This window comes from Plecotus auritus, assembly GCF_963455305.1.
Source record: "Plecotus auritus genome assembly, chromosome: 4".
Lineage (NCBI taxonomy): Eukaryota > Metazoa > Chordata > Mammalia > Chiroptera > Vespertilionidae > Plecotus > Plecotus auritus.
This window is the reverse complement of record NC_137775.1, coordinates 126,308,964-126,770,199: the sequence shown is the minus strand read 5'-3', so window position 1 is coordinate 126,770,199 and position 461,236 is coordinate 126,308,964. Positions and strand designations below refer to the sequence as shown.

General features: G+C 42.8%; 5 protein-coding genes and 1 pseudogene across 13 annotated transcripts; all 6 read right to left on the bottom strand.

Annotated features, from left to right (window-relative positions):
- Positions 1 to 41,148: 41,148 nt before the first annotated feature.
- Positions 41,149 to 47,621, bottom strand: SMKR1 (small lysine rich protein 1). The gene is made up of 2 exons (XM_080666308.1): positions 47,348 to 47,621; positions 41,149 to 41,631 (listed from the first exon to the last, which is right to left on the bottom strand). The coding sequence occupies exons 1-2, from the start codon at positions 47,348 to 47,350 to the stop codon at positions 41,434 to 41,436; spliced, it is 201 nt and encodes a 66-aa protein (XP_080522434.1). The 5' UTR covers positions 47,351 to 47,621; the 3' UTR covers positions 41,149 to 41,433.
- Positions 47,622 to 59,485: 11,864 nt separating this feature from the next.
- Positions 59,486 to 60,432, bottom strand: LOC308246810 (small ribosomal subunit protein uS2-like; annotated as a pseudogene). Its single transcript has one exon. The product of its transcript is annotated as a small ribosomal subunit protein uS2-like (transcript).
- Positions 60,433 to 63,491: 3,059 nt separating this feature from the next.
- Positions 63,492 to 124,300, bottom strand: STRIP2 (striatin interacting protein 2). Of its 3 annotated transcripts, none has more exons than XM_080666306.1 (21): positions 124,099 to 124,270; positions 119,525 to 119,594; positions 116,019 to 116,093; positions 114,638 to 114,767; positions 113,197 to 113,317; positions 112,173 to 112,241; positions 111,870 to 111,976; positions 110,985 to 111,112; positions 109,886 to 110,089; positions 108,428 to 108,663; positions 108,108 to 108,173; positions 107,398 to 107,461; positions 106,576 to 106,647; positions 96,443 to 96,517; positions 95,685 to 95,782; positions 95,102 to 95,228; positions 92,600 to 92,700; positions 88,504 to 88,570; positions 76,182 to 76,286; positions 73,458 to 73,662; positions 63,492 to 65,528 (listed from the first exon to the last, which is right to left on the bottom strand). In XM_080666306.1, exons 1-21 carry the CDS (start codon positions 124,182 to 124,184, stop codon positions 65,278 to 65,280), a joined length of 2,457 nt encoding a protein of 818 aa, XP_080522432.1. In that variant the 5' UTR covers positions 124,185 to 124,270; the 3' UTR covers positions 63,492 to 65,277. The 3 variants fall into 3 exon arrangements, with proteins under 3 accessions (XP_080522432.1, XP_080522431.1, XP_080522433.1); XM_080666305.1 differs by having other exon boundaries at positions 114,638 to 114,772; positions 124,099 to 124,264; XM_080666307.1 differs by lacking the exons at positions 88,504 to 88,570; positions 92,600 to 92,700 and having other exon boundaries at positions 114,638 to 114,772; positions 124,099 to 124,300.
- Positions 124,301 to 130,634: 6,334 nt separating this feature from the next.
- On the bottom strand, positions 130,635 to 321,752 carry AHCYL2 (adenosylhomocysteinase like 2). 4 transcript variants are annotated; one of them, XM_080664133.1, is made up of 17 exons: positions 321,329 to 321,752; positions 172,957 to 173,068; positions 164,366 to 164,509; positions 163,824 to 163,924; positions 160,254 to 160,356; positions 158,685 to 158,779; positions 154,818 to 154,924; positions 153,373 to 153,489; positions 149,457 to 149,520; positions 148,873 to 148,961; positions 146,243 to 146,313; positions 142,276 to 142,370; positions 134,330 to 134,428; positions 132,856 to 132,924; positions 132,655 to 132,733; positions 131,194 to 131,314; positions 130,635 to 130,802 (listed from the first exon to the last, which is right to left on the bottom strand). In XM_080664133.1, the coding sequence occupies exons 1-17, from the start codon at positions 321,689 to 321,691 to the stop codon at positions 130,796 to 130,798; spliced, it is 1,836 nt and encodes a 611-aa protein (XP_080520259.1). In that variant the 5' UTR covers positions 321,692 to 321,752; the 3' UTR covers positions 130,635 to 130,795. The 4 variants fall into 4 exon arrangements, with proteins under 4 accessions (XP_080520259.1, XP_080520260.1, XP_080520262.1 ...); XM_080664134.1 differs by having other exon boundaries at positions 172,957 to 173,065; XM_080664136.1 differs by lacking the exon at positions 321,329 to 321,752 and adding an exon at positions 321,101 to 321,124 and having other exon boundaries at positions 172,957 to 173,065.
- Positions 321,753 to 330,618: 8,866 nt separating this feature from the next.
- Positions 330,619 to 353,897, bottom strand: SMO (smoothened, frizzled class receptor). Of its 2 annotated transcripts, none has more exons than XM_080665583.1 (12): positions 353,125 to 353,897; positions 340,293 to 340,498; positions 337,903 to 338,112; positions 337,501 to 337,673; positions 336,935 to 337,154; positions 336,715 to 336,838; positions 335,141 to 335,233; positions 334,559 to 334,667; positions 333,609 to 333,794; positions 333,053 to 333,201; positions 332,385 to 332,519; positions 330,619 to 332,140 (listed from the first exon to the last, which is right to left on the bottom strand). In XM_080665583.1, the coding sequence occupies exons 1-12, from the start codon at positions 353,456 to 353,458 to the stop codon at positions 331,707 to 331,709; spliced, it is 2,373 nt and encodes a 790-aa protein (XP_080521709.1). In that variant the 5' UTR covers positions 353,459 to 353,897; the 3' UTR covers positions 330,619 to 331,706. The 2 variants fall into 2 exon arrangements, with proteins under 2 accessions (XP_080521709.1, XP_080521710.1); XM_080665584.1 differs by lacking the exon at positions 353,125 to 353,897 and adding an exon at positions 341,463 to 341,546.
- A 15,861-nt stretch (positions 353,898 to 369,758) lies between these two features.
- On the bottom strand, positions 369,759 to 391,657 carry TSPAN33 (tetraspanin 33). 2 transcript variants are annotated; one of them, XM_080667155.1, is made up of 8 exons: positions 391,333 to 391,657; positions 377,919 to 377,976; positions 377,140 to 377,267; positions 376,761 to 376,835; positions 375,524 to 375,619; positions 373,099 to 373,227; positions 372,445 to 372,606; positions 369,759 to 372,235 (listed from the first exon to the last, which is right to left on the bottom strand). In XM_080667155.1, the coding sequence occupies exons 1-8, from the start codon at positions 391,432 to 391,434 to the stop codon at positions 372,134 to 372,136; spliced, it is 852 nt and encodes a 283-aa protein (XP_080523281.1). In that variant the 5' UTR covers positions 391,435 to 391,657; the 3' UTR covers positions 369,759 to 372,133. The 2 variants fall into 2 exon arrangements, with proteins under 2 accessions (XP_080523281.1, XP_080523282.1); XM_080667156.1 differs by having other exon boundaries at positions 377,140 to 377,264; positions 391,333 to 391,568.
- Positions 391,658 to 461,236: the final 69,579 nt, after the last annotated feature.

Here is a 461,236-nt window from a genome sequence, read left to right as displayed (position 1 = left end):
GGAGCAGTGGATAGCGGAAAGACAACCTAATTTTAGAGACATCTTAGAAGTGGTTTTGTTATTCTTTGTTTTTAAAAGTGTGGTCGGGAGACTACCTGAATCACATTCATTCGGGCTGATAATTTAAATCCTGGGCCCCAATTGGTGTCTCCAGAATCTTGGCTGCTTGGTGCCGGAACCTTCATTATTAACACCGCCCTCTGTCCCATTCCCTCACACACATTCTCCTGGTTATTCTCATGACACCATCGTTTAAGAACCATTGCCTTTAACACAAAAGTTAACACAAAAAAGGCCCTAGGGAATTACTAAATATCCCAAAGGGTGTCAGAAAACAGCTCAACAAAACTAAAAAACTTTAATTTTCTTTATTTTTAAATATTTTTTAATTGATTTCAGAGAGGAAGGGCGAGGGAGAGAGAGAGAGAAACATCAATGATGAGAAAGAATCCACGCCAGCCAGGCAGGAAACTTTAGTTTTCAACAAAATTAAACATCTCTAAAAACAGAATGTCTTGCCCTAGCCAGTTTGTCTCAGTGGATAGAGCGTCAGACTATGGACTAAAGGGTCCATAAATCAATAAGAATATATCTTAAAAAAATAAAAACGGAATGTCTTTTTATTCAGTGATTTCTAAGAAAGTGAATTGAGTGTCACCACCTACCACCCAGGGACTCATGTCAGAAACCTAGGAATGATCCAATACTCCTTTCTCTCTCCCTCAAATCCCCATAATCAATTAGATTTTTAAAACTGTCCTTCCTTGTCATTTCTTAACTTGGCTCAACCTTCTATCATTTCTCATCAAGATACTGCAAAAAACTCTTCATGGTCTCCCTGCTATAGGAATTGCCTTCTCCAATCCATTCTACACCCTATAGCTTGATTGTTGTGGGTGTTTTTATTTTGTTTTTTTTGGTGTTTTTTTTTTTTTAAGTAAATCATGCCATTTCCTTGCTTAACAGGCTTAGTAAGATCCCATTACCCATAAGTTAGAGTCTAAAATTCTTTGAGGTGACTTCAAGGCTCTTCATGACCTCATCCGATGCTGCCAGCTCTGACATCATCTGTCACAGACTTGTCCACCAGGACTGCCAAACTCGGAAGCTCTCAGATCATACAAGACAGGAAGTTCTCCCACCTCACCACTTTGGCAAGGGCTGCTCTCTGCACAGAACTTTCTTCTCTTTAGTCTTTTTTTTAAAATATATTTTTATTTCAGAGATGAAGGGGGAAGGAGAGAGAGAGAGAAACATCAATGATGAGAGAGAACCATTGACCAGCTGCTTCCTGCACGCCCCACACTGGGGATCGAGCCCGCAACCCAGGCATGTGCCCTGATTGGGAATCAAACCTCCTGGTTCATAGGTCGACACTCAACCACTGAGAACACTGGCAAGGCAGAATCTTTTTTATATGACTTCTCAGTTCCATTCAACACAGATTTGGTGCACTACTATGTATGAAGTGCCTGGAGCTTGGGATACAGTGGGAAACATGGGCACGGTGAGAGGAGGCTGGTTAATGCTCCTCCAAACCAATTGGAACACACTAAACTCCCCCAAATAACTGCTTCACTTACAACACTTAATAAATTTTCCTAAACATTCTAATCAGCATTTTAGACAATATTTTCACCTTATTTTTAAATACTGTAGTTAAATATCTGAACTGACAAACAAAACCTCTTTATAAATAATAAAAGCAACTGACTTATTGAACATTCACTAAAAGTCAGGCTCTATTGCAAACTCTTGTACAAACTCATTAATTCCCTCACAACCTCTTGAAGTAGGTGTTATTATTATACTCATTTCACAGGTGAGAAAACAGGCACAAGAAGTTTAAGTTACTTGCTCTTAGTCCTCTCTCTAGCAAATAGTGATTCATGATACTTAGAAATCTAATATAGGGAACAAATATAGTGAATGTCAGATCCTCTAAATGCTATTTGCAAACTAGCAGAATTCTCTAATACAAGTCTAAGATTAATTACTCAATTATATATTTTTCATTGGAATCACAAGGCTAATTTGTCAGATTCTCTAACAATAAACTAAATTTTACATTGAAAATACCCAATTGGATAGTATATTAACAAAGTTAACACAAAAATATGAACACTATGGATTTGACATTCTCATCATTCTCATATTTAATTCTGAACCTTCTTAGGATTCAATGGCATTTACTATTGAGGTTACTGTCTCAAGCCGAGATTGGGCTTACCTTTGCAAGAGAATGGGGACTCCTGCCTCAGCAGGCTGAAGTTGTCTTTGGTCAGAGATTTTTGACCAACATCTATCAGAGAGATTGTTCTGCCATCGCTGTGAACACACCAAATCCCTTTTATATGCTGCGTGTCAACAGGGTTCTCCCAGAGCCCACCCTACAGATTAGATTCCTGTGATGCCTTACCTAGGTCTTTCTGGATTAGATTACCTGGTGGGGAAAATCCTGGTAACCACTTAGGTTCATTCCTTTCTCGATTAGATCCAAATCATCTCTTTATTGGGTGACTATATTTGATGTTATTTTCCTATTCTTGCCTTGTCTGGCAGAATCCCAAGCTCATTCTAATGATTTAAAAAAAAAAAAAAAAGTATGTTGAGCCAGACTGTAGAGGGTCCTGAAGACCTCTTTAAAAATTGGTTCTTAACTCAGAAGGCAATAGATAGCTTTTGACAATTTTAAGTAAAGCATGAACAAGATCAGATTAGTGTAGATTCACCGTGAAACCAAATCTGAGTTGAGCCACTGGTCCCTAGAGGGCACTCAAGGCTTCCCCCTTCTTCATTGTCTAGAGTGGAGTCGGGATAGTGAGCAAAAATTTCATCCCACCCCCACCCCCACAAAGGAAAAAAAGCTTGCTAAAATTGGAGAATATGGAGTAAGTTCCATTTTCTAGGTATTGAGCCTTTGAAAAGTAAAAGATTCAGCATGAGTGAGTGCTGTCTCCCTCCCATCTTCACAAAGTTTTGAGTGATAACAAGGGCTGCCCTGGGTACTCTGATACACCCCAGCCAGCATCCTCTCTTTTCCTCTCAAGAGGTTGCTAGCCCTGGGGCTATTGCCCACCTATGAAGATATGGACAGTCCCAATCTTTGGGCAAAAAGGCTGCAGATTAATCTTTCTCTTCAGTTTCTCTGGTAAGAGTGGCTTTTTGTCCCACTAGAGAGTAAGATTCTAAGACTCATATTTGGGTACCGATGAGAGAGAATATGCAGAGACAACCAGAGTCCAGACTATCTTTCCTGACTTCTACATTGTGGTTTGAGCTAATAATACCCAGCTAATAATAAAGTTTTCTTTTGCCCGGTTGTGCCATTGTTTCCTATATAAGTATTTCCCCTGGTCAAGCCAGGATTCAGACATTCTCAGATCCCTAACCAAATATCTTAATACCACTTCATATCAGTCCTTGAAAGACATGCTGAACTCCCTAATGGACCAAAATTAGGCTGGAGATGGCTAAAAGAAATGGTGGGGGTGGGGGGAACAATGAAGGAAAATTCAAGTAACTGATGAGATATTTAAGGACTATGAGGGCAAAGGTCAGAAGTAATTCCAACGTTTTAAGAACTAAATGACAAAAGACTGTGATACCATTGACAGTCATCTAAAGGAAAGCCAATTTAGATGGAAAGAGGATGTGTTTTGTTTCAGACAGATTGAATGACTGATGGCAAGAGGGAAGCCACGTGTTTTGGGAAGATTACTCTGGGCACAGTCAGCAGCATGGAATGAAGGTGGGGAAGGCTGAGGCAGAGCAATCAGGCCTGAGTGCAAACTATGATGGAAGAGATATTTGCACAACTCTGAGAGTGAGTGCCTCCTTAAGCTTTGCACCTTAGGTGCCTTGCTAAGTTCACCCCACTTCTGGTCCTGGTTTACAATGAGGGTTAGGAGGACTTCATCTAAATGATAGTCTCTGAGCTGAACCTTGGGGTAGGAAGGATTGGACTTAATAGCAAGGTCATATACGTCAAGGTGAAGTAATATCATAGAAAATACTCCCATGAGATCTCAAAGGGCTGCTCGAGGGTCATCAGACTCTTGAATATGACCTAAGAGCATGAAGGAAGAGGGGGCATCTTGGGCCCAAGTTCCTCTGCCAGGGACTTGACCTCTTTCGACGCTAGGAATTGGAAAAAGACACGAGCAGGCATAGGTGGATGGTTTATTGCATACAAAACAGCCCATGAAAGGCTGGTCAGTGGTACCTTTATACTCGCTCAAACAGAAGAGGCCTGTGCCAGTTAGTGACATCTGTGTTACATTAACATAAGTAGGTAGCCCTAGTGGTTTGGCTCAGTGGATAGAGCGTCAGCCTTTGGACTGAAGGGTCCCAGGTTCTATTCCAGTCAAGGGCACATGCCTGGGTTGTGGGCTCAATCCCCTAACAGGAGGCATGCCAAAGGCAGCTGATCAATGATTCTCTCTCATCATTGATGTTTCTATATCGCTCTCCTTCTCCCTCTCCCTCTCCCTTCCTCTCTGAAATAAATAAAATAAATATCAAAAAACAAAAAAATATGAGCAGGTTATATAAGGGTGTGCCTGTGCAGTACATATAGTGAGTTATACTGCGGAGTCATTGCCTTCACACATGTGCACGGCAAATGAGCATTTAATATCCAGCGTACTCTGGTCAGGGCCCCAGGGGGCAGTAAGAAAAAAGGAGGGAACATGGAGTCAGATTCTCCAGGCACTGAGAGAATAGTGATAACTGTTAACCTGGGAAATGCCATAATCAGAGTGGTACTAAAGAAGATTAATTGAACGGAATAGTATGAACCAAAGGAAGGGCTAAGGTCAGGGCAAACAGTGAGAGGCTATTGTTTAATCCAGGCAGAAAGGTGAAAGCCTAAACAAATGGGCATTGGGAACGGAGAGACTATAGGATGAAAAAGCATTTGAAGGCATGTTGGCCAAGTTACCTTGAAAAACGCAAAAGGGAGAATTGTGTATGTGGTATGCTATCATTTGTATTCTTAAATATGGGAAAATATGTAAATAAACATTTTGCTTACATATATAAATATATGTATATCCCTAAAGAAATACACATGAAACATACAGCATTAGTGGCTTTTTGAAAGAGGAAATGGGTGGCTGGGATGAGTAGTGGGAGAGAGTCTTCTCAGTGTTCATCATCAAACCTTTTGAATATTGAACCATTTGAATGCATTACTTAATGAAAACAATTCTTTAAGATTGGTAAACAGAAACAACCTCAAAACTCAAAGGTGATGCTGAAATCAGAACTGGTGACAGTAGTTCCATTAACAAAAATAAAGGACACAGGAAGAGAATGTTCATTTGAGAAAAAGAATGATGTGTTTCGATCATGACATACTGAGACTGAGTTGTACGTGTATCCAGTTGGAGCCGTTCAGCTAGCAATGGAGGAGGAGAGAGGTAACCAACACAAGAACATGAAAGACCTTTGCCAGAATAGTCTGTGGAATGGTGCAGGCAGAAGCCAAATTCAAGGAGTAGCAGCATGAAGGGAAAGTAGGAAAGTAGAGGTGACTAGAGTAGGCTATTCCTTTAAGAATGAGGACAAGAAGGAATAAAGGAGAGGTTGTGGTTGCTAGAGAGCTCAGGTTAAGGTAGAAAGAGGGAGATCTGAACATATTTATAGAGATCTCTACATGGGAGGCTGGTGTTCCTTTGGAGAAGTTTTTCCTCTAGATGATATGTTCCTGGCCTCTACATGATCAACTCCAGAGCATGCTCTGACCCTGTAGAGGGGCAGCCCTCAGTTCTAAGCTATAGGTCTCATGTAGGGGAAGGGGCCCAACAGAAAGTGTATGGCTACAGATCTAAATCCTGTTCTCCAATCCCCTTATCTAATAATGTTGATATTTTACCTCTATTTCTGCATTGCTCTGCACTCAGAGGGCACTATAGACTAAATGTTTGTAGTCCCCCTACCCCCCCACCAAAGTTCATATGTTGAAAACCAACCCCCAGTATGATGGTATTAGGAGGCAGGGCCTTTAGAAGGTGATTAGGTCATAGGACTGATAATAGGTGGAGCCCTCATGAATGGGATTAGTGCCCTTTAAAGGAGACCCCAGAGAGCTCTCTCACCTTTTCCACCGGACACCAAATCTGCTGGCACTTTGATCTTGGACTTTCAGCCTCCAGAACTGTAAGAAATAAAATTATGATGTTTATAAATTCAGTCTGTGGTATTCTGTTATATAGCAGCCCGCTCTAAGACAGAGGGAAATTCTAAACACAGCAGATTACTGATACGTTTGTATGAAAAAATTGGACTGAAAGGCTGGGGGAGGGTATACGCATAGAAAACAAAGGTACAGGTATTACTGTGAGGGAGGGGAGACGGAATCATACAAACAATGAAATTAAAGCACAGTACGTTTATAGGCTCAGCATTCATTCAATCCAGATATTTATTTTAATTTTTTATCCTCACCCAAGGATATTTTTCCATTCATTTTTAGGGAGAGTAGAAGAGAGAGGGAAAGACAGAGAAACATCAATGTGAGAGAAACACATCGGTTCATTGGCTCCTGCACGAGCCCCAACCAGGGCCTGGGCCAAGGAGGAGCTTGACCAAAATCGAACCCAGGACCCTTTGGTCTGCAGGCCGATGCTCTATCCACTGAGCCAAACCAGCTAGGGTGAATCAGATGTTTATTGATAGCCCTCTACATACTAGGCATGTTCCTAGGCTCAAGATACACAGAGGTAATCAAAGTTCCTTCTCTCAAAAAAATATATAGCCCTGGCAGTGTGCGCAGTGGTTAGAGCATTGACCCATACACATAAGGGTTGCCAGTTGGATCCCCCCCACCCAGTGTGGCAAGTGTGGGAGACAACCAATCAATGTTTCTCTCTCTTCCCCTCCCTCCCTCCCACTCTCTCTAAAAAAAATCAATTGAAAAAAAATATCCTCAGGTTTAACAACAACAATTATATATTATCAACTCTGGCTGGGTGGCTCAGTTGGTTGGAGCATTGCCCCATACACCAAAAGGTTTTTGGTTCATTCTTGGTCAGGGCACATACCTAGGTTGCAGGTTTGATCCCTGTCAGGCATGTGCAAGCACAGAAGGCAGAAAGTCGATGTTTCTCTCTCTCTCTGTCTCTGTCTCTCTGTCTCTGTCTCTCTCTCTCTCTCTCTCTCTCTCTCTCTCTCTCTCTCTCTCTCAAATCAATGGCCCCTCGGGCAAAGATTAACAAAAGAAAGAAAGCAGGACTGGGAGGATTATATTCTGATAATGGGAAAAGCAAGCTCAAAGGCCCTGAGGCAGGGATGCACTCAGTATGGTTGAATGTTTAAAGAACCAGGGAGGCCCAGCCAGCATGGCTCAGTGGTTGAGTGTCAACCTATTGAGAGAAGTTAGCTTGAAATGCAGGCAGATAGGATAGGGGTCCAGTGGAAAACAAAGGCAAGCGGAACATAGTCAGGGGCAGACATGGCAGTTCCTAATCACAGGAACCAACCAAGCAGAAATAATAAAATGTTTCTGGACTCAAAGCAGGAGGCATGGGAAACCAAGGGAGGACTTGCAACAATAAGGTGTGCTGACACAGAAACAGAGAACGTTCAGGTCTATTGCTGGGCAAGAACAATGAGGGAATAAATCAGGTGATGACACAGATAGACATAGAAGCAGGCTTGTAGCAAATATATACCCTGGGACTACAAGGCTTCACCAGGCAGCCCATTATTGGGCCCCCTCCCCGTGCGGGGAGTCTGAATCTGCTTGCAATACATTTTCCACACTTTTGCTTAAATCTTCTGGTCCACAGAGCTCATTCTTTGGCGTGGAGAGACATGACCTGGGAAAAACCCTCGGCTCACCATTCTGGTTATCACTATGAATCAGGAGGTCATGGTTCGATTCCCTGTCAGGGCACATGTATGGGGCATGCAGGAGACAGCCAATCAGTGATACTCTCTCATCATTGATGTTTCTATCTCTCGCTCCCTCTTCCTTCCTCTCTGAAATCAATAAAATATCTTTTTAAAAAAAGAACCAGGGCGGTCACTGATGCTGGAGGAGAAGAATGAAGAAAGAAACAGCAGGGGCAAGTGGGAGCCAGGGGCCAGTCCTATAGAACTCTGTATAATGTGGCAAAGACTTGAATGATTTGTTATCATAATAAAGTACACACTGAATATTGACTTTTAAAAATGTATGTATTTTTTATTGATTTCAGAGAGGCTGGGAGAGGGAGAGAGAGAGAGAAACATCAACCATGAGAGATAATCATTGATTGGATGCCTCCTGCACGCCCCCTACTGGGGAAGGAGAGCCTGCAACCCAGGCATGTGCCCTGACAGGAAATCGAACCGTGACCTCCTGGTTCTTAGGCCCACGCTAATCCCTGAGCCACCAGCCAGGCTGAATATTGATTTAACTCCAAGTTATGACAAAAGGATGGAAGTTGTGCCAAACTGTCAGGTCTTCATCTACCATAATAAAACGTCAATAGATAACATCTAAAATTAGCAAACCAGGAAATATAAGAATAAGCATATTATTTAGAAATGTGGGGATAACTACCAGAAGAAACAGCTAAAAGATTTGACACACTGGTTGCCTCCAGAGAGGACCCTGACTGGGTGGCAAGGGAGTAGGGAAGGAGACCACTGTTTACTGTTATAAACCTTTTAGTATAATGTACTTTAAAAAAAAATCCTCACCCAAGATACGTGTTTGTTTGTTTTTTTATTACTTTGAGAGAGAGAGAGAGAGAGAGATGTGAGAGAGAAACATGGATCTGTTGCCTCTCGTACGCACCTCCACTGAGGATCAAATCCGAAGCCTAGGTATGTGCTCCAATCAGGATTCAGGAATTGAACCCATAACCTTCTGGGGCATGGGACAACACTCCAACCAACTAGGCCACCTGGCCAGGGCAGGATAACGTACTTTTTTTTAAAAAATATGTTTTTATTGATTTCAGAGAGGAAGGAAGAGGGAGAGAGAGACAGAAACATCCATGATGAGAGAGAATCATGGATCAGCTGCCTCCTTCGAGTCCCCGACTGGGGATTGAGCCCACATCCCGGGCATGTGCCCTTGACCAGAATCGAACCTGGGACCTTTCAGTTCACAGGCTGACGCTCTATCCACTGAGCAAACCGGCTAGGGCAGGATAACGTACTTTTAACAACCACATGCCATATTGCTTTGACAAAACAGAAAAACCCCAAGTCCTAGTTTCATAGGCAACGAACGACAGGGATGGCCTCCTGTTTGGCTAAAGTCTGGCCCTCTGTAACGGTCACCATTGTCCTGGTCCAGCTGTGTGGCAAGTCCAGGAACGACTCCCCCTTCCCATGCTGGTCACAGGTCATCAGGTGTGTGAGGCAGATCTCTCTGGAACTACTCTCCCTAAAAATGAATGGAAAAATATCCTTGGGTGAGGATAAAAAAATTAAAATAAATAAATATCTGGATTGCATGAATGCTGAGCCTATAGACGTACTGTGCTTTAATTTCATTGTTTGTATGAGTCCCTCTCCCCTCCCTCACAGTAATACCTTTACCTTTGTTTTCTACGCGTATACCCTCCCCCAGCTGCTTTGACTTCCTCACCAGACAAGGATTCCACATAGAACCAACTCAACTCAGTGATAAGCAGCAGCCACAGCTGGGGGCTGTGATAAGGGATGAGAAACCCTTATCATAGGTTTTGAACTTAAAACCAAACCGACCCAGGCATTTGTCCTCAGCCTCACAACGCAGTGGCCCACGTTGAGTGGGAGAAGTTAGGAGAGAAGAGAACTTACATTCACTGTGTATCCACTATGCTCGCAGGGGTCCTCAAACTACGGCCCACGGGCCACATGCAGCCCGCCAAGGACATTTATCCGGCCCGCCGGGTGCCGCTGCCTGTCCTGCTTAGCAGCCGACTCGTCCCGGGCCCGCAGTGTGCATAGGAATTTGTTCATAGTGTGTTTTTTTTAACTATAGTCCGGCCCTCCATCAGTCTGAGGGACAGTGAACTGGCCCCCTGTTTAAAAAGTTTGAGGACCCCTGGGTGTATGTGCTAGGCGCTTTATATATGTTATTTCATTTAATCCTCAAAAACAACCCTGTGTTTAATGCCACTGAACTGTAACTTAAAAATGGGTAAGATAGCCCTGACTGGTTTGGCTCCGTGGATAGAGTGTCGGCCTGCAGACTGAAGGGTCCCGGGTTTGATTCCAGTTTAGGGCATGTACCTTGGTTGCGGGCACATCCCCAGTAGGAGGTGTGCAGGAGGCAGCTGATTGATGTTTCTCTCTCATCGATGTTTCTAACTCTCTATCCCTCTCCCTTCCTCTCTGTAAAAAATCAATAAAAATGTATTTTTTTAAAAAAAATGGGTAAGATAGCCCTAACCAGTTTGGCTCAGTGGATAGAGTGTTGGCCTGCAAACTAAAGGGTCCAGGGTTCGATTCCAGTCAAGGGCATGTACCTTGGTTGCAGTAGGGCGTGCAGGAGGCAGCTGATTGATGTTTCTAACTCTCTATCCTTCTCCCTTCCTCTCTGTAAAAAAATCAATAAAATATATATTTTAAAAAATGGGTAAGATGGTAAATTTTGTTATGTGTATTTTACCACAATTTAAATTAAAAAACAACCTTGTGTGGAAGCTATTGCTCCCATTTTTCAGAAGAGGAAACAAGCGCAAGAAATTAGACCCAGCAGGTTTGGATCAGTGGATAGAGCGTTGGCCTACAGACTGAGGGGCTCCATGTTCGATTCCGGTCTAGGGCACATGCCTGGGTTGCAGGCTTGATCCCCAGTAGGGGGCGTGCAGGAGGCAGCCAATCAATGATTGTCTCTCATCACTGATGTTTCTATCTCTCTCTCCATCTCCCTTCTTCTCTGAAACCAATAAAAAAAATATTTTTTAAAAAGAAATTAAATAACTTGTTCAAACTACCCAGCTAGTAGGTGTCTGAGCCAGTGTGGACTCAGGTTGTCTAGGTCAAAACCAACGGCTTTCTGCCCTGTTGGGTGGCAAGGTAAATGCTAAATGAAATGGAAGGAATCAGCTCTAGGAGGGGTGTATGGTCTTTCTTCAGAGGTTCACAGTTTTGCCCGCTGCCAACTTGGCACTCCTCCCTGGTGTCGTGAGCAAATGCCAGAGTGAAGCTTATTAATTAACATTGCCCAGCGCCCAGCAGCTCTGGGAGAGGGGCCATGATCACTCTCACCCATGGACATCACGTCAGCGAGAGCTGTGAGTGTCTGCAGCAGGTGAACACGCAGCTCTGAGATGTCTTAGATTCTCCCCGGGAGGTTCCTTGCACTTGATTTCAGGTTCTGAATTAGCTGAATTTCCAGATGAAGCGAATCCAATTCATTCCCTGAAGGAGTTGGAGGAAATGAGAAGAACTTGACAGAGGACAAAGAGAACATCAGCATGTTATAGGAAGAAGGGGGAGGGAGGGCCAGGAGGACAAATGAAGGTGTAAAGAATAATTACAATAATAATACCATCCAACGCTTTTATAAAGCATGCAATGTGTCTGGTACTGTACTAAACACTGATTATGTATTAATTCATTTAATTCTCATAATCACTCAGAGAGGTTATTATTAGTCATTATCAGTCAAAGAGTACGTGGTTTATATAGCATTGAATTATCCAATATGCCATTTCCACCTAGTGGAAGAGTACTATTTATAACAGACAAAAACTAGAAACTGCCCAATGTCCAACAACAGAAAATATTAAAGCCATGGAATTTATGCAGACGAAAAGGATAAATAATAACAAGCAGTATTTGCTGAGTGTTTGCCATCTCTGTGCATGCTTCACATACATCACCTCCTTTAATCTCTTTAAAAAATATTTTTATTGATCTCAGAGAAGAAGGGAGAGGGAGAGATAGAAACATCAATGATGAGAGAGAATCAGTGATCGCTGCCTCCTGCATGCCCCTGCAACCCTGGACATACGCCCCGACTGGGCATCAAACCGTGACCTCCTGATTCACAGGTTCACGCTCAACCACTGAACTACACTGACTGGACCTCCTTTGATCTTTACAACAACCCTGTAAGGGAGGTCTGTTTTACAGGTACAGAGACGGAGGCTCAGAGCCTTCTGAGGTTAGCTAGAGTAAATTTGAAACCCAGATCTAACTTCAGGATCCAAGCTCGTCCTACTATGCTATTCTGCCTCCCAAGACTGGAAGATAAAAAGTGTTGCATAAACTGCTTCTCATCAGGATTACAATTACATAAAACCTGAGGCTGTGGGGAAATGCCAGTGACTATGAGATGTGAACTAGGAAAGGGAGTCATTTGTATGACATGAGTGAAAGTTGTTCTCTCCAAATACAATAGTTAAAGGCAGCCCAGAACAGGGCATTCTTTTCCTCGCCTTCATTGGTAACAGTTCCCTGTGCCACTTGGAGCATCTGGGCCTTCATGTCCTGGGTTCCCAAAGGGAGAGAGGAGGCAGAAAGTATAGCTCTCCTTCCCCTGCTCCCCGGGACCCTCAGACCTGCACTGACACACTCTTCGCTGAAGTCACACCTGCTCGGAGCAGAGACTGTTGCTGGGATGTCTCTGCCCCATTTCACGTTTCGGTTAAGTCCCAAGCCTTCTGGGGGCCCAAAACTTCCCTCACACAGTCTCTATATGTCATGGTCCCTGAGTCCTTATACGCACTATCAGTGGCCCAAAGTGTCTTAGAGGTGACACTTGGCTCCTTTGACTTCCACAAAATGGCCCACTCATCCAGAGCTGCTGTTAGCATAGCTGAGTTTTCTGATGGTTTCAGAGTGAAGGCGAGAGAGGCATTTACATCAAAGCCATACAATGTCATCCTCTTTCTTAAAATTTCTTTGCCCCTTTTCACCAGTCCTGGCTTCTCACCACCTCTCTGGATCTTCTCTCTGTCTCTCGCTTATCCCTGTCATTCTCTCCGCTTCACTGGTCTCCTCCCTGTTCAGGAGCAAAGCTGGTAATTCCTCCCTGAGCTTCGAGCAGAATGGCTTTCCCTCCTCTCCCTGCAAATTCCATTCCCAAGGTCACACTCAGTCCCCACGAAACTCAACAAGGTTCTCCCTCAAAAGACACCTCCTTTCCTAAGAAGAATTCTAGTAACAACTGTTCAGAAAAAGATCTTTTTAAAAAAAGACATTTAGACATTTACACCCTAGCTGGTTTGGCTCAGTGGATTAGAGCGTCAGCCTGCGGACTGAGGGGTCCTGGTTCCATTCCAGGTCAGGGCGCATGCCTGGGTTGCGGGCTCAATCCCCAGTAGGGGGTATGCAGCAGGCAGCCGATCAATGATTCTCTCTCATCATTTATGTTTCTATCTTTTTCTCCCTCTCCTTTCCGCTCTGAAATCAATAAAATTATATTTTTAAAAATATATTTAAAAAAAATAAAAAAGAGCCCTAACCGGTTTGGCTCAGTAGATAGCGCGTGGGCCTGCGGACTGAAAGGTCCCAGGTTCGATTCCAGTCAAGGGCATGTACCTTGGTTGCCGTCACATCCACAGAAGGGAGTGTGCAGGAGGCGGCTTATCGATGTTTCTAACTCTCTATCCCTCTCCCTTCCTCTCTGTAAAAAAAAAAAAAAAAAAAAAAAAAAAATCAATAAAATATATTAAAATAAAATAAAAATAAAAAAGACACTTGCCATCATCTGAGGTCAGCTTACTCAGAAAACAGACTCTGAGACGGGTCTATGTGCAGGAGTTTTATTGGGACATGCTCCTGAGAACAGCCTCTGTAAGGAGTGAGGGGAGCAGGACTGAACAGAGAGAGAACTTAAGCTTTGAAACAGTTGCAATAAGAGTTTTAGAAAGTTCTGGAACTAGAATGGTCAACCCTTATAGGGTTAAGGCAAGGCCTTCAAACTCCCCCTTCCACACACACATTGACTGGTCAGTCACTGGACGCCAGACAGCCCACTTGGCTGAGGAAAGCCCAGATAGAGACAGAGCTGAGCTGCGGGCGATCAGCAGGCAAACTCCTCACAGCTGGGGAGTGAGCAGCTCCCTCCTGCAGGGGGTTGAGGATGGCACGCCATTGCCTCTGAAGTAATAATAATTTTTTCAAAAGTATGAAACAATCAAAATGTCAATCTATTGAGGATTTGATAAATAAGTGATGGTTCATCCATGCCAAAGAATGCTTCGCAGTTGTTTGAAAAAAATCAGTTTGTGCCCTAGCTGGTTGGGTTCAGTGGATAGAGCGTCAGCCTGTGAACTGAAGGGTCTTGGGTTCGATTCTGATCAAGGACACATGCCCAGGTTGTCGATCCCCAGTAGGGGGCATGCAGGAGGCAGCTGATCAATGATGCTTTGTCATCATTGATGTTTCTATCTCTCTCTCCCTCTCCCTCCCTCTCTGAAATTAATGTAAAAAATTACAAAAAGTACACAGGGTGGGGCAAAAGTAGTGATGCAAAACACTAAGTTTATGCTTATATTACTACTTATTAATTATTGTATTATTTTCCATACGAACAATTGTAAACATACTTTTGCCCCACCCTGTATGTATAGTCTAAAAATATCTAGTCCAAACTAAAAAAAAATTTTTTAATAAATAAAAAATAAAAATATCTAGTCCAAAATTAATACTTATACCTCTAGAGAGGGGATTATGCTAAGTAATTAACAAATAAACATTTTTATTATAATAATCTTGAGAGTAAGACTTTTCTGGGGGTGGAGAAGGAGACCAAGCCAAATGAGGCCAAGTTGCAGTTGATCAAATCCAAGTCAAGGAAGTGACTTTTCTTGCTTGACTTGAATTTCTCTTGCCTTCGGTATTCTGTATAAAATGGCATTCCTTGCCACTTCCTGCCTGAGGTTGTGCTGCAGCCCGCACAGCTGTTGAGCAGCTGTCACGGCCGTGGGAGCACAGAGGTGGCTTCTAGCACCTAATGGGAAGGCTGTTGGCTTTGTGGCCAGTGTGGGAGGAGCAGTAAAAGCTGGGCTGCCCAGATTCCACAAAGCCGTGCAGCCAATTCCCAGGCTGCAGTCACTGCTCAGGGTCCCAGGCTGCTCCCTCTCCACCTGTCATCCTCATCATCATCGCAGTCAAAATAACAATGACCACTTACTGAGGGTTACCATGTGCCAGATGATGTACCAAGCACTTTAGTCATCTCACTTCTTTTTCACAACAGTCTTATGAGGTTATCTTGTTTGACAGACAAGAAACAGAAACTTTTGCACAACTTTGTGAATATATCAAAAATCACAAAGCTGTACACTTTGTTTGTTTGTTTTTATTGAATTCAGAGAGATGAAAGGGGGAGAGAGAGAGAGAGAGAGAGAGAGAGAGAGAGAGAGAGAGAGAGAGAGAGAGAGAGAAACATCAATTTGAAACATCAACCGGTTGCCTCCCTATGCACCCCAACTGGGGATTGAACTCGCCACTTTTTGGTGTACTGGAGGTTGCTTCAACCAACTAATCCACCTGGCCAGGGCTACACTGTATAATGGATGGATTATATGGTGTGTGAATACTATCTCAAATCTTAATAAAGCTGCTTAAAAAGAGAGAGAGAAACTAAAGTTCACATAGGTTAGATAACTTGCCCAAGATCACCGAGGTATAAAGTGGGAGGATATTGCTAACAAGAAAGAAGCAGACAGCCCGGCTGGTGTGGCTCATGGCTGAGTGTCGACCTATAAACCAGGAGTTCATGGTTCCATTCCCAGTCAGGGCACATGACTGGGTTGTGGGCTGGATCAGGAGGCAGCCAGTCAGTGATTCTCTGTCATCATTGATGTTTCTATCTCTCCGTCTCCTTTCCTCTCTCTGAAATAAAAATTAAAAAAACAAACATATTGAGAAAGAAAGAGAGAGAGAGGGAGGGAGGGAGGGAGGGAGGGAGGGAAGGAAGGAAGGAAGGAAGGAAGGAAGGAAGGAAGGAAGGAAGGAAGGAAGGAAAGAAGGGGCAGGCAATGGATGCTGGGCAGTGTGTCTGCTACACCAGAATCTCTCAGCAGCTTGTGGTGCAGCAGACACTGGGCTTCTCTTTGTCACTGACAACCTCAGTGCATGGGGACAATAGAGGGTCTGGAGTGGACAAGCCCTCTGGGCAGCCACTCTCAGCTGTGAGCAGCAGCATCAGGGCTCCTCAGAAAAATGTTTATGTATTTTTTAAGTCCTTTGTGTTACCACCCTAGCAGTAAGGGAGAAAAGTGAGTGACATCTGTGCCTTGAAGCCTCATGAGGAAAATGCTCCACCACGCCGAGGGCTACATCAGTAGCTGCCACAAACCGCTATGCACAAGTTGGAGAAGGGGCAGATGAGCTGCTGGGGCTTATGTTGTTAGCGTCCTGGGAGCCCGGCACCCTGCCCCTTCCTTCCTTCCTTCCTTGCTTGCTTCCTTCCTTCCTTGCTTGCTTCCTTCCTTCCTTCCTTCCTTCCTTCCTTCCTTCCTTCCTTCCTTCCTTCCTTCCTTCCTTCCTTCCTTCCTCCCTTCCCTCCTGGAGAGTCAGCACCAGGCTGGGTCCCAAACCTCTGTCTTCACCCACACCAGGTTCTGTCCTTCTGCAGCCCCTGTGCTCTTTGAGCTGGATCCAACCACTGTGTGATGATTGCTAACCACACGGCATGTCTGCTAACCAGACCTTCACATTATCTTTAAATGGTTGGGCGGGGGGGTGGGCACGGGGAGGGAGGGAAGAAGAAGAGATAGTTGGTACAAAAAAATTTGATGGGTTTGAAATCCTTTGCCTTATCACAAGAAATTTCCATAAGAGCTGTTAAACTCGTGAAAGATAATTTCAACTGCTATAAAAGTTTGAAGAGTGGTAAAAATGCTTTAAAAAAATTTATCTCTTACTTGGGCAAAATTTCTCACTGATGGTGATTAGCAAGAACTTGAATAGATTATTACTTTAAAATCTTCATTGGCAATTATTTATCTCCACTGCAAGCATCTGAAGAGAATGTGTAAAGGAGTTCTGCTCAGCAGTGTCTGCTGCTCTCTGCAGAGCAGTGCTGTGTGGGCAGGAGCCACGGCCGCCTGTGGCCACGGAGCACCTGGTCTGTGCCTGGTCCAACCTGTCATGTGCTGACAGGGAAAATACACACCAGACCTAGTAAGAAAGCAGGAATGTAAAATATCTCATTAATAATTTTTATATTCATGACATATGGAATCATAATATAGTAGACACTTTAAGTTAAATGAAATATAAAACATTTTAAAGTTATGTTCATGGAAGTAAGATCAAGTTTCTCATTAAATTTTGGAAATATTTTATTTGGATAATTTCATACAAATTCAGTATTTACTAAGTTCTCTAATAACTTTATATTTTATTTAATTCTTTAGTATAAAGAAAACACAATTACTTTTTCCATCGAGCCCCAGGAGCTGCCCTCCACCCCCCCACCCCCAGTTTACTTGAACATGCTATATATTTCCTGTGAGTGTGATGACATGAAATAGGCTCAAAGAGGGTATTTTTGAACATCCATATGGTTCAAAAAGTCATTTTTTAGCATCTTTAAGGTTCAGAGAAGGCATTTTTCAGCATCTTGCCATGCCAGGAGCCATGCTGGATTCTGAGGATGCAGAGCTGTACATATGGTAAATTGCATTTTATATATATATGTATATATATATAGCAACAATTATGCAGGGAAATCTTTGTTGTCCCACAAAGAAAAGAAACATCTGGTGAAAAGCTCGTAGCAACCTGCTCTGTTGGCCACAGAATCTGTGGGCATCTTAGTAAGGCCTGGACCAGCCACAGAGCAGAGGGCCAGGAGGCCTCAGTCTGAAAAGAGTGACACAGAGAGATGGGCCCTTTGCCTTTTTGAGCTTTCTGGTTAAGTAGACCCCTGGCATGGCTCCTTATTGCACGTTTCCACTACGCAAGGCTTGCTCGCTGTCCTCCTGAAAACTCCAGAAGCCCTGGCTCAGCTGCTGAGCATCTGTGTGTGGGTTTCCTATAATCCTGTGCCTGAGGCAAGGCCTGTCCAGAAGTCGGAGGTGCTTGTAAACTTGGTTACTTTTCACATGTGTGACTTTGGCAAACCATTGAGATCTCGTTATGGGCCAGCTTAATGCCAAGGCTGGCTTTCTGTCTCCAGCCTGGTCCCTGGGTGGAATACTGCCGTCTCCATAAAAGGCCTCAGCAGTGCAGGAAACCACCTGTGTAGTTTGGGTAATTCGAGATGCTGGTATTTTCTCAGCTCTTCTGAGGTGGAGCCCAGGAAACTGTCCATCTGGAAAACCGTCAGGGAATTTTGAAGGTGACAGTAGTCAACATTAGGTCCCAGATGACCGGGTCTCTTCCTGGAAATGCAAAGAAGCAATATGGCATCTGCCAGATGAGCACCGAGTTCTCAAATGCCGTATGGGCTGCACTTGCTCTGCGATGTAACTTTGTCATCACTTTCTCCATCTTTGCCCCCAAATACCTAAGTAATTGTGCCTAAAACAATTGGTATACAAGTGTAGGTGGTATACATTACCATAAAAATTATGTATTGATATATGTATAGGTACAGTGCAAGGGATATGCTTAGTTATAAGAAGTGTTGAACTGCCCTAGCCGGTTTGGCTCAGTGGATGGAGCGTCAGCCTGCGGACTCGAGGTCCCAGGTTCGATTCCGGTCAAGGGCACGTACCTGGGTTGCAGGCACTTATCTGGGTTGCAGGTTCAATCCCCAGCTCCCGTGTGTGGGAGGCAACTGATTGATGTTTCTCTCACATCTATGTTTCTCTCTCTCGCTCTTCTACTCTCTAAAAATCAATGGGAAAAATATCCAGGGGGACGGAGGTGAAGTGGGGATCCGACCTAGTTTGCAACGACCTAGCTAAATGCACCAAGAAGATTGGAATCCTTGGTAAATACGGGACCCATTAAGGCGCCTCTCTCAGAAAACAGTGAAGAAAATTGAAATCAGCCAGCATGCCAAGTACACATGCTCCTTCTGTGGCAAAACTTGATGAAGGGATGAGCTGTGGGGATCTGGCACTGTAGTTCCTGCATGAAAACAGTAGCTGGTGTTGCTTGGACCTACAACACCACTTCTGCCGTCACAGTAAAGTCTGGAGGAGTTGAAAGACCAATAGGAGCTCCACAGTTTGAAACATTGCTCGCCTATAATAAATAAGTTAATTTACATAACAAAGTTACTTTGGTTTGTTAATTTTATTATTTAGACATTTTGATTTACATTGTATTAATCTTGCTTTCTCAAAAAAAGACTTGGAAATTAAAATCCATCTAATTGTTCAGTAGTCAAAGGATATATAACATAAGAATATAAGCCTTAGCTTTTAGGCATGTGCCTTAGCTTTTTATAAGTCTACTTATGCCAGTTCAACTTCTTTGGGATACATGGGGTCAAATTGTGTAAACTTGTTTTTAAGTCACAGTTAATTTTTACTTTAAATGTTTCTAAACGTCTGATGGACATATATTTCCTCTTAACTTTTGGTGTTTTGTCTGACCATTATATCAGCATCTTCAGAAAACAGTGAAACAGAATTTCAGGACAAATTTTGCAAATCATACCATTCTTCATTTTTCCAGTTTGCACACAAGGATTCCCAGGAATGAATTATTCAATTTGCTGTAGATAGTCACATTAATAAAAAATAAAGCTGTGCCCTAGCAGGTTTGGCTCAGTGGATAGAGAATCAGCCTGCAGACCAAAAGGTCCCGGGTTCAATTCCGGTCAAGGGCTCGTACCTTGGTTGTAGGCTCCTCCCCGCCTGGCCCAGGCTCGTGCAGAAGGCAACCAATGGATATGTTTCTCTCACATCAACATTTCTATGTCTTTCCCTCTCTCTTCCACTCTCTCTAAAAGATCAATGGAAAAATATCCTCAGGTGAGGATTAACAAACAAAAAATTTCACCTAGAAGCAGATGTAGGTAAAATAAATAAATAAATAAATAAATAATGAAGTTGCTTGTAGATATTTAAATATATATATATCTCAGGTGAGGGTTAACAACAACAAAAAGTGGTTTACCTCTGAGGCATGGGGGAAAAGTAGTAAAGGAAGATTTTTCCTTTTCCCTTTATATATTTCTGAATTTTAAAAATTCTTTACAGAGAGTGTGTATTACTTTTATAATTTAAAATAAATTGTGTTTCCCTGCCGGGTGGCTCAGTTGGTTAGCACGTCATCCCATACACCAAAAAGTTTCAGGTTCAATTCCTGGTCGGGGCACATACCTAGGTTTCAAGTATGTGATCCCTGGTTGGGGATGTCCACGAGGCATTCAATTGATGTTCCTCTCTCTCTCTCTCTCTGCCTCTTTCTCTCTCTCTCTCTCTCCCCCTTTCTCTAAAAATCAATAAATGTATCCTTGTGCTCGCTTCGGCAGCACATATACTAAAATTGGAACAATACAGAGAAGATTAGCATGGCCCCTGCACAAGGATGACACGCAAATTTGTGAAGCATTCCATTTAAAAAATAAATAAATAAAAATAAATAAATAAATAAATAAATAAATAAATAAATGTATCCTTGGGTGAGGATTAAAAAAATAATAAAAATAAAAAACTTATGTGGAAAATTTTAATGTTTTCAACTAATTTTTAATGATATGGGAAAATATTGTAACAAGTGAGAAAAATCAGAGCATAAAGTTATGTATAAGGATGATCTCAGCTACAGAAAAATGCATGTAAAATTCAGGGAGGAAATATATCAAAATGTTAATAGGGACTGCCTCTGGGTGGCAGGATTATAGGTGGGTTTTTTCTGCATCTACCTTTCCCTACTTTCTAAATGTGCCTTGTTATTTTCATAATTAGAAAAAGGCATTGAGCAGGTCTGCCGGAGGTGCATGGCAGCTTGTAAACCCACGCAGCTGAGGCAGGCAACGTGCTTCTACTCTCGGTTGCTGGTACCCGCCCTGGGTGGCATGATGGCCCAGCGTTCTTGGCCACCTAAGGAAACTTTCCTAATTGCCAGGGGACAGATAAGGACAGAAGATGGGTTTTCTTCATTTGGCTTTTCTGATAAAATTGCAAGAGGAAAAAGGAGAGGCCAATACCAAGATGGAGAGAGTCTTCTGGCAGAGAGAGTGGCATTTCCAAAGGGCCAGATCCTGGTGTGAAGGTGAGGGCACCAGCCGCCCCAAAGGAAGGAGGCCTGGTGGTCAGTGACGGGCTGTCCTAGGAATTGGAGGGTCACTGTGGCATGAAAAGTTTCTGCATTCCACAGCTGAGGGTTGCTGAAGGGTCCTGGCAGCACAGCGGGGGTGCGGGGGGAGGGGTGCGGGGGGGAGGGAAGGCAAGCACCACACCTGCTGAAAGGACTTGTGTGGTCTCCAGACACTGACTAGGTTGCTGCCCCGACAGTGTGGAGGTTGGAGTCACGGGTGGTGGCCACAAGGGAAAGCGACCCTGTCACTTGACCCATATGACCCTATGGATCCAATATACTTCTTTTTCTTTTCTTTTTTGTTAATCCTCACCCGAGGATATTTTTCCATTGATTTTTAAAAAATATATTTTTATTGATTTCAGAGAGGAAGGGAGAGGGAGAGAGAGAGAGAAACATTAGTGATGAGAGAGAGAATCATTGATTGGCTGCCCCCTGCACGCCCCCTACTGGGAATCGAGCCCGAAACCCAGGCACGTGCCCCCAACTGGAATTGAACCAGGACTCCTCAGTCCACAGGCTGAGGTTCCATCCACTAAGCCAAACTGGCTAGGGCTATACTCTTTTCGTTGTTTGTTTTTTTGTTAATCCTCACTTGAGGATATTTTCCCATTGATTTTTAGAGAGAGTGGAAGGGAGGGGGAGAGACAGAGAGAAACATCAGTGTAAGAAAAACACCTCAATTGGTTGCCTCTCGCATGCACTTTCACCAGGGTGGGGAATCGAGCCTGCAACCAGGGTACACGCCTTTGACCGGAATGGAACCTGGGACCCTTCTGTCTGCGGACCGATGCTGTATCCACTGAGCCAAATCAGCTGGGGCCCAATATACTTCCTGAAGTTTCTGAGACTGGGACACTTCATGGAACCCAATGGCACCAATAATAATGGCAAGCTCGAGGGTTCTGGAGAAAAGGACATCTCTTCTGACAGGCAGTTTTTCTCCTTCAGAAAAGCGCTCTTGGCTGCTGTGCTCATGCTGGGCCTGCTTGTCACCGGATGCCTTTCTTTTCTTTTCATATATTTTATTGACTTTTTACAGAGAGGAAGAGAGAGAGATAGAGAGTTAGAAACATTGATCAGCTGCCTCCTGTACACCTCCTACTGGCGATGTGCCCACAACCAAGGTACATGTCCCTGACCGGAATAGAACCTGGGACCCTTCAATCCACAGGTCCATGCTCTTTCCACTGAGCCAAACCGGTTAGGGCTGGATGCCTTTCTTGCTCTTCTCCCGTTTGGCTTTGTAATACAAAGGGCTGCTCCCTGCAGCTGTGTTCCCAAGCCTCTGTGTCCCCTAAATTCAGGCTGGGCTGAGCCAATGGGAGACACTGTTGGGAGATTGGGAGACCAGAGGCAGGGAGAAGTCAAGGTGTTTCTCCTCTGCCCTCTCCACCTGAAGAGATGTCTTGGGAAGCAAATTAATTTCCTCCCTGGCATCAGCTTCCACTGTGTGATCTCGGTTCCAGTTACCCCACCTCCTCCCTTTGCCCCCTTTATAGTAGGGGCAGGAGTGGCTGCCTGTCGTTGCTAACCTCTTGCTTGTTTGGCTTGACACCCCTTGTTCAGCTCCCCAAATCTTCTGTCACACGTGTTTAATTCCCCACATTAAATTCTCTCTATGAGCAGCTCTTTAACTGATTGCTATCTTCTTGGTTGGATCCTGAACTAATACCTCCTTGATCTAGGGTAGTCCCAGTATGGTAGTCCTCAAGAAGGGAATATTGAAGAAGACTTATGTGCAATTGGCTTACCCTCTCCCTGGCCATGTCTCCCAGGAGTGCCCAGTGCTTCTCAGCCTTTAATTTACACACATATCCAGGGGGATCTTATTAAAGTGTAGGTTTGAATTTCAAAGGTGTGAGGTAGGGTCCGAGTGTCTGTATTTCTAACAAGCTCCCAAGTGGTGCCGATCCTGCGGGTGCAGAGCTGAGTAGAAGGCGCCAAGGCATCTAGGACTCCATGAGGGAGGGAAGCACCAGCACCCTTCAATAGCTCTGTGGCAAACATCTACTGTCATGACATGTACTGAGTGGGGTGCCAGCCACCTGGCAGCAGATGGACTAGACTCATGTAGCAGCAAGCATCTGGCTCCTTTATTATGAAACCTAGAGTTGTGCCTGAGCTTTTACTTATTTAAATATATTTTATTTTTTTATAAATTATTTATTTCCCCTTTATTAAACAGGAATATTACAGATCTTTAGAATTATGTATGTATATCCTAAATTTAATTTTCAGGATGGTAAAGGGGTTCTTACAAAACGTTTGTTTTACAAAGAAGCCTTGGGATGGAGGAGGATTGCGAACCACTGGGTTAGAGGACCTACAACGAGATCTAGAAGAGGGTGGCACCCCCGGGAAGTCCTAGACCAGAATTGGAAGAGGCACTGAGGGATAAGACTCTGGGTTGCTTTCCTTTCCCAGGGAGAGGCACTCACTCTTGATTACCCAAAGAACAGAGTCCTTGCGTTGGCGGCAGCATTTCAGCCTAAGAAGGGCTCCAGGCAGGGGGGTCATCTTTCATGCCTCTCACTGCCTGGCTCCTGAGCACTCTCTCTCTCGGGGTTGGGCGCATTCCTCGTTGTATGGGTCTCAGCAGCTGGCAGAGCCTGTCTCCCAGAACAGAAGCTAAAAGTGCTCCCTTGCAGCCGAAACCGGTTTGGCTCAGTGGATAGAGTGTCGGCCTGCGGACTGAAGGGTCCCGGGTTCGATTCCAGTCAAGGGCACGTACCTTGGTTGCGGGCACATCCCCAGTGGGGTGTGCAGGAGGCAGCTGATCTGATGTTTTTCTCTCATCAATGTTTCTAGCTCTCTATCCCTCTCCCTTCCTCTCTGTAAAAATATCAATTAAATATATTTTAAAAAAAATAAAAGTGCTCCCTTGCAGCTGGGTTTTGACTCATGTTCTAGACATGCACGCGGCAGATGCACTGCCCAGGACTGTGATGAAGACACAAGTGCTCTTCCTGAGTAAGGAGGGAAGCCCTCCCTGAGGAGTGGTATGTAAGCTAGGCTCTGAGAGATGTGTAGAATCCCAGCAGGTTGGGAGGTTGCAGGAGTGAGCTGTGGCGGATTAGGAGGTTGGGTGGGTGGCAGGCATGCCAAATGTGGCAAAGGCATAAGTGTGAAGATACTCTGAAACAGGTAAGAGGCCATTAATTTTACTTATGGATGTTGGAGTCAAGGGCCTGAAAAGGGGTCAGAAGACCTGCACTCAAATATGGCTCCTGACTTGTGTGACCCCAGCCCTCTGGACTCAGTCCCCTCACCTGGAAACAGAAACGACTACTCCCCATCTGCCGAACTCACAGGGTTTTTGTAGGATCAGGTGACAGTAAATGCAAAAATGAAGAAGTAAATGAAGCCCTAGCTGGTTTGGCTAAGTGGCTAGAGCATTGGCCTGCGGACTGAAGGGTCCGATGTTTGATTCTGGCCAAGGGCACATGCCCAGGTTGCAGGCTCAATCCCCAGTAGGGGGCGTGCAGGAGGCAGCCGATCAATGATTCTCTTTCTCATCATTGATGTTTCTATCTCTCTCCCCCACTCCCTTCCTCTCTGAAATCAATGAAGAAATATATATATATATACTTTTAAAAAGAAGTAATTAAAAAGTCTAAATGAAAATGAACAATTACGAATAAATTGAGAGAAGGGGAGAAATAAAACAGATGAGAGAGCACAAGAGAGACTGGAAGAGAATCATCAGTCTGCAAAGGAATTTGTCAGGTCAAAGACCAAGTCCTCCTGAAGTGGGGCCTGGGAGGTCGGGTTGGGTTGGGGGTGGATGAGCAGGAAGCTGCCAGGAAGTCTTCAACCTGGACAGCTGGCAGGTGTCAGGGGCGTACAGATCCCCAGCCAGAAAAGGGGAGAACCCCGAGTTTCTCCTCTTCCAGGGCAGGGCTCACCCCAGACCTCCCCGAGGTTCTGGTCCAGCCACCTCAGCTGCTTCTTGGTGTGCTCCACCTCCCATTCCTCTTGCACAAATGCCCCGCCCATATTTCTCTTCTCTGGTTAGCCAGGTCTTTTATCACATTTTGATTCTTTTTTAAAAATATATTTTTATTGATTTCAGAGAGGCAGGGAGAGATAGAAACATCAATGATGAGAGAGAATCATTGATCGGCTGCCTCCTGTACACCCCCTACTGGGGATCGAGCTCGAAACCTAGGCATGTGCCCTTGACCAGAATCAAACCTGGGACCCTACAGTCCACAGGTCGACGCTCTGTCCACTGAGCCAAACCATCTAGGGCTCATTGTGATTCTTAATTTTCATCCCAGAAAGTAACTCCGACTTTATTTGTGGGGAGTTTGCCAACTCCCCCATTTGCCTCCTGAGGGCATGATGTATGGGAGCCAATGGCCTGTGGGTCTCGTGCAGAATTGGGGCAGAGCAGCTCTTGTGCTCAGCGGCTGCTTTTCAAATGTTCATGTAAATGTGATCACTTGGGTGGTCCACAGTCAAGCCTCCAACCTCCCCATGACGTGGGCTCAAAATCAGCAATCAGATTGACACCACCTTCCTGTTTGCACCCCAAACCATCCGGATAAAGCAGGGGCCTTTGGGCGTTCACAAGTTAATCAAGCATGTGACTATTTCCCAAAGTCTATGACCTCCAGCAGCTGCGATGCGGTCTCCACCCATGAAGTAGGGTTGTTGTCAGGGATACCTGAGAAGGTGCTGCAAAGATCCCACAGGAGTCTAAACCGCAGCGTTTACCACATGAACCTGCAGCCCTTCAGCCCAGTGAGGGATGCCCTTACAAGGGTGGGCTTCTCCGCTCTGTACTGTCTGCAGGGTCCCGCCTCCGGCCCCAGTTCAGGGGCCCATCTCCACCTGGGCTCTGGCAGCTACTCCTCCCATTTCCTCCTGTTCTGCTGCTATGCAAACAGCCTCCAGGGCCTCCATCATGTAGATCCTCAAACACATCTGGCTACACCCTTCTCAGCCCCTTGGGAGGGAGCCACGCCCTGCAGATTGCAGACTCAGCCTGGCTCTCAGAGCCCTCACAGCCAGGCCTCCAGTCTTCCTCCAGCCTCCTCTTCCATTCCAACCGTTTCCTTCCCACCGCCTCTCCGCTCCAGCCAAGTCCACCTGTGCCCTGGCTCCGAGATTGAAAAACCAGCCCGTGTCACATGCTCTGTCATTTTGGTCAGTGTTGCCACCATCCTGTGTCATCATATTGTTGCTCTTACTAACATTCCAAACGGCAAGTGGTCAGCTAAGAAAAGAAAGGCCAAAACATGCTGAAAACTGAGCTATCATTCAAGTTACACAATTAATGGTACAGGAAAGAGCAAAAGAGAGGGCAGGGACCAGCTGGCGCTCGGCGCCCATGGGCTGAAAGGCTGCCTGCTCACCCCACGGTGGCCTGGAGAGCTTAGACGGTGGTGGGTAATGGACAAGCAGCGGAGCCCCGTCACATTCCTGGACCTTGTCCCCTGTCCCTGGTTGTCTAGTGCCTGGCCTTGGGGTGACTTAGGGAAGGGGGACAGCGTCCCGACGGCAATCACCTAATAAAAGGAGGTGAATGGCATGGGCACTGGTTGGTTTGCATATCACAGGTGTGTTCACAGGCAAGCTGGTTGCTATCTCCAGAAATTGGGCAGTCCCTCCCAATGGGTTTGCAAACCCCAATGATTTCAAAACAGAAAATAAAAAGGAGGATGTCAGAAGTGCCAGAGCAGCAGGGAGTCTTTTGGGGGACTGTAACCTCCCTGTGAACTCCACCCAATGAGGTGGGACAGGAGAGCCACCAAGGGATGTGAAAGCCAGATTCCCCAGCTTCCCTCCCCTCACAGCGCATTCAGTCGTCAGCTGGTGAACGCTCACTCTCCCTCTGCCCCCAGGGCCCAGTGCAGGGTGGACTAGAGCTTGAACTTCACCTGGCCGGTTACTGCTGTGTGACCATGGGTAAGTTACTTTACTCCTCTGAGCCTGGGAGATAATTGGGAGAATTAAACAGATCCGTTTATAGAAGCTTATCTACTTAGGCATCTCTGTGAGCTGCATAACTCCTGCCTCAGAGACTCCTCTGTGCTGGGGAAACGTGGATTTCCTGGCTCCACCCAGACCTTTGTTAACGTAAAAAACACACATTCAAACCTGTAAAGAATTTTTGTGAGTTTATTTGAGCCAATCTGTCGACAATTGCTGGGAACCAGAACCTCAACGAATTGAATAAATGCTCCAGAGAATGGCAGGTTACATCTAAATTTATACATTGCAATCAAAGGAGGAACGAAGGTGGGTTACATGAAATCCATTGGTGATGGACTAGAAAGACGGGAGGAAGCAAAGAGCGGGGAGAAATACCTGGGATTGGGTAAAAAGTAAAATGATAGACACTTACTTAGGTGGGTGTAGGAACAATTAACCTGATAACAATGAAGGGATTTGTGCTATCTGTCCTGGCGCTCTGGCACATTAGGTTGTGCCCCAAGGGGTCCGGAAAAAGGGAAGTTACAAGTTACCCAGACATTTCAAGGGTATGTTATCATAGATGCAAAAAGACAGATAGGCTCAGTTAAGGTAAAGGTTGACCTTGTCAGTGAAGAAATTGGCCTAGGATGTAATTACCCACCATAACTGCGTTTAGTTCGAGTTTAATTTCAGACCACCCTTTGTGGTTACTTTAGGTCTCTGAGTTTGCAAGACCGCCACGCAGGCCTTCCCTGAGCCCGTCAGGTTAGCATGTGGCCCCTTTCGTCCACACCTCCATGGGGCTAGTGCCTGGGCCTTGACATTGTAAATTGTAGAGAGATAGCAAGGCCAAGAGAAATGTCTGTCTTAAGGAGATCTCTGGTAACAGTAGGGAGACTACTAGTATGGGGCAATTCGGAATCAACCAGCACCATAGGTGGGAAGCCTGGCTAGGATGGGTGGGCCTCCACTCCTGAACTAGGAAGGCCCAGGACACAGATCCTGGCGTGAGGAGTTCCTTCTGGTGCCACACACAGAGGGCTGGCACCCTTCAGCTGGGTCCACTCCTGTTGTAGCCCCAATACTGACGTCAGAGGTGTTCGGTAAACACACGACAGAGACACTATTTTCAGCTCTGTTCGGCCCAGGATGAGAAATAAATCCACATCCTCAGAGGAGAATGGAAATGTCATATTCTTTTCAAGTTCCTAGTAGTGCCTGTACACTCCAAACTGTGGACTATTTACTTGTTTATTTATGAATGAACACTATAACGCAAGCTGATTTCTCTTGGTCATCTTTTATCTACAAATTCCATGAAGGCTAAAAATCTAGAGTTCCTCTCCTTTAATACTCACTCCTTCATCCTGCCTACTCCCAACACAAAGATATCTTTGTATAATTTCTGACGAGAGAGCAACATTTCACTGATGTGATTTCACAGAATTCTGTAGCCGGCACTCCCTGACGCCGCCTCTCGGCCAGCACTGTGGTGGTGTGAGCCCAGGGCTCAGACCCCAGGGCAGCCCTGTTTGCTGAAATGCCTGGCTCACCCTCCCCAGGCTTTCTTGAAGAAAGTGAAGTGAAATGAAACCCTCCCACACTCCTTTAAAAACGTATACTCTCCATTCCAGTTGTCGTAGTAACATGCTCAGGCGGCCCGGGTGCCTTTATGTATCTTGGTGTTGGTGGACCACCAGTTACCATGAGAACAAGAGTGGTTTTAAACACAGGGAATCTTGTGCTTATCTTTGTGTCTTGTGAAAAACAAAACCCACGTCCACAGGGACAGCCTCAGCAAAGCGCAGGGAACTTAACAATGGAATGTGAAATCTTCGTCCAGTGGGGCCTAGAAACCACTAGACATTCACTTTATTTGTTCTCTGAATTTTATTTTGAAGAAAAGATATATTAAAAAAGAAAGATTCACTTGCTTTTTGTCACTATTGAATAGATTAGTTTTAAATGCATAGTCCTACCTTCAGCCTTAAAGACAAATTTGTCAACCCTGCCTCACAATTAGAATCCTTTCCTGAGCTACGCTTCTCTCTACTCCCCCAGCCTGACCCAGTGACCCACTAGGGATGGGACAGTGCCAACTGACCAGGCGTTCCCCGTATTTCAGGCCCAAGGTCCCTGCATTTATTCTCTGAATGTTTGAAAAATGTGAGATCTTCAAGTTCAAGGACATGCTTCTTCAGAATTTTCAGAATTGTCCTATTTGTCAATTGATTTGGATTTAAGCTTTCCACTTGGATGTACAGAATTAAGTTTCAGCTGAGAAATCTAAATAGTTCATTTCAGAGGATTTGTGTGTGGGAACAAACTTGAAGGTTTAAAGAAACCAACCCCACAGTCTGAACAGCAGGCTGTGTTAATGACACATTCTTTCATTAGTTCTCCTGCTATAACTAGCATCCTTTGTGCACTTACCACGTGCTAGGCACTGGGCTGAATACGTGACGTGTATTATCTCATATAATCCTCACAGCACCTTGCACACGCACACGCACACGCACACGCACACGCACACGCACACGCACACGCACACGCACACGCAGCCTGGCTGCACTGCAACAGCAGGCTGTCGTTGTCGCCTTGGTGGGTGGGCTCCTGAAGGCTGCCCTGTGGAAAGAGAGAAGCCCACAGCTGCACACACCTGGCAGCAGACTGCCGAAGAGGCGAAGGACGAAGGACATAGAGAGACAGAGAAGGGACCAAGTGGAGCTGAGCAATTCAACTAGCACAGCCAACAGGTGGACCTGGATCATGGACACTGTGGTTTACAGCTCTCCAGGTCACCTACTTGTGGCAAATATGACTATGCCATGGCACAACGGTGACTGATGCCCCAGAAGCCAGGGAACAGGAGGCCCAAGAAGACGGAGTCTGAGGGACAGCGGCAGGGGCAGCGTACTGAAGTTCAAGAGGTGGTAGACCTTAGTCCGCCCACCCTCCCAGCCCTCACGCTCTCCTTGCGCTGAGATTGCCATGAGCCTGACCTCTGATTCACAGCTTCTCTGCCTCATTTATCATTAATGTATTTTATATCCTAGTCTGGGAGAGAAAACACAGGTTGAGATAACGGGGGAAGACTGTTCACAGAGTAACAGATCCAAGGTGCAAAATAGTGGGTAGAAAGTGCAGACTCCAAACCAGGGAAGGCAAACAAGGCCCATGGTGAAGTGTTTTCTGTAGGAAGTGGGTGGAGGCGGGTGGAGGGTAAAGCGGGGGAGGGGTGTCTGGTGGCATGTGGTGGGGCTCCGAAGCCTGGAGGGCGATTTGTGCAGGAGGATAGAGAGACTACTGTTTTCTCCACATCACAAGGAAAAAATGAGAAATAAGGCTGTATGCAGAGGGAGGGACCCGAGTGAGGAAGGAGTACTGAGCGAGATCTTGTTTTATGAGAAAGTCTCCTTCCTTCCTCTCGTCCTCCCACCTCATTGGAGGGCTGCCCTGCACACGCTGTCCTCCCTTCCCATCTCTACTGGAGATCTAGAACGAAGAGGGAAAAGCCTTGATGGATTGACTGCTTGTTTTGTATTTTTTTTATTATGGTAAAATATAAATAATATAAATTTTACCATTTTAACCATTTTAAGTGTATAATTTCATGGCATTACATACATTCATAAAGTATAAAATATAAATATAAGTCCGGCCAGTGTGGCTCATTGGTTGAGCATTGACCCGTGAACCAGTTCAATTCCAGATCAGGGCACATGCCTGAGTTGCAGGCTCAATCTCTAGGAGGGGGCATGCAGGAGGCAGCCAATCAATGATTCTCTCTCATCATTGATGTTTCTCTCTCTCCCTTTCTCTCTGAAATAAAGACATATTTTGAAATATTAATATAAAATTTACCATTTTAACCACTTTAAGTGTACAGTTTCATGGCATTAAGCACATTCACAATTATTCATTTAGAATGTTTTCATCATCCCAAGTAGAATGTTTGTACCCATTAAACAATAACTCCCCAGTCCACTCTCTCCTCAGCCTCTGGTAACCACTGTTCTACATGCTACCTCCAGGAATTTATCTATTCTAGATAACTTACATCAACGAATCATACAACATCTGTCCTTTTGTGTCTGGCTTATTTCACTGAGTGTAATGTTTTGAAGCTTCATCCCTGTGGCAGCATGTGTTAGAATGTCCTTCCTTTTTCAGGCTGAGTAATAGTCCATTGTCTGTGCAGACCATTTGTTTATTCATTCCCCTGCTGGCGGACACTGGTGCTGTTCGCTGCACATTGGTGTCCAGGGATCTGTCTGGCTCCCTGCTTTCACTTCTTTTGGGGTATATACCTAGAAGTGGAATTGCTGGATCCTGTGGTGATTCTATATTTAACTTCTTAAAAAATATATTTTATTGATTTTTTACAGAGAGGAAGGGAGAAGGATAGAAAGTTAGAAAAGAAACACCGATGAGAGAGAAACATCGATCAGCTGCCTCCTGCACACCTCCTACTGGGGATGTGCCCACAGCCAAGGTACATGCCCTTGACCAGAATCAAACCTGGGACCCTTCAGTCCTCAGGCCGACGCTCTACTGAGCCAAACCGGTTAGGGCTATATTTAACTTTTTGAGGAACCGTAAGATTCCTTTCCACAGTGGCCGCACTTCCCCTTGAGTGATCTCAATGAAAACACGGGTCTACTCTGAAAGTCTCACGTCCATTTGGCCTGGAAGGATATTCCAACATCCAGATTTCAAGAGGCAAGAGCTTCCCTAGCTGTGAATATGGGTGCCCCACCTTAGCCACAGGAGCCATGGTGAACCGGGGGCAACCAGAAGAGGGTGAATAAGAGGGCTCATGTCAAGGAAAAAGTAGTTGAAGGGACTGGGGTGTTTGGCCTGGAGAAGAACCGCTGTCTCCAGAATCCTCATCACAAGAGAAACACAATGTGTAATGATGTATGGGGACAGATGTTCCCTAGGTTTCCTGGGGTGCTCATTTCACAAAATATCCGATCGGCACGCTATCTATCTAAACCTAATGTAATATTACATGTCAACTATACCTCAATAATAAGAATAACAACAGCCCTAGCCGGCTTAGCTCAGTGGATACAGTGTCAGCCTGCGTACTGAAGGGTCCCAGGTTCGATTCCGGCCAAGGGCACATGCCTGGGTTGCAGGCTTGATCCCCAGTAGGGGGGCGGGGGTGTGCAGGAGGCAGCCGATCAATGATTCTCATCATTGATGTTTCTATCTCTCTCCTTCTCTCTTCCTCTCTGAAATCAATAAGGAAATTTAAAATAATAGTAATAACAAAAGTAAAAGAATGGTCTCCAAAGGTGTGAAAGGCTGCCACAAGGCAGAATGGACAGACCTTTCTGTAGCCAGGAAGACGAAAGGGAAAGGCTGAGTGAAATCACCAGGAGACCAACTTGGGCTAAGTGCTGCTTCCAGTGCTGCGAGGCAGGGAGGTGGGCAGGGACCTGGCCACACAGCTCCCGTGGGCCATGGTGGGAAGTTTGATCTTATCCCAATAGCAACAGTTCCCCCGGGGCATGTTTGAGGCAGAAGAGCAATGTGCTCCCATCTGTGTTCGTGTGTGGTAAGGAATGGCAAGTGAGGAGGAAATCAGTCTCAAGTTGGCTCTGACCCTCACCACCAAACATGTCCAGTCCCGTAACTCAGCGGTGAGTAGCTCTGCCTGCCCAGCCTTCTGGAGTGTCTGGCCACCGCACAGACCCTACTTTAAGCCAGCGGCATCTCTGGGCTCTCGCTGCAGCTCAGGGACGCATGCTGCTCCTTCCACCACCAGGGGGAGATACAGAGGCGTTGGGCACAGCCTGCTGGATGGGGCGCAGGCCGGATTCTAACGGTAGTTTTGGTTTGTGCACCAGCTGAAGCTTTTCTTATTTCCGTCTACCTTTACTCATCTCCTCTTTTATAGAGGAGACGGAGACAAGGGGGACCCTCGTCCAGCATAGGACCACGGTCCCTGTTCCCATTCCCTCATCCCTGGGACATCTCTGCAACATGCAGGCCCACAGACTCCTCTTCTTCCAGGTCTCCTTACCCTCTCCTCCTCTTCCATCAGTGAAGTCCCTCTTCTTCCTTCTGCCCTAAAGGAAGGTATTGTTCCCGAGGTTCCTAACTTGGTGCTCCTTTCTTATCTCTCTACACTATCCTGACCAGCTCTTGGTTCCAACCATGAGCTTGCATTCAATATGTGTAAACCCACCTCCTTGGCCAACATCTCTTAGGAACCCTAACCCCAAATTCCCCAGTGCCCAAAGGACATCTCCCTGAACGTTCCATGGCCACCTCACGTCTTCCAGGAAGAAGGTCTGATTCACCTAGTTTGTGTTACAGCCAGGCGCCCAACCCTGGTGCAACCGGCTGAGGGCGGGGGTTGGATGGAGGAGGGACGTGGTACAGAGAGTAGCCAAGGTGGGCAGCATGGGGAGAACACTGCAGACAGGAAGAGGAGAGGCAAAAACAGATGTCCCAGAGATAGGATGGGACCCAGGAGAGACCTGTCAAAGAGGCCAACACAGCAGGGAGTCTTGAGAAGGGCGTGAGCACAAACAGGGCATTGTGTCAGCAATTACCAAATTCCATTAATTTGAAGGCACTTTTTTTTCCCCACATTTGAACACCATGTGTCATACAACTGATGACATTGGTGGTGGGTCTTTCCCCTTCCTTCTTAGTGGTACAAATTTTTTTTTCCATATGTGTTCACTATCTATGATTATCCTATATAATAAAAGCCTAATATGCTAAGTGTCTGGTCATCCCATCAACCAATCAAAGCATAATATGCTAATGATATGCTAAGGCAGCTCAACCACTCACTATATTGTGCACTGACCACCAGGGGCAGATGCTCTGAAGGTAGGTTAGCTTGCTGCTGGGGTCTGGCCGATCGAGACTGAGTAAGTCGGGCTGGACATGCCCTGGAGCCCTCCCGTGGTCCCTCCCAGGCTGGCCAACCTCCCATATCCCTCCCCAGCCCTGATTGTGCACTGGTGGGGTCCCTCAGCCTGGCCTGTGCCCTCTCGCAATCTGGGACCCCTCGGGGGATGTCGGAGAGCTGGTTTCAGCCTGATACCACAGGCCAGGCCGAGGGACCCCACTGGTGCATGAATTTGTGCACTGGGCCTCTAGTATGTATATAAGAAATATATAGGAGAATATATGTCTGTTATATGTGTATATACATGTGTATATACATGTGTATATTTGTATTACATGTGTATATAATATATACTTGTATTACCTATGGATATATTTATACACAGAGAGTGTGTGTATATGCAAATGTGACAAAACATTAGTTCCTGGATCTGGGCCAATGGTTCTATTTTTTTTTTTTTAATCTTTATTATTCAGATTATTACAGTTGTTCCTCTTTTTTCCCTCCATAGCTCCCCTCCACCCGGTTCCCACCACACCCCATTCCCTTACCCTCCCCATTGTCCTCATCCATAGGTGTATGATTTTTGTCCAGTCTCTTCCTGCACCCCCTAAGGATTGTCAGTCCACTCCCTTTCTATGCCCCTGATTCTATTATATTCACTAGTTTATTCTGTTAATCAGATATTTTATTCCCTTGATTTTTAGATTCACTTGTTGATAGACATGTATTTGTTGTTCATAATTTTTATCTTTACCTTTTTCTTCTTCTTCCTCTTCTTAAAGAATATCTTTCAGCATTTCATATAATACTGGTTTGGTGTTGATGAACTCCTTTAGCTTTTTCTTGTCTGTGAAGCTCTTTATCTGACCTTCCATTCTGAATGATAGCTTTGCTGGGTAGAGTAATCTTGGTTGTAGGTTCTTGCTATTCATCACTTTGAATATTTCTTGCCACTCCCGTCTGGCCTGCATAGTTTCTGTTGAGAAATCAGCTGATAATCGTATGGGTGCTCCCTTGTAGGTAACTAACTGTTTTTCTCTTGCTGCTTTTAATATTCTCTCTTTGTCTTTTGCTCTTGGCATTTTAATTATGATGTGTCTTGGTGTGGTCCTCTTTGGATTCCTTTTGTTTGGGGTTCTGTGCACTTCCTGGACTTAAAAGTCTATTTCTTTCACCAGGTGGGGGAAGTTTTCTGTCATTATTTCTTCAAATAGGTTTTCAGTATCTTGGTCTATCTCTCTTCTTCTGGCACCCCCATAATTCGGATGTTGGTACTCTTGAAGTTGTCCCAGAGGTTACACTATCTTCTTATTTTTGGTTTCTTTTTTCTTTTTGCTTTTCTGGTTGTGTGTTTTTTGCTTCTTTGTATTTCAAATCTTTGACTTGATTCTTGCGATCCTCTAGTCCAGTGGTCAGCAAATTGCGGCTCTCGAGCTGCATGTGGCTCGTGAGCCACAGTTTGCCGACCACTGCTCTACTCTGCTGTTGGATCTCTGCATATTATTTTTTATTTCAGTCAGTGTATATTTAATTTCTAGTTGGTCCTTTTTCATATCCTCGAGGGTCTCACTAAATTTATCGGCCTTTTCTAGAAAATTCTTGAAAAACCTTATAACTATGCTTTTGAACTCTATATCCAGTCATTTGCTTTCCTCCATTTCTTTCATTTGTGACCTGTTTCTTTGTCTCCGCATTTTGGCTGCTTCCCTGAGTTGATAGCGTGGCTTTGTGTGCTAGGTGTCCTATAGGGCCCAGTGGCTCAGCCTCCCCAGTTACCTGAGGTGGACACTCTTGGTCCACCCCTTTGTGGGCTGTGTGCACAGTCTTGTTGTAGTTGAACCTTGATTGTTGTTGGTATCACTGGGAGGGATTGACCTCCAGGCTAATTGGCTGTGAGGATCAGCTGTGTCTACGATGGGAGTATTTCTGTGCTGGCGACACCCTTATGAGGCAAGACCTGCTTCAGTGGGGCTTTGGTGCTCACTGAGTCTGCCCCCTGAGTGTGTCCCTTATGGATCTAAGAAGTTATAATCTGGATGGTCCTACTCTGACCCCTGGGTACACTGGCTCTTGGATCTCCAAGGAGGTGCTAATTTAGGCTCTGCCTGAGGCCATCCAGCAGGAGCTACAGAGAGATCTGCAGATTCCTCTTCTTTGTTTGGGTTTTGGAGGTGCCCAGATGAGGCCCAGCTGTGAAGCAGTGCAAGCTGCTGTGGGGCCTTGGGCCTTCTTTTGGATGTTCTGGGTCTCTCTGACTCAGCTGCAGTTTGTTAGGTAAGTTTAGATTTCAAAGAACCAGGCCATTCATATGCAAAAGCCTCTGCGCACAGCTTGGGTGGGGCGGGGCCTCAGGGCAGAGCAAACAGCGATGGCTTCTCATCAGCCCTGTCCTAAGAGGCCCCCGGTCTCAGTGTCCCTCTGTAATCGCTGCAAGCACCTCTGACAGAAAGCCGCCCTCAAATTCCGCCCGATGCCAGACAGTCCAGTTTCTCCCCATATGAGTGTGGGTCCCCAGAGTCTCACCCGGAACTGGAGTTCAGAGCAGTCGGGAGCTTGTGTCTTCCTCCTGATTGAAAATACAGCTGCGTACTCAGTTGCCAGCCCTTTCCACACGCGAGTGCCTCCGCACCTCTACCCTTTACTTCCGCAGCTCCTCTGAGTCTCAGAGTGCTTTTCTCTTTCCTTCTAGTTGTAGAATTTCCACTCAACCAGCCTTTCTGTGGTTCTGGATGATGTCCGTTTTGTCTTTTAGTTGTAGTTTTGAAATGGTTGTGTGAGGCAGCAAGTTCAGGTGTTTACCTATGCCACTATCTTGGTTTCTCCTGTTTTAGGATCTTGATTCTGGATGTTTGTATCTGGGCCAATGGTTCTTTTTTTAAATTTTTATTTAATATATTTTATTGATTTTTCACAGAGAGGAAGGGAGAGGGAAAGAGAGTCAGAAACATCGATGAGAGAGAAACATCGATCAGCCGCCTCCCGCACTCCCCCCACTGGGGATGTGCCCGCAACCAAGGCACACGTCCTTGACCAGAATCAAACCTGGGACCCTTGAGTCCGTAGGCCGAAGCTCTATCCACTGAGCCAAACCAATTAGGGCGGGCCAATGGTTCTTAACTGGGGGTGATTTTTGTCCCCCAAGGGACATTTGGTGATGTGTGGAGACATGTTTGGTTTTCTCAGTTGAAGCTAGCAGCATCTAGTGGGCAGAGGTCAGGAGTGTTGCTAAACAGCCCACAATGCACAGGACAGGCACCCACACAATGAATGCCCAGCCCTAAATGTTATAATAGTGCCAAGGTTAAGAACCCTGGTCTGCATAAAGAGTCTGGGGAGTCATTGTTCTTTCTTTCAACCTCTATGTAGGCTTGAAATTTTTAAATGCAAAGTAGGTATAAAAAAAAGCGACAGGAATAATTTGTGTGACAGAAAGGTGAGGAAGTGAAGAAGAACATATAAGCACATTCTTTCCAGGATCTTGCTTATAAAGGGAGGAATAACAGCGACAGAGAAAGAAAGAAAGCATCCTGTCAACCATAGTACCACCCCTATCCCCATGAGGAATCACTCTGGTGTCTATGTTTCACAATTCCTGACCAGTCATACCTGTACCACCCCTCAGGCATAGCTGATCGGACCAGCAGGAGACCCCTGACCCCGCCAGCTCATCCACTGGCTGCTGGTCCAGGGTCAGACAAGGCAGGTCTATCAGATTCTCTCTCCTGTACAGACCAGCGAGCAAGGCACTTAGGAAGCTGACACTCGAAGGAAACACAGAGCTGGAGTCACAGGGGTCACGACAAGCTGAAGCTGTGGAAAAGCAGAAACCTAGAGTAAGCAGAACTTAGGAGCAGAGAGAATTGGGCACAGATGGAGGATAGAGTCAGCAGCTGGCAGGATTGGTGGTCTCACTACAGTGGCACCGGAGTGAAGAGTTGTTGCCGCTGCTGCTGCTGAGCTCTCTGGCACCGTCTTGGATCCTGATCCCAAGGGGTCTGGTTCTCCCCCTTGTCATTCCTGTTGACTTTGCACATGCTCTGCCCCCTGCCTAAATTAGTCCTAGTTAGTGCTTTCCCAGGCAGGTCCAGCTTTTGTGGGGCCTAAAGCTTGGGAGTCCTCTTTAAGAAAACAACAGCAAGAATACAAAGTCACTAGGGCTTCATAGCTCACGGGAATGCGTCCGACGTCTACTCCTCTTTCTCGGTAACATCTACTTGCCCTCTCCCCCTCCCCAAATGGGCTAAATCCCTCCATGCTCAATTCTCTGCAGTCCCAAACAACAGCCACTAGCTACATGTGGCTATTTAAATTTAAATGGATTGCAATTAAATCAAATCAAATATCCCAGTCCTTCAGGCTTCACTAGTCACATGTGGTTTGTGGCTATCGTGTTGGACAGCACAAATATAGAACATTTCCATCGTCTCAGAGAATTCTGTTGGACAGTTGCTAGCATATATTACCATATCACTAGTGACTGCTCCCCCCTCCCCGCCTCAAAACTGTTGGCCTCATTGCTGACACCCCAGGGCCTGGCACAGAACAGGCCCTCGATAAATATCCAATGAATGAATGAATGAATGAATGTGCCATTCTTTCTGTTCCACACATCTCCTTTCAAACCTGCCCCCAGACTTCAGCCAGCCCTACCCATGCTTTTTAAACAGGGAAAGCGCCTCCCTTTTCCGGGCTGCGGGAAGCAGCTGGCGCGGAGAGTGAGCTTGAAAGTCTGGAGAGCCGCTCTGACAACATTTTGACATATTTGGTGTATTCTTGGGCTTTTTCCTACATGGTGATATGAACATATCCCCATCTATGGGAGAGTTCGAGTGTAAAATTACCTGTTTGGGATGGTAGGATATGGAAATGTTCAGGGGAAAAATGGCAGGTACGCGATTTGCTTTAACCTGCTACAGAAAGAAGCAGGGGAATGTGGATGAATAAGGCTAAATGTGAGACGGTGTCAGAGCTGGGGGGTTTGTTGCACTCCTTTCTACTCGTGTGAGTTTGGAAATGTTTATAGTAAGTTAATTTTCAAATGTAAAATAAAAACAATATTCAGCTGTCAGCTCTTAAAGTTCCACTAATTGCCGAAACCGGTTTGGCTCAGTGGATAGAGCGTCGGCCTGCGGGCTGAAGGGTCCCGGGTTCGATTCCGGTCGGGGGCACGTACCTTGGTTGCGGGCATATCCCCAGTGGGGGGTGTGCAGGAGGCAGCTGGTTGATGTTTCTCTCTCATCGATGTTTCTAGCTCTCTATCCCTCTCCCTTCCTCTCTGTAAAATATCAATAAAAATATATTAAAAATATATATATATAAAAAAAAAAATAAAGTTCCACTAATTGTTTCTCTGCCTTATTGGTTATGGCCTCACTTTCCCTGGGGTGGGGCCCTCGGGGCAGCTTTTTGCCTGTGTCTGTGCTTACAGAGTGGGCCGCATCGCTGAATACGGTCCCTGGGTTAAATGTCTTGGTGGTCAGCTCCAAAGGGCTGGAGGAATGAAGGTGCCAGGTCAGGGATGGTCCCTGTGGTGAAATGCCCCTTGGGAGCCTTGTAGGACTGGGGGACTGGACTAAGGAAGAACCTTCCACAGAGAGGAGACTTCAGTAAGAAACTGGTTCTGTTTTGAATATTAAAAATTTTTTTTATTAATTTCAGAGAGGAAGGGAGAGGGAGAGAGAAACATCAATGATGAGAGAGAATCTTTGATCGGCTGCCTTCTGCATGCCCCCTACTGGGGATGGAGCCCGCAACCCAGGCATATGCCCTTGACCAGAATAGAACCCGGGACCTTTCAGTCTGTAGGCCGACGCTCTATCTACTGAGCCAAACCAGCTAGGGCTGAAATTGGTTCTGTTTTGAACTCTTCCTGTGCCCTTACAGAGGAGGAGCTAGACTCAGAAACGTGTGGGGTAGGGACACTTTCCCCTAAAAGGGAGATCAGGTCACCTGCTGAAGGTGAGGTCCAGAGAGGGTGGGTTAGAATGGTGATGGGGGTTGGAACTCGATAAAGATGAAGTGCTCCAGATGCTGCAGAACCTTCCTGCAGGGTGGGGCCCACAATGTGCTCTTTGGCAAGACGCCCAGGTGACTGGGTGCATATTCACATTGAGAAGGACTGAACTAGTTAGTGTGTTCACAAACAGACACCACTAGACACAGTCCAGCAGTCGCTAGAAGTGTGGGAGGGTACTCCCCATTCCCAAAGCCTGTGGGCAGAGAGCAGAAAGGGCCCCCTTCAGGTTAAGAGGAGCGCCAACCTTCACCGGAGTGAGGGCGCCTCTGGCAACTAGCCCAGGGCACACCTTGGATCTGCACAGACGGTGCAGCTACACAAATGTCATCCCCAACTAACTCATGTGGGTTGTGAGCCCCCCACTTCCCTGGTACAAAGATTCCTGTGGTTTCCTTTCTTCTCGGATACTTAGGAAATCCTGAGTCCTGGGTTGCAGCCTGCTTTAGCCGGCGACGTAAATCTTTGAGACCCTCACCTAGTAACCTGCAGCATCGTTTTAAGTAACTCAGACAAACTAGATCATGCCTGGACAGGTGATGCTTCGAGGAACCAGAGCTGTGAGAGGAGACAGCAGTGCAGGTGTCCGCATGGGGGAAGTGGCAAGACATGCCAGGAAGGCAGAGCAGGAGGCGGGGGTGGATGCTGGGTGGTTCAGAGATGGTGCTTACACTTCAAAATGCCTTCCTTTCCTAGTTTCACATTTGGGGCTTTTAGATCTTTGAGGAGGGAGAACTACAGCTTTATCTCTTAAGTGTCTCTGCTCAGGCTAGGGAGATCCTGTAGCATCAATAGGATGCCCGTGGCGAATTTCTGGCACCAATTCCGTAACTCCGGTCAGCTAAGTGTAACAGAAAGCCCGCAGAGGTGGCCAGAAGATGTAAGCGTGCAGAAAAAGAGCAGAAGAGTCAGGTGATGCAGAACACAGGGGCGAGGCTGTGGGTGCCTCTGAGGCTGTTTATATGCCCTACCCAGGTCAGAGCAGACGTGATCGCCTCAGTCTCCACCGGTGTCTGTGGCCAATTAGAATCAGGCAAGAGAGAGACTGCTGAGAAGAACATTATAAAAACAAAATATGTATCATTTCTCCCGAAAAAGACAGGAAAAGGAAACAGTGCCCACAAGTAGCACGCTCGCGAGCAAATCCTGTGCTTTTCGCCGTCTTCTCTAAATAACAAAGCCGCGTTGGCAAAAGAAAACACACACGAGTTAGAACTGCCTTTTGAGAGCAAGGTTTAATTGTGATCCAGGATTGTAGTAACTTTTTTAAGTTCTACTCAGTCTTTTCTCCCTTAACTTCTGAAAAACCAAACTGGCTAACCATACCCGGATTGAGCTGAGGAAGCAAAATGCATCTCTTAACCATTCACTACCACAGAGAGCTGCCATCTCAAGTTGCCTTTAGCAAGTCCACTTTGCTTGCAATAGTCGTGTTACCCTGATTTCTCTTCTCCCGATTCTGCTCTCTATGAGAGCGACGTATACTGTGAAACGCTGTCACTTAAGTCTTGTTTTTCCCTTTCTTTGCCTTGGGGTCCCCTGGCCAGCGGAAGCCCCGCAGGTGCAGGCAGTCGGCCACGTTGTGGGCGATGTAGTAGAGGTTCAGCATCGCCGCTGGGCTGAGGATGTCCACTTCCTGCTTCTTCTGCTTCTTCCCGCGAGACTTGCCCCGGCCTTTTCCTCTTTTCCCTTTACCTGGCTTTCAAAGACAAGTATATATATGGGGCAACATTAGTTTTCATAACCTTGACATAATTTTCAACATATCCTATTGAACTTAAGAAAAAATACATTCCTAAAAGGAAAAATTGTAAGAACCAAAAATTGTGCAGGCCAATTAATTACAGGCCATGTAATTCACCAAATGTAGACAAAGCACCTCTGGATTAAGAGAAACCCAACCTAATTCGCTCAACCACTGAGCTACACTGGCAGGGTGAGATTTGCTTTTTTTTTTTTTTTAAATCCTCACCCCAGGATATTTTTCCATTGATTTTTAGAGAGAGTGGAAGAGAGAGGGAAAGACAGAGAAATATTCATGTGAGAGAAACATATCGACTGGTTGCCTCCTGCATGTGTCCGGACCAGGGCCTGGGTTGGGGAGGAGCCTGCGACAGAGGTATATGCCCTTGACTGGAATCGAACCCGGGACCCTTCCGTCCACAGGCCAATGCTCTATCCACTGAGCCAAACTGGCTAGGGCAAGATTTGCTTTAAAATACTGCAGCTTCCACCCCTAAAAGACAGATGAAGCAAATGTGGCAAAACCCTAATAATTTGTAAATAATCATTTTACTATTATATTTTTGTGTATGGAAACTTTCATATTAAAAGTTAAACTAAAAACATTTGATAATCAGGATGTAAAGATATATTTTGGCACTTGTTATGTGGTAATCTCCAGCCACGAGGACTAAGCAGCCGTGAGGACTAAGACATGAACATAAGGCACTTAGCACCGTGTGAGCAAGCACTCAGTAAGTGACTAATGCCATCACTTTACCACAGCTAATTCTCAGAGACGGATATCAAGGGAAGTAGGTATTATTCAGCTCAGCAAAGTCATGGCAAACCGACATCCACCAGGCTCAGTGCCTGTGTTTTTGCCACAACTACACGGCCAGGCCAATGCGCGCTGGGAAAGGAAGGTTACCACCCGAACCTGGGATATGCAATGCCCGGAGTTCTGCTAGAGCTGCACAGAGCTGAGGTGACTTCTTTGTGTCCGATGACCCACCACCCAGAAAATAACAGTTGGAAGTGCATTATTTAGAAGTGTCTGTTCTGGGCAAGGGAAAGCAGAGGAATGGATAAGTTATTAAGGACACCTGCAAGGGCTAAATATTTGTGTAAAATAGATGCTCTGCTCATAGCATGGCATCTTAAAAATGTCCCGAGCTAAACAAAGAGAAACATAGTTGATGTGTTAAAAACACTAAAGCATACTTTTGTTAAGTGAAATGGAGTACATTCCTAGACACAAAACCCAGGAATGAAGATGAGAAGCATCTTGTAACACAGAGGCCTGGCTTGTGTGATGAAATCCAAATGAAAAAAAAAAAAGATCTGAAAACCGGGAGATAACTGCACCTCCTGATAAAATCTGCCCTTGGGAATGTACGACCATAAGCTCTTAAAGATTTGGGGACCTGGCTTTTTTTAAACGACTTTATACTTTTCTTGCATGTCAACCATACTTGACATACTTGGAATCACTGCAAAAAATGTATTTTGATCTCTAAAAAGGTTTGAGAACTAAAATTCACACAAAAGTTTGGCATTTTTATTCACAGTTTTCATCTTTTTGTAGAAATTGGCAAACTGATTCTAAAATTCATATGGAAATGCAAAGGACATAAGATAGAGGGTTGACACTTTTATTCAGAGTTCTCATCTTTTTGTGGAAGATTCTAAAATTCATATGGAAATTCAAAGGACTTTGAAAAAGAAGAACAAAGTTGAAGGGCTAATACTTTATTTCAAGAATTATTATAAAGCTACAGTATCCAGACAGTATGGTATTGGTGTCGAGAGACAAACAGATCAATGGGACAGAATGGAGCCCAGAAGTAGATTCACACATCTAGGAACAACTGATTTTCAACAAAAGCGCCAAAGCAGCCGAAACCGGTTTGGCTCAGTGGATAGAGCGTCGGCTTGCGGACTGGGGGGTCCCGGGTTCGATTCCGGTCAAGGGCATGTACCTTGGTTGCGGGCACATCCCCATTGGGAGGTGTGCAGGAGGCAGCTGATCGATGTTTCTAGCTCTCTATCCCTCTCCCTTCCTCTCTGTAAAAAATCAATAAAATATATTAAAAAAAAAAAAAAGTGCCAAAGCAATTCAGTGGAGCAAGGGTAACTTTTTAATGAATGTAGATGGAATAATAAATATCAATTTGCAAAAAAAAAAAGAACCTCAATCCATACTTGCACCATATACAAAAATTATCTCAAAATGGCTCATAGAGCTAAATAAAAACCAGAAACTAAAAAACCTCTGGAAGAAAACAGAGGAGAAAACCTTTGTGACCTTGGGTTAGGCAAAGATTTCTTGGATATGACATAGAAAGCACATCTGTAAAAGAACAAACTGATAAATTCTTCAGCCCTGCCAGTGTGGCTCAGAGGACTGAGCGTCGTCCCATACACCAAGAGGCCATCAGTTCGATTCCGGTCAGGGCGCATTCCCAGGTTTCAGGCTCGATCCCCAGTAGGGGCAGGAGGCAGTCTCTCTCACATGAATGTTTCTATCTCCCTCTCCCTCTCCCTTCCTCTCTCTAAAAATCAATAAAAACATATTTTAAAAAAAGTAAATTGTTGCCGGTTTGGCTCAGTGGATAGAGCGCCGGCCTGTGGACCGAAGGGCTTCGGTTTCAATTCTGGTCAAGGGCACATACCTAGGTTGTGGGCTTAATCCCCAGTATGGGGTGTGCAGGAGGCAGCCAATCAATGATTCTCTCTCATCATTGATGTTTCTCTCTCTCTCTCTCTCTCCCTCTCCCTTCTCTCTGAAATCAATAAAAATATATAATGAAGAAAAAAATGATAAAAAATATACAAATCAATGTTCTTCTTTAAAAAAATAAACTGTTAAGACATTTCTTTTTAAATACTTTTTGGGCCAACCAGTACATTCTATTTTTTTGAATATTTCTTTATTGATTTCAGAGAGGAAGGGAGAGGGAGAGAAAGAGATAGAAACATCAACGATGAGAGAGAATCATTGATTGGCTGCCTCCTGCATGCCCCACACTGGGGATCAAGCCCACAACCCAAGAGCAGGACCCCAGTCCTCTGGCTGCCTCCCTCGGGGCCAGGTCCTGGGTGGGCACACATTGGCCTGGATTGGGCCTGGGTTACTGATCTAATATGGACAGCGAGGACAAAGGAGATGGAGAACCCCTGGGAAACGCCTGGACACAGGCTACTGCCAGAATCCACGCAGATGGCAAAGAGGGCGTGACAACCAGTGGTAGTTAGGATGGGAAGCAGGTTGCAAGAGAGTGGATGAAGGCTGAGGAGTAGGAATGCTTGTGTTTGAGGCCAGAAGTATGACCGTACTATTGGAACGTGCCAATGAGGCCAGAGAAGGCAGTGTTTAAAAGAGCTGGATTTTTAACACAATTTGAAAAGGCTCTCTGGTGGCGAGATCCAGCTGGAAGTTGAAAATGGAGGTTTGAAATTTGAGGCTTAATGTGTGAGCCAATGACATGGAGGTGAGATGAAGGATGTTGCAAGTTTTCCTGGGCATAAAATGCAAAAATATTTAACCTAACCGGTTTGGTTCAGTGAGTAGAGCGTCGGCCTGTGGACTGAAGGGTCCCAGATTCGATTCCGGTCAAGGGCATGTACCTTGGTTGCAAGCACATCCCCAGTAGGGGGTGTGCAGGAGGCAGCTGATCGATGTTTCTAACTCTCTATCCCTCTCCCTTCCTCTCTGTAAAAAAATCAATAAAATATATTTTTTAAAAATGCAAAAATATCCTATCTAATAAAAGAGTAACATGCAAATTGACTGTACCTCCGCTACACCCACAAGCCACGCCCACCAGCCAATCAGGAGCGAGTATGCAAATTAACCCAACCAAGATGCTGCGGCCACAGAGAGAGCAGGAGACTTGGGTTTCCCCAGCAATGGAGGAAGCCAAGCTTTCCGCCTGCCCTGGTGGGCCCAGGCCTCCGCTCAAGGCTACAAAGTTTCAATTATAGAAGATAAATAAATCCCAACAAAAATGGCGGCAGCCAAGGAGCTGGAGAGAGCAGGAGGCTTGAGTTTCCCCCAACGATGGAGGAAGCCAAACTTTCCGCCTGCCCTGACCTGCCTTGGTCTCCACTCAAGGCTACAAAGTTTCAATCATAGAAGGTAAATAAATCCCAATAAAAATGGCTGCGGCCACAGAGCCAGCAGGAGGCTTGGCTCTGCTCAAGGCTACAAAGTTTCAATTATAGAAGATAAATAAATCCCAGATACCAGGGCCTCCACTTGGGTCGCCGGGGGGCGTGGCCGGCCTGCAAACCACCACAGGCCCCTCGCCCAGGCCCCCCATGCCCCAAAGGAACCCCCACCCTGATCCGGGACACCCTTCAGGGCAAACCAGCTGGCCCCCATCCGTGCACCAGGCCTCTATCCTATCTAATCCTATATAATAAAAGAATAATATGCAAATTGACCATCACTCCAACACATAAGATGGATGCCCCATGTGGTCAAAGATGACTGCCCCCATGTGGACACAAGATGGCCGCCACAAGATGGCCAGCAGGGGAGGGCAGTTGGGATGGACCAGGTCTGCAAGGGAGGGCAATTGTGGGCAATCAGGCCAGCAGGGGAGGGCAGTTGGGGGGGACCAGGCCTGCAGGGGAGGGCAGTTAGGGGCAAACAGGCTGGCAGGGGAGTGGTTAGGGGGTGATCAGGCTGGCAGGCAGAAGCGGTTAGGGGCAATCAGGAAGGCAGGCAGGCGAGCAGTTGGGAGCCAGCAGTCCTGGATTGTGAGTAGGATTTCCGACTGCCCGTTTAGGCCCGATCTTATCTGGATCGGGCCTAAACGGGCAGTCGGACATCCCTCGAGGGGTCCCAGATTGGAGAGGGTGCAGGCTGGGCTGAGGGACACCCCCCCCCCCGTGCACAAATTTCGTGCACCGGGCCTCTAATTTTACATAAAAGGTCTCCTCCAAAGCCTTTCCTTAAACTGGAATTCCTTAAAATTAGCCAGTGGTCCAGGTTGCACCTGGGTTCATTTTTAATTAATTAATTAATTAATTTAAAAAATATATTCTTATTGATTTTATTAGAGGAAGGGAAAGGGAGAGAGAGATAGAAACATCAATGAGAGAGACATCAACCCGCTGCCTCCTGCATGCCCCCTACTGGAGATCGAGCCACCAGCCGGGCATGTGTCCTGAGGGCCAATCCAACCTGCGACCTCTTGGTGCATGGGTCAAGGCTGAACCACTGAGCTACACCGGCCATTTTTCAAATCCACAGATAAGAACCCTGCACAGGACCAGGGCAGCGGCAGCAGCAGCTAAGTGCCTGGCCAGTCCCTGCTGGCAACGAGGGGTTCCACACCACGTGACCAGCCTCTATTTGACACATAAACCATCTTCTGGGTGAAAATAAGTGGCTCAACAGAACCAAGGAACTAAAACCAACCAACTCGTAGCGGGCTCAGCCTAGTTCGGATGCTGCAGTCCTCTTCAGCGCAGACCACTGGGGAACCCTCCCCCCTTCATCTTTACCCAAGTGTTCAGATCACTGGGCTGGACACCACCCACAACACGAGGAGATGAAGGTGCCAATCTCGTGGCGTGGATAAACAAATCTCTCTAAAGGTTGATTCTGCAAGGCAGACAGTGTGAAACTAATTTAGCAAGAGCCTCGGAATCTCTTATTCTTAAGAAAAGGCATGTATTACCATGGTATCTCCTTTCTCAGTTGAGCAGGTGAGTGTGGCATGTATTCCCAGTCCTGAAATGAAGAGAGCGCCCCCAGTTTTCCGTATCACCTAGGGGAGGCGTCCCCGCGCCCATTCCTGCCGCGCACCCGGCTTTCTCCTTCGCACTCCCAAGAACCGCCGCAGGTCCGGGACCTCCCCACGCTTCTCAACCCGGCTGCCTCCGGCCTGGTTTGTGGGCTGCGAGCCACCGAGCTGCCGCCACGCCGGGCTCGAGCACCCGCCTCACGGAGGCACCGAGGTCACAGGCTGCAGACTCGCAGCGAGCACCAAGCAGGGAGGGGACACGCGGGCGGACGCCGGCGGCCGGGAGCCCAAACGCCAGGCGGCGCGCGGCGGGGGGGCGGGGCCGCGCATTGTTTACCCGTTGCCAGGACACCGGGGCCTGGCGCTCAACTGTCCAGCCCAGCCCCGCCGGCCCAGCGCGTGTCCTGGAACCCGCGCCGCCTTCCTTTTAGCTACCGCTGTGCCCTGCGGGCCGGACAGCCTGGCAGGGCCATTTTACCTCGCGCTGTGGCGACCACGGCTACGAGTGCCTAGAACCCCGGCTCGGCGGGAGGCGTCTGGATTTGGGCGGCTGGACCAAGCTCGGTACCGGCAAGGCGGTGCTGGGGTGTCTGTGGTACTGGTGTTGGAGTGGGCCCACTCGGGAGTGAGTCTGAGCCTGGCCACTCAACGGGCTGACCTTGGAAAAGTCTCAGAAGACGCCACGACCTCTTGGAAAGTGAGATAAAGCTGTTGAGAGCTGAAGTGAGAATGACATGGGGAAATGTTTGTGAAAGAACCTGATACAGGCCCCCAGTGAGTAAAGCCGGAAAGGTCTTATAATCTGCGCGGGTTTAGGCAAGAAGGGGTGGAGTAGGTACCGTCCCGCTTCCAACCTCGAGTTCATCCTCCTGAGGGGAAGGCTGCAGTTTGGGAGCAGTACCGTCATTCTTCTTTTCAAATGACTTCATCCTTTGGAAAAAATTGATTGGTTTTAGAGAGAGAGGAAGGGGGGGGGGGGAACCTGGATTTGTTGTTCCATTTAGTTATGCATTCACTGCTTGATTTTTTTTAAAAATAGAAATTTATTTGTATTTCAGAGAGGAAGGGAGAAGGTGAGAGTGGTAGAAACATCAATGATGCGAGAGAATCATTGTTTGGCTGCCTCCTGCATGCCCCACACTGGGCATGGAACCCACAACCCGGGCATAGAACCGTGACCTCCTGGTTCATAGGTCAATTTAGCCACACCCGCTGGGCTGGTTGGTTCTTGTATGGGCCCTGACCAGGGATCAAACTGATCAAACCCCAAACCTTGGCTTATTGGGATGATGCTCTAACCCAGTGGTTGGCAAACTGTGGCTCACGAGCCACATGCGGTTTGCCGCTCTTGACTAATGAGTTTGCTGACCACTGCCTTAGGGAAAAACACTTAAAAAACATTTTAATAATGTACTAATGTCTTTAACCTGAAGTCAAAACTTCTGGGTAAGGGTAATGTCTTAGCAGTGGTCCGCAAACTCATTAGTCAACAGAACGGTGAACCGCGGCTCGCGAGCCGCAGTTTGCTGACCACTGCTCTGGCCCACTGAACTACAGGGCCAGGGTCTGGCTTACTTCTTTTTACTCAACAGTTATTGATCATCCTCCACTTGCCAGACACTGAGTTCTAGGCCCTGGGAATGCTTCCCTGCATGAGTCAAACTGCTTGTTCTTAAGGGTATTTTTTTTAGGGTGGAGTATTGAAATGGAGGACAGGGCAGAAACTAAAAGTAATAGATGTAACAGAGGGCATTATATTGGGTGTACTAACCTAATGTGCCATTTTACATTGGTGATTGGGATGGTCTGAGGAGGTCGTGTTTAAACTGAGATTTGGATGATCAGGAGCAGTGGACTATGCCAAGATGAGGGACAGGGCATTGCAGACGAAGTCAGGAAAAGAAAACTGGGCCAGGAAGCAGGGCTGGGGCCCTGAAAGGCTCTGCAACCAAGGATAAGGTGTTCTGTTTGCCTTCTTTAGTTGATGGCCTGGCTTCCAAAGGGGTAGTGCATGTGCCAGTATTTATGCTCTCACATAATCGTATGCTTTCCCTAATCGTTCACCAACAAAGCAAAGTTCCAACTACTTTCAATTTACCTAGTAGTTTTTTCATGAGTCCCTGCGCCCTTCAGATGGCACGTTCTCCTGTCCTCTGCCATGGCTTTCTCCTCTGCTGGCCCCTCATAATCCCTGGATGGGGGCACACTCCCCACATTTATTTGGATCATCACCACTCTCTCAGGTTAACCCCCTTTTGGGGTCACTCCCGGATCTGTTTTGGCCCTGCTTTCCTTGAATTCCTGATAGGAGGCCCAGAGCCCTGCTCCACGTTTTAAAATTCAGTCGTCTCCAAGTGCACCAGTGGTTGGGAATGGCACGGAGTGTGTGTGTGTGTGTGTGTGTGTGTGTGTACATGCAGCGGAGGGAGGGGCGTTGACTCTTCAAAGAGTTAAGAGGAAAATTTGGGAGTGATGGAAAGGTCTGTATCTTGATTGTAGTGGTAGTTATACCAGTGCAGGGCTGGCTACATAGTTGGCCTAGCACAGTACAAAATGAAAATGTAGGGAAGCAGGAGAAAAATGCCACTAAAGGTACTAAATTATAAAACCCGTCCTTTTTTTCTGTGGTCTCTATCAACCTATCATGCTATTTATTTATTTATTGCTATTTAATGTTGTATTTCCTCAGGGAACAGGAACACTCACTCCCCTTTCTAGGTATCTTCCCTTCCCGTGGGCTGCCACCCACTCTGGGTGACCGCCAAGGAAGTGCAACTTCTGTGCTGGGTTGTACTTGATACCTGGATCCTGATGAGTGAGATGCTCACATGTCATTCTCTGAATGTGCTGGGGTGCAGCCATGCTCTGCCCTGAGACCTGGGTACCAGCCTGACCCTGAGGTTGGGGGTGGAGGTGGAATGGGTGGGAGTCAGGGTTAGTGGAGTGGGGGCTGACAGATGAGACTCAGTAGGAGTTCATGCTCCAAGCCCCTCCACCCAACACAGTCCACTGTCCCACTGAACTTCATTTACAAAACACAAATTCAAAGATAAATTAAGAATTTCAAGATTGTGAACTCAAGAGCATTAAAACCCAAGCACAGGGACCTTCTGAGAGTAGCACCCTGTGTGATCCTTGGTCACATGCCCAGGAAACTGAACCTGCACAGGTGTGCATATTTGTCAAAATTCTTTATATTCAAGTGAGTGCGGTTTGTTATACATTAATTATACTTCAATGAGGTTGGTTTTTAAACTTTAGCTCTCAGGAACCTAAACCTTACCATAGTTAAAATCAAACACGTCTCATATCCAAATATTTTGGATAATGGCATCAGGAGCCATCTAGGACCCAACTATAAATTGATCATCTCTCACTCCTTCTATCTAGAGCTCACTCCCACCCACACCTACTTGAGCCACCTCCTGCATTATGCTTGCTCACTCAGACATCTAATGACTTTATGGTCTGTGGGTGATGCCACCTCTGCCTAATCACCCAGGCTCAAACCTGCCTGTGTGTCCCCCTCACTCCTTGTCAAGCCCCCTCTCTCTGAAGACTGCCCTTTCTCCTCTGAATCTCCCCCGTTCCTCAGAACACCACCCATCTTCAGGTCTGTACGGTCCTGCCGTCTCTCAGGCTTCTGCACTCCATCCTGGTATTCTTTCTACAGTAGAGATATAATCATGTCTCACCCATTTCAAAAACTTTTAATGACTATTTCCTAGAAAGTTAACTCCTTGGTATGGTATTGATGGACTTTCAAAATCTTGCCTTGATCTGCTTTTCTAGCTTTATTTACCCACATGGTCCTACATGCCTTATTTTAGCCACACTTCTCAGTTTCTGGGATTTGCATTTTTTCACACCTCCCAGCCTTTTCTTTACATGATCTGTTTTACCTGGAATGCCTTCTCCCCCATGTCTATCAAAAGCCTATTCAAATTTCAAGGCCCAAAGCAAACCATACCATCTCTGTGAGCTCATAAATCACTACCAACACTTTGTGCCCATTAAAGTCAGCCAAATCCTCTGCATAGAAATACGTTGACTTGTCTCCTCTTCTCCACAGTGGGCAACCTCTTTCAGTCTCATCTTTGTATGCCACAGCAGTAATAATAGTCATAATGGAATCATCTTCATGATTCAGTGGGAAGTATTATCACCTTAATTCTGCCAAGCCCAGCAACTTCTTCATTCTCATTGACCTCTGAAACTAAGTTAATGTTGCTCCCTTCCTATCTGCCTTCTTGTTTCTGAGACGGACATGCATTATGCTTGCTCACTTAGTCACCTAATGCCTAACTACCTCTCTTGCAATTCAAGTGTTGGCTGATCTCAAAGCCCAGCCTCAGCCCTCTGCCATTCCTCCTCAGTGTCTCCTCACATGATGGCTTATCTAATAATGTCAGTGACTACCTCTCTTGGGATGACAGTCTCTGTCATGGAAGAATGGCTTCCATCTGCACTCCAGTCCTCAGGCTCCATTATTCCCTGGACTTAGCCTCTCTTAATTTCCCCTGTCAGTGGCAAAACAGCTCTCCCAGCCTTCTGCCCTTTGGCAAATAATAATTAAAATTGAAGGAGCACTGATGTCAAACACCTTGCTGAGCATCATGCATTATCACTTCACTACAGCCAATGTGGTAGTTTCTGTTAAGTTCTCCAATTTGCACAGGAGGTCAGAGAGAGTAAGTAACTTTCCCTAATTCACACAAGCAGTCAAAGCCAGCTCTATCCATCTGTCCAGCCTGTGATGTTAAACACCAGAATTATTCAGGAAGGTGCCCTGGACTTGAGGCCAGGAGATGTGGGTTCAAGTATTGACCTCACTACTTATTAATTAAGCAATTTTGAGCAATTATATAAGCTTCACTTTCTTCCCTTGGGTTGCTATAAAGGTAATTAGAATGCATGTGAAAGTGCTTTGTGAATTCAAATTGTTTCTACGTCTTGCATAAAAATATATAAAATTGGCCCCGCAGGCATGGCTCAGTGGTTAAGCATCAACGTATGAACCAGGAGGTCATGGTTCGATTCCTGGTCAGGGCACATGCCTAGGTTGCAGGCTCAACTCCCAGTGTGGAGCATGTAGGAGACAGCGATCAATGATTCTCTCTTATCATTGACTAGAGGCCTGGTGCACGAAATTCATGCACTGGGGTGGGGGGCCTCAGCCCAGCCTGCACCCTCTTGCAGTCCGGGACCCCCGAGGGGTCATTAGTGCTGCAGAGGCAAGAGAGGCTCCTGCCACTGCCGCTGCACTTGCCAGCTGTGAGCCCAGCTTCTGGCTGAGCAGTGCTCCCCCTATGGGAGCACACTGACCACCAGGGGGCAGCTCCTGCGTTGAGCGTCTTCCTCCTGGTGGTTAATGCACATCATAGCAACTGGTTGATTTGCATATTAGGGTTTTATTATATAGGATGTTTCTTTCTTTCTTTCTTTTTTTTATATAGGATGTTTCTATCTCTCTCCCTCTCTCTTCCTCTCTGAAATCAATTTTAAAGTTATATATATATATATATATATATATATACATACACACACACACACACACATAATTATATATAATTGGGGGTGGGTAGGAAATGGAATGGGAAGAGGTACAAATTTTCAGTTAAAGATGAATAAGGTCTGAGGATCTAAAATATAACATGGTGACTATAGCTGATAGTACTATATTGCATGATTGAAATTTGCTAAGAGTATAACTTAAATCTTAAAACCAAAAAATAAACAAACAAATAAATAAATGAGGTGATGGATGTGTTAACTCGATTGTGGGAATCCTTTCAAAATGTATGTGAATGCCAAATCATCATGTTGAACACTTTAAATATATTACTATTTTGTCAATTATACTTCCATAAAGCTGAAAAAAAGATATAAAGCATAAGAAAGCATGATTTGTCAGTGGACAGGTGGGACATAAAGTGGATGGTCTAGTGACGATCAGAACAACCTCAATGGCAGCACCATTTTCTATTGACCAGATGGCTCTTCAGATTTTGCACTGGAGAAAGAACGCCTTAAAGGGAGGTGAGGAGGGCTGCTGAGGTGTGTGGTTGAAAAGCAGTCTTTGTTATAACCCAGAGCACAGTTACTATTAGGATCAAAATACCATTGACGCTGTGGCAGGGTGGCTCAGTTAGGTGGAGTGTCCTCCCAGACACCAAAAGGTTGTGGGTTCGTTTCCAGTCAGGGCACATACCTAGGTTGTGGATTCGGTCCCCAGTCCTTGCAAAGGGGAGGCAACCATCAAAGTTACTCTCTCACATTGATGTCTCTCTTTCTCTTTCCCCCTCTTCCTCTCTGAAATCAAGATATATGTATATATATCATTGACAACATATGCATTTTTCTTAAGTACCAGTCCACTTGAGAATCACTTCATATTTAGACTTAAGATCTGTTTATTCTACAAGAACTGAACAAATCTTCCTGTGTAAACTGGAAGATGATGTTAAATTTAGATAACTATTCAAATTCACATCCTAATAGCACTAGTTAAATTTATCTTTTTATAAATGCACAGCCTTATTTCTTAGTAACATTAACTATGCTGTTCTTTTAAAAAATATAACATTACCAGAATTGAAGCATACATTCTTAGAACATCAAACTTAGAATATTCTATCACTATCTTTCTTAGCAGTTACATTTAAAAATTCCTGTTTCCTACTTTCTACTCTAGTAGCGTCTTCCTCCCTCTCTCCCTCCTTGCCAGGGCTGATCAGCAGCCCCCGAACGATGAATGAACAGGTTACTCAGACACAGTTTGACTGTGAAAGAGAGGGCAAAGCCTCCTCCCCCGTCCCTCCCCCCCCCCCCCCCCCCCCCCCCAGTGGCCAGGGCAGCCTCTATTGCCTGCCTCATTAGGCCTTTACTGGAATTTTTATCTTTAGATACTTTCAGTAGGGTGAGTAATCTTGGGAGGTTTACATTGTCCTCTAGGCAAGGGCATCCAGGGATTAAGCATAAGGATTCCAGTAAACACCTGGGGGTTTGCATATGCACAGGCTTGTTTGGAAAGGTCAAGGAATAATTAGGGGCGCCGCCTTCAACACTCCTCTAAGTTAGAATTCCGCTAAACAGGACAGGCGGCCTTCCACATTCTTCCCTTTTATCAGAATGTCCTCCTTACAACTTTCCAACCAAGTCTCTTGTGCTCCCCAACACCTCCTTCTTCTTCTTTTTCTTTCTCCCCTTTTTATTTTCATCTCATTAAGTTCAACAGTATAGCACTGCATTCATTTTACCCATTACATCCTAATATTGAAGAGGGAATCACAAAAAAAAAAAAAAAATGTTCTTTGAAGGTAATTTCCTCTGTCAGCCGTTAGGGTCCCTGCAATTGAGAACCTTGGGGTGCAGTGAGACCAGTTGGAGCAGACTCGGAAGAAATTATCTAGAGCAGGGGAGGTCAGCAAACTCAGTCAATATTTTAGGCTTTGCAGGCCTTGTGTCTTCTTTTGCAAATACTCAATTCTGCTGTTGTAGAATGAAAGCATTTATAGACTACGTGTAAACGAATGAGCGTGCTGTGTTCCACTAATACTATTATGGAAACTCACATTTGAATTTCATCAAATTTTCATGTGTCATACAATATTTTTTCTTCAATGGACTTTTCCTCAACTATTTAAGAATGTAAAAATCATTCTTAGCTCATGGACTGTATAAAAGTCTTGGTGGGCCAGATTTGGGCCATGGGTTGTAGTTTGCTGATCCCTGATCCAGAGAATTAAAACCCTATTTATTTTTCTTGTTGGGGGATTCTATGAAAGGGAGGGGAATGAGGTGGGAAGTTACAATTGAACACTCATGATTAGCAAGCATTATTCTAAGCACTGTACCCATAGTGACTCATTTAATCCTCACAATTCTAGAAGGTAGGTAGTATTATCCCATTGTACAGATAGGGAATCTAAGAAATTAAACAACTGTCACTTATCACACAGCAAATGGAGTCAGAGCCTTGAAAGAATAACTCACCAAGTTGGGTCCGGCATCCACACTCAATCTGACCCATTATGGCCTTTCTGGGCAAAATACCTCACATGTTGTTGCTGAAGACATGTTTTCACAGGCATCCACATGGAGGGTCTTGGTCATGCCAGCTCCATTAAGCATTTGAACAAAAAGTTACAGAATGTTCAAAGCAGTGTTTCCATTTGAAGACAAGGGGACAGATGGCACTGTCTTATTTAGTAAGGAAGTCACTGTCATCAAAGGTGTTTGAGCAGAGGTGGGATGACTTTCGCATTTTTGCAGTTCCTTAGAAAGATTTTGGTTATTTTGTATAAAAGTAAGAATTTTAAATTCTTGCTTTTTGATATTTAAATCTAATTATAAAGGAGTAAACAGTCTGAACACCTCCCTATAGCCCACTCAGGCACAATCTTATTACATTCATAGGATCTGGCAGTCTGAAAGGCCAGAGCTGCTGGCAGACTATATTTCAGATTGCTTTGGCTTATTGCTATGAGAATTGAATGAATCTCCCTTAACCTCATACCATCATAACTTACACACATCCCATTCCTCCCACCTATATCTTTTCTTCTAATCTTTCTTCCTAGCTGAAAAATATTTGCAAACATATTAGGAATTATTTGATTTAATATATTAAATGTATATTAAATCATTAAGAGAATACTGATATAGACAGATCTCTAGGATAAGTGACTTTTTAAAAGCATACAATATATTGTGCTCCCACTTGTGTAAAAAAAATTGGTGTGTGTGTGAGCCCTAACCGGTTTGGCTCAGTGGGTAGAGCATCAGCCTGCGGATTGAAAGGTCCCAGGTTCGATTCCAGTCAAGGGCATGTACTTTGGTTGCGGGCACATCCCCAGTAGGAGGTGTGCAGGAGGCAGCTGATCAATGTTTCTAACTCTCTATCCCTCTCCCTTCCTCTCTGTAAAAAATCAATAAAATATATTTTAAAAAATTGGTGTGGAGATGGGTATTTTGGGAATTTGCTGAAAGGACAGAAAATAGGAAAAAATATTGATAGTGATAATTTCTGAAGAATGAGAAAGGGATCTGGGATGGGAGGTTGCACTTTTTCATTGTGTACTCTGAAAAATTATTTGAATTTTTATCCAAAATACCCATACATACATGTAATATTCAATTTTACACCTTCTTCCTCATGTCACAAAATTTACCCAAGCCTGAAACTCTTTCTTTATTTGACTCTCCTTTGACTACATCAATAACCAGACATATTTTACAAATAAAAATAACTTCCCCTGAGTTTTGCCTTATACCTCTAATAACAATAGAGGGAGAGTAAGTAAATCAATATTGCTATTTATTAGGTGTTCGGTGAGTATATTAGTGGATTGAATGCTGGTCCCCCAAAATACCTCTTTATGCCTGCCTCATACTTGGAACCTGTGAATATTACCATATGGTAAAAGATTAAGGACCTCAAGAGGAGGAGCTTAGCCTGGTGGGTCCTAAATTCAATCAGATGTATTCTTATGAGAGAGGCAAAGGAGAAAAGGGGAAGCAATGTGACCATGAAAGCAGAAGTTGGAGTGATGTGCTGTAAGCCAAGGGATACCTGGAGCCCTCAGAAGTTAGAAGAGGCAAGGAATGGATTCTCCCGAGAGCCTTTGGAGAGAGTGTAGTCCTGACACCTTGATTTCAGACTTCTGGCCTCCAGTACCGTGGAAAACATATTTTGTGTGTGTTTTAAGCCATTCAACTTCTGGTAACTTGTTACAGTAGCCCTTGGAAATTAATAGTGGGAAAAAGGTACAATTAATAGCTTATGTTAGGATTTTGGATTCTATAAATGTTTATGGTTCTTCTGGCCTAAATAATATCATAAGTTGACTGTATTGAGGTACTTAATACTGTTGTAGGCACTTTAGTTGTTACTATAGAAACTATGAAGTAGTGAGGTTCTTATCAGTGAAAATATTAGAGGCTAGATGAGCACCTGGAGAATGCTATTAAAGGAATACTTGCCCAGCTGGGTGTGGCTCAGCGGTTGAGTGTCGACCCAGGAACCAAGAGGTCACTGGTTCGATTCCCAGTCAGGGCATATGCCTGGGCTGCTGGCTCAATCCTCAGTGTGGGGCGTGCAGGAGGCAGCCAATCAATGAGTCTCTCTCATCATTGATGTTTCTATCTCTCCCTCCCTCTCCCTTCCTCTCTGAAATCAATATATATATATATATATATATATATATATATATATGAAGGAAATCTTACCTTTAAAAAAAAAAAAGGAATTCTTGCACTGGGTGGAGGTTAGCCTAGGTCTTTGGTCGGCAAACTGTGGCTCCCGAGCCACATGCGGCTCTTTGGCCCCTTGAGTGTGGCTCTTCCACAAAATACCACGGCCTGGGTGAGTCTATTTTGAAGAAGTGGCATTAGAACAGCCGTGGGCAAACTACGGCCCGTTCGGCTGTTCTATCCGGCCTGCGGAGCTGAAAGAGCGGAGGGTTCTCTTGCTCTCTCCCCTCCGCTCCTTCACCAGCAGCAGTGTTAACATGGCAATGTCGGGAAACACGGCCGTAGCTCCTTCTTTTGAGTGGGCGGAAATCCGCCCATTCAGTAGAAGGAACAACCTCTCAATCTTCCAGAGGCTCCTTGTAATGCCCGCGGACGCGTCCCCCGACATCACCCTGGGAATGCGTAGACACGTTATCATCGTGATGTAGGGAGACACGCCCCTGGAGAGCACAGTATCAGAGCATTAGCTAAAAAGGAGACCAACAACACTGTTCCCACTGAAGTTGATGTTTTAAAGACCAAAAACCTTTCAACCCAGTCTACATTGCCATCTACATCTACGTCCCGGGCATAATTTGGAAGTTGCACTAAAGAAAATGTTTAATTTACTGTTTACACATTTTGTTCTTTTCTATCTGTTTTAGTTTTAAATTATTTTATTATATTTAAGTTTAATTTGAAAGGCTTTTGTACCTTTCCTTTGTTAGGCAATTTTATTTTGCCTTTGCCATCTTCAATATAAGGTATGTTATTGTGCTATGATTCCTCCATTTTTTGAAGTTTCAAATTATAATAATTAGTGTTTACATTCTTCTTGTTAAAATGTTTGAAATGAATAAAACTATTGAAATAAAAAAAAAAAAAAAGACCGTACCCTTTTATGTAATGATGTTTACTTTGAATTTATATTAGTTCACACAAACACTCCATCCATGTTTTTGTTCTGGCCCTCCGGTCCAGTTTAAGAACCCATTGTGGCCCTCGAGTCAAAAAGTTTGCCCACCCCTGTGTTAGAAGAAGTTTAAGTTTAAAAAATTTGGCTCTCAAAAGAAATTTCAATCATTGTACTGTTGATATTTGGCTCTGTTGACTAATGAGTTTGCCGACCACTGGCCTAGGTGATCTTGGATCTCTTTCAACTCAAGAATATATTTCTAAAGAAAAACAATTTTTTAAATATATATTTTTTATTGATTTCAGAGAGGAAGGTAGAGGGAGAGAGATAGAAACATCAATGATGAGAGAGAATAACTGATGGGCTGCCTCCTCCATGACCCCTTGCTGGGGACTGAGCCCCAAACCCTGGCATGTCCCCTGACCAGAAATCGAACCATGACCTCCTGGTTCATAGGTTGATGCTCAACCACTGAGCTACACTGGCAGGGTTCCCAAATAAAAATTTGCTTCTAAATATTGAGGCTTAACATTTTAAGGATATTAGAATAGCCAAACATTTAGCAAATACCTTCACCTGGAAAAGGTGTTTGAAGGTATAAGGTACTTAGGACTTACCTTCTCTAAACTTTCCAAACCAAGAATCCTGAAGGAATACCAGGTGATTTTCCACTACTGAAAATTCACTAGTGGAAAAATAGGTAAAATAAGATAACTCATGTTTTTCCAAAAATCACCAATTGGAACTTACCCATGCCAACATTTCCAAAAGTATTTGCATGTTGCCGCCAATATAAACAGAGCTTTGGTCTCTCCCTTTGTTCTAGCCTATTTTTGAGATTACACATTTCCTTATATTGTTAAATCATCACCATAATAGCTCAGTGATATGATAGGGGAGGTAAATCATTATTTTCACTATCACTATAATCTTTTTTTTAAAGGAACACAACTTTTAGGAACTTTATTTTTCATCAACCTTATTTCCATTCTTTTAAGAGTTTGTGGAAGAACAGCTGAAGACCACTCAGCGGCTGTTCCTATCCAGTCAGTAGCCTGCACAGTGGGGGTTGCAGACCAGTCTTCAGTGGACGCTGAGCTCTCCAGGCTTCCATAGGAAACTACTGAGTAGGCGGAGGGCACCTGCACAACTTCAGAATAGTTTTCGACCTCAGGTTAAGGAGCAGTGACCTCAGGAGCTGGAGCTGTCCATTGACCTTGAAAAATTCCTCCTTGGTCACAGCCTTTTCAGCAGCAGCCTGCACTTCCTTTTCACTCTCTCAAGGATCTCTGTAGAAGCAGAGATCAGGCATGACCTCCTGTGATTGTTCATGGGAGATGTTGCCATCCATGTGCAGTACTTCCCAGGCCAGCATACAACACATCAGACCCACTGAGTGAGTCCCCTTGTTGTTGCAAGGGCTGGCAATGTCCGCATAGCGCAGAGGACTCTGTGTTACATAGAGCAATGGTGGGCAGGTTAACATAAGATGCCTCTGTGAGAAGCTGGTAGTCAGGCCTGGGGTCAGTAAACACCAGAAGTCTTGGCTCCCGGAAAGCTGCCTGATCTGGTTGGTGAAGGTTCCAGGAGTGAAGCAGCAGCAAACTTCAGCACAGCTCACTGGCCAGTATTCCTGGACAACATGACTGACATCAGCAGGGTTTCCAAGGGCAACAATGGCATGAGCTGCCAGCAGAAGCTCCTCCCAGGTTCTCTCCAGATTAATGATGTAGGTGCCATCACTCTCCCTTTTGTAGATGTTCTGTTCCATTTGGAAGTCAAGGTTGGTGCCACCTAAGTGGGTTCCTGCTGCAAGGAATTTGAATACATTTTCCTCCTTCATTTGTAGGACATCAAGGGCTCCGGACATTGTGCAAGTTTTCCTTTAAGTTACATAGGAACTGAGAACACCATCATATGGCACTTCCTCTCTGGGTAGTGTGAAAAGGCACTATAATCTTTTTTTTTTTTTTTTTTGGTGGAGAGAAAATGAGTAAGCAGGAGGAGGCCAAGAGGAAGACAAGGTTATAATCCTATATAATAAAAGACTAATATGCTAAGTATCTGACCATTTGTTTGACCTTTGGACCAGTTGCTATGATGTGCACTGACCACCAGGGGGAAGACGCTCCAACCGGTAGGTTAGCTTGCTGCTGGGGTCCGGCTTCCCAGCCTGATAGTGCACCAGTGGGGTCCCTCAGCCTGGCCTGTGCCCTCTCACAATCCGGGACCCCTTGGGGGATGTTGAAGAGCTGGTTTTGGTTTCAACCCGATCCCCACAGGCCAGGCTGAGGGACCCCACCAGTACACAAATCTGTGCACTGGGCCCCTAGTGTATAGATAATAAAATCATGCTGTAGCCATATTTACTCTAATTTTTTTTTATTTTCTCTTATTGAAAAGCATCATATAAAATATGTATTTAAATATGTAGTAGTATTAAACACATGTAAGATACTACTAGGTGCTATGGAACCTATTGGGTGTTTTACAAATGTTTATATCTAAGTTCTATATTTTGTAAAATGTTACTTTATTACAGGAAACGTTATCACACTAATACAGAAAAGTCTGGCCTGGAATTATAGGAAGAGTAGATGTTAATTGGCCATGCCCAGTATTTTTGAGATAATGGCAGGACTTTCTTAGCCCCTGAAAATCACCCTAAACACACATCACCTAGCTTCCCAGAGTGCCAAGAATTGCAAAATTCATACTTGACCTAGCCTGGATGTTAAGGTAGCTACTTAGCTCATTAATTAGAGCATTAATGAGATTAAGGTCATGACTTTATTGTATGAACCAGTATGATTTCCAAAACCTCAGCTGCATTCCTAATCTCAGCTAGTTTTATTGTAAATATGGGTCATCTCCAGAAGGACTAGAGGGAAAAAATCAAAAATCACCACCACTACTTGGGGGAGAAACAGAAACCATTAAAACACACTTGTCTATAGGATTATTTTTTTTTAAATATATTTTATTGATTTTTTACAGAGAGGGAGAGGGATAGAGAGTTAGAAATATCTATGAGAGAGAAACATCCATCAGCTGCCTCCTGCACAACCCCTACTGGGGATGTGCCCACAACCAAGGTACATGCCCTTGACCGGAATCGAACCTGGGACACTTCAGTCCACAGGCCTACGCTCTATCTACTGAGCCAAACCGGTCAGGGCTATAGGATTATTTTTACATAACAATGATGGTTGTTAGAATGAAGAGCTGGGAGAACTGTGGACAAGGAAAGACAAGAAAGCACAACTAAAAATATCAGCATAAAGCACTGAAATGGGTGGTTTCAAATGCTTGCTGGAAATGTCAAAATTCTCAAAAATCGCTAAGGAAGTCTCACTACCAATCTCAAGCGCTCACTGGGAAGCGGTAGTGACTAAGTGTCTCTGGCAGTCTGGTTGCAACTGTTTCCCTGTAGGTGAAGTGTGCTTCTCTGGCCCAGTGGTTGGCTTGTCCATGTTAATTGCTTTAAGCCAATGGAATATGAACAATTTGACCTATGCCACATCCAAGCAGGAACTTTAAATGTGCTTGTGTGGTATGGTTTGGTCTCTTGCTCCTGCCCTTCACTACGAGAAAAGTGTGTCCCAGGCAGGGGCTGTTCTATCAGCCTAGGGCCAGAAGACGACGCACGGAGCAGAGTCAGTCTAGCAGAGTTCAATCTGAGTTGAGCAGAGCTGCAGCTGATTTGTAGACCCATGAACAAGAAATAAAGGTTTGTCAGAAATCACTAAGATTTTGCAGTTGCTTATATTAGTCTACTCCCAGGGAATACTAAAATAAGATTTTATATATTTATCCTCTTTAATTATATCCTTCCTTTCTATATCTAATATGTCTTTAATATTCTCTTGTGTTAAAGAATTTAAAGACCAAGTTTCTAACTCCAGTTGAATTTTTTTATTAAAGTGCATCAGTAAATAAAGTGTTAACAATCAAGACAAGCTTTACTGAAATATTCACAAATAAAAATCCTCTACTTGCCCCGTAAGCGTGGCTCGGTGTTTGAGCATCAAATTATGAACCAGGAGGTCACGGTTCGATTCCTGGTCAGGTCACATGTGCTGGTTTCGGGCTCAATCCCCAGTAGGGGGTGTGCAGGAGGCAGCCGATTGATGATTCTCTCTCATCATTGACGTTTCTATACCTCTCCCCTTCTCCCTTTCTCTCTGAAATCAATAAAAATATATATATTTAAAATCCTCTACTTAATGAACCACTCAAATGATGTTCTTCTATGAAGTAACAGTAATCATGATTGGAAGCTAATTAATCTGAATTTATTCTTAACCACACACGGATTCTCAAATTGGGATATTCAACCTGGTTACCTTAACATATGGGGCTGGCTGTCAATACCTGAATACTAGTCCCAGCAAGTCAGTGGAAAAATGATGTGATTTGAAACTAATCATTTATCCTTGGTGCCACAATTTCTCCATCTGCACTGAGAATTAATCTTTCCTTAGAGAAGATTTGTAAGAAAGTATGAAATATTAAGACTTACCATACTTCTAAGCCTCAGAAAGCATTCACATGCATATTTTAAATTTATATGTGTGTGTGTGTGTGTGTGTGTGTATGTGTATATATATATATATATATATATATATATATATATATATATATATATATTTCAGAGAGGAAGGAGAGATAGAAACATTAATAATGAGGGGAAATCATTGATTGGCTGCCTCCTGTACGCCCTCTCCTGGTGAGGGAGCCCACAACTCCGGCATGTGCCCTTGACTAAAATCGAACCTGGGACCCTTCAGTCAGCAGGGGGACACTCTATCTACTGAGCCAACCAGCTAGGGCAATGTGCATATTTTTAAAAGGGCAACTTATTTGTACTTGACACAAATTAATACTATATGGCTTTAAACGAAATAGATTGATGACTGCTCTTTCTTTGACAATTATCTTTTTACTGAAATCACATTAAAATTATAGTTTAATAGGGTTCACAATGATATGCTTGGTAAATTATTTTGATTGCAATGAGGACTACCATCCTCTTCAGGCAAAATGTACAAAGTATTTAAAGCAATGTCATGCATCACATATTTACATGACCTATCCATACAAACAGAAATCCTGCTACCTAACAGCACAAGGAGGTGAAGCCCAAGCTTTGATTAGTTTTGGTATAGTTCCTTTGGATATGGTTTGAAACGCAATCATGACTTCCTGAGAGGCTGTGGCTGACAAAGGACAGAGTATAAATAAGCCAATTTTTATTAGATCTCCTGGCACGATTAAATGGCCTGGTGCTGTTATAAAACAGATTCAGTAATGTCTACGTTGGGGGAATGAGGATTTAAAGTAAAAAAGCTTGAAAGTATAGATGACAATTGTGGGCTAGAAGAGAAAATAATCCTGATTGAATCAGACTTTTCTAAAAACATTGTTTCTGTGAGAAGTATGTGATTCTGCTGTAAGAGAAGTTTAAAGAGGTTGGTACAACAACCCTTATACTTTCAAGGAAATGTGCAATACTTTTAGGTAGAAACAGTATTGCTAAATCTCCATGTGACACTTTGAAACCACTAGCAGGAAAAAAGAAAATAAAATCATTATTAATCAACATAGAAGAAAAATGGTAAGCTGTCTTGCTGTTCATGCAAATGGACACGCCATATCAATAAATAAAATCTGTGGTTAACTGGTCATTTGAAAAATGAATTAGATGAAAATGAATTTCTGCAGTGTACTCAGACATTTTAAGACTAAGGTAGTTTCAGAAAAAACATGGAACACCCTTAGAGGAGGCCTGTTTGTACTGGTTGTGACAGAGCACTCCATGCCCTATACAGAGTTCACAAGAAAATAATATTCACATTGATCACAGATCTCTTAGAGAAAGGGAAAACACTTTACACAATATACCTTTCTATAACATGCAGTATTTAGGTAATAGTAAATCATCATCCTTTACAAAGAAGGTGTAGGTGCTCCAAAATTATCTTAGAGTTAATGACTTTAGAAAGAGGTGTCAAAATTTTAATTCTCATCCAAGGATATGTTTTTCCTTGATTGGTTGCCTCCTGTACGTGCCCTGACCAGGGATTGAACCAGCAACCTTGGTATGTGCCCTGATGGGAAATTGAACCCGAGACACCTTGATGCAAGGGATTATGCTCTAACCAACTGAGCCACACTGGCCAGGACTAGTGTCAAAATTTTAAATAAAAAAAAACAATTTCAAAGTTGGTTTTGCCAAACCTCTGGTAAGTCCTAGGAGTACAGGGTGAGCAAGAAGAAAATATTCTCCCTCTTTTATGACGTGCACCTCTCATGACCATGATGAATGCCATGGACCAGATGCCATCATAAACTATCTGCACACTTGGGGCCAGCAAGGGCCAGGCTGGTTCTAGGTAAAACTAAAGCAGAGAGCAGTCCCACAAAAGAGCGTGTGAAGGACGGATCCAACAGGAGATTCCCAAGGTCACCTGGCATCCCAATGACCCCACAGTAAGTTCATCAATTTTTTGTGATTCAGGATCCTAGCCTTGCACTATCTACAGGAACCATAGCCCCCAGGTCGCCCTGAACTACCCTGATGTCCTTGGACTGGGCCAGCTCTCCCCTGGACAAGCATTTCTAGATCTGGAAATGAAGGCTGAATGAGCAGGGTAGGCAGAGCACCATTTATTGGAGCCAACCCCCATCTAGCAGATGCTTTGTTGACAAGAGCTTAGTGATTCTGGAGCAGCTCTTCCCAACAGATGGGCTGTGAAAACACCTCTCTTTCCAGCCAGATCTCATATGAACAGTGGAAATCCTCAGGCAGATCCAGCCTCTGACCCAGCACACTCTGCAAGCAGTTATCCACAGGTGAAAATTCAGAGTCCTGAGGTCTGTCATATCGGCGGCTATTAAAAGCCTCAATGTTGGCCCTCAAGGTGCATTCTTCTGCTTGGAAGTCCCATGGCCTGGCATCGATGTCTGGTGGGAGGAGAGAAGAAAAAAGATGTATACAACTTAGGACACTGCTCCCCTTATCACAGAGCATGGTCTATAGGATACCAACAATGGAACTGCTCAGAATTTCCTTTTCTGTAAATGAAAAAAGTAAGTAAATAACATGCTGCCACTCAGGTTTAAAAAACACATACGTACCCACATACATACGCTTACATATACAGACTATCTTTGGAAGGATAGACTAGAAACTGGCAACAGTGATTACCCCTGTAAGGACCCTGAGGGAGGTATCTTTTATTTTATTTCCTTTCCTTTATTTCACTTTCTTACTAGTTATATGTTCAGTAACTAAGTCCTCACTTAACATCATTGATAGGTTCTGCATCACAATAAGGGACACAATTCTAACATAGGCTAATGGATATAAATGCGTTACGTTAGAAAGGCATCTCATCAACGTTATAATGAAATAACGTTGAACGAAATGATGCTATTTGGATGGAATCACCAGCTCTCAAGAATGTGAAGAGGCAGGAAGGGGTACAAGAAGAAGAACTAGAATGAACCAATTATTAAAGACTTCCCGATTCCCTGGGGCCTCCCCCAGCTTATATTAATATTAGATTAAGGCTTCCATGGAGGTAAAAACAGAAAACAAATAATCTACTTTGTTTCTATTTATCCCACTTAGACTCTTATTTCAGGGCCAGAGATACACATTCCCAGATCTCTTGTTCCCACACTCAATGGTTTATCATAAATAAGTGTAGTTAGGATTTCGGCTCATGAGGCAGCAACAACAGATGTGCCATTTGCAGGATAAAACATTTTCATATTTTAAAAATCTTTAAGAATTTAAATAGTTAATTGCGCTTTTAAAAAATATATTTTTATTGATTTTAGAGAGGAAGGGAGAGGGATAGAGAGATAGAAACATCAATGATAAGAATCATTGATCGGCTGCCTCCTGCACGCGCCCCCCCACCCCCCCCTGCCACTGGGGATCGAGCCCACAGCCCAGGCATGTGCCCTTGGCTGGAATCAAATCTGGGACCCTTCAGTCTGCAGGCTGATGCTCTATCCACTGAGCCAAATCGGCTAGGGCTAATTGCGCTTTATGTCTTACTAGTAGCCCTGTGCACAAATCCGTACACCAGTAGCTTGCTGTCGCCCTTCAGTAGGTCTCCGCCCTCCTGTAGCTCCCCCCACCCCCCCATACCCCCACCCTCCTTTATAGCTTGCTGCCCTGCTCTGTCCTGTAGCTCTCGGCTGCCCACCCGCTTGTAGCCAGTAGCTCTCTGCCCACTGCCCGCCTTCCTGTAGCTCCCTCCACGCCGCCCCCCCCCGCATCCCCCCATAGCTTGCTGCCCTGCCCCCTCCTGTAGCTCTCCGTTGCCGGCTTGTAGCTCGCTGCCCCACCCTCCTGCTGATCCGTGATCCAGTCGTTACACGGTCGGTCGTTACACTTCACGACGTAACGACCGTTTGCATATTACATCTTTATTATATAGGATAGTAGAAGTTGCATCCTGACTTGTTATCTGCCAATCAGATGCTTCCCTTAGTTCTCTGCACTCTTTACTGCAGCATCCTCTCAAATTCAGGCCTGTTACAAATCCCAGCAAAGACAAGTCATTAGTCATCTTGCCAAAAACTCTTAAATGCAATTATGCAAACAATGCTCAAATCCCACTACAACAAATGTCAATACAATGAAGAAGCTCTCCAAAATATATTCTTCCAAACTTGGGTCAATCTTAGCCTAAGTCTTGGTAGGTTAACTAGGAATTACAATGTATTACAATATGCAGCTCCCAACATGACCTAGAATGTACTATAGCCAAAAAGTTTTAAATTGAATTCATCAAACCTTTAGATCTAACTTTCAGTTTACAGGTAATACCAGAGATAGAGCAGCGATTTTCAACTGGTGCCTAAGAATTTTTAAAGCATGCAATACCTGACTATTTAGTCAGGGGCACTGACCTATTTTCCCTTAGATTGTTAAATAAAAGAATGACAACAGCCAACACAACAATAGCCATCAGTGTGAATGAATCAAAATTATACCTATTTATTTTGTCAGATCTGCCAAAATATATTTTTTGGTGTGACGCAGAACTTTAGTAATTAGTTTATGTGTGCCATGTGATGAAAATGTTGAAAATAGCTGAGATGGAGGAATAAGGTAAGTGACACCACAAAGAAGCAAGTAGACAAATCCAGATGGTGGATAACCTGCAGGAAACTTGTCCTAGTTCTTCAATTAGTCAGTGTTATAGGTGAGGGGGTGTGGGGGGGGAAGGGGGGAATGGCAGCTAGCTTCAAAACTAATAAAAGGCTATAACAACCAGATGGAATTTGTGGTCCTGGGTTGGATTATGAGTTGGAAAAATACCATTCAAAAACATTAGGTCAACTGGGGATTTCTGAATACAGACTTGATTATTAGATGAAATTTTAAAATGTAGTGACATGGAAAGGTGGAGATAATGCTAATTAAAAAGAGATTATAGCCTTGGCTGGTATGGCTCTGTGGTTAGAGCATAGGCCTGCGGACCGAAGGGTCTCAGGTTCGATTCCCAGTCAAGGACACGTACCTGGGTTGCAGATTCCATCATGGGCCAGTTGGGGTGTGTGTGGGAGGCAACCAATGTAGCTCTCTCACAACGATGTTTTTCTCTCTCCTTTCTAAAAAAAAAAAATCAATGGAAAAAATATATACTGAGTGGCCAGATTATTATGATCACCCCATCAGTACTTCGTTGGGCCACCTTTTGCCTTCAATACTGCGGCGATACTTCTTGGCATTGACTCCACGAGATGTTGAAAGGTGATGCGAGGAATCTGACACCATGCCTGATAAATAGCACTGTCCAGTTCTGTGAGATTTGATGGTTGTGGAACCAGCTGCCTGACGGCTCCTTTAACTTTGTCCCACAAATGCTCAATTGGATTGAGATCTGGTGATTGTGGGGGCCACCTAAGCAAGGTAAAGTCTCCCTCATGTTCTTGAAACCACTTCTGCACAATACGAGCACCGTGGCATGGCGCATTGTCTTGTTGGAAGAAGCCATCTCCATTGGGATATGCCATCAACATGATAGGATGGACTTGATCAGCAATGATACTTAGGTATGTTGTACTATTCAGACGTTGTTCCACATGAATTACAGGGCACAAATCATGCCAGGAAAACATGCCCCAAACCATAACACTGCCCCCACCAGCTTGAAGGGTTCTACTCATGCATGTGGGGTGCATGCTTTCATGCTGTTTCCACCAAATTCTCACTCTGCCATCTACATGATGCAACTGGAAACGTGATTCATCGGACCACATGACTTTTTTCCAATGCTTGACTGTCCAATCCTTGTGTTCTTGTGCGAATTGGAGACGTTTTATCTTGGTAACTGCAGACAGCAAAGGTGTTCGAACAGGCCTTCGGCTTCCATATCCCATATGATGCAGTGTACGGCTAATTTGCCTACAAACGTCAGGTGGTCATAATAATCTGGCCACTCAGTGTATATCCTCAGGTGAGGATAAACATAAAAAGAGATGATAAAATAGCAGGTACAGGCCATGTTCCTGGCACCAAACTCTTCTTGGCTCAGGCTGGCCACACATCTCCTGCACTCGCTTGGCCACCATTCAGTAGCTGCTAGGAAGATGGTGCTTAGTGGAGAGCTAAGGCTTCCACGAGCACCTGAAGGAACTAGGAGTGGGAATGGCTCTGCGGAAAGCGGGTGCCACGGCCAAACCAGATGTTCATCACTTCTGATGGCGAAAACCTTAATAAGAACTGAGAACACATTGAAAATGACAGTTCTCCGATAACCTGGGAGAGAAGTTTTTTGTTTTTTTTTTTTTTTTAAATATATTTCATTGATATTTTTTTTACAGAGAGGAAGGGAGAGGGATAGAGAGCCAGAAACATCGATGAGAGAGAAACATCGACCAGCTGCCTCCCGCACACCCCCCACTGGGGATGTGCCCGCAACCAAGGTACATGCCCTTGACCGGAATCGAACCTGGGACCCTTCAGTCCGCAAGCCGACGCTCTATCCACTGAGCCAAACCGGTTTTGGCTGGGAGAGAAGTTTTGAAGAAACTACAGCTGATGGCGGAAAAACTCAGACTGTCTGCACCTTTATAAATGGCACATTGTTGTCATCCCAATACACCAAGGTTGCGGATTCAATTGCAGTCAGGGCATATACAAGAATCAACCAAGGAATGCATAAATAAGTGGAACATATCAATGTTTCTCTCTCTTTTTCTCTCTCCAAAATGCGTCATTGGTTCAACATCAGGAACGGAATGGGAAGAAAAGTACAATAACGAGAAGATTGGAAGGCAGGAAATTAGTGGTGGAATGTATCATAAACAATGTCACCTGTACGCGGATCTATGAAAAAGTAGAGTAAAAATTCCACCATCCTTCTGGACAAGAATTAGCTGTGAGGATAAACAAGCTCAGTTCAAGGAGCAAATCTCTCCAGGCTGTTTTGTTTTTCATCACTGTGTTCAGTTATCTTTATCACAAACATTTTACATACAACTATTTCTGAGTGCTGGTTTAATTAGGATCAACCCTTTGGTTAGTAAATAAATGTATTTATGCTAAAAAAAAAAAAGCAAGTACAATTTGCTTCCATTTTAATAAAAAGTATATTTATATGAAAAGAAAAAGATCTGGAACAGAGAAACCAAGATGGTGGCATAGGTGAACACCTAAACTGCTGCCTCGCACAACAATTTCAAAACTACAACTGAAAGACAAAATGGACATCATCCAGAACCACAGGAAGGCTGGCTGAGTGGAAATTCTACAACTAGAAGAAAAGAGGAAAGCTCACTGAGACTCAGAGGAGCTGCGGAAGGCAGAGGTACAGAGGCGCTCACGTGGAGAGGGCTGGCAACTGAGTACGCAGCTGGCTTTCTCAAGCAGGAGGGAGACAGAAGCTCCCAACTGCTCTGAACTCCAGTTCCGGGCAAGACTCTGGGGACCCAGACTCATATGGGAAGAAACTGGACTGTCTGGCAGCGGGCGGAACTCGAGGGCAGCTTTCTCTCAGAGGTGCTTGCAGCGATTACCACGGGACACTGAGAACCAGGGGCCTCTTAGGGCAGGGCTGATGGGAAGCCTGCCCTGAGATCCCACCCCACGAAGCCATTACTGATTGCTCCGCCCTGAGACTCCACCCCATCCAAGCTGAGCGCAGAGGCTTTTGCATGTGAATGGCCTGGTCCTTTGAATTCTAAACTTACCTAACAAACTGCAGCTGAGTCAGTGAGACCAAAAACATCCAAAAGAAGGCCCACAGTTCCGCAGCAGCTTGCATTGCTTCACAGCTGGGCCTCATCTGGGCACCTCCAAAACCCAAACATAGAAGAGGAATCTGCAGATCTCTCCGTAGCTCCTGCTGGGTGGCCTCAGGCAGAGGCTAAATTAGCACCTCCTTGGAGATCAAAGAGCCAGTGTACCCAGTGGTCAGAGTGGGACCATCCAGATTATAACTGCTCAGATCCATAAAGGACACACTCAGGGGGCAGACTCAGTGAGCACCAAAGCCCCACTGAAGCAAGTCTTGTCTCATAAGGGTTTCTCCGGCACAGAAGTTCTCCCAGCGTAGACACAGCTGATCCTCGCAGCCAATTGGCCTGGAGGTCAATTCCCGCCAGTGATACCAACAACAATCAAGGCTTAACTACAACAAGACTGTGCACACAGTCCACAAAGGGGTGCACCAAGAGTGTCCACCTCAGGTAACTGGGGAGGCTGGGCCCCCTATAAGACACCTAGCACACAAAGCCACTCTATCAACTCAGGGAAGCAGCCAAAATGCGGAGATAAAGAAACAGGTCACAAATGAAAGAAATGGAGGAAAGCAAACGACTGGATATAGAGTTCAAAACCACGGTTATAAGGTTTTTCAAGAATTTTCTAGAAAAGGCTGATAAATTTAATGAGACCCTCGAGGATATGAAAAAGGACCAACTAGAAATTAAGCATACACTGACTGAAATAAAAAATAATATACAGAGATCCAACAGCAGACTAGAGGATCGCAAGAATCAAATCAAAGATTTGAAATACAAAGAAGCAAAAACCACCCACCGGAAAAGCAAAAAGAAAAAAGAATCCAAAAATATGAAGATAGTGTAAGGAGCCTCTGGGACAACTTCAAGCGTACCAACATCAGAATTATGGGGGTGCCAGAACAAGAGAGAGAGCAAGATAATGAAAACCTATTTGAAGAAATAATGACAGAAAACTTCCCCCACCTGGTGAAAGAAATAGACTTACAAGTCCAGGAAGCGCACAGAACCCCAAACAAAAGGAATCCAAAGAGGACCACACCAAGACATATCATAATTAAAATGCCAAGAGCAAAAGACAAAGAGAGAATATTAAAAGCAGCAGGAGAAAAACAGTTAATTACCTACAAGGGAGTACCCATACGACTGTCAGCTGATTTCTCAACAGAAACTATGCAGGCCAGACGGGAGTGGCAAGAAATATTCAATGTGATGAATAGCAAGAACCTACAACCAAGATTACTCTACCCAGCAAAGCTATCATTCAGAATTGGAGGTCAGATAAAGAGCTTCACAGACAAGAAAAAGCTAAAGGAGTTCATCAACACCAAACCAGTATTATATGAAATGCTGAAAGGTATTTTTTAAGAAGAGGAGGAAGAAGAAAAAGGTAAAGATAAAAATTATGAACAACAAATACATATCTATCAACAAGTGAATCTAAAAATCAAGTGAATAAAAAATCTGATGAACAGAATAAACTGGTGAATATAATAGAATCAGGGGCATAAAAAGGGAGTGGACTAACAATCCTTGGGGGGAAAGTGGTGTGGGGGGTGCAGGAAGAGACTGGACAAAAATCATACACCTATGGATGAGGATAGTGGGGGGCGGGGTAAGGGCAGAGGGTGGGGTAGGAACTGGGTGGAGGGGAGCTATGGGGGGAAAAAAAGAGGAACAATTATAATAATCTGAACAATAAAGATCTATTTAAAAAAAAAGAAAAAGATCTGGAAAAATATACAATAAGATGTTATCAGTGGCAATTTTTAAGTGGTTAAATACAGTAATATCAAAAAATGTGCCCTGGCCAAGTAACTCAGTTGGTTGAAGCACATCCCATACACCAGGTTGATTCCTGGTCAGGCCACATACCTAGGTTACAGGTCTGATCCCCAGTCAGGGTGTGTGCAACTGATTGATGTTTCTCTCTCACATTGATGTTTCTCTCTCTCTCTTTCTCCCTCCCTCCTTCTCCCTTTCCCTCTCTCTAAAATCAATAAAAATATATCTATATTTTAAAAGTTTGCTTACTTGCATTTTCTAACTGCTTTGTAATAACAAAAGATTATTTTAATTTTAAAAATATTTCAGAAAGGAAAAAAATAAAATAAAGGGGAAAAAATCTCAGATAAACCTGTCATTTAAAGGAATGTTTTGGCCCTAGCTGATTTGGCTCAGTGATAGAGCATCAGCCTCCAGACTGGAGGGTCCCAGGTTGGATTCTGGTTCAGGACACATGCCCAGGTTGCAGGCTCAATCCCCAGTAGGGGATGTGCAGGAGGCAGCCAATCAATGATTCTCTCTCATCAGTGATGTTTCTCTCTCTCTCTCCTCCTCTCTGAAATCAATAAAAATATATTTAAAAAATAAAGGGATATTTTGGAAAGGGGGTAATTATCTCTTAATTTAACTATTTAATAAAAATGGATTTTCATAGGATGGGGTACATGCTGGACTGAAGCAGTGCCTTAAAGTTTGTTATATCAGCACCTAACCTATAATCACATATTTTCTCAAACAAAATATGCAATAATAAATGCCATGAGAGTAGAGTAAATGTTTATTTAGTTTTGTTTAAACATAAGGCAACTCCTGGATGTCAAGAACTCTGAGAGTACTCACCATTCCCATAAGCCCAGTCATCATTCATACGGTGGCGCACTTTCTGGTAAATGGCAGACATGGTTTTCATGTTGCTTTTCCTCCACTGGCGCCCCAGGTACTTGGTCTGTATTTTTAGCAGCTTCAGGACATAAAGTTGCAGCATGGCCTGTTTGACCTTGAGGGCCCGCTTTAAGATTGGAGCAGATTTAAACACCACCAGCATCTGCTCATTTAAAGAGGAATGAGAGTGAAGAAAGACAAATAAAAATATAAAGTTACTTGAAGTTTCCAACTCATAGACAAAGTAAGCTAAACCTGGCTGACCTGAGATTACCTGGGGGAGCTTTTGGAAATCTATAGTCCAGGATCCACTTAGATTTAGTCTTCAAGGAGGTCACTCCATTTATAGTTCACAATTAAAAGTTTTTGGAATCTGTCTCATTCTTTTTTGTTGTATAATGTCCTATATAATAAAGAGCTAATATGCAAATAGTCATCACGCCCTCATGCCATCACACCATAACGGCTTAGACACTCAACACTGGGGAGAGAGGAATGGGGACCAGCCAGGCTGCAGCCTGGGAGAGGGACAAGCCACCTGCTCCAGGGTCCTGGGTGCCAGCAGATGCGCCTGCGCCTCTGGCCCAGGAGAGGGACAAGCTGCCCGCCCCGCAGTCCTGGGTGCCAGCACAGGGATCGGGCCTAAACTGGTGGTTGGACAGCCCCGAAGGCATCCGCGATTGGAGACCATGCAGGCTGGGCTGAGGGAACCCCACCTCTGTGCACGGACTTGGTGCACCGGGCCTCTAGTTCTATTATAAGGATACATCATAAGTTATTTAACCAGTAGGTCCTGTATTAATGAGCATTTAGGTTGTTTCCAATCTTTCATAATTACAAACAATGCCGCAATGAATAACCGTAGAGCTGCATCGTTTGGGATTTGTGACTATAACTCAAATAACAATGCTAACTTCCCTACCAGAGCTGCCCTGAGGGAGGATCCACATCCAGCTCTCTAAAAAGAAATGTAAATATTTCTCTCATATAGAATAAATGACCAGAATTAGGAAGGGCTAAATCTTTTTTCTTAAATATATTTTCACTAGAGGCCCGGTGCACAAAATTCGTGCACGGGGGAGGAGGGTGTCCCTCAGCCCAGCCTGCACCCTCTCCAATCTGGGACCCCTTGAGGGATGTCCGACTGCCTGTTTAGTCGGGCAGTCGGACATCCCTCTCACAATCCAGGACTGCTGGCTCCCAACTGCTCGCCTTCCTGCCTTCCTGATTGCCCCTAACCGCTTCTGCCTGCCAGCCTGATCACCCCCTAACCACTCCCCTGACAGCCTGGTCACCCCTAACTGCCCTCCCCTGCAGGCCTGGTCACCCCTAACTGCCCTCCCCTGCAGGCCTGGTCACCCCTAACTTCCCTCCCCTGCAGGCCTGGGTCCCTCCCAACTGCCCTCCCCTGCAGGCCTGGTCACCCCTAACTGCCCTCCCCTGCAGGCCTGGTCACCCCTAACTTCCCTCCCCTGCAGTCCTGGTCCCCCCCAACTGCTCTCCCCTGTAGGCCTGGGTCCCTCCCAACTGCCTTTCCCTGCAGGCCTGGTCCCCCCCAACTTCCCTCCTCTGCTGGCTTGGTCACCCACAACTGCCCTCCCTTGCAGGCCTGGTCCCTCCCAACTGCCCTCCCCTGCTGGCCATCTTGTGTCCACATGGGGGCAGCCATCTTGTGTGTTGGAGTGATGGTCAATCTGCATATTACTCTTTTATTAGATAGGATAGAGGCCTGGTGCATGGGTGGGGGCCAGCTGGTTTGCCCTGAAGGGTGTCCCAGATCAGGGTGGGGGTTCCCTTGGGGTGTGGGGTGGCCTGGGCGAGGGGCCTGTGGTGGTTTGCAGGCTGGCCACACCCCCTGGCAACCCAAGCAGAGGCCCTGGTATCTGGGGTTTATTTATCTTCTACAATTGAAACTTTGTAGCCTGGAGCAGAGCCAAGCCTTCTGCTTGCTTGGTGGCAGCAGCCATTTTTGGGGGGATTTATGTATCTTCTATAATTGAAACTTTGTAGCCTTAAGCGGAGGCCTGGGCTGGCCAGGGTGTGCGGAAAGCTTGGCTTCCTCCATCACTGTGGGCAACCCTAGCCTCCTGCTCTTTCCAGCTCCGTGGCTGCCGCCATTTCTATTTGGATTTATGTATCTTCTATCATTGAAACTTTGTAGCCTTGAGTGGAGGCCTAGGCCGGCAAGGGCAGGCGGAAAGCTTGGCTTCCTCCATTGCCGGGGAAACCCAAGCCTCCCTCCTGCTCTCTGTGGCTGTAGCCATCTTGGTTTGGTTTATTTGCATATTTGCTCCTAATTGGCTGGTGGGCATGGCTTGTGGGTGTAGCAGAGTGATGGTTAATTTGCATATTACTCTTTTATTAGATAGGATTGATTTCAGAGAAGGGAGAGATGGAAACATCAGTGATGAGAGAGAATCATTGATCGGCTGCCTCCTGCACATCCCCTACTGGGGATAGAGCCTGCAACCTGGGCATGTGCCCTGACCAGGAATAGAACCTCCTGGTTCATAGGTCGACACTCAACCACTGAGCCACACTGGCTGGGAAGGAGGGGCTAAAACTTACATAGCATTCAGTGTCTATCTATAGAGCTTACAAAGCAGGAAGTCCATATAAATTAACTGAAGATTTCAAAAACTCAGTGAGATGGACACCTCCATGATCAGAAGTCCCACTCACCATGGTTCTGGAATGCTTCCATTTGGTCAGTTTGTTGAGCAGTCTTAGAAGGTTGATGCAGGAAAAGAGGTTCCTCCAGCAGAACTGGTTGTTGTCTCCAGCTTCCTGTAATAAGGCATGCCCGTCATAATCTCAACACCCATAAGACTTTTATTTCCATAGATGCCTGGAAGTCACTGTTGGTCAATTTAGATGAGGCCTTCCATATAAAATGCTACCTCCTCACTATCCTGCTATTCACACACTGAGGCCAAAACATGTAATATCTTTCATCTGGTTAAAAACATGATACACGAACACAGGAACTTCATTCAAGCAAGCTTTCTTGTGTAGCTTTCTAATTTAGGATCAGCGAAGAGATGCTTTTTACCCCATACACTTTGCACTTATATAAGCTATGTTTGTAACTGCCAGGAGTTATTTTGTATATTTCAAAGTATGTTGGATGGGTCTGGTATTCATTGTGGTTGGATTTTTAAAATCAACCCCACCCTCCTTTATCAAACCATATTGCAGCAAACTGCTTAATTCTCCAGCATGGAAGAAAAAATGGCAGATGGTTAATGCTAACCAGGTGTTTCTCTTGTATGTTTCTTAATATCTTTTGAGCACCCAACAAGAAGTAACAGATGGATGTCAGATTAGAAACAGGTATATACTCATAGAAACATCATTCAGGGACAAAAATGGAGTCCTTATGGATTTGGAGGGCTATAAATATATACTGGTGATAGAAGCTATATAAATCAATGAGTACGCATGTGGCCAAACTAACATCTTGGAAATTCCTCATGTCTACGAAGTGATAACATAATGTAGGAGTAGGAGATTATAGATGTGAACTGCTGTCTGGTGAATGGGAAATTACCCCTCCTCTCCCAAATTGATTTGAAGCAAACAAATGTAATACATGTAATGTGGACTGAACATTGAAGATTTTTGAGTGTATTAGGCTCACCTAAGATATACATAAGACTACGGACAAAAAGTTTCAGGGAAGGGTCAATGGGGGTGAGAAGGGGATATATATAATACTTTCAACAATAAAGATTTAATAATAATAAAAAGTTTTAGGGAGCCCTGGCCAGTGTGGCTGTTGGTTGAGCATTGTTCTATGTACCCAAAGGTCCCCGGTTCCATTCCTGGTCAGGGTTCAAGCCTGGGTTGTAAGCTTGATCCCCAGTAGGGGACATGCAGGAGGCAATTGATCAATGTCTCTCTCTCACATCAATGTTTCTTTTTCTCTTTCCCTTTCCCTTCCTCTCTCTCTCTAAAATCAATTTTATTTATTTATTTATTTATTTATTTATTTATTTATTTATTTATTTAAATTTTATTGTTTAAAGTATTACACATAGTAGTACATATATCTCCTTTTTTTCCCCATTGACCTTCCCCCAGCCTCCCCTTCCCCCTGTCACATGCCCTCATCCCACCCCCCCAGTGTCTTGTGTCCATTGGTGTGCTTATATGCATGCATACAAGTCCTTCGGTTGATCTCTTTCCCCCACTCCCCAACACTCCCCAGCCTTCCCACTGTAATTTGACAGTCTGTTCAATGCTATACTGCCTCTGTATCTATCTTTTTGTTCATCAGGTTATAATGTTCTTTATTTTCCATAAATGAGTGAGATCATGTGGTATTTTTCTTTCATTGCCTGGCTTATTTCACTTAACATAATGCTCTCCATCTTCATCCATGCTGCTGCAAATGGTAAGAATTCCTTCTTTTTTATAGCAAGGTAGTATTCCATTGTGTAGATGTACCATAGTTTTCTAATCCACTCATCTGCTGATGGACATTTAGGCTGTTTCCAAATCTTAGCTATGGTGAATTGTGCTGCTATGAACACAGGGGTGCACATATCCTTTCTGATTGGTGTTTCTAGTTTCTTGGGATATATTCCTAGAAGTGGGATTACTGGGTCAAAAAAACCATTACTTAGCCCTAGCTGGTTTAGCTCAGTGGATAGAGCATCAGCCTGTGGACTGAAGTGTCCTGGGTTCAATTCTGGTCAAGGGCATATGCCCGGGTTGCAGGCTCAATCCCCAGTAGGCATGCAGGAGGCAGCTGTCCAATGATGATTGGCTGCCTCCTGCACGCCCCCCACTCAGGGCGGACTGAGGTTTGCTTGTTTTTTAAGTTTCAGGGGAACTTTTTAGAAATATTATTTAGAATAAATATTCTCCTTCCTGTATTAAATGTTCAATATTGTGTTTAGAATGAGTTCTGTAGAACCATCTTGTTTTCTTCTAAGGGAAATTTCCATAGGAGTTTCCAATCTAGTGTATCAGTTAGTCTGGCTTCCCCAAAACAGATCAGGTTCTACAGATGTTATATCTTGTGTAGCTAACAGAGGAGACAGACTTTTAAATGTTTATTTTTTAAAAAAATAAGCAGAGGAAACAAAAAAATATACAGGAGATGTAAATGTATCTGCACTGTATCCTGATTTCTTATATGGTAGCAGCATCAAAAGCCTTTCATTCCTTATACCCAAAGAATAATGTAGGAGTAGAGGTATGGTCTTAGAGAAGAAGCACTGGAGTAGGCACCAGGACATTTAGATTATGGTTTTGCTCTGGATGAATGGTCTTAGGCAGGTCATCTACCTGTTTCCTATCAGAACGTGAACTAGATAATCTTTAAGACCCTTTTAGCTCTGACCATTCAATAATTCTATGATTTACTTCAACTTTCTCCAGTTGAGTGAAAGTAAACTAATTGTGGCTGTCTTTTCTTCAGAGTTCAATCTTAAGAGTTCCAGGAAAGACATTCCAATTTTCTCCTAAAGCTGCCCAGGGTCTTGTCCTCCCTCCCTCCCTCCCTCCTCCCTTTCTCTCTCTCTCTTTTCTTTTTTCTTTTCCCCTTCCTTCCTTCCTTCCTTCCTTCCTTCCTTCCTTCCTTCCTTCCTTCCTTCCTTCCTCCCTCCCTCCCTCCCTCCCTCCCTCCCTCCCTCCCTCCCTCCCTCTCTCCCTCCCTTCCTTCTTACCTTACTTTAATATATCTTTATTGATTTCAGAGAGGAAGGGAGAGGGAGAAACAAACATCAATGATGAGAGAGAATCATTGATCGGCTTCCTCCTACAAGATCGGGGATCAAGTCCATAACCTGGGCTTATGCCCTGACCGGGAATTGAACCGTCACCTCCTGGTTCACAGCTCGACGCTGAACCATTGAGACTCGCAGCCAGGCCTCCTTTCTTTCTGATAATGCTTCCTGACATCTGTAAGTAACCCCACTTCTTACATCACCAGATGCTGCCTGGAGGGGGCACTGAAAGAGCCTCTCTTAAGGCACTACAAGGGCTGTGTTCTCAAAGATCCATCCTCAGACCAGCTGGATGAGCCAAGCCAAATAAAAACCCAGGCTTATGCCAATTATATGGATAATTAATTCAGATGATTGTGGAAAGAACAGTGTGTTTCTTCTTTTTTGTACTTTTTAAATTTGAAGATTTAAAAATCTAAATTTTATAAATTTAAGTGATATCTTTTTTCTTCTTTTTAGAAACTGACCACTAGAAGAGACTTAGTTGTTCTAGTCCAATTCTGTCATCCACAGAAGCAAAATCTGGGGAAGAGGCTTGCCCAAGGTCACATGATAAGTGTCTAGGCTTGAACCTAGATTTCCAGTAGTCACTGAATTTTAACCCTGTCATTATTTACTGTTCACCTACTGTTTGCACTTCTGGAATTCTAGACACACAAGGTGATTTCTGAGAGAAAAATCTGGTTTGATCCTCTGCTTTCTCAGCTTCTTAAAGACCTAATGGTAGAGAAACTCTTTCTTATGTCCTATAATAATTCTTAACTTCAAACAAGCAGAAGAAAATAGTTTCCAGGAAAGGGGAGCGGGGGGAGAGAGAGTGAGAGAGGTATTTTCTGTTTTAAAGGGCAGCATCTCACTGAGTTCGGCCAGTCTATGATCAGACTAAGCCTTTAAAGAAGTGCTGCTAAGTGTTAAATCTAATATATCTCAAACCTCAACAGTTTATTAAAGTTCTTAAGTGAGGATTATTATTTTCAAATTTAAAACCCAGCTCTTCACTGGGAAATAAAAATCATTATTTTCATTTGGTTGTTTTATAACAAACCTAGGAGAATTTTACAGCCCATGAAAGTTGATGCTCATCTAATGGTCCAACCTCTCTTGGTTTTATTGATGAAACTCCTGCAGCCTACAGAAAACTTCTCAAGCTAGAGTAATAGTGGCAAAGCCAGGTTTGTATACCTTTTCTGAACTACAAACTAGTCTATTTCTTTGCTTTGGGCTTCAGGTTTTCCATGCATTTACTTGAATCTATTTGCCAAAACATTTGCTTGGTTTTAATATTAATTGAAAATTCACAGTATAGCCATTTCTTCTTTTTTTTAAAAAATTCTCGCCCAAGAATATGTTTTAGAGAAAGGGAGAGAAACATCGATCAGTTGCCTCCTATATGAGCCCCAACTGGGGATCAAAACCACAACTAGATATGTGCCCTGACCGGGAATTGAACCCACAACATTGTGGTGTACAGGATGATGCTCCAACCAACTGAGCCACCCAGGCAGGGCCAGAATAGCCATTTTGATTCTTTTGATTCATTTTTTATTATGGTTCACATAACTGAAAATGATTATTTTGAGCTTAGATTTCCTTTTCTCACATCATTATAGAATAATTCCCTTGTCATATGGATTTCTGACAATTTAGTTACTGCTAGTATAAGGACCAAGATCTAGATATCCTAAAGGAGAGTCATAATTCTCAAGTGAAGTGAGGAGTAAGGAGGAAGGAGAGAAAAGAAAATTCTAAAACCACTTGGGGAGCTTTAGCAAACTACCTGTGCCCTGGGGAGGGACCTGGGCATGTGAGTTTGCAAAATCACCTCTGAGATTCTAATACCCTCTAACATCCATTATAGAAATGGTAAGAGGTAAATTGATAAAATGCTAAACCACATTTATCTATGGTCCTTCCTCTGTATAAACACCTCATAGAAATAGATACATATCTTACGATGAGTTCACATTTTATCTACGTTAGAAAAACAAGAGACATCATGGCTTTTAAATAGTGATGGTGAATGTCAGAACAAAGACTTTATTTAAGGAGGTCATAAATCATTAGTTAAATAACCCTGAAAGAAATACTGGAGAGCTTAATATTTGAACATAATGATTATATTCCAATAAAACAATAACTAAAATCTTCTGGGATATCCAGAAATGTCTGGATTAGAAAGTGATAAAAACTAAGTTTAATGAGGCTAGATGAAAGGATCAGATATGTAAATTAAAGTGATATGAACGTATTTTTATAGGTCTTTCTAAATATAAATCAAACTAAAATTTAAAGAATTTTGCAATGAACTACCTTTAAAAATTTCACTTGCCTAGATCTAAAAGGAAATGCCAAACATTTCTTTACAAATGGCTAGGTCATGCAAATTCTGACCCACTGCTTTGGTTCTACACAGCTATAAAGCTTTGGACATTACTACTCCACCTGTTTCCTCATCAGTAAAGGGTGGGATTGGGCAAGATGCTAAGAAACTTCTAACTCGGTCCTATTTGGCTTAGTGGACAGAGCGTCAGCCTGCGGACTGAAGGGTCTTGGGTTCAATTCCACTCAAGGGCATATGCCCGGGTTGCAGGCTCAATCCCCAGTAGGGGGCATGCAGGAGGCAGCCAATCAATGATTCTCTCTCATCATTGATGTTTTTATCTCTCTCTCCTTCTCGGAAGTAAATAAAAAATATATTTAAAAAAAAAGAAACTTCTAACTCTAATACTCAATGATTTCATAAATACAATGTTTTCTCATTCTTCCACCTTTAATCTATAGGGCTACTGGAGCATCCACATTGTTCCTCTGCATATGGCTTCTTAGTATACGATACTGCTGTTATTAAATCACATTCTCGGGGGAAAAACACGCATTTGGAACTCTGGGTTGGCTATGCAGCAGTGACAACTGATTTACACAGAATTTTACACATGTTTTGGCTCACATCTCTAAAATAGAAAAGGAAAGGAGGATGGGGTGCAATCTGCATGATTTTTCTTTTTTCTTTTTTTAAAAAATATATTTTATTGATATTTTTACAGAGAGGAATGGAGAGGGATAGAGAGCTAGAAACATCAATGAGAGAGAAACATCGATCAGCTGCCTCCTACACACCCCCCACTGGGGATGTGCCCGCAACCAAGGTACATGCCCTTGACCGGAATCAAATCCGGGACCCTTCAGTCCGCAGGCCGACGCTCTATCCACTGAGCCAAACCGGTTTTGGCTGCATGATTTTTCTTTAGGGCCAAAAGGCCCACAAAGAAAGCAGACGTACAGTGTTAGCCTCACTTCACCACACTCTAAAGCAGTGGTTTCTAAACTTTCTCTCAGTAAATACTTTTGTGTAGACTCCCAAATACATGTATGTTTACCTATACTGACTGCCCTCTCTAGCATCCTCTTTCCAAAGATCATATCTAACCTCTACCTAATCATAAAAACATTCACCATGTAAACTTTAAGTTTGGAACTTAATTTTAATTATTTCCCAGTTTACTGGACTGAATTTGAATATAGATATTTAGAGAGCCAAAAATTGTAAGCCTTCCTACATCAGGTGGGTGGGGAAACTGCTTAGTACATGAGTAAGGATGGTTATTGTAGAGCTAAACACTTTAATGGGAAGACTTTAGAAATTAATGCGCCATTAACTTTGCCTTTATTTCATGTTAATTGTAAGTGTAGTTAGAGTTTCAAATGACGTTAAATTCAGTTCAAGTTTAGAAAACTGAGAAAATATGAATCAAAACTAACACAGCCAAGAAATTCCACTTCTAGGAATCTATCTTAAAGAAATAATCAGAGATGAAATCAAAGATTCATGTGCAAGGATGTTCATTTTAAAGTTATTCAGAGAAAATGGAAATAAATGCCCAAAAATAAGAGAAAATAACCATTTTTAATATATTAAATAGTGGAATGTTACGTATAACTATTAAAAATTATGTTCTCAAGAATATTTAACAAAATCATATAGTGAACACTTAAATTGTACTATGTGAATTGAAACAAAATCCTTACTTTCTGAAATAATATATATGTGAATAAATATATACTATATATGGTAATTGCAGCAAAATATTAACAGTGGTTATATGTAGGTAGTATAATTAGGGTATTTTCATTTTCTTACCCATATTTTCCTATTTTTCTCCAATAATATATATCAACTTTATAATCAGAGAAAAACTTTAAAAAAAAACACTAAGATGGCGGCATAGGTAAACACCTAATCTGCTGCCTCGCACAATTTCAAAACTACAACTAAAAGACAAAACGTCTATCACCCAGAACCACGGGAAAGCTGGCTGAGTGGAAGTTCTACAACTAGAAGGAAAAAGAAAAGAGAATTGAGACGTGCACAAGCGCTGAAAAGCTGAGTCACGGAGGCACGCGAAAGGGCTGGCGGTGGGCGACTGGGTGAGCTGCTTTTTTCAACCCGAAGGGAGATAAGCTCCTGATTACTCTGAACTCCAGTTTTTGGGGAGACGCGGGGGACCCAAACTCCTACGGGGAGAAGCTGGACTGTCTGCCATCGGGTGGGAAAGTGAGGGTGGCTTTCTTGCAGAGGTGCACGCAGCAATCATTGTTTACTGCGCTGGGGAGTGGGATGCGGAGACTTGGAAACACGGAGACGCAGAGACGGCTGACTGGCAGCCATTGCTATTTGCCACGCCCTAGCCGAGTGACTCCCTGAGACCCCGCCCTGCACAATCTACAAACCCACCCAAGCTCCATGCAGCGGCTTTTGCATATAAATGGCCTGCCCGATTGCAGCTTAACCTAACAAACTGCAGCTCTGGTCAGACAGCTCCAAAACCTCCAAACCCCAAGCAAAGAGGAGAAAACTGTAGTTCTCGCTGTAGCTCCTGCTGGGTGGCCTCAGACAGTAGCTGACCTGCACCCCATTGGAGATACAGAAGCCAGTGTATCTAGTCATCAGTGTGAGATGACACCAGATTCCAACTACTCACATCCATAAGTGACACATTCAAGAGGCAGACTCAGTGAGCACCAAAGTCCCACTGAAGCAAGTCCTGCCCCATAAGCGTGTCTACAGCACAGCAGTTCTTCTGTTATAGACACAGCAGGTCCTCACAGCCAATTGGCCTGGAGGTCAATTCCTCCCAGTGTACCAACAGCAATCAAGGCTTAACTACACCAAGACTTTGCCCTCAGCCCACAAAGGGGTGTACCAAAGGCGTCCACCTCAGGTGATAGGGGAGGCTGAACCACTGGGCCCTAGAGCTCACCTACCACAGAAAACCACTCCATCAACACAGGGAAGCAGCAAAATGCAGAGACAAAGAAACATGTCACGAATGAAAGAAATGGAGGAAAGCAAACTACTGGACATAGAGTTCAAAACCACATTTATAAGGTTACTCAAGAATTGTCTAAAAACAACCGAGAAACTTGATGAGACCTCCGAGGAGCTTAGTGAGACCTTCAAGGACCTTAATGAGAATGCCAAAAAAATGGAAAAGGACCAGTCAGAAATTAAGCATACACAGTCTGAAATAAAGAATATACAGAAATTCAACTGTAGATCAAAGGACCCCAAGAATCAAACCAAAGATCTGAAATATGAGGAAACAAAAAACACCCAACCAGAAAAACAAAAAGAAAAAAGAATCCAAAAATATGAAGATAGTGTAAGGAGCCTCTGGGACAACTTTAAGCGTACCAACATCTGAATTATTGGGGTGCCAGAACAAGAGAGAGAGCAAAATATTGAAAACCTATTAGAAGAAATAATGACAGAAAACTTTCCCTACCTGGTGAAAGAAATAGACTTACTGGTCCAGGAAGTGCAGAGAACCCCAAACAAGAGGAATCCAAAGAGGACCACACCAAGACACATCATAATTAAAATGCCAAGGGCAAAAGACAAAGAGAGAATCTTGAAAGCAGCAAGAGAAAAACAGTTAGTTACCTACAAGGGAGAACCCATACAACTGTCAGCTGATTTCTCAACAGAAACTATGCAGGCCAGAAGGGAGTGGCAAGAAATATTCAAAGTGATGAACAGCAAGAACGTACAACCAAGATTACTCTACCCAGCAAAGCTATCATTCAGAATTGAGGGTCAGATAAAGAGCTTCACAGACAAGAAAAAGCTAAAGGAGTTCATCACCACCAAACCAGGATTATATGAAATGCTGAAGGGTATTCTTTAAGAAGTGGAAGAAGAAGAAAAAGGTAAAGATAAAAATTATGAACAACAAAATGACATCAAATACATACCTACTAACAAGTGAATCTAAAAATCAAGTGAATAAAAAATCTGATGAACAGAATGGACTGTTGAATACAATAGAATCAGGGACATAGAAAGGGAGTGGACTGACAATTCTCAGGGGGAAGGGAGTGTGAGGGGTGCAGGAAGAGATTGGACAAAAATCTTGCACCTATGGATGAAGACAGTGGTGGGGGTAAGGGCATGGGGTGGGGAATCAGGTGGAGGGGAGCTATGGGGGAAAAAAAAGAGGAACACCTGTAATAATCTGAACAATAAAGATTTATTTAAAAAAAATAAAAAAGAAAAACTTTAAATGTTATTTAGAGACTATCCTATACACTTAAAAAAAACAGTACATTTTCTGTTGATAATTAATTAATTGAGCCTAAAAAAATATAAATCTTACTCATATAAATATTAGTCTTTTCTGAGTATAGAAGCCATCAGTTTAGACAAATAAACCATTACATTGAGCACCTCTGTGGAGTAAACTTGCTAGTTACTTAAGTCTGTTTACATAAGTTCACACAAACAATACAAAACAAACTGTAGTTACCAACTGAGACCACCAGGTGCCACTGTTGCTTCATAGAAAGGAGATGAAATACCTAACATGAACTTGTATTTTATTAAGACTAGACAATGCTTTCACCCACTCTTGCATTAAAATGAAGTCTTCTCAGAAGCATTACTATTAGTTAAATAATTTTATGCTTATATCCTAAAAGGTCATTCTGAAGAGATACAGAGAACACATTGTACCAAGAAACAGATTCAGGCCCTGGCAGTTGTGGCTCAGTTGTTTGGAGCATTGTACCGTATACCAAAAGGTGGCAGGTTCGATTCCCAGTCAGGGCACATATCTGGGTTGCGGGTTTAATCCCTGGTGGGGACATGTATTGGACACAACTGATCAGTGTTTTTCTCTCACATCCATTAAAAAAAAAAAAAAGAAAGAAATAGGTTTAGGTCATAAAAGCTAACTATTTTCAAATACCCTACTAACAGAATTTTAATGCTATCCATGTGCCACTTTCTCATTCCAAAGTTGAATGGCTGGGATGCAGGTCTCCAACCTTGCTCTGCTACATTCAACTGTAAAATTTTGGCAGTTACTTAACTCTCTATCCATAAAACAGTAATACCAACCTCATAGTTGTTGTAAAATTGAATAACGTCATGAACATAAACAGGGTTAGACAACTTATTACCTCTTTCTGCAAGGGTAAGGAGCTCCTCTTGGCTGCTGAAACCACATCTAAGTAAGACAGAATTTCTGCCCCTGTGCTAAAAAGGGTGCTAGACTTAGTGTCTCAGGACATGGGTCTTTCTCTAATTCAGGGTCTGTCATGAATGAAGCATGAACTATGAAAAGTCATTTTATTCAATGGACATTTCTCATCTTTGAAATAGAGGTTTGGGCCAAATAGCTCTCAGGTCCCCTCCAAGCCAAAAATCTATAAAACCTGTACCACAGAAGGTATCATTCTATTTTTACATAATAGACTTTTTAAAAATATATTTTTTTATTGACTTCAGAGAGGAAGGGAAAGGGAGAGAGAGATAGAAACATAAATGATGAGAATCATTGATCGACTTCCCCCTGCACCCCCCACTACTGGGGATTGAGCCTGCAATCTGGGCATGTGCCCTTGAATTGAACCTGGGACCCTTCATTCTGCAGGCCAATGCTCTATCCACTGAGCCAAACCAGCGAGGACCATAATAGACTTTTTGATGCAACATTTTGCAGGTATTAAAGTTGGGGTTGTGACACACATGTGTGCTGTCATCTGACCACTCAGCACTTGTTGAGCTCCTTCTATATACCAAACGTGGTGCTAGACTCTGGTGATATAAAAATGATGATAATACTATCTCTTACTTCAAGGACTTTTCAGTCAAATGGAGAAACTGATACAAATTACAATGCAACGGGGTGAGGGTAGGGACTGAGGAATATCTAAGGACTGTGGCAATACATGATGAGATAGACACTTGTCTTCAATATGCTATTCGTCAGTCAGTTTCATGGAATTAAGAATAACTCTGAGGGCCTTGGCCAGATTGGCTCAGTTGGTAAGGTCCCTGGTTCGATTCCCAGTCAGGGCACATGTCCGGCTTGTGAACTCCATCCCTACTAGGGGGCATGCAAGAGGCAGCCTATCGATGTTACACTCTCACATCAATGTTTCTCTCTCTCTCCCTCTCCCTTACTTTCTCTCTAAAAATCAATTAAAACATGTGTATTTTTAAAAAGAATAACTCTGAGGGACTTTTCTGACTTGCCTAGAGCTGTTTCCAGGATGAAGAATTTTCTGGGTCATCTTTCTGTGGCTATTCGATTTTTGCCTCAGAGACATAGGCAGGTATTTTCCGAAGTACCATTCCTGGGTTTTATAACCCGTATGGAAATGAAAAGTGAATAGCCTGTGGCACAGCAGAAAGGCAGATAATTATTTGGGTTGACCAGAAGAGATTCTCCTGTCATTCTGCGCAGATGTTCACATTCAGTTTCATTCTAATTATCTTCCTAAATTTCCTCTCCTCCTTAGTGTTTTTCATTGACCCTTTTCTTGACAAAATGCTACGCACAGCTTTTCCAAACTGTTCTCAACTGGGTCAGCAGCTCTAAACCCCTACTGGCTTTGTGCTATTGCCAATATGTCTTTATTTTTTTAAAAAAATATATTTTATTGATTTTTTACAGAGAGGAAGGAAGAGGGATAGAGAGTTAGAAACATCGATGAGAGAGAAACATTGATCAGCTGCCTCTTGCACACCTCCTACTGGGGATGTGCCCGCAACCAAGTTACATGCCCTTGACCGGAATCGAACCCGGGACCTTCCAGTCCACAGGCTGACGCTCTATCCACTGAGCCAAACCGGTTTTGGCCAATATGTCTTTATTAATCTGAGACTCCCAAACCAGGGCATTATGGAGGTAGAGAAGCAATGGAAGAGCAAGTGCCAGCCTCTGCTACTTGGCATTTCAAAGGCTACCGAATCCGCATGTGCTTACCAGACTCTCTGTAGTAAGTTCTGGCAAATCCTGGATGGTACAACAAGGGTAATCCAGGACCGAGATGCTGCAAGATGCAGAGATAAGGACAGGCTTTAGGTAAATGGCAACGGCAGGAAACAGTTGTATGTTAAAGGGCAGGGGTTATTTCTCTCCAGCAGGCCCTATCTATTTCCCAAATTGCTTAGAGACCTTAGCTGAAACTGAGGGCTTTGGTGCCAGGCAACTCTAGCTCTAGTCTCCTCTCCTCTCGGAACTAACAGAGTTCTTCCAGGCTGGCCCCCATCTGGCAGAGGCAAAAGAGAGCAGAGAGAGGTCTGTATAGCCACCTTTCTCCTTCCTTCTTTAAAGGAATATGTAAACTTGTCTGGATTTGAGTTTCTGTATTTAAGTATATGCTTGTGTATATGTGTGAATATAATTGTGCTCCCAGAGATGCTGCTGAAACTTAATGCACATAACAAATTGTGAATGTGAGGATGCAACGCAGACTTCTGTGTCTCTTTCTGAAAGCCAGGAGCTCTAGGGAATAATCACATAGGCTACCCTTACAGGAAGCTTGAGACAGAGGCAGCATCCTACAGCAGGGCCAATCTAGTAGCTCAAGAATGGTAATAGCATCTGCCTCCAAGGGAGCTGGAGGCTCTGTGGTGAACCCAGGGAAGCAGGAGAAATAAGGCACCACATGATGACAGGAACATAGTCACTTAAAATGACAGCTCTTTCTTTCCTCTTCTCCCTTCTTCATTAGTACAATGCAGAATTGAGATTAGGTAATCTCTAATACTTCTCATGGTTGGGACATTCCATGAGGTTTTAAACACCAATCTTGCCCTGGCCCGTGTTGCTCAGTGGTTGCTCAAGAGTGTTGCCCTGGGGACCAAAGGGTCACAGGTTTGATTCCCGGTCAAGGGCACTTACCTGGGTTGCAGGTTTGATCCCCAGCCCCAGTTAGGGTTTATGGAAACCAATTGATGTGTCTCTCTCACATCAATGTCTTTTTTTCTCCCTCCCTCCTCCGCTCCCTTCCACTCTCTAAAAATCAATAGAAAAAAATATCTTCAGGTAAGGATTAACCAAAACAAAACAAAAGTGAAAAACTACCAATCTATCTGAACTAATGCAGTTGGAAATACATAAAAGACGTTGCAAGCAGGGGATACAAAGAAGAGTATGGGGTTCCTTGGACCTGTCTCTCTATTTCGAAAGTCAAACTCTATCCAAACAAAAGGCAACAATTTATTCCACTAGAAATGTTTACCTTTGTCCAAGAAACACACAAAGATAACCTAGGGAACAAAGGGAGGAGAGGAGAGGTCAATGGCTCTCTCTACAATGTTGCTCATCATCTTAATTCACGCTACTAGATTCTCCCAGGGTTGCCAGTTCTCTGCTGCTCCTTTAGGAAAAACATTCTGGGCTGGCTTATCCACTCAACTACCCTCCTCCCACTGACAAAGCCCCATGGCAAAGTAGGTGCTGGTGACCAGGAAATGGGGGCGGGAAATCAAAGATGGATTTATTCTAATCTCAGTGAATTGAATTCTAGCCTCAGGGGGAATAAAAGAAAGTTACAAGTTTCTACAATATCTAGCATGTAAGAGCCACAAGGAAATTGTGCAATAATGAGCTGTGGGTGCTCCAAGTTTCTCAGGGATTATGCAACAGTGAAGTATAGTATGGGTGGTAAACAGGAACACCATCTTATCCAGGCCAACCTTAGCAAATGGCATAGTCTGGCTCTGTCACTCTTTCAACTCCAAATCATCTTGATGGGCACATATTGGTTTGTTTGCCCCTCCTCTTCTAGGCCAGGAGTGCATTTAGCTCCTGAACCCAACTTCCCAGCCACAACTGATTGATCCAGGGGCAGACTTCTAACCCTGGGAATGTGGAACAAGGATTGAGAGCCAATTCAGTCTGAGTGGCATGGGGCAGGACATGTTGAGCTCATGTGGGTATATTTCACAGAGTGGCCTGGGAAACAGACACTACTATTTGCAAGTGAGAGAAGACACTGGAGTGGAGTACAGAGGCTTGGTGTCCATAGAGAGAGGTGGAGGACTTCCTGGGATCCCTACACTACAGACCAACCCTGAGGCTCAGACCTGCATCCCTGTCCTAGGTTCCTAAAGATGATATATCTCCCATTTCCTTCTAACAATTTACCTCCTATGCATGAACCAGGTCTAACTGGTTTTAGTTACTTACAACTAAAAAGGTTGACTGATACACAGAGGTGCCTTCATGAAGCTGTGGCCCCTACCTAGCCCAACCTACACTTCCATTTTCCCTAGTAATTCAACTAGCAAGTCTTAGTGTTAGTTTTATTTTTGTTAATCTTCATCGAAGGATATTTTTCCATCGACTTTTATAGAGAGTGGAAGTGAGGGGGAAAGACAGAGAGAAATATCCATGTGAGAGGGACACATTGATTAGTTGCCTCCTGCACATGCCCCAACCAGGGCTGAGGATTGAGCCTGCAACTGAGGTACATGCCCTTGACCGGAATCGAACCTGGGACCTTTCAGTCTGCAGGCCAATGCTCTATCCAATGAGCCAAATCAGCTAGGGCTTAGTGTTATTTTTAAGGTGGTCAGTGCATAAGTCTCCTGTAGTTAGAAAAAAACAAAACCAAAAAACCCCTGAATTCTCCAATGCTTCCTTCAAACAAGAAAAGTATTTAAATCACTCTCATATATATTTATCTTAACTAATGCTTATAAAAGCTCTATGATTCAGTCAGAAGAGGTATTATTTTCATTTTAAAGATGAAAATACTGTGGCTCAGAGAAACAAAGTGTCTTACTTGAGATTACATAGCTGGCAAATGGCAGATCCAGGCCAGGAATCGAGGTCTCATGACTTCAGGTCCTCTCTCTCTCTCTCTCTCTCTCTCTCTCTCTCTCTCCCTCTCTCTCTCTGTGTGTGTGTGTGTGTGTGTGTGTGTGTGTTTTAAACTACATATAAGTAAGCTGCCTCTCCATGGAGGAATTTCAGGCAGTACTGACATACTGGTGAGGCATCATCTCCTATCCCCTCTCCAGTCACTCCAAGTAATCCGCCTTCTACTTTAGAAACTTTGCCTCTATTAAAGCACTTCTGGTAGACTCTACTGATTCACAGGCTTCCAGTTCTCATGGAAACAGCGAAGTAAGGAACAAGGATCTGTTCTGTGACCTTCCCCTTTCTGCCATGTCCCCACTTGGCTGGAGGAGTGGAAAGCAATTTGTATTCACAATTGTGATCAGAAAGCAATTTGTGTTCCGATCCTATCTTTGCTGCTTACTTAACAAGTCTCACTAGCATGTTAATCTTGAGCAAGTCAATTAGCCTAAGTTGTTTCCTAATTGGTAAAATGAGAAATAAAACTTGTTGTAATACCACTTAGAACTGCTTTGGAGAGTAAATGAAATAATGGATAGAAAAATAATGTTATTTTAAAAATTACAAATTGATCTTTCTATTATTTTTCAGTTACAAATTCTCTATAACACTTTACAGTTTACAAAGTAGTGTAACTAATCCGACTTATGATTTATACTAAGATTGGGACTGGCCAGACAAGCTATAAAGCTGAAATTTCAACGTTGTAGTTTTATTACTTTGAGTCATGACATTTTTCAGTGGTTTTTTTAATTAATTAATTATTTATTTATTTATTTTAAAATATATTTTATTGATATTTTACAGAGAGGAAAGGAGAGGGATAGAGAGCCAGAAACATCGATGAGAGAGAAACATCGACCAGCTGCCTCCTGCACACCCGCCACCGGGGATGTGCCCACAACCAAGGTATATGCCCTTGACTGGAATCGAACCCGGGACCCTTCAGTCCGCAGGCCGACACTCTATCCACTGAGCCAAACCGGTCAGGGCGATATTTTTCAGTTTTTAAAATTTTAAATATACAAATATCTTTGTGATGAGGCCAAATCATATACCCCAGCAGCTAACACTTCAAGGAAATTAAATAGTAATAGTTCTAAAATAGAAGGGACTTGGGACACCAGAACTGACAGGCTCAGAAACAATGTAATTTTTCTCAATCATCCCAAACTAGCCCTTTTGAAATAAAACTGTCCAGAGTCCATACCTGTTTTTAGCAGTGATGTAGGACAAAATATTTTGATTGAAGAATTTCAGGATCAATGGAATGCAGTTGGCAAATACCAAATGTTGTGATACATATTCAAACTGAATTAAAAGATCAAAGTGGAAAGGGCTGCTTATTTGGGGGAGAATAGAAGATCTGTATGAAAAACAGGCAAATATAAATCTAATATCCATCCCTAAAGATATCCACTGTCCACTTGTGTTATCAGTCTTTCTGCCTGGGAAGGGGGAGAATCGTCTCCAGCTCGCCCATCCATCCTACATGGAGGGGGACAATCTGCAGCGTTATATAGGTTGCAAACTCCTGACCAAAAGCACACAACATAAACCAGAAAGAAAGCCCTATTGCAGATCAACAGAACTGCTGTGAGATTTGTTCTTAAGCTCAACAGGAAAGGAAGGCAACCCCGAGGGAGTTGTCTTCCACACCAAAGCTCTGGCTCACAGGGTTTCAAGTGTGATTGATATAGCAAGGACAGGTGCAACTCACCCCAGCAACAGCTGGCATCACTCAGCCAGCATGGAGACAACACATAACCAAATGGACCACTGGAATGTGGGCTCCAATGCCAGTCTGTATGGTTCCCTGTACTTAGAATATCATATTTTAATGAACGAATCAACAAGAGCTCTTCAGTCAACAGATACTGCACAGAGAATAAGTCGAGGATCTCTTTGATGAGCTTAACACCACAGCACAGGGGCTTCACTTTGCTCTCCTGAATCTGGATGGGGTTTGTGTCCAGGAAGACTTAGTGGAGGCAGTGTCATGAAGTTACGCCACCAGGATTTTGCCCAAGATACACTGATGAGCATCAGACACAATTTTCTCCAGATCCAGAACCTAGACTGGTAGGACAGTGCAGAAACTGGGTTGAAAAAGCAGAAAATTGTGCTGTTTTATATCCTCTATTTCTTCCTGATTACCAAAAAGTAGCCTTGGTAGCAAGCTAAGCTGCCCTCTGTCCCTAAATGTGTGGTTGGGGGGGTGGGTGTGTCAGCTGGTGCTGCCCATTTCTCTTTTTTGCTCAAATATTTTCCCCCTGGCAGCTGACCCAGGGTTTTTTCCCCAAAGCCCCAGATGGAGGAGACAACACATACTCTCTATCAAGTGATGGAAAACTTTTTCCAGTTTTAGATGTGTCTGTAGCCTTGTCAAGATTCACTGACATTGACACACACTGGCAAGACCCATCAAGCCACCCACCTGTCTGGCTGTTGATCCACCTACTGCCACCAAGAGAAGCAAACAAGCATACATCCTCAATCCTCTGTCCTTTCTACTATGACCGCTGTCTCCCACCAAGCCCAACTCCTCCCAGCCCTGCTGCTCAGCAAACATGAGCAGAAGCGTGAGCACCCCGGACACACTAACACACCTACAGATGTCTCTGAATGCACTAAAATAGTCAAACCTGCCATGGACACAGACCCTGCAGGGCCCCCCCTGCCCTCTGAGGACCTGCTCTTCCACCAGCAAGCTTGGGTTTGACTTCAGAGGAGGAAAATAGAGCAGAGCCTCTGTGCAGGAATGACAAGCCTCCTCTCCCCCGTGGTCTCACCACAGCGACCATCCATTCACTGCTTCCATCTTCCCCCTTACCTTGGCAAAGCTTACAGAAGAACCAAGTCTAAACTCCTTAGCCTGGCAAACAATGCGCTTATGAGGAAACAGGTTAACCTTTCTTAGCTTTGGTTTCCTCATCTATAAAACAGGCATAAAATAAGACCTACCTCAAAGGGCTGAGAGAATTAAATGAGATCCCACACAAGCCTAACAGCGTGCCAGGCCCATTACAGGTACTTAATAACTGTGCACTATCACATGTGTTATTATGTGCTCCCTGTTGTCCCCTCCGGCCTTATGGACTTTCACAAATTAGCTTTTCTGCTTGAAGTGCTTCCTGTCCTCTTTCCTCGACAACTCCCACATTGTAGCTAATCTCTCTTTAGGACTCCGGTTGAAGTCACTTCACCTCAGGCTGGATTAGGTATTTCCCTATCAGCCAATGCTTAACTGTGCTTACCACTCTACGATTGGATATTTATGTATCTGTATCCTTTACAAGACCTCTAAGCCCTTAAGAGCCAGAACTGTGCCTTATTCAGAATTATATCTCTAATGTTAGAAAGGTGCTTCGCACATAGAAAACTATTCTCAACATGCTCCCCCCCCCCCCATTTTTGTAGAATGCTCGAATCCTATCATCCATTGTTTTAAAGCTGGCTGGGCAGAGATTCCTATCCACAACCCTCAGGTAATGTTCAAAGGTCATAGACATCAACACCTTTCTAGAACAGTTCCCCACATCCCACACCATATCTCCACCCCAAGTTTGTACAACAGATACCAGTATTTTGATTCCCTGAGTGAGACAAAGAAAGATACTCAGCTGGATTACAAGGACTCTTGTGTCCCTTCTTTAGGAGACAGGGCCTAGTGAACACTAAGATCCGTGGAGAAGCGCTCCTAGCTGCTCACCTGGTAGATGTGGTTCAGCTTGAAGTGCTTGAGGAGGAGCAGGAGCAGGGCAGAAATACTCTTTACAATGATCTCCTTGTGCCTGTTCACATCGATGCCCAGCTTCATGCTCTGGAGAACAGTGACACTACAATAGGGATAGGAGGGGTCAATGCAGAGGGTGGCTGGATACATAGATACATATAGATACATATAGATACATAGATACATAGATACATATTTGGATCGGATACAATGTACACAAGAGAGCCAGAGCTTAGGAAACCCAAATTTCTGTGCTAGGGAAACCTCGAGTTCCTGCAGATAAGCCCGTCTGGAGAAAAGCTCCTCTGATCTCTGTTTCTCTCTCTCCTTTGGCGAGCTCATCCCTTGGCAATGTCCACCCACATTGCTGCCCTCCAGACCCTCAATTCTGAGCTAAAAAGAGCACAGCAGAGAGCACTGCAGTGGAAAGGGGCTACTGGTGGGGGAAGGGAGATCTCTTTGGAGATGATCCCTGTGTTAACCAGGTGGGGTGGGGACTAGAGAGATCTCGCAGACAAGACAGCTAGTATGCAGCAGCTGCCACAGTGGAAGCACTCACGGCATCTCCTCAGGCAGGACATCTGCCAGAATATTGATAGAGTCTGTCTTAGCCTTGGAGGTGGGAGCTGCAGCCAGCAGAATCTTAAGCAGAGCAATCTGGAAAGTAGAAAATGAGGAATCCATCCCATTCTACAAGGTTATTTTTCAATACCTCAACAGTCCTATGAGAAGTGTTTTAAAGTCTTCCTCTAAGTTCTTTCCTCAATGACCAAATCTCCCCAGCCTCCAGAGGGGCAACCAGGTATCCAGTCCTGAGTGGCCTGCCTGTGAGATTCAGGAGCCAGAAGGGAGCTGACAGGCTGCTGTGCTTCAAGACTGCTCTTTCCAAAGAGGAAGGTGGAAAAGGCAAAGTGAGAGGGACAATGCCTAGAAATAAAATGGGAGGTAGAAGCAAGATTTCACTTCCTCTACCCTTTCCTTCCCCTCACCCGGACCATTAGCATCCTCACCATTCTTGGCCTGAGGCTATCTAGAACATGAGACCATAGCAGACCTCAGAGGGACTAGGGCCCCCAATACACCCTGCACAGATCCCATCTTAATCTCTATCCCTCCGCCAAGTCCCCCTTCCTCTTGCAGGAGTCCTGAGGAAAGCTCAGAAGTCTAAAGTGTTAGAGAAAGCCTTGACTGAGGAGTCAAAGCTCAGGAAACAAGCTGAAATGATGGATATCTCAGCTTGAAATGACTCTCAGCTGTCTGTTCCTTGAAGCAAACAAGGGCAACTTCTTACCATGTCCTTACCCCACCATCTCTTACCATGTACTGGGGGAGGCTATACAGCATGCCCTGGTAGAGGATTTCACATGGCGTCTCTGGTACTACCTCTTCCCCCTATGGCAGGAAACACACAGTTACCCAGGCCATTTTCCAGTTGACCAAAGGCTATGTGAAGTGTGGCATAAAAAGAGCACTGAGCTGGGAGACATAGGTTCTACCCTCGCTGGGTCAATGTTTCATTATATGACCTTGGGTATGTTACTTTCCCTACCTGGGTCCTCATTTCCTCTTCTTTAGATAAATGGGCTGGGCTGGATGACCTCTGAGGGCTCTTCCAGCCCTAACAAGCTATAATTCTGGTTTTCACATTATCTGGAGTCGATCCAAATTCTTTTTTCCATGTCCCAGCTGGATCAGGAGTCAAAACTCCCAGCTAGAAGATGGCTCAGACCACTGCTTTGCTGAACACATGTGGACTTAATTCAGGCTGCAGGTATGCCTGGGACACTGGGAACAGACAGCCCAGACAGAGCCACTTCCCAGGGTGTCAATCTGAGGCCATCTGAGAGTACTAAAATGCTCTGAAGCCAGAAAGGAAAGGTAGGTGACTCAATAGAGGGGGTTAATAAGAGAGATGGGTGTAGCCTATGGCCTGGAGAAGCAGGAAGGACTATTGGCTGGTAAGCTTTTAGGTATAAACTATTTTTACTCCTCTATTAGCCCTTACAACATCCCTTTCTCCTTTCTGACCAGCCCCCTCATGCATAACTCTCTCCGTCCTTTTGATGACCCCATCTAAGCCTTTTACCAGAGTATGGAGACAGAGACCTCCAGTGCTTGAGGGGCTACTCAAGGCCACTGTCATCTTTGGGCAATGCAGTCCTTCCTCACCCAAGGTCTGTCTATTACAGGGCAAGGGTCACTGCCATAAGAACCTGAGGTAGGTAACTAAGCCCCTTTCATCCCACACAACTCAGCTATGCTTAAATAAGCGAAAGTCTTAAATGGGCATTCAGTAAAGCCTGGCAATCCTGTGTGCTTGCCTTCTGCTATCCAAGAGGCCTATTTCACATCTTCTCCCCTTTCTCAAATCAACCCCCTTGCCCCACAGCCCCTCCATAGTTGCTCACCCTGCCTCATACTTCATGGAGAAAACAGAAGCAACCAGACAGGCACACCCTCATCTTCTCTTTGCCAAATTTACCGAACCACCTGTGCTCCTATGACAGGCCAGCCCTCCACTTGTGCTTAGAATCTCACACTCTTTTCCTTTGTCAAATGTAGCAGTTCTGTATGTATCCTCTCCCTCTTGGTTCATCTCTTTAGGATGTAAACATACTCTAGTGTCACCTAGCTATAAAACATTTTCCCTTGACTCCACATCCTCCTTCAGCTACCAGACTTGTTCTATTATCCTTCTCACAATAAAACTTCTATGTTGTATATGTCAACTGTCTACCTTCTTTTGTTACATTCCCTTTTCAACACACCAACTAGGCTTCTAGCCCCACCACTTCACTGGAGGTTGCTCTTTTCAAGGTTATCAGTTTTCTTCATGTTGCCAAATTCAATGGACACCTCGTTCTTATTATGCTCCACTTATCAGCAACATTTGACATAGAAGATCACTCCCTTCTTTTTAAAAAAAACACACATATTTTTATTGATTTCAGAAAGGAAGGGAGAAGGAGAGAGAGATAGAAACATCAATGATGAGAGAGAATCAATCATTGGCTGCCTCCTGCATGGGGATCAAGCCTACAACCTGGGCATGTGCCCTGACCGGGAATCGAACCATGACCTCCTGGTTCATAGACTGATGCTCAACCACTGAGCCATGCTGGCCAGGCCACTCCTTCTTGAAATTTTTTTTTCCTTAGCTTTTATGGTATCACAATATCCTGGATTTCCTCCCACCTCCCTGAGTGTTTTTCTTACTCTTCTTTGTTGGCACTTTTCCTGGCTCATCCCACCTTTAACATATTGGTGTGTCCCAGGGTTTTGTCCTGGGTTTAGTCCTCTTTTCTATATCTAATCCCTCCCTGGTCATCTCAGCCAATTCTATGGCTTTTAACACTGTCCAAGTCAACAGTTTCCAAATTTATTTCTCTAGGCCAGTCCTCTCTCCAGAACTCTAGACCCATGTATCTAATCGTTTGGTTGCTCTGCATGAGTGTCTAAGGATATTTAAAACTTACTATGACCAAAATAGAACTGTTGATAAAACAGAACTCCCATCTTGGCAAATGGTACTTATTCTTGATTCCTCTTTTTGTCTCTCTATCCACATCCAATTGAACTGCAACTCTTGTCAGTTATACCTCCAAAATACAACCCAAATTCATCCACTTTTCCCTGCTCCAGCACAAGTCACCATCTCTCACCTTGACTACTGTAATAGCTTCCTAACTGATCTTCCCACTTCCACTCTTTTCTGGTCCAGTCTTTACACAGCAGCCAATGGTTTCTTAAAAGATAAATCAGATTTATCTTTTTTTATCCCCTATTTAAAATCTCCAAAGGTTTCCCTTTGTATTGGGAATCAACCTTAAGCTCGCTATTTTGTTACAGGTCCTGCATAAAATTGGTCCAGACCATCTCCAACAAGCCCGCCCCTCCCATGCTCCAGTGGGCCCACCACCTGAACGGCCTTTATTCACTACTAGAGGCCCGGCACATGAAATTCGTGCACAGCTACAGTCCCTAGGCCTGACCTGAGATCAGGACTATCTTCCCTGGCTGCCGGCAGCGGGCCTGCCACCCACCCCCGGGTCCCTGTTCGCCATTGGGCAATTGGAGCCTGCCAGCTGGGGGGAGGGGCAGGGGGAGAGGAAAGGGATCGAGAAGTTCATTGGCAGGCCCCGATCAGGCGATCAGGGCCTGCAGGCTGAGGGCAGCTCCTACATTGAGCGTCAGCCCCCCGATGGTCAGTGTGCGTCATAGTGACTGGTCGTTCCGCCGTTCAGTTCATTTGCATATTACCCTTTTATTATATGAATATCTAATGCCCTGAGCTTTGCTCTCACCTAGTTAAAAGCTGTTCCCTATGCTTGGAATGCTCTTTCCCCTGATGTTTCTATGGCCACTCCTTCTTGTACCTCATATCTTACAGTAACTGTCACCTTCTAAGAGTTCTACATACCTTGACTATCCAATCTAAAGTAGTCTGTCATACTAGTATAATTCTATTTAAATTTTCTTTAACATGCTGTGAAATTAGGGACCTTCCCAAACAGGATGAACCCGGAAAGACCCACACCAAGACACATCATAATTACGATGGCAAATATTCAGGACAAAGAGAGAATCTTAAAGGCTGCAAGAGAGAGACAGAAAGTTACATACAAGGGAGCTCCCATTAGATTATCAAATGATTTCTCAAGAGAAACACATTAGGCCAGAAAAGAATGGAAGGAAATTTACAAAGTGATGCAAACCAAGGGATTGAATCAAAGAATACTCCATCCAGCAAGGTTATCATTCAAAATTGAAGGGGAAATAAGGAGCTTCACAGACAAAAAAACATTAAGGGAGTTTATCACTACCAAGCCAGCAATGCAAGAAATGCTAAAGGGACTGGTGTAAAAGGAAGAAATAAAAAGGTAAGAAGGAACACAGACACAAAAAATAAAAATGGCTACAAATAAGTACCTTTCAATAATAACTTTAAACGTAAATGGACTAAATGCTCCAATCAAAAGACATCGAGTGGCTGAATGGATAAAAAAACACGACCCATATATATGCTGTCTACAAGAGACCCACCTCAGAAAAAGGGACTCATACAGACTGAAAGTGAAGGGATGGAAAAACATCTTTCAGACAAATGGAAATGAAAAAAAAGCTGGGGTAGCAGTACTTATATCTGACAAAATAGACCTCAAAGTAAAGGCCATAACAAGAGATAAGGAAGGCCACTTCATAATACTAAAGGGATTGATACAACAAGAGGATATAACTCTGATAAACATATATGCACCCAATGCAGGAGCACCCAAATACATAAAAAAACTCCTGGAAGATATCAAGGGAGAGATCGACAACAGTACAATCATAGTAGGGGACTTTAATACACCACTGACATCACTGGATAAATCCTCTAGACAAAAAATCAGCAAAGAAACAGCAATTCTAAATGACTCACTAGATCAGATGGACCTAATTGACATCTTCAGAGCATTTCACCTCAAAGCCACAGAATATACGTTCTTCTCAAGTGCACATGGGACATTTTCAAAAATAGACCACATATTGGGTCACAAACAAAGTCTCCCCAAATTCAAAAAGACTGAAATCATATCAAGAATTTTCTCAGACCACAATGGCATAATATTAGAAATAAACTACAATAAAAACATTCCAAAAAATTCAAACACTTGGAAGCTGAATAACATGCTATTAAACAATGATTGGGTTATCAATGAGATCAAAGAAGAAATTAAAAACATCCTGGAGACTAATGACAATAAAAACACAACAATGCAAATGCTATGGGACACATTGAAAGCAGTCCTGAGAGGGAAGTTCATAGCTCTACAGGCCTACCTCAAAAAACAAGAAAAAATGGTAATAAATCATCTAACTCAACAACTCAAAGAATTAGAAAGAGAGCAACAAGAAAAGCCCACAGTGAGCAGAAGGAAGGAAATAATAAAGATCAGAGCAGAAATGAATGACATAGAGACCAAAAAACAATAAAAAAGATCAATGAAACCAAGAGCTGGTTCTTTGAAAGGATATACAAGATTGATGAACCTCTAGCCAGGCTCACCAAGAAGCAAAGAAAGAGGACCCAAATAAATAAAATCAGAAATGAAAGAGGAGAAATAACAACAGACCCCACAGAAATACAAAGGATTATTAAAAAATACTATGAACAACTCTATTCTAACAAACTAGACAACCTGGAGGAAATGGACATATTCCTAGAAAAATACAACCTTCCAAAACTTACTCAGGAAGATTCTAAAAATCTCAATAGGCTGATAACTATGGAAGAAATTGAAGTGGTCATCAAAAAGCTTCTAGCAAACAAAAGCCCAGGGCCAGATGGCTTTACCAAACATTCAAGGAAGCACTAAAACCTATTCTCCTCAGACTATTTCAAAAAATTCAAGAGGAAGGAAGACTTCCAAGCTCCTTCTATGAAGCCAGCATCACCCTAATACCAAAACCAGATAAAGATAACACAATGAAAGAGAATTACAGACCAATATCCCTCATGAACATAGATGCCAAAATCCTCAACAAAATACTAGCAAATTGGATCCAGCAGTTAATCAGAAAGATCATACACCATGACCAAGTAGGATTTATCCCAGGGATGCAAGGATAGTACAATATTCGCAAATCAATAAACGTGATACATCACATAAACAAACTGAGAGATAAAAATCACATAGTCATATCAATTGATACAGAAAAAGCATTTGACAAAATCCAACACCCTTTCTCGACAAAAACTCTCAGCAAGGTGGGAATAGAAGGATCATACCTCAACATAATAAAAGCCATATATGATAAACCCACAGCTAACATCATACTCAATGGGCAAAAACTAAAACCATTTCCCCTAAGAACAGGAACAAGACAGGGATGCCCACTCTCACCACTCCTGTTCAACATAGTGCTGGAAGTACTAGCCATTGCGATCAGACAAAAAGAAGAAATAAAAGGCGTCCAAATTGGAAAAGAAGAAGTAAAACTGTCCTTATTTGCAGATGACATGATACTGTACATAGAAAACCCTAAAGACTCCATCAAAAAATTATTAGACTTGGAAAACCAAGATGGTGGCATCTGTAAACACCTAATCTGCTGCCTCGCACAACAATTTCAAAACTACAACTAAAAGACAAAACGTCTATCACCCAGAACCACGGGAAATCTGGCTGAGTGGAAGTTCTACAACTAGAAGGAAAAAGAAAAGAGAATTGAGACGTGCACAAGCGCTGAAAAGCTGAGTCACGGAGGCGCCTGAATCTGGCTGGCGGCGGGCGACTGGGTGTGCTGCTTTTTTCAACCCGAAGGGAAACAAGCTCCCAATTATGCCAAACTCCAGTTTCTGGGGAGACGCTGGGGACCCAAACTCCTTCGGGGAGAAGCTGGACTGTCTGCCAACGGGTTGGAAAGTGAGGGTGGCTTTCTTGCAGAGGTGCGCGCAGCAATCATTGTTTACTGCGCTGGGGAGCGGGACGCGGAGACTTAGAAACATGGAGACGCAGAGACTCTGACTGGCAGCCATCGCTGTTTGCCATGCCCTAGCCGAGTGACTCCCTGAGACCCCACCCCGCACAATCTAAAAACCCACCCAAGCTCCACACAGCAGCTTTTGCATATAAATGGCCTGCCCGATTGCAGCTTAACCTAACAAACTGCAGCTCTGGTCAGACAGCTCCAAAACCTCCAAAACCCAAGCAAAGAGGAGAAAACTGTAGTTCTCGCTGTAGCTCCTGTTGGGTGGCCTCAGACAGTAGCTGACCTGCACCCCATTGGAGATACAGAAGCTAGTGTATCTAGTGGTTAGTGTGAGACAACACCAGATTCCAACTACTCACATCCATAAGTGACACATTCAAGAGGCAGACTCAGTGAGCACCAAAGCCCCACTGAAACAAGTCCTGCACCATAAGCGTGTCTCCAGCGCAGCAGTTCTTCCGTTATAGACACAGCGGGTCCTCACAGCCAATTGGCCTGGAGGTCAATTCCGCCCAGTGTACCAACAGCAATCAAGGCTTAACTACACCAAGACTTTGCCCTCAGCCCACAAAGGGGTGCACCAAGAGTGTCTACCTCAGGTGATAGGGGAGGCTGAACCACTGGGCCCTATAGCTCACCTGCCACAGAAAACCACTCCATCAACACAGGGAAGCAGCAAAATGCGGAGACAAAGAAACAAGTCACGAATGAAAGAAATGGAGGAAAGCAAACTACTGGACATAGAGTTCAAAACCACATTTATAAGGTTACTCAAGAATCTTGTAAAAACCGCCGAGAAGCTTAGTGAGACCTTCAAGGACCTTAAAATGCAAAAAAAAAAAAAAAAAAAAAAATGGAAAAGGACCAGTCAGAAATTAAGCATACACAGTCTGAAATAAAGAATATACAGAAATTCAACTGTAGATCAAAGGACCCCAAGAATCAAACCAAAGATCTGAAATATGAGGAAACAAAAAACACCCAACCAGAAAAACAAAAAGAAAAAAGAATCCAAAAATATGAAGATAGTGTAAGGAGCCTCTGGGACAACCTTAAGCGTACCAACATCTGAATTATTGGGGTGCCAGAAGAAGAGAGAGAGCAAAATATTGAAAATCTACTAGAAGAAATAATGACAGAAAACTTTCCCTACCTGGTGAAAGAAATAGACTTACTGGTCCAGGAAGTGCAGAGAACCCCAAACAAGAGGAATCCAAAGAGGACCACACCAAGACACATCATAATTAAAATGCCAAGGGCAAAAGACAAAGAGAGAATCTTGAAAGCAGCAAGAGAAAAACGGTTAGTTACCTACAAGGGAGTACCCATACGACTGTCAGCTGTTTTCTCAACAGAAACTATGCAGGCCAGAAGGGAGTGGCAAGAAATATTCAAAGTGATGAACAGCAAGAACCTACAACCAAGATTACTCTACCCAGCAAAGCTATCATTCAGAATTGAGGGTCAGATAAAGAGCTTCACAGACAAGAAAAAGCTAAAGGAGTTCATCACCACCAAACCAGGATTATATGAAATGCTGAAGGGTATTCTTTAAGAAGAGGAGGAAGAAGAAAAAGGTAAAGATAAAAATTATGAACAACAAAATGACAACAAATACATACCTACCAACAAGTGAATCTAAAAATCAAGTGAATGGAAAATCTGATGAACAGAATGGACTGATGAATATAATAGAATCAGGGACATAGAAAGGGAGTGTACTGACAATTCTCAGGGGGAAGGGGGTGTGAGGGGTGCGGGAAGAGATTGGACAAATATCTTGCACCTATGGATTAAGACAGTGGCGGGGGTAAGAAGATGGGGTGGGGTGGGGAATCAGGTGGAGGGGAGCTATGGGGGGAAAAAAGAGGAACACCTGTAATAATCTGAACAATAAAAATTTATTTAAAAAATAAATAAGTAAATAAAAATTATTAGACTTAATAAATGAATTCAGCAAAGTAGCAGGATACAAAATTAACGCCAAGAAATCTATGGCATTTCCATACACCAAGAATGAACTTACAGAAAGAGAGACTAAAAAAGCAATCCCATTTACCATCGCACCAAAAAAATTAAGATACCTAGGAATAAACTTAACTAAGAAGGTAAAAGACCTATACGCGGAAAACTACACGACACTGAAAAAAGAGATAGAGGAAGACATAAACAGGTGGGAGAACATACCATGTTCATGGACTGGTAGAATCAACATCATCAAAATGTCCCTACTACCCAAAGCAATCTATAAATTCAATGCACTCCCCATTAAAATACCAACGGCATATTTCACAGACCTAGAAAGAACTTTCCAAAAATTCATCTGGAGTAAAAAAAGAGCCCTAATAGCCACAGCAATCCTGAGAAAGAAGAACAAAGTAGGTGGGATCTCAATACCAGATTTCAAGCTGTATTACTAAGCCACTGTTCTCAAAACAGCCTGGTACTGGCACAAGAACAGACATATAGATCAATGGAATAGAACAGAGAACCCAGAAATCGACCCAAATTACTATGCTCAATTAATATTTGACAAAGGAGGCATGAACATACAATGGAGTCAAGACAGTCTCTTCAATAAATGGTGTTGGGAAAATTGGACAGATACATGCAAATAAATGAAACTAGACCACCAACTTACACCATACACAAAAATAAACTCAAAATGGATCAAGGACTTAAACATACGACGGGAAACCACAAAAATACTAGAGGAATGCACAGGCAGAAAAATCTCTGACATGCCGAAGCAATTTCTTCACTGATACTGCTCCTAGGGCAATGGAAACTAAGGAGAAAATAAACAAATGGGACTATATCAAAATGAAAAGCTTTTGCACAGCAAAGGAGACCATCAATAAAACAACAAGAAAGCCCACTGTGTGGGAGAACATATTTGCCAATGATATCAACGATAAGGGTTTAATCTCCAACATTTACAGGGAACTCATGCAGCTTAACAAAAAGAAGATAAACAACCCAATCAAAAAATGGGCAACTGATCTAAATAGACACTTTTCAAAAGAAGACAGAAGGAAGGCCAAGAGACATATGAAAACCTAATCATCAGAGAGATGCAAATCAAAACAACAATGCGGTACCATCTCACACCTGTCAGAATGGCTATTATCAACAAATCAACAAATGACAAGTGCTGGCGAGGATGCGGAGAAAAAGGAACCCTCGTGCACTGCTGGCAGGAATGCAGACTGGTGCAGCCACTGTGGAGAACAGTGTGGAGTTTCCTCAAAAAAACTAAAAATGGAACTCCCATTTGACCTAGTGATCCCACTTCTAGGAATATGTCCCAAGAAACTAGAAACATGAATCAGAAAGGATATATGCACCCCTATGTTCATAGCAGCACAATTCACCATAGCTAAGATTTGGAAACAGCCTAAGTGCCCATCAGCAGATGAATGGATTAAAAAACTGTGGTATATCTACACAATGGAATACTACGCTGCGGTAAAAAAGAAGGAGTTCTTACCATTTGCAACAACATGTATAGAGATGGAGAGCATTATGCTAAGTGAAATAAGCCAGGCAGAGAAAGATAAATATCACATGATCTCACTCATTTGTGGAATACAATGAACAACATAAACTGATGAACAAAAATAGATCCAGAGACAGAGAAACATCAATCAGAACGTCAAACCTCAGGGAAGGAAGGGGATGGTGGGGGTAAGAGGGAGAGATCAACCAAAGGACTTATATGCATGCATATAAGCCTAATCAATTGACACAGACAACAGGGGGGCGGGGGCATGAATGGGAGGTGGAGGGTAATGGGGGAATAAGGACACATATGTAATACCTTAATCAATAAAGAAATTAAAAAAAAAAAGAAATTAGGGACCTTGTCTTGCCTGGCACATAGTAAGATCCCCAAAGCATGCACACATGCTCTGTGACAACACTGCAAACATATTCCTCCTGCCCTCTTCCTGTGCAGGATCCTTTTAACTCACCAAAGACATGGGGCACTTCTCCAGCTCTTCCTCATTCTTGATCTGAATATCTGCGATGGAAACGTATTTGTGCTGGGGAAGATAAGACATCAACAAGGGGCTGAGGGCCACAGTCTCATGTGTACCACCCTCTTGCTTTAACTTCCTCAATGACAAGGAAAATGTCCTATTTATGGATCTATCATCCCAAATAGGCCATGAACTATTTGAAGGCAAGAGTCTTATTTGCACCATTAACACTGAGCAAAGTATTTCATATACAGTGTTTGTTTGTTCCATGTTTCCAAATTGTTGAAGAGCAGCAAATACCTAAGCATTTACCTTCAACCAGCCAGGAACAGGCTCTTGTCCCTGGACCACTGCCCTGCGGTTTCTGCTGCATGTGCACGTGTACATGGAGTGATGATGATAGGGTAGGGGAGGATTCAAGGTCCGTGTATCTTAGTCTTTGTGCTCACACACTTTAGATGTAGAGTAGTAGCCTGCTACTCAATCCTGAACCTTTGGAAGTTAGTCGTCTTAGAGGGAGAGAGAAGTGAGAGGAAAGGAAGGGAAGAATGAGAAGAGAGAGAGAAAGGTGGAAGGAGGGAAAGGGAATGAGAGGAAGAAAGAATAACCTTCTCATCTATCTGAATATAGAAAACTGGTAAGTAGGGAGAGGCCCAATTTCTTCCTCTTTGGCCAAAACGCCTTCAGGGAAATGTAGAATAATAGATTCATAATGTATCTGGTAGAAGAGTCCTACCCAGTACAAGGACCCCACTAATCCAACTTGCCTTGATGGCTCACTAGCCCTGAAGACTGAGTGCCCACCCTGGTCACCTGCTTTAGGGTCTTCACACTCTCATGGATGGGCCTGGGTAATCCAACCAAGGTATCTGTGTCCCTGTGAAACGCAAGACACACTAGATAAGCTTCAAAAGTATAAAGAACTACTCATTCCCCCTGGAGTCACATAGACCATGTCACTTTCAGCTTCCAGGTCCCCTATGATTGCTTTAGGACACAGAAAATTACAGAAACTTTTTGAAAATTAGGATTTCTGTATAGTCCTTTGAGGACTCACTTTGTTTAGAAGTGGCAGGTAGCCCAATGTCACTTTTGACTGTGAAATACCAATAACAATGCCTTCTCAGGTTTTGTAGAGGCCAGTGGGATTTATGTAGTTGGGGAGATGGGGAGAAAGACTAAATCTGTTCTGACCATGTCTCTTCTTAACAGAATCCTGGCCCATTAGAGTAGGTAGGGCCCCTAGAGACCTTGTAATCCAACACTCTTATGTGGAAATTGAAGCCCAAGAGGGACATGACTTGTTGCTCAAGGCCCTACACTGGCCAAGAGTATAACAGTTCTTCTAAGAAACTAGAAGGAAAAAATTCCATGGAAAGAACCCAAAGTAATTACTGGGAGTTGCCCATGCCTAATAGTTCTAGGTTGTATCGTGACTACACAGCAAAATTTCTCGTTCCAACCCACCCACTCTGGCCCCTTAAGAACCACTCTATAGCCATTCTGACGATTCGGTCACTTACTGCCCCAGAGTGAATCCGATGAACTTGTTTCTGCTTAGCTCCAAGAAGTGCTCAATGTCCTTCTGTCTGAGAGGACGGTGGAGATGAACCCCAAAGAAGGGAAGAAAAGCAAACCTTGAGAGAGAGAACCTTTCTGGGCTCCTGCCCCTCCAATTGGAGGAATGGAGCAGTGGGGGAAGAGAGTAGCCAACAGAGAACTTCAAACCTAGGCGTTCTGACTCTCAAACCAGCTTATTGTGCCTTTAACACAAAGACCACTCCACCCTGGGTCTTCAATGATCGAAACCCCAAAGTTTAGGGTCCCTATCTTTCAAACCTACCTGACCTTTGGGGCCCAGGGTAGGCCCTTGGGAAAAGCCACCTGCTCAGCAGAGAGGGGTGCCTGTGAAAGTGGAGGTGGTACCAGAGGGTCCTGTTCTAGCAGGTCTAACTCTCCATCCAAGGTTCGTTCTCCATCGCCAGCAGACTCCTCTTCCTCTTCTGTGGCTGGTTCCTCAGTCTTAAAGAGATCTCTTTCATTGTAAATGTCCAGGCTGTCCTGCTTAGTAAGGAGTTGCTGGGGTGGGGGAAGGAAAGTATGCAGAGATCTCACCCTGGGCATCCTTGTCTGAGGTCACCCCCTTCCCACAGGCTGTTAGAATTCAGGATACATGGAGTAAGAACCCAGCTCTTGTGAGAATATCCCCTTCCAACCTCAACCCTACTGTCCCCGCCAGGCCCGATCCCAGGACAAGCAGCTCTCAGAAAACCAAGCCAACAGACAGGGCACAGAGCACAGATAATCCCCAAGTCATAGCTACTTAGCTTTCAGAAAGAACTGATGCCATTTTTTTTTTTTTTTACCAGCACTTTCCTTCCTAATTATGCTCTGCTTAAGTGAACATTCAATTAGTTTGCCTTCTGTGGGCATACACCAGCTGGCTGACTGAGGAAGAAGAGAACAGAAGCTTGCTGCTAGGCAGAGGAAAGCAAGTTTGGAATTTTAAATTTTGTCACAGAAAGAAAAAGATTGGACAGAAATAGGCCAAAAAGTTAACAGTTACTGCCTCTGGTTGTTAAAATTGTGGGTGATTTTTTTCTCCCTTCTTCTCATTTTATATTTGTTCCAAATTTTCTATAATGAGTAAACATTACTTTATAAAACAAAAAAATCAAGGTTAAAAAAAATTCACTGAAGATAATAGGCTACATAACTGAGTGTGACTGTCTGGTTCTGACACCTATAGTTGGTGAACTCAGGTAGATCACACAAATGAGTTCACGGGAACGTGGTCTCAGTGCACCTTGTCATTCTGACCTTCCAGAGATGTAGACTATACCTAGAATCCTAACCTGTCATCTCCCAAATGTAAGCCTTTCATTCTGGGGCCAGACAAAAGTATGGTTGACTCAGAGTAAACCTTCTTGCTGCTGAGAAAATAGGAAAGTGCCACACATCCAGGTACAGGGATTTTCTAGGAGACCTGTTCAGGTGCTTTGGGTCCTTATACCCTAACCTAACTATTGTTCTGGGTGCTAAAGAACTCCAGGTGCTGAGGTCCAGGTCAATGACTCTGTGGCGAGACCTGGATCTATAACGCAATACCACAATGTTATATCATGATAGTCCTGCAGGCATCTGTCAGGACTGGGGGATAGAAGCCAAAGTATAGACTGCAAGGTTTCAGGTTGGTCACAGGGCCAACCAGGGGGAGAATGAGCTTTCCTCCCACATCCACAGTAGCTTAGAATCTTGATTTTTTGACAGCTAGTGTCCCACTGTCTGCTTTAGTGCATACCCTTCGAGAACCACGGCGGCCTCGCAACTTGGAGGGTGGTGGTGCCAGCTGAGACTCCCCCAGGTCCAGAGTATAAGAGGGCGGGGAGGCAGCACGCATGCTCTTCACCACCTGGATACTGTCCTCTGCCAGTGGTGGCAGGCCCAATTCTGCCCGCTTCTGTACTTTGAGAGCCTGTAGATGCTCAAATCCACCGAGGGTAAACTAAGGGGTAAAAAGAAAAGGGACAGAGAAGAGAGAGGAAGGGAGGGAAGCCAGAGAGAGCAAGGTCAGGAAAGCATGGGTGGAGAGGAACAGCCACCACCTCCAGTCCCACTCAGACCCCAAATTAATTAGTAAGTAATAAAACAGGAAAGGGCAAATGTGGTTACTAGCCCAGTCTGAGGAACTCAGGCATCAGGATAAAGCATTATTTACTGACTCAGGATTGGACATATCACCAGAAATTAGGAAAGGGACTCCTAGGGGCCTCCACTAAAAAAAACCAGGAAAATGTATCTCCCTCTTTAAGAAACACATCCAGATGCTAAACCCAGTCACTCAATTTCCTCTGCAGTCGTGGGGGAACTGCCTCTTGAAGTTGGGGAACTTTAAGAGGCAGTTCCCCCTATGAAGCCAGTCCTGTGGGGTGGGAGCCAGAGATGAAGGATCAGGTTGAATAATTAGTAACAAAACTACAACCATACATTTATAAGAACTTCATTTTTATCTGGATGGAGGGCAGGCATTAATCCCCACATTTTATAGCTAGAGAAATTGAGGCACAGAGAGTTGCCCAAGGTTGTCAGTATGAGCAGAGGCCAGATTTCCCAACTCTTAGCCAGTGTTCTTTCCACAAAACATCAGTTCTATCAGGGGGAGATGCAACGATACCCCAATTCACAGAATGGCAAATCTTGTCAGTCCAACAGAAATGGATAACCTGATCTAACAGAGAACATCTGATTTCTCTAGGATAGCCTAGTTGCCCCTCCATTAGCTAACAGCTGCCCTAGTCTTCTGCCTAGCTCCTGCCTGCAGAATCAGAATAGAAGAAACTGAGGTAGCAGAGGGCACTGCTGATCTGATGAGTTAGGAGGGAGGAGAATGAGCCACTCACCATGACCACCTTCCAGAGCAGAAGCAGGACCTTCTTTATGGGGAAGTGGGGAGCCAGGCCACTACAGAACTTGGTAACCATGGAGAAAAGCAGAAGGGCAAACGGCTCCTCATTATGCATGGAGAAGCCTGGAGGTGTGGAGAGAGGCAAATGAGAAGTGAGAATGAGGTAACAGAAAACCTGCCCCAGTAGTCCTGATTCTGGACACACTCACCACCCCTAAAGAATCTGAGTACTGCCCGACTGGCGACCGCATGGCTCAGTGGTTGAGGGTCGACCTATGAACCAGGAGGTCATGGTTCGATGCCCAGTCAGGGCACATGCCTGGGTTGCAGGCTCGATCCCCAGTGGTGAGGATCCCTCAAGGGCAGGAAGTGAGGCCCTGGAGGTAACATGGCTTACCTCCCAAAGCTTGGGGTGGATACCAAACTAAAAGTAACAGTAATAAAGATGTGACTTTCTGGCTGAAGGACTCAATGCATTTGAGTCACTTTCCCACATCAATGAATATATTTTAAAAATCCTGTTGGCTTTCATATCTTATCCCTCTCCGATGACACCAACTTACATTTCAACAGAGTTCAGTTTTCAAGGTGATTCGACTCATTTTTTTTTCACGTGGGATTCGTGATAGAATGGAAGAGGGATACCTATCCCCATTTACAACCAAAGGAATTATGGTATAGAGAGGACATTTGGTCTGAGCTCAGACACAGGGGCAATTAAGGCAGGCCCTCATGCCTGCTGTGCCGTATCTCTGTCCTAAAAGGATGTTAATTAAAAATAAAAATAAAAAAAGAAGGCTGCCTGTCTCTCTTAGGCAGATGTTAGGCTTCCCCTCCAGCACCAGCCCCATCCTCACCCTTCCTTAGGGCCACTTCTTACTCAATTCAGTGCGGAAGGTCTCCCTGGCCGTCCTCCACCCACAGGAGTCTGTTTCTCGCTCCAGGCGGATATTTTCCACCAGTAGGTACAGGACACTCAGCAGCACCCTGGGGTTATAGAAGGATCACAAGAAGTGCCCGAGGCAGCTCCCAGCCTATAGTCAGAGACCTCAGTGATGGTCTCTGTGGGAGCCCAACCCAGTGGAATTAGCAACTTCTAGTGGTCTGGGTGCATCTGGAATTTGGGTAAAGAGTAACCCATTGCTAACCATCCCATTCCAATCCCATGGCTAGCCCCACTCACCGGAGCTCTGTGCTATCAGCAATGGAGATGGCTGGTTTTCGAACAGCAGTGCTACAGGCCTGGCTGTTGCTGCCATGGGAAGGAGGGAGAAAATGAGAACCCATACGGCCTCTTTACTCATTGTGTTCCCACCAACCATACACACAAACATGAGTACCTGCTATTCCCTGGCTGTACAGCTACATAGAAATTGGTCTAGCCCTAGCTGGTTTGGCCCAATGGATAGCATCGGACGCACATACGCGGGTTGCGGGCTTGATCCCCAATAGGGGGCATCCAGGAGGCAGCCAATCAATGATTCTCTCTCATCATTGATATTTCTAGCTCTGTCTTACCTTTCCTCTTTGAAATCAATAAAAATATATTAAAAAAATAAATTGGTCTAAGATAAAGGAGCCCATAGAATTCCTCTGTCACCTCAGCATAGGACATGAAGATGGGCAAGGATAGGGTCTGTGATATTCCCTCCTCTTGTAATCCCCACTGTGGCTAGTACTGTGCTGGACACCAAATAGATGCTAAACGACACTTGATGAATAATAAACAGATTGCACCCTATCTAAAACCCCTGGGTGACAGACATGAGATAAAATGAGGGTTCACTACAGTGATTAGAGCAGATAAGGCCACCTCTAGAGCTATAACCCATGAGGGAAAGAATTGGGCACATGATAGGAACTGGCCCTCTCCCTTTTGGGTCATGTTTTCAGCCAGAAGAGTTTTCTTCATGGATTCCTGAGAAGGTCTGGATAAAAAGGCAACGCACCCAAGATAGGCCTCTGAAGCCCAGGATCGAAGCTGTAAGTGGGACAGAAGCAACTGATGAGCCCAACCTGGGGGAGGAGAACAGAATATCAGAGAATATGGCTGAAAGGAGGGGAACTGTCAGCGTAAGCTTTGGACCAACATGTGAATAGACCCAGCTCCACACAGGGGTCTCTATGGTAAGGGACTCAGCATAGGAAATGAAGCAGCCCTCAAGGAAGGGGGTTATCTCAGCCAGCCCTCCCCTAAGGCTTCTTACTCTATTTCCATGTGGAGTAGCTCCAGGAAGGCTGAGAAGGTCCCCATCTGGTAGAGCAGGAAGCAGTTGTATCTGGACCAGTGTAGCACATCGACCTCTGAATCACATTCCCCAAAGGTGCCTAAAGGACCAGATAGTGCCACAGGGGTTGAGGGGGAGGGACTATCCCAGTTCTTTCCACTCTGCCCCATGATTTTAGGACCATCTTTCAACATCCTGTCCAATAATTTGGCTGACAAGTGTAGGGCAAGGGCCCCCCCGAACTTCCCAGAATAAGGCAGGGGAGAGGAAAGGCAGACTCCAGAGTTAGGTCCAATGTGCTCATCAATGGCCGATCTTAAGTTTGAGTTCTCTGAGAAGTAGATCCAGAGATGAAAATTCAACTACAAGCATTTTATTTAGGTGATCCCAGGAAACATCAGCAGTGAGGTAAGGGAGAGAAGGCAGCTAAGAGCTCCATCCCAGGTGGGGAGAAGCTCTGGGAAACAGTATAAAACATACAACTCAAAAATCATCTCACTCAAGAAGGGTGAGGTAGTTGGGCTACTCACTCACTATCTCCTGTCAGTCACTGAGGAGTGCTGCTGGACCAGGAAGCACATGAATTCCCCAGCACTCCTGGCTACCCTATGTGTGCTGCAGAGAAAGCCCTCGGGCAAAAAGGTGAATGGAGAGGCACCTGGGAGTTGGTCATAGTACCAGACCCAATAGATATGGTTGGGCACTTGTGTGCTATAGTCTTCCCTTCCCCTTATTAATGTCCACTCTCTTTCCTCTCCATTTATAACTTTTATAGTTTTTAGCTTGCAACTAGTCAATTCTTCCAACAGTCCTCTTATTTATAATTTCAGGGTTAATTTTACTATTCCAATTAGGCTATCTTATTTTTCTTTCCAACACCTGGTAATCTTTTCTGGAAAATTTTCCTCAATCTTATTGAGTTCTGATCATCTCCAAATTACTCACAGCATCCACTCTTGCTGCTATTTTGGCTTGAACCTTCTAAATGCCAACAAGAAACTATGCAGGGGGTCCATATGTGCATCAGTGGCACACGCTGCTTTCCCTCCGTGTCAGGGCCAGGTCACAGATGACAAAAGAAGCCTCCGTGCTCAGCTGGTAGTACTTTGTCAGCTCTGGCCATACTGACACTCTTGCTAGTCTCCAGATACGAGTATAGCCCAGGTTAAGGAAAAGAGAAGCCATGAGAAATCCTGATATGCCTGGTAAGATAAAGGTTGATTCCAAGGGATCCAGAACAGTACCTACTACCATTTCATCTTCTTCATAAGCACCAGGTTACTCCTAACATGTGACAAGATCTGTCCTAAAAAGGCAGGGACCTTGCTTTTCCAGCATGACTTGCCCTATCCTACTCCTGATAACACCATTTTTATCCCTAGTCTCCACCCCTCTAAAGTTGGCAAAGGTGGTCACTCACCTTGGGCCAGGTAGAGAACAGCTCGGGCCACCTTCAGTCGCCGCTCTCTACTGACCACCTCCAGGCGGTCCAGGAGTCCCATTACATAGGCTTTCTGGGCATCTTCCTCCAACTCCAGCCACTCCTTGCCCTGTACTGGGGACAGGCCATATAGATCCAGTGTCAACTACTGCCTTCCCTTCCTGGAAAAGCTCCCGACAGCATAGCACCTCTGATCTCAGCTCCCTAGAAATTCTTCTCTTCAAAAGCTTTCTTTATTTGGCTGAGAAAAAATAAGGGCTGGGAAAAGTAAATGACCCCAAAAGTTCTTGCCTGAACCCACCCTGCTGCCTCATCTTCTTGCACATCCCCTCCATCCTCCACACACAGTATACTGTTCTATCTCTCTGTCTTTCTTCAAAGTGTTCCCTCTGTATTCCTACATATGCAATTCCTATTCATCATTACAGATCAAATACAAAATTACTTCTTTCCCACAAATGCTCCAGGAAGAAGTTCTATCCTTAAAGATACTTTTTACTTCTCTTTTGACACTTACCAGTTCCTCTTGGCCTGAGCTAGTTTTGTGATATACATTTCTCCCTTTTGCTATCTAACTATAATCTCTTTGAAGACACTGCAAATTCACCTTCACCCCTGCCTCCTGCATCTCTGGCACGGAACAGGGTACTCACCACACACTTGTTGAGTTGAAAATTGAATTGCCACTGACCAAATAAGGGAACGGAGGTCTGAGAGAATCAGTGTGGACACATGAAATTATTATTAGACTAGAGGCCCAGTGCACGAATTTGTGCATGGGTGGGGTCCAGCCAGCCCAGGGGGAGGGTTTGGAGGGGGTGGGAGGAGGAGACATGGTAGATTGGCCAGCCGGCCCCATCCCCGATCAGGGTGGAGGGGACAGGGCTGGCGGGGGGAGGGGCCGCGGGCAGTTGGCTGGCCCCACCCCCTGGTCAACTCCTGGTCGAACTCCCGCCCGAGGGGACAATTTGCATATTAGCCTTTTAATATATAGGATGCTATTGACAGTGAGGCAGAGTTGGAAGCAAGGGTTAAACATTAAGGTTAAGGACTAGGCTAAGCACAGGGTTCTACCAGGCAGCAGGGCACCAATCCAGCCCCACCTCCCCATCCCTCTGCCCTCTTGGTCCTTTACATCAGGGAAGGGGACTCAAGCTCAGGCTTCTCTTGCTTCCACTCCAGGGCCTTTCCCCTGAGATATAGGAAACTCTGTCCCATATACAAGAAGGGATAAAGAAGTTATACGGTTATGGAGCGGATGAAGAAGGATCATACTTTGTTTGAGGTATTTTTCTAGATCAGGCGGAGATATCATGAAGGAAAAAAAAAAGCGGGTCTCTGAATAAGGGTCTGGGATCACCTTGAGTCTTGAAATCTTCTTCAAAGCATCTCCTGTTAGTGGTGAATTCCAGGTTTTCAGTGTAGCTGTACAATTCTGTGCCAGGAAAGATAGGACAGAGTCACAAACATTTAATAGACACTTACCGAAGGGGTCTGGAGTAGAGAGGATAGTATGAAAGAGCTAAAGCTTCCAATACATTCCTGTGTCCAATTCAACCCAGAGTCAGCTTCCTCCTTTTTGGAGCAGTTAAAAATAGCCACTTGTGTCCCTGGGTGATTAAACCATCAAACCTGTCCTCCTCCTGCCAGCTGGCTGACACAGCAGAGAAGGCAGGCTTCAACATTTGGTGAGGGCCAGGAGGAGGGTTGGAGCTGAGAGGGCTTAATGTTATCACTCCTGTTTCTTAGGGCTGCAACCCCTTCTGTTTGTCAACCCAGACTAGAATTACCCAGTCTCTAGGAAAGAGGAGGGCAATACAAACCCTGAAATTTAGAGACCAGGGTGAGGGCTGAAGAATATGCATTAGATGGCTCTTTGGGGTTGGAGCCAACTCATTCTCTCCCTGCTAAGTTTCCTCGAAGGGTATAGAAGTTTAGGTTCCTGCTCACGGCCACCTGGGCAGAGACCATGTAGAGCAGCTATGGTTGCCAAAGGGCAGCCTGTGCCCAGGAAAATCTAACTTTGCTGACAGTAGTCTCTCAATACAAAATGCTTATAAGAAATATAAATGCCCTTTCCCCCTACACACACACACACAGGTCCGAAAACTATACCAGTACCCTCATCTTACAGAGGATGAAGAACTGAAGTTGAAAAATCAATAGGTGATAAAACAGGTTTCCTCAAAACCCTGTTCCCTAAATGAGACCCTTGCTGGAAATTTAATTAGATCACAAAACAAGAGAAATTCACTTATGTTCCAGCCAGTTGTCTAATGGCTGAGAAACACTTTGTCTTGGAACCAGAGATTTAAAAAAAAAATTTAGAGAAAGGAAGAGGGAATGGGGGAAAAGAGAGAGAGAGAGAGAGAGAGAGAGAGAGATTGATTAGTTGCTTCCTGCATGTGTCCCAACCAGGGATTGGAACCAGCAACTTGGGTATGTGCCCTGACCAGAAATCAAACTGATATATGGGAAGATGCTCCAATCAACTGAACCAGGCTGGGAGCCAGGGCTTTTGAGTCCTGAGTTCCAGAATCTTGGAGTGACCAGAAGCAAGTTCCATCTCTGAATCTTAAATTCTTCAGTCATTATTGGATTGTGTGTGTGTGTGTGTGTGGTGTGTGTGTGTGTGTGTGTGTGTGTGTGTGTGTGTACTTAAGAGTAGAGCACAAACCTAATCAGAAAAGGGAGAAGTTTCTTAGGTACTAAACTTTTTTGTTTTTATTTTTAAATTTTAGATCCTGAACTTTCATATACAGATAAATATAGACTACATATCATCTATCCAGATTAAACAAATATTAACACTTGTCATATTTGGTTTAGACATCTAAAGTTCCCTCTTCCTCTCCAGTCTATTTTATTTCCCTCTCTCGATGTAACCACAATAATGAAATCGGTGTGTATGCTTCACATGCCTATTTTTATTCTTTTATTACCTATGTATGTGCCTGTAAACACATAATATTGTTCTGCTTTAAAAGTTTTTATCCAAGTAGTATCTATCATATTGTATAAATTATTTTTTCTTAGAAACCTTTTTTATTATGTGTCTTTCAATAGTTTTTTTATATGAAAAACAGCATGATGAACACATCCATTCACTTTATGGATACTGCTCTCAAACAAATGTGCAACTGCACTGCCTAGAAACACCTTTTAGACTCATGTTTATGCAGTTTGATGAATGTATAAATTATTTTCTCATTGTTTCTTCCCCCCTCAAGATTGTTTTTAATATTTATTAAAACTGAAACATATTGATATAGATTATTTTAATGGCTATTTATTGATATACTACAGTTTATCCATTCTCCTACTAAGTTGTTTTCCATTTTCCACAATGGCCGCAATAAACATCTTTGTACATGTTCTCTTATGCCCAAGTGTTTTGAAAAAGTGTACATCTAGATCACTGGGTCATAATATGTAAAGGTTTTCAACTTTGCTAGATATGACCAAACTGCTTTCCAATTTTATTATACTCTGCTCCCTCATGCCAAGCAGTGTATAAAAGTACTCATTTCTCTGTGCCCTCACCAACCCTAGGCTTTTAAATTTTGTAATTTGATGAATGTAAAATAATATTGCATTATTTTAATTTGCTTTTTTCCATTACTAATGTAGTTGAACATGTTTTTTTAAAATATAATTATGATTTATTTCAGAGAGGAAGGAAGGAGAGGGAGAGATAGAAACATCAATGATGAGAGAGAATCATTGATCGGCTGCCTTCTGCATGCCCCCTACTGGATTGAGCCCACAACCGGGGCATGCTCCCTTGACTGGAATCAAACCTGAGACCCTTCAGTCCGCAGGTTGACACTCTATCCACTAAGCCACACCAGCTAGGGCTAGTTGAACACCTTTTCATGTATTTATTGACTGTATGGTTTTCTATTCTATAAATTCCTATTCCTATTCTTTGACCATTTCACCACGTCTCTTCTCTCCTTCCCTCCCTCACACCTTACACACACACACACACACACACACACACACACAAACACACATATTTTGTATTCTAATTTTTTGTTGGTAGTTAAACTTAGCTATTTCAAAATTTATTCCCTGTGCTTATTCACAAGAACTTATTTAAAAACATTTGTCTCTTTTCTTTGAAAACAATCATATCTCAAAGTATCACTTCCACGTGACGGAATATTTAACTTTCACACCATCTCCACCCAAAGCTCACTTATTAATAACTGGCCTTCACAGCACATGTAACATGGAGGCCCTTCATGTGAGGACATCATGTTTAGCCTAAGCTAAAAACCAGAGAGAAGCAGCCCAGCACGGAAAGGAGAATGGGATCACACAGCTCCACTCTGACGGCTAAAGGTGATATGGCCAGCCTTGCTCAGCTGGCCAGTTGTCTATAGAGTTTTTCTTCAGCCATTGCTGAGATTTATTTAAGGGGCAAGTGTTGAGGGAAGGCAGCAAGATGGAGGTGGAAGAGAAAAGGAGAGAGATCGAATGGAATAGAGAAGGAGAGGGTGGCAGAAAGAAGGGGACATGCAAAAAGATACAGGTGAATATGGGAAGAGAAAGAGAGGAGAAATAGGAGAAGGTGGAGAGAAAACAGATTTAAGAGTGCACCAAAAAAGAATAAAGAGTGTAAGCAGAAAAGAGTGACAGAATGAAAGAATGGAGAGTACCATAGCCACGGGAGAATTCACAGAAAGAAATGTGAACAAGGAAATATTTACCACTGAAGGGTGGCGAGAAGAGGGAATGTGGAGGACAGCCTTTGTTCTATAGCCACTTGTTGAGAACAGACAAGCTGCCAAGGGAGATGACAAGCCCCTTCCCGCTCCCTCTTGCCACCTTCCACTCTCTACAGACCCATCTACCTCATACCTGACAACTCTGCTGCATGCCCATCTGCATCTCCATACTCAAATTCCAGAGTGGGGCAGTCCACAGAGCCCTGTAATGGAGAAAACTTAGCGGTAACTTGGGGAAAGTGTTGACAAAAGGAGATTATACCCTAATTTCATCCTCTTCCCCCCTTGGAGGAAAAGGTTAGATCAGGGAGGCAGCTAGAAGAGTTCCATCTGTGCCTTTCATCTAAGAGGTAACCTTCTATAAGCCAAAATTTTTATTAAAAAATTATTTTTATTGATTAAGGTATTAAATGTGTCCTTATCCCCCCATTGCCTCCCCTACACCCCCACTCATGCCCTCACCCCCCTAGTGTCTGTGTCCATTGGTTAGGCCCATATGCATGCATACAAGTCCTTTAGTTGATCTCTCCCTCTTACCCCCACCCTCCCCTACCTTCCCTCTGAGGTTTGATGGTCTGGTCTATGCTTCTCTGTTTCTGGATCTGTTTTTGTTCATCAGTTTATATTGTTCATTATATTCCACAAATGAGTGAGATCATGTGATATTTATCTTTCTTTGACTGGCTTACTTTGCTTAGCATAATGCTCTCCAGTTCCATCCATGCTGCTGCAAATGGTAAGAATTCCTTCTTTTTTACCGCAGCATAGTATTCCATTGCATAGATGTACCACAGTTTTTTAATCCACTCATCTGCTGATGGGCACTTAGGCTGTTTCCAAATCTTAACTATGGTAAATTGTGCTGCTATGAACATAGGGGTACATATATCCTTTCTGATTGGTGTTTCTAGTTTCTTGGGATATATTCCTAGAAGTGGGATCACTGGGTCAAATGGAAGTTCCATTTTTAGTTTTTTTGAGGAAACTCCATACTGTTCTCCACAGTGGTTGCATCAGTCTGCATTCCCACCAGCAGTTATAAGCCAAAATTGAGGCTCAGTGCTGGGAGGGGCTGAAGATTCCTATATAAAATCAGAAACTCTGGGTAATGGGCCAGGATTGTGAACAGATATGAAAGCTATAGTCTGTACCCATATCTGATCTACATAAACACAGACCAGGAGAGCATCTAGCTGATCCCCAGAAAAACGTGATGGACGAAACAAGAGGTGAACTGTATTCTAACTGCAACTCTGTCATTAACCCACTATATGATTTTGGGCAAATATCATTCTGTGGATCATAATTCCTCATCTGTAAAAAGAGGTCCTTCAGCCCTAATGTTCCAAACTTTAGGACTGTCAAATAAAGTAGTATTTCTACTCCAATTTGTATTAAAGACTAGATCTCCTATGATGGTGTATGTATAAATTATCCTATATAATAAAACCCGAATATGCAAATCGATCAAACTGTGGAACGACCAGTCGCTATGATGCGTACTGACCACCAGGGGGCAGATGCTCAACGCAGGAGCTGCCCCTGTGGTCAGTGCACTCCCACAGGGGGAGCGCTGCTCAGCCAGAAGCTGGGCTAATGGTGAGTGCAGCGGCGGTGGCAGGAGCCTCTCCCGCCTCTGTGGCAGTGCTAAGGACCCCTTGGGGGATGTCCAACTGCCAGCTTAGGCCCACTCCCCCCTAGGCTGGCAGTTGGACATCCCCCGAGGGGTCCCAAACTGCGAGAGGGCATAGGCTGGGCTGAGGACCACCCCCACCCCCAGTGCACGAATGTCGTGCACCCGGCCTCTAGTTTTAATATAATCCCCTAACCTCTTTAAGCACTTTGGGGTATTTCCTACCAGTATGTATTAATCTATCTGAGTTTTTTAAATTTTGAATCTCAGCTCTGACATACTGTCATATATTATGTGATCTTGAGCAAATTACTTAACCTCTCAGTGTGGTGTAAGAAAATATATTTAGTCTTTGCCCCACCTCCCTCCCATTTCTGGCACAGAACTCCTAAAACCTCTGGAATTTCCTGAGTGATAGGAGTGTCTGATATTTATAAGGGGCCTTGTCAACCATACTTGTGTTTAAGCTAATGAGGTGACTCACACAAACCCAAAGAGTTTCAAAGGAGGGGCTGGCCCTACCTCAAGGGAGGGGAGGAGGCTGGAGACTGAGTTCAATCACAAGGCCAGTGGTTTAATCAACCATGCCTAGGTAATAAAACTTCATATAAAAACCATGAAACAGTGAGGTGTGGGCACACAATGCCCAAATTTTCCTCATTTTGCCACAAACTCTGTTAAGGACTTTGGGAACCAATTAAACCAAAGAATTTGGCTCAAAGAGGCCAGAGGTGAATCCTTTGGTAAGTTAAGAATCTTTTTATTAAGCAAATGATTATTATCTAATTTTCTTTTTAGGTTGAGAAGTTCATACCTAAAAGCCATTATGAAAGGGTAGGTCAACAGTGCCCTATAAACAGTGACATGTACATAGGAGACTCTCTTGACTTATGCCAAATAATTGTCTTTCAGTAATTCTTTAGCACCCCTAGAGAGGAAAGAAAACCATCTCTCCTGAGGACTATCTTACACAGGAAAGCAAGAGGAGGGAGGGAAGGAAAAGCCCATGGTCATCTGAGTCTGGTACCAGGGTGTTGTAGTGATACTGACAAGGAGAAGCAGCTCTCCTGCTGCAGTGGAAGGTAGAGGAAAGCTAATCTCTCCAGCCAGCCTTTTGGCAGGCAATGAGCCCAGATAGAGAGGATCATTGCAGTTGTTCATTTCCAAGCATGACAAGTGCAGCTGCAGGCAATCAGGAGGTAAACTGCAGTGCAGGTGGAAAGCTCTGAGTCTCGGGATACTGAGCTCATTGGGGTACTGAACTCACCGGCAAAGGTAAAGTAGTATCAGAGCCTTTTCCTAAAGGAAGACTTGATAGGTAGGGACAAGGCTTCTGGCATCAGGAGGAGTTTTAATTCCCTCAAAGAATATATCACTCTGAAATTATGTTATTTATTAGCATATTGTCTGTCTCGCCACTCCCACTGGAATATTAGCTCCGAAGAGCAAAGATGTTATCTTGTTCACGGCTGTATCCCTAGCACCTAAGTTAGTGCTGGGCATATAGAATGACTATTCCCTCCCCCCAAAACATACCACATTTGAGTAAGAACAATGTCTCTAAAGGGGAAGGAAGCAAAGGGTGCCCTAAAAGGCTAGATTGGTACTGAGGCGGGGGGGGGGGGGGGGGGGAGGGGGGGGGAGATGACGTGGTGGATAGAACCCTGCCTGATCTAGCAAGCAGGAGGGCTGAACTATGCCTCTGAAAGTGGTGTGATTTGGGGCCATTCTTTTCACCTCCTCTACTTCTCTCTTTTAAAAAATGGGATGGATTCCTACTCTGTCTGTATCAAAATGGAAAGCATACATGAAATCCCTTTGGAAACTGTGAGATAGCATTCAAATGGTAAACCCTGGGCTTGGATGCTTAAGACCTGGCACTCAGAACCAGCTCTGCCCCTTGATGTGGCGGTGTACAGTATGACTAAGAGCTGCTCTAAACTGACCCATTACATGCAGGGTACCTGCACTGCATTAAACATTTTACATTCAATTATCTCACTTTGGCTTTATTACAACCTCCCAAGGCACATAATGTTAACCTCATTTTACAGATGAAGAAACTGGAGCTCCAGAGGTTTGGCAATTTGCCAAAAGTCAACACAAAAATTAAATGATGGGGCTGGGATTCAAAACCTGGTCTGCCTGACTCCAAAGCTTGGTACTCCTGGCCTCTAAGCCAGATGTACTAGTATGATCGTGGGCAAGTTACTTCTGTCTCTTTCACGTCTGTGAAACAAAGGGCTAACCCGGGTGATCGCTACAGACCTTCCACACCTCCTGGCATCCCACAGTCTGTTCTCCTGGTCCCCGCTCAGACCCAGTTCTACTCGGGGCTGGTTGATGGAGACTGGCTGGAGGAGGGCGCGGGGGCGGGGCAGTGATAGGATCCAATCCTTTCATCCTCCTGGCTAGGGGTTTATTTATTTATTTTTTTCCTGAAGAGGAAGCGACCCAAACATTCATACTCCTATGTGTGGGTTTGAATCCTGGGACAGTTCCATCCACTCACTCCTGTGCTGGCCCCGCCTGAATCCTGTCTCATTAACCCTTCTAGGTAGCGGTCCCGAGGTCGGTGGAGCATGCCACGCACACGGGGGCGTGGAGAGGGGAAGGGCAGAAGGCTCGGGAGCCTGGGTGGCGGGCAGCGCCCCCAGCCCGCTCCTCTGCCCTGCGGCGGCGGCGGCGCTCCGCCTCCCACCCCTCACGCAGGTCCTCCACCGCCCCGTGCCCGTTTGCTCCTCTGTCAATGGGAGGTACGAATTCCCACCTCCAGGGGCTGCAGCTACGAGTGAGATAAATATTTGAAAAGTACCTGGTACGCTCGAGATCGCGCTACATCTCCGGGAGCGGAGGCCAGAGGGCTCGAAAGCCCCGACCTGCTCGCGGCAGGAGAGGGGAGGAGAGGGGTCCGGGGCTGCAGAGCCCAGAGTCCAGACAGCGGCGCACCCGCAGGCGCCCGCTCTCAGAGGGGACTCGGGGTGCGGGAGGGGAACCGGGCCACAGCCCCCCAGCCGCCGCTTCCCGCCCGCGGGCATTTCCCGGCCCCAACAGAAGCTCTCCGGGCTCCTTACCTCTGACTCCCGCCGCTGGCTTCGGAACACTTCCCGGCCCTTGGGCGACGCCTGCTTCCCTTTGCCGCCGCCGTTGCCGTTGCCATTGGCGGGCGGGCTCCCGGCCCCCGGTGCCACCAGGTCCTCCATGCGGCTTGGGTCAGGGGCTCCACTCAGCTGCTCAGCGCTCTCTGCCCGAGGCGACCCCGCCGCCGCGCGCCGCCGGCACGGCCCCGCCCCCTGAACAGCTATTGGCTGCGGCCGCTTTTCGCAGCCCCGCCCCGCGGCGCAATTGGCTTGGAGGGGGGCTCTTTCAAGGGAACAGCCCCCGTCTTTTTTCCCTGTCCTGCGGGGCCGCCGGTAGCAGGGGGCTCCTGGGTGGACTCCCAGCTCTACCTCCCGGAATTGTGGGCCTGAGCTCAAGGCAGTTATCCCTTTGCTTCTCTCTCGGTGTCCCTCAGCACTCACCTCCTCCCAAAAAGCGACCTTTTCGGGGAGCTCTATTCGTCACCTCCCGCTCCACTGCAGCTGCTTCCCTGTGACCACAGACCTCTGCCCCCAACTGCACGCGTCCCAAATCCCGCTTCCATCGCAGGGAAGGGATGGCACCGCCAGGTGGCCAGGGACACCGCAGGAAACGAGGGCCTCGCCCTCTCTGGAAGCTGAGATTTCTGAAGAGAACTCATCCGCTCAGAGTGAGGACTTAGCTGGGAGACTGGGGGTTCACAGGTGAGGTGGGGCGTTTTCGCTTCACTGAAATTGCGGGTGCCTCTCAGGACTGCTCCTGGCCTTCCTCTGCAGAAGTGGGCACCTTCCTCACGTTGTGATCTAGGGAGTTAAAATGGAACGGAGAGCAAGCGCTCCCGCCCCACCCTCACCCCGAGTCTTTTGCTTCATTCTTCTAAGATCCTTCCTGGGGCAAATGAGGCTGCGTGGCTTGCCCACACTGGAATTTATCTAAAAAGCAGTAAACGTTTTGGCAGTCTGGGCTGGTAATAGCCCCAAGGAAGCAGCCTGAGGAGAATGGGTGGGATTGGTGACCTGCCACCTTTTCCAGGCATTGCACCAGGGACCTTTCAGGTATATCACACCTCTCGCTGACAGGTTGTTTTCATGAATCCAATATCACTGGTGAGGAAGTCGGGACCCACAGAGATGAATTACTCCTTGCAGTTCTCAAAGCATCATATTCTATCTTGTTTCAGTGCCTTTAAATGTGCTGTTCTCTCTCTGGAGGACCTTTCTGTTCTCTTGGCTAACTTCTGTTCTTCCTTACAGATTCTATTTAGTCATCACCTCCTCCTCCAGGAAGCCTTCCTTTTGACCCTCCTCAATCCTTCCAGGTGGTGTTGGTGTCAAGCCAAGTCAGCCTGGGTCCAAAAATCCTTCTATTTTCCACTATATCCCAAAGGGAAGGGCCTGAAGAAGTTACTCCCCTGTTTACTTCTTAGGGACAATTCTGTTCCTTTCTTAACCTTATCTTTGTTTCACATTTTCCTCTGCTACTTAATAGGGGATAGGTCAGGCAGAGTTGAGAGAGGGAGCAGTCCTTGGAGCATTCTGAGTTCCTTTTTCTCCCTGGTCCCCAACATCTTCTTACTGCACCCTCTCACCATTTTCCCTTTCCTTTCTTATCCCCACCTCTCACCCTCCACCTACAACCTGGATAAAAGCTCGAGAGCAGAGCCAAGTTTAATTCATTTTTGTATGCCTCGTTTATGTATTGTTAACACTGGGTTTATGTACTATTGGCTGAAAAATCATTTGTTGTGGGGGCTGTCCTGTGCATTGCAGGATGTTTAGCAGAATTCCAGGCCTCTCCTCACTAGATGCCAATAGTTCCCTCCCCCGAGGATGACAACCAAAAGTCTCCAGATATTGCAAAATGTCCCCAGAGGGGCAATATCTTCTGGAGTTGAGACTCACTGGTTCAGCAGAATTGAATTCATATAAATTTCCAAGGAAGTCCCTGGCTCAAGGCTGAAACTATTTGATTTTGGAATTCTTCTCAGGGTATAATTTGTTAAACTCTTAAGGACTCATACTCTGCTTTAAAATTCACAACCTACGCCTAGCTCATCACTGCTTCAGTGTGGTAAACCTGCCACAGCACAGCCCATTAGCGTTTCTTAATAAAAGAATCAATTATTCTACCTTCCCTCTTCCCAATACCTCTCCTCCTAAACAGTCAGAGCTCTAAGATTGACAGGCCCAGAACTTCATGTTCTCTTTTGTGAGCCTAGTCAGTCAGCAGGATCCCCTACGGTGGTGGCAGGCAGGAGTGGCCGCTTTTGAGGCTTGTTCCTTTCCAGCCTGTCACTAGGGCAGATAACAAAATGACCTTCAGTTGAAAGTAGGATTGAGGACTGCTCTCAAGACCCCTCTGGCCCCTATGTAAAGCTTTTTGTTGAGTCTAGAGCTCCACCTGGCTTCACTTTCAGAGAAGGGTTTTGAAAAATTGGTATTGTGGAGTTTGCAAAGAATCAACATGAGGATAGACCTCAATCCATTATCTTTTTCACAACTAGTGGAATGGAAGACAGTAAAGTTCAGACATCTATGTATTATAGGTCCAGACTTTCAGAGTTTGTCATAAGGAGGAAGCTATCTGGAAACAATGCCTGGAAGAAGTAACAAGAAACGAGATTAACTGAAAACTTTGAAACTTTGTAAGTCATGGATTTGGCACACACTCCCTCTTTTAGTTTGTCAACAATGAAGTGGCAGCTATCATTACCATTAACCACAGAGGTGACCATAAATATACTTGGGAGATAATTAGGGGCTGGTCTATAAGTTTTTCTATCTTTGCAGAGATGGCTCCCATGCTGTTATTTTTAAACTTCCAAAAATTCATGTTTCCTGAGGCCACTGGTAGAGAGAGGGCTGGAGGTATAAATAGGTATATTACAAGGACCAAATATACCCTTCCCCATATAAGTACTCCACTATTATCCATGGAGGTCAGATATATGATTAAATAGGTAACACCTTACATGGAGAAAGTTTAAAAGTAAGATTCAGGAAGTCTTAAAATACCTAATTTTTGAGGATATCAGGCAGCCAAGGTAAAGTAGTAGAAAAAGAATAGAATACCCTCCTCTCTCAAAAGTCACGTGTGGGTGTAATGAGAAAACATCTTGCATTCAGAATGTAGAACTAGTTTAAGTTACCAACTAAAAAAGCTGGCTACCAGAAGCTGCTCAGAAATGGCTACTCTACTGGTAGTTGAGGAAGAACAGGAAGTTAGACTCATCCTCTGGTTACTGATTTAGTCGGGCAAAACCTGACTTAGAGATAAATCTTTGCCAGATTAATTTCTTTCTCCCCTTTGGTTGTATGTTGTCAGGACCTGGATGTCAGGGTTGTTTGGTCCTAAACCCTTGGATGCTAGCTTCTGTGCTCTCCAGCTAAGGGTAGTACACAGGGGGCTTGGGGAGTTTATAATGATGCCTTAATTTCTCTGCCTTAAGCCTACACTTCTCAACTCCCCAGTTCTGAGAAAGCAGTATGTTTATACATGCAACCGAGGGGTGGGGTGGGGGAATATTAATTAGTGGAATGACCCATCATGGAATAGGGTTTCAAGGCTAAGGCCATTTAACATGCCTATTGGTAACTGCTTCAGTTTTTCACATCCTTGCCCTACAGCAAGCTCTTTAGCCTGTTGCCCAGAAACCTCTCTCATCTCTGTATTAGTTCATAGAAGCAAAGAATACTCTCAAGACAGGAATCCATTTAAGAATATTTTATTTATCTTTTCAGATTACAAGTTCATTATTGCTGATCTAATACAATCACTTAGACGTAAAGATTTCTAAGAGCCTCTTCAGAAATGGTGATCCTTAGAGTTTTTATTTCCTTTCAGTTAGATGACAATGAGAACTAGATGGTTATATATATATATATATATATATATATATATATATATATATATATATTTTAGAACTTGTCCATATATGATTTGCTGGTGTTGCCTATTTTCTTTCAATAATTTTCCTTAATTAAAAAAAAGCTTAATGCAACAATGCATTCGAATTTCTTTTTTAAAACTGTGACAAAGTTAATTTTGAAAAAACCATAGGAGCAGCAATTTTAGATCTGTTCAGAGAAAAGCCAAGCAGCAAAAAAGCTTTGCAGGAGTATATGGCCATGGGAGCCGTGCTCATATGGGAGGATAGGATGAGGAGGTAGGAAGGCAGAGGGAGTGGACCAAATATGTTTCTTTAAAAAAAAAGAAGAGAGAAAGAAAACAGTTTTTTCATTAAGAAGACAAAAAAGACCTTGAAAAGTAGCACAAATTCATCATAGGGAAAATAGTAAGTATTCCCACAGGCCAGGGCCACATATAGAGATAATTAGTTTTCTTTCCCATGCTTCCAGATACCTAGGATGCGTCTAGGTGAGAGCTTGAGGGAAGAAGACACATTTGCTCTGATTCCAAGGGTAGAGGAAATAATGACCAAATTCCAACTAAAGGAGAACCCAAATTCTCAGGAGGCCTGTGCCTCCTTCTTCTCAATGATTGACAACACATTGAGGATCCCCAGAGAGAAAGGAGAACAAGTCATCTGGAACTCAGAGGCAAATACCTCATTATGGGCAGCAAAACTAGCAACGTAACCTAGAAGCCCAGTGTGGCTCCTTTTTCATTTGGAAGGGCACGTTCTGTCAGGATCAGCACAAAGAAAGCTCCATAGAGAGCCAGGCTTTGCTGAGAAACAGCAGGTTATGACTTTTGGCCTAAGAACATAATAGGCTAGAGTTTAGATATCTGCCTAAGGAATTTTCTCTAGATATAAGATAAAGTACGAAAATCTGAATCTTTTGCAAAAGGGATCCAATTAATTAATACAAAAATCAGAACTGGGTAAGCAAGTGAAAAAATTAAATAGCCTTGGTGAATTTTTAGCATTTATGATCTTCTTCATGAAAGAATATAGCCATGTTTGTGGCTTTTTTCCAGTACTTGCTAGACATATGGCCTTTGAGTAATCAGACTATATGGGCTGAGCCTATATAGTATTTAATGAAGCAAATAGTCATTTACCTAAGGTCCTACTCCCTGCCTCCAAAAGGAAGATCACTTCCAGAGGGTATATGGGAAGAGCAGGGTAAGTTGGAGAAGGTGGAGGTTGGGGAGGAGAATTAGAGTGGGAAGGTTACAGTGACCCTGGATAGTCTGGTGCTTTCTTGAGTCACCTTGGTCTTGACTCTTTGAGGCAGACCAGGATAGGAAAAAAACAAAACAGGAAAACTAAACAAACCTGAGAGTCTAATTAGGGTTGGAAGGGGGAAAGGGGACTCACTTCATTCAAGATTTGTAGGGCCACTCTAGACTTTAACTCTTAGAACCAATCTGGTTCCATTGGAACTCTAAGACCAATAGGTCTGTCTCCAAAAGGAATCAAACTCTTAGGTGGGACATAAAATTTCAGGCTGCTCACATTACTAATTGTTTGTAATGTTGGAGTTACTCAAGAAATGACTTCTGAAATACAGGCCCATAAGATGGAAAATGCCAGAACATAAAAAGATATCCCAACAGAGAAGAAATACCGGACTAAATCACAGAAACATTAGATTTCAGTTTCATCAACAGCTGAATATCTGATGAAATTCAACCTAAACAAACTGACTTTGATCATCTGGACACAGTTTACAGTGTCATCTCTATACAGTTAGTCAGTTAAGCTGCAAAGATCTTCCCAGGAGACAAATAAATACATTCTGCTTCTTTAGGGTGTCAAGCTATGTGCCTGAAAGACCTGTCCCATTTCCAAAGCCATACACTCCAAATCCCTTGGAAAGTATGCCTTTCCCTGCTCAGTTTCAGAAGCAGTTTTAGGCAATAAAAGGAAGTTTCAGGAAGCAATGTTTCACATTTCTGAGACAGTGTCAATTTAGAGGGAGCTTCCTGAGAAACTACCCAGTTAAATGACAAGGAAGTACAACCATGGGCCCCAGTAGGGCTGCCTCCCACTTCCTGAGCAGAGAGAGGGTAGTTGGGTTAGAAAGATGGCAAAACATATGTCTGAGAAATATCAGAGATGCTGAGGAAATAATGGAAGCACATTCCTCTTGGAACCAGAAAGCGTCAAGATGGACATAAGTACTTGAGAAGAAAGGAGTCCCGGGTAAAGGAGACTTCCAGTAAGCACAGGCATAGCTGAGTTCTTGGTGCAGCTTGCCAAAGCCCTAACAATCCTTTCCAGCCATTTTATAAAGAAGGCAGTGACAATGATGATGGCTGGGAACCCAGGCCATGTTAATACATTGGCTTCCAAAAAGCCTTATCTGGGAACAAACCAAAGCTGAGAAAAGCAGCTGTTGAAAACGTATCCCAGAAAACCCCAGGAAACAAGGAGTCCAGAATCCCGGGACTAACTCCTGAGCCTGAACAAGAGAAGAATGACCACTGCTAAGGCTTCCGTCAATGGGGAATAATGCAAAAGCTGCACTGGGAATGGTTACCCATTTCTTTCCTTCCTCAGCCTGTCCTCTGCGGCTCTCACAGTCCTTGGGGCAGTAACCACTCTGGGCCAAGGCGACAGGCACAGGATTCTAGATTTTAATAAATAAATAATCTAACATATAGGGTGAGCACGGCAGGCAGCTGATTAGAGAAGCAGCTTGCTGGGTTCCTTCCTGTGTAGGAGTGGAGAAAAGGCTTGGAGTTCTATTCCTTAAAACTTCTTCTGGCTTGAGTTACAGGAACTTAATACCTGGAGGGAAAAAGAAAGATGAGACTGTGATGTTATCAGCTTGTGGGGATGCTGGGACATGAAGAGCCTGCTTAGAGGTGTACTAGGGAGGCAGGGACTTTTCTGGAGTGCATGGTGAGGGTAGATAATTGTGGTACTTTTTCACATCAGTAAAAAAAGCCAGTATTTCTTTATAAAGAGGTAAAAATCATATCAAGAAGATGAAATGAATAAAGGCAAATTCAGGGAAGGGAACACTAATGTCTTGAGAAAGCCTCAAAGAATCTTTTGGGGGTGGCAGTGAGGGAGGGTGGGTTTATTTTTCTGAGTCCATGTAAATATGGTGATGATGTAAAGACCAATTCGGTCTTCACGACCCACGCTTCCCTGTTTTCTAGGGAACCCAAGGCACCTGTAGTAATTAGGCTTGAAGGGCCCATTCTTGTTGAGTCCCAGATACTTGGCCTGCTCATCTGTCAGCTCTGTCAGGTGGGCATCAAAGGTGGGCAGGTGTAGGCTGGCCACATACTCATCTGGAACAGACCACAGAAGCCCTGGTATAAGCATTCATGCCTCTTGTCTGGCTGTTCTCTCCATGTTAGGCCTTAAAAAGTTGAAAGACACCTTCTAATTCTTGGAGCTGAATGAAAAACGCTCAACTTTTGCTCACTGGCCCTTAGTTCTAAGGAATGGTTGCTTGAACTTTGAACCCATAAACTTTTCAAAGCCATAACCTTTCTTCCTTACAAGCTGCTTTGGTCTAGAACCTTTCCTTCTCCTCAGGGAGAAATGAAAGAAATAGGCCTTTGGGTTTAAAAGAAAGGATGGGCTACTGGGAGGACTAAAAAATGGGAAGCTCCAACTTTAGTTCTGCCTCAAACTCTATACCTTGAGTCACTCAGAAAAACTAACATCTGGTAAATCTGAAAGGAATGACTAAGAATGATACTACACTGTTTGTCTTACTTTCAGTACGTTTAGTTCTCTTATGATTTGTTTACATTCCCTTTCCTGAATGCATATTACTTATTCAAAATTTTATGTCATTTCCTATGTATTTGTTTGGTCTCGCTAACTTCACTTCATATTCATTCAGAATATGGACTGCTCTATTTCTTTTATATTCTTCCAAAGTGTCTACTCAAGAAAAACATGTCAACTTCTAACAGCTGCTTTGCATTTAGTACTAAAGCAAAATGAAACCAGAAGCTGATTTATTCCCTGATCTTTGTGTCAGGAGCTTATAAACATACTGTTTCAGTTCAGGTGCTTGAGGCAGGTTCTTTAAAAATTTAAGACAGTTTAATGTTTCTCTTATACAAAACACCCACATAACTAAACTAGTCATAGAAGCTATTCAGAAGCTTTCTTTTGGCCTGAAACAATGGGTTAAGAGTTAGAAGGCATAGTATGAAGGTCCTCCTGGTCTGAGAGAGTTTGGAAGGGGCTGCCTAGAACTGGAATAAGTCAGATGTTGCAAGGTAGGAGATGATTCCTCTCTCTTGGGGAAAATCTTTTTCTTCTTTGAGATTCTTACATACAAGATACTTGATGAGAGAAAACCCTTAAAATGCACAGGCAGATAAACAAAACCACAGCAAAATGTCATGACTTTACTGGAGCAACCCATGTGGAACATGGGATCAATCAGCTGAGGATGGAACCTAGGAATTCTAGCTCCTACTTTACATGATAAACATCTCTCCTCTCTCTCTCTCTCTCTCTCTCTCTCTCTCTCTCTCTCTCTCTCTCTCTCTCTCTTCTCTCTCTCTCTCTCTTCTTATCTTTAAGAAACATAATGCTCCCAAACTTCAGTTAACCTCTGATTCTGAACTACTTTGGTAAGGATGGGGATGGAAGAGCACATACTTACCCATTTTCTTGGGCAACAGGTAAACATCCTGCTTATAGCGACCCTCAGGAGCATTGTAAAGCTCTATCAAGGCAAGAGCCTAGAAAAACAGAGAGATGGAAGCTGATGTGCCATTCACAGCCATCCACCCCATATCAAGTAAAACCCTGATGGTCTCAGGATCCTCTCCAGGCCACTGCTTTCCCACTCTGGAGGCCTTACCTGAGTAGTAGCGGTAATTGAGAGCACAAATGTAGGCACTGTAGAGCAGCTTAGGTTCAGCAGACGGCCCTGGAGAGCAAGGATTACAACACAGACTGGTTAGGACCAAGTCTCCAGCCTTTGAGGGGTGAGGGAAGAGCATGCCTGCAGTTTCCAAATACTTCCCAATAACATTGCTGGGCAAAAAGCAGGTGTTCAATAAATAGAAATTAATTGATTGACATTTAAATGAAACCATAAAAAGTTGTGGAGAATTTGATGAAGGTAGCAGATAAAAGATCTCTGGGATTATGTAAAAAAGATGGTCACAGATACTGAGTCTTAGGCCAGCCTTTGAATTTCCTACTTTCTACAGCAGAATATTCTCCTTCCAAGGTATTGACATTCCTTTGAAAGATTGTCCTAACCAATGATGTAGTCAAATCCAGGGGAAACTCTCCAGATTGAGAGGAAAGATTTTTTATTTTTGGATTTAGGAAGCTGTGATGATTTTTGTGTTCTTTCTCAGTTTGGTTCCCCTAAATTCAAGGGCTACCTTGTATTTTGAGTGGATGATTCAGAGACTAGAAGAGCTAGAAACTGTCCCCAATGCCATCCTTTCCTACTTCATTTCCTAGAAAGCTTGACAACCTTTTTTGCTCAACCACAGGCACCAAAAACAATTGGTGACTTGCTTTTGTCACAAGAATGACTAGATGGACCTTCCAGGGGAACGAGAAATAAGTCACCAGACAGTGGGCTGACATCAAAGCAATTAATGAATATTTAACAACCTGTCCCTCCCCTCCCTTTACTATTCCTTTCTTGTAAAGAAATAATTCAGTCCCTTTATAGATGCTGTAAAGTATCTGAGAAGGTGAGATAAGGTGAGGAAAGTTAAAGAGAACAGGAAGGATACTCAAACTTAAAAGGCCAGTGAAAGTCAAGATAAAGTCTGAGTTAGAAGAAGCCAAGAGAGGGAACTATCAATCATACAACCAGTATACAGCTGGGTACATACTGCATGTCTGGCTCAGTTCAGGGGAATGGACACTCAAAAATGGAATCTATCATAAAGACATGACCTACCCGGAGCTTGCCTAAGATAGTCTTAGTTACAGTCAGGAATATGTACTTTGTGCTTACTGATTAAATCATCCCACAATCGACACTATCTCTTTGTAAGCATCACTCAGAGTGGCATGGGTTCTAACCATTAATTTCTTTCACAGTAATAGTCATTATCTGACTCAGCCTGTAGAGTGACATAGAGAGACAGGATAATTGGTGAAAAGTGGGGAACCAAAATAGTTTCTTAATTGCTAAATGAAAATGAAAAGACCTTTCACAGTTAGATGTAAAATCCATTGGTAAACTAGTTAAGCTTGTGCTTAAGAGGAGTTGAAAAGTATGAGAGAAGATGAGGAGGAGGAGATCTGAGTATTGCAGTCTCTCCTGTCAGAGTTGAATCTCTCTTACCAGCCTCAGGTCTTACCTCTGCCAGCAATACTATCCTCTTGCCGTCAGGCCATATTACATGGTCAACTTGGGACCTCACTCGCTCCCAGGTCAGTTCTGGTGTCCGCAGACTCGCCTGGAATACATACAGCAAGCACATCATCAGCCATGCCAGGTCCCACTTGGTGGACGAAAAGTGTTGAAGGGAGCCATTTCAAATAGCAAGTTGAAAAGAGCAACCAACATGCTAGATAGAGAATACCTGTCCTGGGTTGGTTAGGACTGTTCCATTTCAGGAAATTTAATCTTAGGCCCAGCCAGGGAGGGATCACTCAGGATGTCATTCCACAACATATACAGTACGCCCACTCTCTGCTGAGCACAGTAAAAGGTGCTATGGGAAATACAAAAGAAACCAAAGACGTGGTTTCTGCCTTCAAAAAGCTCCTTTTTTGGCTAGGGACACAAAACAATACATATGTGATGGGAGGGGAAAGCCTTTAAAATACTTACAAAGCAACATGCAAACAAGTGCAAATTAATACAGTGCAAACTGAATACATAAGTGCCAAAGAGACACACAAAAAAGGAGGTTCAGAGCTGAGTGAGATTAGTTAGAGAAGGCTGAACATCCTAAACATAGCATGCTAGGGCCCAAGTTCTGCCCTCATGTCCCAGTGTCCCAGGTTCCACCTTCTGAATGATGGTGGTTCACCCTAAAGTTACAGAAGCTCTGTGACCTCAGTGCACATGTGAAGTAACCTTTAGAGAAATGCTTAATGGTAGAATAAAGCTCCCAATGGGCTCACCCTCCTTCCATTTCTGTATATTGTATATTCCGAGAACAAGAGAAGAAATGTTAAGTTTATTAACAGCAGCAATCAAATGACAGTAATAAGGTTAGACTGAAGACAACTTCCTTCTTCCAAAAGTCAATGCCTAAAACAGAAAGTCCATATTCTAAGAGTACCTATTGGATCATGCTGGTAAAATTGAGGATTTCTGCCAAACAGTAGTTTTCAGACAAGAGAAACACTTCAGTTACACAATAATCATTTACTGAGTACATACTATATTCTAGATACTGTAGTAAAGGACACTATTATAGGTAAGGCTATGGACTCCTCTACTAGAATGTGAGCTATTTCTGGATAGGGAATGTATCTTCTTTACATTTTCAGCCTAGTAGGAAAGATAGACATATAATGATATGTCAGTATATTTAGGATAGCATTAATGGTCTGGGTCCATTTATTAGGTAGATGGGAAATAAATAAATTTCTTGAAATGTCAAGTTCAACCTTTCTAGAGGGCAATTTAGCAGTAGCTAACAAAATTTTATATGTACGCTAGAGGCCCGGTGCACGATATTCATGCACTGGGGAAGGGAGGTTCCGGCCTGTGCCCTCTTGCAGTCTGGGACCCCTTGGGGGTCCTTAGCACTGCCACGGAGACGGGAGAGGCTCCCGCTACCGCCACTGCGCTCGCCAGCCATGAGCCCAGATTCTGGCTGAGTGGCATTCCCCTTGTGGGAGCACAATGACCACCAGGGGGGCAGCTCCTGCGTTGAGCATCTGCACCCTGGAGGTCAGTGCGCATTATAGCGACCGGTCGTTCTGCTGTTTGGTCAATTTGCATATTAGCCTTTTATTATATAGGATAATCTTTGACCAATCAATTTCCCTTTGAAGGCTGTATCCTATAGAAACATTTGCTCAATAAAAGTGCCCAAGAATGTTTATCCAGTGTTATTTCTAATAGCAAAATCAAAATCAACAAGGAAATGGCTAAGTAAACCAAGATAATTCTATACAATGACATATTATATAATTGTTTTAAAAAAGAAGTATATCTATGTGTTAACATGAACACCATTCATTATTATTAAGTGAAAAAATCAAGTTGCAGAACAATATACTATAATCTCAATTATGTAAATTTTTTATTTCTTACTTTAAACGTATTTATATTGTTTGAAATGTTAAACCAGGGGTCCTCAAACTACGGCCCGCGGGCCACATGCGGCCCGCCGAGGACATTTATCTGGCCCGCCGGGTGCCGCTGCCTGTCCTGCTTAGCAGTCGACTCATCCTGGGCCAGCAGTGTGCATAGGAATTAGTTCATAGTTTTTTTTTTAAACTATAGTCCGGCCCTCCAACGGTCTGAGGGACAGTGAACTGGCCCCCTGTTTAAAAAGTTTGAGGACCCCTGTTTAAACTAAGCAAATATTACTTTTTAAAATGTTTTTTTAGCAAATGTTACTTTAAAATTAGAATTTTAAAAAGAAATTTTATGAGTACTATAAGTAGAGTTAAAAAGAAATTTAAGCAAACATAATTTTGAGATGTTAAGGATAGAAATTAAGTTAGAAATATCACCATGGAAGGCAGTAACAACACAGAGCCAAGAGATACTCCTTGGTGACACTGGTATTTATTGATTGAGATGATGGAACTTTAAAATGGCTATGCTGCAAGCAAAATACCCAAGGATCAGTTTTAAAATGGGGTTTGAAAAGCTATCCAGGCAACTTCAATAACCTACTTAGGTTTATTTGGCAGCCATGCTCCTCAAGAGAAGAGTTTCCTATGGCTCTAGCACAGCTTTACGAGAATTTCTCTTAAAGACATCCAATTGTCTGTGGATTTACAATCACTAAACAGCCCACCAGGAAAAAGTTCCCGAATGCAGACTACCTTCCCAAGCTAGGTGTATGTCCATGTAAATCAGCCCGTTACTATACTTGCACAAACTGGTATTACATGATTAGGAACAGTGCACATCAGTGTTTTTTTATTTTTTTTCAGGGAAAACAGCTGTGGTTCTTGTTTTGCAAAGCATGGAGTAAACTTTTAAAGCATCTATAATAATAAAAGTGTAATATGTTAGTTAGACTGGACACTGCGAGGGAAGCCCGGGTCCCACGTGCCAGAGGGAAGCCGGTGCTGGTAGCCAGGGGAAGGAAGGCCTACTCTTGGACTAATTTTGTGCATCAGGCCTCTAATGTGTACATAATGATTAAACCACTTGAATTATGAAGCTTACCGGCCTTCTATGTGATGCACATGGGTAAGCAGATTTGCTTTCAAGGGAGAGGCAATATGCGAAAGACATGGCCTAAAGACAGCTTAGAGCCCAGCCGGTGTGGTTCAGTGGTTGATTGTCGACCCATGAACCAAGAGGTCACCAGATCAATTCCTGGTCAGGGCACAGGCCCAGGTTGTGGGCTTGATCCCCAGTAGGGGGCGTGCAAGAGGCAGCCAATTGATGTTTCTCTCTCCTCACTGTTTCATCTTTTTATCCCTCTCCTTTCCTCTTTCTCTAAAAAAAATCAATAAAAACATAATTAAAAAAAAAAGGCAGCTAAGAGCACAATCCCTATCACAGGTTCCCTACAGCATTAATATTTCTCAGGAAAAAATGCAGCTTTTAAATGACTAATTCTTGATGAGCTATTCCTTGTTTAAATGCAGCAGTCAACATCTCAAGGTTAGGTAAAACTATAAATTTCTACTTAAAAAGAAAAGCACACCTTAAATTTTGAATATTAAAAGTAACTGGATAAAAAACTTACCAACTCATTCTCCTTCGCAGTTGCACTGAGCTGACTTACATGATTCTCCTTTCTTTTTCTCACACTCTGCACCCAATCCATTTAGCAAATCCTATTGGTCCTATCTTCACTATATATGACTTCTTATCACCTTCAGTGCTTACCCATCTGATCCAAGCTACCAACTACTATCGCTGGAAATACTGAAAGAGCCTCCTATGGTCTCTATTACTACTCAAGTGCGGGCATGTGTTTTTTTTTATACAACGGCCAGAGATCAGATTTTGTCAGTTATCTATTCAAAACCTTCCAATGGCTTCTCTGTGCCCAGAATAAAATCTAAAGCCCTTATCATGGCCTACCAAGTTCTATATAACACACTACCTCCTTGAGTTGTCTCCTATCCCCATCCCCTTCCCCATTCTGTTCCTGCCAAGATGGTATCCTTTCTGTTCCTCAAGCACATTAAACACTTTCTACCTTAGGGTCTTTTACTCACTATTCTCTGAATAGAATTCTCAGAAGGCTTGCTCTTGCTGTTTTTCTTCAACTCTAGGCACTAACTGACAATAACTGTCTATTTTTTTAAAGTGAATTTTTATCGATTTCAGAGAGGAAGGGAGCGGAAGAGAGATATAGAAACATTAATGATGAGAGAGAATCATTGATTGGCTGCCTCCTGCCCCCTACTGGGGACCGAGCTCGCAACCCAGGCATGTGCCCTTGACTAGAATCGAATGCGGGACTCTTGAGTCTGCAGGCAGGCCTACGCTCTACACACTGAGCCAAACCGGCTAGGGCAGTGGTTGGCAAACTCATTAGTCAACAGAGCCAAATATCAACAGTACAACGATTGAAATTTCGTTTGAGAGCCAAATTTTTAAACCTTAAACTTCTTCTAACGCCACTTCTTCAAAATAGACTCGTCCAGGCCGTGGTATTTTGTGGAAGAGCCACACTCAAGGGGCCAAAGAGCCGAATGTGGCTCGCGAGCCGCAGTTTGCCAACCATGGGGCTAGGGCGACTGTCTATTTATTTATTGTCTGCCTCCCACATTGGAATATAAAATCCAGGAGAGCAGGCATGTTGTTGTTCTCTGCTATTCTTCAGACAAACACTTGGCACAGAGCAGAGCAAGCATTCAATACAAATTTGCTAAATAGCGAATGAACATTCTGGTTTCAATTATTAGTTGATTTTGCTATTTCCTTAAATTTCATTTTACATTCTCTATGACACTTCCATCAAAGGTAGAGGAACTTAATTTTTCTAAAGCCCTTCTGAGCATCTCCCTTTCTAGACTATTTGGTTTAGTCATATACCCTCTGTTAAGAAAAGCACAAAAAGAACTGAGAAATGGCCTTTGGCTAGTGTACCTGGAAGATACAGAGGCTACCTAGCAATACCTGTAAAACTAGGCCTACTCTAAACAAGAAGCCGGGGTGATCTTTTAAAAATAAAATGCATCCTTTGAAAATAGAAGTCAGACTGTTATAAATATTACCAGCACTCCCTATTTCTCTCAGAATAGAATCAGTTCTTACAATGGCCTATGAGACCCTATAAGGTCTGGCTCATTACCTCTCTGACCTCATCCTGCCCCTTTCTCATTCTATTCCAACCATTCTGGCCTCATTGTTGATCCTCAAACAGGCAAGGCACCCTCCTGCCTCAGGGCACTTATCTGACTATTCTTTCATCTTGAAATACTCTTAACCTAAAAACCCATGACTGCCAAAACCGGTTTGGCTCAGTGGATAGAGCGTCAGCCTGCGAACTGAAAGGTCCCAGGTTCGATTCCGGTCAACGGCACGTAACTTGGTTGCGGGCACATCCCCAATAGGAGGTGTGCAAGAGGCAGCTAATCGATGTTTCTCTCTCATCGATGTTTCTAACTCTCTATCCCTCTTCCTTCCTCTCTGTAAAAAATCAATAAAATATATTTAAAAAAAAAATAAATAAATAAAAAATAAAAAAAATAAAAACCCATGACTAATTCCTTCAAGTCTGCTCAAACATCACCTTCTCAATGAGGCTTATACCTGACTCCTCTAATTAAAATTATAACTCAGTACTCTATGCCCTGGCCAGTGTGTCTCAGTTGGTTGGGCATTGTCCCATGCATCGAAAGGCTATTAGTTCAATTCCTGGTCAGGGCACATGCCCTGGATGCGGGCTCAATCCCCAGTGGGGGTGTGCAAAAGGCATCTGATGCATGTTTCTCTCCCTCTCTCTTCCTTTCTCTAAGTCAATAAAAATATTAATAAAATAAAATTATAACTCAGTGCTCTTGATTACCTTTACCATGCTCTACTTTTTCTTTGTTACATGGTGCTTTTGTCTTCTAACATACTATACATTTTACTTATTATGTTTATTGTTTTTTATTTTCTTCTCTAAAATGTAAGCTCCAGCCCTAGCCGGTTTGGCTCAATGGATAGAGCATCCACCTGTGGACCAAAGGGTCCTGGGTTCAATTCTGGTCAAGGGCATGTACCTCAGTTGCAGGCTCCTCCCTGGCTGGGCCCTGGTCAGGGCTCATGCAGGAGGCAACCAATCGATGTGTTTCTCTCACATATGTTTCTCTCTGTCTTTTTCTCTCTAAAAATCAATGGAAAAGTCTCCTCGTGTGAGGATTAAAAAAAAAAAAAAAAAAAAAGTAAGCTCTGTGAGGGCAGGAATGTTTGCCTGTTTTGTTCACTGATTCCAAAAATCTAGACATCACCTGGCATGTAACAATCACTATAAATGTTTGTGATTAAAGGTAAGGAGTCTTCTGGCCTTTATCCTGAGAGATTACTTATGTTTGGGCTGCCTTCAGAGGAGAGATCACCATCATGATTTGAAGTTAATTTGGAAATCATGAGGAAGTAATAGTGCAGAAAAACAAAACAAACAAAAAACTAGCCTAGAAGTAAAAAGTCCTAGATTTTGTGTTTTAAATTCATTTTTTTAAAGCAATGTGTATGACTGACTGAATAATGTACTTAACTTCTTAGTTTTCCAACTAAAAATCAAGGACAAGAATAATGCCTCATGAGGTGATCAAGAGAATGAAATGAGATAAAGTAAAAATATAAAAATGCATGTTTGCATTTGGAATTCTTTTCAGTTCAGTGCTTCTTGAGGGTTTAGAAGGGAAAATTCCTTTCTCCTTCTCTTAATCAGAAAATTTCTCATTAAGGCTCAGAACAGGACTACTACTACTTCCCTTAAGTTTTTTCCATTTGGGGGCTCTCTAAGCAGATTAATCCAGAAAAGTACAATCATGTGCTAGGCAGTTTTAGAAATATTAGTATCTTAGACCATTTACTAAAGGGGCAGTATGGCACATAAGTGAAACTTAACCCAACCACAACCACAACAAAAAGAACTAACTAAATGATTCATAAGCAAAATATCGTTGTAAAACACAGTAATGGAGCCATGTCACTCAAAAACATCAAGGGTAGAATGGCTTTGGTAGGTTGTTTGTCCAGCTATTTTTATAAATAAAAAAAAAATAGAGCACAGAGTTAAAAACAGAAACCATTTAAGATAGATATTATCCAACAGGCTCTCAATATATCAACTGATCCTTACCTGGCAATGCTGAAGCTCAATCAGAGCAGCCCTCAGTGGAGATAAAAGCATGCTTTGCTTGAGCCATTTACCCAGAGAGAAATACAGTTGTGCCAGAAAAATGCCATAAAATATTAAAAACAGAGTGAAAGTCACACTGAGAAATACTTTGGTAAGTCTGAAAAGAAATAAATAACACTTCTATTAACTCTTACTTGGGCAACTTAGTTGGACCAAGTGTTATTTTGGATTTGAAAATTTTAGGGTGAATATAATAAAATTAGAGAATCAAGTGCTACTGAGTTGATTGTGGCACCTAGAGATCCAATTACTATAGTTGGAAAACAGTTAAGGGGAGACTTAGCCCAATGAAAGAGGGAGAGAGAAAAAGAAACCATAGTATTTGACAGACACAATCAAACTTAAGCAATGTTCTCATTCCAGCCCATAGATTTCTCTTCCTTGACTTGTTTCCTTAAACCAACCTATTTTACCTTTATGGTAAAATTAAACATTCCCAGAATACTGACTACCATTTTATAAAAACTGACTCACATTTACTATATTGTTTTTGTATACTGAATTAACTCAGCTCTCAATCGTAAACATAAGATAAAATGGCTTACAGTGTAAACAGATATCAAGCTTGGGTGGAAGAAAACAATCATTTTAAATGATTAAGTTGAGACAAAGAAGCTTCATATTATCTACAAGCACAGATCACAGAGCTAGTAAGTGAACAGACTGTGGGCAGCTCTGCCAGGACAGTCATGTTTAGGGTGGCTGGTGACCCTGCTCTTTCTTCTTCCAGTTTGTTCCTTGGCCAGGAGGAAAGAAAAAGCCCCCAATGATGACTTGCTTGATCTTACCACATCAATCTCTGTGTTGGAATGTCCCATGTTACAAACAATGCAGCTATTCTTCATCCGGTCTAAGTGCTCTCTGGTTACCACATTCTTGTTACCTTAAAAACAGAAGAGATAGACACATAAAAAGGGATGAAGCTGGACTCCTACCTCACACCATATTTAAATTTTAACTTGAAATGGATCAGAGACCTAAATGTAAGAGCTAAAACTATAAAACTCTCAATAGAAATGGGAATAAATCTTTCTGACCTTGGATTAAGCCATGCTTTCTTAGATATAACACCTAAAACATAAGCAACCAAAGAAAAACTAAACTGAACTACATTAAAATTAAAACTTTTGTGCTACAAATGATAACACCAAGAAAGTGAAAAGACAACCCACAGAACAGGACAATATTTGCAAATCATAGAACAGATAAGGAACTTGTACCCAAAATTTATAAAGAACTCTTAGCTCAATAATAAAATGACAAATACTAGTAACCGAATTAAAAAATGAGCGAATGATCTGAATAGACATTTCTCAAAAGAAGATGTGCCAATAGGCACATGAAACGATGCTCAACATCATCAGGAAAATACAAATCAAAACCTTCACACCTACTAGGATGGCTAAAATGAAAAAAGACAGGTAATAACAAACACTGGCGAGTATGTGAAGAAACTGCAATTCTCATGCATTGTTGGTGGGATTGCAAAATGGTGTGGTCACTTTAGAAAAGTTTGGCAATTACTCAAAATGTTAAAAGTAGAGTTATAGTATGATCCAGCAATTCCACCTGAAGGTATATACCCAAGAGAACTGAAAACATGTTCACACAAAAACTTGTACACAATGTTCACAGCAGCATTATTCTTTTTATTTACTTATTTTATTTTATTTTCAACTACAGTTTACATCCAATATATGTTTTAGTTTTAGGTGTACAGCATAGTGGTTAGATACTCATATACTTTACAAAGTGATCCCCTCCCAATATTTCAAGTACCCACCTGGCATCATACATAGTTATTACAATATTATTGACTGTATTCCCTATGTTGTACTTTACATCCCTGTGACTATTTTGTAACTACCAATTTGTACTTCTTAATCCCTTCACCTTTTCCACCCAGCCTCCCAATACCCCTCCCCTCTGTCAACCACCAGTTTGCTCTCTATATGTCTGTTTCTATTTTGTTTGTTCATTTATTTTGTTCTTTAGATTCCACATATAAGTCATATTGTATTTGTCTTTCTCTGTCTGACTTATTTTACTTAACATAATACCCTCTAAGTCAGTGGTTCTCAACCTTTCTAATGCCGCGACCCTTTAATACAGTTCTTCATGTTGTGGTGACCCCAACCATAAAATTATTTTCGTTGCTACTTCATAACTAATTTTGCTACTGTTATGAATCGTAATGTAAATATCTGTGTTTTCCGATGGTCTTAGGCGACCCCGCTAGCGGTTCTCAACCTGTGGGTTGCGACCCACAGGTTGAGAACTGCTGCTGCACATATTTTTTCAAATTAGTGTTTGGGTTTCTACGGATATATACTTAGAAGTGGAATTGCTGGGTCACCCTGGCAATAACTATGTATTTATAAATAATCACTTTAAATGCAAACTGATTAAATGTTCCAATAAAAAGATATATGGTAGCTGAATGCATAAGAAAACGAGACCCATAATTATGCTGTGACTCACTTCAATCAAAAGATACATACAGACTAATAGAAAAGGGATGAAAAAAATATTTTATGAACATGGGGAAAAAAAAAAGCTGGGATAGGAATTGCTGGATCAGGCAGTTTAAATTTTTGAGGAAACTTCACACTGTTTTCTGTAGTAACAGCAGCATTATTTTTTCTTTTTAAATATATTTTTATTGATTTTAAAGAGGAAGGGAGAGGGAGAGAGAGATAGAAACATCAATGTTGAGCCCTAGCTGGTTTGGCTCAGTCGATAGAGCATTGGCCTGGAGACTGAAGGGTCACAGGTTCGATTCCGGTCAAGGGCACATGCCTGGGTTGTGGGCTCGATCCCTGGTGCGTGCAGAAGGCAGCCGATCAATGATTCTCTCTCATTATTGATGCTTCTATCTCTCTCTCCCTCTCCCTTCCTCTCTGAAATCAATAAAAATATATTAAAAAAAAAAAAAAAAAAGAAGAAGAAAGAAACATCAGTGTTGAGAGAGGATCATTGATGGGCTGCCTCCTGCATGAGCCTGTAACCCGGGCATGTGCCCTGACTGGGAATCGAACTGTGACCTCTGGGTTCATAGGTCAACACTCAATCACAGAGCCACGACAGCCAGGCAGCAGCATTATTCTTTTTTTTTTTTTTTTTAATATATTTTATTGATTTTTTACAGAGAGAAAGGGAGAGGGATAGAGAGTCAGAAACATCGATGAGAGAGAAACACCGATCAGCTGCCTCCTGCACACCTCCCACTGGGGATGTGCCCGCAACCAAGGTACATGCCCTTGACCGGAATCGAACCTGGGACCCTTCAGTCCGCAGGCCGACGCTCTATCCACTGAGCCAAAGCGGTTAGGGCAGCATTATTCTTAATAGCTTGAAAACAACTCAAGTGTCCATCAACTGATAAATGAATAAGTAAAATGTGGTATATCCTTAAAATGGAATATTATTTAGCAATAAAAAGAAACGAAATATTGATACATGCCACAACATGGGTGAACACTGACATTATGCTGAGTAAAAAAATAAAAATAAAAGCCAGTCACAAAAGACTACATACTGTATGATTCCATTTATATGAAATGTCTAGAATAGGCAAATCTATGAAGACAGAGAGAATACTGGCTGCCTAAGGTGGAGGGCAGAATGAGGAATGTCTGCTAATAGTAAGGGTTTCTTTCGGGGGTAATGAAAACCTACTGGTCCATGTGGCTCAGTTGGTTGAACGTAGTCTCACACACTGAGAGGTAGCCAGTTCGATTGCCGGGAAGGACACATGCCTGCGTTGCAGGCTCAATCCCCAGTAGGGGGTGTGCAGGAGGCAGCCAATCAATGTTTCTCTCTCATCTATGTTTCTCTCTCTCTCTCTCTCCCTCTCCCTTCTTCTCTCCCCCTCTTACTAAAATCAATAAAAACATTTTAAAAAAATCACTGAACAGTATATAGGGTGAATTTTTTCATATGTGGATTATATATCATTGAAAAAATTAGATTGTGGTGATGGTTGTATGACCCTATGAATTTGCTAAAAAAAAAACCATTGAACTATACTCTTAAATGGGTGAAATCTAAGATATGTGAATTAAATCTCAATAAATTTATTTAAAAAATAGATTAATGGATTGATGTGAAGCAAGAACAGTTTCTTGTGGTCCCTCTTCTCTGCCCCCAGCTCTTCTTAAGCCTATATATTTTTTTTTTCATTTTTAAATATTCTGATTTTCCCCCTCTAAGATACAATTATAAAAGAAAGCCAATGTTCCAACAGTTTATGGTTCTAACATAAAAATAAAATCTCAGTCCAAGAAAACTAGCCGTATCTGCATATTCCTCTCTAAAACTCAAAATCTACCTCTTTGGGAATCAACACAACTACATTTCCCACTTTCTCTATGAATTTTGCTCAGCCTTGCTTTAATTATAGGGACTATAGAGAAATATACATCACTTTTGGAGGTAAAATAAAAAAAATCAAATGTATAAATGTAAGATCTGGCTTCCCAAACAAAACTCATCTCTAGCCATCTCGTAGGTGGTTGAAGATGAATGGAGATATAGAACAAAGAGATGGAAAGAAACCTTCCTCTATGAATGACTTAAAGGCATACTTTTGGTCAAGCTCTAAAGAGGTAGGAAGAATGTGAAAGATTGACTGGTTTTGTAAACTGCTATTTCTGGCTTTTAAGTTTGGTTTTGTTCAGAACATTTTCAGTCATTTTTCATTTGTTCCATAAAGGCATTCTCAAGTGCCACCCATTTTATATGTTATAATCGTACCTGTACAGGTAATAACAATATCCACTTGTCGGATGACCTCATTCAATTTCACCAGTCGAAATCCATCCATACTGTAGAAATAAAGCATGATCAATGAAGCTAAAAGGCAGCTGGGAGGTTTTTGCTACAGAACCTCAAAAGCTATTACCAAGTTGGCTTTGATACCTACACTGTCATTTCTTGAAATAGCTGGACTGCTCTTAGCAGTGAAAATTCAAACCATTTCCTTAGTTCATTCAAGACAGAAATAAAAGATTTTTTCGCATCACTGGAACCTAATTCTTCCTGATAACAGGGAGACAATGTTAAGCATGGGATTCCTCAATTAAGTTTCTATAAAGTGCCATTTTAACACTGAACCTACTCCCCACTAAAACTGCTTCTCTCCAAGATCAATCATCTCCTGAATGCCAAAGTAAATTTATTTAGAGTCATATATTACTTGATTTCCTCTAGTACATTAAACATCATTTGTCTTCTTAAAGCTATATACTGCTTGGAATACATACTGTTTTATCCTAGTTTTCCTACTTTTCTGATTGCTCCTCCAATCTCATCAATCTTTAAATGTTGGTACTCGGTAGGGTACTCTTTTCTCTCAGCACTTCTCCATACCTTTTCCTGGCTATAAATGAACCCTCATAGGTGGCTGATTTACACATCTATATCTTTAGCTTAGATATCTCCAAAACTTCAGAGCCCTGGATCAAATTATCCACTAGATAGCTCTTCCTAGATGCCCCACAAGGATCTCAAACTTACTGTGTTTGAAAAGAAACTCATTCTCTCTCCACGTGCCTAACTCTATTTCTTCTTCTATATTGTCTATATTGATTATTAGCATTATTTGTTCACTCAACTATATAAGCCAAATAAACTAGAATGTCTGAGCCTACTGCCTCTTCCTAATTGAGGCTGTCACCAAATCTTTTACCTAACTTCCTTAAAACCTCTTGAATCTGTCCCTTCCTTGCCATACATGCTGGCCTTATGTTCAGGTTTATTTTTTGCCTGTATTACTACAGTAGCTCCTGGCCCAATCTCTAATTCATTTTGCAGAGTGGATTTCCCTAAATGCAACTTGGATCATGTAACTTCATTGTTTAGAATACTCCAGTGAGATTGCCTGCTCTCAGGAAAAGACCTAAATGCTTATACTGATATATGATTATCCTGACATAGGATTCCTATTTCAGATATACTCCTCCCAAATTTACCCTATAGACCAGCTACGTCAAGCTTCTTAAATATATTGTACTCTCTCGTTCCTTGGTAACTGGAATTTACTTCCAAACTAAGAAATCATTTACACAAGTTTCAAGACTCAACTGTACTGACACCCCTTTGGACCCTACCTCCTTGCTCTTTTGTTAGATATTTCTCTTTTGTGCTCCTAAAGGAGCATGTGCTGTTTACCTCCATCATAGCATTTACTATACTGAACAGTGGTTATTTGTCTGTGTACCTGTCTTCTCTCATTCACTTATTCATCTTATTCATCCTTAGCACAGAGCATAGTACCTGATATATTGTAAATGATCAGTTTGTGTCTATAATTTGAATCAGTATATCAGTGAGTTATTAAAGCAGGTTCAGGTTTCTCTAATGAACCCTGAAAGGACTAGAATGGTGATAATTTCCTTCGGGTGCTGGATCCCTGACTCAGAGAAAACCAACAACTCTGTTGGGGAAATCTGTGGGTTTATGGCTAGGATGTGTGAGGAATAGTAGGACAGGTAGGAATGGTTGTAATAAAATCTTTATGTCATGCCTCATTCTATCCTGGGCACTTTCCTCTGGAGGATTAATGGTAAAGACTGGGTGGGTAACCCAGGCTATAGACACTGGGGCTTCGCAGTAGTTTTCAGGGACAGTGATTTTTCCAACCTGTTGAGGGTGGCAAGAGACAATTTTAATAATAACTACCATTCAGTGAGCCTTTATTATGTGGCAGAAGCTCTGTACTTTTTATAATTATATGACTATTATATATGATTATACATTATATAATAAATATATAATTACGTTACTGAATGTTCACAACACTTTGAGGTAGGTAAGAGTACCCATATTTTACAGATGGTAAAGAAACTATTCTTTTTTAAACTTTTAATTTTGGAATAATTTCAAACTTAAGGATTGTAAGAATACTACAAACATCTCTCATACACCCTTCACTCAGCAGATTTTACCCTTAATTTGGATCTGTCTGCTGTGTCCTTCTGATTAGATTTAGGTTATACATTTTTGGGAGGACTATTGTAGAAGTGCTCTTTTCAGTGCATCATATGAGAAGGGACCTGGTACCAGCCTGATTCTTTTTTTATCATTTTTTTCCAAAAAGAGGAGGATTATATGGAGAAAATAAGGAGCTACTTGTTCTCTAGGTCAAGGCAGGGGGTAGTGCCATAGGAATTTTAAATTTTAGCTTCTCTGATCGTCTTTGTTCTCTCTGAGCAGAGCTCCTTGATCTCTGAAAAATAGGTGCTTAGTTAATGGCAGCCTCTTTCAGGATCTGGGCCCCTCTAAGTTAAAATGTGTATTAACCAAGCCATTCTTTGAGGCAGCTACAAGATCACATGCTAGATGGCAGTGTAGAGGGAAAGGCACGTCTCCTTTTGTACCCTTACCAGGCTTGAAGAGCACAGATGGGGTCAATCTCAGTCACATACACAATGGAGCCCATGGCTTTCAAGGCAGCACAGCACCCCTTCCCCACCTGAAAATGGTAGAAAGTACACATAATAAGGAAAGTCAACGAGAAAACAGTTTCTCAAAGTTTCTGGTAAAGTGTACCCCACTTTCCGCCCCCAAAGGAACTTCACTGAATAGATTCATGCTTGGGGAAAAATAAGAAAAACAAATAAATGAATGCAGTTCATAAACAAACTCCTCGCTCCTGCTTAGCACATGCATGTGCATATGAAACACCCACAGTCATGATTCATAATAAAAACTCAAGCTAAAAGAACATCACAAAGAGTACACTGGAACAGTCAGAAAATCAACTTAAGAAAAAATGGCAAAAATGAAGAGGGAAAAAGAAACATTGTAATTGAACCAGAGAGTCTCTAAAGTTATCCCACTCCCCCATCTAAAGTGATAAATGAATGTACTCTTATGTCCATACAAATGAGAAATTCTAGTTTATTTTAGCAAAATACATCTTAAACATAATTGAAAAGGTAAACATAATTGAAAGGGTAAACCTTACCTCTCCATAGCCACAGACCACCACCTGTTTTCCACCAAACATCATGTCTGTTGTCCTTTTAAGTCTAGTGAGGGGGGAAAATTACATCAGAAAAATCTTTTCATTTCTCCCTTGAGATTAGATTGGGTTCCTTGTTTTCATGTTTCATGGTGTGTTTTTTCCTATTTTGAAAGAAAGCCTGGTTTCATCCTAGATAAAATATTTAATAACTAGAAAGAAAGGTTTAATAAAATATGTATTTTCTCACTCCATGCTATCCTATCAATTGCATCTGTGAGTTTTGTTTTTTCTTTTTTTCTTTTTATTCCCTTGTCTTGGAAGTAGTGCAGAAGGGAAGCAGCTATAGACTACAAAATAACTTTTTTAAAAAAATATATATTTTATTGATTTTTTACAGAGAGGAAGGGGGAGGGACAGAAAGCCAGAAACATCGATGAGAGAGAAACATCGATCAGCTGCCTCCTGCACACCTCCCACTGGGGATGTGCCCGCAACCAAGGCACATGCCCCTGACTGGAATCGAACCTGGGACCCTTCAGTCCGCAGGCCGACGCTCCATCCACTGAGCCAAACCGGTTAGGGCTACAAAGTAACTTTTAAACATAAAAGCAATATACACAGGGTATCCCCCAAAAATGTATACATACTTTGAATAATTATTAATTCCAGTGGGTTAAGTCTGAAAAGAAAAAAACATCAATTGAGCTATCAGCTGTTAAAATGTGTATACATTCTTTTTGGGACATCCTGAATTTATTATACAACATTTGGAATATCTGGCTTAATGAAAACATGCTAGCTTATTGAATTAGACACTGATAGATCAGCACTACATTTAGTAGTATCATAATGGCCAACAGGTCCCACATTAATTCAACAGGGAGGGTGATGGACAAGATGGAGAGGAGCTTTGAAACATGCCAACACCGACTACATGAGATAGTGAGTTTTCCGGGGCGGATTCCTTCTCAAACATGTTCTACTTCATCTCTGATTCTCTACAAACTAGAATAAAGGTCCTTTTTTTTTTTTTAGGGTCTCTTGGAAGAACTTGGAGGAGCAGTTTCTGGTTTCTTTTTAGGTCCAATCAGTCTCCCTTCTCTAGGAATCCTTGGCTACGCAGAAGAAGGTTTTCAAGTAAAAGTAGCCTATTCTGAGATAGACAGCTACTCCAAATATTTGTGGATGTTTCTACTCACTGATCTAACTGTTAACCTCTGCTATTGAAGAGCCTATAAATGCTCCAAAGGCAAAGTAGGAATCCTGTCTTTCTGATGATTTGACAGCTCCACTCAAGAGGAACCAGTATAACTCCCTAAACCCGAATAAAACTCAATAAATATCGATTAAGTGCAGAGGCAATTCCTGAGTGGAAAGAGTAAGCCTAGTCTGGCTGGACTACCATATTCAAAAGTCAGAGCTTCGGAGAATGGTCCCGGAAGGGCTAACACAGCAAGGAAAATCAATAGATCCTATTTCTGAGCCTCCTTTGCTTTGACTACCCTCAGGCCTTTCTGCCTCTCTTCCCAACTACTATCTGTAGTCTTTCCTGACTACAAATGACTGTGTGGTTGGAAGGAAACTTCACCAGCACTGCTACTCTGCAAATGATAAGCTGACAGACCTAGATGGATTCCAGTTAGGTAGTGATTTCCCTGTCATCTTAGGGACCCACATTTGCCTTAAGGTTCGAGAATAAGGGGTAGAAAAGACCTCAGAGAAGGACCTTTTTGGCGGGGGTGGGGGGGTGGTGGTTTGGAAGGAGTCGGGAGTAACCTCTCTGGTGGTGTATGAGTCATATCAAGCCTCCTACTTCTAATTCTTCTAGCCCCAGGATTCTCTAGAAGGGTTCCTGGAATACAATCTATTTTATGATCTGAAACCACATCTGGGATATTCTTAGTCTTCCTATCAGGTGGAACCTCAGTCTCCAGAAGACAAGAAATGACAGTTGGATGACAGATGAAATGAGAAAGTGATGCTGAGTCCTATGGGATCCTTGCAGGGACCTGGTCAAAAGACTCATGATGGCACCCCATACCCTTTCCTGCCTCCTGTGTTTTGTTTTCCTTTTTCTCTGAAAATGTTATAAGAGGAATGAGTATTTCAGACATTTTTGGTTTAATATAAACACAATTTTAGCATCAGAAAAAAATTTTTGCACTGCTTTTTGGCATTGCAGACCAATTACCAAAGTGTCCTCTAGGAGTCAGTGGGGCCATTCCCACAAAGCTTATGGTGCAGTGTGTAACCAGCTCTTAGAACTCCAGAAGCTCAATCACTAATCCTTTCCTCAGATGAACTCTCTTTTGGGCTGAATGTCCTCTCTGTTCCATTGCAGCCTTCCCTGGAGCATAACTACATTTCCTTTAATTCCTCCTGCACTCACCTCCTCTGAGAGGGACAATTGCCCATGACCCAACTGGGAAGTTTCTCATCACCTGAAGGTGCCAATAAGCTCTTACTACTCAGCAGGTTTTCTGGCAGATAGTTGGTTTCCTAATTCTTCATTAACCTTAACTTCTGTTCCACTACTTGCATCTTATTTCACTCTCTTACACATCGCTATTAAAGAATCTTTCTTACCCACCAGGTAAACACTGCTTAGAAGGTACTCTTCCATTTTTATGAACTAGTGTAGGTACCTTTATGTATCTTTTACTGAACCCAGTATAGTCAGATTTTAGGCTCATAGATTTGAGAATTAAAAAATCTACAAGATACTTAGCTGTGGATGAATAAATACTTTAATGTGTATTTAGCCAGATTATTATTAATTTTATCAGGCCCAAGTCTACTTACATTACAATAACACTTAAATGTGGACAGAACTAGGAACAGTTTATAAACAGACTGATAGATTGAGAATTCATTTAAATGTCCAATGTGTCTGATAATACTATTGACTCAAAGGAGTAATAATAATAGTTCAAATTTGCATTGAACACTCCCCACCCCAAAAAAAGATTTCTAAGTAAAAAGCTTCCCCTAAGATCTAACTCAATCTTAGAATTTACTGTACAGTAAATTCCGTACAGGGTTCTAGAAAGAAGAGCAAGGAATTAACATTGAATATCAGGATTCATATGTTAGCTCATTTAATCCTCACAATAACTCTATGAAGCTGGTCTTACTGTTACCGTTTAACAGATGGGGAAATAGGCACAGAGAGGTTAAATAACTAGTCCAAAGCCTTTCAGTTAATAAATTATAGAAGCAATAGTCAAACCAAGGTCTTTCACCAATGCCTGTAGTGTTGCAGACTGCCTGGGTCCAGATTTGTTGGTAATGTGACCCACAGGCCCTTTTTTTACTTTCCCATTAACCTATATATGATGGAAACAACTTAATGGTTTCAGACAGGGAATTACTGAGTCTTCCCAGCAAGAAGGAAGTTATGTCAGGGCAGAAGTGTGGAAACAGAAACTGGGTTTTTCAACAACAGAGTATTTGGTATATATCTAAGTAGATTTTGTCAGACTTGAAATCATTACAGATTTGAGAAACTAGAAATGCCTCTGAGAATTGACTCTTTGCTCACCACAGCTTCCCAGATGGCGAGAGAATTATATGATAGTTGGAGCTTAAGAACTGGCAATATGACCTAAAATAGAAACATCAGGAACCTTTCCCAAACCATCAAAGATACTTACATGTTTACAATGACTTCAGTTAGTTACTCTCAGGCCTGTTAGAGTCACCAAGTTAAAAACTGCCATCAATAGACAGGGGCTAATCTATTTTATATAAAATAGATTTGCTTCTAATAGTCATAGCAATGGTAGCTCTGGGTTATAAAATCTGAGTATGATGTGATGATAGATTCAGAGGTGCTACATGAATAATTTTCAAACCTAAAACACTGAGGACCTCACTTCAACAACTCAAGCTCATCACAAAGATAATAAAAAATTACCCATCAAGAATAGATTCACGGCAACAGTAGAGGTTGTCAAATTTTTGTTTGGTGACTGAGTCATTCACATTCATGGCTGGAACACACAGCTTCCCAGCTTTGGATAGCTGGTACAGCCTGAGAATGAGGGGAATAAAAAAGAACATAAAACAATGAGATACTGCAATCTTCTGTCAGTTCATATCAAGTTCCAGAAATATGTTGACTAGGTAGGCATGACAGCGTGAGACATGAGTAGTTTATCCTACTAGGTATATAGAAAGAAATAAAGAATATCTTCCTAGAGAATATATAGCTTAGAATAAAGACGTTAGCCAGAAGGCATTAACCAACCTCTACATTATAAGAATTAAAATATAAATTTTAAAATTGCTTATTAATATTATTCACCTTTTTAATTATAAAAAATTAACTTTAAGTACTATTTTATTTTATTTTTTTATTTTATTTTAAAATATATTTTATTGATTTTTTACAGAGAGGAAGGGAGAGGGATAGAGAGTCAGAAACATCGATGAGAAAGAAACATCGATCAGCTGCCTCCTGCACACCTCCTACTGGGGATGTGCCCGCAACCAAGGTACGTGCCCTTGACCGGAATCGAACCCGGGACCCTTCAGTCCACAGGCCGACGCTCTATCCAACTGAGCCAAACCAGTTTCGGCTAAGTACTATTTTAGTTCCACTACTCTAATGCAATAATTTTAACTTTCAAACAGTCTCAATTTTATAATCTCAATACACATATCTATAAATATGCATATCTATATATAGGAGTTTTATTTAAACTGATTAGACTAAGTATCAGAACCAGGTGTTTTATTCAAAATTCATCTCTTTCTAAGAACATGAAACTACGGCTAGCCTATAGTTTTGTGTATTCAAAAAGATCACAGAATTTTGAAGCAGTGATGATGGTTATTCAGAATTTACTTCCCTAAAGCTTTTATTTTCATACTTTCAGTTCTTTCTGGGTGAATAATAGTAAATAGAAATGATTTCAATTTTACTCAGGAAATTATTGCTCATTTGAGAAAAAGGACCCCAAATCCTTGCTCTCTACGTAAGAATGTATCAAGGCCCAGGTTTTTGTCTCTTTTGCCTAGTGCTAGATCCTAGCACAGTTCTTAGACCTGTTCCTGGTTCAATGTAGAAGTTCAATAAATATCTATTGCATAAATGAATTCATCCAAAAAAAGATAAGCAGTCATTGTATTACAATGACTAGAAAACATGAGGACCACATTTGTTCCCTACCCATCCCCACCTTCACTATATTAGGTTTGTTATTTGTGTTGTTAATTAAAAAAAACAAGTGTGCAGACTCAGATCTCATTACCTCACAGTGGGTTCCAGTTTTTAACCTAATGTATTCTACAGGTATGTGATTACAAGAATGTATGTCTAGGCTGCATAAAACCAGGTATGTCCATGCCAAATCTTACCTATGAACTCCAGTTACACTCTCCTCTACTATGCCCTTGATTTTCTTAAACATGTTGGGATACTTCTTATAAATCCAGTGAGTTAGATCCCCTCCATCATCCAAGATCTGCAATAATAAGCATCAATAATGTCATTCATTTTGCTGAAGGCTCAATGTTCCTAGTGCTTCTCTGGGTCTTGTATCCCAATTTCCAATTGTCCATTTACAGATATTTCAAATTTCCCACATGGTTATGTAAAGTAACTTAAAGCCAGAATGATGACCAAAACAGTCATTAGACTGTAGTAAAAGACAATGAGGGATGAAAAACCAACTGTAATTTTCATAGCCAAATGACCTTTCACCTAATAAAGCAAAATACACAGCAATACAATGAGGATTTTCTTATGGACTAATAACTCAAGTGGTTATCTAAATCATTACTTCTTATTTTTTAATTTTTTATTTATTGATTTTAGAGAGAGAGGAAGGGGGAGAGAGAGAGAAACATAGGTTTGTTGTTCTATTTGTGTGTGCCCTGACTGGAGATCGAACCCACAACCTTAGTGTATCGGGAAGATGCTCTAACCAACTGAGCTACCTGGCCAGGGCCTGACCCACTAGTTCTTGAATGTACTGTAAATATTCAGAAAGCCTAAATTTGATATGAGGATATTTCTATTAATTACATTTAATACTTTAAATATAATCAGTCAAAGCTTGGTTTAAATAGAGTCAGATAATTAGTCTTCCTCCCATAACAATGGCTCATAAAACTATATTCATTAATCCTTTACTTCTCCCAAAGTACAGGCACTCTCCTACCCAAAATATTAGGCAGTACTGTAAGGTTTTGCCCAGCACAATCTCACACTCTCTATAACCAAATTAAAAATAACTAGGGAACTGTGCAGCACGTAGGTGTGCAAGCAGGCCTCTGAACAGCTCATCACTATTTCAGGTTGGGATTAAAGAGAAACACAATGCTGTGCCCACTGGAGCTTTCATCACAGAGGAAAAGTTTTTGAATTATAAATAAGCTAAAGAAAGATCAGCTTAGCATACTATTAGGCACCAGGCTGTGACATTTCAGCCCTTCGCTTAGCTGTTAGAAATGCGTGGCAGGGCGTTTTCAAATTGTTATACCTATCCTCCTGGAAAGTCCCACAGAACTAGTTGCTGTCTACTGGCATGCACCCATTTTACAGTTCATCAATTATCAACTCTACTGCAAGTGCCAAAAATGCCATCCTGGACCTCTGGGCACACAAAATCCCCAACCTCACGTCTACCACATGATCTCTTTTTTGCTTCTGCTCTTGCTATTTATCTATTTTCTCTGACTCAACTAAACCTTACTTGAGAGCAGGGATCCAAGAAAGAGTTCTCACTAAAATGCTGCACTTGCTCCATACTATAAATTTGTGCTCCATTTTCTCCCAGTAGAAACCTTAGAACAGATGCCCTAAGAAACAGAAAGGCTCCTCTAAGTTTCTCTTGCCCTTTCTGCATGTTTGAAATCCCTCATGGAGTTTTCCTTTACAGCTTCTGATTCCCTAACCACACAAAAGATCAGAGACCAAAAAAGACTGACCACCCTAACTGGTTTGGCTCAGTGGCTAGAGTGTCGGCCTGCGGACTAAGGGGTCCAGGGTTCAATTCCAGTTGGGGGCATATGCTCAGGTTGTGGGCTCGATCCCCAGTGGGGGCATGCAGGAGGCAGCCAAACAATGATTCTCTCTCCTCACTGATGTTTCTATCTCTCTCTCCCTCTCCCTTCCTTTCTGAAAAAAACACACACACACAAAAAAAAAACACAACAAAACAAAACAAACAAACAAAACCGAGCAATTGGAAGCTCTGTCTTAAGTCCCACTATTCTCATCCACTTTTCCCTTTTAATACAGATATCTAACACAGGCAGGTAGATGCTATTTCTAACATGTACTTAATGAATGTAGCCCATCATTCTCGCCATGTAACTCTATTACAGAAAATTCTTGTCACCAGGGAATCTTCCTCAGGTTGGAAAGCAAGGAAAAGTATTAGATCTTGACAGAATCCAAAGAGATATAGGTCCTGTTTCCTGGGGGTGACAACTGTTTTTATACTTGTCTTACTCTCTTCATTATCCTTTTCAGCAGTTCATGCTGCCTCTATAGTCTATAAAAGCTTTCTGGGAACAATCCCATGTCCTCCTTGTGTTCATGACTATAAAATTACTATTATATTTCCAGTAGAAATGCCCTGGCATATCTTCTTTATTTCCTGTCAGTCATACTCCCTCCTATAACCGTTGGAATGAGCTGACTCAACTTACAGCTGACTCTTCCCTCCCTTTCAGGATATGAAGGCTTTAACGCAGCTTCCTCAAACCAGCACTTGGTGCACTATGATCTGAATCACAGAATCCAAAAAGATAGGCTGCTTTTTTCTGCTGTGAAACAGGTGAGGCCTGCTCTGCAGCATTTAGCAGCAAGCAAGAGTTGGACTACAGCTTCAAGGATTCTTTTTTCAATTGATTCCTTAATTTCTCTTCTCACTCATATGCAGAAATGTTTGTAAAGCAGGAGTGCCTCATACTTTGCGCAGTGTTTTTCTTTCTTTGCAAATCTAATATGCTATCAACCTTCAAGAATTTGATATTTTAAAAAAATTAAACAAAAATTCTAAAAAGCAAAAATAAAAACTCTAAAACTTTACGTATCTAGTTATCTTTCTCAGTGTAGAATGAATAAAGCAAAAAATTTGAACTTGGAAATTTGAACTTCATGTTTACTATAAATCTAGCATATAATTCTAGAGTGAAAGCTAGGTACCACAGGCGGGGTGTGTGTGAGAGAATGTGTATGTTTAGATTATTGTTGTTAGGGGATGGTAGTAAGAGGTGGTAAAAAATGGTAACTCATCAATCTTACTTTTTAACTAGCCTTGTATGAATGCTGAGCAGTATTTGTTTTTTAAAAAATATTTTTATTGATTTCAGAGAGAGGAAGGGAGAAGATATAGAGAGAAACATCAATGATGAGAGAGAATCACTGATCAGCTGCCCCCTGCACGCCCCCTCCTGGGGATCGAGCCGGCAACCTGGGCATGTGCCCTTGACCGGAATTGAACCTGGGACCCTTCAGTCCACAGGCCGATGCTCTATCCACTGAGCCAAACCAGCCAGAGCTCTATGGATTTTTTTAAAAAATATTTTTATTTATTTCAGAGAGGAAGGGAGAGGGAAGAGAGATAGAAACATTAATGATGATAGAGAATCATTGATCGGCTGCCTCCTGCACACATCTACTGGGGATTGAGCCGGCAACCTGGACATGTGCCCTTGACTGGAATCGAACCCGGGACCCTTCAGTCTGCAGGCCGACACTCTATCCATTGAGCCAAACCAGCTAGGGTGGTATTTGTTTTTGAAATCCTCATCCAAGGATATGTTTTTTGTTTTGTTTTGTTTTTATTGAGTTTACAGAGAGAAGAAGGGAGATGGAGAGAGAGAGAAACAGAGAGAAACATCAATTAGTTGCCTCCCATATGTGCCCTGACCTGGAATCGAACTTGCAAACTTTTGGTGCCTGGGGCAATGTTCAATCACTTGAGCCACCTGGCCAGGGCTGCTGAGCAGTATTTTAATGTTGTAGTGAATATGAATGATTCTAAGATTAGCACTAACAATTACAGTACATTGAGGCTATAAAGAGATTCAATATTCTTGGAGTGCCCTGAGCATAAGTATCTAGTTCTGTTGGAAGCCCAGGTACATCAGATAGAAAAGGAGTCCTTTTCCTTTTTTTCCTGTTGGGAAACCCTCTCCTAAGCCAGAGCCTCCCTCTCTATCTCTCCTTCCCGCCCCCTATAGAATTGTGTTAGCTGAAATCTAACCCACCATGTTTGGCTGCCAGCCCTCCACATTCACACATCTATCAATGCACCACCAAAAGTCATCTTCTGACTCTCCTTTCCAGGCAAAGACAGGAAATCCTGAGAAAAAGGAACAAAGAGAAATCATTAAAGCCTAAAAACAGGGGCTGACCCTAAATTCTGGCAAGATGATGCTGGTTTTCCTCAATTACAAACGCTCTCATTCTTTTGTACTATACTCCTTGGATTGACTTTCTTCACTGATTAGTATAGACTTCAGTTCCTAATCTACTCCTTTGGTGGCCATTTTGCTCATTAGACCAAAGAGGATAAACAAAAGGGACAGCAGTATGATGGAGACTAAACATATGACTAAAGGGAAAAAAGGAGAAACTAGAAACAAGTACTTGTTGATCCAGTCCAATTGGAATTCTCACCATTTCCCAACCATACTTTGATCTTTCTTACTTCCATACTTTAGTCATCCCATCCTCCATCAGGAAAAACCTTACACTTTTCTCCATCTGTTAAAATGTTTATTATTTATCACACTTCACGGCCCAGTTAAGTGTCATGTTCCCAATGAAGCCTGATTAACTCAGCTGGAAGTGAACTCGTGGAATCGGAACTTTTATAAACCCCCTGTTTGAGCGCTGAATTTGGGTTTATGATCTGTTGTGGCATTTATCATCTATGCTCTTGTACTATCATTATCTACAAATGTGTCTTTTCTCCTCAAGGAAAATGTAAGATTCTGAAGGCAATAACATTGACTCATTTGTCCTTAATATCTCTTATAGAAGGCATAATAAGTACTTGTTGAAAAAAAAAAAAGGCTGCATGTACAATTCATTGGGCTATATATTTAATATTTGTATATTTTTTCTACATAATTTTGCACAAATAAAAATTTTATGAATGAATGAGGAAACAAATGAAATGCTTAAAGTGCTAGCAAAAGGAGAGACATGCATGCACTAAGCAGCTTTCTCCTCATTTCTCAAGAGCTCTGAAGCAAGGGTTTGGGTCCCTGATCAGTGTTGTGCTGCCAGGGAGTGAGGAGAAAAAACTAGCAAAGTCCAACTTCTCTATTTCTTTTGTCCTTCAAGTGCCAGTGGCTGTTGTGATCAAATATTAATCTTTCAGGTCAAATGCTAAAGCAGAAGCACCAAAATTAAATCAGAGCAAGCTGCTGAAAAACCAACAGGACCACAAAACTATGGCTGAAGCATTGCCTTTTCTAACCCATATTACCTTAGAGTGGTACTTTAATAATTAGCAAGTCAAGGCAAAGCATTAACTAATAAAGGGTTATTAGACTTAAGGAGATATTTGCAACTGTAAATATCTTCTGTATGGAAGCAAGAAAGATCAAAGTGTAGTTGGGAAATGGTGAAAATTCCAGTTACCAGGTAAATCCAGTTCATATTTAATAAGAAAAGCCCAGAAAGAGAGCAAACTCATCAAAAATTGGGATTCATTTCTACCAAGACAGCTCCTTAAATGTCAACCTTCCTTAAAGATTTATATTGAAATAATGGAAGTTTTTGGAGACTTACTTTAGCCAAAGACACAGAGTAAGCAAAGATCTTACCACTTTCTGCTAAAGCAGCAGCCACTTCATTGAGAGTGGAATAGATATTGCAGGCGGCCCATCGGCACTGAGCTCCCAGAGCACCCAGAGTTTCCATGAGCACCTATATTAAAGAGAAAGCAGGAGATGAGCAACTTTTCTATAAATCTGTTTATTTCAAATTTTAAACATATTTTTAAAAATTTAACCCACTGATTTGATCCTGATTTATTTTATTTTAATATTTAAAATAGAGATAGCAATCTTTTTAAGATGGTAGGATATCACCCTCCTGCTTTAATTAAGAGCTATTTTAACAATGATAAAGCTTTGGTTAAAAAGCTAGTTTTAAAATTTCCTGACAGTGGTTAACTCTGAGTACTGCTAATTTTCTTTTTAAAAGTTTATATTTAGTATATTTCTATAATGTAGAAAAACAGTCCCCTATAATCCCATGCTTCAGAATCCTATGCTATAGTATATTTCTATACTAAATGAAAATTCTAATAAAAATATGCTTTAATCTAAAAACACACTTGTAAACTGCTTTAATTAAAAAAAAAAACACACTTGTAAACAACTCCACTAATGTAGGCTAACCCCCTCATATAATTTGTCCATACCACACAGTAAGTTAGTAGCAGAACTACTCATATCTCTAAATTTCTAGTCTATACTACCTTTCAGTATCTGATTCCATTTTTTCCCCTCTTGTTTTATTTTTTTACCTTAAAGAATTTCTAAATTCCTACAACTTAGGAATTCTGAATTTGTCAGACAAAAGAATGATTCAGAGACTTACCTACAAAGCAACATAAATTAACTATATGGTCCTAGCTGGTATGGCTCAGTGGATAAAGCATTGGCCTACGGACCAAAGGGTCCCAGGTTCGATTCCAGTCAAGGGCACATACCTCGGTTGCAGGCTCCTCCCTGGCCCAGACCCTGGTCGGGGCTCCTGCAGGAGGCAACCAATCGATGTGAGACACATTGATATTTCTCTCTGTCTTTCCCTCTCTCTTCCACTCTCTCTAAAAATCAATGAAAAAATATCTTCGGGTGAGGATTAAAAATAATAATAATAAAATAAATTAATTAACTATGAAAGTCACTGGAACCAAGAATATAAAAACTATTCAGAGAACTTTGAGTCAAGACTGCTGGCTATTAGGACACAAGCAGGAGTGAAGGCAGGTAGGAATGAGAGGAGGACAGCTTAAACCCAACTTTAAATCATTACCATTTAGAAGAAGTAGCTAGGAAGTGGTTAGAAGGAACTATGAAACATATCTAAAAGTATAAATAATCCAAGTCTACTAGAAACATGGATAGGAAACTGTTAATTATAATAGTTATTTCTGAAGCATGGGATTATAGGAGACAGTTTGTTTTGTTTTGTTTTTGTTTTTGTTTTTGTTTCCTAGAGAGATTGTTTTTCTACATTATAGATTGTGATAATGTTTGAATATTGTAAAATAAACATAATTACTTTCGTAATCAGAAAAATAGAGACTAAAAATAAAACAGCAAAATTCCTTTGTAATTAATTTTTAAAGGAAAAATAAAAAATGTGGGAAGGGTACATTAAAATGTTAAAATGGTAAACTGGTTTTAACTACTCTGATTTTTTTTTAAAAAAATCTTTATTGTTGAAAGTATTACATATGTTCCCCTTTACCCCCTCCCCCATTGACCTCTTCTAGCCCCCCTCCCCCACCTAGGCCTTCACCACCCTATTGTCTGTGTCCATGGGGTATGCATATATGCATACAAGTTCTGTGGTTGATCTCTTCCCACCCACCCACCCACCCTCCCCCACCTTCCCTCTGAGATTCCACAGCCTGTTACTCTGATTTTGATTACTCCAGGAAAAGTAGAAAGGAACTGTGAAGGGTGGTGATATTCAGTGAGCCAGGAGGTAAAAAAGAACCTAGATATAATTTAGCAACATGAGGCAGTACAGAAGCACTTACTATTTTAAGCCACCACACTGAAGTCTCATGTCCCTGCTTGGGGAAGCCCAAAAAAGGTTCTAAGGGCGCTTCTGTCTCAATTCATTAGTCTATAGCTCCAAAAAGAGAGAGCTTTTCAATTTATTATATTAATTTTGGGCTGCCAATGTACTCTTTTCCTCAGAGAACATGTAACCCAGGAAAATTTTCATAGGGAAGATGCTAATAGCAGATGTCTGTGTCTTGAGGAATCTCTGCTGTTCTTAATGAGGAATGTGGCCAAATAAATGTTGTTTCAGGAGACAATTTTTTTAAAGTTGATCTAGCCATAAAAATGACTGGATCTTGCCCTAGCTTATTTGGCTCAGTGGATAGAGCGTCAGCCTGTGGACTGAAAGGTCCCAGGTTGGATTTGGGTCAAGGGCACATGCCTGGGTTGCGGGCTTGATCCCCAATAGGGGGTGTGCAGGAGGCAGCCAATCAATGATTCTCTCATCATTGATGTTTCTATCTCTCTCCCTGTCCCTTCCTCTCTGAAATCAATAAAAATATGTGTGTTGTATTTTGTTTTTTTTTAAATGACCTGGATCTTATAAATTCTATAAAAGATTCCAGACCATTTTCCAATACACCAATTCCTATGTGATCTCATTATGGTGAACAACTCAGTATCTATTACATCTTTGATGGTGGTTAATCAGTGGTTCTCAACAGAGGAACTTTGGGAAACTGTAGGGCATATTTGGTTATCACAATAATTGAGAGGGTAGTGCTACTGGCATTTAATGGGCAGGGCCAGTTTGAAAGTGCAAGACAGTCTTTTATAACAAGAAGCCATGCCACAGCTAGTTCATTGGAACAATTTTCAAATATTCCAATGAACTAGCTGTATTACCGTGGACAAATTACTTCAACTCTCTGAGCCTCAACTTCCTTGTTTATAAATTGGAATTAGGAGTACCTGCTTTACATAGGCATTATGAAGATTAATGAACTAATACTTATTAAACTCTTAACCTAGTGCTTGGCAAGTTGCAAGCACCTAATGGCTAGGGGTATTATTAACTACTAGTGGCCCGGTGCATGGATTCATGCACATTGAAAGGGAATCTAGTGTGGGCGAACCAGATTTGGGGCCGACAGGGCCCCAGCAGCAAGCTAACCCACGGCTGATTCCGTAAGGAATCAGGCTCCCTCTTCCCTCCTCTGTGGGTCTGGAGTTGGGTGAACCAGATTTGGGCCAAAAGGGCCCCAGCAGCAAGCTAACCTATCTGTCAGAGTGTCTGTCCCCTGGTGGTCAGTGTGCCGGTCGAATGGTCGCTTAGGCTTTTATCCTATATAATCCTATGTAATAAAAGCCTAATATGCAAATAAACTGAATGGCAGAATGACTGATTGTTATGATGCACACTGACCACCTGGGGGCAGATGCTCAATGCAGGAGCTGCCCCCAGCCTGCAAGCTCCAGGCCAGCTAAGGTGGGTGCCAGCGGGGGGCCCCCCAATTGCCCCGCCAGTCACCCCACAGATTGGCCCTGATCACTGCCGGCCAGGTCTAGGGACCCTACCCGTGCACGAGTTTCATGCACCGGGCCTCTAGTATATATAGATTGTTAAGTGGAGAAAGGAAAAAGACTTACGGCAGTCTGAGCAGTGATGTGTGTGCAGCCCACAATTTTGGCTCCAGCCAAAGGTTTTTCTCCTTGAGCTCTCTTCCTCAAAGCCATCAGGGCCGGCATTTCTGAAAAGGCCCAATATATACACAGCAATATTAGAGAGGAGGGAATGATAAAGAAAGAATAAAGAGAAAATTTTATTCTCTTAAGATCCTTCCCCTGATTAAGTTCCCTGTTAGATTAGGTTTTTTAAGGGATTACGATAATAAATCTGACCTTTCTTTCAAGAGGGGCTTTAGAGGCAAATGCTCCAGTGTTCTGATTTCCTATATCCCGGACCTCTTTATCTAGTCCCTCTCCCTTTTCCTTGTAGAGGAGTTCCTTGTAGACCTGCCAGAGTTTACTCCCTCCCCACAATGTTTTCTGAGCTCAGATTATTTTTTTGTTACAAGTAGTCTTCCACATCACAATGAAATTTCATAAGCTACTAGGCCGCAGGACCAGAAAAGTGATTACTAAGGACAAACGGATACAGGCAGCTTGAGAGGAAAAGGTGCTTTCTTTACCTTGTTCAGCAATTTCAATTTCTCTTCGTCCAAACTCTGCCTGTTTGATGTTCTTGACACAGAAGTCACTGCTTCCCTTAGAGTTCTTTTGCTGCTTGTCCCTGGGAGATGTCTCATCATCAGAGCTATCTGTATATGATGCCGCTGAAAAGACAGAATAAAAAACCCTCAGGGGGAAAAATGGCTTCCTTTAAAACTCCAAACCATGGAGGGAACTGAGGCTCCTCTGGTCATCCAGCACTACACACATGTACACATCTGGTAAGCACCTAAATGGCACTGTGGAGCTGTCCCCATCATCTTCTATGGAAAGTGCTACCCAGAGGTCAGAAAGAGGAAGCCGAGAGAGGTTGTCTAAGACATTGCCCCTGGATAGCATTAACTTGGAATCTAGGGCCGACTTTATTTTCAGAACGTGTAGAGGTCTTTGGATATGCAAAAATAGAGAGATTACACCATGGTAGCAATAGGTTAAAGTTCTAAATGCAAGATCACGGTCATGAACCTAGGGGTTTCTGGGATTCTAGCTACCTTTCTTGGTCTGCTGCTTAAATGCCTGATGTAATTTGTGTTTTAGTACAATAACTAAATAGATAAGACCTAGAAAACAAGGAACCCATGGGAAAGTAATTAAGAACCACACAAAAAGTGTTCATCTGCCATAACAAAGCTTTCTTTTTCAAGCCTGGCTCTGATGAGCCTGAACTACGCCTGCAGACCCAATTAGACATTGACAATAAAGTATTCAGCCTGCTCTCCCTTATTGCTGGCTTCTGTTGGTCCTGCATTAGGCATTTTAGAATCCAAGAGAAATGATAAATCCTCTTTGGTATAATAAAATGCTCTCATGACAAACCCATTTAGCAATACACACACAGGGGTCCTCAAACTACGGCCCGCGGGCCACATGCGGCCCACCAAGGACATTTATCTGGCTCGCCGGGTGCCGCTACCTGTCCTGCTTAGCAGCCGACTTGTCCCGGGCCCGCAGTGCGCATAGGAATTTGTTCATAGTTTTTTTTTTTAAACTATAGTCCCGCCCTCCAACGGTCTGAGGGACAGTGAACTGGCCCCCTGTTTAAAAAGTTTGAGGACCCCTGCGTGAAAGGTATAAGACTTCTGATTGTGGCTAATAGGCAGCAGCAGCTGCTGCTGCTATTCCCATGATTAACTGAGGTCTTTCTAGTCTTCATTTAATTCTGTAGTTGCTGGTTGTTTGCTGGATGATTTGAATCAGTTTCCTTCCTTGATTTATGTTTCAGATTCTGTGGATAGTTTCTTCCTAAGGAGTCGTCAAGGTTTTGGGGGAGGAAGGTTGGGGAACATAAAGTACTGTCTATATATTTCCCAATGAGATAAGAAGTATTTCCATCACTTTTAAGGAGAGAAACCTACCAAGTCTCATAGCCCCTAAGCCTAAGGTCTCTGATCTACTTATACCCAGAGAATTAAGACATTTTTGGGATTTCTTAGCCAAGATTCTATCTCTGGGAGGGCTATAAAAGGCAAGTCTGACCTTGCCCAGTTAATCAGGCATGGCACTACAAAATGTTTGGGCAGCAGGGGCCTCTGTCTCTTTTGGAGTTGGAAAACAGCCGTAGAGCAAAGTCCTAACACGAGGCAACAAGAATGAGCCTGAGTCACAGTCACCAGGGGAGGGGAGGAAATTAATAAATCCCCAAAGAGACTTTTGTTCTCGAAAGGAGCTAATCTGTACAAAAAGTCTGTGGTTCTCCCTCCTAGGGTGAATGAGAGCTCAAAGTACCTTTGGCAACAGAGCCCAGAAACAACTTCCTGGGCAGTCATCTGTTGCACTAATCAATACTCAGAAATAGCTTATGAGTTGGAAGCTGAAGGAACCATGCTTCTACTACCCGAGAGAAGAAAATAACAGCCATCCCTAACCCTGATCCAATTTATAGGATAATTGTTTTGAAGAAAGTGTTTACATGCAGAACACAGAAATTTCAAACCTTTTTCCAGAGCCATGATGATTTTTATGTCCCCAATGGCCATTTAAATATAGTAGTTAATGTGTTCTGGAGTCAGACAGACTTCAGTTAAGTCTCAGTTTCTGTTTCCAGGTGAATAAAGTAGAGATGGTACTAAAACCTATTTAATAGGGTTGATAATTCACTCATGTATTCAGTCATTCACACATTCAAATACACACAAAAATTCAACAAAATTTTATTGCATATCTGCTATGTACCAGGCACATTCTAAGTGCTGGGGATAAGAACAGATATAGGCTGTCTTTACCTTCATTGAGTTTTCATGAAATAACTAATTATAAAAGTAATCGTTTAGAGTTTTTCTTTCCTTGTGGTTATAATATGTACTATGAAGCAGACTGCACAATAGGCAGAAATGGCTTTTCAAAGTCAAGTTATTAAGAAGATGAAATAAAATAATCTAAGTAAAGGGTTTAGTGCAATGCTTGGTGTAAAGCACTCAATAAATGATACCTGATATTACCAGCTTTTACACATATTTTAAATGCAGTAGCACACATAACACTTCAAGGGTTCTCATTCAGCTTTAGGATTTTGAATGGGAAAGGAATAACATACATACAATACTATTTAACAGGTTTTTTTCTACCTCTGCCATTTACTAATCTACCCAAGCAGCAGGTGGTTGGGCTGGCAGTGATTGAAAAGGTTGAGGCTGGAGTCCTGACTCAACCCAAAATGGCTCTTCTCTCCTATGCCTCTTTCAGCTTCTAAAGGTGAGTCAGGGGGGGAAAAAACAAACAAAAAACTACGACAAAACCCCAAAATTTCCCCTTAAGAGAAGCACACTAATTTTTAACTTGAGTTGTTTTCTTCCAACTCAAAGAAAAAAGTTTATTTATACCACTTTCCTATTCTAAAAAGCACACCCAAAAACCACTATTCTATTTTCTTAACAGTAGTTAATTGGTTGTAGTTAGTTCAACCAATGTGGGTGTTTTTTATTTTTTATTTTTTTTGAGCCAAAATAAATTTGTTTTCAAAGAGCCCTTGATATAGATCTGCTATCAGGTAAGAAAGAAAAATACCAGTTGTCTAGATTGTAAAAGTATGTGAATGCAAAATGGCTGACAGGCCCAGACTGAGTGTTACTTCTGCAAGCACAGTGGAAAGATTATTCCTGAACTAGTGTGACATTCATTTTTTAAATCCATACTCATTTCGCCACTATATTTAAAGTACCACATTCATGAAAATGGCTGAGATAGCCTTAAACATTTTCCTGGGGGAAAGTGGAGAAATCCAACACATATGTATACACACACTTGAAAAGTTTCTAAAGTGTTTGTTCTTGTTAGCACATTCTGAAGCCCAGAGTCATAACTTAATTAAAAATGAATGAGCAATCACCAAGGCAATAACCTACTGAAGTACAGGCCTGAGACCTTAGCTCTTGCTTCACCTCTAACTAGTTATGTGATCAGTTTTCAATTTATCCAACTGTAAAATAGGGTGTATAACAGAGCCCCTCTCTCCCTTTCCTCTAACTAAAACCAAAAAAGTCTTATGAATAAATGAGATAATACCAAAAAAGGTTCAACTTCTAGATAGAAAAGTAATATAAAGTACAATATAATGTTCCCATGAGATGTTGTCTTGTTTCATGATATTGCAGAATCAAAGCATAACTTGATGAATCACTAATTCACAATCTATCCCATAGAACACGCATACATATGTTCTACGGCTCACACCTGATGAAGTCTTACCTCCTAGCAGCTGTGATATTGTGGGTTATTGCTAGGAGAAGAAGCAGTCAGACTCCTGGTTGAATTAGTCCTATTAGACTATTTTAAGTCAGGCAATTCCTCTTGGGCCCAATCTATTCATTTGGTAATGGAAATAACTGTAGGGACCTGTGTGTCAATGTGCAGCAGATTTCACTGATGAATAACACTCTAGAAACATGTGAAAAGCTATATTAGCAACCAAAATACAAATAAACAAAATGTTATTATTTGAAAAATATTAGAATACTTCAACCAATTATGACCTAAGAGACTGCAGTCTTCCCTTCTTATCCTTAACCAATTAATTCCCTGCAAAGACAGCTTTTTCAGAAGTATATTACTGAGAATGATCTGGCTTTGAAGAAACATCTTCTGCTCATTTATTTTTATGAGGTTTTGTGTTTAGGGAAAGAGTTTTTAGAAGGTTTTTTAATATATATATATATATATATATAATTTTATATATATAAAAGAGTTTTTAGAAGGTTTTTTAATATATATATTATATATATATATAATTTTAGGGATTAACGTAGCCTTTTTCAACCTAGCATTAGCCTTGAAGCATCCATTAAATATATGAATTAACTTCTCTCCTATGCATCTCAAAGGGTACTAGTTATGACCCATCCTTTGAAGAACTAAGAAAAACAGTCTCTCATCATTTTCTGTGTTCTGTGATTCAGATGAGGAACCCTGGTTGAGAAAACCTGGCAGAAGTTGCTAAATGAAAACGTTTTGTGGCCGGGCCCAGGGCCCACGGTCCCCCGGCCATGGAGCTTCTCTGACCACACACACAGATTTCCATTCTCAGAAAGCCTTACTTTTCAACAAGATTTTTGTAGCAGGAAAGTTTCGTGAATTTGTATGCCAGAGGACAATGCCAATAAAGGAGAAGCCACGTGATCAATAAAAAAAAAACATTTTGTAATGTCATAAACCTTCTTTTATCTGTTTATGTGCACAGAGTATATCACAGACCTCAACAAGGGAGTAAAGTATAATAAAATTTCTGGACACCTTTCACCAATATTTACTCATTGAGCATATCTCATGTATCAAACACAATTCCAAGTGCTGGAAACAGAGCAATACAAAACAGGCAGAAATCTCTGCTCTCATGGATCTCATGTTTAAAGGGAGAAAAGATAACAATAAATTAGTAAAAATATACGTTACATGATAAGTGCTATGGAAAAAATTTGATAAGGAGTGTTGGGTGGGTTGTTTGTACAATTTTATTTTTTTATATTTTTATTGATTTCAGAGAGGAAGGGAGAGAGAGATAGAAACATCAATGATGAGAGAGAATCATCAATCAGCTGCCTCCTGCACACCCCCTACTGGGGACTGAGCTCACAACCCCGGCATGTGCCCTTAATTGGAATTGAACCCGGGACTCTTCAGTCCACAAGCCAACGCTCTATCCACTGAGCCAGGGCTGTTTGTACAAATTTAAAAGAGAAGCCAGGATAGACCTATTTTGAGAGGGGATCTTTTGTCAAGAGCTGGAGGTAAGCCCTAACCGGTTTAGCTCAGTGGATGGAGCATCGGCCTGCGGACTGAAGGGTCCCAGGTTCGATTCCGGTCAAGGGCATGTACCTTGGTTGCGGGCACATCCCCAGTAGGGGGTGTGCAGGAGGTAGGTAAATTGATGTTTCTCTCTCATTGATGTTTCTAACACTCTATCTAAAAAATCAATAAAATATATTTAAAATAAATTAAAAAAAAGAACTGAAGGTAAGACCCAGCTAGGGCATCTTAGAGCATTCCAGGCAGAGGGAATAGCAAGTACAAGAGTCTTAAAGCAGGAGAATTTCAAAATAACAAAATAACAGTGAGAAGGCTAGTCTGACTGGAGTGAAATGAATAACTGGGGGAGGCAGGGGGTTTGGGAAAGTAGAGATGTGATTAGAAATGTAATAGGAGGCTGAATGGTATTATACCTTGTAGGCCATTGTAAGAATTTTAGGCTTTACTCTGAGTGAGATTGGGAAGCCATGGAAGGATTCTGAGCTGAGAAGTGATATGACCTGACTTATTTTAAAATAATTAATCTTGCTATAGTATTGTCAACAGACTGAAGAGAGGTAAGGTTGGAACTCAGGAGCTCAGCTTTTAAGATATGGGAGGTTTGAGATGCCTAAAACACCCAAGTGAAAGGACTGAGTAGGCAATTGAATACAAAGATCTAGTATGTAGGGGAGAGATTTCAGCTGGGGATAAAATTTGAGAATCAAATGTCACTACTATGTGGTATTTAAAACTATGAGACTGAATGAGGTCACTTGGGGAGAGAATATAAACAGAGAAGGGAAGAGGCCCAAAGGTCAGTCTTTGGGGGTTTTGTAATGTTCATTTCTATAGTCACTTAAGTTGTAACGTATGCTGAAAGTGCGTTCCAAGATCTTACTGACATGCATTTGCATATCTTTTTGTATTTAGAAAGCTGTAAGTCAGACCCATTATTCCTGGCTTTTCATTCGATGGATTTGGAGCTTTTTCTGTGTTATCTCATATCATTTCCCATTGCCTCTGTTACTAATTCACAGGCTACAAGTTTTCCAGGATTATACAACAAATCACACATGGATCTAAGACTAGAAACTAGTTCTCGCCCAACTCTCAGTTCAAGACTCAAGGCAGTAGGCATCTCCATTCGGCGTATGTTTAAGAGCCTTGAAAATTGTTCATGCAAAAAAACAAAACAAAACCCCCCAAAACAAATGAGGTAACAGTATGTGTGACACAAATGCAAATAAACGTATTTTGGGGATTCATTTTAAAAGCACTGAGTTTATGGAAATAACACTTCCTACAGATTAGTTCAGACCATATCTGGAATATTATATACTTAGGCATAATATTTTTAAAGGAAAACTTAATCTGGAATATACCCAGATGAGGATAGCCTTGACTGTGGGATGCCCCCAAAATGGTGATTTTTATTTCTAATTCTAGGTAAAATCTTTAAATTCGAGGAATTGTAATACCAGGTTTTGGGTTTGATCCCCGGTTGGGGTGGGTGTGGGAGGCAACCGATCGATGCTTCTCTCTCATATTGATGTTTCCCTCTGTCTTTCTCTTCCTCCCTCTCTAAAGTCAATTAAATAATAATAATAACAAAAATAAATTCCAATAACTAGAAGAGTTTATCAGGAGCTAAATAACTAGATAAATGAAGGGTTACCCTATCATTTAAAATGCTTCCAAAGAGGTCAGATAGCTATTTGCAGGGTTGCCATCAATGCAATTCCAAGCATCCAGTAGAAAGCCGAAGAACTGACTTTTAAGTTCTTTTTCATCTCCAGAATGTTTTGACTTCAATGATCTGGAGCTTAATACCCTTAAATGGATATATGTAGTTGATAATTTTTTTACTATAAAAATGGCAATTTAAAAGGTCCACGTTTTCCAGAGTGTCACCAGTTAATGTCACCCACCAATAAGTTTACCAGCCAACTATGTGTTCGCTTAGAAACCAAGTGCATCAATCACACTCTTCTAGGTAAACAGATATTTTGTAGGTATACTCCCTGCATATAGGGGTTCATTGGGAAGGCAGGCATTAGTTTTTCTCTGCAGGAACACAGTTGGAAATATGGATCTAGTGTGTAGGGAATAAATTGAGTTGGAATTAAAATTTAATATAGTTATTATTTAGTATAATCTTTAGATAACATGCACAAATTATTAGTCTAAAATGTTATACCCTGTTTTATAATTCACATTTTCACAATTATTAAAGTTTCCAGAGTTATATTAGCTGGTTTATGATTTTCAACACTGGTTATTTCAGCAGAATAAGAGTGGTACCACATTTGGTGTCTGCAGACAAAAATCCATAGGAAATTATCTCATGTGCTTTACATCATTCAGTTATTGTGGGGAGAAAGTAAAAAATGAATGTAAAAATGTAAATAACAATCTACCAATCTAAAAGTTACAGTTTTCTAAGCAAGCTTTCTTCAAGTTTACATAATAAATACTGCTTTCCTAATTGTGTGAAGAACAAATAAAACTTCAGGTCATGATGAAAACTTTCTAGTGAATATTACTACTTCTAATGTGAAGAGACAACTCAGTTTCCTACCACATTCCAACACAAGAGCAAAATAAAATAGCTCCATATTAGATCACATACATACTGGGCACTGTTACACAAATGGCCAATGCCTTCAAGGGGTTTTACATGGTAACAGCTCATCTGACATTAAATGATAAAACTCAGGGCCCATATATTTGAATTAGTGCCACTGCAAAGGAAGAAAGGAGTAATAAGCAATACAATATCATAACTTAGAAGAGAAGGCAAAGGGCTCACTTGAACTAGCTACAACATTTTCATGTTTGTTGGGGCAATTAAGATTTCTCCATTAATATGCAAGTACCAGATGGAAGGATAGGGAACCCCTCTTCTATTTTCAAAGAAAGGAAAAACAAAAGTCTTAACATATGTTGTTTAGTGAAGGTCATCAGTGGGCAACATACTCCTTCCCACCCTCTGAATAAATCAGAACTCAATTTCCTTAATCACCTTCTTCTACCTTTATTGGAAAAAGAGGCTTCTATTAAACTCCACTCTGAATCCCCAAGAAGAAGCATATCAAACTCGCGGCCCATGTGTTGCATACCATGTTTATTTGGCCTGTGTTAGCCTTTGAGTTTGATATGTTTGCCAAGAGGAATCCAAAAATTCCATCTAGAATTTTGGTGTGAATTTCAACTTAGAGACAAAGTGTTTATTCCAAAGCACGGGCTTGACCATGCTTAATTAGCCTTGGGTAGGCAATGGGGTCTATTGGTCATACCTCCATAGCTGAGTCCATAGAAGTTCAGTACTCACCTGAACTGTAGCTGTCAGTAGATGACTGAGAAATGGAACGAGACAGAGAGCGACGTCCAATTTTGGTGGGACGTTTGTTAAATTCTTGCTTCTGGTCAGCAAACTGGATCTGCTAAGAAAAAGGGCTCTAGTTACATAAAGGAAAACAACCTCTGTTTTGAGATAACATTTCAAGGCAGTTGATCTAATTGTACCAACCCATCTTTAGAATGTTAACACTCTGGATAGAAGAATGATTTTTCATTCTTTACTTACTATATTTCCATCAAATTTAAATATTCAATCCACTCTCTGACTATATGCTTTTATTTTATTACTAGAGGCCTGGTGCATGGATTTGTACACTGGTGGGGTCCCTCAGCCTGGCCTGTGCCCTCTTGCAATCTGGGACCCCTCTGGGGATGTCAAGGAGCTGGCTTCGCCCCGATCCCCACAAGCCAGGCCGAGGGACCCCACCGATGCACAAATCCGTGCACCGGGTCTCTAGTATGCATATAAGATCTTTGGTTAATCTCTTCCCACTCTCACCTTCTCCCCCTCCACTCTTCTTTCTGAGATTCATCAGTCTATTCCATGTTTCCATGCCTGTGGTTTCCGCTCCTGCATTGAGCATCTGCCCCCTGGTGGTCAGTGCACATCATAGCTACTGGACAGTCACTTAGGCCAGTGGTCGGCAAACTCATTAGTCAACAGAGCCAAATATCAACAGTACAACAATTGAAATTTCTTTTGAGAGCCAAATTTTTTAAACTTAAACTATATAGGTAGGTACATTATTATTAACTTAATTAGGGTACTCCTTTAATCGCACTGTATGTGTGTGCCCACACGTGGTATTTTGTGGAAGAGCCACACTCAAGGGGCCAAAGAGCCACATGTGGCTCGCGAGCCGCGGTTTGCTGACCACTGACTTAAGCTTTTATATATATATATAGATTATTATTATTTTTTAAAATCCTCACCTGAGAGAGTGGAAGGGAGGGAGGAGGGAGTGAAACATCTACTGGTTGCCTCCTACACGTGTCCCCACTGGGGTCAGGGACTGAACCTGCAACTGAGGTACGTGCCCTTTGACTAGCAATCAAACCCTCGACCCTTTGGTCTGTGGGCCGACACTCAAACCACTGAGCAACCAGCCAGGGCTATATGCTTTTTACAATAAAATTGTGACGAGAGAGAGAGAGAGAGAAAGAATGGGATTTCTGGTTAAAATTAATTTTTAGAAAGTTGAGTCATATTCAGAAATTCTTTCTATAGTTTTGCTGAAAAGAATTTTGAGACTATTTCAATTTTCACCTATCTAGATGAGAAACTGCAAGGTACAGACAGAAAGGTAAAGTGACTTGCCTTCAAGGTTTTAAGATTCTCAGGAAATGGTTTGGTATAATGAAAAAATACACAGGCTTTCCATTCAGACAGAATGTTCCTGGGACTGCATTAAAATACTGGCTATGCCACTCACTAGCTATGTGATGTTGGTCAAGACGTTTCTATGAGCCTCATTTTCTCATAAATACAGCAAAGATGAAAACACCTCACAAGTTTTAGAGAGGGTTAAATGAAACAATATATGGGCATACTTTGTTTTATTGTGCTTCACAGATGATGCATTTTTTTATGTTGTTTGTTTGTTTTTACAAATTTAAGGCAAGACTCTCCACCAGCAAAAGATTACAATTTTATTGCGGTGGTTTGGAAACAAACCCCCCTATCTCTGAGGTACGCCTATAGGTAAACTGTGAAACATAGCAGGAGATTCAATAAATCCACTCCCCCACTCCAGCCCCTACAGTTTATAAATCTTCTTATAGCTCTTGCAGATAGTCACTATAGTTTTTAAAGATGTATTAATTAGCTTTTTAATACTAGTAAGTACAGTAAACATTAATTTATTATTTTTAATGCTTGCTATCATAAAATACCTAAAAGCTACAAGAGTGATCATTTATCCTATCTAGTAAAGAGGTAATATGCAAATTGACCGTCACTCACACAAAAGATGGCTGCCCCCATATGGTGAAAGATGGCCAGCAGGGGAGGGAAGTTGTGGGCGATCAGGCCAGCAGGGGAGGGCAGTTAGGGGTGACCGGGCCTGCAGGGGAGGACAGCTGGGGGGGACGAGGCCTGCAGTGGAGGGCAGTTAGGGGTGACCAGGCCTGCAGGGGAGGGCAGTTGGGGGCGACCAGGCCTGCAGGGGAGGGCAGTTGGAGGAGACCAGGCCTGCAGGGGAGAGCAGTTGGAGGGGACCAGGCCTGCAGGGGAGGGCAGTGGGGTCAACCAGGCCTGCAGGGGAGGGAAGTTAGGGGTGACCGGGACAGCAGGGGAGGGCAGTTAGGGGCATTCAGGCCGGCAGGGCAGCAGTTAGGCATCGATCAGGCTGGCAGGGGAGTGGTTAGGCCCTAACCACTAACCGTTAGGGGGTGATCAGGCTGGCAGGCAGAAGCGGTTAGGGGCAATCAGGCAGGCAGGCAGGCAGGCAGGCGAGCGGTTGGGGCCAGCAGTCCTGGATTGTAAGAGTCCCAGATTGGAGAGTGTTTAGGCTGAGCTGAGGGACACCCCCGCCTCTGTGCACAAATTTTGTGCACTGGGCCTCTAGTTAACTATAATATGACAGATGTAAAGGAGTGAATAAGTGTACTGAATATGTATAAACCTCAATACTCGAGATTGTATTTTGGACACTATCTGAAAATGAGTTTCTTGCACTTTTATCTCTTTCTCCTACTGTTGGAGGTTCCAGCTGCTACTTTTTAACACTTTACCAATCAAAGCTCATATAATTTCAACAAATATCTTTTTTCTTTTTCCCTAATTAAAAATTTGCATTAATTGCTTAAATTATTCTGGATCCCAGGTGGCAAGGAGACAGGAAGCATCAAAAATCTGACAACTGGTTCTACCTTTCATAATAAAAAGATGATTCCCTGATGGACAGAACACAGATACAGCATATCAAAATGAGAGCAGCAACTGACCTCCATTTCCTCCTGCAGCTAGAGGTAACTACTAAGTCATCTGAGTATTGAGACAAAGGAACCAATGACAAATTGAATTAGATTGGCATGACTTTCAGGGGAATTCATACCATTTTCATAGCTGTAGCAACATAGAAAGCCTATGTTGCACTTCCCGAGTTGTAAATTATTTTCAGCAATAGGAAAATTCATTGGAATAGAAGTTCTTTGCAAAATAGAAAAGGGCAAAACTGATTATTTTGCTAAATAGGTAAAGTGCCCTTTTATGAACTCCCATGGGATATACATGAACTTCCATGTGCATCTCCTATCACAGCACTTATTACACTGAATATAACTACCTTGTCCCTGTATAAGCAATTGGCTCCATAAAGTCAGGAGCTATGTACGTAAGGGTGACCTTACATTCTCAGACACAAATGCCTGACACATGGTAGGCAGTCATGTGCTGAAATGAATCTGAAGTAGCCTAGTCTATCTTCACTGTCTGTACGTGGTTGAATATTAAGTAAACATGGTAAGCATAAACCAAGCTTAAAGTTAAAAGAAGTTTTAAGGGCAAAAAAAGTTGGGAAGGGGAGGAAGGTTGGTGTGAAAATGGGGAGGAGGATAGCAGTCAAGCTCAAAACTGGTTTGCATTTCACCAACCTTGTTTAAGACAATGACTTGTCTTTATTCTTTTTTAGAGGCCCACCTAGGAAAAGGAGTAATAACTGACCTTCCAAAGGTCACAATGAGTCACTAACTTTAACCATGCCTCCTTAAAACAACAAAAAGAGAGTAACAGATAAACCCTCCCAGAGGTATGTTAACACCCCCCTCCCATCCCACACACCACTAGAGGGGGCCAATCACTCTACTTCTCTAGGATCAGGGGTGGGTGGGTACACATACATTTACCCCAATAACACTAAACCATAGCTGCATCATCATCTCAAACCATTTTCCCTAAGCTGAGCTCTATTCTCTATTCTTCTCCATTTGCAGTAATTCCTTCCATTTAGGTCAAGTTTAGGCTGTTTTTGGCACTACAGAAGACTATGTGGGCTTTCTCCACTCAGAGGCATAGAGTACTAAATGTTGTTTACTTGTTAGATACTGAACTCAAGTTTCTTTTGGACAGAAGAATTATTAGAGACTAACCACTTATATAGAATGTTATACCATTTTCTGGAGAAATTAATATGTTTATCTCTTACTGATAACCAGAGCATATGTTTTAAGTAGGTCATCCCTGTTGCCCACCTACTCTAATAGTTAAATTCCTTACTCAACAGCCCACCTTGTAACACTCAACATCTTGTAACACAGTAGTCTATCCATCCCCGGCAGGGGTATTTTGGTAGATCCTACCCCTAATTTTCCTATGTGTCTGAAATCAAAGAGTCCTTTAAGATAATCCACCTTTTTTTTCAGAGAGAACTGCCTAATTTCAACAAACATCAAGATAAGGAAAGGAAAGAGACTGTTAGGAGAGGGGCAGCTCACCTTTTGCCAGAAGGAGGGATGAGAGCAGGAAAGGAGGGAAAAAGCAGCTGGCCTTTCACATTAATGGTCATCACAGCAGCAAGACTGGAAAATAAGAGCTTAGCCTCACCTGGGCTTTAATCCCAGAGTTGCCATTGACAATGTATTTCTTCTTGTTGCTCAGCATAGTGACATTACCAGCCCTTACTGCCACCTCTCCGGTCTAGGGACCCCTGTGGCTGGGCCTTTAAACTTTCCGCATCAGCAATTCTGTTGGCTCTGATTCCAGCTAGCTTTTTCCCCACCCCCCTCGGTTGGGAGGTGGGGTGCTGCCCTTCCCTGGAATCCCTGAAGCTGCTCTAACAACTCCTCCAGTAACTGAACCCAATGTAATAACCCATTTGTTAGTGGCTCATCAGCCATTCCTAATTCTGGTGGCTGTTTTGCTTTTATTTTTTTCCTAAACACCTAATTACATGATCCTCTGACCTCTAAACCTTAACAAGTCCCTTGACAAGGCCCAACTTGCATGCGCATAACAATAGCGTATTTATATAACCTGGGCACTTTTTTGCCTGCTATAATTACCTTGCTAATTAAGTTCCTTTTTAACCTTACCTCCTCCTTTTCCATGTCAGATGATTTTAGTTAGCCTAGTCTTATTAGAAAAAAAAATTAACTACAAAGCCACTAAAACAATGAGGGAATTTAAGATAGCAAGAAAAAAAATGGTGCTAAGTGCTCAGGCAGCCCCTCCCCACCCCACAACACACACACACACACACACACACACACACACACACACACACACTCTGTGTCCTTGAGTTAGTTAGAGTGGGGACAGGTTTTGACATCTGATTTCTAGTCCCATCTCCAGATTGTTGCTGATTAGGTACTGAGTGACTATGTTTTTTTCAGCCCTGACCGGTTGCTCAATGGTTAGAGCATCAGCCTGCTGACCAAAGGCTGTGGGTTCAATTCCCGGTCAAGGGCATGTACCAGTGGGCGCAGGAAGCAACAATCAACGTGTCTTTCTCAAGTCGTTTCTCTCTCTCTATCCCCCTCCTCCCTCCTTCCTACCCTCTCTAAAAAAAAAAAAATATCAATGGAAACAATATCCTCAGGTGAGGATTTAAAAAAAAAAAGTTTTTCAGCCTTGGCCGAGAGTCTTACCAAGCACCAGAAGTTTGCCACCCAGTCGGGTGCATGCAGGAGGCAACAGATGGGGTTTTTTCTCTCTCTTTCTCTGTCCCTTCCTCCCTCTAAAACCAGTAACTGTGTGTTTTGTGAAGGTATGACTACAAAGGAAACTTTTCTTTTCATATATTTATATATTTTTTATTTTTTACAGAGAGGAAAGGAGAGGGATGGAGAATTAGAAACATTGATGGGAGAGAAACAGTGATCAGCTGACTCCTGTATGCCCCCCACTGGGGATGGAGCCTGCAACCAAGGTACATACCCTCGACCGGAATTGAACCTGTGACCTTCCAGTCCGAGGCCCGACGCTCCATCCACTGAGCCAAACTGGTCAGGAAGGACAAAGGGAGTTTTCTATTGCCTCAGAGTCCCCAGATTCACAATAGCCTTATTACATATCAAATACAGTCAAATGAAAGGGCAAAGAATCATTATTTATTTGTTGAATTCTGAAAGGGGGCCAGTGAATAGGAGATCCATATTCAACTGTATCTTATAGAGACAGGGTAGAAATGTGATTTGAATTCTTCTTAAAAAGGGGGCGGGGGAGCTGCTTATTGAGCAGAAGAAAGAACATAAAGTGGTAAATTCTTTTTTTTTTTTTTTTTTAGAATAAGCTTTGAGAGAAAAGATCTCTGAAAGAATAGAATAAGGGTAAGAGCTAATATTTATTAAGTGCCCACTATACACAGCCTTGTGCATGTTACTTCTATTAATCAGCATAAGAATGTTTAAAAGTAGGCATTATTAACCCCATTTGACAAATTAGGAAAGTGCAGCTCTGCGAGAACAAATGATTTGCCTGAGGTCTCACAGTAAGTAAATGATGGGACTAGAATGTGGGAGCCCGTGTTTATATCAGAGCTGAGGCTCTTTCCCCTACCATACCTAATGATATCAATCAATCAAACACCAAAAACTCCCTGGGTCCTAATCCCGGGTACATTAGCCCTACTTCATTTTTAATTTAATTACTCCTTACATTTACTTTCTTATCAGATTGGGTCTCAGAAATGACGTCATCCCCGATGATCTTGGAGCTCTGATCAAATCACAATTCTGAAATGGCTAATCCAAGAATTTTAAATTCAAAAGCCCTTTAACTGGCAACTTTGCCCAATGCCACCACCAGAAATTAAAACAGAAATTGAATTCCATTATTGATGTTCACCGTCACTCATAATTTCAAGAAATGAGATAGACGGATAGTTTCCTGCTTGTTGGCTGGATCTCTAAACTTCTGCTTTTGCTAACAAAGGATGTTCACCCTAGTACACTCTCAGCTGGTTCCTCATTTTACTCACTCAGGTGGAAAGGAACTCTTTGGTCCAATGGCTTGTCATCACACTTGAACCAAAAGGAGTTGCAGATCTACACCAAATACAACCAGAAGACATTTTAGGACACTATTACTGACAGGAAAAGCTTTACCACTTAATGATTTTATCTAACAAAGGAGTTCTCAAACTTTATGTACTTCCAAGTCATCTGGAAGGCTTATTAAAACGTTTTTCTGGGCCCCACTCCCAGAGTTTCTGATTTAGTAAATCTGGGTGGGGCCCAAGATTTTGCATTTGTAACAAGTTTCCCGGAGATGCTGCCGCTGCCGCTCTGGGGACCACACTTTGAGAACCACTGCTCAACACCTTCTCCAAGCATGAACAAAGCAGCTCTAACTTTCTTGACTCTTTCCTTGGCCAACCCTTTGATCCCATCTGTGGCTTTGCCAGGGCGGAATACTGAAAGGCAGAAAAGATTCTTTGAAAAGTAAGAGATTAGAATGAGGTAAACCTTCATACCCAGCTCAGGGATCAAGAGAACTGGGTCTAATTCTGATTTCCACAGTTTGAGGCTGTTACGAATAGATGGTTAAAACAGTAAGAAAAACAGAACTCCTGGGGAAGACAGAAGATCTATTTAACCTAAAGAGGATCAGGCCAAGAGAAAACAGTTAATTCCTTTTCAAATACACAAAGGATGATAATCAGAGGTTCTCTCTGTATCTCCATTTCTTAACTTTTCCCACACTTTATATCTGTAATCCTCATTTGTAATATGGAAACAATCACATCTACTTTGCTTATCTCAAATGTGTGCTGAGAGATAAAATAATGTATTTGAGAGGGTTTTGAAGACTACATAATAATACACAGTATAAAACATGAACTTTTTGTATTTTTAGGTCAAAAGTTCTTCATCTAGAGTCCAAAGGAAAAATGCAAACTTTTGTGTATGTGTATATTTTCCTGGAGAGAGGGCCCATAGTTTTTCAAATGGTTATCTGCTTTAAATGTCAACCCTGACCCAGAGTTAAAGCCAAGCTATCATCTCTACCACAGTTTACCAGATAGATACCTTAAAAGTGTCTGTCTCACTTCCAAGTAGATATGGCGCAAGCATTCTTACAGACATGCCTCCCCAAGCTAAATGAGCTGCTAAAACAAATTCTTCACTTATAAAAGGTATTACTTCTAGCCAAAAGCAAGTCAGGTAACCAGCTGGCTGAGTACTCAAGTCATTAGATTTCCTATGGAAAAGTACCAAGTACTACAGAGAGCCTGGGTGGGAGGAGAAAATATTAAAATGCAGAAACTTAAAAAAAGGTTACTGCTGATCTCCACACAACATAAGAGAAAGCATTTGTATTTCACCTACTGACAGGAACTAAAGATTTCTCAGGGGAAGAAAAAACATATCAATAAGACCAATCTTTAAAAAGATGTATTCTCCAAACTTTTCGCAGTAAAACTGCCTGAACAAGCCAAAGGAAATCCTTCACAAAAAAACAGCTGAGGAGCAGAGGGTCCAGCAGAAGTTTTCCAGAGATTGATGGAATGTTAACTGAAGGTCTACCCTGTCAATTCTCAAGATTGGGGTTCTTCAAAGTTCGTCCTGGCTTATTTCCCTCCCAGGAATCAGAGATGTGAGTACTGTCAGCTGCTGTCTGGTCTGAGTCCTATTTTTGAGGGGTATGCAAGTCTCTTTTTTCTGCTATGGTTAACAAAAGGGAAGGTGTTATAATAGACCTTCTTTGCTAAATTTTCCTCCTGAAAGGTTTGAGAGTTTTGTCATATTTCTTTTGGAGGCTAAGATAGTCTCAGTGGAAGTTTCATTACATTAATATATCAACTGGAACATTTGTTAAAACTTTTTAAAATTGAAATTTCTGCCCAACATGGGAGCTGGCTCCAGGGTTTTCTCTCAGAGATTCAAGGGCACTAACATTTTACAGGTAAGGTCTGGAAATCTATAGGCAATACACTAGCGGGTGCTCAGGGTTCCCTTTACTGGCTAAGTGGACATAGGTGGCAGCCTAATGCAGCACTTTCAGACCAGGTCAGAAACTAATGACATGCAGTATCTTAAAAAAGCCTCAAAAGGTTAAGTCTTTTGGCCAGGAAATATAGTAGATGAAAAAACTGAATTATTGAAGATAAGCCCCTCCTTATTCTTTCTCATTGTTGTTTTAAAAATAAAATCTACTGATTAAAGGTATTTTCCTAATTTCTGAGAGAGATGGGCCAAGAAATTGCTAAATGAGAGATGCCATAATAAAAACAGAGCAGGCCTGTGTTTTAAAGAATGTTTACTAAAAGCTGGGGAGTCCTAGGTTATATCCTTTAAGCAATAGTCACACTAACTCCTTAAAGACACTCTCCCTCTTCATGTAAATAAAAATAAGGTAAATAGGTAAGCAGCAGGAGTTCCTCTTGAGGATGTGCTCAGCAGGTAAGATGGTGAGGAAGTTACGAGATTAAGAATTACCATAAACTTTCATTGATTCGGAGTTGACATACTAATGTTCCATGGAATTCTTCTGTAATATTCCTTTAGAGAAGTACCAAAATTTTGTAGTATCTTAATGTGGTCCCTCCCATAAAAAATACAAAAGAGACTTCTTGCTCCCCCTTGTTATTAGTGAGTGGCTGGAGATTCAGAAACAAAAACCCAACTAGAATTATTGTATGAATCCTTTCCATTAATTCTAAAACAATACATTATTTGATGTGGATGGGTAGAATTACTTTCTATCAAACTTTTAAAAACTAAGCACAGGTTCTGAAACAACATTAAGAACAACAGCAGCAATAACCCCAACAAAAATAAAAAAACAATAGTTTTAACAATAAGAGGTGAAATGTGTTGTGGGCTACTCAGTTGGGCCTTTGTTAGGCCTATTATATATTCAATCTCATTATTTTTGTTGTTGTTAATCCTCACCCAAGGATATTTTTCCATTGATTTTTAGAGAGTGGAAGGGATGGGAAGAGACAAAGAGAAACATCGATGCTCTCAAGAGACACATTGGTTGTCTTCTGCACATGCCTGACTGGGGCTGGGATGGAGCCTGCAACTCAGGTACGTGCCCTTGATCTGAATCGAACCCAGGACCGACACTCTATCCACTGAGCCAAACTGGCTAGGGCTCAATCTCATTATTGATGGTTATTTCTTTAAGTCCATAATTCCATAAAAACAAAAAAGAATTTGAAATATGTTGTATATAGTCTAACCAGTCTTCCGTGAGGAAATCCTATATAATGAAAGACTAATATCCAAATAGACCGAACGGCAGAACAACCGAACAACTGGTCGCTATGATGTGCACTGACCACCAGGGCGGAACATGGTGGGCGTTGGCAGCAGGTGGCAGAGCGCGGAACATGGCGGGGGTCGCCCGAGGCAGGATGGTGGCGCAGGTGAGCGGAGCGCCAGACCAAGGCGGGGCACAGGTCGCTGTCATCGAGGCGAGCCTCTGGTGGTTATTGAAAATTCTTTGCTCTCACACGCTGCGGTCCCGCCTGGCACGCGTACCTGCTGCAGGCGTTGGCCCCGCACCACCTGTTTGCACCCATTGTTAGCACTGTCAGCAGGTGCAAGCAGTGGCTGCTGGCCCCGATTGTCCCTGAGGGCTTCTCCACCTCCCCCTGCTCCTGAGGGGCAACTGGGGCAGCAGCCACTGCTTGCACCCACTGACAGTGCCTGCCCACTCACACCCACTGCTGGCACCGGCCCCAATTGCTCCACACAGTCAGCAGGTGCGAGCGGGGCCTGCGCTGTCAGCTCGTGGGAGCGGTGGTGGGAGCGGGGCTGCCAGCAGACAGAGGACAGGGTCTGCGGCAGGAGGGGCCAAGCGGGCGTGTGGAAGATGGGCCTAGACCAGGGGTGGGCAAACTTTTTGACTCGAGGGCCACAATGGGTTCTTAAACTGGACAGGAGGGCTGGAACAAAAGCATGGATGGAGTGTTTGTGTGAACTAATATAAATTCAAAGTAAAGGAGCGGAGGGGAGAGCAAGAGAACCGGAGAGAACAGCCGGATCCGGCCCGCGGGCCGTAGTTTGCCCAAGGCTGGCCTAGACTCACCCCTGTACCCACCACAGCCTCGTGGCCCACAGTTCTTTTAAAAGTGCACGAATTCGTGCATTGGGCCCCTGATATATATATAAAACACAGATGGTACAGACTGTAAGAAATCACTAAACCCAGAAGAAACCACAGTTAGGAACATAAGAATGGTTGTTGTTTTTAAATTTAAGGTTGATGTTGGATCTAAAATATTAGGTTTTATGTGGTAGTTCTTATCAACAAGTAAGTCATTATTACCATCATATTAAAAACATTTATCAGGCAAATATGTTATTTGAAGAATGGCACTAAAGGAGCTATAGATCCTGCCTCCTAGAAATATACATATAAAGAATATTTGGGGAAATGTTTTGATTGGAGGGGGAAAACTGGGCAGGTAGGGGAGAAAGGTCAAATGTTTTCAGGGACTTGAGAGCGCACCATTTCTACAAAGTCTCTTCCCCCCACCCCCTCTACCCCTGCTCCTCACACTACAGGCATAATTCAAAGATATAGCAGATTTGGTCTAGACCAGGAATTTTGACCAGTATGCTGCAAGAATTTTTAAAACATGCACTGACTTCTTTTCCCTTAGATTGTCAAACTTTTAAAATTGGCAACAAGCCAATACAACAACAGCCATCTGGTGTGAATGAATCAAAATTATACCTACCTTTTCTGTCAGATTGGTAAAAATAAATAATTTTTGGTTTGCTGCAGAATTTTAGTAGTTAATGTGTGCCATGAGATAAAAAAGATTGAAAGTCACTGGTCGGACCACCACAGTGAAGCAAGTAGTGAACAAGGCAAGTCCGCTCTTTGCTGGTGGAGGGCCTCTTGCCTTTAGTTTGTAAAAAACGCAACATCTCTGAAGCACAATAAATTGAGGTGTGCCTGTATTTTTTTAAATCCACACGAGAAACAAACAAAGTATCAGTTTGTGTATAAAATACAAAGCACTCATAGGATAACACAACCCATGCAATACACAAGCAGCAGTAGGGACTCCAGCCCAGCACAGCCGGGCAAGAAGCTGACTCTGGCCAGGCAGCTCTAAGACTTCCCAGCTTCACTTGTAATTAAGAAACAAGGGTGACCCAAGGCAGAGGAACGAATCATAAATTAGAGTAATAACTTTTTTTCCTAACCACAGGTCTTGGTAGGAATTTCTCACAGGTGATCCCTGTCATCTGTCAGAGGTGGTGGCCTCATTATCAAGAAATGGAAAAGCAAAATGATGGAAGAACTCACCATCCACTCAGGCATGTGAAAAGCTGAGGTGCCTTCATTCCCGTCCCACTTCTCCATAGTGCAGGCTTGGGGAATATATGTCTTGAAGCAAAATGAAAAGCTGGTTTGGAAATGCCTGGGTTTTCCGAGTGGCCAAAAGCAGAACCAAACCAAGTGATTCAGAAGTTCACAATGTCTAGCAGAAGCTGCATCCCCTTTAACAGAGGCTTCCTATTCAAATCAAGATCACTCGTCAATTGCCTAACAAGTCCCTTACTGGCTGGCTAGCTTCAAAGCTTCTGCTTCTGATTCAAAATCAGAGCTAATGCAAGGTTCTGCACCCAGCCACTGAACTTCCTACAGGGCACTCACTGTCTAATGCTACCCAAACACTCTCCCCCCTCCGCCCCAGTGGGGACTTTCTGCAGCACCAATCAGGCTTCCTCCCTTTCCCAGTGTGTAAGGCACTTGTTAATTTTCTCCCGCCCCTCAGGACACGTCACTGGAAGTGCTGATACCAAAATCAATAAGGCTCAAGGTCAAGAAGGCACTCCCATTTCTCAAGAGTTACTAGATCTGTACAGTAAATAGGCGTTTCCTTGAAATCAAGAGTTCCTTATGGCTTTCAAGTTTTAACAACTATGCAGAAGCTCCCCACCTGCTCACAGCAGGGGTCTGACACTAAGCTCAGGCATATCTCAAATCAAATTCTTCTTTCACAGGAGATGGAGCCAAGGAAGATCTTACAAAATCAGAACTTATTAGAAGCTCTAAAGAAAGTTCTGCACTACAACTCCCTCTGCTGGCTCCCGGTGCTATGTACATGAAGGTCTAAGACCTCCAGGGGCATCAACAACATAGGTGCCAATTGTAAATTAGCAGCTTCCCCAGGGCTAGTCAGGACCTAGCAACGTGTAGGTTCAGAGGGAGCCAGGTTTTCTGGTCAAGACTAGAGCTGCCTCAAAGTCCCTATCCAATGCCAGTTTTTACTCACAGGTCTGATTTCAGGAAGAAAGAGGATGCCAACACAGCAGCTGTATAGACCAGTGGTCGGCAAACCGCGGCTCATGAGCCACATGCGGCTTGCGAGCTGCGGTTTGCCACTCTGTTGACTAATGAGTTTGCCGACCACTGGTATAGACTATAACCTTAAGGGACCTCAGAAGCAGTTTCTTCTTTATGCCCCATACCAGCTCCCTCTTCTCTGTATACTTCAGATGTTTGGAAATAAGACACAACTGGCAAAAAGGTGACCTAACCTATTTTACCTTCTTAGTTCATTCCAATAAAAGTACCATAGATTTCAGGCACTAAAGAAGCCCAACAAGATATGGCTGCTTCAGAGAAACCAAGCTGGCGGCATAGGTGAACACCTAAACTGCTGCCTCGCACAATTTAAGAACTACAGCTAAAAGACAGAACGGACATCATCCAGAACCACAGGAAAGCTGGCTGAGTGGAAATTCTACAACTAGAAGGAAAGAGAGGGGCACACGGAGACTCAGAGGAGCTGCAAAAGGCTGAGGTACGGAGACACGAGCGCAGAGAGGACGGGAGGCTGAGTGCCTGGCTAGCTTTCTCTAGCGGGAGAGAGACAAAAGCTCCTGACTGCACTGAACCCCAGTTCCGACTGCACTGAACCCCAGTTCCGGGTGAGACCCTGGGGTCCCAGACTCATACGGGGTGAGTCTGGACTGTCGGGAAAAGAGAGGAGCGCACGGAAACTCAGGGGAGCCATGAAAGGCAGAGGTCTGGAGGCGCGCGCGCAAGTGCGCATAGAGAGGACTAACTGCTGAGTGTGCCGCTGGCTTTCTCTAGCAGGGGGAAGACGGAAGCTCCCGACTGTGCTGAACTCCAGTTCCGGGCAAGAATCTGGGAATCCAGATTCATTGGGGGAGAAACTGGACTGTCTGGCAGCAGGCGAAACTCGAGGGCGGCTTTCTCTCAGAGGTGCTTGCAGTGATTACTGAGGGACACTGAGACACAGGGGCCTCATAGGGCAGGGCTGACGGGAAGCCAAGGCTGTCTGCTCAGCTCTGAGACTTCGCCCCATCCACGCTGAGCACAGAGGCTTTTGCAATTTTGCAAGTCTTGTCTCATAAGGCTGTCTCCAGCACAGAAGTTCTCCCGGCGTAGACACAGCTGATCCTCACAGCCAATTGGCCTCCCAGTGATACCAACAACAATCAAGACTTAACTACAACAAGGCTGTGCTCCCAGGCCACAAAGGGGTGCACCAAGAGTATCCACCTCAGGTAACTGGGGAGGCTGAGCCACTGGGCCGTATAGGACACCTAGCACACAAAGCTACTTTATCAACTCAGGGAAGCAGCGAAAATGCGGAGACAAAGAAACAGATCACAAACAAAAGAAATGGAGGAAAGGAAATGACTGGATATAGAGTTCAAAACCACGGTTATAAGGTTTTTCAAGAATTTCCTAGAAAAGGCCGATAAATTTAGCGAGACCCTCGAGGATATGAAAAAGGACCAATTAGAAATTAAACATACACTGACTGAAATAAAAAATATTATACAGAGATCTAACAGCAGACAAGAGGATGGCAAGAATCAAGTCAAAGATTTGAAATACAAAGAAGCAAAAAAACACTCAACTGGAAAAGAAAAAAGAATCCAAAAATATGAAGATAGTGTAAGGAGCCTCTGGGACAACTTCAAGCGTACCAACATCAGAATTATAGGGGTGCCAGAAAAAGAGAGAGCAAGATAATGAAAACCTATTAGAAGAAATAATGACTGAAAACTTCCCCCACATGGTGAAAGAAAAAGACTTACAAGTCCAGGAAGCGCAGAGAACCCCAAACAAGAGGAATCCAAAGAGGACCACACCAAGACACATTTAATCATAATTAAAATGCCAAGAGCAAAAGACAAAGAGAGAATATTAAAAGCAGCAAGAGAAAAACAGTTAGTTACCTACAAGGGAACACCCATATGACTGTCAGCTGATTTCTCAATAGAAAGTATGCAGGCCAGACAGGAGTGGCAAGAAATTTTCAAAGTGATGAATAGCAAGAACCTACAACCAAGATTACTCTACCCAGCAAAGCTATCATTCAGAATTGAAGGGCAGATAAAGAGCTTCACAGATAAGAAAAAGCTAAAGGAGTTCATCACCACCAAACCAGTATTATATGAAATGCTGAAAGGTACTCTTTAAGAAGAGGAAGAAGAAAAAGGTAAACATAAAAATTATGAACAACAAATATATATCTATCAACAAGTGAATCTAAAAATCAAGTGAATAAAAAATCTGATGAACAGAATAAACTGGTGAATATAATAGAATCAGGGGCATAGAAAGAGAGTGGACTGACAAGTCTCAGGGGAAAAGGTGTGTGGGGGGTGTGGGAAGAGCCTGGACAAAAATCGTACACCTATGGATGAGGATAGTGGAGGGGAGGTAAGGGCAGAGGGTGGGGTGGGAACTGGGTGGAGGGGAGCTATGGGGGGAAAAAAGAGGAACAACTGTAATAATCTGAACCATAAAGATTTATTAAATTAAAAAAAAAAAGATATGCCTGCTTCAGTCGCCTTCCAGAATCAGGGACTTGGGAAGGGTGGAAAGGAGGAGGGGGGTGGGGTAAGAGATCAACTAAAAGACTTGTATGCATGCATATAAGCATAACCAATGGACAAAGACACTAGCGGGGTGAGGGCCTGTGCTGGGAGTGGGCTGGGAGAGGTCAATGGGGGAAAAAGGGAACATATGTAATACTTTCAACAATAAAGAAAAAAAAAAGAATCAGGGACTCTTCACAGTGTCGATTCCCATTACAGAGAATTCTTTCTATGGAGCTAATAGTCATCCTATATAATAAAAGGTTAATATGCAAATCGACCGAACAGCAGAATGACTGATCGCTATGACACGCACTGACCACCAGGGGGCAGATGCTCAATGCAGGAGCTGTCCGCTAATGGTCAGTGTGCTCCCACAGGGGGAGCGCTGCTCAGCTAGAAGCCAGGCTCATGACTGGCTAGCACAGCAGCGGTGGTGGGAGCTGCTCCTGCCTCCGCAGCAGTGCTAAGGGTGTCCTATGGGGAGTGGGCCTAAGCCATGAGTTGGACATCCCCTTAGGGCTCCTGGACTGCAAGAGGGTGCAGTCCAGGCTGAGGGACCCCCCCACTCCGAGTGCATGAATTTCGTGCACTGGGCCTCTAGTAATACTATAATTAGGATTAAAGGTTCATTGCACTTTAGGGCCTTCATTGGCTAAGAGGATGGTCCTTTGGATGTGGAGAGAAGAAGAAGGTAACGTCTAGGGAAAGAGATACTGTAAGATGCCAGAGGGGGTAGAATTCAAATAACTGATTTGGAGGGCTAGACTAGAAAGTCAAGTGAAAACAGAAGGGGACTACTGGGCCAAGTGAATGCAGAGGTGTCAAAGAATTAGAGATCCCAGGGCAGGTGGAGATCACATGCAATAACAATAGAGAACAGCAGCCCGGCTAGTATTGCTCAGTTGGTTGAGTGTCATTGAACCATGCACCAAGAGGTCGCAGGTTTGATTCCAATCAGTGCACATGCCACCCCAGTAGGGGCAGGAGGCAGCCGAGTGATGATGTTTATCTCTCATCGATGTTTTTCTCTCTCTTTCCTTTCCTCTCTTAAAAAAAAAAAAAAAATATATATATATATATATATATATATATATATATATATATATATATATATAAAATATATGTATTTTAAAAAGATACAGAAAGTTGGTGAAATGCAGGAGTGATAAGGCTCCTCTGATGCTAGGGTGTCAATTTTGATAACGCCTTAGCTTTCAGCAACCTCCAGTTATTGTCCCTCGGTCTTCCTTTTAATCCAAATTTAATAAAATGAGAAGTTACATTTGCTGCCTAAATTTCCAATGATATCTTTCATCTGTATTTTAAATAAAACATATCTAAAGCAAAAATGATTGCTCCATCTTTCCTTTCCCTTCACCCTCCAAACAAGCTTCTTTTCCTCACTTTTCTAACACTGTTCCCTTAGTCAAACAGATATTAAACCTAAGTCATCATTGATTTTGCCCTTGTCCCTAATCACCAGTACAATCAATTTTCAATTATATTTGAGCCATCCTACACCAAGCCTCTCATCTATCCCTCCCTGTCCATTTTCACTGCCTCCTAAAAACCCTCTATTAATCCTTTCCAGGAGGATTTCCCACTGATATCCCTATATATTAGTAAGCTCTATCACCAGGTAAGCTGTATTACCTGCTATTTCCTGAATATGAAGACTGCACAGCATGGCAGCAAAGAGCACTAATTTTGGAATAAAACAGTCCTGGGTTGGAATCATGGCTCCGCCACTTAACCTCTCTATCCCTCCCGTTTTCTAATCTATACAGTGGGAAGAATCATAGCCATCTCACAGGACTGATGCACGGATTTTAAAAGTAATAAACGGAACTTTCCTGTATGTCATTATTATGCTACTAGAGGCCTAGTGCATGTAATTCATGCACTTGGGGGGAGGGTCTCTCAGCCTGGCCTGCACCTTCTAGCAGTCCGGAAGCCCTGGGGGGATGTCCAACTGACGGCTTAGTGGGCCTAGGCCATCAGTCAGACATCCTTAGCATTGTCACAGAGGTGGGAGAGGCTCTCACCACTGCCACTGTGCTTGCCAGCCATGAGCCCAGCTTCTGGTTGAGCGGCTCTCTCCCTGTGGGAGCACACTGACCACCAGAGGGCAGCTCCTGCATTGAGTGCCTGCCCCCTGCTGGTCAGCATGCATCATAGTGACCGGTCATTCCACCATTCAGTCATTTGCATATTAGTCTTTTATCTTGTAGGATAAACTGTAGATGAGGCCCCCTAGAACCACAAGAAATGCAAAAAATTCACTGATAACTCATTCTCGAATTGCCCCCACTTAAAATCAAATTGCCTCCCTGTGAGGCGTGTGCTGCACCTTGGGAACCACTGGGCTTGACACTTTTCCTTTCTGAGCTTTATTTCTGAATACATATGCACATACCATGGGAATTGTAATCTCTTCTCTGCCTACCTCACTGGGTTGTCATGAGGATGTTCTGAACTAATAAACCTAGAAATGTTTCATTAAGTAAGTGATGTCTAAATGGGAAGAGATTGTTATTTTTAAGCCCACGGGTACCCTCGCAGGTAGCAGGTGCTGATTAGGGGAGGAGGGCATGATTGTTTCCTGGGACTGTAGCTATCAAAGCTTTGCAGAGGGTTCCACAGGCCTTGGAGGGGTGGGCTCTGGCCAGCAGCCCTGGGGGGCTGCTCAGGCCTGCCTCCACTCCGGTCTGGAGTTGTAGGGAGGAGAGGTGTGCCTGGCCCCAGCGGAGGGGGCCCGGCAGCAGTGGGATGCAGGCCCTGGGTGCCTCGGGGGCACTGACGGGTGGTTGCTGGCGTGCTATTGTTGTGGGCACCCCTGGTGGGGTTAGCAGGGGAAGAGATCAGGAGTTCAAGGTGCGGGCTGCGGCTACCCCTGAGGCTGGGTCTACTCCCCATCTGGTCAGCCTCCCTGTCCCCCCGGGGTGCAGGAGCTGGGATAGGGTGTCCATGCAGGGGGATTGGAAGAGCTCTCCATGGCTGCTTCCTTTTCCTTCTTTGCAGTCTGGGCTCCTGTCAGGCACTCTTCTCAGACCCCCGAGAACTTGGCTTCAGCCGCCGGCTCCCTGCTGCGGCGCAGCCTCCTGCTGGTCTGTCAATATGCAAACTGGTCGTTACTGTGATGCCGTTAGGTCCAATTTGCATATTACCTCTTTATTATATAGATGTTCTTTCCTACTTCAATGCCCTTTGCTCAGGTCATTTTCTCAAATTGAAATGCATTCATTCTGCCTTCACTTCCATCATCTTTATTTATTAAAATTCTTCAAGATTCAGCTCAAATGATCTTATGCCATGAAATCTAACTGATAAAAGCAATCGCCCTTTCCTCTAATATTGTTCTTTGGTCACATCACTATTTTCACTCTTCCTCATATTATTTTTTCTATGTACACGTGTCACCCCTGGTTAGATTCCAGGCTCTTCAGGAGCTTAGCCAGCTTTTATTTGTCTACAGTACCTGGCATATAGTAAGAGCTTAAGGAATTGTCAGATTTTTTTATGCTGTATGTATATCTTATAACATTCTGGGAGTAACTTTCATAATTAATATGTTTAATACATTTATGTCCATTTTATAGAATTTGGAACATTATTTTACATATGCATGTTATGTTACTGACTACAGCTATAACTTATTTGTGATGAGTCCTTGCTAGGGTTTTAATCCTTAATTACAACATTATTTCTGAAGGTTGGGGTAGCTGTGGCAAGTTTAAGAAGACTGAAATCATATCAAGCATCTTCTCAGATCACAATGGCATGAAATTAGAAGTCAGCTATAATAAAAACACTCAGAAACATTCAAACACATGGAGGCTAAATAGCATGTTATTAAACAATGAATGGGTTACCAAAGAGATCAAGAAAGAAGTAAAAGAAATTGCTGGAAATAAATGAAAATGAATGCACAACACCCCAAATCTATGGGACACAGTGAAAGCAGTCCTGAGAGGGAAGTTCACAGCACTACAGGCCTACCTCAAAAAACAAGAAAAACTTCTAATAAAAAATCTAACCATACAACTTAAAGAACTAGAAAGAGAACAACAAGAAAAGCCCAGAGTAAGTAGAAGGAAGAAAATAATCAAGATCAGAGTGGAACTAAATGATGTAGAGACTAAAAAAAATACAAAAGATCAACAAAACCAAGATCTGGTTCTTTGAAAAGATAAACCAAATTGATGAACTTTTAGCCAGACTCATCAAGAAACAAAGAGAGAGGACTCAAATAAACAAAATCAGAAACAAAAGAGGAGAAGTAACAACTGACCCCACAGACATCCAAAGGATCCTAAAAAATAAAAAATTTAAAAAATACTATGAACAACTATATTCCAACAAGCTGGCTAACCTGGACGAAATGGACATATTCCTAGAAAAGTACAATCTTCCAAAAACTCAATCAGGAAGAATCTGAAAACTTGAATAGACCCATAACTACTGATGAAATTGAAGCAGTAATAAAAAAAACTCCAGCAAACAAAAGCCCTGGTCCGGATGGCTTCACAGGGAAGTTTTACAAGAACTAACACCTATCCTCCTCAAACTATTAAAAAAAAATCCAAGAAGAAGGAACATTCCCAAGCTCTTTTTACGAGGCTAGCATTAGCCTAATTCCAAAACCAGATAAAGACACTACAAAGAAAGAGAATTACAGGCCAATATCTCTGATGAACATAGATGCTAAAATCCTCAAGAAAATATTAGCGAATTGAATCCAACAATACATTAAAAAGATACACCATGACCAAAGGAGATTTATTCTGGGGATCAAAGGTTGGTACAATATTCGCAAATCAGTAAAGGTGATACATCACATAAACAAATTGGAAAATCACATGATTATGTCAATTGATGCAGAAAAAGCATTTGACAAAATACAACACCCTTTTTTTGATAAAAAACTCTTAGCAAAGTGGGAATAGAGGGATCATGCTTCAACATAATAAAGGCCATATATGACAAACCTATAGCCAACATACTCAATGGGCAAAAACTAAAACCATTTCCCCTAAGAACAGGAACAGGATAGGGATGTCTGCTTTCACCACTATTATTCAATACTAGAGGCCCGGTGCATGAAATTCATGCATGGGGGTGTGTGTCCCTCAGCCCAGGCTGCACCCTCTCCAATCTGGGACCCCTCTCACAATCCAGGACTGCTGGCTCCCAACTGCTCGCCTGCCTGCCTTCCTGATTGCCCCTAACTGCTTCTGCCTGCCGCCTGATCATCCCCTAACCACTCCCCTGCTAGCCTGATTGATGCCTAACTGCTCCCCTACCAGCCTGTTTGCCCCCAACTGCCCTTCCCTGTAGGCCCGGTCGCCCCCAACTTCCCTCCTCTGCTGGCCTGGTCACCCCTAACTGCCCTCCCCTGTAAGCTTGATCACCCCCAACTGCCCTCCCTTGCAGGCCTGGTCCCTCCCAACTTCCCTCCCCTGCTGGCCTGATCACCCACAATTGCCCTCCCTTGCAGGCCTGGTCCCTCCCAACTGCCCTCCCCTGCTGGCCTGATCACCCACAATTGCCCTCTCTTGCAGGCCTGGTCCCTCCCAACTGTCCTCCTCTGCTGGCCATCTTGTGGCAGCCATTTTGTGTCCACATGGGGACAGCCATCTTGTGTGTTGGAGTGATTATCAATTTGCATACTACTCTTTTATTAGATAGGATAGAGGCCTGGTGCATGGGTGGGGGCCGGCTGGTTTGCCCTGAAGGGTGTCCCGGATCAGGGTGGGGGTTCCCTTGGGGCATGGGGCAGCCTGGGTGAGGGGCCTGTGGTGGTTTGCAGGCCGGCCATGCCCCCCGTCGACCCAAGCGGAGGCCCTGGTATCTGGGATTTATTTATTTATTTATATTCTATAATTGAAACTTTGTATCCTTGAGCGGAGGTCTGGGCTGGCCAGGAAGTTTGGCTTCCTCCATCGCCGGGGAAACCCAAGCCTCCTGTTTGCTCCGTGGCTGCAGCCATTTTTGTTGGGATTTATTTATCTTCTATAATTGAAACTTTGTAGCCTTGAAAAGTCACTGTAATCAAGACAGCTTGGTACTAACACAAGAAAAGACATATAGATCAATGGAACAGAGCAGAGACCCCAGAAATTGACCCTAGTCATTATGCTCAATTAATATTTGACAAAGGAGGCAAGAGCATACAATGGAGTAAAGACAATCTCTTCAATAAATGGTGTTGGGAAAACTGGACAGGTACATGCAAAAAAATGAAACTAGACCACCAATTACACCATACACAAGAATAAACTCAAAGTGGATAAAAGATCTAAATGTAAGCCATGAAACCATAAAAACCTTAGGAGAAACCATAGGCAGCAAAATCGCAGACATCTCTCGTAGCAATGTGTTTACCGATACATCTCCTAGGGCAGTGGTTGGCAAACTCATTAGTCAACAGAGCCAAATATCAACAGTACAACGATTGAAATTTCTTTTGAGAGCCCAATTTTTTAAACTTAAACTTCTTCTAACGCCACTTCTTCAAAATAGACTCGCCCAGGCCGAGGTATTTTGTGGAAGAGCCACACTCAAGGGGCCAAAGAACCACATGTGGCTTGCGAGCCGCAGTTTGCCAACCACGGTCCTAGGGCAAAGGAAACTAGAGAGAAAATAAAGAAATGGAACTACATCAAAATAAAAAGCTTCTGCACAGCAAAAGAAACAATCAACAAAGTGAAAAGAGAGCCCACTGCCCTCACTGGTTTGGCTCAGTGGATAGAGCGTCGGCCTGCAGACTGAAAGGTCCCAGGTTCGATTCTGGTCATAGGCATGTACCTTGGTTGCGGGCACAACCCCAGTAGGAGGTGTGCAAGAGGCAGCTGATCTATGTTTCTCTCTCATCAATGTTTCTAACTCTCTATCCCTCTCCCTTCCTCTCTGTAAAAAGTCAATAAAATATATACTTAAAATAAATAAATAAATAAAAATTTTTAAAAAAAGAAAGAAAAGAGAGCCCACTGCATGGAAGAACATATTTGCAAATGACACCTCCGATAAGGGGTTAATTTCCAAAATGTATCAGGAACTTATACAACTTAACCAAAGGAAGACAGACAATCCAATTTAAAACTGGGGCCCTAGCTGGTTTGGCTCAGTGGAAAGAGCATCTGCCTGCGGACTGAAAGGTCCCGGGTTTGATTCTGGTCAAGGGCACATGCCCAGGTTGTAGGCTTGATCCCCAGTAGAGGAGGGGAGGGTGTGCAGGAAGCAGACAGTCAATGATTCTCTCATCACTGATGTTTCTATCTCTCTATCCCTTCTTCTCTGAATAAATAAAAAAATATATCTTTTTAAAAATGGGCAAAGGACCTAAATAGAGACTTCTCCAAAGTGGACATACAGAAGGCCAAGAGACATATGAAAAAATGCTCAAAGTCACTAATTATTTGAGAGATGCAAATTAAAACAACAATGAGGTATCACCTCATACCTGTCAGAATGGCTATCAGCAACAAAAGACAAGTGTTGGTGGGAAAGTGTACTGGTGCAGCCACTGTGGAAAACAGTATGGAGTTTCCTCAATAAATTAAAAATGGAAATCCCATGTGACCCAGTGATCTTACTTCTAGGAATATATCCTAAGAAACCTGAAACACTAATCAGAAAGAATATATGCACCACTATGTTCATAGTAGTGCAATTTATAATAGCTAAGATTTGGAAATAGACAAAGTACCCATCAGCAGATGAGTGGATAAAAAAACTGTGGTACATTTACACAATGGAATACTACACAGTGGTAAAAAGAAAGAAATCTTATCATCTGCAACAGCATGGATAGACCTAGAGAGTATTATGCTAAGCAAAATAACAGTCAGAGAAAGACAAGTATCACATGATGTCACTTGTATGTGGAACCTAGTGAACAAAATAAACCGATGAACAAAATAGATCGATACATAGAACCATGAACAGACTGATGAATTTCAGAGGGAAGGTAGGGGTGGGTTGGGTGGGGTGTGGGGGGAGAGATTAACCAGGGAACTTATATGCATATATGCATAGCCCATGGACACAGACAATACTGTGGCAAAGATTTATGAGGGGCAGGTGCCAGGAGGAGGGGGTCAATGGAGAAAAAAAAACCCACAAAGCAGACATCTATAATTACTTTAAACAATAAAGATAAAATATACACCGCCCTGACCAGTTTGGCTCAGTGGATAGAGCGTTGGCCTGCACATTGGAGGGTCCCAGGTTCGATTCCGGTCAAGGGCATGTACCTTGGTTGCGGGCACATCCCCAGTGGGGGGTGTGCAGGAGGCAGCTAATCGATGTTTCTCTCTCATCTATGTTTCTAACTCTTTATCCCTCTCCCTTCCTCTCCGTAAAAAAAATCAATGAAATATATATTTTTAAAAAAGATAAAATACATATCACTTTGGCAAACTAAACTAAATGTCATTTTAAATATTATTTTATTATTGATTTTATTTTTTAAAAATATATTTTATTGATTTTTTTTACAGAGAGGAAGGGAGAGGGAGAGTTAAAAACATCAATGAGAGAGAAACATCCATCAACTGCCTCCTGCACACCCCCTACTGGGGATGTACCCGCAACCAAGGTACATGCCCTTGACTGGAATCGAACCCGGGACCCTTTAGTCCCCAGGCCGACGCTCTATCCACTGACCCAAACCGGTCAGGGCTTATTATTGATTTTAGAGAGAGAGGAAAGGAGAGGGAGAGAAACATCGAAGTGAGAGGGTAACATTGATCAGCTGTCTTCTGCACACCCCTTACTGGGGATTAAGCCCGCAACTCAGGCATGTGCCCTGCCCAGGAATCAAACTGGCAACCTCTCAGTACACAGGATGACACCCAACCAACCAATTTAGCCAGGGCCTAAATGTCATTTTAGTTGTGATTTTTTTTTTTTGTTTTAATGTAGGTTTTAACTAAAATAGACTTAATTTGAAAACTGCAGCCTCACTATACCTTTCTGTAACAAAACTAAAATGGCAGCTCTTTGCTGCCATGCCGTGCAGTCTTCACATGCTGAAACAAAAGTAAAAACAGTAGCTATTATAGAACTAAAGGTCTATTAACTGAGCAGGACTGTATAAGGCATAATGTATAGGTATAAGTACTATTAACTGAGCAGGACTGTATAAGGCATAATGTATAGGTATAAGTGCTAGTTATAATCTTGTTTCCAGTCTAATTTCATTTTACCATAATTTACCTTAGAAGGTACAAGGGCAGGGGTGACACCACTGCATATGATTATCTATCATAATCATCCTTAACATTTAGGTGAGGAGTTTGCAACTTCATAAAAAGTTACACAAACTGCACCCACTCCTGCAGTCTTCTGCTTTATAAAAATTAACCAATGTGTGTACAGCTCAAAAGAATCATATTTTCACTCCAAGAAGAAGAACAATTTGAAGTTCTATGTGCCAGTGTGTTCCTACCAGTGGTATCTTGATAGCAGTATCATTATTAATGAGGCAAGCCAGTCTTGCCAGGGAGTATATGCTTAGAGCTAAAGGGGAAAGGACAAGAAGTTAGTATTTCCAGGAATCAAAGTCAAGAAGAAACAGGCAGTGGTAAAGAAATAAGTATAACTGCAGAACAGTTTTAAACAAGAAATGATAAATCTTCAACCTAGAGAGTCATAAGGCACAGGGCAAAGAACACAAGAATGTGATTCCGTCCTCTGTTCCTGGCCTGTTGCTAATGGTTTTATTAAACGTTGGCAAGTCATCTAATTACTTTCCTCTTCAGTTTCCTTACTATAAAATGAGGGGGAATGAGTAAGAGTGGACTGGGGAAGATCACAACTGGTTCCTTCCAGTTCTGACATTCAACATTCCTAATCCATATGGTTTCTGAGGCCATAAGAAAAAGCAATAACTATTCCTTAGTCACCTAAGTTACAGCTTACTGTAGAGGCTAAGGTTCTTATTCTCCTGAGTTCAAAGTTCCACCTGGGCATTAAGAGGCTGGCTGGAATTGCTAGGCCTCAAGTCTCCCTTTCCTCTTCAAACTTGAAAAGCTAATGCTACCAGAGCAACTGGAATTCAGTCTTCCCCCTACTCTTCCTAAATGTTAGGCATTCTATTCTACCTGTTAGTTCCTCAGTAATCTTAAGTTTCATATCCCACAGGTATTTTAGACTCCACATGTAGGCATCACCATTTCTGGTAAAGACTACAGGGTTTAGCGTTGGATAGTCTTGGGGTTAAAGGCTTGGGTTTTAAGTGCTCCATCACTTACTAGCTGTGTATCTTTAAGTAAGCTATGTAACTTTTTTTCTTAAATTTATTGGGGTGACATTGGTTAACAGGATCATATAGGTTTTGGGTATAGATTTCTATGATACAAGATCTGTGGATTGCACTGTGTGCCCACCACCCAAAGTTAAATCTTCCGTTACCATATATTACACTATATAACTTTTTGAGCCTCTGTGTCCTTAAATGTAAAATAAGATAATAATATCTTCCTCACATTGATGTTATAAAGATTAAATAACATATAGAAATACATAGAAACCGAGTATAGAGATCTCAGAGCCAAGCAAGAGGCGGTCCAGCCAAAAGGCTGCAAGAGTCCGAGAAGCACTACCACCACTTTGCAGAGTGGAGCTGCAGCTGCAGGAGGATGCCGCAGCCCCACACCCTCACTAACATGCTGCTGCTGGTGACCTTGGGGCTTTGCACTACCATCACCAAGACTGACAACTAGAAATGCATGCCCCGTCCTGAGAATTATATGATCTCTTTAAACTGCCTTTGCTCATGGATTCATGGAACAGACTGACAGCTGTCAGAGGGGAGGAGGGACTGGATGAAAGAAGATGAAGGGATTAGCCAAAAAACATATACGTGTCACATAGACACGGACAACAGTGTAGTGATAGCCTGAGGGAAAGAGAGAGTAGGTGGAGATGGGCAAAGGGGGCGGGGCAATGGGGAAGGAAAGAGACTTTGCTTGGGGTGATGGGCGCACGATGCAGCGTGCAGATGATGTTTTATTGAGTTATTGAGTTGTACACTTGAAACCTGTATGGTTTTGTGAACCGATGTCACCCCAATAAATTCAATAAATAAAAAAGAGAGGAAAAAAAAAGAAATACATAGAAACCCTTAGCATAGTGCCAGGAAGCTATTTTGTCCAAAACCAGACGTAGCAGAGTAGTACCAGATTATATAGTTTGAATCTTGACTTACCACTTACTATATAACCTGAAGCAAATTACTTATCCTCCTTGTGCCTGTTTTCTCATCTATAAAGAGGATATTAGGATTATCTACCTCTTTGGGGGGAACATTTTGTAAAGTATATAATTGTCTAATCACCATGCTGTACACCTGAAATTAATACAAAATAATACTGAATGTAAACTCTAATTGAAAAAATTTAAAAATAAAAAAGCAAAAAATTTAATGTATTTTAATAATGTAAATAATATCTACCTACAACTACATTAACAAAAAGTTAAAAAAAAGAATATCTACCCTTATAGGATTGCTGAGAGAATCAAATAAATTAATACATATAAAGCACGTAGACCAGTGCCTGAAACATGTCGGTGCTACTTAAAATTTACCATTACTATTAATAAATATAACGTGTACATCCCCAACACACCCAAATCCATCTTCTCTTCTTGTACATAGTGAATTCATTCAATCAAACCACAAATATTTATTGGGTACCTATCATGTGCTAGGCAGCATAGAAAGACAGTCTCTGACCTCATAGAACTGAGTCTAGGGAGAAACACAGGCAATTAAATAAGAAATTACATACAAGAAAAGTATGAGGAAGTGATAAGGTAAGTACAGGGTGCTATGGGAGTATATGGCAATCATGTGTATTGGGAGTGTGGCATCAGAGAAGCTCCATTTAAGCTGAAAGGTAAAGGATGAGTAGGGGCACCTGGTATGTACTTGTGAGGAGAGGGATTGAGAACATGTACTCCATAACATCTCTTCAATCTGTCTTTTCTTCACACCAGCTGTCTAAAGTCTAACCATCATAATATCCATCTAAGTCAATGCTTCTTAAACTTGAATGTGCCTACAAATTATTTGGAGATCTTGTTAAAATGCTGATTTTGATTTAGTAAGTATGGAATAGGTCCCAAGATTCTAGTTTTAACAGCTCTCAAAATAATAGCAATACTTCTGGGACTACACTTTGACAAGGGCCTAGATAATTCCATCCTTGTAAAAGACTACTTCAGTTTATTGATTTAACTTCTTTTTATGTGATTATCATCAGCATAATCATTTTCAAATCTGGATCACATCACTTCCTTGCTCAACAGCTCCCCACCATCTTCAAAACAAAATCCAAACTCCTTAGCATGAAAAATCATGACTTACCATCTACATAACTCCTAAGCCTTCACTTTCTGAAATCCCCCACATCCTCACTCTGAAACACACACACACAGTCTCTCTCTCACGCTCTCTCTCTCTCTTTCAAAATTTACCTTAGCTTAACTTTCTTAGGTACACATTTCCAGTTCCTGGTCTAGGTTAAGAATCTATGAGTTACTGACTAATCACCAAGATTGAGCTCTATCATAGCACATACTGGTATCAGTTTTTTTAAAAAAATATATTTTTATTGATTTCAGAGAGGAAGGGTGAGGGAGGGAGAGAGATAGAAACATCAACAATGAGAGAGAATTATTCATTGGCTGCCTCCTGCACGCCCCCTACTGGGGATCGAGCCCGCAACCTGGGTATGTGCCCTTGACTGGAACTGAACCTGGGACCCTTCAGTCTGCAGGCTGACACTCTATCCACTGAACCAAACCAGCTAGGGCTGGTATCAGTTTTGACACTATAACTGATCACTTGCCTGTTTCCACACTAGAACTGCAAACTATTTGAGGGCAAAGATTATATGTCTTATTCCTGCATTCCAAGTGCCTAATACATAGTAAACAACCAATGAATATGAGCTGAATGAAAAAATGACTTAAAAACAGCTAGCTTGCCCTGGCCGGCTTGGTTCAGTGGTTAGAGTGTTGGCCCATGGACAGAAGAGTCAAGGGTTTGATTCCTGGTCAAGGGCACGTACCTCGTACCTCAGTTACAGGTTCCCCAGCCCAGGTAGGGGCACCTGTGGAAGGTAACCAATCAATGACTCTTTCTCACACCAATGTTTCTCTCTCTCTCTCTCTCCTCCTCCTCCTTCCTCCCTTCCACTCTCTCTAGAGTAAGAACTAACAAAGCCATAAATAGAAATACGACTATTAACAAAAGTCTGCTTAGTATAGCTAAATGTACATCCTTGCCACTCATTAATCCAATCACTGTTTCTCAAGTAAACAATTAAGCAATAAAGCCCGGCTGGCGTGACTCAGTGGTTGAGCATCGACCTATGAGCCAGGAGGTCACGGTTCGATTCCCAGTCAGGGCATATGCCCAGGTTGTGGGCTCCATCACCAGTGTGGGGTGTGCAGGAGACAGCCAATCAATGATTCTCTCTCATCATTGATGTTTCTATCTCTCTAGCCCTCTCCCTTCCTCTCTGAAATCAATAAAAATATATTAAAAAAAAAACAATTAAGCAATACAGAGACTACAGTACACTAAAGCAGGTACCAAGCCAGCTGCTTTTTCCACTCCCTGTCAAGTCCTTTAGAATCTGGGAGTGGAGTGTGGACTTAAATCCTCAATTTCCGTGAGACAGCTAATAGAGCTCCACTTAGGTCAGAGTTCAGTTTGCTGCACAGTGAGCACCTTTAGGTAAAACTGTCCTCACAGAGATCAAGCTTAAACTTGGAAACTTCTTTTTGAACTTTAAAACAACCAGAATAAGAGTGAGAGGGAATTTACATTCAGGGCCCTCAGTATTACCAAGGTTGGGGGGTTAGTGGGGAAGGATTGAACAGTATAGGGTAAATTAATGAAACATAATGCCATTAAATAAATGTAGAATGTGGACTTCTTACTATGTTCTTTTATTAAAATAAACTTTTCATTGAAGCATAACTTACCTATAAAAAAGTACACCAATAAAAAAGTTACAATTGGATAGACAGAATTTCAAGTCAGCACACCTATGTAACCACTTACCCAGATAAGGAAATAGAACATTATCAGCACCATCCCTAGCTTCATCTCTGAAATACCAAGGTTGTGGGTTTGATTGCCACTCAGGGCACATACATGAATCAACCAGTGAGCCCTAGCCAGTGTGGCTTAGTTGGTTGGGCAGTCTTCCCACGCATGGAAAGGTTGCTGGTTCGATTCCCTGTCAAGGACACATGCCCAGGTTGCAGGCTTGATCCCAGGTAGGGGGCATGCGGGAGGCAGCCCATCGATGTTTCTCTCTCTCTCTCTCTCTCTCTCTCTTCCTCTCCTCTCTCTCTAAAAATCAATAAAAAAATTTTTTTAAAAAAGAATCAATAAACAAATGCATAAGTAAACAACAAATCAATGTTTCTCTCTCTAAAATCAATAAATAAAAAATTCTGAAAACAAATCAACATTACCAGCACCCACCTCCCTCTCAGTTATTACCCTCAATGGATCAGTTTTGCCTTTTGTTTTTTAGTTTTGCCTGTTTTTTAACCTGATGTAAATATCATAAAAGATGCACTCTTAAGTACCTGTTTTCCCCTCAGCTCAATATGTTTCTAAGAGTTATCCAGGTTTGTTGCATTTAGCAGTAGTTCATTAATTTTTATTGCTGGAAAGCATCCCATTGCATGAATATTCATAATTTATTGAATACATTCTGTTGAAAGTTGTTTTCAGTTTGGGGGCCATAAAAATATTATTGCTGTGAACATTCTTGTGTATGTCTTACCCATAGGAAAATGAAAATATCTCTGTTGGATATGTATCTAGGAGTGGAACTACTGGGTTATAGGGTATACATATGTTCAGTTAGGTAATATCAAGCATTTTCCAAAGTACCTGCACTAATTTATACTCCTACCAGCAAAATATCAGTTCCAGTTACCTCATATCTTTGCCAGTGCTTAGTATTATCTGTCTTTTTTACATTTTAGGCACTAAATAAATGGAGCTTATCTAACACACACATTTTCTCTATAAAGCATATTACAGCTTCCTTTGTGCTTAGGAATACTAGACATCACTTCAGCACTACATCTGGGGGACATTTTAAATAGTAAAATCACCGTCCTTTCCCTTTGGCCAAGGCCATCAGTGGCCTTAAAAGGCTCAGTTAAATGATTTCTAGGAAACATGTAGCAAACTCAAAATCTCTTAAGACCTAACTTCCTTCCCACTCAAAAATCTCAAACCATTTATTTTGTGTGTAGAGGTTGTTCAACTAAAGGAATAAATGTCTGTTAAACTAAAACAACAACAACAAAGCCAAAACAAACAGTGAAATCACCAAGAAAAAGCACAAAAATGCAGAAAATGTGGCACTAAGTAGACAATGGAAAGGACACTTGGATGAGAGCTCACACAGGAAGGCCGAGCTTGCCTTGTCTGACCTCACCAGGGAATATACACATGCTAGGTGACTCAAATTTCTGCCACTCTGTGCACATAGCCATGAAAGATTACGGGAACAACCACAAGTATTGATATTGGTGTTATAAGTAAATTTTAGGGAGTAGGCAAATTTGTAAATACAGAATCTGAGAATAATGGGAATCAGCTGTGCTGTTCATCACTTGCTCTAAATAATTCCAAGACAAATTTACTCTGATTTTAAAGATTGTGAGCTAATTCTTGCCTACAGATGCTGTAAATACCTTGTGAGGTCCATAATCACCTCAATTTTACTAAGTATAATTTTCTACTAGGTAAAGATGCTCTAGTCAAAATCTGCTGCCAATCTAACAGTAACAAAGAATGTGGAAGATAATTCAATCTTCTTAAAGCAGTGCTGATACTGTAGTGTTAACATGAGTCTACCCCTGGTTGAGATCTTACACAATGAAGATTTCTAAAAGGCAATATTCACACATGGAAGACTACTGCTTCTCAATAGTCATACCTGTGCTTGGGCTGCTCTGCTGAAAACCAGCCTGGTACACAGATAGGTCAACGCAACCTAGTAATTCTGCCATGTTCCCCTCCTCAGTCATTCTTCCCCTTCTCCATATCAGCTACTAAATGTTCTCTACTCTTCTCAAATACACAACTATAACATCTATCCCTTACACTCAATACATTGCTTGCACTCCTTTTTTCACAGAGAAAACCTTGCCTGTATCGATCTCCTTTTATCTCCCTCCTGTTTTATTTTTTTAAAATATATTTTATTGATTTTTTACAGAGAGGAAGGGAGAGGGATAGAGAGTTAGAAACATCGATGAGAGAGAAACATCGATCAGCTGCCTCCTGCACACCCCCTAACTGGGGATGTGCCCACAACCAAGGTACATGCCCTTGGCCAGAATCGAACCTGGGACCCTTCAGTCCAAAGGCGGTCGCTCTATCCACTGAGCCAAACCAGTTAGGGCTCTCCCTCCTGTTTTAATGAAAGAGGATTCTCTCTTCTCCTCTGTTATGGACTAAATGGTATCACCCCAAGTTTGTATATTGAAGCCCTAACTCCCAATGTGACTATACTAGAAACAGGGCCTAAAGGAAAGTAATTAAGGCTAATGAGGCCATTAAGGGTGGAGTCCTAATCAAATGGGATTTTCATAAAGAAGAGAAAGAGACACCAGAAAACACTCTGTCGCTGTGGCACACAGAGGAAAGGCAATGTGAGGATACAGGAAGAAGGCAGCCATCTATAAACCAGATAGGGAGGCCTCACCAGAAATGAAGCCTGATAGCTCCTGATTTTATACTTCTGGCCTCCAGAAAACACAGTGTTATTTAAGCCACCCAGTCTGTGGTATTTTGTTATGGCAGCCTGAGTAGACTAACACACCATCAAAATCTAATCCCTCCAACCAGTGCTCTGGGTCAAATTCTCTCTCTCCTTCTAAGGGACTGGTTTCTATCAATGATCCCCTCTCACTTGTGTTTCTTCAACCTCTTACCCTCTACTGACTTCTTCCCATCAGCACAATGTGTTCAGGTTCTCCCATCTCCAAAAAATAAGAAAATGTGCCACCTTCCCCTTTCAGCTATTGCTCTCTGTACTTATATCAGAGAGAAACTCTGTGGCTTTCTAAGCTCACTATATCCTCAATTCTGTATTTCCATTCACTCCTCAATCTACTACATTCTGCCTTCTGCAATCCACTGAAACTACTTATGCAAAAGTTGCTATGTCCTTGTTGCTAAATCTAATGGAGACTTCTCAGCTTACTTCTCAGGAATTTGACACTATTAATAACCTTTCCTTGAAAAACTCTCTTCCCTTGGCTTTCCTAACATTATATCCATCTTTTCTTCGCTCTCCAGAATAGCTTCATTTTTAGTTTCCTTTGTAGCTCCCTCCCCTCCACCATTTCTGGTCCCTTAAATATAGGAGCCCTTGAAGATTCTGTTTCCTCTACACTCAAAACATTCTCTTTCCCATATCCATGGCTTCATTTACTATTGCAGTAAACCCTTGATTTTGTGGACCTCAATTTTTAAAAAAAATTATTTTTAGAGAGAGAGGAAGGGAGAGGGAGAGAAACATCGATCTGAGAGCCATACATTGATTGGCTGCCTCCTGCATGTCCCCTACTGGTAATCGAGCCCGAAATCCAGGCACGTGCCCTGATTGGGAATTGAACTAGTAACATTTTGGTGTACGGGATGATGCTCAACCAACTGAGCCACACTGGCCAGAGCACAGACCTCAATTTAACGGACTTCAGACTTAAGGACAAAATTTCTGGTTTGGTCCCCAGTCAGGGTGTGTATGAGAAGGCAATTGATTGATGTTTCTCTCACATTGATGTTTTTCTCTCCCTCTCTCTCTCTCTCTCTCTCTTCCCCCCACCCCCTCACTCTCCCTTCCTTTCTCTCTAAAATCAATTTTAAAAAACATTTAAAATTAAGTTAAAAAGAAAATAATAAATTCATTCACTAACTTATGGGGGAAAAGTCAGCTCAAGAGCTCACTCTTGTGGAGAGAGGGAGGGAAAGCAGAAGAGCTACAGCCAAACAATATGCAACGTGTGTACAAACTAAATTCAGCATTCTAAGGTAACCTGAAGGAAATGATCAAGAACATAATCAAGACTCTGAGTGGTTGGAGCTGAGGTATTAAAAGTGTTACACACGCCCTTGCTGGTTTGGCTCAGTGGATAGAGCGTCAGCCTGCGGATTGAAGCGGGGTTCGATTACAGTCAAGGGCACAAGCCCGGGTTGAGGGCTGGATCCCAGTAGAGCGTGTGCAGGAGGCAGCCGATTGATGATGCTCTCTAATCATTGATGTTTTTTTCTCTCTCTCCTTTTCCCTTTCTCTCTGAAATCAATAAAATATATATATATTTTAAAAGTGTTACACACAATCCAAAGAGTTCATCCTTCAGGTCTCAACTCAAATGACACCTCTTCAAGGCCTTCCTGATCATCCTGTCTGGCCCTGCCCCCAACACTCCGAACCCATTATTTTATTTTCTTCTATTACTTACCACTATATGAAATCACTTACTTTTTTGTTTCCCCATTCTAGAATTTAAGCTTCAAGAGGACAGAGACCTTATCTGTACTGTTCACCTAGCATAATGCCTGATACATAGAGATACTCAGTATATGTTGAAAATACACAACTTCTACCATGGAAGGCATAGTAGTAGCCAGAGAATTTACAATAACAAGCAAAGAGCTGTGAGAGCACAGCTCAAGGACTGTGGGATCTGTAAAGGTTCAATGAGGAAATATTAGATTTGGATCTTGAAGAAATGTTATTTATACCCCTTTTTTAAATTTTTTATTTAATAAATCTTTATTGTTCCGATTATTACAGGTGTTCCTCTTTTTTCCCCCATAGCTCCCCTCCACCCAGTTCCCACCCCACCTTCTGCCCTTACCGCCCCCCCACTGTCCTCATCCATAGGTGTACGATTTTTGTCCAGTCTCTTCCTGCACCCCCAAACCCCCTTCCCCACAAGGATTGTCAGTCCACTCCCTTTCTATGCCCCTGATTCTATTATATTCACCAGTTTATTCTGTTTATCAGATTTTTTATTCACTTGATTTTTAGATTCACTTGTTGATAGATATGTATTTGTTGTTCATAATTTTTATCTTTACCTTTTTCTTCTTCTTCCTCTTCTTAAAGAATACCTTTCAGCATTTCATATAATACTGGTTTGGTGGTGATGAACTCCTTTAGCTTTTTCTTATCTGTGAAGCTCTTTATCTGCCCTTCAATTCTGAATGATAGCTTTGCTGGGTAGAGTAATCTTGGTTGTAGGTTCTTGCTATTCATCACTTTGAATATTTCTTGCCACTCCCGTCTGGCCTGCATAGTTTCTGTTGAGAAATCAGCTGACAGTCGTATGGGTGCTCCCTTGTAGATAACTAACTGTTTTTCTCTTGCTGCTTTTAATATTCTCTGTCTTTTGCTCTTGGCATTTTAATTATGATGTGTCTTGGTGTGGTCCTCTTTGGATTCCTTTTGTTTGGGGTTCTCTGCACTTCCTGGACTTGTAAGTTTATTTCTTTCACCAGGTGGGGGAAGTTTTCTGTCATTATTTCTTCTAATAGGTTTTCATTATCTTGCGCTCTCTTTTTCTGGCACCCCTATAATTCTGATGTTGGTACGCCTGAAGCTGTCCCAGAGGCTCCTTACACTATCTTCATATTTTTGGATTCTTTTTTCTTTTTGCTTTTCTGGTTGAGTGTTTTTGGCTTCTTTGTATTTCAAATCTTTGACTTGATTCTTGCGATCCTCTAGTCTGCTGTTAGATTTCTGTATAATATTTTTTACTTCAGTCAGTGTATGCTTAATTTCTAGTTGGTCCTTTTTCATATCCTCGAGGGTCTCGCTAAATTTATCGGCCTTTTCTAGGAAATTCTTGAAAAACCTTATAACCGTGGTTTTGAACTCTATATCCAGTCGTTTCCTTTCCTCCATTCCTTTCATTTGTGATCTGTTTCTTGGTCTCCGCATTTTGGCTGGTCCCCGAGTTGATAGAGTGGCTTTGTGTGCTAGGTGTCCTATATGGCCCAGTGGCTCAGCCTCCCCAGTTACCTGAGGTGGACACTCTTGGTGCACCACTTTGTGAGCTGTGTGCACAGTCTTGTTGTAGTTAAGTCTTGATTGTTGTTGATATCACTGGGAGGAATTGACCTCCAGGCCAATTGGCTGTGAGGATCAGCTGTGTCTATGCTGGGAGAACTTCTGTGCTGGAGACACCCTTATGAGACAAGACTTGCAAAAGCCTCTGTGCTCAGCTTGGATGGCGCGGAGTCTCAGGGTGGAGTAGACAGCATTGGTTTCCCATCAGCCCTGCCCTAATAGGCCCCTGTGTCTCAGTGTGCCATGGTAATGGCACCCCTGAGAGAAAGCCGCCCTCAAGTTCTGCCCACTGCCAGACAGTCCAGTTTCTCCCCGAATGAGTCTGGGTCCCCAGATTCTCACCCGGAACTGGAGTTCAGTGCAGTCGGGAGCTTTTGTCTCCATCCCGCTTGAGAAAGCCAGCCGCGTACTCAGTTGCCTGCCCTCTCTGCGTGCGCGCCTCGGTACCTCTGCCTTCTGCAGTTCCTCTGAGTCTCAGTGTGCTTTTCTCTTTCCTGACAGTCCAGTTTCACCCCGTATGAGTTTGGGTCCCCAGAGTCTTGCCTGGAACTGGAGTTCAGCGCAGTAGGGAGCTTTTGTCTCCCTCCCGCTTGAGAAAGCCAGCCGCGCACTCAGTTGCCAGTCCTCTCCGCACACGCGTCTCAGTACCTCTGCCTCCTGCAGCTCCTCTGAGTCTCAGTGTGCTTTTCTCTTTCCTTCTAGTTGTAGAATTTCCACTCAGCCAGCCTTCCTGTGGTTCTGGATGATGTCTGTTTTGTCTTTTAGTTGTAGTTTTGAAATTGTTGTGTGAGGCAGCAATTTAGATGTTTACCTGTGCCTCCATGTTGGTTTCTCTCTCTATACCTAACTCTTTAAGTTTCCAAAATTGTCATGATGCTTCACATCTTCATGCCTCTAATAACAATAAGGAAAAAAGAACTACATTTATTGAATACTTTCTACATTCCAAATACTATGTAGTTTTGGTATGTATTATCTCACATATATATAAAAAATAGAGAAATATGCTAATTAACCAGGATGCCGTAATGGGCAGTCAGACATTCCTCTCACAATCCAGGACTACTGGCTCTCAACCGCTCACCTGCCTGCCTGCCTGATTGCCCCTAACCGCTTCTGCCTGCCAGCCTGATCACCCCCTAACCACTCCCCTGCCAGCCTAATCAATGCCTAACTGCTCCCCTGCCAGCCCAATTGCCCCTAACTGCCCTCCCCTGATGGCCTAGCCACCCCTAATTGCCCTCCCCTGCTGGCCTGGTAACCCTCAACTGCCCTCCCTTGCCAGGCTGGTTCCCCCCCCCAAAATGCCCTCCCCTGCAGGCCTGGGTCCCCCCAACTGTCCTCCCCTGCAGGCCTGATCACTCCCAACTGCCCTCCCTTGCCTGCCTGGTCCCCCCCGACTGCCCTCCCCTGCAGGCCTGGTCCCCCCAAATTGCCCTCCCTTGCCTGCCTGGTCCCCCTCAACTGCCCTCCCCTGAAGGTCTGGGTCCCCTCCAACTGTCCTCCCCTGCAGGCCTGATCACCCCTAACTGCCCTCCCTTGCAGGCCTGGTCCCTCCCAACTGCCCTTCCCTGCCGGCCATTTTGTGGCAGCCATCTTTTGTCCACATGGGGGCAGCCATCTTGTGTATTGAGTGACAGTCAATTTGCATATTACTCTTTCATTAGATAGGATTGCTTCTGGATGACTGACCAGGAGGCTAATCAAGATCTCTGGAAGCAGAGAAAGTCTCTTTAAGAAAATAGTTTAGATAGTTTGTTAAAATTTCCAGCTGTCCTTTTTGAATTCAGAATGAGGACTTTGCTTACCCTGTCGGATAAATGTCCAGGTTCCATTGCCAAGGATGTGTTGTCCAAAATGCCTAAGCAGTTTTTAAAGATGGAAGCCCACCCTTTGCTTGGTTTAAGTATGTATGGAATGTTATGATAGGACATAGTAGTAGTGGTGGTCAGACAAATAGAAATGGTGGGGAAACAAAATTATACATGTGTCATAAACTCAATATTTTAATTTTAAAAAGTAAACACAGTTGAGAACTGTATAGATTTGGGGTAAATGATTCTGAGTAAACTAGGTTGTGCAACAGTGTGAATAATCACATATACAACTGACAAAGTGTGCAGAATGAAGTCAAATAAGTAGTTCATAATTATAATTTTTGAAATCAGCCAGTAACAAGTAATGGTCAATAATGTTCAAAGCAATTCTTAGTATAGAACTACAACTCACAGGTTATTACATCCATGTTTCTCTTTATCTACTTTTCTTCCTTATCCACAAAACAAAGCAGAGGAAAGTCCTTGAGAAGGAAGACATTTAGAAAAAATAAATTAAAAAAAGAAAGATAAGGAAGACATTTTACAGAGACATCACCTATGACTCACAGAACCACCAGAACACATTATTCTATTTTATAGATGTACCAATATTTATTCAACCAGTCCACTTCCAATGGACATTTAGATTACTTCCTATCTTTTGCTATTTGTAAATCACCATGATAATACTGTAATGACTATTATTCTATATATGTTAGCTCACACATGTGGAGAACATCTATAGAATAAATATCCACAAGTATTAGTTATCATTCTTTTTGGAAAAGATGACTTTTGCCATTACCCTCCCCCCCAAAATCCATGTACAATAAAAAAGGAGGATTGAGGATAGCATCCATGTACAATAAAAAAGGAGGATTGAGGATAGCATATCCACCAGCCACAAGCTAGACAATTATTGCACCTTAGTTTTACAGGCTCTTTTGTATACATGGGTATAAACCAATACCCTTTTCCCTAGAGCAGTGGTCAGCAAACTCATTAGTCAACAGAGCGGCAAACCGCCGACCACTGCCCTAGAGTATTAGCTCAGTGGTTTCAAGTTGAGACTAGTAGTCCTGACTTATCTGACCTATCTCCATGCAGTTTCTTATTACAGCTGGGTGTTCTTTTTACAGATGTTTTTAGAGCAGTTTTAGGTTCACAGCAAAACTGAGCAAAAAGTGCAGGCAATTCTCATATATCCCCTGCCTCCTAATACACATAGCCTCTCCCACTATCAACTTCCTGCATGAGTGGTACATTTGTTACACTGACAAATCATTATCACCCAAAGTTCATAGTTTACATTAGGGTTCATTCTTGGGGATGTGCATTCTATGGACTTGGCAAATGTATAATGACATGTATCCACCACCATTATACTATCATACAGAATAGTTTCACTGCCCCAAAATTCCTCTGTGCTCTGCCTATTCATCTCTTCTACTCCACCCCCACCTCCCACTCACCCCCACCCCCATCCCTGGCAACCACTGATCTTTTCATTTTTTCACTGTCACCTTAGTTTTGCCTTTTACAGAAAGCCATAGGGTTGGAATCACATAGTATGTGGCCTTTTCAGATTGGCTTCTTTCACTTAGTAATATGGACTTAAGGTTCTTCCATGTCTTTTCATGGCTTGATAACTCATTTCTTTTCAGAGCTGAATAATATTCCATTGTCTAAATGTACTACAGTTTATCCATTCACTTACTGAAGGACATCTTGATTGCTTCCAAGTTTTTGCAATTATGAGTAAAGGTGCTATGAACATTCATGTGTGGACATAAGTTTTTAGCTCATTTGGGTAAATACCAACAAGTGTAATTGCTGGATTGTATGGTAAGAGTAATTTTAGTTTTTTAAAAAATATATATTTTATTGAATTTTTACAGAGAGGAAGGGAGAAGGATAGAGAGTTAGAAACATTGATGAGAGAGAAACATCAATCAGCTGCCTCCTGCACACCTCCTATTGGGGATGTGCCTGCAACCAAGGTACATGCCCCTGACTGGAATTGAACCTGGGGCCTTTCAGTCCGCAGGCCGACGCTCTATCCACTGAGCCAAACCAGTTAGGGCAAGAGTAATTTTAGTTTTGTAATGAACTACCAAACTGTCTTCTAACACCTTCCCTCCCTCCCTTCCTCTCTCTCCAAATATCAATGGAAAAAATATCCTCGAGTGAGGATTAACAAATTAATTAATTAATTTAAAACAGCTCACCTAAAACAGATACTATCCTAGTGCCCTCTAGTGGGGATAAACTGTAAGGATATATCAAATGGAGAGAGATGGGCTAATAAAACATTGTTCACAGGAATACTGAACAGTGACAAATGATTTTCATTTTTTCTCCTCACTCTTTTTAAAACAAAAAATTAAAATAAAAAGGAAACTATTTTTCTATCTTAAGCTATTTTAATCAAGTGTGAATGCAGTGAAATAGAAAATTGGTTAGAAAAACAAAACAGGTGTTTGGAATTTGTATTCCCATAGTATACTTCCCTATACCGAAGAAATGAGAACCAGAAGTCAGAGGCAAAGAGAAAGGATTTTACATAATTGATTGAGCAAGGATATAAATTAAGTGGTTTAAGATATGTAGTTTAAATACACTGTCAAGATTATGTATATGTTGAGATATATTTTTATATAATGCAATACATAATAATCTATAATAAAAAAGTGTAATATGCTAATTAGACCAGATGTCCTTCCAGACGACCTCCTGGATGAAGCTGGGGCTGTGAGGAAGCTGGGGTCCTGGGTGCCTGCCAGGGGCTGGAGGGAAGCCAGTGCTGGCAGCTGGGGGAAGGCCTACTCTTGCACAAATTTCGTGCATCGGGCCTCTAGTGTATAATATTAGATGCATACACACAACACATTTTTCTGGAATGGAGCACAGGAAGCTATTGACAATAATGATTATCTGTGGGGACAAGGAGTGAGTAGGCCTTGGGAAAGGAGGATTTATATCTTTTAAATATATGTAATAAATGCACTTTTAAAAATATAGGTTGTCCTAGCTGGTTTGGCTGAGTGGATAGAGGGTCGGCTTGTGGACTGAAGGATCCTGGGTTCGATTCCAGTCAAGGGCACATGCCCAGGTTGTGGGCTCGATCCCCAGTAGGGGGCGTGCAGAAGGCAGCTGATCAATGATTTTCTCTCATCATTGATGCTTCTTTCTCTCCCTCTTTGAAATCAATAAAAATATTTTTTAAAAAAAGGTGTAGTTCAATCACTTTAAAACAGTAAAATGGAATTTTATATTCTTTTACATGAACCCCTAAAATACATGGGAAGTGAATAATATTTATTCAGAACAGTCTGTTTCAGTAGTTGATTATAATTAACTAGAGGCCCAGTGCATGAAAATTTGTGCACTCAGGGGGAGGGTCTCTGGTGGTCAGTGCACATCATAGCGACCAGTAGTTCTGCTGTTAGGGTCAATTTGCGTATTACCCTTTTATTATATAGGATTCTTGTTAGGTCCCACAGGGTACAGAGCTACATTATATGCCCAAATTCTCAAACACAAAAAAGGAGAAAAACCAATCAATTTAAAGTACTTTTCAGTATCAATTTTGCTCAACAATTTAATCCTTTAAATATTTCCATGTCCTCCCAAAGCTTCCAGGATCTGAAGAAATCCAAAATGTCTGCTCTCTGCATAACTCATTCTTGAGCAGGCTCTTGTTCTGCTATTAGCTCTAAAGTCATTTTTCCAAATGGTGTGTCAAAATTTCCCAATAGGTCTAGAAGAATGTCCTGCTGAGTCTCAAAGTCTTTTGCTAATTCTGCATATACCTCCATCTCTGAGGAGTCCCAGCCTCACTAAGCTAATGAGCCTTATTAGAAGACTGAGATTATGGGAAGTTCCCTCATACTTTAATAATTATTTTTTGGTATATTCACCTAGCTTTTCCTTCTTCCTTCCTACTTTAAGGAAGAGATCAGTCTCATCTCTTCAAACTACCTCCCTTATACTTTTGTGTTACTTAAACAAATTTTAATCTCACTATTTAGTCTAGTCACTTAGGTTGAAAACTTGAGTCATTATTATTCTTCCTCTCCTTCTAAAAATGTTATTTCTTCTTGATACTACCTTTGAGTTAACTCAATAGGGAGAAGGACTCTAAAAAGACTCTCAGGTTACTACCAGCTGATAGGTAGTAACAAGGTCCAGTAACACTATTATTTTTATTAAAGTTCCTCCCGTATACTTCTGCAAATGCCTTTTCTGTCTCCTTTATCTGTATTCTTTACTCTTTTCTATTTACTTTCTATTTGCCTTCCTTCTATTTGCCAAAGTGTATGCTACTTCCTATCTGAAGTTTTACCTTTATAATCCATTCTTATTCATTTCTGTTAAATTTTTTTGGATTTTTATAAGTTTAGCCAAACTTTGTTGTAATTATTGCCTAAGCCAGCCGTGGGCAAACTACGGCCCGTGGGCCGAATCCGGCCTGTTCGGCTGTTCTATCCGGCCCACGGAGCCGAAAGAGTGGAGGGTTCTCTTGCTCTCCCCTCCACTCCTTTACTTTGAATTTATATTAGTTCACACAAACACTCCATCCATGCTTTTGTTCTGGCCCTCCGGTCCAGTTTAAGAACCCATTGTGGCCCTCGAGTCAAAAAGTTTGCCCACCCCTGGCCCTAAGCCAATTAACTGGCTTATGGCCCAGGCTCCTTTACATTGCCATTCTTCCCTTTAAGCACCTGCTAGATCTTTAGAACTGTTGGTAAATTCTCAAGATTATAGACAGATTTCATAGTTCTTATTTCCACTATCTTACCCAAAATGTTTTATATGATAATCATGAGTGTGTCAATACTACTCTAGAAATTCACAGAATTCTATAAGGGCACTTTGGGGACAATGACTTATACTCAGTCTTCCATTTCCATCCTCATTGGCTCCATCACCACCAACACCACTGCTGCCACCACATACCTCCCTTTCTTCCCATATCTCTTTATCTCTCTGGAAAGTGGTACCAAAGAATTATATGCTGTGCTTTTAGTTAATTCTATCTGTAAGGGTAAGTTGTAAAAGTAATTTGAATTTCCAAAAGTATGAAGTAGTAAAACACTGAATAAGACTCCCACTGTAAACAACTAAATATGTAGCATAAACACCTATTTAAATTTATTACTTGGTTGGCCAAAAGTTATGAACTGGCAGGGCTAAAAAAAGGAGAAACCCCAAGTAAGAACTGTTCAGCTGAGCCATTCCCATAATTCTGACCCACAAAACTACAAACAAAGTAAAATGATTGTTTAAAACCTCTACATTCTGGCTTGGCTGGTGGGGTTCAGTGGTTGAGCATCGCCCCATGAACCAGGAGGTCATGGTTCGATTCCCAGTCAGGGCACATGCCCTGGTTGGGGGCTCAATCCCCAGTAGGAGCGGTGCAGGAGGCGGCCGATTGATGATTCTCTCTCATCATTGATGTTTCTGTCTCTGTCTCCCTCCCTCTCTGAAATTAATAAAAATGTATTTTAAAAAAACAAAATAACCCTCTAAATTCTGACAGTAATTTGTTATATAACAATATCAACTGTAATAGGTACTACACAGTAGTGAACAAAATCTCCACTCTATACTATTTGAAATCAGTATGGAATCTTGAAGACAACTCTACTTCACTTCTATTTCTTCTTGCCCTAGAATTTCTGAGAGATTTTTTAAAATTCCAAACCACTCTTTCCTTAGGTGTGGAAACTTAGGTGTGATTTCAGATAAATGAAATCACAGACCAAATTAGTAACAAAATATAGATCAATAGCCCTAACTGGTGTGGCTCAGTTGGTTAGAGCGTCATCCAGTGCACTGAACAGTCTTGATTGTATTCTGAACTGGTCAGGGCATATACCCGGGGTTATGGGTTTGATCCCTGCTCCAGGTGCATATGTGAAGCAACCAAACAATGCTTCTCTCTCTCCTGCTCCCTTCCTCTTTTTCTGGAATCAATGAAAAACATATCCTTGGGTGAGGATTAAAAAAACAACAACATTTATGCTTCTACAAGGCCTCCAATCCCTGAACTCCATGCTTCTCCAAACTCCTATACCATATTAGCAGACTGCTGTACTAAGAGAGACTGTGTCTGCTCAGCATAGCTCTCTCTTACTACATACAGCACACAATTCAGCTTTAAAAAAATTATTTTTTCAAATATTGAGTGGTTCTTTTATAATCTTTTAATGCTTCTAGAGGTTTTGCTAAGATCATTTTGAAACTGGCTTGGCAGTGTTCCAGGGAACTGTCAGACCAACATGGGCACTCATTGGGCCCCCTGTGCCCAAACCCCATTTGTCTTTCAGATTCTGTTGCCAGGTGAGTCAGTCTCAATAACAATCTAAGTGTTAACTAGTTTCATTGAGCTCTCACCGCTGATTATAAGCAAGTAGGTCTCTCACTTGCTTAGGTAACTTGCTAAGATTACTAGACTTAGTCTTTGTATTAAATAATGAGATCTCTTGGTTTGTAGATGCACCATTTGATAAATAATTAAACTTAAGTCTTTGTATAAAGTCATTACACCTTTTTGTTTTGAAAGTGTATCATTTCATAAATATTTTTACCATAAACCTTCTTCTTCTTTTTTTTTTTTAAATATATTTTATTGATTTTTCACAGAGAGGGAGAGGAAGAGAGCCAGAAACATCGATGAGAGAGAAACATCAATCAGCTGCCTCTTGCACACCCCCCACTGGGGACGTGCCCGCAACCAAGGTACATGCCCTTGACCAGAATCGAACCCGGGACCCTTGTGTCCGCAGGCCGACGCTCTATCCACTGAGCCAAACCAGCTAGGGCTACCATAAACCTTCTTATTCTCCTGTTGTTTGCATTGTTTTGCTATTGTCTACATGTACAAAGTCTTCTTCCATGTGCTTTTGTTTTGTTCTGCCTTTTTCTGTAAAAAAATAAAAAACCAACAAAAAACAAAACCAATGATGATTTCCAAGGTAGTGCTTTTTCCCCCTAACTAAAACTTTTTTGTATCTTCTTCCTTTCTTTATTCCACTCTTTTTCCTTGTGGCAGGATAGTCAGAGTAATACCAATCAATTATCCATTTGTACTTCCCTCCAAAGAGCTCAGGCTTATGTACAATTCAAGGATTTAAAGAGCATTTCCTAGTCGGGGTGAGCCTCTAGCCTTGTAAGATGTCAGCCTTCCGGGGCAGTTGATAAGTACGTATGAATTATCTCCAATAGAATGCAAATTTGTTAACAAGCGTATCTTGGTAAGAAGGTAGGGGCAATGACAGTAGAAGGGCATTACCTGAGTAATAAGACTTACATAGCTTCCTGCAAGGAAGACAGCAAGAGTCCATTCCTGATTTAGACTGAAAACTGCTATGCTTTTGTGATTGTAATATACAAAGGTCATTTCATTTACAAGTCTAACAATCTATACTAATAAAAGGGTAATATGCAAATTGGTCAGGACGCCCTCATAGTAACAATCGAAAAGCAGGCTGTGTGAGATGACAAGGCAGGCAGGGGGGTTAGTGAGTGACGACCAAACGACTGAACAGCAGACTGCGTGGGGCGACCAGGCCAGCAGGGGGGTTAGTGAGGGACGACCAAATGACTGAACAGCAGGCTGCATGGGGCGACCAGGTTGGCGGGGGGGGGGGGGGGGGGGCAGTGAGGGGCAACCAAACAATTCAACAGCAGGCTGCATGGGGTGACCAGGCCGGCAGGGAGGACAGTGAGGGGCAACAAGGCCAGCAGGGGGAGCAGTTGAGGGCAACCAGGCTGGCAGGGGAGGCAGTTGGGGGTGACCAGGCTGGCGGTGGGGCAGTTGGGGGCAACCAGGCTGGCGAGGGCGGGGGCAGTTAGAGGCGATCAGGCAGGCAGGCAGGTGAGCAGTTAGGAGCCAGTGGTCCCGGATTGTGAGAGGGATGTCAGACTGCCGGTTTAGGCCCAATCCCCGGGATCGGGCCTAAACCGGCAGTTGGACATCCCCTGAGGGGTCCCAGATTGGAGAGGGTGAAGACTGGGCTAAGGGGACCTTCCCCACCCCCCGTGCACAAATTTCGTGCACTGGGCCTCTAGTTTCCTAATAAGGGTCTAAATAGCAGTAAGGGAGGCTGGTGCATTGGATATGATCAGGAAGGAACCAAGAAAAAAAAAAAAAGACAAACCAGCACCAGAGAAACAGATGATAAAAAAAGAAAAACAAAGCAGAGGGAGGCTGCATGAATGCAGCAGCATAACTATATTAGAACTACAGTTGGATTTGTAGTTTTTCATTTATATTTAACTGGTTTCTATGTATAAACTTCTGTAGCATGGCCTTGAAGTAAGATTGCTAATAAGAGGAGCTTAAAGTTCCTAAATTTCAGCCTCAAACTATTTGTCTTTTTTTTTATATATATATATATTTTATTAATTTTTTACAGAGAGGAAGAGAGAGGAGAGGGATAGAGAGCCAGAAACATCGATGAGAGAGAAACGTCGATCAGCTGCCTCCTGCACACCTCCCACTGGGGAATGTGCCCGCAACCAAGGCACGTGCCCTTGACCGGAATCAAACCCGGGACCCTTCAGTCCACAGGCGGACGCTCCATCCACTGAGCCAAACCGGTTTCGGCCAGCCTCAAACTATTTGAAACCACTCAAATGTCCAGCAACAGGGTTGGTTTTGATTATATAAACTGAAGTACGTTCAAACAATGGAATAACATAGATCTGTAAAAAGAGGAAGTTTTCTTTGTATTCACACTTGGGGTTCATATTATGGATCCCTCTTATGTAAGAAAGGGAGGCTAAGAATAAATATATGTATTATTTATATTTGCATAAAGAAACAAGAAATAAAAACTAAGTCATGAAAGAAAGTTTCTGGCTATTTACATGTAAATACTTTTTTAACTTCTTTCTTTGCTAATCCTCACCCAAGGATATTTTTTCCATTGATTTTTAAATAAGTTTTTATTGATTTTTAGAGAGAGGCAGGGAGAGGGATAGAGAGATAGAAACATCAATGAGAGAGAAACATTATTGATCGGCTGCCTCCTGCATAGCCGCTACGGGGGATGGAACTTGCAACCCAGGCATGTGTCCTGACCAGGATTTGAACTGGGAACCTTTTGGTTCTTGGGTCAATGCTCAACCACTGAGCCACACTGTCCAGGCTCCACTGATTTTAGAGAAAGTGGAAGGGAGAGGGAGAGACAGAGAAATGTCAATGTGGGAGAGACAGAGAAATGTCAATGTGAGAGAGACATATTGAGGGGCCAGGGATTGAGCTTGCAACTGAGGTACATGCCCTTAACTGAAATCGAACCAAGACCCTTCAGTCTGATCTAACTACTGAGCAAAACCTGCCAGGGCTAACTTTTGCTCTTTCCTAGCTAAGAGGTGAACTGGACCATCTAGATGGAATGTTAAATTTAGTGTTTTTAAATATATATATATTTTATTGATTTTTTACAGAGAGGAAGGGAGAGGGATAGAGAGTTAGAAACATCGATCAGCTGCCTCCTGCACACTCCCCACTGGGGATGTGCCTGCAACCAAGGTACATGCCCTTGACCAGAATCAAACCTGGGACCCTTGAGTCTGTAGACCGACACTCTATCCACTGAGCCAAACTGATCAGGGCTAAATTTAGTTTTATATGCCACAACAGAGTGAGGTTGGAGTATATGACATTGATTCCAAAGTTACCTCAGATCAGGGAAGAGATGACTTGTTCTCCATATCTGGACTAAATGAGTAATGGTAACACTCACTCTCTCCCCACAATAATGTTTCAGCCTATAATACATCACTAACCCCTAAACAATATTTATCTACACTAATAAAAGAGAAACATGCAAATTAACCATCACTCTGCTACACCCAACAGCCAATCAGAAGTGAGTATGCAAATTAACCCAACTAAGATGGAAGCAGCCACGGAGTGAGCAGGAGGCTTGGGTTGCCCCCCGCGATGGAGAAAGCCAAGCTTCCCGCCCGCCTTCCTCTCAAGGCTACAAAGTTTCAATTATAGAAGATAAATAAGTCCCAGATACCTGCTTCCAGCCAGCCCTGGCCTCCACTCAAGGCTACAAGGTTTCAATTTTCCTATCTAATAAAGAGAGAATGTGCTAATTAACCATCACTCTGTCACAAAGATGGCTGCACCCACAGCTGAGGCCAAGTTCCCATAAGGAACCTTAATGAGCAATCAGCAGGGACCTGAGGCTACACCCTCCCCCGCCCCCATGGGGCTTGACAGGGGACCTCAGGCCGTGTCCCCCACCCGCCAGGGCTTGACAGGGAATCTCAGGCTGCACCCCCCACCTGGCAGGGCTTAACAGGGGACCTCAGGCCACGCCCCACACCAGGCAGGGCTTGACAGGGGACCTCAAGGTGCGCTTCCCATCCTGCTGCTGGGCTAGGGGACCTCAGGCTGCTTCCCCTGCCCCAGCGCCAGGCCGGGGCACCTCAGGCCATGCTCCCACCAGGTGGGGCTTGACAGGGACTTCAGGCCATGCTCCCCACCCAGCAGGGCTTGACGGGGGAGCTGAGGCTGCACCCCCTGCCGGTGGGTCTTGACAGAGGACCTGAGGCTGTGCCCCATTCCCAGTGCCGGGCCAGGGGACCTGAGGCTACGTCCCCTGCCCGGCGGGGCTTGACAAGGGTGGGACTGGTCGGGTCTGGGTCTCATGATTTTGAGGTGCATGTGGGTGGGCAGGGACTTGACTCTGGATCCCATGGTGTGCCCCAGACTGATAGGAGGAAGGTTTTCATATACATTTTACTAATTTTCTTTCATCTCTGACACTTCTATTATAGAGAAAGGGCAAATAGCAATATTAAATTATTTCCTCTAATTAATCTCCTTTTAATGTGCATGAATTTTGAGCACCGGGCCACTAGTAGAAGATAAATAAATCCCAGATACCTGTTTCCAGCCAGCCCTGGCCTCCACTCAAGGAGGCGCTGAAAACAAGAAAAAAAAAGAAAAAAAAGAAAAAAAGGGGCTGAGAGCTTGGGTCACTGGGGGGCGTGGCCAGCCTGAAAATAGCCATCAGCCCCTCACCCAGGCTGGCCAGGCACCCCAGTGGGACCCCTACCTGAAAGGGCTGTGGCCAGCCTGAAAATGGCCCTCAGCTCCTCACCCAGGCTGGCCACACCCCCATGGGGTGAGGGTCCCCACTGGGGGGGCTTGGCCAGCCTGCAAACAGCCATCAGCCTCTCACCCAGGCTGGCCAGGCACCCAGTGGGGACCCCCACCCTGAAGGGGGTGGGCCAGCCTGAAAACGGCCCTCAGCCCCTCAACCAGGCTGGCCAGGCACCCCAGCGGGACCCCCACCCTGACCTGGGACACCCTTCAGGGCAAACCAGCCGGCCCCCACCCGTGCACCATACCTCTATCTACTCTAATAAAAGGGTAATATGCTAATTAGACTGGGAGACCTTCCAGGAGACCTTCCAGACGTTCTTCTGGACAAAGCCATGGCGACGGGGCCGAGGTAGAGGCAGTTAGAGGCCAAGAGGGGAGGGCAGTTGTGGGTGATCAGGCCAGCATGGGACGGCAGTTGTGGGTGATCAGGCTGATGGGGGGCGGGGCCATTGGGGGCAAGCAGACCAGCAGGGGGGCAGTTGGGGGCAAGTAGGCCAGTGGGGAGGTAAGGTTGGGGTGAGCAGGCTGGCAGGAGGGGGCAGTTGGGGGCAAGCACACTGGCACAGGGGGTAGTTGGGGGTGATCAGGCTGGCGGGGGGGAGCAGTTGGGGGCGAGCAGGCCAGCAGGCAGAGTGGTTAGGGCAGCCGTGGGCAAACTACGGCCCGCGGGCCGGATCCTGCCCGTTTGGCTGTTCTATCCGGCCCGCGGAGGCGAAAGAGCGGAGGGTTCTCTTGCTCTCCCCTTCGCTCCTTTACTTTGAATTTATATTAGTTCACACAAACACTCCATCCATGCTTTTGTTCCAGCCCTCCGGTCCAGTTTAAGAACCCATTGTGGCCCTCGAGTCAAAAAGTTTGCCCACCCCTGGGTTAGGGGCAATGAGGCAGGCAGGCAGGCAGGTGAGTAGTTAGGAGCCAGCAGTCCCTGATTGCGAGAAGGATGTCCAACTGCCGGTTTAGGCCCTATCCCTGTAAACAGGCAGTAGGATATCCTTTGAGGGGTCCCAGATTGGAGAGGGTGCAGGCCAGGCTGAGGGACACCCTCCCCCGTGCATGAATTTCGTGCACTGGGCCACTAGTAATTTAAATAAACACCTTACTATCTAATTCCAAGTACTTACCTAGTTTCTGTGCCATGTGTTTTAGGCTTCAGCTGTTATCATCCATCCAGTTGTAATTATAAATGCTTGTATATTACTGATGAGCTCGCTACATGTAGTCTTTGCATATTGCCTCTATGCATATTTAATTAGAAGCTCTGGAATGACTTTTTTATGCCAATCTCCAAAAGTGTAACACTTTATAACCAAAAGTCATAAACCCTATGCCATGCTCTACACCCATTCATTTTCCTAGGTTTTCCAACATGCAAACAAATAGACAGACAGCTTAGACTCTATTAATTCCACCCCCAAATAGTGACAGTTTCCAATATGCAAACAAATAGAAAAAAAGCTATTAGTCAGCTACATTTAAGCTGCTGGGAAAAATGACTAAGGACCAACACAAATAGCTATAGGTAACATATTATAATCAGAGCAAGAATCAAGACTAAGACCGTAAACACTATACTCTCTTCCCTCAGTTTCTACCCTTTCTTCTTGTTCTCCTCAATTACTGTCACCACTTCCTCTAAGAAGGGAGGTTGCAGGGAGCAGCTGGTTTACTCACTAAGCTAGCTTTATTTGGTTTACATGGCAACAGAAATGCACAAAAAGTCAGGCACAAAAGAGAGCTATTTATGATTTGTTCAAATTCTTTTCACCCAGGTAAAAAAAAAAAAAAAAAGACCACTAAACTAACAAAAAAGAACTGAGAAAAAGGAGAGGTAAAAAAGGATTTCCTAGTGAAAAGCAAAAGAGATGGGCCTTGTGAATTGCTAACTGTGTGAATTTCTAGGTACCGTGCTTCTTCTGGTTTCTGAATCTTACTAGTGGCCATGGCCCCAGATCTAGGGAACAAACTGAATAATGGTTACAAGGTTATCATTTAAAGCTCTTTCAACTGTTCATATGTTCAGATCCCAGAATAACACTGCCGTTTCAACCTTGTAGTTTTTATAAACTAGAGCCAAGAGGAAACTAGAGGCAACATTAAGTAAGAGTGGACACACCCAAACTTAGAAATATCTCTCTCTTCAGAAACAGAGGGGAAGAGGGAATGATTATTTTTTAATCCACCCCACCTCTCTGCTATGAAATGAATATGTTTTTAAAAACTTTAATAAGCCTTGGCCAGCATGGCTCAGTTGGTTGGGTATTGTCCTGTGCACTGGAGGGTTGCTGGTTGGGGCACATACTCAGCAGATTGCGGGCTTGATGCCCAGGTTTCACGCTTGATCCCCAGTAGGGGGTGTGCAGGAGGCAGCCAAAAGATGTATTGTTCTCACATCGATGTTTCTTTCTCCCTCTCTAAAAGTCAATAAAAAGTTTAAAAAACCTTTAATAATAAGTCGCTTATGTCCACTGTGGAAAACAGTAAACAAAAGACAAAAATCAATCATAATCTCAACCTTCAACTGTTATCATTGTTGACATTTTAGAATATAGCCTTCTGGTAAATTTTATATGCAAAAAATAAGACCATGTTATAACCTTTTTTATGTAATATGTTATTACATATTTCATGTCCATTATATCATTAAATACTATAATTGAGAGCATGAATTCTGAAGTCAGACAGACATAACTGGATTCCAGCTCTTCAACTTATTGTATGATTTTATTATTTTTAAAAAATATATTTGTATTGATTTCAGAGAGGAAGAGGGATAGAAACATCAACGATGAGAAAGAATCATTGATTGGCTGCCTCCTGCATGCCCACACTGGGGATCGAGCCTGCAATCCAGCTGGGCTTACTGTATGATTTTGGACAAGTTATTTAAGCTCCCTCAGTACCTGAGTTTCTTTATATATAAAATGGAAATAGAAAGGGCTTACCTCACAGGCATAGTATTCTAAGGATTAAATGAGATAATAGATAAAAGAACAAAGCAAGTACATAGTAAGCACTCAACACCATAACCTTTTATTATGTGGCTAGTATCCACTGAATAAATGTATTCTAGTTTATTAAAAATCCTCTATTTTCAAAATAAAGATGTTTCAAAATTTATATTATAAATAGCAATGCAAGAAACACTAGATCTAAATCTTTACATCTGTGATTTTAAAAAAACTAAATTCTTAGAAGTAGAATTCAAAGTCAAAAGGCACTTCTATTGCCAAAGTGTCTTCCAGAAAAGTCGTATCAATTTATATTCCCATCTGCATATATAAAAATATTCATCTCCTCACTTTCATCCACATAGAGATTAAAAAATATTCTTAAAGTATTATGCATGAATTTTTTATAGCCTGTGTTTTAGATTTATAAACTATAAAATTCTGATAGAAAATTCCATCATTTCAGAACTCCCTTGCTTTAGTTCTACCCCTATTTGGAGGTTAATTTTTATGTAGTTAAATGTATTGCTTTTATGAATTCTGGGATTTATGTCACACTTACTAAATAATCACTAATGACTTCTTTCAATAACTACAGTCTCTTTTTTAACTATGTATGCTTAAAATATAGAAGTTATTCATAAATGTACTTATTAAAAATCCAAACAATACATAAATATCCTATACTAGAAGCCCAGTGCACAAAATTTGTGCACAGGTAGGGTCCCTAGCAGCTGCCAGCTGCCAGCTGCCAGCCAGGGCCTTCCTTCGCACCTGCCTTGGCCTGGCACCGCCTGCTCACCTGCTCCACCATCCCGCTCTAGTCCCGCTCTTGTCAGGGTCCATCAGGGTGGCAGCACCTCCACTGCTACCCCACTGCCAGCACCATGTCCCCGACACCCACCATGTTCCGCCCCACTCCCTGGTGGTCAGTGCACGTCTAATTCCCAGGTGAACTCCCACCCGTAGGGACAATTTGCATATTAGCTTTTTATTATATCTATATATATAAAACCCAAATATGCAAATAGACCAAACAGCAGAACAACTGAACCAAATAACTGGTCGCTATGACGTGCACTGACCACCAGGTGGTGCATGCGGAACATGGAGGGCGTCGGCAGCAGGCAGCAGAGCACAGAACATGTGGGCCTCAGCCACAGTGGGATGGTGGAGCAGGTGAGCAGGGGCGCTAGACCAAGGTGGGGCACTGGTCGCTGTCATTGGGGTGAGCCTCTGGTGGTTACTAATTCTTTGCTCCTGCACACCGTGGTCCTGCCTGGCACTTGCAGCTGCTGCTGGCGCTGGCCCCACTCACACCCACTGCCAGTGCCTAAGCCACCGCTCATACCTGCTGCCAATGCTAGTCCTGATCGCTCAGCGCCATCAGTGGCTGTGAGCGGCAGCTGCTGGCCCCAAATCGCCTCTCAGTGCTTCTCTACCTCCCCCTGCTCCTGAGGGGCGATTGGGGCAGTAGCTGTTGCTCACACCCACTGATGGTGCCAGCCCTGCTCACACCTGCTGCTGGCCCCAATCGCTCCGCGCTTTCAGCGCATGAGAGTGGGGCCTGCACTGTTAGCTTGTGGGAGCAGTGGCAGGAGCGGGGCTGCCAGCAGACAGAGGACCAGGGTCTGCGGCAGCAGGGGCCAGGTGGGGGCACAGAGGATGGACTGAAACCCGCCCCTGTGCCCACCACAGCCTCGCGGCCCACAGTTCCTTTCAAGGTGCACTAATTTGTGCACTGGGCTCCGAGTAGGATAATATAAATATTGTCCCCTCAGGCAGTCGTTCAACCGGGAGTTCAACCGCTCACTATGACATGCGTTGACCACCAGGGGGCGGCGCGGAACATGGTGGGCGTTGGCGATGTGGCACTGGCAGTGGACAGCAGTTGGGACACTGCCAGCTTCGATGGGCCCCAATGAGAGCGGGACCACAGCGGGATGGTGGAGGAGGTGAGCAGGCGGCGCCAGGCCAAGGCAGGTGCAAGCGGGGGCCCAACTGCCCCGCTGATCACCCGCAGACGGTGACCAGTGGCGGTGATGGGGGGTGGGACTGCCACCCAACTCCCAGGCGCTATGGGAGCTGGGCCCGATCAATTGCCCCACAGGCAGGATGGTGGAGCAGGTGAGGAAGCAGCGCCAGGCTAAGATGGGGTGCCAGGCGGGGCTGCAGGGCTGCAAAGCTGGGGGTGTGAGCTGGGGCTGCAAGACTGGGGGTGCGAGCTGGGACCTGATCTCCACAGGCCACCGCGAGGGACCCCATCTGTGCACAAATTTGTGCACCGGGCCTCTAGTATTTAATAAAAGGTGAAATCACCCTTCACTTTTTCCCAGGAGTGACTGTTATGATTAATTTAAAGTTCATCCTTCCAGAACTTTACCTATGAATTTAGAGACAGACACACACAGATTTTTTTTTAAAAAAATAAGGTTTCCAATCACATTAACCTTACTTTAAAAAAAAAAAATATATATATATATATATATATGTATGTATATATATGTATATATATATATATATATATATATATATATATATTATTTCAGAGAGGAAAGGACAGGGAGAGAGATAGAAACATCAATGATAAGAGAGAATCATTGATCGGCTGCCTCCTGCACGCCCCTCACTGGGATAGAGCGTGTAACCCCAGTCATGTGCCCTAACTGGGCATCAAACTATGACAACATTCAACCACTAAGCTACACCGGCCAGGCCACACACAGCTTTTTTAAAATACAAATCAAATCAACATGTTGTACACTTTAAACTTACATAATGTCATATGTAAAATATATTTCCATAAAAAAAAACACATGTAAAAAGATGTTGCCCTAACCGGTTTGTCTCAGTGGATAAAGCGTTAGCCTGCGGACTGAAGGGTTCCAGGTTCGATTCCGGTCAAGGACATGTACCTTGGTTGTGGGTACATCCCCAGTAGGGGGTGTGCAGGAGGCAGCTGAATCGATGTTTCTCTCTCATCAATGTTTCTAACTCTCTATCCCTCTCCCTTCCTCTCTGTAAAAAATATATATTTTTTAAAAAAGATGTTTATAAGAAAAAACTTTATAGTCTATTTGAAGCAAATAAATAAATAAAATTAAAAGGTACTGTGAATGCCGAAACCGGTTTGGCTCAGTGGATAGAGCGTCGGCCTGCGGACTGAAGGTCCCGGGTTCGATTCCGGTCAAGGGCATGTACCTTAGTTGCGGGCACATCCTCAGTGGGAGGTGTGCAGGAGGCAGCTGATCGATGTTTCTCTCTCATCGATGTTTCTAGCTCTCTATCCCTCTCCCTTCCTCTCTGTAAAATATCAATAAAATATATTAAAAAAAAAAGGTACCGTGAAATAATTATATATGCATAATAAAATGTATAAATAATACAAAGGATAGGATGGAAAGATTGACATATGTGAAGTGCTATAATATCACATGAATGTAGTCTCTGATAAGTTAAAGATATACACTATAACCCCTGTAACAACCACTAAAAAAAAGAAAGAGCTATAGCTAATAAGCCATTTGGGAGATAAAACTTGATGATTAAAATATACTTAATACAGCCCTAGCTGGTGTGGCTCCATTGGCTGAGTGTTGTCCCGTGCACCAAAAGGTTGTTTACTCGATTCTCAGTCAGGGCACATGTCCAGGTTGCAGTTCCATCCCCTGTTGGGGTGCATGCGGGAGGCAACCGACAATGTTTCTCTCTCTCTCTCTCTCTCCTTTCCTCAAATCAATAAGAATTATTTCTCTCTCTTGTTCTTCTTGCTTGCTTGCCCTTGCACTCACTTGCTCTTTTTTAAAAAAAGATGTTTATAAGAAAAAACTTTATAGTCTATTTGAAGCAAATAAATAAATAAAATTAAAAGGTACCGTGAATGCCGAAACCGGTTTGGCTCAGTGGATAGAGCGTCGGGTTCGATTCCAGTCAAGGGCATGTACCTTGGTTGCGGGCACATCCCCAGTGGGAGGTGTGCAGGAGGCAGCTGATCGATGTTTCTCTCTCATCGATGTTTCTAGCTCTCTATCCCTCTCCCTTCCTCTCTGTAAAATATCAATAAAATATATATTTTTTTAAAAAGAGTGTTGTCCAGATACGCTAAGGTTGTGGGTTCAATCCCTCGTCAGGGCACATACAAGAATCAATCAATGAATGCATAAATAAGTGGAACAACAAATCGATTTCTCTTTCTCTCTCCCCCGGCCCCTCCCCCTCTCTCAAGTCAGTTTAAAAAAAAAAAATAGAGGGAAGAGTTAGGTCAGCTGTTGAAAATGGGGTCCAAAGGTGTGAAGGCAATTCCATCTATCTTTAGTAAAGGGACATAACCCTTAAACCCTAAAATAATCTATCATCAGGTCAAATGATTATTTCAAAATACTCTCTGTTACTTTTTCAAAAAGTGTACATATTTCTTTTACAATTAAAATATGGTTTCCTTTTTTTAAAATAAATTTTTAGAGAGAGAGGAAGGGAAAAAGAGAGAAAAAAACATTGATGTGAGAAACATTGATTGGTTGCCTCCCATACACACCACAACTGGGGATTGAACCTGCAACCAAGGTATGTGCCCTCACTGGGAATCAAACCCACAACCTTTTGGTGTACAGAATGATGCTCCAACCAACTGAGCCACCGGGCCAGGGCTATGGTTTCTTTTTTCTTTCTTTCTTTTCTTTCTTTCTTTCTTTCTTTCTTTCTTTCTTTCTTTCTTTATTTCTTTATTTCTTTCTTTCTTTCTTTCTTCTTTCTTTCTTAGTTGAAATGGCAATATTAATATAAAGTAAAGTATATTTCAGAGCAAAAAATATTACCAAAAATGAAGGATGTCATTTCTTAATTATAAAAAATTAATCAAAAGGACTTAATTCTAAGTGGTTCTGTATCTGCTAAGCTTAAAAATTCATGAAACAAGCACTGATAGAAATGCGATGAGCAAATCCACAATCCTAGCCAGAGATTTCAATGCCCCTCTCTTATTGTTAGAACAAATAGACAATCAGAAAGATTATAGAAAACTTAAAAAATAGTATCAACCAACTTGATCTGACATTTATCAAAAACACTCAACCCAACAAGAGCAGAAAATACGGTACATTCATTTCAAATGCACATAGAATATTTAACAAGATAAAGCATATTTTGGGCCATAATGCAAAACTAAATAAAGAATTTAAAAGAATTTAAGTCATACCCAGTTCATTCTCTGACCACAATAAAATTAAACTAGAAAACAGAACAGAAAGATGTCTGGAAAATCCCCCAACAATTGGAAATTAAATATAACACTTCCAAATATCTTGTGTGTAAAAAAAGAAAAAAGGAAATTAGAACATATTTTAAATAGCCTGAAAACAGAGCATATTAAAATTTGTCAAGTCAAAAGCCTCAGCTGTCATCTTATGAAATTAGAAAAAAAAAGAACATAAACAGAAGAAAGGAATAATAAAGTCCAGAGCAGAAAGCAATAAAATAGAAACATGGTAAAGTAATAAAGAAGATCTATAAAACCAAAAGCTGGTACTTTGAGAAGATGAATAAAATAAACCTTTCGTCAGATTGATGAGGAAAAAGGAGAAGATCCAAAATAACAATATCAAGAATGAGAGAGGTGACATCATTATAATTCTACAGATATTAAAAGGAAAAAATTCTATGAACAACTTTTTAAAATAAATTCAACAAATTCCTTGAAAAACATATAGCTCACTCAAGAACAAACAAATAAACCTGAGTAGCCCCATATCAATTAGAGAAATTGAATTTGTGGTTAAAACACACACTATAAAAACCCAGGCCCACATGGCTTAACTGGTAAATTCCACCAAATATTTAAAGACAAAATAATGCAAATTCTATACAAACTCTACAAAGGCACAGTAAGAGAAGAAAATTATATAAGACTAATGTTTCTCACTAATGCTGACCAAAAAATTATATATATATATATATATATATATATACACACACACACACACACACACACACATATACATATATATATGTGTATATATATAATTGATTTCAGAGAGAAAGAGGGAGAGAGAGAGAGATAGAAACATCAATGATGAGAGAGAATCACCGATGGGCTGCCTCCTGCACACCCCACACTGGGGACAGAGTGCGCAACCTGGGCATGTGCCCTGACCAGGAATCGAACCGTGACCTCCTGGTTCATAGATCGATGCTCAATCACCGAACCATGCCGGCTGGGCCTGACCAAAAAATTCCTAACAAATTTTTAGAAAATCAATTCTAACAATATATAAAAAGAATAATCATCACATTATCCCATAATGGAAGGTTGGTTTGGCACATGAAAATCAATGTTATTTACCATATTAATAAATTAAAAAAGGAAAACACACGATCACCTCAAAAAGTGTAGCAAAAGTACTATATACAAATCTTTATGTGTACATATGCTTTCACTTTTCTTGGGTGGGTTTCTAGGAGAGTAATAGCTGGAATATAATTCCGCCCAATAAGATACCCTAACAGGTAACTTTTATGGAGATTGGGAACTCCTTATCTGTCTGATTGAGAATTTCTCAATTGTGCTGTGGTTCTGAGGCTCTTTCTACCCAGCCCTTCCTTCTCTGTCTTCCTTCACAAGTGTCAGACTCGGATCACATTCTGAAAGCTCTGCCTATTCCCGGCTCCCCTTCCTTTAAATAGTTCACAGGTACTTCTCTAACTCTTGTATCTCTAAACTTATCTTGACATCAGCCTCCCAGAAGTCTATACAGACCTAGGGAGCAGAAGATAATTTGAGGGGAAAATCAGCTATCTGTTTAAATGGGACCTGAGTCCACATTCTTTTTTATTTTTTTCCTAAATCCTCGCCTGAGGCTATATTTAGAGAGGGAAGGGAGATGAGAAAGAGAGAGAGAGAGAGAGAGAGAGAGAGAGAGAGAGAGAGAGAGAGAGAGAGAGAGAGACATCCATTTGAAAGAGAAACAACTGGTTGCCTCCTGCACACACCCCAACTGGAGATGGGACCCACAACCTAGGTATGTGCCCTGACTGGGAATTGAACCCACAACCTTTTTGGGGTACTGGACATGCTCCAACTAACTGAGCTACCAGGTCAGGGCCAAAAAATGTTTAATCTCAGTATACCATGGTCTATTTTATAATTCTTTCACTTGAACACTTAAAACTCATTTGCCACCCTAACTGGTTTGGCTCAGTGGATAGAGCGTTGGCCTGCGAACTAAAGGGTCCCAGGTTCGATTCTGGTCAAGGACATGTACCTTGGTTGCGGGAACATCCCAGTAGGGAGTGTGCAAGAGGCAGCTGAATCGATGTTTCTCTCTCATCGATGTTTCTAACTCTCTATCCCTCTCTTTCCCTCTCTGTAAAAAAAATCAATAAAATGTATTAAAAAAATAAAAATAAAACACATTTGCCTCAGGAAACAGAGCTAATTCTAAGTAAATCACCATCTTTTTCCTGTCTTGAACTGAAAAATAACTCAGAGATCTGGCCAGCAATGAAGGCAATGGTACCACTATCTGGCATTTAAAATGTCCTAAAGAACAAATATGTTATCAGCCCAAGGCTTCTTCGTTTCCATCACCAAAGAAAATCTCAACCCAAGTATAGATGTAATGCCATCTTATGACAGTCAACATTCATTTAAATAGGATTTTATTTGTATTTTTTAAGTTAACATTTTGTTTATTTCTACCATCGTTCTGTTCCAAAGGGATAGTCTCATGAAATTTGCCGAAGTTTCTAAATTACTGAAGCAAACTGAGAATATATAAAGCCTATAATGACCAGCGGTTTTACTTTAGAATCTCAAGAATCATGTTGCCTTGTTGTGTATAGTGCTCAATATACTGTATGTGGCTAATACAATACTAAACCAATCCTCCATAACCAACCTGCCTTCTAGGACAAAAGCTCTCTTGAGTAATAAGACCAAAATACTCCTCAGCAAATTTTCAATGGAAAGAGCTTCTTAAATCTTACTTTTTGGCCTTACAGCTTCACACTATAAAAAGTTCTGAAGGGTGAAGTGACACCATTATCCAAAATCTGTATCGGGACATTCTTTTTAGAAAGGCATAAATCTGCCTGCCCTTAGTTTCACCTTCTTACAAAGTTCCCTCGTCCAGGCTAAATAATTCCTCTCTTGTTCTAATGTTAACACCCTTCAGATATTTGGGAGTCTCTTTTTCTCTCCTGGATCTTATAGTTGCCAGAATTCAGTCTAGCCTGCATGCTTAAAAATTTTAACTGGTCTTCATAAGTTCACCTATTTATCCCTTTCAGCACTACAGTTGCTCACAGAGCTTACCACCTCCTGTTTCTATTTTGCTGACATTGTGCTAAACGTAATACTCCCTCCCAGTGGGCTCTTGCCAACTCCCTATGCTATGGCACAATTCTTCTTTGTTCGCTGCCTAGAATAGCACCGGCTTTCCTTTGACTATCAGATCATATTTCAAGCCCAAACCAAGTTTGTTATCTGTCATTACTGTCAAGTCTCACTTGCCCTCTGGGGTTTCATTCTCTCCTCCCCCCACTCCACACCCCGCCCTCCGCCCCATCAGATCACTTGTATCTCCTCTTCAGCTTCTGAAATAAGAGTAGAATTGTGTCCTAATGCTAATTTCCCAGACAAATGAATATTGTTCATATTTTGGTCTGATATTAATACTAGAAATTGCTTACTGACAATTTTCATACTGTGTTTTTCCCTTTGTTGTTTTCCTACCTAAGATCTTTCCCCGTTAAATCTCCACTCAAACCTATGTCCTCCTTCTAGTAACGGTTTTGATTAAAACAGAATAGGTTGTATACTCTCTGTAGTTCCTTTAGTTCAATAAACCCTTACTAAGCACCCACTAGATGCAGGTGTTGTGAATAAAAATAAATCTATTAGAAATACAAAAGGGAAGATATATGACTAGTGTTTCAGAAGAATAACTCAACGTAAGTATAGAGAAGAAAAAGAAAGGAGTGGGGACAGAAGGAAGAAAATCAATCAGGTGTCAGCTGCAATAGTCCAGGTGAGATGTATGAGATGTAAAGACTTTAAATTTGAAAATTTTCAGGAGTAAAAAAAAAAATCAAGATAGCTATTTTCCGGCTTTCACTTACTGAGCATCAACTACATGAAAGGTGCCGTATTATGTGCTTTCCATATTTTATCTCGTTTAATGGTTACCATAACCCTGTCAGGTAGATACTAGCATCTTAAATCTAACATATGAGGAATCAGAGGCTCAGATTAAACAAACAAAGCTAAAAAATGTAACTAAATAAACCAACCACAAAAGAAGTCAAATTTAGTAAAATGTCCTTTGTACTCTCAACTGTGTGTTTTAAAACACTATTCTAAGTATACACCCTTAACTAGTCAGAGACAGCCTCATAGTCTCTATTTCAATTCATTTATTCAACAAATACAAACCAGTAACTAGAATGTGCTAGGACTGTACATAATACTACAGTCAATGAATTTACAATCTGGTGGAAGATAGGTATGACATAATCACACAATAAAATCTATGATTAGAAACTAATAAATTATAAAAGAAAAAATACAGAGTATTATGAGAAAACGTAAGAGATGTTAATTTAGACTTGAGGGAAGGAAATATAAGAGACAGTCTCTTGAGAAAGTGACATTTGAGACCTGAAGGAAGGATGAGTAAGAATGGTGACCTGAAGGTGAAGCTGTTCTGATCTACCTTTCTCTGTGCTGCTGTCACCTGCTACCTCTAGTCAATTCATCTCATTTGCTGAAAACTCTCACAACTAGCTCATGACTCTGGGTCTTCAAAGTTCACAGGCATGACATATCTAGTCAGATGCCTGACCTCAGTTCCTTTTTATCTTCTTTAATGACCTCACACTGGCAACCTTGGCAGTACCTGTAACTGCCACAATTTTGAAATCCAAAATTTAAATAGCATATTTCATCAAATCTAATTGGAAGACTCACCACTATTTCACATACCAATAAGAAAAAAGTGTTACCAATTAAACTGACATCTCAACTTCAGAGACGTTAAAATGGGGAAACAATAGTCCCAAACTCAACAAATCATGGTATCTTAACTAATGACATTAATCGTTTTATCAGTCTCTTGCTCTATTTTTTTCCATTATATCGACTCTTTGGCCTCAACTATACCTCCAGAAACTTGACCCTTTTATGCTGTCCCAATCTGTTAGCTCTTGCCAGTTAGCAAAAAATGAGATTGGAGTTTAGATACATGAATTTACAGTAGTGAAATTCTATAATTTCATAGAATAGACAGAAAGAGAGAAGGCAGATTATAGGAGTAACCCAGAAATTTGGGGACTAGTAGAGGATAAGAGCCAAGGGGTTGAAGGTATTTACAGGTGACTAACGGAAATGATCAACCATTTGTAACTATCAGTACTTGTAATTTAATGCTTTAAAATACTTAGAACATCACTGAAATTGTCTGTAATGATTCACACCAGCCTGCCCATATCATGTGGCCCATGTGCTCTAGCACCAATCCACATGCCCTTCACCACAGCAAATTATTCTTCATTACAATAATGGTTTATTTTTTAAAATCACTTTAGTCTACAAACAAACCTCAGTTCTCAAACATCTCCCACCTGAAACAATTTGCTTCTTAGCCCGACAACCCTTTCATGCTGATAGCTGTAAGATCAATTCCGCATTTCTCAGGCGACAAAGGAGAGAACATACGAGTATAAGTCAGTTTACCACAAGCCCTCATGTTGTTAACATCTCAGGAAATTATGCTGTGAATATTTTCATGTTTTCTGCTTTTGTTGCTGCTTATTATTATTAAATTTTTGGTTTTTACTGTATATTTCATTTCCTTTTGGTTAAATTTTCATTTTCATTTACATTTCATGTCCTTTTTGTTTTGAAAGTGTTTATTTACAGATTAGACAGTGTATTAAACATATACTGTATATAAGAAAGGTAAAAACAGGCCATCATTTGGGGATGTGGAATGGAGTAATCCAATTTACATTATTTCTAATGGGAAAAAATTCCATTTTTGAATAGCCTTCTGGAACAAATTAAGTTTGAGAACTGAAGTTCCACTGTAATTCCATTATCTGAATGTTTCTAGCTTTTAAACTCATAAATAATCTTCTACATATATAATTATTCACTAAAACATTCTTTAAAATTATCATTCTGGTGTGTTTAATTTAAATTATCTAAACTGAAGAAATACAATAAAACCAGAACAGATCAGAGTCCATTTGTATTCTATAAATACAAAGTTGAGTACATCTACATTATGTGCGTACAACACCCACCTGACAAGTCATAAGAGCAGGAAAATACTCCTAAAAGTTGGGAAATTCTCTTCTAGACTATCACCCTCATCAGGAATAAGAACTTATCAGTGGATTTTTTAAATGTTTCTGGATATAAAGCTGGTGTCAGCTAACTATGGCCTGCAGACCAAATTTGGCACACTGCCTATTTTCATGTAACCCACCAACTAAAAACGGTTTCTATATGTTTTAATGGTAACAAGAAAAAAAGAAAAAAACACACAAGAAAACAAAAACCTTAGAAAGTCCTGGCTGGTGTGGCTCAGTTGGTTGGAATGTCATCCAGTGCACCGAAGGGTAGCTGGTTTGATTCCCAGGTCAGGGCACATTCCCAGGTTATGGGTTGGATCCCCAGGAGGCAGAGCTCGATGTCTCTCACTCTCTCTCCCTTCCTCTCTCTCTAGAATCAATGAAAAACATAGTCTTGGGCAAGGATTTTTTTAAAAAAAACTTAAAAAATAATATCTCATGGTGCACATAAAGTATATGAAATTCAAATTTCAGTTTCCATTAATAAAGTTTTATTGGAACAGAGCCACACTCATTCATTTACGTATTGTCGATGGCTACTTTTATGCTACAACAGCAGAGCTTAGTAGTTGCAACAAAATTGTGTGGCCTGCAAATACTAAAACACTTGCTATCCGACACAATAAAAAAGTTTGCTAACCCATGACCACCCCCAAGTCTTTTTTTTTTAAATTGATTTTAGAGAGGGAGAGAGAGATAGAAATATCAATGAGAGGGAATCACTGATCTGCTACCTCCTGCATGCCCCACACTGGTATGGAGCCAGCAACCCGGGCATGTGCCCTGACTGGGAATCGAACCATGATCTCCTGGTTCATAAGTTAATGCTCAACCACTGAGCCACGCTGGCTGGGCTCAAAATAGTCTTATTTTACTGTGTAATTCAGTGATGGCAGTAACAATTATTTCTAAATGGGCACAAGATCTTGAACCAAGAGCAATTTAGAAAATGACTTTAAGTCAATTAGAATTAACAAAGCTTAAACAGTTTAACAAATAAATTAGTCTTAATTCAATTGGTAGAATGACAGATATTGAACATAGTTATTTCAAATATGCTACTTTATAAGGGTTCATTGCTTAGGTTTAGTTACTATAAGCCAGGGGTCCTCAAACTTTTTAATCAGGGGGCCAGTTCACTGTCCCTCAGACCGTTGGAGGGCCGGACTATAGTTTAAAAAAAAAACTATGAACAAATTCCTATGTGCACTGTGGGCCCGGGATGAGTCGGCTGCTAAGCAGGACAGGCAGCGGCACCCGGCGGGCCGGATAAATGTCTTCGGCGGGCCGCATGTGGCCGGCGGGCCATAGTTTGAGGACCTCTGCTATAAGCCCCTTATCCTGCATCTCTTCAATCATTCCCCAAGCAACCTTTAGTAAGAACCCTCCAAAACTCTAAAAATTTTAGGGAAAGCTATAGAAAGATATAGTCTTTAGTGACTGCAACCTTTCCTAGATATCTTTCAAAGCTGTCATATTTCCATGTTTCAGGAAAACACAAAAAGGCAAGTGTTCTCATGAAATGTTAAGTAAATTGTGACCAGTAAGTGGAGACAGTTTCTAACCATACTAGAGAAGCAAAATTAGATTCCAGGTTGAAGTGGAAATTTAAACTATCTTCAGATCCTTTATCTTGAAATATTTAGTTAACTAATAGTAGATAGGACAAAGTGATTTTTTTCCTACTTCAACAGTAAAACTATGCTACCTCATATTTCCTAAATCAGATTTCATTAAGGGATCAGAAATAAAAAGGCATTCCCTATAGAACACCAACCTATTTTTATCGGCCAGAATATATCAAGGTTTTTCTTCTCTTGCCAATACAAAAGGAGTATTTTCCGATCATTTACTCTGAGTAAGGTCTTTCCTCTCAAATCAAACCTCAGGCCTTCTTCTCTAATACTGTTTAGCTACTTGATTATATAAACTGGGAATAATTGATTATTCAGCAGGTAATGATTTTGATAATGTTCTAAGATTTTATGCTCCAAATCACCATATCAAACACTATTAACCTTCACTTGCAAAAAAAAATCCTTCTCAAAGATATTGCTCATTTTATAAAAAATAAAAATTTTTTTCTTATATATATTGCAAATGATAGGAACGGAATTGTGCTTCTAATTTCTAAGTTTAGGGCTATAAGACAATTTCTAGCAGTATGCGGGAGTAAGCAAGCTGTTTCTATTAGGCCTTAGGCAAAAAAAAAAAATTTCTAAACCTCCTATCTTAACTCCTGACACTTCTGCTACCCAAGCACTCAGTGCCCTGGAGCTGTTCACTAGCTTTCCAAAGCTCCCAACAGGGGCTTCTCTTTGGAGTTGGTCTATCCTTTTTCAGTAACTCTAATTTCAGCAGTATGCACAACTCAGCCAGGTTTTAAGATGAAGCTTATTTAAAGGTAAAGCATACTAAGTGCAAACGACTCACAGGCAACCTGTGCCACCATCACTACCAGGAGATATGTGCAGTACACTGGAATGAAAGAACAGTGATATCTTCCAGAAGCTCCCTCTCTTTGGAGCAGCCACCTCTCTACCATCTCTTCCTGTTGTATCCTCAACCACCTTACTTATAGTCACACATAATGCTAGGGACACAGGCACTCACGTGCAGTCTTGAGAAATTGTCTACCTACTTCAAAAAGGTTGACTTATCTTACACTAAATCTTAGAAAGACCATAAAACTAAAGCCTCTAAAAACTCTAGCTCACCAACCCAGGATAAACTCTAATTTAGCAAGGTGAATTTAATATAAAAATACACATTCATTGCTTTTATAAAGGCTGTTTCCAAAAACCATTTCTTTTAAAAACTCAAAAGCCCCTGAAATTTTTATTTTATTTCAGATTATGTGAAATATAGGTGTAAGCATCCTAATCTTTTCATTTTAATAAACCCCAAGCATTTACTCTCTATCGATTACATGGATCACTTTAAGAAGCCAAACTATTTAAATACAATGAAAGCCAACATGGCACCAGAAAATAATTTTACCTTTTCCCCCTAGATGTTTCTGATCTTTTGAGAAAGGACTTAATTGGGAGGAAAGTCTGTGGTTGATTATATATTAAGGGGTAAAGTGGCCCTTCATTGGCTCCTTTAATGCAGCCTCTCCTCTACTGCTATTATTTTCTTAATTTTCTATTTTCAACCAAGTATCAGTTTTGAGTAATCCTAAATAATTCCCCCAAAATGAAACTCTCACAACCACAATTCCAAGTCTCCAGTTTCTTTATTTATTTTCCAATCTATTTCTTTAAATAACATACTGGGAAGGATAAGATTGAAGCAACAGAGCCAAGAGGATGGCTTTAAGATTCCAGGATCTAAAATCAGCTATAATTACCCAAAATCAATTCAGCAATAAAAACAACAGTATGAATGTAAAGAGCCTTTAGAAAAAGGGCCTAATCCATTTTTATCCTGACTTTGGCCAGATCTTTCTAGTTAGAGACAATGTGAGTTCCTCCAGGGCACCAGGTAACCTTCCAGGTATGCCTATAGATAGAATCTCACTTCAAATTATTTCTCTGGCCATTCATCATCTTCACTGTCAGACAATAATTAGGCATAATTATTTGTTTTTACTAAACATTCACACACTTATTTATTGTGTGCCTCCTATGAAATGTGTGTAGTAGTTGCAGTTTCCTGTCTCAACCTAGGGATATAGACTGACTTAACATTTTTAAAGCTGCTGCTCTGCAGTGCACATCCCTCTAAAACCTTAATCACAATAAATTTAGTTAAATCCTTTAAAACCAGATTGCTCTAACTTCACAGAACAAGTCTGGCTGCTCAGCTTCAATTCCCTGGCAAGAAGAGAGAAGCTCCGCTCTATTATGAAACCAGCTTCTTTTCAGAGAAAGAGGTCAAGGAGAATAACTGCTGTGCCATTTTTCAATTCTTCCTTCCAAGAAATGACTGTGATTGACAGATGCTATTTCTTTGAGTTCAATGGCCTACATAACATTTATCAAGGGCACACAAAGTAATTGTTCTACCAACTAAACATATATTTGAAAGCCAGATATAATACACCATTCACTCTCCCAATAAAGAAAAGCTGGCCCAGCTGGTGTGGCTTAGCGATTGAGTGTCGACCTATGAACCAGGAAGTCATGGTTGGATTCCCCATCAGGGCACATGCCCGGGTTGCGAGCTCGATCCCCACCCGTGTGGGTGTGCAGCTGATCAATGATTCTCTCTCATCATTGATGTTTCTATCTCTGTCTCCCTCTCCCTTCCTCTCTGAAATCAATAAAAATATATTTTTTAAAAAGAGAGCTGAATTAATGTTACTTTAACTACAAAATAACTGGTTAGATCCATACAAAGAGAATAATATGAACATTAATCTAAACAATCCTCTTTATTACTACCAAACACATTAAATGGGATAAAGCACATTTAACAATAAATGAATAACCATGTTGACTGAAATAAGTTCCTAAAAGTGAATTAACAGCCTCTAATTTCTTAGTTTAGAACAAATGACATCTGAGTCTTATTCTCAATACCATATAAAAATTAATACTAAGCTAACTCTTTCCTGATATTATACTATGTTTCAACAGATAGTTAAGACAATTACTACTTTTTATTTTTTTTGTAATCCTCACCCGAGGATATTTTTCCCATGGATTTTTTTTTTACAGAGTGAAAGGGAGGGAGAGAGAAACATCAATGTGAGAGAGACACATCGATTGGTTGCCTCCTGCAGGTGCCCTGACCTGGGCCGGGATTGAACCTGCAACCCAGGTACGTAACCTTGACCCGGAATCGAACCTGCAACCCTTAGGTGTGCTGGCCAATGCTCCAACCACTGAGCAACACAGGCTAGGGCAAGAGACAGTTATTATAAATACTTGAATGATTCAAGATGTTAAACACCTGGCCTATAGAAATTTAATTTGCTCTTGCTGTTTCTATTGATTTTGTTTGAAAAAAGGTTTTTTTTGTGTTGGGTTCCCTCAGATAGGTTTTTAAAAATACACTTTTTTATTGATTCAGAGAGAAAGGGAGATAAACAGAAACATCAATAGTGAGAGAATCACTGATTGACTGCCTCCTGCACCATATGTGCCCTTACCAGGAATCAAAAAGTGACCTCTGGGTTCATAGGTCGATGCTCAACCACTGAGCACACCAGCCGGGACCTCAGATAGATTTTAATTCTGTGGTTATAATCAATCCATGGCTTCTACTAGAACATTTTCAAGGCCATATCCATAGAACATTTTCAAGGCCATATCCAGACACTGATATTGATTGAAGGGGCATACATATATTTGTATATAAATTATATGTGCTGCAAGAGTATTTTTTATCTCTCAGTCTTGGGAAATAAGCATATATTACTTATTATACTAAATTTAGCAGTTATTTATTTCTTGGTTTCCATTTTTTTTTATATCACTCTTTACCCTATTGTCTATGTCCATGGATTATGCATATATGCATACAAGGTCTTTGGTTAATCACCTTCCATCCACCCACCCTCCCCCACCTTCTCTCTGAGATTTCACAATCTGTTCCATGCTTCCATGTCTCTGGATCCACTCCATCCATCAATTAATTTTGTTACTTAGATTCCACATACAACTGTGATCATGTGATACTTGTCTTTCTCTGACTGACTTATTTCACTTAACATGATACTCTCCAGGTCCGGCCATGCTGTCTCAAAGGGTAAGAGATTATTCTTTTTTACTGCTGCATAGTATTCCGTGGTATAAATGTACCACAACTTCTTTAACTACTCATCCTCTGATGGGTACTTAGGCTGTTTCCATATCTTAGCTATTGTAAATTGTGCTGCTATGAACATAGAAGTGCATACATTCATTCTGACTGGTGCTTTGGGTTTCTTAGGATATATTTTTAGAAGTAGGATCACTGGGTCAAATGGCAGTTCTGTATTAAATTTTTTAAGGAACTTGCCGAAACCGGTTTGGCTCAGTGGATAGAGCGTCGGCCTGCGGACTGAAGGGTCCCGGGTTCGATTCCGGTCAAGGGCATGTACCTTGGTTGCGGGCACATCCCCAGTGGGAGGTGTGCAGGAGGCAGCTGATCGATGTTTCTCTCTCATTGATGTTTCTAATTCTCTAGCCCTCTCCCTTCCTCTCTGTAAAAAATCAATAAAATATATTTAAAAAATAAATAAATTTTTTAAGGAACTTCATAGTTTTCCCATAATGGTTGCAACCAGTCTACATTCCCACCAGCAGTGTACTAAGGTTCCCTTTTCTCCACATCTTTGCCAGCACTTGTCATTTGTTGATGGTAGCCATTCTGACAGGTGTGAGGTGATACCTCATTGTCATTTTAATTTGCATCTCTTTGATGATCAGTGACTTGGAGCATTTTTTCATTTGTCTCTTGGCCATCTGTATGTCCTCTTTGGAGAAGTGTCTATTTAGGTCCTTTGCCCATTTTTAAATTGGATTGTCTTCCTTTTGTTAAGTTGTATGAGTTCCTTACATGTTTTGGATATTAACCCTTTATCAGAGGTATCATTGCCAATATGTTCTCCCATAAAGTGGGATCTCTTTTCACTTTGTTGATGGTTTCTTTTATATTGATGTAGTCCCATTTGTTTATTTTCTTCTTTTGCCTTAGGATAGATGTATCCATAAACATATCGCTATGACAGATGTCTGAGATTTTGTTGCCTATGGTTTCTTCTAGGATTTTAATCGTTTCACGACTAACATTTAAGTCTTTTATCCATTTTGAGTTTATTCTTGTGTATGGTGTAAGTTGGTGGTCTAGTTTCATTTTTTTGCATGTATCTGTCCAATTTTCCCAACACCATTTATTCAAGAGACTCTCTTGACTCCACTGTATGCTCTTGCTTCCTTTGTCAAATATTAATTGAGTGTAATGGCTTGGGTCGACTTCTGAATTCTCTGCTCTGCTCCATTGATCTATATGCCTGTTCTTGTGCTAGTACCAGGCTGTTTTGATTGCGGTGGCTTTGTAGTATAACTTGAAATCTGGTATTGTGATTCCTCCAACTTTGTTTTTCTTTCTCAAAATTGCTGCAGCTATTCGGGGTCTTTTTTGATTCCATATAAATTTTTTGAATATTTGTTCCAGCTCTATGAAATATGCCGTTGGTATTTTAGTAGGGATTGCAGTGAATCTGTAAATTGCCTTGGGTAGTATGGACATTTTAATGATGTTGATTCTACCAATCCATGAATACGTTTGTATCTTGTTTATATCTTCTTCTATCTCTTTTATCAACATCCTGTAGTTTCCTGAGTACAGGTCTTTTGCCTCTTTGGTTAAATTTATTCCTAAGTATCTTAATTTTTTTGTTGCAATGGTAAATGGACTTGTTTGTTTAGTTTCTCTTCCTGAGAATTCATTATTGGTATATTAAAAAGCCATCAATTTTTGCATATTGATTTTGTATTCTGCTACATTGCCAAATTTATTTATTAAATCTAGTAGTTTTTTGGTGGAATCTTTTCTTGGTTTCCTTTTTGAAAAATTCCTTTTCCTCAACTGTTAAATTGAGCTTCCCCAAACTAAAGTTTCAAAGACGAAAAAAAACAAAAAACTACTAGATGTCTTTGCTATATCAGTTTGAAGTGGTTAAGCAATGTTTTAAAAGTAATGTTTCTCAATCTACAAGTTGTAAAACTGTGTCCCAAATAACTTATTCCTAATAATACATAAATACCTTTTTATGAATATATTAAATTAGATTAAAAGTAATCCCTATTAATGTCACTTTCCTTCTCAACAGTAGTTTCCCTTTATCTGTGGGGGATACATTCCAAGACTCCCAGTGGACTCCTGATACAGCAGATAGTACTGAGCCTATTTATACTATGTTTTTGCCTATACATACACACACTTTACGGCTTCTCTTTGGCATAGCCAAATTGCCAGTAACTCTTGAGCTTTCAGGCCACTATTAAGTTTAAAATAAGGGTCACTTGAACACAAGCAGTGTGATACTGTGACAGTCAATCTGATAAGCAAAGATGTCTACTAAGTGACTAATGGAAGGGTAGCAGGTAGCATCTATAGTGTGGATACACTGGAGAAAGGAATGATTTAAATCCCAGATGGGTTGCAGTGGGACAGCTCAAGATTTCATCATGCTACTTAGCACAGCACACAATTTAAAACTTATGAATTGTTTTTATTTTAATATTTCCATTTAATATTGTCCATGAGTAACTGAAACCATGGAAATCGAAACTTCAGATAAGGGGGGACTACTGTATTATTCAATTTTACTGAGTGGAAGGGACATATAGCGAGTCAGCAAGGAATTTTGCACAATCAGCAGACTATTATATATGCTACAGCCTCAGCTGTGACAATTACTGATTATTATACTGGTTGTGAGTTATTTTCTCTTTATCATGCATAAATTCATAATAATGAAGGAAGTAAGGAGAGATGAAGAAAATAGGACAAATTCCTTTTTAAGGCTCATGTATGAGAATGCTATGAACATGCTAGTAAACAAAAAACAAGTTATAATTACCTAACCAAAGAAAATGATGGCAAACAAATTGTTACACTGCTTCCAATAAAAATTTTAACATTTGCAAATTACATGAATTCTTTTTTTACAGTAACACTGAAGATAATAAGAACTTATTCTTTAGTAGTTCATACATACTATATGCCTTAATATTTACCTATGAAATGACCTAGGGCAAAAATTAAGATTCGTTTTTCTGGGAATAAAGTTTCCTTAAAAGAAAAAAAAACTGCCTTAGCCATAAATACTTACAAAATAACAGATTTTGTGACACAAAATGAGTATAATTTTATTATACTATGACCATAAAATCCTTTTATGAATACCCATCCCATCCTACAAAGAGTCTGTAGTAAAGTCACTAATTTAATAGCTCTGGTTCTGGAGAAAGAATGCACAGCTTGAATCCTGGCTCTAACATTGACTAGTTGTGAAACCTTAGGCAAGTTACATAATCTCTGCATCTCAATTACTTCATCTATAAAATGGGAAGGATGATAATGATCCTACCTACTTAATAAGGTTGTGTGTGTGTGTATATATATGTGTGTGTGTGTATCCACACAAAATTGCTCAGAACAGTGCCTAGCATATTGTAGGTACTTAAAGTTAGTTTTGCTTTATTTCCCTGCAAAAATTTTTTTTATTTCTTTTTTATAAAATAAATGGATAAACTCATGGGGAACATGTGTATGATGATGTGAATGTTTCTTGCCATTTTTATTAAAGGAGAAAAGAGCAGAGGTGGGGGCTGCTGGGGAGGATGCTTTCAAACGTTATTTATCTTATAGCAAGAAAGTAAAAACAGCCCTGGCTGGTTTTTCTCAGTGGTTAGAGCATCAGCCCTCCAACACAAGAGCACATACCTCAGTTGCAGGCTTGAGCCCTGGTCCCTGTTGGGATTGTGCGGGAGGCAACAAATCGATGTATCTCTCACATTGATGTATCTCTCACATTGATGTTTCTCTCACATTGATGTTTCTCTCTCTCTCTCTCTCTCTTTCACTCTTTCTCTTTCTCCCCCTCCTCCCTCCCCTCCATTCTAAAACAAACAAACAAACAAACAAACAAACAATAACAAAACAAAAAACAATGGGAAAAAGCCTCAGGAGAGTATACAAAAAAAAGTAAAACCAAAGATTCGGATTTATTCCTTTAAACAAAAATGTAATGAAAAGATTCACTGGAAACAACAGAATAAACACTCCATGTCCGCCAACAAATAGCAATTAAGTAACACTCACTTTTAAAATGCCTTTTGCCCTGGCCAGTGGCTCAGTTGGTTGGAGCATTGGCCTATGCACCAAAAAAGATTGCAGGTTCGATCCCTGGTCGAGTCACATCCAGGAGGCAGCTGATCAATGTTTCTGTTTCTCTCTCTTCCCCTCTTCCTCTCTCTCTATAAATCAATAAAGACATCCTTGGGTGATGATTTAAATAAATAAATAAATAAATAAATAAATAAATAAATAAATACACACCTTTTTCTTTCACATTCACCCAGAATATTTTTCACTGTTATATCAAACTTTTTTCAGATCAAGAAAGGAAGCCATGCTTGACACTGTTGCTCTATCATGCCACTAAAATGAATTCATATTTTTAAATGCTGCTCAGAACATTCATTCATTAAACAAACATTTATTGAAAGCCATGCACCTGGCACCAGGAACATAAAGGTGACTAAGACATGCTCTCATCTTCAAGCTTAGTCTATTAGACAAAACAAATATGTAACATTACTAGAGAAGGAATAATGTATAATAATAGCAGCAATGAAATGAAACATTTTTAAGTGTTTAAATCTAGGACTTCATAATGATACCAAAAATAAAACAAAAACGCTAGTTGGTGGAGAATGCTAGTGAACCCAATTCATTATTTTGAAAATTGGTAAATAAAAGGAAAGAATCAAGCAGTCATCCTGATTTTCCTACTGGAACCATACCACTGGGTAATCAAGTACTAGATAAGAAGTTTCTCTTTACAGACATACTAGAGGCCCAGTACACAAAATTTGTACACTCAGGGGGCGGGGTGTAGGGGTCCCTCAGCCCGGCCTGTGCCCTCTCACAGTCTGGGAGCCCTCAGGGGCTGTCTGTCTGACAGCAGGGGAGTGGGCCTAAGCTGTCAGTGGGACATCCTTAGCACTGCTGCAGAGGTGGGAGAGGCTCCCACCAGCACCACTGTGCTTGCCAGCCGTGAGCCCGACTTCTGGCTGAGCAGTGCTCCCCCTGTGGGAGCACACTGACCACCAGGGGGCAGATCCTGCATTGAGCGTCTGCCCCCTGGTGGTCAGTGCATATCTTAGTGACCGGTCGTTCCACTGTTTGGTCGACTTGCATATTAGCCTTTTATGCCTGTGGGATCAGGCCGAAACCGGCTCTCCGACATCCCCCGAGGGGTCCCAGATTGTGAGAGGGCGCAGGCCAGGCCAAGGTACCCCACTGGTGCATGATTGGGGTCAGAAAGGGTCGTGGGAGGTTGGACAGCCAGGGAAGGACCGCGGGAGGGCTCCAAGGCATGTCCGGCCCATCTCGCTCAGTCTCGATCGGCTGGACCCCAGCAACAAGCTAACCTACTGGTCAAAGCGTCTGCCCCCTGGTAGTCAGTGCACATCAGAGAGAGCAGTTGAGCGGCCTTAACATATCATTAGCATATTATGCTTTGATTGGTTGATGGACTACAGGACGACTGGACACTTAGCATATTAGGCTTTTATGATATAGGATCCCATCTAATAAAGAATGACAGATTGGAATATCACCACTTTGCAGCTCTTCATGATTTAATGAATCTAAGTAAAGATTGTCAATAGCTACTGACATCACAAAGAGAGAGTTAGATATTATACACCTCCTGATGGAAGTACATACCACTCATGAAGATGTCTGAGCAAACTCTAAGTCTTAAGTACCAATTTACAGGAAATGCAGAGGACCAAGGAATATGTTAAAAGATACCACACACATGCAATCAGCAAAATTCAGACTCAAAGAAACTCTACAAGACAAATGACTCAGTTTCTACAACAAAAAATAACGAAAAAAACAAAAGGAATCTTTTTTAAAATTTTATATATTTTTTAATTGATTTCAAAGAGAAGGAAGAGGGAGAGAGAGATAGAAACATCAAAGAGATGACAAATCTTAAGAGACAAATTAACCGACTACACCAGTGGTCGGCAAACTCACTAGTCAACAGAGCCAAATATCAACAGTACAACGATTGAAATTTCTTTTGAGAGCCGAAAACCAACTTCTGCGCATGGGCCATGAAGTTTCAATCATACTGTACATGCACGCCCACACGTGGTATTTTGTGGAAGAGCCACACTCAAGGGGCCAAAGAGCCGCGTGTGGCTCGTGAGCCGCTGTTTGCCGACCACTGGACTACACTGCACAACACTTATATGTATGAATGACATAATCACGGAAATGCATACACTCGTTGGGTTTTTGATGCTATTAAAAAATTACTGTTGCCCAGCTAACTGTGTGGCTCAGTGGTTGAGTGTCAACCTATGAACCAGGAGGTTAGGGTTCGATGCCCAGTCAGGGCACATTCCCCGGGTTGAGGGCTCAATCCCCAGTGGGGGGCATGCAGGAGGCACCTAATCAATGATTCTCTCTCATCGATGTTTCTATTTCTCTCTCCCTCTCCCTCCTTTCTGAAATCAATAAAAATATGTTTTTTACAATAAATAAATAAAATAAAATAAATAAAATAATATTTTTAAAAAATTACTGTTACTTTTTTTTAGGGTGATAACAGAATTGTGGTTATTTCCTTAAAATTTTTTTTTTTTTTTAATATCTTTAGTGGTTTCAGAGAGGAAGGGAGAGGGAGAGATAGAAACATCAATGATGAGAGAAAACCACCAATTAGCTGCTTCCTGCATGCTCCACTCTGGGGGTTGAGCCCACAACTCGGGCATGTGCCCTGACCTCCTGGTTCATAGGACTACGCTCAACCACTGAGCCACGCCGGCCAGGCTATTTCCTTAATTGTTGAAGGTGGATGATGGGGTACATGCTTGACATTTTCTATTATAAAAAACATTAAGAGAAATAGTAAAGATCAAAACAATCTTTTGATCATTTTGAAAGAATGCAAAAGCACGTAGCCTGTATATCACAAGTACTAGTTATAATTATTATAAAGCTTAATAATAATTACAAAAAAGCTTTGTTTTTTGTTTTTTTTAATGGCTCCATTGTAAAAGCGTTTAAAGTTATTAAAATGACCTCACAGCCCTAACCGGTTTGGCTCAGTGGATAGAGCATCGGCCTGCGGACTGAAGGGTCCCGGGTTCGATTCCGGCCAAGGGCATGTACCTTGGTTGCGGGCACATCCCCAGTAGGGGGTGTGCAAGAAGCAGCTGATCGATGTTTCTCTCTCATGGATGTTTCTAACTCTCTCTCCCTCTCCCTTCCTCTCTGTAAAAAATCAATAAAATATCTTTAAAAAATAAAATAAAAAAATAAAAAAAATAAAATGACCTCACAGGTACTTTTCAAGTCTGAAAATCTAAAATTAAAATTCTATGACTAGATTATCTTTAAAGGTCATTTTTATCTCTAATATTCTTTGATTCTTCCCCAGGGATCTGGCTCAATTTTCTCCTCCCACTGGTTAACAAAACACTACAAAAACACTGAATAACAACAACTTCTAAAAAGCACATGGACTGGGATTGACTCCCAGTTCAGTGCTTGGAGATGTCACCTATACCACCCACTTCAATTCTGGAGTCTAAGCGTGATACTGCTTAATTATTATCCTAAACAACCAGTATTGATTAGACACATGGAATATTTTGCTTTACCCAATGGTGACAACTCTTGTGTTTCTTCCCCCAACCCCCCAATACTACACACACAAATAGTTTGAGAATAGTGGTCCAGAATCCTCTGGAGGTAAAGATATACTTTCAGGGAGTGCTTGGGATCAAAGTATGTTCATGATAATACTCAGATGATATTTGCATTTTGTTTTACTCTCATCAGTGTACAGTGGAGTTTTCCAGGGATACAGGATGTTTGGCAATGTACCAAATGGAATGCAAAAGTAGATATGAAATCCAAGCTGTTTCTAATAAGGCCAGATATCAAAAGATTTGCAAAATTATAATACAATATCTTTCTTCCCAGTAAATGTTTACTTGTTTTGAAAAAAAGTTATTTTTCATGAAAACATAATTTATATTTTCAAATAAAATATATTTGTTAATTTCTCAGTTTTAAATAAAAGCAACACATGTTCATTATTTTTATCTTAAATAAATAAATTTAAATTCTGTTTTAATTCCTAATACAGTAAAATTGATAGATATAAACTCACATGCACCAAAGGTCTTTGAGATCCTCAAATTTTAAGTGTACAGGATCCTGAAACCAGTTTCAGAACTACTGTTCTAAAATACACACAACTCTGTCTGATTATGTCTGTGATGATATCACCACACATTACCGTTACATTTTATGTTGTATAACCTCAGTTCTCTCATTTTTATTGTGCTCTACAACTAGTTGGTTTGATATACCTAGAATTTAGTTGGGGGAGGGGGTGTCCTGCTCTAAAGAAAGAGAGAATTACTGCTCACAAATATAAAAATAATTTTTAAAAATATATTTTTATTGATTTCAGAGAGGGAGTGAGAGGTAGAAACATTAATGATGAGAGAGAATCACTCATCAGCTGCCTCCTGCACACCCTCTACTAGGGATTGAATCTGTAACCCAGGTATGTGCCCTGACAGGGAATTGAACTGTGACTTCCTGGTTCTTCTGTCAATGTTCAACCACTGAACCACACCAACCGGGCTATAAAAATAATTTTAATCACATGGATTCTACAAGATCAGGAGGAGCATTACCCTTTGTTGTTTTAAAAAGTATATTTATTGTTGAAAGTATTACAGATGTCCCCATTGACCCCTTCTAGCTCATACCTGTCCAGAGCATTTCCCCTTTGGAGAGAGGTTGGAATTAAATTCAAAGACCTGAGTTCTTTCTTTTGTGAGCTTTTTGCCTTTTTATCAAGACTTGCCAATACTGGAAGTTAGAGTCCTCGATCTCAGTTCCCTGACACCATTGGAAGACTTTGGCAACAATCCTTCCTGGTCAGGGTAGGAAAGTTGGTCATCTCAGGACACAGAGCTGTTCATTTCCTCCAAAGGAATCTCTATGTACTGATCTGTGCCTGATTCTTCTAACACAAACTTGAAGTTTAATTCAGTTAAACAAACTTGGGTGAGCTCTTAAAGGAATTACTCAAGGAGGCTACAGACGGGACAGAGATAAAAGAATGCAGCCCTAAACATAGCTGATGCTAGCTATAAACACATATACACACATATATACATCAGGAAAGCTACATACAGAAATATATCAGGGAGGCACAGATGGGAGAGAAAGAAAAGAATATAGCCCTAAATAGCTGATGCTAGGAGTAAACACATACTTACAAACATACATATACATGCAAACACATACAGTTGGTTTTCCTATCCTAACTCCTGAGCAGCACTGGATCCTTCTGTTATCATGTCTTCTAATCTTTTATACTCCAAGGCATTTTAACTGAATTTCACATTTATTATATACTTTGCTGCTTGGAAAAAAAATCTCTAAAATAATTTTCATTCCTGCTCCTTTTCAAGTAATCAACAATTGCACATTGAACATAGAAAAGAGAAGCAAGAGTGAAAGTGACAAGCTAGAATCCTCCAAGAGGATTCTTCTCCTCAGAAAGGTGAGAATCACATTGCCTCAGGATGGCTTCCCAGACACCTATTCCAAGCCTGTTTACCCTACCTAGAGGTTGAATTTTCCTATTCTTCACTAATGTCAGATGGCCCTGCTTCTTGTCTGAGAACACTAACAAACGCTTTCATCTTAACTTCAGAATCACTCTCTACTCAAAAATCAATACCTATTTTGTATCTTTTTTTCCTTTATTACTTCCATCAACAGAATCCATGTCTTAGCACTTACCTTATTCAGCTAGAACACAGTCTTCCTGCCCCAGGAAATCTTACAAATAAATTATTTATAATAAAATACTACTCAAGTTAAATAATTCATTAACTAGGCTTCTTTTGTTGTTTTTTCTAATGGCTCCATTGTAAAAGCGTTTAAAGATATTAAAATGGTTTTAATATTTGGATCTTCGTTTTGTTTTTTAAAGCCTCAGGATAGTAAATGTTTCTTTATTCTATTCCTGGGAGGTTTCTTTCCTGATGTCACAAGATCAAATCAAACCAGATTAGTAGGCTGGTTATAAAGTAAAAAATGACCACCTGATGCTATTTGGAAGCTATTATGAAACAAGATAGTGATATAGAGCTCAGGTCTCAGGGCATGTAGTACAAGAAGTACTGTTCTATTCATACAATCACAGAACATAATAAACCTCTTTGTTTTAAAGATAACCAATGAACTCTGCTAGAACAAAGCAAAAGGAATTACCTAAAAAAAACAACCAACATATAAAACTTTAGTCTCTCAAAATGTTTGAGAAGGTAAAGTTTATTTCAAGTCTAGAAAATTCTAATAACTACCTTTAAAAAATATACCTGTTTGGTTTATGTATTTATCATGAAACATTCTAAGCACATAAAAAAATATGGAAAATAGGGACTTTCACTTCCAGCCAATATAGAGTAGCAAGTATAGGACTTACCTTCCTATCTGAAACAAACAAGTGAAAAACCAGATAAAATATATAAAACAATGGTTTTGAGGACCCTGCTCAACAGGCAATCAATAAAGGACAGTGATCCCTGAGAGAAAGGAAACGAGGTAAGTTCTATGAATGCCTCAGCCTACTGCCTTGAGACCATTTCCAGGGCACAGTTCAGGGAGGAGGAAAACAGGTAGAGCCCAGCAGACTATGTTAGTTGAGGAGATGGAGCTGAGAGTCAAGGGAGACCAAGACAGAGTTTACAGGACAGAGTGCTGGAGAAGAAAGAGTTATACAGATAGAAGACTGTGGAGATGTGTGACAGGCACCCCTCAAGTATTCATCAAAGTACTGATCAGCAACTGCATGTAAGGAACCATTCAAAGGGTTAGAAAGAACACTAAATGGCACTCAAACAGAACAGGAATAAAGTCCATTCTTATCAACCAGAATGGAAAACCCCATAATTTACAGAGTACAGGGTAGCATATTCACAAAGGTCTTGGGAAATAATTACCATAGATGGAAAACTTCTCTGGCCCCACATAACAAATCTTAAAAGCAAGACCAGAAAGGGTCAAATTATATTGCTAACTTAACTATAATGGAGGAGGAGGAGGAGGAGCAGGAGGAGGGGGAAGAGGAGGAGGAAGAAGAAGAAGAGGAGGAGGAAGAGAAGGGGGAGGAGGGGGAGGAAGAAAATATCTAGTACACAACAAGGTAAAATTCACAATGTCTGGAATTTATGAGACAAATAAAGAAGCAAAAATATGATATATAAAAAGTAAAAAAATTAATCAGCTGAAATACATAATTGACACATGTTAGAATTAGCAGACAAGGGCATTAAACAGTTATATCTGTATTCTATATTCAAAAAACTAAGTAGAAACAAGGGAGATATAAAAAAAGGCCTAAATCAAAGTTTTAGAAATAAAAAGTATACAATGTCAGAGATGAAAAATACACTAAATGGAATGAACAACAGATTAGACAAAACAAAATAAGAGATGAGTAAACTTGAAGACACAACAAAAGAATATCCAAAATGAACCAAAGAAAAAAGGGGGAAAAAAGACCATCAGTGATTTGTGGGAATACTTTAAGCAGCCTAAGAGATATGCAATTTGAGTTCCTTTAAGAGGGAGGAGGGACAGAAAATTATTTTAAAAAAATAATGGTCAGATTTTCCAACATTGATAAAAAAATAAATAAACACATAGGCCCAAGATGCTCCATGAACCCCAACAACAAGAACACAAGAATAATTATGTCAATAACTTAATAATCAAATTGTTCAAATCATTAATGATAAGACAATCTTAAAAGCAGCCAGAAAAAAAAAGACACACTATGTATTGAGGAGCAAAGACAAAGATGACAACGGATTTCTCATCAGAAACAATATAAACAAGGTAACAGTTTTAAAGTCATAGAAAAAATAAAACTGTCAACCTAGAATTCAATACTCAGCAAAAAAGTATCTTTCAAAAACAAAGGTGAAATAAAGACATTTTCAGATACACAAAAGAATTCATTACCAGCAGGCCCACACTAGCAGAAATGTTAAAATAAATCCTTTGGCCAGAAGGGAAACACCAGATGAAAATCTAAGTCTGCACCCTCCCCTCAGTTTTGTGAATATACCAAGATGATTTTCATCCGCCTTGAGTAGTTAACCAAAGAAACCTATGACTTCATACATTCGATTTTCTAAAGAACAGCTACCCATATTTAAAGCTCAGAACCCATATGTGAGAAATTCTGAACTAATTTTTAAAAGTCACAGAGCTATGGAGGGAACTTCCTGATTTGGAGAGAAAAATATATGAAGATGCTTACAGAGCAGACTGGCAGACATACAAAGAGAGAAACAGAATTCAAGAACAACTAACTCCAAGACTGAGGGTATATCTGAAAGAAGAAATTACGCAAAAATGTTTAAAAAGAAAGTGATGCCCTAGCCGGTTTGACTCAGTGGACAGAGCATCGGCCTGTGGACTGAAGGGTCCTGGGTACAATTCCGGTCAGAGCACATGCCCAGGTTGTGGGCTCGATCCCCAGTGTGGGGCGTGCTTGAGGCAGCGATCAATGTTTCTCTCTCTCTCTGCCTTTCCCTCTGAAATCAATAAAAATATTTTTTAGCCCTAGCCGGTTTGGCTCAGTGGATGAAGCGTCAGCCTGCGGACTGAAGGGTCCCAGGTTCGATTCTGGTCAAGGGCATGTATTTTGGTTGTGGGCACATCCCCAGTTGGGGATGTGCAGGAGGCAGCTGATCAATGTTTCTAGCTCTCTATCCCTCTCCCTTCCTCTCTGTAAAAAAATCAATAAAATATATAAAAAAATGGGTTTTTTTTTAAAAGAAAAGGAAACAATAAAAAGAGTTAACACTATTGAAAAACTGAAAAGGCTTATAACATTTTTATATTTGAAGGTTTCCAAGAAGCTACGGATGGTACAGCACAGTTAAAGCTAAAGACTGTAAATGAAAACAGGAAAAATCTCCCTAGTTCTCAGAAATAAAGTATACATTCACCTTGTTGAAGATGATAAAATTTGTTATTATAATGAAATCAAATCTTTGGAAGAACAAATGGTTGAAGTTTGATGAAATGATCTTCCTTGCAAAGTGAAACCCCAAGCAAAAAGCACTGAGGAGTGTTAAATAGAAGATTGATTTATGTTCATAATATTTAGACACAAGCAACCAATTAGATCTCAATATCTGAAACTGTTATAAAATTAGTAGGATAAAGTTGATAAACATTTTATACTTAACTAGAGGCCCAATGAACAAATTTGTGCACAGGTGGTGTCCCTTGGCCTGGGTGGCCATCAAGGCTGATCGGGGCTGGCCAGGTCGGGGGTGGGACCACGGGAGGTTGGCTGGCCACAGGAGGTTGGCTGTGAGAGCACACTGACCACCAGGGGGCAGCTCCTCCATTGAGCACCTGCCCCTGGTAGTTAGTGCGCGTCATAGTGACCGGTTGACCGGTTGTTTGGTCGTAATGGTCACTTAGGCTTTTATATATATAGATTCCTTTTTCTTTAGCCCATGGACTCTGCCAGTTCAATACGTTTTGTTTGGTATCTTGTTTTGAAAAACGCAAACATATAAAAATTCATGTGAAATTTATTTTGTGTTTAGAAACTGAGGATCAAAATAATCCATTAAATGTATTAGTAATCATTTTACCTTTGATAAAGGTGAACCAGACTGTGAAGGTTTTTTATAATACCGAATGACTGTGGAAATAGTATTCTTGTTTCCTTATATTATGGAGGCATGGGTTTCCTACTCAGAAGTGTCCCAAATTATAGACCCATATGTTCTATAATTAATTGTGCATTTTTAAAAGAGCACCCAGACCCTGGCCAGTGTGGCTCAGTTGGTTGAGCATCATCTCGTGCACCAAAAGGTCATTGGTTTGGTTCCCAGTCATGCACATACTCAAATTGTGGGTTTGAGCATTGGGGTGTGTATGGGAGCATCTTGGACCTATGTGTTTGTTTCTCTCTCTCTCTCTCTCTCCCATCCTCTCTCTCTCAAAATCAATAAAAACATTTAAAAACGTTTTTAAATCAAGAGCAATCCGAACTCATTTAGGTAAATTCCAATTCCGCGGTGATTGTACAGGCAGGGGCTTTCGGGTTTCAGTTGCAACTTTTTGTACAAGAGATGAAGAGATTTATAAACCTCTTCCTCACTGACTTTTTTCCTAAAGTAAAAACTAAGAAATTATACCCTGGCGTCATCCTGCACACTGAAAGGTTGCAGGTTCGATTCCCAGTCAGGGCACATACCTAGATTGTGGTTTCAATCCCTGGTCGGTGTGCGTACAGAAAGGCAACCAAGTGACTCTCTCTCTCTCTCTCTCTCTCTCTCTCTCTCTCTCTCTCTCCTCTCTCTCTCTCTCCCCCCCCCCACCCGCCCACTTCTCTTTCTCCCATCCTCTTCCCCTCTCTTTAAAATAAATAAGCATATCCTCAGGTGAAGATTAAAAAAACCTCTAAGAAATTATGTAACAAATCTATGTCGTTTTATATTGCATTGAATAAAATTTTTGTGTTTCCTAATTATATGTTTAAGGTGAAACATTTGTTTTACAGCTCCTTTCTGTCTTTTTTTTTTTAAGTAGAAATTTGTATTTTGAATTATTTTTTCTCATGTGAGTATATTTATCCACAAAGTAAAGAACCTGTCTGGTAAGTTTTAAAACAAGAGATCCAAAAACAGAAGTCTCGCCCTAACCAGTTTGGCTCAGTGGATAGAGCGTCGGCCTGCAGACTGAAGGGTCTCAGGTTCAATTCCGGTCAAGGGCATGTACCTTGGTTGCGGGCACATCCCCAGTATGGGGTGTGCAGGAGGCAGCTGATTGATATTTCTCTCTCATCAATGTTTCTAACTCTCTATCCCTCTCCCTCTCTGTAAAAAAATCAATAAAATATATTTAAAAAACAAAAACAAAAGTCTCCAAAGTCTCTAAACTTAGAACCTGTAATTTTAGAATATTTTATATGATATAAAAGACTATATAAGTAGCCAAATCCAGCCCACTGACTGCTTTTCGTGGCCTATTAGCTAAAAATTATATATATAATTTTAAATGGTTTTTAAAAAAAGAATATTTCAAGACACATAAAAATTAATATGAAGTCCCATGTCCACGAATAAAGTCTTATTAAAATACAGCCATACTCATTCACTCATTTATTATTTATGGTTGCTTCTGTACAATAATGACAGAGTTGAGTAGTTGCTTCACAGACTATATAGTCTGCAAAGCCTAAAATATTTGCTTTCTGACCCTTTACAGAAAAAAGTTTGGCAACCCATGGTCTACAGTATAGTGTAATGTGACAAGTGTCCCAATGTATTAATATGTTGAGATAGGTTTTTTAACTGATTCAGAGGTTCTTGTTTTATAATCTTTGTTATTGTTGCCTTAAGAGAAAAAAGGTCAAATCACAAAAGAATAATAATCTTCTTTCAAATTATGTTGTAGTGTAATAAAAAAGTTCCATCTAGTGAGGAACACCTAGCTATTTAACAAAAAGGAATAAAAGCATATGTCTATACACACTTGTATACAAATGTTAATAGCAGCATTATTTATAATAGCCCCAAACAGTAATATCCCAAATGTCTGTGAACAGGTAAAAGGCAAAGTGTTGTCTACCCACACAAAAGACTACTACTAAACAACAAAAGGAATAAAACGTTGACCACTCAACATGGATGAATCTCAAAATAATGATGCCAAGTGAAAGAAGCATAACACTCCCCCCACAAAGAAAGAGAATATACTGCATAATTCCATTTATGTAAGATTCTAGAAAATGTAAACCCATCTATTATAACATAAAACAGATTGGTGACTGCCAAGGGATGAGGTTAGGTGGTGGAAAGGGGCAGAAAACTTCAGAGGTGATGGACATGTTATCTTAATTGTGATGACAGTTTCACGGTTATATACCTATCTCAAAACTTTTCAAATTGTACATTTTAAATATGTGCAATTTATTGTATGTCAATTATACCATTATAAAACTTTTAAAAATCCCATCTGTACACTTTAATATTGGTTAGATTTTTACTAATTCAATATATTTAATGATTATAGGTCTAGTCAAGTTGTCATTCCTTTTTGAGTCAGTTTTGGTAGGTTAGCTTTATTTCTAATTTTTATTACTATTTTTTCTTTAACCTATGAGTTACTTAGAAGTGTGCTTTTAAATTTCCAAATATATAAAGTTATTTTTATCTTCTTTTGGTTTTATGTCAATCTTAACTGAACTGAAGAAGAGAGCAGTCTGGCCAGTATGCTCAGTGGTTGAATGCTGACCCATGCACCAAGAGGTCGCCAGTTCGATTCCATTCAGGGTTAATGCCTGGGTTGCGGGCTCAATCCCTGGCAGGCGGTATGCAGGAGGCAGCCAATTGATATTGATGTTTCTCTCTCATCAATGTTTCTATATCTCACTCCTTTCTCCCTCTCTCTCTCTAAAAAATCAATAAAAACATGTGTGTTTTTTTTTAAAAAAGAAGAGAATGGCCCTGCTGGTTTGGCTCAGTGGACAGAGCGTCGGCCTGCGGACCGAGGGGTCCTGGGTTCAATTCCAGTCAAGGGCACATACCTGAGTTGCACGTTCGGTACCCATTTCCAGTGGGGGCGAATATGGGAATCAACCAACTGATGTTTCTCTCCCCCCGTTTCCTCACCCTTCCACTCTCTCAGGGGAAAACAAAACAAAACAAAAAACAATGGAAAAAATATCCTCACTCCTCCAGTGAAGGTTAAAAAAAAAAAATTACCCCAAAAGTTAGTGGCAAACAATGATCATTTTATTATTGTCATGATTCTGTGGGCCAGAAATTCTAGCAGGGCAGGGCAGAGACATTGTGTCTCTGATCCACAATGCCTGGGACCACGAATGTGATGATGGCTTGAATAGATGAAGATGACTGGGATGTCTCAACAGGAGCTATGTGTCTGAGACCTCAGTTCTTCTCCACGTGGTGTTTGCTAGAGCTGGACTGACCAACATGGTTCCTTCACTCACATAGCTGACAGTTAGTTGATGCTGGCTATTTACTGGTAGCTCATTGGGGCTATCAACCAGTGCCTACATGGGTCCTCTCCATCTGGCTTGGGCTTCTCACAGCATAGTGGCTGGGTTCTGAGAGTGAGTATTCCAAAAGAGAGAATTCTAAGAGGCACAGGCAGAAGCTGCAAGGCTTCTTATGACCTAGCCTCAGAAGTCCCAGAAAGTCACTCAATTGGTCAAGCAGGTCACTAAAGCCAGTCCAGATTCAAAGGGAAGAGAGAAAAAGATTCCACCTCTGCATGGCCACTTTGGAGACAAGTTACCACATACCACCCCTCTGGTCCCAACAAGTTCCTCCCACATGCAAAATACACTCACCCTCTCCTAAGACCTTCAAAAGTCTCATCTCATTATGGCATCAGCTTGATGTCCAGAATCTTGATATCTAATTCAGGTCCAAGTGTGATTGAGGTTCCTTAGATGGAGTTCATCAGGTACTGCTACTGGAGTACAGTTCCTTTTGATCTGAATAAAGAGACAAATTATCTGCTCCCACACACCCAACATACAAATGTATAATAGTGAGACTGACTCAGGATAACTACAATAGACACTCATTCAAAATATGAGGAAAAGGAGGCAGGAACAGGAGACACAAAGCAGTTATTGGTCCATAGAAATTCTGAAATTTAATCGGACACATGTCAACAGTTCCTTGATTATAACCAAGTCCTACTCTCTGAGAGTGATTTCCCAAAACTCTTGGCTCTACCCTCTAAGTTATCATTCCTTTTACATAAGAGATGGTTAACATCTGCAATGGAATAGTCTTCTCAGTCTGCTTCCTGCTTATAGATGATAAGAAGCCCAAAGACGTATTTCTTTTTTTTACTGTTTCTCTTCCTTGTAATCCAAGCTAAAGCTGCCTCTGTTAGTACAATTTATTAAAAATGTTCTAGATTTCCTATGAGTCTAATAGTTTATTCCAGTAGAGAGAGCCACACCCACCTTTTCTATCTTAAGTTCTGTGTGAGGCTACTCTAAGAAAACACCCTTAAGATACTTAAAAGCCCTATTGTGTAATAATAAGGATCTAAGAAGTGTTCCCTTAAGATCTTTGGAATCTTCTTATGTATCTGAAGGGTTCAATGAAACACTGCCATAAATCTTTCCTAAGTTTTAACAAAGAAATTTACAGTTGCACCCTTGAGATATTTACTTTGAGGCCAAGTTATTATATGATTTATTAATTCTATTCTATTATAACCCTCTGAAGAATCTACTATACTTTATTCAGCTTTGGATGCACCTCCTTCCCCACCATTCCTACTCCAGCATCTAGCTCAGTATCATTAATAGACACTCAACTATATGAGTGATTTATCAAGATTGGGTTAACCTGATAAAATTGTCCAATATGTTACCTAGAGTTCTGTGAGATGACACTTTACTTCAGGTTGTTCCAAGGTTGATTCTTTGGCATTTCCTTTGATTCTGTGAATTACCCCTATTATCCTTATAATACCCCCCACCCCACCTCACCCCACGCCTTTCCTTTTTTTTCTTAAATCAATTTGCAACTAAAGAAACCTAACTGATAAAAGCTGGAATAATTTGTAACTGCTCAGTAGATATTTGCTTATTGAGCAAAATAGTGTATAAATGCTCTGAAAGCCAGTTAAATGAGCAATGAGAGGAAGAAAAGGATACAGAAACGAAGAATACACTGAAACAGAAAGATATTGATTATACCTACAGTAGGCTGCTGTACCAATTATAATTATCCACATTTGGACAACTTTCCCTATTACTCTGGCTAAAGGCTTTGAAATCATCCTTAACTTCTCTCTTTCTTTGAAACATTAATTAAATATGTTAGCACAGTGGTCGGCAAACCGCGGCTCGCGAGCCACATGCGACTCTTGGGCCCCTTGAGTGTGGCTCATCCACAAAATACCACGTGCGGGCGTGCACGTAGAGTGCGATTGCAACTTCGTGGCCCATGCACAGAAGTTGGTTTTCAGCCTGGGCAAGTCTATGTTGAAGAAGTGGCGTTAGAAGAAGTGGGGGTGTCGGTCGGTTGGGCGACGGGAGAAGCATTGCAGGCGGGCCGTGGAATACACAGCGCGGGGGAGGTGCACGCAATTCATGCATGAGTTGAGTGAGCCAGTCAGTCAGCAGTCTCATTGTGCAGTGGTTAGTGCTAGTCGCATCTGCAAATCACGCACAGGTGACAAAAGTACCTACTCGAAGCATAAAGTTACCTGCATTTTTCCAACCAGCTGCAAATCCTACAGGTATTTTTGTCATCAATTTAAGAACTGTAATTATTTTGTGTTGGTGGCTTTATTATTATAAAATGAAACTTTTTTTTAGGTGCCCTGTTTGACATGGCTACAAAGAAGAGCAAAGAAAAACGGAAGATGAAAACCGTGAATTTAAAGTTGAATGGACGGAGACTTTCGCGTTTATTCAAAACTTAAATGGCCTTCCGACCTGTCTTATTTGTCAGGAAAAATTGGCGCATAACAAGAAATCAAATTTGGAGAGACACTTTACAACTAAACACGTGTCATTTAGTACTAAATATCCTGTCGGTGATGCAAGGAAGAAAGCAGTTGAGGAACTTCAGAAGAGTCAAGAAAAATCAAGTTCTGTATTTAATTACTGGATGCAATCTTCCAACAATGTTAATATTGCAAGTTTTGTGGTTAGTCAAGAGATTGCTAAGAGAGGAAAACCATATACAGACAATGAATACATAAAAAGTTGTTTTATAAATGCATCTGAAGAGCTATTTCGGGATTTTAAGAACAAAGCAGATATTCTAAAAAAAATTAAAGAGTTACCATTGTCTGTTAAAACAGTGAAAGATAGAACAGTCAAAATGTCTTCGAATATAACCGACCAGCAAGTCGAAGATCTTAAATTGGTTTCAGCTTTATCAATAGCAGTTGATGAGTCTTGTGACATAAATGATACAGCGCAAGTTTCACTTTTTGTATGATTTATTTCATCTACAGGTCCTAAAGAAGAACTTTTAGGATTATTGCCACTCAAAGGTCAAACATGTGGAGAGGATATAGCAAATGCTGTAATTGAATGCATTGAAAAACATCATATTCCACTCGATAAAATTGTCTCAATTGCAACAGACGGGGCGAAAAGTATGACTGGCGTAAGAAATGGGTTTGTTGCTATTTTGAAAGAAAAACTTAATCACGAGATACTTACTTATCATTGCATCATTCATCAAGAAGCGCTTTGTGCGCAGACATTTCCAGAAGAAATTTGCAAAGTTATGGAATTGGTGATTAACATTATCAACTCCATTATAGCTAAAGCTCTTAATCATTGCCAATTTAAAGAATTTTTATTTGAAATGGAGAGTGAGTACGCAGATCTTCTGCTGCATAACAAGGTATGTTGGTTATCAAGAGGAAACGTTTTGAAACGTTTCACTTCCTTATTAACAGAAATTAAAGCATTTCTCCTTGAGAAGGATGTTCACTATCCAGAACTAACGAACGATCAGTGAATCCAAAAATTTTATTTCATGGTAGACGTTATGTCTCATCTAAATCAGCTTAATCGTAAACTACAGGGGAAAAGAAACACAATTTTTTCGATGTTAGAAGTTATTTCATTCGAAAACAAATTACCTCTTTTTGCTCAAGATTTTGAAAGAGAAACTTTGATTCACTTTTCAAGCCTGTTGAAACATCGCCAAGAAAATAATTCTGATATTGATATTTGCTATTTCAAAACAACACTTTTAAATATGAGGGAAGCTTTTCGCAACAGGTTTCAGGAATTCAGAAATAGCAGAGCGACGTTAGCCTTTGTTAAAAAACCTCTTAATGCTACTGTAACAGAATTAAATTTTTCTCCCTTTAATATTGACATTGGCAACTTTGAAATGCAATTGCTGGATTTAAAAAACAAAGAATTGCGGAGCTCGAAATTTGAATGTCTGTGCTGATATAGAAATATTAGAGAAAAACAAATGTGAACTTAGTTCACAGCACAAGTGGTCTGCTTTGAAAGACCTGGAGAAGGAAGATATGTTGATTTTTAACACCTGGAAGAGTATTCCTGACTCATATAATCAACTGAAAAAACTAACGTTTGCTGTTCTTTCCTTATTCGGGTCTACATATTTATGCGAACAATCATTTTCAAGCATGAACCTTATCAAGAGTAAATTGAGAAGTCGTCTTATTGATGAGAACCCGGAATCGTGCCTAAAATTAAAAACAACATACAAACCTGACTTACCCAAACTTTCCAAGAGGATGCAAGGCCATTGTTCACGTTAGTGTTTGTCAGTCATTGTCATGATTTAATTTTATGGATATTGTAAGGTAAATTGTAAGGAATTTAATTTTATCAATAAATAATATCGTTATTAAGTATGATATCAAGTTTTATTCAACGTACCTATAGTTTAACTAAAACTTAAAACTTTAAGTAAAGTTTATTAAGTTAAATTTAGGGAACATTGTGGAGTGAAAGAAGATGTAGTGTCGAGGATTGAGAAAGGTATGTTGAGATGGTTTGGACATATAGAGAGGATGAACGAAAGGAGATAGATGAAACAAGTATACAAGACAAGTGTGGATGGGAGAGTTGGAAGAGGTCGACCTCAGAGAACGTACCTCAATCAGATTGAGGACGTTTTTAGCAAAGGCCAGCTTAGGAGTACCCTAATTAAGTTAATAACAATGTACCTACCTATATAGTTTAAGTTTAAAAAATTTGGCTCTTAAAAGAAATTTCAATCGTTGTACTGTTGATATTTGGCTCTGTTGACTAATGAGTTTGCCGACCACTGTGTTAGCATATCCTGTTTGCTGTACTTTCGAAATATATGCAGACTCTAAACACTTCTATCTTTGCTGCTATCATCTGGTCCAAACTATCGTCATCTTTCATCCAGTTATTGCAATAACCTTTTAACCAGTCTCCTGGCTACCACCCGACTTACTTCAGTTTACTCTCAACCTTGAGCCAGAATGATCTTGTTAAAATTTAGGTCAGCCCTAGCCAGTGTAGCTCAGTTGGTTGGAGTATCGACCCTTATGCCAAAAAGATGGGGTTCGATTCCGATTAGGGCATATACCCAGGTTGTAGATTCAATCCTCTATCAGGGCACATGTGGGAGGCAACCAATCAATGTTTCCCTCTCACATCACATCTATGTTTCTCTCTCTCCATTCCTCTCTCTAAAAAATCAATAAAAAGTAAAATAAAATTTAGGTCAGTTCACGTCACGCTGCTCCAAACCTTCTAATGGTTTCCTATCAGTCAGTGGTCGGCAAACTCATTAGTCAACAGAGCCAAATAACAACAGTACAACGATTGAAATTTCTTTTGAGAGCCAAATTTTTTAAATGTTTAAACTTCTTCTAAAGCCACTTCCTCAAAATAGACTCGCCCAGGCCGTGGTATTTTGTGGAAGAGCCACACTCAAGGGGCCAAAGAGCTGCATGTGGCTCACGAGCTGCAGTTTGCCGACCACTGTCCTATCTCATTTAGAGCAAAAGCCAAGGCCTAAAATCCTTAATATGAGCTATTAAAACCATATGTAATCTGTCTCCCTGTTACCTACTGGCATACAACTCCTACCTATAACTTCCTCTCTTTCGTATTCTACTCCAGCCACACTGGCCTCCTTGATACACCTTAAAATCAACTAGTATACTCCCCTATCAGAACCACTGTACTTACCATACTCTTTGCCAGAACACTTTCTTCACTCTCTTATAAAAAGCAGCCCCTTTGAGATCATGTGATTCAACTATTACTCTCTTCCCCTCCTGGTTACTACCATCTGTTAAATTTCTCTCTCCCAGATTCTAGTCACCCTAAATTCCATTAACCTGGGTCTATCAAATGAAAGGTAAAAAAGTGGAAGTTGTTGGGTAAGTCTTCTCGGAAAAGTTCTTTTTTGCCTTTTGCCCTTCCTCCTTGCTGGTTATAATTCACACATAATGCTTTGAGCCCTAGCCATTACTCAGTGGTTAGAGCGTCAGCCCTCGGACTGAAGGGTTGCAGATTCAGTTCGGTCAAAGGCATGTACCTCAGTTGCAGGCTCCATCCCTGTCCTGGTCGGGGTGCGTGCAGCAGACAACCAATCAGTGTGTCTCTCTCACATCAATGTTTCTCTCTTTGTCTCTCCCCCTCCCTTCCACTCTAAAAACCAACAGAAAAAATATCCTCAAGTAAGAATTAACAACAAAAAAGAAAAGAAATAATGCTTTGAGTTCTAGCAGTTACCTTGAACTATTAAGTGTCCCTAGTAATGGAAGCAACATACTAAGAATGATGGAGCAAAATGATGGGAGTCTGGGTCCCTAATCTTTATGGAGCTATCATACCAACCTTGTAATGCTTATCTCGGTATTTCTTTATATTTATACTAGAAGCCCTCTCACAATCCAGGACCCTTTGGGGGATGTCAGACTGCCCAATCCCCGCAGGCCAGGCCGAAGGACCCCACCAGTGCAAGAATCCGTGCACTGGGCCAGTTTTGGGCCAATCCCTGCAGGCCAGGACAAGGGACCCCACCGGTGCACAAATCCGTGCACTGGGCCTCTAGTATGCATATAAGATCTTTGCTTAATCTCTTCCCAACCTCCCCCTGCCTTCCCTCTGAGATTCATCAGTCTGTTCCATGTTTCCAAGCCTTTGTGTTGAGCATCTAACCCCTGGTGGTCAGTGCGCATCATAGCTACCAGTTGAATGGTCGAATGGTCACTTAGGCCTTTATATACATAGATAATACTGTTGAGTAGAGTTGAGTAGATCATGCATATAACTTACTCAGAATGTACTAAAAACAATTAAATGCTGTAAAAGATATTAAAGGATGCATTTATGTCAACAAAGAACATATTTTTTGAGAAAATAAACCCATGTGCATATAAACCATTGTTATTGGAAGCTACTGTCATATGCAGTTTTTCCAGTGCACATTGCCCAGGGTTATGTTAATAAGGAATAAGTACAAACTGGATAATGTGTATATAACTAGAATTTCTGTAACACTGGGTGATTTCAACAGTGCATATGGGTGGCCCATGAAGACCTTGGCTTCAAGTTTCTTCATCTCATTTCAAATGGTGTTCTCCATTCTACCTCAGCTAACCACTACCAAGGCCACAACCCAGATCTTATTATCACTAGAAACTGTTCCATCTCCAAAATAACTAATTTGTGTATCCTGCTCTCTGACTTCTTTTTCTAGCTTTCTTGTTTAATTACTCCTAATATGATCTCACAGTGACTTTAGCTCACTGATCCTTTACTTTTATCTCCTACCCACTCCTTTTATTCCTTGTCCTTCTTATCCATGACTTTTTACCCTTACATTCCATGAATTAACATTTTGATAACTTTTTAACATCCTCGGAGCTCCATACCACTATATCTAATTTGTCTATTAGTTATCTCCATTGAGATGTTCCACAGACACATCAAATTGAACATGTCTAAAATTAAGATGTCTTCTCCCACCACCTATTTTATCTCCTGTGTTGGTGAATGGCACCACTATGCAACCAAATGTCTCAAACAGCCATAACTCGCTTCCATCTCTTTCATTCCTTCCCACAATAATCAGGACCTGATCTTACTTCTGTAGTAACTCTAAAAAATCTATCTACATCTTTACAAACCTCTAGTTTGTTCTTCCACTCACCATTCTTTCTTCATAAGGAACTAACTGTTCTTTTTGCTTCTAATCTGATGCATTCTCTCCATTCTCCATACTGCATCCAAAGTAACCTAAAATGCAAATCCAATCATGGCACTCTTCACTTAGGAAAATTTCAGGAACCAGGGCAGCACAAGGGAGTACAGAGACTAAGCTTCCCAAACATTTTCTGGCCTCTCATTTCTCTGTACACTACTAGCTTCATTCCCTCAGGTTAGTTTGAGTCACTAGAAACATGGCCACCAATAGTTACAGGGTAATCCCAAAACTAAAGAAATAAAATTTGATGCATGTAAATAGATTCCTTATTATTCAAAATATTCACTGCCCCTCCCTGATATAAGTTTAGATATTCCTGCCCAATTGATGTGAGGCTTGGCAATGTGACTTGCTTTAGCCAATGAAATGTAAGCAAATGACATCCCACTCTGAACAGAAGCTTTCAGAGCAATGATATGATTCTACCATATCTCATTTTCTTCTACCACCAAGGGAATGTCTCAGATAGGAGCTGCATCTCTAGCCTGGGTCCTGGAACAGAGCCACATGATAGATATGCAGCATGAACAAAAAATAAACTCTTGTTATTATAAACCCCTGAAATTGGGAGATTGTTATCACAATAAAACCTAGCCTAGTCTGACTTAAATAGTACATCCTAAGGAAAAACTCTGAATGGTCTGGTTTTGATCATATCCCCTGCTTAAAACCACTCAATGAGCCCTATTAGTGTGGCTCAGTTGGTTGGGCATCATTCTGGGTACTGAAAGGTAGCAGGTTCAATTCCCACAGGGACATGCGCTCAACCTTGGTAGGTGGGGTGTAGGAAGCAGCTCTCTCCCCCTCTCCCTCCTCTCTAAAAATCAATAAAAGTTTTTGTGGGTTTTTTCTTACACCCTTTAATGATACTCATGTGCCCACTAGAGTCCAAATTCTAGCACGTTATAATGGCCCTTTCTGTATAGTCCTACTTTTCTTTCCAGCCTCATTTCCTGGGACTCCATTTTATGTTCTGTACTAGAGGCCCGGTGCATGAAATTCATGCACGGGGGTGGGGGGGTCCCTCAGCCCGGCCTGCATCCTCTTCAATCTGGGACCCCTTGGAGGATGTCCCACTGCCCCCTCTCCAATCTTGGACCCCTTGGGGGATATCCAACTGGGCCTAAACTGGCAGTCGGACATCCCTCTCACAATCCGGGACTGTTGGCTCCTAACCACTTGCCTGTCTGCCTGCCTGATTGCCCTCTAACTGCTAACCTGCTGGCCTGATTGACACCAAACTGCTCCCCTGCCAGCCTGATCTCGTCCCCAACTGCCCTCCCCTGTAGGCCTGATCTCACCCCCAAATGCCCTCCCTTACTGGCCTGATGGCCCCCAACTGCCCTCTCCTACCAGCCTGGTCACCCCTAACTGCCCTCCCATGCCAGCCTGGTGCATCCAACTGCCCTGCCCTGCAGGCCTGGTCGCCCCCGCTGCCATCCCCTGAAGGCCTCGTCACCCCCACCTGCCCTCCCCTGCAGGCCTGGTCACCCCCAACTGCCCTCCTCTGCAGGCCTGGTTACCCCTAACTGCCCTCCCCTGCCGGCCTGGTAGCCCCTAACTGCCCTCCCCTGCAGGCCTGGTCCCCCCCAACTGCTCTCCCCTGCAGACCTGGTCACCCCCCAACTGCCCTCCCCTGCTGGCCTGTTCACCCCCAACTGCCCTCCCAGCTGGCCTTTTTACCCTCAACTGCCCTCACCTGCCGGCCTGATCGCCTACAACTGCCCTCGCCTGCCGGCCATCTTGTGGTGGCCATCTTGTGGTGGCCATCTTGCGATGATGCGAGGGTGGCCATCTTGTGGCGGCCATCTTGTGATGACATTACAGCAGCCATCTTGTGATGACCTCACGTGAGAGCATCGTGCGATGCCACCTAGGCTTTTATTATATAGTATTCCAACCATACTAGATTATTTTAACATTTCTTAACATGCTATGTTGGCTTTTACCTCCCATTTATTTGCACATCCTGTTCTTCATAGAACAGGAAGGAATGTTATTCCTCCAATCCTACCCCAATCCACTCAAAATATCTATACTTTCTTTAAAAATCCACTTAAATAGAACTTCCTCTGTGGAGGCTCATAAAAACCTGCCCATTAAACACAATTGGTTGTTCTTTCCTCAGTACACAGGTTTTCTTAATATCCTCTATTAGCCTTTATGTTGCTATTTTGCAAAAATTTATGTGAATCTCTCCAACTATGTTGTGACTTCTTTGAGAGAAAACACCATGTCTTACCCATTTTTGGAGCCTAAGAATCTAATGCAGTGCTTGGCACATAATAGAGAATCAATATAAGTTTATGAAAAGTGCTAACATACAGAGTCTTTTTCTAGCATAGTTGGATACAAAAAGATGAGATAGGCCCTCCTATCATGTTAAAAAATAATATAGAAATTCTAGCCTATTCAACTCTTATTTTGCTTCCCATTTTCTTTGTTAAGAATAATCTTCCAAATTTGAAAGAGAACATAGATTAAGAAGTTAACTTATTAACAGAGGTTAAGAGGAAATTGAAGCCTGAGATAGAAGAAAGGTAACAAAAGAGCCTCCAGAAGCTTTTTAGTATGTTCAAATTTCAAGGACCATATAAATTATAGCCTAAGACACTGAGATCTCCATGCTATCTAAAGGAAAATAGAAGAGAAGCTGGAAGATGAGAAATAAGAAAATTATATTTCAATGTTTTCAATTTCAAATGAAAAAAAGAGACTTGATTCTGGAAACTATAGATTGAGTTCAACAAGAATTCCCAGCAAAATTCTGTCAGCCTATGGTAGTGTAGGGGAGGATGCAGAGAGCACCAGAAGCCAAAATGGATTCAATAAGAAACAAAAAAATCATGCTAACCTAATTTTACTTTTGCCAAAATTACTAGACTGAGAGATTAGAGAAATAACATAGAGTGGATCAGATAAAATAGGTTGAAATCAAGATGAAGTATCTTATGCTAGTTAGGTAATAGAGAATTGGTTGACATCCTTAGATTTTTTTTTTTTAATTTTTATTTATTGATTTGAGAGAGAGAGAGAAACATCAATTTGTTGTTTCATTTATTTATGCATTCATTGTTTGCTTCCTGTATGTGACCTGACCGGAGATCAAACCCACAACCTTGGCATATCAGAGGATGCTCTAACCAACTAAACTAGCTGGCCAGGTCCATCCTCAGATTATTAGTCAATGACTTAATATCAATCTAGGTAGAAGGCTCTCATGTTGTCACAGGACTCTGTATTTTTGGCCTTACTTTAGTAAATATTATCAACACCTTGAAGATTTAAATGGTAGCTTATAAATTTTGTTGGTGGTAGAAACCTGGGAAGATTAGATAATATCATTGAAGACACAGTATAAAAAATATCTGAACAAACAGAAACAATGGGCTGTAAATACAAAATGAAACTTATCAAGAATAAATGTAGCCCTGGCTGGTAGCTCTGTTGGCTAGAGCATCATCCTGATGCATCAAGGTTATGAGTTCGATCGCCAGTCAGGGCACATACAACAATCAAGCAACAAGTGCATAAATAAGTGGTACAACAAATCTCTCTCCCTCTCTCTCTCTCTCTAAATATCAATAAATAAAAATTTTCTAAAAAAAAGTAAACTACTAGTAAGAAATCAATTTTAATATTAGCTGATTAGTTGAGAGTTTAGTTGGCTGTAAGCTAAAGATAAGCCTTCAGTATAGTGTCAGGTTAAGAAACTTGCATAAATTCACTAGCCCTGGCCAGATAGCTCAGTTGGTTAGAGCGTCGTCCTGATATGCCAAGGTTGTGGGTTCAATCTCTGGTCAGGGCACATATAAGAAGCAACCAATAAATGCATAAATAAATGGAACAACAAATCAATGTTTCTCTCTCTCTCCCCCTTCCTCTCTCTCTAAAATCAATCAATAAAAAATTTAAATAAAACTAAAATGCTTGCATAAATTCAGGTAATAAAATAACAGTACAGTGACCTGAACAAAGAAGAAAACTGCTACAGATCAGGCGACTCCTGAGAATTATAATTTGGCATGTGACCTCTTACAAGTAACACTGATCACATATAATAAATCCAGAAGAGGACAACCATGTTGGTGGTAATGGGGTAGGCAAACTAAATCATATGAACAACTAAGAGAATCAGAAATGATTTCCACAAAGCGAAGATATGAGGTAGGAAAAGTAACATTCAGAGCTGTGTTTCTAAGTATTTGAACAATTGTTATATTGAAGAGCAGAAATTACAATTTTATACATTTTATACTTATTTCCCGTGCACACAGTTCCAAGTTTTACAAATAATAAACGCTCAAGATCAACTCACCTGTTGATGACTAAGCCAACAAAGACATTTGTCATACAGATCGTTTGTCATGATCTGAATTACAACTCAACAAATGAGTAATAAGTTTGGAGGAAGAAAACTTAAAAACCAAAGTAAAAACATTTAAAAGCCTTAACTGAGCAAGTTATTTAGGATATCTGAGGGATATTACCCTAAAATTTAGAATTTCTTTCTTATATCAGATGATATTCTTGGCCATACAAATAGTGATATTTTAGTCCCTTTTGTAAATATTTTCCCATAATAGAAAGTCATTGTACCCAGTGATCCCACTCCTAGGAATATATCCCAAGAAACTAGAAACACCAATCAGAAAGGATATATGCACCCCTATGTTCATAGCAGTACAATTTACAATAGCTAAGAATTGGAAACAGCCTAAGTGCTCATCAGCAAATGAATGGTTTAGAAAACTGGTACATTTACACAATGGAATACTACGCTAAGGTAAAAAGGAAAGAACTCCTACCATTTGCAACAGCATGGATGGACCTGGAGAGCATTATGCTAAGCAAAATAAGTCAGTCAGAGAAAGATAAGTATCACATAATTTCACTCATCTGTGCAATATAATAAACAACATAAACTGATGAACAAAAACAGATCCAGAGACAGAGAAGCATCGATCCCAGCCTTGGGCAAACTATGGCCCGCGGGCCGGATCCGGCTGTTCTATCCGGTTCTCTAGCTCTCCCCTTCGCTCCTTTACTTTGAATTTATATTAGTTCACACAAACACTCCATCCATGCTTTTGTTCCGGCCCTCCGGTCCAGTTTAAGAACCCATTGTGGCCCTTCAGTCAAAAAGTTTGCCCACCCCTGGATCAGACCATCAAACCTCAGAAGGAAGGCAGGGGAGAGTGGGGGTAAGGGGGAGAAATCAACCAAAGGACTTGTATGCATACATATAAGCATAACCCATGGACACAGACACTAAGGGGATGAGGGCACAAGTGGGGTGGGTGGGGAGCAACAGGGAGATAAGGACACATGTAATACCGTAATCAATAAAGAAAAAATAAAATAAAATAAGTCATTGTTTTCTCAAAGAGAAAATTGAAGATGATGGAAGCTATTTGTTTAGCACTACTAACAACATGACAATGGTTGACCCTGGATAAGAACCTTAAGCTTTTCACTCACAAGCTCTTTGTTAAAATCACTTCTCATTAGGAAGGTAAAAAACAAGCACAGTACACAACCCAAATTTGGTTTCACTCTTATTATTCCCCTCCAGTTATCCAATTGCCAAATCCACAAAGAGTAAGCCTCCATTGAAACTCTAAAACATATGGAATGTTTATTGCTTAAAGCTTAAAAATTAAAACAAAAAATTAAGATTTGAAACCAAGGATTTGTCTCTTTCATGCTGCTTAAAGAGTAGCATAGGCACTATCAGTTCTACCATAAGCTAAATCTTGGCCAACAGGGTATACGAAGCACACACCACAGTGTTTCTCCGGAAACCTAAGTGGTTTTCTTTGTGCATCAGAGATTTGGGGCAGGGCTGCAGCCATGTCAGTGCCAAAAGGCAGTGAGAAAAAAGTAATGTTAGTAAAGATAAAAGAGGCCATTATGTGTATGAAGACGATAAGCACATCTGGAGATTAGTTTTATTTTATACACAAATTAAAATGTGGTGTTAGCTTCTGAAAAAAACTAAAAGAAGGCTGGAGTAGCACAGAACTCGATGGTGTCCAAGGAGCAGCTACACCAGGTCTGTAAAATAGCAAAATGCTAGTCAGCTCTAGTTGTAAAAGAATGCCCTAACAAGTGCCCACACTCTCAATTTCCTTCCCAGTGAGACTCATTTACATTATAATGGTTGCCAAGGTTACTTTAATTGCATTACAGCTCCTTTCTCTAGTAGCTAATCTGAAGCACCACCTGGGTGGTATAGTTAACAACCAAAAACCTCAATTAAGGATAACTCAAAATTTAGGCTACTAAAAAATTCATGATCTAAAAAAAGATTAATTAGTTCTAGTAACAAAGATTGCATCAAGGTAGGAGCTATTTGTTTCCTATACTCTGTTCTATCCAAGATCTTACACTACCTCAGGGAACTCTCTAGGAGTCAGTATTTTTATCTGCCCAACAGAGATTCTTATGAGAGAAGCAAGTTAAATAACATAAATTTTATAAAGGGTAATGGCCCAAAACAGTTATTACTTTATTCCAAGGATATTTCCCCTTGCTCTAATCAAATAAGGACATTATATAAAAGGACACTGAAAAGTCTCTTACATTACTCATCATTATTATTTTCTAAGAATGAAAACATACAGTGCTGGCTATACAAGTAGTACATAAACCAGATATAAACAAAGAGGCTAGTATATTCTGTATAAAAGCAACAACCAAACAAAACATCCTGTAACAAAAAAAGACTTAATAAAGGTAAAAAAAAATAAAGAGCAAGCTTTCAGAAGCATGAATACCAAACATTCACTATATAGTTAGACTAGAGCAGTGGTCGGCAAACTCATTAGTCTACACAGCCAAATATCAACAGTACAACGATTGAAATTTCTTTAGAGAGCTAAATTTTTTAAACTTAAACTTCTTCTAACGCCACTTCTTCAAAATAGACTCGCCCAGGCCGTGGTATTTTGTGGAAGAGCCACACTCAAGGGGCCAAAGAGCCGCATGTGGCTCGCGAGCCGCAGTTTGCCGACCACGGGACTAGAGGACTGTTGCACAAAGATTCGTGCAAGATTCCTTCTCCTGGCTGCCAGCACCGGTTTTCCTCCAGCACCTGGGACCCCGGCCTTCGCTCTGGCAGCCGCCTTCAGTATTTGCTCCAGCCGGAGCGCCGCTCCTGTAGCTCCCTCCACCCCTGCCCTCCCCCTCATAGCAGGCATCCTGCCCCACCCTGCCGCTCCATGCCTGCTTATGCAAATTAACCTGCCAGCTTTGTTGGGTTAATTTGCATACTCACTCCTGATTGGTCTGTGGTCTCATCGCGGATGTACAATTTGTATATTTCTCTTTTATTAGTGTAGATTAAGGGGAAAAAAGTTCCAATGATAATTTACCAGAATTTTTACTCCCACAGGTAGCAGCAATGGGAGATACAGGGATACTGGTCTGTAGATGTCCTCCCATTCATGCTTTAAAGATCACCTCAGTGGAAAAATGAAGTTTCACATTTACCTATTTTCATTCTTTTATCCCCACTCCCATCATTCCTCAATTTAAGCCATCAATGTAATATGTTTAACGTGTTTACATGTTTTCTTGCAAAGTGTATAATGTGTTTTAAATATACTTTAAAATGTACATAAATATCATGTTACATATCTCATTCTGCTTCTTTCTGTTTTTAACCAGCACTGTTATTAAGATCCATCATGCTGCCATGTGCACATCTAGTCCATTGTTTCAAATTGCTACATAGTACTCTATAATATAAATCTATCACAATTTACCTGAGGTAGTTGGGGAAAGTGTATAGACAACCAGATTGTTTTCCACAAGCACAAATAACATTGCTATGGACTCATATAAGAATTTCTGTCAACTATACACTGAGTGGCCAGATTATTATGATCTCTGAACGCATAATAATCTGGCCACTCAGTGTGTGTGTGTGTGTGTGTGTGTGTATATTTTAGAGGCCCGGTGCATGAATTTGTGCATGGGTGGGGTCCAGCCACCCTGGCCAAGGGGGGGGGACATGGGTGGTTGGCCAGTCTGCCTGCTGGTCGAACTCCTGGTCAAGGGGACAATCTGCATATTAGCCTTTTATTATATAGGATATACACTGAGTGCCCAGATTATTATGTGTTCAGAGATCATAATAATCTGGCCACTCAGTGTATATAGCTAGGAAAAGAACTGCTGGATCATGGGGTGTACCTAATGTATAATCTAATTAAGTACTACTCCCACCCTATTTCCCCCCCCCCCCCCCCCCCCAGTTCACACTTCCTCCAACAAGAACTACTGTAACTGAATAGCCACCTACCAGGCACTGGGCACTTTTTCTCAGATCTTTTTCTCCTATACCACCTCATCCTTTTTAGCTAGTCTTTGTCCCTTTTGCTTTTCATGTCAGCTGTCACCTCATCAGAAATGTGAAGGCAAGGAGTTCCTCCCTTGCTCTTCCCTGACCATCAAGTTCCCTATTTTACTCCAACAATGCCTTAGGCTGCCAGAGCCCCTACTAACCATGCATTATGAAAACAAAATCAAACAGCAAATGTTATTTTTAAAAGGTTTGATTCTCAAAGTCATTGAAGTGTACCTATTACAAAGGGCATTATAAGATATTCATTCTGCGCCTTGGCCAGTGTTGCTCAGTGGCTGGAGCGTTGGCCCTCGCACCAAGGAGTCTTGGGTTCAATCCCGGTCAATTCCTAGGTTGCCAATTTGATCCCTGGCCCCAGCCAGGCACATGCAGGAGGCAACCAATTGATGTAACTCTCTTACATTGATGTTTCTCTCTCTCTATCCCCCTCCTTCCCTTCCTTCCATTCTCTAAAAATCAGTGGGGAAAGAACATCCTCAGTGAGGATTAAAAAAAGAAAAAAGAAAAAAAGAAATTCTTTCTGCATACATTTTATAGCCATTCTTATCCTTTTCTGAGGATTCTATAGAGTATCTTTTTTCTACTTTTTGGGAGGCCTTGGAGGAATAGCTCCATCTCTTTGGAACTCTTCTACAAAAAAATAAGGGGAATTAGATTACAATCATTGTTTTCAATCTATACTCTGGAATCCTAGGGGCTCCCCTAAGTGGCTCAACAGAATCATCTCAAGGCAAAAGGGGTTACCTACCCCTCTTCAATTAGAACAGCACAATACAAAGAATAGTACAACAAAAATTCTTTTGTCTTCTCGAAGATTCAGTTTGGAGAATCAGTTCTATTTAAGAAAAAGTTTATTCATACATTACTAGCTGAGAGTGGTAACAGGTATAACCACTATTGCATTTGGCAATATTCATAAATTTTAAAAATATACCTTTTGAACCAGAAATTCCACTTGTAAGAATTTATTCTATGGACATTCAAATACATGCTCAACATATCTATACAAAGATATTCATTACAGCACTGTTTGTATGGGCAAAATATTGAAAATAACTTAAACAACCATGAATAGCCAAGCAGTTACTGCACATAAATTATGGTACATCCATACAATGGAAAATTATATAGACTTTAAAAACAACAAAGCAAATCCAAGATACAGTTAAGTGGGGAAAAAGTAAGATGCAAAATGGTGTAGTGTTATACTACCCCTTTGTATAGAAAAGTGCCTGCTATATGATATGTTAACTATTAGTATAACTTATTTTATTTTCACATTACCACCAGTCTAGTCCAAATCCTTACTATCCCTCCCTTGGATGATTTTTAAAATATTTATCAAATTGATTGGGGTGACATTGGTCAATATGAACACTAGAGGCCCGGTGCATGAAATTTGTGCATGGGGGGGGGTGTTCCTCAGCCCAGCCTGCACCCTCTCCAATCTGGAACCCCTTGAGGGATGTCCGACTGCCCATTTAGGCCCGATCCTACCAATAGGATCGGGCCTAAACGGGCAGTCAGACACCCCTCTCACAATCCAGGACTGCTGGCTCCCAACTGCTCACCTGCCTGCCTTCCTGATTGCCCCTAACTGCTTCTGCCTGCCAGCCTAATCACCCTCTAACCACTCCCCTGCCAGCCTGATTGATGCCTAACTGCTCCCTTGCCAGCCTGATTGCCCCTATCTGCCCTCCCCTGCAGGCCTGGTCCCCCCCCCCAACTGCTCTCCCCTGCAGGCCTGGGTTCCCCCCAACTGCCCTTCCCTGCAGGCCCAGTCACCCCCAACTTCCCTCCTCTGCCGGCCTGGTCACCCCTAACTGCCCTCCCCTCCAGGCTTGATCACCCCCAACCGCCCTCCCTTGCAGGCCTGGTCCCTCCCAACTTCCCTTCCCTGCTGGCCTGATCGCCCACAACTGCCCTTCCTTGCAGGCCTGGTCCCTCCCAACTGTCCTCCCCTGCTGGCCATCTTGTGGCGGCCATCTTGTGTCCACATGGGGGCAGCCATCTTGTGTTGGAGTGATGTTCAATTTGCATATTACTCTTTTATTAGATAGGATAGGTTTCAGGTGTGGGTTTCTATGTTACAAGATCTGTATATTGTACTGTGTGTCCACTACCCAAAGTCAAATCTTCTCCTGTCACCTTATATTAGGACTCCCTTCTCTACCCACCCCTTTCCCTATGGCAATCACCACATTACTGTTTGTGTTCACAAGTTTCAGTTTTATATCCTACATGACTGAAATCATATAGTTCTTAGCTTTTTCTGACTTATTTCACTTAGCAAAATGTTCTCGAGGTCCATCCATGTTGTTGTAAATGGTGCTATTTCATCCTTCCTTATGGCTGAGTAGTATTCCATTGAATATATGTACCACATCTTTATCCAGTCCTCTATCACAGGACGTTTTGGTTGTTTCCATGTCTTGGCCACCGTGAATAACACATATCTTTGCCAATACAGGATTTGGAGTTTTTCGGGCATATACCCAGGAGAGGGATTGCTGATTTGTATGGTAGCTCTATTCTTAATTTTTTGAGGAACTGCCAGACTGCTTTTCATTGTGTTTGTTCCCACCAGCAGTGAATGAGGGTTCCCTTTTCCCACAACCTCTCCAACACTTGTTATTGCCTGTCTTATTGATAATGGCCACTCTTAACAGGTGTAAGGTGGTGTCTCATTGTAGTTATGATTTGCATTTCCCTAACTGCCAGTGAGGTTGAACATCTTTTCATACATCTATTGGCTGTTCGTATATTTTCTTGGGGGAGGTATATTTTCAGGTCCTCTGCCCACTTTTTGATTGGGTTGTTTGGTGTTGAGTTTTATGAGTTCTTTATATATTTTGGAAATTAAACCTTTGTCGGAGATGCTGTTTGCAAATATCATCTCCCATCTGGTTGGCTGCCTCTTTGTTTTGTTGTCAGTTTCTTTTGCTGTGTAGAAGCTTTTTAGTTTGATACAGTCCCATTCATTTATGTTTGCCTTACTTCCCTCGCCTTTGGGGTCTAGTTCATAAAATGTTCTCTATGACCAAGGTCCGTAAGTTTGGTACCTATATTTTCTTCTACGTAACTTATTTTTCAGGTCTTATATTTAGGTCTTTTTTTCCATTTTGAATTAATTTTTGTACATGGGGACAAACTGTAATCCAGTTTCATTCGTTTGCATGTGGCTTTTCAGTTTTCCCAGCCCCATGTATTGAAGAGAACATCTTTACTCCATTGTGTGTTTCTGGATCCTCTGTAGAAAATTATCTGTCCATATACATGTGATTTTATATAGCTGCCATTTTAATTAAGAACTTTAGGATAACTTTCCAAATTACTTATTGACTCCCTCCTCTAATTTCCAGTCTGACTCCAGTTCTATTTACAAGACATCTTCATTTAAATGTTATACTAACATTTCAAACACATGATAGAAACCTGAGTTCTTATTCTGTAATACTTTAACCAAGTGTTTGTATTATGATTTAGTCAAATAAGCATTTTGTTGAAATTTTATAGAACATGAATTCAAGTTCAATTTTTTACCTTGTGCTTGATTTGCCTAAAGCATAATTAAGCAGAAATGTAAACAAACTATAAGCTGTTTGTTTCCTAAATCTGACTATTTACCCCTATGAAATTTCATGAAATATAGAAACCTAAACAAGTGTATATTTTTAAACACTTGCATTCTAATCTCTACTACTTATAGCTCTAGAATTATTTATATTCATAGATATAGAACTGAGATACTGTGTTGGCAAAATGCAGCATTTGTTTTTTTCATTTACAGCTGTCTGCTCTGGAGCCTTGGACAAGCACTAAGTAGAGTGTTTAATGGCATTTAACAAACATTAACTGAATTTCTTTTTGGCCTTTCCATTAGTAAACTATAATTGCTTACCACAGTGCTATTGTAAGAACTGATTTATATTTATAACTGGTCTAAAGAGAGTATTCTTTGATACCCTGCTATGTCTTGGCAAGGACCCAACCTTCCTAGGGTGCCCTTCCTTTTCTTCCCTAGACTAGGACAGAAGCTTCAGGAGTCTGAGTCCCAAAATACCATCACCTTTGCTCTTTTAAGCCAACAGCCCTCCTACTGAGTCTCTCAGTCTTCAAATGGAGATGCATATCTACCATGAACTCTGCTAGTATTTAAGAAACTATTCTGAAGAAAAAGAGTAAGTAAATTCTACAAAGTAGGTTTTAATCCATAAGTCTTAAATGGTTTAACTGATGTTCTTGAATAAAACCAGTGTTGCTTTAGAATTGCCAAGTATCATCATGTCAATATATACTATACACTCTTTTTGTTGTTATAGTCTAGCCAGAGAGCCTGAAAACCCATGGGCTCTTTCCAAAGTGCTATGAGAGAATCTAACCAAAAATGTTATATACAAGAGCTGAAAAGTTAATACTAAAGTTTCAGGCTACATTCATTCAAGGGACAAAGGTAAATGAGCTGGTGCTGGGAAAATAAGTGTGTTATAAATCAATAGTTCATGACTAGGTCTCAGCTCTGTAATCACAAACATTAAGCACCTATTATGTGCTAGCATTAAATAGTGAAAGACCCATCAACAGCAAACTAAATACCTAATGAACACAAAGTGGGCCAGCTAACCAAACTGAAGAGATTATAAGACACTACCTAAGGGAAGGAGAAAAAAAAATTCTCTCAATGATTTCGGAAATACCCCAAAGATCTAAAAACGGTAAAATTTATAAACCACTAAGACAATTCAGAAGACAATGCAATAGGAAAATAATTTAGGATTAACTACATATTAATGGGTATATTCAAACTGGAATACTTCTTTTTAAGTATCATTATCAAGCTATTTGAGTTACCATCATTATTGATGGAGTTCAGATCATGCTACTCCAAAATCTAGTACCTTGAAATTTTAAGGCCTTACTAAGTTTCCCCTGGTTCACTACTCTTATATCCTTTTGTCATACCATATTTTCATTGTTCATCAAAACTAATATTAAAACACTCAGGTTTAATCATTTTGGGGTGGCTTTGAAGGCTCATCTCATGTAAAATATATTAAACATAAAATATATTAAACAACTCTGTATGCTTTCTCTTGTTAATCTGTTTGTTTGTTTTTTGTCAGTCCAATTTACAGGGCCCCAGCCAGAGAGTGAAGGAGAGTAGTAGAAAAAGAAAATTTTCCTTCTCTACAGTTTTGGTGACTATGAAAGGACACCTGGGACATCTCACTCACCTAAGAGACTATAGCATAAAATACTGGGCCAAGTGAAAGGTATGAAATCTTACCAAAATCAGCCTCCCAGATTTCTGTCTGCACTGTATGGTCGATAGAGGAAGGTGAACTTCTCCTTGTCCCTTCTTTTCAAATTCAGTTTATCAGGAAAAATCATTTGTAAGAATTAGTTCTTTGGATTATGACTTTTGTGAATTTTGTTTAGAATACCCATTGGTTATGGATCTTTAGACACCCCTCCTCCGAAATAGTGACTGTTTTCCTCATCTCTGTCATTTGTGTCCTTTTGTTATCGTCATAATTAGCTAGTTTATTAATATTAATACTAGAAAGAGAGCAAAAGGGAGGCTAGACATTATAAGCATGGTCTTCTGGGCAGCTTCATTAGGAAGTTACAGCTTCACACTTCCCAGGGAACTACAGATCCATTCCCTGCAGATCACTGGGGGAAGGGATCAAAAAAGGGGAGATGAGCTCACGGACAGTGAAGTCAGAGTGACATAGGGAAGGTGCTTGCCTGTTAGTCTAGCTTGGGGAACAATGGATTGGCTAGACACGCAGGGGTTGAGCAACATTTATAACATCATTCGAGGGCCATACAAAATTATCAACTTAAAAATTATGTTGCTATGAAAAAAGCTCCTAGATTTAATGAATTTCAGAGTCCCACCTGCAATTGCCTTGACAGGGCCAGACCAAATGATATGGCCTGAGGGCCAACGTTCCCCACCATCAGAAGCATGTGAAATCTTGGAAAGTTAATTGGTTAGTTTGAAGAAGCTCCTGGATAAAATCCCCAAAGAGTTCCCTTGCTCTTGTTCTCTCCTGCTCCATGACCTGCACTTGCCCATGCATTTGCGCATTCTCTTTCCATAGCCATGTGGCCTGAGCAGCCGCATGGCCCATGGCCATGCAGACTCTACATGCAGGCATGCGGGACTGGATTGTACTTTAATATGGAGCAGAAACTGTGGTAGTAGCCTTTATTCTGGCCCTGATGAAGACAAGATTGGACTTTTTTCATGGCAGGACAGAGATGGGACATTGGAAACCCAGGAGTTTATTTCCATACCAATAAATGTTACTCATCCTCCTGTGAGAGTATCAGGAAATTCTTTTCCTTGCAATATCACAAGAACTCCATCTCCACCAATATCACTTTTTCATAAGGACGTCCTTTATACCACCTGTAAAGACAACAAAGTCTTTACCTTCAAAGGCCACCTTTGGGAGTAATTCTAGATCTGGGGTGAGTCTGCATCTTTTGTACCCTTTATAGGGACTCCTCCTACATCCATAGTTAAGCTATAAAAAGGCTTATTGGCTTGAAGTTGCATTGAAATAGGTATATCTTTTAGGATTTGGACTTTAACATATAAAAGGATTTTTAGACAGCATTCATCTTTATATTTGTACTTATGAGAAGATTAGACTGAAGAAAAAGAAAAAGAAAATATACAGAGAATGCCTTGGCTGGTCTTGGGGGTAAATCCCTTAACAAACCTAGGAAGCAAGATCAGATTGAGCAGATTTGAGATTTATGTTAACACTAATAGCCAGAAAATAGTGTTGACAAAGGCCCAGAAAATGTACAGGTCTTTCTATACTAGGCCCCTTGCAAATATATTTTGGACTCCCACTACAAAGAATTCATTAGAGTTTTATACTTTTAAAAAAAAGAGAGAGAGAAACAAATAATAAATAGTCTAGATTTCTCATAAGTAAATAAGCCCCTGAATTCCTTCTTAGAGAAAACACATCCTTTCCCTGTATCTTTGAGATGTAAATTTTCTATCCTTTCTTCTCTAGGACTTGAGAGCCATCTTTTGAAATGTAAACTTTCAAGGAGATAACTCTTGCCTTCCAAATGAAAGGGGGGAAAAATGGAAGTCTTTATGGAAACAAACAGCTATTGTTTCCAGAATCCCTGGCCAAAATTTGGTCCACAGCCTCCATAAGAATATTTATCACAGACAAATGAAAAACTTAAAAATATTCTCCACAAATATTGGTAAAAAAGAAATGGTAGCAATCATTAAGCAGGTAAACTTAACTTGTTCCAGCCATCAGAAACATATTTGGATTAAAAAATGTAAGGTAAAGATGAGGATCAACTCTTATATAAATTAGTAAATTGTGTGGCCCTAGCAGGTGTGGCTCAGTTGGCTGGGTGTTGTCCCATGCACCAAAGGGTTGCCAGTTCAATTCCTGGTCAGGGCATATGCCAGGGTTGTGGGCTCAATCCCCAGTTGGGGGAGTCCAGGAGGCAGCTGAACAGATCAATGGTTTTCTCTCTCTCTCTCTCTCCCTTCCTCTTTCTCTAAAATCAATAAAAATATTTTAAAAAGAAAAAAATTAGTGAAGTGTGTATTTATGTATTTATAACTACTCACGGCTAAGATTTAGAATGAGAGCTGTAAAACTTGCTTACTGTATGTATGTTTTTATATATGTCTGTGTGTGTGTTATTTATACGTAGTATTTTCTACCTCAAGATGGTATTACAAAATTTATCAAATCCTTTAAAGGAGTTTATTCAAATTGGCCTAGAGATAAATGAGTGCTTATATATATTAAGTACTCCAAAACTCTCAAGAAATATAGAAACTAATCCAAATGCTCTTTATAAGTTCATGTGGTCTGAGATAATCTTTGGTAAAATAAAGACTAATTTAAATTTTTTGATTTAATAAAAATCTTCAATTGTCACCATTAAATAAAATACAGACTTAGCTTTACTAACCAAAAAGCTTATGTTGCCTCTACTAACCCAAGAACAAAATGTACAATGAAAATGAATCTTAATGTATGTTAAGCACAGCAGTAAAAACAAACCCAAAATCCCAACAACAACTATATGTTTAACTTTTTAGATTCTTTGCTTTTGATTTTTTGGCATACTTACCTGATCTGTCAACAAGAAAAAAAAAATCACTTACAATGATGCTTTCTTTAATGTCAATAATGTTGTGTTTAAAAATCCATAGCTTTAATATTAAAATAAATAGGCATAATTGTTAAAAACAAATAGATGTGAGATAAAAGTTTTTAAGTGAACTTTCAACAGTAACTGTTCTATAACTTAAAAAGTTTCCAAAATTTTTAATAACTTGAAAACTTAAAGCTATACTAAGTTAAATGATGGATAATCATTGAATATCTAGATCTAGCTCCAAGTAAGATAAAATACTGAAATATTAATTGCTGAATATAAGTAAATGTACTCTGGCTTAATTTTTACATAAAGTCAAAAGATATTTAGATCTCTTAGTAAACATGTCCTTTACACAGTGAAAAATTGTACTGTGAGGAAACAGCATATACTTATATAAAAAAGTGAGATGGTATATTCATAAAATTTGCTAATCTGCTGAAGAATGTTGGTATCTAACAGGCAAGTCACCATTATCTACTTCCTAGTTTCCGCACTAAAGAAAACGTTACTAATGTTTAAAAATTATAATGAATATATGTAAATGAAACTAATAGAATAATAAGAGGTAAAAAAAAAATACCTCTGTATGCAAAGTATGCAAACTAAGATGTATTTTCTTTTGAATCCTCATCCAAGGACATGCTTAGAGGGAGAGAGAAACATCTATGGGTTGCCTGACTTAACTGCCCACTGACAGGGGATCAAACCTAAGATGTGTTTCTCATAAGGAAAGAGAGAGGGATGAATGATGTGTTTGCTAGGAAAAGAGAGCAATTTTGTCTTAAAGTAGAATGACTGATTGTTCCAGCATAAGAAAGATGAACTATGGATATTTTAAAATGTTGTAGAAGATTTGAGGAAAAGGAATTTACATGTGCTCAAACTGCTAACATTAAAAGGATTTATTTACAAGCTAAAAAAAAATCTTGCGCCCTAGCCAGTTTGGCTCAGTGGATAGAGCATCGGCCTTCAGACTGAAGGGTCCCTGGTTCAATTCCAGTCAAGAGCACAAGCCCGGGTTGTAGGCTTGAGCCCCAGTAGGGGACGTGCAGGAGGCAGCCGATCCATGATTCTCTTTCATCATTGATGTCTCTCCCTCTCCCTTCCTCTCTCTGAAATTAATAAAAATATATATATATTTTTAAAAATCTTGTTAGGAAACAAAGACTGTGTATCTTATCAAAATAATTTCCTGTACTCCATGTTGTTTTTATAATGTCTTTGATTATTTAAAAAACAAAAATCAAAAAACCCCCAAGTCTTCCCAGTATTGAAGGAGCTAAGGTTGTTTTTGTTTTGTTTGTTTTTACAGCTATGTTACTTCTTATATTTGTCTTTAAAATCTTTTACTATCACTTTGGTTAAATGATTAAGTATTGTTTCATAGTAACTTCTGACCCTATTTAATCAAATGTTCATTTTTGACAAACTTCCTAAAATCAAATTCTAAAATGAAGACCTTTTGACCTTGAACTAACTTGAGATTTCCCAGAGGGACATTGGAAAAGATGAAAGGATTTGTTCCTTTACCTTATAAAGAGAAATGTTAATAATAATTCCATTTATTTGGTATATTAAATTGCATAGAAAAAAACTGTCAAATAAACAGGGTTATATTTTTATGGGTGAATGTTAATATAGGTATTCCAGAAACTGTATGAAGTTCATAGAAATTTGTCAATACCTTCATTATTTAATTATTATGTTAAAATCTTGTGTGCCATAGGAATAACCAAATTTCCTTATCAAATGAACACTCATCAGATGTTTAATCTCAATCATTTTAGGTCTTTTATCATCCACAGATAGTTTTTGTTTTACTCTTATTCTTCTCAGTTAATGTCTGAAACTGACCACCCAAGATCAAGCAGAAGAATTAATTCCATGGGACAGAATGAACTGATGAAGAATTGATTTTTTTATGGCCTTCTTGTTTGAAACGTTGCTGGTTTTTTAATGTTCTATTTTCCACTATAAGGAACTCCTTTCTCTTTTCTTTTAAGCTATCTATATCTTACAGAAACTCAATAGATTATACCTTAGTAAACAAAAATGAAACATTTATCTTTTCTCCCTGCCTGATCCCTCCAAAATTTGGAAGCTCTTAAGTGTTCTTATTTTCATGGGAATGTATTTATTTTATTTTATCCTCATCTGAGGATATGTTTAGAGAGAGGAAGGGGGGTAGAGAGGAGGTAGGAGAGAAGGAAGGGGGAGTGAGGAGGGGCAGAGAGAGAGAGAGAAACATCGATCAGTTGCCTCCCATTTGTGCCCTGACCAGGAATCAAACCTGCAACTTTTTGGTGTACACTGCAATCAACTGGCCAGGACAACAATAAAGTTATTTTAATAAGTGCAATAGAAATAAGAATCTGGGGAGATAAGAAGATGGCTGCCGACGGGAAGGCAGATTGCAAGACAGTGTGTGAGTGAGAAAACAAAGGGAGAGTGTGTGGTCGCACGGGGAGTGTTTGTTGGTGAGTTGAGGGACAGCTATACTCCAGTAGACTGTGGGGGACTGCTGGACAGGGCTCCCCTGACTGGGCAGCCCCCACTGCTGTTGGGTTCCCTCCCGGAGCGACCGGCTCAGACACAGAGACCGCGCCATCTTTAAAGGGAAAGTGGATGTTATTGGACACCTAAAAAGCCCAGGGAATCTACAAATATGGCACCCACCGTACAGCTGCGAACCCGAGAACATTGGTCCCTGAGTGGCGCAAGCACACGGATTCAGAGGACCTCTACGCTCCACCACAGAAAGGAGAAGGAGAACTACATAACCAGACACCCGGGAAAGAGAGATCATGGGGAGACAAAGAAACAGCCCGCATACGAAAGAAAAGCAGGCATCACCAAAAAAGCAAGTAAACGAAATGAAGGCAAGCAACCTGTCAGAGAAAGAATTCAGAGAAATGGTCATAAGGTGGCTGAGAAGAATGGAAGACAAATTCGACAATATGTGTAAGAACCAAGAGGAAATGAAGAAGAACCAAGAAGAAATGAAAAATGACATCGCTGCTGTAAAGAACTCAACAGAAAGCATCAAGAGTAGACTAGAAGAAGCCGAGGACTGCATCAGTGAGCTAGAGGACAAGGTAGGAAAAAATAACCAAGTAGACCAGCTTCTAGAAAAAAAAATTAAAAAGGAGGAGGAAAGCCTAAGGCAGTGGTCAGCAAACTCATTAGTCAACAGAGCGGCAAACGGGGGCTCACGAGCCACAGTTTGCCGACCACTGGCCTAAGGGAACTTTGGGACAACACGAAACAAAACAACATCCGCATAATAAAGGCACCAGAAGGAGAGGAAACTGAGCAAGGAATAGAAAACCTGTTTGACGAAATAATGACAGAAAACTTCCCTGATATAGGGAAGAAAAAACCCACACAAATCTAAGAAACTCACAGAGTCCCAAGCAAAATGAACACCAAAAGACTGATGCCAAGGCACATTATAATTAAATTGGCAAACACCAACGACAAAGTAAGAATCTTAAAAGCGGCCAGAGAGAGACAGAAAGTTACCTACAAAGGAACCCCCATCAGATTAGCGACTGATTTCTCAACAGAAACTCATCAGGCAAGAAGGAAATGGAATGAAATATACAAATCATGCAAAAGAAGGCTCTGAATCCAAGAATACTGTACCCAGCAAGGCCATCAATCAAAATTGAAGGTGAAATCAGAAGCTTCACAGACAAAAAAGGACTAAGGAAGTTTATTACCACCAAACCAACAATTCAAGAAATACTAAAGGGTCTGCTGTAAAAAAAAAAAAAAGAAAGAAAGAAATAGGAAGCAAAGAAGGAACACAGGGGTAAAGAATAAAAATGGCGACAAAAAAGTACCTATCAATAATAACTTTAAATATAAATGGATTAAATGCCCCAATCAAAAGACATAGGGTAATGGATTGGATAAGAAAACACGACCCATATATCTGCTGTCTACAAGAAGCCCACCACAGAAAAAAAGACGCACACAGACTGAGGGTGAAGGGATGAAAAAAGGTTTTTCAGGCGAATGGAAATGAAAAAACAGCTGGGCTAGCAATACTTATATCTGACAAATTAGATCTCAAAGTGAAGGACATAACAAGAGATAAGGAAGGCCACTTCATAATACTAAAGGGAGCAATCCAACAAGAAGAAATAACTCTGGTAAACATATATGCACCCAATACAGGAGCACCCAAATACATAAAAAAAACTCCTGGAAGATATCAAAGGAGAGATTAACAGCAATACAATCATAGTAGGAGACTTTAATACACCACTATCACCATTGGACAAATCCTCTAAACAAAAAATCAGCAAAGAAACATCAATCCTAAATGACTCACTACACCAGATGGAATTGACATCTTCAGAACATTTCACCCCAAAGCCACAGAATATACATTCTTCTCAAGTACACATGGGTCCTTTTCAAAGACAGACCATATATTGTGTCACAGGCAAAGTCTCTTCAAATTCAAGAAAATAGAAATCATATTAAGCATCTTCTCAGATCACAGTGGCATAAAACTGAAAATCAACTACAATAAAAACAATACAAAAAAATCAAACACATGGAGACTAAACAGCATGCTATTAAACAATGACTGGGTTACCAGAGAGATCGAAGAAAAAATAAAAAGCATCATGGCAACAAACGACAATGAAAACACAACAACCCAAAATCTATGGGACATAGCGAAAGCAGTTTTGAGAGCTAAGTTCATAGCTGTACAAGCCTACTGCAAAAAAACAAGAAACAATGGTAATAAATTACCTAAGCCTACAACTCAAAGAGTTAGAAAGAGAGCAACAAGAAAAGCCCAGTGTAAGCAGAAGGAAGGAAATAATAAAGATCAGAGAGGAGATAAACGATATAGAGATAAAAAAAAAAACAATACAAAAGATCAACAAAACCAAGAGCTGGTTCTTTGAAAGGATAAACAAGATTGATGAACCTCTAGCCAGGCTCACCAAGAAGCAAAGAGAGAGGACCCAAATAAACAAAATCAGAAATGAAAGAGGAGAAATAACAACAGACACCACAGAAATACAAAGGAATGTTAAAAAAATATTATGAACAACTCTATTCCAACAAACTGGACAACCTGGTGGAAATGGACATATTCCTAGAAAAATACAACCATCCAAAACTCAATCAGGAAGAATCTAAACATCTCAATAGGCCAATAACTATGGAAGAAAATGAAGCAGTCATCAAAAAGTTTCCAGCAAACAAAAGCCCGGGGCCAGATGGCTTCACAGGGGAGTTTTACCAAACATTCAAGGAAGAACTAAAACCTATCCTCCTCAGACTATTCCAAAAAATTCAAGAGGAAGGAAGACTTCCAAGCTCCTTCTATGAAGCCAGCATCACCCTAATACCAAAACCAGATAAAGATAACACAATGAAAGAGAATTACAGGCCAATATCCCTCATGAACATAGATGCCAAAATCCTAAACAAAATTCTAGCAAATCAGATCCAGCAGTACATCAGAAAGATCATACACCATGACCAAGTAGGATTTATCCCATGAATGCAAGGATGGTACAATATCCACAAATCAATAAACGTGATACATCACATAAACAAATTGAGAGATAAAAATCACATAGTCATATCAATTGATGCAGAAAAAGCATTTGACAAAATCCAACACCCTTTCTTGATAAAAACTCTCAACAAGGTGGTAATAGAAGGATCATACCTCAACATAATAAAAGCTATTTATGATAAACCCACAGCTAACATCATACTCAATGGGCAAAAACTAAAACCATTTCCCCTAAGAACAGGAACAAGACAGGGATGCCCACTCTCACCACTCCTGTTCGACATAGTACTGGAAGTATTAGCCATTGCAAATAGACAAGAAGAAGAAATAAAAGGCATCCAAATTGGAAAAGAAAAAGTAAAGCTGTCCTTATTTGCAGATGACATGATATTGTACATAAGAAACCCCCGAAAGACTCCATCAAAAAACTAATAGACTTAATAAATGAATTCAGCAGTGTAGCAGGATACAAAATTAACGCCAAGAAACCTATGGCATTTCTATACACCAATAGTGAACTTACAGAAAGAGAGACTAAAAAAGCAATCCCATTTACCATCGCATCAAAAAAATTAAGATACCTAGGAATAAACTTAACTAAGGAGGTAAAAGACCTATATGCGGAAAACTACAGGACACTGAAAAAAGAGATAGAGGAAGACGTAAACAGATGGAAGAACATTCCATGTTCATGGATTGGGAGAATCAACATCATTAAAATGTCCATACTACCTAAAGCAATCTATAGATTCAATGCACTTCCCATTAAAATACCAACGGCATATTTCACAGACCTAGAAAGAACTCTCCAAAAATTCATCTGGAATAAAAAAAGACCCCGAATAGCCACAGCAATCCTGAGAAAGAAGAACAAAGTAGGTGGGATCTCAATACCAGATTTAAAGCTGTATTACAAAGCCACTGTTCTTAAAACAGCCTGGTACTGGCACAAGAACAGGCGTATAGATCAATGGAAGAGAATAAAGAACCCAGAAATCAACCCAAACCACTATGCTCAATTAATATTTGACAAAGGAGGCATGAACATACAATGGAGTCAAGACAGTCTCTTCAATAAATGGTGTTGGGAAAATTGGATAGATACACGCAAAAAAATGAAACTAGACCACCAACTTACACCATACACAAAAATAAACTCAAAATGGATACAGGACTTAAACATAAGACGGGAAACCATAAAAATACTAGAGGAATCCACAGGCAGAGAAACCTCAGACATATGCCGAAGCAATTTCTTCACCGATACTGCTCCTAGGGCAATGGAAACTAATGAGAAAATAAACAAATGGGACTACATCAAAATAAAAAGCTTTTTCACAGCAAAAGATACCATCAACAAAACAACAAGAAAGCCCACTGTATGGGAGAATATATTTGCAAATGTTATCACTGATAAAGGTTTAATCTCCAACATCTACAGGCAACTTATACAACTTAATAAAAGGAAGATAAAATGATCCAATAAAAAAATGGGCAATGGACTTAAATAGAGTCTTTTCGAAAGAAGACAGAAGGAAGGCCAAGAGACACATGAAAACATGCTCAAAGTCACTAATTATCCGAGAGATGCAAATCAAAACGACAATGCGGTACCATCTCACACCTGTCAGAATGGCAATCATCAACAAATCAACAAACGACAAGTGCTGGCGAGGATGTGGAGAAAAAGGAACCCTCGTGCACTGCTGGTGGGAATGCAGACGGATGCAGCCACTGTGGAGAACAGTATGGAGTTTCCTTAAAAAACTAAAAATGGAGCTCCCATTTGACTCAGTAATCCCACTTCTAGGAATATATCCTAAGAAACTAGAAACACCAATCAGAAAGGATATATGCACCCCTATGTTCATAGCAGCACAATTCACTATAGCTAAGATTTGGAAACAGCCTAAATGCCCACCAGCAGATGAGTGGATTAGAAAACTATGGTACATCTACACAATGGAATACTACGCTGCTATAAAAGAGAAGGAATTCTTAGCATTTGCAGCCGCATGGATGGACCTGGAGAGCATTACATTAAGTGAAATAAGCCAGGCAATGAAAGAAAAATACCACATGATCTCACTCATTTATGGAAAATAAAGAATATTATAACCTGATGAACAAAAAGATACAGAGGCAGTAAAGCACTGAACAGACTGTCAATTTACAGCGGGAAAGCAGGGGAGTGTTGGGGAGGGGGGGAAAAGAGATCAACTAAAGGATTTGTATGCATGCATATAAGCACAACAAATGGACACAAGACACTGGGGGGGAGGGATGAGGGCATGTGACAGGGGGTAGGGGAGGCTGGGGGAAGGTCGATGGGGGAAAAAAGGAGATATATGTACTACTACCTGTAATACTTTAAACCAGCCGTGGGCAAACTATGGCCCACGGGCCGGATCCGGCCCGTTCGGCTGTTCTATCCGGCCCGCGGAGCCGAAAGAGCGGAGGGTTCTCTTGCTCTCCCCTCCGCTCCTTTACTTTGAATTTATATTAGTTCACACAAACACTCCATCCATGCTTTTGTTCCGGCCCTCCGGTCCAGTTTAAGAACCCATTGTGGCCCTCGAGTCAAAAAGTTTGCCCACCCCTGCTTTAAACAATAATAAAAAAAAATTTTTTTTAAAGAAAAAAAAAGAAAGAAGAATCTGTTCTCCTTGCTGGGGCTGGTGTAGTTCAGTTGATTGGGCATGGTCTCACACCAAAAGGTTGCTAGTTCAAGCCCAGTCAGTGCAAATGCCCAGCTTGATCCCCAGTAGGGGGCGTACAGGAGCCAGTCAATCAATGTTTCTCTCTCATCAATGTTTCTCCCTCTCCCTTCCACTCTCTCTAAAAATGTATGAAAACATTTAAAAATAAATAAAATCAAGCAAACTTTAAAAGGTCTGTGTGGTCATTTATCATTCTTGGTGCACTTATGTAAAAAATCAGGCCAACCTTACTCTGGTTATCTTTTCTCAACAAGGGGGATGACTACAGAGAGAAATTTTTATGTTTCAATGGAAAACCCTAGTGCACACCTGTGGGTTCTCAATTCTAGTTTCCTCAAATATCTGGCTACCACTCTACAAACTAACATTCCCAATTTTCCCCTCCCTCCTGACTTGGTATCACTAACAACTAAAACTGTCCTTTTCCTAAAACTCTGAAAGATAAAGAGAAACTTGACATAAACTCCAAGGAAATCACCACAACAGATCAGGCATGGACAATTTTGTGTCTGCTGCTATGTGGGCCACTAAGAAAGTTGACTGGAACAGCCAAATGCCATCACCAGAGACATTCAAACTGAAAACCAGAAAATTCCTTAGATTGCCACTGCCTATCCTCCCTCGACCATCTAAAAAAGATGCTTTGAGCCTAACATCTAGAAATCTTGACTGACTGCTCTCTGGACTAAAAAACAACAACTGTGTTTATAGTTTGTACTAACCATTAACTTGTTTTTATAGAAATGTCCTTCATTAAATGCCTGATTGCTCACACCAGCTAGAGGCCTAATCAGGTTTGTACCCTACTCCCACTGCCTACTGAGACACAACTGTTTAATGACTGACCTATTCCCAGGACTGGGACACTAGCTCAATGGATTATGGAAAAATCTATCAACTCAATTTCTGGACTGGTAAATTATGTGGTTCAGAATACCTAACCCAAAATATGGTGCACTGGCATATTTACTATTTTAAGCTAAAGGAATTTAAAAAATGACAAGTGCATGAAGAACTCTCTGACCTCCTGTTTTCCCCTGAAGCAGGTCATAAGATCCTCATGTGAAAGGTGTTCTCCTTACATGTGGAAAAGAGAAGCATTCTTATCTCTAAAGACTAAGGGACCGAAGAAGAATCATCATAAGGAATAGGCTTGCTAAGTTTTCCCCAGTTTACTACCCTTAGCTCATACTATTTTGTCCTATCACATTTTCCCATGACTTTCCACTCCTCATCAAACCTAGTATAAAAACACGCAGGTATAACCATTTCTTTAGTCTTCATTGCCTTACGAAGGCTCCCTTGTTACATAAAACTTGTACTAAATAAATCTACAAATCACAACTAACAAATGCTGACTCTTCTTCAAAGAAAAAGATTTTAGGAATAAATTGCCATTTTACTAAAAAGATATGCACTTTCTATTTCTATTTACAGGACCCTACTCAGCAATCCTAGGAGAGTAGCAGGAAAAAGAATTTTTCTTCCCCTACCTTATCAAGCAGTAAGAGAAAAACAGATGAATAAATTATGGATTAATAAGGTCACTGAAGCAAAAGGACAGAGAATAAGGCTGAGAGCCAAAAATTTCAGCTCAACTCCTAATGAGCAAGTTCTAACAGTCCTCCATGTTAGCAAGGTCTTAGACAACAAAACAGAGAGAAAATGGAGACAAGGTCTCAAAAGTCAACTATGAATTCTTTATTCAATACCACCCAAATGAGCTGCTAAAATCAGAATGGATTTATTAACCAATCCAAACTAACAAATGCTGACTCTTCTTCAAAGAAAAAGATTTAGAAATAAACTGCCATTTTACTAAAAAGATATGAACTTTCTATTTGATAATTATAACCAACACTTTCTGATAATTGGTTATCGCAAAGCATTATATATAATTATTAAAGCAGGTTCCTACAAAATTACCAAAATCAGTCACATCTGTGTAGGCCTAAAATCTCTCAGAAATGACATGAAAATAGTTTGACTAATTGGCAGAACCACAGCACAAATTTACTTTGACTCTACCAAACTATAAAGGAAAAGAGGCTTTTAAATTTTAAAATGTAGCCCTGCCGGTGTGGCTCAATGGTTGAGTGTCGACCTATGAACCAGGAGGTCACAGTTCAATTCCCAGTCAGGACCCATGCCCAAGTTGTGGGCTTAATCCCCAGTGTAGCGTGTTCAGGAAGCAGCCGATCAATGATTCTCTCTCATCATTGATGTTTCTATCTCTTTCTCCCTTTCCCTTCCTCTCTGAAATAAAAACTACATATATTTAAAAATAATAAATTTTAAATGTATATATGTAAGAGAATAAAAATAAATTTGGTAATATTTAGCTTAATTACTAAGAGAAAACTAAAAAAATTTTTCCATTTAAGTTAAATAGACAACAATCCATACTCTGAAATGCTTTGAGGATTTAGAGAATGAAAATTCACCTAAAGCCAAGTTAACTTATACTAGTCACTCCTCTTTACATAAGTATCACAAAACAGACTGATTTAATAGTTATTTCTTTGAAAACCCTTATTATCTGCCAGATGCTAACAATACACTAAGAAATAATCTCAGCCCTTGTAGTTTACAGTCTAAGGGATAAGACAGTAATTTGAAATATCACACACACACACACACACACACACACACACACACACTTTTATCAATCAAGATACCTAAACCTGTGTCCCCATGCACAAGGAGAAGAATGCTACCTGTAGATCTTATTGGAATAGATGAAACAACAGGTTTGGACTATAAAATGAACTATACCTATAAGCCACAGATGTTGTTTACTTTACACACAAACACATAGTTTACTTTAAAGAGAAAATATCACAGAATCTTTCCCCACAGATATGAAAACCACAATGAACTTTAAAACAGCATCAGGGGATATAAATGTTTCATTTTGGGGGAGTTCACAATATAAATATCCTAGATTTAAAAAGGAACAGGCAGCCTAAGAACTGTCCATTTATAGTACCGATTAAAAACTAATCCAGCCGAAACCGGTTTGGCTCAGTGGATAGAGCGTCGGCCTGCGGACTGAAGGTCCCGGGTTCGATTCCGGTCAAGGGCATGTACCTTGGTTGCGGGCACATCCTCAGTGGGAGGTGTGCAGGAGGCAGTTGATCGATGTTTCTCTCTCATCGATGTTTCTAGCTCTCTATCCCTCTCCCTTCCTCTCTGTAAAATATCAATAACATATATTAAAAAAAAAAAAAAAAACTAATCCAAAGTAGAAACTTAGAGTACCAGGTTGCTTGATTCCACAAGAGACAAAAGGATTATTACATTTTATAGCTAAGAAATACATGTCAAGCAGGTGATATCCACTAATACATGTCAATTTATATAGTCCCTAATCTGACAAAATTAAGACCCTATAAAGAATATATTAGGAGAAATTTGCTCTACTGTCAGCTAACATCATACTTACTGGTGAAAGACTGAATATTTTTCCTTTAAGATTGGGAATAAAGTGAGGATGTCAGCTCTCATGATTTCTGAGATTCTAGAGAGAGTAATATGGCAAAAAGAAATTAAAGGCATACATACTGGAAAACAAGAAGTAAAATTTATAACCTATTTGTAGATGACATGATCCTGTATGCAGAAAATCTAAAGATTCTGAAAAAATACTAGAGTGAAAAATAAGTTTTAGTTAGCAAAATTGCAGGATATAAGATTGGCATACAAGTGTCAATTCCATTAGTAGGTATATCCAAAAGAATTGAAAACAAGGACTCAAACAGATATTTACACAGCCATATTCATAGCATTATTTGTAACTAGAGACCCGGTGCACGAAATACCTGCACGGGTTGGGGGGTGTCCCTCAGCCCAGCCTACACCCTCTCCAATCTGGGACCCCTTGGGGGATGTCCAACTGCTGGTTTAGGCCCGATCCTGGGATCGGGCCTAACCTGGCAGTCAGACATCCCTCTCACAATCTGGAACTGCTGGCTCCTAATTGCCTGTATGCCTGCCTAATTGCGCCTAACCACTTCTGCCTGCCAGCCTGATCTCCCCCTAACCACTCCCCTGATCAACGCCTAACCGCTCCCCTGCCAGCCCGATCGCCCCCAACTGCCCTCCTCTGCAGGCCCGATCACCCACAACCACCCTCCTCTACCGGCCCGATCACCCACAACTGCCCTCCCCTTCTGGCCCAATTATCCTCCCCTGCCAGCCTGTTCGCCCACAACTGCCCTCCCCTGCCGCAACCTGCCTCCTCCACGCCGCGCAGAGCAATGGGACACCCAGGCCTCACCACGCAGAGTGGCCATCGGACCCCACCTCCGCTGTGCGCACGGCCATCTTATGATGGCCATCTTGTGACGATGTGAGGCCGTGACGCTACCTAGGATATTATTAGTATAGATAGCCAAAAAGTAGAAACATCCCAAGTGTCCTTGAACAGAGGAAAGGATAAATAAAATGTGGTAAGATACAATTAAATATTATTCAGTATTGAACCCATGGCTCAGCTATTGAGTGTCGACCTATGAACCAGGAAGTCACATTTTGATTCCCGGTCTGGGCACATTCCTGGGTTGCAAGCTCAATCCCCAGTCTGGGGTGCACAGGAGACAGTCGATCAATGATTCTCTCACCATTGGTGTTTCTCTCTCTCTCTCTCCCTTTCCTCTCCTCTCTGAAATCAATTTAAAAATATATTTAAAACAAAATTCCTGAAGAAACCAAGATGGCGGCATAAGTAAACACCTGAACTGCTGCCTCGCACAACAATTTCAAAACTACAACTAAAAGACAAAACGGACATCATCCAGAACCACAGGAAGGCTGGCCGAGTGGAAATTCTACAACTAGAAAGCAAGAGAAAAGCTCACTGAGACCCACAGGAGCTGCGGAAGTGCAGAGGTACGAAGGTGCACGCGCGGAGAGGTCTGGCAATTGAGTACGCTGATGGCTTTTTCAATCCGCAGGAAGACACAAGCTCCCGATTGTTCTGAACTCCAGTTCCGGGTGAGACTCTGGGGACCCAGACTCATACAAAGAGAAACTGGATTGTCTGGCAGCGGGCGAAACTCGAGGGCGGCTTTCTCTCAGAGGTGCTTTCAGCGATCACTGCGGGACACCGAGATCCAGGGGCCTCTTAGGGCAGGGCTGACAGGAAGCCACTGCTGTTTGCTCCGCCCTGAGATCCCACCCCATGAAGCCAGTGCTAGTTGCTCCGCCCTGAGACTCCACCCCATCCAAGCTGAGCGCAGAGGCTTTTGCATATGAATGGCCTGGTCCTTTGAATTCTAAACTTACCAAACAAACTGCAGCTGTGTCAGTGAGACCCAGAACATCCAAAAGAAGGCCCAAGGCCCCACAGCAGCTTGCATTCCTTCACAGCTGGGCCTCATCTGGGCACCTCCAAACCCCAAACAAAGAAGAATCTGCAGATCTCTCCATAGCTCCTGCTGGGTGGCCTCAGGCAGAGGATAAATCAGCACCTCCTTAGAGATCCAAGAGCCAGTGTACCCAGGGGTAACAGTGGGACCATCCAGATTACAACTCCTCAGATCCATAAGGGTCACACTCAGTAAGCACCAAAGCCCCACTGAAGCAAGTCTTGCCTCATAAGGGTGTCTCCAGCACAGAAGTTCTCCCAGTATAGACACAGCTGATCCTCACAGCCAATTGGCCTGGAGGTCAATTCCTCCCAGTGATACCAACAACAATCAAGGCTTAACTACAACAAGACTGTGCACACAGCCCACAAAGGGGTGCACCAAGAGTGTCCACCTCAGGTAACTGGGGAGGCTGAGCCACTGGGCCCTATAGGACACCTAGCACACAAAGCCACTCTGTCAACTCAGGGAAGCAGCCAAAATGCGGAGACCAAGAAACAGATCACAAATGAAAGAAATGGAGGAAAGGAAACGACTGGATATAGAGTTCAAAACCATGGTTATAAGGTTTTTCAAAAATTTTCTAGAAAAGGCCGATAAATTTAGTGAGACCCTCGAGGATATGAAAAAGGACCAAATTAAGCATACACTGACTGAAATAAAAAATAATGTACAGAGATCAAACAGCAGACTAGAGGATTGCAAGAATCAAGTCAAAGTTTTGAAATACAAGAAGCAAAAAACACCCACCCAGAAAAGCAGAAAGAAAAAAGAATCCAAAAATATGAAGATAGTGTAAGGAGCCTCTGGGACAACTTCAAGCATACCAACCTCAGAATTATGTGGGTGCCAGTTGAAGAGAGAGAGAGCAAGATACTGAAAACCTATTTCAAGAAATAATGACAGCTCTGACTGGTTTGGCTCAGTGGGTAGAGCGTCGGCTTGCGGACTGAAAGGTCCCGGGTTCGATTCCGGTCAAGGGCATGTACCTTGGTTGTGGGCACATCCTCAGTGGGAGGTGTGCAGAAGGCAGCTGATCGATGTTTCTCTCTCATCGATGTTTCTAGCTCTCTATCCCTCTCCCTTCCTCTGTGTGAAATATCAATAAAATATATTTAAAAAAAAAAAAAAAGAAATAATGACAGAAAACTTCCCCCACCTGGTGAAAGAAATAGACTTACAAGTTCAGGAAGCGCAGAGAACCCCAAACAAAAGGAATCCAAAGATGACCACACCAAGACACATCATAATTAAAATGCCAAGAGCAAAAGACAAAGAGGGAATATTAAAAGCAGCAAGAGAAAAACAGTTACCTACAAGGGGGCACCCATATGACTGTCAGCTGATTTCTCAACAGAAACTATGCAGGCCAGATGGGAGTGGCAAGAAATATTCAAAGTGATGAATAGCAAAGTGATGAATTGCATATGAATGGCCTGGTCCTTTGAATTCTAAACTTACCTAACAAACTGCAGCTGTGTCAGTGAGACCCAGAACATCCAAAAGAAGGCCCAAGGCCCCACAGCAGCTTGCATTCCTTCAAGAATCAAGTCAAAGTTTTGAAATACAAAGAAGCAAAAAACACCCACCCAGAAAAGCAGAAAGAAAAAAGCTTTTTTCTCTTGCTGCTTTTAATATTCCCTCTTTGTCTTTTGCTCTTGGCATTTTAATTATGATGTGTCTTGGTGTGGTCATCTTTAAGAAGAGGAAGAAGAAGAAAAAGGTAAAGATAAAAGTTATGAACAACAAATACATACCTATCAACAAGTGAATCTAAAAATCAAGTGAATAAAGAATCTGATGAACAGGATAAACTGATGAATATAATAGAATCAGGGGCATAAAAGGGAGTGGACTGACAATTCTCAGGGGGAAAGGGGTGTGGGTGGTGCGGGAAGAGACTGGACAAAAATCGTACACCTATGGATCAGGACGGGAGTTTGAGGGGTAAGGGCAGAGGGTGGGGTGGGAACCGGGTGGAGGGGAGCTACAGGGGGAAAAAAGAGGAACAACTGTAATAATCTAAACAATAAAGATTTATTTTAAAATAAATTCCTACAACTTAGTGATAACAACCCAGTTTAAAAATAGGCAAATGTGCCGAAACCGGTTTGGCTCAGTGGATAGAGCATCGGCCTGCGGACTGAAAGGTCCCGGGTTCGATTCCGGTCAAGGGCATGTACCTTGGTTGCGGGCACATCCCCAGTGTGGGGTGTGCAGGAGGCAGCTGATCGATGTTTCTCTCTCATCGATGTTTCTAGCTCTCTATCCCTCTCCCTTCCTCTCTGTGAAATATCAATAAAATATATTAAAAAAAAAAAAAGTTTTAAAAATAGGCAAATGATCTGAATAGACATTTCACCAAAGTAGAGATACAAATGGCTACTAAGCACATGAAAAGATGCTCAGCATCACTAATCATGGTGAAATGCAAACTAAAACCATAATGAGACAGCACTACACAACCACTAAAATGGCTATAATCAAAAAGACTGACAAGGCCAAGTATTGGCAAGGATGTAGAGAAACTGAAACACTCATATTGCTGGGGGAATGTAACATACAAACACTTTGGAAAAGATTGCCCTTTTCTTATAAAGTTAAAACAAACTTAACATACTCCTAGATATCTGTCCAAGATAAATTAAAACATATACCACACGAAAACTTAACCATGATTGTTCATACCAGCATTATTCAAAATAGTCAAATTGAAAACAATCCAAATGTCCATCAACTGATAAATAAAAAGTGGTACAGCCATACAATGAAATGCCATTCGGTAATTTACAGGAAAAACTACTGATACATAAATGGACAGCAAAAGCAATGGCACACATAGACTAATCACTAAAATTCTGCAGCACACCAAAAAATATATTTTTTAGTAATCAGACAAAAAAATAGGTATAATGCTGATTCATTCACACTGGGTGGCCGTTGTTGTGTTGGCTGCTGTCATTTTTTAAAATATGTTTTTGTTGATTTTAGAGAGAGGGGCAGGGAGAGAAAAACAGAAACATCAATGAGAGAAAAACATCATGCCCCCCACTGGGGATCGAGCCTAAAACCTGGGCATGTGCCCTGACTGAGAATCCAACCGGTGACCTCTTGATGCAGGGGCCGATGCTCAACCTCTGAGCCACACTGGCTGGGTAGCTGTTGTCATTTTTTTATTTGACAATCTAAGAGAAAAGAGGTCAGTGCCCCTGACAAAATAGTCAGGTATTGCATGTTTTAAAAATTCTTGTGAGCACACAGGTTGAAAATCACTGTGATAAGTGAAAAACTCTGACACAAAAGACCATATATTACACAATTCATTTACATGAAATTTCCAGAAAAAGCAAATCTATAGTGAAAAAAAAGCAAATCAGTGACTACTAGGGGCAGAGAATGGGAGCAGGGATTGACTGCAAATGGGCAAAGGAAACTTTTGGGGGAAATAGAACTGTTTTTCATACCCATTAAAATGGCTACTATAATTAATTAATTAGTAACAAGTGTTGTTGAGGATTAGAAGACTTGTACATTGCTAGGAGAAATGTAAAATAGTGTAGCTGCTATGGAAAAACATTTTTTTACTTATTGTTAAATAATGTTGGCTTAGCAGGTGGTCTTATTTTGTTTCTCTTTTATGAAACCTCAGATTAGAGAGGCCAAGAAAATCATTTTGGGGTTTTGTGGAAGGGTAGAAATCCTATCTAATAAAAGAGTAATATGCAAATTGACTGTACCTCTGCTATACCCACAAGCCACGCCCACTAGTCAATCAGGAGTGAATATGCAAATAAACCCAACCAAAATGGCTGCAGCCACAGAAAGCAGGAGGGAGGCTTGGGTTTCCCCAGCAATGGAGGAAGCCAAGCTTTCCGCCTGCCCTTGCCAGCTCAGGCCTCCACTCAATGCTACAAAGTTTCAATGATAGAAAATAAATAAATTCCAAAAAAATGGCGGCAGCCATGGAGCTGGAGAGAGCAGGAGGCTAGGCTTGCCCACAGCGATGGAGGAAGCCAAGCTTTCCTGCACACCCTGGCCTGCTTTGGCCTCCACTTAAAGCTACAAAGTTTCAATTATAGAAGATAAATAAATCCCAATAGAAATGGCTGCTGCCACGGAGCGAGCAGGAGCCTTGGCTCCACTCCAGGCTACAAAGTTTCAATTGTAGAAGATAAATAAATCCCAGATACCAGGGACTCTGCTTGGGTCACCGGGGGGCGTGGCCAGCCTGCAAACCACCACAGGCCCCTTGCCCAGGCCGCCCCACACCCCAAGGGAACCCTCACCCTGATACGGGACACCCTTCAGGGCAAACCAGCTGGTCCCCACCCGTGCACCAGACCTCTATCGTATCTAATAAAAGAGTAATATGCAGATGGACCATCACTCCAACACACAAGATGGCTATCCCCATGTGGTCAAAGATCCTGCCCCCATGTGGACACAAGATGGCCACCACAAGATGGCCAGCAGGGAAGGGCAGTTGGGGGGGACCCAGGCCTGCAGGGGAGGGCAGTTAGGGGTGACCAGGCCTGTAGGGGAGGGCAGTTAGGGGTAACCAGGCCTGCAGGGGAGGGCAGTTAGGGACAAACAGGCTGGCAGGGGAGCAGTTAGGCATCAATCAGGCTGGCAGGGGAGTGGTTAGGGGGTGATCAGGCTGGCAGGCAGAAGTGGTTAGGGGCAATCAGGAAGGCAGGCAGGCAAGCAGTTGGGAGCCAGCAGTCCTGGATTGTGAGAGGGATCCCAGATTGCAGAGGGTGCAGGCTGGGCTGAGGGATACGCGCCCCCCCCCCTTGCATGAATTTCGTGCACTGGGCCTCTAGTTTATAATAAAATTTATCATAAGTCATGACTAATGTGGCTCAGTGCTTAGAGTGTCAGGCAGCAGCCAGCACACCAAGGGACTCAGGTTCGATTTCTGGTCAAGGACACATACCTGGGTTGCAGGTTCCAACCCAACCCAGGTTGGGGAACATGTGGGAGGCAACCAATCAATACCTCTCTCTCTCTCTCTCTTCCCCTCCCCTCCCCCCGCACCCTTCCCGCTTCCACTCTCTCTAAAAATCAATGGAAAATATATCCTCAGTGAGGATTAACAACAGCAAAACTTACCCTAAGACTTGTAATAAAATACTTGATGGACACAGAGACATAGAAACATAGATAGCCCAGCTGGTGTGGCTCAGTGGCTGAGCATCGACCCATGCACCATGAGGTCACCAGTTTCCTATCAGGACACATGCCCTGGTTTCTGGCTCATTCGCCAGTGGGGGGCATACAGGAGGCAGCCCTTCAATGTTGATGTTTCTTTCTCATCGATGTTTCTATCTTCTCCCTTCCTCTCTCTCTAATTCAATAAAAACATATTTAAGAAAAACAAACAGAGGCACATATGTACAAAGACAAACACACAGAGATTCCCCACATGCAACAGAACTCCTAAAGACCTCTACCGAGATCCTTCCCATACACAAAGACACACACGCAGAGATAACCCCATACATCTCCACAGAGTCTTCTATGTGTACCCACGGAGATACCCCACACAGACCTATATATACTCTGAGGCCCATCCCTCTCACAAAAACATAGAGACTCCGAGAGAGAGACAGAGAGAGAGAGAGAGAGAGAGACTGAGAGAGAAAGAGAGACCCAATAGGTAATGCTTAAAACTCAGACTTTTATGGGACTTGAGCAGTGTTCTCCATAGTTATTTTGAGAAGGGACAAGTATATTCTCTAATGTACTTTTAACTGAGCCAGAAAATGAAGAAAAACTACACTGGTTGCCATTGGATCTGCAGAACAGTGAATGCTACAAAGCCAGTTTTTATTTGAATTCCTGTTTCTGGAACCACTTGTTCCTGGGCATCATTTTCTGTTTGATGTACTCATCATGCTTAAAAAGTCATTCTCCTCTTTCTCTCAGGAGCTTTCATCCTAGATTGCTGGTTAAGCAAAGTTCCATGCTTAGATCCCCTTGGCACTAACGAACACACTCCCTTGATGCTATCTGAGTCACATAAATCTGCCCAAGATTAGGAGGTCCAGAAACACTGCACCTATGTGGAGGACTCATACTGAGTCCTCTGTGGGTGTGGGGGACTGAAGAATGTAGGGTGGAGAGGGAAAATTGTGTTAAAACTAGAAAGAGATGTAATTTTGGTTTTTTTACTTACTGGGTAGTTCATGGTATAAGTTTGCATAGAGACTCAGGGTAATAATTTAGCTGCAAGTTAAAAGATTTTAAAACTACACTGATGTAGGCGGGGATGGCACATTGATTGTGTTGGTTGATAGATCACTGGTATCCACATAGCCAGGTTTTTTAGTGCTAAGGAAGCATTAAGTACTTTTTTAAATAAATCTTTATTGTTCAGATTATTACAATTGTTCCTCTTTTTTCCCCCTGTAGCTCCCCTCCACCCGGTTCCCACCCCACCCTCTGCCCTTACCCCCACACTGTCCTCATCCATAGGTGTACGATTTTTGTCCAGTCTCTTCCCGCACCACCCACACCGCTCTCCTCCGAGAATTGTCAGTCCACTCCCTTTCTATGCCCCTGATTCTATTATATTCACCAGTTTATCCTGTTCATCAGATTTTTTTATTCACTTGATTTTTAGATCCACTTGTTGATAGATATGTATTTGTTGTTCATAATTTTTATCTTTACCTTTTTCTTCTTCCTCCTCTTCTTAAAGAATACCTTTCAGCATTTCATATAATACTGGTTTGGTGGTGATGAACTTCTTTAGCTTTTTCTTATCTGTGAAGCTCTTTATCTGACCTTCAATTCTGAATGATAGCTTTGCTGGGTAGAGTAATCTTGGTTGTAGGTTCTTGCTATTCATCACTTTGAATATTTCTTGCCACTCCCATCTGGCCTGCATAGTTTCTGTTGAGAAATCAGCTGACAGTCGTATGGGTGCCCCCTTGTAGGTAACTGTTTTTCTCTTGCTGCTTTTAATATTCCCTCTTTGTCTTTTGCTCTTGGCATTTTAATTATGATGTGTCTTGGTGTGGTCATCTTTGGATTCCTTTTGTTTGGGGTTCTCTGCGCTTCCTGAACTTGTAAGTCTATTTCTTTCACCAGGTGGGGGAAGTTTTCTGTCATTATTTCTTGAAATAGGTTTTCAGTATCTTGCTCTCTCTCTCTTCAACTGGCACCCACATAATTCTGAGGTTGGTATGCTTGAAGTTGTCCCAGAGGCTCCTTATACTATCTTCATATTTTTTGATTCTTTTTTTCTTTTTCCTTTTCCGGTTAAGTGTTTTTGGCTTCTTTGTATTTCAAATCTTTGACTTGATTCTTGCAAACCTCTAGTCTGCTGTTAGATCTCTGTATAATATTTTTTATTTCAGTCAGTGTATGCTTAATTTCTAGTGGGTCCTTTTTCATATCCACGAGGGTCTCGCTAAATTTATCGGCCCTTTCTAGAAAATTCTTGAAAAACCTTATAACCGTGGTTTTGAACTCTATATCCAGTCGTTTCCTTTCCTCCATTTCTTTCATTTGTGATCTGTTTCTTGGTCTCCGCATTTTGGCTGCTTCCCTGAGTTGAAAGAGTGGCTTGGCTTTGTGTGCTAGGTGTCCTATAGGGCCCAGTGGCTCAGCCTCCCCTGTTACCTGAGGTGAACACTCTTGGTGCACCCCTTTGTGGGCTGTGTGCACAGTCTTGTTGTAGTTAAGCCTTGATTGTTGTTGGTATCACTGGGAGGAATTGACCTCCAGGCCAATTGGCTGTGAGGATCAGCTGTGTCTATACTAGGAGAACTTCTGTGCTGGAGACACCCTTATGAGACAAGACTTGCAAAAGCCTCTGTGCTCAGCTTGCATGGGGCGGAGTCTCAGAGCGGAGCAGAAGCATTCGTTTCCCATCAGCCCTGCCCTAATAGGCCCCTGTGTCTCAGTGTCCCGTGGTAATTGCTGCAAGCACCTCTGAGAGAAAGCCGCCCTCGAGTTCCACCCACTGCCAGACAGTCCAGTTTCTCCCTGAATGAGTCTGGGTCCCCAGAGTCTCACCCGGAACTGGAGTTCAGTGCTGTCAGGAGCTTTTGTCTCCCTCCCGCCTGAGAAAGCCAGCCGCGTACTCAGTTGCCCGCCTTCTCCGCGCACACACCTCAGTACCTCTGCCTTCCGCAGTTCCTCTGAATCTCAGTGTGCTTTTCTCTTTCCTGACAGTCCAGTTTCTCCCCGAATGAGTCTGGGTCCTCAGTGTCTCGTCCAGAACTGGAGTTCAGCACAGTCGGGAGCTTTTGTCTCCCTTCCGCTTGAGAAATCCAGCCATGTACTCAGTTGCCAGTCCTCTCTCCGTGCGCATCTCAGTACCTCTGCTTCCTTTCAGCTCCTCTGAGTCTCAGTGTGCTTTTCTCTTTCCTTCTAGTTGTAGAATTTCCACTCAGCCAGCTTTCCTGTGGTTCTGGATGATGTCCGTTTTGTCTTTTAGTTTTAGTTTTGTTTTTTTGTTTTTTGTTTTGTTTTGTTTTGTTTTTTTTTTTTAGTATTTTTTATTGATTTGTTACAGAGAGGAAGGAAGAGAGATAGAGAGTTAGAAACATCGATGGGAGAGAAACATCGATCAGCTGCCTCCTGCACACCTCCCACTGGGGATGTGCCCGCAACCAAGGTACATGCCCTTGACCGGAATTGAACCTGGGACCCTTCAGTCCGCAGGCCGACGCTCTATCCACTGAGCCAAACCGGTCAGGGCTTAGTTTTAGTTTTGAAATTGTTGTGCGAGGCAGCAGTTTAGGTGTTTGCCTATGCCGTCATCTTGGTTTCTCCATAGCATTTTTTTTTTTCTTTTTTAGAAATATCTTGTTAGGGCACAGAAGATTCCACCATATCGTATGCTTGTACCTAAATTCTTGAAAGTTTCTATCACACTGAGTGAATTAGGCACCAGAGATACATTAGTATAATAGTTTTACAAATACAGGTCCCAAAAAGCATTAAAACTGTTTAAAAAAATGTTTTCCTAAGCATATGGAATAGCCCTGAGAGAATTGTACTCACTGCCCAATTTAACAAATGTTAGCATTTTGCATAATTTTTTGTAGATATTTTTAAAGAAATGAAACATCCTATATAATAAAATCCCAATATGCAAATTGACCAAACGGTGGAACAACCACTCGCTATGACACGCACTGACCACCAGGGGGCAGACGCTCAATGCAGAAGCTGCCCCCTCATGGTCACTACGCTCCCACAGGGGGAGCACCACTCAGCCAGAAGCCAGGCTCATGGCTGGCCAGTGCAGTGTCAGTGGCGGGAGCCTCTCCCGCCTCTGCAGCAGTGCTAAGGACCAGCAGGCAGACATCCTCCAAGGGGTCCCAGACTGCGAGATGGTGGAGGCCAGGCTGAGGGGACCCCTCCCCCCGCAGTGCACGAATGTCATGCACCAGGCCTCCAGTTGTAGATAAAACTGAAGATCCTTTTGTACTTCTTCTCTATTCATTAACCTTCATACTTTCTCTCCCACTACAGAGGTTAACTTCTGTCCAAACTTTGCTGTTCACAATTTCCTTTCATTTTTAAAATACTTTTGCTACGCCGAAACCGGTTTGGCTCAGTGGATAGAGCGTCAGCCTGCGGACTGAAAGGTCCCAGGTTCGATTCCGGTCAAGGGCATGTACCTTGGTTGCAGGCAAATCCCCATTGGGGGTTGTGCAGGAGGCAGCTGATCGATGTTTCTCTCTCATCGATGTTTCTAACTCTCTGTCCCTCTCCCTTCCTCTCTGTAAAATATCAATAAAATATATAAAAAAAAAAATACTTTTGCTACATATTGTTCATCAGTACCAACTGTATATAGCAAACATTATGCAGCACTTTGTACGTTTATAAATGTAATATAAATGATGGTATAGAGTAGATAGCATTCTGCAGCCTGCTTTTTTCATTCTTCTTCGAGTTTTTTGTTTTTGTAATCCTCACCTGAGGATATTTTCCCCTTGATATTTTAGAGAGTGGAAGCGAGAGGGAAAGACAGAGAGAAATATTGATGTGCGTGAAACACATCAATTGGTTGCCTTTTGCACCCGCCCCTACCAGGGCCCAGGCTGGGGAGGAGCATGCAACCAAGGTGTGTGCCCTTGACCAGAAGAGAACCCAAGACACTTTGGTCTGAAAGCTGACTTTCTACCCACTGAGCCAAACTGGCTAGGGCTTTACTTTTGAATTTTAACCAGCCTGACACATGTAGGTTTTCTAGTTGGTTCATTTTATCTTCTGTGAGGTACTTCATTATATGAATACTAGAGGCCTGATGCACGAAATTCATGCAAGGGGCTCGGCCCTCGCAGCCCTGGCTGCCTCGGCCCTCACAGCCCTGGCTTCGTCGGAAGTTTGTCTGGACGGTCGTTCCACTGTTCCAATGATTTGCATATTATACTTTTATTATTATAGATACCATAGTTTACCCATTCCCACATGTGCCTCAACCTGGGTCGGGATGGAACCTGCATCCCAGGTACCTGCCCTTGACCAAAAATCGAACTTCATACCCTCTGGTGTGCTGGCTGATACTCTAAACACTGAACGATATCAGTCATGATTTATGATAAATTTTATTATAAATGTCTACCCTTCCACAAAACCCCAAAATGATTTTCTTGCCTCTCTACTCTGAAGTTTCATAAAAGAGAAACAAAATAAACCACCTGCTAAGCCAACATCATTCAACAACTAGAGGCCCGGTGGACGAAATTCGTGCACAGGTAGGGTCCCTAGGCCTGGCCTGCAATCAGGGCCAATCTTCCCCGGCTGCCGGCAGCTAGCCCCGCCCCCTGCCACCCTCTGTGTGTGGGGCAACTGGCGGGGCAATCGGGGCCCCGGCTCTACCTGCATCCGCAACCACCTACCCCCAGTTCCCGGTTCCCCATTGGGCAATTGGAGCCTGCCAGCTGGGGGAGGGACCAAGAGGTTGGCCATTTCCGCCCGCTTGCTGGCCCCACCCCCCACCACCACCAGTCACCCTCTGTGTGTGGGGCGATCAGCAGGGCAATTGGGGCCCCAGCACCACCCGTGTCCACCGCCACCCACCCCCGGTTCCCCATTCCCCATTGGGTTATTGGAGCCTGCGGGCTGGGGGCAGCTCCTGTGTTGAGCGTTTGCCTCCTGGTGGTCAGTGTGCATCACAGCAACCAGTTGTTCCACCATTTGGTTGATTTGCATATTAGCCTTATATAAAATAAGTAAAAAAAATTGAGGTTCCACCTGGCTGGTGTGGCTCAGTGGTTGAGCGTTGACTTATGAACCAGGAGGTCATGGTTTGATTCCGTCAGTGCACATGCCAAGGTTGCAGGCTTGATCCTTGGTAGGGAGCATGAGCTGAGCAAGATTCTCTCTCATCATTGATATTTCTATCTCCCTCTCTGAAATCAATAAAAATATATATTTTTTAAATTAAGGTTCCTGTGGGTATAAACTAGTCCAGAATCAGAGTTGCCTGTAATTGTAAATTTATAACAAGCTCCCGCATGATGCCAATGCTTCTGGTATGGACCAATGTGAGTAGCAAAGATCTAAAAGATTCCAAACTTGCCAGTTTGGCTCCATGGATAGAGCATTTGTTGACCCTCAGAGTGAAGGGTCATGAGTTCAATTCCAGTCAAGGGTATGTACCTCAGTTGCAGGCTCATCTCTGGCCCAGGTTGGCAATGCGTCTCTCTCACATGATGTTTCATTTTCATCTCTGTCTGTCTCTCCACCTCCCTTCCACTCTCTCTGAAAGCCAATGAAAGTATCGAGTGAGGATTAAAAAAAAAAAAGACTCCAAATTGCTTCCAACTATAATTAGACTTCCCATGTTGATTTTTCAGAGTACCATTTGACTGACCCATATATTAAATCAGCTCAAGTGTTATATATATCTAACCATAAATTAGAAGTAATCATTCTGTTTTAATTTTTTAATTGATTTTGAGAGAGAGAGAGAGAGAGAGAGAGAGAGAGAGAGAGAGAGGGAGAAAGGGAGACATACTGATATGTTGTTCCACTTAATTATGCATTCATTGGTTGCTTCTTGTATTTGCCCTGGCCACAGATCGAACCCACAACTTTAGGTGTATCAGGATAATGCTCTAACCAAATGAGCTACTTGGCCAGCACCTGAAATTATCATTCCGTTTTAAATATGAGTCTCTTGTGAATTTGGTTTGAATGAGCCAGTCCTAACAGGTGAATGATTTCTTAAGTGTATTAAAAGTAAATTTCTGGATTAGTAACATTGGAACATGGAAACTTCACAAAGGTTCTGCTACATGGCGAAGCCTCCTGGATGGACAACCAACTAGTTTTCCTAAGGTGTGTCACCTTGATTTCAATGCTGACCTCTTCAAACTGACAATCCCTACTTCCAGTATTGCTCATATCAAACTAGACTGTATTTATTTCCATATTTATATCACTACCCTCTCCTGAGGGCAAGAATGGTATTTTGCTGATTTAATAACCCTATCACTTAGCAGTATTTAGCACACAACACATAAATGGTTTTTTATGTAAAAGAAGAAGCTCACACAATATCAGGGAAGAGTATTAGACAAGTATTCAGAAGCAGTAAAATTGCTTCTCCTTTATAGTACAGTCCAGCATAGACCCTAAAAAGGGACTAGCACAGGGGTGGGCAAACTTTTTGACTTGAGGGCCACAATGGGTTCTTAAACTGGACCGGAGGGCCGGAACAAAAGCATGGATGGAGTATTTGTGTGAACTAATATAAATTGAAAGTAAAGGAGCAGAGGGGAGAGCAAGAGAACCCTCCGCTCTTTCGGCTCCGCGGGCCGGATAGAACAGCCGAACGGGCCGGATTCGGCCCGCGGGCCGTAGTTTGCCCACGGCTGGACTAGCATATGACCAGCCATCTTTCCTCCCTTATAAAAATAGACACGAATGTAGTAAAAATTCCTATTCCATTTCTGTCTCACAAAGCAGAGGGACCCACGACTAGATTTAGTCAAACTTTAGCCAACAAAGCTTTGTTTAAAAAGACAGTTTGTTTACCTGCCAGGAAAATGAGTCCTTCTCTAACCTGGAGCAGGTAATATATTGCTAACTTTGAAAGATAGATGCACACAACTATCTAATCAGGGCAAAAAATTTTCTTCCTACAGTCTCATCACACATACTCAATTCCTGCAATGCCTGAAAAAAAAATTAGGTGACATTTTGGAAAAGGGCCACACATTACTATATTTTTCCAACTTAGTATAACTGCAGAAGTTACTCTCTAAGCCATTACTGCATAGGATATTTATTTGAGATATAAGTGAGATTCCAATTTCTAGCAAAACAATCTATATCCACTAAATAATAACTATGTTTACTATAAACAATAACACTTGCTAAAATAGCAAGTGCTTCTAGGAATAACTCATTATAAGCACTAAGTACTACCAGGATGGCAATTTTTAGTGTCATTCTTGAGTTAAATAGATACAGCCTTCAAACAAAAGTTACTTCTACATGTCCAGCTAAAAGTTAAGAAAGAAAATAGTTAAGGATAAGTTAAAAAGAAAGGAAAAGAACAAACCCAAGATATTAAATTTTATTTGAAAACAAATAGAGCTATCTTACATTACAAATAGTCCCTATCTTATCTACACTAATAAAAGAGAAAGATGCAAATTGACCATACCTTCACAACACCCACCAGCCAATCAGGAGTGGGTATGCAAATTATCCCAACAAAGATGGTGGGTTAATTTGCATATGCAGGCGCCAAGCAGCTGGGGGCGGGACGCCTATGTCGTCGCCATGGCAACGACGCAGGCGTTCCACACTGCTCCAGCCTCTTGGGGCCTCTGGGCAGCGTGCGAAGGCAGAAAGGCAGCTCCAGGCCAGAGCGAAGGCAGTGTCAGCAGCCAGGGGAAGGAAGGCCCATTCTTGCACGAATCTTCGTGCATCAGGCCTCTAGTCCTATTAATAAAAGGGTAATATGCAAATAGACCGAAAGGCAGAACCGAACCAATCATATGCTAATGATATGCTAAGGCAGCTCAACTGCTCGCTATGATGTGTATTGACCACCAGGGGGCAGACAGTCAACTGGTCGACCAGTCGCTATGATGTGCACTGACCACCAGGGGGCAGATGCTCCGACCCGTAGGTTAGCTTGTTGCTGGGGTCCGGCCGATCGGACTGAGCGAGATGGGCTGGACACACCCTGAAGCCCTCCCGTGGTCCCACCCCGGCCTGATCGTGGACCAGTGGGGTCCCTCAGCCTGGCCTGTGCCCTCTCACAAGCCGGGACCCCTCAGGGGATGTCGGAAAGCCGGTTTCAGCCCAATCCTGTAGGCTACTCCCCTTGGAGTGGCTCACGGCTGGCGAGTGCTGTTGGGGCAGCTTCTCCTGATCGGGACTGACTGGGCACGAGCCTGGGGCAGGCACAGTGGGGCCGGGATGAGCGGGTGCAGCAGGTAGGAGCTGCAGGTGGTGTTGGACTGTGGGTTTCAGCCCGATCCCTGAAGGCCACCCAGAGGGACCTACCCATGCTCAAATTCATGCATTGGGCCTCTAGTATTACAAATAAAAATAAATTCCATAGGAATTTAAGACTAAAATATATTCATGCAAACATAAAAACAGTTGAAGAAAATATAAAAGAATTTGTTTATAAACCTAGGATAGGAAAGACCATTCTAAGACAAAAAATGTTTAAGCCATAAAAGAAAAAAACTGGCCAATCTAATTATATAAAAACTTTCTAGAGAAGCACTTATACTGGTATACAAAGCACAGTCTATAAAGAAAAATATTACGTCAAATGTGCATAAAATGTTGTTTAGTAAACAACAACAGTATAGATTTGGAAACCAATTCAGCATGTTAAAAAAAGAATAAGATAGATACATATGTACTAATATGTAAAAAGCTCCAAGACATGTTCTTTTTTTTTTTTAAATATATTTTATTGATATTTTACAGAGAGGAAGGGAGAGGGATAGAGAGCTAGAAACATCGATGAGAGAGAAACATCGATCAGCTGCCTCCTGCACACCTCCCACTGGGGATGTGCCCGCAACCAAGGTACATGCCCTTGACCGGAGTCGAACCCGGGACCCTTCAGTCCGCAGGCTGACGCTCTATCCACTGAGCCAAACCGGTTTCGGCTCCAAGACATGTTCTTAAGTAAAAAAAAAGCAATCTGCAAAACAATGTATATATAATATGCTTTCATTTATGTACAAATTATAAAACTATAAATTTCTCTATGTACAAATATAAGTATAAAGTCTGATAAAAAAAAAAGTATAGAAAGACAAAGTGAGAATACAAGTCACCTCTGGGAAGGGGAATAAGACTGGCTGAGGGCCAAGGAAGAACTATTTTACTACATTGAATTATTTTATAAGAATGTATGCAAGCATTACTTGTGTAATTAAAAACAATTTTTAAACAAAAGGAAAAATAATGTAAATACAATTTTACTGAAATGAAGGAAATAACTTTATTTGGGAAATGGACAGGTAGATAAAACATTTCATTTTGGACATGTTAGTTTTGAAGCCCAACTGCCAGTAGGCAGGGTATACACACAAGACTGGCTGTCATTCAAAAGAGGGATCTTGGCTAAAGAAATCATTTGGGGAGTTGTTAGTATGTAGATGATACTCAAAGGCATAGGAACAGTATGGACGACTTAGGGAGAAAACACAATGGAAAGAGCAGAGGACCCAGATTCAAGGAGAAAGGGCCAGCAAAGAAGACTAAGGACCAGCCAGAGAAATAAGAGTAAAACTAGTAAAGAGCAGTGTCCTGGAAGCCGAGAGAGGAGACTGTTTTGGTAAGAAGTCTGTGTCTGATGATGCCAAGAGGTCTGATATGAAGAGGACTAGAAATACAGACGGCCATGTTTCCCAATATGACAGGCATTAGCACTTTAGCAAAAGGATTTTGTTTGGGTCAGAGTATAAGAGCAGCATTGGGTTAAAGAGTTCATGGGAAGAAAAAAGTATATAGTATGTATTGAAAACTTAAGAAGCTTACTTTGAAAGTAGAAAGATAAGAATAGCAGAAAGGAAATATGGAGGTCAGAGGACAGGGTTTTCAAAATGGGCAAGATTAGAGCAAGTTTGAATACTGCAGGAAAGGTTCTATATAAAGAGGAAATAACCAAAGAAGTTCTTAAGAAGACAAGAGAATACGATTAGAGCACCTGTAGAGGGACTGGTCTTGGATGAAATGAAGTTCCTCTATCCTAACAGGTGGGAATTAGTAAAAGGTAAGCCTGAGATGCAGGTAGGTTTGTAGATTTGGAAGGTACAAAGATGAAGGGATTCCCTTTTGACAGCTTCTGGTTTTTTGTTTTGTTTTGTTTTGTTTTTTGTTAAGCCTCACCCGAGGATATTTTTTCCATTGATTTTTTTTTTTAAGAGAGAGTGAAAGGGAGGGGGGAGAGACAGAAAGAAACATCTATGTGAGAGAGACACATTGATTGGTTGCCTCCCACACCGAGACCCAACCATGGCAGGGGATCGAGCCTGCAACCTAGGTACGTGCCCTTGACCAGAATTAAACCCGGGTCAGTTTGTGGGCTGACACTCTAACCACTGAGCAAAACCAGCTAGGGCAGCAGCTTCTGTTTTTTTTTATAATAGAGTATAAGGCACATCACTGGTTTAAAAAGAACACAGCCATACCTGGTTTGGCTCAGTGGATAGAGCATCTGGCTGTGGACTGAAGAGTCCTGGGTTTGATTCCAGTCAAGGACACATGCCCAGGTTGTGGGCTCAATCCCCAGTAGGGGGCATGCAGGAGGCAGCCAATCAATGATTCACTCTCATCACTGATGTTTCTATCTCTCTCCCTCTCTCTTCCTCTCTGAAATCAATAACAATATATTTAAAAATAATAATAAAATAAAAAATAAAAAGAACACAGGGGTAGTGAACACACAATACAATATACAGATGATGTACTATAGAATTGTACACCTGGAACCTATATAATTTTATTAACCAATGTCACCCCAATAAATTTAATTTTAAAAGTAAGTAAAATAAAAATACATAAAAAGAAGAACATGTGAGATTAGAAATAGAGACAGTATGAAATAGTCATTTCCAGTGAATGAGAAAGTGAACTTACTAGAGAAATGTACAGCATTGCTAAGCAATAATGATTATGCATATGAGGTTGATGATTATGAATTTGTAGTGATACTGATCTGCCTGGCTTTCTGATTTTCTCCAGCAATTCTCATCTACATGGAGGCAGACAACTAAAAAGGCAGATGGTTAGGTTCAACCAGTGCATCACTCAGAGTTCCATAAACAGCAGAAGGCAACTATGGCTGAATTAAACAGAAAAAGAATTTACAGAATATGAGGTAGCTTTCAGAGTGAAGAACCTGCTTCACGTCTACACAGCTAAAAACATCACCCAAAAGCATATACAAAATGGGTTTGGGAAAGTTGTGTTTGCTAATGCCAAGCAGGAGACACTGTAGCTTAGGCTGTACCATTATAGTTCTGGATACCAGGTGACACACTAGTAGCATTCCACTGTTGACCTTGTAACTGGATCATGCTGCTAGAGGCTGATGCTATATGGGAATCTGCTAATAATGGAGGAACAAGTTGTAGATCTTGAGATCCAAAAGGTTGCACAGAAGGCTGGGTGGAGGGAAGTAAAGGGGGGAGGAGGGGAGAATGGGAGACACCTGTAATACTGTCAACAATAAATAGATAGATAGATAGATAGATAGATAGATAGATAGATAGATAGATAGTTGCACAGAGTGATCTTAGCAGCAGTGCTAAAGCAGATTTCACATGGGAGTTTGGTCAGAGAAGTAGCCTCCCACTGTTGCTATGTGCAGTGTTGTCTCTCACTAATCCCAAAGGCATCACAGACTGGCAAAGCCTTGGGCAAGTTAATTATTCTCTTTGAGACCAAATTTCTAGTTTGTAAAATAACAGTATTCATCTGATAAAACTGTCCTGATTAAATGAGATGAGAAGGAAAGATAAATGTTTGGCAGAGACTAAATATTCAGTAAATGGTAGCCATAAGTGAAGAATTATAACTGAAGCCAAGAGAAGTTTCAAAAAAAACGCAGTCAACAGTATCTAATCTTTTAGAATGATCAAAAGGGTTCACCATTGGAACACTACAGGAGGTAAGTTTGTAGGGAAGATGAAACCAGTTTTAGTCTCAGGTTACTTAACTTTCAATGACAGTTCTGCAGTATTCAGAAAGGCTTTAAGAAAAAGCCTGATTTATAGTCAAGAGAAATTCCACTAGCAGCTCTAAAACTTCTGTACCCTTCCTGAGCTAAGAAGAACTAGGTGCCCCAAACAAATATATTTACACTTGAAAAAGAGAACAGGGCCCTGGCCGGTTTTGCTCAGTGGATAGAGCTTCGGCCTGCGGACTGAAAGGTCCCAAGTTCGATTCCGGTCAAGGGCATGTACCTTGGTTGCGGGCACATCCCCAGTAGGAGGTGTGCGGGAGGCAGCTGATCGATGTTTCTCTCTCATCGATGTTTCTAACTCGCTGTCCCTCTCCCTTCCTCTCTGTAGAAAAGCAATAAAATATATTTTAAAAAAAGAAAAAGAGAACAGGAAATTACCAGCTATTAATGCAGTGACCAAGAAAGAAAATGGTTAATTGAATTGTTGCAGAATATAACTGGGGAAGAGGGGGACCTGTTACAGGAGGAATTTCACTCCACCACTTCCTCCTCTGCTCACTTAGCTCTCACCAAATCTCAGGTCATAGGTCATTCAGACTATAAAAAGCTCCTACAAATTCCATAGAACCTGATCAAGCTTACTGAACCTCTTATTGGGTAAACAGAATTCAGCTCCTGATTGTGCATACCACCTGAACACAATGGCAGGACAGTAGACCAGGGCAACTGCCAGATTGTTCTCTCATCCACCTCAGTTGTACCTCCCTGAAATATTTAAATAAGAACCACCAGAAAGAAATTGCACGTTCTTTATAAAATCAACTTGACAAGAGTTTGAATAAAGATTCCAACAAATCTTTTTTTTCTTTCCTACTCTCCTTTTTTTCATGAACAACGTATTTCTTGAATTAACTGGATATTAAAGATCTAAGTTTTTCCTCAGGACATCAAATACACAACTGCAACTTCAGCTCTGAGCAATCTCTTAAGACAGCTCTTAATGTTCAATCTTTCCCAATATAATTCACAAATTATAATACAAAAAAAGGCTGCTTTCTCAGAAGACTCATAAATGTTCACATAAATATATGGTAAGGCCATTAAATAAGCTCAATAAATAAAAAGAAACTACCTATTAGTGAAAAAACATCCATAAAAAATACATAGATTAAGATTCAATCTGAGTTTTGAACAGAGAAATATTTCAACTGAAAAGCAACTGAGTTTGGAGTCAAACAGATTAGAGTTCTGTCAGCTCCATCATATTACTAAATGTGTGATCTTGAGACAAATTCCTTAATCTCTTCAACCCTCAATAAAATAAGGATAACACTACCTCTCTCTGAGAGCTCTTTTTTTTTTTTAATACTCACCCGAGGATATTTTTCCCGGTGATTTTTAGAGAGTGGAAGGGAGGGGGAGAAAGAGGAAGAAACATCAATGTGAGAGACACAACAATTGGCTGCCTCGCCCACAGGACCCAGGGATCAATCCTGCAACAGAGGTAGGAGCCTTTGACCGGAATCAAACCTGAGACCCTTCAGTCTTTGGGTCAGTGCTCTAACCACTGAGCAACTGGCTAGGGCTCTCTGAGAACTCTTAAAAGGAGTAAATAAAATAGTATATGCAAAGCTCTAATACAATGCCTGGTACACAGCAGGAATGTATAACATATGCTTCCCTTTCTAACCTGTAAAATGTTTAAGTAGAGATTGATTCATAAAGATGGTAGGACTTAAAGGGAAAAACTGTTAGCTAGATAGGAAGAGGAAGCATATTTCTTAAGTACTCCATATCTATTTATAATTTTAAAAATAAGAATAAAATTTCAGGTTATTAGTAAATTACTAACGTGAAAATGCATCATTTATCTTAAAATGTTTTTTTCTATAAGATGCTCTTCTTCCTCTCTCCTAATTTTATAATTCTTCGCAGTCCTACATTTGTACAATTTTTTCTCATTCCTCTTCCTAAAGCCCTGACTCAGATTCTTACTTGGTTTTGGGATAACCTAAGGCTTAAACCAGACACACATACCTTGGAATTCAAGAGTATTCTCCAAGACTTCTGGGAGAAGACCAGAACCAAGCATCTAACAGGGGTGGGCAAACTTTTTGACTCGAGGGCCACAATGGGTTCTTAAACTGGACCGGAGGGCCGGAACAAAAGCATGGATGGAGTGTTTGTGTGAACTAATATAAATTCAAAGTAAAGGAGCGGAGGGGAGAGCAAGAGAACCGGATAGAACAGCCGGATCCGGCCCGCGGGCCGTACTTTGCCCACGGCTGATAGAAAGGCCCTAGCCAGTGTGGCTCAGTTGGTTGGCGCATCGTCCCATACACAGAAAAGTTGTGGGTTCGATCCCTGGTCAGGGCACAGACCTGGATTGCTGGTTCGGTCCCTGGTTGGAGTGCATATGGGAGGCAAGTGATTGATGTTTCTCTCACACAGATGTTTCTCTTCCCCCCCGCCCTGTCTCTCTCAAATCAATTAGCATGTCCTCAAAAAAGAAAGAATTGGTATGGCATAATGAAAAGAAGAGGGGCTTTGGAAACAGACAAAGGTTTAAGACAAAGATTTAAGTCCTACCTCTGCCACTTTCCAGACGTATATAACCTTGGGCAAGGCACTTTATCTCTCTGAACCTCATTTCCTTATTTGTAAAATGGAGATAATGCCACCTATATCACAATGTGTTGTTGTCAGGATTAGAAAAACACCTACAACAATCCTTGGCATATAAAAGGCCAATTAATGGTAACTATTATTAGGGTCAATATGCCAGTTGCCTTACTGAACATTTTGCAAGGCTGTACTTTCTAACTGGCAAAAGGAGTCACACTGCTCCCACATTCCCATGCCTAGATCCTAAAGATTCTATTTCAGTAATCCATAATTAACCAAATCAAGAGCTTAAAGAATTCAGGCAAGAAAGTGCTAACATGGCTCAACTCATCCTCTGCTGACAGCAACAAAGCCAGTGCAAGGTGGATACTTTTGCCAAAAAAAAAAAATAATAATAATCTGCTTGAACATAGTCATTACCAATACTGATGTAAGCACAAACTAGTTACAGTTCTTGGCTTACAGCCTTACTGTCATAAAGTTTTAACTTTTCTGAAATACATCCTCTTCTGCCTTGTTTTCTGTACTGTGACACTCCTATAACTCCATTTTTAAGAACATAGGGAAGAAATCCTCTCAACTTTACCACTCCGTTCACTGTAAAACTTCTCTTCCCATTTTACCAATCACTTCTTATAAAGATTTTTGGTTTCTTGGATTCACTTGGTGTGAGCTTATAAAGAAAAACATTATAGCCGAAACCGGTTTGGCTCAGTGGATAGAGCGTCGGCCTGTGGACTGAAGGGTCCCAGGTTCGATTCCGGTTGAGGGCATGTACCTTGGTTGCGGGCACATCCCCAGTGGGGGGTGTGCAGGAGGCAGCTCATCGATGTTTCTCTCTCATCGATGTTTCTAACTCTCTATCCCTCTCCCTTCCTCTCTGTAAAATATCAATAAAAAAATATATTTAAAAAAAAAAAAGAAAAGAAAAACATTATATACAAATATGTCAGAGCCACAATAATAAGATCTGGTCCTCAGAGTATTACAAATTACACGATGTAACTTGTGCCAAAGATAAGATGTGACTAAGTAACCTACACACCATATGTTCATTCTTATTAACTACCACACTTGGGAATTCTGGCTCCTGTGAAAAAGTTTATTTCCCTTGTGTGGCTGAGCTGAGTAACAGAACTAAGAAAAATGATGACAGATACATGAATGGAGTAAGGGATACCATCAATGGAAATGTGAATTAAGATAAATAAACTTGTATGTCAACAGTTACAAAATTGAAGCAACAGTCACCAATTATACAGCCAAAGGCAGCTATTTCAATCCCCAAGTACCCCAGTCTCTCCCTAGACTCTATAAAAGCAGGAGTCAAGGTCAGAATGATTAAGTAAACAATCTAAGAATCAAGAAAGGCTCAACATATCAAAATGTCACACTGTAGTCCCTTGGTGAGGTGACTTTCATCATGAGGAAAGCAGGGCAATCTCATGCACTTACAATTTAACCAATTCAATATCAAGAAAGTTAAAGATTCTGTCCCCCCAAAGTAGTCTTCAGCTATGTCATACAGCTATGTCATCCCAGAGTGATACCTGCTTAACATCCAGCAGAGAATTTTTTTAAATATTTGTATTAATTTTTAGAGAGAGAGGAAGAGAAAAGGAAAGAGAGAAACATCTATGTGAAAGCAAAGCATGATCAGCTTCCAATTGGGAAACAACCCTTCAATGTACAGGATGATTCCCAACCAATTGAGCCACAACACTGTACAGAAAACTAGGTCCTGCCTTCCATAGCCTTGAAGTGCTGAGTAAATCTAGAATTATGGAACCTACATTTTTATACTGGAAAAACAGGAAGAAGGTGGTTTGGCAACAAGGAAAAAATGGTCAAGAAGCACACCTCAAATTAAGAAAGAAGACCGATATGCTGGCCTGTGATTTTTAATCTTATTTTTATAGAATATATTGAATTTGGTATCATTCGGAGGTGGTCCTAATGGCATGCACTTAAGCTATGATGGAAAGAGAAATAAAATAAATTCTTAATAACAATAGGTATTATTTCTTAAGCCACTACTATATGTACCAAGTTCAATGCTAAAGCGCTCTATTAATGCTTCTAATCCTCAATCATAACCGTGTCCTTATAGAAGAGGAAACTAAGATTTAGAGAATTTGGAAATTACCCAAAAGCTAGTTATCGGGGGTACCAGGATTCAAACCAGGTCTGCTTGACAGTAAATCCCATTCCAAAAACAGTTTGTTGAACACTCTTACCCTCAAGAGATCTAATCAAATTATACATTTTACACAAAAAGACCCTTAATCGCAGGAAAAATTTGTCTGAAGTTATAAAGCAACGAAACTACTCAGAAACATGCTCTAGATTTCCAGATTCATATACAGGTAGTAAAGGCGGCTCATGCTGCCTGTCTTTCCTCCTATAATTCCTCCCAGAGGAGTTTCATACTGCAAACGACAAGGAAACAGTCCTAAAGCATCACTAAACAAATTCCTTCAGGCTTGCCTCTGACATCATTTGTTAATCACCAGTATTTGGGTGCGTAGAATGAAAGGATTACCTGCTTTATAACTTAATCATGAGGTTATTACAACTAAAATTAAGCTGGTTCCAATTCCACAGCGTCCTACAGTGAAACCAATGCCGATTTCACAACACTTGAATGCTGTTCTGATAAAGAATTAAAAATCGGTTCCAACAATTAAAAAAAACACATAAATCATTGTGTCCATATTTTATGTATCTCGGAAATTAGAGCCATAATCGTTTTTTACATGATCCACGTCTCTGTCTTTTCCACTATGTGCCCCTTTTCTCCTGTGTTGATTTAGCTTTATGAGAGGAGAGACATGCTAAGCATAGCATTGTAAGGGTAATAGGGAGTATACTACATCGAGGCACACTTACTCCCCGCTGCTCCAAGGCTACTGTCTCTTCAAAACTACATCTGAAAGAAGCTGGCAGCTGAGACAGAAAGCCCCACAATGATAGCTTTTCCCAAAAGTAGAAGCATTTCTTCCTAACACGTTCAGGTCACAATAAAAGGAATCAATAAAACATCATGCTCTCTATACACAGTCTAATAATCCTGGTGGCCAACTACGGAGTGGAGAGAACAAACCTCTGAAAAGAGTGAAGACAACCTCTCCATTACACGTCTACATTCAGAGAAGATGCACGGATATTGCAGTATCTAGAGTGAAGGGCACAGCATCAGCACTGCTCTATGGAAGCTGTTGACCACAGAAAGGCATAAAGTAATCATCTGTACAGAAACCAGACAACTGAGGATTTCAATGCTAGGTAACTACTGCTTACTCCTAACTTCAATCAGAAAAGATCCTTCCACCCGTATTGCTGGGTGAGCTCTCATAAGCGGTAAGGTTTTTCTGCACCATCGGGGTCTTCTCCCCGGAGAAGCTGAAAAATAACACAGGAGTATGTTGGGGGTGCAGGGAGGGGCACTATTAGGTGCCTCTTCTCCTTGCCCATTCCAAGTAGGAGTGGAAAGCGCTACCTCCATGTTATTCATAGTGAAGTACGACCGTGCCGGCTGGAGTCTTCGCTCCCCAGCACTGGGGGCCGGGTGAGGGCATCTCTGAAAGTGGGTTTAAGGGGGAAAGGGTCTCTCTGCTTCTGTGATCAGAAGGGAGGGCGTGGAGGATGGTGCCGCGGTGCCGACAGGATCTGCGTGTGGTTCCCCTCCCTCCCTCTCTCTCCACAAGAGGCAGCCCGGCCCCAATACCTTCTTGACTGTGCGCGGCGCCTCGGTAACGGTGCCGTCGGGGCTGAGCAGGGCCTCGCCGCCGTCGCGGTGCCGCTGGTGCTGGTGATGAGGGTCGCTCCGCTTCATGGCTGACGCCTGAGGCACTTTCCCGGCGGCAGGGCTAAGAGCAGCAGCTGGCCCCGAGCCCGGGCCAGGGGCTGGGGGCCGCTCCGCGGCGGGAGCTGGGGCCTCGGGGTCGCCGCCGCCCGCCGGGGGGGCCATGGCGCTCACGGCCGCCGTGCTCAGTCCCAGTTGCGGCTCCGCCTCGGAGGGGCTCAGGTCCTTCAGGTCCACCTCAGACACTTTCGCGGCAGCCGCTGCTGACACAACCTGCACCGACATCACCGCCTCCACTGCAACCGCCGGCTCAGGCTTCAGCTCCAGCTCCTGCTCGGCCCCGCCTCCCGCCTCCCTGCCCTTTCCCTCCCCCATTCCTCCACTCCTCCCCTCCATCGCCTCTGCTCTCCCCACCCCCGCCTCCGCCGGCCCGCCAGCCAGCCCTAGGCTCCCGCTCCCGCCCCCGCCCCGCCCCAGTCCGCCCCACTCGCGCGCGAGGCGCCACGGAACCTGTAGTGCGCTTGCTCCCGGCCGCACGCGGTGAAAAGACCGTGGGACCTCAGCCCCCGACCTACACTGCGCGCCGCCGAGGGCGCTGCCCACGACGCCCCCTGGGAGTTGTAGTTTTCGTCCCCCTTCCTCCGGCAAGTTGGATTCTGTAGGATATATGGAGGTCTAGGGCCGGCGACTCACAGAAAGGAAAGGACTGAAAAATAGGTGACACAAGGAAGGGGATAAGGAAGAGAAAGTCTCCAGAGGAGTTACGGTTTCATGGAGTGAACACCAGAAACCCTAGGGTTGGGAAGGTGGGGGAGGAATAACCCCGACTGCGTGAATTTCCTGTGTGTGCGCGCGCGCATGTTTGCTATCACGTGAGCAGACATTTAAAGGAAAAGTGGAGGCGTCACGTGAGAAGAGAGCCTTCCTCAAGCTTAAAGTTGCTTCATTTTCCTGATTCTGTGAAATCGGTACTCTGACACCTTTCCAAACTTAAATGACATTGTTTTTAGAAGGAAAAATATTCCTGCTGTGGCAATTTCTGACACAGTATGAGTCTGGAAGTTTAAAATCGGTCCAAAAAGAAGTAAGGTATCATTAGAGATTTCTGGGCAGTGGAATTTCGCTTTTCTTTAAATGAGGCCAAATCTTTTGACCTATTAATCCTACTAAAGAAGTAATCTGAAATTAAGATAAATCATTCAGCATAGAGGAATGTTAACTACAGTGTGAATACTGATTTTTTTAAGGACTCATTCTATAAAAATAGCATTCCCAAATCACAGTGAAAAGAAGTTGAGTAAGTTACCAATTTTGTTTTCTACTATGTGCCTTAGAAATACCTAACGAAAAACTGGTATCTGACACAACAGAATGACATTTGCAGAATGTAATATTGTAGTGACATTATTGAGTTTGATTGTTAGAAACTCTTTGAGTATTAAATAGTCACATCCTAATTATTTATATAGAACATTGGTCCAATAACAAAAAATAAAGAACAGCAGCTGGAAATTTATCAAATCCAATGTTCAGAGATAAAAGGGTTAACCATTCTTTCAATTATTTTCTGAAGATAAGTCCCCTTTTCATATTGAAATCTGATGGCCATTAAATTCAGGTATTTTCCCAAGGTACTGTGTGAAGAGGATGCTGAAGGCCATCTCCAGCATACTGCAATATAAGGACTCTTCCAGCTCACCAATTCTGGCTCACTTCCAAAATATACCCACCAATCCAGTTTTATTTCTGTCCAGGAGGCTGGGTGCCAAGAATTTATATAAGCAGGGACTTACAAACAGCAATAGATGCAGTCACCAGACTCTGAAAATTGAAAATGGCAGACATTGTGAGACCAGCAAAGCTACAGCCACACCACCTTTCTAAACACTGACTTGTTAAGTGATGGGATTTGGGGTGATTTTTTAAACTTTCTATGTACCTTTCTGTATTATTTTAAATTTGACATTTATTTTATAAGGTATACAAGCAAAGATGTGTATGGTGGCTTTATTTTTTTTTAATATATTTTTTATTGATTTGTTACAGAGAGGAAGGGAGAGGGATAGAGAGTCAGAAACATCAATGAGAGAGAACATTGATCAGCCGCCTCCTGCACCCCCCCCAACTAGGGATGTGCCCGCAACCAAGGCACATGCCCCTGACCGGAATCGAACCCGGGACCCTTGAGTCCGCAGGCCGACGCTCCATCCACTGAGCCAAACCGGTCAGGGCAGGTGGCTTTATTTTTAATAACAAAAGGGGTATGTGAAACTGCTTTAATGTCCAACAATAGAGGGTTACAACCTTTAACATTAAGTTTGCCAAGAACTTTTTTTAATGATAAAGAGAAATAAAAGCTTATGATGACATAATAAACTAAAAAGCAGGAGATAGCATTGCACATTCCATAAGATTTTAACTAGGTAAATAACACTTGAAAAAAACAAAAGACATTAAAATGCAGGTGACTCTGGGTAATAGATTATGGGATAGGTTATTTTTTCTGTATTCTCAGAGAAACCACGGTAAAGGGATCTTATAGTTTATGGTTGCTCAGAGAGTGATAGCCCTGACAAACCCAGAAGGCCACTAGACATCTAGTCTTTGAAGTAGCTATTTTTTCCCCTGGCAAGAAGGAGAGGAGAAGCTCCATCTGTAGTACAGAATTTCGCCTGCCTTAATCTTCCCTATGGTACTCCTGTCTTGGAAATCTGTTCAATTGTGGAGTTGTCCTTCCCTGAATGGAGTCTCATATCCTGGTCTTCAAAGTTGTGCCTGATGCTATGTATTGGAAGGCATCTGAGCATTGCCATTTCTGCAAAGCCACAAGTACACCAGACACAAGGACTTTCTTAAGCTTCCTCTTCACACTCTGGCTTTCAGAATTTCCTTTCTGTTGTAAAGAACCAGCACAGAGTTTCATCTTCCAGCTGTCGGGGCAGGGATTAGCAGCTCTATAACTAATTTCTTTCTTCTCTCTAATGCACAAGGGAGCTCTGTACAGCCACCTGGCATATGTTGGAACTCATAGGCAGCAGCTGCCTACCTGGACTCCCACCACTAGAATTGATTACTAAGGGGATGAATTAATTCTTCAGTGAGATGTGGTTACAAAATATAAGCAGTTGGAGGACTGGAAAGAAACTAATATTCAGGCAATGTCCACTGGTTGGGTCAAACATCAGGGCACACTTCTTAGCCATTCTTAACTTCATCCTTAACCAATTGCTGTTTCTGCCATCTTTGTTACTGAGGGACATTAAGCGCAGTTAAAGATGGAGATAGCATACCGGAAACACGGCAATTAAGCACAAGTTTATTAACTATTTAGTTTATTAAATATTTAGACCATAGGTTCTTTTTCCCTCACTTGGCTCATTCAGCTTCCAGACCCTAGCAGGCTTGAATGTATCTTTCCTGAAGGAAATTAAAAGAATTTCTCTGAAGTCTCTGATAAATCAAAGAGAGAAAACTTGAAGATATTAACATGAGAGTTTCATAAGGAAATGGGCCAGCTGCATCACCCTTGGTAAAGACCATACCCATGTTAACAGAGTTTCTAGAGAATCATTAATGTCATACTCAAGTACAAGCAGATGGACAAAGTCACCAGATGTATGAAGAAAACTTTTTTTAAAAAATATATTTTATTGATATTTTTACAGAGAGGAGGGGAGAGGGATAGAGAGCTAGAAACATCGATGAGAGAGAAACATCGATCAGCTGCCTCCTGCACACCTCCCACTGGGGATGTGCCCGCAACCAAGGCACATGCCCTTGACTGGAATCGAACCCGGGACCCTTCAGTCTGCAGGCCGACGCTCTATCCACTGAGCCAAACCGGTTTCGGCTGAAGAAAACTTTTAATATGAAAGACAAAACCCAACATAAGAAAACAGAAAAATACGTATAAATAAATAACTTGGAGGAAACAGGTTGTGCATGAAAAAAAAAAATCAAGACCAAAAAAATCATTAGTATCCCCAGAGACTGAAGATATTGTATTTGTGAAAGAATATGCTATTTCAAGAAGTGAACTTTCAGAAAATAAATGAGAACTTTAAAATGAAAGCATTCTAGCAGAAAAAATTTTTTAAACTCAATGAACAAAAGAAAAATTAAAAATAGGAAAGATGCATTTTATCTTTGCTCAGATTGTTGAATGACGGCTTATTTTATGGTTTTTATTTTTTAATGTATTTTTATTGATTTCAGAGAGGAAGGGAGAGAGAGAGAGAGAAACATCAATGATGAGAGAATCATTGATCAGCTGCCTCCTGCATGCCCCACACTGGGGATTGAGCCCAAAACCCAGGCATGTGCCTAGATGGGGAATCGAACCATGATCTCTTAGCTCATAGGCTGACACTCAACCATGGAGCCACACCAGCCAGACTTCTGGTTTTTATATTTGTGTCTAATTCATGTTATAACATGATAAATGAAATGTGTTGTGCAGCTACAATTTTCTGGAAAAGTTTGGTCTTTTAGGAAATTTTTTTCAGGTCTCCATTAAGTCTTCTTTTCAATTTCAAAAAAGACTGAAAGGGAGAGAGAAAGAGAGGAAGGAAGGAAAGGAGGGAGGGAGGGAGGGAGGGAGGGAGGGAGGGAGGGAGGGAGGAAGGGAAAAATGAATTAGAGGGTCAGTCCAAGAAGTTCAACATCTGAATTATATGAAAGCCAAAAAGAGATAACAAAGAAAATGGAGGGGGGGATGCTAATCAAAGAAATTATTCAAACAATTTCCCCAAATTGAAAGATGAGAATATCCAGAATGAAAGGGGCCATTAGGTGCTGAGCCTAATAGGTGAAAATAGACCTATATTAACATACAGCATGTACAATTTCAAAACTTTGGGACAAAGATGATCCTTCAAATGTCTGGAGTGGATCAAGGAAACATTTTAACAAAAGCTCAAGTGTCAGAAAGATATTGAACTTCTTTTTTTAATTTTTTTATTTATTGTATTTAGAGAGACAGAGCGAGAGACATAAATTTGTTCTTCCAAAGTACTCATTGATTGCTTTTTAAAATATATATTTATTGATTTCAGAGAGGAAGGGAGAGGAGAGATAGAAACATTAGTGATGAGAATCATTGATTGGCTGCCTCCTGCACGCCCTCTACTGGGAATCGAGCCAGAAACCAGGGCATATGCCCTTGACTGGAATCAAACCTGGGACCTTTCAGTCCACAAGCTGATGCTCTATCCACTGAGCCAAACCAGCTAGGGCAGTGGTCGGCAAACTCATTAGTCAACAGAGCGGCAAACTGCGACTCGTGAGCCGCATGTGGCTCACGAGCCGCGGTTTGCCAACCACTGAGCTAGGGTGTTTGATTGATTTTTGTATGTGCCCTAACTCGAGGTCAAACCTGCACCTTTGGGGTCCCACAACCTTCATGTATTGGGACAGTGCTGTAACCAACTCAACTACCTGGCCAAGGTGATAATGAACTTCTTAAAATTAGTTCTCGAATCTAGAAGATAATGCCTTCAACTACTATAGGCCCTTCGTTTGCCTGCTGTAGAGAATAAACTGACAGTCAGCCAAGATTGGGTAGGGCAGTCATCTAACTGTGCAGTTAGGTAGGGGATCAGTTTTCATTTTTACCCTCCTGTTTTCATTTCTACCTTCTGAAGTACCTGCTCCCTTCAATTCAGAGCCTTTTGATGGTGCTGCAATATACATTTTCTCTACTGTTGACTAAGATTTGAGCTTTTTCAAGTCTGCTAAATTTCCACTCATCGTTTTCTTTCCAACTTTCAAAGGTGGTTTACTAAGAGCTCCTCCCCACTCTACCTCTTTTTGTCTTCCTTGTGGGTGAAGAATGAAAAAGAGCTAAGTCCTTATTTTCTATATTGGAGAGTAGTTTACAGTTGTGAGTATGAGAAACAGAGTTTATTCTTGTATTGTTATTTATTAATGAGTATATTATTTTCCAGAGGAATAACCATAAGCCTACTTTTGTCCCACCCTGTATATAAAAGCATAATAATGAACTGGAAGGAAACCCACTGAACTCAAACAGTAGTTTTTCTGTCAAGGAAGGAGAAGGGGGCGAGGGGGGGGAGGAATGGGACAGGGTCAAAGAGGACTTGAGCTAAATCTGTTATACTTTATTTATTTTTTTAAAAATAGGGTGGAGCCCTGACCAGTGTAGCTCAGTTGGCTGAGCATCATCCTATGCACTGAGAGGTCACCACCAGTTCCAGTCAGGGCACATGCCCTGGTTGCAGGCTCAATCCCCTGTAGGGGGCATGCAGGAGGCTAATCAATGTTTCTCTCTCTCTCTTTCCCTCTCTTTCTCTCAAATCAATAAAAACATATTTTTTTAAAAAAATAGGGTAGAAGCAAATATGATAAAATAATTTTAAAATTGATTTTAGAGGAGACACATCGATGTGAGAGAAAAACATCCATTAGTTGCCACCCTCTCATAGGTGCCCCAACCTGGGGAATCAAACCCACAACCTGGGTATGGTGCCCTTGGTGGGAATTGAACCCTCCACCTTCTGGTGTATGAGATGATGCTCCAACAAACTAAACCACACCAGCCAGGACTGAGGAAAATAATTTTAGGAGTTGTTATTTCTGAAGAGTGGAAATATGTTTAAGTTATTCTTTGTGGGTTTTTTTTTTTTAAATATATTTTATTGATTTTTTACAGAGAGGAAGGGAGGGGGATAGAGAGTTAGAAACATCAATCAGCTGCCTCCTGCACACCCCCTACTGGGGATGTGGCCCGCAACCAAGGTATATGCCCTTGACTGGAATCGAACCTGGGACCCTTCAGTCCGCAGGCCAACGCTCTATCCAGTGAGCCAAAGTGGTTAGGGCTCTTTGTGTTTTTTAAAATACCTTTTAACTTCTTAGATTAAAAAGCACCCCCCCAAAAAAAAATAATTAATAAAGCTCAGGCAAAGGCAGGGATGAGGCAGTGGAGAGACTGCTGAAAAGAAGTTGGGACCGCCCTAACCAGTTTGGCTCAGTGGATAGTCAGCCTTCGGACTGAAAGGTCCCAGGTTCAATTCTGGTCAAGGGCATGTACCTTGGTTGCGGGCACATCCCCAGTAGGGCGTGTGCAGGAGGCAGCTAATTGATGTTTCTAACTCTCTATCCCCTCCCTTCCTCTCTGTAAAAAATCAATTATATATATATATATAAAGTTGGGACCAACAGAGGCAGGCCTCACAATCTAGGAAGATGCACAACTGAATGTGAGTTTGACCTGCACTTAGTATGAGTGGTAAGAGCCTGCCAGAGCAGTGAACACATGGAGACCTTTTCTCAGGGCAGCAGCTGGGCCACAGGGAGTCCCACAAACCGAGCTCCTTTTGGATCCTGAGGTGTTTCTTCCAGGGAGGGTCCTAATTCAGGAGCTATGGTAGGAAAATGGCCTCTGTGGCTCAGTCATAAGATCTGGTGCTCCTATAAAAAATACTGCAAGATTTTCTTGGGGAGTGTCTGTGGTACCGGACTTCCAGCTGCTGCCTAATCTCTGCAGTCACAAAAGGTGGGCTCACAGTGCCCTCTAGTGGTTGAGTCTCTGTCCACCTCCACGGCTAGACATAGAAAGGTAACATTTCTCAGCTTTTAAAAGCCTAGAATGAACTCCTTCTACATCCCATTCCCTATTCTTTACATAAGTATTCCTACTAAAGTAAAAAGGGATGGATGGAATGTCCATGGAGATGAAAAGAAAATTGTTAAGATAGTCTCTTATTTCAGAAAAAAATCATTAGACAACACTGATAAATTTTGTTTTCAATACTGTTGCTGATAAAGGGTAAAAACTAGCTATACTACAGCTGAAAGCAGTGATGAGCAGAATGATCAAGGTAAACAAGCAATACAGTGCAGCCAGAGGAAACCCAACATAGGAAACCTGGATAGAAGGACAAACAAACAGTCATAACTGAGAGTGAAGAGTTTGGATTCCATCAGGAAGAGCCCGGGCCCAGTGTCTGTTACTTAGTAGCTGTGAGGTTGTGGGCAGGTCATTTTGACTCATTGAGCTTCTTTCTAGAAAAAAAAAATAGCTCCTCTGATACCTCTGAATTAAACAAGAGGCAGCACACAGTGCTCAAGAGCCAACGGTGGAGCCACAGTTGGAATGGAATCCACGCTTTACTATTTACTGTGTGGCCTTGGGCAAACTATTGGAACTCTGCATCTCAGAACCTTGGGGGTGTTAACAGTGCTCCAAAGGTCTGTTGTGAGATTCCAGTCAATGCATGTGAAGTACTTGGGAGATAGCCTAGCAAGCCTTCAATAAGAAAGAGTTAGTTATTATGGTTTTAATAAAATACATGTAAAATACTTAGAATACAATCAGATCCATAGTTAGTTCCCCTTCCTCTAGGCAAAATGCTTATTCCCCATCACATGAGCTTAGTCTCCAAAGGAATCTGGTGAATATTCCACACCTTCCCAGTGTGTGGGTGCCATCCCCTTTCTTCCACAGATCGCCTTTCCTTATGATCTTGAGTCCTTGCAACCCAAATAGTTCCCAGTCTTCTACTGGCATTTTTTTGGGAGGAAGTGGGGCTAACAGGCTTTCCTCAAGGAAATCTGAATTCCTTTGACTGATGCACAGCTTCCTCTTGGTCCCCCCTGACATCTCTTTTTTTTTTTTTTTTTATTGATTTTTTACAGAGAGGAAGAGAGAGAGGAATAGAGAGTTAGAAACATCGATGAGAGAGAGACATCGATCAGCTGCCTCCTGCACGCCCCCTACTGGGGATGTGCCCGCAACCCAGGTACATGCCCTTGACAGGAATCGAACCTGGGACCCTTCAGTCCGCAGGCCGACGCTCTATCCACTGAGCCAAACCAGTCAGGGCCCCCCCTGACATCTCTTGAAAGCAAGACGCCCCCAGAGGTGGGGCCCAGATTGCCACAAGGAGCCATGCTAATCTACATTAGGAGTCCAATTGTCATTTCAGGGGAAAGATGTGTTCTTAACCAAGTAAGACCAGTATGAGATCAGTATGCAGTGAGGCCGCTGTGGCCTCAGAAGAGATTTTGGCCACATAGAACCGACAAGTCAGGAAGGACTGCCAGTACATCTGTCAGTCATGACCTCATTAGCACCAAGCTCTTGGCCTTTCAGAATAGCCTGAGGAAGGAGTGGAACACAAATGAGATCAGGACCAGGTAAACAGTTCGGTGGAGACTGGGGCCTATGGGAAAGAAGCACACCAAGAGTTTATACAAAAAACTTTTATTTACTGTTTATCTTTCTTCTCCCCATCCCTATCCCCGATCTGGAACCCAGCCAGCTCCTAAAACTTCCTGCTGCCTGGTTCTTGAAACTGGGGCCTTGGAGACACAGAGGAGGCCTATAAGAGGTCGGAAATCTCTTCACCCACCAGTTGAGGAAGTTCAAGGAAGCTTTCCTGCCTGCCTGAACTCTAGCAGCTTCCCAGGGTAGCCCCTCAAGTCAGAGGAGCCATCCCTCACTGGATGGATACAGGAAGAGACAATGTGTCTCGGAGACCCAGTGACTCCCCACCACTCACTGCTTCTATAGCTGAACCAATCTCTTTCCTGGAGATGGAGTCCAGCAACACGAGTGGGGGTTGGGGAGGGGGGCTGCATTTCTGGGTCCTAATCAACAAACAGGGAACAGAACGAGGTTGGCCTGGTTGAACTGAAATGGGAAAGGGAAGGAGGGTGCAGGAGAACATGGGCGGGGTTACTGGCCTGGGGTGGGGCCAGCTGGACATCTGTAAAGAGAGGTTATAGCCCCTATACGTGTGGGCACTCCTAGCCCCACAACCACCTGGAAGAGGGAGAAGGGAGCCCTGTTCCCACTTAGACAAAGGGCTAATGATACAATAAACAATTTTGGTCTGAGGGTGCCCTTTCCTGGTACCCATTATTACGGGAAAGGGCAGCCAGCCCTCATCTGCCAGACAAAGGTTTGGCTGTCTCTCTGGCCACCACAGCCCATTCCGGGTACTGCCACTCCTACCCTCGCCATTGCTACCTCACCAGAAACTCTGCACACCCCGTAACCTTGTTGCAGACTGGGGCTGCCAGCCAGACTCCACCTGGTAGGGCAGAAACAAGGGCCCTGAAGCTCAGGGCTGTTCTCTGGGTGAGGCCCACCCATGGATTTTTCAAGGTTCTTTCCCACAGTTCTGTCATAAGCCAGACAGAGAACCTTCCTGGGAGGGCACTGGGCCCTCAGGTTCTCCGGAAGACGAGATCCTGGGGAAGTACCTCAGGGAGGAAGAAGAGCCTCAGAACACTATCTGTTCCTATTTACTGTCCCAGGTCCTGCTCTCCTGGCTTAGAAGTCTGAGTCTGCATCCATGAGCTCTGCCTCCATCAGATTGGTACGGGAATGAATGGGCCCTAGTCCCTGCCGGCGGCCCTGCGCCCAGGCCGTGGGGGCTGGGGGGCTGGGCAGAAACGGATCCTGCAGAGGACTGGGCTCTGGGCAGAAGGGGCTGGAGACCAGGGTCCAGGCTCTCTGTCGGCAGGATTCTCCAGCTCCCCAGGCGCTGGCGGCCACCAGGCATTTCTGCCGGGGCAGCTGGGGCAGTCGAGGAACAGCACTGGAGGCAGACGCAGGGGTGGGGTGGTGAAGCTCAGGGGGTGGCACCAGCGGACACACCTCCTTCTTCCTCTTCCTCCGCTTCTTCTTCCGGCCCAGGCGCTTCTCCAGCTCTGGAGAGATTTCTGCCTCAACCAGCCACAGATTGGCTTTTTCCTCTGGGGGCACTGATGACGGGAGAGAGAACATGAGCCTGGGACCCTGACTCAGTCCACATCACCCTTCTCTCCTCGGATCCCCACTTTGAGGTCTGGGATCCACAACTCTAGACCTCTAGGGCCTCAGCCCCACACTTCAGTTCTTCCACAGCCTTCCCTCCCACCTCACCTTCTGGCAGCCCCTGATACTACAGCCCCAGTAACCCCCAGCCTCTATGTCCCCTGCCTTCCTACAGAGACCTGAATCCTATACCTGGAGTTGCCACAGGAGTGACAGACACATCCTGGGGCAGTATGGCTCCTCTCCGAGCCACCATCTTGGTGACATGCTGGGCCCAGGCAGAGGACACATCAGCGGAGGGCTCATTGAGGTCAAAGGCCAAACCCGCTGTGGGGATGGAAGGAAAGGATAAGGAATCATGATTGCCTGTCCCTTGCAGTCAACCACTTCTCCCTTATTCAGCACCATTCACCTCCCCCCAGCTGATGGCTCCCACTCCACCTCGCGCAGAAAACCCACCCTGGTAATCAGTGATCCCCACCCATTCCCAAGTTACAGAGCAGTTGGCATCTTGGGCACCCAGAGCAAAAGTGGGGCCTCACTAAAGGCCAGAAATCCAGTTCGTGAAAGCCTGACTTACCCTAGTCCAGGGAGAACAGGTGGAAAAGACAGGAGAAGGGGAAGAGAGATGAGTCCTTTGGGAACCAAAACAAACTATTGAACCCAGGACAGAAACAGAGAGGGAGAGTTGCCAGTGATGGGCAGGGTACTGGAAACAAGAACTCTGCAGAGAGGAGGGAGCACTGTATTCCTCAGAGCCTTCCAAACAGTCCACATGTCCACACCAGCCTGGGAGGGAATGGGGCCCAGGTGTTGCAGGTGTTAAGTGGCTCCAGGGGAGGAAAGGGGCCAAAGCTCACCCACAGGCCCATCGTGGGAGACGGTGTGCATGCTAAAGGAGAGCTCCTGGCCTGGGTTCTGCAGCAGCTCGCGCCGCTTGGAGAAGGCCTTGGCGATCATCTTGCTCTTCTTGATACGTTTGGGCTCATCATCACTCTGTCCGGTCAACCTGAGAGCAGCAGGGGTGGGGGAGGGAATGTGGAGCAGCCACTTCCCATCAAATCTTGAGAAATACAGCAAATCCATCCCCTCTAGGGCAGGAGCCTCCAGAGGGGCTCAGGTTCCTCAAGGACTCTGAGAAGTAGAGGCCTACTCTGCAAAGGAGGCCTAGGATGCAGGGCTCATGTGTGTCCAGTTCTCATATCACTGCACTTTTAAAAGATGCTGGCAGTGGGCTCACACCTAGCTGGTGCTCCCAAAGACAGGAGGTGTCACCAGGGGGCAGTGGTGAGCCACAAAAAAAGTCAGCTTTAGGCCCTCCTGCGGACCCTTAGAAATCACACCTCCCAAGGCTATACTGGGAGACATGGGAAACCTAGGATGAGAGACTAAGATGGGGCTGGCTGCTGACCCCACCTGCACCAGGTGCGTCTCCAGATGAGCAGTGTGGCCTTGGTCCAGACCCACGTACTCATGGCAATGCCGGTTCCAAACATGGCAAACAGGTTAATTTTCTCCACCAAGAGGCTAGGGCGATTCTTGATTTCACAGTCAGGGATGGGCTTCTTGGTGGGCAGCCCGATGGTTACATTGGCCTGGCACCTGTGGTGAGGGGTGGTAGACAGATGAGATTTTCTGGGTCTCCTGGGTGCGTACCCAGACAATCACTAAGCCCCACAGCACTGATTCACAACCCTGGGTGCTCATTAGAGTCACCCGGGAGCTTTTAATAACTACTGATGTCTGGGCCACACCCCAGACAATTAAATCAAATCTCTGGGGTAGAGACCCAGGCATGGGTGTAGTTTAGAGCTTCCCAAACTGCAAGCTGGAGCCTTGAAGGAGTCTGAAGCAGTCCATGTGGACTAGCATTCATTTTAATGGGCATTTTAACTACTGTTCCTCGTGTCAGTAGTTGCTGCATTTCTTTCAACAGCTGAGATGCCTTAATCTCTCAGATTTGTCCTCAATGTGACACAAAAAGCATAGACTAATTAGCAGGCATTAACAGGCTGTTAACTTATCATAAAGATAACTACTTCTGTGCAGGGCTCTCCAATAAGTTGTGTAAAAGAGTACGTGATAATTGGAGACAGCAACTTCTGTGGGCAATAGAGTCAGTCAGAGAAGCCAAAACATGAGATGGCTTCTTAACAGTTACAAATGCACCAGCCAGACCGCCATGGGGACGCAGAGTTGAGCAGGAACTTGAGGGCTGTTTGCTATGATGGCAAGTTACCAAGCAACTGACATCTTGGGTGCCCAGAACAAGATGGGCAGACCCCTGCTGGACGGTACAGGAAGGCTGCCCCTGCAGTCCCGACTCCAGCTGCCTCCAAGTCGCCAAGCCCCAGTCCTGCACTCACAGCACGTAGTCCCGGAAGCTGCGCTCCCACTCAGCCTGGTTGAAGAAATCGTAGAAGTGGCAGCTGAAGGTGATGAGCACAAAGCCAAAGGCCAGGAAGCCAAAAATGCCTGTGGAGGGCCAGGGGTGCGCAGAGTATTACCAATCCCAGGTGTGGGAGCAGCGGTGGGGAGGAGGGTGTTCGACCCACTGGAGCCTGAAAGACAGCTGAGTCTGGGGTGAATTCATGCTAGGCTCAGTTCAAGAACAGAAGACTCCAAAATAAGGCATGAAGGGCACTTGAGGCAACTGTGGGATGCCCAGTGGGAGGGAAGTGGACATGAGGAAGCAGACTTGGCATGAACTTGAATTCTTCCACCTAAGAAGGTCCCCTTCTTTTGAGCTGCTACAGACACACACACACACACACACACACACACACACACACACACACACACCAGCCTTGTCTTGCCCAAGGCTGCTCACTTGTGCCACTGACTTACTACATCCTCCAAGACCCTATTCTGTAGGTCCCACAGCCCCAGGAGGGTGCAGTGTTGGGCTGGATAGTACCTCAGGTCAAGGGCCCAGGGGACCCACTCACCTAGGCGCAGCATGGTCTCATTGATCTTGCTGGCAGCCTTCTCGCTCAGTAGCCCAGGGTGGTTGCTCTTGATGGAGAACAGAGTCATAACTCCTGGAGAGAAGGGACACCTCATATATTAGTGGGGCGAGGCCACTCTCCTGGGAGAGAGGGGGGTGTGGCAGGGGAGGCTCCCATGGCGCTGGAGTCTGAGTCTAATTACTTCTGTGCTGGTGCCAAGCTTGGGGAACTGGAGACACTGAAGAAATGAAGCACAGCTGGTGGCAGATGTGTTTTGTATGTGAAAGACTGGGACAGAGCACCAATGGACAGCAGAGAAGAGAAAGAAATCACCTTGTGTCTGGCCTGCCCACCCCTAAGTAAGGCAGTCAGGTCAAAGCTGTTCTGCTGGAGCCCCAGCTGATTTGGCTCAGTGGATAGAGCGTCAGCCTGCGGACTGAAGGGTCCTGGGTTCAGTTCTGGTCAAGGGCACATGCCCAGGTTGTGGGCTCAACCCCCAGGAGGGGGCATAAGGAGGCAGCCGACCATCGATTCTCTCTCATCTTCAATGTTTCTCTCTCCCTTCCTCTCTGAAATCAATAAAAATACATTAAAAAAAAAAAAGCTGTTCTGCTGGAAAAGGCATAAAAAAAGACTTGAGAACAGTGCTGTCCAATAGAAATATAATATGAGCTGCATACATAATCTCAAATTTTCCAGAAGCCACATTAAAGAATAAAAGGACACAGGTGAAAATGATTTCAATATATTTTATAAAAAGTATACCACTGTTCATTATATTATCATTTCAACATGTAATTCATATTACAGCTTATTAATGAGTGTGCTGTCTTTAAAATGCAGTGTGTATTTTACACATATGACACATCTCAATTTGGACTAGTTTAAACACATGTGGCAAGTGACTACCAAACAGGACAGCATAGATACAAAACATAAATTGGAGGCCCAGACACAGCCAAAAAGAGGGAAAAGAGGTGGGCTGCACAGAAGGCTGACCTTCTGCAGAGGGAGGAAATGGAAACTTACCAAAAGAAACAACAACTACAAAAAACACGCAACAAAAATAAGCTAAGAAGATAGGAAGGCTTATTGTGGAGGTGGCAGATTGAGACAGGGAAATTAGGGAACAGAGAATCTGTGCATGTTGTGAAAACTGCGAGTGTGTGTTGTGGGCAGGAGGGAGATGAGAAACCAACTCCAAAACATTGAGAGTATATATAACTTTAGAGTGAGCTCTCTAGACTGAAGGCCCCAAATGGGCTCATGTGGACAGAGTAGGTTACCCACCATATAAGTGCACCTGGCCAAGAGCTGAGGAGAGGTTGGAACCAGCCCAGGCTCCTCTCAACAGGCTGTGAGAAAGGGGTGCACTTTTCTGGCCAACACAAAGGTGTTGTCCCACACCAAGTGTCTGCCTAGAGGGGGCACCTTCCACTTAGCACCAATACCCAGTGAGACCTGGCTGAGGTCCCACTGTGAAGGCAGCAGAGCTGGCTGCGTCTAGCTCCTACTTCCACAAAGCTGGTGCTCAGCGTGCTAGTTGCCGTAGTCCTGGTCGGGTCCTCACTCACCACGGATGAGGAAGTAACCTCCCACGATGAGCACCAGGCCAATTGGGGCCAGCACGAAGCCAGCACGGTATCGGTAGTTCTTGTAGCCCACAAAACAGATGCCGCTCACGGAGTCCCCATCCACCTATAGCAGGAAGGGGTGAGAGGGGCAAATTCGGTCACTGGCCCCTCAGCCAAGTCCACCCCACTCAGAACCCCAGCCCCCTACCAGGTTCTGTACCTGGGCCACAGCGAGGATAGCCACAGTGAGGACAAAAGGGAGTGACCACGTGATCAGGTGGAAGTAGGAGGTCTTGCCAGAGAGAGGCTGGTAGGTGGTGCCCAGGGCTTTGAAGGAGGTGTGCCAGGCATAGGTAAGGACCACAAACCAGACGACGCCAGCCATCAGGGCGTAGTACACAATGACAAAGATGATGACGCAGGACAGGGTCTCGTTGGAGCTACGCACACATGTGGGGTGTCACTTGGGGAGATCATTCTGCACTCCCTCTCTTCACCCTGTCTCCAGACCCTTGGCTCTAAGGTCTGGAGGTTCCCTAGGAGTCAGGGCTTGGAAACAGGACCCAGTCAGATTTGAAGAGGATACACAAGATGCCCCTTTGAACAGATGCAAACAATCAAGGTCCTAATACTGAAGCCGAGGTCCTAATGCTGGAGACCTTGGATGCAACAAGGCAGAGCTGAATCTTACCCTGAAATCTCAGCTTCAATCCCAACCTGTCCCTTTTGTGGTAAACACACATTTCAGCCTTCCTCCCCTCACCTCCGGGTCCCCAAGTCACCTACGTGGGCTCCCCAAGTCTCATGGTGCCATCTGCCCGGCAGACAATCTCCCGGCGGGCACCGTCCATGAACTGGGCCAGCCAGCCAATGCTGCCCACAAAGAAACACGCATTGACGTAGAAGAGAATAACTGCAGGGTAGCGATTCGAATTCCGCCAGTCAGCCACGAAAGTGGCCTAGAAGAGAGAGGTTGGAGTTACTCTGCTGCTGCAGACACCCTTATGACCCTTCTTATGACTCTTCCCTGGGGACCACCACCAAGTCGTCCTCTCCCCACCTCCCTCTTTACCCAGAGCTCAGCCACTTTCACCGACAATCCCACTCTCTTCCCACTTTACGAGCTGAGTGCTCAGGACACCCGCTTCCCCTGACTCCCCCCCACGTGCAGGCCTGTCCTCGGCTGACCAGGGTGAAGAACGTGCAGAGGCCCGTGACAGCACCGAAGGCCGCGATGTAGCTGTGCATGTCCTGGTGCTCTGCCTCCGTAAAGAGCGGGTTCTGGCACTGGATCCCACAGCCCTCCACGTCCTCGTACCAGCTCTTGGGGTTGTCGGTCCGAACCAAAGGAGCCTCACACTGGCCCGAACTGTTGAACTTGATGTTCTGCACCTCATTCTGGCATAAGGGAAGGAGAGAAGACAGTACAAAAGGGAGCAGGAGGCTCAGCGGCAACCTTTGGTTTCATCAGGGGCACAGGGGTAGCATGGCAGAGTGGCTGAGGGCACAGACGCTGGAGACAACCCATGGCAAATGATTTGACTTTTCTGTTACTTCAGTTTCCCTATCTATAAGATAGCAGGGAAAAAAAATGGACTCATTTGGAATATGGTATTCAGAGGGAGCTCTATGGCCCCCCCGGACCACGAGAAAGATGAATAAGTGGGTCCTAGAGCAAATTAAGCCTGAAACATCACTGGAGTAAAAAATGACAAAACTGAAGCTGTCCTACTTCAGGCACATCATGAGAAGGCAGGGGTCTTTGGAAAAGACATTAATGCTGGGGAAAATAGAAGGCAGCAGGGAAAGGGAAGACCAAGAATGAGGTAGACTAACTCCATAAAAGAAGCCATAGGCATGACTCTACAGGAGCGGAGAAAAGGACACTGGGACATCACTCATTCCTAGGGTCGCCATAAGTCAGAGCTGACTCAGCAGCATCTAACGCACACACCTACTTCATGTGGGGCTTAAGGGGTAAGTGAATAAATAAATGTAAAATGCTATAATAGTATTTGGCAGGTAGGAAATAATAACAAGTAGTGTTATTACCATCATTATCACTAGAGGCCCAGTGCATGGATTTGTGCACCGGTGGGGTCCCTCGTCCTGGCCTGCGGGGATGAGGCCAAACCGGCTTTATGACATCCCCCGGGGGGTCCCAGATTGTGAGAGGGCGTAGGCCAGGCTGAGGGACCCCACCAGTGCACAATTGGAGGGACTGTGGGAGGGCTCCAGGGAGTGTCCAGCCCATCTTGCCCAGTCCTGATGGGCCGGACCCCAGCAGCAAGCTAACCTACTGGTTGGAGTGTCTGCCCCCTGGTGGTCAGTGCGTGTCATAGTGGCTGGTCGAATGGTCGAATGAATGGTCAGACTTAGCGTATTAGGCTTTTATTATATAGGATTATTATTATTATTATCACTTATGAGCTCTCCTTCACCACCCAGAGCCGGAGCACATCCTGTCTTGGGGTTTCCGGCTGTTTTACATGTGCCTTGAATCCATGTGACTCCTGTAACCCCTAATACCTAACAGAGCTGTTGCTCAAAAAATTTTTGTTGAACAGTTATATTTTATTAAAATAAAAAGGGGGGGTTGCCCTAGCCGCATTGCTCAATGGTTAGCACGTTGGCCTGCGCACTGGAGGGTCACAGGTTTGATTCCTGGTCAAGAGCACATACCTGGATTGCAGGTCCAATCCAGCCCCTGCCCCTCATCAGGGCAAGTGTGGGAGACAACCAATCAATGTATCTCTCTCACATAGATGTTTCTGTTTCTCTCTCTCTCTCTCCCCATCCCCATCTCCCCCGCTTCCACTCTCTCTAAAAATCACTGTAAAAAATATCCTCATGCCCTAACTGGTTTGGCTCAGTGGATAGAGCATCGGCCTGCGGACTCAAGGGTCCTAGGCTCGATTCGGGTCAAGGGCATGTACCTTGGTTGTGGGCACATACCCAGTAGGGGGTGTGCAGGAGGCAGCTAATCGATGTTTCTCTCTCATCGATGTTTCTAACTCTCTATCCCTCTCCCTTCCTCTCTGTAAAAAAATCAATAAAATATATATTTTTTTTTTTTAATTTTTTTTTTTTTTTAAATATATTTTATTGATCTTTTACAGAGAGGAAGGGAGAGGGAGAGAGAGTTAGAAACATCGATGAGAGAGAAACATCGATCAGCTGCCTCCTGCACACCTCCTACTGGGGATGTGCCCGCAACCAAGGTACATGCCCTTGACCGGAATCGAACCTGGGACCCTTGAGTCCGCAGGCCGACGCTCTATCCACTGAGCCAAACCGGTTAGGGCTCAATAAAATATATTTAAAAAAAATATCCTCACTCCTTGGGTGAGGATAAAATAATAATTAATTAATAAGTAAATAAAGGATAATCCCTGGTAGATGGGCCCAGCCAACAAACTTCAGCTTGGGGTTTTGGCCTATTGACACCAGGGCTGCAGGTTTGGGGTTACCCAGGGAGAAGGCTCTGGGCTCCCTTATTTCCCCTCCTGCCAGGCTCTGCCCTATGCCTGGTGCTGACCATCCCTGAGAGCATGGACCTCACCCCACAGAGCACTCACCGGGCAACCCTCAGGGAAGTGGTCAGGGGTGCAGCGCAGGAAGTCAGGCCAGCCCCGCTCTCTCTCCACGATGGCACAGGGACCTCGAGTGGCTTGGCAGAGGGTGCGGCTGGGCAGCTCCACCCGGTCGTTCTCACACTTGGGCATGTACACAGCACACAGCAGGGGCTGGATCACTGCCCAGCAACGGGGGGCGTTCCGGAGGCCTGCAGGGTGAAGACAGTGTGGACACATTGCAATGAAGACCCCTTTTCATTCATACCCACAAATACAGCAGCACACCCTGTTCCTCAGGCCTAAGGGATCTCTCTTTTCCTCAACACAGTTCATTATTGCTCAGAGCTGTGGGGCAAGGTGTTCCTCAACAGGGCATTTGGGCAGGATGATTCTGTGCTGCAGGACTGTCCATGCATTGCAGGATATTTAGCATCGCAGGACCCTGCCCACTAAATGCCAGTGGGCCCTAGCCGGTTTGGCTCTGTGGTTAGAGCATCGGCCCACTGACGGAAGGGTTGAGGGCCCGATTCTGGGTCAAGGGCATGTATCTCATTTGCAGGCTCCATCCCTGGCCCTGGAGCCCGTGCGGGAGGCAACCAATTGATGTTCTCTTTCTCCGACCCCCCCTCTTCCACTCTCTCTAAAATCCAATGGAAAAAAATATCCTCAGGTGAGGATTAACAAAAAATAAAATAAATTAAATTAAATGCCAATAGAACCCCTGAGTCATTGTGACAACCAAAAACTGCTCCCTACCAAGCCCCATTCCAGGAGTGGTGTCTAGAAGAGAACCTGAAAAGGACCTTTCTGGGAGGCTACTCATGTTCTATTTCTTGATCTGGTACTGGATTCCTGGGTATATTCACCTTGTGGATATTAAGTTTATGATCTGTGCACTTTTCTATATGTACATTATAATTCAATTAAAGTTTTATAAAACAGCCTTCATTTCCAAATGCCCTGCTAGGGAGTATAACACCTCTGGCTGAGAACCCCAAGTTGATTTACATTTTACCTTTTCAGGGGCATTTTAAAAACCCCACTTCAGGGCCTCTTCCAGTGGGAAGGAGAGTGGTGGTATGTCACCCCTTCCCGCACTCCCACCTCAGGCCCATGCTCCGGAACCAGAAACGGTTTCCCTTGCCAAGATCCCAGGACCCCGGGTCTTCTTACCAAGCTGAGGTGACATAGAGAAGAGGTAGAAGCTAAGAAGAGGTAGTCAGGGGAGCCAGGTACTTCAAGGCCAGAAGAGGAAACAGGAAATCAGGTGGAGAAAAACAGAGGAGGCTGTGTCCAGTGCAGAGAGAGGGTAAGGAGGTGCCAGCAAGACAGAAACAGCTGCCCCAGTGGCTGGGCTCACTCAGCATTCTGCCTACTTCGCCCCTCCTGAATCATCCTTGCTTCAAGAACACCTATTTCCCAAACAAGAAGTTGAATTAGGAGAAGCTTTTGAGGACATGAGAGCCAACATGGGTGCTGGCCACACTGCTGGGCTGGGGAGCCATGGGGGTAGGTAGGTAGGTAACTGCTCTTTTTTGGGGGGGAGGCAATATAGTAGAGAGGTAGAGAGCATGGACACTGCAACTAGCCTGTCTGGGCCCAAATCTTGACTCTACCATTTCCTTGCTGTGTGATCTTGGGCAAATTACTTTATCTCAAGCCTCAGTTTCCTGATCTGTGAAATGGGAACAATACATTTACCATGTGGAACTGTTGTGAAGAATGAGATAGCAAGTTAACGGCTTTGCATGGTACCTGTTATATAATAAGCCCTCAGAAAATGTCAGCTATTATTATTACCTATCTGGGGCCTTTGACAACTCAACTGCTCTCACTGTGACACAGCCTATTTCAGGGCACAGAGTAAGTTCCTGTCACTTAAGAAGCCAGGTAGCTCAGTTCGTTAGAACATCATCCAGGTACACTAAGGTTGTGGGTTTGATCCTTCATCAGGGCACACACAAGAGTCAACCAGTGAATGCATAAATAAGTAGAACAATGTGTGTGTGTGTTGTTTCTTTCTCTCTCAAATCAATTAAAAAGAAAAAAAGCCAATGATCTTGGGCAATGGTACCCAGACCTGACTCAAATTAGAATCATTTGGGGAACTCTTATCACTCTGGATGGAGAACCCCAGAAATTGACTGAATGGGTATGGATGGAGCACACAGCAGTGAGTGCCAGGGGTTAGGTAGGAGGAGGGTTTGCCTACAAAAGGGGCAGCATGAAGGATTATTAGGGGTAATGGGATTGTTCTCTGTCTTGAATGTAGTGGCTGGTTATGCAACTCTGTGTGCTTGTCTAAACTCATAGAACTGCACAACAAAGAAAAGTGAATTTTACTGGATGTTTATTAAAATGGGGGTCGGGGGGCCACTAGAGTAAAATGTATTCTAGAGAAGCATCAATAAAATATTGATGTTAATAAAATATTGGGTTGTTTGTGTTTCTTTTTCAGGAATTTATGGTAATTATCAACTTTGAAAAATATGTAATTTGTTGTTCTCAGTTTTTCTCATTTTAAATATTGTTTTATTCTTTAAAAATAAACTTCCAAGGAAAAGATAGATTATTACATAAATCTTAAATGACAATGGAAGAGCCATCTAGGGAAAAAATAAGTTGGACCCTTACCTTGTGTCTTACATAAAAATAAGTTCCTGCCCGGTCGCGTGGCTAAGTGGTTGAGCTTCAACCTATGAACCAGGAGGTCATGGTTCAATTCCTGGTCAGGGCACATGACTGGGTTATGGAACCCACCCCCAGTGGGGGGCGTTCAGGAGGCAGCCAATCAATGATTCTCTCTCATTATTAATGTTTCTATCCCTCTTCCTTCCTCTTCAAAATCAATAAAAATATATTTTTAAAAATAAGTGCCTGATGAATCAAAATAATTATATTATTTTAAAAAAACATTTAATTTTTACTTATTGATTTTGAAAGAGAGGAAAGGAGAGAGAGAGAAACATCAATTTGTTGTTCCACTTATTTATGCATTCATTGGTTGATTCTTGTATATATGGTATGCCCTGATCAAGAATGGAATCCACAACTTTGATGTATTAGGACAACGCTCTAACCAACTGAGCTACGTGGCCAGGGCTAATAATTACATTATTTTAAAAAATTAAAATAATAAAAGAAAAGGTGAGAAATGGTTTTTGAAACCTTGGAGTGGAGAAGATTTTTTGATGTATGACACAAAACCCAGAAGCTTGAAACAAAAGATTTAAACAAAATCCTAAAAAAAGCAACATCCTGAGAAAGTATTTCATACATATTACAAGTAAAGAGCTAATTTTCCTATATGCACAAAGCTCTTCCAAATCAATAAGAAATTCATAAGCCTCTAGGAAAGGGGCAAAAGGCAAACAGAACAGATCAGAGAAAATACAAATGGCCTTTAAATACATAAAGAGATGCTCTAAATGTGAAATAAAGCTGTAATGATATAATTTTTTTAAACTTTAGACTGAGAAAGACAAAAATATTTGAAAATGCTGTAGTGGCAAGAGTGTGGGAGAAAGTGGCACTTTTGTATATTTTTAGTAGGAATAGCAAATACTTGTGGAGACTATCTCGCATTATCTATCAAAATGTTATACTAGCAATTCCACTTTACATGTTCACACAGATAATTTATGAGTATTCATTGCAGCATTGCTTGTAATAGCAAAAGAGTAGAAACAACCTGAATGTATATCCATCATTAGGAGCTAAAAAAATATATCATACACCAATATAATAGGACATTAATCAGGGTTGAGCTGCTGTATTTGCATTGAAATGGAACTATCTCCAATAGATCTTGTTGAGTGGATGTAGCTGAGTGGAGAACAGCCCGAAGAGCATGCTACTACTGTTTGTGGGAAGAAATAAACAAAGGGTACACCTACATTTGTACACATGCTGGCAACATCTAGAAGGACACACAAAAGCCAGTGTTGATGGTTGCCTCTGAGAAGGGAAAATGGGTAGCTGAGAACACAAGTGGAGAGATTTATCTTTTGTTGCTTTTGAATTTTGTACTATGTGCATATACTACATATTTTTTAAGGTAATTAAGTTTTTAAAAAAAATAAATATGCAAATTACTGCAGTGAGGGAAGCTTCCCAAAGAAGAGCAGGGAATGAGATTGATAACAGGAAGCAAGGGGACATCAACTTTATCTGTATTATTTTTTATTTTAACAAAATATGAAACAAAAAGAAAAAATAGGGACACATTTCTCTACATTCATAGAAATTAAAAATAACACTGCCACAATTTAAACTTTGAAAAAGGCTTTTTGTTTGTGTGATTCTGATGAGTAGTCAAGTTGAAAACCATTGTTCTAAGGTTGGGTTAACATTAGAAAATTTAATCAATGAATCTATATTCATAAATTAAAGAAGAAAAAACATAATCATCTCAATAGATGCAGAAGTAGTTGATAAAATCAATATCCATCCTATCTAATAAAGAGGGAATATGCTAATTGACCCTCACGCCATTGCAAAGATGGCAGCACCCACAGCCAATAAGGAGGGAATATGCTAATCGACTGCCCCACCCTCAAAGATGGCGGCACCCACAGCCAATAAGGAGGGAATATGCTAATCAACTGCCCCACCCTCAAAGATGGCGGCGCCCACAGCCAATAAGGAGGGAATATGCTAATCAACTGCCCCACCCTCAAAGATGGCGGCGCCCACAGCCAATAAGGAGGGAATATGCTAATCGACTGCCCCACCCTCAAAGATGGCAGTGCACACAGCCACAAGATGGTGGCACCCAGTCCCCTCAGCCCCGCCTGCCTCTGGAGTGCCCCAGTTCTCTCAGCCCCCCAGCTACCCCAAGGTGCAGGCAAACCTTGGATGGCGGCTGCCCAGCCGCCCAGGGCCACCCGAGGCTCAGGTAACCAGGGCCAGTCGAGGCTTGTGCTGCTGGCAGTGGCATCAGCAGAGGTGTGATGGGGCGTCTCCTTCCCCTGATTGCCGGGTCACCTCCCGCCCCTGAGGGCCCCCGAACTGTGAGAGGGGGCAGGCCGGGCTGAGGGACCCCCACCCTTCCAGTGCATGAATTTTCATGCACTTGGCCTCTAGTCTATCATAAAAAGATAACTGGCAGATTAGGAGTAGAAGACAACTTCCTTAACCTGATAAAATGTAACTACAAGAAAACTACACTAAATACCACATTTAAGAGTGAAAGGTAGAAAAGCTTTCTGTTTAGAACACAGAAAAAGTCAAGGATAAAGGATGCTGCTACTATTACCACTTCTATTTAACAATGTATTGAAGGTGTTAAGCAGTGCAACAAGGCAATAAACATTAATAAATATATGGCCTATAAAAGGAAGAAACAGCCCTGGCCAACCGGCTTAGTGGTTAGAGCTTGGGCCCATGGACGGAAGGGTTGAGGGTTTGACTCCTCAGTTGTTGGTTCCCTGCTCCTGTGGGGGTGCGTGCAGGAGGCAACCAATCAATGTGTCTCTCTCACATCGATGTTTCTCTCTCCCCGCTCCTCCCTCCCTTCCATTTCTCTCTCCTCCCTCCCTTCCACTCTCTCTAGAAATCAATTGAAAAAATACCCTCTGGTGAGGATTTTTTTAAAAAAGAGAGAAAGAAACTCATTATTCACAAATGAGATAACTATGTGTGTAAAGTAAATTTAGCTAGTTTACTAGATTCAAAATCAATTGTATTTTTATTAACATTTTAACAAAATGTTAAAGGAATCATTTACAGTAGTGTAAAAAATTATCAAGTATCTAGGAATAAATCTAACAAATGATATTTAAGAACTCACTGCAGAAAAACTGTAAAAATATTGAGAAAATAGAAGATCTAAATAGAAATATAGTATAATGAAATTATTACAATACTCAATAATGTAAAGATGTCTTTTTTTTCAAATCCACCAACAAATATTTTTATATTAAAGCTCAAAGGATCAATAATAGTCCAGACTCTCTATTATTTACTGCTGTACTATAAAGTAGAGGCTCCTAGATTCAAGTTCACAAAGGATTCTTGGAGACTTTAGAGATCCATGAACTTGGATGGGGGAAAAATTACATATAACTGAAATTCAGCATTTCCTTCCATTATAAATGAAAACAACATACCACAGTAACATACCTGTGGCTTTGTCACAAATGAAATCAGATATTGTATTTTTGTTGGAGATACCTCAAAATATTGTCACTGCTCATCATCACCTTGATATTATAAAGGTTATTAAACCCATACTAGATCTTATAATATATTACTAAAGAAGCACATATACATTAGATCACAAACTTTTAAAATATTTCATAACTATATTTCAATACAATTCATTTCCTTTATAATCCTAAATGCTCTTTTCAATTCTATGTGTTTTACTTTAAAATTTAAAAATATTATACCGAAAAAGGGGCCCATAGGTTTTATCAGATTGCCAAATAGGTTCATAACTCAAAGAATTGAAGAATCATGCTATAAAGATATGATAATTAAGATGGTGTGGTATTAGCAAGGGATGGACAAATAGATCTACAGAATAGAATAAGTATTCCAGAAATAAATATATATTTCAACACTTGATTTATGACAGAGCTGAGATACTGTATTTAACAAATTATATTGAGACTATGTATAAAATTGAAGTTCTAAAAAAAAATAAACTCCAGGTGATTTATATGCCTAAAATGGAATGAAAATCTATGAAGTTTTGAGAAAATAACATAAGAAAATAAATTCATTACTTTGTGATGTGAAAGGACATTTTAAAATAAGACACAATAGCCCTAGCCGACACAGTGGATAGAGCATTGGCCTGTGGACTGAGGGGTGCCAGGTTCAATTCCGATCATAGGCACACACACCTTGGTTGCAGGCTCAAGCCCCGGCCCTGGTTGGGGCACATGCGGGAGGCAACCAATTGATGTTTCTCTCTGTCTCTCCCTCTCCCTTCCACTCTCTCTAAAATCAATGGAAAAATATCCTCAAGTGAGGATTAACTAAAAATAAATAAATAAATAAATAAATAAATAAATAAATAAATAAAGACACAATAAACACTACGCATAAAAAGTTTGATAAATGACTAACTTAAAATTCAGAACTTCTGTTCAATGAAAGACACAGAGAATGAAAAGGCAAGCCACAGAATAGGAACTATATTCAAAACATAAAACCAATAAAGGATTCATCCATGAAGATCTACAAATCTTATAAAAATGACAGCTAGGCCAATAGAAAAATGGGCCAAAGATTTGGACAGACACATCACAAAAGAAAAACTCCAATGGCCAGTACACGTTTCAAATGGTGCTTAACCTCACTAGTCATCAGGAAAATGCAAATTAAAACCACAAACACATACCACAACATATCCACTAGTTTGGCAAAATTTTAAAAGTGGACAATACCAAGGGTCAGGAATCATGTGGAGCAATGGTGACTATTCTACAGAGCTACTGGGAGTGTAAGTTTGTACAACCTCTTTGGAAAACTGTTTGGCATTATCTAGTAAAGCTAGAAGTATACATTCCCTATTATCTCTAAGTATGTTCCTGGAGAATCCTGACCCAAGTGCACCAGGACGTACATAAAAGAACATCCCAGTGGATGGTATTCCCAGTGGCCCCAAACTGAGGACAACTGAAATGTTTAACCACAAAAAAATGGCTAAATAAATTGGGGTATATTCTACAATGGCAGACTGATCAGCAATGAAACAAATGAGCTGCGATAGCATGAATCTTACAAAACAATGTAGAACAAAAGAAACAAGACATATAATACACACAGCATGATTACATTTTATAAAATTAAAAAACATGAAAAATTGAAATATACTGTTTAGGGATTCTAAAGCTAGATGGCAAAACTATAGAGGAAAAAGGAATTGATTATAAAAACATCAGGAGAGTGGTTACTTCTAAAAGAGGAGGAAGGGACACCCTGGCCAGCAGTATGGCTCAGTTGGTTGGGCATCGTCCAGTGCACCGAAGGGTTGTTGGCTTTATTCCCCGTAAGGGTGCATGCCTGGGTTTTGGGCTCGATCCCCAATAGGGGGCGTGCAGGAGGAGTACAATCAATGTTTGGCTTACACATAGATGTTTCACTTTCTCCCTTCCTCTTTCTCTAAAAATCAATTAAAAAACCCCTCTTTTTTAAAAAGGGGGAAGAAGGGGGATATGATTGGAAAAGACAAATGGGGAGCTTCTGAGGGCCCCACCATGGTCTAGTTTTTTTTTAATTTTAAAATATAATAGATTTATTAAATTCACTCATTTAAAATACACAATTCAATGGTTTTTAGTATACTCATAGAATTGGGCAAATATCACCACAATCAACTTTAGAAAATATTCATCACACCAGAAAGAAACTATACTAATTAGCAGTCACTTTCACACCCCCCCTAGCTCTAGGCAATTAATAAATTTTTAGTATAAGTATATCCCACATATTACATGGGCCATACTTGTATAAAAATGTATTTATTGTTTATCTGAAGTTGAAATTTAACTGCACATTTTGTTTTTCTTTCTTTTTTATTTACTATTTTTTAAACATAATTCTTTATTGTGGAAAGTATTACATATGTCCCCTCCCTTTTTCCCCCCACTGACCTCCCCCACCACCATGGTCTAGAGTTCTTGATTCAAATGGCACTTTATAATTATCTGTTATTTAGTACCTCTGTGTTTAATGCACTTTCTGTATATATGCTACATTTCACAATTAAAAAGTTAAAAATCTGAACCAAAATTGAAAACATGAACCCGTGGAAATGGTTCCTAATTTTTATACTTTCCCAAAATATATACTTTAAAAACTAATTCTGATCATGAGCCAGCCAGGTTGGGGAACAGCTCTAAGGAGATTCTTCCTGATCTGACCCTGCAAATAACTCACCATCACCAACAACATCCCTCCTCTCATCTCTCATCTGGCTCTTTCCTTCTGGCTGCCCTGGCGGGATGACAGGGCCACATACCCCTGTGCACACACAGAGCAGAGCAGTGGTAAAAGAGGCTACGTGCTGGTTCTCAGGGACCTGTTTCCCTCGCCAGTCTCTGGCCTTTCTGCTTTCTTGCCCCATTTACCAAACCAGATATGGCCGAAGATGGACCATGACCTGGATATTATGTTTGTTTGGTCAACCTAGAATGCCTGAGAGGAGGCGTTTCAAGCTATAATGGGGAAGATTCTGAGTGCCTAAAAAATCCCAAATCCATGCCCTAACTGGTTTGGCTCAGTGGATGGAGCATCGGCCTGCGGACTGAAGGGTCCCAGGTTCGATTCTGGTCAGGGGCATGTACCTTGGTTGTGGGCACATCCCCAGTAGGGAGTGTGCAGAAGGCAGCTGATTGATGTTTCTCTTATCGATGTTTCTAATGCTCTATCCCTCTCCCTTCCTCTCTGTAAAAAATCAATAAAATATATTTTTTAAAAAATCCCAAGTCCAGAGAGTTGAAAGACATAGGAGAGACCCGAGTTCTATTCAAATCTAGAAATTGATCCAACTTGAGCCAATGAACTTCCTCACTCAGTGGCATACTTCCAAAGGCTCAGTGGTCTGGGCCAAAGAAGCACATGGTGGCCACCTCTCTTTAGCAACTACTAGTCCAGATCTGCTGGTCTGTCCACATAGATGTCCAATAAGTATCTCTAGTTCACATGGCTAAACCTGAACCCAGGCTTTCTTCTAAACCTACTCCTCTAGCATTCTCTTGCTTAGTGAAAGGGAAGGTACCACTTTCACTTTCCATTCAAGCCCTCCATCCAATTCACCGGCAAGACCCACTGGTTCTAGCTCTAAAACTCAGGGATCTGCCTACTTCCTACAGCCTGTTACAGTACTGACCACCATCATCTTGCACCTGGACTCCTTCAACCATCCTCTAAACAAGCAACCAGCCTGTAGGTTTTTCCTCCAACCATGGCTTCTTCACACAGTACTCAAGGTCTTTCTAAAATGCAAATATGATTACATCTCTCCCTTGCTTAAAAGCCTTCAATTACTCCTTATTATCTTTAGGACAACATACAAATTTAATCTGGGGGATGAATCCCTTTATTTTCTAATTTTCTAGGTCTTCTCTCTTATAATTCTATCTCACATGCTTTGATCCAGCTCTACTGAAATTCTTACACTTTCTCAAAAGTACCAATCCCTCTCACCTCTTCACCTTTGTGCCTTTTATTTCCTCTTCCTATCCCTTCCTATCCAACCCATCCTTGGCCCAGGTAAGTCCTACTTGTTTCTCAGGTCATGGGGTAAATGTCAGTTTTTCTGGGGGAGAGGGGGTAGATCTTCTCTTGCTTCGCAAAGTCCTTTGTGTTCCTTCAGCACCCTACTTTATCACAAATATTGCAAAAGCCTGTTTAATTGTCTGTCTTCCCCTTGATAGCAGGATTCATGCCTGCATTCTTCATTTTTATATTCCCCAGGACCTGATCCAGGATGTAGCAAGCACCCAATATCTAAATGAATAAATGACTGGGTGGGTGTGTGTACTCAGAACTCAGGCTTTCAGAAAAAAGTGAAGAACAAGTCTCTAGGTTCAAAAGTTTACAGAGAAAGACAACCTAGATCATCTCCATTCTTTACCCACAAAAATAGCAACAAGAGCTAGGTAACACTGACCATGTCTAATGCCAAATCCAGACCACTAACTCAGGATAGGACCAATCACTTGCCACTAGCTGCAATTCCTAGCTGATGGCCTGTCTCTGATTCTCTCTCTGTTCAGGTTCACTCTACCCTGCCCTTCCCCGCCCCCCTCCCACCCCGCATTGACTCAGCTCATACCAACACCTGCTTCTGGCTCTACATCATAGAACATCCCACAGAAGGACCCAAAGCAGAAAGAACAACCAAAACACACAGGAATGAGACTGAGCTGAGGGATGATGGGTGGCAACAGAGAAGAGCTCAGAGTGAACTAAGGATCTGGGCTCAGTGCTGGCACCTCTGCAGGAACCTACCCCACCAGAGGCACAGCTAGTGAGGTTTGAACCTGCATACCCAGCAGATGTTTCTAACTACTAAACTTTCCTGCCAAAACCACTTCTGCGTACTCAGCAGCTGCTCTCAGGAGTAGGGGCTGGAACAAGAGGTTCATACCCTTCCTCCTTGGTTTGATGGTAACGACAGAAGGGCAGCATCACACAAGTATCAAACTTAGGAGAATTCAACCATCGGCCCTTGCCAAATACGTAAGAAGAGAGAAACAGAATATCCTCTCACAGTGTGAGCAAGATTCTGGTGCTGAGAGATGTATCTGGATTGTCCATACAGCTGGCTCCTAAACTCAAGCCTTATTTCAGGTAGTGCTTAAAGAAATGTTGTTTATACCTTTTATGTTTTTTTTTATTCCTTCAGTCTTCTGCTTTACATTTATATAAAGACTAAAATGATAATTTCTACATACGCCCCCTTTTACATTCTGTACATTACTATTTGTGATACATTTATACAAACATATTACCATAAAGAGAGCGTAGTGTATATGCAGAATTACACAGATCTTATATTATGGTAATTTATGGATTTTTCAAAGCTACTGATTACACATGGTTTTTGCCAATATGCTGATCTGATACCCACAAACAATGAAGCTCCACATGGGCACCATCCTCCAAGTTCCTCATCTGGCATCTGCACCATGCCAGGAATATATCCATATAGCTTTGTCCAACATCCCGCAAAAACTCTGAGAACTCTATGGCCAAGTGGACAATGACAGGCAATCTAGATATGCTTCCCTCATCGTGATCATCACCAGCAGCACCCAGGGCAGAATGGAGATGGGAGATGTGGGGCATCAAGGTCTATCAAAGGGAGGCTGCCAGGTATGCTCCTGGCTTTTGATTTTCTTTTATTTTTCAAGGTCAGTTTTGAATCATACTGGCTAGAAACAAGGGATGACAAGGCCAGTTACCTTCCTGAGCACTCTTCAAGCCCCGGGCTCAGAAGAGTGACAGGTGGGGACATAATTCACCCCACGCTGCTAAGGAAGGACCTGTGTGGGTTCAGTCTGCAGATTTTCAGGCCGACCTTAATCCCACCCTGAGGTGAGGGCTCTGGGACTTTAGATCACTATGGAAGTTTACACGGGCTCTCAACATCCCAGGCTTAAATGTCCTTCCGCAGCCCTGACCAGCCTGAGGAACAAACTTCCAAAGAACACACAAATAATCTTTCGAATAGTCTCATTCCTTCACAATTTCAAGCAAAAATCAGAGTCCCCATTTTTCAGGTGAGGAAACTGTGCAATCTCCTGTGAAAGCAAAACAAGATCAGGGTTCTCTGGACTTCCTGTCTCCCAAAACATTATTTCTGGAACTTTCTGGTTGCCTTTTAATTACTCACCATCGGGGTTTCTTAGCCTTCACAAATTTCACTCAATTCTCACTCCCCACCCCCATGCCTAAATCGTCTACCCACCTCCTCCCCTTTTTCCTTTCCAACTCGATTTCCCGGTCTCTTCTCCAAGGTCTAAACATCTTGAATCACTGAGGACCCAGCTTCCAGAGTGGCACTTATGTGGAGCATCTCCTCTTTTTAAAAAAAAATGTCCTTTCCTGTGACTCAGAGCCCCTTCCTGACCGACCCCTACTTCCCAGGCATCCTTTGCTCACCCACCCTGCTCAGGCGCTTTATGACCGGCTCCTTCCTCATCACCGAGGGTCCCATCCTGCATTCGGTCTGCCCCAAAGTTTCAGACTCTGTTCCTCCAACTCACTCGGGTGCAGGTCCCGCCCTTTCCAAAGTTCAGGCCTGAGCCTTTTCTTTCCCAGAGTCCCGGCATCCCAGCGCCGCATTCCCCGGACTCGGCTCCCGCGCGCTTACCGGACCACAGCACGAGCTTGCCGTGCGCTTCCTCCTGGGATTCCGAGTCCCCGGCCAGCAGCGTGGAGGTGGCCTCGTAAGGCAGCGCCGAGCCCAGGCACACGTTGTAGCGCAGCGGCTCGCAGGGGGCAGCCCGACCGCAATGGCTCAGCAGCGGCGGAGCGCCAGTCACTGCCGAGCTCCTCCTGGCACTCCCGCCCGCGCTCCGAGGCCCAGGCCCGGTCGCGTTCCCGCTTAAGGCCATTCCCCGGCCCGGGCCCCCAGGCAGCAGCAGCAACAGCAGCGGCCCCAAAAGCCAGAACTCCGACCCCCGTGCTAGGCGAGCAGCGGCCATGACCAAACCCGCCAACTCAGCAGGAACTCCGCGCCCCCGCCCGCTCCCCGGAGCCCCCAGGGCACGCGCGCAACCCTTGGGGCCGCGGGGGCGACTCAGGCGACCTGTGCGCTCCGCGAGTCCGGTGCCGGGCTCCCCCGGATGCTCCGCGCGCCGCGAGCCCTCGGCGCCCAACTTCGCAAACTTTGGAACCTGGGGCCCATGTTGGGCGGCGGAGGCCGGGGAGGGGATGGACCGCTCCCTCGCCCTTCCCCTGGCAATCCAAGTTGTCTTCAGCCCCGGGAGCCCCCGGGGCCCCCAATCTCCAGCCCCATCCCCTCTCCCACCATTAAAAACCACCTCCGGGCCCCGCGATGGAGGCCAGGCGCGGGCCGGGGGTGAGGGACCAGGTCCCCGGCGCCGCCCCCGCACCAGCCGGGGGCCCAGCAGCCACCTTTGCCGAAGCGCGCCGCAGCCCCCGACTCCTCCCCGCTGACTACCCGGCTCCTTTGTTGCTGCTCTAGCTCGCTAGGCTTTCTGGAATGCACGGGCCTCCTCGAGCCAAGCCCGGCCCCCCCTCCGCCACGGCTGGGGGAGGGACTGGCAGAGAGAGGGAAGAGGAGGGGAGAAGAGAGAGGAGGAGCACCAGCTTCAGGGACCCATGCGCGCAGCTGGGCCCGGGCTGGGGGCTCTGACCCAGCTTGCCGCCCGGAGCTGGAGATAGGTGGAAATCGTGTCCGGAGCTGCACCGAAACTCAGCGGGCACCTGGATTAACCCGAGGATCGTTCGACTAGGTCTTCTGCTTTACGGTGGGAGAGACAGTGGATGCCTGGAGTCAGCGGAAACCTTCACATCACTCCCCATCCCCAACTCGCCAGTCTTTTCTGCTTTGGGTTAGATCTTTCAGGTTGTCCCGTAGCCCCATGGAGAAAAACCAGGTTTTGGGGTTCCCGCTTGTCCAAATCCTTCCAGCTCGGGACCGGTGTGAGAAATGACCTCAGAGTCACTCGGGCAGCTGCCCCACTGCTGTTACCTGTGGATGCAGGTGTGTGGAAACCAAACGTGCCAACGTCAAGCCTTTATTGCTACAAATGTGTGAAACCTGAATTGTGGTTTCCAACGACCAGCCCTGGCGTGTCTTTGTTTAGGTCCAAAAGAAGCCAGTCCATCTTTGATGGCCCTTGGTGCTCACATGCTGGCAGAGGACGTTTCTTCCGCTGCTCTCGTTCCTTACTCTGCTCATTTTGCCTTTCCCCGCCCCGTTGCCTCTACAAGTCACCGCACTTGATTTCAATTTACACCTAGAGCCAGGGGTCCAGCCAGGAAGAGTGGACTTGCATTGAGCAACTTTTTCTGAGTTGCTGATGGGACAACACACTAGGATGGCTTTTCCTGTCTTACTCCCTACCCTGACCTTCAGCCTAGCTGAAATGGACTAGTTCTATTAGGTTTGGCCATTTATGAGCAAATTAGCAATTGCACTTCAGCTATCATCCTCAATTGAAAGAGAAAGAGAGAGAGAGAGACTTTAATTCAATTTAGGAAGTCCTTCTGAAATCCTAGGATGTACATAGCACTGTGATAAGCATGACATCCTCACAGAACTTGTGCATGTTACTGTGGTGACAAGCTTGCCCTCAAGAAATAGTAATATGACATCACAGCAAAGTCTCCTGCTCCAGGGCAGGGACCTTATTCTATTCTCTGTATCCACAAAGCATCCAGTGCAGTAGGACATGCATATTAATCACTCAAAAATAAGCTGCCTAAGTGAAGTGCACAGTGAAGTGAGTATGCTGTAGGAATTTATAGCAGGGATAGTGGGTAGAAGTCGAGGAGGTGGGATTTGAATCCAGCCCTGAAATGTGAGTAGGAGGAGTTAGAAAAGAGTGGAGCTGGCATTACAAGTGGAGGAAACTATGACTATGGTTCAGAGCATGACTGGCCTGGCAATCAGGACATAGTAAGAGATAAACAGAGAAACTGATTGGCAAGAAAACTTGAATAATATACAGAGGAATTAAGGTTTAATTCTGTTGGCAATAGCAAAACAGTGCAAGGCCGGCTGGTGTGGCTCAGAGGTAGAGTGTCCACTTATGAACCAGGAAATCGAGGTTGGATTCCTGGTCAGGGCAACATGCTCCATCCCCAGTGGGGGGTGTGCAGGAGGCAGCCAATCAATGATTCTCTCTCATGATTGATGTTTCTCTCTCTCTCTCTCCCTTCCTCTCTCTGAAATCAATAAAAAATATTTAAAATATTAAAAGAAAACTTCCAAGTTTTGATTAGAGTAATATGTTTAAGAACATTAGTCAGGTGACGTGAGGATGGCATGAAGGCGAAAGGGTGGACCATTTTGAAGGAAGCTGCTGGTGATTTTTGGAATAGACTCTGTCATCAGGGCATAATATTCCCACTGTAAAAATAATTTGAAACATTATGACCTACTTCCATTAATTTTTTCTTTTTTTAATATATTTTATTGATTTTTTACAGAGAGGAAGGGCGAGGGATAGAGAGTTAGAAACATCAATGAGAGAGAAACATCGATCTGCTGCCTCCTGCACACCCCCTACTGGGGATGTGCCCACAACCAAGGTACATGCCTTTGACTGGAATCAAACCTGTGACCTTTCAGTCCGCAGGCTGCTCTATCCACTGAGCCAAACTGGTCAGGGCTCCATGAATTTTTTCTGTGATGTAAATGAAATGACTTTTATAACTTGTCCAAGGTCTGAGCCACAAAGAAAGTCATCTGATATCATACTGATGTTTTGCTTTGTGAACTTTCTCCACTTATTTTTGAATCTGGTTGTTACTGTGGCAGCTTTGAAGCCCTGTGAAATTTTCTCAGTATTCTGTGTATTAGGGAGGAACCTACATAAGTGCTTACCTCTCTGCCTAAAAATTCTTCAAGTATGAAGGCTCTACCATTCCTTGTCTGGGATTTCTTGGGAGGTATGAAGAATAATCACATAATTGTAATATAGTATCTTTACACTGGAGATAAAGGAGAGTGAAGTGAGAAGATCCTAAGATGGTATCTTATGGCCAAAATGTTCTTCACTTCAAAAGGAAGAAGGTATTCTAAATGCTTCTCTCTCTCTCTCTCTCTCTCTCTCTCTCTGGGTGTGTGTGTGTGTGTATGTGTGTGTGTACATACACTTCTGTTCTCTAGGCTTCTTGCTGGCCTAGACCAGTGGTCGGCAAACTCATTAGTCAACAGAGCCAAATATCAACAGTACAACGATTGAAATTTCTTTTGAGAGCCAAAATTTTTAAATTTAAACTTCTTCTAACGCCACTTCTTCAAAATAGACTCGCCCAGGCCGTGGTATTTTGTGGAAGAGCCACACTCAAGGGGCCAAAGAGCCGCATGTGGCTCGCAAGCTGCAGTTTGCCGACCACTGGCCTTGGCTAAGAAGAGAATTTCTTGGTGGTTCCTGAATGGCATTCAGAGTCCTGGAGAAAGCTGATCCCTCCTACAGGTATAACAAGACTGCCAGTGTATTTTAGAGACCCTTCAAAGTGATTTGATACACTCCTAGTCTTCAAAGTCATGGAAGGCTGCAAAGTGCTTCTCTCCTGATCCTGAGCCACCTCCCTACCCAGATCCTCAAGAGTCTTAACACATGTCATAACACGGTCCTTTTGTCAGGGCCAGGAGAAGCTGTCCTGTATTGACAATGTATTACAGTATTTGATTTGCTACAAGTAGCTTCTTGATTTCTGAGTCATTCTCATAAAATATGTTGGCATTTTGAAGTCACACATTCAATGTTGACTCTTTGTGATTTGCCTCTGGAACTTCCACTCAAAAAGAATGAACATGAAACTATTTGTGGGATATCCATGTATATCCTTGAGGCCTTATGGTTCAGTTGTCACACTGGTTAGAATTTGGAGCATAATTGTTGCCAGTTATTTCTTTTTCTGATGTTTCTTATTTTGCAACTAAGAGCATCAGGTCAGAAGGAATAGGCAAAAAAGGAAAGGGACTAGATAAGCTACCTCTCCAGAGAGGCAGCACAATAGATTTGGAGTTAGATATAAGTTGGACCTTACTAGCCAAGAACCTTTGGGCAACTTATTCTAAGTCCCTATTTCTTCTTCCTTTACAAAAATTAGCTGTTATCAATTGTGTTCCTGTATACCAGCAATGAGCAATCTGAAAAGGTAATTAAGATGGAAATTCCATTTATAAGGCATACAAAAGAATTAAATCCTTAGGGAAAAAATCTAATCAAGGAAATGAAAACTTATACACCTAAAACTACAAAACATTGCTGAAGGAAAATTTAAAATACCTGAATAAGTCGAAAGACATTCTGTGTTCATGGATGGAAGACTTAACATTGTTAAGATGTCAATACTACCCAAAGTGATCTGTAGAGCCACCTCAATTTCTATTAAAATTCCAACAGCCTTTTTCACAGAAATGGAAAAGTTGATCTCAAACACATATAGAACTGCAAGGGACCCTGAGTAGCCAAAACAATCTGTTTTAAAAATATATGTTTTTATTGATATTTAGAGGGAGAGGAAAGGAGGAGGATAAAGAGATAGAAACATCGATAAGAGAGAAACAACATTGGTCGGCTTCCTCCTGCACAACCCTTACTGGGGATCAAGCCTGCAAACGGGGCATGTGCCCTGGCAGGGAATCAAACCAGTGACTTCTTGGTTCATTGGTCGACACTCAACTACCAAGCCACACTGGCCAGGGCATAGCCAAAACAATCTTGAAAAAGATTAATAAAATAGGAAGACCACACTTCCTGATTTTGAAACTTACTATAAAGCTGCAGTAATTAAAACTATGATACTGGCATAAAGACAGACATATAAGCCAATAGAATAGAAAGCCTAAAAATAAACCCTCACATATATGGCCAATTGACTTTTTACAAGGCGCTAAGACCATTCAATTGGAAAGAAAGTCTTTTAAAAAATACTGATAGGAAAAACTAGATATTATTATGTAAAAGAATGAAGTTGTACACTTACCTTACCCAATATACAAAAATGAATTCAAAGTGGATCAAAGACCTAAGTTTAAGAGCTAATACTATAAAATTCTTAGAAGAAAACATTCAGGAAAAATATGCATAGCATTGGATTTGGCAACAATTTCATGGCTATGACACCAGAAGCACAGGCAATTAAAAAAACAGATTAATTGGACTTCTTCAAAATTAAGAACTTTTGTGCATTAAAGGATACTATTAAAAAAGACAACCAATAAAATGGGAGAAAATATTTGCAAATCCTATGTCTTATAAGGAATTAATATCCAGAATATATAAAGAACTCCTACAACTCAACAACAAAGCAAACAACCCAATTTAAAAGGGGCAAACACTTGTCCTGGCTGATGTTGCTAAATGGTTAGAATGTTGGCCCACACACTGAAGCCTTGCAGGTTTGATTCCCTCCCTCCCATTCTCTCTAAAAATTAATGGAAAAAAATATCCTTGGGTGAGGAATAACAATAAATAAATAAATAAATAAATAAATAAATAAATAAATAAGCAAGCAAAGACTTGAGTAGATATTTCTCTAAGAAGATATACAAATGGCCAGTAGACACATGAAAAACCTCAACATCATAAGTAATTAGGGAAATGCAATCAAAACCACTATGAATACAGCTTCACAATTCCTAGGGTGGCTATTTAAAAAAACCATGAAAAATAAGTGTTAGCAATGATGTGAAGAAACAGGAACTCTGTGCATTGCTAGTAGAAATGCAAAAGGGTGCAATTTTGTGGAAATTTTTAGTGGTTTCTCAAAAGTCTAAATGCAGAACTACCATATGACCTAGCAATTCCACTTCTAGGTATATGTCCAAAAGAACTGACAGCAGGAATTCACAAAGTTGTATACTAATGTTCATAGCAGCACTATTCACAATTGCCAAAAGGTAGAAACCACCAAAGTGTCCATCAATAGATGAATGGGTAAATAAAATGTAGCCTATACATACAAGGGAATATTATTCAGCATTTTGATACAGTGTACAATCTGATGGACCTTGAAAACATTAGGCTTAGTGACACAAGCCAAATACCAAAGGACAAATATTGAATGATTCTGCTTCTATGAGCTACCTAGAATAGGCAAATTCATAGATACAGAAAATAGAATATAGTTTACTAGGGGTAAATGGGAGGGAAGAAAGGGTTGCTGTTTAATGGTATAGAGCTTTTGTTGGGGAGCTGAAAAAGTTTGGGGTCTAGATAGTAGTGATGGTTACACAACATTGTAAGTATATTTAATGCCACTGAATTGTAAATTCACAAATGGTTAAAATAATAACTAGCATGTTATATGTTATGTATACTTTTCTGCATTAAAGAAAAAAAAGAGAGAACCCTGGCTAGATGACGCAGTTAATTGGAGCATCATCTCATACACCAAAAGGTTGCTGGTTCAATACCTGGTCAGGGCACATACGTACCTAGGTTTCTGGTTCAATCCCCAGTCAAGGTGCAAGCAGGAAGCAACGGATCGATATTTCCCTCTCACATGGATGTTTCTCTCTCTCTCTCTCTCTCTCTCTCTCCCTCCCTCCCTCCCTCTCTCCCTCCCTCCCTCTCTCTCTCTAAAAAATCAATAAAAACATCCTCAGTGAGGATTAATTTATAAAAAAAGAGAGGGCCCTGGCTGGTGTTCTCAGTGGTTAGAGCGTCAGTCCACATACAGAAGGGTGGTGGATTCTCCCACTCTCTCTGAAAATCAATGGAAAAATATCCTCAGGTGAGGATAAACCAAAAAGAGAAAGAGAGAGAGAGGAAAGAGAGAGAGAGAGAAAGAGAGAAGCATATTACTACTTAGCTAAAAGGAATCTAATGAGGATTAATATTAACATGAGAAATCTTGGTCCTTAAATGCTTAATAACTGTCAATTTCACTTCCCTTATTTTTATCTCTGACATCTTTCCCATGGTGCCATTTTAATAATTCCTGGAAGCCCAACTAGTAGCCAACATTGTAGAAATGTGTCTGGTTTGAGAAAAAGTAATCTTATCCCATTCCGGTCTGTGATATCAGATTTTAGGTCCTTCTGGTTTTGTTTTTGTACTGAAGAGCAGTTTTCCTCTCCTCAATAAATGGCACCATCATTTCCTTTACCCAGTTGCACTGGCTAAGAATCTTGGAGTCATCTTTGATTCCTCTCTTTCTCTAACATCTGACACTCAATCCATCAGCTAACCCTGTCACTCCAACTATTCTTTATCACCTTCACAGCTACCAACCTGGTCTGAGTTACTATCTTCTGTCACCTGGGCCACGCCAAGAGCTTCCTAACAGAGCTCTCTGTTTCCCCTTATCTTCCTACAGCCTCTTCTCCAGCCAGGTGCCGGGGTGATCCTTTTAAAATGTCATATCATATCATTCCTGCGCTCAAAACTCTCTGATGGTATCTCATAACACTTAGAGTAAATCTTCAAGATCTCATCATGACTTTACAAAGGCCCTGACAACCCCTAGCAACCTCCTGGATCTCATTTGGTGCTACTCTTTTTCTAGCTCATTCCATCTCAGACATGCAGTTCTTTTTGTTGATCCTTACACACACCAACAAGCTCATGCCTTAGGACCTTTGCACTCATGTTCTCAAGTTAACTAAAATCTCTGTTCAACTATCTCTCCTCAAGAAGGCATTCTTTACAAATTGCTCCAAAGAAAACTAAATATTTAAGTTTAAATCTAACAAAAATATGAACATGATCTATATGATGAAAATTATTAAATGCTGATAAAAATAATAAAAGACGACCTAAATCCTTGGAGAGACACACTGTGTTCATGAATTGGAAGATTCACTGTAGTGAAGATGTCAATTTCCTATAAATTGATTCTCTAAAACTCTCAGTTTAACAGAATTCCTATCAAAATCTCAGCAAGTTTCTCTGTAGACATAGACAAGTTTATGCTAAAATTTATTTAGAAAGTGAAAGGCACTAGTATAGACAACATAATTTTTGGAAAAGGAATAAAGTGGGAGAAATCACTTCTCAATATTAAGGCTTACTATATAGCTACAGTAATCGAGACAGTGTGGTGCTGGCAGAAAGATCCACACATTGATCAGTGGAACAGAATAGGAACCCTGGAAATATGACCACAAATATGCCTAATTTCTTTTGACAGAGTAGCAAAAGAAATTCAATGGAGAGATAACCTTTTCAATAAATGGTGTTGGAGCAATTAGACATCCATAAGCAAAACTGTGAAACTCAACCTAAATTTGACACCTTATACAAAAATTAACTCAAAATGAATCATGGACTTACATGTAAACAAAAACTATAAAACTTCCAGGAAAGAATATAGGAGAAAATTTTCAGAACCTATATGACTAGACAAAGAGTTCTTATTCTTAGACTTGACACCAAAAGAATGACCTACAAGAGGAAAAATTGATAAATTGAACCTCATCAGAATTTTTAGAAACTTTAGCTCTGCAAAAGTCACTGTTAAGAAAATGAAAAGATAAATTACAGACTGGGGGAAAGTATTTACAAAGCATATATCTGACAAAGGTCTAGTATCTAGAACATATAAAGAACTCTCAAAACCAGCAATATGAAAACAAACAATACAATTAGAAAATGGGCAAAAACATGCAGACACTTCACCAAAGAGACTATATAGGTGGCAAATAATACATGAAAAAATATTCAACATCATTAGTCATTAGAGAAATGTAAGTTAAACCACAATGAGATATCCCAACACACTTATCAAAATGGTTGAAATGAAAAACAGTGATTAACACCAAATGTTGGCAAAGCTGTGGAGAAACTGAATCACTCATACATCGTTGGGGAGTGTAAATGATAGTTATTTTGGAAAACAGTTTGTTAGTTTCTGAAACAAAACAAAACAAAACCATACATACGCTTACCACAAAACCCAGCAATCACACTTCTGGGCATTTAGCCAAGATAAATGAAGACTTATTTTCACGCAGGAACTTGTACACAAATATTCATAGCAGTTTTATTTGTCATAGCTCAAAACTTGAAACTCATCCAATATATTTTCATAGGTGAATGGTTAAGCAAACTGTGGTACATCTATACCATGGAATATTACTGAGAAATACGTAGGAACAAACCATTGGTTCACCTAACTTGGATGGATCTTAAGGGAATTATGCTGAGTGACAAAAGCTGATCTGTATGATTCTATTGATATGACATTTATGAAATAACCTAATTATAGAGGTACAGATTAGTGGTTGCTCGGGGTTAGTGATGGTGAGGAGGGATGGATGTGGCTGTAAAGAGTTAACAATGACATTTCTTGTGTTGATACAGTTGAGTATTTTTTGTCATAGCTTTATTGAGTATAATTCATAGGTGCCGTTCAGTTCCTTGATTGTAGTGATGATTACACAAGGCTACAAGTATGGTAAAATTACATAGAGCTATGCACACATACTCAAATAAGTGCATTTATAACTGGTGATGTCAATTCCTTGATTTTGATATTTTATTATAATTGCAAAAAAAAATGTTAACATTGGGTGATATTAGGAAAAATGTGTGGGGCTTCCCTGTATATTTGTTTGTAACCTCCTGGGAGTCTAAAATTATTTTAAAATTATTTTTTAAATTTAAGGCATTTAAAAAAACTGCCTTACCCAAAATAGCACCTCTTCTGTCACTCTCTACTCTCATAGCTTGCTTTATTTTTCTTCAAAGACTTTATTTCCACCTGCCAAAATAATATATGTATAAGGGATGACATATTTTGCATAAATCTATCTCCTCCAGTACACTTAGGAAGACAGGAAGTTGTGTTCTACACTGTATGATGGCACCTTGTTGAGTGAACACGTGAACCTGCCTTCCTATAGATGTACATTTCGTTTATTGTGTATATACATAAACTAGCCTTTACAGCTTGCCAGAAACAATACCTTTATCAAGGTATCTACCCCAGACTCTCTATTCAGAAGAATTTCAATTGCTTTTTTTCAGTAAGAACATTTTAATACATGCAATTCTCTAGCAGGGAATTTTATCTCATTCTATTCCTTCCTTCCTGGCTCCAATCAGGCCTTTGGGAGTATGTCCTCATTTAGTGTCTTTCTGGGATAGTTAAACCTTCAACTATAAGAAGGCAGCAAAATAAAGATCCTTGAATCTGACAGATGTGACCTTGTGTTCTTCATAAAGACCTTTAGGAGGCCAAGGCTTCAGAGTAAGTTGTCCAAATAGAATGAAACAACTTTATAAGTAAAAGGAACAGTGCAAAGAAAGATCATTAAACTCTCAGCCATCTATTTTATTACAAATAGTCATGATATATTTTATTGTGCATCTGTGGGAGGCAAAATAATAGGTCCTAAAGATGTCCATGTCCTAATCCCCAGGACCTGTGAATATGAAACCTCACATTGCAGAAGGGACTTTGCAGATGGATGTGATTAAGATTAAGGATCTTGAATAATATTCTCCATATTTTATATCCAGTCTGTAATTAACCTTTCCCACTATTCTCCTAAAAAAGTCATGATTCCATTTAGTCCAGTATCTACATCATAATGTTCATACACCAAGAATATTGGACATCATGGCATATCTTTTCTCACTCCTTACAATTGATCAAAATAATACCCTGCTCAAATGCTGATAAAACATAAGTCACTGTAGTGATTCCTCATAATATTGTTCTCCAGCCGAAACCGGTTTGGCTCAGTGGATAGAGCGTCGGCCTGCGGACTGAAGGGTCCCGGGTTCGATTCCGGTCAAGGGCATGTACCTTGGTTGCGGGCACATTCCCATTGGGAGGTGTGCAGGAGGCAGCTGATCGATGTTTCTCTCTCATTGATGTTTCTAGCTCTCTATCCCTCTCCCTTCCTCTCTGTAAAAAATCAATAAAATATATTAAAAAAAAATATTGTTCTCCATTTGTTTGTTTGTTTATTGGCCTGGAATGCTCTTCCATAAAGAAGAAAAAAAAAAGATTAAGGACCTTGAAATGGGGAAATCAGCCTGGATTACACAAAGGAACCCAATCTAATCATAGGAGTCTTTACAAACAGCAAACCTTTCCTGTCTGTAGAGAACTAGAGATGCTGTTGTGAGAAGGACTTGACCTGCTGTTGCTGTCTTCAAAGATGAAAGGAAGGGGCTTGAAGAAGCTGGAAAATTCAAGGAAATAGACTCTCTCCTGGAAACTCCAGAAAGGAATGCAGCCCAGCCAACATCTTGATTTTATTTATTTACTAGAGGCCTGGTGCATGGATTCGTGCATCGGTGGGGTCCCTTGGACTGGCCTGGAGGGATTAGGCCAAAACTGGCCCGGTGCACAGATTTGTCCAGGGAGTGTCCGGCCCGTTTGGCCCAGTCCCGATCAGCCAGACCCCAGCAGCAAGCTAATCTACTGGTTGGAGTGTCTGCCCCCTGGTGGTCAGTGAATGTCATAGCAACTGGTCAAATGGTCAAACAAACGGTAGGACACTTAGCATATTAGGCTTTTATTATATAGGATTATTTATTTTGTTAATCCTCACCTGAGATATTTTTCCATTGATTTTTAGGGAGGCTGGGAGGGGAAGACACAGAGAGAAACATCAATGTGTCTGATGTGAGAGACACATTGATTGGTTGCCACACCCCAAGTGGGGCCTGGGTTGAAGCCTGCAACCGAGATACATGCCCTTGTCAGGAATGGAACCCATGACCCTTCAGTCCACCAGCTGAGGCTCTATCCACTGAGCCAAACTGGCTAGGACCAACCTTGATTTTAGCCCAGTGAGACCCATAGCAGTCTTCGGACTTATAGAACTGTATAATAGTAAATTTGTGTTGCCTTAAGTACTAAGTTTGTGGTGAGTTGTTACAGCAGCAATGGGAAACTAATATAGTATCTTACTCTGTTTATAGATTTCTATTAACTTTGCTTGTAAGCCACAGAAACCAAGTTGAGCTTCCTAAGCAAACAAAGCAAGCTTTTCTGTAAGCAGTGTCTCAGGGAGCCCAAGTCAGGACAGCTGCAGAACTGCAGAAAGGTAGGACCGTAGTGAAAGCTGCCACCAGAACTACCCTTTCTCTGTCCCTTTTGTCTCTGCCTCCCGACACTCTGTTCCCTTCTCCTTTCTGTAAACAGACCTTCTCTGCTACTTAGTCCATAGGTGTAAGAAGGCTGAGCCTCAGCCTCCCCTTGTCCTCTCTTTCTTCATCAGACCAGTCAGCCCAGGCTGTGACTAGAATCTCATTCTCAATTCTGAAGTTCCAGAGAAGGAACTGTTTGGCAGTATGGGCTAGATGCCCATTATGGGTTGAATTGTTCTCCCCCCCCCCCCCCCGCCCTCCGCCAAAAAAAAAGGTATGTTGAACCCCTAATCCTTCAGGACCTCAGAATGTGACCTTATTTGGAAATAGGGTCATTGCAGATGTAATAAGTTGAGGTCATACTAGAGTAGACAGGGCCCTTATCTTTATATATATAAAACCCTAATATGCAAATAGACCAAATGGCGGAACAACCGAACAACTGGCCGCTATGACATGCGCTGACCACCAGGAGGTGCGTGTGGAACATGGTGGGTGTCAGCAGCATGCGGTAGATCACAGAACATGGTGGAGCAGGTGAGCAGGGGCGCCACACCAAGGTGGGGCGCTGGTCACTGTCTTGGGGACAAGCCTCTGGTGGTTACTGAAAATTCTTTGCTGCCGTGCGCCGTGGTCCTGCCCAGTGCTCACACCCACTGCTGGCACAGGCCCTGCTCACACCCGCAGCTGGCACCAAAGCCGTCACCTGCACCCACTGCTGGCGCCCGGTGCCGGTCCCAATTGCTCGGTGCCATCAGCAGGTGCGAGCGGCGGATGCTGGCCCCAATTGCCCCGAGAGCTTCTCCACCTCCCCCTGCTCCTGAGGGGAGATCAGGGCAGCAGCCGCTGCTCACACCCACTGACGCACCCGGCTGCTGGTGCCAGCCCCAATCACTCCACTCCATCAGTGGGTGCGAGTGGGGCTGGAACTGTCAGTGTGTGGGAGTGGTGACAGCCGGAGTGGAGCTTCCAGCAGACAGGGGACTGAGGGCTGCAGTGGGAGGGTCTGGGTGGGGGTGTGGAGGATGGGCCGAGACCCGCCCCTGTGCCCACTGCAGCCTTGCGGCCCACAGTTCCTTTCAAGGTGCACGAATTCATGTACTGGGCCCCTAGTTTCTGTACAACTTGTGTCTTTATAAGAAGAAATTAGGACACAGACACAGAGGTAAGATAGCCAGGTGAAGATAAAGGCAGAGATCGCAGATAGCTGCCATAACCCAAGGAACGTCTGGGGCTACCAGAGGCTGAAAGAGGTAAGGAAGAATCCTCCACTGGAACACCAGAAGGAGCATGGCCCTACCAATACCTTAATTTTGGACTTTTGGGCTCCAGAGCTGTGAGATAATAGTTTCTGTTGTTTTAAGCCACCCAGTTTGTGGTACTTTGTTACAGTAGCTCTAGGAAACTAATATAGTGCCCAAGCTTGATCCAGTCAGCTATGTCTAGGAGACCCTGTCTTGTAGTACAGATATGGCTCCTCAAGACTTACCCCTCTGGCTTGAGTAGGGTGCCAGTTTCCAAAAAAGGAAGAATCATTGTGAGCTAGGCCAGTGTTCGGCAAACCGCGGCTTGCGAGCGCCGCGGTTTGCCGCTGTTGACTAATGCGTTTGCTGACCACTGAGCTAGGCAAATGCATTGAAAACTGTCCACTACAGCTAGGACAAATATGATATTCTCTCTCTCTCTCTTTTTTTTTTTTTTGCTTTGTTTTGCGTGAAAATATTTAATTATTTTACCCTCTGGAAAGCATTTCTGTGTATGAGGTGAGATATGAATCTAAGTTACTTCCTTTCCATAGCATAATTAGCGTAATCCCTTTGCCCTAACACCTGTGTATTGGTGTACTGATAATTGAAAACATTTCTGGAATCTCTATGCTATTCCATTCATCTGATTGATTTACCAGATTCCTGGCATGGTGGTGAGAGGGACTTAACTTCCAACCTGAGTTCTAGAGCATGGTTATCCCTTGCTTTATTCCCTCCTCTAAGTGTTTTGTCTATGGATGAAACATCTATCAGGGGTCCTCAAACTTTTTAAACAGGGGGCTAGTTCACTGTCCCTCAGACCGTTGGAGGGCCGGACTATAGTTTAAAAAAAAAACTATGAACAAATTCCTATGCGCATTGCGGGCCCAGGACGAGTCGGCTGCTAAGCAGGACAGGCAGCGGCACCCGGCGGGCCGGATAAATGTCCTTGGCGGGTCGCATGTGGCCCGCGGGCCGTAGTTTCAGGACTAACTACTCAACTTACTTTTAGGGGGTGGGGGCTTTCACGATGTTTCTAACCATTTAGATGAATGGATCAGGAGAACTCTTCTGGTGGAAGACAGTGTGCCCTTTCTGTGTTCCCTTTTTGAAACTAGTCCCTGACATTGTAACATATCTGGTCTTAGGGATGGGACAAGCCAGTAAGCACTCAAATATTAAGTAATTATTAGAACAAAGGCCAGATAACACCTACCTCAAACTCTGCTAGCATCCAACAATTGCTCATTCCTACCTCTCCCCACCTTAAGTCATGTATGCAAGTGAGAAAGGGATGTGGGCCGAAACTGGTTTGGCTCAATGGATAGAGCGTCGCCCTGCGGACTGAAGGGTCCCGGGTTCGATTCCGGTCAAGGGCATGTACCTTGGTTGCGGGCACATCCCCAGTGGGGGTTGTGCAGGAGGCAGCTGATCGATGTTTCTCTCTCATCGATGTTTCTAGCTCTCTATCCCTCTCCCTTCCTCTCTGTAAAAAATCAATAAAATATATTTAAAAAAAAAAGGAAGGGATGTGGTAGGCTAAATAATGGCCACCCCAAAATGTCCATGTCCTAATCCCTGAAACCTCCTGGGTATATTACCTTGTGTGGTAAAAGGGACTTTATCAATGTGGTTAAAGTAAGAATCTTAAAATGGGAAGATTATTCTGGATAATCTGGGTAGGCCCAATGTAATCATCACAGTCTTATCAGGGCACACAGGGGAGTCAGAGAGAAAAAGGAGATGTGACCATGGAAGCAGAAGTTGGAGTTATGTGCTCTGAAAGATGGAAAATGGGGCCAGGAATGCAAGTGGCTTCTAGAAGTTGAAAAAATGGATCCTCTAGAGCCCTCAGAAGGAACTCAGTTCTGCTCATACATTGCTTTAGCCCAGAGAAACCCATTTTGAATTCTGACTTCCAGAACTGTAAGATAAAAAATTTCTGGGAAGTCAGAATTCAAAATGGGTTTTAAGCCGAAACCGGTTTGGCTCAGTGGATAGAGCATCAGCCTGCGGACTGAAAGGTCCCAGGTTCGATTCCGGTCAAGGGCACGTACCTTGGTTGCGGGCACATCCCCAGTGGGAGGTGTGCAGGAGGCAGCTGATCGATGTTTCTCTCTCATCGATGTTTCTAACTCTCTATCCCTCTCCCTTCTTCTCTGTAAAAAATCAATAAAATATATTAAACAAAAAACAAAAGAAAAAAGAAAAAACAAAATGGGTTTTAAGCCACTAAATTTGTGGTAATTTGTTATAGCAGCAACAGAAAAGGAATACAGAGGGAATCAGAATTTCATTGAACTTTCTGCAAAACTGGCACTCCTGGACTCGTCCTTGTTTAAATTGTAGGGTTCGAGGTCCTGCAAAGAACCTAGTGGTACCTTTCTTGCCATGTCACTCCAGCCAGATTTCACCATCCTTTAAGTCAGCGGTCACCAACCTTTCGGACCTCACGGGCCACCAGTGGTCCGCAGACCACCAGTTGGCAATCACTGCTTTCTTTTCTCTCCATTTCTGCCCATCCAGCCTGATGTTCCCTACCCCAACAATCTTCTTTGAACCTAGACTTAATAGCTGTTCTAAAATACTAGTGTTAACCCCACATACGTTTATTAGAAACACGGAAATTGAGGGAGCAAATTAAGTTGAAACATGAAATAACAATAAAAAATATTTAAAAAATTGGGGCAATTTTTTTCCCTCCCAGCATCAGGCCAAAGAGAAAGCTAGAGAGATGCTGATACCAGAGACACTGAGGAACAAATCTAGCTAGAAACATTGAATCACACAAGCTTCTGAACATTTGCTCAGATTGTTTTAAGACCTGGGGCTTGAGCAGAAATTGCCAACCTTTTGTCCAAGCCCAGAAGCCTAGATACTGAGAGACAGTAGAGACTTAAGTAAAAATGCAGCTTGGAGTTTAAGAAATCTGGATTTGAATCCTGGTTCTGTGGACCACCGTTTTCTTTTCTTTATGTTTCTCTTCTTTTTCCTTCCTTCCTTCCTTCCTTCCTTCCTTCCTTCCTTCCTTCCTTCCTTCCTTCCTCCCTCCCTCCCTCCCTCCCTCCCTCCCTCCCTCCCTTCCTTCCATCAAAAATATGTCTTTATTGATTTCAGAGATAGGAAGGGAGAAGGAGAGGGAGATAGAAACATCAATGAGAGAGAAACATCAATTTGCATGTGCCCTGACCTGGGAATCAAATGGGCCACCTTCTGGTGCCACACCAGCCAGCTGTGGACCCGTTTTTGGTGTCTTTCTCCAAGAGGCCCTAAAAGACCCTCCTGTCAGGTGAGCTCATCAAAAGGCAGTGAACTGGGAAGACGTATCACTCCAACTCCTAACCCAAAACATGGATTTCTGGGTCTGTGTCACCAAAAGAAGAAAAAGTATAAAATGCATGTCTCTGGCACTAAGAAAGCGTGCTTTTAAACTCCTCTCTCCCAGAATAAAAAGCCCTTACTTTTAATTTTTTATTTGTGATGATTTTGTTTTTTCTTTCCGTTCTGTTACTAGCTGGAACGAAATGTTGGCTGGGGCCCCAGGCGGCTGCTGGAAAGGCGCCCTCCCAGGAGCAGAAGGCTCGCTTAGGAGAGACTGGGGGCGGGGAGAGACCTCGCGACTCTGCCTCCCCAGCGCGGTAGGGATTCTCTCGAGTCATTCCTGGGCTCCCTAGTCGGAGCCCCCTGACAGTAGGGGCGGGCGAGGAGACTTGGGGGGACACTCACGGCGCAATGGGGTCACGCAGCCCAGCCCCCAGCTCCTCGGAGGGGGGTGAGCTAAGGAGCTGGTTCTGGCCTCCGCGGGGGCGAGGACCACCCACGATGGCCCCGCCCTGGCCCCGCCCACCGCCTCGCCTGCGGGCCTCCTCAATCGCTGCCCTTGCACGATCCTCTGGGCCCGAGGAAGCCCCGCTCCCGGATCAAATGTTTTTCCGAGTCTTCTCCTAAGCAAGATGGGCTGTGGTGACCAGCTCTTTCAGATAAAGATGAAAGAGGGGGCTAGAGGGCCAAGACTGCGAGTGAAGAGGTGGCCTTTTCCCTCCTCGCTCCTGTCTCACCCAGGGAGAGCGCTAGACCGTGATATCCAGACATATCTTTACCTACCCCAACCCTAAAAGTTTTGGGTGGCAAATTTTAGTTCACTTTTAGTTTGGAAAAAGGAAATTAACATTAGGTTTTGGGATACAATGAACGCATTCCCAGATCAGAATTGGGATCTTTCGACCTAATTTAGACGAGAGCGGGTTGTGGGAGAAGGGGGTACATCTGACAGAAGGACATGGGACCGAGGAGATACAGCGGTATTTAGCGGAGTCTCCAGTCCTCTCCTAGAGGGAGGGCCCACGCTGGGCCCTCTACCCTTCCCCTTCTAGTTGCCAGAATGGAAAATTCATGGAGTTCAGCTTAGCCCAGGTCAACAAACTTTTATTGCCATTTCTGGCTCCCCCTGCCCCAGTAAGATCCTTGCTTCTAACACTGTAGAAATACTGAGTTCTGGTGCAGGGGAATGGGGACGAGAGGGCGGGGGTTACCTCACCTCCTCAGTACACTGCCAAGCTTAAAGAACCCCACTTGCTGGAGAGGGAGGGCCACACTGGAGGAATTAAAAAGAAGGAATGGCTCAGGCCCACCTTTGCTGGCTGCAGAATATCGAGACCATGGTCCCAAACATTTTTCAAAGGTTGTCGGAGAGAGGGATGAATTTGGCTGCTGTTGTCCCCTTTGCCCTTGCTGCCATGTTTCCATGGAAATGAGGGAGGGACAGGATGTACCTCACTCTGACTACCTGGGAGGATGGCAGGGCAGGCATTTAGTAAACATATTGCCTTCCATTGCTACCCAGCACATACAACTGTCCCCAGCTGACCCCCAAGCTCACTGCCTGCTCCATTCCCTTCCCTTCTGGAGCCAGTATCATGACAAATGGACTCCAGGCAGGGCTGCTGGGTCCACTCCTCAGCCAGGTCTTGCTGGCAACAGTTGGATTCTGAGTGTGTCCGTCAACCTCAGTAGAGCAGTCAGTTATAGTGCCTCCATGAAAAGCAGCAGCTATACCCCCATGACTCTGTGCAACTGCTGTTCCCAAACATCTCTGCCCAGAAAAAACTTAAAAAAACATAAACCCAAATGGGTTAGGTTAGAAACAATACAAAACAACTCTAACAATGCTGAGGGCTAGAAAGGGGAGCGGAGGAGCATCTTCCCGAGACTTGAGCCACCTGCGCACCTGCCATCTGTCTGTTTGGAGTTTGCTTCTTCCCACTGGGCTGTTGCTGGGGGGAATCCAAATCTCCATTGAGCATTGAGAGCTGTACCCACTGCTGTTGGTGATGAGGCTTGCCTGTTGCCATAGTGAAGAGGTGCAGATGGATTCTCAGTACCATGGGTCAGCCCGGTGCTGTTGGTTGTAGAGCTGTAGCTTGATCTGATCTTTGATCTGATTCACAAGGATCTGGGACAGCAGGATTCCCACCAGCTGGGAGAGGCAAGAAGGATTGGGCCCTCAGCAATGAGCAATGCCCTTGTTTTCCCTGACTCAATCTTCCCAGTTCAGTCAGCACCATCTCATCCCCTGCTCCTCAGCAATGTCAGTGCCTGACACCCTAGCTGATCCCAGGTGCCCTCCCCCAAACAAAGGAGTCCTTGCAGAATTGTGGGACCCACAAGTCTTGCAGGGTAAGTTACCTGGGGGATGGCCAGGCCCAGTGCCACACCACCAAGTAAGAAGAGATTGCTGTGAATCCAGTTGACCAATTTGTCAATACAGCCATTGGTGTAGATGACTTTACTAGCTTCCAAGTACTCAAGGGCTTGCATTCCTTGGCCACACATGGTGTTGATCACTGCCTAGTGAGAAAGTTAAAAAGCCGAGTGGGACTCCCATTCCAATAACCTTTTCTTTCAGACCATAGCTGATGGGCTTCCCACCCTTCTTAAAGTCCTAAATTGTTAGAGAATATATGTGGAGGATGCTAGGTTGTAAGTTGCTAAATGCAGGCTTCCCTTCCTCGGAGAGATCCAAGTCCAGTTCTCTTTGATTCAGAGACTCGCCCCTTCTGAACTCCCATGTGGGCTACATGAGTAAAAGGCCATCAGATTGGGGTGAAGAAAAACATCTGACAGCTGTCCAACAAAATTGATTGATTAAACTAGGGCAGTGGTCGGCAAACTCATTAGTCAACAGAGCGGCAAACCGCGGCTCGCGAGCCGCATGTGGCTCGCGAGCCGTGGTTTGCCGACCACTGAAATAGGGAATGGGGATTCCCAATTGTGACTGTTCTAATCAGAAAGTAACTCAGATCACTGCCCAGGAGGAAATGAGGAGTGAAGTCTGCTCACCTGGCTGGGAGTAGGCAAGCAACAGGAGTAAGGCACAGAGCAACGCTCGCGGCTGGGGTTATCTTCTGAACAGTTGAAGTACATGTTCTGGGACCAGTCCTTGTAGGAAATCCCTCCACAGCAGCTGAACTGCAACAAAGCCCATCACAGAGGTTAAGCATCACCCACACTCACAATGAGGTGATCAGGAGAATTCTCAGAACCGCCAAAAGTCTATGGCAAGTTTCCACTTGTAAGGGCAGGTTGTGTTTAACACAACCTTGAAACATGAGCCCAAGTTTCTCAATGGCCTTCAGGTGAAGAAGTTTTACACTTTAAACTATGAGTTTCTTGAGGGCAGTTTCTGGTTTTGAAGTCCTGAATAGCACAGAGCCTGGCAAAAGGAGGTGTTCAAAAATACTGACGAAAATAAAAGGCTAAGTGTTGCAAACATTTGTGTTAATGTAGAGAAAACACAAGAGGAGGACCTGCAATAGTGGGCCCATAATTACTCCATGAAAGCAAGTAGGACTAGGTCAGTGTCTATTATGCCAAGGGAAGGGGAACTCAACACTAGTCTCAGAAGCACTTTTATTTAAAATATAGCTTTTGATTCATAGCAGTTTTATTCACAATAGCCAAAAGTTGGAACTGACTCAAGTGTGCATCAAAAGATGAATGAATTATCAAAGTATGGTGTATATATATATAAAATGGAATATTGTTGAGCCTTAAAAAGGAAGGGAATTTTGACACATCCTACATTATGGATGAATATTGAAGACATTATGCTAAGTGAAATAAGCCAGTCACAAAAGAACAAATACTCTGTGATTCCACTTATAAGAGGTACTAGAGTTGTCAAATTCATAGAAACAAAAAGTAGAATGGTTGCCAAAACCGGTTTGGCTCAGTGGATAGAGCGTCAGCCTGTGGACTGAAGGGTCCCAGGTTCGATTCCGGTCAAGGGCACGTAACTTGGTTGCGGGCACATCCCCGGTGGGAGGTGTGCAGGAGGCAGCTGATTGATGTTTCTCTCTCATCGATGTTTCTAGCTCTCTATCCCTCTTCCTTCCTCTCTGTAAAAAATCAATAAAATATTAAAAAAAAAAAAAAGTAGAATGGTAGTTGCCAGAAACTGGGGGAGGAGGAAATGGGGAGTTATTGCTTAATGGGTATAGAATTTCAGTTGGGGAAGATGAAAAAGTTCTGGAGGTAGATGGTGATGATGGTTGTACAATGTGACTGTACTTACAGCCACAGATCTGTACACTTAAAAATGGTAAATTTTATGTTATATATATATGTGTGTGTGTGTATATATATATATATATATATATATATATATATATAAAATTTCTTTATTGATTAAGGTATTACATATGTGTCCTTATCCCCCTATTATCCCCCCAACCCTCCCACTCATGATCTGTTGTCTGTGTCCATTGATTAGGCTTATATGCATGCATACAAGTCCTTTGGTTGATCTCTTCCCCTTACCCCCACCCTCCCCTATGTTCCCTCTGAGGTTTGACAGTCTTATTGATGCTTCTCTGTCTCTGGATCTGTTTTTGTTCATCAGTTTATGTTGTTCATTATATTCCATAAATGAATGAGATCATGTGATATTTATCTTTCTCTGACTGACTTATTTCACTTAGCATAATGCTCTCCAGTTCCATCCATGCTGTTGCAAATGGTAAGAATTCCTTCTTTTTTACTGCAGCATAATATTCCATTGTGTAGATGTACCACAGTTTTTTAATCCACTCATCTGAAGATGAGCACTTAGGCTGTTTCCAAATCCTAGCTATGGTGAATTGTGCCGCTATGAACATAGGGGTGCATATATCCTTTCTGATTGGTGTTTCTAGTTTCTTGGGTTATATTCCTAGAAGTGGGATCACTGGGTTAAATGGGAGTTCCATTTTTAGTTTTTTGAGGAAATTCCATACTGTTCTCCACCAGTCTGCATTCCCACCAGCACTGCACGAGGGTTCCTTTTTCTCTGCATCCTCACCAGCACTTGTCATTTGTTGATTTGTTGATATGTTATGTATATTTTATCAAAATTTAAAAAATTTAATTTCTGAATAAAAGTTAATATTAAAAAATCTTTCCAGTTCTTCATCCCCCCTATAAGCAACCACTTATAATAGTTTCTTACATATCCTTTCAGATTCCTTTTGCAAATATGAATACATGTTCTTTTCTCCCTCTTGTTTTACACAAGTGGTAGATTACTATATATTCTGTTCTATGTCCTTAAAAATACTTTTAAAGCACCCTGCATGTATTTCTTTTTCCAACCCTTTCCCAGAATCCATTACTCTGACAGGTAATGAAGAAGCCCACAGGCCTGGAGGGTGAGGCCTCTCTTGCGAAGGCACTTTTGCTCACAGCCTCCCGGACCACTAGCTTCCCACCCCCACCTCTTAGCCCATACCTCCTTCTGGCCAAAATCAATGAGGTTCTGTAGGTCCAAGTCATCTCGATAGTGTACAATGGCATTATTGATGATCTCACTCACTTTCCCTCGTGCCTGCCAGAGACAGAAGTAGGGAATAAGAACACAGAACTAAACCCTAACCTGCTCCTCCCTGCAGAAATAACAGTAGACAGCAGTCATCCTTGTTTAAGTTAGCCTTGAAATCAGAACCAAGTCCTAGTGATGGAAGAGAGCCAGTTCTGAAGCCCATCCATCCCTGGGCCCTCAAGCACAACTGGACCTTCAAAGAGCCACATTTCATGATAATCAAATATTTATCTACTTCTGATACTATTACCACAAAATACTTGCTGATTGATGCAAAGCAGAGAAACTTTTTTTTTTTTTTAGTAGAAAAAGGCTTACTGAGCCGAAGCACTGACCTCTAGTGGACATAAGACAATTACATCTCTTTAGACTCAAAACATCTACATTTATCATTTTAAGAGTTTACTAAGCCAGAAGGACTAGACTCTCGATTCCAATAATTACAGGCTGTCGTTGTTCCTTGTGATTAAGCCCCTATCCCAGTGGTCGGCAAACTCATTAGTCAACAGAGCGGCAAACCGCGGCTCACGAGCCGCAGTTTGCTGACCACTGGACTAGGACATTCTGAATGAATACAGTGGCTCTCAACTTCATAGTTTCTACCATGATCTCTTCCTTCTTGCTACATTACTTTTCCCAAAATGTCTTATCCATAATGCTATACTGTCCTCTACAATAATTTGCCCTTTGGGAAAGGAATTTTGGTTCTTAATGAAAGGAACTATCACTGAATGACAGATCACATCCAGATATGGTAAGCACCGTTCAAAATCTTGTTTACTTTCCTCCTTCCTTCCTACTATTTATTCCAATAGACATTTTTTCCTCCCAAAGAAGTAAAAAGCTCTTCATGTTGTCTGTGGTCCAATCAATCATTTGCCATTAAAGTTTGCAGATTATTTTGACTTTGTGTTCATAGAACTTACTTCCCTGTTAGCCTCTCAGATTGTCAGAGAGGAACACCTCACACTCTTAAAGTCCTCTTTAAATATGGTGACTTTAAAGGCTATTCATTCATCCCTAAGGAGAAACTTTCAAAGGCTGATACTTCTTGGTGCTGGGTTAATTAATCAGGCTAATCCCAGGCAGAAACTTTCCTTTCCTCTTCTGGTTCACACCTGAGAAGGCCCTTGGCTCCCAACACTACCTTGTCTGAGAAGACGAAGCCCAGGACCCCAGCAGCCAGCTGTAACAGGAACACCACGGTGAGGCAGAGTGAGAACTGTGGGGAGTGAGCAGGAAAAGGCAACAGTCTGTTACCACGTTGGGCAGTAGCCCCTCCCAGGGCCATGGGAAGTACTGAAGGACCACAAGGTACTTCTCCCAGATGACCCTCCCCCCGCCCCCCCCCCCCCCCAGTAAAGGGGTCACCTGGGCTGAACTCTACAGTGAGGAGTGGATAGCACCGACCTTGGGGGTAGGGTGGGACAAAGGAAATCAAAAGGTTGTGGGAATGGCACTGGGAGGCTGAGAGGCACAGGGAGAAGGGGGCCAAGGTCTTTCTAGTGGGGCCGCTGAGCACTCACCGTCTGCAGGAGGCAGATGTTCTCACGGAGGGATCCAATACAGCCACAGAAGGTGAGCAGAAACATGAGAATGCCCACCACGATCAGCAGGATGGCTGGGTCCACAGCCAGGCAGGCCAAGGCTGCTTCTGGGAGAAGGGGCTGTTTCTCAGTCTGAGCCTGGTGCCGACTCAGGGTGGCACCCAGGAATGGGTGGAGGTGCCCCCCAAATGTTCTCCTCCCCTAGTGGGGGGATGTCTAGTGTGTTTGGGTGAAGGTTTTGGGGAGGCAGTACTCCCCTCTGAGGGGAGAACAAAAAGGGCCCAGCAGGGTTTGTGGCATTTAAGTTGAGGAACTAACAAAGTAAGAGCCTTTATTCCTTGGCTCAAGAGAGGAGTGACCACTTTTGCTCCAGAAAAGAATTAGGATGGTATTAGGCTTGCCAGCTCTGCTGAACGTTTCTCGGAGATTTTGTGCCCTGGAGTAGGAATGGAGGTTGAGTTACTCCAGGACAGAGTGAGGGAGGGGCTGAAGCCTCTGATTACTTTGTTCCCAGAGGCCTACCTTCTTTCCTAGACATTTCCTAAGCCTAAAAGGCAGGTATATTTGCAAGGTTCATGGGAGCTCTGGGAAATCCAGGTGAACTGACGTGCGAACAAGCTGCCAAGATTTGGCTAGAGGGTGGCTGCCCATTTAGCCCCATAGCTTATATGGGAAGGAGTGGTACAGGGCTGAAGGAGACAGAGAAGGAAGAGCCCTGGCAAGAGTCGTGGGGAGACAGAGGGGGACCTATAGCTCACCTGCGTGCTTCATCAGCCGAGCGTAGACTCCTATGGACACCATCACCATGGAAATCACCTGCGGAGACAAGGGACCAGCTAGACCCTGAGATTTTGGAAACCAGAGGCCTGACCACCATTGGGTAACCTTAAAGGAGAGTAGGTCTTTCCCAGGACCCAGAGATAAGCATCCTTCTCCTCCCCAGATATACAGTCGATAGTATCTGTCAGCGCTTTGTCTACATGAAAAGCTTTTACCAAGATTATCCCATTCCATCCTCACAACAGTTATCTTGTGAGGCAGCTATTATTCCCATTTTACAGATGAGGAAATTACAGCTTACAAGGTTAAGAACAATGGCTAAGAACTTGGGCTTCAGAATGACTCAGACCTGGGTCCATGCTGGACAAATCTTGAGCCTCAGTTTCTGTATCTAAAGGTGGGAATTAAAAACAACTACATTTTAAAAAAGTAGATGAAAATGAAATAAGATAATGTATGGAAAGTATGCACCACAATGCCTGACAATAAACTATCTGTCATTACTAAGTTAACTAAGTTGCCCTGGGTCACACAGAAGCTCCATGAAGTTCTGAATTCTAACCCAGCTATATCAAAGGGCAGGTCTTAAAGTCAAAGCAGGACAAGTAGATGCATACTCCCAGGTCTTTGACTCTCTTGAAGGTCAATATGATGTCAAATTCAAGAATTAAAGTGCATACCAAAGTGAAAGAATGCATGCATGAATGTGTGGGTGTAAGAACAGCAGAACTCCCTTGGCAAAGGAACCTTTATCTTTATAAACCCCGATTACAGTGTGGAGAAATAGAGGGATGTAAGCCTTTCGGACTTCCTGACTGCCCTGAGGGAACAACCCATCAGAGACTACCAGGGGTCCTCAAAGGGGTCTCTCTGCCACCCCCTAATGCCACCAGGAGTGCAGGGCTGCCAGTTTGCACATCTCTAGGCTGCCTTTTCTTTGTCCCCAGGCTGGTGGCGCTAAGCAGCAGCTGGCTGTCACCATGGCAATAGCTGGGGCCACGCTCTGGCTGGAGAGAGTTCTCAGAACAGGGTCTTGACCAACTCAGTCGGGGATATGGCTGGCTAGACTCCACTGTCCTGCAAGACAGAGACCAGCTGGAAAGAGCCATCTTGCGGCTTTTGTGGGAGAAGGGAATTGGACCCCTATAGCAGGTAACAAGGTCAGACTAATCCCTCCGTAGAAAGACATTTTTTCCTCAGGTGTATTCAGCAGTAAATGGGAAACCCTTATCTAAAACTATGTCTTCCAGTCCCCTCTCCTTACTCCTCAACGTCTGACACTGCCTCTGACTTCGGGCCAGATATGCTATCATCTGGCCCTCACACACTTTGTCCAGGGAGTGGCTTGTAGAGCTGAGGGTGGGACTGGAGGTGCCAACTGGCTTCTTGTCCTAAGCACAACCAGGCTCAGGGAGCAATAGGGTGAGTGGGCGGCAAGAAAACCGGACGACAGAGATGCAGTCATCCCCCAGGCCCAGAGGCACAGCCCTTTGCCAGAGTGATTGAGCATCTCTGCCTGCTCTTTAAAACACCACAGGCAATTACACTTCTGAATATCACTTTACTGGACCATTTAAAATTACGTATCTGCTCTTTATTTCTGTTGCTTTCAGGTGCCTCACTGTTTTTTTCACACGTTAAATTTTCACAAGAGTGTATAACTTTCCACAAAGATGATCTCTAATTAAATCCTGACACAGCTAAAACAAGAAAGGAAAAGTAAAGAGCTGCCATGTACCACGGGGTGTCTTAATTCCAGGCATCGGCCTGTAGCTATAGCAGTTGTTCTGTCTCTATTTGTGGTAGATAGAATAGTGTCCCCCCAAAGATGTCCTGTACTAATTCCCAGAACCTGTGAATGTTACCTTATGTGACAAGAGGGGCTTTGCAAATGTGATTGAGTTAAGGCTCTTGAGATGGGGAGATTATCCAGTTGGGCCCAATATTACCACAAGGGACCTTAAAGAGGGAGGCAAGAGGGTCAGTGTCAGAGGAGATATGTGTGACAATGGAAACAGAGGTTGGAGTGATGGGTTGCCATGAACCAAGGAAATGGATTCTCCTGTAGAGCCTCCAGAAAAAAAAAAAAAAAAACAACCATCCCTCCCAGCACCTTGATTTTAGGCCAGTGAGAGCTTTTTTTGGACTTCTGAGCTCCAGAACTGTAAGAAGATTAATTTGTGTTGCAAGTTTGTGGTAATTTTTTTACAGCAGCAATAGGAAAACTAATACACTATCCAAATCCAATTCATCAGGTGTTATGTACAAGGTACTCTGAGGACTGCAAAGACGAGTCAGATGTGGTCCTTACCCTTAAGGAGGTGCATGTGTTATCTGAGAGAGGGGCAAGAGCCTCTATAGCCTAAAGCAGTGCTTCTCAACCTTGGCTGCCATTAGAATGGGGTGGGGGAAGGAGAACTTTAAAAACTCCTGATGCCTAAGCTATACCCCAAAACAAGTATATCTGAATCTCTGGCACTGGAACTTGGGCAACAGTAGTTCTGATTGTATTCCAGGTGATTCCAATGTGTAGCCAAGTTTGAGAACCACAGCCTAAAACACACTCTTCCAGGGATCTAGAGCAGCAGCTGCAAGCTATATTACAATCAAGATTAAGACTTTAATATTATCATTAATATTTAATATGATTATGAATGATACCACTTATGCTGGTGCTCACTAGCTAACTCTAAAATTCTGCATTTCAGTCATTGATCTGCCTCTTTCTCCTGGAGTCACAAGTTGCCCTTTCACACTTCTATTCCTGCCCATATCTCCCTCCCTGAAGTCTTTAAAGCTCCTGCCATTCCAAAATAGTGCTGCTGTGAATAGCAGAACATTTAAAAACTGAATGGAACCTTAGAAATGAGTTCTGCCACTCATGTCTTTTTATAGATGAGGCAGAAAGAGCAAAGTGATACTTGACCAAGTGCACATAGGTGCAGTGGTAACATCTGGACTAAATCCAATTTCCAAACTCAGTTTGGTTCTCTTTCCACCATATCAGTCTTTGCCACAAAACCCTTATAACACCCCACAGTATCACCAATGACCTCCTTTTATGATAAGGATGGAGATAAAGACATTTCTCATCTTAGAACAGCTTTCATATTCTGGCTAGAATAAAATCTCGCTGGAAACTTTAAAAAACTAGACATAGTTTTTATAATAGCTGAGTCCAGCAAAAGGCATGTTCCTGAAGAGTTGTCTATCAAATTATGTAAAATAATGTGCATGCACCAGTACCTTTATCCATATGTGGGGTGAGTAATCAACTAAAAATGAAAATAGCGCCAAAACCGGTTTGGCTCAGTGGATAGAGCGTCAGCCTGTGGACTGAAAGGTCCCAGGTTCGATTCCGGTCAAGGGCACGTAACTTGGTTGCGGGCACATCCCCAGTAGGGGGTGTGCAAGAGGCAGCTGATCGATGTTTCTCTCTCATCGATGTTTCTAACTCTCTATCCCTCTTCCTTCCTCTCAGTTAAAAAATCAATAAAATATATTTAAAAAAAATAAAAATGAAAATAGCCATCCCCTGGGCTCTTCGGAAAGTGGCTGATTCTATAACTGGGGCAGGAAATATACAAAATAAGCCTGGAGTTTCTTGTAATACCAGAAAATAAGGAAATGCTCAAAAACAAGCAAAAACAAAACCACACATTGATGTGGGTATGACAAAGGAACATCAAAATAAGGAAGTATGGAATTATTACCTCAAATATAAAATAAATGCCCATGAGTTCATACTGATATAAATGACTTAATAAATAAGAAAATGAGGGAGAAAAGACAAATCTCCCATGCAGGAGAGTTCCAAATAATTTATGTAGGTACTGTTCTCTTGAGGAGGCAGAGTGTAACTCCTCACTCCTAACTGTGGGCTGCACATAGTAACTTCCTTCCAAAGAGTACAGTATGGAAAAAGGGGGTGGTGGTGGGAGAGGGAGGCTAACTTTACAGTGGAGAACCCTAACAAACAAACCTCAGCCAAATGATCAAGGTCAACATCAACAGAGAAAAATCACTGGTGTATGATATGATGTGATGGAAATGGCACTACACCTCTGTGGTCTACCTCCCCAAACCCCATCAGGAGAAAGACATCAGGCAAGTTCCAACAGAGGGATATTTCTGCAAATTCTGCAAAGCATCTAACCAGTATCCCTCAGAACTGTCAAAGTCATCAAAACCAAGGAAAATCTGAAAAACTGTAACTAAATATAAAAAAATATATATATATCTTAAAAATAGCCACCCCCCATTTATTAGTTTTGTAAATCCTCATTTTTTTATATCAGATTTTCTTAAACTGCGATTCTCTTGCATGCAATCACCAAAGTGTAAAGCAGCAGATCTTAAAACTGTTCAGGTAACAGAGCACTGGGAAGCTACAGTGCTCTGTTGGTATAGCCTACTAGAAGCCCGGTGCACGAAATTCATGCACTGGGGGAGGGGGGGTCACTCAGTCCAGCCTGCACCCTCTTGCAGTCTGGGACCCCTCGGGGGATGTCTGCCTGCTCACTGCTCCTTACCTCTCGGCTTGCTGTTCCTTAGCGCTGCTCCTTAGCGCTGCTGCAGAGGCAGGAGAGGCTCCCACCACTGCCGCTGCACTTGCCAGCCAGAAGCCTGGCTTCTAGCTGAGTGGAGCTCCCCCTGTGGGAGCATACTGACCACCAGGGGGCAGCTCTTACATTGAGCATCTGCCCCCTGGTGGTCAGTGTGCATCATAGTGACCGGTCGTTCTGGTCATTCTGCTGTAAGGGTAGCTTAAGGCTTTTATTATATAGATACAATTTTGATATGTTAATTTTTCTCTTAAGCGTTAATATGCTATTACTGTTATCTAATTTACAGTCCATATTAACGTTTTTCACTTATCCTGATAATGTCCTTTTAACTACTTTCTTCTTTTTTCAGATCCAGGAGCCAATTAAGGATCATGCATTTAGTGATCAAGTCCCCTTTACCCTGAAACAGTTTTGCAGCTTTTTCCCTTTACTTTGTTTTAAAGATACTCTTTTAAAAGTTGTGGTAAAATACATTTACCACAAAAATTAACCATTTTAAAGTGTACAGTTCAGTGGCCTTAGGTACATTCACATTTCTGTTCAACCATCACCACTATCAGATTCCAGGACTTTTTCATCACCCCAAATAGAAACCCTATACCCACTAAACAGTCACTCACCATTCCCCTCCACTCTTCCAACTCCTGGCAACCACCAAATGGCTTTCTGTGTCTATGGTTTTGCCTATTTTGCACATTTCCTATAAATGGAATCATACAATATGTGGCTCTTTATGTCTGCTTTCTTTCACGTAGCCTAATGTTTTCAAGGTTCATCCATGTTACAGCATGTGTCATTACTTCATGCTTTTTATGTCCTAGTAATATTCTATCGTATGGATATAACACAATTTGTTTATCCATTCACCCATTGATGAACATTTGAGTTTTTTTTCCACCTCTTGGCTACTGTGAATAGTGTTGCTATGGATATCTGTGTACAAATTTTTTGTTTGAATACCTGTTTTCAGTTCTTTTGGGTACACATCAAGGAGTGGAACTGCCAGGCCATAAGAATGGAATTGCTAGGTCATATGGTAATTCTATGTTTAATTTTTTGAAGAATTTCCAAACTGTTTTTCCACATTGGCTGTACCATTTCAAAGGTCCACCAGCAATGTATGAGGGTTCCAGATTCTCTACATCATTGCTAACCCTTGTTCTGCCTTTTTTTGTTGCTGTTGTTAATCCTCACCCAAGGATATATTTTTCCATTGATTTTTAGGCAGAGTGGAAGAGAGAGGGAAAGACAGAGAGAAACATTGATGTGAGAGAGACACATCGATTGGTTGCCTCCTGCACCCACCCTGACCCGGAGCCAGGGATTGAGCCTGCAACCAAGGTACATGCCCTTGATCAGAATCAAACTTGGAACCCTTCAGTTCATGGGCCGATGCTGTATCCACTGAGCCAAACCAGCTAGGGCAATACTGACATTTTCTATAAGTCCAGGCCTGTTGTTTGGCAGAATGTCCTTCAATTTGGATTTATCTGATTGTTTCCTCACAATTCGAATCAGATGACACATTTTTTACAAGAATATGACAGGAATAATGTGTCCTTAGTGTGTCATGTGAGGAAGTACAACATAATTTCTATCATAGAAATAAGGAATGATCTACTAAGAGATGATGTAGTTGTTAAACATATGTCTCTGCATCTCATAAAATAATAATATAGGCACTACTCTAACTAGTTTTCTATTTTCTATAATATTTGGTTTCTATTTGTCTTCTTTCCTTTGCCATTGGCTAGTACTAGCTGGTAGATAAGCAGCCACAGGTATTAATGTTCATGGTAGAAAAAAAAATTATCTCCATTATTTTGCCTCCTCCACCCCTTCCCCAACAAATGGGGAAAAGATGGCCACAATTTGATGTTTGTGAGAAACAACCTTATTCCAGCCCCCAAAACACTACTTCAGGGCCTTCAGTGCTGGGAGAAGAAAGGTTATAGGGGCCTCAAGTTAAGGCCCTGAATAAGAGTTCTTCTGGCTCTAGTGCTCAAATGCCAAAAATCACATACAGATTAGCTCTTGGGAGTCCATTTCCATCTTAAGACTAAGGTGGTGTGTCAAGCCTTAAAGCATGAACCTATGAAAAGTCCTCATAGATAACAGAAGTTACATACATATAACTTTTCTGTAAAGTATAATAATAAAAGCATAATATGCTAATTAGACCATACGACCTTCTGGACGAAGCCGGGGCTGCAGCCGCAGGATCTAGGCAGCTGCTGCGGCTGCTGGGGAAGGATCCAGACAGCTGCTGCTGCTGCAAAGGCCTACTCTTGCACGAATTTCATGCATCGGGCCTCTAGTGACATATAAAGACATCATTAATTATCATCTCGCTCTGGCTAATAGTAGGGAGTTCAAGACTGAAGTCAGGCTCAATCTCCATCTACTTGCCACTTGTCAGGAGAAGCACACATCCTAGCTCTTCAAATTCACCCTCAACAGGTGACTTCTAGGAGCTATTTCTTTCTTTCAAAAAAATTTTTTTAATTGATTTCAGAGAGGAAGGAAGAGGGAGAGAGAGATGGAAACATCAATCATTGATCGGCTACCTTCTACACACCCCGCACTGGGGATCAAGCCTGCAACCTGGGTATGTGCCCTGACAGGGAATTGATTTGCAACCTCCTGGTTCATAGCTCAAAACTCAACCACTGAACCACACTGGCCTACTGGGCTCTAGGAGCTATTTCTAACACAATAGTAATGGACCAGTCATTGGTCTAAACACTTTATATCACTACTAGAGGCCCAGTGCATGAAATTCGTGCACTCGAAGGGGGGGTCTCTCAGGCCAGCCTACACTTCTCGCAGTCCGGGAGCCCTCGGGGGATGTCTGACTGATGTCTGACTGCCGGCTTAGGTGGAGAGCAGCCCTAAGCCGGCAGTCGGACATCCTTAGCACTGCTGTGGAGGTGGGAGAGGCTCCTGCCACTGCCGCTGCACTCGCCAGCCGTGAGCCTGACTTCTGACTGAGCAGCGCTCCCTGTGTGGGAGCGCACTGATTACCAGGAGGCAGCTCCTGCATTGAGTGTCTGCCCCCTGGTGGTCAGTGCGTGTCATAGTGACCGGTCCTTCCGCCATTTGGTTGATTTACATTATTAGTCTTTTATTATATAGGATTTCATTGCATTTTGACCACAACCCCAAGAAGGTGTTAATATCTCCATTTTATAGAACTGATGTTGGGAGAATTCAAATAACTTTCCCTGGTTCACTCAGTTAGTGAGTGGCTGAAGTGGGTCTGGAACCTAGGTCCTTATGACCTCAGCCACATGGCTGCCTTCCTCTCTCTGCCTCACAGCAACCTCAGGACCAGTGCATTCACCCTGGGACATATGAGGTGGGAAGAAGCTGCCTACAGTTCTTTTCGGGGAGCAGCTGGTAATCTCCAAACTGGGTAGGGCTCAGGCAAGGGGAAGGAAGATAGCACCAGGGAGTGATGGTGCCAGCAGGGGAAGTCCCTGGAACAGTGCCCCAAAAGGAGAAGACACAGCATCACCACACAGGGCCCACCAGTCCCCGAGAGAAAGCCCTGTCTTCCACATTCTAGTCTGGTCTATGTGAAGTGGGTGCATCTGTCCCAGGGTCCTCTCCTCCTCCTTGAAATCTCTTCCCCTCTTCTTTTGAAGGTGATGGTGGAGGACAGCTGATATTAGAATGATTCCCTTTGTAGGAATCAAAATCCTGTCCTTCCCCACAGGGATGTTGGGAGGGAAGGGTCTGCACTCTGGTTTCTTAGTCCTTTCTGTTCTCATTTTGGATGATGTCAAGGAAATCACAGCCTGCTAGAGCTAAAGCTGGGCTCAGGATCTGCACACACTGGTCCTTCTGCGGCCAACCCAGCATTGTTGTTCCTGGGTTTCTGAGGTGGCAACTCTCCGTGTGAAAATGGCTTTTGGCTTTCTGAATTGGGGCTCTTTCCCCTCCAATGTCTAGGGCCAACCTTTTAGCTTACTTAGGCCATGGCTGGTTTTGGTTTCCTAAGTTTACAAATGAGTAAGGGAAGTCCACAAGGGCTCACAGTAGTCTAAATACTCATACTCGTGGCCCTGGAATGACCAGCCTGATGCATAGCCTGCTATTGAGACCCTGAGAGGTGCTATATGTTTTCTTTTATTTTTTTCAAAGACTGCTCGAAGTTTATGATTGTCTACTTGGTAGAAGGCAAAGAGAGCTATTAGGGTAGTTAAGAAGGTATGCATGTGACTTGACAGCAAAGGGTGTGGTTCTTGTCTACTTTTATGGTGGTTTTTAAAAAATATTTATGGGGTGACACTGGTTAATAAAATTATATAGGTTTCAGGTATATAGTTCTATAATACAGCATATGTACATTGTCTTGTGTGTTTACCACCCAAAGTCAAGTCTTCTTCCATCACCATTTATCCCTCCTTTACCCTCTTATACCTCCTCCCACCCCCCTTTCCCTCTGGTAATCACTATATTGTTGTCTGTGTCTATGAGGTTTTATTATTTTATTTTTTGATGTTTTAAAAAATAAAAAGAATGTGACTACTTCACTTATTGCAGCCTGCTTAATCTATGGGGAAGGGAGGGAGATGGGCTCTACTTCCTAGTGTCTTTAGGTGTGTGTGTGTGTGTGTGTGTGTGTGTGTGTGTGTGTGTGTGTGTGTTGGTGGCGGGAAGGGACCCGTGCCATTCAGGAGGGTTTTTTGCCAGGCTTGATGCCTGGTCATTTCCTAATGGCTTCTGACTCAGATTATAACAGATGGTGCTGCGATGTGTGGGGCATTCTGAGTGCCCTGGAGACTCCAATACTGTGGTCCTGGACAAGAAAGTGAATTCCTGGAAGAAAATACTTCACCAGAGGCCTTCATCAGCCTAGGGAGGACCTGAATGGGGGTCCATGTGTGCTGTATTAGAAGTAAAAAAATCCGGGTGCTACAGATTGTAATTATACCCGGCCTTGAGGGAGAGGATGGCTGTCATTTTTTCAGACCTGGCTTGAGAGGGCCACAGGACCCACTGCAAAGGAGAACACAGTTGGATAACCCCTAGCAGGAATGCTCAAGGACTTAACGTTGTGATGCATATTGACAGACTAATGTCCATGAGAGAGGAAGGAAGGGCATGTCCACCCTGTAGGGTCTGCTCTCTCATTTGCTATCCAGTAGACATTCAATAAATACCCACTCTTTGCCAAACACAGCTGGGCACTGATAATACAGAAGTTAATCTATCCTCAGGAGCCTGAAGTCTAGAGGAGACATAAACAAACACATAATTGCAGCATAGATGAGGGGCCTGGCAATCAAAATATGTATAAGGTGCCGTGGGAGCCCTGAGGCATGGGCACCAAGGAAGTCTGGGCTGAGCCACGGGCTGGAGGTGTGAGCTTCTGGATTCTGCCTGACTCAAAAGCTACCGCAACTGTTGACCCAAGTGGGAAAAAGACCAACAAGGAAGGAGGTGGCTGCTGTGGGCAGTGCTGATAATGTTCCTGCTAACGTATGCCCAAGGCTGATAAAGCATGTACCACCCCACTGTCTTCCCTCTGCACAGAGCTGTCCCTGTATTGGTGAGGAAAGGCAGCTGTTTCTTTTTGTTGTTGTTGACCAATTGATCTCTCTCCCCCCACCCCCCCCCCCCGTTCCACTCTCTCTAAAAATCAATGGGAAAATATACCCGAGTATATTTTCCCATTGATTTTTAGAGAGAGTGGAAGGGGGTGGGGTGGGGGGAGAGAGATCAATTGGTTGCCTCCTACACACATCCTGACCAGTCCCAGGGATCGAACCTGCAACCCAGGTACATGCCCTTGACCAGGAATCGAACCCGCAACTCTTTGGTTAGCGTGGGCTTACACTCTAATCACTGAGAGACACTGGCCAGGGCAAGGTAACTATTTTTTGACTGGAAGATTTAAATACAACATTTGGTATCTTGGGACAACTACTCCAAGCCATGGGATCCCAATGATTCTGGGGAGAAAATCAGAACTCCCAGGCAAAAGAGAAAGTGAGGTTTAAAATGGAAAGAGGAGCAATTGGTCCTGGTCCCAAAGGAGCTTCCCGAGTCAGGCTCCAAATCCCCCCATGGGCAGGGATCCTAGAGCAGCAGCAGAGGTAACCACTGCCACCACTGCATCACTGAGCATGAGCACAGATGATGCTGGCTACCTTCCCAATGTATTCCAGGCATAGACACAAACATCACCCATACTCAGCTCCCAGACCACTCTGCCTGGCAAAAGAGTGGGTGGACAGTCCCAACCATGGGTGCCTCCTGGACAGAAGAAGGGAATTTGATTAGGATTATGGAAGTCTGCAACAAAGAAAACCCAGGAACCAGTCCCTGGAGGGGGGATGGGAAGAAAGATGACCCTGATCTGCAGAAGCAGCGCTTCATCCCCAGCTGCACTCGTGTGGAATGAAATTCTGCAGCTCTGAGCCTGGGGGAGAACTGATACTCAGGAATACCCAAAAAGTGCTGTCCCGGGGAAGGTCAATGTCCCAGGGATACCAGGACACAAGAGAGAGGTATCCTTAGATCCAGCCCCAAGTCTTGCAGAACTAAAACAGTCCCCAAAGTGATGCATTCATCTTTAAATAGTTCACAGATGCAGAAAAATGTTCTCTTTTAGAGTACAAAGATTGACAGAGAGACAGATATACTGGCTTCGGGTCACACAGTAAGTTGGTGCCAGAAAGAAACTCGTCTATTTCTAGAGCCTTTGACTTTTATGAGCCTAAAGGAGAACCAAGAAGGGGCTCTTCTCTAATTTGGGGTTGTGTCAGCTTGGTTAGCCAGGTCCTCTAACCTCAGATGAAGCATCTTTACCGAGGTAAATGGGTCCATGGAGTCAAGCTCTCTCCCTGGCTGCAGCCTCCCCAAGTCATTTGTCTGGTAAAAGCGGGGTGGAATGGAATGGGGAAGTCCAAGAAAATGACCATGAACACAAGTGCAACAGATGCACCCAGCTGTTGTTGCCACTGGGGAGCACAGATAAGGGTGTGGTGCCAAAGGCTTTGAAGGAGATGCAGTCTTGGCTGAGAGAGGAAGTCAGCCTGAGGATCTGAGGTCCCACGATGTTAGTGCTAGCACTGAGGATAGTGTGTTGTCCTTGAGGATAGCATGCCATTGGCCTGGCACACTCAGTGACAACGTAGGAGGGTTCTTCGGGACTTGCCCTTAGGTGGGGAGTTCCCTTTAGGATATCCCCAAGCCCTGGCAGAGTGGTGGTGAGATTTTCTCTCATTCTCTTCTAATCTGCAGTTGAAGCAGAACCTACACCATGGGAACTTGGGTTGTCTGGTTAACTACTAATACTGCTAACACTCTAGTTACAGTAGCAGCCATCTGGGCCAAGAACTTCCCCTAGAGGCACTGTGGTTGAGTAGAAAAGTTGCCAGATCAAGCCTACTAACCAGCTGTTGGACCCTGGATAAAACAATGACCATCTCTGGCTTTAGCTTTCTCATATATAAAACGCGGGTGCTGGACATGCTGTCGTAAATCCCCCCCCCCCCCCCCAGTTCTAAAACTGAGAATTTGTTAAGAGCTCAAACTTCTTTTTTCCCAGCACAATGGCAGAGTGTGAGCTGCCATCACCGCTCTGCAGGATCTCTCTCATTTGTCCCAACAGGCTAGCACTTACGTGCTCTGTGTCTGTTCTTCACACCACAGTCCTTGTGAAACCTTTACAACAACTGGCTTAGATGCCTGGTCTGCTCTCTCTCCTCAGAAACATATTTTAGACTCATAATTACTCCCTCCTGCAAGTGTGAACTTTAGGTCTCAGGCAGAGAGGGGCAAGCATAATGGGTACCTAGAGCGGCAGCTGGAAGAAGAAAGGGGAATGGGGGTGAAGCTCCCTACATTCTCAGATCCAGAGGGGCCCAGGGACTCTCTAGACATGAAACAGGATTGAAGTACATTTCATGATCTGGTCCAGCTGGATTCTCAGTTTTAGCAGAGTATTTCTGCCATCCTTGATCAAACTGGGTTTGATTTTATGGAGGAGGAGACTAAGGCCTACAGGGGTGAACATATTGCCCAACACAGTCAACAATTAATGGCAGTGTGGGGATAAGAAGCCAGGCAACCCCAGTCCAATGTTTTTTCCACTCTTCCACCCCCACTCTTCCACCCTGGGGTTCTGAAAATACCCCTGGCCTTCCAGCCCGACCTTGAGTCCTATTTAAAGATGCTGAAGACTGGCAGACCCCAGGGAATGGCCTCTGATCCTGAGAAAGGGGGGCAAAGTTTGGGACAGTGCTGGGAAAGACATCCACACCTGGAGGCCATTCCTGTCCCTTCTCAGCCTTTGAGGACAGGGGGCACCAGAGGCCTGCAAAAGGAAGAGATAAAAGCCCCTTAACCCATTCTCTCCGAGGTAAGGGGAAGGAAGGACTGGGTTTTCCCTCTTTCTCTTTTTTCTTTGCCAGCAGGGCCTCCCAGTCCCCAGGCCTGAAAGTCCCCCAGTCATGACTGTACCAGTGGGTCTGCTTTGGTCCAACAGGAAAACCTGCTCCTCCCGCTCTAACCCACCTCTTTGGCCTGACACAGACCCTCATTCGATGCTCAGAGAATGCCCCTAAGTCTTTACTGAATCCCTTATATCCCCTCCACCCAACGGCCCCTCCAGACATAGTGACACCGTGGTGTCCCTCCCCAGGATAAATTACCCCAAAGTGCCATCAGCCTAGAAAACTAGGCAGTGCCGCTCACCATGCTCGCCTAGAACTGGGTATCCCAGGACGCCCCCTCCTCGGCCGCGGGCGGCGCACTCCACCCTCCCCGGGTGTTCTGCAGCCTGGGTGCCCCCGCGACCCCTAAGACTCACCCAGAAGAGCATATTGAAGAAGAAGAGCAGATATTTCACCAGCGGGCTGACGAAGGAGAACTCCTCCCCGTAGGCGGCCGGCGCCCCGGGTCTGCGGGCCATGGTCCCGCCGCCGCCGCCCCCGGGGGCCTATCTCCCGGCGGCGGCCGGCCCACCTGCGCGCTCGGAGCCCGGGGGCATGAGTCGCGCCAGCGCTGGAGCCCGAGCCGCGGGGAGCTGCGCCGCGGCGGGAGGTGCCAAGCCCTACGTCCGCGAGAAGCGCGGGCAGGCGAACGGCGCCACCACCGGAGCCGCCGGGAGTCGCGCGAGCAGCCGCGGGCAGCGTGAGCGCCGGAGCTCCGCGGCGGCCCGAGGACCAGTCCCGCCCGCTGGGCTCCCAGGAAACCGGACCCGCCCCCGGTCGCCCATTGGCGCAGCTGCCAAAGCCTGACTTCTCATTGGTGGGTCGCTTATGTCACTGAGGGTCCTGCCATCCCTCTCCTCCGAGAGGAGGGGGAAACACCTGTTCTGTGAGGGACAACTTGCTAAAGGGTCAGCGGTTCTGCCTCCTCCCCCGAGAAAGAAAGCATCCAGGCTGCAGCTGCTCAAGGGGAAAGGGATGGGAGGAATGCACCCTGCATCATGTCCTCTATCCCGTTGCCGTGCACATATACAAACACACATACATTAAAATCAACAAGTACAGGAACCCTGAGTTGAGCAATGCTCCCAAGGCTGTGGGAATACAAGAGAGTAGAGCGATAATCCAGGGGGCACGGCAATAAAATCAGGGAGACAAAACTAACCTATAAATGACAATTTGAGAATATTTAAGAGTAGCTGCAATACTGCTTAGTAATTATACATTTTAAATGCTTATGTCTAAGGCTCTATAACCCAATAGTGGACATTTGATAACATCACCAACAATTCTGCCTTCCAAATTCATTACTGTTTCAATTCCCACTCCCTACTCCCTTAGTGTCTTGGTGTACACACAGACACCATTTTTAACATGTTGATCTGACACACGCTGTAGGTGGTGGACTCTGTGCTGGCTACCATAAGGAACACAAACATGAATGCTGTAGACTGAATGTTTGTATCCTTCCCCCTTTCGTATGTTGAAATCCTAATCTCCAAGGCGATGGCTTTAGGAGATGAGGACTGTGGGAAGTGCTTAGGTCCTGAGAATGGAGCCCTCATGAATGGTATGAATGCCTTTAAAAAAGAGACCCCAGAGAGCAGCTTTGCCCTTTCTCCCATGTAAGGACACAGCGAAAAGATAGCTGCTTATGAAGCAGGAAGTAGACTTTCATTAGATACTGAATCTGTGGGTGCCTTGATCTTGGATTTAGCCTCAAGAACTGTGAGAAATACATTTCTGTTGTTTATAAGCCATCCGATTTATGGTATTTTTGTTATGGCAGCCCGAATGGACTAAGACAATGAGTGTGAGGGAGGAACCTGATTCCACCCTCATCAGCTGCATGTCCTGGGCGAGATACTTAATCTCCCTGAGCCTCAGTTTCTTTAACTGAGGAGAGAGTCCTGGCCCAACAATGTTGATGTGAGGATTAGGTGAGATAATGCATACAAGTCACTTAGCACAGGTTGACACACAGAAGGGCTCACTAAATGCAAAATTTTGTTTTAACAGAGTTCAGAATCCAGTAGCAAAATATGATAACTGCACAGATAACTCTAACACATTTGGTGGAGGGTTAGTGAAGATATCATGACAAGTAGAATTAGTTGGGAGGATAAGGTTTAGAATAGCAGAGATGGAGGGCAAATGTAATCCAGGTCGACAGAAGGATGAACCAAAGCCTGGGGCCGCAAAGGCACACTGTGTTTAGAGCAGACCGGTTTGGCTGGAGCACAGGGTATGCTTCTATAGCCGCGGAAGATAATGCCAACTGATGTCAATACAAGTTGAATTGAGTTAAAGTAGTGGAAGGACTTGAATAGAAGATTGGAGAGTTAGTGCTTAACCCATTTGGAAATAAGAGTTTTGAAGAAGGGAATGATGTAAGACCTGCTTTATTTTTTTCAGTTAGAGAGGGAAAGAGGCTGTAGAGAGAAAGGTTTGTTAGGAAACCACTATTATTAATAGTCTAGACATCAACAATTAGGATCTGATTTAGAGGTAATGGACAGAACTGATAGGAAAGGATAGCAGTGAAGTCACTGGGAAGATAGAATCTCTAGGGCTAGCCTATGGTGGGGGTAGGGGTAACAGGAACACCAGGTGTGAGGGCTAAAGAAGTGAGCCAAGGCCAGGTTCTTGGGAGATTGTCCATTAAAAGGTTAGTTGACCACTTGAAGATCAGTTTTAGTATAAAGGGGTGGGCAGAAATCATTTTACAAGAGGTTAAGGGATAAATGGTAAACAAAGGATGGGTACTCATTTTCAAGTGTTAGGGTGGAGACAGAAAAAGACCAAGCTGTTGAATGTTTCCATTAGATGACATCCAAAGATGAGTTTCAGTACAGACAGGAAGAGGAAGGCAGGTCACAAGAGGTCAAGGAGGGAATGGGGGTGAAATGGAAGCTGTGGATGAAGACTGTGGACACCTCAATCCAGTTTGAAGGATACAGGAGCTTTAAGGGTCCTTACAACAAGAGGAACGTTCTTTTAGCCTACAGAAACCTGACATGCTTGTAGGCAAAACAAGCCAGTAAAAAGGGGTTGAGGTGGAAAATGGAGGGGACAAGGTTTTGGAGTTAATGGATAAGAGATGGGATCAGGAGTCAGTGGCATGACCACAGTGCTTATCATGTGGAAGTCAGCGATGGCGCCTGTCCAGAAGGAAGACATGCAGCTGCAGAACAAAGAATGAAGAAACTCGATGTACTGAGTTGGAACAGTCTCCAAGACAAATTATTAAGTGAAAAGGGCAAAGTAAGGAACAGTGTATATAATACATTCTGGTTAAAAAAGAAAGATAAAAATAAGAAATGACATTTACATTTGCTTGCATCTACCTAAATAAACTCTGGAATGATACAAAGAAGGGAGGTTGTGCCGAAACCGGTTTGGCTCAGTGGATAGAGCGTCGGCCTGCGGACTGAAGGGTCCCGGGTTCGATTCCGGTCGAGGGCACGTGCCTTGGTTGCGGGCACATCCCCAGTGGGGGGGGTGTGCGTGAGGCAGCTGATCGATGTTTCTCTCTCATCGATGTTTCTGGCTCTCTATCCCTCTCCTTTCCTCTCTGTAAAAAATCAATAAAATATATTTTAAAAAAAAAAGAAGGGAGGTTGCTTACATACTAGAGTGGGGTGAGAAACAAGCAGAGAGATTTTTCACTGTGTGCCATTCATTTTCTTCTGATTATTTATTTATTTATTTATTTATTTATTTTTCTTCTGATTTTTTAAACAGGGAGTGAGTTAACTATTCAAAGCATTAAAGTAAAGAAAATTACCTCCTTATTGTGGAATGCTATGCAGCCATTTAAAATAATGTAGAAAGAAAAAATAAAATAAGACAAAAACAAAATAATGTAGAATATATAGGTACTGACTTGGGAGGAAGTCCATGACATAGGAAATGTAAAAAACAGATTGTAGAATTAAGTATTTAAAGTATCTGATAACTAGGAAATGGTTTCAATTTATTTCAGGTCCTTGGAAGGCATTTTAATCCTTGGAATATGTGGTTTTAAAAATAAAAACCACAGCCTTAGCTGGTTTGGCTCAGTGGATAGAGTGTCGACCCACAGACTGAAGGGCCCCGTGTTTGATTCCGGTCAAGGGCATGTACCTCAGTTGCAGGCTCGATCCCCGGCCCTAGTCGGGGTGCAGGTGGGAGGCAACCAATTGATGAATTTCTCTCACATAGATGTTTCTGTCTCTCCCCCTCCCTTCCATTCTCTCTAAAAATCAATGGAAAAATATCCTCAGGTCAGGATTAATAGCAAATATATATATATATATATAAATAAAACCCACACATATTATGTAATAACATAAAAATTTTTACAATGTAAGTGAAAAATTTTAAACAGCATATTCACAGTATGAAATATGTATAAATATCCACAGAGATGAACCAAAGAAAATGTAAAGGTAAAATCAGTTGCACTGTTGTGAAGGGATGTTTAGCAATTTCTAACTTTAAAGTTATATTTAATATTATTATATGTGATTGTGAAAATAAATAAAATATATAAACAATATTTCTGTAAAGCAAAAAAAGGAGTCATGTAGCTGGAGCTAACATTGGCAAGATGTTGAAGAAAGGAACAATGACAAGGAGAGAAGGTGTGGATTAGTCAGGAGGCTTAGGAAGAAGGAGTTTGAAGTAGAGCAGGGCAAGAGACTGGAGGAGAGATGGTGCAGCAGCAGTGACAGACCAGCGGGGGTGGCTGAGGGCCACGGTGATCCCAGTTAGCCAGGCTGGCAATTTCCTCCAAAAAAGTTTGTGGTAGCCTGGAGGGCCCACCATGAGGACTACAAGGGGGGGAACTGCAAAGAAGCAATTGATTCTGGGATGATTTGAAATGCACCATTGAAAAGCCAATCTATAGAACTTAAGATTGTAAGATAATTAATTGCTGGTTTGTGAGTCTAGAATTAGAAGGTTTGTCTGCAAACATCTGCTTAGTGTTTAAAATTTTTTGTATTTTAATTTTTTTATTGATCTATAACATACCTACAAAATGCATCATTCTCTTTTTATGTGCTCTTCTTTCTACTTTTGTTATATGTTCTTTTTTGTTGTTGTTAATCCTCACCCAAGAATATTTTTTTTCATTTATTTTTTAGAGAGAATGGGAGGGAGGGGAGAGACAGAGAGAGGGAAACATTGATGTGAGAGAGATACATCTGATTGGTTGCCTCCCGCATGCCAAGCTTGGAACCGAGGTATGTGCCCTTGACGGAATTGAACCCGCCACCCTTCAGTCTGCAGGCTGATGCTCTAACCACTGAGCAAACTGTTGGAGAGTGGGAATTTTTTTTTTTTAATATATTTTATTGATATTTTACGGAGAGGAACGGAGAGGAATAGAGAGCTAGAAACATCGATCAGCTGCCTCCTGCACACCTCCCACTGGGGATGTGCCCGCAACCAAGGTACATGCCCTTGACCGGAATCGAACCCGGGACCCTTCAGTCCGCAGGCCGACGCTCCATCCACTGAGCCAAACCGGTTTCGGCGAGAGTGGGAATTTTTGAGCATGCTTACTAATACCATTCCAGAGAGACCGTGGACTATGCCCCAGATAGAGTTGTCAGTGCTGACATCAGGCCAGGCGTTGAGATACGGTCTCATGGCCCCTTCCCAGCACGTAGGCCTTCTTTCATAGATCACTGTCAGCTTTCTGAAGAACAGGATGACCCTGTAAATAACATGGTCATCAATGGCATGATCCTGATGTTGCTTAGGAAAAACTGTTTTGTCTTGGGTTACTTGTTCTGCAAAAACAGGATATGGTTAATGTGCTTAAAAGTGGTCCCACACAAAGGGTCGGGGCTGCTCTCTGGACTCCCTGCATGGAGAGAGAGAGTGGCCGGCTATTAAAGGCTCCCTAAATTTTAATTTGGTCTGGACTCCAGTGGTCGTTCACTCACATTCGCTCCACAACATTTGGAGATGCCCCAGCAAGATAACCAGCCTTTGACTGGTCCTGTGACGGGAGCCCACCAGGGTCCCCGGACTCTCCGACCTAGGGGGAGATCTCTGAGAGACATTCCTCAGCCCCAGGACTGGTAGAGGTCGGAGACCCTGCCTGCTAAATTTCCTGAGTGACTCTGAGCGGAGCCGCCTGGATCTGGTTCTTACCGGTAAGAAACTTATTTCTGGTTCTGGTTCTGGTTCTGTTCTGTGGGTGCCCATCTGGGGTCTCTGGAAGGCTGGACGCAGCGCTACTTCCTAGACCAGATCCCGGTGCACGATGGTGCCCAGCGATCCTCAGTTGGTTGTCATTGTCTTTTGTTATTCTGTGTTATTGTGGTCTAATTGTCTCTGTCATTAAAATGGGTCAGTCTGCTTCATGTTCTTCTGTCTGTACTCCCCTGCAATGTTTTTTGAAAAATTTTCAGGAATTCAAGCGGTGAGCGGATGATTACGGAGCCTCTGTTAATGCTTTTGATTTACAGAAATTTTGTGAGCGGGAATGGCCAACTTTCCCATATCCCAGTGAGTGGAAGGGGGAGCTTGATCACTTCCCCAGAAGTCAAAAACTCAGACTGTCTGGTGTATAAATGTAAGTGTGAGAGTCTGTGTGAAGTGAAAGCTACTTTGTGCTGTCTGGCTGTACACATGAGAGTATTTGTTATCTCTTTCTATTGTTTAATTTGTTTAAAGATAGGGCGGACCTGCTATGACGGAATGCAAAAGTCTTTAGCAGCTGCTGAGACACCTTTTTCTCAGAGTCTTTTGCTCTCCGTAAGAGAAGGAATCAGCCCACTTAGCTAATAAAAATTTCTGTCTATGTTTGTATAAGTAAGGGTTTCAGTTTGCTCTGATTTGTGAATTTGCTGTATTAAATTGAAATTTTAAAGTCCTAGGGTTAATTTGAAGGTATAAATTTGTGACATTTCAAAGAGCAAAGAACTTTTATTTATGGCTTTCTTATCTCTTTTGGGTGGTCAGAGAAATCAAGAGTAGTAAGGAGGAGGATTTAAGATCTCTAGGAGTCTAGGGGCTTAGAGTAAAAATCTATGAGGGAAAACAATGGTTACAGAAAGAAAAAAGTATCCTTAAATGTAAAAAGCCTGGTTATACAGGATCTCAGACCACTTGCCTTATTTCCCCTGCTAAGGACAGAGTAAATGGTTAATGCAGAGAAGGGGGGGGGGGGGCGTCAGTGGGGAGAGCAGGGAGAGATAGGTTACAACCCGCTCTGCTGGCTTCCTTGGTTTCTTACTTATCTGAACTATGCTAGACTCAAGGTTTTTTGCAAAACACAGTGGATCTTCCTCTGCCCCGTTTTATTACTTCTTGGGCGGTGGTGGAATATTCAGCAAAGGAACTTTAAGATATAATATCTTTAAGGCTGACAACTAGTTTAAGTTTTAAAAATCTCTGTCTCTCAAAAAGAAATATTTTTACCTACTCTTGGTTTTATCACTGAAGGTCTAGTTATATTTTCTTGAAAAAGTACATTTTAAATGTGTTCATAAAAATTAATCTAAAAATGCTAACTGTTCACTTTTAAAAATGATTAAAGGATTGAGGTTTCTAAGAAAAAAACAACAACAACTAGGCTCCCAGGAGCCAAGCGGAGGAAAAATGGATCTGAAGTCCGCAGGCGCCCTGGTGACTTAAAACTGGGTGCTAGGCAGACTCAACCCCTGAGAGCCAGGTGAAAGAAGGGGGTGAGGGGGGCTGGATGCCCGAACTGCTTACAGTGGCCCTGGAAGAAGCAGCAGCAGCAAGAAAAGCGGGGACAGCAGGCATTTACCTGACACTAGAGCTACCCCGCTGCTGCCCAGTGAGTAATGAGTGTTTTACAACAAGCAATACACGACTTAGGCCTTTGGCTTGCTGGCTGCAGCAGTTAAACCAGAAGCCAGTGACTGCTACTAGCCTTCCTGCAGCCCCAGGAATAGAGCAGCAGGCCCGGGATCTGTAAAAGCAGCAGATAGAGCTAGTGAAAGCTCCCTGTTTGCAAATGTACTGAAAGGGCTCAGTACCTGTTGCTGCTGGAAGAGGAGGGGCTGAGATCCCTTTCCAATGCACTCCCTTGGGAGAGGCCTGGTCGCTGCTCTGCCACAAAGGGGACTGGCGGGAAGACAGGGGGCCTAATACCCAAGCCACTGCCACAGAAGCACTTTGCAATATGCAAAGCTGTTTCTAACTGCAACTCTGGCTGTTTTGGACTGGCAGCTTAAAAGTCAAAGAGCAAAGGAAAGGCACTCTCCCTGGACCGGGGAGCCTTCAGGACTTTGAGATTCTCCAAGAGAGGAGGAGTCTGACTGAGGGATGGCAGAGACCCTGTTGGGTTGAAGGACCTAAGGCCACATGTTAAACTTATAAAATACAGCTTTCAAGGCAGATGTCCAAGCCCAGTTATGTAGGGGTTAAGCTGCCTGTTTACAGCAAAACAACTTTCTCCCGTGCCAGAATAAATTTTAGGGAAATTAGACAGGCTGTGTTTGTGGCTAGAAAGAAGAACTGGCCACCATGCACAGCCCTGACAGTGGCCTGCAGAAAACTGTATAATAGACTTAGATGATGTCTGCGTCTTCATGGACATGACTCCAGAAAGACAAGGACAATTTTGCTTTGTGTGGGAAGGTCAAGAATAGACTTTAGTCACCTCCCTAAGATATTTCTATAGCCCTACCATGTGTCATATATGGTAGCAGAAGATTTGGCTACCTAAGGTGGCCACAGTGCCAATATTGTACTTCATTGTGTTAATAATATTGCATTAACCTTACAGATTTGAATGCAGTTGCCAAAAGGGCAGGTGCCCAAATGGGCAAGGAAAATACCCATCTGGTTTTGGTCTCTATTAAAAGACAGTTGGCAGCCTGTATACTGTCTTGCAGGCCTGTGTGACAATGCCCAAGACAGGTATGGCACAAACCTCAACTTTAGGAAACCAGGGAAGGCCTGTTTGGAACAGAGGGAAGTGGTGAGTACCAGCCCTTTGTTACAGGAATTACAGACCCCGTGAGGTCCTGTGACATGTGAGACCCTGTAAAGCAATAAAGCTCCCTTAGTCCTTTCTCAGAGGGCATGTCACCCCTCCCAGAGACCATGTGAAATTTTAAGGACAAATCAAGTAGGGGGAACCCTACTACAAGGACAGCTATAATTGGCTATTTGATTATAGACACATTTTGAATTTCTCTTTGTCATTTGAAGACAGTTATATTACTCTGAAGAATCCACAGAAAGGACTGACAAGGAAAATCAGAAAATCTTAAAGCAGGTCAGTATATTTTTCCGAAATTTGGCAATACTTAATAAATAAATCATGGCAATACATTTCTTTGCATAAATTCAATAAGACAGGTTTCCAATAGTGGTTTTATTAACCAGAAACTTTGACTGGAGTATCATGTTTTAAAGAGCCCTGCCTGAACTCTGAAGACTTGAAGCCAATAAGAGTGCCATGGAGAAAGTCTGGTATCCTGCTTGGTAGCCCTGAAAATAGCTGGTGCTGGAGCATCAGGCCCATGCCCTACCATCACTGGCGGTTGGTCAGAGTAGAAGGGGAGCAATAAGGGCGCCTCTGCGTCCCTGCGGGACCCCCATGCACTCTGAGTCAAGACGAGTAGGAGGGCTGAGATGGGCCTTGAAGCCTAGGGCATGGGCCTGGGTAGAGCCACTACAGGTGAGGATTCACCTAACTCAGCAGATATTACAGGGAGGCCTGACGGCAGCTGGATGGCTTGGCTTCCTGGCCATACGGGGCATATTAAGATTCAATCATGAAATTCGGCAAAGGTAGTCAGTTACCATTCTTGTTATGTTTATGCAAACAATCAGGCCAAATTAAATACAATAGATAAATTAGTCTTGATTTGGCTCTTTTGATAAACATGGGGATAATTTTGAGGAGAAAAATTCTATTTCAATAGAAGTTATTAAAACTGAAAGGTTTTCTTTCCCTTCCACCAGACCATTTATTAATTTTGTCTCCGCCAGGTCACAAGCCCACCTCCTTCTGTGCCCACGCCTCATCGTCCCTCTGACAGATGGCAAGGATCTCTTGGCTCTGAGAGAAAACTCCGCCCCTCCTCAGCACGAAGCAGCTACAGAAGAAATTCAACGTCCATTTTCCCTAAAAGAATTCAGAGCCAGGATCCTTGAGGTAATATATTAGGCAGTTAGACAGATATGAGCAGAGCAAGGACGATGGGCCAACTAGCACTACCAGATGTAATTAAGTCTTTCCATATCTAACTATGTGAGACAAGGGGACTCCCCAGAAGCAAGAGGGAATGGGGCTGCAGATGAAGCAGCCTGGGAGGCTGCCCTAAAACCAGTGGGGCCTCTACAGGTTCTAGTGACTCTTCCAAACCCTGACCTAACCACCTCACCAGCTTACATAGAAACCCAATCTAGAAAAGCTGAAATCCATAACCAATCTTTACTCAAGTTCTTATAGGCTTTACAATCTACCCAGAAAGCAGTCCAGAAGCATGTATACCAACTTCTGATCTGATCCATCCTTCCACCCTGGTGACTATGTTTGGGTAAAGAAATTTGCCACACAAGGACTGACTCCTACCTGGAAAGGACCACCTCCACAGCAGTCAAGGTCGACAGGATCCTGACGTGGCTTCATCACACCTGGCTTAAGACAGCCCAGGCAAAATGGAGAGTCCAGGACTTTTCGGACGCTCTAAAGATTAGTCCTGGCCCTCATTCCGGGCCCTTATCTTATAAACAGGCCCACTGACTTTATTCAGCAGAGAATTAATTTTATCAAGCTTATAGTCCTCATAGGTCAATATAACTCCCTCGCCAACAATGACCCAAAAGAGTCAATGATTTGACTCATGTACATAAAACCAGTGGGGAATGTTGGAGAGTGGGAATTTTTGAGCATGCTTACTAATATCATTCCAGAGAGACCGTGGACTATGCCCCAGATAGAGTTGTCAGTGCTGACATCAGGCCAGGCGTTGAGATACGGTCTCATGGCCCCTTCCCAGCACGTAGGCCTTCTTTCATAGATCACTGTCAGCTTTCTGAAGAACAGGATGACCCTGTAAATAACATGGTCATCAATGGCATGATCCTGATGTTGCTTAGAAAAAACTGTTTTGTTTTGGGTTATTTGTTCTGCAAAAACAGGATGTGGTTAATGTGCTTAAAAGTGGTCCCGCACAAAGGGTCGGGGCTGCTCTCTGGACTCCCTGCGTGGAGAGAGAGCAGTCGCAGGCTGGCTATTAAAGGCTCCCTAAATTTTAATTTGGTCTGGACTCCAGTGGTCGTTCACTCGCGTTCGCTCCATCTAGGGCTGGCATATGTTCTTTTATAATCTGAGGTCAACATGCCCTGGCTGGTGTGGCTCAGTTCACTGAGCATTGTCCCATGAACCAAAAGGTTGCCAGTTTGATTCCTGGTCAGGGCACATGCAGTGGTTTCGGGCTCCATCCCCAGTAAGGGGTGTGCAAGAGGCAGCTGATTGATGTCTGTCTGTCTGTCTGTCTGTCTGTCTCTCTCTCTCTCTCTTTCTCTCCCTTCTTCTTTCTCTAAAATCAATAAAAACATATTATAAACATCACATGATCTCACTCATTTGTGGAATATAATGAACAACATAAACTGATGAACAAAAACAGATCCAGAGACAGAGAAGCATCGATCAGACAGTCAAACCTCAGAGGGAAGGCTGGGGAGGGTCGGGGGGAAGGGGGAGAGATCAACCAAAGGACTTGTATGCATGCATATAAGCATAACCAATGGACACAGACACTAGGGGGGTGAGGGCATGAGCAGGGAGGTGAGGGGGCAATGGGGGGTTAAGGGCACATATGTAATACCTTAATCAATAAAGAATAAAAAAAACATTCTTAAAACAATCTGAGATCAATATAAAACAATCCAGGGTAATCACAATTTTGTAACATAAAACAGTTATATTTGTAAATGTTAGAAGGAAATGCATCATAATATAAATAATGATTATGTCTGTATGGTAGAATAATCTCTTCTTTTTATTTGTGTTATTTTTATTTTTCCCTAAATTTTCTTTAGTAAATGGCTTACTTTTTTAAAAAAAAGTATATTTTTATTGATTTCAGAGAGGAAGGGAGAGGGCAAGAGAGATAGAAACATCAATGATGAGAGAGAATCATTGATTGGCTGCCTCCTGCATGCCCCCTACTGGGGATCATGCCCTTACCCTGGGCATGTGCCCTTGACCAGAATTGAACCTGGAGCCCTTCAGTCTGCAGGACGATGCTCTATCCACTGAGCCAAACCGGCTAGGGTTTGTTTTCACTTTTGATTAGAAACATTTTCAAATACACAGGAAGGTAGAAAGATTCATCTGAAAACATCTATATCCTCATTACCAAATTTTCACAGTTTGCCATGTTTGCTTCATCCGTTTTTAAGCTACAGCATGGTAACATTCCATTCTAATTCGGTTCTCAAATTTAAAACGAATGACTTTTTTTTACATAACTACAATAATCTTATGATTCCTGATAAATTTAACAATAATTCCCTAATATCATTTTGTACCAAGTTCAAATTCAAACTTCTCTAAATTACCCCAAAATATCTCTTAGAGCTTGTTTGTTCAAACCAGACTTAATCAAGAACCAGTCATTGCATTTGATGTTACATGGGGTTCTTTTTTAAGAAAACTGACTTAATTGGAACTTCATGAGCAATTAAAACATTTCATGAAGAGGGTGCTATTGGAAACTGCATCCTTAAGGAAATGTCAGAATTGATATGGGTAGAGAAGTGAGAAGGTCATTTCAGAAACAGAGATCAAAGTGAGATCAAAGAGAGACAGAAAGGTAGCAGATGTATTTGGAGAGTGGTACTTAGCCCAGCTATTTGGATCAAAAGAAAGAGAATAATGGGGGATAAAGTAAGCAAAATCAATTGGAGACAGATCATGGAGGGCCTTGAAGGCGTTTCCAGTGCTCTCTGTAGAGCACTTGAGAACTCAAGTGTGTCCCAGATGTGAATAACTCATCAGTCCATAATGCCTGCAGGACAGTGGTTGTGTTTTATACATCTGTGTATCCAAGGCACCTAGCAGAGTGTACCTTGTGGGATGCTCAGAGTGTATTCATTGTTGGAAACATGGTGCTATTGAAGGATTTTTAGTTGGAGACTAACAGGCTATACATCTCTTTGGGGAAGATTCAGAAAATTGTTTGGTAATGATGGTGATTAGAATAGGATTACAGAAGAGAACTAGCTAACTGGGTTGGAGCAATTGAGGAAGGCTCCATAGAGGAAGTGGAGCTTAGCTAAACTAGATGGCAAAACAACATAAGCAAAGATGAGGAATCAGGAATGAGTCGAGGATAACATAATGACAAGTGAAGTTAATGTACTTTGGGGTGCTTTGAGAAATGAGGTCCCAAAAGACAAGGTCAAGAATAGTTTAGGGCAGTGGTCGGCAAACTCATTAGTCAACAGAGCCAAAAATCAACAGTACAACGATTGAAATTTCTTTTGAGAGCCGAAAACCGACTTCTGCGCATGGGCCACGAAGTTTCAATTGCACTGTACGTGCACGCCCGCATGTGGTATTTTGTGGAAGAGCCACACTCAAGGGGCCAAAGAACCGCATGTGGCTCGCGAGCCACAGTTTGCCGACCACTGGTTTAGGGAGTCCAATATTGGTCAAGGATCTCTGTTATTACTCAATAAATGACCTCTTGTCATCCTTGAATTCAAGATTGGGGGTTTAAAAGATTGTATCTATCTATGTTCTTTCATATAAGAACTTTTAGTACAATAAGAAAGACAAAATTGGATAAGATTATTCTAAGCCTAAAAAGAATTAATAACTCACAAAAGGAATATTAAATCAGAATTATATTGGATCACATTCCTTTCAAATTTGCTAGACAATTGAAATATGATATTGAGTACAACTGCATACCATATAAAATGGAAATATGATTGGCAGTGTTAACAAATTCAGTTAAACTTGATAAAGGAAGAACATTTGCTAAAAACCACATAGGAAATTGTGTACTCTTACTGAAGCTTGCCAGATTATCCCTCTTCCAGAAAGAGGTTGGACCCTCCTTAATTATATTCAAGTTAAGGTTGGTAAGTGTGGGGATTTGGTGCAGAACCGAAAACAAAACAAAAATTGGCAACATTTACCTTGCTGCCCAGCGAATGACTCAAGCTTGTGTGGATTATTTGGCGGTGGTTCTTGAGATTTCCTGAGCACAGGGATCATCTGGGGAGTTTGTTAAAAGGCAGATTCCCGCCCTGACCGGTTTGGCTCAGTGGATAGAGCGTCGGCCTGCAGATTCAAGGGTCCCGGGTTTGATTCTGGTCAGGGGCATGTACCTTGGTTGCGGGCACATCCCCAGTGGGGGGTGTGCAGGAGGCAGCTGATGGATGTTTCTCTCTCATCGATGTTTCTAACTCTCTATCCCTCTCCCTTCCTCTCTGTAAAAAATCAATAAAATATTTTTAAAAAATCTTTTAAAAAAAGGCAGATTCCCAGGACATGACCCATCCATTCTGATGCTTGGTTGGGAGGTCAGGTTGGGCAAGCAAGCACCTGGGACATTTATCTTCATAAACAGGCAGCCTGTGTGATTCTGACGCAGATTATGTATGGGCCACACTTTGAGAAACGTTTCTAAAGGGTCCAGCATCTTTCCTTAGGTAAGAATATAACTGGTACAATTAAAAAATGAGCTATAATTTAAAATAGTTTTTTTGTTAATTTGTTAGAACTGTCTTCAGCTGCAAGTAACATAAAGCTCAACCAACAGTTTTAAACATGTAAGTTTGTTTGTTTTTATTTCAGGCAACAAAAAGTCTGGGGGTAAACTGCCCAGGGCTGGGGTAGAGTGCCTTAGGGTGCAACCTTAATTTTCATGGTCACAAGATGGCTGATGCCCATCAGTGCATCACAGGCACCCACACTCCAGGTGGGGAAAGAGGAAAGCAAAAGGTACAGGCCAAACACATTTGTTGCTTTTACAAAGTGTTCACAGATGCTTTACCAGCAACTTACGCTAATATCTGTTGGCCAGAATTTGATCACATTGCTACCTTAGCTACAAAGGGTCTGAGAAAGTAGTGTTACTAACTAAATGTACTATTTCTTTGAAGGGGGGGCGGGGGGACCCAGCTCTCGATATTAAAAAAGAAGGGCAGCCCTGGCCAGGTGGCTCAGTTGGTTGGAGCGTCCTCCCGTTCACCAAAAAGGTTGTGGGTGTGATTCTCTTTCAGGGCACATACTTAGCAGTAAGTTTCGGGTTTGACCCCCGTTGGCTCGTGTATAGGAGGCAACCAATCGATGTTTCTCTTACATTGATGTTTCTCTCTCTCTTTCTAAAAAAACAACAATAACAAAAAACAATAAACATATCCTTGGGTGAGAAAATATAAAAAAAGAAGGGGAGAATGGATATGGGTAGAGAACTAGAACAATGTTGGTCACAAAGTTTTGTGTATCAGAATATATCTGTATGTGTTTTTTGTTTTGTTTTGTTAATCCTCACCGAGGGTATTTTTTTTAAATATATTTTATTGATTTTTTACAGAGAGGAAGGGAGAAGGATAGAGAGTTAGAAACATCGATCAGCTGCCTCTTGCACACCCCCTACTGGGGATGTGCCTGCAACCAAGGTACATGCCCTTGACCGGAATCGAACCTGGGACCCTTCATTTCGCAGGCTGACGCTCTATCCACTGAGCCAAATCGGTCAGGGCCCGAGGGTATTTTTTCCATTGCCTTTTAGAGAGAGTAGAAGGGAGGGGGGAGGGGGAGATAAAAGAGAGAGAGGAGGGGGAGAGAGAGTGAAACATCAATGTGAGAGAGACACATGGATTGGTTGCCTCCCGAATACACCCAGACTCGGGCTGGGATTGAACTTGCAACCCAGGTAAGTGCCCTTGACCAGGAATCGAACCTGTGACCCTTTGATCCTTGAGTGCTCTGGCTGACACTCTAACCACTGAGCATGCTGGCCAGGACTATATCTGTATGCTTTAATTCAGATAGTTTTTTTTGTGTTTTTTTAATTCAGATAGTTTTGTTGAGCCTAATGTGTGAGTTAAGGTCAACAGAACTGGTGACAAATTCATTCGAATTTTGTTTCCTGACAAAAGCATGTGAAGATAAAGAAGCCACAATTAGTGCCCTTGAGGAGCTCACAGTTTAGCTGGGGAATCAGGCGTGTAGGTAACTCTAACGGAACCTTTGTCTACCCTGTCCTCCGTTATTAGCCTTCAGCGCTGTGTCTCATTTGAGGTGTTGTGGCCATTTTGTAAGATGTGATCCTGCCCACCCACCCACCACCCCACCCAGATACATCTCGACCATTTACTGCTACAGGTTATTTATTACCTGATCTCTTTCAGGAACTAACTCTGTGAGTAAAAAATAGCTTTATTTTCAACACAGAGCTGCTGTGTTTTAATAGCTCTGATCTCTTTTAACATAATGATGGGCGAAAAGGTGATGAGACTATGTTTGAAGCCTGTGCTAATGGTCATGCTGATGATGATAGGAAAAGAGAGGCAACCATGAATGTGATAAAACCATGGATTTTCTCAGTGTAGTCACACTTTATAGCTATACACTTATAGCTATAAAAACGTTTATTATTGAAATTTCTGCAGGAACACTGTTATTACGGTTCTGAAATTCTCCAATTCCCAATTCCTTTTTTCTCATTGAAAGATGTTGTTCTTGAAGAGGTCATTTCATAGCTTTTCTCAACCAGGTGAGAAGGGAGTAAACTGGTTTGTAAGACATGAGGGCTGTGTCTTGCTCATTCCTGCATCTCTGCTGTGCTGACACATACTGGTATTAGGCATTCCAGAAATGTTGTTGAATGAATGAGGTGAACTGTTCTGTTATAGCAGAATAGATTGAATTATGATAACATTGACCTCTGACTATTACTCATGGTAAGAATATATATAAATTGATACATTTTTGTTAGGTTATTTGGGTAAAAATTTTTTTTTTTTTTTTTTTTTTTTTTTTTTTTGCAGAAAATAGAGCCATGTGACAATATAGCATCTGGAATAAACATTTAAATGAGAAGTTGGCTATATTACCACAGTCCATCCCTTGTGTACATGGCATCCATATGCACCTCTTTTGATTGACCAGATGGCATGTGTAATAAACATCTAAATAAAAGGTTGGCACTTCTCCTTTCATATTCTGTACCTTAAATACTGAGATATAAGGCTAACTGCTATTAACACATTTTATTAAATAGTAGGAGAATGGGAGAGGGGAAGATAAAATAAATTGGTTAAATATATATATATATATATACTAGTAGCCCTGTGCATGAATCCGTGCGCCAGTAGCTCTCTGTGGGGCCTGGCTGCTCTGTGCCCACTGCCCAGAGGCTCTCCACGGCCCAGAGGCCCATCTGTAGCCAGGCAAGGAACGCTTGCCTTGTTGCCGCGGCGATGAAGCAAGCATTCTGCCAGGCCACTCTCGCTGCCTGCTCTCAGTGGCTGCACTCCTCTCCCCCGGGACTGGGGGACTCCGATGGGGCTGAGAGGACTGGGCGCCACCATCTTGTGGCTATGGGTGCTGCCATCTTTGTGATGGAGTGATAGTTAATTTGCATGTTACCCTTTTATTAGATAGGATATCCATATCAACATAAGGAAAATACTCATAACTATTGTACTTTGTTTCTGCAACTGGTCACATCATTGCAATGGCATTTATAGGTGCCCTTTTCCACTACTGCATTCCTTTGCTCTCAGCAAGCACCTTGTGATCTGGTGGGGAAACCCAAACCTATGTTCCTTGAAGGGTCTGGCTCTTTAACAGTTCTGCCTAAATGGTTATGGTAGCTTTTCACGGACTTTAATCACATAGTAATGTGTAATTCTACGTGTCTATGAGGTGCTCCCAGGATTCCACCAGGCATACTCTTCCTTACCTCCATTGTATTGGTAGCTTCTCAATTTCTCCTTATTAGTCAGAATCAGTCACCACAGCTAGTACAGTAACCACTTTCTTTGCCTAGTGATCCACTGGCTATGGCCACTTTGTTCATAAGTTCACTGGGCAAGAACAGGGATGGCTGGAAAAGAAGCTGACTAATCATTATAGGACAGGTCTTCTTGTCCACTTGATTATTAACATCTGCTTCTACTGAGGTTGCTCTTTGTATGCATTAACGTGGAACACAATATCTTTTCACTCTCTGTGACCATTCATATGCCTCTAACCACATAACATTTCCCCTGACCTACTTGTCACCAGTTTTCCAATCAGGTTACTTTCACGTCCCTGTCCATCCAGTCAAATCATTAGCCTCTATCCATGTACCTCTGACCATCTCTCTTTTCAGGTGCAATGAACAACCAGGTACACTGCTTGAGCTCTACTCTCCAGGAGGAAGTTTCTTCACACTATCCTTCGGACCACCTTGGAGTGGGCTATAGTGCAGCTATCCATTTTTTAGTAGAGTTAGCCTATCATACAGGACCATTTTCAAACTAACCCTAAATTGTTTTATTCCTCAGCCAACTGCTCATAGGGAACTTCCCATGAAGCCATATGCAAGTAGAGAAGGAGGAGGCAATGTGGTAAGAGTATGGGCATAGAGAGCCGGTCAATGATTCTCTCTCATCATTGATGTTTCTCTCTCTCTCTCCCTCTCCCTTTCTCTCTGAAATCAATAAAAATATATTTTGAAAAAATTGCTAAATGAAAAAATTGCTAAATGAACATTACTAAATGAAAAAATGGTAAAGAGCCGAAACCGGTTTGGCTCAGTGGATAGAGCGTCGGCCTGCGGACTGAAGGGTCCCGGGTTCGATTCCGGTCAAGGGCATGTACCTTGGTTGCGGGCACATCCCCAGTGGGAGGTGTGCAGGAGGCAGCTGATCGATGTTTCTCTCTCATCGATGTTTCTAGCTCTCTATCCCTCTCCCTTCCTCTCTGTAAAAATATCAATAAAATATATTTTTTTAAAAAAATGGTAAAGAAATTTGCCCTGACTGGTTTGGCTTGGTGGATAGAGCATCGGCCTGTGGACTGGAGGGTCCCGGGTTCGATTCTGGTAAAGGGCATGTACCTTGGTTGCGGGCACATCGCCGGTAGGGGGTGTGCAGGAGGCAGCTGATCGATGTTTCTAACTCTCTGTCCCTCTCCCTTCCTCCCTGTAAAAAATCAATAAAATATATTTTTTAAAAAAGAAAAGAAATGATATTCTAATATTTGCATAAACCCTCTTCTCTGTCTCCCTTTCTAATTACTGCTATTTTCTGCAAGATTTGTAAATAATATCTTCTAACTCCACCAGGTGAGAAGGTAATGCTCTGCCCAGGAAAAGTCCTGCAAAACAGAAATACTTCAACACAAGCCTAAACAGTGGTTTATACACTAGCCTCTTTGGACAATTTGTGAATTTTCTTTGTCCCACAAATTTGGAATTTGAAAGCCTTTAGTTTTGACTTACCCTCTCCAGTTAGCCACAATCTCCACCACTCCTAATTATATAGTCAGCCATTATTCAAACATTGTATTACTTCCCTGGCCCTAGTAGCCATTTAAGATTATAGTCTAAAAAAAGAAAGATTATAGTCTCAGTGCTAGAACTATCCATCACTAAAGAAGAGCAGGACACACAGAGAAATAGATTTTGTGTTGCTAGGGTGATACAGCCAGTGAGGAAAGATTCAAAGAAACTGAGGGCACACCGTTAATGGTGATAAAATTAGTGAGAGGTAAGGTCTACAGGATAGGAACATGTTATAGGGGAATCTTAAAAACCTACGATGTTGTAGGAATGGTAAAAAGAAGGTCCTGGTGAACATGTGACTTGGTAAAAGGCCCTGGGAGATTTGAGGATTCTTTTTTAAGCAAAAAGACTACAAACCAGCACCAGAGAAGCTTCAGGTTCTTTTGTATTCACTGGAGAAGTCAAAAGCACTGAGATCTTTTAGAATTCAGTGAAAAAATTTAGTTGTATTCAGCTCGACAATGTCATCCTTCTAGAATCCCAGCAGGTGGAGGAGATATAACATGTAGATCTCAGTGGGGCAGCAGGGGCAGAGGTGAAGAGATGAGACTGTGTGTGCCTTTTGGAGGGAGGAGAGCCAAAGACATAGCAGGACCTTGAAAACCAGAGCAGATTATATTGAGGAGGAGAAATGCGTTTGGAGCTGCTTGCGGAGGGTTCCGAAAGACTCACAGGTTATGTGAGTAGGAAACAAATGAGGATTGGAATCTGGAGCCCTGAATGCCTTGGAGATGTTCTGTTTGCAAGATACCTAGAAATGGAGCATGTGTGAGCGGTCAGAACAGTGGCTGTAGGTGCAGAAGGAGGGGACCAGGGATACCTAAGCAGCACACCCAGAGGAAGGTTGGCCTTTGTTAGAAGAGGGTCTGGTCGGGGAGGTAACTGGTCAATCCAGTGGCGACCTCAGGGGACGCATAATTCTGTGGCGTTGGGACTGGAGCTAGGAGGTGCAAACAAGGAGGTGGGAGCATTTCCCATCAGGAGCAGTCTTACACCCATGTAGGAGTAGAGCACTGTCCATCTTAGTGCTATTTGAGGGGCTCCATAAGGCTCCGCTTCTCCTACTTCTCACCCTTACCAGCTTGCCTGAAATTCCCATTACTCTCTAATCTAATTGCAATCATTGTAGATCAAGGAGTTGAATACCTTATTAAATGCAAATATTCCTAGGAGGGACACCCAGCCCAACCTCTACACGTTGTACGGTACACATCATACATTTATGAAAACATTCTGCATACCCTCCATTCAAGCCACCCAGAGATCCAAGGAGAAGAGAGCTCGGACAGACATGGAATCTGCTGGGCACCTTGATCTTGGCTTCCCCTATGAGAAATAAAGTTCTTTGTTTCTAGGCTACCCAGCCTGTGGCATTTTGTTATAACAACTAAACAGGCCAAGACACTGACTGGCACACCACACTACCCAGTTATGTGCTGCTGTTAAGCAAAATGGTTTCTGGTGCTTCATGTGACTGATGACATCTTAAGAAGCAAGTTGCTTTCAGTGACCAATTGCCCCCCCCCCCACTTTACCCTCCCCCGCACCCCAGGAGTGAGCCATATTTCTGAAAAGTATGTTCTTACATCCTATCTAATAAAGAGGGAATATGCTAATTGACCATCACTCTGTCACAAAGATGGCTGCACCCACAGCTGAGGCCAAGTTCCCATAAGGAGCCTTAACGAGCAATCAGCAGGGACCTGAGGCTATGCCCTCCCCCTCCCCTGTGGGCTTGACAGGAGACCTCAGGCTGTGTCTCCCACCTGGCAGAGCTTGACAGGGGACCTCAAGGTGCACTTCTCATCCTGGTGCTGGGCTTGGGGACCTCAGGCTGCTCCCTCGGCCCCAGCGCCAGGCCGGGGGACCTCAGGCCACGCCCCCCACCCAGTGGGGCTTGACAGGAGACCTCAAGGTGCACCCCCAGTGCTGGATTGGGGGAACTTAGGCCGAGCCCCCATCCCAGCGGGGCTTGACAGCTGACGTGAGGCTGCACCCCCTCCCACCTGGTGGGGCTTGACGGGGGACCTCAGGCCATGCCCCCCATCCTGGCGCCAGGCCAGGGGACCTGAGGCTACTTCCCCTGCCTGGCGGGGCTTGACAAGGGTGGGACCAGCTGGGTCTGGATCTAGCCCAATGAGGGGTGCGGGGAGCGGCTGGATCTGGGTGTCACATGATTTTGAGGCGCATGTGGGTGGGCGGGGACTTGATTCTGGGTCCTGTGGTGCGCCCCAGACTCTGACAGGAGGAAGATTTTCATATACATTTTACTAATTTTCTTTCATCTCTGACACTTCTATTATAGAGAAAGGGCAAATAGCAATATTAAATTATTTCCTCTAATTAATCCCTTTAATGTGCACGAATTTTATGCACCAGGCCACTAGTAGGTAAATAAGCAGGGACATTTTCCCAACAGCTGTGATCATTCACAATGTTCACCTTTTCTTAGGAATTCATCCCACATGCCAAATCACCATGATGTAGCCAGATCTAGGACGCCTGTTTTACAGCCTAGCCTTCGACTTCCTCGCCTCTGATCATTGCCTGATGACCTCCTTTCAGCAGCTCCAGCAGAGAGAAGCACAGTGGGGCTCTTTAAAAGGTGGATCCCCAAAGGAGGGTATGCTGACAGCTGACCACAGTTAACTGCAGTAACCACAATTAGCATGGGCAGTCCTGAGGCAGATGACCCACCCCTATACTGTGGGCAGCTTCCCCTGCAGTGTTAGACTCCAGAAAGAACCCACCACCAGTTCTTTACTGAGGTGGGAAATAACCCCAAGAAGTTTGGCTCTCTAAGCAGGGAACAACCCAGAAATGAGTCAGCTTTCTGGAGAAAACCCTCCTTCCCACAGTCTGTGATTCACCATGTCTACCAGGCCCCCACCCCCACAGCAGTAAGGCCTATGCATTTCTGTCAAGAGCATAATAATACCTTCTATTTGAAAAGCACTGGAGTGCTGCACCTCTTTCAAAGTACTTGTGCATTCATTATCTCATTAGGAAACCAGATTTGCTATTTTTTCCCTTCAGATTCATTTTTTTAAAAAACTCAAATCCAGAGGAGAAATTTTTATGTGGCTCTCAATGAACCTTGAGAGGAAAAAATCAGAATTCAATCCAAGAACATAGCTTTCCTTGAGCCGAAAATATAATCCTTCTCTTATGCCAGTAATAAGGGGACAGGGGCTATATTCTGGAGGAAAGACCATTGAATGGGAGGTGGAACCAAATCTAGTTCCAAATCTGCAACTAAGTAGCTGTGTGACTTGGACAAGCCCCTTACTCTCTCTGTGTTTCAGTTTCTTCCTTTGTAAAATGGTGTTGGTGAGGCTCCCCTGGGAGCTGGCCTTGGCATCTTCTGAAGTCCTTTAAAGCTCTGAGGGTTATGGCTTGGCAAATTGTAGAGCCAGAAGGGACTAATTTATTAGCAAGTTGGCACATTTTTCATAAACCCCGCTTCTATTTTGGGGTGTGCAGAGGAGCCCCTATCCTCCCCTAGCCAGGAGCCATAGCATAGGGGGACATAGAGCTGAGCAAGCCTGGTCCCCAGAGACTCCAAGGCCCTCCCGCAGGACCACTTCTAAGAGGTGGTTGGTGGGTGGTGGTTAGTTGGTTAAATGAAGGGTGAATGCCTGACCACTCACAAAGTGCTGGCCTCTTAATAGATCAGGAAACCCTGTGGCCTGGGAGACCACAAATGTCAGATTCGTTCTTGGAAAAGAGGAAGTGGAACCTGGCATTTTCTTGGAGACGTGGCCTGTGTAGGGCTTGGCAGGCCTGGGTAGTAGGCATTACTTAACAGAGACCCACCCAAGAATTTTTCTTGCTGAGTTCAACCTCTACTTTACAACCCTTTCCTCTAGCAAGCACCCCTCACCCCCTAAGCTCCATCTGTATGACTATATTCTGCAATGTATCCTGGCTCTTCCTTCCATTTGAAATGACTACTTTGAGAAAGTAGGATGTCAGTGGTTTATCTTGTCTCACAGCCTGAATTACGTATCCCTTGAGAGCAAGGACTATGATATTCAGACTGACTCCTATTTTACTCAGTACTGCTTTCGCTCTGAGCTTTCCTTCAACCTGTCCCCTCCTCATCAACACACACACACACACACACACACACACACACACACACACACACACACACACACACACACACCAAAACAACGACCACCTCCACCATTAACAACAACAAAGCCCCACACCCTTATCCTCTTAGGGAAATTTCCTTTGTTCCTACACTAATTTATGCTTAAGTACTGATAGCTGCTAAGGTTTATTTCTTCCCCACCCTCCTGCCACTGATCTGAATATTTATTTGTATTTTAGCAGGGACATTGTATCCAGGATGGCAGGATCACTCCCATTCAGGAACAGCATCAGATCTGTGAGGGGAGGTACTTCTGTCCTTAAGGAAGGACCTTTTTGGTTCCTCCAGTTACTGAGAGGAGGCTGGATACTGGTGAGGTCAGAGCTACAGAGAGCAGCCTGGCCAATCAGGCCTCCCCGCTGCACCAGCAGTGCCATCCCATGCAGAATCAGACTTGCAATTTTAACACCTGGAACAAAATCTGCCACATTGCATTTGCCAGCCTCCCTGATTTTCAAAGGTTATTTTGTTGTTTCTGGGACTGTCTCTCTTCCTTCTTAAATCCTGGCCCAGCTTCAGAAGCTCCTGGCTCTGTATGAGTTGTACTGCCTGATGCTGGGATGTGGAGTCCTCTGAGAATTCCTCAGATTTGCCTTCTCTGCACCATCCACACCATTCCTACGCCTCTTTTAGAGTTTCCAATCCCCAACCCCAAGCCCCAGAACATCATGGCCTGAGCTTTAAAGAAGATCGGAGAAAGGGACCACAATTCCATTAAGTAAAATCAAACTTGAATTAATACCAGGAGACCGGCCCTAGCTGATTTGGTTCAGTGGATAGAGCATTGGCCTGAGGACTGAAGGGTCTCAGGTTTGATTCTGGTCAAAGGCACATGCCTGGGTTGCGGGCTCCATCCCCAGTATAGGGCATGCAGGAGGGAGCCCTCCCCGGCTGCTATCGGGTCCGATCAGGACTGGGCAAGATGGCCCAGATCGGCCCTGATTGCTGGCCAGGCTGAGGGACCCTACCTGTGCATGAATTCATGCACCGGGCCTCTAGCAAAAATATATTTTAAAAAAATATCAGGAGACAACGGAGTCTCTGGAGCTTCTAGGCTATGTTTCAAAGGAGCAACTTTCTATTCCAGTAGTTTGCCCACTCTGAATTTTTATCCCAGACCAGTTCTCTCCACCACTCACCATGTCCCATCTGATTCCCACAACATGTTTGAGAATGTTCCTGTGAACAGAAACCAGCCCAATTCCCTCAACTTGGAAGACTGCTTCATTCTTTGAAGGGAAGGTTTAGATGAATCAGGAAGCTCTGGGCCATCCTTTCAGTGATCAGATATCCTGATTTTACTGGCCTGTACTAGTGTTCACATGCAAGCATAGGCAAACTATGAAGAAATTTGCACTGATGTGTAAAATACAGTGGCCAACCTAAAGTAATAATGTGAATAAACAACTATAAAGAAGGTGAAAGACTCTCTTAAAGTTTGGAAAACCAATGCCACCCCATCCACTGTCCCTTTCCCTCTCCCCCAGCCTGGAGCTGAGTCTTGGAGCTAGAGAGAAGGGAAAGAACCACTCTTTTCCAGTCCCTCATTTATCCTGCCTGACTCTGCCTGGTCCAAGCCTAAACTCATGGTTAGAGGTGTGGTCACGTGAGTCATCTTTTATCCAGTCAGCTCGCCCTTTCCACTCCCTCATGTCGATTTGGTGGCTGACACAGCAAAAGTCATGGAGAGCCCTCAAGAGAGGGAACACCAGAACTCTGTTAGGTCCCAATGTAGAGATTAGTGATTAAGCCTCATTAATGATTAACGATCAAGAGACGTATGGGGACCATACAAAAAGAGATATTGCTGACAAGGAAGAGGGAGAAAGAGGAAGGCTAGAGCGGAGGCTGAAGGAAATCCGCTCACCAGTGACGCACATTCCAAGGTCAACCCTGCAGCTGCACCTGTGGCTCAGGAGTTCCTTACGGCTGGGGGTTTCAGGCGGCCCGTGCCCAGCAGCCAAACTGGAGCAGCCAAGCCCACTTTGTTCCTAAGCCCACTTCTCTTATAGTGAAGGAGCTTTATCATCACCTCTGGGCTTCTAAAACCTCACCACTGTTCCCCAGCTTATTACCCCAGAACCAGACTTGGACTAACATGGGCTACAGAAAAGGTTCTTTGCTCAGTTCTCTGATTCACACACTTGCCAGCAATAGTCACGACTGCCTGCACCAATATGGCAGAGTGACTCTGGGGTATGAAAAACTGAAATATGGAAATCCAGAATATTTTCCCAATGACTAATTTGGGAAGTGACCATATTGTTTTATTAATTAATGTAATTATTTTTTTGCTTTCCACAAGCATTTCTGAAGGGTTTTTTCACTTTTCTATGGCTCTGTGTTTTTTGTAAAAAATTATCATTGCTATAAAATTATATAATCACTTTACCAAAAAATTGGAGGGGGGGGATTGAAGAAAGAAAACAATCATACCTTACTTCATCACCTTAATGCATCTATTATCTTCTAGCATTTTCAGGTTTTCTTTTTCATTTTTTCTCCTATACACATTTGCCCCTTCTAAACATTAAAGGTTCTGCCCTGGCCAGGTACCTCCGTTGATTAGCATGTTGTCCCAATACACCAAGGTTACAGGCTTGATCCCTGGTCAGGGCACACACAAGAATCAACCAATGAATGCCTAAATAAATGGAGCAACAAATCTATGTCTCTCTCCCTACCTACCTATCTCCCACCCTTCCTCTCTCTCTCTAAAATCAAGGAAAAAACACATTTAAAATTCATTAATTTTTTTAAAACTAATTCATGTACGCGATAAAAGGTAATAGTCTCTCTCCTCTACCCTTATCCCCAGTTACCACTGTTAAGTCTTACATAACTTTCCAGAAAATAGCTTTTCATATAGGATGTGTGGCTGGAGAGGGAGATTGGCATGTGTTGTGAGGAGCTAAGGGCAAGAAGTAGATTTGCTTCCATTGGGAGTGTGGACACATGGACCATGTGAGCAGCCCCTCCTTGTGACATGTAAAACTTAGGAGCTACTAAGTATGGTATTTCTGGCCACATAACTAAAATAAATGACAGAAGGTTGGAAAGCCCTGTTGCTATTAGAGATTCTGGAACTAGGTCTTTCTGAAGTTGATTCATGACCTTGGCCTTCCTATGGTTTAATTGTTCAATCTTTCTCAGAGTTCTTGATCACTAAATTCCCTTTATGCCAAAATTTATTTAAATTGGATAGATGTCATGTGTGAACAAATTAGCACATTCACCACAAGCATTTTTATTTCTCTGTACAATCTTCTTGTCTATATTTTTAAAACATAAACAATAGCAACAAGCAACAAAAAGAAAAAATAGATAAATTGGACATTATCAAAATTGGATGCTTCAAGTGACAGCGTCAAGAAAGCGAAAGGGTAATCCATAGAATGGGACAGAATTTTATTTTATTTTTTGTAAATCATATATGTGATAAGGGACTTGTACTAGTATCTAGAATATATAAAGTACTCTTACAATAAAGTAGTGAAAAGACAAATAATTCAATTGAAAAATGGGCAAAGGATTTGAATAGACATTTCTCCAAAGGAAGCATACAAATGGCCAATAAACACATGAAAAGTTGCTCAGCATCACTGGCCCTCAGGGAAATGCAAATCAAAACCACAATGAAATACCACTTCACACTCACTAGGACGACTATATTAAAAAGACAAATAATAACAAGTATTGCTGAGGCTGTAGAGAAATTGGTACTCTCACATGCTGCTGATGGGGATATAAAATGGTGTAGTGGCTTTGGAAAACAGTCGGGTAGTTTCTCAAAGGTTGAACCTAGAGTTACCATATGACCCAATAATTTCACTCCTAGGTATACCCCCAAGAGAAATGAAAACATGTTCATACAAGTACCTGTGCATAAATGTTCATAGCAGCATTATCCATAATAGCCAAAAAGTATAAATAACTCAAATGTCCATCAACTGATGAATGGGTAAAAAAAATGTATTAGTTCCATAGAGTGAAATATTATTCAGCAATAAAAAGAAATATAAAGTCCTGCCCAGCGGCATGGCTCAGTGGTTGAGCATTGACCTATGAACTAGGAGGTCACGGTTCGATTCCTGGTCAGAGCATATGTCCGGGTTGAGTGCTCAATCCCCAGTGTGAGGTGTGCAGGAGGCAACCAGTCAATGATTCTCTATCTCTCACCCTCTTTCTTCTTCTCTGGGAAAAAAATAAATAAAATTATATATATATATATATATATATATATATATATATATATATATATATAGAGAGAGAGAGAGAGAGAGAGAGAGAGAGAGAGAGAGAGAGAGAGAGAGGAAGAGAGAGAGAAGAGCCTGGCCATAGATATGTCTCTATAAATAAAAATAAAAAATATTTTTAAAAAAGGAAATGAAGACCTGAAACATGCTACCACTTGGATGAAACTTGAATACATTGTGCTAAGTGAAAGAAGCCAGTCATATATTTTTTATTGATTTCAGAGAGGAAGGGAGAGGGAAAGAGAGATAGAAACATTAGTGATGAGAGAGAATCGTTGATCAGCTGCCTCCTGCACACCCCACACTAGGGATGAAGCCACAACCCAGGCATGTACTCTGATGGGAAATCGAACCGTGACCTCCTAGTTCAGTGGTCGGCAAACTCTTTAGTCAACAGAGCCAAATATCAACAGTACAACGATTGAAATTTCTTTTGAGAGCCAAATTTTTTCAACTTAAACTATATAGGTAGGTACATTGTTATTAACTTAATTAGGGTACTCCTAAGCTGGCCTTTGCTAAAAACGTCCTCAATCTGATTGAGGTATGTTCTCTGAGGTCGACCTCTTCCAACTCTCCCATCCACACTTGTCTTGTATACTTGTTTCATCTATCTCCTTTCGTTCATCCTCTCTATATGTCCAAACCATCTCAACATACCTTTCTCAATCCTCGACACTACATCTTCTTTCACTCCACAACGTTCCCTAAATTTAACTTAATAAACTTTACTTAAAGTTTTAAGTCTTAGTTAAACTATAGGTACGTTGAATAAAACTTGATATCATACTTAATAACGATATTATTTATTGATAAAATTAAATTCCTTACAATTTACCTTACAATATCCATAAAATTAAATCAATCATGACAATGACTGACAAACACTAATGTGAACAATGGCCTTGCATCTCCTTGGAAAGTTTGGGTAAGTCAGGTTTGTATGTCGTTGTTTTTAATTTTAGGCACGATTCCAGGTTCTCATCAATAAGACGACTTCTCAATTTAGTCTTGATAAGGTTCATGCTTGAAAATGATTGTTCGCATAAATATATAGACCCGAATAAGGAAAGAACAGCAAACGCTAGTTTTTTCAGTTGATTATATGAGTCAGGAATACTCTTCCAGGTGTTAAAAATCAACATATCTTCCTTCTCCAGGTCTTTCAAAGCAGACCACTTGTGCTGTGAACTAAGTTCACATTTGTTTTCCTCTAATATTTCTATATCAGCACAAAGACGTTCAAATTTTGAGCTCCACAATTCTTTGTTTTTTAAATCCAGCAATTGCATTTCAAAGTTGCCAATGTCAGTATTAAAGGGAGAAAAATTTAATTCTGTTACAGTAGCATTAAGAGGTTTTTAACAAAGGCTAACTTCGCTCTGCTGTTTCTGAATTCCTGAAACCTGTTGAGAAAAGCTTCCCTCATATTTTTAAAATATTTTTATTGATTTCAGAGAGGAAGGGAGAGGGAGGGAGAGATAGAAACATCAATGATGAGGGAGAATCATTGATCGGCTGCCTCCTGCACGCCCCCTACTGGGATCGAGCCTACAACTCAGGCACGTACCCTTGGCGGGAATCAAACCTGGGTCCTACAGTCCGCAGGCTGACGCCCTATCTGAGCCAAACCAGCCAGGGCTTCCCTCTTATTTAAAAGTGTTGTTTTGAAATAGCAAATGTCAATATCAGAATTATTTTCTTGGCGATGTTTCAACAGGCTTGGAAAGTGAATCAAAGTTTCTCTTTCAAAATCTTGAGCAAAAAGAGCTAATTTGTTTTTGAATGAAATAACTTCTAACATCGAAAAAATTGTGTTTCCTTTCCCCTGTAGTTTACGATTAAGCTGATTTAGATGAGACGTAACGTCTACCATGAAATAAAATTTTTGGATCCACTGATCATTCGTTAGTTCTGGATAGAGAACAACCTTCTCAAGGAGAAATGCTTTAATTTCTGTTAATAAGGAAGCGAAACATTTCAAAACATTTCCTCTTGATAACCAACGTACCTTGTTATGCAGCAGATGATCTGCGTACTCACTCTCCATTTCAACTAAAAATTCTTTAAATTGGCGATGATTAAGAGCTTTAGCTATAATGGAGTGGATAATGTTAATCACCGATTGCATAACTTTGCAAATTTCTTCTGGAAATGTCTGCGCACAAAGCACTTCTTTCTTTTTTTAAAATATATTTTATTGATTTTTTACAGAGAGGAAGGGAGAGGGATAGAGAGTTAGAAACATGGATCAGCTGCCTCCTGCAAACCCCCCGGTGGGGATGTGCCCACAACCAAGGTACATGCCCTTGATCGGAATCAAACCTGGGACCCTTCAGTCCGCAGGCCAACGTTCTATCCACTGAGCCAAACCAGCTAGGGCACAAAGCGCTTCTTGATGAATGATGCAATGGTAAGTAAGAATCTCGTGATTAATTTTTTCTTTCAAAATAGCAACAAATTCGTTTCTTACACCAGTCATACTTTTTGCCCCGTCTGTTGAAATTGAGACAATTTTGTCGAGTGGAATATGATGTTTTTCAATGCACTCAATTACAGCATTTGCTATATCCTCTCCATGTGTTTGACCTTTGAGTGGCAATAATCCTAAAAGTTCTTCTTTAGAACCTGTAGATGAAATAAATCGTACAAAAAGTAAACTTGGGCTGTATCATTTATGTCACAAGACTCATCAACTGCTATTGATAAAGCTGAAACTAATTTAAGATCTTTGACTTGCTGGTCGGTTATATTCGAAGACATTTTGACTGTTCTATCTTTCACTGTTTTAGCAGACAATGGTAACTCTTTAATTTTTTTTAGAATATCTGCTTTGTTCTTAAAATCCCGAAATAGCTCTTCAGATGCATTTATAAAACAACTTGTTATGTATTCACTGTCTGTATATGGTTTTCCTCTCTTAGCAATCTCTTGACTAACCACAAAACTTGCAATATTAACATTGTTGGAAGATTGCATCCAGTAATTAAATACAGAACTTGATTTTTCTTGACTCTTCTGAAGTTCCTCAACTGCTTTCTTCCTTCCTTGCATCACCAACAGGATATTTAGTACTAAATGACACGTGTTTAGTTGTAAAGTGTCTCTCCAAATTTGATTTCTTGTTATGCGCCAATTTTTCCTGACAAATAAGACAGGTCGGAAGGCCATTTAAGTTTTGAATTAAACGCGAAAGTCTCGGTCCTTTCAACTTTAAATTCACGGTTTTCATCTTCCGTTTTTCTTTTTCTTTTTTTTCTTTTCTTTTTTTTAATAAATCTTTATTCAGATTATTACAATTGTTTCTCCTTTTTCCCCCCCCATAGCTCCCCTCCACCCAGTTCCCACCCCACCTTCTGCCCTTACCTCCCCCCCACTGTCCTCATCCATAGGTATATGATTTTTGTCCAGTCTCTTCATGAACCCCCCATACCCCTTTCCCCCTGAGAATTATCAGTCCACTCCCTTTCTATGCCCCTGATTCTATTATATTCACCAGATTATTCTGTTCCTTAGGTTTTTAATTCACTTGATTTTTAGGTTCACTTGTTGATAGATATGTATTTGTTGTTCATAATTTTTATCTTTACTTTTTTCTTCTTCCTCTTCTTTAAGAATACCTTTCAGCATTTCATATAATACTGGTTTGGTGGTGATGAACTCCTTTAGCTTTTTCTTATCTGTGAAGCTCTTTATCTGCCCTTCAATTCTGAATGATAGCTTTGCTGGGTAGAGTAATCTTGGTTGTAGGTTCTTGCTATTCATCACATTGAAAATTTCTTGCCACTCCCATCTGGCCTGCATAGTTTCTGTTGAGAAATCAGCTGACAGTCGTATGGGTGCTCCCTTGTAGGTAACTGTTTATCTCTTGCTGCTTTTAATATTCTCTCTTTGTCTTTTGCTTTTGGCATTTTAATTATGATGTGTCTTGGTGTGGTCCTCTTTGGATTCCTTTTGTTTGGGGTTCTGTGCGCTTCCTGGACTTGTAAGTCTATTTCTTTCACCAGGTGGGGGAAGTTTTCGGACATTATTTCTTCAAATAGGTTTTCAGTATCTTGCTCTCTCTCTTCTTCTGGCACCCCCATAATTCTGATGTTGGTACGCTTGAAGTTGTCCCAGAGTCTTCTTACACTATCTTCAACTTTTTGGATTTTTTTTTTTTTGCTTTTTGCTTTGTTGGTTGAGTGTTTTTTGCTTCTTTGTATTTCAATTCTTTGACTTGATTTTTGTGTTCCTCTAGTCTGTTTTTGGGTCTCTGTATAATATTTTTTATTTCAGTCAGTGTATGTTTAATTTCTAGTTGGTCCTTTTTCATATCTTCGAGGGTCTCGTTATATTTATCGGCCTTTTCTAGGATATTCTTGAAAAGCCTTATAACCGTGGTTTTGAATTCTATATCCAGTCGTTTGTTTTCCTCCATTCCTTTCGTTTGTGATCTGATTCTTTGACGCCGCATTTTCATTGCTTCCCTGAGTTGGTAAGGTAGATTCGTGTGCTAGGTTTCCAATATGGCCCAGTGGGTCTGCCTCCCCAGTTAACCTGAGGTGGACACTCTTGGTGCACCCCTTTGTGGACTGTGTGTACAGCCTTGTTGTAATTAAGTCTTGATTGTTGTTGGTATCACTGGGAAGAATTGACCTCCAGGCCAGTTGGCTATAAGGATCAGCTGTGTTTATGCTGGGAGAAGTTCGGTGCTGGAGACAGCCTTGTAGGATTAGACTTGCCAAATTGCAATAGCCTCTGTGCTCAGCTTGGATGGGGTGGAGTCTCAGTCTTGGCTTCCCGTCAGCCTTGCCCTTGCACGCATGTGCGCGCCTTCAGACCTCTGCCTTCCCTGGCTCCCGAGTCTCCGCCTGAGAGTCCAGACTCCCCCCACAAGAGCGTGGGTCCCCAGGGGCTCGCCTGGAACTGGGCTTCACTGCAGTCAGAACTGGGGCTCAGTGCAGTCAGGAGCCTCTGACTCCCTTCCACTAGGGAAAGCCTGTGGCAACCTCCGCAGCCTTTGTGCGCACTGGCACGCGCGCGCCTTCAGGCTTCTGCCTTCCCCAGCTCCCGAGTCTCCACCCGAGAGTCCAGACTCCCCCCGTAAGAGCGTGGGTCCCCAGGGGCTTGCCCGGAACTGGGGTTCAGTGCAGTCAGAACTGGGGTTCAGTGCGGTCAGGGGCTTCCTTCCCCCTTCCGCCAGAGAAAGTCATCCAGGCTCTCAGCCGCCCTTCCTCTCTGCGCACACAAAGACCCTTTGCCGTACCTCCAATTCTCTGTGAGCTTTTCTCTTTCCTTCTAGTTGTAGAATTTTCACTCAGCCAGCTTTCCTGTGGTTCTGGATGGTGTCTGTTCTGTCTTTTAGTTGTAGTTTTGAAATTGTTGTGCGAGGCAGCAGTTTAGGTGCTTACCTATGCCGCCATCTTGGTTTCTCCCCTCTTCCATTTTTCTTTGCTCTTCTTTGTAGTCGTGTCAAACAGGGCACCTAAAAAATAGTTTCATTTTATAATAATAAAGCCACCAACACAAAATAATTGCAATTCTTAAATTGATGACAAAAATACCTGTAGGATTTGCAGCTGGTTGGAAAAATGCAGGTAACTTTATGCTTCGAGTAGGTACTTTTTTCACCCGTGTGTGATCTGTGGACGCGACTAGCACAAACCACTGCACCATGAGACTGCTGACTGACTGGCTCACTCAACTCGTGCATGTATCACGCGTGCCTCCCCTGCGCTGTGTATCCCGCGGCCCGCCTGCAATGCTTCTCCCGTTGCCCGACCGACTGACACCCCCACTTCTTCTAACGCCACTTCTTCAAAATAGACTCGCCCAGGCTGAAAACCGACTTCTGCACACGGGCCACGAAGTTTCAATCGCACTGTATGTGCGCACCCACACATGGTATTTTGTGGAAGAGCCACACTCAAGGGGCCAAAAAGCCGCATGTGGCTCGCGAGCCACGGTTTGCCGACCACTATCCTAGTTCATAGGTTGATGCTCAACTGCTGAGCCATGCCAGCCGGGCCATAAACGGTTTTATATTGTATGATTTCACTTGTATAAAATCTCTAGAACAGGTAAATGCATAGAGATAGAAAGTGGATGGGAGCTGGGGGGGAAATGAGGAATGACAGCTAATGGAGGTGATGAAAACATTCTAAAATTGTGGTGATGGTTGTAAAACTCTCTGAATAAACTAACCATTGATTTGGACACTTTAAATGGGTGAAATGTATGATATGTGAATTATGATAAAAACTGTAATTTTTAAAAATAGCCTATTAAGTGAATGTGTCAATAGGATTATTTGCATAGTTGTCAGGTACAAACTATTTTCTCTATTATTATTTTTAAAATATATTTTTATTGATTTCAGAGAGGAAGGAAGAGGGAGAGAGAGAGATAGAAACATCAATGATGAGAGAGAATCATGGATCGGCTGCCTCCTGCATGCCCCCTACTGGGGATGGAGCTCGCATATGCCCTTGACAGGAATTGAACCCGGGACCCTTCATCCACAGGCTGACGCTCTATCCACTGAGCAAAAATGGCTAGGGCCATTTCTCTATTATTAATTCTGCTCTATCCTATATAATAAAAGAGAAATATGCAAATTGACCGTACCTCCGCTATGCCCACAAGCCACACCCACAAGCCAATCAGGAGCGAGTATGCAAATTAACCCAACAAATGTGGCTGTGGCCACAGAGCTGGAGCCAGCTGGAGGCTTGGGTTGCCCCCGGTGATGGTGGAAGCCAAGCTTCCCGCCCGCCTTGGCCTGCCCTGGCCTCCACTCAAGGCTACAAAGTTTCAATTATAGAAGATAAATAAATCCCAGATACCAGGGCCTCCCCTTGGGTCGCCGGGGGGCGTGGCTGGCCTGAAAACCACCACAGGCCCCTCGCCCAGGCCGCCCCATGCCCCAAGGGAACCCCCACCCTGATCTGGGACATCCTTCAGGGCAAACGAGCCGGCTCCCACCCATGCACCAGGCCTCTATCCCAGTCGTGGGCAAACTACGGCCCGCGGGCCGGATCCAGCCCGTTCGGCTGTTCTATCCGGCCCGTGGAGCCAAAAGAGCAGAGGGTTCTCTTGCTCTCCCCTCCGCTCCTTTACTTTGAATTTATATTAGTTCACACAAACACTCCATGCATGCTTTTGTTCCGGCCCTCCAGTCCAGTTTAAGAACCCATTGTGGCCCTCGAGTCAAAAAGTTTGCCCACCCCTGCTCTATCCTATCTAATAAAAGAGTAATAAGCAAATTGACCATCACTCCAACATACAAGCTGGCTGCCCCATGTGGACACAAGATGGCTGCTACAAGATGGCCAGCAGGGGAGGGCAGTTGGGAAGGACCAGGCCTGCAGGGGAGGGCAGTTATGGGCGATCAGGCCATGAGGGGAGGGCAGTTGGGAGGGACCAGGCCTGCAAGGGAGGGCAGTTGGGAGGGACCAGGCCTGCAGGGGAGGGCAGTTAGGGGCAATCAGGCTGGCAGGGGAGCAGTTAGGCATCAATCAGGCAGGGGAGTGGCTAGGGGGTGATCAGGCTGACAGGCAGAAGCAGTTAGGGGCAATCAGGAAGGCAGGCAGGCAAGCAGTTGGGAGCCTGCAGTCCTGGATTGTGAGAGGGCTGTCTGACTGCCTGTTTAGGCCCAATCCTACCGGGATCGGGCCTAAACAGGCAGTCAGACATCCCTCAAAGGGTCCCAGATTGGAGAGGGTGCAGGCTGGGCTGAGGAACACACACCCCTGTGCACGAATTTCGTGCACTGGGCCTCTAGTGTTTCATATAATTTAACAAGTATTTATTGAGCATCATCTGTGTTGGGAATATTAAAAAGCAGAAGAGCATTTCCAGGCCCAGCCAACGAGGCAGCATCATGCACAGAAGGTAAGTAACTGGGCAAAGCAGCACATAATAAATGCTACTGGCTTAAGAGGCAGGCGGGCTGTCACGGCCTGTGCACCCTATGGAAGGCTTCATTGAGAAGGTGGAAACCACTGATCTTGAAGGATAAAGGGAGAAACAAAAGTATAACACACTTATTATTTGTTGAGCACTTGCCCTGATGGACACTGCTCCAAAAACAGCACATAGAGGGTGGGGCTTCCAGAACGGCAGCCTAAGGAGTTGGGTGAACCCTCGCTCCAGCAAAACAACAACTGAGCTGGTAAAATTATAAAACAAAATACAACACCATCATTTGAATTCCCTGGAAATTGTTATAAGGGCATAGAGTCAAAAGGAGGAATATTATATAAGGAAACCTACATCTTAGGAAGAACAACAGAGTAATGACCCATTATTCCCTGAACCTTGTTATAGAAGCTCTATCTGAAAGCTCTATTCTCAACAAGAACATTCCCCCTGGCTCTTAGTCTGTAGTTACAGTTTCACTCTGGAGGAGGCAGACTCTCCAGGCTTCTCATCCCCCTAGGCCAGTGGTCGGCAAACTCATTAATCAACAGAGCCAAATATCAACAGTACAACGACGGAAATTTCTTTTGAGAGCCAAATTTTTTAAATTTAATCTTCTTCTAACGCCACTTCTTCAAAATAGACTCGCCCAGGCCGTGGTATTTTGTGGAAGAGCCACACTCAAGGGGCCAAAGAGCCGCATGTGGCTCGAGAGCCGCAGTTTGCCAACCATGGCCCTAGGCCCCTGTTGCAGAAACTCTGGTATAGGCATGGCAGGCTGAGAATACCACAGCCCATCATTACCCCCTCAAGCTAGTTTATAGAGTGGAGGTTCTACACCAGGAGGAATAAGCAGAGATCAGTAGCTTCCATCACACACTCCCACCCACTCAGAGAGCAAGATGTCACTCTGGGAAGAGCAGGGCCCCACCCCCAAGTCTGTTGGAGTGGCACAGGGGTTCTTCCCAGGAGGAAAGGCAACCCGTAATGACAATGGGTTTAGAGCTCTGCTGGAGACACTGACTTTATTGCAACAGAGCCTGGAGAACTCTTCCTAAAGATGTAGAAAACAACAGAGATCTTTGTTTTTTTGTTTTGTCTGTTTAATCCTCACCCGAGGTTATTTTTCCATTGATTTTTAGAGAGAGTGGAAGCAAGAGGGAAAGACAGAGAGAAATAGCGATGTGAGAGAAACACATCGATTGGTTGCCTCCTGCATGAGCTCTGACCAGGGCCCAGGCCAAGAAGGAGCCTGCAACCGAGATATGTGCCCTTGACTGGAATCGAACCCAGGACCTTTCAGTCTGCAGGATGATGCTCTATCCACTGAGCCAAACCGGCTAGGGCAGTGGTTGGCAAACTCATTAGTCGACAGAGCCAAATATCAATAGTACAACGATTGAAATTTCTTTTGAGAGCCAAATTTTTTAAACTTAAACTTCTTCTAACGCCACTTCTTCAAAATAGACTCGCCCAGGCCGTGGTATTTTGTGGAAGAGCCACATTCAAGGGGCCAACGAGCCGCATGTGGCTTGCGAGCCGTGGTTTGCTGACCGCTGAGCTAGGGCAACAACAGAGATCTTTTTATTTTTATTTTTTAAAAATCTTTATTGTTCAGATTATTACAGTTGTTCCTCTTTTTTTCCCCCCATAGCTCCCCTCCACCGGGTTCCCACCCCACACCACCCTATACCCTTACCCCACCCCCGCACTGTCCTCATCCATAAGTGTATGATTTTTGTCCAGTCTCTTCCCGCACCCCCCACACCCCTTTCCCACAGAGGATTGTCAGTCTACTCCCTTTCTATGCCCCTGATTCTATTATACTTACCAGATTATTCTGTTCATCAGATTTTTTTATTCACTTGATTTTTAGATTCACTTGTTGATAGATATATATTTGTTGTTCATATAATTTTTATCTTTACCTTTTTCTTCTTCTTCCTCTCCTTAAAGAATACCTTTCAGCATTTCATATAATACTGGTTTGGTGTTGATGAACTCCTTTAGCTTTTTTTTTTTTTTATCTGTGAAGCTCTTTATCTGCCCTTCAATTCTGAATGATAGCTTTGCTGGGTAGAGTAATCTTGGTTATGGGTTCTTGCTATTCATCACTTTGAATATTTCTTGCCACTCCCATCTGGCCTGCATAGTTTCTGTTGAGAAAACAGCTGACAGTCATATGGGTACTCCCTTGTAGGTAACTAACTGTTTTTCTTTTTTTTTTTTTTTTTTAAATAAATCTTTATTCAGATTATTACAATTATTTCTCCTTTTTTCCCCCATAGTTCCCCTCCAGCCATTTCCCACCCCACCTTCTGCCCTTACCTACCCCCCACTGTCCTCATCCATAGGTGTATGATTTTTGTCCAGTCTCTTTATGAACCCCCCCATACCCCTTTCCCCCTGAGAATTATCAGTCCACTCCCTTTCTATGCCCCTGATTCTATTGTATTCACCAGATTATTCTGTTCCTTAGGTTTTTAATTCACTTGATTTTTAGGTTCACTTGTTGATAGATATGTATTTGTTGTTCATAATTTTTATCTTTCCTTTTTTCTTCTTCCTCTTCTTTAAGAATGCCTTTCAGCATTTCATATAATACTGGTTTGGTGGTGATGAACTCCTTTAGCTTTTTCTTGTCTGTGAAACTCTTTATCTGCCCTTCAATTCTGAATGATAGCTTTGCTGGGTAGAGTAATCTTGGTTGTAGGTTCTTGCTATTCATCACATTGAAAATTTCTTGCCACTCCCGTCTGGCCTGCATAGTTTCTGTTGAAAAGTCAGCTGACAGTCGTATGGGTGCTCCCTTGTAGGTAACTAACTGTTTTTCTCTTGCTGCTTTTAATATTCTCTCTTTGTCTTTTGCTCTTGGCATTTTAATTATGATGTGTCTTGGTGTAGTCCTCTTTGGATTCCTTTTGTTTGGGGTTCTGTGGGCTTCCTGGACTTGTAAGTCTATTTCTTTCACCAGGTGGGGGAAGTTTTCGGTCATTATTTCTTCAAATAGGTTTTCAGTATTTTGCTCTCTCTCTTCTTCTGGCACCCCCATAATTCTGATGTTGGTACGCTTGAAGTTGTCCCAGAGTCTTCTTACATTATCTTCAACTTTTTGGATTTTTTTTTTTGCTTTTTGCTTTTTCGGTTGAGTGTTTTTTGCTTCTTTGTATTTCAATTCTTTGACTTGATTTTTGTGTTCCTCTTGTCTGTTTTTGGGTCTCTGTATAATATTTTTTATTTCAGTCAGTGTATGTTTAATTTCTAGTTGGTCCTTTTTCATCTCTTCGAGGGTCTCGTTATATTTATCGGCCTTTTCTAGGATATTCTTAAAAAGCCTTATAACCGTGGTTTTGAATTCTATATCCAGTCGTTTGTTTTCCTCCATTTCTTTCGTTTGTGATCTGATTCTTAGACGCCGCATTTTCACTGCTTCCCTGAGTTGGTAGATTTGTGTGCTAGGTTTCCAATTTGGCCCAGTGGGTCTGCCTCCCCAGTTAACCTGAGGTGGACACTCTTGGTGCACACCTTTGTGGACTGTGTGTACAGCCTTGTTGTAATTAAGTCTTTATTGTTGTTGGTATCACTGGGAAGAATTGACCTCCAGGCCAGTTGGCTGTAAGGATCAGCTGTGTCTATGCTGGGAGAAGTCCGGTGCTGGAGACAGCCTTATAGGATTAGACTTGCCAAATTGCAATAGCCTCTGTGCTCTGCTTGGATGGGGTGGAGTCTCAGTCTTGGCTTCCCATCAGCCTTGCCCTTGCTAGCACGTGTGTGCCTTCAGTCCTCTGCCTTCCCGGCTCCCGATTCTCCGCCCGAGAGTCCAGACTCCCCCCACAAGGGCGTGGGTCTCCGGGGGCTTGCCTGAAACTGGGGTTCACTGCAGTCAGAACTGGGGCTCACTTCAGTCAGAACTGGTGTTCAGTGCCGTCAGGAGCCTCTGACTCCCTTCTGCTAGGGAAAGCCTGTGGCAGCCTCCGCAGCCTTTGTGCGCACTGGCGCGAGTGGACTTTCAGTCTTCCGCCTTCCCCGGCTCCCGAGTTTCCGCCCGAGAGTCCAGACTCCCCCCACAAGAGCGTGGGTCTCCAGGGGCTCGCCTGGAACTGGGGTTCACTGCAGTCAGAACTGGGGCTCACTTCAGTCAGAACTGGTGTTCGGTGCCGTCAGGAGCCTCTCACTCCCTTCCGCTAGGGAAAGCCTGTGGCAGCCTCCCGCAGCCTTTGTGCGCACTGGCGCGAGCGGACTTTCAGTCTTCCGCCTTCCCCGGCTCCCGAGTCTCCGCCCGAGAGTCCAGACTCCCCCCACAAGAGCGTGGGTCCCCGGGGGCTCGCCTGGAACTGGGGTTCACTGTAGTCAGAACTGGGGCTCACTTCAGTCAGAACTGGGGTTTTGTGCCGTCAGGAGCCTCTCACTCCCTTCCGCTAGGGAAAGCCTGTGGGAGCCTCCCGCAGCCTTTGTGCGCACTGGCGCGAGCGGACTTTCAGTCTTCGGCCTTCCCCGGCTCCCGAGTCTCCGCCCGAGAGTCCAGACTCCCCCCACAAGAGCGTGGGTCCCCAGGGGCTCGCCTGGAATAGGTGTTCAGTGCAGTCAGAACTGGGGTTCAATGCGGTCGGGGGCTCCCTTCCCCCTTCCGCCAGAGAAAGCCAGCCAGGCACTCCGCCGCCCTTCCTCTCTGCGCGCACAAAGACCCTTTGCCGTACCTCCAATTCTCTGTGAGCTTTTCTCCTTCCTTCTAGTTGTAGAATTTTCACTCAGTCAGCTTTCCTGTGGTTCTGGGTGGTGTCCGTTCTGTCTTTTAGTTGTAGTTTTGAAATTGTTGTGCGAGGCAGCAGTTTAGGTGTTTACCTATGCCGCCATCTTGGTTTCTCCTATAGGAATCCTAACTGTTTTTCTCTTGCTAATTTTAATATTCTCTCTTTGTCTTTTGCTCTTGGCATTTTAATTATGATGTGTCTTGGTGTGGTCCTCTTTGGATTCCTTTTGTTTGGGGTTCTCTGCACTTCCTGGACTTGCAAGTCTATTTCTTTCACCAGGTGGGGGAAGATTTCAGTCATTATTTCTTCAGATAGATTTTCAGTATCTTGCTCTTTGTCTTCTTCTGGCACCCAAATAATTCTGATGTTGGTATGCCTGAAGTTGTCCCAGAGGCTCCTTACACTATCTTCATATTTTTGGATTCTTTTTTCTTTTTGCTTTTCCAGTTGGGTGTTTTTTGCTTCTTTGTATTTCAAATCTTTGACTTGATTCTTGCGATCCTCTAGTCTGCTGTTGGAACTCTGTTTATTATTTTTTATTTCAGTCAGTGTATGCTTAATTTCTAGGTGGTCCTTTTTCATGTCCTCAAGGGTCTCGCTAAATTTATCAGCCTTTTCTAGAAAATTCTTGAAAAACCTTATAACCATGGTTTTGAACTCTATATTCAGTCATTTGCTTTCCTCCATTTCTTTCATTTGTGACCTGTTTCCTTGTCTCCGCATTTTGGCTGCTTCCCTGAGTTGACAGAGTGGCTTTGTGTGCTAGGTGTCCTATAGGGCCCAGTGGCTCAGCCTCCCCAGTTACCTGAGGTGGACACTTTTGGTGCACCCCTTTGTGGGCTGTGTGTACAATCTTGTTATAGTTAAGCCTTGATTGTTGTTGGTATCACTGGGAAGAATTGACCTCCAGGCCAATTGGCTGTGAGGATCAGCTGTGTCTACGATGGGAGAACTTCTGTGCTGAAGACACCCTTATGAGGCAAGACCTGCTTCAGTGGGGCTTTGGTGCTCACTGAGTCTGCACCCTGAGTGTGTCCCTTATGGATCTGAGGAGTTGCAATCTTGATGGTCCTACTCTGACCCCTGGGTACACTGGCTCTTGGATCTCCAAGGAGGTGCTAATGTAGCCTCTGCCTGAGGCCACCCAGCAGGAGCTACGGAGAGATCTGCAGATTCCTCTTCTTTGTTTGGGTTTTGGAGGTGCCCAGATGAGGCCCAACTGTGAAGCAATGCAAGCTGCTGTAGGGCCTTGGGCCTTCTTTTGGATGTTCTGGGTGTCTCTGACTCAGCTGCAGTTTGTTAGGTAAGTTTAGAATTCAAAGGACAAGGCCATTCATATGCAAAAGCCTCTGCGCACAGCTTGGATGGGGGAGAGTCTCAGGGCAGAGCAAACAGCAATGACTTCCCATCAGCCCTGCCCTAAGGGGCCCCTGGGTCTCAGTGTCCCGTGGTAATCACTGCAAGCACCTCTGAGAGAAAGCCGCCCTCGAGTTCTGCCCAATGTCAGACAGTCCAGTTTCTCCCCATATGAGTTTGGGTCCCCGGAGTCTTGCCCGGAACTGGAGTTCAGAGCAGTCGGGAGCTTGTGTCTCCCTCCGGCTTGAAAAAGCTAGCCGCGTACTCAGTTGCCAGCCCTCTTCGCACGCGCGTGCCTCCGTACCTCTGCCTTCCGCACCTCCTCTGAGTCTCAGTGTGCTTTTCTCTTTCCTCCTAGTTGTAGAATTTCCACTCAGCCAGTCTTCCTGTGGTTCTGGATGATGTCCGTTTTGTCTTTTAGTTGCAGTTTTGAAGTTGTTGTGTGAGGCAGCAAGTTCAGGTGTTTACCTATGCTGCCATCTTGGTTTCTCTAACAACAGAGATCTTAATGTAAAGCAATTAAGAGGAAACTGGTAGCTCCATGATACAAGCAAAATCACAGAGCAGCCAGAAATTTAATAGAGAACCAGGGAAAGAGAAAGCCAAGAAGAGCCCTTCTAGAAGCCCATTCAACTCTAGGGAATAGAAGGCTATGCACACGTGCCTGGCTGCACCCACTCAGGGGCAATCAGAGCAGGGCATGGGGCAGATTTGAAAACACTCCCCAAGCCACATATAGGCCAGTTAACACAGGGCCCCTCATGACACAAAGGGCTTAAAGCAACCTTTGACCAAACATTGGGTGTGACCAATAAACTACTCTGACCAGGAGCAATTTCTAAAAAATCAAGCTTAAAAGTAAAATCGCACTCATCTGTGGCAGTTGGGAATGACTGTGGGCAGAGAAGGATCATCCAAGCTACTAGGTCCTGGACAAACGTGGAGCAAAAAAAAGCAAAACCCTCGAACTGTGACAGCAGCCTCCAAGCCAAACACATATCCAACAATAAAAAGTAAAAATATAGCCCGGCTGATGTGCTTAGTGGTTGAGCATCAACCTATAAACCAGGAAGTCATGATTTAATTCCCAGTGAGGGCAGATGCCAGGGTTGTACATTTGATCCCCAATAGGGGGCATGCAGGAGGCAGCTGATCAATGATTCTCTCTCATCATTGATGTTTCTGCCTCTCTCTCCCTCTCCTTTACTCTCTGAAATCAATAAAATATTTTTTTAAAAGAGTAAAAATATAACTGGCTTAGGGGCCTTAGATACAACCTTTGACCAATAAGAAGCTTATATAAACTCAGGGTGACACCTAGGTATCCAAAGATAAAAATCAAGGGAAAATATTTGAGCAGGGATTTTAGAGGCCACACACTACAGGGGAAATAGACTTTGTAAAAATTAGTTCAGCCACGTCATTAAACAAATAAACAAACAAAGGAAATAACAATAGCCCCAACCCCTTGGGTATAAATCAGCATCCACAGGTTGCTACAATCTACTATCTAAAATGTTTACTTTTCAATAAAAAATTATGAGACATGCAAAGAAACAGGAAAGTGTGACCAATACTCAGGAAAAATAGGAGGCAAAAGAAACCACTTGAAAGGGCCCAGAAGGTGCACTTAGCAGACAAAGACCCCAAAGCATTTATTATAAATATGTTCAAAGAACTAAAGGAAACCATGGCTAACAAGATAAAAGATTTATGATGTCTCAACAAACAGTGAATATCAGTAAAGAGATAGAAACTATAAGAATCAAATGAAAATTCTGGCATCAAAAAGTACAATAACCAAAATAAAATATTCACTAGAGGGGCTCAACAGTAGATTTGATCTGTCAGAGGTAAGAATCAGTGAACTTGAAGATAGTTCAATGGAGATGATGCAATCACAGGAACAAAGAGAAATAAGAATGAATAAAAATGAACAGAGCCTCGGAGATATGTGGGAGCCATTAAGTACATCAACATATGTGTAATGACAATACCAGAAAGAGAGGAGAGAGAAAAAGACAGAAAAGTATTCAAAGAAATAATGGCTGAAACTCTCAAGTTTTATGAAAAGCACTAGTCTACACATCCAAGGCATGGCCTGGTTTCTCCTTGGTGCTTATAGTAAAATGCAACAAAGAGACAGGTTGAAAAAAGGAACTGTTAAGCAAAAAAAGAACCAGAGCTCAATGATTTGGAAAACTCTCAGCCTATCCATATTGCAAAAGATGAGAAAACATGCTCTGGAGAGAATGCCAGTGGAGCTTGGACAACCATTTGCTATAGAGATTAGGCATCGGATTTATGGATCTAATCCACCATCTCAGCAGAAGCCAGGAGCAGAGATGGGTTTTGCAGGAAGACTCTGTGGAGAACAATGTTGTCTAATGGGGCATGGATCTCCTCAACATCACAGAAGACTGACAAGGTTTTTGTGAATTTTACACCAGCAGAAACACTGCCAGCCTGGGATGAAAGGGACAGAGATGGGATGAAAAGGAGGAAGAATGCTAAGGACACCACTACAGAGGCAGAGGCAAGAGACAGTGGGATCAGGGCATCCAGCCACAGATTACTCTCAGGTTTTGAAATCTAGGAGAGAGCCATGGGACATTTCTCCCTCACAGCCTCCATGAGAAACCAACCCTGCTGACACCTTAATTTTGAACCATGAGAGAAAAAATATATTTTTTTGTCATTTTAAGTCCCTCAGTTTGTGGTGATTTGTTACAGCAGCCCTAGGAAATAAATGCAAGTGCCAAGACCATTCATTGGGGAAAGAATGGTCTTTTCAACAAATGGTGCTGAAACAATGTATATCCACAGGCAAAGGAATGAAGTTGGACCTTAGCCTCACATCACATACAAAAATTAATTCAAAACAGATCAAAGACATAAATATAAAAGCTAAAATTGTAAAACTCTTAAGAAAACATAGGTGTAAATTTCATGACATTGGATTAGGCAATGATTTATTAAATACTAGTGGCCCAGTGCATGGATTCTGAAAGGAAATTAATTAGAAGAAAGATTCATGTGGTAATTACGTCACTGCAAAAAATTACATGTCAAAATAGTATATATAATATAGAATTTTAAGATTAAAACACATGTGCAATTGGCACCAGCAAGAGTTTTATATGTGTTGCACATGTGCGAGTCAATGTTTATTTTTAAATTGCCAGTGTGCGTCATATGTACTGGCCGGTCGGTTGGTCAGACGGTTGGATGGATGAATGGTCAGTCACTTAGCCTTTTATACTAGTACTAGTGGTCCAGTGCACGAAATTCATGCACATTATAGGGATTAATTAGAGGAAATAATTTAATATTGCTATTTGCCCTTTCTCTATAATAGAAGTGTCAGAGATGAAAGAAAATTAGTAAAATGTATATGAAAACTTTTCTCCTGTCAGAGTCTGGGGTGCACCATGGGACTCAGAGTAAAGTCCCCACCCACCCACATGCGCCTCAAAATTGTGTGAGAGCCAGACCCGGCCGCTCCCTGCCCCCCCATTGGGCTAGATCCAGACCCAGCTGGTCCCACCCTTGTCAAGCCCCGCTGGGCAGGGGAAGTAGCCTCAGGTCCCCTGGCCTGGCACCAGGATGGGGGGCGTGGCCTGAGGTCCCCTGTCAAGCCCCACCAGGCGGGGGGGCGCAGCCTCGGGTCTGCCGTCAAGCCCCCTTGGGAGGGGGGCGCAGCCTGAGTTCCCCTGTCAAGCCCCGCCAGGCAGGGGGGCACAGCCTCAGGTCCCCTGGCCCGGTGCTGGAGCAGGGGGTGCGGCCTGAGGTACCCTGACCTGGTGCCAGGGTTGGGGGCATGGCCTGAAGTCCCCTGTCAAGCCCCACCTGGTGGGGGGCGCAGCCTGAGGTCCCCGGGCCTGGCTCTGGGGCGGGGTGAGCAGCCTGAGGTCCCCTAGCCCAGCACCAGGATGAAAAGTGCACCTTGAGGTCCCCTGTCAAGCCCTGCTAGGTGGGAGGTGCGGCCTGAGATCCCCTGTCAAGCCCTGCTGGGTGGGGGACACAGCCTGAGGTCTCCTGTCAAGCCCACAGGGGCGGGGTAGGGCGTAGCCTCAGGTCCCTGCTGATTGCTCGTTAAGCCTCCTTATGAGAACTTGGCCTCAGCTGTGGGTGCAGCCATCTTTGTGATGGGGTGATGGTCAATTAGCATATTCCCTCTTTATTAGATAGGATATATAGACAAGTGTCCCTGTGCATGGATTCATGCACATTGAAAAAAAATTAATTAGAAGAAATATTTTAATATCGCTATTTGCCCTTTCTCTATAATAGAAGTGTCAACCAAATTCACAATTGACAATATACACGTGCTATTGGTGCCATCAAGTGTTTTATATGTATCGCCCATGTGCGAGTCAACTTAGCCTTTTATATATATACTAGGGGGCCGGTGCACGAAATTCGTGCACTGGGGGTGGGGTGTCCCTCAGCTTAACCTGCCTCCTCTCACATACTGGGAGCCCACGGGGAGTGGGCCTAAGCCTCAGTCTGGCCTCCCTTTGTGAGAGGCGACCGGGCTGATCAGGTGAAGGCACCAGCCCCATCACCCCGCTGCTGCAGCCACTGCCAGTCACCACAGACACCAAGGTGTTTTCATCAACATGGACTCCAGTCCCTTCACCATGAAAAAATGACAACTTTCTTTAGGCATTTTCAAGATGTGTCTTTCATAGGATATGACATTTCTTTATTTTTTTTTTTATCCTCACCTGAGGATATGTTTCCATTGACTTTTAGAGAATGTGAAAGAGAAAGGGAAAGACAGAGAGAAACATCAAAGTGAGAGGGACACTTTAATTGGTTGCCTCCTGCATGAGCCTGACCTGGGCCCCAGCCAGGGAGGAGCCTGCAACCTAGGTACATGCCATTGATCAGAATTGAACCCAGACCCTGCGGTCGGCTGGCCAAGGCATTATCCACTGAGCCAAACTGGCTAGGGCAGGATATGACATTTCTTAGTCCTCCAGCAGCAGACCTTCGTTTTTTTCTCCAGAAGTGTGGTGGAAGAACCCTAGATCACCTTTTTGGATTCTTATTACCCAAGTTACTAAGAATATTACCAGTGGCACACAGGAAGCTTAGCCAATGAGCAGTCAGAAAAGGTGTTTCCTCTGTAGTTCACACCAATCACTGGCTGGGCCCTGACCAGGCCTAAAGCCTCTGGCCAAAGCTTTAGGCCTGGGTAGGGGCCCCCAGCTCCCTCTGATCGCTGGCTCTGCCCCTGTCCCCTCGGCTCTGATCGCAGGCTTGGCCCTGCCCAGGAGCCCCCTGGCTCAGGTCCTTCCCAGGATGCTCAGGGCCCATGCGGGGCTTACCTCAGAGTGACCTGGGTGCCAGGATGTTCCCGGGACCCAGGCACTGGGTGCCTATGTATGCAAATTAACCTCCATCTTTGTTGGGTTAATTTGCATGCTCACTCTGATTGGCTATGGGTGTAGCATAGGTACGGTCAATTTACATGTTTGTCTATTATTAGGTAAGATATATATATATATATATATATATATATATATATATATATATATATATCAACTTGCTTAATTAGACCTTTCTTTTTTTTTCTTTTTTTTTTCAATAAATCTTTATTCAGATTATTACAATTGTTTCTCCTTTTTCCCCCCATAGCTCCCCTCCACCCGGTTCCCACCCCACCTTCTGCCCTTACCTCCCCCGCACTGTCCTCATCCATAGGTGTATGATTTTTGTCCAGTCTCTTCATGAACCCCCCATACCCCTTTCCCCCTGAGAATTATCAGTCCACTCCCTTTCTATGCCCCTGATTCTATTATATTCACCAGATTATTCTGTTCCTCAGGTTTTTAATTCACTTGATTTTTAGGTTCACTTGTTGATAGATATGTATTTGTTGTTCATAATTTTTATCTTTACTTTTTTCTTCTTCCTCTTCTTTAAGAATACCTTTCAGCATTTCATATAATACTGGTTTGGTGGTGATGAACTCCTTTAGCTTTTTCTTATCTGTGAAGCTCTTTATTTGCCCTTCAATTCTGAATGATAGCTTTGCTGGGTAGAGTAATCTTGGTTGTAGGTTCTTGCTATTCATCACATTGAAAATTTCTTGCCACTCCCGTCTGGCCTGCATAGTTTCTGTTGAGAAATCAGCTGACAGTTGTATGGGTGCACCCTTGTAGGTAATTAACTGTTTATCTCTTGCTGCTTTTAATATTCTCTCTTTGTCTTTTGCTCTTGGCATTTTAATTATGATGTGTCTTGGTGTGGTCCTCTTTGGATTCCTCTTGTTTGGGGTTCTGTGCGCTTCCTGGACTTGTAAGTCTATTTCTTTCACCAGGTGGGGGAAGTTTTCGGACATTATTTCTTCAAATAGGTTTTCAGTATCTTGCTCTCTCTCTTCTTCTGGCACCCCCATAATTCTGATGTTGGTACGCTTGAAGTTGTCCCAGAGTCTTCTTACACTATCTTCAACTTTTTGGATATTTTTTTTTGCTTTTTGCTTTGTCGGTTGAGTGTTTTTTGCTTCTTTGTAATTCAATTCTTTGACTTGATTCTTGTGTTCCTCTAGTTTGTTGTTGGGTCTCTGTATAATATTTTTTATTTCAGTCAGTGTATGTTTAATTTCTAGTTGGTCCTTTTTCATATCTTTGAGGGTCTCGTTATATTTATCGGCCTTTTCTAGGATATTCTTGAAAAGCCTTATAACCGTGGTTTTGAATTCTATATCCAGTCGTTTGTTTTCCTCCATTTCTTTCGTTTGTGATCTGTTTCTTTGACGCCGCATTTTCACTGCTTCCCTGAGTTGGTAAGGTAGATTTGTGTGCTAGGTTTCCTATATGGCCCAGTGGGTCTGCCTCCCCAGTTAACCTGAGGTGGACACTCTTGGTGCACCCCTTTGTGGACTGTGTGTACAGCCTTGTTGTAGTTAAGTCTTGATTGTTGGTATCACTGGGAGGAATTGACCTCCAGGCCAGTTGGCTGTAAGGATCAGCTGTGTCTATGCTGGGAGAAGTTCGGTACTGGAGACAGCCTTATAGGATTAGACTTGCCAAATTGCAATAGCCTCTGAGCTCAGCTTGGATGGGGTGGCGTCTCAGGGCGGAGCAGACAGTCTTGGCTTCCCGTCAGCCTTGCCCTTGTGCGCACGCGCGCACCTTCAGACCTCTGCCTTCCCCGGCTCACAATTCTCTGCCCGAGAGTCCAGATTCCCCCCACAAGAGCTTGGGTCCCCAGGGGCTCGCCTGGAACTGGGGCTCAGTGCCGTCAGGAGCTTCTGACTCCCTTCCACTAGGGAAAGCCTGTGGCAACCTCCGCAGCCTTTGTGCGCACTGGCACGCGCACGCCTTCAGACCTCTGCCTTCCCCGGCTCCCGAGTCTCCGCCCGAGAGTCCAGATTCCCCCCACAAGAGCATGGGTCCCCAGGGGCTCACCTGGAACTGGGGTTCAGTGCAGTCAGAACTGGGGTTCAGTGCGGTCAGGGGCTTCCTTCCCCCTTCCGCCAGATAAAGTCATCCAGGCTCTCAGCCGCCCTTCCTCTCTGCGCACACAAAGACCCTTTGCCGTATCTCCAATTCTCTGTGAGCTTTTCTCTTTCCTTCTAGTTGTAGAATTTTCACTCAGCCAGCTTTCCTGTGGTTCTGGATGGTGTCCATTCTGTCTTTTAGTTGTAGTTTTGAAATTGTTGTGCGAGGCAGCAGTTTAGGTGCTTACCTATGCCGCCATATTGGTTTCTCCCTAGACCTGCTTTCGATTTAGCTAAACTTTTTCCAGCCCAGTGAAGCACCCCAACTTCTCTTTCAGGTAATTGTCAGCAACACAGCAGTAAATATCAACATGAAGCAGATTATTATTATAGATCACGCAGGGAGAACAAAGGGTAAAATATTTAACTGCATCAGTGTTAACTATATTCTGCTCAGTGAGAAAACCTGAAGTCATTTTCAAGGTCCACCATTTCTTACTTCTTTTCAATTGGGTCAAGTTTCTAAACTTTCTAAATCTTCGTTTTCCAGCTAATGAAAAGAAAATAGGATTCCACAAATGCTCCTATCTACCTACTCCAGGACTTCAGTGAGGATCAAATGAGATGAGGCACAGGAAAATGCTTCACAGACATTTGGTTAAAGTGTAAAATGTTTGCATCTGGCTATAAAGCAAGTCGTGTTCCTGGGCTGAAGAAACTGCAAGGAGGCTAGTCACTAGGGAGAGGAAGCTAGGCGTTGCTACATGACGTCATTATGGCGCCCACAGCAACTGTTTCCAGGCTGGCCTGGGCTATTGGCTGCATTTTGCACCATGGGGTCTTGGCAGTGTCGACTGCGATTTGGTGGGCTGTCACTCCAGAGTGGTGGTGGGCCTGTGTCCCACTTGGGGGAAGCCCAGTGTTGCTTTGTGGGCACCAGGTCCGTGGTGCCGTTTCTCTGTAAATGGCCAGTGCACGTCATTGCAGCTCCTGTGTTGAGCATCTGTCCCCTGGTGGTCAGTGAGCATCATAGCAACTGGTCGGATGGTCAGACACTTAGCATATTAGCCTTTTATATATATAGATGACACCAAAAACACAAGCAACAAGATAAGAAATAGGAAAATTGGAATCATCAAAATTTAAAACTTTTTAAAATTAGAAACTTTTGTACTTTAAAGGACACTATTAAGAAAGTGAAAAGACAATCCACAGAATGGGAGAAAATATTTGAAAATCATATATCTGCTAAAGGACTTATTTCTAGAATATTAATAAAGAACTTCTACAACACAACAATAAAAAGATGAATAACCCAATTTAAAAATGGGCAAAGAATCTAAATATAAATTTCTCCACAGAAAATATACAAATGGCCAACAAACACCAGTCATCAAAGGGTGAATTTTATGGTATTGAGTTATATCTCATTTTTTAAAAAACACACTGGCATAGCCTGGCCATTGTGGCTCAGTGGTTGAGCTTTGACCTATGAACCAGGAAGTCACAGTTCAATTCCCAGTCGGGGCAAATGCCCAGGTTTGGGGCTCAATTTCTGGTAGGAGGTATGCAGGAGGCAGCCAATCAATGATTCTCTCTCATCATTGATGTTTCTATTTCTCTCCCTCTCCCTTCTTCTCTGAAATCAATAAACATATATTTTTTTAAAAAACAATGGCATAAAATAATATGTGTAGAATTATACTGGTTGCCCTATAACATGTAAAATGTAACATTTTTTACAATAATGGCACAAAGGAGGCAGGTGGGAACAAAGCTGTGTTGGAGAAAAGAAATGACATGAGGTGGTTACTCAAATCCATAGGAAGAAATAAAGAGAAACAGGAAGAGTAAGTCAGAAGGTCAATATAGCAATTCTGTAAATATACACTTGCTCTCCTTCCCTAAGCTCCTTTAAAAGTAATAATTATAACAATGCAATGTTGGGTTTATAACATGCCTAGAAGTAATACGTGTAACAATAATAGCACAAAAAAGAGAGAAGGAAATGCAGCTGTTTAGGAGTAAAGTTTTTATATTTCACTGGAACTTTTAAAAATAATAAATCCCTCTGAATTAGAATTTCAGAGAAATGGCCAGGGCTTTCTTGGTCCTGACAATGCCTTTGTGTGAGTTCAAAAGGCCCCCCTTCCTCCCACCAAATGTAGCTCCATGCCAAGGCCAATGGCTTGGCAAGCTGAAGATGAACTGGATCAACCACCCACTCACCCTTGTGCACTGAATAATCTGCACAACTACACTCAGACATGACCCCCAGGCATGACCCCATCTATATTTTATGGTTGTTCCTCTAATAATTCTAATGTACAATGATGGTTGAGAAATGCTGGGTTAGGAAAGCATTAGAAAATAATCTGAAATATCAGGTAACTGATAAAATATGGGAGATGATCATTAGTGAGGATTTGAAAGGACTCTCAGGGTTTTAGTCCCAAAGACTTAGAGAATGGTAATAGAAATAGAGAAGCTGGGAGGAAAAACCTGATTTGGAGGTTATTAATCCTATTGAATTTGAAGTCATGGCAAGACATTCAAGTAGGAATGTTTGACTGAAATTAAAAGAAAGATGGTCCTGGAACTAAAAAAATTGTGTATTTAGGAATCATCACACAGCATAATGATAATGAAAATAGATACTGTTTAGAAAGAGCCTGCTCAGTGCTGTCCCTGTGCTTACATTTTTATATAAATACTAGAGGCCCGATGCACGAAGATTCGTGCAAGAATGGGCCTTCCTTCCCCTGGCTGCCGGCACTGCCTTTGATCTGGCCGGAGCCGCCTTTCTGCCTTCCCACACTGCCCAGAGGCCCGAAGTGGCTGAGGTGGTACAGAACTGCCCCCGGCCACTTGGCACCTGTGTATGCAAATTAACCCACCATCTTTGTTGGGTTAATTTGCATACTCACTCCTGATTGCCTGGTGGGTGTTGCAAATGTACAGTCAATTAGCATGTTACTCTTTTATTAGTGTAGATGAGCAGCAGTAGGGATAAGGGTGACAACACAGTCACTGTCCATTGAGGAGTTGTTTACCCCTCATGTGTTTGGCCTGTGGCCTGGGATGAGTCAGAAGAAAGCAGGGGTCAGGAAGTAGGATGGAACTGGGAGGGGGGGGGGTGGTCATGCACCTGACCATGAGGCCTGTGAGCAGTGCTGATAAGCACCAGGTAACTGAGAAGGGGCTGCCACCTGAGGTCTCAGGGCACTACCTTGGCATCTTAAAACAGGGAAGTGCCAGTATCATCATGACAAGTGGGTGATAAAAATATCAGTGCCTTCACAAGTTCTATGGCCAGTTGTCATGGGGTCTTTTGGGGGAAAAACCCCTTTTGCATCTCTCATCCCCAGTAGAGCATATCTAGTATTGATATTCACCAAGACCAGAAGTCTAGGTGTGTTGGTATCTGGGCCCACTGGACTGGCCCTGGTTGATAAGGTGGTTCAATACCTAGAAGCCATAAGTAAATCCTGCAGATAAATGGTGAGGTATGAAGAAAAAGGGGAGGGTATTGATAGGATTGGGAAGTGGTAGGTTATTGGAGAGGGGCATGCAGTAAGTCCCACCCACAACATAAATGACACTTACCTCTGCAGACATGTGCACATAGCTATCATAGTCTCTAGGGGCCTCTGTGCTGTGGACAGGCCCCAGCCAGGTTCTGGGCTTGGCCAGACTGGTGAGCAGGTGTAGGCAGTGAGCCAGCCTACCTTTCTGTCACACCCTCAGGGCCACCATTTCCATCAGGCCACATCTTTCGGCATCCAAGCTGGTTGACAGCATCATTATATTCAATCCTTCCTGGAAATTTGTACACAGGTCAAATCCAGAGCAGGAAGCTTTCAAAATTCCATGAAAGGGAGGCTCAACTCCTTCCTTAGCTAAAGTGGCCATCGGCCAATGCCTGCCAGGGTCTTTTTTATTCCAAAAAGGAAAAAGGATCCCAGCAGAGTGGATTCTGTGCAGTCTTTCTGGCTATGTGAGGGGCACAAGCCATTTCAGAGTTTCCCAGGACAGGAAAACAGAAATCGTTCTATAATTTTCCATGCCCAAAGTACATAGGGCCTAGAGGATAAAAAAAAAAAAAAAAAAAAATTAAAAATGCAGTCACAGCAGGATGCCATGCTGGCTCTGCTGGCTGTAGAAGCTGGAATTCACCTCTGGAAGGAGAAACTTACTTTACAATGCCAACTTAGCCAAGCGGAGCAAACGCAGAGTGCCTGCAAGCTTTTCCTTCTCGCCTGACTGGGAATCTGAGTTTGTGAGTTAGTTACTGAGTAACTAACTGGCAGAGGCAGTTAATGTGACCGAAAGGCCTTTCACAGAACCAGCAATTTAAAGAGCGGTAGCCAGACAGTGAGTCCAAGGTCAAAGCTAGGAGAAACCAAATCCTGAGCTAAATTTCAGAGCTGCAGGGCAGAGGAAAACCAGTCTAAGGCATGTAATGTAGGAGGCAAGCAAACAGAGCGGAAGAGAAGTGAATTTACGCAGGATTTAAATCTGGCCTCTCAGATGGTCTTTTATTTTTTTTAATTTAATAAATCTTTATTGTTCAGATTATTACAATTGTTCCTCTTTTTTCCCTCATAGCTCCCCTCCACCGGTTCCCACCCCACTCTCTGCCCTTACCACCCCCCCACTGTCCTCATCCATAGGTGTACGATTTTTGTCCAGTCTCTTCCTGAACTCCCCATACCCTTTCCCCCCGAGGATTGTCAGTCCACTCCCTTTCTGTGTCCCTGATTCTATGATATTCACCAGTTTATTCCATTCATCAGATTTTTTTATTCACTTGATTTTTAGATTCACTTGTTGATAGATATATATTTGTTGTTCATAATTTTTATCTTTACCTTTTTCTTCTTCCTCTTCTTAAAGAATACCTTTCAGCATTTCATATAATACTGGTTTGTTGGTGATGAACTCCTTTAGTTTTTTTTTTTTATCTGTGAAGCTCTTTATCTGCCCTTCAATTCTCAATGATAGCTTTGCTGGGTAGAGTAATCTTGGTTATGGGTTCTTGCTATTCATCACTTTGAATATTTCTTGCCACTCCCATCTGGCCTGCATAGTTTCTTTTGAGAAAACAGCTGACAGTCATATGGGTACTCCCTTGTAGGTAACTAACTGTTTTTCTCTTGCTAATTTTAATATTCTCTCTTTGTCTTTTGCTCTTGGCATTTTAATTATGATGTGTCTTGGTGTGGTCCTCTTTGGATTCCTTTTGTTTGGGGTTCTTTGCGCTTCCTGGACTTGTAAGTCTATTTCTTTCACCAGGTGGGGGAAGTTTTCTGTCATTATTTCTTCAAATAGGTTTTCATTATCTTGCTCTCTCTCTTGTTCTGGCACCCCCATAATTCTGATGTTGGTACGCTTGAAGTTGTCCCAGAGGCTCCTTACACTATCTTCATATTTTTGGATTCTTTTTTCTTTTTGCTTTTCCGGTGGGTGGTTTTTGCTTCTTTGTATTTCAAATCTTTGACTTGATTCTTACGAACCTCTAGTCTGCTGTTGGATCTCTATATATTATTTTTTATTTCAGTCAGTGTATGCATAATTTCTAGTTGGTCCTTTTTCATATCCTCGAGGGTCTCACTAAATTTATCGGCCTTTTCTAGAAAATTCTTGAAAAACCTTATAACCGTGGTTTTGAACTCTATATCCAGTCATTTGCTTTCCTCCATTTCTTTCATTTGTGATCTGTTTCTTTGTCTCCACATTTTGGCTGCTTCCCTGTGTTGATAGAGTGGCTTTGTGTGCTAGGTGTCCTATAGGGCCCAGTGGCTCAGCCTCCCCAGTTACCTGAGGTGGACACTCTTGGTGCACCCCTTTGTGGTCTGTGTGCACAGTCTTGTTATAGTTAAGCCTTGATTGTTGTTGGTATCACTGGGAGGAATTGACCTCCAGGCCAATTGGCTGTGAGGATCAGCTGTGTCTACGATGGGAGAACTTCTGTGCTGGAGACACCCTTATGAGACAAGACTTGCAAAAGCCTCTGTGTTCAGCTGGATGGGGTGGAGTCTCAGGGCGGAGCAAACAGCATTGGTTTCCCGTCAGCCCTGCCCTAATAGGCCCCTGTGTCTCAGTGTCCCGTGGTAATTGCTGCAAGCACCTCTGAGAGAAAGCTGCCCTCAAGTTCCACCCACTGCCAGACAGTCCAGTTTCTCCCCGAATGAGTTTGGGTCCCCAGAGTCTCGCCCGGAACTGGAGTTCAGTGCAGTCAGGGGCTTTTGTCTCCCTCCCGCTTGAGAAAGCCAGCCACGCACTCAGTTGCCAGTCCTCTCCGCGCGTGCATCTCAGTACCTCTGCCTCCTGCAGCTCCTCTGAGTCTCCGTGTGCTTTTCTCTCTCCTTCTAGTTGTAGAATTTCCACTCAGCCAGCCTTCCTGTGGTTCTGGATGATGTCCATTTTGTCTTTTAGTTGTAGTTTTGAAATTGTTGTGCGAGGCAGCAGTTTAGGTGTTTACCTATGCCGCCATCTTGGTTTCTCAGATGGTCTTGATACAATGGGAACTGAGCCATCAGGGAGCCAATCAGACTGGACATAAATGTGTTTTGTGCTTTTCGAGTGTCCATAGGCATAAACCCTTGGAGTAGACTATGAATTATCATTCCATAATTCCTTTTATCTTCTACTGGCTACCCAGGAAATATGTTAATAATTACATGGTTCTTTTCAAAACCTTCCAAGTGGCCTTCCTTACTCTCCCCCCTTTCCTGTAGGCTGAGCTCATGAGTCTCTTGCTCAGCACTTAAACACATCTCTTTCTGTACTTATCTCACTCTACTACAAGTACTAGTATTTACTGGCTTAGCTCTTTCCCTTCCCTAGACTGTGGCTTATTGGAGGTAGGGCCATTTCTTTTTCATTTTCATTTGTGTTAGCAGTGCCTGACTTGGTATTGGGTACATAGAAAATGCTAGTGAATGAAGGACTCAACCCAAGACTGAAGGCACACACACATTAACCTGATCTTCCTCCCCTTCTCCAGTCTCATCTTCCATGGCCTTGTTCCAATTGGTGGTTACTGAAAATTCTTTGCTCCCATGCGCTGTGGTCCCGCCCGGTGCTCACACCTGCTGCCGGCACAGGACCCACTCATACCCGATGGCTCGGCGCCATCAGCGGGTGCCAGTGACTGCCAGTCCCAATCGCCCCTCAGGGCTTCTCCACCTCCCCCTACTCCTGAGGGGCAATCGGGGCAGCAGCCACTGTTTGCACCCACTGACAGTGCCGTCCCTGCTTGCACCCACTGCTGGTGCTGGCTCCAATCACTCCACACAGTCAGTGGGTGCATGGGGGGCCAGCGCTGTCAGTGCATGTGAGCGGCAGTGGAATCGGGGCTGCAGCAGACAGGGGGCCGCAGTGAGAGGGGCTGGGCAGGGGCACGGAAGATGGACCAAGACCCGCCCCTGTGTTCACTGCAGCCTCGTGGCCCACAGTTCCTTTCAAGGTGCACAAATTCGAGCACTGGGCCCCTAGTTTATGATAAATTACTATTATTTTATTTCTCCTTTATGTTGCAGGGGCAACATATTATCTTTTGAAATTATCTACAGATTTAATTTCATTGTAGTAAAAGAGGAGATGATGCAAAATATTTATTATGTATAAAAGGTACAGATAGATATCACATGGGTTTGAGAACCACTGTAATGGAATGAGCACTTGACCAAGAAACAGCAAAACCTTGATTGAGGTCTTGGTTCTGCCACTTATCTTGAGCATATCACAATCTCTACAAGACTGCCTGCTTCTCCGTAAAATGAGCACTTGCTGTATTAACCAAATGATATCATGTAAATAATGCACATATGATGAATATCTCTCAGTGTAGAGCATGAGTAGAACGTGCTTATTTGGGATTAAATTGAATCCTGATCAAGGCTCTGATCACTCATGGTGGGTAAATGTAGTCTTTAAATTGTTTGCCTGAAAGCATTGAATAGGCACTTGACAAAAGAGGACATCCAGCCCTGACTGGTTTGGCTCAGTGGATAGAGCGTCGGCCTGCGGACTGAAGGGTCCCAGGTTCGATTCCGGTCAAGGGCATGTACCTTGGTTGCAGGCACATCCCCAGTAGGGGGTGTGCAGGAGGCAGCTGATCGATGTTTCTCTCTCACCAATGTTTCTAACTCTCTATCCATCTCCCTTCCTCTCTGTAAAAAATCAATAAAATATATTAAAAAAAAAAGAAGACATCCAAACCAAATGGCCGATAAGCTTATGAAAAGGTACCCAACTTCATTAATCACCAGGGAAATGTAAACTGAAACTACAAGGTAATACATTACCCACACACCAGGACTACTGAAATAAAAAACAATCTACAACAAACTCTCACACATTGCTGATGGGGATGTAAATTAGTACATTTGAAAATCTGTTTGGCAGTATCAATTGAAGCAATCATGTGACCCATGTGACCCAGCAATTCCACTCCTAGTTATAAAACCAACCCAAATGTGTACATATACTTCCTAAAAGCTATGTACAAGAGTGTTCACAGAAGCATTCTTATAATAGCCCCAAACTGGAAGTATCCCAAATGTCTACCATTAATAAAAATGGAAAAATTGTGTCATATTTCCACAATGGTATACTCTAGCAATGATAATGAACTATATGTAGCAACAGGTTAATTTCATGTTTAGCAAAAGTCTTATACGGGAGTACGTATTGCTTGATTCCGTTCAGATTAAATTAAAAAGCAGGCAAATCTAGTCTATGATGTTAAAAGTCAGAGTACCAGAGGCCTTAAGGGTGAGTTGTGGCTGGATGGGGATATGGGTAGCATTAGGATGCTGGTAATATTTTGTTTCTTGATCTGGATGCTGGTTACACGGTGTGCTCAATTCTAAAATGAATTTAATGGTACATTTATTATTTGTGCATTTTTCTATTCTTATTATATAATTCTATTAATTTTTTTGAAAAGTTAATGAAACAGCCCAGCTGGTGTGGCTCAGTGGTTGAGCGTCGACCTATGAACCAGGAAGTCATGGTTTGATTCCTGTTCAGAGCACATGCTCGGGTTGCTGGATCCCCAGTGTGGGGCATGCAGGAGACAGCCGATCAATGATTCTCTCTCATTATTGATGTTTCTATCTCTCTCTCCCTTTCCCATCCTCTCTGAAATCAATAAAAAAAATATTATTTTAAAAACTTGATGAAACAAAAAACTGTTTATCTAGGCCTTTGCTGTTTTAATTACATGCTTTGTTCTCTGTTCTTTTATTGACCAATCCCTGGCAAGTTTGATGTTCTGATCACAGAGCAGAACAAAGTTAATGAGCTCCTACAGTAGTCAAGGTCATGACCTCAATCCCAAAGTCCTGCAACCCAGGAATAAGGGTGTGGTCAGGTCTACCCTTATGCGGAATACAAGAAAAGCATTTATGTAGTTGTTATTTTTCAGTTTTTCTTTTTCATTCTGGAAGGGGAAGTGAGGTGATGTAAAAAGGGTGTGAGAACAGATCACATGAAATGTTTGTGAAACACCTTGTAAACTAACTGCAGGGTATTAGAAAAGTTATTAATAGAGGGCAGGCTACACAGGAAGGCTGGCTTTGGGAGGTAGAAAGGAAAGGTAAAGCAGTAAGAGAAAATGAAGAGTATAACTCTGGCGTTATCTTTTGTTCCTTTGGTCTCTTCCCCCTTTTGGGGTCTTTGTGGGCTGTTTCTGCCCGCCCCTGGCATTTGTTCTCCTCGCCAGGTGGAGTTCCGTTCTCTGCCGCAAGAGGGCGGCATGGCCACACTGAACTGGGGTCTCACTGGTGGAAGTGAGAGGATTCTGCCCGAGTGTTGGAGGAGTGGCCTGGGTTTAATCTGATTTTGAGGACTGGGCAAGTCCTCCTTTGTCCCCTCCTGCCCCAAGCAACCATGAGAAACTGCAGCAGAAGGGCAGGGAAGTATATACACATTGCATTTCTTCTCCGGTGTATTCAAATCTGGGACATGGGGATGGAAGTTTGGGAATGCTTTTTCTGTGGGCTAGTGGAGAATAAAATGTGCACTGCCTTTGCAGAGCGCTGGGAGACCAATAGGAATCCAAGTCTCTCTAGACCAGAGTCGTGGGGCTCTCAAAGGGGGAATATTAATACAATAGGCTTTCAAAGACATTTTCCATCAACATTTTCCCTGTGGAGCAATTTTCCTCTCCACTTTTCTTCTCCCCATGCTCCAGCCCTGTGACTTCATCATTTCCACCTGAATCACAGATGCCAGAGCCAGAAAGGACCTAAGAGACTGGTTATTCTTGTGTTTCCCAAATTATGTACATGAATCAGCAGCATCAAAACCAGCCGTGTGCTTGTTTAAAATGCAGATCCCAGGACACGACCCCAGACTTACCGAGTTAGAACCACAGGAAGCTGCATTTTTAAACAGGTACCCACCACTGCCCCTGCTATTACACACTAGTGGCAGTGCACACTTAATATTGAGAAGTTCCTGTTTAGTTCAGCCTCCTCAATTTGCAGAGGAAGAAACAACTCAGACAAAGGTCGGTGACTTGCCCAAGGTTACCCAGCTGGTTGGCAGCATCCCTAACATTTAAATCAAGACTCTGAGCCCTGACCTCACACCAATAGTTTTTGTTGTTGTTGTTGTTGTTGTTGTGTGTGTGTGTGTGTGTGTGTTTTCACACCAATAGTTTTTACTCCACGTTTCTGAGAGCCTGGAGTTTTGAAGAGATGCTTGAGGTGTTCTGCAAATATTTTATTGTAAGGTAACTGGCTGAAAAAAAAAACTGTTAGCATTTGCAACTTCTTATGCTGCGAATTGAGATTTTTAAAAAATACTGTCAATTGTCATCCATTATCCCCATATATATATTAATATATTTTATTGACTTTTTACAGAGAGGAAGGGAGAGGGATAGAGAGTTAGAAACATCGATGAGAGAGAAACATTGATCAGCTGCCTCCTGCACACCCCCTACTGGGTATGTGCCCACAACCAAGGTACATGACCTTGACCGGAATCAAACCTGGGACCCTTGAGTCCACAGGCCGATGCTCTATCCACTGAGCCAAACCGGTTAGGGCATCCCCATATATTATTGAGGTCACCACAAAAGTCCCACGGTTAATACTGTCTGACTTAAATCAACTATTGAAAGCCACTTTTATTTTTTATATATTGGACCAGAACAGGTATGTGCTCAGTATCTATCTACTAAGCAGAGTGGTAGGGAATTGAGAATCATAAGTGCTTTTAAATATCTAAATTATTCAGAAAGAAGGAGCTGGCTGGTAAGCACTTTGACCCTGGGAAGCAGGGAGATGTAGGCAGTGTGACAGGTGTAACAGTGGTTACAGGTGCTTGGCCTTTGGGTTATTTACTGCTTGGTACCTCATTAAGGACACTATTCCTCCAGTATTTGAAAAGCTTGTTGGATTGGGGTAAAAACCTTTGATTTCTAAGTATCTCAATAAGACCAGAAGTGACTGACTCCATGTATTTGTAAGAGTGTATTTAATTATTTAATTACTTTACAGTGTTTACACTGAGCCGATGCCAAGGCACTTTCACATGATCTTACTTGGTCCTGTTGGATGGTAAATATCATGACCCCTGTTGGAGGGGAATCCGACAAGGAAGGTAGTTAGAGTCGCCTGGCTAGAAAGATGTGGTGCTGGGGTCTGATTTTTAGGACAGCCCTCTTTCCATTGCGCCATATAAGAGTTATTTCCTTCTCCCTACAGATGAGCGGGACCTTCTGCATTTGTGAGGGAAGTGCATTCTCTAGCCTGGTTGGGCAACAGTTTGGCTCATCTCACACCAGCCCCAATTCATTGCTTAATACCCCAAAGTAAAACTGGACTAAGTGTCGATAAACTGTGCTTATACTATGACATAAAAATGAATCTTGCTGAAAGAAAGCTACTCTTGCCCTCCTCTGTACCTGATTTGCAAAGAGGAGAACTGGCTAAGAGAAGGAAGACTTTGTGAGGAACAAGGGAGAAGGAATCAGAGGCAGTTTGGTGGACCTTATGATGTTGTTTTTTTTCTCTGTCTTTGAGTTTTCTGTCTCATATTTCCTTTTCTGAAACAAATACCACTTCGCTAATGTTCAGAAAAATTCAAATCTACACAGTGCTTTCCCACCCTACCATATCAGAAGTGTCCTTTAGAACATCTTTAAACAAGGCTCCTTTTGACTGTGGACAGTTAATGTATGCTCTCATTATTCCATAGAAATTCACGGTCTCCATTCACCATCCTCCTCACCCAGTCCCTCCCACCAGTTTGAATTTGCTTTGCAAATGAACTGTGTGTGGAAAGCTGGCCAGACAGAAGGCAGTTCTTTTAAAACATTTTTTTTTAAATTTTTATTGATTTCAGAGAGCAAGGAAAAGGGAGAGATAGAAACATCAATGATGAGAAAGAATCACTGACCTGCTGCTTCCTGCACGCCCCCTACCAGAGATCGAGCCTGCAACCCGGGCATGGGCTCTGGCTGCAGTTGAACCCAGGACCCTTCAGTCCACAGGCCAACACTCTATCCACTGAACCAAACCAGCTAGGGCCCTTCCTGTCTTTAAAAGAAATGACTTCTTCAAGTTTATAGTGTGATTGGGGAAAAGACAGCTGTGTTGCTTCTAATAAAATGTTTGTTAAGAATGTAAACAATCATTGTAAAGAAAATTCAAATAAAATAAATATTAATGCATCTAACAAATATTTATTGTGTGCCTGCCAAATGCCGGGTGCTATTCAAAGCAGTGGGGAGAAACCAAGATGGCAGCATAGGTAAACACCTAAACTGCTGCCTCGCACAACAATTTCAAAACTACAACTAAAAGACAGAACGGACACCACCCAGAACCGCAGGAAAGCTGACTGAGTGAAAATTCTACAACTAGAAGGAAGGAGAAAAGCTCACAGAGAATTGGAGGTACGGCAAAGGGTCTTTGTGCGCGCAGAGAGGAAGGGCGGCTGAGTGCCTGGCGGGCTTTCTCTGGCGGAAGGGGGAAGGGAGCCCCCGACCGCATTGAACCCCAGTTCTGACTGCACTGAACACCTATTCCAGGCGAGCCCCTGGGGACCCACGCTCTTGTGGGGGGAGTCTGGACTCTCGGGCGGAGACTCGGGAGCCGGGGAAGGCGGAAGACTGAAAGTCCGCTCGCGCCAGTGCGCACAAAGGCTGCGGGAGGCTGCCACAGGCTTTCCCTAGCGGAAGGGAGTGAGAGGCTCCTGACGGCACTGAACACCAGTTCTGACTGAAGTGAGCCCCAGTTCTGACTGCAGTGAACCCCAGTTTCAGGCGAGCCCCCGGAGACCCACGCCCTTGTGGGGGGAGTCTGGACTCTCGGGCGGAGAATCGGGAGCCGGGAAGGCAGAGGACTGAAGGCACACACGTGCTAGCAAGGGCAAGGCTGATGGGAAGCCAAGACTGAGACTCCACCCCATCCAAGCAGAGCACAGAGGCTATTGCAATTTGGCAAGTCTAATCCTATAAGGCTGTCTCCAGCACCGGACTTCTCCCAGCATAGACACAGCTGATCCTTACAGCCAACTGGCCTGGAGGTCAATTCTTCCCAGTGATACCAACAACAATAAAGACTTAATTACAACAAGGCTGTACACACAGTCCACAAAGGTGTGCACCAAGAGTGTCCACCTCAGGTTAACTGGGGAGGCAGACCCACTGGGCCAAATTGGAAACCTAGCACACAAATCTACCAACTCAGGGAAGCAGTGAAAATGCGGCGTCTAAGAATCAGATCACAAACGAAAGAAATGGAGGAAAACAAACGACTGGATATAGAATTCAAAACCACGGTTATAAGGCTTTTTAAGAATATCCTAGAAAAGGCCGATAAATATAACGAGACCCTCGAAGAGATGAAAAAGGACCAACTAGAAATTAAACATACACTGACTGAAATAAAAAATATTATACAGAGACCCAAAAACAGACAAGAGGAACACAAAAATCAAGTCAAAGAATTGAAATACAAAGAAGCAAAAAACACTCAACCGAAAAAGCAAAAAGCAAAAAAAAAAATCCAAAAAGTTGAAGATAATGTAAGAAGACTCTGGGACAACTTCAAGCGTACCAACATCAGAATTATGGGGGTGCCAGAAGAAGAGAGAGAGCAAAATACTGAAAACCTATTTGAAGAAATAATGACCGAAAACTTCCCCCACCTGGTGAAAGAAATAGACTTACAAGTCCAGGAAGCCCACAGAACCCCAAACAAAAGGAATCCAAAGAGGACTACACCAAGACACATCATAATTAAAATGCCAAGAGCAAAAGACAAAGAGAGAATATTAAAAGCAGCAAGAGAAAAACAGTTAGTTACCTACAAGGGAGCACCCATACGACTGTCAGCTGACTTTTCAACAGAAACTATGCAGGCCAGACGGGAGTGGCAAGAAATTTTCAATGTGATGAATAGCAAGAACCTACAACCAAGATTACTCTACCCAGCAAAGCTATCATTCAGAATTGAAGGGCAGATAAAGAGTTTCACAGACAAGAAAAAGCTAAAGGAGTTCATCACCACCAAACCAGTATTATATGAAATGCTGAAAGGCATTCTTAAAGAAGAGGAAGAAGAAAAAAGGAAAGATAAAAATTATGAACAACAAATACATATCTATCAACAAGTGAACCTAAAAATCAAGTGAATTAAAAACCTGAAGAACAGAATAATCTGGTGAATACAATAGAATCAGGGGCATAGAAAGGGAGTGGACTGATAATTCTCAGGGGGAAAGGGGTATGGGGGGGTTCATAAAGAGACTGGACAAAAATCATACACCTATGGATGAGGACAGTGGGGGGTAGGTAAGGGCAGAAGGTGGGGTGGGAAATGGCTGGAGGGGAACTATGGGGGAAAAAAGGAGAAATAATTGTAATAATCTGAATAAAGATTTATTTAAAAAAAAATAAAAAAAAATAAAAAGAAAGAAGTTTAAGTTTAAAAAAAAAAAAAAAAACAAAGCAGTGGGGATAGGTGAATGACTAAAATGAACTTGCTATCTGGAGGAAGTGGTTAAATATCCTATATAATAAAGAGGTAATATGCAAATTGACCCTCACGCCCTCGCACAAGATGGCCACCCCAATGTGGTCAAAGGTGGCCACCACAAGATGGCCAGCAGGGGAGGGCAGTTAGAGGCAACCAGGCCTGTAGGGGAAGGCACTTGGAGGGGACCAGGCCTGCAGGGGGAGGGCAGTTGGGGGCAATTGGGCCAGCAGGGGAGCAGTTAGGCATCAATCAGGCTGGCAGGGGAGTGGTTAGGGGGTGATCAGGCTGGCAGGCAGGCAAGCGGTTGGGAGCCAGCAGTCCCGAATTGTGAGATGGATGTCCTAATGCTGGTTTAGGCCTGATCCCGATCGGACCTAAACCGGCAGTTGGACATGCCCCGAGGGGTCCCAGATTGGAGAGGGTGCAGACTGGGCTGAGGGACACCCCCACCCAGTGCACAAATTTTGTACCCCGGGCCTCTAGTCTATAATAATAAAGGCATAATATGCTAATTAGACCAAACGTCCTTCCTGATAACCTTCTGGATGAAGCTGGGGCTGTGAGGGAAGCCCGGGTCCCGGGTGCCAGAGGGAAGCCTGTGCCGGCAGCCAGGAGAAGGAAGACCTACTCTTGTACAAATTTCATGCATCGGGCCTCTAATATATATATTATGTCAAGTGGTGATAAGTGTTATGAATAAACAAAAAAGAAAGTATAAATCATTCAAAATCCCATCAACCAGAGATAACCATTGTTAACATTTTGTTGAACATCCTTCCAGACATCTTTCTTTGCCTATGTACAAATATAGATATAATTTCATATCAATAGTTATTTTCACATGCTGAGACATAACCTGTTTCTTTTTTCCAATAATATTTTTGGCATCTTTTAATGTCAATAAATAAAAGTTTACTTGATTTTTTTCCCCCTAGTTTTTGTGTGTTTTTTTCAATTTGGAAAATTTTAAACATAGGAAAGTAGAGAGAATGGTATAGTGAACAAACACATTTACTTATACCCTATATTTGACAATTGTTAACATTTTGCCACATTGGCTTTATCTATTTGGGGGGTAAATTTTATGTCTATTAAAGTAAATTACAGACTTCATGAACATCTTACCTGCTCCATTGAGTGAGCTGCAATTCAATCTGACACTTACTGCTTGGAGTTAGTATCAGACTCCACAGGCTTAAGGATCAGTCCCCCATAAGACTGCCCTCACTTCAGATGTCAGCTTTACTTCAGGAGACCCCAGGCCACCTGAACTCCTGACTAAATGACTATGACTTCAGGGGTTCCTTCTGTTAGGTCTGATCAAATAATTGAATCGTTACCCCCTCCCCTGGGAACTGACCTTTAGGCCACTTCACAACCCACATTCCCTGTTGCTTAGACCACATTCCATTTGCTAAGAACATTCATTATCTTTCCCCTCAGGACATAGCCCAGGATCTGGACCCACTCAGAGAATTCCCCGCCTAGAAAATGCCTGCCTAGAATCCTTTAAAATCTCAGACTCCCTGTCCCTGGTGCTGGCGCCATTTTGGGGCTCCGCCCATCTGGTTTTCCAGATGACCTAGTAAATTTAGAATTCTTTACCACTTTTGGCCTCGTGTGTTCCTCCTTTGGTGACCTTAACCCCCACAGGTTCAATAATTTGCTAGAGCAGTTCACAGACTCAGGAAAGTGCTGTAAATAGTATTAAAGTTTTATTATAAAGGCTATACATTGGGCAGTTCTTGGAGGAAAGCAGAGTGCCCATGTCCTCCTTTGGTAGCGTGAGGGCTGGCACATCAACGTGTTCATTGACCAGGAAGCTCCCCTGAGTTTCAGTGTCCAGAGTTTTGATCAGGTTTTTGTCAATAGGCATGATGGAGTAAGTCAGAGATTTGCATGATTAAATTCAATCTCTAACTCCTGGGAGGTCAGTCTGGCTCAAAGTTACAACCCTCTGATTGGTCTTTCTGGTGACCAACCTCCATCCTTAAGCTATGTAAGGGCCTACCTTGGGTCACTTCCTTGTAATAACAAAGACATTTCTATCACTTAGGAAATTCCAAGAGTTTGTCAGATATTTCCTTATTACATCACATTATTCCACATACTTCAGTATATATTTCTAAATAAATAAAGACATTTTCCTATAAAACCAAAATACTACCATTATATGTAACAAAATTAACAATAGTTCTGACTTGATTTCCTTTTTTCTTCTGACTTGATTTTCCATGGCAATCTAGTGTCTATCTAATGTATGCATATAACCTAATGTTCAGGTCCTAATGAATGGATATTCAGGATATTTCTTTTCTTTTTCTTTTTTTTACTAGAGCAAACCACCCTGGGATGAACATTCTTATACCCTACAAGTGCCCTTTTACTACCTAAGAAATTTGTTGTTTCTCAGGCAGTAACTGTTTCCAGCAAGGAGCTATGCAATCCAACCTAAGGGTGCTGTTTTCTAGTTAAGTGGATCCCTGCCCCTGGAGCAGTCAGCACATTTGTGCCCCAGCCTTATATGGGCCAAAGAAGTCTGATGTTACCTGATTCTTTCGGGTGAAGACAGGACCTTCTAGCTCTCCGAGGTCAGCGTAGGTAATGACAGATACTGTGGGCTGCATGGTGTTCCAACCCAGCCACAGGAAGCTGAAGCTCTAATCCCCCTATGTGACTCTTTCTGGAGGAGATAGGGTCTGTAGGAGATAGTTAAGGTTAAATGAGGTCGTAAGGTTGGTGCCTTATTCCAATAGGACTGTGGCCTCAGGAGAAGAGGAAGAGAGATCTTTTTCTCTCTACCATGTAAGCACACAATGAGAATGCAGTCCTCTGCAAGCCAGGAGGAGAGCTCTCACCAAGACCTGACGATGATGGTACCCAGATCTTGAAGTTCCAGCCTCCAGATCTTTGAGGAGATAAATTTCTGTCACTGAAGCCACCAAGGCTATGGTGTTTTGTTATAGCAGCCTGAACTAAGACAGCAGAGTGTTCATCAAAACCCGCTTGGTGGCAGGTAACAGAAACTCAATTTGAATTAGTGAGGAAAAGAAGAGTATTCCTTCAGGAAACTCTAGGAAGGTTTTGAACAAGGCAGACAAGAAAAGAATAGGTATGGGGGTGGGGTGGGCGTGGCAGAAGCAGGGGACCATTGGCCTCTGCAATGCTGTCTGTGTAACTTCTCCACAAAGTGCAAGGGCTCACCTCACGTTGGGGTTTGGAGGATGAAGGAGTAGGGATCAGGGGATGAGAAAAGAGAATTAAAGAGGACTCTATGGGGCTACAATCCATGCTTAGTATAACTGGAAGCTCACCATGAGTCACAAACACCATCCCGTGGCAGATTTAAGCTTTTATGGAAGTCCCCATGGTGGCACCCGTATGGACTTGAAGAGGACCTTGCTTACTGGGGAATGATATTTAACTTTTTGGTAAGCTCACCATTAGTGAGTAAAAGAAACGCCTTCTCTTTACTTTTTTCCCTCAGAAAATTGCCTTCTTGCTTAAAAAATATATCTCGTTTTCTTATAGAAAGGAGTGAGGGCCATGTTTGTGGGGAGTAGAGTTTGGCATATCAAAGTTGGCATCAGACTTCAATGTTCTTGGTGTGGCCATCGTGCCTACAGAGAAAAGAGGTTTCAGTATTTCAAATATTTCTATTTACTTCAAGTTTATTATTCTAACCATATTTGACCTCTTTGAAGCATCTGATGCTGCTTCAATATAAGTAATATATTCACGATAAGTAAGTGCATTTACTATCCTAATTTTTAATAAATACTTTTATTGATTTCAGAGAGGAAGGGAGAGAGAGATAGAAAGATAGAAACATCAATGATGAGAGAGAATCATTTTGATCAGTTGTCTCTTGCACGCTCCTTACTGGGGATCGAGCCTGCAACCCGGGTATGTGCCCTGACTGGAATCAAACCATAACCTCCTGGTTCATAGGCCAATGCTCAACCACTGAGCCACAGTGACCGGGCCTCCTCTGGCTACTTATTCCTAGCCTCTATTTCCTCTGCCAATACTTTATTTTTTATTTATTTATTTTAAATATATATATATATTATTGATGTTTTACAGAGAGGAAGGGAGAGGGTTAGAAAGTTAGAAACATTGATCAGCTGCCTCCTGCACACTCCCTACTGGGGATGTGCCTGCAACCAAGGTATATGACCTTGACCGGAATCGAACCTGGGACCCTTGAGTCTGCAGGCCAGCGCTCTATCCACTGAGCCAAACCAGTTAGGGCTTCTGCCAATCCTTTAAATAATGTTTCTCTGTAGGGACCTGCCTTGGTCCCTCTTCTCCCTGGCTTCATTCCTAACCATCTCCTTATCTTCATCCACCACCTGGTCTTCATATATACATGGACTAGAGGCCTGGTGCATGAAATTCGTGCACGGGGGAGGGGGGTGTCCCTCAGCCCAGCCTGCACCCTCTCCAATCTGGGACCCCTCGAGGGATGTCCGACTGCCCGTTTAGGCCCAATCCCGGTGGATTGGGCCTAAACGGGCAGTCGGACATCCCTCTCACAATCCAGGACTGCTGGCTCCCAACTGCTCGCCTGCCTGCCTTCCTGATTGCCCCTAACCGCTTCTGCCTGCCAGCCTGATCACCCCCTAACCACTCCCCTGCCAGCCTGATTGATACCTAACTGCTCCCCTGCCAGCCTGTTTTCCCCTAACTGCCCTCCCCTGCAGGCCTGGTCACCCCTAACTGCCCTCCCCTGCAGGCCTGGTCACCCCTAACTGCCCTCCCCTGCAGGCCTTGTCCCCCCCAACTGCTCTCCCCTGCAGGCCTGGTCGCCCCCTACTGCCCTCCCCTGCAGGCCTGGTCCACCCCTAACTGCCCTCCCTTGCAAGCCTGGGTCCATCCCAACTGCCTTTCCAACTTCCCTCCTCTGCCGGCTTGGTCACCCCTAACTGCCCTCCCCTGCAGGCTTGATCGCCCCCAACTGCCCTCACTTGCAGGCCTGGTCCCTCCCAACTGCCCTCCCCTGCTGGCCATCTTGTGGTGGCCATCTTGTGTCCACATGGGGGCAGGATCTTTGACCACATGGGGGCAGCCATCTTGTGTGTTGGAGTGATGGTCAATCTGCATATTACTCTTTTATTAGATAGGATAGAGGCCTGGTGCACTGGTGGGGGCCAGCTGGTTTGCCCTGAAGGGTGTCCCGGATCAGGGTGGGGGTTCCCTTGGGGTGTGGGGTGGCCTGGGCGAGGGGCCTGTGGTGGTTTGCAGGCCGGCCACGCCCCCTGGTGACCCAAGCGGAGGCCCTGGTATCTGGGGTTTATTTATCTTCTACAATCGAAACTTTGTAGCCTGGAGCGGAGCCAAGCCTTCTGCTTGCTCTATGGCGGCAGCCATTTTTTTTTTGGATTTATGTATCTTCTATAATTGAAACTTTGTAGCCTTAAGCAGAGGCCTGGGCCGGCCATGGTGTGCGGAAAGCTTGGCTTCCTCCATCACCGGGGACAACCCTAGTCTCCTGCCCTTTCCAGCTCCGTGGCTGCTGCCATTTCTGTTTGGGTTTATGTATCTTCTATCATTGAAACTTTGTAGCCTTGAGTGGAGGCCTGGGCCGGCAAGGGCAGGCGGAAAGCTTGGCTTCCTCCATTGCTGGGGAAACCCAAGCCTCCCTCCTGCTTTCTGTGGCTGTAGCCATCTTGGTTGGGTTTATTTGCATATTTTCTCCTGATTGGCTGGTGGGCGTGGCTGGTGGGCATGGTGGAGTGATGGTTAATTTGCATATTACTCTTTTATTATATAGGATGACTCTCAAATATTTATTTTCAACCCCATCCCTGGCTTCGGTTTCATACATGCTACAGTCTGTTGGCCATGGCTGTCTCATGAGTGCCTCAATACTCAACAAAGCTAAGATT

Coding starts and splice junctions, on each gene's coding strand:
- SMO (XM_080665583.1), bottom strand. CDS start 353,458: ATGGCCGCTGCTCGCCTAGCACGGGGGTCGGAGTTCTGGCTTTTGGGG. Junction 340,499..353,124: donor CAAGCTCGTGCTGTGGTCCG/GTAAGCGCGCGG, acceptor TTCACCCTGCAG/GCCTCCGGAACGCCCCCCGT. Junction 335,234..336,714: donor AGGTTACTTCCTCATCCGTG/GTGAGTGAGGAC, acceptor CCTTCTCTCCAG/GAGTTATGACTCTGTTCTCC.
- STRIP2 (XM_080666305.1), bottom strand. CDS start 124,227: ATGGAGGACCTGGTGGCACCGGGGGCCGGGAGCCCGCCCGCCAATGGC. Junction 107,462..108,107: donor ATCGGATTCACTCTGGGGCA/GTAAGTGACCGA, acceptor TGCGTTTCACAG/GGACACAGATACCTTGGTTG. Junction 96,518..106,575: donor AGAAGTGCCCCATGTCTTTG/GTGAGTTAAAAG, acceptor TTCCTGCCATAG/GGGGAAGAGGTAGTACCAGA.
- TSPAN33 (XM_080667155.1), bottom strand. CDS start 391,434: ATGGCCCGCAGACCCGGGGCGCCGGCCGCCTACGGGGAGGAGTTCTCC. Junction 372,607..373,098: donor GCTTGCCTACTCCCAGCCAG/GTGAGCAGACTT, acceptor CTTTCTCACTAG/GCAGTGATCAACACCATGTG. Junction 372,236..372,444: donor TGGGCCTGGCCATCCCCCAG/GTAACTTACCCT, acceptor TGCCTCTCCCAG/CTGGTGGGAATCCTGCTGTC.
- AHCYL2 (XM_080664133.1), bottom strand. CDS start 321,691: ATGTCGGTGCAGGTTGTGTCAGCAGCGGCTGCCGCGAAAGTGTCTGAG. Junction 164,510..172,956: donor TACTGACAGCTACAGTTCAG/GTGAGTACTGAA, acceptor CTGTCTTTTCAG/CGGCATCATATACAGATAGC. Junction 132,734..132,855: donor CAATTACCGCTACTACTCAG/GTAAGGCCTCCA, acceptor CTGTTTTTCTAG/GCTCTTGCCTTGATAGAGCT.